The following is a 576,716-nucleotide window of genomic DNA, read 5'->3' on the forward strand; positions in this document are numbered from 1 at the left end:
TTAGTTGCTGTTTTCCGTGACACGGTTGAGGCCCAAGAAAACAGTTCTTGTAAAGCGAGGATTATAAATCTCTCTTCGATTACAGCTGGCTGACAAATGTTGTTATAGAATGTTGTGCAGAAATTATCTTTTAGGGTCGTGAGAAAAATTTCTACATTGGCTCTCAGATAGATGGCAGTATTTGGAAAGGCGGAAATCGTAGAAATAATCCCATATATTGCAAGAATCTTGAAGATTTTAAAGAATTATCATTTCAGCAAAAGTAAATGGTATTAAATGGTGCCTGTTTGCAGTGAACATAAAGCTACAAGTAGCAATGTATGCAAAATGGGAAATGTGAAAATTGCCCATCAATGCTTAAAAACTTTCTTAGGTCGTGGGATTACGTGTCTGTGTTGAATAAACTGACCTGCAGGGACTTTAAGTTGGTCCATGTAGAACATTCGAGGCAAAAGATGGTTGGAGCTGTGAATTACTTGTCATTACTTATTTGAATAAATCCATCTAGTGGACGACAGTTTTGGCAACTGAGGCTGTTAGAGATGTCTCTAAATGTGCACCATAGATATCTTTACTGTGGTTTAGAACCAAATGAGTGCCAAACTGTGAAATGAAAAAAATGGTGCGATTACATGCGAGATGCTGTGAAGTTTTTCGCAGTCCCAACAATATAGAAAACTTTGAGTTCACTTGTAAAGTGTGCAACGCCATACCTCCTTCTGAGTGAAAAGTGTGTTTCTGCATCTGCCTACAATAGTTGTTATACGGCTACTGGCGCGAACCACTACTTACCAAAAAGGGTAACGCACTGAGCTGCACGCCACTTGGGTGACGTGGAAACTGCAACAATTCTGTTACTGTTACTACGCTCAGAACTACAATTTCCAACAGAGTAGTTGCATTATAAGTCCGGCCAGCCACAGATATCTTCCTACTATCTGTGCAATTAAGTTATCAGATGAAATCTAATAAAGTATCGAGTAGAGGGGTTAATTATGTTGGAAAGATTTTGAATACTGCCGTTGCTTACGTTTTGGGTTCTCATAACAAATTTAGCATACTGAGTCTAGTCGACATCTAAGCACCTTATTAATTGAGTTGTGACCAGTAGCGGATTTAGGTCCGTTTGGGTCATGGAACAGCAAATACACTCCTGGAAATGGAAAAAAGAGCACATTGACACCGGTGTGTCAGACCCACCATACTTGCTCCGGACACTGCGAGAGGGCTGTACAAGCAATGATCACACGCACGGCACAGCGGACACACCAGGAACCGCGGTGTTGGCCGTCGAATGGCGCTAGCTGCGCAGCATTTGTGCACCGCCGCCTTCAGTGTCAGCCAGTTTGCCGTGGCATACGGAGCTCCATCGCAGTCTTTAACACTGGTAGCATGCTGCGACAGCGTGGACATGAACCGTATATGCAGTTGACGGACTTTGAGCGAGGGCGTATAGTGGGCATGCGGGAGGCCGGGTGGACGTACTGCCGAATTTCTCAACACGTGGGGCGTGAGATCTCCACAGTACATCGATGTTGTCGCCAGTGGTCGGCGGAAGGTGCACGTGCCCATCGACCTGGGACCGGACCGCAGCGACGCACGGATGCACGCCAAGACCGTAGGATCCTACGCAGTGCCGTAGGGGACCGCACCGCCACTTCCCAGCAAATTAGGGACACTGTTGCTCCTGGGGTAAAGGCGAGGACCATTCGCAACCGTCTCCATGAAGCTGGGCTACGGTCCCGCACACCGTTAGGCCGTCTTCTGCTTACGCCCCAACATCGTGCAGCCCGCCTCCAGTGGTGTCGCGACAGGCGTGAATGTAGGGACGAATGGAGACGTGTCGTCTTCAGCGATGAGAGTCGCTTCTGCCTTGGTGCCAATGATGGTCGTATGCGTGTTTGGCGCCGTGCAGGTGAGCGCCACAATCAGGACTGCATACGACCGAGGCACACAGGGCCAACACCCGGCATCATGGTGTGGGGAGCGATCTCCTACACTGGCCGTACACCACTGGTGATCGTCGAGGGGACACTGAATAGTGCACGGTACATCCAAACCGTCATCGAACCCATCGTTCTACCATTCCTAGGCCGGCAAGGGAACTTGCTGTTCCAACAGGACAATGCACGTCCGCATGTATCCCGTGCCACCCAACGTGCTCTAGAAGGTGTAAGTCAACTACCCTGGCCAGCAAGATCTCCGGATCTGTCCCCCATTGAGCATGTTTGGGACTGGATGAAGCGTCGTCTCACGCGGTCTGCACGTCCAGCACGAACGCTGGTCCAACTGAGGCGCCAGGTGGAAATGGCATGGCAAGCCGTTCCACAGGACTACATCCAGCATCTCTACGATCGTCTCCATGGGAGAATAGCAGCCTGCATTGCTGCGAAAGGTGGGTATACACTGTACTAGTGCCGACATTGTGCATGCTCTGTTGCCTGTGTCTATGTGCCTGTGGTTCTGTCAGTGTGATCATGTGATGTATCTGACCCCAGGAATGTGTCAATAAAGTTTCCCCTTCCTGGGACAATGAATTCACAGTGTTCTTATTTCAATTTCCAGGAGTGTATTTTGTGTCACACCAATCCACCCTCTCCCCACAAAAATCGTAACGATACAGCTAAATAAATTAAAAATATTATGTAGTATTAATGTTTTACCTCCATTAAAATTTGAATTTCATATAACTATAATCTCTTCCTGTTTCAGTATTTGTCCCACTTTAGAGCACGATACACCCATTTGCATATATTCCACTCAATAGCGTCTTAAGAAATAAGTGAAAGAAAATACTAATCGCACAAAAGTGAGCAGCAAGAATAATATGTGGCGTTTAGCCACAGACGTCATGTAGGTACCTCTTCAAGGAACTGTGCATTTTAACTGCGTCATCACAATACATACAGTATATTTTCAAATGAATTTCGTCAGAAAGAAACCGTCCCAATTTAAGAGGAGTAGCGAGGTCTGTACCTGCAGCTCTAAAGGGAAAAATGAACTTCGTTACCCATTATTAAATCTGTCAGTGGCCCAGAAAGGAGTTCAATATGCAGTAACAAATCTTTGGTCATTTACTTAATAACATAAAATGTCTACCAGGCAAATTTTTAATCTAACCTAAAATCGTTTCTCCCACACGACTCCTTCTATTTCATGGGGCGAATTTCCATTTAAAAACTGGGATCGAAAAAAAACATTTTGATAAAGTCCCATGTCATCCTTAAATAAATATAGCACAATATCTGGTGAAGTTCCCAACACACTACATTTTTTAAAATATTGTTTCCAAAACCCGACTTGCCCACTTTCTCACTATCCCGACTTGTGAGGCCAATTGCAGTACCTACATGTGGATGCCTGAATTGGTGAAGACAGTTAGCCTCTCACGAGATGTGAAAGCTGTTGCAGCATTCTACAGCATCGTCCTCCATCGTTTGGCGCCAGGTGGAAAGTTTAATTGGCTTGTAGATCTGTTCCAATTGTCTTCCAAACTCTGTCTTTGTACTCGATATTCCTGCAGTTTTCACTTCCCTGATCGTAAAGAACAGGAAACTTACGAACTTCTTCTATTAGTCGTTCCACATCCAAGTTTTGTACACAGAACAGTCTTGCGCAGTTGCACAGCTCACAAGACAATTCTACCGTCAGGCCGCGTCCTTCACGTGAAAAATTAAACACGGCGAATCCCGCCCGGCCCGGCCCCAGCCCGTTGACGTTCCCCGTGCACGGCCCGGTCAAGTGGGGCCGGCTACATTTGTTTTAAGGTCGGGACACACATGTCAGGACCGTGTCCGTGCCGAGACACGTCCGAGTATCGGCCGTCACCCGGACTACGAAATACAACATTAAAACAAATGCAGCGGGCCCCACTTGACCGGGCCGTGCACGGGGAACGTCAACGGGCCGGGGCCGGGCGGGGCGGGATTCGCCGTGTTTAAATTTTCACGTGACGGACACGGCCTGACGGTGGGGTTGTCTTGTGAGCTGTGCAACTGCGCAAAACTGTTCTGTGTACAAAACATGGATGTGGAACGACTAATAGAGGAAGTTCGTAAGTTTCCTGTTCTTTACGATCAGGGAAGTGAAAACTACAGGAATATCGAGTACAAAGACAGAGTTTGGAAGACAATTGCAACAGATCTACAAGCCAAAGGTAAGATAAAAACTACATGCAGCATCTGTTGATCTCCCACGAATTCGAGGTAGGTTTCGAAGATTTGATGAACTTCCGGATCCCTCAGCAGTTTCCGTTTGATCCATCCTCTGTTCGGGCACCCTATAACCTTCCATTTTTCGAATAAAGTTGTACAGTACACACGCAGCCGTCACAATCATTGTAAGGTTATTAGGATCTCCCTGAAGGATTCTTCTAAATATTCGAAATTTCTGTTGCAATATACCGAATGCATTTTTGGATATTCTTCTTGCCCGACTCAAACGATAATTAAATATAGCCTTGTCATTTGTTAAGTTCCTGCCAGGATATGGTCGCATCAAGTATGTTTTGAGAGGGAAAGCTTCATCGCCTACAATTACCATTGGAAGTTCAACATCAGTTCCGGGTAAAGTTTTACTCTTTGGGACGCTAAGCGTATTGTTTTCCAATGACTTTCCAAGATTTGAATTTACAAGAATGCCCCCATCAGAGTTTTTTCCGTACGCTCCCACGTCTATTGCAATAAAATTATAACATGGGTCAACCAGAGCAAGAAGCACAATGGAATATGTTTTTTTGTAATTCCAATAGAGACTTCCTGAGTTGTTTGGAGCCTGTATTGTTACGTGCTTTTTATCTAAAGATCCAATGCAGTTTGGAAACTGCCGTTTTGTCCAAAACTCCTCAGCTATAGCATTCCATTTTTCCTCATTCGGTACAGGCATCACCTCTTCTAACAATAAATCGATAACTGCTCTAGAGGTGTCATGGACGATAGCTCCAACTGTGGATTTTCCCAACCTGTAGCTGAAGGAAATAGTTTTAAAGGAATCTCCTGTAGCAAGGAACCTGAAAAAAAATTGAACTGTATAAGATGAGAAATACTGTATAATCTATAAAATATTAGCAGCATTTTAATCCTTGTAATATAAATACGCGATTTAAAATATTTTTGCTACATGGGGAATAGAAGAATGCAAAAAAAAAGTGCATCTGTTCGTGACCAACTAGGGAAGACGCTGCAGAAAAGGAAAACTGATTCAGGACAAGCTGCTGTTCATCAACATAAATATAAGTATGAAGATCTCTTTAAAGTTCCTGCTACCTTACATGGTAGAATGAGAAACAGTTTCCAATGTTCCTTACATGCAAGGCAATAATGAGTGTAAACAAGAATCAAATACAGATTCCCAAGAGGAGCAGTCTATTGTTGAAAACGAAAAAAGGTCTACACAAGAAGACATTGCAGATGAAGAATGGATCATTAAACCCCAGGGTAGTGAAACAGAGAATTTGACAGAGCACACTCTGCATTCCCAGAAGTCCTCAGCTCATTCGTCTGTCACTTCAAATAAGAACACGTTTATGAAACCACCACTGAAACGAAAATTTCAGCTTGAGGTTAAACCACAAGAATCTGCATCAAGCCAGCTCATGGCTTACATTTTGGCAGAAAAAAAAGCTGAAAAACAGAGAGATATACAAAACCCAGTTGATGCTTTTTTGGCTGGTATAGCACCAGCCCTAAAATCATTGCATCCACTACTGTTTCATCAAGCTAAAAGTAGGATTTTTTCAATTGTACAAGACTTTGAACTGAAGCAACTCATGAATGACGTATCAGTCCATCAATTCACTCCATCATCCTCCAATTCCTCAGCAAAATCTGTTTCAACACCATATCCTTCACCTGTGGGAAACGAGTCAACAGAACCTACACAGCAGCTTTTGGACCTGCAAAGGGATTCGCACAATTCGTATATAAATAACCAAAGCCATCATCCTCCAAGTTCCCCTGCATCCTCATTAGCTTCAGAAACTAATTCACTGAATAGTCCTCATTTGTTTTTCTTAGGGTAGTAGAAATTTAACTGTATTATTTACTAACTTATGTATTTATCTTTCAATTACTAAAGTAATAAAATAAAAATGCTGTCCTTAAAACTTCTTATTTATTTGTGTTCTGTGTACTTTTCTTTAACCTACCGTAAAAAGCAGCCAGTCGTTCTTTGGATGAAACTGATACTCTCCAGAACGTGTCATTTTTTCGCAGCCTTGGTTCTAGTTTCTTTAAAAGTTCACAGAAGGTGTACTGCGTCATCCTAAAATATTCATAAAACTTAGTCTCATCATCTACGAGGTGAGAAAATAGTGTTCGAAACTCTCCCTGTACTGGTCTTGTTTTCCAGGCACTGTGGATCCATAATTTTCTTCTTCTTGTTTGCCTTCGTTCGTTTTCCTCTTCGTCTACAGCAAGTGCTATAAGTCCCAATTCACTATTACGAAAATTAGTGAACATGTTTTACAGCTTTCACAAACAGACACACAGCTCACCGCGTCCGAGTCACTACGAGGAACAACAGAGACACGGACGTGCCCCGGTCATGTGTGGCCCCGGCAGGAACGGACCGGAGTACGGTCATCACTCGTCCGACTCTCGGCCCTGACATGGCCCGGACGTGTGTGTCCCGACCTTTAATGATGTATTTCGCTGTCCGGTCGGACGTGTCTCAGCACGGACACGTCCGGGCCGTGTCAGGACCGAGCGTCGGACGAGTGACGGCCGTGCTCCGGTCCGTTCCTGCAGGGGCCACACATGATGGGCACGTCCGTGTCTATGTTTTTCCTTGTAGTGACTCGGACGCGGTGATCTGTGTTTCTGTTTGTGAAAGCTGTAAAACATGTTCACTAATTTTCGTAATAGTGAGTTAGGACTTATAGCACTTGCTTTAGACGAAGAGGAAAACGAACGAAGGCAAACAAGAAGAAGAAAATTATGGATCCACAGTGCCTGGGAAACAAGACCAGTACAGGGAGAGTTTCGAACATTATTTTCTCATCTCATAGATGATGAACTAAGTTTTATGAATATTTTAGAATGATGCAGTACACCTTCTGTGAACTTTTAAAGAAACTAGAAGAAAGACTGAGAAAAAACGACACTTTCTGGAGAGTATCAGTTTCACCCAAAGAACGACTGGCTGTTTTTTTAAGGTAGGTTTAAGAGTAGTACACAGAATACTAATAAATAAGAAGTTTTAAGGACAGCAATTTTATTACTGTAGTAATTGAAAGATAAATACATAAGTTAGTAAATAATACAGTCAAATTTCTACTAACCCAAGAGAGACAAATGAGGACTATTCAGTGAATTAGTTTCTGAAGCTGATGAGGGTGCAGGGGAACTTGGAGGATGATGGCTTTGGTTATTTATATACGAATTGTGGGAATCCCTTTGCAGATTCAAAAGCTGCTGTGTAGGTTCTGTTGACTCGTTTTCCAAAGGTGAAGGATATGGTGTTGAAACAGATTTTGCTGAGGAATTAGAGGATGATGGAGTGAATTGATGGACTGATACGTCATTCATGAGTTTCTTCAGTTCAAAGTCTTGTACAATTGAAAAAAACCTACTTTTAGCTTGATGAAAAAGTAGTGGATGCAACCATTTCAGGGCTGGTGCTAAACCAGCCAAAGAAGCATTAACTAGGTTTTGTATTTCTCTCTGTTTTTCAGCTTTTTTTCTGCCACAATGTAAACCATGAGCTGGCTTGATGCAGATTCTTGTGGTTTAACCTCAAGCTGAAATTTTCGTTTCAGTGGTGGTTTCATAAACGTGTTCTTATTTGAAGTGACAGACGAATGAGCTGAGGACTTCTGGGAATGCAGATGTGCTCTGTCAAATTCTCTGTTTCACTACCCTGGGTTTTAATGATCCATTCTTCATCTGCAATGTCTTCTTGTGTAGACCTTTTTTCGTTTTCAACAATAGACTGCTCCTCTTGGGAATCTGTATTTGATTCTTGTTTACACTCATTATTGCCTTGCATGTAAGGAACATTGGAAACTGTTTCTCATTCTACCATGTAAGGTAGCAGGAACTTTAAAGAGATCTTCATACTTATATTTATGTTGATGAACAGCAGCTTGTCCTGAATCAGTTTTCCTTTTCTGCAGCGTCTTCCCTAGTTGGTCACGAACAGATGCACTTTTTTTTTGCACTCTTCTATTCCCCATGTAGCAAAAATATTTTAAATCGCGTATTTATATTACAAGGATTAAAATGCTGCTAATATTTTATAGATTATACAGTATTTCTCATCTTATACAGTTCAATTTTTTTTCAGGTTCCTTGCTACAGGAGATTCCTTTAAAACTATTTCCTTCAGCTACAGGTTGGGAAAATCCACAGTTGGAGCTATCGTCCATGACACCTCTAGAGCAGTTATCGATTTATTGTTAGAAGAGGTGATGCCTGTACCGAATGAGGAAAAATGGAATGCTATAGCTGAGGAGTTTTGGACAAAACGGCAGTTTCCAAACTGCATTGGATCTTTAGATAAAAAGCACGTAACAATACAGGCTCCAAACAACTCAGGAAGTCTCTATTGGAATTACAAAAAAACATATTCCATTGTGTTTCTTGCTCTGGTTGACCCTTGTTATAATTTTATTGCAATGGATGTGGGAGCGTACGGAAAAAACTCTGATGGAGGCATTCTAGTAAATTCAAACCTTGGAAAGTCATTGGAAAACAATACGCTTAGCATCCCAAAGAGTAAAACTTAACCCGGAACTGATGTTGAACTTCCAATGGTAATTGTAGGCGATGAAGCTTTTCCTCTCAAAACATAGTTGATGCGACCATATCCTAACAACAACGCTATATTTAATTATCGTTTGAGTCAGGCAAGAAGAATATCCGAAAATGCATTCGGTATATTGCAATAGAAATTTCGAATATTTAGAAGAATCCTTCAGGGAGAACCTAATAACCTAACAGTGATTGTGACGGCTGCATGTGTACTGTACAACTTTATTCGAAAAATGGAAGGTTATAGGGTGCCCAAACAGAGGATGGATTAAAAGGAAACTGCTGAGGGACCCGGAAGATCATCAAATCTTCGAAACCTATCTCCAATTCGTGGGAGATCAATAGATGCTGCATTTGCTGTACGAGAACAACTCAAAAAATTCCTGAATTCTCCACAAGGGACTGTGGAATGACAAGAACATGTCACCTTGGCGTTATAACGATGACATAAATCAAACATCTGTTTGCAAAATAAAAAGTAAATAAATATCTTTCGGGTATTAAAACTTGTATAGTTTTTATCTAACCTTTAATTTGTAGATCTGTTGCAATTGTCATCCAAACTCTGTCTTTGTACTCGATATTCCTGTAGTTTTCACTTCCCTGATCGTAAAGAACAGGAAACTACGAACTTCTTCTATTAGTCGTTCCAAATCCATGTTTTGTACACAGAACAGTTTTGCACAGCTGCACAGCTAACAAGACAATTCTACCGTCAGGCCATGTGTGTCATGTGAAATATTAAACACGGCGAATCCCGCCCGGCCCGGCTTCGGACTGTTGATGTTTTGATGTTACCCGGTCAAGTGGGGCCCACTACATTTCTTTTAATGATGTATTTCATTGTCCGGGTGACGGCTGATACTCGGACGTGTCTTGGCATGGACACGGTCCGGACATGAGTGTCCCGACCTTAAACCAGAAGCTCGGACGATGTGACGATATTGATTGCTGAGTTATCTGTCACTGCAGTAACAGGCAGACGTACATTACATGCAGAAAGCAGCTAGTTATTACTGACAAATGGTATCTGAAGAAAAATTCTCGGCGCCTATTAATAGAAAACTTTGCTCAGATATCAGTAGAGAGGTCAAACCTGATGGTCATTTTTTAAGGGTTGCAAAAAGTGTAGGTGATTATGCCACAGCACTTTAGATGTAAATTATTTCATAGTTGAAGATGTTATTGAACTTTCTTTAATGATCTTTATATGCAGTGGGCAACATATTATAATCACTGGTGTACACAGACCTCTATGTTCCAGCATAGACATTTTTCTAGCTAATCTCTATACTCAGTGTCTCAGTGGGAGTATCTCGGTAACAGCACTAAGGAAACAGCATTAATGGAAATGTGCCTTGGAACTGATATTTCAAATTAAAGATAACTTTCTAGAACTCCTGGGACTAACAATACAGGATACAGTTAAGTGGAATATGCATGCTCACTCTTTGGTAAGCACACAGGGTAAAAATATACTTGTAATACATACACTTAGCAAATACCGCAACAATACTCATGTACTGCTAACCATTTATCATACATTTGTCTCGTCCAATACATGCAACAGAAATATGGGGAGCCAGAACACAAGCAAACCATTGCAAGGTTTTACTGTTGCAGAAAAATGTTAATGCAATAATTTGTGGTGCAAAACCACGAGAGTCATATGATTTTTTTAGTTAAAGCTGGGATCCTAACAGTCTCACAGAGATGATATAGGATTGGGGCTGGACATCATTAAAAGAAAGGCGTTTTTCGTTGCGACTGAATCTTCTCGCGAAATTCCAAATGACCAACTTTCTCCTCCGAATGCGAAAATATTTTGTTGACACCGACCTACACAACGAGGAACGATCACCATGATAAAATAAGGGAAATCAGAGCTCATACGGGAAGATATAGGTGTTCATTCTTTCCGCGCACTATACGAGATTGGAATAATAGAGAATTGTGAAAGTGGTTCGATGAACCTTCTGCCAGGCACTTAAATGTGATTCGCAGAGTATCCATGTAGATGTAGATATATCTGTAAATTGATCATGGGGGCGCAAAACTTACAGTTTTAAATGTGACCTGCCCGAATGACACAAGAAACAAAGGCGAGTTTCATCTCATAAGTCATAGAACTGTACTATATAAAAATAGGCAGATGTATGCAAGTCAGGAGGTAACATTACACTCAATCACATCCCTCCCCACTGGAAAATTTCAAGCCAGCTATAAAGAATATTGACTGCCAGTCGAGAATAAAATTTTATATAGGCTACATTTTCCATAAACATTTGGACTTGAGAAAGCTATCCGCAAGATGGGTTCTGCGATTGCTCACACTTGACCAAAAACGGAATCATGTGAAGTGTTGCAAGGATGGTTGCAGCTGTACAGGAAGAATCTGCAGGACTTTAAGCGTCGTTTCGTCACTGTGGATGAAACGTGGATACATTACTATATTCCTGAGAACAAACAACAATCTAAACAATGGGTTACCAAGGGAGAATCTGCACCAAAAAAGGCGAAGACCATTCCTTCGCCCAGAAAGGTTATGGCGACTGTCTTTTGGGATTAGCAAGGAATAATCCTCATCTCTATGTGGAAAAGGGTAAAACTCTTCCAGGTGCATATTATTCATCGTTATTGGACCGTTTGAAAACCGAGCTGCAAGAAAAACGCCGGCGATTGGACCGCAAAAAAGTCCTTTTCCATCACGACAATGCACCAGCACACACCTCAGCAGTTGTGGTAGCAAAATGATTGGAAATAGATTTCGAACTCGTTTCACATCCCCCCTATTCTCCAGACTTGTCTCCCGCAGATTACTATTTGTTCCCCAATTTGAAGAAATGGCTGGTAGGACAAAGATTTTATTCAAATGAAGGGATGATTGAAGCAACTAATAGCTATTTTTCATGACTTTTACAGTTCCTATTATTCGGAAGGGATCAACAAATTAGAACAGCGTTGGACGAAGTGTATAAGTCTAAAAGGAGACTATGTCGAAAAATAAAAAAGGTTTACCCCAAACAAAAAGTAGTTTTTATTTTTGCACGGACTTCTCAAACACTCCTCGTATAGTTTCACACACTTCCCATGTTTTCGTTTGCTGGCAAACACATTACCATGTGCGACACAGGGACAAGACGAGGGTGAAGAAAGTAATATGGCTCTGAGCACTATGGGACTTAACTTCTGAGGTCATCAGTCCCCTAGAACTGAGAACTACGTAAACCTAACTAACCTAAGGACATCACACACATCCATGCCCTAGGCAGGATTCGAACCTGCGACCGTAGCGGTCACGCGGTTCCAGCTGTAGCGCCTAGAACCGCACGGCCACCCCGGCCGGCGAGGAAAGTAATAGATCTTCGCTTCCACACAACTCGATTCGACCGCGAAATTCGATAGCAGTCGACAAATATGCTGAGCGTTTCTAGCTGACTCGTATCTGTCATTTTGACGTCACTTCCGAGTGATTCCGGATCACAATGACGTGCTCGTAACGCTTCCCTTGTAGGGTATGAAACGCATATGAGGGAGATCCAGAGATGAGGAGCATGTTTCATCGCGGATTGCCTCCGCAGCAAACATGGTGGCAGGTGGTTAAAACCCTGGATTTGGGGTTGTAGTTGCCCCATACCAAGTGACTCCAGCACATGCAGCACGTGGATCCTAAATGGTCTTGTTGCTCGTGGACAGTTGGAGTGAAGGCATTCCAGAGGTGGATGAACAACAGTATGGTCTGTAGGTGAAGTCAGACCTGCGAGGAACTTTAAATGCCTGGCTCATCAAGAGGAGCTGCCATCGGATGGGGAGTCATGATTCTCCAGCATCAGCACACAAAATGGATACAGGGCTGGCCTGTAAGCACCTGTGGCCAACTTTATCCCCTCAAGGTGAACAGCGTCAATTTGGGTAAGAAGGACTCGCTGACACATACACTGTGCTTCCATAATCTGGCTATGAACGCACGAATGCCCTATAAAACTGGAGCAGACGCACCCTGTCGGCTCCCCAAGACCTGTAGGTAAGGCACTTTGTGATATTCAGTGTTTTCTGGGTTCTGGCTTTCAGGTCCCTCAGGTGTGGTAACCACGACAGTCTAGCGTCAAAAATGAGGCCCAGAAACCTCACAAAGTCTCTAAAATGTAGGGTGGTGTCCCTCATATGCAAGTCAGGTAAATTAAAAATACGACGAGAATGATTAAAATGAATACACACACAATTATATGCAACTGAAAACCTATCTTTGAAATTCACTCTTCTAATCTCTTCACTGTGAGTTGCAACTGACAGGTCACTGTTAAACACTAGAGGAGGAACAGAAAATAGCAAAATCGTCCACAAACAAGGAGCATTGTACAGGACTCCTTACCGTTTATGGCTATGGCGAAGAGGTAACACTTAAACTACTGCCCTGAGCGACTCCATTCTCCTGCTCAAAACGATCTGACAAGGAGTCACCAACTCGAGTCCTGAAAAGCAACAGGAGAGACTATGAAAAAGGGGAGGTGGCCACGAAAGCCACATTGATGCAGTGGCGCTAGAATATTGTGTCTCCAACTAGTGTCATACACCTTACTGATATCTATGAACACGCTAAGTGAATAGTGGCAGGGGCGACTAAAATGTGATATATATTGGAAATCCTAATAAAAATTTGCTGCTTAAACAATTAAAAAGGAAAATTTTGAAAGAATAATTGAAAAATTGAGAAGTACTCATATTCTGGGTGAACATTAACTGGTACTAATATAAACAGACCTTCAATATTTAATACATATATTGAGTATTTAACATTCGTAAATTTACATACATCCTTTCTTTCTTGTTACCGCTATTGTACATGGAGATTGATATGAGAATACTGGTTCCAGAATGCCCCTCCTCCGCTCACGTGAATTCTTCTTGTTAGCTTCGATCCTCTTGATGCAGGATTCTCGGCGCGTTGCTGTATAGTGAACAAAAAATGACTGTGCGAATAAACTTTGCTATCTTGATAACAATTTTCAATGCACAATTGGAATATACATTTTTAAACAGTATAAAATCGGCGGAACTCGTAATACGGCCGCCCACTATTTGGTATAGAGACGAAGATCTAAAGGAATTAAAATACTGAAGAGCATCCATCTCCTTGTTTTGTTTGTGACCCTACAAAGTATCGCTGGTACAAAATAACTTAGAAAAGAACAAGAGGAAGAAAAGAGAAATAATAATAATAATAATATGTTACATTGTAATTAACCCCCACTGTGCACTGACTCAGACGAAGGTGCACAGTGTCTGAGTTATTTCTCTTTTTGTGGGTTGATAACCCTGGCCGGTATGAGCATAGTCTTTATTTCTCGGTCATCAGAGTTATCCTCAATGATTAACAATTTATATAGCCATGTCAGCTCCCTTAACATGTACGTACAAAAATTCTGCTTCATAATGAAATGCTTGCTGTAAGCGCACAGTCCCATTATTGTCAGTCAGTTATCTGCCCAGTGCTTAGCTTCCGAAGCACGCGCGCGCAGCTCGACGTCCATTTCACGTGTTTAACACGAAGTCAGAGTGCCCGTGTCATGCGTTCATATAGTCTTCACTGCACAAACTCGTGAAGCTCGTTTTCAGCGGCGCGATCCTTTGTGAAATCTTCGATGCGGTGACAACTGGTTTCCGTACCAGCGGTCCGAGGAAAGTATTTCACCTCGTGGCTCGCACTTGTTCAGTAGGGACACCAGCCGTAAATCCGACATCCGGTGACAAGGTAAGTTTCTTGCCGCTTCTAAGACGTTGCCGAGCACAGAAAATTCATGTTTTTACGACGCCGTCGAGCACAGAAAATTCATGTTTTTACGACGTTGTAGAGCACAGAGAATTCATGTTACACGAAGTATTGCCTTTTTTTAGTTCATCTTGTGCACACCCACATGTCTCACATGCACACTTAACACTTTTCAGGCAGGTTTCGTATGTTTTTGGGCTTTGTTTTTGAGCGTCTTTCATACTTTTGCATTACACAAAATTTCTGTAGTGTCCTCTTCACATACTATACACATGACAAAAAAAAAATACAACCACAAGAATAAACTTATCTTATTCATTTGCTTACATATATTATAGTCTGATTGTAATTTTGTTTAGTACATTTTGTTAAATTATAATTTTGTTACTTTGTTAAATTCCAATTATATGAGTACACTTTTACTCTCGTTTGGTTTTACATTCTTGACATAACATTCATACAATAATAGATTCGTTTTTCCCTTATGGCATAAATTGGCGTACGTTTCTTTCCAATCCACAGTGATTTCTTGTCGGAGCATATTTATCAATTTCAAAGAATTAAAGAGGTAAACAATAGTCGCTACAATAGAGACTACGTGCTGCTTAAATAACTACGCGTGGCCTCGCCTCCCTAGCATTCACCAGGAAAGATCTAAACACTACACAGTTGAGGAAATTTCACGAAAGGCATTTATGTGCTCAGTTACGTCTCTTTACTAGACTTAATTATGATCTCAAGAACAAAATAGTTTGTTGTTTACAAACACAACGCAAACCTGACGATACCAATCGTACCGAATATTTATTCAGTGTTTAAAGTGCACCTCAATATTTACTGAATATTTTCATCGCATAAAGGATAACCATTTCATATGCTGAGGCATACAGAGATGTATCATCAATACTATATGTCATGTACAATGGGCGTAAAATAGTGTTTGTATAAGTAGCAAACATGAATAAAATTTCCAATGTAAATCAGGTGTTTGACGCGTTCATGAGTAGTCGACGCTCACAGTAGTTAGGTTTCGAATCCTTGGTTATTTGATAGTGCTCCACCTTAGGTCAGCATCGTGATATGCTACGTACTGTAGTTGTATTCTTCTACACATATTTTCACACTATCACATTCATACATATCACAAACCTACAGCCATATTTACTTGAGGTGCAGTCCTTGCTTATGTCAATATGGTAACTCAAACTCGACAAGCATTTATCTTTCTTCACTTTAGGACTTGTCAATGCATCGTTCCCTGGAAGAAAAAACTTAATACTAACTTAAAACTAAACCTTCATAGATAAGTGTCACTAATACCTCTTTCATATATACAACCATGTATTCATGTACTTCATTGTGCAGTCGTGCCATCACAAACTCATTTAATGTCATGTGTGCGTCTCTACTTAACTTATAAATCTGATAGATAACGTGTACTATAGGCATGAAGCGAACTCCTATACATTTTGCCACTCGTATTGTACTCGCTTGTTTACCTGCAGCCAAGAGTTTTCTGGTCCTCAATTATATAATTAGTGCGTGTACTTTCAATACTTAAATTTGTAAATATGTAGATATAATGTACAAGGTAGCATAACATAAGTAAATATCTCGTAGTTTAGGATTTCCTTTCCGTTTATATAATCCCTTAGCTTATCTTTGTTTGTGTGTATTGTGCAGATAGTCGTAGTTGTAGTACAGACTCTTCCTTAATTTTCTAGGTCTCATTCTATGCAATAGGCTTTAAAACTACTAGTGCAGGAAGTAGCTCACTGGGTTTGTTTCTTTTGGGTGCTCCAACACTTTCAGCTGTGTCTGGCGCACACGCGCTTGCAGTTTGTTGACCAACTTTTCTCCCAATGCGCATGCATTACCACTAAAGTCGCGGCGAGTTGTGTTTTGCACTGCGCGCTACCGAGTGTTTCACAAGTTCGTTTATTCATTTACAACTGGGCTACGCGCAACATAAGTTTAATATTACTATACATGTATACAACTCAAGAGGGTATACAGCCCTTCTTCAGTATATAAACGTTCTCAAGTCTTTGTGTGGGCAAAGGCCCTTGTCCTTACCCATGTTCGCGTGTGCCAATCTGAATGCTCCCGGGTAGGGAATTTTGGTAATTATGTATGGTCCGGTGTATAGTAATTTCCACCTAAGGTTCACTTTTCCAATTTTTGTGGATTTGGGATGTGTTCTAAGTAACATCTTTTGTCCTATGTAAAACTGTGTTGTGCGTTTCAGCTTTCTGTCGTAAATCCCTTTCCTATATTTAGCCCAGGTTTCAAGGTTGATTACTGCTTGTCGTATTTTATCATCTGTGGTAATTCCGATATCGGTATCTTGGGTAAAGGTTTTTCCCATTTGTCTATCTGTTTGTAATTGAACAATAGCTCATTTGGTGCAAATGCATTTGATGTATGGGGAAGTTTGTAAACTTATAAGAATGGAGTGACATATTCAATCCACTTGGCGTGTTTACGAGGTATGTAGGTCCTCACAAACCTGTTGAATTCCATAAACGCCCTTTATATTGGGAACGCTTTGGGATGAAATTTGGATACTAAAATGTGTTTGATTCGGTTGGAGTCTACGAAGTCTTTCCACTTAGATCCCACAAAATACGAGGGGGGCCCGAAAGTAACCGGAATCGTAATGCTGCACATCGTGTAGTTATAGTAGCAGTTTGCGTCGCCAGAGGGCTGTAGTAGGAGCTCTGCTGAGTCATTCTGCCACGCAGCGTCACCCAACAGTGAGAAGTGTGGTTTCTTTGGCAGTTCTTTGAGTGTGCCTACAGTGCAGACGTGACACGAGGAAATGGCTAGTTCTTACGAACAACGTGCGGCAGTGAAGTTTTGTTTCTTGCTCGGCAAGAACGCAGCAGAAACTGTTGCGATGATTCAGACAGCCTACAAAGACCATCCTCTTAGTAAAACGCAAGTGTGCGAATGGTTTTCTCGGTTTAAAAAGGGAGAAATGGTGGTTGAAGATCAGCCCCGTTCCAGTCGACCCTCAACTGCTTGAAGCGAAGACGACATCGACAAAATCCGTGATCTCATCAGTGAAGATCGATGCAGGACAATCGACTAACTCGAGAACTTGTCCGGGTTGTCCTGGAGCTCAGTTCAGCGCATCTTGACCATCGATTTGGGGATGTGAAGAGTGGTAGCAAAATTCATGCTGAAGCTTCTTACCGGAGATCAAAGGGATCGTTGTGATCAAGCCTGTCTCAAAATGAAGAACGCGTTCAAAGATGATCCACATTTTTTTCAACAAAATCATTACAGGTGATGAGTCATGGTGCTATGGGTACGATCCAGAAAGTAAACAACAGTCATCACAATGGAAGTCACCTGTCTCACCTCTACCAAAAAAAGCTCGACAAGTGAAATCGAATGTGAAAACGATGTTGTAGTGACTAAAAGGTCGTCCACATATACTGTTACCTTACTCTTGTCCGGGCCCCAGCACTCTGTCAAGTGCAGAGATAAATACACCTGCACTTATGTTCAATCCAAACGGTTATACTTGAAATTCGAAGCTCCTGCCTCCACATACAAAGGCGGTATACTTTCGACTTTCTTCGGGTAGTTTTATTTGTCAGTATGAAGACCAGAGGTCGATTACAGTAAGAAATTTAGCATTGTGGAATTTCATAAGCCGGAAGTGTTCGGACTGATACAGTAATCTTATTAATGTTACGTGCGTCGAGGGACAAGCGCACCTTGCCATCTGGCTTAATCAGAGCCAAGATAGGACTACAATAAGGGGAAGATGAAGGCTGTACTATGTTCCATTCAAGCATCGTGTTAATCTCTTTTCTTATTGCTTCCGTCTTTGTCCATGGTTCAGCGTATGAGAGGGAACAAAAAGTTTCGTGAGGATACACTTCAATTTTGCATACGAAATCCTTAATAATACCTGTTCTTTTTTCAAATACATGTACATAAGCAAGTATCAGTTCCTTAAGTTCCGCATGCTGTTCTTTAGACAAGCACTTTGATTCACTTACCTTTGTGCTTATTGTGTCGACGTTCATTTCTTCTGCTGACGACGGTTCATTATTGTATGTATTAAACTATGGGATTTATCAACTGAACTTCAAAGTCGTGAATAACTTAAGTTTTACATCTATTTGTACTTCCCCTGATCAGGTCTATTACGAATAATTGGTTACTTATAGTGAAATGACATTGGCCTTTTCCTATATCAATTTGTACTTGGTATGTCCTAAATGTGTCCATACCGATTAATCAATCAACTATTAATTTCTCTACTGTCAAAAAATTGCTTCATACAGAAAACTGTCCTAACTGTACGAGAATTAAGGTTTGTATCTTGATTCATTTCGATTTATGACCAGTGGCAGTTTGCACCTTGCAGTTTTCTACTGGCATTGTGGGCATACGTCCACCTTTCTTCAATTCTTGAAAGAATCCCTGTGACATCAAATTAGTCGTAGCACCTGTGTCAAGTACAATGGGTGCATCAAGGTCAAATATTTTGGATTTAATAGTAGCTTGTACCTTGTTCTCTGTCAAGTTTTTCTGCTTACCCTCACTACCATGATACAGATCATCTCTCACATCATTGCCATGATCGTATCTGATAAAGAAAGTCTCGTTCAAGCTCGTGCCCACACTCCCCTCCAAGGCCACAGAACGGGGTCCTACCGTGACCGGTTCAAGTTTTCTGACGTCGCGGTGGCATCGACCTCTAGGTTAGGCATAACTTCCGCTACGTTGACCCTTGGTGTTTGTTTACGACAATTATTGTCCTGAGAGGCTCTCGACTGAGATTCTCTTTGCCTCTGAGGTAGCACCTGAAGAAGAGAGCGAGGCACGCTGTTGAAATATCGTGCGAGAACGACGCGAACATCCGGCTGGATTCCCGAATATCCAAGATGTCAACAGATCGCCGGGAAAGCATGAAGAATTATATATGTGTGTTACTTTGCTGGCCGAATTCCGCTGTCTGTGGGGTATTCGGCTGGCCGAATTCCGCTGTCTGTGGGTTATTCGGTTGTCTGTCGTTGTTTTACGTTTGCCAAGCGATCGGCTGACTATTGCCGGTAGCTTATGTCTGTACATATTGTACAGGCTGGCCATACGCTAATCCCCCAGAGTAGCTGTTTTTTGCGAAATTTATGCCCTTTTCTATTATATCAACGTTTGTATTTATGGCTTTCTCCATTGCCGCTGTGATTGCCGTTACCATTACCATAGGTCTCTGTGGGGTAAGGTTGCCATCCGTGCTGTAATAGGAATCCGTTATTTACTTGCTGGTCCGTAAATCTCTGTGTTGCTATCGGCGTATTAATAGGCTTCGGCTGTACTGGTCTCTCTTCATATATTGAATCTATTGAGTCCAGTACAGATAGAAAGAATTCAGTTTCCTGTTCCGGGATGATAATGAGTTTTTCTCTAATGTTGGCAGGTAGATGGCACTTTAAATTTTCAGTAAGTCTACTTGTGACAACGGGTTCGTCCAGTATTTGGTTTTATGCAAATATTTTTCAAAATAGCCCCTTGAGCTTCCGTACTTGCTATTATTGAACGGAGCTGGGTTGAGTACTTCATGTTGGAGCCTCTCTTGTACGGCCACAGACCAATACTTATCCAGAAATGCCTTCTCAAACTGTTCATGATAGTGGTAACGTTCCGCCATGTCCGTAGCCCATAGTAGAACGTCACCCTGTGTGAATCCAACAACAAATCTAATTTTCTGGTTTTCGGTCCAGGTACGAGGTAAAACATTTCGAAACGCTCTGATGAAGACTACAGGGTGCATCCTTTTCCCTTCAGAAGTAAATATCGGAAACTGTTGATGCCTAGTAACCCTTCATCTGCAAGTATTGTTGGCAAGCACGCCGCGCTGTCAGTGACTGCTGAACAGCAACCTCTAGCTGGGTCTGGTTGTTGACAGTGGACCGAAATGTTCGGAAACTACACTGAAGTGGATAAGGAATTGCCTGGTCTCTAACAGCTTGACCAGATGACGGTTAACCATTCGCTCCACGGTCTTTCCTACACGGCTCGTTATGGCGATACTCCGGTAACTAGTAGGACATGTGCCTCCTTTTATGGTCTGAGGAGAGGTATCAAATTTGCCTCTCTCCATGAGTTTGGAAAGTGAACTGTGTGCCGTATCAAATAAAAACGTTCGACGAGGATTTCCTTTGACACTGCTCGCAAATGTCAAAGCATGCAATACCAGATTTGGTCGTGACTGGATGCAGTAACGTGAGTCTCAGCGCCGATTACAGCTCCCATACAGTGAAAGGGCAGTAGTAAGACTCAGAAATGTTGCATCTGAATTCAAACTTGCCACTCTCTACCGTCGCATGGTAGCGACGAAACGCTGAATCCTGGCTTGTATTATCAGTAGTTTTTGCAAAATGCTCTGCCAGCGCCTGAGCGATGTCTCCAGGCGTCGTTTGGAGACACCCCTGTTTCAGCACTGCTGGTAAACGACTAGATTTACCGGAAATCCTTCCGATGGCTTCCCATACTTTTGTAGAACAAGTGGAATGGTTGATGGAGACCAGGAACGCTTGCCATGATCTTTTCTCACTCTCGTTAATTACTCATCGAACCAAGGGCGTACCCAGTATCTGAACTGGGGGGGGGGGGGGGGGCAGGTCATACTAGTCTCAGGAAACAAGGGCTCGAGACAACATACAGCACTTCGTATTAAATAAAATAGTAAACCAGTGAAAAAATGCTTTTAATAAACATTTTAAATACAAGAATACTCTTGTACAATCCGAGAAAACATGCAGCATTTCTTATTAAATAAAACAGTAAACTAGTGAAAAACTGCGAATATCTTCTAGGGGGGGGGGGGGGGGGGGGGACAGCTGCCGCCCCCCCTGCCCCTCGCTGGGTACGCCCATGCATCGAACTTTAGCTCTCGCGACTCGTAAGGCTGTGAGTTTGTCCACTGTTGGGCGGCATTTAAACCGTCGAAGAGCCACACGACTGTCCCAGATCGCTAAACAGCACTCATCAGTCCACCAAGGTACAAGTTGCCTCTTAAGATGACCTGAAGACTTCGGAATGGATACGTCAGCGGCATAATCGATCACTCATGTGGTGTGGTCCACTCATTCCCGCATGTTGTTGCGGTGTTCAAACACAGTCGGCTGCCAGCTGGCTGAACACCGTCCAGTCTGCCCTGCTGATCATCCATTTTGGGGGCTTCTATTCAGTGGGTGAATGCGTAGTTGGAAATGGTCACTGAAATGCATGCTGTGAACAACTTCCCACCGAACAGAGTCAAAGTGGTCTGGAGAGCAGAAAGAGAGGTCGATGGCTGAGCTTAACCCAATAGCAGCACAGAAATGAATTGCTGTGCCTGTGTTGAGGATGCACAGCTCGTGAGATGTCATGAGGCTCTCCAAAACCCGACATCGGTTGCGAGCAGAGGTCGAACCCCAGAAGGCAGAATGGGCATTGAGGTCTCGCACTAGGTGAAATTGCTGGGTGAAATGTTCTGTAAGTTCTATGACAGTCTTAGAGTCTATTGCATCTTGCAGAGGGAAATACAGTGAGCAAACAGCAATCCCCTGATACACATGAATTTCATCTGCAATTGCTTGCAGGTTGGTAGCCAGGGGGAGAGCAGAGGAGTGGTATGCGATATTGACAAACACAGCGACTCCTCCCTTGGTTCTTTCCCCAGTCAGGACATCCTTGCGGTGTAGCATATAGCCCTACAGCACAGGGGCGACAGTATCTTCAAAATATGTTTCTTGTAAACACAAGCACAAGGGGCATGCCTGCACTTTGAGTTCCAGTTTCTCCAACCATTCATGTTCCACTGTAGTATGGGAACAACTTCATCAGTTTGGTTTTAATTTACCCCTATCATTGCAATGGGGAGGTGAAGCACTTGTAGAGAGAGAGGGAATGGAGGGGCCGCCTAGCTCCAAGGCATCTAACTCCATGATGTCCTCCTCAACAGTCAGACGCGCCAGAATAGCGACTGACGGCATCTGGGACAGCTTTTGACCTGGATGTTGTGAATCTTTCCCTGCAGTCTGTTCCTTCAAGGATGATAGGGAAAGGGGGCATAGAGAGGCGTGTTTTCTTGATGCTCACTGTGGAACTGTTGTTGGCCTTTCCTGTTGCATCTGCTTTGATTGCTGTGCCTTACTCAGTTTGCCTTCACATGAGTAGTAGGGCAAAGTTTGTGTCACCCCAAGTACCATTATCCATGGCGGCGATGTCATCCAAGATGGTGGCCATGTCATCAGCTGATGAGGCAAATACCATTATCCAAGAAGGTGGCTTTTGGCAGGAAGTTTTACTTTTGGGAGAACGATAGTTCAAATGGGCTACCTCCACTAACATAGCCCCCATCCCCCCCCCCCCCACCCAGAAAATGGCAGGAAGTTCAAATTCCATCAGGACAATACAACACACCACAGCTACCTCCACTAACCTAAGTAAATGATGGGAAAAAAGGGCACTTAGGCTACCTCCACTAACTTAAGTCACCATACCACCACTTCCGCCTAGGAACTGGCAGGAAAGGGACTCGGCCTGTGCTGGACATGTCTTTATTTTCAGTCTTTATTTAAACAATTGTAGACAGTACCAACATCAAGAGTGTTCTCTGTGGGGTTTGCAGCCCAACTGACCTGGTACACAGTACTGCCACCAGAGGGTGCTGTCATCCCTTGTGTGAGTCATCCAAGAAAGTGGTCTGGAGGGGGGAAAATGACGCGAAAATGACTCAAACTGTGATGGGCAAATGGAGAGAGGAAGTAGTATATTTTATTTATTTTTGGAACAATTTATTTAGGGACGGATTTCACGTTGTGCATTTATTACGCTGATACAAAACACATGGTCTGATGTGCTCAGGGTCACAGTTTATAGCCTCCAGACCTGCAAACTACTCTAAGCTACCGAAATAACGCATGTTAAACGCTCTACAGACACATTCACTAATTCTAAACTGTCCAAATAATGCACTACACCGCACAGAGACATGCAAACTACTTGTAAAGTATCAAAATAATGCAGTACACTGATGTACAGACACGAAATCAACTCGAAAATTACCGAAATAATGCATATATAACGTTCTGCCAACATGCGCACAATGCTTAAACAGCCAAAACTAATGCACTGCACAAACACTCAGTGCAGGTAAAAAACGCTTTCGAACTACAGTCAATCATGACATATCAGAGGTCCCAATGTGCATGCACGTCGACGCTGCCACAAGCCACCACCGCTGCCAAGCCACGCACAGGAGTCCGTTTTGGTTCTGCAAGCATGAGGTGGCGGCATCCCTTTCATACTTGATGTGTGAGCAATTCCTGTCGAAAAAACGTGTTCACCTAGGCACCGTTGCTGATGCAATGACACATAGCTGCGGTGTGGGTCCAGTGCTGAGAGAGATGTGTGCATAGCATCTAAAAGGTTCGCAACATTATACTGACATCACAGGTCACACAATAGAAATATATTTCACTGTGATCCTAACTGGACAGCCTGTTCGTCACTGAATTTACCCATCAAACTGCTGCCGGTGTGGGGGCACAGTCCACCATTGTTTTTTGCAGACGAGACTTTCATCGGCAAAAAACTATTTTTCTTTTTTACAGATAGTCATATTGCACTGACAGTTAAACCCTGCAAAAGAGCGCTACATGTCGTCAAATATGGAAATACTCTTACTCAATTACACTCACTGAGAATGGGAGCGAAGACTGGACGGGAGGGAAGACCTATTTGCAGAGTGACTCACCCTTGCAGACGCTGCAGAAATCCGTTCCATTGCTTCCCCGAATAGCACAGGCTCCTTTCTCTTCCTCGTGATCCTAATGGGACATTCGAGCTACGCCTGGCGGGTCTGGGGATTAGAATAGGCTCAAGGTATTCTTGCCTGTCGAACGAGGCATCTAAAAGGAGTCTCACACATTTCGGCCTTTATGTGATGGTCCCCTATAGGGTTTGACCTCCATTTTTCAAAATATTCCCGAATAGCGAGCCAATTGGGGAAGGGCGTCTTACATGGTGCATCATGTCCATCATGCCTTGAGATCTTTAGCCCACTTTCTCGTCGTTGCACAGCAGTCCAACTCATTCTCCATTTCTCGGGTGAGGACGACTTCCTGGGTGCGTTCTCCACCATGCAATATGCAGTGTCGCTTTTTGCGCTATCGATGACCATGGACTTCTTTGCACCTCATATCCAGCACAGTAGCCAGTTTGTTGTGGTGGGGCCGCCATGTACCCTGTTGGTTGTAGCCCTCGACAACACAGGAATCGCTGTGCTTATGCCTGCACCATTAACTCCCCACATATGCCAAGGAGTAGATGCCCATCGCCCTCAGGCATCGACACTGCCAGCAATGCCCATCCTGCCAGGTGGCCTTTGCTGTGGCCCCTGGTTGGAGTGGGTGACATCAGGGCAGATGACGTGCGATGAAGTGTACCATGTCATCACTTGCTGGTGATCAAACACCAGCAGTCTCTAAGCGTTCCAAGTCTCAGTATAATTCAAGGAAGTACGACCCTAAATCATTCCCCTCCCTGGCCACACCATGGGAGGAACGGCAGACTAAGGATAGCAGTAAACCTTATTCACCCCGGTACCTCATATGTACGAGAACTGATGGGGACTCCTTTGTTTCAATGAAGCCACAGGTTTTTGTAGAGCATTTAGAGGACGAGTTTGGGCAGGTGGAGGGCTTGTCCAAAATGTGATCTTGGTCAGTCTTGATAACATCAGCATCCCCTGCACAGTCACGGACTTTACCCACTTATAACAGGTTGGGAGAGGTCACTGTTACCATTACAATGCATAAGAGCTTCAATATGGTCCAGGGTATTATATTCTCAGGGACCTTCTTTTGCAGTCTGACGACGAGCTGCGCGCCAATTTATAACGGCAAGGTATTCATTTCATGCGGTGCATACATTGGGGTCAAAGGGGTTATCAGGTTGCCAATGGTGCCTTCATCTTGGCCTTCAAGAGTGACACCTTACCTGAGAAGGTCAAAGTGATGGTCTATCGCTGTGATGTCAAGACATAGATCCCTCCCCCAATGTGGTGCTTTAAGTGCTGGAAGTTTGGCATATGTCTCCCTACTGTACTTCCACCATTACATGTCGAGATTGTGAACATCCATCACATCCCAATAATCCATGTGCCCCGCCTCCCATCTGTGTCAACTGCAGAGAGCATCATTCACCTTGCTCGCCAGACTGCAGGATTTTGCAGAAAGAGAGGAGAATCATGGAGTACAAGACCCTGGACTGACTGACCTACACTGAGGCTCAGAGAAAATATGAGTGCCTACATTCTGTGGCTATGACCTCCTCATAGGCCACCACTACGAGAATAGTTGTAGCCCCATCAGCTCCGCATTTTCCAGTTGGCTCTCAGAGCCAGAAGGCTATACCTGCCCAAACCCAAGGAGCATCGAGAAAAGACCAAAAAGAAGACCTCAAAGACCAAGGAAATTGTGGTGGCACCAACACCACTGCTACCTACAAGCTCTGCGTCTGGGGATAAGGTGGAGATTCTGGCTTATACTGAGCACGTGGACCTCACCAGGCAGTCAGACACAATGGATATAGACTGCTCAGGGAATAAGTCGGTGGCAGCAGGTGACCCTGAGGCGTCAACTACCTCATTGAATGTTCTATGCCTTCCCAGTCTCACGATGACGTCATCCTCCAGTGGAATTTCGGTGGTTTTTTCCACGACCTAGCTGAGCTATGGCAACTGTTTACGTTTACACCTGCTATCTGCATTGCCCTCCAGGAAACCTGGTTCCCGGCAATGCGGACCCTGCCCTCCATGGCTATAAGGGATTTACAGGAACTGCAGCGACTATAATCGAGTGTGAGGTGGAGTTTGCGTCTATGTCCTAAACTCAGTATGTAGTGAAACTGTGCACCTTCAAACCCTTCTTGAAGCTGGGCTGTCAGAATCAGGACGACACAGGAAATAACTGTCTCCAATTTATGTCTTCCTCCAGATGGTGTAGTACCCATGAATGTATTAGCTGCACTGATTGATCAACTCCCTAAATCTTTCCTACTTTTGGGAGATATTAACGCCGATAACCCCTTGTGGCACTGTGCTTACTGGCTGAGGCAGAGATGTCGAAACTTTACTGTCACAGTTTGACCTCTGCCTCTTAAATACTGGGTCTGCCACACATTTCAGTCTGGCTCGTTGTAGTTACTCGGCCATTGATTCATCAATTTGCAGCTCAGGACTTCTCCTATCTATCCACTGGAGAGCACATGGCAACCTGTGTGGTAGTGACCACTTCCACATCTTCCTGTCACTGGCCTGGCGACAGGCCCACGGACGCCTGTCCGGATGGGCTTTAAACAAGGCAGACTGTGAAACTTTAACCTCTGTGGTCACTGTTGACTCTCCCCCAAAGAGTAACATCGATGTGATAGTTGAGCAGGTGACTTACAACACTCGTCACTGCGGTGGAAAACGCGATCCCTCGCTCTTTAGGGTGCGCCCGGCGAAAGGCAGTCCCCAGGCCCTTGGTGGTCGCCGGACGTCGCTGAGGCAATTAAGGTGCGTTGGGCGAGCTCTACAGCGGCATAAGCGCACCCTTCCCTGGAGCACCTCATAGCCTTTAAGTGGCTCCGTGTCCACGTTCGACAGCTTATCAAAAGACAGAAGCAGGAGTATTGGGGGAGATACGTCTCAACCATTGGGTGCCATATGTCACCTTCCCAAGTGTGGACGAAGATCAGACGTCTTTTTGGATACCAGACCCCAACAGGTGTCCCTGGCATTAATATCAATGGCATGTTATCTACCGACACAAACGCGATTGCTGAGCACTTCGCTCAGCACTAAGCTCGAGCCTCTGCATCGGAAAACTACCTGCCAGCCTTTCGCACCCTCAAAGAGCGGATGGAAAGCCAAGTCCTGTTGTGCACTACACGCCACAGTGAACCCTATAACGCCCCATTTACAGAGTGGGAGCTCCTCAGTGCCCTTGCAAATTGCCCTGACACAGCTCCTGGGACAGATCGTATCCACTGTCAGATGATTAAACATCTCTCACTTGACTACAAGCGATATCTCCTGATCATCTTCAACCAGATCTGGTACAATGGCATCTTCCCTTGCAGTGGTGGGAGAGCACCATCTTTCAGGTGCTTAAACCCTGTAAAAACCCACTTGATGTAGATAGTTATCGGCCCATCAGCCTCACCAAAGTTCTTTGTAAGCTGCTGGAATGTATGGTGTGTCGGCAGTTGGGTTGGGTTCTGGAGTCATGTGGCCTGGCTGCATCTCAGGGTGGCTTCCGTCAGGGTCTCTCCACCGCTGATAATCTTGTGTCCCTCGAGTCTGCACTCCGAACAGCCTTTTCCTGACGCCAACACCTTGTTGCCGTCTTTTTTTATTTACGAAAAGCGTATGACACCACCTGGCGACATCATATCCTTGCCACATTATACGAATGGGGTCTCTGAGGCCCACTCCCGATCTTTATCCACAGTTTCCTGTCGCTTTGTGCTTTCCGTGTCCAAGTTGGTGCCTACCATAGTTCTCCCCATATCCAGGAGAATGGGGTCCCGCAGGGTTCTGTATTGAGTGTATCTCTATTTTTAGTGGTCATTGATGGTGTAGTAGCAGCTGTAGGGCCGTCCGTCTCATCTTCTCTGTATGCAGACGATTTCTGTATTTCGTACTGCTCTACCAGTGCTAATGTTGCTGAGTGGTGCCTACAGCGAGCCCAAGGTTTCCAGTTTTCAGCCGCAAAGTCATGTGTTATACACTTCTGTCAGCATCGCACCGTTCATTCGGATTCCAGAGCTTTACCTTAATGACGATCCACTCACTGTAATGGAGACATATCGATTCTTAGGGCTGGTTTTCGACGCCCGATTGACTTGGCTCCTCACCTCTGTCAGCTTAAGCGGAAGTGTTGTCAGCACCTCAAGGCCCTCCGCTGCCTGAGCAACACCAAGTGGGGTGCAGATCGCTCTATGCTGCTGGAGCTCTACAGAGCCCTTGCTCAATACCACCATGACTATAGGAAATAGCTTATGGTTCGGCAGCACCCTCAGTGTTGCGTATACTCCACCCAGTGCACCACTGTGGCGTTTGCCTAGTGACAGGAGTTTATAGGACGAATCCAGTGACCAACGTCCTGGTGGAGGCCACAATCCCTCCATTGAAGGTTAGGCATGCACAGTTGCGCTCCAGTTACGTTGCACTCATTTGTAGTTCTCCTGTACATCCAAATTACTGTCTCCTTTTCCTGCCCACAGTGTTTCATCTCCATCATCGGCGTCCCAGTTCAGTGCTTACAATTGCAGTTCATGTGTGATCCCTTCTCTCCAAACTGGAATCCTTGCCTTTACACCTATACTTGAGGTTCGCAAACAGCTCCATGGCAGCCGTGGCTTTGCCTGGACCTTTCACATGGCCCTAAGGACTCAATTAATCCTGCGACTCTGCGCTGTCACTTCCTCTCGATTCTCGCCATGTACTGGGGCCATGAAGTGATTTACACCGATGGCTGGATGGCTGATGGTCATGTTGGCTTTGCCTATGTTCATGGAGAACATACAGAACAGCACTTCCAGCCAGATGGCTGTAGTGTTTTCACTGCAGAGCTGGCGGCCATATCTCTTGCTCTTGAGCACATCCACTCATGCCCACGCGAGTCATTTCTCCTGTGTACTCACTCCTTGAGCAGCCTACAAGCTATCGACCAGTGCTACCCTCGTCATCCTTTGGTAGCGACCACCCAGGAGTGCATCTATGCCCTGGCATGGTCCAGTCATTCAGTGGTGTTTGTCTGGACCCCAGGTAACGTCTGAATCCCAGGCAACGAACTTGCCGACAGGCTGACGAAACAGGCTACACGGAAACTGCTTATGGAGATTGACTTCTCTGAAACTGACCTGTGTTTAGTTTTACACCGCAAGGTTTTGTGGCTTTGGGAGATGGAATGGCATAACCTCAGTATGCACAAAAGCTGCCATTAAGGAAACTACGAATGTGTGGAAAACCTCCACGTGTGGCTCTCACAGGGACTCTGTGGTTCTCTGTTGGCTCTGCATTGCCCATGCATGGCTGACACGTGGTTACCTCCTCCGTCACGAGGACCCACCTCGGTGTCACTGTGGCTCACGAATAACTGTCGTACATCTCTTGCTGGACTGCCCACTTTTAGCCGCTCTGCTATGGACTTTTAACTTTCACAGCACCCTACCTTCGGTGTTGGGCGACAATGCCTCAACAGCAGCTTTAGTTTTACGTTTAATTCGTGAGGGTGAGTTTTATCATTTGCTCTAAGTTTTAGCACATTTCGTTTGTCCCTGTGTGTCCTCCATCCTAGTGCTTTCAAGGCGGGGGTTATAATGTGTTATAGAGTAGCTGGCTTTTCCTTTTTATCCACATTGTCAGGCAGCCACGGTAACCCACTTTCTTTTTTTAAACTCTTCTACCTGTCTCTTGCGTCTTTGTGGCTTTCTTGTCCCCTTTTGTCTATTTAAGCATTTGTTGCCCTTCAGTCGTTGTTATGGTTTTTCCTTTTATTCTGTTTTGTGTTGTAAGTCTCATATTCTTATTCTCAACCTTGTGGCATTGTTTCTTTCACAACAAGGGACCGATGACCTCATAGTTTGGTGTCTTCCCCCCTCTTTTAAACCAACCAACAATCGAGCTGCGACTAGCCATACACACGTGCTTATCTGCTCAGCGTGGCTGACGCATCACTGTGAAATGCGCGCGCATAGCTACAAGCGATCACAAGCACATCTAAAAAACTTTCTGAATGTTAAACTGGTGTCACATGGCTATCTAAAATATAAACCAAGTCATTCTCTCTGAAATTTTATAGTGTCGCAGAAATAGTTAATGCTCGCTTTTGTAGGAGCTTTCATGATGTCTCAGCTTGTATGCATGGAAATTCTTGCCCTAACAGTACCCGTTTCCGAAAATAGCGCAGAATAACGTCGAATGCATTCTTCCTCGCGGTCCTAATGTGGCACACTGTCCGTCACATGTTATCCTACCTGCTTTCAAAAAACACAAATGTTGTCACCGCTATGTAGACTCCTATATCCCAGCACAAAGGATGTCTTGTGAATCAATGGGGCTTTATGATTGGCTCTTATCGAATTCACCCACCAAGTTACTGATGCCGCCAGTGTGGAAGCACTGTCTGCCTTTTTTTTTTTCTTTCTGCAGACGAGACTTTCAGTGGCAAAAAACTATTTTACACAGATCACCATATTGCATCAACAATTTAACCTTGCAAAGTGCCCTACATATTGTCAAATACGGAAAGACTGTTACTCAATTACACTGCTCTCCCACTGAGGACAGGAGCTTGAATATTAGAGCATGAAACCGATCTGCAACCCAACAATATATCACCGTGTACTGTGACGATGTAGTAAACATACAATTCGTATCCTGTGCCATACAATATCACCCCTTCTACATCATTTGTATGTATACCGCAAAGACAGACAACATACGCACATGCACTGTAGGTATACTCGCGGCACTAGATATTTCCCGCAAGGTCGGGTGGTCATCCACTCCCAACGTGTGACCAGAGTGCCCTCTGTGGATCGAAGTCACTTTCAGAACTGTTGTGCAAAGACGGGCTTCTTTCCCCCTCAGCACAAATGCATTACTGTTTCTGGTCTGGTCCTCCTTGCTTGCTTGCTTGCTTTCCTACACGCATCTCCAGACTCTGGGATTACAAGAAAATATATAATTCGCATTATTTGCTAGAATATCATACAATTTTCGTAGTACTTCTCGATATCAAGCACATAGCAATATCCCTTGCATAGCAGTATGACTTGTGCAACATAATTCCGAAAATGTAGACTCAGGGTGTATACGACCTGGGACAACTGGGAGATCCAGGAAAAACCTGGGACCTTTTTCATCTGTGAGAAAACCGGGAAAATCCCGAGAATTTTTTAGAATTCCGGGAATTTTTTGTTTTAGTTTTCAGTTAAATTGTTGTAATTTTGACTGGTAAGAAACAATACTCTAACAAAGGATATTACTGTAGCCCCTACTGCAGAGTAATATTGAAGCAATAAATAAAACTGAAGTTGCAAAGCAAATGCGCCATATACAACAATAAACACAGTGCTCATACTAGTGTCTGCCAACAGCAAAATGTGTGAAAGGCTTTAGGAAGACTGTGCAATGCTTCATAATAACAAATTGCCTCCGATGAGCGTGATGTCACAACTGTTTACCTTTGATTCATTTGAGGAGTTGCGAGCGGGCTCATGCATGTGTAGTACCTTCTCCCGCTTCTGGCTACAGAAGTGTGGCTGTTAACTGTACAAGCAGTAGCAGTAAGCAGCAAGATGCTGCCCAGAAAAATTTTACTGGCACATTCAAGGTGCCAGATTCACTGGGGGCAAACCGGGGTATCTGCCCCGGGTGGAAATTACATGGGCTCGTGGGGAGGGGGGCGGGAGAGGGTGCCAAATCATATTCTTGAGAAAAAAAAACCTTGTTTCACAAAGTGCCTACTATCCAGTACTAGTTGGTCTTTCGATTATTCATGTGATTTTGAAATGCATCCCTGTTGGTTTTTGAACAAATTCTGAGTTTATTCCTGAATGAATCATAAGTTGATTTTTGAATGCATGCATAGTGTACATCATGTCTCTGCCAGGGGAATCCCCCTCGCATCAAGAAATAAACTTTCCTGCAGACAGAAGGGGACGGGGCTACACTAGTTGAGCGGAATAAAGCCGAACGGGTGAATGCCAATCATTGCTTGTTTATGTGGTTGACTGGGTTTGCCGATGATCAGCGTTGTTATAATTACCAGCTAATTCCATAGATTCAGATTACCAGAGTGGAAATAAACGACTAACAGGAATAACATGTAAAAAAGTTTATGTATTATCTTCTCGGTATAGCCAAGAAAATGAAATTTTGATGGAAACTTTTTGGTCAGACCGATACACTAGTAACGGCCAGCTGTATAGATCCCAGTAGCAGCCGCATAAGGTGTATTCTGGGAGTAGCGCGGAAAACGCGTTGTACAAAGACGTAATAACGCCTAACCGGAGAATAAACGCGGGATAACTAAGCCGTTGATTGTGGCAGGGTTAATGAAGTTAACTGGGGAATACGTGTTGACACTGGCAGGAATAATTACAAATTTGGTGATGACGATTGTTTGTTAGAACGAGGAAGAAGAGATGGGGATATCACACAAATTATGGAAAATTATGACGATTCCAAATTTATATAAACATTTCTATCTACTACTTTTCGATCTCGTCCTTGAGAAGCCGGAGCGTATGAATGAAATGTGGAACTATTTCCGAACATAAAACTTTTTGCTTGTAATAAGTCTAATAGGCATTTGATACTGGTGCTTTGTGAATTATATTGTGTTAAAAAAAAGTGACCGTTTGTGCCAAAACAATCTCATTTATTCGGTGTGTGTAACAATTGCTGCAATATTAGACAGGCCTATTTCGTTTTATCTAGCAGACAGTGACAAAATACACGTAATCAGATCGAGAAACCACACCAGTCTTGGGTACAGTTTGTATTAACTGCTTTTTCAGTATTGGACAACTACATTTCGTTTTTTCATGTAGCAAAACGTTTGATGAAGTTTGATGAGGTAATAGATTCTTTCGCAGAAACGAAAGCACCCCATATAAAGCTATAGCAAAGTTAGAGAGAAAAGAATGCTAGGACTTAAGGATTGAAGAAATGTATACTCTCTTGCTTGTCACTTGTCTTTATTGGTTTCAAGTATCCTCTATTTAATTTTATTTCACACAAACATGAAGTTATTAGCTAATAGGCAATAAAGAGTGCAAATTTTCTGAAGAGTTCTTGTTCTCCAATTTATATATAATTTAATTCAAATGCTCGACGGCGGAAGGGGGGTGGGGGCGGGGGGTGGCACCACTATCTAGTGTTGCTGCGGTTTGGAAATATCGTTGATCCTGATGCACAGAGCAGTCTGAGTTGTTGTGGGGAGATGGGTAGTCTCAACGTGACCCGTGTTTACGTTTAGTGAGTTTGCTGTTTTCTCTTCATTTATTGCTCTCACGTCAAATGAAAACAAAACAGATTTCTGTGGCCGGGAGCTAGCAAGTGAATTAAAATACATCCACATAATTATGGAAGGCTAAAAATGTTATTAGTTTCAGAATTTATTTTGTTTCCACCTTTCTGACAGTCAAGCATTAATCGGCTTGCACAACAATGAAGTTATTTTTGTCGGTTTGCTAAAGAAATTTGGCTTTTATTAATCTTTTACACTGAAGCAGTCAATTTATTTGAAACGAAGTGTTTAATTCCACACTACTGGCTAGTTTTAACTGCTCACTGCATTTCAAAATTGCATCTTTTCATCTTCCAGCGTGTATGGCATTATGCCATAATAAAGAAGCAAACATGAGGTAATACAGTACTGGTCTTTCTTTCTTTCTTTCTTTATCGTCGCCTTGTCCCACGTCACGTAGGGTCGGTGTTGCTCTTCTGGATCCTTCTCCTCCGTAGTACTCTATCCATTGCCTCTTCCTTCTTCCATCCTTTCTCCCTTAGTCCCCGGATATCTTATCCTTCCACCTCTTCTTCAGTCTTCCTCTCCTTCTCGCTCCTTCAATCTTTATATCTTCAACTCTGTTTCCGACATACTCAAAAATGGTTCAATTGGCTCTGAGCGCTAAGGGACTTAACATCTGAGGTCATCAATCCCATTGAACTTAGAACTACTTAAACCTAACTAACCTAAGGACATCATAAACATCCATGCCCGAGGCAGGATTCGAACCTGCGACTGTGGCTGTCACGTGGTTCCAGACTGTAGTGCCTAGAACCACTCGGCAACTCTGGCCAGCCTCCGATATACTCTTCCCCTTTTCTCTGTAAGTGTCCATACCACCTTAGTCCGCTCTCTTGTATCTTTTTTCCCGTGGGTCCCACTTTCACAGCTTATAAAATAAATAAAATAAAATAAAATAAAATATTAATTATTTTATCTGTATGATTGTCTCTCCTATGAGTCGTCAGGTTTTAATTATTCGGTATCAGACGCTTGACAATGGCTTTTTCGTAAAGGCAATGTTACTCGTAGTTGACCGTGAAATAAAACTGAAATAATCGGACTTCGTAATTAAATCGTTTCCAAAGACTGCTGCGGTAGGTGCGGACTCATAATCTAAATCTCAATATTACAATAATTTGCCAGCCATGCCAAAACGTCGTACAGAGGTGATTGTCTACTAAACAAAAAAATTACACAGTTAGTTAAATCAGATATATTCAATGAATAAGCCTACAGTTCATAATCCTACTTACTTTTATAAATATAAATTCTTTACAGAACGAGTGCCTAGTGTGGTTGCAACTCGCAGTAATTTTCTATAACATGAAATATGGCGGTGTGCCAGACAATAAACTAAAATACGTGCTTCTCGCACCACTTCAACCAGAGCTCTCTTTTCTTAATCAAACATACGAGTAACGTAATTGTGCTTTTGTTTTATCAGCGACACAGCGCTGCAGTTGTGTGCCATAGGCTTTATTTATTTGTCACTGATTATTTATTTAATTAATATCTCGCGCGAGGGAACTCACGCTCGGCATGCAAATGTGCCTTTATATTGCCCCCTGAATTGCGAGGCGAAAGGACACACCTGCAGGCGAGCAATTCACCTAAAGGCACAAGAAAATCTAAGTTATCTACAACTATTTACATGACCTACATTATACACATTATATACAAACTTTGAATGACGCGGGTGCGCCGTAAAAGTTCTTATGTTGGCAGATAGAGTGCGCGCATGCGCAGAAGCGTCTGTGTGACTGCCGTTATGTCGTACAGTTAGATCACGCGGCACAGTATTGCAGTTCATATTGTTCGTGTGCGCGCGTTTCTCAGTCGTTGCACAAAGAAAATATTCAACCAAGATTACATATGAAGACTACATTCTATGACAGGTAACTTAGTTTTAAATTTACAATATTCGTTATAACACAATACAACTTAGATTGTTGAATGTTCTTAGTTACATAGTATTGTTTTGAAATACTTCAAAGAAAAATGTCCGTATGTTTCAGGTGCGTTGACCTATACACATCGTGTCGTTATCACAGTTCATATTCATCTGCTGCACAATAATTTTTTACAGGTTAGTATCGTCGTGGTAAAGTTTTTTTTTTGATCAGAGTAACATCGTTGTATAACAACGTGATTAATACATAAGCGTGTCCATTTCCTATTTCCATTATAGTCGTTGTGATGCAGTTCGATGTGAGTAAAAGCATTGCTTATTACAGATCAGACGTGACCCGTCGAGTAATTGGTCCACGTGCAGTTCGTTTTTTACATTCCGTGGAAGCTTGGTTGCAGAACCTCGGATGGCACATAGCTGACGTCGATCCTTGGACAGTCCAGGTAAGAGTGTCCGTCACATTTCGAGAACATTTCATTCCCTGAAGTTCCAACCAAAATTCTTCCACCCGTCGTGTTGTTTTCTGGACAGGCACTTTGTGTCCATTTAATCCAGTTAACATCTTGAAGTTGGGTACTGTAGTAATGTCACTAGACGATGCACGAATTATTCACTTCACATTTTCAGTTTTTTGCTGAATATAGCTCACCTAAATGTTCGTAGTTATTAATCAAGGAAATCGTTCATCGCGTTTACATAGGTACGATGCATAATGAATGGCATTAACCGTTTCCTTCACATAGGTTTCTGCATAGTTGCAGAGTTAGTAATGTTCGTTAATGTCCGTGAACAGAGGTTCACTATGCAATGTCTTTTTGGCACTCGTTTTGTTCAAATTTTTACATGATACATCAGTTAAAAAAATAAGTAATTATACATACACACGTCACATATTTTCTTAGTATAAACATAATACAGTTGCACATAAACACGTTTACATCATCATTACATAGCTGTAGGTTATTACATTGTGTCACATTTGATTACATGAATTGCAGATATTTACATCCTCTTTAGCGGTTTTGCTGGGATATTATCGATGTTTTTTGTGATGTCATCTGAAATTAAGATAGGTTAGACACAACATTCATTACATCAGTAGGCAAGACCAGGCGTTTTCGCTACTCAATAAATATTCAAAATAGTAAGAGAGAGAAAATGTTCGATTCCTCGCGTTTTTTGCGTGTGTGTAGAGTGTCTGTGTGGCCTTGACTACTGATAGATGCTTTTCGTGTTGAGAGATGTGCGTCTAATCTATTTCTCAAAGTAAAAGATCGCTTCACAGATGACGTCTGTCAGTTCGTCAGGTGTCATACTAAGTCAGTGGTACTTACAATAACAAATGTTCCGTGAAAAATTAATATGTCATTCACTGCTACGTAATCATAAATTTTACTTTAATATTCAGTCTTCTCGGTGGAGCCGCGGCGTTGAAAGAAAAGTTCTTCTGTCTTCAACTGCGACTCTGGAACGCTGAAATGAAAATTTCTATACTACTTATCATCTGTGCTGTAGCAACAGGGTTTTTTTTTGAGTTGCTTAGTAATGTTTGGATGGGTATGACTTTGACATTATTCAGCATGAAATGCTCTAAGATCTCGGTGTGCGTATAGCCCAATAATTTTGTTAGTTCTACGATGTTGTAACAGATACGCACCAGGGTGCGGTATGTTAACAATTATATAAGGTCCTTCATATAGCAGACGCCACTTAGCGTTGCGTCGTTTGAGTGCAACAGATTTATGATGAGTACGAAGTAGTACAAGCATTCCTACCTCGAATTTTTGTTTTCTTTTTATTATGTTTCTGTGATGTTTGTTTCGTATTTGTGCGTGATGTGTCAATGTGGTCAATACTTCTTTTATTTTCTGTTCAGGTGTGATTTCCTTGTCTGACAACTTAGGTAATGGTTCTATCCACTGATCGTTCTGTTTGCAATTGAACATGATCTCGTTAGGTGTGTAATTTGTATCGTAAATATTTAAGTTATTGTGTACGTCTTCGAAAAGACTTAGGTAGGACACCCAATTAGTATGTTTTGATGAAATATAGGTCCTCATGAAACGATTTAATTCTCGGAAAAGTCTCTCAGTCGCGTTACATTGTGGACTAAACCTCGAAATAAATATACTTTTAATGTTATTGTCCTTCAAGAAATTTCTCCATTTGTACCCAGAGTAGTATGCTGCATTATCTGATAGAATTGCTTTAGGTTTTCCCACGTGCGTCAGGTAATCACTTGAGAATCTTCGTATTATAGCACTTGCAGTGGCGGATTTTAAAGCATAAAGTTTAACATTTTTAGAAAATATATCGTAAAAAGCTAAGATATATTTGACGCCTCCAGAGCTTGCTGGATGCGGTCCACTGATGTCAGTACACAGAATTTCCAGGGGTTTACTAGGTAAAATAGAATGTAAATCTGTTTTTGTGGATAAATTCTGAGGTTTTGATTTTTGACATATGACACATGTTTTCAGTTCCCTGTAAATTTTTCTTCTCATATTGCTAAAATAACAGTATGTGCTGAGCTTCGCTAAACACTTTTTTGTCCCATAATGTCCCCAAACTAAGTGTGTGTGCCAAATTAAATTACGTTCAGACTCTTTGGGAATGCATACACACCAGTTAGTAGCATTTGGATGTCGGCGGTATAATAGCACATCATTGTGTAACTTGTAATACTTAGTCAAAGGATGATTGTGTTTTTCTACCAGTAATGTTATTATTTTATACCAGTGAGGATCAGATTTTTGTAATTCAGCCATGTTTCTGCACATATCAATATAACATTGGTGATACTGCTTGTCTTGCATTAAGAGAATCCTGTAGTCATTTATATTTTCTAAGTCACTGTTGGTATCATTCATACCTTGTGGAAGTCTAGACAAAGTGTCTGCAATGATGTTGTCCTTACCTCTTATGTACTTAATTTCAAAAGAGTAGTTCTGAAGTGTAACTGCCCATCGTGATAGTCTAGGATGTACAAGTTTACAAGTTAACAAAAATGTCAGGGCCTGGTGATCGGTGTAAATCACCGTATGTTTTCCAAATAAATAATAATTGAATTTCTTGAATGCCCATACTATGGAAAGTGTTTCTAACTCAGTAGTGGAGTATGTACGCTCACATTCAGTTAGAGTGCGACTCGCAAACCCAATAATTCTTATCTGTTCCTCCTCTTTATTCTTTACAACTTGAAATAAGCAACAGCCCAAGCCAGTACGTGAAGCGTCACAAGTCATACAAAAATCTAAATTGAAATCTGGATGGCTCAATATGTTAGCATTCACTAAAGCATGTTTAATTGTATTAAAGTCATTCTGGCACTGTTCCGACCAGATCCAAACTTGATTCTTTCTGAGTAGATTTAGCAGATGTTTACTGTTCAAAAGTGGTTGTGGCAAAAAACGTCTGAAAAATGAACATAGCCCAAGGAATGATTTTAACTGCTTTTTAGTTCGAGGGCTAGGAAAGTTTCTGATAGCATCTAATTTACTGGGATCCGGACGTATGCCCTGTGAATTAATGATATGTCCTAAATACTTTATCTCACTGCAACCAAACTTTGATTTTCTAAGATTGACTGTGACTCCAGCTTGTGCAAATTTTTCTAAAATTCTTTGAAGTGTGTCAACGTGTTCATTCCAGGATTGTGTAGCTATCAGTATATCATCTACATAGTGTGTGACTGTCTCAACTAAATCGTCGCCAAGCACGGTATCCAGGGCTGTAATGAATACCCCAGAGCTGACATTCAGTCCGAAGGGTAGAACACAAAACTGATAGGTTCGCCCCCCGAACATAAATGCAGTATATTTCCGAGAATCAGGAGTGATACCCACCTGCCAAAACGAATTAGCGAGATCTATTGTGGAAAAATATTTTGCATCTAGAAATTTCTGTAATTGCTCTTCTAAATTTTCAGGTTTTGTGTGAACCGGTAAAATTATTTCATTAATAGCTCGTGCGTCTAACACTAACCTAATGCTTCCATTTGATTTTTTGACAACAAGTAGAGGACTACAGTAAGGTGAGGTGGATGGTTCAATGACCTTCCAGTCTAACATTTGTTTTAATTCTTGCCACACAGCAGGTCGTTGAGATAACGGTACGTTATATGTCTTATGGTAGAAGATCTTGTGAGGCTTAACTTCAATCTTGTACACATACGTGTTGATAACACCTAATCGTTTGGTAAAAACTTGTAAATATTTGGATAACACTTCCTGTAGTTTTATACGTTCATGTACACTGAGAGCTGTAGCTTCACTTATCTTATGATCAAGCAATGTTTTCAAGTCCATTAGCTCTGCGTCAGATGAGTGTGTTTGCATGTCTTGAATGTCTTTGTCAAGTACTAACTGAACCTTGTACCCTGTACAGTGTTTGTCATGCTTTAGAGTTCTCCTGTCCAAATCAATAATAATTACCCTGCTTTTATCATTTAAAATACATTTACCTTTGGAGAAGTCTATAATGCAGTCCTTCTCGCTCATAATATCTATTCCTAATATGCAATTTGTCACAAGGTTTTGTACAACCAGGAATGGCCATTGTACAGTTCCATTACCTATTTTAACGTTTACAAAAACTTGCTTCGTAATCCTACATGACTTATTACCTAGTGCAGTAGTTATTTTACAGTTTTGGGCAGGAAACTCAGGCACAGGTTCCAATTCACACATCTTTTTATAAAAATTAAAAGATAAAACGCTCACAGCTGCACCTGTATCTAGGATAATAGTAGTTGGAATCCCACCTACTACACCAGTAGTGGATGCTAAAACAATTTCATTTGTGTTTAAACGACATTGTGTACTGTCTTGTAAAAGTTCATCTGATATATTGTTATTGTGGTTGTATCTTATAAATAAAACAGGTAGTTTTTGTTTAGAATTACTCGGCATATCATTATTCTGTTGTTCAAGTGTGGTGTCAAATAACCGATTAACATTGAAGCCGCCCCCCAAGGATTCTTCAGCCACGACCTGGGGCAAAGTAGTGACTGTTTCTAGTTTGTTGGATTAGCATTTGTACTAGGTACTGACACAGATTGAGGTTGTACATCAGGTGTCATTTCTATTATATTCACATTCGGATATTGCCTATTATGATCTCCAAACTTTTGCGGTTGTTGTTGCTGTTGCGCATTATAACTTACCTGTCGGTCGTAAGGTATGCTCCAATTTTGTCCTGGTGGCTGCTGTGGTAAAGCAGAGTTTGAATGAAAGTACTGATCGTTACGAGTCCAACCTGGATGCTGTCTTGGCTCGTAGTTATTATTATTTCTATTTCTGTTTGTGTTTTTGTTATTACCTTTGTATCCGTTGTTACCGTTGTAGTTATTACCGCGGTGCCTTTTGTATGGATTGCCGCATGAAATGTTATTACTGTTGTAACTATTGTTTGTATTGGAATACGCGTGTTGATTTTGATTTCCGTACTGAGACGGCATGTGAGTTTGCTGTTTTTGTTGTACCGCGTATCCTACTGTGGGCGCGCCAGAATTGTGTTGGCAAGCCTGCATGTTTTGCATACCACTAGTGTAAACATTGTGGCTGCTGTTTTGCCGCGCGAAGCGCTGATCTTCAAGTAACATGTCAACCGAATCTAAAGCTGTTAAAAAATAATCTGAATCGTCATCCGGGATATGTAGGAGTTTTTCTTTAATGTTGAAAGGCAATTTGGCCTTCAACGCACGGAGTATATCTCGCGTTGCGACTGGTTCGTCTAAAAAGTGTCCCATGTTCAAGTATTTTTCAAAATATCTGCGTAAGTTACCATTTTTACTGTTAAAAGTTTCAGGTTCTAAAATTTGTCTTCTGAGTCGCTCCTGGACGGATTGCGACCAGAATTTGTTCAGAAAAGCACGCTCAAACTCACTGTACGTGGTACATACGTCAGCTTGACTGTATGCCCAGACAGCTGCATCGCCTTGGATGTAACCGACAATATATGAAATCTTTTTCCGGTCACTCCAAGTGCGTGGAAATGCGTTACTAAAAGATTTGAGAAAAATCACCGGATGAATGGTTCGTTTTTCTGGGATAAAAATCTGAAATTGCCTGTGTTTCATTAAGCTTTCGTCTTCCTTTGCATTATGATATGGATTTGTCCCACTGTAATTACTGCTATGTCCAGCTGGCGAGTAATTACGATAATGTTGCTGTGGTTTACCATGATAATAGCTTGTGTTTGTGTTTGCACATCGTGGTATGTGTTGTAGTCGTGGTGTGTTTTGTTCTTGTGTGTTTGTCGTGTGCGGTATGTGTGTGTCATACTCGAATGTATATTGGTTCCTGAACTGTGCATTTTGACTGATATTTTCGTTACATTCAGACTGTGGTCGATCGGTGAATCGTCTCATGGGTGCAGTGACGGATTGTACTGCGTCACTGATCAGCTGTTTGTTATTAGTAATGTATTGCGCTACGGAGTCGTGCACAATTGTTGGTAAATTTTCACGTAAGCATCTATCAAAATGTTTGTCTTTGTTCTCAACCCAATCATGAAATTCTTTATTAATATTTTGAAAATGAGCTGTGGCATCAGATTGTAAGATGTCAGTCAGGTGTTGTTCAACATTGTCAAATTTATTCTGTACGTCAGTAATTCGTTTTTCAAGGTTGTCATGTACTGAAGGATATGTTTGAATTTGTTCAGTAAGAACTTCACACGTGACATTAAGGTTTTTTACTTGTGTCTGTAAAAGTGCTACGTCAGTTGTAGTCTTTTCTTGTCTCGTATTAAGCTGGGAAAATTTAGTACTGAGTTCAGTCATCTGTTTGGTCAGTGTGGCGTCTATAAGTTCCACACGCTTACATAAAGTGTCATTAGCTGTCTTGAGTGCTATGAGATCAGATTTGATTCCGTCATTTTGTGTCTTTAACTGTTCATTTTGTGTCTTTAAGGTTGCCATGTTTTCGGCGTTTTGTTTCATTAGCATTTGTAACATGTCGGCAATGTTTACCGTTTGCAAGGTCTCTGCCCCCGCCGCGTCATTAGACGTGACGTCATGCATTAACATGGGCTCTGATTGAGACTTTGAAATTTTTGTGGTGGAAGGCCTATTGTCAAAATTTTCGTCAACACTTGCGTCAATGTTTGATGAATCGTCACTACCGGTTGCTGTCGTAAAGTCATTTTCTAACATTTGTCTCTCGTCCGAGTCGGATTGCGTCTGAATAGTACGTCTTTGCTGTTCCATTTTTGCGTATTGTTTTCTAGTTATTACCATGCCACACGTGATATATGTTTCAAGAAAATATTTGACACTGATTTTAAAATAAAATGCAGTTGAGCATAAATCGGTCGTAGCAACAATGGCTGTCTGTTAATTTAAAAATATAAACTGAATTTGAGATTATTGGTAATGGCTGCTGGCCATGTTACATGATATCGTACAGAAGTCGGCCATATTGTACACTCGTGTATTGGTATTGTTGCATACGTTATTGTTTAGGGAAAAGTACTGAGAATGAAATTTATCACTGAAACTGTTATGCGGAAAAGAAACACTACAGAATTTTACTGAAAAGCTAATACACTGAATTATACGTCTGGTCAAGCCTGCTAATGCAAAGATGCTGCGTCTTACCTTATTTTGCTGGAAGCTTCTTTGCGTCTTCCCGCAAAATTTTATAATTGGCAAATATCTTCTGATTTTTGTTATTTCTCATATAGTCAAGTCCAGGTCCAGAAAGTTGATTTTTCACATGAAACAAAGAGAACAATGTAACAAATGACAAAATAACAAGTCCTGTCACGGTCGCCAATATAAAATTAATAAAATAAAATAAAATATTAATTATTTTATCTGTATGATTGTCTCTCCTATGAGTCGTCAGGTTTTAATTATTCGGTATCAGACGCTTGACAATGGCTTTTTCGTAAAGGCAATGTTACTCGTAGTTGACCGTGAAATAAAACTGAAATAATCGGACTTCGTAATTAAATCGTTTCCAAAGACTGCTGCGGTAGGTGCGGACTCATAATCTAAATCTCAATATTACAATAATTTGCCAGCCATGCCAAAACGTCGTACAGAGGTGATTGTCTACTAAACAAAAAAATTACACAGTTAGTTAAATCAAATATATTCAATGAATAAGCCTACAGTTCATAATCCTACTTACTTTTATAAATATAAATTCTTTACAGAATCGAGTGCCTAGTGTGGTTGCAACTCGCAGTAATTTTCTATAACATGAAATATGGCGGTGTGCCAGACAATAAACTAAAATACGTGCTTCTCGCACCACTTCAACCAGAGCTCTCTTTTCTTAATCAAACATACGAGTAACGTAATTGTGCTTTTGTTTTATCAGCGACACAGCGCTGCAGTTGTGTGCCATAGGCTTTATTTATTTGTCACTGATTATTTATTTAATTAATATCTCGCGTTTCCGAGGGAACTCACGCTCGGCATGCAAATGTGCCTTTATAAGCTCCTCTAACAAATTCATTTCTGACTCTGTCCTTCCTTGTTACCCCACACATCCACCTCAGCATCCTCATTTCCGCCACTTCCATCTTCCTTTCCTGGGCTACTGTGATTGCCCATGTCTCTGCCCCATACATCATAGCAGGCCTTACCACCTACTTGCACACTTTCCCTTTCAACCCAGTGCTGACCTTCTTGTCACACAACAAATGGTTCAAATGGCTCTGAGCACTGTGGGACTTAACATCCGAGGTCATCAGTCCCCTAGAACTTAGAACTACTTAAACCTAATTAACCTAAGGACATCACACACATCCATGCCTGAGGCAGGATTCGAACCTGCTAGCGTAGCGGTGGCGCAGTTCCGGACTGTAGCGCCTAGAACCGCTCAGCCACCCCGGCTGGCGTCATACAACACTCCACTCATTTTGCTCCAGTTGTTCCAACCGCAATTTATTCGGTGTTGTCTCTCGCTTTCCAGTCCTCCGTCCCACTGTATGTATGACCCCAGGTATTTAAATTTGCAGACCGATTTCAGCTCATCATCCTGGAACATGCAAGACCTCATCTGCACATCTTTCAGTGCTAAATATTCTGACTTTGTCCTGTTAATTTTCATCCCTCTTTCTTTTAGTGCCTTCCTCCAATCCTCCAGCTTTTCCTCAAGTCTGTCAATACTCTGCTCACAAAGAACCACATCATCTGCAAACATCATATTCCACAGCGATTCCTTCTTCACATCTTTCACCAGCACATCCATAATCAGGTCAAAGAGGTGGGGACTAAGTGCAGACCCTTGATGTAACCCTACTTTTACTGGGAACTCCTTTCTAATGCCCACACTACTTCTCACCTGTCATTGCTCCTCTGTACATTTCCTTCACTACCCTCACATACTTCTCTGGCACGCACTGCTCTCTCATGCTTCTCCATATTTAGTCTCTTGGGACTCTGTCATATGCTTTCTCCAAATCAATGAAAGCCATATGTAAATCGGCTTGCAGCTCCCCAAGTCTCTCCACTATCCGCCTTAAAGCATGTATTGCATCAGTTGTTCCTCTTCCAGGCATGAACCCAAACTTCTTCACACGCCACAGTCTCCTTGCGTAATCTTGCTTCTATAACTCTTCCCCAAATTTTCATTCAGTGTGCCATCAGTTTAATACCTCTATAGTTACTGCAGTCCTGCACATCACCTTATCCCTTAAATATTGGGATCAGTACACTAGTTCTCCACTCATCTGGCATCTCCTCCTGTCGCCAAATCTTCTTCATTAAATCCCAAAGGAGCTCAATTCCCTTTTTACCGAGACACTTCCATACCTCAACGGGGATCTGGCCAGGGCCAACTGCCTTCCCATTTTTCATCTTTTCAACTGTCTGTTCGACTTCATCTCTACTTATATCCATCGTTAATCCTTTGTTTGCCCCTCCTCCCTCAGTTTTCACTCTTACATTTTCTTCATTCAGCAATTTCTCAAAATGTTTCAACCACCTTTGGATTATTTTTCCATGGTCATGCAGAATTATTCCTGTTTCATCTTTCATTTGTTTTATTGCTGTTAGGTCCTTAGAAGCTTTATCTCTTGATTTGCCTATCCATATCAGTTGTCTCATATCCTGATTTTTCTATAGTTGTTCGTATGCCTCCCTTACTGATTCACCTTTAGCTTTAGCCACGGCTCGTTTGGCCTCCTTCTTTGCACTTTTGTATGCTTCCGATCCTCAGCACTTTCGGACATATCCCACTTCCTCTTAGCGTCTTTTTTTCCCTTTACAACCTTCTGCGCCTCTTCATTTCACCACCATGCTTCCTTCTCTTTTGGCACCCCTCTTCCAGATGTTAACCCAAACACTTCCTCCCTGGTCTTTCTTATAACAGCACTATTTATGTTCCAACACTCCTGCACACTCTCTGCCAATTTTACCTTTTCCAGTACTTTTTCACTAAACTCCTCTCTCAAATTTTTATACTTTAATCTCCACCACTTAATTTTCCTTTCACATTGATTTATGTGCCTCTGTCTTTTACACACTTTCATCTCACAATCCGCTACAATCTAGTTATGTTGTGTTGCTATTCCTTCACCGTATATGACCTTAGTATTTCGCACCTCCCCACCATTTTTCCTTCTACATAATATGTAATCAATTTGGCTTTTATTTTCGTCACTCCTGTATGTTATTAGTTTTTCTCTTTTTCTTTGGAAGTAGGCATTGGTAATCACTAGATCAAAAGCCATTGCAAACTCCATTATCTTTTTTCCTTTCTCATTTCTATCGCCATACCCCCATCCTCCATGCCACCTCTCTTCCCCACCTTTCCTTCCGCCAACATGACCATTTAGATCCCCTCCAACTATCTGTCTTTCATTCTCTGGTATTCCGACCATTACTCCATCCAAATCTCTCCAAAATTTTTCCTTCTCGTCCTCCAAACATCCCGCTTGGGGTGCATAGGCTGTCAGCACTGTTACCATTTCTCCGCCAAACATCATCTTAACATACATGATCCTATAATTTACTCTGCTGCCTTCACATACCTCTTCTTGAAGCTCTCTGTGCAAAATAACTCCAACTCCATTTCTTACTTCCGGGCTCGCACTACTATAAAGTAGCTTATAGCCTTCAGCTAAGATCTTTGCCTTATTGCCCTTCTACCTTGTTTCTTGCACACACAAAGCCTTTATCTTCCTCCTCTGCATCATGTCTACTATCTCTCTTCCCTTTCCCGTCATCGTTCCCACGGTTAGAGTTCCCACTCTGATCTTGAATACCTTTGGATGCTTTGCAAAACGCCTCCCCCAGAGATCCGAATGGGAGGCTATTAGCCCGGAACATTTATCTAGAAGCATCCATTTGGCAATGTTTTTACAGCCGGATGCCCTTCCTGCCGCCAACCGCCTTTCCTTGTTAGAGGGGCGGAGGCTTGCCAGTTTTGGTCCACCCTGGGTACTTTATTTCCCCAGTACCCACCGTATCTGGTGAGCGTTCCCATATCCATCACCCGGGGAGGCGCCAGATGGGTGACTAGCAACTGCAGACGGAGTAATACGGTACCGGTACCCCAAGAAAATTTACGTCTGAATCTGGACATACGAATGTGCACTTTAAGCCGAATTGTGCATTTTAGTATGGTTCACGAAATTCCGATACTCTTGGAGTATCCTCTAATGTCTTGTTTCTTTTATGACATAATGTAAGATCTTTTAATGTTTTACACGTGGCCGGCCGAAGTGGCCGAGGGGTTCCAGGCGCTGCAGTCTGGAACCGCGCGACCGCTATGCTCGCAGGTTCGAATTCTGCCTCGGGCATGGATGTGTGTGATGTCCTTAGGTTAGTTAGGTTTAAGTAGTTCTAAGTTCTAGGGGACTGATGACCACAGAAGTTGAGTCCCGTAGTGTTCAGCGGGAACATACGGGCCTCCTGCGTCATCGCAGCTGCGTAGGCGCGGTGACTGGCAACTGCTGAAACGAACCAATTTCTAACACGTCGCGGGAAGATATTGCGAATGGTTGTTTGAAAAGCGTTATTTTCAAAGTAAATTTACGCAATGCAAACTATGTACGAGAATGTACGATGAATTTCTTAAATCACAGAGCGTTTGACTCTCATTTAAAAATCAACACTTTGAGGACGACGATGTAGAAGAATTCCGAGCCCAGAAGATCTGACATTTATGTCGTTGTTAAAAATTTTACTGGCACATTTGTGTGAAGTATCTTAAAGTGTAAGACGTGAAAAAAAGATCAACATTATATGTTAAAGTTTACCTTCTCTTGCAGCTTTGAGACTAATATTATCTGTGAAGCTCTTCTTCTCTTGTAGAAACACTATGCATATTAATTTAAACCATTAACATTTCCTATTTGAGAGTTCGCACTACTTAACAGTGATGTTGCTATTGCCTGACTACATCACATGTCCAATGCTCGGAATATCTGCTGTCATCAGTTGGGGAGATCACGTGACGTGAGCTATGACTGACTTACAAAAAGCGCATCGCAGTCTCGATTTCAATGCTTTGGAAAGTAACATACGGTGTTCGGTGGAATTCAAATTTATACTTTCGTAATACGAAAATATGCAGCATACATGTTGCTGCACACCAAATATCTTTCCAACAGTTTGTTTTTAATTTTTTAATACTGAGTGTGGTTTTCTAAAGGGCCGGGAAATACTCACTCGTGTATAAAACCTTCACCATTCAGATGATTCTTAAGTTTTACTGTTCTGAGGAAAATATACTGTCACTTAACACGGAAAAAGTGTGTTTTCACCCAGGAGAAAATGTATTTTTAACGGGGAATCCGGGAAAAATCCGGGAACTTTCTTTTTGTTGTCCGCATATACACCCTGAGACTGGAAATTATTTCTCTAGAAACCCTGAACTGTAGCTAGGTGTAGCGTGCTGTAAACCATAAAGTAACTAGAAACTTATTCTGTCTGCAAAGACCTTTACGTGAAAACTCGAAAAAAGAAAAGACAGCAATCTGATACTTCCACTCGCAAATATCAATGTTGAAGACATAACAGATTCCGAATCATCCCTATTAATTTACAAAGTCAAATAAGGTGTTTCTCGTATCTAGAGAATCGGCACACGTGTCTTCCACCTGCTAGATCCACACACCACACTCGATCTTCTCTCAACTAAATAAAGAAGTCAAATGCGAAAAAACAGTCAACAGAACAATTTACATGGGAGGGAATAATGGCCCAGCACAAACAAACATCCATAATGAATCTTATCAAATTTCCACTTGATCACATAAGCTGTCCAACACATACTAAGTATTAGTTCGCTATTTGGCCATCTAGAGGACTACACGTTTAAGTCAACTACATTCCTGCATTGCAACAGCCCTCTCCATTTGGACGACCCTGCTGTTAGCGGGAAATGTGAATCATTCCCACCACAGGCCATGCATAGACAGAATCATCCTACGAAATCGGTCACATATATATTTGATCACTATACTTACAATTAAGTGTTAGGATCGCGGTTTCAGTTGAATGACATTCGACGATGAGCGAAGTATCAGAAATACACCCTGTTGACGGCTATGGCTCTGGAAATAGAAATATCTGTACCATTATTATGACTTGACATACACCTCCCCTCGCCATCATAGTAATCCACCTCAAATCCATACCTTCCTTACGACTGGACATAGTCATTTCCTTTCCACAGGAGGCTACCTGCAGCCCTGCGAAGTGATGTGGCCGTCAGCTGTCAAATCATGCACAGATGCCCACATGCATGAGGCAGCGACACCCCTTTCATACCTGATACCTGAGAAATTCCTTTCAAAATACATGTTCACCTAGGCATGGTTGCTGACGCGACTGAGTGGGAGTGCAGACACTTGAGGGACATGCGCGCCATCACAGCCATGAGCAACCGCTGGACACAGGTGAAAGTTGCCTCTATTTTCAAGTATACAGTCAGTGTTACACTGACATCACAGAACTCCAAGTCATGCTCACGCAGCTCCCAAATGCGAGACACCTCCGGGCACCAAGTGTTTTTACCGTTGATGACAGAGTAGCACAGGGCACATTGTTCCAAGCGTGACATGACAGACGCATCTAACCGTGCTTAACTGTAAATAGCGCAGAATAACATCAAATGCACTCTTCCCAGCGGTCCTAATGTGATACCCCAGTCCATCAGGTGTTACTCTTCCTGCTTTCGCCGGCCACTGTGGCCATGCGGTTCTAGGCACTTCAGTCTGGAACCACACGACCACTATGTCCGCAGGTTCGAATCCTGCCTTGGGCATGGCTGTGTGTGATGTCCTTAGGTTAGTTAGGTTTAGGTAGTTCTAAGTTCTAGGGGACTGATGACCTCATATGTTAAGTCCCATAGTGCCCAGAGCCATTTGAACCATTTGAACCTTCCTGTTTTCAACACACACAAACGTTCCCATCGCTATGTAGAGGCTCCTATATCCCAGCACAAAGGATGTGAATGAATCGAGCATTATGATTGGCTCTTATCGAATTTACCTGCCGAATTACTGATGCTGTCGGTATCGAAGCGCCATCCACCTTTTCTTTCTTTCTGTAGACGGGACTTTCAGTGGTAAAATTATTTTGCACAGATCGCTAAATTGCGTTGACAGTTAAACCTGCAAAGTTGTCCACAGATCATCAACTACATACGAGACTCACAAGAATATGGGAAACCAGGAACATATTTACCACTGTAACCACAATTAAATATTACGATTGCTGCTACAGTCTGACACCGATCAATGTACAGGTAATGTCTCCTCTTGACGGCTGTGCTTCTAGATCGGATCTCAGTATCTATAGCGCACATAAATTTCCATGTAAAAAATCTGTCTCATACGCTCACAGTTATCGATGTGCTGAATCTATACGTCCCTCATGATAGGATACACAGTCATCCTCTCCAGTCACGCCACAACATAAGCCACAGTAACTTTACAATGCAATGTACAGGGTGTTACAAAAAGGTACGGCCAAACTTTCAGGAAACATTCCTCACACACAAATAAAGAAAAGATGTTATGTGGACATGTGTCGGGAAACGCTTAATTTCCATGTTAGAGATCATTTTAGTTTAGTCAGTATGTACGCTCAATGGAGCACGTTATCATGATTTCATACGGGATACTCTACCTGTGCTGCTGGAACATGTGCCTTTACAAGTACGACACAACATGTGGTTCATGCACGATGGAGCTCCTGCACATTTCAGTCGAAGTGGTCGTACGCTTCTCAACAACAGATTCGGTGACCGATGGATTGGTAGAGATGGACCAATTCCGTGGCCTCCATGCTCTCCTGACCTCAACCCTCTTGACTTTCATTTATGGGGGCATTTGAAAGCTCTTGTGTACGCAACCCTGGTACCAATTGTAGAGACTCTTCATGCTCGTATTGTGGGCGGCTGTGATACAATACGCCATTCTCCAGGGCTGCATCAGCGCATCAGGGATTCCATGCGACGGAGGGTGGATGCATGTATCCTCGCTAACGGAGGACATTTTGAACATTTCCTGTAACAAAGTGTTTGAAGTCACGCTGGTACGTTCTGTTGCTGTGTGTTTCCATTCCATGATTAATGTGATTTGAAGAGAAGTAATAAAATGAGCTCTAACATGGAAAGTAAGCGTTTCCGGACACATGTCCACATAACATATTCTCTTTCTTTGTGTGTGAGGGATGTTTCCTGAAAGTTTAGCCATACCTTTTTGTAACACCCTGTATACACATTTTACACGATTAATGCAGTTTTCTTTTATATCTGTACAGCACCCAAAAAAATTATGGGATGCCTACACTCACACCAGCTATATGTCACGATGCTCCTCAGTCCTAGGGAAGCACCATCCGCCTTTTATTTTTTTCTACAGACGTGACATTCAGACGTGTTGTGTATGCGATTTAAAGCACTGCCTACTTGCGATCGTTAACGGTAAACCTGTAGGTCATCAGAGGACTTCCATCTCATGTGTAATGAAACGTGAGACATTCCTCTAAATGAACTATGATTTATGCCATGTACTCCATCACCCTGTCGCATCTTGGGTGTAAAATCAAGACTTCAGTTTCATAACTAAGTTAGCAATAGCTGTTTGTGGGGCACTGCACTCCCCATGTATACATTTATCTGACTGATGTGCTGTTTACAGAGTTAGTGGGGGAATGACTTGTAATTTTCACATGTCGAACACTGCTGCTATGCGTTTATCTGTTTCCTTGTAAGAGGTATTCCCCGTTACTAATGATCATTTTATATAGGGCCCATGCAGGCATAGTATAATTTCTTAACTGTGATCGGATGTGAACAGTGGTCGCTATACATCTCTGGAAAGCCTTCCAGCCAATGTTTTAAGGAAGTAGTTTTTTCGTTTTATGGTTCGATACTGTAGTATCGGTAGCTGGACCGACACTGTGAAGTGGATTGCTGCAAAAGAAAGCTTGACTAACGCGGTAGCCGATAGTGCACGCATTAAGCATACGGGCGTGAAGTCTGGAACATGAGAACTTATTAATGAATAAGAAGAAAAGTATGTAGATGCTTTTTACTTATCTTTTCTTTTATTGCTTGGAATACATCTCTCTGGAATACTGGTAAGCTATAGGCACTGATACAAATGGCTCCTTGCTAGTTCGTTGCCATTAACTTAGCTGATGGCTATTCTGTCTCTCGGCTAATGAGAGAGAAAGGCTTCGTACCACTGGGCGATAGCTAGGTTCGCGTACAACTGGTCGGTAGCTAGGCTCTCGTACAACTGGGGGCGAGTCCACTCTCGTATCACGAGACCTGCCTAGGTGGTAGCGCTAGGTCTGCGATCACAGTGGCGACACGCGGGTCCGTCATGTACTACATGGACCGCGGCCGATTTAAGTTACCACCTAGCAAGTGTGGTGTCTGGCGGTGACACCACATTCCTCCCCCGCAAATCGGCGAACGGTCGTGAGATAAGGCTTCCGCCCGCCGTGGGGAGGACCACATGTTGACGTATGCGATGAGGTGGGGAGCCTAACAACAGGCGAGGCTGTGCCACCCGCACCCGGCCATCCGGTCCGAGGGGAGCTAGGAAACGCCTGCAAAACTAGTCCAGGGTGCACGTCAACATGCGGTGTATGCGCCCGTAAAGAAACATGAGGGGCCGAATTGTCGACCTCCATTGCGTCGGGGTAGCCGACGCGCGATGACGTCATGTGGTCCGGAGCGGTCGGGAGTTCCATGGCGGCGGACAGCTGGTCACGGGAAGCGATCGGCGGCGCGTGACCCTGGGAGGCGCTTGGCGGCTGCAGCGAAGCGTCGAACGCGGGCGCCGGCGGCGGGAGAACAAGCAGCGGCGGCGGCGGCGGCGGCTGCTGCTGCGGCGGCGGCGGCGGCGCGTCGCCATCGGGCAAAATGGAAGGCATCGTCGGTAACACCTGGGGATGAGGCGAGCCAGTAGATGGGTCCCCAGGGCGCTGACCGGACGGCACCGTCGCTGAAAGCAGACGGGGAGCGGCAGAACCCGAGCGACGACAGAGGCGCAGCTGATTGAGATGCCGACGCACCTCACCAGAGGCCCCCAAAACCAAATACATCGCGCGGCCGAGGCAGCGAAGAATGCGCCCTGCGAGCCAACGCCGTGAACCGCGATAGTTGCGATAAAATACAACGTCGCCTGGAGCAAAAGCAGGAGTCTGCCGCTGCAAAGGAACCTGATGCGGCGGATGCAGCAAAGACATCAAGGTGCGATGAGGACGACCGTGGAGCAACTCAGCCGGCGAGCGCCCATCTCGGGGCTGAGAGCGATACGAAGACAAAAAGAGCAACAATGCGTCCTCCCGAGAATGCGACTCTTTCAATTTCAACATCTGCGACTTGAAAGTCCGGACCAATCGTTCAGCGGCACCGTTTGACTGAGGCGAAAACGGCGCGGATGTCAGATGTTGAATACCATTGGCCTGGCAGAATGACTGAAATTCTGCGGACATGAATTGTGGGCCATTGTCGGAAACAATAGTCTGCGGAAGACCTTCAATGCAAAAGATAGCAGACAACGCTTGGATGGTGGCGGAGGACGTCGTGGAAGACATCCGGACAACAAAAGGAAAATTACTGAAGGCGTCGACCAGAACCAACCATCGAGCATTCCAGAATGGACCAGCAAAATCAATGTGCAAGCGTTGCCAAGGGGAAGTGGCTTTTGGCCACGCAAAGACTTTCCGCGGCGGTGCGGACTGGTGTTCGGCACACGCCGGGCACGAAGAACACATATTCGTAATCGCAGCATCGATTCCGAACCAAGTACAGTGCTGACGAGCAAGTTGTTTCGTTCGCACTATACCCCAATGTCCTTGGTGAAGAAGCCGTAAAACAGAGGACTGCAACGAACGTGGGACCACGACCCTGGACTGATCATTATCAGAACGCAACAACAAAACACCACGTCGAACAAAAAGTCTCTCTTTGTGAGCAAAAAATCGGCGAACCAACGGATCCTCGATCCGAGACGTTGACAAAGGCCATTGCGTAGCAACAAAACGTAAAACAGTAGCAAGGACAGGGTCAGCAGCTGTGGCTGTAGCGACACGACGAAAATCAATCGGAAACGATTCGACCACTTCATCGGTTTCCGAATCAATGAACATGCAAGCAAGTTCGGAAGAATCGAATGCTTTATCCTCAGCAACAGGCAAACGGGACAACGCATCGGCGTTTCCGTGCTTAGCAGTGGACCGATACAAGATATCGTAGCGGTACTGCGAGAGGAAAATAGACCAGCGAATGAATTTCTGCGCTGTACGTGGAGGTACAGGCTTGGTCGGATGAAAAAGCGATGTCAAAGGTTTGTGGTCTGTGATGATGGTAAAGTGACGACCATACAAGAAATCATGGAACTTAGTAACGCCAAACACGAGAGCCAAAGCTTCTTTCTCTATCTGTGAATAATTTCTTTGCGCAGACGAGAGCAATTTGGACGCAAAGGCAATAGGGCGATCATGTGAGCCAACTTTGTGCGCAAGCACAGCACCGATCCCGAAATCCGATGCATCTACCCTCAACAAAAGGGGTTTCTGAGGATCGAATGGCGTAAGGCAAGTATTAGAAAGCAACGCCGATTTCAACTGGCGAACGGCGCGTTCACATTCCGTCGTCCAGACGAACGGAACACCTTTACGGCGTAAGCGATGAAGCGGAGCTGAAATGAAAGAGGCAGTGCGCACATTCACTCACACCTTGTGATTCTACAGTGTTCAATGTTCTTGCGACCTCCTGACGCAATGCGTGGGGAACATTGCGCGCTCTGAAAAATTTCGGTTGCGCGTTGACCTTCAGTTCTAAATGTGCTTCATAGTTTTTAGCGCAACCTAAGCCCGGTGCAAAAACGTCTGCAAAGTCGTCACACAGCCGAGAAACACTGTCTGTAGGCACAGTCTGATTCACTGATAGGACCTGAGTTACAATAGACATGTTAAACAACTTAAATAAATCTAGACCAAACAAGTTCACTGCAGAAGAAGAACGAAGAACGTAAAATGACACAAGTTTTGTTTGTCCCTTGTATGTTGCAAGAAGGCTGCACTGTCCTAACACAGGAATTTTCTGTCCGGAATATGTAGTTAGCTTAACATTTGCGGAACGCAACGGAGGTGCGCCCAGTTGTTTGTATGTGTCGTGATTGAGCAATGAAACTGCAGCTCCGGTATCGAGCTGGAATGGTATCACTTTGCCTTCAAAGTCTAAGTCCACAAAAAGTTTATTGTCCTGCTGACGACAAGAGCGACTGTTTTGTGCAATTGGAACAGACACTGGTACAGAATCACTTGCTAATTGACGTGATTTCCGGCGACGTCGACGCACAGTTTTTGTGGGACGATCACAGTCACTGTTAGAGAAAGTGTCACTGGACGAAGCGGAATTAACGACATGAATGTCCATAGGCGAAGGTCCACGAGCCTGAGTGTCCTTGGTTCGATTCCGGCGCGAAGCAAAGGGCCTGGAACGATTGTGATTGTCTGATCTGAGCTTTTTCTGGCAAACACTTTGAACATGTCCTTTCTTATTGCAGAAAAAGCAAATAGCGTGGCGTGACGGGCAATGGTCACGCGAATGTCTATTAGCACACCGCGGGCATGATTTCACTGCATTTGCGGGCTGGCGTGGCACACCTGGCTTAGCACGCGGCGGTCGCTGTGTGTCCGTGCGCGAGGCCCGGTTACCGGGCCGCGCGGCGCGTCCAGCGGGCCGGTTAATGTTACACACGGCTGGCGAAGTTTCAAAAGATTCCTGAGCACAGTCCAGTGTGTCCTGTCTATCCAATATGTCTATCACTTGTTGAAGGGAGGGATTAACTAGTTTCAAAATTTGCTCCCGTATGCGAACATCAGAAACGTTCTGTGCAATGGCATCACGCACCATTGTATCTGAATAAGAAAGACCACAGTCACATTCAAAGGCACAGTCCCTAGTAAGTCCTTGCAATGTTGCTACCCACTCCCTATTAGTTTGACCGGCCGTACGTTTTGTACGAAAAAACGTATACCGTTTGGCAACCACATTAACTGTTTCTTTGAAATAGGCATCTAATGCAGACAAAATTTCCTCGTATGACAAAGTTGCTACGTCGCGGCGGGGAAACAATTTCACTATCACACGGTATGTGGACACACCGACACAAGAAAGCAAAAACGGCTGCCGCTCATTACCTTGAATCCTGTATGCAGCCAGGTGAAATGCAAACTGACGAGACCACTCTTGCCAGGTCTCGTCGGCTGCCACGTATGGTCGAAAGGGAGGTGCAACAGCGTTCAGTGGCAGCGGTAGCGAAGAAGCGGCGGCGGCCGCATCGGTTTGAATGGTACGTTGACCCTGGACGAGCTGTCCAAGGGCATCCAGTAACGCCTGCGTCTGCTGAGTCTGCAAGCGATAAAATTCGGACAGTACATCTGGAGAATGTGGCGAAGCCATGACACAATTAAATAGAAACAATCAGAACACGTGAAACGTCATCAATGGTACAAACAAAGTAATACAAACTCTTTAGCTCGTCGCCATATGTAGTATCGGTAGCTGGACCGACACTGTGAAGTGGATTGCTGCAAAAGAAAGCTTGACTAACGCGGTAGCCGATAGTGCACGCATTAAGCATACGGGCGTGAAGTCTGGAACATGAGAACTTATTAATGAATAAGAAGAAAAGTATGTAGATGCTTTTTACTTATCTTTTCTTTTATTGCTTGGAATACATCTCTCTGGAATACTGGTAAGCTATAGGCACTGATACAAATGGCTCCTTGCTAGTTCGTTGCCATTAACTTAGCTGATGGCTATTCTGTCTCTCGGCTAATGAGAGAGAAAGGCTTCGTACCACTGGGCGATAGCTAGGTTCGCGTACAACTGGTCGGTAGCTAGGCTCTCGTACAACTGGGGGCGAGTCCACTCTCGTATCACGAGACCTGCCTAGGTGGTAGCGCTAGGTCTGCGATCACAGTGGCGACACGCGGGTCCGTCATGTACTACATGGACCGCGGCCGATTTAAGTTACCACCTAGCAAGTGTGGTGTCTGGCGGTGACACCACAGATACCATAGTTTATCGTAGAGAAACCGGGAAGTAGGATGTATGTCAAGCACTTGAAATGTATTTCTTACATTGGAATATTAACAGTGTTACCTTCCATAAGACTGATAGGTTGGAAACACAAGCGATCTATCATTATAGTAAATTTCTGCGCGGGTTGCAGTAGGTGGTAGATATATTTTCCTCCGACTCCTGCCCAGTTCCGACTTAAATTGGAACGATCACATGCGTAAAGCTGGAGAAATGGCAGCAGTTGCAAGATGCATGGGGGCTACCTAAAACGAGGTTGGAATTTTACTGTAGCAGATAGGTTCGAGAAAGGTGACTCGTTTCGAGATATGAGAGTGCCAGAAATATGGTTCACTAGTGGCTGTAATCAATAAAGGACTTCTCCATAGGATCCAAGCAGGTATGTGCTTGACGGGAGGACTTAATTCCAAATACCAGACAGCGTTTCTAGCGTATAGCGTAGCACTAGAGATGTGAAAAGCTAGTGTACATTTCTTACGACCTCAATCAGCACACCAGCCAATGTTTGTGATCCTCCTCAATCAAGCATCGCCTATAGCCCAGTCGATGTATCACCAAACCTCTGACATGGCATCGAGATAGAATGCGTTACAAATACTATATATATATATATAGCGGCAGTGGCGTGAGGGAGTTGTAGATACCGGTTTCATACCACATACCTTAGCTGAATTACTTTCTAAATTGGGTAATTTTATTACGAGGTTGCACCATTGGTGACGTGTAAGTGCACTGTTGGTCTGATACTATATACTCCAGCGATCACCATCGGTATTCGGTGTTACAGTATTTGTCTGGACAAAAAGCCACTTCATTCAGAGGTAATGTCGTACATCGCTTTGTAAAGTGGGTAGAGCTTTTAACATGGATACTTGTATGCACCTCTAGAACCAAGACCGCTATGTCATTCAACTGAAACCTCGATCCTAACACTTCATTGTAAGTATAGCGATCAGATATACAGGGTGTTACAAAAAGGTACGGCCAAACTTTCAGGAAACATCCCTCACACGCAAAGAAAGAAAATATGTTATGTGGACATGTGTCCGGAAACGCTTACTTTCCATGTTAGAGCTCATTTTATTACTTCTCTTCAAACCACATTAACATGGAATGGAAACACACAGCAACAGAACATACCAGCGTGACTTCAAACACTTTGTTAAAAGAAATGTTCAAAATGTCCTCTGTTAGCGAGGATACATGCATCCACCCTCCGTCGCATGGAATCCCTGATGCGCTGATGCAGCCCTGGAGAATGGCGTATTGTATCACAGCCGTCCACAATACGAGCACGAAGAGTTTCTACATTTGGTACTGGGGTTGCGTAGACAAGAGCTTTCAAATGCCCCCATAAATGAAAGTCAAGAGGGTTGAGGTCAGGAGAGCATGGAGGCCACGGAATTGGTCCATCTCTACCAATCCATCGGTCACCGAATCTGTTGTTGAGAAGCGTACAACCACTTCGACTGAAATGTGCAGGAGCTCCATCGTGCATGAGCCACATGTTGTGTCGTACTTGTAAAGGCACATGTTCTAGCAGCACAGGTAGAGTATCCCGTATGAAATCATGATAACGTGCTCCATTGAGCGTATTTGGAAGACCATGGGGCCCAATGAAGACATCACCAACAATGCCTGCCCAAACGTTCACAGAAAATCTGTGTTGATGACGTGATTGCACAATTGCGTGCTGATTCTCGTCAGCCCACACATGTTGACTGTGAAAATTTACAATTTGATCACGTTGGAGTACATACTGACGAAACTAAAATGAGGTCTAACATGGAAATTAAGCGTTTCCGGACACATGTCCACATAACATCTTTTCTTTATTTGTGTGTGAGGAATGTTTCCTGAAAGTTTGGCCGTACCTTTTTGTAACACCCTGCATATGTGACCGATTTTGTAGGATGATTCTGTCTATGCATGGCCTGTGGTGGGAATGATTCACATTTCCCACTAGCAGCAGGGACTGTCCAAATGGAGAGGGCTGTTGCAATGCAGGAATGTAGTTGACTTAACTGTGTAGCCCTCTAGACGGACGAATAGTGAACTAATACTTAGTATATGCTGGACAGCTTTCGTGATCAAGTGGACAAGATTCAATATGTATGTATGTTTGTGCCGGTACATTATTCCCTCCTATGTTTTTTTCCAGTCTTTGATCACAATATCAATTATTTTGACGATTCCCTCCCATGTAAATTGTTCCGTTGACTCCTTCTTCACATTTGAGTTCTTTATTTAGTTGAGAGAAGATTGATTGTGGTGTGTGCATCTAGCAGGTGGAAGACACGTCTGCTGGTTCTCTAGATACGAGAAACACCTTATTTGACATTGTAAATTATAGGGATAATTCGGAATCTGTTACATCTCCAACATTGGTATTCACGAGTGGAAATATCAGATTACCCTATATTCCTTTTTCGAATTTTCACGTAAAGGTTTTTGCAGACAGGATAAGTTTCTATTTACTCTATGGTTTACAGCATACTCCACATAGCTAAAGTTCAGTGTTTCTAGAGAAATAGTTTCCAGTCTATATCTTCGGAATTATTGTCGCACAAGCGATACTGCTATGCAAGGGATGTTGCTATGTGCTTGATATCAAGAAGTACCGCGAAAATGGTACGATATTCTGGCAAACCATGCGAAATTACACGTGTTCTTGAAATCTCAGAGTCTGGAGATGTTTGTAGAAAAGCAAGCAAGCAAGGAGGTCCAGATCAGAAACAGCCACGTGTTTGTGCTGAGGGGAAATGAGCCTGTCTTTGCATAACAGTTCTGAGAGTGACTTCGATCCACTGAGGGCACTCTGGTCACGCATTGGGAGTGGATCACGACCCGAACTCGCGGGAAATATCTAGTGCCGCGAGTATACCTACAGTGCATGTGTGTATGTTGTCTGTCTTCACGGTATACATATGAATGATGTAAAAGGGATGACTTTGTATGGCACAGGATGCGAATTGTATGTTTACTTCATTGACATGGTACACGGTGATATATTGCTGGGTTTGAGATCGGTTTCATGCTCTAATATTCAAGCTCCTGCCCTCAGTGGGACAGCAGTGTAATTGAGTAAGAGTCTTTCCATATTTGACTATATGTAGGGCACTTTGCATGGTTTAATTGTTGGTGTGATATGGCGATCTGTGCAAAATAGTGTTTTGCTGCTGAAAGTCTCGACTGCAGAAAGAAAAAAAAAAGGTGGATGGTGCTTCCACTCTGGCAGCATCAGTAATTTGGTGGGTAAATTCGATAAGAGCCAGTCATAAAGCCCCATTCATTCACAAGACATCCTTTGCACTGGGATATAGGAGTCTCTACATAGCGGTGACAACTTTTGCATATGTTGAAAGTAGGAAGGATAACAAATGACAGAGTAGGATGCCATGTTAGGACTGAGAGGAAGAACGCATTCAATGTTATTCTGTGCTGTTTTGGTAAACAGATTCTGTTAGGGCAAACTGAGACATCAAGAAAGCTCCTATAAAAGCGTTAACTATATCTGGGACACTATACAATTTCCAAGAGGTCGACTTGGTTCTTATTTTACATAGCCATGTGACATCAGAATAACATTGAGAACCTTTTTAGCTGTGCTTGCGATGGAGTCTAGCAACGTGTGCGCATTTCGCGGGATGCGTCAGCTGCACTGGGAAGATAAGCATGTGTGCATGGCTAGACGCAGCTGAAATGTCCCGTTAGGTTCGCAAGGAAGAGAAAGCAGCCTGTGCTACTCTGGGAAGCAATGGAACGGATTTCTGTAGCGTCTGCGAGTATGAGTCGCTCTGCAAATAGGTTTTCACTCCCGTCCAGTCTTCACTCCTGTCCTCAGTGGCAGAGCAGTGTAATTGAGTAAGAGTCTTTCTGTATTTGACGATATGTACCGCTCTTTTGCAGGGTTAACTGTCAGTGCAATATGGCGATCTGTAAAAAAGGAAAAATAGACTTTTGCCAATGAAAGTCTCATCTGTAGGAAACAATGGTGGATGGTGCTCCTACACTGGCTGTCAGGTAACGATCGCAGTCAAACATATTTCTATAGCGCCACCTGTGAAGCCAGCATAACATTGCGAACCTTTTAGCTGCTATGCACACATCTCTCTTGGCACTGGACCTGCAGCTATGCATCATCGTGTCAGCAACAATGCCTGGTTGAACACGTATTTTCGACAGGTATTTCTGATGTGTCAAGTATGAAATGCATGCCGCCGCCTCGTGTTTACAGACCCCGAACGGACACCTGTGCATGGCTCAGCAATGGTGGCGGCTCACGGCAGCGTCAATGTGTGCACATGTTGGAGCCTCTGATACGTTGCGTTTGACTATAGTTCAAAAGAGTACTTATGTGCACTGAGTGTTCGTGCAGTACATTATTTTCGGCTATTTAAGCTTTGTGAACGTGTTGGCAGAGCGTTATATATGCATTATTACGGTAATTTACAAGTTGATTTCGTGTCTGTACCTCAGTGTACGGCATTATTTTGATAATTTACGAGTAGTTTGCATGTCTGTGTGCTGTGAAATGTATTATTTGCACAGTTTAAAATTAGTGAGTGTGTCTGCAGAGCGTTTAACATGCATTATTTCGGTAATTTACGAGTAGTTTGCGGGTCTATAGGCTGTGAATTGCGACCCCAAGCACCTCAGAGTGTATGTTTTGTATCAGTATAATAAATAAACTACGTGAAATCCGTCCCTAAATAAATTGTTCCAAAAATAAATAAAGTACACTCCTTCCTCTCTCTAGCAGCCCATCACGTGTTGAAGCATTTTCGCGCCATTTTTCCCCTCCAGACCGCCATCTTGGATTATGTTACGGAAGGGATGACAGCACCCTCTGATGGCGGTACTGTGTACTAGGTCAGTTGGACTCTGGACCCCATGGCGAACACACTTGACAGTGGTACTGCCTCTAATTGTTTTAATAAAGACTGAAATAAAGAAATGCCCAGCACAGGCCAAGTACCTTTCATGCCATTTCCTAGGAAGAGGTGTCGGTCAGATGACTTAGGTTAGTAGAGTTAGCCTAAGTGCCCTTTTTGCCGCCATTTTCTTAGGTTAGTGGAGGTATCCATAGTGTTTTGCATTGTCCTGATGGAGTTTGAACTTCCTGCCATTTTCTGGGGGAGGCGAGGGAGGTTAGGTTAGTGTAGATAGTCCAATTGACCTATCTTCCCGCCAAAATTCAAACTTCCCGCAAAAAACCCCCATCTTGGATAATGGTTCTTCTGTCACCACTGATGTCACGGTCACCATCTTGGATGATGTCACCGCCGCCGTCTTGGATAACGGTACTTGGGATGACACTAAATTTGCCCTACTACTGGCATGTACATAAGCAAGTACATGTGCTTGTGGTGGATAGTGGTACACTGAGCGTTGTATGCATCGAAGCATTCATATTGGGAAAAGATTTCTGCACCATGGAAGCATATGATGTAGCAAGAACATGGATTTTCGTCACCTTTTTTTGGCTTCAGCGTAGGAGATCCGCTCAGTCACTTGTATTTCCAGTATTTTACATTCCTCAGCAAAAACAGGCCAATCTCAGCTCCAGATTGCATGGCTCCCAGAGCAGTTGGTGCAGATCGCTGGAGATGGGCAATCAGTCCCAGCGTCATGGGCTGCCTTTCCACACTTGTGTCAGGTTGCTTCACCTCTGCAACTCATATCGTAAATGAATTTGCAATTGCAAATAAAGACAACCATCAGCTGTAGAATGGAATGACGACAATGAAAATTTGTGCCATATCAGGACTTGAGCCTGGATTTCCTGCTTATCGCGAGCAGTCGCCTTACCACTATCGCATAATTTTTTTGAATGAACTAAATTGAATACTGCTTCATACAATGATAACTGTGCCGTTATTCCTATTGTATGAAGTGGTTTTGAAAGTACTCTTTTGTGTTTGTTAAAAGCCACATATTACGCGATAATCCATTCAACCAATGCCAACAATGAGTAATTATTTCTTCTGTGAGGCTGGATGCTCCAGGATAGCTGCCTATGTGCAGTGGCAGCGTAGGCATTTATAGCTGTTACCATTAATAAATAACTGTACCTTTGCCCTAATATGAATTGAAAAATATTACAAGACGCAGTTTTCAATTTATTGAGAGTATTCTTTTTAATACGTTTAGAATTAAATGACTGTTAAAACAAATTTTATAATTTTTGTCACCAATGGGGTCGCTACAATAATGAGCCAACACAAAATGACCAAGGCAACATTTAATTATTATGTATTGAAACATATGCAGGATAGGTACTCACTACTGACAAAAACACATATTACAATTATTAATTTTATATATATTCAACAAAATTGTATTACTACTACATATAATTGTATCCGTTACAGACCGTCAATTAGCATCCGTCAGCTAGCACATCAGAATCGATAAGATAATGAAACAAAAAAATACGCTCATTCTCCTTGTACAAAGGGACAAAGACAATAATAATTGCGATTCTAAGAGCGCAGATAGCGCTTCTCCATTGTTGAGTATCGACAACTGATTTATATTCTTTTTTGTCAGAGGCTATGCTATACCATTTGGCTATCTGAACATGACTTACGGCCAGACCCAAACTTCCATACGTCGTCAACCATGCATCAAATACCTGTCCTCGTACATCCATTATGTGTATTCGGCCTGCCGCTGGTGGCCGAGCGGTTCTAAGCGCTTCAGTCTGGAACCACGCAACCGCTATGGTCGCAGGTTCGAATCCTGCCTTGGGCATGGATTTGTGCCATGTCCTTAGGTTAGTTAGGTTTAAGTTGTTCTAAGTTCTAGGGGACTGATGACCTGAGATGTTAAGTCCCATAGTGCTCAGAGCCATTTGAACCATTTATGTATATTTCTGTAGAGGTCAGATGTTGTACTTGAAAGTCGATTCCCAGTACCTACATCTACATCTACATATATACTCCGCTAACCACCAAGCGGTGTGTGGCGGAGGGCACAATTCGCGCCAAAGTCATATTTCACCCCCTCTGATCCACTCGCGGATCGCGCGAGGGAAAAACGACTGACTGAACGCCTCAGTACAAGCTCTTATTTCTCTTATTATTGAATGGTGATCATTGCGCGATTTGAAAGTTGGTGGTAATAATATATGCTCTACATCCTCGGTGAAGATCGGATTTCGGAATTTAGTGAGCAGCCCCTTCCGTTTAGCGCGCCGTCTATCTGCAAGTGTGTCTCACTTCAAACTTTCTATGAGATTTGTAACCCTCTCGCGATGGCTAAATGTACCAGTCACGAATCTTGCCGCTCTTCTTTGGACCTTCTCAATCTCTTGAATCAGACCCAACTGGTAAGGGTCCTATAAAGACGAACAATATTCCAAGACTGGACGTACTAACGTATTGAAAGCTATTTACTTTGTTGAAGGACTGCATCAATTCAGGATTCTACCAATAAACGCAATCTAGAGTTTGCCTTAGTCGTTACTTGTGTAATCTGATCATTCCATTTGAGATCGAACAGTCTCACCCACATACTTGACGGACGTTACCGCCTCCAAAGACTGGGCATTTATTTTGTACTCGTACATTCATGGGGATTTTTGCCTTGTTATACGCAGTAGGTTACACTTACTAATATTGAGAGATAACTGCCAGTCATTACACTACACATTTATTTTCTGCAAATCCTTATTGATTTGTTCACTACTTTCGTGTGATACTACTTTCCTGTAGACTACAGCATCATTGGCAAACAGTCTAAGGCCGCTGTCAATACCATCAACCAGATCGTTCATATAAATTGTACAAAGCAGAGGACATATTACGCTGCCCTGGGGCAGTCACCCAGTTCAGGACGACATACTGCTCCCTGTCTGTTAGAAAACTTTCTATCCAACCGTATATGTCATCGGATAGACCGTAAGCGCACACTTTTTGTCGCAAGCGACAGTGCGGAACTGAGTCGAACGCCTTTCGAAAGTCGAGGAATATGGCATCAACCTGGGAGCCAGTATCTAGTGCCTGTTGTATATCATGCACAAAGAGGGCCAGCTGTGTCTCGCATGACTGCTGTTTCCTAAAACCGTGCTGGTTTCTGCAGATGAGGTTCTCAGAGTCTAGAGAGGTCATTATGTCTGAACACAAAATATGTTCCATGATTCTACAACAAATCGATGTCAGTGAAATTGGCATGTAATTATGTGCATCCGATTTTATACCCTTTTATAGATTGCTATGACCTGGGCCTTCTTCCAGTCCTGTGGAACTTTCCGCCATTCCAATGATCTCTGATAGATGACGGATAAGAAGGGGTGAACATAAAATCTTACGAGGATACCGTCTGGGCCAGATGCCTTCCTGGCATCTAAGGATCTGAACTGTTTTACAATCCCAGATACACTAAACACTATGTCAGCCATCCTTGCGTTTGTTCGATAATTGAAAGAGATTATGGTGCTGCAGTCCTCTATCGTAAACGAGTTTCTGAAAGCTAGGTTTAGAATTTCGGCCTTCTGTTTATCATCATCAGTTACATTACCCATACTGTCAGCAAGAGAAGGTATTGAATTATTTGTAGCGTTCATAGTTTTTACGTATGACCAAAATTTTTGGGGTTATTTTTAGAATCTGCAGATAAAATATTGCTTTCAAATTCGTTAAAAAAATCTCTCATTATCCTCTTGACAGCTGCTTTCATTTCGCATAATTTCAGTTTGTCAGCGGGGCAGTGACTACGTTTAAAACGACTGTGCAAAATTCTCTGCTTTCTCAGTAACTTCCTAATATGTTTGTTGTACCAAGGTGAATCCTTTGCCTCCCATATACCTTTGCTGGGCACATACTTCTCTAGCACATGGTGGACAATACCTTTAAATTCCGACCAAAGATGCTCAATATCTTTCTGTCCCACGGTGAATGTTTGGAGCTGTTTTATTTGCTTTCTCAAACAAGAAAAATGTATGCTGTTTTTTTTCTTTCTTTTTTTTTTTTGTTGCAACTTCCGCTGACATAGAAGCCACAACAACATTATGGTCGCTAATACCTTCTTCTAGATTAGCTTCCTCAAAAATATCAGGTCTGTTTGTCGCCAAGATATCTAATATGTTCCCATCTCGAGATGGTTTTCTAACCAATTGCTCAAGGTTGTATGTTGAGAGCGCTCCTAGAATAACTTCACACGAATCTTTGCTCCTGCCCTGGCAGATAAATACGATATTGCAGTGCTTGTATTATTCTGATTAAGATGCAAAGTTTCTTTTGACATGCATGTGTGTATGCGCCTGCATGCATGGGGCTTTAGTCGCCACAGTACCTTTGCTTTATAATCAGAACAACACAGACACTGCAATACCATATCCACAACTCATGGTTGTATGACCAAAACGCTGGCATTTGTAACACAGCATAGGGTTCGGTATGTAAGGCCTAACCGTAAGTCAAAGTAAACCTGCTGTAATATGTTCAGGAAGAGTTGGAGGATTGAACGTGACAATGACAGTGGCAGTCTTTTCAGTTTACCCATTACGTCTTCGCATTCATTTCTCCATATCCACTATCCCCTGTGATGCGCATTCTTGCTTAAGCTTTGCTATATCCAAGCCTGTGCTATCACGGCATGTGACCAAACCCTTGCTTTACTTGAGAAAGGTATGCATCTAAAAATATCATATTCATACAGTTTGTTTGATTTCTTAGGAAGTTCAACCTGTCTTGTCCGGTTAGTTTCGATCAGCAAGGAGCTACTATGTAAGCGTTTAATAGACTTTAAGTTGCCAGCAAGTCCTTTCAAGCCTTTGTAGATATAGAAGGGGGACACTTTTTCATACGACCCCTCCTCCCTCTTCTTAACCACCAGAACACATTTTGATCTACGACTCCTTGAGCACTGTTACTAAAGTCCAACTGATTGTGATTATCAGAGTGCCTAGCATCCCTCGTTTGTTTGAATGGGTGGGTATGTGTACCCCCACGTGGTACGAAGACTAAGAAGATTTCGAGGGTTCCAGCTCGCTCCAATGAGGAATTAGGGAAATAAGGGTCCATTCAGACAGAGCCACACGTGCCCAAGTAAACCTTATGCAACTGAGATGAGGCAGGTTCCCCAGAGGTTGCCCATCAACAAACATGCATCTCATCGGCGTGTAACACACCTTGAGTCTGAGGGGTCTTCCATAGGGATTTTTCCACCCTTCCTATCCATGCAGTCAATCCAAGATCCCCGGTCCCTATGACACACAATGTTCCACCACCATACTGCACAGTGGTCGCTAAAGCATGCCCAGAGCTTATGGCGAAAGACGCCATGCATTCCAGTCCCCAGCTCAGAAACCTTGGTGGCGCTAAGCTCGTACCCAGCAAACGAATGCTGAGCTCCTGGGAACGGGGGAGGGGGGGGGGGGGTGATATTCTTTAAACTTCGCTTACTATTAATTTTTTACTTACGTGAAAGTGCCATTTCCTAACTAAAATCTTTCTTTTTTTGTCATTACGTCTGTGTGCTTTACTTCCACGGCACCACAGAAAGAGAGTATCACTTGGACATGAGATCTGTGTGCAAAATACGAGGTGCATTCAAGTTCTAAGACCTCCGATTTTTTTTCTAATTAACTACTCACGCGAAATCGATGAAACTGGTGTTACTTCTCGACGTAATCGCCCTGCAGACGTACACATTTTTCACAACGCTGACGCCATGATTCCATGGCAGCGGCGAAGGCTTCTTTAGGAGTCTTTTTTGACCACTGGAAAATCGCTGAGGCAATAGCAGCACAGCTGGTGAATGTGCGGGCACGGAGAGTGTCTTTCATTGTTGGAAAAAGCCAAATGTCACTAGGAGCCAGGTCAGGTGAGTAGGGAGCATGAGGAATCACTTCAAAGTTGTTATCACGAAGAAACTGTTGCGTAACGTTAGCTCGATGTGCGGGTGCGTTGTCTTGGTGGAACAGCACACGCGCAGCCCTTCCCGGACGTTTTTCTGGCAGTGCAGGAAGGAGTTTGTTCTTCAAAACATTTTCGTAGGATGCACCTGTTACCATAGTGCTCTTTGGAACGCAATGGGTAAGGATTACGCTCTCGCTGTCCCAGAACATGGACACCATCATTTTTTCAGCACTGGCGGTTACCCGAAATGTTTTTGGTGGCGGTGAATCTGTGTGCTTCCATTGAGCTGACTGGCGCTTTGTTTGTGGATTGAAAAATGACATTCACGTCTCATCCATTGTCACAACCGACGAAAAGAAAGTCCCATTCATGCTGTCGTTGCATGTCAACATTGCTTGGCAACATGCCACATGGGCAGCCATGCGGTCGTCCGTCAGCATTTGTGGCACCCACCTGGATGTCACTTTTCGCATTTTCAGGTCGTCACGCAGGATTGTGCGCACAGAACCCACAGTAATGCCATCTCTGGAGGCGATCTGTTCAACAGTCATTCAGCGATCCCCCAAAACAATTCTCTCTACTTTCTCGATCATGTCGTCCGACCGGCTTGTGCGAGCCCGAGGTTGTTTCGGTTTGTTGTCACACGATGTTCTGCCTTCATTAAACTGTCGCACCCACGAACGCACTTTTGACACATCCATAACTCCATCACCACATGTCTCCTTCAACTGTCGATGAATTTCAATTGGTTTCACACCGCGGAAATTCAGAAAACGAATGATTGCACACTGATCAAGTAAGGAAAACGTCGCCATTTCAAGCATTTAAAACAGTTCTCATTCTTGCCGCTGGCGGTAAAATTCCATCTGCCGTATGGTACTGCCATCTTTGAGACGTATTGACAATGAATGCGGCCTGATTTTAAAACAATGCGCATGTTTCTATCTCTTTCCAGTACGGAGAAAAAAAATCGGAGGCCTTAGAACTTGAATGCACCTCGTATATCTTAACGACCTTATATTTATCAAACATGGCAATGACATCTTATGACTGTCTAAAATGTTTATTTATTGCAATTTAAGTTTTGAGCATTCATAATTTTCAAGAACATAAAACAAATGCAAATGATATATACTCAAAATTACAACTACGCATCAAATTACCTTTCTAAATTCTAGAAGAGATGCTAAAATCATAACCAAACAAACTTACGAAAATCTTCATAACATAGTCTCTAGGTTTTTTAAATTGAGATCGTATGCACTTTTCTATCGTTTTGACATCTTGAGTTTAACACAAGTTGTTCAGCATTCAATCAAAATGACGTTGTTTTCTATGGCATACATTTCACAGTTCGCACTGTGTTACGTAAGTGCAATTTTTATTCAACTCAGTGTTTATTGCCAAATTTAAATACTAAATATTGATTAATTAGTTCAGTTCAGGGTTGCTTTTCGTCTATTTCTAGTATTTACTTCGCACAGTAAAATAGATATCATTTACATAACGAACCTGTCCAGGCTAGTTTGTCACTCATAGGTGTATGTCGTATAACCTTCCATAGTAAAGAAAGTGTCAACATGGTCATAGCTTCGAGTTGACATAATTGTTCTAGCAGACTGCAGATAGCTGTCACCTGCGAAAATCGACATTCAGATCAAACACAGCTGTACATTCTGTGACTACTCACAGAATTAGGACACAGGAAAAAATGCATGTATACAAAATGCAAAATGTGTAGGTGGCCTCTATCCTCAAATTAGGACGCCACATATTAGTTGTCAGGAAATGTAGGTGCTAGACCCATCATCAATGCGTCTACCACCCCAGCACCAGATAATTACATAAAACACAAGTACTACACGTGCAGAGGCCGGCGACTCACTGTGGTGGCACTCTCCCACTGGTGTCCCCTTGTACAGACATAAGCAGTCCGTCAGCATTCCAGATAATGGCGACCTGTGCTCATGTATGCACGAGTCTGTTGTGTGCAAGCCTGGAGCTGTAATGACTGAGAATAATGACAGTCTTTCCTTCTCGAGGCTTGCTGCCATTGCACATGGGCAGCTGGAGGCAATGAAACACAAAAATAACTCTGCAGCGAGACTTAATTATTTGAAATGGATTTTAGGAATCAGTTTCAACAAGGGCCAGTCTGGCTGGTTCAAATGGCTCTGAGCACTATGCGACTCAACTTCTGAGGTCAGCAGTCACCTAGAACTTAGAACTAACTAAACCGAACTAACCTAAGGACATCACACACATCCATGCCCGAGGCAGGATTCGAACCTGCGACCGTAGCGGTCGCTCCGTTCCAGATTGCAGCGCCTAGAACCGCATGGCCACTCTGGCCGGCCAAGGGCCTTTCTCATGCTTTCTTAACGCTATGCCGTGTGATGAACATTTACGTGTACCAAGATGAGTGTAGCTTCCTTGTGTTAATGTAGTATTGTTTTATCGTGAGTGCTGAACATTTTATTCATTGTGACTGTATGTGTTTCGTGTTTACCAAAATCAGCTTTTATTTGTCAATAAATCACTTTTGTGGAAAATTTAAGAAACCTACGTCTTCTACCTTATGGACCTGTATCATACCTTCATTCAAATTTATATATCCTTCCCTGTGGTAGTCCACTGTCCAAAGTTAAAAATGTCGTTTGCACTATCAGCTGAATAAGAGAAATGTCCATTTAAATCGTCGCCTAATTTAAACGCTTAATATTGATTCATGAGTTCTGCTCATGGTATATTTCTCATTACTTTTATATTTATCGTCTTACAGTAAAATAAATGCCATGTTCAAATTTTTTGAGTGTACATGTTAGAGGCAGAAGGCTATCATCTCGTATTTTCTGCGCTATTCAGCTGCAGGTACCTCGTAATGGGACCATTAATCTGGCTTCGTCTTTTATTACTGAACTAAAGAAGAAATCTCCTCAGGATGCTACAAGTGGCATATTGCGACAGCGAATATTGATTGAATGATTGACCACCGAAGTTAGCAGGCGAGGACAGCAAACGCGTATTTACTGCCATATTTCGCTGCCTATATCCCCTAATTGGATCGTTACCTTGGTTTCATGTTTTGTTATTGAAATAAAGAAGGAGAGTTCTCTGGATGCTGGAAGTGGCATACTGCGACGGCCGATACTTATTTAGTTACTGACCTCCGAAATTAGCGACCGAACACGTCCATCACATATTTTCTGCGACATTCAGTAGCCGTTATCTCGTAATCGGACGTTAACCTGGAATCATAATTTGTTATTAAACTGAAGGAGTGTACTATGCGTTCTGCAAGTGGCATATTGCGACAGCTGATATTTATTTTGTTATTGGCCTCCGAAGTTATCAGCCAAAGGCGCCAAGTGCGTATTTTCTCTCATTTTCAGCTGCCCATATCTCCTAATCGAACCGTTAATCTGGCTTAAAAACTAAAGAAGAAGCGTACTATGCGTAGGTCCTACTGCACGTGGCGTATTGCGAAGGCCGATATTTATTTAGTTATTGACCTCCGAACTTATCTGCTGAAAGCGTCCATCATGTATTTTCTGCGATATTCAGTTGCAGTTACCTCGTAATCCGATCGTTAACGTGGTTTCACGTTTTATTATTAAACTAAAGTAGGAGTGTACTAAGCATAGTGCAAGAAGCGTATTGCGACGGTGGTTATTTATTTAGTTATATGCCTCTGAAGTTGGAGGTCGCGGTCGCGCAGCTCGCGACACTATTGAAAACAATTTGCGCGTAGCCTCTAATTCCGTACGTTGGCACTCCTGCCGCCAGACAGAGAAAGCAAATCTGAAAACAAAGCTGATTTTCAGCTGGGGTCTTTACAGTTAGAGCCTCTAACAAGTACTCTGACCACATCCAGTGCTTGTCGTTAACGATGGATGAGTTAACGGTTTGTTTAAAGACTGCATCAAATATGGCACCTGGAATAGGCACAGTTCACTATGCTATGTTTCACCAATTAGCGATTAAGACTGAAGAACTGGGTAGATATGTACATAGCAGACCAGTTCATGATAGAGTACATTCCCACAATATACAGTCTTTGTAAAGAAACTTAGTTTATCGTTTATTTTTTTTGTCTATACATCAAATTTCTCAATTATATTAGACATGTGTTGTTGAGCTTTATAAAGAAAAAGCGAATTGTTTCGAAATTTGCCACTGGTATATAATAACAGTTTTTTATACAATGTTAACAGATAGTAGTAATACACTGTGGTGTTATATGCTAATAGCCTGTAGTAACTGGATACCTAAGGAAAGTAAACAAAGTTGCATGTTTTTGCCATATTACTGAAAATACTAAAACACATTTATATAAACTGAAAACTAATTTTCTTAGATAATGTATATATATATCTATACTGCAGAAAATTTAGACATATATACACTGTGAAAACCCATTTAAATCATATTTGCACGAAATATGCTCAACTGACATGTTTTCTTCTGTGTTTTCAGCACTGCACTATATTTTTCTTTCCTTCTTTCAGTAATTTGTCTACACACGAAAAAGGAAATTTATATTTACACCTGTCCTATGGATTTGCCTGCAAAAACTGCTTCACCTTATACCAACATCCAGAGATTAGATATTCCTACACTTTTCTTTTTAAGCTGCTCAGTTCCTTTATCCTGTTTACACTATGTGGCAATCTGTTATAAAGTAAGCTCCCTGTATTTGTAGGGCCCCTGTCTATCATTTGAACCTTTTGCTGCAGATGTGGTAATTTTCTCTGGTTCTTGTATTTTGGTCACGAAAATCTCTGTTTAGAGCTGCTGTACAATTTATCATTGAAATAAGTATTGTCTAATATAGGACAAATTTGTTGCAGTTAATATTTTAAATTCTTTGAATTTGTTTTTGCAAGATTCCTGTGGTGTTATTTCTGCTATGCATCTGATTGCTTTGTTTTGAAGTTTTAAAAATCTTTGAATGTATACATCTCCCCATGCTGGTGCACAGTACAATACATGTAGGAAGATAAGTCCACAGTATATTTTAGCAAGGTTTCTGTATCCACTGTACAGTACATTATTTCATTAAGATATATTTCTCCTCTCAGAAATTTATCCACTTCTATTCCAGAAATCTGTTACTGTCGACTTTTTCGAAGTCTGCATCCCCAATTTTCAGAATAAAGTTCTCTGAATGGTTTGTTTTATTCGTTTCAAATTTTGTACACGTTGTTTTCTTCCTGTTGATCAACAGATTGCTTTCTCTAAAATAGGATACCGCCATTTGCCTGTACTCATCTGCTTTCTTTTCCAAATCGTTCACTGAGCAACTACATGCTAAAAACTGTCTCATCCACAAACAAAATCACCTCACCATTTACTTCAGTGGACATATCATTTATATATAAGATAAAGAGCAGAGGTCCTAGTACAGAACTATGGGCTACTCCATATTATACCCACAGAAAATCAGAGTATTCATTTTTCTCTGACTTTCTGTTGTCTGCATTCAACAAAAGTTTTTATAATATCCATAGCTTTTCCTGTTATGCCATAGCAGTCCTATTTTATGGAAGGATTTTATGACAGGCACAGTCAAAACCCTTTGGTGGTCTTGGTATACACTACATACTTTCCTTCGATGATCCAGAGCCTCATTGGTGTTAATTCTGAAGTTTTCCACTGCAGTCTTAGTGGATCTCGCCTTTCTAAACCCACATTATGCTTTTTTTAGGATTTTTGTTTCTCTATGAGTTTATAATTCTATCTTTTATCACTGCTTCTACTATTTCAGACAGAACAGTTGTGATTGTTGTGGGTCTATAGCTTCCTGGATCTCCTTCTTCACCTCCTTTAAATACTGGCACTACCTAGCTCCTTTTTAAGCATTTTTGGAACACTCCTTCCTTAATCATTAAATTTATCAGGAATGTCAGAGGCTTTACCAGGTAACTAGCACAGTGTTTTACCATTTTTGCTGATATGTCATTCAGAACCCCTGCATTTTTATTTTTTAGAGCTCCAATTAGTTTTGAAACTTCCCATTCGTCTGTAGGGAGTAGATACAAACACTCAGCCACCCTTTCCAGGCGTTGCATGTCCTTTGGTACTGTTATATTTTGTTTTAAAAGTTTGTCACTATAACTATACAGCGCTGATTGTAAATATTACCATCTTGTGGTGAATGTGTCATTTCTTTTCTTTCTCTTGTCAGTATTACATTGGTAGCCTTTAAGACACTGTGTTTTTTTCTGTTCTCATTTATATAGTTTCAAACTGTATTGAAGGTGTTACTAGTATCTTGTATCTCAAGTTTTTTGTGATTAGCCTTTGCTTCTCTTATCATCCGAATGTACACTTCTTGCACCTCATGACTGTCCTGTACCTTGTCTTGCTGGAAATTTTCATAAAGCTCAATAATTTCATTTCTTGCTTTTTTTAAATTTCTATGGTATACCATTTTTGTTTTATTTACCCCTAATAGTACTGCATATTTTGGAACAAGCTATGTCTATATGGTATCTTAATACAGCACAGGAATATTCCCAGATCTTTTCTTTGCCGTCCTTTACGTAAACATCATCCCACTCTTCAGATTTTAGCAAAATTTATAGCCTACTCAAATTTCCAAGTTTAGTTTGTCTATTTTCAGCCACTATATTGTCCTCACATTTTATATCATCTCACATTTCAATTGTTTGTCCAAAATGTTCAATAACAATATTCACAACCTGAACTTCTTGTCTGCCTCTGCATATACACTCCTGGAAATTGAAATAAGAACACCGTGAATTCATTGTCCCAGGAAGGGGAAACTTTATTTACACATTCCTGGGGTCAGATACATCACATGATCACACTGACAGAACCACAGGCACATAGACACAGGCAACAGAGCATGCACAATGTCGGCACTAGTACAGTGTATATCCACCTTTCGCACCAATGCAGGCTGCTATTCTCCCATGGAGACGATCGTAGAGATGCTGGATGTAGTCCTGTGGAACGGCTTGCCATGCCATTTCCACCTGGCGCCTCAGTTGAACCAGCGTTCGTGCTGGACGTGCAGACCGCGTGAGACGACGCTTCATCCAGTCCCAAACATGCTCAATGGGGGACAGATCCGGAGATCTTGCTGGCCAGGGTAGTTGACTTACACCTTCTAGAGCACGTTGGGTGGCACGGGATACATGCGGACGTGCATTGTCCTGTTGGAACAGCAAGTTCCCTTGCCGGTTTAGGAATGGTAGAACGATGGGTTCGATGACGGTATGGATGTACCGTGCACTATTCAGTGTCCCCTCGACGATCACCAGTGGTGTACGGCCAGTGTAGGAGATCGCTCCCCACACCATGATGCCGGGTGTTGGCCCTGTGTGCCTCGGTCGTATGCAGTCCTGATTGTGGCGCTCACCTGCACGGCGCCAAACACGCATACGACCATCATTGGCACCAAGGCAGAAGCGACTCTCATCGCTGAAGACGACACGTCTCCATTCGTCCCTCCACTCACGCCTGTCGCGACACCACTGGAGGCGGGCTGCACAATGTTGGGGCGTGAGCGGAAGACGGCCCAACGGTGTGCGGGACTGTAGCCCAGCTTCATGGAGACGGTTGCGAATGGTCCTCGCCGATACCCCAGGAGCAACAGTGTCCCTAATTTGCTGGGAAGTGGCGGTGCGGTCCCCTACGGCACTGCGTAGGATCCTACGGACTTGGCGTGCATCCGTGCGTCGCTGCAGTCCGGTCCCAGGTCGACGGGCACGTGCACCTTCCGCCGACCACTGGCGACAACATCGATGTACTGTGGAGACCTCACGCCCCACGTGTTGAGCAATTCGGCGGTACGTCCACCCGGCCTCCCGCATGCCCACTATACGCCCTCGCTCAAAGTCTGTCAACTGCACATACGGTTCACGTCCACGCTGTCGCGGCATGCTACCAGTGTTAAAGACTGCGATAGAGCTCCGTATGCCACGGCAAACTGGCTGACACTGTCGGCGGCGGTGCACAAATGCTGCACAGCTAGCGCCATTCAACGGCCAACACCGCGGTTCCTGGTGTGTCCGCTGTGCCGTGCGTGTGATCATTGCTTGTACAGCCCTCTCGCAGTGTCCGGAGCAAGTATGGTGGGTCTGACACACCGGTGTCAATGTGTTCTTTTTTCCATTTCCAGGAGTGTATTTGAGAGGACTTGGTCTGGTAATGTTCTTGATGTTTGGGTATATCTTGTTGGATTTTTTACATGAAATGGGGGACTGTATGTCCCCATAATTTCCAGAAAACTTCTTGTGTAGCAACTGTCTTTCATTATATCTATATTAAAGTTACTGGCTGTTATTACAAAATTGTATATCTCCATGGCTTTATGCAGTAGCACATCAACTTCCAATAAAAAAGGTTTCAGTGCTTGAGCTAGGTGATCAATACATTCCTATTAGAAGGCATTTTGTTCCTATGAACTTTATTTGTACAGCTGATGCTTCAAATAAAAAATTTGCGCAATCTGAGATCTTTTGTGGAGTACAGTTCCCTACTTTGCTGTCAGTTCAGCAATAATATGCTACATTTTTGTATCCCATTAGATTGAAATTCACTCTCCTTTAAATAATGCTCTGTCATTATGAAAATGTTGGGTACTTCAGCAATTAATAAGATTTCTAATTCTTCTGATTTGTTAGATGCATATTGGACACTTTGATGCAGTATTTTAAATGTTTTTAAATATGTTGGCTCTTTTTATTATGTTGCTTTTTTCCTCATTTTGGGAAACAAAAATTTTGGTCCTTTTGTGTGGGCTTCCTGTTCCTGGTGCTACTTCCCATGGTTTAGGTGCTGCTCAAGCAGCTTTGTGACTGATAGTTTTGTTTAAGTCATCTTATTCTGTGATAATTTTGCTTATCCTGTTACATAAAATTTGAAATTTAGGTGCATTCCATGTTTGGTATGTAAGAATTTGTCCAGTTTACCCACAGGGTGTTTCACAGCCCATGTTCCACCCTTCTGGAGGTTGCAGAGGGGACTCAGTAGAAAAAGTTTTACATAGGAACCCATGTCTAGAAACAGCTCCTTTCCATGTTACAAGGAAAACAAGAGCTGCTCAATCACGCACCAGATGTTTCTTACGCAGTTTGCTGTTTTGCTAGGCTACCATGTTCATGAATGGTACAATGATGTGATGTCATGTTACATCTGCCTTGTTTTTATGCTTCCTGGTGATGTATCAGTTGGCATTAAGGAGATTAGTACTGCAATAACAGGGTCCTTGCGTAAATGTTTGCAGAGTACACCAATATGCTGCTAATTTATGGTGAAGCTTGGTGTAATGGAAGAGAAGCTCAACCTCTGTACCACAAGTACTTTCCACATCCTGTGACGCCATCTCATTCCATGTTTGCCACAGTAGAGCAACAGCTGCAGAAAATTTGGAAATACACAAGCAATAGGGCAAACTGTGGTGCTCCAAGAAGGCGATGCATTGTCATATTGGAAGAGGAAGTGATTCATCAAGTTGAAGAGAATCCAATGACGTGTACTCGAGCCATTGCACGTGACTTACATGTGTCTCACTCGTCTGTCTGCCATGTACTACATAAACAGCAACTCCACCCATATCACTCTCAGAAAGTACATACCATGCTTCTGGCAGATTTTGTGCTACATGTCAATTTCTGTACATGGTTTTTACGCCATTGCGTTGATTGTCCTCAGTTTCCAAGGAAAATTTTGTTCACTGACATAGCGCATTTCAACACTGTGTTTGAATGCTCGAAATAGCCACATTTGGGATACAGGAAACCCCAAACACATGTGTACACGAAGAATTCAGCACACCTTTGCATCTGCGTCTACATCTACATGGTTTCGCTGCAATTCACACTTAAGTGCCTGGCAAAGGGTTCATCGAACCATTTTCATACTACTTCTCTACCATTCCACTCTCGAATTGTGCGTGGGAAAAAGGAACACCTAAATCTATCCATTTGAGCTCTGATTTCTCTTATTTTATTATGATGATCATTTCTCCCTACGTAGGCGGGTGTCATTAAAATATTAACGCATTCATAAGAGGAAGTTTGTGATTGAAATTTCGTAAATAGATCTCGCCGCAAAGAAAACCGCCTTTGTTTCAGTGACTGCCACCCCAACTAACGTATCATATCAGTGACACTCACCCCTATTGCGCGATAACACGAAACGAGCTGCCATTCTTTGCAGTTTTTCGATGTCCTCCGTCAATCCTACCTGTAAGGACCCCATACCGCGCAGCAGAGGACGGACAAGTGTAATGTAGGCTGTCTCTTTAGTGGGTTTGTCGCATCTTCTAAGTGTTCTGCCAACAAAGTGCAGTCTTTGTTTCTCCTTCCCCACAATATTATCTATGTGGTCTTTCCAATTTAAGTTACTCGTAATTGTAATTCCTAGGTATTTAGTCAAATTGCAGCCCTTAGATTTGTGCCATTTACCGTATACCCAAAATTTATCGGATTTCTTTTAGTACCCATATGGATAACCTCGCACTTTTCTTTGTTTAGTGCTAATTGCCACTTTTCACACCATACAGAAATTCTCTCTAGATCATTTTGTAATTGGAATTGATCGCCTGTTGTTTTTACTAGGTCATCTGCAAACAATCTAAGGGGGCTGCTCAGATTATCGCCTAGATCATTCATATAAATCAGGAACATCAGAGGGCCTATGGCAATACCTTGCGGAACGCCAGATATCACTTCTGTTCTACTCGATGATTTACCATCTATCACTATGAACTGTGACCTCTCTGAGAGGAAATCACGAATCCAGTCACACAACTGAGATGATACTCCATATGCACGCAATATGATTACTAGTCGCTTGTGAGGAACGGTATCAAAAGCCTTCTGGAAATTTAGGAATATGGAATCGATCTGAGATCCCTTGTTGACAGCACTCATTACTTCATGGGAATAAATAGCTAGCTGTGTTGCACAAGAACGATATTTTCTGAATCCGTGTTGGTTATGTATCAATAAGTCATTTTCTTCACGTTGATTCATAATGTTCGGTTATACAGTTTATGCTCCAAAATCCTACTGCAAATTGAGATCAGGGATATGGGTCTGTAATTCAGTGGGTTACTACTATTTCCCTTCTTGAACATTGGTGTGACCTGTGCTACTTTCCAGTCTTTAGGAACAGACCTTCCATCAAGTGAGCAGTTGTATGTGATTGCTAAGAAAGGCGCTATTGTGTCTGTATACTCAGAGAGGAACCTGACTGGTATACCATCTGGACTGGATGACTTGCCTTTCTTAAGTGATTTGAGTTGTTTTGCAACATCTAATATATCTACTTTTATGTCACTCATGCTATCAGCCGTTCTGGTTTCGAATTCTGGAATATTTACTTCGTCTTCTTTTGTGAAGGAATTACTGAAAACTGTATTTAGTAACTCCACTTCAATGGCACCATCATTGGTAACATTTCCATCGCTATCGCACAGTGACGGTATTGACTGTTTTTTTGCCACTGGTGAACTTTACATACGACCAGAATCTCTTTGGGTTTTCTACCATATTTTGAGACAATATTTCATTGTGGAAACTATTAAAAGCATCTCGAGATTCCGTAAAACGTGGCCAGTCTTGACGATTTTGCGTTCTTCTGAATTTGGCATACTTGTTTCGTTGCTTCTGCAACGGTGGTCTGACGTGTTTTGTGTACCATGGTGGATCAGTCCCGTCCCTTATTAACTTATACGGTATGAATCTATCTATTGCTGTCTATACTGTATCTTTGAACTTGAGCCATATCTGGTCTACACTTACGTAATTAGCTTGGAAGGAATGGAGAGTCTCTCTCTTAGGAAGGCATCAAGCGAATTTTTATATGCTGTTTGAAATAGATATATTTTCCGTTAATTTTTAGTGGTTTTGGTTGATATGGTTTTGAGCCTCGCTACAATGACCTTGTGTTCACTAATCCTTTTATCTGTCATGACGCTCTCTATTAGATCAGGATTATTTGTGGCTAAGAGGTCAAGTATGTTTTCGCATAATTGGCATCAGTGTCTGGGCAGGTGTTTACAATGGTCATGTGATTGGGCCATACATCCTTCTTCCCTACCTAATGGGTGCCAGGTACTTGATATTCCTGCAACAAGCGCTGGTGGAGTTTTTGAAAAATGTGCCACTGGACAGTCGCTACAAATAGTGGTTCTAGCATGTGGTGCAGCAGTACATTTTGCAGTTTGCTTCCAAAACTTACTGAACGTAGTCTATGGGAACAGGTGGACTGGTCGAGGTGGACCACTGTGTGGCAATCAAGATTTCCAGGCTTAACCACTTTGGACTTTTCTTGTGAGTCACGTGAAGGGTCCTGTGTATGAGACCACTGTCCAGGCGGAGGAAGATCAGGTTTCACAGATAATGGCTGCAGCAGAAGTCATTAACCATACACTGTGCAAGTTGCACAGAGTTTATGCAAACTTACTGCGCAGATGCAATGTGTGCACCGAATCTGGTGGTCGTCATATTGAAAAGCTGTTGTAATATTACAGTAATTAGAAGTGAAATCTGTACATCTTGTTTTCCTTGTAACATAGAAATGAACTTTTTCCAGACGTGGGTTCCTATGCTAAACTTAATCTTCTGAGTTCCCTCTACAACTTCTAGAAGTGTGTAACGTGAATTATGAAACACCCTGTATATCCACTATTCTACATTTTCCAAACGAAGCACACATTTGTTTCATTTTAATGTACGTTTATTGTATCTCCTGGTCCACATAAATTGTAAATTAAGTCACACCTATGAGGTAGCGTTGTAACTACTGTGTTTCGAGATTTATTTACTTCTATAAACTTTTTCAGATGTGCTAAGCAATTTTGTGCCTTATTTCTCGCAATATCGTTGGCACCAGCTGTGCACACGGCATATTGATTTTCGTCTTTCATTTTTCCCTGCAGATCGACATCGGTAAAATTTTTCATACAAGCACTTGGTTTTATTATTTCAAATGCTTGGAAGTCTTTGTTCTGTCTTGTGAGGTTCTCAGGAAGTTTCTGTCATGGCTGTCTATTATGAAAAGAACACTGAAGTTTTTACCTGACAGTTTTTGGTACACCTGTCAGTATCTCTCACTGTCGTTTCATTTCTTTCCCCACAATTTAATGTTCAACTTTCACTTGCTTCTGTATTAATTCCAGTCCATTTATTTGAGAGAGTCTGACTATCACCCAGAAATGTACCTTATTTTCCTAATGATAACAGGTCGCTCTTTCCAGATGTCGGTGTTTTCATATTCATAATTGCAAAAATTCTGTTATCGCACAAAACTGTACGCAATTCTTGTGACAGTTGACGCTTTCCATTTCACTCATTAGGAGATTTATGGTTTGTTGAAGATTACCTATACGATCAGTTAACTTTCTGGTTTCGTCACACACTGTTTTTACTGGTATAATTTTCGCTTGTTTCGCACAAACACAACGTGAGCCTATAGAAAGCGCCATCTTGTTCTAAAGAAACTGTTTTGAATCACATTCACACTTTTACTTATAAAATACTTTATTAAAATATACATATGTTCACTTTACAAAAGACACACAAAGACTATCTATTGCGCCTCATCACTCACGCATATATACACAAACATAGCTGTCACCACAATCGATACTTCTCGAACATACTCGATATAACTTATTCTAGAACGATGGTCTGGAACTTTCTCATATCCGATATAAATGTATTACATAATTCCAACACACCTCCTTACATTTATATCGCGATGTTTAACATATTCCTAATTTTAATGAATTTTTCTTTACATAACGACTTTGTGAATATATCTGCAACATTTTCATTTGAATATACTTTAACAATATCAATGAGTCCCTGTAAATAATACTCATTCACAAAATGGTAATGCACTTCTATGTATTTTGAATTCTTTGTAAAATTACCAAACTTTGCTATATTTAATGCTCCTGAATTATCTTCATATATGACAATAGGTTTTTCAAATTTAACATTAAAAATGTCTAAAATATCATGCACAAGTTTCTCCTCGCTTACAGCTTCAGACAATGCTACATATTCTGCGAAAGTTGAAGCCTTTGTAACACTCGCTTGTTTTCTTGACTTCCAAAATACAACATTACCAAATAATCTAATTACATAACCAGAAGTTGACTTTCTATCCACACTATCACCTGCCCAATCTGAATCCACAAAACAATCTAATATCTCAGCACTTTCATTCCTACAATAGTTTAATTTCAAATCTTTAGTTAAATATAAATATTTCAAAATTCTCAAAGCATATTTAAAATGAGTACTACTGTAACAACTTTGGAATCTGCTCAAGTAATTCACACTATAGCTAATATCTGGTCTAGTACCCAAACTTACATACAAGAGTGCACCTATCAAGTTTCTATATCTAACGTCATTACAATCTTCATACGCTGGTTCTAACTTTAAATTTACTTCCATTGGAGTTTTGTACAAGATCGAATCTTCAATTTTATATTTCGCAGCTAATGAATCAATATATTTTTCTTGACTCAAACTCATAACTCTTGTTTCACAATCATAATTAATATCGATGCCAAGATATCTTTTTACCTCACCTAAATCTTTCATATTAAATCGTTTTGACAAAAAGTTCTTAATCTTAACAATTTTTTCTTTTCTCACACAGCAAATGAGCAAATCGTCGACAAAAATAATCAAATAAATCAAGACATCTCCATCTCGCAATACATAAAGACAATAATCATATTTACTCCTTTTAAAACCTAAACTTCTTAAAAAATCGTCAAAACAATTGTACCAAGCTCGTGAGCTTTCTCGCAAACCATACAATGCTTTATACAATTTACAGATTCTATCCGTACCATCATCATATCCTCTTGGCTGCTTTACATAAACTTCAGATAAAACTTTACAATTTAGAAACGCAGTCTCCACGTCCATTTGTTCTATAACCAAACCTTCTTGACAACAGTATGACAACAAAATCTTTGATGTTTGCATATTGGTTACTGGAGAATAAATATCCTCAACGACTTCTTTTTGTTGAAAACCCCTGACAACTAATCTTGCTTTGTAAACACTTTCTGGTTTCTTTGTGAAAACCCACTTTACATCAATGGCTTCTTTATCAACTTGTTTATCTACTAATTCCCATGTTTTGTTTTTGTTCAAACAATCAATTTCCTTACTCATCGCTTTTTCCCAATAATTTGATTCGGCGCTGTTAATCGCCTCCTCAAAGCTTTCCGGACTATTTGCACTGCAAAAGTTTACATAAATAAAATTGCTGTAAACATAATCATTTAATATTTTTGGTTTTCTTTCTCTAGATGATCTCCTCAACTCAAGTACTTTCTCTGGTTCATGATTATGAGAAAGCTTTTCATTTTTCTCAATTTCCTTCTGTTTTTCTATTAGTTCAGTTTCATTTTCTATACTTTCGTGTTCAGAATCACTAGAATATTCACTTACTGAATCATAATCTTTAAATCCAATACATTGAACACCACTTTCAACAATGTCCACATGTCGAGCAACAACTATCTTATTATTTATTAGCACTCTGTAGCCTACTTCACAATAACCCATTAAAACCCCCAAATCGGCTTTCCTATCCCATTTCGACTTCCTCAGTTGCTCAGGTACTCTTACAAAAACTCTACTCCCATACAACTTCAAATGATTAACATTAGGTCTTTTCCCCAGTAATATCTCATAAGGAGTTTTCTTTTCAATGGTGTTAGCTAAAGTTCTGTTTTTGAGGTACGCTGCTGCACAAACCACTTCAGGCCAAAATCTTGTGTCTACTCGCGCTTCGGCTAGCAGACACCGAGACGTGTCCATGATGGAGCTGTTATACCTTTCAGCAGTACCATTAAGCTCATGCACATAAGGTGGACAAGCATTCAATACAATTCCTTTTTATCTCACAAATTCATAGACATTTTCATTTAAATATTCCTTCCCATTGTCACATCTTATCTTTTTAACAGTTTTCCCAGTGAGATTCTCAACTTCATTAATATACTCTACAAAACAATTGTATACTTGATCTTTAGATTTTATGGTGTAAACACGAGCTGCCTTACTGTAATCATCAATGAAAGAAAGAAAATATCTTTCCCCATGCATTCCAGTAGTTGAGTGAGGCCCATTTAGATCTGTGTGAACAATTTCTAAGATTTCTTTTGCTTTGGTTCTATTATTTTTAAAAGGAACATTATGCATTTTGTTTTCGATACAGATTTTACATTTCATAAATTCTGATTCTAGTTCTGAAGGAACCCCATCTAACAATTGATGTTTACATAAAGTATTTAGATAATTGAAATTAACATGTCCCAAAATGCGGTGCCATTTTTCCTTTGTTGTCATATTATTGTCTTTACTCATAACATTAACATTAACTTCTCCTTTATTAATAGTACTACTCATTTTATACAACCGACTCTCTTTCCATGCAATCGCAATCAATCCATTAGCTTTATCAAAAATTTTAGCATTATTCCCTACCGATACAATTTTGTGATTATCTGTAATTTTGGCATAACTGATCAAATTTTTGTCTATGTCTTTTACAAAGAAAACATCTCGCATATTAATTGGAACCATTTGATCATAGACAGGAAAATTACTAATTACATTACCAACTTTAGTAGCTTGCAAAATTTTTCCATCAGCAATTTTTACATTTATAGGTTGTTTTAAAGTTATACTCTTAGAAAAATATTCCTCATTATTAATAACATGATCAGTACAGCCACTGTCTAATAACCAATTGATTTGAATTTGATTGTTGTTACTTGACTCTACTGTTCTATTTTGATCTATCATAGAATTAACCTCTGTTATAAAACTACTCATACCATGATCACTCTGATGGTAACCTTGCCTGCTGTGATGCCGACCGCTGCTAAAACCATGCTGCTCTCCTCGACCATGTTGCCTGCTGCCATAACCTCCACGCTGTATGTTGCCGTAATTTGCACGCTGTACATTGCATATTTCCATTACCTCTGTCGCTACTTTGAAAATGTACTCCACGATGCCATGTGCCTCTGTTACTTGTTCTTCCCTGGTTACAATCACGTTTGAAGTGACCTGCTTTGCCGCATCGATAACATACTTGCTCCTGATTTCTTGAATTCAATTTTCTTTCTGTGTGAAATGCATTTGATTTTACCTCTTCATTTCCAGTTTTTGCACTCAATAATTGAATCTTACTTTTAACGTATTCAACTGTCTGGTCCTCTTCCTTCAAGACGTCCACTAAGACCCAATATAGCTCATTGACTCTGGTAACGTTCGCAGCACATAATTTAACTTCTCCTTTTCTGTTACTTTAGCGCCTGCAGATTTCAGCTCATTTACAGTTTTTTCAAATGCACTGAAAAATGTCCCCGTATCACTGTAATCACTTAACCTCAATTTGTCCAACTTGTTTCTGCATAATATTTGAAGGGCTGTAGACTCTTTCGAATATAATTCATCAAATTTCTTCATGATCTCGAAAGCACTTTCTCTGTCATTCACGAATTCTAGTTGCTTATTTGTGATTGCACCATAAATATAGTTGATAGCCTTCAAGTCCACTTCATCCCACGTTTCGTTGTCTGAGCTCACTTTTGCCCTCGTAGTCACTGTATGGCATTTCTTCATTTTTAGGTACATGATTATCCACTGCTTCCAGTTCCCATAGTCCTCGCCATCAAATAGTTATATCAGCCATGTCGAACTTTCTGAATAATACGCGATGGCCACAATATAATATTTAACTTCTACTTTTCTTTTCAAGAACCACGCTCTGCTACCATGTTTTGAATCACGTTCACACTTTTACTTATAAAATACTTTATTAAAATATACATATGTTCACTTTACAAACGCATATATACACAAACATAGCTGTCACCACAATCGATACTTCTCGAACATACTCGATATAACTTATTCTAGAACGATGTTCTGGAACTTTCTCATATCCGGTATAAATGGATTACATAATTCCAACAGAAACAATGACTGCTTGCGAAATAGCTGTAAAACAAAGCGTAGGACTATGGAGAGAGTGATGTTAAGTGCACTGGATTTGTCTTTCAGAAGGTCAATATATGGACCCTTCAACCACTACCATACTTGATGTTGTGGAAAGACATCCCACAAAACCCAAAGAAATTCTGGCCACATGTTTCGGCTGTCAGTGTACAAAAGTTAGTATCCAAAGACTCATTGGTGGCACAAGAGTAGATATTGATGGAAAACAAAGCCAAAGCAGAAACGATGAACTCTGTTTTCAAATGTTCCTTTACAAAGGGTAATTCATGAATGCTGCACCAGCTTGACTCTCACATCATTGCACATGTGATGTATTAGTGTTAGAGGTGTTAAGACTCAGCTGAAGTCACAAATCATTAAAACTGAGCATGGGTCCAATTTATTACACACATCAAAAAAAGTTTTGCATCACCCCAGTTCCCAGAAATCCTGAAGATAGACGTTGACTGTGGATACAGATACAGTCCCTCTGACTGTTCAGAGATACCACTAAACCTGCCCAAAGATGTAAACAACCATGCATGATCAGCACCTATTAGACGGAGGGGGCCCGACAGCTGATCAGTTCGAGTCATTCCACCAGGGAGGAGGTACACAGCTGTTGTTGTTTGTAGTTCAACCATGTCTAGATGGTCAATACATCCACATTGTCACTTTATGCCAGGAAGGGCTCTCAAGAAGGGAAGTGTCCAGGCGTCTGAGCGATGTTGTTCGGACATGGAGGAGATACAGAGAAACAAGAACTGTCGATGAAATGCCTCGCTCATGCCGCCCAAGGGCTACTACTGCAGTGGATGACCGAAACCTATGGATTATGTCTCGGAATGAATCTGACAGCAACGCCATCAGGATGTCATGTTACAACTAAAACTGTGTGCAATAGGCTGCATGATGCACAACTTCACTCCCGACGTCCATGGTGAGGCCCATCTTTGCAACCACGACACCATGCAGTGTGGTACAGATGGGCCCAACAACATACTGGATGGACCACTCAGGATTGGCATCACGTTCACTTCATTGATTAGTGTTGTATATGCCTTCAACCAGGCAGTTGTTGGAGACATGTTTGTAGGCAACCTGGTCAGTCTGAACACCTTAGACATACTGTCCAGCGAGTGCAGCAAGGTGGAGGTTCCCTGTTGTTTTAGGGTGGCATTATGTGGGGCCGACGTATGCCGCTGATGGTCATGGAAGGCGCCATAATGGCTGTATGATCCGTGAATGCCATCCTCCAACCGATAGTGCAACCATATCAGCAGCGTATTGGCGAGGGATTCGTCTTCATGGACGACAATTGGCGACCCCATCATGCACATCTTGTGAATGACTTCCCTCAGGATAACGACATTGCTTGAGTAGAGTGGCCAGCACGTTCTTCAGACATGAGCCCTATCAAACACGCCTGGGATAGACTGAAAAGGGCTATTTATGGATGACTTGCCCCACTAACCACTCTGAGGGATCTATGCCGAATCGCCATTGAGGAGTGGGACAATCTGGACCAACAGTGCCTTGACAAAGTTGTGGATAGTATGCTACGACGAATACGGGCATGCATCAATGCAGGAGGACATGCTACTGGGTATTAGATGTACCGGTGTGTACAGCAATCTGGACCATCACCTCTGAAGGCCTTGCTGTATGATGGTACAACATGCAATGTGTGGTTTTCATGAGCAAAAAAAAGGTCGGAAATGATGATTTTGTTGATCTCTATTCCAACTTTTTGTACAGGTTCTGGAACTCTCGTAACCAAAGTGATGCAAAACTATTTTTGATATGTGTGTTACATTATTATTACCCATTCTATTTCATTTGTCAATCATGCTCTCAGATTCTATACAGTACTGAGTCTGCATCTGAATTAGCCCCTGTTGTGAACATAATACACTGTAGATACCACAAACAAAAAAAATGTTCCCAGAGTTTGGAAGAAAACACAAGTCATACCTGTCTGCAAGAAATACAACAGAAGCGAGTAAAAAAATATTTTCCTATGCCATTGACAGATATATACTTAATCTTACCAATGCATTCTGTGCTCAAACATAAACAGCTACTACCATCTCGAACAGATTGCTGTCCTCCACGTCAATCAGCATGAATTCTCTTGAAGATAGAAGGTTCATTAACAAAGTTTCAAGAATCAACTTTAAATGATGACTCAAGGAATATACTACAACCCCATATACAGGGTGTTACAAAAAGGTATGGCCAACTTTCAGGAAACATTCCTCACACACAAATAAAGAAAAGATGGTATGTGTACATGTGTCCGGAAACACTTAATTTCCACGTTAAGCTCATTTTAGTTTCGTCAGTATGTACTGTACTTCCTCGATTCACCGCCAGTTGGCCCAATTGAAGGAAGGTAATATTGACTTCGGTGCTTGTGTTGACATGCAACTCATTGCCCTACAGTACTAACATCAAGCACATCAGTACGTAGCATCAACAGGTAAGTGTTCATCACGAACGTGGTTTTGCAGTCAGTGCAATGTTCACAAATGCGGAGTTGGCAGATGCCCATTTGATGTATGGATTAGCACGGGGCAATAGCTGTGGCGCGGTACGTTTGTATCGAGACAGATTTCCAGAACTAAGGTGTCCCGACAGGAAGACGTTCGAAGCAATTGATCGGCGTCTTAGGGAGCACGGAACATTCCAGCCTATGACTCGCGACTGGGGAAGACCTAGAACGACGAGGACACCTGCAATGGACGAGGCAATTCTTCGCGCAGTTGTCGATAACCCTAATGTCAGCGTCAGAGAAGTTGCTGCTGTACTAGGTAACGTTGACCACGTCACTGTATGGAGAGTGCTACGGGAAAACCAGTTGTTTGCGTACCATGTACTGCGTGTGCAGGCACTATCAGCAGCTGATTGGCCTCCACAGGTACACTTCTGCGAATGGTTCATCCAGCAATGTGTCAATACTCATTTCAGTGCAAATGTTCTCTTTACGGATGAGGCTTCATTCAAACGTGATCAAATTGTAAATTTTCACAATCAAAATGTGTGGGCTGACGAGAATCTGCAATTGTGCAATCACGTCATCAACACAGATTTCCTGTGAACGTTTGGGCAGGCATTGTTGGTGATGTCTTGATTGGGCCCCATGTTCTTCCACCTACGCTCAGTGGAGCACGTTATCATGATTTCATAAGGGATACTCTACCTGTGCTACTAGAACATGTGCCTTTACAAGTACGACACAACATGTGGTTCATGCACGATGGAGCTCCAGCACATTTCAGTCGAAGTGTTCGTACGCTTCGCAACAACAGATTCGGTGAGCGATGGATCGGTAGAGGCGGACCAATTCCCTGGCCTCCATGCTCTCCTGACCTCAACCCTCTTGACTTTCATTTATGCGAGCATTTGAAAGCTCTTGTCTACGCAACCCCGGTACCAAATGTAGAGACTCTTCGTGCTCGTATTGTGGACAGCTGTGATACAATACGCCATTCTCCAGGACTGCATCAGCGCATCAGGGATTCCATGCGACAGAGGGTGGATGCATGTATCCTAGCTAACTGAGGACATTTTGAACATTTCCTGTAACAAAGTGTTTGAAGTCACGCTGGTACGTTCTGTTGCTGTGTGTTTCTATTCCATGATTAATGTGATTTGAAGATAAGTAATAAAATGAGCTCTAACATGGAAAGTAAGCGTTTCCAGACACAAGTCCACATAACATATTTTCATTCTTTGTGTGTGAGGAATGTTTACTGAAAGTTTGGGTGTACCTTTTTGTAACACCCTGTGTATCGTTTACATAGGGATCGTGAGGACAAGATTAGAATAATTATAGCACACACTGAGGTATTCAAACAATCATTCTTCCCCTTTTCCACTAATGAATGAAATGAGAAGAAACCCTAATAACTGGTATAATGGGATGTACCCTCTGCCGTACACTTCACGGTGGTATGCAGAGTACAAATGTAGATGTAGATGTAGAATTCCAAAAAAATCAGTCATGTGAAACCAAACCTGCAGGCATTTCTGTCATGTGACATTCTGAAAATCATGGAACAAGGCATACAGGTGAATGCAGTTAATTTCCGATGTCCAACAGTATTTAACCCAGAACTGTACCCACGCATTTAAAGAAGATACCATTGTATGTAGTGTCAAACGGAATTTCTGATTAGAGTGATGCTTACAAAAAGGGAGGATACTCTGTGTTATCTCGGATCAAGAGTCATGACAGGCATAGCTGCCTGAACCATAACAGTGGTCAGCTTGCCCTACACCAATGAAACATTAATCTAGAACGATAGTATACAAGATAAGAGTACAGTCTCGTTTAAGCATTTATTTGTTACCTGATTATTTGTCCCTTAATAAACGACTGTGTTGATGCTTTGCATGTAATGACAAAGGACAGTAATTAACACTCTTGATACTGTAACAAATTTTTCCTGGCATAGTAAAACAGGAGTAAAGACTAGAGCTTACATTTGCTTAAAATATCAAGGATACTGTAGAGGTCTGACAGAATGAATAGTAGGATTTGAGCCATGTAGTATGGCATTGCTGTTGCTCCTACGTGAAATATGCATGTACGGGCTGGATTGAGGAAGGATTGCCATTTGTAAATATGCCCTTGTGCAGTTCAGAGCATCAAGCACTCGCCCTTGAGACATATTTAAAAAATAACAAGTATCCCATGGCAGTTGTTGCCATTCCGAGTTGAAATGAAGTGACAAAGTCCTGGATCATTGCACGATTGTACACTGGGTGCAGCAATTCAGGACAACTGCATCTTTTGCAAGCACTCTTCCATAGTCCTCACACTTCTGCTGTCAGACAAACCTTGGCGCAAACAATGGCAGATCATTCCTTGCAGCTCATCATCTGTGACAACCTGCACATCCACCAGTACTTAATGGAGGTCATACAGAAACTAAATGAAGAGAATAAAGTTGCGCTATGAACCTCTGCCTTACGCTTGCTGGTTTATTCTTAATTATACAGAAAGAATAAAGTGTACATCAAACATTCTCATACTGTGACTGAATTCAGGGTATGATTGCACAGCTGTGTAGGAGATGCTATTGAACATGCTGAATCAGTTGACAAAAGCTTTCATTCGCCACCTCGAGGAATGCACTGTAAGTGTTAGCGACCATTTGTATGGTGTTATATTCTAAACCAAGTAGAGGGTGTATATGATATACAGGATGAATCACCTAAATCTTGCACCACAAATAAAGCAGAAATGGATAGTGCTATTGGTGCATGGTTTTCACATAATGGATTGGTAGTTTACGATTTTTAAGTGGGACAATGCCTATTGACATTAAAAAACTAAAAGTAGGATAAATTAGAATGTCAGTGGTGTTTTGCCAGATTAAATTGTATTGTTTATGAGATACCATATTCTGAAAAGTTCCCACACCGATATGTGCTAAATACCAGTGACAGCATACACTAAAGCACAACACAAGCACATACACTAGTTATGTGAATTCTGACCAATAACGAGACAACTGACCAATATAGGTTGTGTTCAAAATGACCAATGGTAGTGCCAATACACACTTCCAGTCTCGTGTGGGATGACTGCTGCACATGTGCTAGCATTTCAGTGGAGATATCTGAGCATACTGCACTAATATGTCGTTGCACATCATTGGGTGTAATTGGTATGTCGTTGTAGCCAACTTCTTTCAGCTTTCCCCACAGAAAAAAGTCTGCAGGCAACAGATTCAAGGAACTGGCCAACCAAGGTATATGTCCTCTGCATCCAATCCAACGATTTGGAAACAAATCCTGAAGACCTGCTGTGTTGCTGTGGTACATCATGAATTTTAGGCTGGACAGCCGTCATATTGGTACAACAGCTCCCTTCTAGACTGCAGGGGTATGTCTTCTAGCATCCACAGGAGATAGTATGTTAGGAGGCTGCAATACTTATGTGCATTCAGTGTTCTGTTTATGAAAAATGGGCCTGTGAGTTGATGGTTCACTATCCCACACCACTATCTAGCAAAGCCAACAGGGATTATCAGCAGACCAATAGTGCATGTTTCATCAGATTACCCGGCCATGATTGGTAAATGTGACTTCATCACTAAACAAGATACGTGCTACATCTAATGCCCATGTGCAGAAGTTAACACGATTATCATAATCGTCTCCATGCAGACCTTGATGGAGAGGTATATGATAGGGATGGAACCTACATTAATGGAGAATGTGTAGGCCATTTTCGTGAGTAATGTTATTTCCTTATGCAATTGTACAGGAGCTAAAGTGCAGGCCAACTGCAACACCAACAAGAAAATTAATTTGCCCCTGTTTTGTCATAACTTGTTTCCTTATGTTAGGTTGTCTAGGTGCTACACTACCACTTTCATGTAACTAGTTGAAGAAGTTGATAAATAATTGCCGAGATGGTTGATGTCTATTGGGATATCTTGCCATATACGCCATACAAGAATGAACTGCATTCTTCCTGCACTTTGCACTCACCATACACCACCACTCCATCTACTTGGGGCTCCCGAAACCAGATTACATAAACCAATTTCCCAATACCGCTTCTAAGTGGTCATGTAAACAATTCAAAATCGATTCTGGAAATCTGCTTCTAGTTGCCAGTTTTCCAGTTCTGCAATCGATTTTCGCTCCCATGTAAGAGCAAGCGGTTTTGAAACTTGCTTGGGTTGTCAAGTTGCGTCTTGTTTTCAGAATATTTCGTTAATATGGACTAATTGTGCGGTGAAGGCGAAACAGGAATATTAGACAGAGCATGAAGCTGTCTATGAAGGACAATGGGCAGATTCCGTAATTTTAGATTTCTGGAAAGCATTTGACATGGTGCCCCACTGTAGGCTGTTAACGAAGATATGAGCATATGGAATAAGTTCACAGATACGTGAGTAGCTTGAAGACTTCTTAAATAATAGAACCTAGTATGTTGTCCTCAATGGCGAGTGTTCATCAGAGACAAAGATATTATCAGAAGTGCTCTAGAGAAGTGTGAAAGGACCACTGTTGTTCTCTATGTACATAAATGATTTGGTCGAAAGGGTGGGCAGAAATCTGTGCTTGTTTGCTGATGATGCTATAGTGTATGGTGAAGTGTCGAGTTTGAGTAACTGTATGAAGTGACAAGACAACTTAGACATAATTTCCAGTTTGTGTGATGATTGGCATTTAGCACTAAATGTAGAAAAATGTAATTTAATGCGGATGACTAGGATGATCAAACCTGTAATCTTTGGGTATGGTATTACTAGTGTCCTTCTTGACACAGCCATGTAGTTTAAATATCTGGGCATAATGTTGCAAAGCGATGTGAGGTGGAATGAGCATGTGAGAAATGTGTTGGGGAAGGCGAACGGTCGACTTCAGTTTATTGGGAGAAATTTAGGAAAGAGTAGTTCACCTGTGAAGAAGACCACATATAGGAGGCTGGTGCAAACTATTCTTGAGTACTGCTCAAGTGTTTGGGATTGAGTGAAGGTATCAAAGAAATTCAAAGGTGGGCTGCTAGACTTTTTACTGGTAGATTCGATTATCACATAAGTGTTACGGAGTTGCTTCGGTAACTCATATGGGAATCCCTGGAGGGAAGGCGACGTTCTTTTAGAGAAACACTATTGAGAAAATTTAGAGAACCGACACTTGAAGCTGATTGCCGAACAATTCTACAGCCGCCAACATACATAGCGCGTAAGAACCACGAAGATAAGATACGAGTAGTTAGGGCTCATACGGAGGAATTAGATAACCTTTTTCCTTTCGCTCTATTTGCGAGTGGAACAGGAAAGGAAATAAGTTGTGGTACAGGGTACCCTCCGCCACGCACCGTACGGTGGCTTGCGGAGTATCTATGTAGCTGTAGATGTAGATTTAGGCTACCTGTAATATTTAAGTGAAAAGAAGTAACGATTGTGTTGACTGAATCATAAACTGTATCAGCTGTTTTCCAGACGCCATATTTAACTTGGCTAGCAAATCCGCTTCAGACGTTGACATGTGAACACGACAGCGAAAAACGGTTTCCGAAATTTGTTTTTCGTCTGTCGGAAGATGTATCGCAAGTAAACGTAATGCATGAGCGTGTCGTAGACTTTTTCTGCACTGGCAAATCCTAACGTCCACTCGAGACCTACTGCGGAATACACAATCACACTATTGGCACGCATAACAACATTGTACCTGGCAACTACGCAGGTTGAATGGCGCGAACAAATGACGGTATGATTACGTATCAAAATACGTTACCTCGTAAACGACTCGCACCAGAAACATGCAACAAACACCATCGACATTCTAATTTACCCTACTTTTAGTCTGTTAATGTCAATAGTCACTGTTTCATTTAAAAAATGTGTTTGTGCGCAAAAAGTACCCTTCCTAAGTATTATTACAATCTGTTTATTGGATGACAATACTAGTCCCTGACTACCAATCCATTCTGTGGAAACCGCAAATCAACAACACTTTTCATTTTCGCAATATGTGAGCCATGTTTTAGGTGATTCAGCCTGTATAATAGAATGTCAGTTTTGTTTTCAACGCGTTTTTAACAAATTTGTTTCCAGGTTCTGTACCATTTTATCTATCCATTCTGGCGGGCCCGTGTATTAAAAAAGCAATTTTCACAACTCATTACTTTCTATGTGACAAGAATGACAGTAAGCCTTATGGTCTAAGAAAGTATTATAATTCAGTATAGTAGCACGTAATGAATAAATGTTAAATTACGTTATATGAACAGAGGAATCAATGGCCTCGTGGTTATTTTTTGCTTCATAATGCAGTTGTTGATTTCCGCTGCTAAGTAACGACCTCAATTTCTCTAGGGTATCGTGCTCAGAAAGCGTACATTTTTAAAAAGAAAGGAAATATTTTACTCCTTCGGTTTGTTTCAAACTTAAAGAAATGGTTAGAAGTAAGTACTAGTAACAATATTTAAAACTGTAGTAACTAGCAACAGAGTTGAGATAAATTAGTTCGTCATTCTACTAGTTTACAACACTGTGCCATGTTCCTCATTCACAAAAACAATGAAACGTATTGCCGTTTCTAAAAGTAACCTATAACTGTGAAAATTGAGATCTTATTGCCTATTCACGGACGGTTCTGCTCTCTATATACCAGTGCAAAATAGTTACGAAAACTGGGTTCAAAAATAAAACTCCAAAACGTCAGTGCCGATGTCTCCTGACGTGATGTCTTATAAGATGTAGTAATTAACAGAAGATCGTTGAGATTTACCTGGAAAATACGGGAAACACAACACCTAAAGAAAAAAATAATCCACACAAAATCCACCACTGACACCATTTTATTCATATTGCATGTAAATCGAGTCTTTGTCATTATATATTACAGGGACCTCTATGTAAGTTCTTATGTGACTGATTAATTTCACCTCTCGTTTTAAGTACGGCTGTCTTTCTGTTTAGTTCATTTCACAGTACAGTCAATAACGATTTTAAAACTGCTTTAACATTAGTACCGGTATTGCAGTTATTTGCTATCTTTGTTAAAATATAGGTTAAATGTTGATGCGTTTTAGAATTAGGTCACTAAAATGTAGAATTATACTAAAAAGCTGCCAAGCAATGCCACAAAATATCGTTGAACATCGTCGATCACAGTGCTATAATCTGCTTCATTAAATGTTTATTTTAGATTACCAGTGCTATTGCGCGCCTTTGGCAACGTAATAATGCAAAGAATGATTCAGTTGTAAAATTTCATTCATTCTCGGTCGTTATTATTATTTTTTATTCGTCCTTACATCATTCAGCGCAACTTTGGTGGGCGTGTCGTACAAATTACGGAAAGGAAGTTGACCGTTGGCTTATCGAGTGAAATATCCCATCATTCATCATAACAACAGTGGACACTCCGAATCTGGATGGGGGAACGAACCCAGATCCTCCCGAATGCGAGTCCAGTGCATTAACCTTGGCTTAGCCACCCCGCTCGGTACATGATTTTTAAGGAAACCACATGTAGATAGTCAACAAGCAGATTACAATATTCACAAGAAATAAAAATCAATGCTATAACTCAAACATAAAACGTAGACATACGTTAATACACACCTGAAAAATTTTAACACATGAACACATTACATTACACTGCTGAGAAGTATAATGCACAATCACTTGCCACAGTACAAGGCCATCCATGACAATCTTGCAACCAATCCCGTCTCTGAGATGTTTTGGACTGAACCTGAAACAGAGAAAGCAGAAAATCAACAGTAGGAGCATTCTTATGCAAAGACAAACAAAGCAGAAATGGCACCTCTGTTAACAGGTGAAGAAGTAATCTACAATTAAAATGAATACATAGTATTTGTGTAAGCTGACATATTCATTTACATAGTAGTATCCCTTCTCAATAAGAAATTATTTTAACCCTGCTCTAAAAGTCACTTCCTTTGCCAACCTCTTTATAAATGTTGGCAATACATTATACAGAATAACACCAAAGTGGATCGCATGTCTTTGAATATGAGTTGTTTTTTGCTTGCTTGACATGGGGGGACTTGTAGTTGTGAGTGTCATATCTAAGGTAATAACTATTACACTACTGCCCATTAAAATTGCTACACCACGAAGGTGACGTGCTACAGACGCGAAATTTAACCGACAGGAAGAAGATGCTGTGATATGCAAATGATTAGCTTGTCAGAGCATTCACACATGGTTGGCGCTGGTGGCGACACCTACAACGTGCTGACATGAGGAAAGTTTCCAACCGATTTCTCATACACAAACTGCAGTTGACCGGCCTTGCCTGGTGAAACATTTTTGGGGTGCCTCGTGTAAGGAGGAGAAATGAGTACCATCATGTTTCTGACTTTGATAAAGGTCGGATTGTAGCCTATCGTGATTGTGGTTTATCGTATCGCGACATTGCTGCTCGTGTTGGTCGGTGTCCAATGACTGTTAGCAGAATATGGAATCGGTGAGCTCAGGAGGGTAATGCGGAATGCCGTGCTGGGTCACAATGGCCTCGTATCACTAGCAGTTGAGATGACAGGCATCTTACCCGCATGGCTATAACAGACTGTGCAGCCACATCTCGATCCCTGAGTCAACAGATGGGGACGTTTGCAAGACAACAACCATCTTCACGAACAGTTTGACAACGTTTGCAGCAGCATGGACTATCAGCTCGAAGACCATGGCTGCGGTTACCCGTGACGCTGCATCACAGACAGGAGCGCCTGCGATGGTGTACTCAACGATGAACCTGGGTGCACGAATGGCAAAATGTCATCTTTTCAGATGAATCCAGGTTCTGTTTACAGCATCATGATGGTCGCATCCATGATTGGTGACATCGCGGTGAGCGCACATTGGAAGTGTGTATTTGTCATCGCCATACTGGCGTATTGCCCTGTGTGATGGTATGGGGTGCCATTGGTTACACATCTCGGTCACCTCTTGTTCGCATTGACGACACTTTGAACAGTGGACTTTACATTTCAAATATGTTACGACCTGTGGCTCTACCCTTCATTCGATCCCTGCGAAACCCTACATTTCAGGAGGATAATGCACAATCGCATGTTGTAGGTCCTGTACGGGCCTTTCTGGATACAGAAAATGTTCGACTGCTGCCCTGGCTAGCACATTCTCCAGATCTCTCACCAATTGAAAACGTCTGGTCAATGGCGGCCGAGCAACTGGCTCGTCACAATACGCCAGTCACTACTCTTGATGAACTGTGGTATCGTGTTGAAGCTGCATGGGCAGCTGTACCTGTACACGCCATCCAAGCTCTGTTTGACTCAATGCCCAGGCATATGAAGGCCGTTATTACGGCCAGAGGTGGTTGTTCTGGATACTGATTTCTCAAGATCTATGCACCCAAATTGCGTGAAAATGTAATCACATGTCAGTTCTAGTTAATATATTTGTCCAGTGAATACCTGTTTATCATCTGCATTTCTTCTTGGTGTAGCAATTTTAATGGCCAGTGGTGTAGTTTGCAGGATTGCAAGAATAGCTCTTGTCATCAGAACACATCTGCGTATGTACAAGAAGGGTACTGTAAGCATACACAAATACAGACTTGCAGTGAGGCATTGAAGAGCAGTGTGACAAGATTCAAACAGGCCTTTTCTCTAATGATGAGATTGAAGATATCTGTTTCAGCTGTGACCTTAATTTTATTATACACATGACCAGTTTCGGGAAAATTATATTCCCATCTGCAGGTGTACCAGTTTTCTGAAATAAGGGAGGAAATACAGTATAAGTCCTTGTAGTATACATGGTATTGTAAGATTTTCTAATTTTATTTAAATGACTATCAGTTTTACTCCAAAAATCTATTACATAATCTATGCTTTTCCACTTGCTGGCTGATTGGTCTGCAGCTGCAGAATTCATTTTCTTTTGGAAGAAACTCCACCAAGCAACTATGATTTTTATGGAATTTATTAGCAGACTGGTTTCAAAAATTTATGGTGGTATTTTTGTAAAAATAGCAGATGCTTGGTGGATTCCTTTCCTCCGGAAAATTTCATTCATATATTCACACATTATGAGTGCATAGTTACACGTAACAGCTGAATCAGCTCACTGCAGAAACCAGGAAATTGATTCATCAATAGAACCCACTGGTGCAGCATTAAGTGTGGTAACTTCATCATCAAACGCAAACATAGAAATTCAAGAGTTTAGAGTTCAGAAAAGCAGCTACAAATAACTCCAGTTAGAAAAGGAAAACAATGAGAAAGGAAACCAATGACGACTTCACCAAGAGTGGGATCAGTTTTCCACAGTGCTTACAAGGGAACCTCCCCATCACACCCCCCTCAGATTTAGTTATAAGTTGGCACAGTGGATAGGCCTTGAAAAACTGAACACAGATCAATTGAGAAAACAGGAAGAAGTTGTGTGGAACTGTGAAAAAAATAAGCAAAATATACAAACTGAGTAGTTCATGGCAAGATATGCAACATCAAGGACACTGGGAACACAGGAGCGCCATGGTCTCGTGGTAACGTGAGCAGCTGTGGAACGAAAGGTCCTTGGTTCAAATCTTCCGTCGAGTGAAAAAGTTTAACTTTTTATTTTCAGTTTATGTGACAAACTCTTATGTTTTCATCACTTTTTTGGGAGTGTTTATCACATCCACAAGAAAACCTAAATCGGGCAAGGTAGAAGAATCTTTTTACCCATTCGCCAAGTGTACAAGTTAGGTGGGTCGACAACATATTCCTTTCATGTGACGCACATGCTGTCACCAGTGTCGTATAGAATAAATCAGATGTGTTTTCCTGTGGAGGAATTGGTTGACCTATGACCTTGCGATCAAATGTTTTCGGTTCCCATTGGAGAGGCACGTCCTTTCGCCTACTAATCGCATGGTTTTGCGATGCGATCGCAAAACACAGACACTAAACTTATTACAGTGAACAGAGACGTCAATGAACGAACAGACAGATAATAACTATGCAAAAATAAAGAAAGTAAAATTTTCACTCGAGGGAAGACCTGACTGAACCAAGGACCTCTCATTCTGCAACTGCTCAGGCCACCACGGGACCACGGCGCTCCTGAGCTCACGTTCTCCATGATGTTGCCTATGTGGTCCATGGACTACTCAGTTTGTATATTTTGCTTATTTTTTCACAGTTCCACACAACTTCTTCCTGTTTTCTCAATTGATCTGTGTTCAGTTTATCAAGGCCTATCCACTGTGCCAACTTATAACCAAATCTGAGGTGGGTGCGATGGGGAGGTTCCCTTGTTAGTAATTTTTTTTATATCACAAGCAATGAAGAAGAGCAGATGAATTATAGCAAGGAAAACTTACGCACTGACAGTCACCACCTACAACAGTTTTCAAGACCTCAGCTGTCAACAAAGGGAAAATAGCTTTAAGTCTTGTACCAAAACAGTCAATACTTGGACCACAAAAACTTAGAAGTGAAGTGCTCCTGAGTGAAACACAACTAGATGTACTATGCGTTAGTGAGCATAAGCTAAATGAAGTAGAATTCTGCAATCTAGTAACAATTTTGATGCAGTTAATTATTTCTGTAGGTCAAAACATTAAGATGGATGTGTTGCTGGGTATGCATTAAAAGAAATCTGATGGTCTGCAAGGTACAGGGTATTGTAAATAGGCTATATTAACTTCCAGCATGCAACATAAGTGTTTTTTTCAAAAAATTGGACCTTGCTTTAGGCAAACTTAAGACAACTGGGAAAACAGTGGTACTATGTGGTGATTTTAATATTGACTTTCTGAGCCATAGCCCTCACAGGGAAACGTTTTTAAATATTATAAAAGCCTACAATCTTTGTCTTACTGTTAGCTCTCCAACACATGTAACTAAAACTAGTGTCACTCTCCTTGATCAGGTATGTGTAAACATTGACAAGTGTACATCAGAAAACTTTTATACCGGCTATAGTGACCACCTTTCACAATTACTGACCATACCTGTAAATCACACTTCGACCAGTATAGAAAATGTTATCCATAAAAGGATTTATAGTGGGAAAAATATTGAATGCTTCCAGTACCTACTCAGTGAACAATCTTGGAGAGAAGTATATGATACCTCTAATACTAACGAAAAGATGGAACATTTTTGAACATATTCAAGCATAACTTTGACATAGCTTTTCCACAAAGGAAAGTTATTTCCAAGAGCACAGATAGATTCAGAAACTGGATTACATCAGGCATCAGAGTATCTTGTAAAAGGAAGCGGGAACTTTTTCTGCAGTCAAAAATTAACAGCAGTCCAGAATTTATTAATTATTTCAAAAAATACAAGCTAGTTTTGAAACGCATCATAAAGGAGGCAAAAATTAAGGAAAATGACAAATATATTATGAAGTCATCCAATAAAACTAAGTCCATGTGGAAAGCTGTGCAGGATCTTACTGGGAAGAAGACAACTCACAAAAATATTGTGATATCACATGATGGCAAGAATGTCACTGACCCTAGGGAAGTTGCAAATAGTTTCAATTCTTACTATGCAACTGTTGCTGGGAAATTAGTGAAGGAAAAATTTGGAAATCCACCTAATACAGCATGGAAAGAACTTTCATCTATTGAAATAAATAATATATCCATGTTCCTCAGTCCAGTAAGCCCAACAGAGCTCCTAAATACCATTAATTCACTGAAGAGTAAGTACTCAACTGGTATTGATGATATTCCAGATTATATTATAAAAATAACAGCAAGACAAATACTTTCACCTTTATTGGACATATGCAATTCATCCTTATCATGTGGTGTCTTCCCTCAGCAACTGAAAATGGCAAAAGTAATACCCCTATATAAAAAAGGTGATCATCAATGTATGGGTAACTATAGGCCTGTGTCTCTATTGTCAGGGTTTTCGAAAATTATTGAAAAAGTGTTCCTTTCAAAACTAATTACATTCTTCGACAAGAATAATATTATATCTGGGTGTCAACATGGTTTCAGACCACAGAGATCAATTGAAACTGCCACTTTCAATCTGATAAACCATGTCGTAAATGCAGTGGACAACCACAGAAATATCTCAGGTTTATTCTTGGACCTAACAAAAGCTTTTGATGTGATTGATCATTCTATACTCCTGAGGAAGCTCGAATGGTATGGTGTAAGAGGTGTGCCAAATCAGTGGATCAAATCATATTTGGAATATCGTTCTCAGGTAACTGAAATTAAGTACACAGAAGGAAATGAACTCCAGGTACACATTTCAGAACCATGTGGACTAACTCATGGTGTTCCACAGGGCTCCATTTTAGGTCCCTTTCTTTTTTTGGTCTACATTAATGATTTCCCATCACACGTTAGGGATTCTGAACCAGTACTGTTTGCAAATGACACCAGTCTATTGATTGAAGGGAATAATGAAGAAAATCTTACTGCATCTGCAAAAGATATTACAAAAGGAGTGTCTGAATGGTTTACCAGAAACAGGCTAATAGTTAATCCCCAAAAAACTGTACTAATGACTTTCCACACTGATCAAAATAAAAATCCGGCACAACCTGTAATATGTATAGATAACCAAAACATTAGTTCTGTCAATGAAACTAAATTTCTTGGGATTCATATCCAGGAAAATCTTAAATGGAACACTCATATCACAGCCCTAAATTCAAAACTAGCAACAATGAGTTATGTGGTAAAAATTCTCTGCAACAGTACTAGTGCAGAAACAGTTAGGGCTGTATACTTTGCTCGTGTACATTCAATACTGAAGTACGGTATCATTTTCTGGGGAAATGTACATCAGGCCATAACAGTTTTCAGGAAACAAAAGGCAATTATAAGAATAATGAAACAAGTGAGCAGCAGAAAATCATGCAAAGCTTTCTTTAAAGATCTAAAGATCCTACCCCTTCCCTGCATTTATATACTGGAATAGTCACGCATGTCAAAAAAAGCATACTGAGAAAAGAAAACCTTTTTCCTCAAAACAAAAGTGTCCATGATTACAGTACCAGGTCAGACAGTGACATACACGTCAATCATTGTAACACCGCATTATGCCAAAAAGGTGTATATCATGCAGGAACAAAACTTTACAACAGATTACCAAGACTTATAAAATCTCTTACTGAACTACAAAGCTTTAGAAAGTCTGTGACATCCTACCTTCTGAAAAACTGCTACTATTGAGTCTCACAGTATCTTATGCAAGAAAAAATGTAATTTGTATCTTTAATTGTAGAAATAAATTATAAATATACAGTATTTCAAAAATTTGTAATTATTAACTGTATAGATCCAATTTGTCATAAAAATTTATAAAATTTATGTTTGATATTTGAAAATCCAATAGCCAAAAAATGTTTTCTGATGTTTTCTGTCCAATATCCTGTGTACAATATATGTACTTAAAAAGAGATTTATATGGACAAATAAATAAATAAATAAATAAATAAATAGATTATTTCTGAAATAATTGACAAAGAATTAAGGAATGTCTGCATTTGCAGATCTCCTAGAAACAGCATTGCAACATTGCTAGTAAAACTAACAAAACTGTTAGTGAAGTTTGAAATGAAAAATATTGTAATGTTTGGAGAACACAACACATATAAAGAATCAAAATCAAAACAAGAGTGTACAGAAGCATTACTACAGTGTAATTTGAAAATAATAATAAAAACACCTATGAGAGTGAGTAATCAGTGCTGTACAATTATTGAAACATTATCTCCAATACTGTTGATAGTGATTGTGTAGCAGAAGTCCTGCAAATAGCAATCTCTGATCATCCTAGATTACAGTGCTATAGCTACAAAAGTAAGAGCTTTAAGATGGAAACAAGGCAGGATAAGGGAGAAGTTAGCATTATTAGTCAACAAAATGTGAGCATCTTTAAAAATTACAAAGAGGAGAAAAAACTGGACTGAAACTATCTAGGGACAAGACACAAATTAGATGTATGAAGGATTTTGTAATACTCTGAAGAATAAGTTTCATGTAGCCTGACCCCTGTCAGAGGAAGTAGTCGACATAGGTAGTGGATTATCAGAGTAATGGAACTCCACACTACACTAAGGGATCTCAAACAAACAGGGAATTTTGATAGTCGTTAACATTATAAGAAGATGTACAGGGAATTAATGAGAGAAGCAGGAATGAACTCACCCATGTAATAAACACATTTCTCCCAATGAGAGACCAGTTTGTTGATACCATCACTGTATAATGTTGACTTTGTTGATGGAGCCACAGCCTCACCTCAGCTTGCAAGGCTTCATCACAAACAAAATGAAGTCCTTGATGACGTTATTTGAATTTTGATCAAACAATGGAAAATCCAATATGGAATGTAACAATATTATGAAAAGGATAGTTGTTACTCACCATATAGTGGAGATGCTGAGTCACAGATAGGCACAACAAAAAGACCATCACACAATAAGTTTTTGGCCAAGAAGGCCTTTGTCAAAAATAGACAAAACACACAAGCAAAGCCCACAAGCTGAAGTTGATTTACAGGTGTTACCATAAAAATCAACTCTGATGAAGTTGTCTGTAATGTTGTTGAAGTTGATTTTCAGTTGTTGCCATAAAATCAACTCTATGTGGCTCATCCTTCACATGGAATATGATGGTCTAAGGATGCAATTCCCCACTGCATTCATTGTAACAGTGGGATTGATCAATATGTCTCTTGACCTGCAGCTTTCATAATGAACCTCACCTAATCTTATGATTGATGGAGAGAAAATAGAATACTTGCATAGGTTAATATTCTCGGAATGAATCGTGAATGTGTTATGCTGTTTTTCCATTATCTTTGTATGCATGTCAGTAGATTGTACTAGGTCTATTGTTACACGTACACTGTGCCCAAGGAACAACTGTGCTGGTGATTATCTCATTCTAGTCTGCGGCATTTTTTCTGAATGGCTCAAGAAATTTATTTAAATTTACTTGTAATGTAAATAAAGGAACAAGCAGTGCACTTCATTTTAATGATTTGTACATGAGCTGCATGTAGATCATTCAGAATTGCTTTCTGGTGTGCAGTTATTGTGATGACAAAGCAGTCAGCTACTAATGTATACTTAGAATGTGCTGGATACAAGCCACCAGAAGCTAAGTGCTTTCTTGCCTCAAGCAGTTGTACAGTCCGAAAATCTGGTTGTTTCTGTGTCTTATGAAACACAAGACCTGCTTGTACTGGCACTTATCTGATACAGTACATATTGATCACATTCTCATCAGCAATTTGTGCTTCAGCTCTGCTTTTGTTGTTTTTGGTAGTGGCACATGGAAGCAAAGGTCTGCATTTGTGTCGTACTTCGTTGGTTTGAATTCGACATCAAAGTTGAAATTACAGTGATAATCAGAACAGTTCGCCATGAGATTAATGCCTAGTACAGGTAATTATTTCTACAGAAGCAAAATTTATGCAAGAGGCTTATGGTCAACTACCAATCTAAAATTATGTGCATATAAGTAATAGAAGGATTTTTATAGGCCCTACAGCAAATTGCTAATGCTTGTCGATCTAGGGTGTTGTTATTCAGTAACCTTTGATCTATGGCTGGCGAATACTATTGAGCATTCCTGGCCATTCATAAGTTCATATAACAAAACAGTGCCTAATCCTGCCTTAAGTACATTTGTTGCTAGTCCATGTAAAAGATTCTACAAGAAGTGCGTTTCTTAATGGGTGGCTTCTTGTAGCTAAGTTTGGAATGAAGTGTAATATCTAGCTTTGCCTCTGAATAGTTGTAATTCTTATTTTGTGGTGTATCATCAAATCCTGATTTGCTTCAGTTTAGTCATTTGATTGTTATATGCCACTGAAATCAATATATTTTGTGAATATTTGTTTAATATATTTTGTGGTTGAGCTGAAGACCATGTGATCACAGTATTTCTAATGTCTTATTAAGAATTAGCATTAGATTGTCAAATATCTTTGCATACAACTAAATTCCAGTGAAGACATTCCAATGCAATAGAAATACCGTGTGAAATGGTTTCCTCAAAATTCTTTGTTCAGATGTAGATGTGAGTAGCCATCTAATTAGATGGCAAAAAATGTTAGCTTTTCTATGTAGCTGAACAAATGTTCAGATTTTCGAGTAGAATGTTCATTAATGATGGGGGGATTTAAAGTCAGGTTGTAGTTACCAATACTACATAATTGTTTTGTTTTCTTGCCAACAATATGGTAGAAAAAGCCCATTCTTTGTATTCAATTTTTTCACTGAACCATGATGCTACTTTTGCTTCAATTTCCATTTGCTTATTTATTTTGAAGGGCTAAAGCTACTTCATGGGCAGATGAAAAGAGTGATGTAACTCCAGGTTAAATTCTGCTCTGTCAGGAGAACACACTAATTTGCCTGCTACATCTCTGAAAACATCTGTGTAAGAGGAAGTAAGTGTTCCAGGTTTCTGGATAAACAAGACTGTGCAGTGGTCAAAAATGAAATTTTGTTAGGAGCAGAAAATAAATTATTAAAAAAACATTGTCCATCACTGTTTCTGCTATCCATTTGTTTTTATCCTAGGAGTGTGTCAAAATGCACTTTCCTCACAGTTTAAGTTTGTGTATTGTCTCTCCAATTGTGGTGTGTACTGGAAGCAATTCAATGCATGGGATTGAGGACCAGGAAAAACCCAACAAATTTTTTGATGAGAGCTTGTAAGGAGGAAATAGGTTTGTTTGAACGTGTAATTTGTTTTTAATTTCTTCTGCTAAATGAAGTACATGTATCTCATTCAATTTACAAATTCCTTCCATCAGTCTTGATTTATTTAGTGTGTTTCATCAGTTTTGCAAAATTTTTATAAGGTGTGGATCTGTTCTGTAGATTGTACCAATACAGTAAGACCCATATGAACCTGAGCACAATTAGCACGCATTTCATTTGGAAATTTTCTTAGCCACAAGACCCATTTGAAGTATTCATATAACCCATGACTGTTGCGTAGTTTGGTGAGACATATTCTACCATACAGGCTTCATTTGTACAGTGGTGGACAGTGGTTATTTTTCAGCAAACATTGCAGCAACATTTTAGCAACTGACATTTGAAGTGCATTTTAGTATGTCCTTGAATGATAAATGCTGGAAAATCCAACTTTTGTAATTGCAACTTTGACAATGGCTGCAGGTACTAGTATTGTTGCATCTAAATTTGTGATTGTGTGGATCTATTCTACAATTTGTGACAATATGTCTGTATTCTCACTGAATTCATAAGAATAAGCCCAAGCCACTACTTGAAGTAATTAAAACTCACTAGAAAAAACTGTCTATGCAATGATCACAGAGTTAATGCTAACCATTGAGTTCATACATAACATATTTGAGCAAATAACATTGTACAATAGCTCATAGAGATGACTTAATTATATTTCTAAGTAAGAGAGTTTTCAGGTGTTCACTAACAAAGAAAAGAAAGAACATTTTAGTACTGGTACCAAGTAGGAAAATGGCAGCAAAGGATAAGAACGGTTATTTTGTGCACTCATTCACTATGCCTAGAAGTCTCATTTAACATGTTGAAGAGGCAGTTCCAACACCTATTGAAAGATCAGGATGCAACCAGCTGCATGTTGTGGGCATATTGGAACAAATGACACCTGTAGTACAGGTTCTGATGTCATACTTGATCTTTCCAGCAGTACAGAAAGGGACGAGAAGATCAGCCTAGCTCATAGTATTCCAACAAGGTACACAGTCTGCAGCATTGTTCCCATAACTAATTATGACCCTTGTTTTTGAGTTGAATGCTAGGCGTGTCTCGACAAGAATGAACTCCTTCTTGCTAGCTGTCATGTATTCCAAAGATATCGGTCTTGCAAAACCCAACTTTTGCTTTTCTCACTTGACGTCTGAAAGCAGTCATGTAGATGCAGTATATCATTTGACTCTGTGTAATTCGAACACTTATTAATGAAAATACATCTATACAGGCTATCGGACTAAACTTGTTATTGGGTGATGGATTTATTGGTTGGTAGAACACAGCATGTTATCCTTGACAGAAGTAGAAGCAACTTAAGGCATTCCTTAGGGAAGTGTTTTAAGACCCTTGCTGTATGTTATGTATAGTAATGATCTGGAAGACAATTTTCCTGCGAGCAGTGCTGCATGCAATGTGGTATAGCAATTAGCATTGCTGAGTCGTGCATCACTGACTGGTGTTCCGCAGGTCGCCAGTTCAAACTCAACGACTAGTAGTTATTTGTTATTTAATATTTATGATTACAGGAAGGTTCCCAGAATTTCTTATGTTCTTAATGTTTGATAATCTGGAATATTTAATGTTATACGTGAAATACAAAGTGATGACAATGTTTTGTTTGCAAAAATTCTGGAGGGCACAGTAAGATTTTAGATTTTGCTTGGAACACTTTTGTGATTAAGAATGGAAATAACATTTCATTAGCTAATAACTGGCAACTTATATACCAGTTTGAACTATTTATTTCCCATTTGAAAACAAAGCACTCCAGTGATTATTTCTGAAACTGTGAAATACTGCAGAGAGGTTCTTGGTTATTAAGTGAAGGTTAACTAACTTTCAAAGTGTCATTTGTATTTTATATCTTAAGAAAGTTATTTACACAACTTTAATCATGAGAGATTACATGTAGATTAACATACTTCAAACTCAACAAATTTGGGAATTTCATAGATGCCAAAATCCACTGGAATGGAAGTGGTGTTTTTCAGCTTGTATTTTTTGGCATCAGCAATGTCCTTTATTTCTACTTATAGTAGTTTGTTGAAGTGCTACACATGTCCCATCATTACTTTTCTTAAGGTGTCAAACTCCTTGGTTATTGTGCCATAAGTCGCCATAGCAGCTTTCATACACACTTTTCATAAATTTCTGGATTATTCATCTCTGTTATCTGATTTCCAATCTTCGGTATTGTACTCTGTACAGAAAGATGATTGAAGACCTTTTACCTAATACCTGATACTCAGGGCACTACATCTTAAATTTTTATTCAAATAATAGTTAGAAACTGCATTCCATATGGCTTTTCTTTGTCTGTAATCATTTATAAAATCAAGTGTGCTTCGTTTGCAGTCAACAGATATGATTGTAAATAATGGCTTCACCACATAACCTCAACAAACTACACAATGAAACACTCATGGACCCCAGCTGCCTGTTGCCCACCAAGAAGCGCAAAGATTCTCAATGAAGGTGGGAAGCATTGTGCTAAATGCATGGCTTCTATTTCCAGGAAATTCTGCATGCACAAATGCGCATGCATACCTGCACTGTTGGAAATTTATGTGCCTGCACAAAATTGAACAGAAAAAAGGTATTGTGTGGATGCACCTTTAAACTTGCTTCCAGTTCTGGGCGTGGGACATCTTTGGCAACCCTGCTTTTGGGCTTGGTCTCGATTATGGTTATGACATAACATTGTTTGGTGAGGAGGTAGGTTGCTTCAAAACATGGATGTCATTGTGGCTCGAATATGGCAACATAAAAGCCATTGCCTACACAGACAGGAACTGGAATATAAGCAGTATGTTGCTCCAACTAAAAACCATTGTGTTTCAAAACAGCATTAAGTCAGCTACAAGTCAGACATTCATCAGCTTTTTCAGAGACACTGGTCAGGACCAGACAAAATGGCTCAAAGGATTTGACTGAGTCTTTAAATACAACAGGTGGGCTGACACGGTGTGTGAGGCATATGTGTACTTTCACTTGGGTAGCGTCGCTCAGCTGTGGTTTGAGAACAGTGAAGAGAAACTTGTTAGCCGGGATGAATTCCACCCGAACTGAGGAAACCACTTGGTGTCAACTAGCAACAAATGCAGTTAGTGGAAAAACAATTGAAGAACAGGGCCCAGGGTCACATGTAAACAACACAGTCTTACATACAGAATGTTTTGGTCCTATGCCACATAGCGAATCCAAATGCTCTCCTAGTAAAGGCAGTCACAACAACTGAGGAGGTCATCAAATGGTGCCTGCACATCGAGGGATTGAACAGAAAAAGATTTGGACAAAAGAATGACTGATTCCTGAATGTAGTCGCTATGGCAGTTGTGGTAGATTAGATTAGATTAATACTAGTTCCATGGATCATGAATACGATATTTCGTAATGATGTGGAACGAGTCAAATTTTCCAATACATGACATAATTAAGTTAATTTAACAACATAATTAAGTTAATATAACAACTTTTTTATATTTTTGTTTTTTTATTTTTTTATATATTTTTTTCCTTTTTTTCGTAATTTATGTATATCTAGAAATTCCTCTATGGAGTAGAAGCAGTAATTCTTTTAATTTCTTCTTCAATACTTGTTGGTTATCTGTCAGACTTTTGATACTATTTGGTAAGTGACCAAAGACTTTAGTGGCAGTATAATTCACCCCTTTCTGTGCCAAAGTTAGATTTAATCTTGAATAGTGAAGATCATCCTTTCTCCTAGTATTGTAGTTATGCACACTGCTATTACTTTTGAATTGGGTTTGGTTGTTGATAACAAATTTCATAAGAGAGTATATATACTGAGAAGCTACTGTGAATATCCCTAGATCCTTAAATAAATGTATGCAGGATGATCTCGGGTGGACTCCAGCTATTATTCTGATTACAGGCTTTTGTGCAATAAATACTTTATTCCTCAGTGATGAATTACCCCAAAATATGATGCCATATGCAAGCAATGAGTGAAAATAGGTGTAGTAAGCTAATTTACTAAGATGTTTATCACCAAAATTTGCAATGACCCTTATTACATAAGTAGCTGAACTCAAAAGTTTCAGCAGATCATCAATGTGTGTGTTCCAATTTAATCTCTCATCAATGGAGACACCTAAAAATTTTGAATATTCTATCTTAGCTATATGCTTCTAATTAAGGTCTATATTTATTAATGGCGTCATACCATTTACTGTACGGAACTGTATGTACTGTGTCTTATCAAAATTCAGTGAGAGTCCGTTTACAAGGAACCACTTAGTAATTTTCTGAAAGACATTATTGACAATTTCATCAGTTAATTCTTGTTTGTCAGGTGTGATTACTATACTTGTATCATCAGCAAAGAGATCTAACTTTGCCTCTTCATGAATATAGAATGGTAAGTCATTAATATATATTAAGACCAACAAAGGGCCCAAGACCGACCCTTGTGGAACCCCATTCTTGATAGTTCCCCAGTTTGAGGAATGTGCTGATCTTTGCATATTATGAGAACTGCTTATTTCAACTTTCTGCGCTCTTCCAGTTAGATACGAATTAAACCATTTGTGCACTGTCCCACTCATGCCACAATACTTGAGCTTGTCTAGCAGAATTTCATGATTTACACAATCAAAAGCCTTTGAGAGATCACAAAAAATCCCAATGGGTGGTGTTCGCTTGTTCAGATCATTCAAAATTTGATTGGTGAAAGCATATATGGCATTTTCTGTTGAAAAACCTTTCTGGAAACCAAACTGACATTTTGTTAGTACTTCATTTTTACAGATATGTGAAGCTACTCTTGAATACATTACTTTCTCAAAAATTTTGGATAAAGCTGTTAGAAGGGAGATTGGACAGTAATTGTTGACATCAGATCTATCCCCTTTTTTATGCAAAAGTATAACAATAGCATATTTCAGTCTATCAGGGAAAATGCCCTGTTCCAGAGAGCTATTACACAGGTGGCTGAGAATCTTACTTATCTGTTGAGAACAAGCTTTTAGTATTTTGCTGGAAATGCCATCAATTCCACGTGAGTTTTTGCTTTTAAGCAAGTTTATTATTTTCCTAATTTCAGAGGGAGAAGTGGGTGAGATTTCAATTGTATCAAATTGCATAGGTATGGCCTCTTCCATTAACTGCCTAGCATCTTCTAATGAACTCCTGGATCCTATTATATCCACAACATTTAGAAAATGATTATTAAATATATTTTCAACTTCTAACATTTTGCTCGTAAAGTTTTCATTCAATTTGATGGTAATACTGTCTTCCTGTGCTCTTGGTTGACCTGTTTCTCTTTTAATAATATTCCAAATTGTTTTAATTTTATTATTCGAGTTGCTGATTTCAGACATGATACACATACTTCTGGATTTTTTAATAACTTTTCTTAATATCGCACAGTAGTTTTTATAATGTTTGATAGTTTCTGGGTCACTACTCTTTCTTGCTGTCAGATAGACGGTTACAAGATATTTTTATACCCTTAGTAAGCCATGGTTTGTTACATTGTTTCTTACGAGTATATTTAACTATTTTCTTGGGGAAGCAGTTTTCAAATGCATTTACGTAAGTGTCATGAAATAAATTATATTTTAAATTGGCATCAGGTTCACGGTACACCTCATCCCAGTCTAACTGCTGTAGGCTTTCCCTGAAATTTGCAATTGTTAAATCGTTGACTGAACGTACTACTTTGGAGGACTGTTTAGTACTGCTGAATGGAGCTATGTCATATATTGTAACTAGCTGCGCACCATGATCAGAAAGACTATTCTCAACAGGCTGAGCATTTATCTGGTTAAACTTATCTTGATCTATAAAGAAGTTATCTATCAGTGAGCTGCTATCCTTTTCCACCCGAGTAGGAAAATCAATAACGGGTGTCAAATTGAAAGAACTGAGTAATACTTCAAGGTCATTTTTACTATTACCCTCTTTCAGAGAATCTACATTGAAGTCCCCATAAATAACAATTTGCTTCCCCCTGTCTGACAGATAGCACAACAAGGAGTCCAAATTTTTCAGAAATAGATGAAAATTTCCCGATGGGGACCTATATACAGTTACAATTATAAATGTGCCTTTATTTAATTTAAGTTCACAGGCACATGCCTCTATGTTTCTCTACACAAAACTTTTTTGTTTCTATACTTTTTGCACAATGATAACTTTTGACATATATGGCAATTCCTCCTTTCTCCATATTTTCTCTAATTACATGTGCAGAGAGCTTATATCCACTTACATTTACCTTTTCCATATCAGTAACAATGTGATGCTCAGACAGGCATAGTATATCTATTTCATCCTCAGCTTCTAAATCTTCTAAACAAACCAGAAGCTCATCTATTTTATTCTTTAAACTCCTAATATTTTGATGAAATATATTTACATTATTTTTAATTATACTTTTATGAGAACCTTCCCTTATTCTAACATTTGCAGTACTCTCCTGTCTGAGTTTCTCATTGTGCTTAGGCCTAGTTCCTATACCAGTGGTCACATGGTGTTCAGAGAGGCAGATTATGTCAACTGGGTTGGGTGACTTTAATTCATCAATGCAATTACCTAGGACTGAGATACAACTTGGTGGAAATAAAATTTCTGGTGATTGGTGAAAATTTATAATTGACAGCTGTGATTGGTGATCCAATGTGCTAGAATTGTGCTGTTTAATTTCTTTCCTAAACTGAAGATTTGTTTCAATCCTGACCTCTCATAGAACTTGACATCTTTCTGCAAAGTTCTACGAGAGGTCAGGATTGAAACAAATCTTCAGTTTAGGAAAGAAAAACCATGACCTTGCCTCTCTCATATGCCAGATAATTAGACAATGTAGCACACCATACTGACTGCAGGCAGGTGCAGGATGTTGTCACTGTAATAATTCAACAAGGCCGATGCAAAGTTGCAAGGCAGGTTAGCTTGCTGAAGCAGGGGGGGGGGGGCAGTGTTACTGCACAGACACATGCAGTGAGGGGCAAAACAGATTTCCACACTGGTAGTGCATTGATGTTTTAAGATATGTGACTGGTAGTGGCGAACATGCACAACAAGCACTTCACTGTCAATTATAAGTACTGGATTTTTTGTAACGAAATTAATCTCAGTCTTGCAATTCTACCAGAATGAAGAGCTGTGCTCTGTGAGGTCACCACATGGAAATGCCAGTAGAGGTCAACAGTTCAAGGCCACAGCAGGGCAGCACCTCTACATACTAAGTTTCTCCCAAACTTAGTGCCACTCCACCACAGACCATCCCAGGTCTACTCAGCAGCATGTTTGACTGCTTCCCAGGGGGCAGAAGGTTGCTTCCTGTTAACATGAGCTATATTCTGCCATCACAGGTTGAGCACCTCATTGAGATTGCCTTCCTCCAGCATAATGCAGGCAAGTCACCGCCTGGGGCTGCAGAAAATATGGAATCATCAAGTGTACATGCCGCAGGGCCCACTGCCATCTTATCTAATGAGTCTGCCAGCACATGGTGGAGATTCCGTGTCATCAATGTGAGGCATTGAAGCAGATGCCCAGCAGAACTCGGAGCCAGCCAGCCACTCACTCAGTGTACTACAGAGTGCAGATGATTCAATAAAAATTTGTTAACTTAGCAGCTGCCTTTCTCTAGAGCCACTTGGAAGCTCCCCCCTTACCACCACTACTCACTCATACCACCCTGACTCTTAGGCTCCCCTCCCTGCACTGGTTGCACTATAGAAAAGGTAGTCCCTTTTATGGTTGCCAGAACTGTTGAACTCAGTAAGCAAGAGATAGCAGCTACGAATGTTGGCCTCAAGTCAGGAGGTAGTAGAGAATGTTGAAGAAGAGGTGTATTGACATTTGAAAAATCTCTGTTATTAGTTGAATGCCCCAGGAAGAACTTATTCGGCTAACCTCAGACTATGTTATGGCATACAGTCAGCCCTGGCTCGCCAGTTGAGAACAAAGGAGAAGAGAAGGCTGTGAGAAGAGGTCAGCCAATTGCATGCTGACCGACCTCCCTCCAGGATGACAATGCAACAGCACCGGCCCTTAGGTGAAGACGACATAAGCGCCACGCCCAACTGGTGGCAGCCCACTTTGATAGCAGCTTCAACATTAGCCACTTTGTTAGCCGACACATTGTAGCCTCTATCATTAGAAATCTCTACATAGCACAGGTAGAGATCAGCAGTCACTGTGTAATTGCACTTGTGGATGATTATGTGTAAAGGACTACAAGAATTCTCAGGTCAATGTTAAGTATTTGTACTTGTCTTGTTTTAATAAAACTCATTAATTTGAGTTGTTTGATTGTTTATGTAGCGAACCGAGTACGCATGATTCCTAGACACAGCAACATGGCAATGAGATGTACGAATAACATGGTGTCAACGATATAAGAGCAATAACATAGCGACAAACTGTTAACATTTCGAACCCAGAGCCACCAGCTGCTGCAGATGGGCTTTTATGTTTTGCTGGCACCATAATTCTAACTTGTCTTTCCTTTACAGAGATGTGTTTACATGTTTCAACAGAGTCTCTTATAGTGTTTTTTCTATTCATTGTTTTCAGGTGGGTGTTGCAGAAATTTTCTTTGCTTGTGTGCTTATTTCCCTTGCTTGCATTGTCTGTTTATTGCATTTGCCTATCCCAAAATGAGCAACCCACCTCTCCCACCCTCTGCTCAGGCACCGCAGCTGCAAGCACTAGATGCAATGCAGCTAAACAGATGCTTCAGTTACAGACACAGCAGATTGCAACCCTTCTAAACACGGTATAGCAGTTACTGGCCAACGAAGCAACAAACCCAGTGCAGCCACCTAACCATTATGCAAAAACTGTAGCTCCAAGTGCCGTACTGCCTTTGCCACTTTAAAGAAAAAGAAGAGGAACGGATCAAGTTGTTCAACAGCATGAAGCCCACATCGTTGCTCACAAAGTATCAGGTACTGTGAAACTACATTACTTTTGTCAACGGTAGGAAGTGCAGTCTTTCGACTCATTCAGAAATTGTTCCTTAATGCCACTTCAAGTGACCTTCCCTATGATCAGGTTGTAGGTTGTCTAACTAACTATTATGCCGTGTTGCTAGGGACTCACGTCGGGTAGACCGTTTGCCTGTTACAAGTCTTCCGAGTTGACGCCACTTTGATGACTTGCGTGTCAATGGGGATAAAATGATGATGATAAGGACAACACAACACCCAGTCCTTGAGTGGAGAAAATCTTCAATCCAGCCAGGAATTGAACCTGGGCCGTTAGGCATGACATTCCATCGCACTGACCAACAAGTGAAAGTGGTGGCAGGTTGGTACCAATTCTTTTCTTGCAAGAAAAGGTCAGAACAGACTTATTGCGAGTGGGTAACAGATTTGCAGGATATGACAAGGAAATGCAAATTCAAATGTTCTTGTGGTGCTTTATATTCAGATGTTATGTTGCGTGATGCAATTGTGTACAATGTAACTGATGTCAAACTTAGAGAATAGATTTTGAAACTGTCAGATCCATCATTTTGTCACATAGTACAAATTGTAGATCAGTATGATTCAGGTACTGTAGCGGCTGATAAATTTGAGCAGCCACCAATTTGTCTGGTTGAGTCTTCCCTTGCTCACAACCGTCCCAGTAGGCAGAAATAGCAAGTGTGCACCAAGCCACGCAATCAGTTCTCTAAACAGGCGGCTACATCAGCGAATAAAATTAAGTCATACCCTTGGTGCTATTCATGGCACAAATGCCAAGATTGCCTGTCGAGACAAGCACAGTGTTACACTTGTGGCAAGAAAGATCACATACAATCCATATGTATGCAGTGGAACACACATAAGAATTTTGCCCACTCACAACAATCTAGTCACAGGCCCCATGTAATCAGTGCAATGTATTCCAAGCCTGCTGCAGGGATTAGCAAAAATAGCAAGCAAACAGTTTCTTCAGTGCTATGCCAGTCCAACAAACTTTTTGTTTATTTGCATCTTAGTGGAAAACATGTAAAATCTCAGTTGGACATGGGTGCCTTTGTTACGTTGGTGAATCGTAACACGTGAACTGTTAGGCTCCCAATGCCTGTCTAAATTTAGCATGCATGTGACGGCTTATAACGGACGAGACATTCCTGTTCTCAAAAAATGTACCTTGTCTGCCATGTATCACTCGAATACACAAACTGTGACTTTCACTGTGCTGCAATCACGTGATCGTGAGAACATTTTTGCCCTCGATTCGTTTGGCTTTCAAATTCAGGACAATGTATTGTCAGTAACTGCATTCACTGAGAGTGTAGCTAGCTTGCTGAACGAATTCCTGAACTCTTTTCTGAAGGTTTAGGCAAGGCTAATAATTTTGTTGCACATATTACTATGAAAGACAATGCTCAGCTGAAATTTTGCCGGGCCAGAACCGATACCATTGCATTACAGGACAAAGTGACTTCTGAAATTCAAGAATTGCAAGATAGCGGAGGTATTGTGCCCATGCAAGCTAGTCAATGAGCAAGTCCATTGGTTTTGCTTCCCAAACCTTCAGGTTGCATTCACCTTTGTGTTGACTTTAAGCCTACAGTCAACCCACAAACTGTGATTGATACTTGTCCATTGCCACATCCAGAGGATCTCATGGACAGATTAGGCACTGCTCGCTACTTTTCAAAAATTGATTGGACACATTTCTTCAAATACCAGTAAAGGACTAAAGTGTAAACTGGACAAGTGTGATTTTTTAAAACCTGAGTTGTAGTATCTTGGTCATGTCATTCTGTACATGTGTACATCCTCTTCAGTCACATTTTTTAGCCATATGTGACCTGCCAGTTTCTCATAATGTCACAGAATTCAGTCAGTCTTAGGGAAAATGAACTATTATATTCGGTTCATACTGAATGCTGCACAAACCATAGCTCCATTGCATTGCTTGCACGTCGCAAGAATATCCCCTTTGTCTGGACGGATGAGTGCCAAGAAGCTTTTCAAAACCTTAAAGATGCATTGCTCAGTGATCAGTGCTTTGTTCACTTTGATCCTGACAAACCAGTTGTGTTGCAAGTTGACGCTTCCTCTTACAGAATTAGTGCAGTGCTTTTGCACAGATTTGGTGATAAAGACAGGCCTATTGCTTTCACATCAAAAGTGTTGTCCAAAGCTCAGTGTAATTATTCACAAATAGAGAAAGAGGCATTGGCTATTGTGTATGGTGTCACCAAATTCTACCACTATTTGTATGGCAGAAAACCTGACTTAGTAATGGATCACAAGCCACTGCATTCCTTGTTTCATCCAATGAAGGTGGTTCCTGTACAAACTGCCCAAAAATTGCAAAGATGGGCGTTGTTTTTGTCTCAATATCAGCATGAGATTGTGTATCATCCGACAGTTCAACATGGTAATGTGGACGCACTTTCACATCTTCTGATTGGTCCTGATACAGACCTTGACGCTTCTGCTGCATCTTGTTGTCACATCGATGCTCACGATTCTGCATTGTTTCAATCCTTTCCTCTGAACTATAGGAAAATTGCACAGGCCACAGAAGCTGATGCAGATTTGAACATTTCGCTAAAATACATTCGTACATCTTTGCCTTGCTCATAGCATGGCATAAAGAACTCTATAGTATGCCTATACTTAGCGTGTTGGCATAACATCGCTATGCAGCAAGGTGTGATTCTTGATCAAAATGACAGTGGACAGACACGTGTGCTGATTCCCAAAGCTTTGCAAAAAGAAGTGCTGCAGTTACTTCATCAAGAACACTGGAGGTTATTCGTATGAAACAGTGAGCGTATTGACACTGTACTTGGCAAGGTAAGGACACCCAAATAGAACAGATGATGTCACAGTGTCACTCACGTGTGGAAAATCAGTCTGTTCCACCACAAAAATTCTGTGCTTCGCCTAAGTCACAGTCAACATGGCAATATGTGCACATAGACTTTGCAGGTCCTTTTTGGAAAATTTTTTGGTTGGTTGTGGTAGACTCTTATAGCAAGTTTCCTTTTGCTGCGCCAATGAACTCCACAACGTCACATAGCATGGTGCAGGTCTTGTCCTCTATTTTTTCCTTGAAGGTTTGTCTGAAGTCATAGTGCTGGACAATGGCCCTCAGTTCACGTCAAATGAATCTCAAACATTCTGTGAATGCAATGGCGTACAGTATCTAACGAGTGCACCATTCCATCCACAGTCAAATGGTGAAGCAGAACGTTCTGTCAGAACCTTTAAGCAGCAGATGGCCAAACTTTGCACTGCACACACCAGGAATCAAGCATTGCAAGTGTTTCTCGCCTCCTATCGTTCGCATCCATGAGATGGACCATCGCTGGCGGAACTGCTTTGTGGCTGCTGCCATTCAGATACTGCTCCACGTGCTTCACCCTCCTCAGCATCCGGTGCCAAAGGAAGACCGTATATATTGCTTCGCGCCATACGATATTGTGTTTTTCAGATTTTTAGCTGCAGCAGACAGTGGGTACGTGGTGAGATCCTTTGTTGACTTGGCGCGTGCCTCTATTCAGGCCCGACATCACAATCAAATTCGCCACTGTCATGTGCATGCTGATCCGTCTGTATCTCTTCTCCAAGATTCATGGGTCCCAAGGACAGTGAAGCCACAGGAGACGTCAGGGAGTGTCATCACAACACTGCGGGATGACCCCTTGGAGATGGAGCCTTTGCCTCCTCCATCTCCTCTCATCCTACCAATGGAGCTGGACCCACCCACACTGCAGTGGCCGATGCCTTCTACATCTTGGTATGGGCCTCAAGAGGTGGACGTGTACCCTTCTGGGCATTTTCCGGGTGTGTTTCCCACAGAGCAAAGGCTGGATGGTGAAGTATGGTCGGAAGTCTGACATCCCCTGCAGCCGCAGCTGCCGGTCCATTGGAGTGTGCATGCTCCTGCCTTCCTCCCTCCCCCTCTCCCCCTCCATTGTCATGCTCCATATATGACAATGGTCTGTTGCTTTGGGTGAGAGGAATGTTACAGCATAAAGTCAGTGCCGGTATGCCAGTCGGGAACAACGGAGAAGAGAAGGCTGTGAGAAGAGGTCAGCCAATCACATGTTGACAAACATCCCTTCAGGATGACAGCATGACACCAGCAGCCCCTAGGTGAAGACAATATAATTGTCGCACTGGACTGGTGGCAGCCCACTTTAATAGCAGCTTCAACATTAGCCACTTCGTTAGCTGATGCATTGTAGCCTCTATTGTTAGCAATCTGTATGTAGCACAGTTAGAGATGAGCAGTCACTGTGTAATTGCACTTGTGAATGAGCATTTATAAAGGACTACAAGAATTCTCAGATCATAGTTAAGTATTTGCACTGGTCTTGTTTTAATAAAACTCATTAATACGAGTTGTTTGATTGTTTGTGTAGTGAACAGAGTATGCAGGGTTAATAGACACAACAATAACAACACAGCAAAAAAAAAAACAATATGCTCAAACAAACTTAATTTTCCATTAGAAGCCCATGTTAAAATATTTGATGGCTATTTGGGTTGTCAATCCAATGCATTGAATGGCTTCCAGTATACACCACAATTGGAAAGACAACACACAAACTTAAACTGTAAGGAAAGAGCACTTAGATACACTTGTAGGCCAAAAATGGATAGCAGAAATAGTGTTGGACAGTGATTCTTTCGTTGAATTATATTCTCCTCTTAACAAAATTTCATTTCTGACCACTGCACAGTGTTGTTTAGGAAAAGTCTGAATCACTTACTTCCTCATTACGCAGATGTTTTCAGTGATGTAGCAGGCAAATTAGTGTATTATCCTGACACAGTAGACTTTAACCTGGAACCACTCTTTTCGTCTGCTCATGAAGTAGTTTTGGCCCTTCAAAATAAATATGCAAAAGGAAACAGAAGCAAAAGTAGCATTGTGGTTCTATGAAAAAGGTGAATATGATGAACGGGCTGTTTCTATCATATTGATGGCAAGAAAACAGAAAATCACATATTATTGCTGATGGCCTTCAGCTTTACCACAAAATATATTGATTCCAGGCTGGCATATAACAATGAGACAATTATACTGAACCTAATCAGGATTTAATGATACAACCGCAAAATAAGAATCACAACTATTCTCAGGCAAAGCTACATATTAAAATTTGTTTATTCCAAACTTAGCAATGAGAAACCACCCATTAAGAAAGGCACTTTTTACAGATCTTTTTAGTTTTGATGTGTTATGACCCTGCACTCTCATTAGTGCTAGCAACAAATCCAATTAAGATAGGATGAGGCACTGTTTTGTCCTATGAACTTAAGAACAGGCAGGAATGCCCAATAGTCTTTGCCAGCCATACATGAAAGGTTGGCAGACCATTGCTTCCATGTGCCACTACCAAAAGCAACAAAAGCAGAGCTAAAGCAGAAATAGCTGATGAGAATTTGATCAATATGTATCGTGCCAGAAAATTTCCAGCACATGTGGAGCATGTGACTCATGAGACATGGAAAAACAAATATTTTGGAGGATTGTACAACTGGTGGAGCAAGAAAGAACTTAGCATGTGCTGGATACAGGCCACCAGAAGCTAAGTATACATTAGTAGCTGACTCCTTAGTGTTCAAGCATTGTTTCATCATAATAACTGCACAACAGGAAGCAATTCTGAATGATCTACATGCAGCTCATGTACAAATCATTAAAATGAACGGCATTGTTGGTTCCTTTATTTCCTGGCAAGTTATTGATACAGCTATTGAACAAGTCGCCAAATCTTACAGTAAGTGTGCAAGACATTCCCATTCATGTCCAAAACTTTGAGGCCATGATTGAGCATTATTTATTTAGCGTATGGCTAATACAGACATATCATGAAATTAAATTACCTATACATATGTACATATTGACACACAAGAAACTTAAGTTTGTCTTTACAACTGAATATCCAGTCCTTCAATCCAGCGCACTGCATCTGGAGTTGCTAGCAGGAAGTCCTCTTTGGCGCCATGATAGGCTCAAATCCTGCATTCACTGACAATGTGGTGAACAGTCTGGTATGGAGCCCCGCAGTCACAAGCTGGATCAGGTAGCTTCTTCCACTTACAGAGAGCATCCCTGCATGTTCCATGGCCAGTACGGATTCTGTTGAGAGTAGACCAGGTCTTGCGTGGTAAGTTGAATCCACTTGGAAGTTTAGCACCTGAGAAGATGTTATGCAGGTGCACATCTTTCACTGCTTCCCACCGACCTTTCCATTCTTCAAGAGGTGCTAATTGAGCATCAATGATTACAGGCAGCCAGACTATCCATAGGATCTCTTGGCAATGACATATCAACTAAATAGCAAAAACAGTTCTTTTCAGAGCTCATTAACATGATTGAGCAAATCCTAAAGGACAATGGGAGTAGATACACATAGATTACATAGGAGCAGTTGCAAGTTTGTAGATCACATGGCTGCTTTCACAGGTAGCTCTGCCTTTAGTGGGATAGGAGATATCTGTAACGTGACTGGGGTAGAAGATGATGATGAGAGTACATATGGGACAGGTTTTGCATCTGCATAGGTCTGTTGGAGTGTATGAGTTATGAGGCAACAGGCATAGAGCAGGGGTGGAGTGGGGATGAACAAAGATATTGTGTAGCTTTGGTGGGTGGCAGAATACCACAGTGAGATGGTGAAAAAGATAGTCTGTAGGATATTCCTCATTTTAGGTTTTGATGAGAGGTAGTCAAAACCATAACAGAAAATGTGGTTTAGTTGCTCCAGTCTTGGTTAGTACTGAGTCATGGGAGGAGTGCTCCTTCATGGCTGGGCTTTTATATGTGGGAGGTGGTCGGGGAGTGGAGAGGCAAGTTATGTGTGATCTTTTTCTGAACAAGGATGGGAGGGCAACTTTGGTCTGTGAAGGCATCAGTGAGACCCTTGGCATATATGGAGAAGGGACTGCTTGTCACTACAGATAAGACGACCAATGGTGGCTAGGCTGTATGGAAGGGACTTCTTGCTATGGAATGGGTAGCAGCTGTCAGAATGAAGATATTGTTGGTGGTTGGTAGGTTAGACATGGACAAAGGTACTGATGTAAGAGGGACATCAAGGAAGGTGGTTTGTTGGGTTGAGGAGGCCCAGGTGAAGTAAATGGGGAAGAAGGTATTGATATGCTGGAGGAATGCGGATACGGTGTTTCACCCACAGTCCAATTCGCTAAGATGTCATCAGTAGAGATGGGCAAACTGAAACACGTAACTGTTTAGAAACAAATGAAACAGTACAATGTAATGTTTCGATACGCTGTTTCGAAACAGTGAAACAGTTTGTGTTTTGTAATCTAATAAACCTAGACATTTTACCATCTTGAATGTCTACTGTATAGGTATGTCCATATAAACACAAATGAGGTGCGAGAGTGCTAATCATATCGCAGAAAGTATGAAACTATCACTTAGGTGTCTTGGCAGTTTCGTATTTCATGCAGCAAATGCGCTGCTTTCATGTCGTGTGACTCATACTTTTCAATTGGCTGAGGACAGCCATAGCTGAAGACAGAAGAACCACCACGAACGGAACTGGAGGTGGGAGCGAACTGCAGAAACAGCGGATGTGGTACTGGGATTCCCACATTCCGCTAGTATGGGAATAAACCCATCCTGCTAATTCCCATGCACACAAGGGGAATCATTGTGGATAATAGGCACAGTGACTCTAGACTCACAAATAATGCCAAATAATTCGAATAAATAACAAAATATAACAGAAAATTTTTTGTCTTTCAAGGTGTTTCGAACCGTAACTAAAAATTCACCATGCTTCCCAGCCCTTCCCGTTCACCATTACACTATCAGTGATATGTCAAACAGATTGCTTGCAATTATACCTACATTAAATTTATGTATATGTATAATAACTGTCGCTCTATGCCTTTTTTTAATTCAAAATGTTCTAGGCTTACTTGCATTTCTTAATATGATTACTGTACTTGAACAGAGAAATGTATGTTATAAAAAAAAGTGTAATTTAACTGAATGATTTTCACATATTTATTATTTGAATGTGAATAGTATGCGTTGTTTTATTGTTTGGTTAATGTTTATAAAGCAAATATTACGCCATTTCAGAATAGGACAGTCATCTAGAAACGAAGCTTTATTTTTGGATATCTTAAGCTTCATGTTATTGCTTGTCAAAACGATTTTGACACTCTTGAAAGTGTTTCACGAAGTGGTATGTTGTATTTCAGTACCTGTGCCGAGCCCGAGTCTCGTCCGACACAGAGCGGAATGAAACATCACTGTTTCGATACAATCAGTCCGTTCCAAGCACAGGTGGACTGAAACAGCTTTATTTTGAAACAACGATACAGTTTTTGTGTCTGTCTCGAGATCGAATCTGGTCTGGATATCCGAGACTGGGGCGGAATGAAACACCACTGTTTCGAAACAGTAAACCACAGCCATTCCGAAACACTGAAACAGTTCCACGTATCGATACACTGTATCGAAACATAGAAACAGTGGCCAAGTCTAGTCATCAGTAAATATGAACCAGGTGAGGGGTTTGGGCTTCTGATTGGTTGGGAAGGATGGCCCATGAATAGGCTGTTATAGGATGGTGCCATGTGGGTGCTCATTCCTTTACAATGAGTTTGTCTGTAGCTGATGCCATCTAAGGAGAAGTAATTGCTGGTGAGGATTTGTTGGTCATGGTGACCAGGAAGGAAGTTGTAGATATGGAGTCATTCTGACTTTGGGAATAGTAGTATTCAGTAATGGCAAGGCCATGGGCATTGGTGATGATAGCGTAGGGGGACGTGGCATCAACAATGATGAGGAGGGTGCCAGCTGGTAAAGGAGCAGCAACTGTAGAAGGTCGGTGGAGGAAATGGTTGGTGTTTTTTATATAGGAGGGAAGATTATGGGCCGTAGACTGAAGGTATTGGTCACTGAGAGCAGAGTTTCTTTCTGTGGGAGCACAGTATTTGGCCACAACGAGGTGCTTGGGTGATTGGATGTATGGAGTTTAGGAAGCGTGTAGAAGGTAGGAGTGTGAGGAGTGGTAGGGGTGAGGAAAGATTCAGGGATGTTTTGAGATGAACCTAAGGTTTTGAGGAATGACTGGAGATGCTGCTGGATTTTTGGAATCGGGCCACTGTTGCAGGGTTTTTAGGAGGATAAACCTGACAGCTGGTGGAGTCCCTCCGCCAGGCAGTCACTGCAGTTTGTAATCACAGTGTTGGAGCCTTTGTCGTTAGGTAGGATTAAGAGGTCAGAATAAGTTTGTAGATGGTGGAGTGCACTTCTTTCTGCAGATATAAGGGTGGTTTCCATGTTAAAGTACTTGAGGAATGATGATGAGATAATGTTAGAGATTAGGAAATTCTGGAAAGCTATTGGAAGGTGACTTGGGGGCAGTGAGGGGGGATTATGGTTGGATGGAGGAGTTAATGGAGTCAGGCAGGGTTCAATATTTGTTTTAGACGGGTTGGTGGTGCAAAGGTGTTTCCATTGTGAGGCCTCGGGGAAAGAGAGGTGGATTTAACAAATACAGCAAGATTGAATTTAGAAGTTGAGCGAAAGGTGAAGCCTTTGGAAAGGACTGATACTTATGTGGGACTGAGGCGTTTGGAGGACAAGTTCATGGCTGTGTTTCAGGTCTGTTTATGTTCTGGTTTCTGTATGGTGGTTTGAGGAAGCTCATGAGGGTGAAGTAAATGCAGTAGGTCCACAAGTCAGTGTCCGTCAGCTATGAGGTGATGTGGGGGAGGTTTGGAGGCTGTTGTGGAGGTGGTGGATAGTCGTAGTCCAAGGGGGTGTAGGAGGTGAATGAGTTGGGGAGTTTTTTGAGATGGTATTGTGCATGGTGCTGTAGTTCCAGAAGGGCAAGAGTTTCAATCTGGGAGATGGGACTGTGAAATTCAGGATTGCAGCTCAGGAGAATTTTGCAGATGGAGAGGATGTTTTGCGTGGAGTTTTGCACCTGATTTATTTTGCAGGACTAGTTGGTGAGGGCTATGGACTGAAGGAATTTGAACAGATGGAAGTATTTGTGGAAGGAGGATTTGCAGCAAGAGCTGGGTAATTTAATTGGAAGACCATTTGGTGAGGAGTGGGGGTGGGGAGGGGCAGGGGGGGGGGGGGGAAGTGAGGTGATTCCTTCAGCTAGGCAACAACACAGAAACTGTATGTGGCAAAGGGTTCTGGCTAAGTATAGGCGCAGATGGAAGTAGCAATGGTCCATAGTGGAGGGCAAAAAATGTGTAAAAATACATGGAAAAAAAAATTGCAAAGGCTGAAATGGATAAAGTATGGGGGAAATGTGTGTAGCCTGAGGGACTAGGGCCAATAGTGACAGACAAAAACTAACTGAAGTTAATGTGGAAACACAGTGAGATCAAAGAAACGAATAAATAACAGGACAGTATGGGACATGAGATGCCACAACAATCCACATGTTCATGTGGTCATGTTTTGTGCAATAAGACCAATGATACACCTTGATTCAGAAATCAGAGGGTGTGCAGTTTGTAAGGCAATAGTAAAACACAGGAAAAAATAGAAAGAAAGGGATGGGCATTGAATGAAAAGAATCAACACTGAGTAAAGTATGTGATAGAGAATAGTAACTATGGGAAGCAGCATTGGGTTGGGAGATGGAAGAAAAGCCGTTAGGCAAAATCAAACAATGGAAAGTCCAGGGTAGAATAACTAAAATATTATGACAAGGGTAGATTGCTGCTCATAACATAAAGGAGCCATTAAGTCACATACGGGCAAACTGGAAAATTTACTAAACAATTCAGGTTTTGGGCAAGAGGCCTTCTTCAGAAATTGAAAGCACACCCACATTCATACAAGCACAGTTCACACGTAAATGGCCACTATCTCCAGCTGGTTACTGTGCCCCTCATGGACCAACAGCTTCAGCCCATTACCCATAACCTACGCTCCTATATAAAAGACTCCAACCATTTCCTCCACCAAATCTTCCACAGGTCCTGTTCCTATATCACACAATGCCCTGCTCGTCGCTGTTGCTGCCATCTTCCTCTATACTGACATACCCAGTACCCATGGCCTTGCCACTATTGAACACTACTTCTTCTGATGCCTGACTGACACCGAATCTACAACCTTCTTGCTGGTCGCAATGACCAGCTACAGTCTTATTCACAATCACTTCTCCTTTGATGGCTTCATGTACAAACAAATCCATGGTAAAGCAATTGGCATGTGCAGGGCACCAGCTGTGGCAAACTATTCATGGGTCATCTAGAGCAATCCTTCCTAACCACTCAGAATACCAAACCCCTCACTTGCTTCAATTTCATTGATGACATCATCATGATATTGACTAAGGGTGTGAACACCCTATTCACAGTTCTCCAGAACCTCAACACCTGCTTCCTCATTTGCTTCACCTGATCCTCCTCAACTCAACAAGTCACATTCCTGGATGTTGACCTCCACCTCAAGGATGGCTGCATTAGTACTTCCATGCACATCAAACTTACCAACCACCAACAATATCACCGCTTCAACAGCTGCCACGTTCCATACCAAGAAGTCCCTTCCACACTGCCTAACCAACCATGATCATCATATCTGTAATGATGAGGAGTCCTCCAAATATGCGAAGAGTCTCACTGAGGCCTTCACAGAGCAAAGGTACCTTCCAACATTCTCCAGAAACGTCTTGCATGCCTTGCCTCTCCGGTCCTCTACCACCTCCCACATACCCACCACCCAGCCACAAAGCAGCACTCATCTTGCATCTCAGTACTGCCCATGGCTGGAGCAACTGAATCACATTCTCCATGAGAGTTTCAACTACCTCTCATCATGCTTTCAAATGTGGAATGTCCTGCTCACTGTTGTCTCCATCCCTCCCACAGTGGTACTCCGATGCCCACTGAACCTGAACCTATGTTGTGTCCTTGTCCATCCCTGCTCCATCCAGCTCCTAACCTTTGCCCCATGGCCCATTTCCCTGCAATAGACCTGGATGCAAGACCTGTCCCATACATGCTCCCACCACCACCTACTCCAGCCTGGTCACATGCATGCCCATCCCATTAAAGACATGGCTACCAGAGAAAACAACCATGTGATCTACAAACTAAGCTGCAGCTACTATGCTGCTTTCTATGTGGGCATGACAAGTAACAATCTGTCTGTCCACATAAATGACCACTGACATAACAGTGGCCAAGAGGCATCTGGACCACTCAGCTGCTGAATATGCTGCCCAGCACTCTGTGTTTCACTTAAATGACTGCTTCACAGACTGCGCCATCTGGATCCTTCCTACCAACACTAGCTTTTTTGAACTACACAAGTGGGAACTCCCTACAACATATTGTTCATTCCTGTATCCCACATCCCCAGCCCCTTCGTTAGCGCCAGTCCTCCATCTGCTTCCCTGTTCCCATTCCAGCACCCAACATGCCTTCTATTCTGCCAGCACAGGTCTTGTCCTTTTCTCTCCTTGTGACATCCCTCTTTTCTGCTCCCCATTCAACTCCTCTTCTCCCTCCTTCCTCCATCACTCCCCCCCCCCCCCCCCCCCCCCCTTCTTGTTCCCCATGCACAGCCTCATGGTTCTGTATCTAGCAGCCCTATCCTGCCTCCACTACACTCCTGCACACTCTTACAGACAGCACAATACCTTCCCCCACTCCTATACTGGTATCCCTCCCCCTCCCCTGGCCAACACCTCCTCCTTACCCTTATCACCCACCCAAGATTGCTGCTCACATCAGACACATCTGTAGTTCACAATGAGACCACAGAGGCCAGAGACAGTGGTTATGTGTGTGTAAATTGTGCTTGTGTGAATGTGACTGCTTTCTGCTTCCAAAAAAAGCATTTTGGTCAGAAGCTAAAATGTTAAGTAGCATTTTCATTCTGCCTGTCTGTGACTCAATGTGTCCTCTCTGTGGTGAGTGGTAATCTGTCCTTGTCATAATATTTCACTAATTGCATTATCCAAACATGTTTTATTTACAGAATTATGTAGCTGCTCACTGCATAGTGAATACCATCTAGTATTTTTAAGCAAAATGTGGGGTTCACTGGTGTAAGCTGTGGTTTAGACTCTCTGGTGAAATCTCTGGGTAAATAAACTCTTGTAGTGATTATTCTGGGTCTCAGGAACATTTTCACATGTAAGCTTGCATACATAATTGAGGATGACATCAGGCACAGCTCAAGGAATGTTCCCTCAGTAATATGAAGACTCATTTTTGTGCAAAAGACCAGCACTTCATGAAGAGTTCTGTCAAGAAAGTGTGAAGCAGAGCTACAGGAGTCATTCAGCAGTGTTGGGCGATAACACATGGATGCTGCACAACATATAATATGGTCAATATGTAGAGTTTCCAGTGAGTGGTTACTCACACAACTAATTTCCAGAACCGTTCAGTGCAACCAGTACATGTTTTTTTCCTATACCTATGATTTTCAATCTTTTCACTAGGCATCCACTTCCTTAACTGAGTGGTCATTGTATCTGACTGCCATACAGTTGGCCCTGATTCGATTCCCAGCTGGATTGGAGATTTTCTCCGCTCATGGACTGGGTGTTGTGTTGTCCTCATCATCATTTCAATGTCTTTGAGATGCAAGTCACCCAATGTAGCATCAATGGAAAGACTTGCCACTTTGTGGCTGAACTTCCCCAGGTGGTGACTCCCAGACATCAATGCCATTTGATCATTTCATTCCATTCTCACTAGGCCTCCTTTAGGGGAAATATTTTTGAACTAGGGAACTGCTGAGTAACTACAGACATAGCTGCAACAGTCAGTGGAGATATAGAAAACTGCAGTTTGGACCGCATGAAAGATAACAGTCATACCTAGAGGGATACATGTTATTATCAAATTACTGTGGGCATAGATTAAAGAACGGGGGAGTGGTTAGAAATATAAAAAATGGAATGAAGTCCCAGACCTTAGGCCTTAATGTGTCCTGCATTTAACAGCTCTTTGGGTGCTGTATTTTAGTAAAAGACTTGGAAAACATAAGACAGAGGTTTTGACAGTGTACAGGCCCCCAACACCCAGTATTTTATGCTTTAGTAAGCAATTAGAGAGAGTACTAAATAAGACTTAAACATTAGTTAACAAACAACTACTACTGTCTTCTAATTATGCCTTCTTTCAGTCACATCTTTAATGTGTAATAAAACTGTGGGGCAACTCTTGTGGTCCTCAAACAGTACTCATGTGGGAGTAGTATTTAAGACAAATTACAGGAACTACACGCCAAGAACCATCTCAGAAGCACTTTAAAGAACTAAATATCTTGACCGTATCTTCCCTTTATGTTAAAATATGTGTTCTTTACAAAAAGAAAAAGAAGAAGAAGAAGGTTACGTAGCAGAATAACTATCCATTCCCAAGTAACCAGAAATAGAAATAACGTAGACATAGAATTCACGATTCTGTGCAAGATTGTTTTCAGTCTTATGACTGGTTTGATGCTGCCTGACACAAATTCTTCTCCTGTGACATCTTTTCATCTCAGAGCAGGAATTGCAACTTATGTACTCAGTTATTTTGTGGATGTATTTAAATCTCTGTCTTCCTCTACAGTTTGTACGTAAGTTCCCCAATCATTCTATAATCATTGGTGGAGACTAAAGTCATCCAATGATTAATTGGGAAAATTACAGTGTTGTTAGTCGTGGGCTGATAAGACACCCTGTGAAACATTACTAAATGCCTTCTCTGAAACCTACCTAGAACAGATAGTTAGGAACACCACTCATGATTAAAATATATTGGATCTAATGGCAACAAATAGACCCGACTCCTTTGAGGATGTCCATATCGAAACTGGTATCAAAGGCCATGACACAGTTGTGGCAACAATGATTACCAAAGTACAGAGGACAACTAAAATAAGCAGAAAGATATATATATTCAGTAAACTAGATAAAAAATCAGTACTGTCATTTCTCGACAAGGAACTTGAAACTTTCAGCATAGTGCAGGAGCATGTAGAGGAACTATGGCTCATGTTTAAAAGAACAATTGACCATACACTGGATACATGCACTAGAACATTTCGTAATGAGAGGGACGTAAAGAAACTTCTAAACAAAAATTGATTACTGCATAATAGGTGTAAAACAAAGCATAGGGCTATAGATAGAGAGATGCTGAATGAAAAGCATTTGGTTGTCAAGAGAGCAATGCGTGATGCCTTCAATGACTACTATAAATACCGTGAAATGATCTTTCACAAAACCCAAAGAAATTCTGGTCATATGTAAAGGCTGTTAGTGGTACCAAAGGTTGTGTCCAGTCCCTAGCGCATGAGAGAGGGACTGATATTGAGGGCAGCAAAGCAAAAGCTGAAACACTTAACCCCATTCTCAGATGTTCCTCTACGAAGGAAAACACAGGAGAATTGCTCCCATTAAACCATTGTACCCCTGAGAAGATGAATCAAATAAGTATTGGTGTCAGTGGTGTTGAGAAACAGCTGAAACTGTCAAAACTGAACAAAGCTCCAGGGCCTTATCTGATTCTATACAGAATGTTTGGATGAGTTAGCCACTCTTCTAACTGTAATCTATCATAGGTCCCTTGAACAAACTATCATGCTCAGTTCTTGGAAAAAAGCACAGGTCACACCTGTGTACAAGACTCCTCCCGAACAGACCATGAAGGCCCAAAGGTACTGACTGGCCGCCTTCTCATCCTCAGCCCACAGACGTCACTGGAGTCGGATACGGATGGGCATGTGGTCAGCACACTGCTCTCCTGGCCGTATGTCAGTTTCTGATATCCAAGCCACTACTTCTCAGTCAAATAGCTCCTCAGTTTGCCTCACAAGGGCTGAGTGCACCCCACTTGCCAACAGCACTCGGCAGACCGGATGGTCACCCATCCAAGTGCTAGCCTAGCCCAACAGTGCTTAACTTCAGTGATCTGACGGGAACCTGTGTTATCACTGCGGCAAAGCCATTGGCTTCTGTTACAAGAAGGGTAGTAGAAATTATTCACAATATTTCTGTCCAACATCATTGACATCAATTTGTTCTAGAATCATAGAACATTTTCTGAGCTCAAACATAATGAGGTATCCTGATCAGAATGACCTCCTCCATGTCAGCCAACATGGAATCTTAAAACATCGATCATGTGAAACCCAACTAGCACTTTTCTCACATGATGTACTGAAAGCTTTGGATCAAGGCAGTTAGGTAGATGCAGTATTTCTTGATTTCCAAAAAGCATTTGATTCAATACTATATGTAAACTTATTGTCAAAAGCATAATCATATGTTGTATCAAGCGAAATTTGTGATTGGATTAAGGACTTTTTGGTAGGAATGATGCAGTGTGTTATCTTGGATGGAGTCATCTTCAGATGTAGAAGTAACTTCAGGTGTTCCCCAGGGAAGTGTGCGAAGTATCTGCAGTAGCAGAATAGCAATGCAGAAAACTCAAATCCGAAAACAATTTATTGGACTCACCAAAACAAAAATACAATCATGAATAGAACAACAGACTCAATCCCAATTGCAGATTGTCACAAATATAAAATAACAAATAATAATAGAAAAGACCTGACTCTTCATAGGGAGAGATCACAATAAAACAATTCTACAATGTCAAGATATTTGTCGGTTATACCAAGTCCACCTGCAAGAGAGTGGCCAACTAGAAGAGGCATCCTTCCATGGTTGCCAGGGTGGCAGCTCTGTACACTTCCAAGCGTGAGTCAAACTGCCCTTTGCCGGCATTGTGCCACCCTATAAAGTCAATTTGGCGGATGTACCTGCCGGAACTATTTGCAATCACATGCCTGGCATATCAAAGTAGTTCGTGGGCTAGCTTCAAACTCTGGTGAAGGTGTTCTGCAGGCTTTGCAAATGGGTAGTGGTCCCTGAATGCCGTTGTTTATGTTGTGGCCCTCGGTAAATATTTGTGTTGACAACACAGATGATGTAGGTTTTCTTGGTGAACATACGCCCTGTGATGCAGGCATCCTGTGTTGGTTGGACTTGAAGTGGGACGCCGATGCAGTATGCGCTACAATATATGAAGTGGGCGGCCACAGCAGACCTCCCCCCCCCCCCCCCCCCCCCACCTCTTCCAGGGGCGAGTGGAAGGCTCATCTCGATGTCGGACCCCGGGTCCACCTGCGACAGGAGACTGGAGGTAGTCGTAGGTGCAGGATCCACCTCCATGGGCATAGGGACCTCTGCTGGAGGGTCCACCTGGGATGTGAGCAGTAGTGGTGGTGAAGATGGCAGTCAGGCAGGGAGAGGAGCACCATCATCCCCGAGGGCCAACAGCCATGGAGACAACAGAGGAGCCGACTGCGGACCACATTGGGGCAAAGCTGGATGGCATGCTTCTGGCACACCGTGCTCTCGTCAAGGGTTACTGCTGCCATAGAATGGCCGATGAGCAAAAAGACCCTAGTGGGGACCCACCGAGGATGATTCCAGGTGAACACCATCACCCAGACCAGATCCTGCAGAGAAAAATGGCGCCCTGCCAAATGCAGAAGAGCTGGGTGGGGAGGAGATGAAAACGGAGAGACAAGGGGGACTGATCAGGGTGGCCTTGAAGTTTTTCAGCTGGAGAAGGCCCATCCTAAACAGTGGACATAGTAGTAAAGAAAGAGGGTAAGGGTGCCGCCATCCAGGGAATGTTGGGGACACAATTTCGACATCTGGATTTTGAATGTACGGACAAACTGTTTGGCTAATCCGTTAGATGCAGGATGAAAGGGAGCAGTATGAATTAACTGGATGCCCAGGGTGGTGCAGAAAGAGGTTAATTAAGCAGATGTAAATTGAGGGCTGTTGTTGATCACCAACTTCTCCAGAAGGCCCTCAGTGACAAAGATACAGGAAAGAGCTTGGGTGATACGGGCGGGCGTCGTGGAGGACATTTGGGAGACATAAGGAAATCCACTGCCATCGTCCACAAGGATAAGCCAGGAGGAGCTGAGGAATGGGCCAGGGACTTCCAAGAGCAAACTTCACGTGGACCAAGGAGAAGGAGCAGGAGGCCACCGGAACAGGCGTCGAGGGGGCACTGACTGGTGCCGTTGACAAGAGAGACATGAGACCACCATCTGGGTGATGGTGGCATCCATCCCCCTCCAGTAGACATGCTGGTGGGCAAGCTGTTTCGTCAGGACAATCCCCCAATGACAAATGTGAAGGAGCTCCAAGGCCCACTGGTGGAGGGAGGGCAGCAGCACAACCTACCAACGATCATTATCACCCAAGCTGAGGAGGACCCCATTTCTGACAGACAGGTCCTGGTGGCAGTCTCTGACAGACAGGTCCTGGCAGCAGTGCCATTAGTCCCAGACCTCTGACTGCGGCAGCTGACGACGGTCTGATGGCCACCCATGCTAAACGTGGTGCATCAGCACCTGGAGGGTCGGGTCATCAGCTATGCAACATGCGACTAGCTTGGCATCCAGCGGCAAATCAGCGACTGCCTCGGCAGTGGCGTCATCCAAGTGGAAACAGGCAGTTGGGTCAGCATTGAACCCAGGGTCAGCACCCACCAGGAGAGAGGAGAGAAGATCTACATTGCCATGGAGAGCTGTGGCCCAAAAATGGATGTCATAGGAATATTCCATGAGGAACAATGCCCAGCACTGGAGGCGGCGAGCAGTCCTCATGGGGATGGTGGACAAAGCGCTGAACAATGAGACCAGAGGCTTGTGATCAGTGTATAAGGCAAAGCGATGGCCATAGATGAAATCGTGGAATTTCTTAAACCCAAAGATGATGGCCAAGGCCTCCTTCTCAATTTGGCCGTAGTTACGCTGAGCTGGGGATAGCATTTAGGAGATGAAGGCCACTGGGTACTCGACTCCATCAATGATGTGAGACAAGATGGCCCCCTCACCGTAGTCTGATGCACCGGCAGCCAAGGTGAGAGGCTTGGTGGGATCATAAGGGACAAGGCAAACCGGCATCAGGAGAGGAGACTTCAGACAGTGGAATGCCCTGTCACAAGCCGACGACCAGTCCCAGGTAACATTTTTATGGAGGAGGCGGTGAAGGGGTTCTGCCAGAGCCACGGCGTGTGGAATAAAATGGCAGTGGTAATTGAGTTTACCGAGGACTGACTTGAGCTGGGAGAAGCCCTTCAGGTGTGGCAGCTGCTGAATAGCCTCAACATATTGGAGCATTGGTCGAATGCCGTTGGCGCTCAAAACACGGCCGAGGTAGGTAATCTGAGGAACAAAAAAAGACATTTTTCCTTGTTGCAAACATAAGCTGGCACCCTGAAGAACATGCAAGAGGTGCCGGAGGTTCTGGGCCAAGTCCGGGGCGACGAAGCTCCTGCCGTAGTTTGTCACAAAGGGCGAACGGTATCGAGTGAGCCTTGTGGAACTTCGGGACCACTGAGGGGAGGAGTTCGATATGGGCTGCAAACCTGGAGACCCCCAGAAGTGTGGCAGAAAACATGTCTGGGCAGTCATCCGGAAGCTGCTGCAAGTGATTGTCTGCCGACAATGACTGAACGGCCAGGTCCGAGACATGTATCTCCAGGCCCAGTAAGGGAAAATGATTCATTCCCAATGAGTTGGTGGCCTTGGGGGCAGTGAGGACCAAAACCCAGGCTATGACACCGTGAGTGAGATACTGGACCCAAGCCAAGAACCATCCCTCTAGGCAGATGATATCATTGCTGTAGCTCTTCAGGGAAGTATGGAACAGATGAAGCAGCGGTGAACCCAACTGACAGTGGGAATCCACATTGATGACAGTGGTGGAACACCCTGTATCCACTTGAAAAGGGAGAGAAGTGCCGTCCTACTGCACAGTCAGAGTGATCACAGCCATCTTGTGCGGAAAAACTGACCCCATGAAGGAAATTTGGGGGCAGCGGGTCTGTCTCATCCATGACAGCATCGGAGGTGTCCAAAGCAGTGCGATACATGGCCATTAACTATGACACCCGAAAGACCTCGGCTTTGTGAGCCTGCTTCCCGCAGGCTGAATAGGTCTCCCTCCGGAAGTGGCAATCTTGCCTCTGATGTGTGACAAAGCATTGGCGACAGGATGGCAACCGATGTCGCTGCTGCTGCTGCTCCGCCGTTGGCGCAAGTGGGGACTGGCACCCTGGTCCTGGAGGGCGGGTGCGGCCTCAAGAGGGGGACCCTGGCGCTGCTGCGGCGGCTCTGGTGATGTGAACCGGCATCACAGCGGCAGGTGGCAAAGACCTGAGCCAGGGACTGCAGCATGGAAACAGAATGAAAGAACTGCTCATGAGTGTGGATAATGGATAAACAGGTGCCTAAAGAGGGACCTTTCACCTTCAGAAGATCAGTCTGTAAGGAACATGGACAAGAATCATATCAAAAATGAGTGCCAAACCATAAGACTGCTTGCGGTGGGGGTTGCCACAGAAAAACCGACAGTCATGGGAGAGACTTTGCAGCATAGCAATGCATTCTCTGTATGACTGCTTGGGAAGCTTCTGACAACAAAAATACTTGTGACATGTCGCTGCCACGTGGTCCTGAGAGTCAAAATAATCCAAGAGACTAGAAGTCTATGCCTCATAGGAGAGAGCATGAGGTTCTGCTTCGGGATGCAACTGTTGCAGAAGGTGATAAACTTCTGGGCCCATATAGGCGTGAAAAAATGTACAACACTGAACGTCACTAGTGACATCATGAGCCATAAAGTGTTGCTTCAGACAACCCACATAGTTGCCCCAAGGCTCAACGGATTTGTCGAACTTGGGGAACGCAGGGGGCGTGGCGTGGAACCCCAGAAGCTGGGAAACTGGGTGGGACCCCTACATAGGCACCCCAAAGGGGGAGGGGGTGGATATCACCTGTAAATGCTGAATAGTGAGCTCGTTCGTTTGTTGCACACTTTTCAATAGCATTATGACTCACACTGAGGGTTCATCAATACCTGAAATAACATCTGCCATAGCAGACAACAACCGACCAAATGTGGGAAACTCTTAAACCACCTCATCACCGCTGAAGTATCTGCACTAGGAGAGTAGAAATGCAGAAAAGGCAATTCCGAAAACAATTTATTGAACTCACCAAAACGAAACAATAATACAATCACCAAAAGAACAACAGACTTGATCCCAACTGCGGACCATTACAAATATGGAATAATAACAATAGAAAAGAAGCAACTCTTCATGGGGAGAGATCACAATAAAACAATTCTACAATGTCAAGATGTTCGTCGACTATACCGAGTCCATCTGCAAGAGATCGGCCAGATAGAAGAGATGTCTGGCCATGGCTGCCGGGATGGCAGCTCTGTATACTTCCAAGCATTGCATCGAATTGCCCTTTTCTGGTAGTGTGCTGCCCTGTAAAGCACATTTGGTGGATGTCTCTGCTGGAACTATTTGCGATAACATGCCTGGCTTATCAAAGTAGTTCCTGGGATAGCTGCGACCTCTGGTGAAGCCGTTCTGCAGGCTCAGCGAATCGGTAATGTTCCCTGGCAGCCATTGGTGGAGACATGGTGTTGTGTTTATGTTGTGGCCGCCATTAAATATTTGTGTTGACTGCACAAACGATGTAGGTTTTCCTGGTGATTGTACACCCTGTGATGCAGGCATTCCGTGTTGGTTGGACGTGAAGTGGGATGCCAATGCAGTAGGCTCTACGATGTAGGAAGTGGGTGGCCAAAGCAGTGTGATGGGATCCTTGCTGTTCATTTTGTATATTAATGGCCTTGCAGGCAATATTAATAGAAATCTCAGACTGTTTTGCAGATGATGCAGTTATCTATGATGAAGTACTGACTGAAAGAAGCTGCATAAATATTCAGTCAGTTCTTGATAAGATTTCAAAGTGGTGCAAAGATTGGCAACTTGCTTTAAATGTTCATAAATGAAAAATTATTCACTTCACAGAACAAAAGAATATAGTATCCTATGACTATAATATCAATGAGTCAGTACTGGAATTGGACAACTCATACAAATACCTGGGTGTAACACTTTGAAGGGGTATGAAATGGAATGATCACATAGGCCCAGTCTTGGGTAAAGCAGGTGGTAGACCTTGGTTTATTGGTAGAATACTGGGGAAGTGCAATCAGTCTACAAATGAGATTGCTTACTGATCACCTGTGCGACCTGTTCTAGAATATTACTCAAATGTGTGGAACCCATTCCAAACAGAACGACAGCAGATATTGAATGTATACAGAGAAGGGCAGCATGAATAGTCATAGGTTTGTTTGATCCATGGGAGAGCGTCACAGAGATACTGAAGGAATTGAACTGGAAGACTCTTGAAGATAGACATAAACTATCCCAAGTAAATCTAGTAACTAAATTTCAAGAACCAGTTTTAAATGACTGCTCTAGGCATGTACTACAATCCTCTACATATTGCTCACACAGGGATCTTAAGGATAAGATCAGAATAATTACTGCATGCACATAGTTGTTCAAAAAGTCATTCTTCCTGTGTTCCATACGAGAATGTAAGAGGAAGAAAGCCTAATAACTCATACAGTGGGACGTACCCTCCACCATACATCTCACAGTGATTTTCACAGAGTGTACATGTAGACGTAGATGTAGTTTCTACCCTTTATAGCTCCCTCTGGTACCATAGAAGTTATTCCCTGATGTCTTAACAGATGTCCTGTAATCCTGTCCCTTCTTCTTGTCATTGTTTTCCGTATAGTCCTTCTTCACTGATTCTACGGAGAACCTCCTTGTTCCGTACCTTATCAGTCTACTTAATTTTCAACATTCTTTTGCAGCGTCACATCTCAAAAGCTTTGATCCTCTTGTGTATCAGTTTTTCCACAGTACATGCTTCACTACCATACAATGCTGTGCTCCAAACATACATTCTCTGAAATTTCTTCCTCAAATTAAGGCCTGTGTTTGATACTAGTTGACTTCTCTTGGCTGAAATGCCCTTTTTGCCAGTGCCAGTCTACTTTTTATGTCCTCCTTGCTCCATCCATCATGGGTTATTTTGTAGTCTAGCTAGCAGAATTCCTTAACTTCATCTACATTGTCATTCCCAATTCTGATGTTCAGTTTCTCTGTTCTCATTTCTGCTATGCTTCTTGACTTCCACCTTTTTTTGAACTACTCTCAGTCCATATTCTGTACTCATTGTACTGTTCATTCCATTCAACAGATCCTGTAATTTTTCCACATGTTCACTGAGGATAGCAATGTCATCAGTGGTGAATTTTAATCCCACTCCTTAACCTTTCTTTTATTTCTGTCATTGCTTCTTCAATATATAGATTGAATGGAAGGGGTGAAAGACTGTACCCCTGTCTCACACACTTGTTAATCTGAGCACTTTATTTTTGGTTTTCCACTCTTACTCTTCTCATTTGATTCTTGTGCATGTTGCATATTATCCATCTTTCCCTGTAGCTTACCTGTATTTTTCTCAGAATTTCAAACATTTGCGACATTTTACGTTGTTGAATACTTTTTCTGTTCGACAAATCCTATGAAGGTGTCTTGATTTTTCTTCAGTCTTGCTTCCATTGTTAGCCACAAGATCAGAACTGCCTCTCTGGTGTCTTTACCTTTCCTAGTGCCAAACTGCTTGTCATCTAACATATCCTCAGTTTTCTTTTCCATTCTTCTGCATATTATTCTTGGATGCAAGAGTTGTTGAGCTGATTGTGTGATAAGTTTCACAGTTATCAGATCTTGCTGTCTTTGAAGCTGTGTGGATAATGTTTTTCCGAAAGTCTATTGGTATTTCGTCAGTCTCATACACACTTTACACACAAACAGGGATAGTCTTTTGTTGCCACTTCCCCCCATGATTTTAGAAATTCTGATGGAATGTTATCTATCCCTTCTGCCTTATTTGATCTTAAGTCATCCAAAGATCTTTTAAATTCTGATTCTGATACTGGATCCCTTGTCTCTTCCCTATTGACTCCTGTTTCATCTTCTATCACGTTATCAGTCAATATACTCTTTCCCTTTATCTGCTCCCTCCTCTACATTTAACAGTGGAATTCCCAAAGCACTTTTAATTTTACTGTCTTTGCCATTAATTTCACAGAAGATTGTTTTGACTTTTCTGTACGCTGAATCAGATGATTTGACAACCATTTGTTTTTAGATTTCTTAACTTTTTTGTGTAATCATTTCGTCTTTGTTTCCCTGCACTTCCTATTTATTTTGTTCCTAAGTGACATATTTCTGAATTTCCCTGCATATTTTTGTACTTCCTTTTGTCATTGATCAACTGAAGTATTTCTTCTGTTATCCAAAGCTTCTTTGCAGTTATTACCTTCCTTGTATCTACATTTTTCTTCCCAGCTTCCATGATTTCTCTTTTTAGAGATGTCCAACCTCTTCAACTGAACTGCCTACTGAACTATTCATTATCCCAGTATCTACAGCCTCAGAGAACTTCAAGCATATCTCTTCATTCCTTTGTACTTTCGTATCTGAGTTCTTTGTGCATTGATTCTTCCTGACTAGTCTGTTAAACTTCAACCTACTCTTCATCATTACTAACTTTTGAGTAGAGTATACAAATGTTCCTTGGTATGCCTTACAATCCAATATCTGATTTTGGAATCTCTGCCTGACCATAATGTAATATAACTGGAATCTTCCCGTATCTCCCAGTCTTTCCAGGTATACCTCCTCCTCCTGTGATTCTTGGAAAGAGTATTCACTATTACTAACTGATATTTGTTGCAGAACTTAATTAGTTTTACTCTTCTCTCATTCCTACTACCAAGCCTGTATTCTCCTGTAACCCTTTCCTCTTCCGCTCCCTCCCCTACAACTGCATTCCAGTCCTCCACAACTATTAGATTTTCATCTCCCTTTACATACTGAATTACCCATTCAGCATCCTCATATACTTTCAGTATCTCTTCATCTTCTGCTTGCAACATTGGCATGTATAATGAACTACTGTCGTTGGTGTTGGTTTGCTGTTGATTCTGATGAGAACAACCCTGTCACTGAACCGTTCACAGTAACTCACTCTCTGCCTACCTTACTATTCATAACAAATCCTACTCCCATTATACCATTTTCTGCTGCTGTGGGTATTACTCTATACTTGTTTGACCAGAAGTCATTGTCTTCCTTCCATTTCACTTCTCTGATCCCCACTATGTCTAGATTGAGCCTCTGAATTTCCCTTTTCACATTTTCTAGCTTTCCTACCACATTCAAACTTCTGATATTCTATGCCCCAACTCATATAATATTACCCTTTCATTGGTTAGTCAGTTGATTTTTCTTGGGCACCTTCCCCTTGGCAGTCCCCTCCTGGAGATCCAAATGGGGGACTAATCTGGAATCTTTCGCCAGTGGCGAGATCATCTGACACTTTTTCTTTTGATTAGAGGCCACATGACCCATGGATACACAGTATGTGTCTTTAATTCAGTGGCTTCCATTGCCTCCTGCATTCTCGTGCCATTGATCATTGCTGATTCTTCCGCTTTTTAGGGGCAGTTTTCATCCCAAGGAAAAGAGAGTGCCATTAACCTCTGTTCATTCCTCCAACCTCTTTGACAAGGCCTGTGGCAGAATGATGGTGACATCTTATGTCTTCAGCCACCATTGCTGATGATTTTTATTCAAAATTAAAGCAGTGGGAAGGCTTGAACCCAGGACTAAGAACGTTTCCATTACCAGTCAGACACGCTACCCCTAGACCATGGGTATACCACATTTGACAGTTAAAAAACATATTTCTAGCAGTAAGATGGTAGAACTTGATATGCAAGATTGTCTGTTTCAGAATTTGTTGGTTAATGATAATAAATAAAAATAAATAAGTAACAGAAGGACATAGCTCAGCAGTAATTTATAATTCATTTCCAAACCCATTGTCTTTCATGAAACACAGGTTAGCCCTATATATAACCATGATGGTTAAATTGTGGCAACTGGGAATTCCCATCAATAAGATGAGAAAAGTGCAATTTCGCAGTATCATAGATGGTGATTCTGTCATATTTTTCAGAGAGAATTTATTGGATGCACAATGGGAAGAAATTTACCAAGGACATATAGTAGATGAGAAATTAAATTATTTCCATAAATATTCTTGCAACACTGTGAATAAACTCTTATTGGAAGTCAAAAATGAATATTTTTCAAAGAAACTAAAAACAAAATTAAAGATAGCATGAAACATACATCCGGCATGGGGATTAAGTAATATATGATGCACTCCAGCTAGCAAACTTCGTGAATGAATGTTCTTCAGCTACTGCAGAGAAATTTTGATTTAATTTGTCATGGTTTCCGTAAGTTACTTCATGTAAGTGCTGGGATGGTTCCTACAATAAGGCTGTAGCCAACTAACTGCCACATCCTTGCCAGACTCAGCCTGTATATAAATACCAATATATGAAATGTACAATGCCAAACAAAATAGTGAAGCACCCAGAAGGGGAAGGGAAAACTACATGGGTTGAGAGGGTGTACAATATTGTTTCAGTGATTACAAAATCGAGTCAAATTTACAAAGAATTTGGCAGCATGATGCCACTTATCAGTATGATGTTGCCCCCACCCCAACCCCTCTGGCTATGATGCATGCACTGATTTAATTGGGAAGTCTGCCATAAAGCTGTTGTGGCCTCACCTGAGACAAGCTGACGCATGTCTGTTGTAGCTGGTCCTTGATATCCTATATACTGGCAGGGCGACAAAGTTGACGTCTGGGCTGATCCTACACGCATTCTATTAGGGACAGATCTGGGGATTTTGCTAGCCGCAGGAGTAATCCAGCATCACACACGCTGTGTATGAACAAGCATTGTACTGTTGAAAAATGGCACCATGATACTGTTGCATGAGAGGTAAACACATGAGGACATAGGATGTCCATGACATACTGTTATGTTATCAGAGTTCCCTCAGTAACTACCAGCCATGTCCGAAATCATACCTGAAGGCTTCTCACACCATGACACCAGGAGTAACACCACTGTGTCTCTCCAAAACATTGGAAGGATGGGACCTGTCTCCACATATTCGTTGATGGTGGTCATCTGAGGAAGTGCAGTATCACGATTCGTTGTTGAACACTATGTGGTGCAAGTCGTCAGCAGTCGTGCGTCCTCAGCACAGCAGAATTCCAAACACATCCTCATTTGTTGAGATGTCAATGGATGAAATGGTAATTCCCTAGTCTGGCTGCTGCTAGTCTCTGACCAGTGGTGCACGATGACACAAAATGTTTCCAGGGACTTCATTACTTGTTCTTGGGTGGCAGGCGTGGATGTGAAGGGGTTACAGTGTGCTTGGTGCACAATGTGGTGATCTTCTCCTGTGGTGCTCAGATGTGTTCAAGCAGAATTTTGATGACAAGTATGTCTACCCCCACATTCCCACAACCCAAACAACATTAAAACACCGGAAGCTGTTCTGCCTGTCACATGGAATTGTAACTCTTATTATTTATGTATCTGCTAATGGTGTTTACATCTAAGAAGGTACATTGACATCTTATCATCTTCTGGGTGCTTAACTTTTCTTGTCAGGCAGTGAATGTTTTGTTTTTAAACTGTAATATTATGACATGTGCAATATCACTGTAAGAATTATCCACAAATTAATAAGACTACTACTACTACTACTACTACTACTGTCAACAACACCACTACTATATGTTATAAATTAATGATCTGGAAGATAATATTAATGCTAATCTCAGACTTTTTGCAGATGATGCAGTTATCTGTAATGAAATACTGTCTGAAGAAATCTGCACAAATATCCAGTGAAATCTGGTTAAAATTTTAAATTGGTGCAAAGATTGGGAATTGGCATTAAGTGATCAGAAATTTAAACTTGTACATCTTAAAAAATGCATCTTTCTTTGACTACAGTTTCAGAGAATGACAATTGGAATCAATCTAATCATACAAATACCAGGGTGAAACAGTATACAGGGATGTTGTTGTGGTCTTCAGTCCTGCTCTCCCTCTACAGTCCCCCCCCCCCCCCCTCCCCCCTAATCCCCTACCATCACAACCACAAACACACACACACACACACACACACACACACACACACACACACACACACCTCCCTCCAATACAAAGTTGACATTTCGTTAATATCTCAGATTGTGTCCTATCAAACAATCCCTTCTTTAAGTCAGTTTGTACCATAAATTTCTTTTCTCCACAAATATGTTCAGTACCTTCTCATTAGTTAAAACACTATCTTCCCAACTAATCTTCAGCATTCTTCAATAGCACCACAATTTGAAAGGTCCTATTCTTTTCTTATCTGAACTGGTTACCATACATGTTTCACATCAACACAAGTCTACACTCCAAACAAATATCTTCAAAAAGGCTTTGTGGCACTTAAGTTTATATTTGACATTAACGAATATTTCTTCTTCAGAAATGCTTTTCTTGTCATTGTCACTCTACATTTTATATCAGGCATGGTCCAACCTTTGGTAACTTGTGGGCCTGATTGACCTTTGGTGACTTGTGGGCCTGATTGACATAGTTAATTAAGCTTGCAGGGTGCTGATCATGTGACGCAGCAGCATTCCTAGCACCTAAAGTCAAAAGTATAGCATAATTGACATTAATGTTTACAGGGTAACATGCCAATGTCAATGGCACCACTAACTCGAAACACCATGCTAACATATTGTGCATCAAAGCTCACATTTTTTAGCATTTATTTATTTTATGTTAGCCTGAAATTCTTCTGCAGGCCACATTGAAATCAATCACAGGCTGGATGCAGCCCACCTGTGTTTTATATCGTCTCTACTGTGGCCAGTGTCAGTTACTTTACTGCCCAAATAGAAAAACTGATCTACTGCTTTTAAGGTCTCATGTCCTAATCTAATTCCTTCATCATCATGTGATTTAATTTTGCTTTTGTTGTTGTTTATCTTATATCCTCCTCTCAAGAAACAGTTAATTTTTCCTTTACTTGTTGCTTACTGTACAGATTGAATAACATAGCGATAGATTACAACCCTACCACATTCCCTTCTCAACGATAGCTTTCCTCTCATACCCTTATACTCTTACAACTGCTGTCTGATTTCCATACAAGGTGTAAATAACCTTTTGCTCTCAGTATTTTACCTCTGCTATCTTCAGAATTTCAAACATTGTTAATAGCATACTCTAACTTTACAAATGCTGAACATAAGTTTACCTTTATTCAACCTATCTTCTAAGCTAAATTTAGTGTCAGTACTGCCTCATGTGTTCCTAAATTTCTGCAGGCCCCAAATTGATCTTACACAAGGTCAGCTTCTACAGTGTTTCCAATCTTCTTTTATTAATTTGTGCCGGTGTTTTGTAGCCATGATCTTTTAAACTGATAACTTGGTAATATTTCCTTCTGTCAGCACATGGTTTCTTTGGAATTATAATTATTACATTCTTCTTGAAGTCTGAGGGTATTTTGCTTGTCTGGTGCATCTTGTACACCAGATGGAATAGTTCTATCACGGCTGGTTCTGCCAAGGATATCCGTTGCTCTGAGGGAATGACGTCTACTCCAGGGCCTTATTTTTTGGCTTAGGTCTTTCAATGTTCTGCCAAATTCTCCTCGCAGGTATCACGTCTCCCATCTCACCTTCATCTACTTCCTCTTTCAGTAATGTTGCATTCAAGCTCATTTTCCTTGTGCAGCCCTTCTTTTCATTCCTTCCATCTTCTATTTTTCAGCTTTCCCTTTTTTGCTTCGTACTGGTTTGCCACCTGAGCTCTTGATATTCATACAGCTGCTTCTCATTCCTCCAAAAGCTTCTTTCATTTGGTTGTAGGCAGTACCTATTCTTCCCCTTTTTGTATAAGCTTCTATAGCCTCACTTAGTCCTCTAGCCGTTTCTGCTTAACCTCGTTGCACTTGCTGTCAATATAATTTCTTAAACAATTGTATTCCCTTTTACCACCTTTGTTTGCTTCATTTTTGTATTTTTTTACCTTTCATCAATTAAATCGGAAATCTCCTGCGGTATCCAAGGATTTCTACTAGGCCTTTTCTTTTTACCTATTTGATCCTATGCTGCTGTTACTACTTCATCTCTCAGAGCTAACCATTTGTCTTCTACTTATTTCCCACAACACATAATAAATGATGTGTAATTATCCATTTAACCAAAGAGTAACACTTTATCCTTTATTCTCAGAAGGGTATGTTCTTGATACAATATTACCATTACTCTGAAAAAGAAAAATGATGTGTCAATTGCTTATTGCACTAACCTTAATCATTTTTTCCTGCTCAACCTGAAAAAAGCATCTCTGGATGCGAGAATGTAATGTTTTCCCACTCTTTTAGCATTTATTGTTGTACCTTGTATTGCTCCCAGTTCAGTCATACATGTTTGTGGGATCTTTCTATGTTTATTGTAATCAGCTTTCTAGCAAACAGTTCATTAAACTGTGAAGATGCTGGCAAAAGCTGTTGTTCCAGTGGAAGATGGTTGCAGTTTCATCAGAAATGCTGCGAAATACACCTTCCACAATTTCCAGAGCTGTAAGGAGGTACTGGAAAACTGGATGCTATGCAAGGAAACCAGGATTATGCCCAAGAAGAGCAACTTTGCCAGTTGCTGTGTTATAGTCTTTGCAAAATTCTACCAGGTGCTTTCCTCTTTCATTACTTTCCCCCACTCCATATTCTCCTACTGGTTTTCCTTCTCTTCCTTTCCCTACTATCAGATTCCAGTACCCCATCATAATTAAATTTTCCTCTCCCTTAACTACCTGAATAATTTCTTTTATCTCATCATACATTCTTTCAATCTCTACATAATCTGCAGAGATAGTTGCTACATAAACTTGTACTAATGTGGTGAATGTTGGCTTTGTGTCTGTCTTGGCTGTGGCTCCCATAACTACCTGAATAATTTCTTTTATCTCATCATACATTCTTTAAATCTCTATGTCACCTGCCGAGATAGTTGCCATATAAACTTGTACTACTGTGGAGAATATTGGCTTTGTGTCTGTCTTGGCTGTGGTAATGCATTCATGTGCTGTTTGTAGTAGCTTAACTCACATTACTATTTCCTTATTCATTATTAGACCTACTCCTGCGTTACCCACAATTGATTTTGTATTTGTAACCCTTTATGCACCTGATCAGTAGTTCTGTTCATCCTGCCACCAAGCTTCACTAGTTCTCACTATATCTGACTCCAGCCTATCCATCTCTCTTAAATTCTCTAGATTACCTAGCCAATTAAAGGGTTTAACATTCACCACTTTGACCTGTAGCATCCAGTTTTGTTCTTTCTGATTATGACATCCTTCTGAGGAGTCTCAGACCAGAGTTACCAATGGTGGACTATTTTACTTTCAGGATATTTATTGTCATTTAACTGGGCAATAATGCTGCATGCCCTCAGAAAAAAGGGCTGTAGTTTCCTTTTGCATACAGCCATTCACAGTACCAGCACAGTAAGGCTTCTGCTTCGCTTTGGGAACCACGTTTTCTGGCCTCCTCACAGGTACCTGTCCATTGTGGTTGCACATATGGTACAACCATCTTTATCATTTAGACTTGTGTAATGGAATTATCACATAAGCTCCATCATAAGCAATGTGAGAAGGGTCCAAAAGCAGGCACGTACCTCCCTGATTGCCCCTTTCCCTCCTCTGCCTTCCCACTTCCCCCCCACCAGCCTTGCTGTCAAGGATTCTGCAGTACACATAATATCACATATCCTCTCAACATGTGAAGTTTCATTGTGTTTCTTTCTCTCCTTTTGAGGCTTTCACTTTTTCTATCAGGCAGTGTATTTGTTTGGTTGGCAAATCATTCAGTGGAAATCTCACCATTTCCTTTATTGCAGTTGCATTTAAGTACTGACCTTTGCAGAAGAATGCTGTAAAAGAGACCCCAATCTTTCTTTTTCCCTTTTCCCATACCCACTGCTGTTGGGTACAGAGCTGATGCATGTAAACTACTCTGTTCACATGAAAGATCATTGGACTGACCCCTAAAGAATGCCATTAGGTTATACTGTACGATTCCTTGTTTCTGTCATAACAAGACCTTTTTGCAAAATTTTCAGTTGTCAGATAGGTAAGACTTGATGTCTGCAACATTAATGCAGATATTTTTACCTAGCCCATAACTGATAGCTTGTATGACATTACTGCTGTGGACGTCACTTATCATTGATTTCAGAAAGATAGAGAATTACAGCACAATTGGGTATGAGACTGTAAAAGAGCTGATCCTGTTAATGTGAATAATGAAGTATTTGTTCAAATCATTAGCTCCCCAAGGATTATGAATGAGACTTAAAAAATGAGCTTCTGGGGTTGCCTCTGAGAAGAAAATTAAATTGTTATGTTGTGCCATCACAAAAAATTCCACACTGGCATTGAGATACATTCAAGGTTGTCACAAGCACCAGCAAGAACAATGCACATGTGACTAACAGATATTCATTCCCTTCAGAAACATGTCTGTGTATTATCGGATTTGGAATAATTCACACATTAATTTGTTAAATAATTCTATTTTAAAATAGATTTATTTTATTGATAGGTAACATCATGAAGAGATTGCCAATGTGAAAAGAGAAGAGTACAAAAGTGAGTGCTGTCTAGTTTATAAAATTAAATTTTATCACTTGATAAGCACAGAGATAGTTCTTGAACTAGATATCGCTGCTAGCACAGAGATAGTTCTTGAACTATCTTGAGAAAACAGACAGATTATAAAACTGATATACAACTGATAAGGAAAGAAAACTACGCTTTAAAAAGAAGTAATGAGGTCCTGAAAGCCAAGTGTTTGAAATATGCTGTGGAAGTAAATAGATGTGATTCTTCTACAATAGAACAACAAATTAGAGATAAGGTAAATAGCTTTTAATCTCAGTGTTTCACATCAGGCCAGATTCAGTCTTTACTTAGTAATAGTAGGAGTGTGAAGTGTGGTCCAAAAGATATTGCTAATGTTCTCATCTTAAGAGCTTTCCCACCCAAAGGTTACACTTACTTGTGAAAAAAGAACTGCTATTTTCCTTGTGGTCAACACTTCAGAAATGGGCCAAACAATTCAAGTGCAGACCTGGAATTCTGAAAGAAGTTCTGGATGTTATGAAAGCTAAGACAGAAACATTAGAAACATTCAAACCACTAGAGAAAATAGGAGTCTTATGTTTTAATAAGATGAATATATATGGTCACTTGTGCTGTGATTCTTCAGATAATGTTATTTTAGGAACAAACCAAAATGTTATGGTGGTCATGGTTTGTGTTTTGTTGCCATCATGGAAACAGCCTGTATGTTTTGAATTTGATATTTCCATGGCAAGTGAGTTGCCACCAAACATTGTCAAGCAGTCAGAAGCAGCTGGAATCCAAATTGCAGCAGTAATTTGTGATATGGGATAGAAGAACTCAAAGGTCTGAAAGGAGTTTTCACAACTGAAACCTACTTTTCAGACCCTATGGGTTCAGCAAGAAGAGTGTGGATTTTCTGTGATGTCCTGAATTTGCTTAAATTGCTTGGAAACCACATTTTAGATTTATTTATTTAGCCATCCATGGACATTTTAAAATGTATGGATGTTGTCAGTTGCATACATTAATATATTTATCCAGTTTGTTGTTACATGCAGTTAAACATTGTGGCATATAAGTTATTAACAATCATTTTTGCTCCTTATCTAAATATTATGAAACAAAAGCTATTTACAATCATTTTGTACTAAGGAATTCACTTATAGTGTAAAAGCAGTGTTTCTGCAAAAACAATTTAAGATTTTTCCTAAAGCGGTACATGTTATCTGCTTCTTTTATTTTCTGCGGCAGTTTATTATAGTTTTACACCTTCATACAAGAAGCTATTTTGAGTCTTATATTTATTCTTCCTGTCTAGGTGAAGACAATGACTTGTTCTTGTACTATAGTTATGAAAACTGCTATTTGTGCTATAATTTTCTATATTTTTCTTGATGTACACTACGGTTTGGAATATAAATTCACAAGGAACAGTTAGAATTTCTAACATTTCGAAAAGTTCTCTGCAGTGGGCCCAATTACTGCTTTTTGTTATAATTCTTACTGCTCTCCTTTGCATTTTAAATACTGTTTGTAAATTCTGAGCACTGTTTCCCCAGAAAATAATACCATAACTGATTACTGAATTAACATAACTAAAGTATACAGTTCTCAAACATTCACTACTACATGCAGATACAAGGACTCTAAGTGCATAACATGTTGTGGATATCTTTTTCAAGAGTTTCATAGCATGTTCATTCCACTTCATTTGGCTGTCAATGTGCAACCCTAAGAATTTTGTTGTATGTACATCATCTATGGAGATGTTATCTAGTTTTAAATTTAAGGGACTCTGTTTTCTGTTCATTCTAAAGCATATTGTATTTGTTTTCTTTATGTTGAGTGTTACTTTGTTTTCCTGAGACCATTTGTGAACATCCCTCAGCACTTCAGTAGAATTTTCCAACATTTGTGCTGGTGTCATACTGGTGATTACTTTGTTGCTGTCATCTGCAAACAATATCTTCTCTCCATGGCTGATATGTTGCGGGAAATCATTTATATACACCAGAAATAATACAGGGCCTAGTACTCTTCCTTGAGGGACCCCAATATTGATATATTGTGGATCAGATATATGTTTCTCAAAGTACTTTGATCCACTGGAGACATGTGTGTTCTCTACTGACTGTACTCTGTTTTCTAGATATGAACTAAACCATTTGAGAACCACTCCCCTTACTCCTAGTGCCTTTAATTTATGCGACCGCTTCTGGTGTAATTCTGGAGTAATTCTGCCCAACATCACAGTCTTGAACAAGAAGCTTTTTGAAAATCTGTTAGCAATACAGAGCATGGATTTAAGCACCGCACATCACATTAGGGAGGTTCATGCAGAAGTAATATGATGAGCTTGGCAGCACAACTATTTCACATCATTATGCCCAAGCTGTTAAATGTGTGCTAAACAAAGAAAGAAAGGAAATTTAATTGAACTGACCAATGACAACTTTGTTGCTTTAAACTCAAGGATTCCTGAGGATGACTAGATGCCTCTTCAAAGTGGCTGAGGCCTTAATTTTCAAAGACAAGAGAACACACTAAAAAGGCTCCTCAAGATTTGTTCTAACATGCAGTGCCTGTTGTCATTCCAGAAGGGTTTCATAGTTTCAGCAAACTCTCTCTTTGGACTTTACAGTGATGTACAGAATATGGGAGTTCCATGTATCTTGACTTTCAGGCTAAAGCCAGATTGTTTGGAGAACTTTTTTTCTAAAATTTGTGGTCTAGGCACATTTTACAACAACCCAACACCTTTTGAAGCAGCTTCTAATACTGATGGGAAATACAGAAGACAACCCCTGTCTGTTATTGAGATTACTAGTCTGGTGCTGTCACGTTTCTCCAACTGAAGAATCAGAACAGGACTTCATAAAACTCATCACAACAGAATTGTGTATTAACATAACTGGAAATATGGCTGCTGATTTGGATTGTTGTAATTTCAGCTAACAAGAACTAGCAACCAGTGATGACTGTGAATCCCGAGCTGCATTTAAATATCTTGCAGGTTATGTAGCACTGAAATGCAAGCACACTGGCACACAGAAAAACTTCTTCTGGTTTCAAATTATATCACCAGTAATGATTGGATCTCTGCAATCTCCAGTAGTGGACTCACTTCTCCCTCAACTTACTGATTCAATAAAGTAAAGAAGTTCAGAGTGATATTTTGCATTTTTCGTGGGTGGCATTTGGCTAAGTGTGATGCACTGTTGCAAAAGGTAATTTCTACAGTAATGTTAAAGTTTCCAATAATGCATCTCAAAGTGGTGTCTCCCTACTTAAGAACAAGAACCTTCATTAGAATAAGGCATCCGAACACAAAAGCTAAAACAAAAAACATGAAAGGAGAGGACAGGGGAAGGGGAAAGACTGGCAGGTGCGTTGGCAGAGGACAGCACACAAAGAGGGTGGGACATGTTACATCTTTACGGTGAGTAGCAATCTATCTTTTCCTTATATTGTTAATATTCCAATTTGCAGTTTCCAAGTGTTTATTTCTTATAGTCTTTAATTTAATTAATGCTTAATGGTGTGCTTCAGCACTTAACAACATGTAATTCATGAAGCTGGTGTTAAACTCCTGTGGTAGAACACTATTCCAGGTGACATCACACGTGTTATCCAATAGCAGCGCAACCCCCTGACTGACATACCAAATTGTTTCTAGTTGCCTTGAGACTGACTCACAAAGGAATGAAACCTGTGCTTGTTTTACCCTTTCCCATTACTTCCTAAACAGAGGAGATGGCATTCTTAGCATAAGTTGAAACTTCTATAAATTGAACCTGCCTTTCTTACATCAACACTTTAAAAAAATATCCAATAAATGTGGGAGGTACAGGCTCCATGGAGCAGTCTGAGCCCTGGCCCTTCTCCCACCTCTCTCTATCACTGGTATTGTATACATATCCTCTAGAGATGGAGTTCAGTTTCCAAATGCACTGTGCTACTAGAAAAAATGTAACCCAGTGTGTGGTCATGTGAGAAAGTCACTTTCCATGTTAAAGATTACCATCATTAACCTTAAAATTAATATAATGGAAGGAAACATTCCACGTGGGAAAAATTATATATAAAAACAAAGATGAGGTGACTTACCGAACAAAAGCGCTGGCAGGTCGATAGACACACAAACAAACACAAACATACACACAAAATTCAAGCTTTCGCAACAAACTGTTGCCTCATCTTTCCTGATGAGGCAACAGTTTGTTGCGAAAGCTTGAATTTTGTGTGTATGTTTGTGTTTGTTTGTGTGTCTATCGACCTGCCAGCGCTTTTGTTCGGTAAGTCACCTCATCTTTGTTTTTATATATAACCTTAAAATTAGTTATACTTACAGATTTAATAAAAAAAATGTCTAGATAAAATAAGTTTCTGTTCTCCTGTATAATTTACTCCTTGAAGCATGACACTAATCCAAACAATTATCCAGAAAATTTCAATTTTAAAGTCCCTCATCCTCCTCCCTTACTTGGATAAATTTCTGTGGATGGCCGTAGTTGTAGGTAATGCACATGGCTGACATGTTTTGAGGGGTAGGATTCTGGGAAAATGTAAACAGCCTAAAAAAGAGACTGCTTGCAAAACTGTCATATTATCCATCCTAAAATATTACTTAATTGTGAGGAACCCACACCAATTGCGACTAACGGGAGACATTGAACATATACAAAAAATGGTGGTGCAGAGGGTGAGAAGTTTGTTTGAGATGACATATTTTTCATGTTTATTACTTTTTATTAAAAAAAAAACCACACACTTTCACACATTTTGACTTAAGACATCACCAGAATCTGTTAGATTACAAAGAAACTAATGAGAACTTGGCCATTTATGTGGGGGTGCTGGCAGCAGAAGAATTATCACAAGTGGGATAGCTTGGGGCTGGTATTGACTAATTCTCTGTCATTGCTAACATTGGTGGTTGCAGAACTACATAACATCATTCTCATGCATACAAAATCTTAATGATAATTACTTACACCATGTTGCATGGCTGTGTCTCTTCTTTGTATGTTGTGTGAAGTAAAAATTCTTAACAAAGGTATTATGTCTCAATTTGGAGATACCATAATGTGTCTGGAACTGAGTTTTGTTTTCAATTTCATAATTTATATGTAAATGTGAGAGTAAGTGCAAAAATGCACATTTATTGCTGGTTGTACAGAGAAAATTATTTTTTTGTCATAACAGAGTTAGAGCCTTCTGTGAATTGTTTGAAATAATCAGTAATAGAACAGCTTCATATTTCATTAGGTAGGAATGATTTGTATTGTTTGACACTTTCCTGATAATGAATACTGGTCATTGTGTCAGGCATTTCACTGATACTTCATAGTATTATAAAGCTCCATTTACTCATCATTTTTATGTTATGAGGCTTACAACACCTTATTACCTGAGTGCGTGTTTAAAAAATTAATATCAGATGTTTGAACCAAATAGAATTGAAATAGAATTGAAATGAGTTCCAATTATTTCTGAGTTTTATACTATATCTGAACTTATTGTAACTTTCCAAGCTATTCACTTCTGCCACTCAATGTTCTACAAAATTCTATTTCTGATGAAAGCTGAAGCTGAAATTGGCGTGAAGGATGCACTAAGTAGAGCAATGTCTTGCACTCTGAATCAATGTGTTTCTCTTCCTGGGGGGCTAGTTATTAGATACAGTTGAGCATATTGTTAGAACCAAGACCTTTTTCATGATTTCGGAAAGAAAATTATTCTTACATAACATGGTTTTTATTAAATTTCATTCTATGCTCATCTTATTTATACGAGATCTGTTCAGAAAATTTCAGAACATTCATAATTTTGCACCAGTGGTGTGTTGGAGAGAAATGTGGTTGGCATCCCTGCCACACACCCATGTTTAATGTGCAACTGCTGAAAGTTTCATTGTTATATGTCTGTTAGTTCTTGTTCAGTGCTGTATTGAGTAGAACATTATTTAGCACAGTTTGCAAATTTTGAGATGACAGAGTTAGAGGAGCAATGTGTCTGTATTAAGTTTTGCATGAAACTCAAGAAAACCATTCAGAGACGCATTAAATGATGCAGGAAGCCTACGGTGATGAGTATTTAAGCTGTACTGTATGTTACGAATGGTTCACATGCTTTAAAAATGGCCAGGTGGAAGTTAAAGATGACCCTCACTCAGGACACCCTTCAATGTCTACCAATGACGATCATGTCAGGAATGTCAAGGAAATTGTGCGTACCAATCGAAGACTGACTGTCTGATAGACTGCAGAAGAATTTAACATTTCAGTTGGACCATGTCATGAAACCCTGACACAGCATCTTGAAATGGGTTGGGAGAGTTCTTCCAAGACCAAAAAAAGCTTGTCAGGTCAGGTCAAATGTCAAACCCATGCTGATAATTTTCTTCGACTTTGAAGTATTAGTTCATCATGAATTCATGCCACAGGGGCAAACTGTTAATCGATGGTACTATCAGGACATGTTGCAATGCCTGTGAGAAAATGTGAGAAGGAAACAGTCTTAAATGTGGTGTGACAACTCATGGCTCTTGCATTACGTTAATGTACCTAAACATTCATCCCTCTTGATGCATGACTATTGCACAAAAAAGGAAATCACTGTGCTGCCTCATGCTCTGTACTCTCCAGACTTACTGCCTGTGGACTTTTTTTTTATTTCCTGAGTCGGAAACCCTGTTAAAAGGATGTAGATTTGCTACAATAGACAAGATAAAAGGAAATTCGCAGATGTTACTTCAAGCGATCTAGCAAGAGGCATACTAAGACTATTTCTGTTAGTGGAAAAGGCATTGGGAGTGGTGTATCAACTGTGGAGAAGAGTATTTTGAATGACACCATGAAAGTAAAAGGTAAGTGTAGAAAAATTTTGTGTATAAAGTCCTGGAATTTTTTGAACAGACCTTGTATATCAAGCTTGAGAGCCACTTGTGTAATTTATTTCATTTGCAAAAATTTCATCATCTGCTGTAGCATGTTTTATCATTTGGAATATAGTGAGCACATATGTGTAACTCATTATTTTTCAAAGATCTAACTCTTGTAGTCAATTAAAAATTTAATGAGAGAAGCATTTAATGTTTCTAGTAGTTAAAAGTAATGAATGTTTATAAGCAGTTACAGAAGAACTAATTCGCAAAAGATCAGAACACAATGAAGGGGAAATATCCACTTTAGAAGAGATAAGCCTACATCAAGAAGACATTGAGAAGATTGAACACATTCAGAATTGGTGCCGAAATCTTCAGATACTTCTTCTGCAGTCAAACTTAATTGCTCGAATTGGTATGTAGTATGTAAATATTTGTATACAACATTTTTTTATGCAAGAAGATATATGTTCCCCTCTCATTTTCAAAATATATCATTTATTGTGGATCTAGGAAGGTGTTAAGTAATGTTCAGTTTGCACATAAAGCTGTAATGGGTTTTAAATACCAGTCTGGTCAATAAGGTTTAAGTTCTAAATGTTTTATCCACATTGCTTAGGGAAATACTGGGACAGCTTGTTGGAATAGATTATCAACGATACCCACATTTACGTCTATGCTCCACATGCCCCTGTAGGTTGTGTAGCAGAGGGTATCTCATTTAACAGTCTTTTTTCCATTTTTCCTGTAAATATTTAGATTATTTGATGGGCTTTTTAACATAAAAACTAATTACTGCTAGTTAACACTAATGCATGGTAAGAATGACTGTTAGTAATCCTCCATAGGAGCTTGATTTCCTCTGATTTTATTGTCGTGGTCATTATATGAGTACATGTGGGAGGAAGTTAATACATTGCTTGACTGCCTTTGGAACACATACCATCAGGATATTAGCAGTAAACCTCTTCGTGATACACAATGTCTCTCTTGTAATATCTGTCATTGGAGTTTGATGAGTGTATCCATGATACTTACATTTAGTAAATGAACCAATGATAAAACCTGCTACTATACTTTGGATATTGTCTATCTTGTATACCAAACCTGCATGGTAGATCTACCAGACTGATGAAGAATACTCAGAAATCAGCAAAACAAAGGTTTTTCAAGCTGTCTCCTGTGTGGGTGTAGTACATTTCTGAGGATTCTTTCACTGACTCCCAGTCTGGCACCTGTTTTTTCTGCAACTACTTTAGTTTCATATGGTTATTTCACATTAAGTAACTTTTGATGCTTGCTGTTAGATATTAAGATGGTTCTGGGCGGCAAAATACTAAAAAAATGTCTTGATGTAGAACTAGTTTCTGTATAGAGTAATTATTCTCCTAAACTTTTGAAATGCTCTTCAGCCAGTTTATATAACAATGAACATTTATTACATGAACATGTACAGATATGATTTCAGTGCGGAGGTATGCTTCCGGTGTGGAGGTATCATTAATACTAAAATTCTCCATAAATTCAATGTTGATGGATGTTGTTCATTGATGAGTCTTAACATCGGCTACTGAGAGGCTCTTCTTAAGCAGTCCATGTGGTGTTTGAAATTCCGTGCTGCACTTGTTGTGACATAAAGTCCGATCATTGCCAGTATTACAAACAAATAATAATACAGCATAAAATAAATATGTGCACAATCACAAAGTATCATATGTATACAAATTTGTATCTGCAAATTATTTGAAAGACTTGACTTTTAATATAAGATTAAATGAGTAAGTGTGTTACTAACTCCTAAATAATCTAATTCAAACCTTAAGCATTTTTGTAAGAATCTTCTTTTACACTTGTGTGTGGCATACAGTAAATATATTTTATATTAGTATGTCTTTTTCTATAATTAATTATCCTTCTACTTAAAAAATTCACATCATTACATTTTGCTTCTTAAAAGCTACTAGTGGAAGTTACACATCAGTGAAGTATGTACGTTTTTGTGTTATTATTTATCATTATTCTCATTTTTATTTTTTTCAAGTCAAATAATCAATTGTTAATTAGTTGAATCACTTCTGTTAATGACACAATATCTCTTTATGTTAGTACCAACTTCCTTAATATTATATTTATTTAAATTATATATTCATTTATTATGATCCTAGCTTCGTCTCTGATGCTTAAAGAGTACCAAAGTAGCTGCATCTTATTTTGTGGCATTTGTCATGTCCAACCTGTCATGATCTTTTACTTATTATAACAACAGAGTCTACTAGCTTTTGACCTAGTATATGTCCATCTTATGTATATCATTCCAGTAATTATTCATTTAAAAAAAAATAAAAAATGTAGTTCCTTTTTTTTGTGACAAGACGTTAGAATATTTCGTATGGAAGCTACTCAGGCATTCCATTAGATATTTGGAATAATCAAAAAGAGGACTGATTAGTCAGTTACACGTCTAGTCTAATCTTGAATCCTTTAGATATGACAGGGTAAGACATGAGCTTGGATATACATACTAAGTTAAACTAACCTAACCTTTAAAAAGCGTATGTAAACCCAACCATAGCATTTAGTAAATTAAAAGCAGTACAAAATCCTTTTGTGCACACTTGTACAATTTATTATTATTATAACCTAGTAGGAAACTATATCAACTTTCACCAGATTTTGTTAGTTAATAACCTGATTCTTCAAAATGCACTGCAAAAAATAGCATTAGATTATATTCCAAAAAATCTTCATCCGTAACTTGCCATTGGATGGACACACATATGAATTTAGGATAATAATCTTAAACTAATACACATTAGTGCATTGAAATCATTAAATTATAGCATGTCTCTCACAGTGGAAAATTTTTAGATGATGATATGTTTCCGCCAGTGTTTCAGCTACTGTAATTAACATTTTTGGTGGACACCTAGTTCAGCAAATTTCATACATCACTCAACACTGGAATTGCTCTGTAACAGGAAAAATATTGCTTCACAGCATAAGTCATTGTAATTGCCGATAAACTGGTAATTTCTTAGTGCAAGGAAAGATGGGGTTCTTTCTTGCACAGAAGATAAAGGATAATAGGACCACAGTAAATATAAATAGATTCTCTCCAAGGCCAGTTCTTAGCCCAATATGTTGATTAGTGCTATAACTGTTCATGGGTCATTACATTTTTAAAACCTACTATAATACATATGTAAAAAAAAAGTTTTGCATTACCTCAGTTCCGAGAGTCCCGATAGGTGTACAGAAAACTGGAATTGAGATCAACATAAACACCATTTCTGCCCTTCTTATTGCTCATTAAAACCACACATTGCATGTTGTACCACCATACAGCGAGACCTTCAAAGGTTGTGGTGCAGATACCTGTACACACTGGTACCTCTAATACCCAGTAGCACGTCCTCTTGCATCGATGCATGCCTGTATTTGTTGTGGCATACTATCCACAAGTTTATCAAGGCACTGTTGGTCCAGATTGTCCCACTTCTCAACAGCGATCCGGCGTAGATCCCTCAGAGTGGTTGGTGGGTCACGTCATCCATAAACAGCCCATTTCAATCTATCCCAGGCATGTTCAATAGGGTTAATATCTGGAGAACATGCAGGCCACTCTAATTGAGCAATGTTGCTGTCCTGAAGAAAGTCATTCACAAGATGTGCATGATGAGGGCACAAATTTGTTGTCCATGAATAAGAATGCCTCACCAACAGCTGCCGATGTGAATGCACTATCGGTTGGAGGACGACATTCACGTATTGTACAGCTGTTTTGGTGCCTTTCATGACCACCAGCAATGTACGCTGGCCCCACATAATGCCACCCCAAATCAGCAGGGAACCTTCACCTTGCTGCATTCGCTGGACCGTGTGTCTAAGGCATTCAGCCCGACTGGGTTGCCTCCAAACACATATCCGATGATTATCTGGCTGAAGGCAAATGTGACACTCATTGATGAAGATAATGTGATGCCAATCCTGCATGGTCCATTCGGCATGTTGTTGGGCCCATCTGTACCAAATGCACGGTGTCATGGTTGCAGAGATGGGCCTCGTCATGGATGTCGGGAGTGAAGGTGCGCATCATGCAGCATATAAAGCACAGTTTGAGCCATAACATGATGTCCTGTGGCTGCATGAAAAGCCATAATCCATAGGTAGTGGTCATCCATGTCAGTAGTACCCCATGGGCATCCTGAGTGAGGCATGTCATCGACAGTTCCTGTCTCTCTGTATGTCCTCCATGTCCGAACAACATCGCTTTGGTTCACTCCGAGACACCTGGACACTTCCCTTGTGGAGAGCCTTTCCTGTCACAAAGTAACAATGCGGACATGATCAAACCACAGTATTGACTGTCTAGGCATGGTTGAACTACAGACAACACAAGCCATGTACCTCCTTCATGGCGGAGTGACTGGAACTTATCAGCTGTCGGACCCCCTCTGTCTAATATGCACTGCACATGCATGGCTGTTTATATCTTTGGGGAGGGGGGGGGGTTTAGTGACATCTCTGAACAGTCAAAGGGACTGTGTCTGTACTACAATATCTATCTTCAGGACTTCTGGGAACTGGGGTGATGCAAAACTTTTTTTGATGTGTTTACATCATAATAGATCCCATTCTCTAGAAAGGCACAAAAGGTCATCAAATCACTGAGCTCTTGGTCATTATGTTATGGCAAAGCATTTGGCTGTATTATTTTCAAAGTTTTTTTCACATTTGGACTTTACCAAGAGATTGAAATAAAGCCAAAATAATCATAATACAAAAAAAAGGTAGTGCTAAATATCTAAAGAACTGTTGCGCTGTCAGCCTTATGCTCCTACTGTACCAAGTTTTTACTAGAATTTTGCATATCAGGTTGAGCACTACATTTGACCTGGCTCAGCCCACTGTGAAACTGGGTTCAGCAAAGGATTTAATACAATGAACCATATTCTCTCTGTATGTGAAACAGTTAGTAGAACAGATGAATACCTTGCCTTTACAGATGTTGAAAGGGCATTTGATTCGACCAGTCACCCAGTTCTGTTTGTGGCTTAAACAATACAAAGAACAGAACATGGCTATATTAATGTACAAAACCTTCACTGCATTTGTGAGAGTTGGTGAAGAAGCCAATGAATTTCCTATTCAAGGAGGTGTAAAACGAGGCGACTCAATATCTCCAAAAGTATTTTCAGCAGTTCTAGAAAATCAGTGTCTGAATTGATATGGGAGACTCAGGTAATCCAAGCTCTGGGAAAGAAATTAATTATGATGTTGTTCTGTTTGCAAATAATATAGAAGAACTTTGGCTATTGGTTAGTGAACTTTTGTTAGTCTTCTCTGAAGTTGGTCTGCAAATGAATTACATTGTTATGAATGAATGGGCTCTAGAGGGACATATACGTTCTGAAAAAAGCATATTTGTGCTATCAGCTGAATAATTTTTTTTATGTTTATTCTCTACTGATTTCAATTATTACAATCATCTTCACACAAAACAACTGTAAGGTAAAAAAAGAGGAATACAGAATAGAACTTACTTTACAATGTTGATATGAGAAAATCATCTTACATGCTTGGCCATGCAATGTTAATAGAGCTTTTAGTAGGTGACTGTCTACAGCTTATTAGATAATTTGAAAAAAGGATATTTGTGCCATCAGCTTGTGGCAGCCATACTGCAGAAATGCATGAAAGAACGAGAGCCTCTTACGGCTGGCCCAAGATAGCTGCATCAGATATCTGTTGACGTGCATACCTGCCAATAGGCAAAATTCTGGAAGTTTTCGGTGCGCATGGGTGTGGGTCAGCGAAAAAAGCAATAGCAGTGCAAAATGAGCTGCTGTAAAGTACAGTACATAACTTCAATCCACAGACCACTTGGGTTGAGCTTAATGCGAGCTCCACACAGACAGGTACAGAAGTTTGTTTGGCACTCTCCATTCATTTCCATCCTCACTTCATCACATCCACGAAGTACACAGCATCCCATGATCTCAGGAAAAAGATTTGTTGTGTTCTGGGCACATGTCAGTGTTCTCCCGCTCTTGTGCAGTCGGGCAACATGCTCATCGCCAAGGAGAGTACACACTCCGGGATCGGTGTTCGAGTGGAACTGCTATGCAAACACAACTATTGCAATCCCCAGTTAATGGACATTGTGATCTGATTTCATTTTTGTCACTTGTTAATTTACTCATTTGCCAGTTATATATATTTTTGGCGAGTGTACTTGTCAATTCCATTTACCACCCTATCAACACAGCCTACATCCTGAACAAAGTGCATTGGTGCGACAGCTAAGTTGGTTCACTGAACGACTGCCATGTAAGCCGGGATACCCACATGTTCTTGCTTCAATGGTGACCTTGAAGTGATCACTAGGCTAAATATGTGGTGACGAACTTTCATTGATGTGAGTGACATGGAACCATGAGTGATTTAACACTTATGTCCTTGTGTTTGAAGAGTGAGGTTATGGACAAACCATCCTCAACTAGGCGCTGAAGCAAGATGATAAGACAATACACAGTAGAAAAAAGACAATAGATGAGCTGCAAGCATGCTACCAGAGACTGGAGACCAAGCAGCAGGCACTCTCTGCATGCATGGTCTCTGCCCATCTGGAACCAGTTGACAAAAACTTCCATGCACAAGGCACAGTCACCCTGACAGCTCCCAATGTTACATGGGCAATGGCAGGCACAGGACAGATGTTGGTTAGGCTGCCACTCTTTTGGCACTGTGACCCATTCATGTGTTCCAACCAAGTGAGTTGCAATATGACCTGCGACCTCACCAAATTTGGACGCATCATGAGCCAGCTAAATCAAGACTACAGGGACAAAGTGCAGGACATAATCACTGCCCTGTCAACATGGTCTTCATATAGGCGATTAAAAGAGGAATTAATCTGATGAATTTCACCATCACAGGAACAATGGGTGCATCAGTTGGTGTGCCAAGAGGAGTGTGGTGACTTGAGGCCATCTCAGTTCCTGCACCATCTGCGGAGCCTCGCACAACCTGACATGGTGCCAGACTCACTGTTGCATGCTATCTGGATGTGCAGCCTCCCAGCATAAGTGCAAGTGGTCATTGCACCTGGACACCACTGCAGATTTGGCTGATCAGGTGCATGAAGCACAGGCAGTGGCGCCCAATACCACTGCCATGGTAGCCTACAATGCTGTAACTATGCAAGCAAATTTGACTCTATGGAAACACATATCTCGCAGCCACCAGCACAGACACCGATCTGCGCCACCTAGTGTAGGACTTGGCTGCACAGGTGGCAGCAATCAGCAAGCAGATTGACTGGTTGGTGCATTCACAGACAGAGGGCAGCAGGTGCTGTAGTGACAGCAGATCCTGATACTGCCATTCTGACTTACGTAACTAGCAGTGCAGTACCATATGTTCTTGTGGTATGCTGACGACATTTAGAGCAGCAGTTGAGTGAGTTTTACCAGTATCATTCCCCTTTAGGTAATGAATCGACAAATCGTTAGCTTCCCTGCTTGCTGCAACCAGCCCTAGATGCACCCAGCTGCAGTGCAATATCCAAACGTCTCTTCATAAACGGATGGGCTGGCAGCTTGAAGTACTTTGTTAACACAGATTCCAATCTGCCTATTTTCCCCCAATCAACACTAAGAGACTGCTAGAAGGTCGAGGTGCTGTCTCTCATGGCGGCAAACAATTCAGCAATAAAAACATACAGTACTCATCACTGAAATTTGGACCTTGGACTGCGCCACGCATTCAGGTGGACATTTACTGTGACTGATGTCAACAAACCAATCCTGGGCACAGATTTCGTTGGCCACTACAACTCTTTAGCCAACATTATGAACACCCTGCTGATCGATTCAACAACAAATTTGGAAATAGCAGGACAGCATTAGCGGGCTGCCTTCTTCAGTGCTAAACCAGTGAATTTCCCAAGACTGTATACAGAAATACTGGGCAAGTTTCCAGAGCTCACTTGCCTACTTGATGCATTGAGGGATATCAAGCATTCGACAGTCCACCACATCGTGATTACATGTGGGTTATCCATTTCGTGCCTTCCACATTGACTTGTGTCCGAGTGACTCACTGTAGCAAAGGCTGACTTCGAGGCCATGTTGCAACAGGCCATTGTTTGACCATTATGGTTGTCTGCCCTGTTCTTAGTGCCAAAGAAAGATAATTTGTGGTGCCCATTTGGAGACTATCATGCCTGAAATGCACAAATGGTGCCGGACCGATATACTGTACCGCACCTGCAGGAATTTAGCCACATCTTGGTAGGCTCAGTTATAGTAAAATTGATTGCATGAATACATCTTATGAAACTTATCGTAGTGTTTCACATACCTTGATGACATCCTTGTCTATTTGAAATCGCCCAAACTCGACTGCTGCCACCTAACCAGTACTGCGTCATTGATGGCCAGCCACATTGCTCCAACCTGTGAAACTCACCGGACCTTGCCTCTAGTTAACAGTACAATACGCTCAGATTTGTGAATGCACCCCAATGAATCTTTCAACATAACCATATTTGGAGATTTTGAATACAAGTACCTATAAACAGAAACTAGTTCTGGTAGAACTGAACTATATTGCGGAGACCCAGTGTCCTCAAATTAAGTGGTTGTACATTTAGCCAACACAAATTCAAAGATGGCTCCTATCAGAATTCACAGAGCTTGCTCAAATGCATATGTGCCATTACCATTGGTACAAAGCTCTCACAAGAAACTTCACTCATTTATGAGTTTATGTTTAGCAAATACCACAACCCAGGAAATCTGTGATTGTAAGATACCATTAATGCTCTTTGCCGCACAGGACTTTCCACACCTCGCCGGGATAGTTAGGAAGGCTATAAACAACTATTTTACATTCCCCAAGTCAACACATGTCACAAATTGCAAGTTGTGACCAAAGTGTCATGGTCAACAACAAAACAACAACTTGAGTAGAGAACAGCTCACCAGTATACTGTGCTCACCTACCTTCACACACAGGAGTGCTGTGTTTCACATGTCTTAAGCTTAGTACATGAACTATTCATGTCTAAGCCTCAGCAGTTTGCACCAGCAGAAATATACTTCAAACACATTATTCACATTGACTGCATGTATGATTTTACATAGATGACATTACTAGCATAGTATGTGCTCAAACAAAGCATATTACGGCACTAAGACAGAGTTTCAGTTACCATGTGACTGTCCTATTCAACTACTGAGCTGCATCTCTTCCAACAATGGCGTCTCTCCCCTCTGCTCAGATAATTTGTGGCAGTGGTGTCAGACACCGTAGTTTGCATGCCAAATATTACCTCTTCCTGCAGTTACGTTCTTTTCTCTTATTTATGTACATGGAGTCAAACTCTAAACAATGTTTTTATAACTGTGGTGACTTCTGTCCCATCCACCACAATAAAATGTATGGTGGATTATTTTTCCTTCTGGCTGGGTCAGCTAATGGACTCTTCCACAAGGACCAGATTGAAGGGATATCTACGGTCACTTCTCTGTATCCATGCATCTGCTCTTACCTTTTCCAGGCCTTGCTGCCTGTGCTTGTCTTGATGACTAGTTATATTGGGGGCCACCAGCTGCATCTGCCTCTGATGCAACCATCTGACATATGCACACTCCAGCTACCTATGGCTGAATTTTGATTGGCTCTTTTATTTAAAACTTCAGTATCTCCACTCTACATATTCCAGTCATCATGCTGGTTTTACCATTCTTATTGTAATAAAATCCTGCGTCATTTCACAGGTTTTCCAACTGATTATATTTCCAAATTATTATTCTTAGTAATATAATCTGTTAATTATCAGCTTGGGCATGCACAGTGTTATGAAAGCACACTGCCATGTCTCACAGCAGTAATACTGGAATAGGCTTAGTGGCAACTGCAGTCAAACTAACTGAACTTTACTAACATTACTTAAAATATGATAAAAAATTTTAAAATTATTCTTTTTATAAAGTGAACAAATGAACAATCAAGAGCTAGTTAACATTACTTAATCTTCTTCTTTCTCTTGACCTTATCTTTTACCTTCAAAGGATTCACATGTTAATCTCAGTTTGGCAATATTTGTGGTAGAGGGTGGTCAGATCCCCTTTCTGCCACCAACACTTTTTATTAATCATATGACTGAGGTGAGACATGGGTGCCAGCCCAGTATCCACCCATTCAGATTTGGGAAACTGCTTAAACCTACATATGGGCTGCCCGGCACAGTGGCCCTCATTGTTAAATTGCCAGACGGGTTTCCCTGCATCCTGGAAGTGGTGTGCTAATGTGGATGACTGTCTGGGGGTGTACACTTTACTTAATAAAATAGTGCATAAAATATTAATAAATAGTGCTCAATCAAATAAAAAATGTCTTTTCTAATCACATCACTGGTTGCTTTGAAGAACATTACATATGAAATTTTTCTTGATGTCCTCCATATGAGGAATTACAGACTCTGCCCAGGTCCAGGCAATAGATACACCTTAAGCTTCTCCCTCATCATTTAATCAACAGTATTTACTACATCTATGTGATCTATGTAGTTCAGCAAATCTTGTACTTGACAAATTCTTGGCCTATTCCCTTTTCTCTCACTGAGAAACGCAACTGACATACACTTACATACAACATATTCATAGCTTAATGAATCATCCAGGTATTCTTTCAGATTCAAATATTTTTCAAAATAAGGTCCAAGACTATCATTCATTGTAGTATATTTATTAGAGTCAGAATTTCTAAACTTAATTTACTCTGAGCTCCTTCTGACCAGAATCGATTTTCAAAGGCTAATTGATGTTCATCTTGGGACATGATTCCCCATTGGGATATGAATCCTCACTAAGCAGCATCGCTTTTTGTATAACCGACAACTCCGATTTTCCTTTCTTCTGGCCATCATTTAGGGAATACACTCTGAAACGATTTTATAAATGTAACTAGATGTAAATCACAGACTGGATCATATGAGTAAAATTATGTAACTTTAATTCATCTCGTTCTGTCAAAACTTCTTTAACCACAGTAGTTCCATTCAACCCTTGATCTTTTACTTCATTTAATTGTGTAGTTGGTGTTTGGGTTGGGACATAACATTACCTAAAATAGCTATATTACTCTCCACAATGTTTATTCTTTCATTTAGTACAGATTTCATGTCTTTGATTGTACATAGATGATTCTCTAAACAGAATTTCTGTTTCTAACTCACAATTTTCCCACTGTTTCAACTTGTTCAGTCACCTGAGATTTTACTTGACTTAAATTATTAGATATGTTCTCAGGTATACTTTGATTTTTGGTTGTAGTCTCACAAGAGCCTTTTAGCTCATAAATTCTCCCCTAATTGAACAAATAGCTTAATCTTGTTACATTACTATTTCAGACACTAAGGTTTTAGGTTTAATGTGTAAACTATCCATTTTCTTATGTGCTACTGCTAAATTTGCAGCAACTTCACCCTAAAAAGTAATAAAGTTTTCATGTCATGAAGTTATTACTTCGTGGCTAGTTTTTTCAAGATTACTACAAAATTGATTAGTTTCAGACTTTAGCTCTATATGATTAAATCTTATTTCTCTACTTTTAGACTCAGATTGAGCAAATAATTTACCTCTAATTGATCCAGTATATTAGAGCTAGACCTCATCACACTGAACATTTTCTGGACTTAACTTGGAACTTTTTCATCTCCCAACTCCTACTAGAGTCATCCTTTTTATTTTCTGTTGATGTTTTGTCTTCTTCCAATTAATCACTGTCACTTTCATTCTGATAATACTGAATAATCAGACATCTTTACTTCTGACCCTTCTACTTTTTCTGTGTCACGTACTGGCTACTTTTAAATCACTGTATCAGAACTTATTAGGCTCTGATATGCCACTACAGTGCAGCCATAGCACTGTGATCAGGAGCATGAACACTACCACCAGAGACCCTCTAGATGCAGATCCTCAAACTATGTGCTGTAGTTGCAAAATTGCCAAGGCATCAGATAAGCTTGTGTGTGACTGAAAGCGTAGTCCACAGTCTGCTGTATCACTGTATGCAAGAAGTTGTCAGAGACTCGCCTTGATAAGTAGTAGAGGCAATATAGTGCTCCTTCCTGATCAGTAAAGGCCCACCAGATTGTGGCAAGTGTTTGTGTGTCATGAAAACTCTAGTGTTTCTGAGCCAGTGTGAATCAGCCAACTAGTTCGTAGCCAGCTTTGAACAAGTAAAGGTTGTACCACCAGTACCTTCCTCGAAGTACCTGGCAGATTCCATATTCCTAGATTTCCAAAAAGCATTTAACATGGTGCCACACTGCAGACTGCTAACAAAGGTATGAGCATACCAAAAAGCCTCCCACATAAATGAGTGGCTCAAACACTTCTTAAGTAACAAAGCCAGTACATTGTTCTCAATGGTGTGCCTTCATCAGAGACAAGAGTGTTGTCAGGAGTGCCCCAGAGAAGTGGAATAGGACTGCTGTTATTTTCTACACACAAAAATGATCTGGCAGACAGGGTGAACGGCAGTCCTTGGCTGTTTGCTGATGATGCAGTGGTGTACAGGAAAGTGTCATCACTGTGTGACTGTAGGAGGACACAAGATGACTTAGACAAAATTTTAGTTGTGATGAATGGCATGTAGCTCTAAATGTAGAAAAATGAAAGTTAATGCAGATGAGTAGGAAAAACAATCCCATGAAGCTTGAATACAGCTTTAGTAGTGTGGTGTTTGACAGAGGCACATTGATTAAATATCTAGGTGTAACGTTGCAAATTGATATGAACTGTAACAAGAATGTAATGATTGTAGGAGGGAAGGTGAATGGTCAGCTTCAATTTATTGAAAGAATTTTAGGAAAATGTAGTTCATCTGTAAAGAAGACCACATATAGGACACTAGTATGACCCATTCTTGAGTACTGCTTGAGCATTCAGGATCTGCACTAGGTCGGGTTTAAGGAACACACTGAAGCAATTCAGAGACTTGCTGCTAGATTTATTACAGTTAGGTTTGATCAACACATGAGTGTTATGGAGATGCAAATGCTTCGCAAACTCAAATGAGAATCACTGAAGGGAAGGCAATGTTCTTTATGGGAAACATGTGGAGGCATATAGACAGCCTTCTTTTCCTTCACCCTATTTGCAAGTGAAACAGGAAAGGAAATAACTAGTATGGTCCAGGGTACTTTCACCACACACCATGCAGTGGCTTGTGGAGTATGTATGTAGATGCAGATGTAGATTTGCAGTCAATCACCAGACCCCTGTTTGGGAAGGCAGCTTTGTTTTAGTTCACCAGAATCACCAAGTGGCACAGAGAGGCAGTGGGAAGTGAGCAGCAGTCCCACATCTCTGGTGCAGGTTGTATTCGGAGCACCATCTCGGAGCCCAGAAAGATGAGCTACAGTCCCACATCTGTGGTGCAGGTTGTATTCTGACCACCATCTCAAAATACAGAATCTTCTCCATCTAAAAATCACTCCTTCTAACTCAGAAAATTCCACTTTACTTCAGATTAGATCCTGGCCTAGTTGCCAGTGTGGTGGCTCTCTTTTCTAATAAATTGGAAAGATTCTAACCCAAGCTCTAAAGTTCAAGCTTCTATAGTTTGCCTTGGATACACCACCACTATAAGGGGTCCCTATGAATATTAATTTACCTGTATAAGAAACATAACTCGGATCCTAGAATATGTATTTTACATCTGTTAATAGTGTTTGCATCTCCTGGCTAAAGATAAAACACGGAATAAATAATTGTCTCATTTTCATGCAGCAATTAAATAGAAGAATGCACACTCTGCAAACAGATTGAAAATAAAATATAAAATATTCTTCCTTCCATCTTATTTTGTTGTGTAAAGGAAAGGAGAAACTGCTGAGAACAAATACAATGTGTTTTTGCAACAATATGACAGGTTTTGAATCTCATAGAATTAAACCTATTGTCTTTTAAAATATGAATTTTAACTGCTTAGCTGAATACAGTCATAAACCTGTCAGTCCAAAATGGATACAGCCCTATTACATACTTCAATTAGTCTTCTTTATCTGACGACAGTGCCAGGTTGTGATGCTGTGCATTTTAGATGACTGCTCCACAACTCCACGTCACGCACATGTGTTCTCTGGGGAATGTATTCCCCAGAACTCTAACACATTTTTCCACAATTCATTAACAAATTGGATTTTTTCTCCCCTTGTCGCCAGCCTCCCCTCACCCAGCAACAGTGTGAAATTAGTATTTCCTTAACTTATATTTGTAATTAATATTTTAGCAGGGAATTACTAATGAAAGAAAAAGAAAATTTTTCATGTTGATAACTTTATTTACAACTTTTTTTTTTTTACAAAAGATTACTTTGACATAGTTAGTAAGTGCAGTTTATTTGATCTTAAGTGTTGATTATCATGGATTATATGATAGATGCAATTGTTTACTCCCACAGAAATAAAGGTTATATTACTTCACAGCTACTAGATGATTGACATAAATTCTAATTACTTGTCAGATGGATTATATTCAAGTAATAGTTTTGTGTACACAGAAGTTACATAGAACAAATAATTGCACATACACACTGATACTTTTGTAAACTGTAACTTACATTTGGTGGATCGGTTTGTTGTGACATATATCCTTACTATAACATTGTTGTCTTATAGGAGCAGATACAGTAAAAGAGCTAAAACTATAAATGCACTAAAATTTAATTTCTATGACTGTGAAATCCTAAACAAAGAATTCCCTTAACTCAACAATTTCTATATTTTAAAAGGTCAGGAAAAGGACCCATGTCATTACTCCTGCTGTGCAAGAGGGACACAATTAATCTCATAAGCTTTTCAGAATGAGATTTTCACTCTGCAGTGGAGTGTGTGTCGATATGAAACTTCCTAGCAGATTAAAACTGTGTGCCGGACCAAGACTCGAGCTCAGGACCTTTGCCTTTCGCGGGAAAGTGCCCTACCATCTGAGCTACCCAAGCATGACTCACGCCCCATCCTCTCAGCTTTACTTCTGCCAGTATTTCGTCTCATACCTTCCAAACTTTACAGAAGCTCTCCTGCGAACATTGCAGAACTAGCATTCCTGAAAGAAAGGATATTGCGGAGACATGGCTTAGCCACAGTCTGGGGGATGTTTCCAGAATGAGATTTTCACTCTGCAGCTTTTCTTTTTCCTCAAGTCTAAACCTATGGTTCGAATAAACAAAGGCTATGGCAATGTCACAAAAATACCTATTTCATTCTTCCAGGACTGGATTTGAGAGATTATATACTGTTTTCTCTGTAGAAGATTCTCCACAGAAATGAAACTGGAAGACGTATACAAGTTCTGTTGACCATGAGAGAAGTACATCAGTATTCCTTTGGTTGTAGGCTACATTCTCTAACCAATTGTTTCTTTATCTACAAATTATGTTACAATGATATTATGCATGTCTGCATGATACAAGAATAAAATGTAATTCAATTATAGTTATGATTACTTACAGGTCTAACTAATTTCAAAGCTATTTTTCAGTACTTTTTGAGATCTCATAACGAGCCACTAAAGACATTACAATCTTTGCAGAAAGATTAGTTTGGATTAGATTTACTTTCATTCCAATTGATCTGTAGTGAGGAGGTCCTCCAGGATGTAGAACATGCCACAAAAACAATAATACATGACAAATATATACAACTCAAACAAATAAGCTAATGTACCATTCCTCAGGTCCTGAGTCGAATGATCGTCATTTTTTAATGAAAATAGTTTATTTATTTGTAAGGTAATAAACATGTAATAGAACTACCATAATACTTATTTGCAATAAACACATTACTGCACTGAAATGGTGCAGAAGTTATGTTGTACTTACACACACACACACACACACACACACACACACACACACACACACACAAATCATTTGGTTCTACTGAGAAATTCATCAGTGGAGCAGAAGGAGTTGGCCACCAATAAATCCTTTAGGCTTCTCTTAAACTGAATTTCATTGGTTGTTAAGCTTTTATGGCTGCTGGCAAGTTATTGAAAATGTGTGTTCCTGAATAATGCACACCTTTTTGTACAAGGGTAAGTGACTTTAAATCCTTGTGAAGATTATTCTTATTTCTAGTATTGATTCCATGAATTGAGCTGTTGGTTTGAAAAAGTGATATATTTTTAATGACAAATTTCATTAAGGAATAGCAGTAGTTAGTATCCCTAGTTCCCTAAACAGGCTTCTGCAGGATGTTCTTGAGTTCACACCACATATAACTCTTACTGCACGTTTTTGTGCCCGGAAATCTTTAGCTTGGCTTGATGAATTACCCCAAAAAGTAATCCCATATGACATTAAGGTTTGAAAGTAAGCATAGTGTGCCAGCTTTTTCATTTTTATATCCCCGATGTCTGACACAATTCGCATTGCAAAAAGAGATTTGTTAAGATGCTTCAGCAGTTCTGTGGTGTGCTCCTCCCAGCTGAATTTATTATCAAGCTGTAATCGCAAGAATTTAACACTGTCCACTTCTTCTATCTGCTTGTCATCATACCCCTTACAAGTTCTGAACTGCATGTAGTGTGTTTTTTCAAAGTTTAGTCATAAAGAATTGGCTGTGAACCACTGATTAATGTCCACAAATATTTTATTAGCTGACCTTTCTAAGACTACACTTGATTTGCTATTTATTGCAATGTTTGTATCATCGACAAACAGAACGACCTTGGCATCTGGTAATGTCACTGATGAAAGGTCATTGAAATACACAAGAAAAGGTAAGGGCCCCAAAATGGAACCTTGTGGGAGCCCACATGTAATTAGTTACCAGTTGGATGATGCCTGATACCTTAATAGATGTCTCTTTCCTGATAACACCCTTTGTTTCCTGCCAGAGATATAAGATTTGAACCATTTTGCAGCATTTCCTGTTAAACCATAATATTCTAATTTACTTAAAAGGATATTGTGATTCACACAGTCAAATGCCTTTGACGAATCACAAAACATACCAGTTGCCTGCAATTTTTTGTCTAACGAATTAGGCAGATTTTCACTGTAAGTGTAGATAGCCTTCTCAATATCAGAACCCTTTAGAAATCCTAACTGCGACTTTGACAGAATGTTATTGGAGATAAGATGGTTATAAAGCCGATTGTACATTACTTTTTCTAAAATTTTTGAGAATGCTGGCAAAAGTGAAACTGGGCAGAAATTTGATGCTATTTCTTTATCTCCTTTCTTAAACAGTGGCTTAACTTCAGCATATTTCAACCATTCAGGAAATGTTCCAATGATAAACGACTGGTTACACAGATAGCTTAATATGTTACTTAACTCAGAATCACATTTTTTAATTAACTTTGTTGATATTTCATCATCCCCACTAGATGTTTTTGATTTTAAAGATTTTATGATGGGCATGATTTCTGCTGGGGTAGTGAGGGTCAAATTCATATTATGGAAGTTACTTGAAATGTCTGGCCTGAGGTATTCCATAGCAGCATCTACAGAACCTGACAACCCCATCTTTTCAATAACAGTTATAAAATGTTTGTTAAAAAGTTCTGTAATACTATACACATCTGTCACCAATGTATCATTTACTCTTAATGCTATTTGTCCCTCTTCATGTCTGGTTCTACCGGTCTCCTCCTTCACTAAATCCCATATTGTCTTTATTTTGTTATCTGTTATGACTATCTTTTCCTTGTAATATATTTGCTTTGATGTCCATATTACAGTCTTTAATATTTTGCAGTATTTCTTGTAATGTGCTATAGCATCAACATGAGAACTGTTTCGGACTGACAGATACAGTTTTCTTTTTGTTTTACAAGATACCCCTATTCCTTGAGTAATCCATGGCTTCTTTGTAGACTTTGCTCTAACCTTGGTTAGGTTTGGGGGAAAACAGTGTTCAAATAAGGTAAGCACTTTATTAGCAAAAGTGTTATATTTTTCATTCATGCCATGAGCACTGTAAACATCAGTCCAGCGAATGTCTCTGAGGAGTGTCCTAAAATAATCAAATTTTGGCTTATTGATTACCCTCTTTAGCTCAGATTTAACAGATTTTATATCCTGTTCAGTATTAACATTTAACAGAAGGAACTGCATGTCATGGTCTGAGAGGCCATTGACTATTGGCTTTGTAATATAATTTTGTTCGTTGAACTTTTCTATAAAGATATTATTAATGGCTGTTTGTGAGCAATTGGCTACCCTAGTGGGGAACGTTACAGTTGGAATTAAGTTGAATGATAGTTTTACTAACTCCAATAAGTTCTTATTGGGAGAGTCTTTAAGGAAATCTACACTGAAATCTCTAGCAACCACTATTTCTTTGTTTTTTGTTGTTAAATGGGCCAGTACAGCTTCAAGGTGGTTTATGAACAGATTAAAGTTACCTGCAGGTGCTCGATATACACTTAACATTATGAAGGATTTTTTGTGAAATTCTACTTCTGTTGCACATGCTTCCGTATGCTGTTCTAGGCAAAATTTATGAATGTCTATTCTCTTAAATTTATGACAGTTCCTGATGAATGTGGCAACTCCTCCTTTCTCCATTTCTGCTCTGCAAGAGTGAGATGCTAACTTAAACCCTGTAACATTTAAAAAGTTCTGTGCCAGTGGTCACATGATGTTCAGAGAGGCAGATTATGTCAGCTGGGTTTGAAGACTCTAATTCATCTGTGCAGATAATTACTTCATTAATTTTATTTCTCTGACCTTGAATATTTTGATGCAATAAAGATAGCCGGCATTTCACATTGATTGATTTAAAACTGGGTAGAGTTGAAATATCTGCTGAATGTTGTAAATTCTTAACCAATAGCTGTTTATGTAGATGTAATAAGCTAGAATTATGTTTTTTGGTTTCTTTCTCAAACTGAAGGTTTGTCTCAGTCCTAACCTCTCTTAAAATTTGGTTTCTTTCTGTCCTCCCTACCTACACACATATCATTTTGGAAGAGATCAGGACAAAAAGTAAGAGCTGAATAGATGACTTACATTAGGGATAATGCTTCTGAATTAACTGAAAGAAGAATGAGCATAGAAATGGATGTACAGACTGATTGATAGCATAGTAGAACATATATGAAGTACTTTTGAAAGTATAAGTTCTGCAGTGTATTGACACTAAATAAAAAATAACAGGAACAGTTAGGTTTATAAGATTTACATTATCAGTTATTTTTTCAACTCTCTATGTAAGAAGGTGTGGTTTCAGAATGACCAGGACATGCCTCCATGTTCTGAAGGCTTTGCTTGAGTTCTCTCAGTTCACTACTCTCAGTTTTCTATCAGAATACCAATGACCTAGGAGTTCAGTTTTAGCAATAGAATCTCCAGCCATACTTCTCATAATACACTAGCTTGCTGAGGCCTGAACTGTATGGAAACACAGGAGCTGTGCTAAACCTTGGCAGAGCTTGCAGGCAGTAGTATAACGCCAGGTTTGAGTGTTTCAAAGTCTAAGATCCTGCAACCAACATGACCAGTTTGCATGATGATTACACGCAAGTAAAGCTGTCAAACTTCTTTCAGTATCATAAATTTGCAGTCTTAGTCATCTCCTGGCTTTAAAAGCATTCCAGACAGAAGAATTACAGACATTTACTCACCATCCTGACTTCAGTGTTCGTAAGCAGCACAGACCTATTTGTTCCCCGTAAAGCCATCTTTCAACATGACAGATTAACCTTGTTATATCCTTTAATCTTCATTAAGATATAATTAAGGGCTCTCCTTCAGTTCTCAGTAGAACCAAATTTGCATCTGAGAATCATCATGTGACCAATAATTTATTTTTTATGTATGGTGACAGTGGTTCAATGGCCTATTTTTTCACATTAACTACAGTTAATTGGTTTAGAAGGCTGCCAGGTTACATCATCTTCTCAAAGAACAAGTGCTCACTGTGTTGTTCAGCAAAGATGAATGGTGCTTCCCCTCAAAAATCATGGACTTTACCATTGGTGGGGAGGCTTGCGTGCCTCATTGATACAGATAGCCATACCGTAGGTGCAACCAAAACAGAGGGGTTTGTGTAGAAAGGCCAGACAAATATGTGGTTCCTGAAGAGCGGCAGCAGCCTTTTCAGTAATTGCAGGGGCAACAGTCTGGATGATTTACTGATGTGGTCTTGTAACATTAACTAAAATGGCTTTGCTGTGCTGGTACTGTGAACAGCAGAAAGCAAGGGAAAACTACAACTGTAATTCTTCCCAAGAGCATGCAGCTCTATTGCATAGTTAAATGATGATGGCATCCTGTTGAGTAAAATATTCTGGAGGTAAGATAGTCCCCCATTCAGATCTCTGGGCGGGGTCTACTCAGGAGGAAGTCACTATTAGGAGAAAGAAAACTGGCATTATACAGATCGGAGCGTGGAATGTCAGATCCCTTAATTGGGCAGGTGGGTTAGAAAATTTAAAAAGAGAAATGGATAGGTTAATGTTAGATATAGTGGGAATTAGTGAAGTTTGGTGGCAGGAGAAACAAGACTTCCAGTCAGGTGAATACAGGGTTATAAATACAAAATCAAATACGGGTAATGCAGGAGTAGGTTTTATAATGAATAAAAAAATAGAAATGGAGATAAACTACTATGAACGGCATAGTGACTGCATTATTGTAGCCAAGATAGACATGAAGCCCAGCCCACCACAGTAGTACAAGTTTATGTGTCAACTAACTCCACAAATGAAGAGGAGATTGAGGAAATGTAAGATGAAATAAAAGAAATTGAATAAATTATTTTATCTCATCAGTTATCTTAAATGAAGATGAAAATTTAATAGTCATGGGGTACTGGAATTTCATAATGGAAAAGTAGTAGGTGAATATGGACTGGGGGAAAGGAATGAAAGAGGAAGCTGTATAGTAGAATTTTGCACAGAGCATAGTTTAATGATAGCCAACTCTAAGTTTAAGAATCATAAAAGAAGGTTATCTATGTGGAGACCTGGAGACACCTGAAGGTTTCAGATTGATTCTATAATAGTAAGGCAGAGATTTCAGAACCAGGTTTTAAATTGTGAGACCTTTCCAGGGGCAGATGTGGACTCTGATCACAATTTATTGGTTATGAAGTGTAGATTAAAACTGAAGAAACTGCAAAAAGGCAGGAATTTGGGGAGATGGGACCTGAATAAACTAAAAGAACAAGAGGTTGTAGAGAGTTTCAGAGAGAGCATGTGGGAATGATTGACAAGAACAGAGGACAGGAATGCAGTAGAACAAGAATTGGTAGCATTGAGAGATGAAATAGGCAGGGAGGATCAGTTGGGTAAAAAGACAAGGGCTAGTAGAAATCGTTTGGTAACACAAGAGATATTCAATTTAATTGATGAAAGGGGAAAATATAAAAATGCAATTCCTGAAACAGACGAAAGGAATACAAACATTTATAAAATGAAATCAACAGAAGTGCAAAATGGCAAAGTGGGAATGGCTAGAGGACAAATGTAAGAATGCAGAAGATATATCACTAAGAGTAAGATAAATGCTGTCTGCAGGAAAATTGAAGAGACCTTTGGAGGAAAGAGAACCACCTGTATGAATATCACAAGCACAAATGGAAAACGAGTCCTAAACAAAGAGGGGAAAGCAGAAAGCTGGAAGTAGTCTATAAAGTGTCTATACAAGACAGATGTACTTTAGGGCAATATTATGGAAATGGAAAAGGATGTAGATGAAGATGAAAAGGGAAATGTGATACTGCGTGAAGAACTTGGCAAAGCACTGGAAGACTTAAGTCGAAACAAGGCCATGGGATTAGACAACATTCCTTTAGAGCTTGGGAGCCTTGGGAGAGCCAGGCACGGCAAAACTCTTCCATCTGGTGAGTGTGATATGAGACAGGCGAAATACCCTCAGACTTCAAGAAAAATATAATAATTCAATTTCCAAAGAAACTGGGAGCTAACCATTGTGAAAATTACCAAACTATTAGTTTAATAAGTCACAGTTGCAAAATACTAACATGATCCTTTACAGAAGAATGGAAAAACTGGTAGAAGCCAACCTTGGGGGAGATCAGTCTGGATTCCGGAGAAATGTAGGAACATTCAAGGCAGTACTGATTGTACAACATCTCAGAGAAGATAGGTTATGGAAAGGCAGACCTAGGTTTATAGCTTTTGTAGACTTAAGAGAAACCTTTTGTTAATGTTGGGTAGAATACTCACTTTCAAATTTTAAGGGTGGCAGGGATAAAATACAGGGAGAGAAAGGCTATTTAAAATTTGTGCAGGAACCAGATTGCAGTTACAAGAGTTGAGAGGCACAAAAGGAAAGCAGTGGTGGAGAAGGGAGTGAAACAGGGTTGTAGCCTATCCCCGATGTTATTAAATTGTAAACTGAGCAAGCAGTAAAGGAAAAAAAATGGAGTAGGGAGAAGAAATAAAAACTTTGAGGCTTGTCTATGACATTATAATTCTGTCAAAGACAGCAAAGGACTTGGAAGAGTAGTTGAATGGAATGGACAGTGTCTTGAAAGGAAGATAGAAGATGAACATCAACAAAAGCAAAATGATGATAATGGAATTTAGTCGAATTAAATCAAGTGATGTTGAGGGAATTAGATTAGGAAATGAGACACTTAAAGTACTAGATGAGTTTTGCGATTTGGGAAGAAAAATAACTGATGAGAGGATATAAAATGTAGACTGGCAATGGCAAGAAAAGTGTTTCTGCAGAAGAGAAATTTATTGACATTGTGTATAGATTTAAGGGTCAGGAAGTCCTTTCTGAAAGTATTTATGTGGAGTGTAGCTAAGTATGGAAGTGAAACGTGGTCAATAAACATTTTAGACAAGAAGAAAATAGAAGCTTTTGAAATGTAGTGCTATAGAAGAATGCTGAAGATTAGGTGGGTTGATCATGTAACTACTGAGGAGGTACTATATAGAAATGGGGAGAAGAGAAATTTGTGGTACAGCCTGTTTAGAAGAAGGGATTGGTTGGTAGGACACATTCTGAGACATCAAGGTATCACCAGTTTAGTACTGCATGGAAGTGTGCAAGGTAAAAATTATAGAGGGAGACCAAGAGATGAATACAGTAAACAGATTCAGAAGGATGTAGATTGCAATAATTGCTCGGAGGTGAAGAGGCTTGCAGAGGATAGAGTAGCTTGGAGAGCTGCATCAAACCAGTCTTAGAACTGAAGACCACAATAACAACAACAACAAAAACAAAAGATGATTCTTGTAACAAGTATGTTGATACTTCAAAAATGTTCCTTTTATTTGTTGAATTGTTTTCATTAGCCATATTATTTATTTAGTATTTCATAGAAATGCATCATACAGTCTCTTTCATGAAACATTAATGACCTCATTACATAGCAATAGGAATAAAACTGGCCTCTATTTAGTCAAATTATGCTTTTCAATAAAAAAGAAATAATCTCATCTCATTTCAGCAGTTAACACAGTTTACAGCTCAAGTGATGTCACAGTGTTTCAGTTATAAAGACAATTGTGCTGAAATAGTTGTTTTGAGGTGATTCACAGAACCATTAAAATGTGGATGCATATACAAATCAACATATTGGGATCAGTACTTTACTCACACAGACTCAGGCTTGTACACACTTACAAGCTCTGCTCCCCCCACCCCCCCCACCCCCCACCCCCCCTCCCTTCTCTCTCTCTCTCTCTCTCTCTCTCTCTCTCTCTCTCTCTGTCTCTCTCTCTCTCCCTCCCTCCCTCTCTCTCTCTCTCTCTCTCTCTCTCTCTCTCTCTCTCTCTCTCTCACACACACACACACACACACACACACACACACACACACACACACACACATTGCTGAATTGTAGTCAAATGACACAATGACACCCAGAATGAAATTTTTTGGGCGTCAAAATACATTGAATATCTTGTAGAAACACTTCATGTGTCTTTATCACATGATGTAAAATAATTACTACAAAGTTGTCATATTTACTTATTTATGTCAACATTTTCTCATTTTTGCACAGAAAATCTTTCAAAACTGAAAAAGCTTGAATACTTGAATTTGGCACTGAATAACATAGAGCTAATAGAAAATCTTGAGGCATGTGAATCATTGCAGAAACTGGATTTGACTTTAAATTTTATTGGACAGCTTCAAACAGTTGAGTCTCTGAAGAATAATATTCATTTACATACTCTGTAAGTAAAACATAGCATGTTAAGTAATTCTGATTTTTCTATTAGCATTTCAATATTGTTTGGATCATTACAGAAATATATGCTGCCTCCTACTCTGACACCTTTCCCTTCACCTTTATGTGCTCTCATCTTCACAACAAGTGGATCAATCTCAACCTGGGTTGTGAGTGACCTTCCCCTCCTTTCCAGCTTTCCCCAACAAATCCATTTCTCCTCCACGGTAAATGAACATAAAGGTTTCAAAAGCTTGGAAGCTTTGTTTCTAATTTCTAAGTGTTTGTCTTACATTACTTGAAATATTTGTTTTTGGAAGTAAGTATTGGCCAGCTCTTCTGTCTCCATGTCTCACTGTGTAACAGTTATTTCAAATATCTTCTGTATTTCATTCTAAAAATTTGGATTATGTCTAATAAATGCTTTTGTTGTCAGATTAGTGTCAGCACTTCTGGCAGACCACAGACAAGTTTATAGTTTGATGTAAATCCAACAGCTCATAATTCAACCTATAGTACATGATTTCATTGTCAGTTTGATGATAGCACTTTCAACAGAACTTCACCTTACTTTGTTGTTTGCTGTAAATCCAATAGATGGTGTAGCAATGTCCATACTGTGATTGCTGTTGATTCTGCACCTTCAGTAATTGTTGTGGGACTTAAGTATTTTTATATACTGCAATGAATAGTATAACTATTGTAAATAAATACTCCTAACCGTACAAGATCCAGCTGCTTGCTGACACCCTAGGACAAAAACGAAGTTGAGGAACTAAAAAGGCATTTGATACATTCAACAACCAATTCATGATGGGAGGCATGACAATGCAGTGCCTGACGTGCAACAATAAAGTCGTGCTTGTAGCAGTCTTACAGTTAAGAAGTAGCTGTTAACAAAGTTCTTTTACTGTTATTTTAAGAAGTAGTTGTTAACAAAGTTCTTTTATTCTTATTTTAGTGCCACAGACCACAAAGTACCATTGTATTCATTGACTTTTTAGAAAGTCATAATTAGGTGATCTGTTTGAAAAGAAAGAAGAAATGGAACAGAAAAATCTCAAAAATTAAATTACAATCTCAAACCAATTTATCTCTTCAGCTCCATGCACTGGAACATCTTACATAGTAACTCATTAAAAGGATGCATCCAGCACTTGGATATAAGTACAACTGAACAGGTTAGGAGAGGCACTCACAATATATAGTATTGTGTAGTACGGTACTTAATTGGTCCTCTTCTTCTTTTTATGTGCATAGGTACAACCAGCAGAAAAACTCTCCTACCCAAGCACTAAAAAGGCAACTACATTCCTGTTTGAAAGACTGACTGAAAAGTGGGGTACTAGCTGCCCCATTCTACCTTCCTTAGCACCTTTAAAAATGCACCCAAGAATTTTGGCATGCGAAACATTCATGCTCTTTTTAACCTGCATCTCACCCCTCACTCCCACAAAGTCCCCTAACTGTAACTTCCTCATACCCACTAGTCCATCACTGTAAGTCGCTCATACCCATCCACTCCCACTGTCCCATTCTCATTCCTTATTCATCCCAACACATTGTCATTATCTCGTTGTGTCTCTCCAACTGTCACTGTCCCCTGTCTCACAGCCACAGACTCCTTCACTGTGTCCTACTACTACTGTGTCCTCTCACTGTCACTGTCTTCTTCTTCCTCTCTCGCACTCCTTCTATCTCTTTCATTCCTTTCCATTGTTGCTGTCCCCTCTCACTGTCACTATCTCTCTCTCTCTTCCTCATTGTCATTGTCATAGTCTCTGTCTCTCATTATCACTGGTTCTCACCCACTTCCACTTCTTCCTTCTCTTTATTCCTGTCCTACTGGTGCTGTCTCCTTCACTCTTTTCCTAGGACTGTTCTGTCAGTGTCAACTATATTCCAGTGCAATTGTGTTCCTCTCTTCCTCTCACATTGCCATAGTCTTCTTTGCTCTTTTTTGTACAACTACTGTCTAATATTGTCTAGTACTTATTATTATTTTTGTCTCTTTCCCATTGTCACTCTTTACTTCTCTCTCAGTGTAAAAAGGTGTCAATATGTCCACATGCCAAAATTTTTGCAAACATTTTTGAAGGTGCTGAGGGAGGTAGAATGAGGCAGCTGGTAGTCCACTTTTCAGACACATTCTTTTAAACAGAAGTATATTCACCTTCTTTGTTCTTGGATAGGAACATTTTTCCACTGGATCCCTTCTTTTCCCTTCCGCAGCAGGGCATGTCACTCATATGAAAAGAAGTTTATGGATCAGTAAAATCTTGGTGTTTTACATATGTGAAATTGGCGTAATGTAAAACTAATTTTACTTCAGGCAGGATTTTAAGTGGACTTGATATTTTGCATGTGCGTCAGTATTACAACTATTACAACATGGGATTCCCAGGGCCCTTCTGATAATAATGGAGATACTTTACAGCAAATTCATTTGTGCTATATCACTTTATAAAGTATGTATTCTCCTCATGCCAGATTTTATGTGTTTATTTTATCTGTGTATCTTATGTGTACAAGTAGGGTAACTTTGAACATCTGTAACTTGGAGATGGTTAAAGATATTGAGAAAATTTTCAAGGTTGTTCAAGATTGGGATCTTAGGAATATATCATAAGAATTTCAGCCATTTGCTTTGAACATCTCTCTTGGAATCTGTGGCTCAGTTTTGGAATTAAAAAATAGTTAAAAAACTTTAGTTTTTGGAATTGTGTAAGGAATTGTGTAGGACTCAGTTTTTACAGTTTCTAATACACAATTCAACAAAACCTGACGTTTTAATCTCACAGAACAGGCATATGATTAGTGAAACTGAACAGTTCAAATTTCTAGGTGTTCAGATAGATAGTAAGATGTCGTGGAAAGCCCATGTTCAGGATCTTGTTCAAAGACTTAATACTGCCATTTTCACTATTCGAACGGTATCGAAAGTGAGTGATCGTTCCACACGTAAATTAGTCTACTTTGCTTATTTTCATTCACTTGTGTCGTATGGTATTATGTTTTGGCGTAACTCTTCCCATTCTAGAAGGATATTTTTGGCTCAGAAATGGGCAGTTCGGGCAATAAGTCTGTTCACGAGTCTAGGTATTTTGACATTGGCCTCTCAATATGTATATTCCTTATTGTCATTTCTTGTTACCAATATTAGTTTATTTCCAACAATAATCAGCTTTCACTCGGTTAATACTCGGCAGAAATCAAACCTCCATTTGGATAGGACTTCCTTAACTCTTGTGCAAAAAGGTGTGCAGTATACTGCTGCATCCATTTTCAATAAGCTGCCACTCGAATTCAAAAATCTTAGCAGTAATCCATGCACTTTCAAATCGAAACTGAAGAGTTTCCTCATGGGTCACTCCTTCTATTCTGTTGAGGAGTTCCTTGAAAAATTAAGCTGATTCTCATTGTATTGCTGATAGCGTTTGCTTAAACTTATGGACTGATTTTCTTTCAAGTTCATGAACATTTATTTTGATCTGTTATTACTTTTATGTTGTAATTTCATGTACTGACACGTTCCATGACCTTGGAGATTTGCTCCTCAATTTGGTCCTACAGAACTTGACGTGTAAATAAATAAATAAATAAAATCAGTCATGAACTAATGTTGTCCCCATAAGCCCCTTAAGGCTCAAAGTAGACCACATCAAATACAATAAGAACCAAACAGTTTGCTTCATTTGCCTAAGCAGGAGAAATTGTGTAATATTCACACTTTGATTCTGTACTGTAGGATAATAACACTAAGTTAATCCTCATGTTGCATATACAAATGGTCCCTAGCCCAAGAGCTGTCCAAAACACTTGACTATACCTTTCTATCACTGATAGGACCTGAGGAATGAGCCCTGGAATAATCTCGTTCTTATGCACGGCATTTTGGAACATATTACATAGCTCATGCTGCCACATGTGTACGAGGGACATATAGGACTAGATTAGATTAGATTAGATTTACTTTCATTCCAATTGATCCGTAGTGAGGAGGTCCTCCAGGATGTGGAACATGTCAGAAAAACAACAATACATGACAAATATTTACAACTAAAACAAATAAGCTAATGTACCATTCCACAGGTCCCAAGTGGAATGATCGTCATTTTTTAATGAACACTAAGAGTCATTTTACAAATACTATTGCACTGAATTTAAAATAAAAAAGTTTTTTATTTATTTATAAGGTAAGAAACATGTAATACAACTACTGTAATACTTATTTACAATGAACACATTACTGCACTGAAATGGTGCAGAAGTTAGATTATACTTACACACACACAAGCACACACAAGCACACACACACACACACACACACACACACACACACACACACACACACAAATTTTCAGTGAACACATTACTGCACTGAAATTGTGCAGAAGTTATGTTGTACTTATATACAAATCAGTTGGTTTTCCTAAGAAATTCATCAATGGAGTAGAAGGAGTTGGCCACCAATAAATCCTTTAGGCTTCTCTTAAACTGAATTTCATTGGTTGTTAAGCTTTTTATGGCTGCTGGCAAGTTATTGAAAATGTGTGTTCCTGAATAATGCACACCTTTTTGTACAAGACTAAGTGACTTTAAATCCTTGTGAAGATTATTCTTATTTCTAGTATTGATTCCATGAATTGAGCTGTTGGTTTGAAAAAGTGATATATTTTTAATGACAAATTTCATTAAGGAATAAATATATTGGGAAGCTGTAGTTAGTATCCCTAGTTCCCTAAACAGGCTTCTGCAGGATGTTCTTGAGTTCACACCACATATAATTCTTACTGCACGTTTTTGTGCCCGGAAAACTTTAGCTTGGCTTGATGAATTACCCCAGAAAATAATCCCATATGACATTATGGAATGAAAGTAAGCATAGTATGCCAGCTTTTTCATTTTTATATCCCCTATGTCTGACAAAATTCGCATTGCAAACAGAGATTTGTTAAGACGCTTCAGCAGTTCTGTGGTGTGCTCCTCCCAGTTGAATTTATTATCAAGCTGTAATCCCAAGAATTTAACACCGTCCACTTCTTCTATCTTCTTGTCATCATATGTTAGACATATACTCTTGGGACACCCCTTACAAGTTCTGAACTGCATGTAGTGTGTTTTTTCAAAGTTTAGTGACAAAGAATTGGCTAGGAACCAGTGATTAATGTCCACAAATATTTTATTGGCTGATCTTTCTAAGACTTCACTTGATTTGCTATTTATTGCAATGTTTGTATCATCAGCAAACAAAACAAACTTGGCATCTGGTAATGTTACTGATGAAAGGTCATTGATATACACAAGAAAAAGTAAGGGCCCCAAAATGGAACCTTGTGGGACCCCACATGTAATTAGTTCCCAGTTGGATGATGCCTGATAGCTTGATACATGTCTCTTTCCTAATAACACCCTTTGTTTCCTGCCAGAGATATAAGATTTGAACCATTTTGCAGCATTTCCTGTTACACTATAATATTCTAGTTTACTTAAAAGGATATTGTGATTTACACAGTCAAATGCCTTTGACAGATCACAAAATATACCAGTTGCCTGCAATTTTTTGTCTAATGAATTAAGTACATTTTCAAATCAAGTGATATGATAATATATGATAGGTGAAAATATTTTCACTCTGATTGGTGGAACTGAAGTCTGCAGTTAACTGCCTAACTTATAAGTCTTAAATACCATACATAACATTAAAGTAATCACAATGTAAAATTGGTTACAAGATAAAACCTTATCAAAATAAACACTGGCAGAAATCCTGTAATTACTGGTGTAGGTAATGTACACATTCACTAGAAGTGAGTAACTAAATAATCACTATGTTCCCTTAGGAAATATACATAGTCTATAAAAACAGCTCTTAGTTGGTTGCCTGTCCCATAGATTATAATTCTCATCACTCAGTGTGGTTTTGAATGTGTCATTTAATTTACAATCCTAATATGTTATAAACTTTGTTAGTGAAATGCAGGACAACATGCTGACCATCTGCATGATGATGATTTATGTTAATTTTTTGATAATAGCGATTTATATATAGTTATATAGATTGACATGTAGTGATTATACCATCTCCCCCCCTTTTTAATCTTGAAGTTGGTGGGGAGGCTTGCTTACCTCAGCGATACAGATAGCTGTACCATAGGTGCAACCACAATGGTGGGGTATCTGTTGAGAGACCAGACAAACATGTGGTTCCTGAAGAGGGGCAACAGCCTTTTCAGTAGTTGCAGGGGCATCAGTCTGGATGATTGACTGATCGGGCCTTGTAACATTAACCAAAACAGCCTTGCCGTGCTGGTACTGCGAACAGCTGAGAGCAAGAGGAAACTACAGCCGTAATTTTTCTTGAGGGCACTCAGCTTTACTGTATGGTTAAATGATGATAGCATCCTCTTGGGTAAAATATTCCAGAGGTAAAATAGTCCCCCATTTGGATCTCTGGGTAGGGACTACTCAGCAGGACGTCATTATTAGGAGAAGAAAACTGACATTCTACAGATCAGAGCGTGGAATGTCAGATCCCTTAATCGGGCAGGTAGGTTAGAAAATTTAAAAAGAGAAATGGATTGGTTAAAGTTATATATAGTGGGAATTAGTGAAGTTCGGTGGCAGGAGAAACAAGACTTCTGGTCAGGTGAATACAGGGTTATCAATACAAAATCGAATTGGGGTTACTCAGGAGTAGGTTTAATAATGAATAAAAAATAGGAGCATGAGTAAGCAACTACAAACAGCATAGTGAACGCATTATTGTAGCTGAGATAGATACGATGCTCACGCCTACCACAGTAGTACAAATTTATATGCTAACTAGCTCCGCAGATGATGAAGAGATTGAAGAAATCTATGATTTGATAAAAGAAATTATTCCGATAGTGATGGGAGATGAAAATTAAATACTCATGGGGGATTGGAATTTGATAGTAGGGAAAGGAAGAGAAGGAAAAGTAGTAGGTGAATATGGAATAGGGGTGAGGAATGAAAGAGGAAGCCACCTGGTAGAATTTTACACAGAGCATAACTTAATAATAGCTAACACTTGGTTTAAGAATCATGACAGAAGGTTGTATATGTGGAAGAGGCCTGGAGACACTGGAAGATTTGGGATAGATTATATAATGGTTAGACAGATATTTAGGAACCAGGTTTTAAATTGTAAGACATATCCAGGGGCCGATGTGGACTCTGACCACAATTTACTGGTTATGAACTGCAGATTAAAACTGAAGAAACTGCAAAAAGGTGGCATTTTAAGGTGATGGGACATGTATAAACTGAAGGACCCAGAGGTTGTAGAGAAGTTTAGAAAGAGTGTTAGGGAATGATTGACAATAACGGAGGAAAGAAATACAATAGAAGAAGAATGGTTAGCTTTGAGAGATGAAAAAGTGAAGGCAGCAAAGGATCAAGTAGGTAAAAAGACAAGGGCTAGTAGACATCCTTGGGTAACATAAGAGATACTGAAGTTAATTGATGAAAGGAAAAAACATAAAAATGCAGTACATGAAGCAGGCAGAAAGGAATACAAATGTCTCAAAAATGAGATTGACAGGAAGTGCAAAATGGCTAAGCAGGGATGACTAGGGGACAAATGTAAGGATGTAGAGACATATATCACTAGGGGTAAGATAGATACAGCCTGCAAGAAAATTAAAGAGACCTTTAGAGAAAAGGGAACTAACTGAATGAATATCAAGAGCTGAAATGGAGAATGAATCCTAGACAAAGAGGGGAAAGCAGGAAGATGGAAGGAGTATACAGAGGGCCTATACAAGAGTGATGTACTTGTGGGTAATATTATCAAAATGGAAGAGGACATAGATGAAGATGAAATGGGAGATATGATACTGCGTGAAGAATTTGACAGACCATTGAAAGATCTAAGTCAGAACAAGGCCCTGGGAGTAGACAACATTCCATTAGAACTACTGATAGCCTTGGGAGAACCAACCACGACAAGTCTCTACCAACTGGTGAGCAAGATGTATGAGACAGTCGAAATAACCTCTGACATTGTGAAGAATATATTAACTCTAACCCCAAAGAAAGCAGGTGTTAACAGATGTGAAAATTACCAAACTATCAGATTAATAAGTTATGGCTGCAAAATACTGACACAAATTCTGTACAGACGAATGAAAAAACTGGTAGAAGCTGACCTCGGGGAAGATCAGTTTGGATTCTGTAGAAATGTTGGAACATGCGAGGCAATACTGACCCTATGACTTATCTTAGAAGTTAGATTAAGGAAAGACAAACCTACTTTTCTAGAATTTGTAGACTTAGAGAAAGCTTTTGACAATGTTGACTGGAACACTCTGTTTCAAATTCTGAAGGTTGCAGACATCAAATACAGGGAGCAAAAGGCTATTTACAATTTGTACAGAAACCAGATGGCAGTTATAAGAGTCAGGAGGCATGAAAGGGAAACAATCGTTGGGAAAGGAGTGAGACAGGGTTGTAGCCTTTCCCCAATGTTATTCAGTCTGTATATTGAGCAAGCAGTGAAGGACACAAAAGAACAATTTGGAGTAGGAATTAAAAGCCATGGAGAAGAAATAAAAACTTTGAGGTTTGCCAATGACATTGTAATTCTGTCAGAGACAGGAAAGGACCTGGAAGAGCATTCGATCAGAATGGACAGTGTCTTGAAAGGAGGATATAAGATGAACATCAACAGAAACAAAGTGAGGATAATGGAATGTAGTCGCATTAAATCAGGTAGTGCTGAGGGAATTAGATTAGGAAATGAGACACTTAGAAAGTGTTTCTGAAAAAGAAATATTTGTTAACATCGAGTATAGATTTAAGTGTCAGGAAGTCCTTTCTGAAAGTATTTGTATGGAGTATAGCCATATATGGAAGTGAAACATTTACGACAAATGGTTTAGACAAGAAGAGAATAGAAGCTTTTGAAATGTGGTGCTACAGAAGAATGCTGAAGATTAGATGAGTATATCACATAACTAATGAGGAGGTACTGAACAGAACTGGGAAGAAGAGGAATTTGTGGCACAATTTGACTAGAAGAAGGGATTGGTTGGTAGGGCATGTTCTGAGGCATCAAGGGATCACCAATTTAGTATTGGAGGGAAGCACGGAGGGAGACCAAGGGATGAATACAGTAAGCAGATTCAGAAGGATGTATGTTGCAGTAGTTACTCCTCAGCGATGAAGAACTTTGCACAGGATAGGGTAGCAAGGAGAGCTGCATCAAACCAGTCTCTGCACTGAAGACCATAACAACAACAGTGATTTATACTTAACTCTATCAATCCTCATACACACACACACACACACACACACACACACACACACACACACACACCACACACACACACACACACACACACACACACACACACACACATTGTAGTATTACACATTAAGAAATTATTCAATGGAGATGAAAGAGTTCTGAGTTGTATCAAAGGAAATTTCAGTCAAGAAAACTCATAAATTATGAGACAGACTTGCCAGCCAGTACCTACCTTCAAGAGGCGAAATATGCACTACTGTCTATAGACAATAGAAAAGTAAAAATTCTGACAGTATTCTAGCTTTGGAAACTATAAGTTCATTCCTCAGGGAGGAAGGTTAAAAAGGAAGAACAGGTCATTCAGGCACAAGGATGAGAGGGTCCAAACTGTAGTGATGGTAACGGTAGACATACATGAAGAGGAAGGTATCATGGAGATTAGGTTAGAGATGATAAAAGAAAGGGAGATTAAATCAAGGAGACTCTCAGGATGCAAGGAGATGTTGGAGGGAAATCTACTATCTCTGCAGTTCAGAGAAATGAGTATCGGGTGGGAGAATCCAAATAGCCCATGTGATATACTGTATTTATGCAAATTTAATGTGCCATAGAATGTAAAGCATGCCCCAATTTTAGTTGTTAAATCACTGGTAGGCTAAATTTATTTTACACAACAATGGATATATACACCAACTATCAAAACAATAACAATTTTAAGTGACTTATTGTTAAGTGAGCCATTGTTAAGTGACACAGTGATTATAAAAAAGAACACGAAACATGATCTTTGTGACATGCTAACAAACATACCATAAATTACAGTTGTAACTCATCATTATTCAATCATATTATCATCACTGATATCTTCTGAAGAGTTTACATCAGAAACTGATTCATTCCTCTTTCCCCATCATCTTCGGTGTCATTCCAGAATATGTCACTTTCACTGCCATCCAGAGTATTTGAAATGCACCATGATCAATCATGCTACAGTGATTTTCCAGGCAGTCAAAACCCATTGTGCAATTATGTGGTCTGCTGGACACTTAATTTTTCCTGTTGGAAACAGTTCATGGTATTTTTGGTTCACAAAACCAGTTTTTGAACCGTTCCTTAATATAACCTATGATAAGTTTATTTATACTAATGTTCATAGGTTGTAATGCAGAAGTCATTCCTCCAGGAATAATAACAAGGTCACTGGCTAGGCTGTGGATCTTCTTTTTTATGTCATAAGGGAGATGCCTACAAAATGCATCAAGACAAAATGTTGATGGTAGTTTGGAAAGCCCACCAGGATGGAGTTTCCATACTTTTGGAGTTAGTCAAGCATTAAAAGTTTCAGTCATCCATCCCTTCTCTTGATTTTAAACAGCTTTCCAAAGTGTGATAACATACCATTGAACTCCTAGAAGTTTTTTCTCAAAATACTGTGGAAGCTTTTGGCATACTGTTGTATGGTGTCATGAGATAAGCTTGCCCATTTCATAAAGCAATCAATCCATCCACTGTTAGCCTTAAACTCTTGCCTTGGTGTATTAAGAACTGCAGCTATATCTTTTGCTTCGTTTTTTATGGTGTCTCTAGTCACACGTTGCCCATTCTTCTTCCTTTCATGGACAAATTCCAAAACTTTTTCTTCAGCATCAAGATGTCTTCCTCTGCAAGGGCCAATGAATTTCTTTCTGGTAGTGGTAGTTGCAAACAATGCCAGTTTCTGTTTCTTCCATAACCAAACATTACTCTCAGTTACACTGAACTCTCATTCCACCATTACCATATTTTTCAGCATAAAGAATTACTTTACACTTGAAAGTAGCACTATATGATGTTCTTCTCTGCTTGCCTTCCATTTCATGACTACTAATGCAAACACACTATGTGGTAATAAGCCAACAACAATGTAATGAAGTTTGTACTCAAATGTGATATAGAATCTTATACACATCCCAGTTTTGAATATTGCATATGGTGAAAAAAGTGTGCAATAGATTTGTGTAAATATGGTAGCAAGTACTCAGGTCCATTGAGTCCTGTCCCCTAACTCAAGGAACCTGAGTGCTTGCGATAATAACTAGACTATTTGCAACCATCCACCAGATACTAGTTTCCCTAAACTCTAGAGATTAGATTTATGTCCTAATTCTTAATCGCATTACTCGTCTCTCTTCCCTTAAATCTGCTTTACTCCTTACTCTGTCATAGCTAACACTTGGTTCAAGAATCATGAAAGAAGGTTGTATACATGGAAGAAGCCTGGAGATACTAGAATGTATCAGATAGATATATAATGGTAAGACAGAGCTTTAGCAACCAGGTTTTAAATTGTAAGACATTTCCAGGGGCAGATGTGGACTCTGACCACAATCTATTGGTTCTGAACTGTAGATTAAAACTGAATTTAAGGAGATGGGACCTGGATAAACTGACTAAACCGGAGGTTGTACAGAGTTTCAGGGAGAGAATAAGGGAACAATTGACAGGAATGGAGGAAAGAAATACAGTAGAAGAAGAATGGGTAGCTTTGAGGCATGACGTAGTGAAGGCAGCAGAGGATCAAGTAGGTAAAAAGACAAGGGCTAGTGGAAATCCTTGGGTAACAGAAGAAATATTAAATTTAATTGATGAAAGGAGAAAATATAAAAATGCAGTAAATGAAGTAGGCAAAAAGGAATACAAATGTCTCAAAAATGAGATCGACAGGAAGTGCAAAATGGCTAAGCAGGTATGGCTAGAGGATAAATGTAAGGATATAGAGGCTTATCTCACTAGGGGTAAGATAGATACTGCCTACAGGAAAATTAAAGAGACCTTTGGAGAAAAGAGAACCACTTTTATGAATATCAAGAGCTCAGACAGAAACCCAGTTCTAAGCAAAGAAGGGAAAGCAGAAAGGTGGAAGGAATGTATAGAGGGTCTATACAAGAGTGATGTACTTGAGGACAATGTTATGGAAATGGAAGAGGATGTAGATGAAGATGAAATGGGAGATATGATACTGCGTGAAGAGTTTGACAGAGCACTGAAAGACCTGAGTCAAAACAAGACCCTGGGAGTAGACAACATTCCATTAGAACTACTGACAGCCTTGAGAGAGCCAGCCCTCACCATCCGGTGAGCAAGATGTATGAGACAGGCGAACCACCTTCAGACATCAAGAAGAATATAATAATTCCAATCCCGAACAAAGCAGGTGTTGACAGACGTGAAAATTACCAAACTATGAGTTTAATAAGTCATGGCTGCAAAATATTAACATGAATTCTTTACAGGCGAATGGAAATACTGGTAGAAGTCGACCTTGGGAAAGATCTGTTTGGATTCTGTAGAAAATTTGGAACTCGTGAGGCAATACTGACCCTACGACTTATAAGAAGATAGATAAGGAAAGGCATGAAAGGGAAGCAGTGTTTGGAAAGGAAGTAAGACAGGGTTGTAGCTTACCCCCATGTTATTCAATCTGTATGTTGAGCAAGTAGTGAAGGAAACAAAAGAAAAATTCGGAGTAGGTGTTAAAACCCATCGAGAAGAAATAAAAACTTTGAGGTTCGCTGATGACATTGTAATTCTGTCAGAGACAGCAAAGGACTTTGAAGAGCAGTTGAACGGAATGGATAGTGTCTTGAAAGGAGGATATAAGATGAACATCATCAAAATGAGGATAATGGAATGTAGACGAATTAAATCGGGTGATGCTGAGGGTATTAGACTACGAAATGAGACACTTAAAGTAGTAAAGGAGTTTTGCTATTTGGGGAGCAAAATAACTGATGATGGGTGAAGTAGAGAGGATATACAATGTAGACTGGCAATTGCAAGGAAAGCATTTCTGAAGAAGAGAATTTTGTTAACATCAAGTATAGATTTAAGTGTCAGGAAGTCATTTCTGAAAGTATTTGTATGGAGTGTAGCCATGTATGGAAGTGAAACATGGACAATAAATAGTTTGGACAAGAAGAGAATAGAAGCTTTTGAAATGTGGTGCTGCAGAAGAATGCAGAAGATTAGATGGGTAGATCACATAACTAATGAGGAGGTATTGAATAGAATTTGGGAGAAGAGGAGTTTGTGGCACAACTTGACTAGGAGAAAGTGTCGGTTGGTAGGGCATGTTATGAGGCATCAAGGGATCACTAATTTAGTATTGGAGGGCAGCGTGGAGGGTAAAAATCGTGGAGGGAGACCAAGAGATGAATGCACTAAGCAGATTCAGAAGGATGTAGGTTGCAGTAGGTACTGGGAGATGAAGAAGCTTGCACAGGATAGAGTAGCCTGGAGAGCTGCATCAAAGCAGTCTCAGGACTGAAGACCACAACATCAACAACACTCATTAGATTCTTCTCATAACTGAGTAAGTGTGCAAAAATTTTTATGGGTGAATGCCTCACTGCTTTCTGTGCCAAATTAACTCATACATACCCAGAGCTTGGAGTTTTAAGCTTTTCACACAGGTCATTTATTAGTGACCACAGACAACAGCAGTAACAGTAATTTCTAGCTGTCAGTTCAGAAAGGAGAATTTATCAGTTGGTCAACAATGACCCCCATAACACATAAGATTGTGTGGCACTATATAAAACATATAATGAAAATAAAACATATTTTATACTAATCAGTGTTTATTATTAGGAATTTGATAATCAGTCTTTCTTATTACAAATTATGAACTATTAAGAAATCATGCTAGGTAGGTAAGGAACATAAAACATAACTCCCCAAAGTATTTGTGATACAAATTTATGTTATATTTCTGGCACAATTTAACAGTTTTATTTTACAAAAACCACATCTTCCTCTGACCTGACCAGTGAGAATCATGTGCTGAGCAAAATTTTTCCTTACCGAAACAGATTTAATCATTCTCATTTGGCATTGTGGCACAGCCTAAGTTTTAGGATTACCATATTTCTGGGGTAAAGACCTGCAATAGATTTGTGAAATTCCATTGTACCTCATGTTCATTGCTAGTGATCTGGCAAGCAATGAAGAATTGTTGACTGTGACATTAACAAGCCACATTATTATGGCAATTCAGTAAACTCCAGTTTTAGCATCCAGTCTATGTACTCCACTCATAAATTAGTTTTACTGATGTGCAATGTTTGACTGATCAGTATCAATTTTCTGTTCAGCAGTGACTGAATAACGATGCACTTTTTGAACGGGATGTACTCCAAATTCATTAGACAATGGTGAAACCAAACTGTTGTCATTACGTTGTACAAAGCATATATTATTGTTCGTGTCTGACCTGTAGTCATAAAATCCTCTGGGTTGCTTTTTGCAAGACTCGACCTCCATTAGCAGACATTTGCCTACTCTCTTTTGGTCAACAGTTCCAGTAATTTTCACATTGCTTCCTTGCAAAGTTGTTGGCAATCCTGGGGATAGGAAAAAATTTGTACAATACACAGAAAACTGTGGGTCTGGATATTAATTTTTTATTGTAATTGTCAGCTTGGTAAAAATATGTTCTCTGAGGCCTGTATCTCATGATTCAGGTCATCCCTCATACAAGTCAACTTGAAACAGTACCCTAAACAAGTTGCTATAATCTATACTTTGAATCCAAAACAACTTGGCTTTACAGCCATGATGTTCATAAGCAGGTACCTTTCATTAATCAGTACTAAAGTTTTTCTCATTGGGTGTGTACACAAGAAATTTTACTTTCATGATGTCAAACAGTGGCCAAATTTTAGCCATTTTGTCACATGTGCTTAACTTGTTGTTATCTGTGACATGAAAATGCCTAATTTTCTCTTCAAACTGATTACATTACATCAATTTGACCACTAAAACATTGTGCATATCTGTTTCGGCCTCTCAATACATGTGATGCCATGGTAAAAGTGTGTAACAACTGAGAATCAATATATTTAGAAAACAGTACATTTCATCCCCCAAAAAATAGAAACTAGCTTTATGTTTTTCAATCGTGTACAATACCGTGTGCCTTACAGTGTGTCTTATGACATCTCTCGATTGAAAAATATCTCTGAGAACTCTGTTGGTTCACTGCCTTTATTGAGGGTAAGCACTACACATGGAGCCAGCAGTGACAGTTCATCCTTTCAGGGAAGCAAACCTCTCTTTATCCATTTCTGTGGCATGATGCGCTGACTTCCTTGTCATAAAGAAGGACCACCAGAATGATTGTCAGCCCTGTCGCACTGCCCAGCCGAGGCAGACTATTCATTAGAGTGATGATGCAGCTGTGTGAACTGCATGAATTGGTCCCAGATGTCATTGGAATAGATTCAAAGACTGTATCATCATCATCATGTTTGTGTTGTAGTACCACTCTCTGGCTGAGGCGAGTAATTGATTTCAGTTCAACCTATTTATGCTGCCACAATCCATTTCTCTGAAGTTGCTGTCTGATGTCATACCACTACAAGGTGGACATCATCATCTTCTGAACCCTCGAAGAGCTCAGCTATTTCGTTAGTAGTAAGCTTCTGCTGGGGCCTCAAAAAGAAAATAATAAGAACTTTAAGCATAATTTATGCCCATGGGGCTGTTACTAACCCACAAAAATACTTCCAGCTAGAAAATAAGTTTTATAAGAATGATTGTGTGTATTGTCTAAGTCACATATGTAATTTACCATAACAAAAATTGTACTAAGAAATAAAACAAAACATTTAGTATACTTACATTTGTATGTGTCTAGTTGCAAACTTTTTCCAGAAATGACCTTGTACAAACTTGTACTAGTAATTATTTCTCAGAATTGTTCACATACCCAGTTGGTGCGACAATGTCTAGCTTGGGCCTATTTGCTTCATGCGCCTGGTATGGTAAATTAGCTGTAACCCCTGTGTTTATTTCCCTCTTCTGTTGCTATAGGCCCCTGCCGGATGCTCAGTGCTACCTGCCTGGTATATGTGTTGTATGGGTCAGCCTGCCGTCCAGGTGACTTTGTCAGGTTGCAGCAGGATCATTGTCTATGCTGTGGGCATAAATGGGTTAAGGATGATGTTGAATAATGTACATCATTCAACATCATCCTTAACCCATATATGCCCACAGCATAGACAATGACCCTGCTGTGACCTGGCAAGGTCACCTGGACAGCAGGATTCTTCTAGTATTATATTTATGAATGTTATTGTTGTTTTTGTTGATAGTTGCATGTGATAGACTTATCTTCAAACTTAATTTCTTGAGCCATACATCACAGAGCATGAATTACAGTAACTTTTTTTGGATACTATTTGTACTTATAAATTACAAGCAGCTGGAATTGCTGGCCAGTACTTAACTTCAAAGGCAAAATTTCATATACTGCCAATAGAAAGGTAGATAAAAGAAGCTACAGACTTTTGTATGGTTTATTTTTCCTCGTCAAGGAGGAAGGATAATTGGTTGGAGAAGATTGGAAAGGAGGAGCAGAGTGTCCAAACTCAAGCTTGAAAGGAAGCCACCTGATGTGAAGATCAGAGGAGACAAAAATGAAGGAGAAGGCCTATGGACTTTCCTCCCTGGCAGAGGAACATAAATTCTTAAAAGATTGGAAATATTGTTTTTCATTTATGAGTGTTCCTATCAGCAGTACTCACAATTTTCATGCCTGAAGATAAATAGTGACCACCCATTCTTTCTCCTTGTGATTTAATAGTGTCCTCAACTGAATTTTCATATGATACAAGTAATCATCTTTCTGGTATTCTTCTTATTGTTTTATTCATATATGTGTAGGGATGTGGTGCATAGGTGGGGGTGATGATGAATAATCACACAACACAGATACAATGTAAAACACTTTTATTAATGAAAGGAACATACACATCAGAAACATCTGAACTGCGCAAAGTCATGAGGCAGAATAACAGTCAGAGATTTCTGTGTGAGGTCCCTGTTGACCACCAGCGACGATGTTTGTCAACACAGTGTTCACACAGAGTGCTGCCCCCAAACAGTTGTATTTGTTTCACATTCACACTGGCATAATTATCACTGTTTAAAGAATCCTTTTCATTTCCAATCTACTATTAACATGTTTCTCCATGACAATCACTGATTCTCAAACAAAACACTGTATCCACCATAAATCTCATAAATAATCCCACATGCCTTTTCATGAGATAACTGAATTATTGAAATATGTTTCTTCTACAGATAGTCATAAGACTTTCACCTGTTAATTCCACTTTCCAACAAATACTTCCTACTACTTAACCTCAACATGGATGTGTATGACTGGTCTGTGCGGGAGCCCATCACCAACTCTCTTGCACATGCCAAGACTGCATGTGACCTCTAGAATTGGGGCATTTTTGTCATTACACTATAAGACAGTGCTCTCTCAGAGAAATGGCACACTCAGCTCTGAAAGTTCTAGAAGATAGTGATAAGTAAGGAGTACGATATTGATACATTGTGACATAAAAGATAGCAGTACTCCAATATTTTATTATCTGCCTCTACTATTGAATGATATTGTCATATATCTGCACTATTCTGCTACGTTGAGACAGTGTTGCTATATGTTTTCCACCATTGTCTGGTATGACAAAGTTATGTTAAAAGTTTATGGAATTTGATAACTTGCATTACAAAAGAGAAGAGCACAAGCCATTATCATGGAGAAGGCTGTTGTGTTGTTGTGAAGGAATCTGCAGAAATAAGATTCCACTCACCACCAAACTGAAGAACCTATTGTTCAGTTGCCTCTGAAGAACCACAACTCAGCACCACTCCACATGCACGGTCTCCAAGTAGACATTGGCAACACAACTCAGTGCCTTTTGCAGACTCTGTTTTTTCTTGGAACGTAATGAAGAAAGTTTGTCTCATACATAACCAATTCAGCTGGTCCCCAACTGATAGACGAATTAATAGAACCTTTGTACCATGGCATAAGAATCAGCTAGTTATATGCCATCCCATACTCTCTTCTGGTTTCAGTTGTATGTTCCTGTCAGAATTTCACTCCACAAACATACCGAGTAATGGACTTCTATTCAAGGCATTCAGTTGCTATACACTGGGACCTGAATTTTGGTTCTCTGCACACTTGAAAGTAAGTCTGACTGACACTATCAAACCATTCCTATAATTGTTTCTGGAATTTAAATTCTCTCTCAGTGCACGTGTTTCCTTGTCAATTCTTTCAAATACTAACAACACTGTATTGTTCAAGTTGTTGGCTTAATTGAAGGCACAGGAGGTGCAAAAAATCATTAGACCCAGGTGCTACCCATATTACAGCATTCAACCATATTTTGCTTAACGTAACTGTTGCCATAGTGACTTACATCCTGCTTGCTATTCTAACAATGAGTGTGACTATATACTGATGTTTCACATGCAAGTTATGTTGTAGAATACATACAGCCACTCTAGCTGACCACGTGCCTTGGCCAAGTTACAGTACAAAAGTTCATGACAACTTTTCTTTTTCTCCTGTCACAAACTATAATTTTGCTATCTCACTTAGGATTGTTTTCTTTAATTAAAGCTATTATTTTGAATTTGTCTTATGAATTGCTTACTTTTGTGACATTCATCCTAAAGTATTTTATTATTGTGCTTATTTGCTCATTTGATATTGTTTTATGGTCATGAGTTATTTTTACAAACTTCCTATTCAGATTAACTGCAAACTTAATTACCTTGCTTTAGTGATCACATAAATTTGGGTAAAATGAATCACCCTTGAGGCATGTGTTGTAAATGATGTATTATTTGTTTATAAGGCACATCAGTGCAGTGAAAGCATCATCTTTTGCATTGTCATTTTATACTTTTGTTAGTTAAATCTATTTAGTTTCGTATGTCATTATGGTTCCTGCTCAGAAAGACTTAATCAAGTAATTGACTTGGTGCCAATGCACATTAATATATTCTGTTTTGCAACTTTTCTTTGGTCAACTGAATAGTTAGAAAGTTATTTAGAGAATGTAATCGATGGTGCTAATGTACTTGACACAAATTTTACTTATAGCGATTCCATCCTCCCTGATTACAGATAAAATGAACTGTTGTACTTCAAAATTCTGTTCTGTCACTTCGACCTGCCTTATAGTCAGGTTTGCAACCAAATGGTGCCACCCTGCTGGTTACCTGGTCATCGTAAGGATGTTGTACACTGCATGCCCACATTGTTTTCTTTTTTTAAGAAAGAAAAGAAAAAGAAAGAACGAAAGAAACCGATTGTAGTCTGAGAAGGAGGCCTTTCAACATTACGTGGCTGCATTGTGGTTGATGCAGTGTTTTGCAGAACAGTATATGAAAAAACTTTAAACTGAGCTTGCTGCTTCTCTTTTAAGTTTTGGATCTGATATGCTACAAGTATTACCAGTAACCTTTTAGAACTGAAGTGATTAAAAGTCAAAATGAGATGTCTATTATGATAACAGAAAAACTTGGCATAAAATTTGCTGTTTCTTTGAAATGTGTTTGAAGTTATCGTCACTAACAAATTTGAGAATAGTATTAATTTGTGATAATTGCAGACAATATAAGCTCCTGTTAAAAGAGATAACTGATGTGACATGACCTATTAGTTAATTTACAGTAACAGTAAATCTTTAATACAACTGTTTATTATAGTGTGTGTGTTGGGGGGAGGGGGTGGGGGGGAGCAGGGGGGGTGGGGGAGAGTGCATGCACAAATGCTGTGTGGAGCACATGCATATGTGTCATGGGGAGGGGAGGGTTGTATGTGAGTGGACATTATTTTTACATTTTCTCTTATGGCAGGTATCTGACAGGGAATCCCTGTACTGACTACAAGGGCTATCGCCAGTTTGTTGTAGCATCTTTACCACAGCTCAGACAGCTTGATGGGACTGACATTGAAAGATCAGAAAGAATTTTAGCAGTCCAGGTTTACAAAAATGTGAAAAAATCTATAGAACTGGATCAAAAACTATACCAAGGTATGATGTCACACTCCAGTAATATGTAAACTGCAGAAAACATTATATTTTTAAAATTTGTTTATCCATTCATAGACAATATAAATTGTATGGATGTTCTTGACACACAAATGTATACAACACAGTCACAGAGCCATAAACAAATACAATTACAACATGTAAATAGATACATACATTATCACTACTCCACACAAATGTTCACTTTTTATTTTTTACAGAAACAAACCTAGCCATGCTTTAGAGATTTAGATGCACTGAATATGAATATCATGGTTAAAATTGTCTCCTACCTCAGGGTTATATTTAAATAAGATATTTATGTCTCACAGTCTTGTTTATGGAGCATTGTAAGAGTTGTTCCTCTGTCGTAAGTGAGTGAGGTGGATGCTTCCAGTACAATTTGGTGAAACTGCTTTACACCATGACCCATGTGCACACCATCCAGTCATGTGAACATTATCAACTATAGAAACCAGACTCAGTTTTAACTGTCATTTGTCATTGCAGCATGCTCTTGTGCTGTTTTAGTTCACTTGTTATTGGAATGAGTGCCATAGCAGCTGGCAATGAGTGTGTATGTGAGGTGAAGTGTTTAAACTGAAGAATTATGTTATTGTGCACATATCCACTTTCACAAAAATGCCCTTCACCTGTAGTAACAAGCCTAATAACTTTTGTTACAGTTGTAATTTGTGGTTCAAAAAAGCAACCATTGACTGATGCAGAGAAACAATCATATGCCTTTTATTGTGGGAGTCAAATTGGAGACCAAGAGAAATCATGGGCTCTTCGCTTGTTTGTCTACACTGAATGCATGGTAAAAACGTGTCCATGAAATTTTATGTGCCTGCTATTTGCCATCAACCTACAAATAATGTGTCAGATTTCTGTTTTTGTATGGTACCTTTCTTGGGGAAAGGAGTAAATACCAAGAGGAAGAGGAATATTCAATACCTTGACATCCTATGTGTCATTCACCCTATGGCTTATGGTGAAGGATTGCTGGTCATTAGCCTCCCACATATACTACCATCAAGCAGTGGTAGTGACGATGCTGAACCGACACATACACCCAAAAAAGTGCAATCATCCTCCAGTGAAACTGATCCTACATTTACACCAACATCATCATCTGGAGAGCCACAAAACATCACAGTGTGAACTCAGCAATCCTGAGGGATTTAGAACTTCCAAAGCATAAGGACCAAATCTTGGTTTCACAACTGCAGCAGTGAAATCTCCTCACTGACACAGTATGTGTGTCTGTATTTCGAGAGCACCAGAAAAAACTTGAGTCCCATTTCAGTTTTGAAGGCGACATTAAATTCTGCAGTGACGTAAATCGTTTATTGTAAGATCTGAAAATTACATACAATCCAGACAAGTGGAGACTCCATATAGATGGCCCAAAAACAAGCCAGAAGGCTATACCATTATGCAATAGTAATGAAACCATCCCTCCCAGATGCATATGCTGCGTTAATTAAAGAGAGCTATACCATGTTGAAATCCATTGAAAATGTGTTAATTAAAATATGCATGAATGGCTGGTGTGTGAGAATTTCAAAGTCACTGCAATTCTATTGGGTTTGAAAGGACGTTACACTAAGTATTGCTATTATCTGTGTGACTGGGACAGTCGTGCAAGACTTTGTGGACCAACCTATTCATGCTTATAATGTCATTGGGCTGCAACATAATCCTGAAGATGCATTTCCTTTGCTTCCACCTTGCTGTGTTCAGTTATGAGCAGTAATCTCCTCCTCCACCTCCATCTCCTCCTCTCTCTCTCTCTCTCTCTCTCTCTCTCTCTCTCTCTCTCTCTCTCTACCTCCCCTTCTGTCTGTTCATTTCCCCCTCCCCTCTCTTTGTGTATCTCTTCCTCTTCCTGTCTTTGTCCATCTCTTCATCGTTCTTTTCTCTGTCCATCTCCTCCTCTCTTTGCTCTCCATTATTTTTCCCTCCCCAATCCCAGTCCTGCTCCTCCTATTCACGCTATCTCCTTCTTCCCCCTTGCTATCTGTCCATCTCATCCTCCCCCTTCTCTCTCCATGTTATCATGCTCACCCCAATAGGAGGATGGTGGTTCTTACCCCTCCTGTATTTCTTTCCAGGTTGTAACTAATATCTGTACCAAATTTGATTGAAATCATTCATGGATTAAGGGTGAGCTTTTACCTGTGGCTTTGCATGCATATGCATGTAGGAAATATATTTCACTTATATTTAACATATTTTCACTTATTGGTACATATACACTCCTGGAAATTGAAATAAGAACACCGTGAATTCATTGTCCCAGGAAGGGGAAACTTTATTGACACATTCCTGGGGTCAGATACATCACATGATCACACTGACAGAACCACAGGCACATAGACACAGCCAACAGAGCATGCACAATGTCGGCACTAGTACAGTGTATATCCACCTTTCGCAGCAATGCAGGCTGCTATTCTCCCATGGAGACGATCGTAGAGATGCTGGATGTAGTCCTGTGGAACGGCTTGCCATGCCATTTCCACCTGGCGCCTCAGTTGGACCAGCGTTCGTGCTGGACGTGCAGACCGCGTGAGACGACGCTTCATCCAGTCCCAAACATGCTCAATGGGGGACAGATCCGGAGATCTTGCTGGCCAGGGTAGTTGACTTACACCTTCTAGAGCACGTTGGGTGGCACGGGATACATGCGGACGTGCATTGTCCTGTTGGAACAGCAAGTTCCCTTGCCGGTCTAGGAATGGTAGAACGATGGGTTCGATGATGGTTTGGATGTACCGTGCACTATTCAGTGTCCCCTTGACGATCACCAGTGGTGTATGGCCAGTGTAGGAGATCGCTCCCCACACCATGATGCCGGGTGTTGGCCCTGTGTGCCTCGGTCGTATGCGGTCCTGATTGTGGCGCTCACCTGCACGGCGCCAAACACGCATACGACCATCATTGGCACCAAGGCAGAAGCGACTCTCATCGCTGAAGACGACACGTCTCCATTCGTCCCTCCATTCACGCCTGTCGCGACACCACTGGAGGCGGGCTGCACGATGTTGGGGCGTGGGCGGAAGACGGCCTAACGGTGTGCGGGACCGTAGCCCAGCTTCATGGAGACGGTTGCGAATGGTCCTCGCCGATACCCCAGGAGCAACAGTGTCCCTAATTTGCTGGGAAGTGGCAGTGCGGTCCCCTACGGCACTGCGTAGGATCCTACGGTCTTGGCGTGCATCCGTGCGTCGCTGCGGTCCGGTCCCAGGTCGACGGACACGTGCACCTGCCGCCGACCACTGGCGACAACATCGATGTACTGTGGAGACCTCACGCCCCACGTGTTGAGCAATTCGGCGGTACGTCCACCCGGCCTCCCGCATGCCCACTATACGCCCTCGCTCAAAGTCCGTCAACTGCACATACGGCTCATGTCCACGCTGTCGCGGCATGCTACCAGTGTTAAAGACTGCGATGAAGCTCCGTATGCCACGGCAAACTGGCTGACACTGACGGCGGCGGTGCACAAATGCTGCGCAGCTAGCGCCATTCGACGGTCAACACCGCGGTTCCTGGTGTGTCCGCTGTGCCGTGCGTGTGATCATTGCTTGTACAGCCCTCTCGCAGTGTCCGGAGCAAGTATGGTGGGTCTGACACACCGGTGTCAATGTGTTCTTTTTTCCATTTCCAGGAGTGTATTTCACCTGTATGTCTACTGAATTTCACTCTGCAGTTTCATTTTGAGGCAGCTTAATCTTTATGACATCTTATATCTTGAACTATGTGTTGTACAATGACATAATTTTGCAGGAGCATACAGTTTATATGTGGCTACTGTCTTCAAAATGTGTTGTGAATAGTATTGGTAGTAAGCAAGTAATAAATTAAAATGTCATGCATGATGCAACAGTTTTTCATGCCTCTATGTATTTGTGATGTCATATATCCTGAACTAGGAGTTGTACAATGATACATTTTTGTAGGTACATTCAGCAAAATATGTGGGTACTCTCTGCAAAAATTGTTGTGAAAAGAGTCAGTAGTAACGAAGTAATAAATTTAAACAACTTGCATGATACACAAGCTATTCATGATTCTCTTTGTTTATGACGCTGTGTCTCTTGAACTAACTATCATACAATGATGTAATGGTGCATTCAGTGGTTTGTGTGAATATTGTTTGAAAAATGTGTTACAACTACAATTAGTAGTAAAGAAGTAATAAATTGAAATGTAGTGCTTCAGACAGCAGTTATACTGCATGAACTGTGAAAATGTAGTATGCAATAAGCGTTTTTCCTTTCATCAGTTTGTGGGAGGTGATCAGCAAGGGAAAGTTTGTCAAAGATTTGAAATCATGTGTTAAGTTTGCAGAAAGTCCATTAAGTGTTCCTGTTCTCAATACTAAATGACTAAAGTATGGGGTTTCACAGACCGTTGGCTACATTGCTTTTTCAACCCTGTCTCTCTTAGATGAGAGGTTCTTACCCCCACAGTGATTCTTTCCAGACAGTAAGTGACATGTAGACTGATTTTGGTTGAAACTGGTCCAGTGATTTACGAGGGGATGTGGAACGTATGTACTTACATACATAAGTACATTTATTTTTATGATTTATATGGATCCCTGTATATAGCACTCTATTTTGGGTTTTTGTTGTGTTTTTCTTACTGGGATGTAGGTGTTGGCTGGATTTGGTTCCATGTTCATGTTCATATAGAGATCTGTTTGTTGAGCACTGTTTGATGTTTTTCTTTATGTGGATCACTGTTTGCAAAAGTGTTCATACGAAACAGTCGATGATTCCTACAGGTTTTAACATCTCAGTGCAGTGTGTTCTCTTGCTGCTTTTTGTCATAATAAGTATAGTCTTTTTTTCTAGCTTAAAGATTATTTGTATATTCTGCTCAGTTATTCCCCAGCTTATTAATCCATAACTGATTACAGAAAGAGCATATGCAAAATATGTAGGGAAAATAGATTGCTACGTACTGTAAAGATAACATGCTAAGTTGCAGACCGGCACAATTAAAAGACACTTATACATAACTTTTGACCACAACCTTTGTCAGAAAAAGAGAAACACCCACCATTCATTCACACAAGCAAGCACACCTCACACACACATGACTGCCAAGCCTATGGTAAGTGTCTTTCAATTGTGCCTGTCTGCAACTTTTCATGTTGTCTTTACAGTAAGTAGAAATCTATTTTTTTCTTACGTTGTTTATATTCCTATCTGGAGTTTCCATTGTATCATATGCAAAATACACTCCTGGAAATGGAAAAAAGAACACATTGACACCGGTGTGTCAGACCCACCATACTTGCTCCGGACACTGCGAGAGGGCTGTACAAGCAATGATCACACGCACGGCACAGTGGACACACCAGGAACTGCGGTGTTGGCCGTCGAATGGCGCTAGCTGCGCAGCATTTGTGCACCGCCGCCGTCAGTGTCAGCCAGTTTGCCGTGGCATACGGAGCCCCATCGCAGTCTTTAACACTGGTAGCATGCCGCGACAGCGTGGACGTGAACCGTATGTGCAGTTGACAGACTTTGAGTGCGGGCGTATAGTGGGCATGCGGGAGGCCGGGTGGACGTACCGCCGAATTGCACAACACGTGGGGCGTGAGGTCTCCACAGTACATCGATGTTGTCGCCAGTGGTCGGCGGAAGGTAAACGTGCCCGTCGACCTGGGACCGGACCGCAGCGACGCACGGATGCACGCCAAGACCGTAGAATCCTACGCAGTGCCGTAGGGGACCGCACCGCCACTTCTCAGCAAATTAGGGACACTGTTGCTCCTGGGGTATCGGCGAGGACCATTCGCAACCGTCTCCATGAAGCTGGGCTACGGTCCCACACACCGTTAGGCCGTCTTCCGCTCACGCCCCAACATCGTGCAGCCCGCCTCCAGTGGTGTCGCGACAGGCGTGAATGGAGGGACGAATGGAGACGTGTCGTCTTCAGCGATGAGAGTCGCTTCTGCCTTGGTGCCAATGATGGTCGTATGCGTGTTTGGCGCCGTGCAGGTGAGCGCCACAATCAGGACAGCATACGACCCTGGCACACAGGGCCAACACCCGGCATCATGGTGTGGGGAGCGATCTCCTACACTGGCCGTACACCACTGGTGATCGTCGAGGGGACACTGAATAGTGCATGGTACATCCAAACCGTCATCGAACCCATCGTTCTACCATTCCTAGACCGGCAAGGGAACTTGCTGTTCCAACAGGACAATGCACGTCCGCATGTATCCCGCGCCACCCAACGTGCTCTAGAAGGTGTAAGTCAACTACCCTGGCCAGCAAGATCTCCGGATCTGTCCCCCATTGAGCATGTTTGGGACTGGATGAAGCGTCGTCTCACGCGGTCTGCACGTCCAGCACGAACGCTGGTCCAACTGAAGCGCCAGGTGGAAATGGCATGGCAAGCCGTTCCACAGGACTACATCCAGCATCTCTACGATCGTCTCCATGGGAGAATAGCAGCCTGCATTGCTGCGAAAGGTGGATATACACTGTACTAGTGCCGACATTGTGCATGCTCTGTTGGCTGTGTCTATGTGCCTGTGGTTCTGTCAGTGTGATCATGTGATGTATCTGACCCCAGGAATGTGTCAATAAAGTTTCCCCTTCCTGGGACAATGAATTCACGGTGTTCTTATTTCAATTTCCAGGAGTGTATGTTGTTCTGGCGCAAGAGTTTCTACACACTGAATTTATTACTCTAAGTGCAAAGCACACTTAAGCTATTCGCTTACTGAAGACAATAATATTCTCAGTCCACTTTAGCTGTGCATCAACATGCATCCATAGAAATTTTATTTTTGATACACATTCTATGAGCTCATCTTTCACTTTTAAAGAGTTATTTTCAGGTTTTCTTCTTACGCAGAAACAAATACTATTGGGGTTTTTGTATTTAAGGCTAATTTTTTTTTGTCTACCCACCTGCATGAGTATTTCTTCAGCTTTGTCATTTAGTACACTTGGTGATGTATCACTGATTAGTATGTTATTATCAGCAGACAGTACCGTTTCACCATGTTTGAGACTCTGGAGAAAGTCATTGATGTATATGAAGAAGAGTATTGGGCCTAGCACGTTGCTTGGGGGCTCCATTATTAATGTATTCAGGGTTGGAAACATGTTTTATGGCATGGCTGGAGTTTTTCAGATATGAATGAAACCTCTTATTTACTATCCCCCCTTATACCTAGAGTGTTCAGTTTATTTAACAGAATTGTCTGGCTCTACTGTATCAAAGGCTTTGCTAAAGTAAAGGAAGACACCTGTTATATGTTCTCCTTTGTCTAGTGCTTGAAGAACAATATTTGAAAATCAATTATGTGCTTTTTTTAGCCCTGCAACTAAACTGTTCTCTACATAGAAGATTGTACTTTGTTAGGTACCCCATGAGTCTAATTTTCATTATAGTGTATATTTATTTTGAATGTGATGTCAGTAAAGGGGTGGGCATATGATTTTTTGTTAGTTAGTTAATTAGTTACGTGTTCCATTGATCAATAGCATGGAAAACCATTATGATGTGGAACGTGTCAAATGCACAAGAAATGCACACAGGAAACAAGTTTTTTTTATTTTCTCTTTTTTTTACATTATAGTGTTATACCTAAATATTTCTATTATCTATCCCATTCCCTTAAATGGCACAAAATTCATATATTCTATCTCCAGATGGGTCATTCCATATCAGATCAATTAACAGTCTGAACCTTGATATCTCAGATTTGGATGAAATTTTTTCCAGGTAATGTACCCACTAACACTAGTTTAAATTTGAAATTTCAAATTTTTATGATCTTTGGTTTTTGAGTTTCAAGGGTTTAAAAAATTAAAAAAAAACTCTTTTTTTGATCAATCGATGATTATTTTAAAATGCTGTAGCTCAAAAACTATACAACCTAGAGAGCTCAAACTTGCACCATTGTTTTCCTCTAAAAATTCCCTTCAATTTGATATGTAACATGACTATGCTACCTAAATCTGAAAATTTTAAACTATTCGAAAAAAACATTTTTTGAAATTTCCATAATACGTACCCTTGGAATTTTTTATAAAAATCGTGGGGCCTCAATGGGTTCTTGTATAAAATAATATTTTACTACCGCAATACACACTAGTGAGGTGAAAACCAGACAATTTCCATGCTATGAATACTAAGGTAGGCCTATGTAATTCTAACAAACTTAAATTATTATGTTAGCCTTTCTATGCAACATTACCCTCTTATTATTTGTCAATTCATTAAATGATATTTTAATGTGAGAATAAAATATATAAAAAAATAATAATTTAAGAATCTTACGGTTTTATATGACATTTACTTTTTGTTATAAAAAAACATGAGATTTTCATATAGGGTCAAGGCTCTAGTTTTGGCCACTACCCCACTTATGGCCACCTTGATGTAACAGGTGCGATTTTAAGCTCCTTTGGAATACCAGCCAGCCCTACCATAGATTACAATAAGCAATATGACATGTGCTATTCAATTGTCTATAGAAACATTTCTTTGTTTGATCTTGTTTGAAGTCACCATTTAATGAAAAGATCTGTGTTGTAAAAGTTGTGTTATGTAGTGTTTTTCTTTAAGTAACACATAATCTGTTTTTTTGTACTCTATATGTTGTACAAAGCATCAGAAGAAACTTAATTTATTGAGAGGTAAGATTAAGTATTATATTTTCATTTCCTACAAGTTAAACATGGTAAAACCTTAAAACATGTCATTAATGTGGCAGGAAGTGGGGCCCGACCCTACATTAAAATGTGTATGAAATAATCATAGCAAAAAAATTAAGAGTGCTCTATATTGTACTGTGTTTTAGTGTTAAGTGATCTAGTATAGAGCAGTGTAGTCTTGGTGTATGCTGTGCCATATATGTGGTAATATATCAAACATCATAAAATACGATTATTTACTATATTTATTTTTTCTAGAATGTTCCAAATAATAGAAATGTAGTTATTTAAGTTGTATATATATATTTACTTTTTGATTGTAGAATTTGTTACCTTACAGAAATGGCATCTCAGAAGAATTGGGCGATTATTGCTGCTAAATGTTGTAACCCTTTTAAAGTAGAACAACATAAGAAAGTCCGTGTACAATTGCTAAGAAATGTAAGAGACTGGATGTGCTCTCTAGACTTAGGAATCATTAGTGGTATGAAAATATATGATGTATGTAGGAAAAAGGTTAGTGACAAACACAAAACGGAAGAAGAAGTTTTCCCTTGCTGTAGCGAAAATGTAAATGATTCTTTTATTGATCCTCAATCTTCCATAGACTATTTGAACAAGTCACTGGAACTCATTGGTGAGTCACCACTAAAGAAGAAAAAGTTTGCTGTGCCTACCTATACAAAGAAAAAATTTGATAAAATAAAATCTAGCTTAGAAAAGAACTTACTACCTGAATCGAGCCCTGAAGAAGTTATTACTGAACATTCCGAAGATGAATCGGAGATTATTCAACAGTTAAAAGAAAAGTTTGCTCAAACAACAAAAAGAAGTGAAAACATGATGATTTTGTCTATCTTACCTATGAGATGGAGCTGTCAGAAAATAGAAGAAGGATTTGGAGTGACAAACTACATGGCTTGTGCAGTGAAACTGTTAGTAAAAGAAAAAGGAATTTTGTCAAATCCTAATCCTAAATCTGGAAGAACTCTAAATGAGAATATTGTCGACTGTGTAAAAGACTTCTACAATTCTGACGACGTTAGTAGAATGATGCCGGGGAAAAAAGATTGTGTGACCATAAGAAATAGAGATGGAAAGATCCAGGTTCAAAAGAGGCTAGTGTTGGCAAATTTGCAAGAAGTATACCAATTATTTAAGGAAAATATCCCTGCAAACAAAATTGCGAATTAAGACCAAGGAACTGCATCCTGGCTGGAAGAAGTGGCACACATACTGTTTGTGTGTGTACCTTACACCAAAACATTAAGCTAATGATGAATGGTGCTAAGATGCAAAATTTTGTTTTGGATGGAGATAAAACTGCTTTGAAATCTTACCATTCCTGTCTAGTCAAGATGATGTGCAATCCACCATCGCAACAATGTTTTATGGATATTTGTAAAGAATGTCCTGGTGTCTCTAGACTCTATTGAATACAAAGTTCATTGACAATATGATTGAAGAAGTTACCTACAAAAAGTGGGTAACTGTAGATAGGTGTTTGATGGAAAATGTAGTAAAAAGTACTGATTAGATTAGATTAGATTAATTATTCATTCCATAGATGCTCAAATTCTTTTAAATTATGTTTAAATTGTGCCTTGTCTGAAACTAAACTCTTAATGGTTACTGGTAACTTATTGAAAATATGCATTGCTGAATACTGGAGTCCTTTTTGGGCAAGAGTAAGTGATTTTAAATCTTTATGTATATTGTTCTTATTCCTAGTATTGATGCTGTTTACTAAGCAGTTAGTTGGAAAAAGAGATGTGTTATTTACAACAAACTTCGCTAAGGAATAAATATACTGAGAAGCTGTGGTTAATATGCCCAATTCTTTGAATAGGTTTCGACATGATGTTCTTGGATTTAGACTACTCATTACTCTTATTATACGCTTCTGTACTCCAAAACTTTTTTCTCTGTTTGGGGAGTTACCCCAAAATATGATACCACATGATATAATGGAATAAAAATAAGCAAAATATGCCAGTTTTTTTATATTTATATATCCTATGTCTGGCTTCATTCGCATTGCAAACACAGACTTGTTTAGGCGCTTTAGCAGTTCATTAGTATGTTGCTCCCAACTGAATTTATTATCAAGTTGTAATCCCAAGAATTTTACACTCTCAACTTCTCCTATTTCCATGTCATCATATTTTATACACACACCAGAAGGAAATCTCTTGGAAGTTCTGAACTGCGTATAGTGGGTCTTTTCAAAGTTTAATGACAGTGAATTGGCTATGAACCACTTATTAATGTCAGTAAAAATTTGATTAGCTGCCCTTTCTAAATTTATATTTGATTTACTATTTATTGCAATGTTTGTATCATCTGCAAATAAGACAAACTTGGCCTCTGGTAATGTAACAGATGACATGTCATTAATATACACAAGAAACAGTAGTGGACCTAGTCTGGAACCTTGGGGAACACCACATGTAATTTTGCGTTTGTCTGCCTACTGCTGAAGTGTTACATAATGACACCCTTTGTTTTCTATTAGTAAGATATGATTGAAACCACTTTGCAGCACTACCAGTGATGCCATAATATTTTAATTTACTTAAAAGAATGCTGTGATTCACACAGTCAAACGCCTTTGACAGGTCACAGACTATGCCAGTTGCCTCTAATTTGTTGTCCAATGAATTAAGGACATTTTCACTGTTAAAGTGTAAATAGCTTTCTCAATATCAGAACCCTTAAGAAACTGAAACTGTGACTTTGACAGTATGTTATTTTCACTAAGGTGCTTAAGTGGACGCTGGAACATAACCTTTTCAAAGATTTTTGAAAAAGCTGGCAAAAGTGAGATCGGTCGGTAATTTGATGGCATTTCCTTGTCCCCTTTCTTGTGGAGAGGTATAACTTCAGCATATTTAAGCCAGTCTGGGAATGTTCCTGTGACAAGTGATTGGTTACACAAATAACTTAAGATATGTCTAAGCTCACATGAACACCCTTTTATTAACTTTGTTGATATGTTATCATAACCACTAGAATGCTTTGATTTCAAGGACTCTATGGTGGATCCTATTTCTTTGGGTGAAGTAAGTGTGAATTCCATTTTACTGAGATTGCTTGTGTGCACTGGTCTCAGATATTCCATTGCATTATTTACTGAACCTGACAACCCATCTATCAGTAACAGAGACAAAATACTTGTGTAAATGGTTTGCAACACTACATGCATTTGTTACCAGGGTTTCATTTATTTTTAGAGCTATTTGTTCCTCCTCATTTCTGATTCTACCTGCCTCTGACTTAACTATATCCCATATTGTTTTTATTTTATTGCTGGATATATTTATCTTCTTCTCATAATTCAGGTGTTTAGATTTCTGGATAACCTTCTTCAGTATTTTGCAGTAATTTTTGTAATGAGCTATAATGCTCATATCAAAGGTGTCCCTACGTATCAGATAGAGTTTCCTTTTTGTCTCACATGAGATCTTTATCTCTTGTGTGATCCATGGTTTCTTATTAGACTTCTGCTTAATTTGAGTTACCTTCAGGGGAAAACGATTTTCAAATAGGATGCTAACTTTATTAATGAATGTTTTGTATTTTCCATTTATGTCTTGGATGCTGTAAACATCCATCCAATTAAATTCTTTCAGCAATCACCAAAAATTTCTCAGTTTTTGACTGTTTTATTGGCCTTCTGTACTCAGTTCGGATAGATGTTTTACCCTGACAATTTTCAAACTTTAACATTAGGTGTTGCATGTCATGGTCAGATAACCCATTTACTACTGGTTTTGTAATGTGGCTTAGTTGCCTAGAATTGTCTATAAATATATTATCAATGGCAGTCTTAGAACATTTGTATACCCTAGTTGGGAAATTTATGGTAGAAATTAAATTGAATGACAGTGTAACTGATTTCAGTAACTGTTCACTGACAGTGTTTTTCAGGACATCTATATTAAAATCACCAGCAACCACTAGTTATTTGTTTTTTAATTTTAGATGAGATAATAGATCTTCAAGACCATTTATAAACAGATTGAAATTTCCTGAAGGTGCTCTGTATATGGCTGCTATTATAAAGGACCTATTATGAAATTCTGTTGCACATGCTCCTGAGTGCTGCTCTAAGCAAAATTTATTAATGTCAATATTCTTAAATTTAAAACTGTTTTTAACAAATGTGGCAACTCCTCCTTTCTCCATCTTTTGTCTACAGAAGTAGGAGGCTAACTTAAATTCTGGAAGGTTTAACATATCTATACCAGTGGTCACATGATGTTCAGAGAGGCAGATTATATCAGCTGGGTTCGATGACTCTAATTCATCAGTACACATAACTAGTTCATTAATTTTACTTCTAAGCCTTTGAATATTTTGATGCACTAAAAATAGTTGGCATTTCACATTTACCGAGATGAAATCAGGTGGAAATAAAATTTCTGCTGATTGCTGCAAATTTTTAATCAACAGCTGTGTTCGCTGATCCAATGTGCCAGGATTATGCTGTTTGATTTCTTTATCAAAATGAAGGTTTGTTTCAATCTTAATTCTCTCAGAACTTGACTACATTCTGTCTTACCTATCCTAAAAAAAGGTGCTGCTCCAACACCTATGGTCACTGGTATATTACCACTCATGGCAGTGCCTCCCCCCCCCCCCCCCCCCTTACATTTCCTGCTATTAGCCCAGCCAGTTTACCCTTCCATTTCCTGTTGAGGTGTAGGCCATGTCTAGTATAATCCCAATAAACCAAACCAATATGTGACCCTGCTCCTGACCCAAGCAGCCGTTCCAACTCCAAATTAACTCTCCCGACAGAAGAGTTTAAATGAGGTCAGTCATGGCATCTCAGAACAGACACAAACTTAACACTGGTATGTCTCGTTGCTGATGCAATCTTTGTCAGGTCACACTCTATATTGTACCCAGGATCTCTGTCAATACTATTGGCTGGCCCACCCAGAATAACCATGGTGTCTTCCTTGGTAGAATCTTTACAGAGTGAACCTAAATCCTCTGTCACCTGACCCAGACCAGCACTTGGTTTAAAAAAAATTGTGACCTGGTATTCTGATCCTAACTGGTCCTGCAAAAGTTGGCCTACACCTCTGGCATGTGAACTACCTAACCACAAAACTTTCTTTCTCTTTGCTGACTTTCCTACATTCTTATTCAATTTTCTACTGAAAGTTTGTTGTGCCCTCTCTACACCTACCTCTGTCTGAGGCTCATCAGCTTCCAACTGAAGCAATAAGTCAATGATATTTTCACAGTTCACTTTTTCATGTATATACATGATCTTTACATGTTTAAGAGTCTCTGGGAAGCAACCTATGGTGAATGATTCATTTATGATGTGCAATAAAGGGTCTTTGATATGTCTATGCAGTCCATCAACAAGCACACAGGCACTTCATTTATACATGTTGTGGTTTCTATATTTTAGGTTACAAACTACATTTCTTAGTTCTTTTGCAGGGGTGGGTCACAGCATCTGTGTGTCTGGTTCATAATTCAGCGTTTTTACAGGCTGCCTTTTGTCAAATTCATGTTATAGGTTGATAGCTATACTACTGAAGTATTGGTTTGAGAAGTTTTCTAGTTTTTTGGGATCATGTATTGTGGTACCATTGTGCTGTAATTGTATGCCAACCTATTTTGTCTTTGTAACAATATTATGAAAAGCAAAGTTGCTACTCACCACATTGTGAACATGCTGAGACACAGATAGGCACAACAGAAAGACTGTTCTAAATAAAGCTTTTGACCCGTAAGGCCTTCGTCAAAAATAGACGATGCACACACACTCACACAAATACAACTCACACACACATAACTGCAGTCTAAGGCAACTGTAGCCTCAACTGCATGTGCGTGAGTGTGTGTGTATGTATGTAAATATGTGTGTGTGTGTGTGTGCGTGTGTGTGTGTGTGTGTATGTAGTCTATTTTTGACAAAGGCCTTATGTGCCAAAAGCTTTATTTGGAACAGTCTTTTTGTGTGCCTATCTGTGACTCAGAATCTCTGCTATAAGGTGAGTAGCAACTTTCCTTTTCATAATATTGTTACATTCCATCCTGGATTTTCCATTGTTTTATTTTGTCTTTGTACCATTTGTTTCCTGTCTGCTGACATTTCAGGTTGCTTTTATTTTGTTTTGTACCTTCTCTATAAATTTATCATTTTGAGACTTTTTGTTGTTGATAGTGAAACTTTTCTATATGTTTTTTTGTATGTTTGATAGTATTTTTGAATTGCAATCATTTTGGTTGTCTTTTATGCTGCTGAGATGCTTAAGGATTATGGAGGACTTCCTTATCCCACTGGTCGCTCAGCCACATTTGTTTTCTGCTTTAATGACTGGGAACACTTCTTCAAATCAGAATTTAAATGTCAATAGAAACTTCAAAAACTTCCAATTCAAATTAGTTTCTGTCACTTCTTGCCGTGTTTCATTGTTTATCTGTGTGGGAAATTCAACTCTTTTGGACTTACAAGGGAAGGCTCTAACTCAAAGGCTGGACAAGATTTTGGCTTGTGATCCTTGGCTGGGCTTGAGTAACAAAGTGTTCAGCCTTGTTGCAAATTCTCCCACCACCATGCCACGCTGTCTGAGCATGAGGAAGGGGAAAGTGAAAACTGTGAATGCACTGTGTTTAAATGGCAATATAGTCACATTGCATACGACTTGGTTTTATACTTCACATTTCTCAACAACGTAGATCACAAATGAAACAAATTTTTCAGTATTATTTAATTAAAAGTATAATTTTTTTCTGGTGCAGACATTCAGTATACGGACAGATGCAGACAATTTCACACTTTTTTGCACTCAAGTTATGACATAATTGTGACTTGTTTAGTTTCATAATTGAAAAAAGGTCTTTCACACAAATATGTCAATCGAAATATGGTAGCATTTTTGCACACTCATTATGAAAATGCGGAAACTCTACCTGGGAAAAGCAATGTATGTGCCATAGACAATTTTAATGTAAAAAAGATTTGTCATTAAAACTGGTATTACCTTGCAGGTCAATTAAAATGTGAGGCCTGCACTACATTCCGGATGTTTTAATTTTCATTCTTGCACTCCGTTTTCTTCATAAATTCAGCAACAGTAAGTTTTAAATTGAAAAATGATTATGGGTATTTGCTTTGCTGTAATATAAAAAGTTCTGATACTCTTCAGTCAGTTTGATCAAAAACGTTTGCAAATGACAAAGAAATAATGCATTCAACTTCATAAATTTTATTATTCATGCTACCAATTTCTTCATGTGCTGTGTTCCTGAAAATTTAGAACTAAGTGATTCTTGATGTACTGAACAATGAATCCTGTCTATCAATCATCATAATTGTTTGCTCTTTCATTGTCAATTTCATCTTCAAATTTTTTTTCCATAGTACTGTAATGTCATTTCTCAGCGAATTCGCAGAACCCATCACTTATGCGACTGCATAATAGATACTGAGAATTCTCTTCCCTTTCTTCTGTCATTCTCATTCATTATCAAAGGCTTCTGATGACAGATCACTAGACTGCCTCCTTTTGTGCAAACATCCATTGAACCTGTGATCATCTGTCATACTATGAAGAAATAGCAAAATGTAAACAGTGCTGACTCCACAATTGTGCTGAACTGAAGACAGTCGCGCAGACCAAAAAATGCCATACTGTGACACTAAATAAAATGTTGCACTGTACCAAGTATATCCAGCAAGGAAAGAGCAAATGCTGGAGAGCAGCTGGCCGCTGTGGCTGAGCGGTTCTAGGCACTTCAGTCTGGAACCGCGCTGCTGCTATGGTCGCAGGTTCGAATCCTGCGTCGAGCAGGGATGTGTGTGTTGTCCTTAGGTTAGTTAGGTTTAAGTAGTTCTGAGTCCAAGGGACTGATGACCGCAGATGTTAAGTCTCATAGTGCTTAGAGCCATTTGATCCATTGTTGCTGGAGAGCCAAGCCATGACCTGCACACTCGATCTGCATGAAGTTTGGCACGCTGTGGCCAGCCCTAGTCTAACATGTGCATCACCAATTTTGATTAAGTTTTGCAAAGACATCTGTATTGAAAATAGAGATACCTGTGTTTCTGCTTTTTGCTAGACACATGCTAATTTTTGAAAAAATTGAGCTCAAACTTCATGACGGCCAATCATACTTTCAAAGCTATACGTCAAAACAATGTCTAAAAACAAACATTTTTATTAATATAATATGGCATCAAAGTTAATAATGTTCGAGTTATAAATATTTTTCTGTTTTCATGCAGTAACTTGACCATGGATCGTTCTACATGTCTAGTAGAGTGAAGATGGAAGCTAAGCTGTCAAGGCATTAAACTACCAAACTGCTAGCTCTTCCCCCATCCCCCACCGCCCACTCCCCACCCCCCACATGTAGTTCCCTAGGACCAAACTGAGGAACAAGTCTCCACAGTCATGGAACATGTCAGTACAAGAAATTATAACAAAAGAGAAATAATAGATAAAATAAAAGTTTATGAATCCTAAAGAGATGACAAACTATGAGTTTATATAAACACAGACAACAATGTAACACACGATGTAGCGATATTTTTCAGGGAACTCCCTGATAGAATAGGAGTGACGCATGAGGAAACTCTTCAGTTTAGACTTGAAAGCCCGTGGAGTACTGCTAAGATTTTTGAATTCTTGTGGTAGCTTATTGAAAATGGTAGCTTATTGAAAATGGATGCAGCAGATACTCCACATCTTTCTGCACAAGAGTCAAGTAGGTGCAATCAAAATGCAGACCGGATCTCTGCCTAGTATTAACTGAATGAAAGCTGCTAATTCTTGGGAGTACTCTGATATTGTTAACAAGAAATGACATTAAAGAATACAAGTATTGAGGGGCCAGTGTCAGAATACCCAGACCAGTGAACAGCAGTTGACAAGAGAACTGTCCTTTTCTGAGCCAAAAATTCCCTTTGAGAATGGAAAGAGTTGTTGTTGTTGTTATGGTCTTCAGTCCTGAGACTGGTTTGATGCAGCTCTCCATGCTACTCTATCCTGTGTAAGCTTCTTCATCTCCCAGTACCTACTGCAACCTACATCCTTCTGAATCTGCTTAGTGTATTCATCTCTTGGTCTCCCTCTATGATTTTTACCCTCCACGCTGCCTTTCAATACTAAATTGGCAATCGCTTGATGCCTCAGAACATGTCCTACCAACCGATCCCTTCTTCTAGTCAAGTTGTGCCACAAACTTCTATTCTCCCCAATCCTATTCAGTACCTCCTCATTAGTTATGTGATCTACCCATCAAACCTTCAGCATACTTCTGTAGCACCACATTTTGAAAGCTTCTATTCTCTTCTTGTCCAAACTATTTATTGTCCATGTTTCACTTCCGTACATGGCTACACTCCATACAAATACTTTCAGAAATGACTTCCTGACACTTAAATCTATACTTGATGTTAACAAATTTCTCTTCTTCAGAAACACTTTCCTGGCCATTGCCAGTCTACACTTTTTAACCTCTCTACTTCGACCATCATCAGTTATTTTGCTCCCCAAATAGCAAAGCTCATCTACTACTTTAAGTGTCTCGTTTCCTAATCTAATTCCCTCAGCATCACCTGACTTAATTGACTACATTCCATCATCCTCGTTTTGCATTTGTTGATGTTCATCTTGTCTCCTCCTTTCAAGACACTATCCATTCTGTTCAACTGCTCTTCCAAGTCCTTTGCTGTCTCTGACAGAATTACAATGTCATCGGCGAACCTCAAAGTTTTGATTTCTTCTCCATGGATTTTAATACCTACTCCGAATTTTTCTTTTGTTTCCTTCACTGCTTGCTCAATATAGAGATTGAATACCCTGTCTCACTCTCTTCCCAACTACTGCTTCCCTTTCATGTCCCTCGACTCTTATAACTGCCATCTGGTTTCTGTACAAATTGTAAATAGCCTTTTGCTCCCTGTATTTTACCAGTGCAACCTTCAGAATTTGAAAGTGAGTATTCCATTCAACATTGTCAAAAGCTTTCTCTAACTCTACAAATGCTAGAAACTTAGGTTTGCCTTTCCTTAATCTAGCTTCTAAGATAAGTTGTAGGGTCAGTATTGCCTCACGTGTTCCAACATTTCTACGGAATCCAAACTGATCTTCCCCGAGGTCAGCTTCTACTAGTTTTTCCATTTGTCTGTAAAGAATTTGCATTAGTATTTTGCAGCCGTGACTTATTAAACTCATAGTTCGGTAATTTTCACATCTGTCAACACCTGCTTTCTTTGGGATTGGAATTATTATAATCTTCTTGAAGTCTGAGGGTGGTTTGCCTGTCTCATACATCTTGTTCACCAGATGGTAGAGTTTTGTCAGGAGTGGCTCTCCCAAGGCTTTCAGTCGTTCTAAGGGAATGTTGTTTACTCCCGGGGCCTTGTTTCGACTCAGGTCTTTCAGTGCTCTGTCAAACTCTTCATGTAGTATCATATCTCCCATTTTATCTTCATCTACATTTTCTTCCATTTCCATAACATTGTCCTCAACAACATCACCCTTGTATACACCCACTATATATTCCTTCCACCTTTCTGCTTTCCCTTCTTTGCTTAGAACTGGGTTTCTATATGAGCTCTTGATATTCATACAAGTGGTTCTCTTTTCTCCAAAGGTCTCTTTAATTTTCCTGTAGGCAGTATCTATCTTACCCCTAGTGAGATAAGCCTCTACATCCTTACATTTGTCCTCTAGCCATCCCTGCTTAGCCATTTTGCACTTCCTGCCGATCTCGTTTTTGAGATGTTTGTATTCCTTCTTGCCGGCTTCATTTTCTGCATTTTTATATTTTCTGCTTTCATCAATTAAATTCAATATTTCTTCTGTTACCCAAGGATTTCTATTAGCCCTTGTCTTTTTACCTACTTGATCCTCTGCTGCCTTCACTACTTCATCCCTCAAAGCTACCCATTGTTCTTCTACTGTATTTCTTTCCCTCATTCCTGTCAATTGTTCCCTTATTCTCTCCTTGAAACTCTGTACAGCCTCTGTTTGAGTCAGTTTATCCAGGTCCCATCTCCTTAAATTCCCACCTTTTTGTAGTTTCTTCAGTTTTATTCTACAGTTCATAACCAATAGATTATGGTCAGAGTCTACATCTGCCCCTGGAAATATCTTACAATTTAAAACCTGGTTCCTAAATCTCTGTCTTACCATTGTATAATCTATCTGAAACCAGTCAGTATCTCCAGGATTCTTCCATGTATACAACCTTCTTTTATGATTCTTGAACCAAGTGTTAGCTATGGTTAAGTTGTGCTCTGTGCAAAATTCTACTGGGTGGATTCCTCTTTTATTTCTTACCCCCAATCCATATTCACCTACTATGTTTCCTACTCTCCCTTTTCCTACTACCAAATTCCAGTCACCCATGACTATTAAATTTTTGTCTCCCTTCACTATCTGAATAATTTCTTTTATTTCATCATACATTTCTTCAATTTCTTTGTCATCTGCAGAGCTAGTTGGCATATAAACCTGTACTACTGTAGTAGGCATGGGCTTCATGTCTATCTTGGCCACAATAGTGACCACTATTCTGTTTGTAGTAGCTGACCCACACTCCTATTTTTTTATTCGTTATTAAACCTACTCCTGCATTACCCCTATTTGATTTTGTATTTATAACCCTGTATTCGCCTGACCAAAAGTCTTGTTCCTCCTGCCACCGAACTTCACTAATTCCAACTATATCTAACTTCAACCTATCCATTTCCCTTTTTAAATTTTCTAACTTACCTGTCGAGGGGCATGAAAGGGAAGCAGTGGTTGGGAAGGGAGTGAGACAGGGTTGTAGCCTCTCCCCAATGTTATTCAATCTGTATATTGAGCAAGCAGTAAAGGAAATGAAAGAAAAATCCGGAGTAGGTATTAAAATCCATGGAGAAGAAATAAAAACTTTGAGGTTCGCCGATGGCATTGTAATTCTGTCAGAGACAGCAAAGGACTTGGAAGAGCAGTTGAACGGAATGGACAGTGTCTTGAAAGGAGGAGACAAGATGAATATCAACAAAAGCAAAGCGAGGATAATGGAATGTAGTCGAATTAAGTCAGGTGATGCTGAGGGAATTAGATTAGGAAATGAGACACTTAAAGTAGTAAAGGAGTTTTGCTATTTAGGGAGCAAGATAACGGATGATCGTCGAAGTAGAGAGGATAAAAATGTAGACTGGCAATGGCAAGGAAAGCGTTTCTGAAGAAGAGAACTTTGTTAACATTGAGTATAGATTTAAATGTCAGGAAGTCGTTTCTGAAAGTATTTGTATGGAGTGTAGCCATGTATGGAAGTGAAACATGGACAATAAATAGTTTGGACAGGAAGAGAATAGAAGCTTTCGAAAGGTGGTGCTACAGAAGAATGCCGAAGATTAGATGGGTAGATCACATAACTAATGAGGAGGTATTGAATAGAATTGTAGAATTGGGGAGAAGAGGAGTTTGTGGCACAACTTGACGAGAAGAAGGGGCCGGTTGGTAGGACATGTTCTGAGGCACCAAGGGATCACAAATTTAGCATTGGAGGGCAGCATGGAGGGTAAAAATTGTAGAGGGAGACTAAGAGATAAATACACTAAGCAGATTCAGTAGCATGTAGGTTGCAGTAGGTACTGGTAGATGAAGAAACTTGCACAGGATAGGGTAGCATGGAGAGCTGCATCAAACCAGTCTGAGGATTGAAGACCACAACAATAACAACTTACCTGCTCGATTAAGGGATCTGACATTCCACGCTCCGATCCGCAGAACGCCAGTTTTCTTTCTCCTGATAACGACGTCCTCTTGAGTAGTCCCCGCCTGGAGATCCGAATGGGGGACTATTTTACCTCCGTGGAGGGTTGGAGGGGGGGGGGGGGGGAACAGTATAGATCAGCCTCCTCTGGGTCCGCCTGCCTGCCAGTCTTTCTCTCATTTCATCTATATCGGATGCGCCCTCCCTATCTTTGCCCCCCAGTGGTATCAACGGATGCATCAAGTAGCTCATCAGTTGGCCTCACGAGGTTGAGTGCACCCCATATCAGTCCTCCCACCAAGGAAATGTCCCTGTCAGTACTGGAAATTGAACCTGGGTCCTCCGCATTTCAGTCGACTAAGCTTACCATTTGGCTATGGAGGCAGACTACATATTCTATGTATGTGTATTTGAGCTACTTATTTTGTTTGTAGTATGATGGCAAATTCTGTAGCATTGTGAGATGATCCCTGGATGAATGAATAAATAAATCAGTAAACACTTGCACACTTACATAGCTTTACACATTTGGTACACAATATGGTGAAAATCCTGACACATCCCTGAATGTGCTCTCTGGGATGTCTGTCTATGTGTCGTATGGTACAAACAGAATGAATAATGTGTGTACATCAGAAATATTTTTTCATTACAACGATTCATTGAAGTGAATCATGTGAAAGTGACATTGAAAGGGGCTCACAGTTCACACTCCATCAGGGAGATTTCATAGGATTTAGATGTGACCAAGTCCCCTATTAGCAATATTACTGTAAAATGGAAATCATTGAACATGTTCATCACTTTAGTAACCGCAAAAAATTAACCAATGGGTACTGCTGAACTCTAACATGTGCTGTCTGAACCACTTGTCGAACAGTCTTGCCAACTATTGCAAATGATTAAACTCACAGCTCAGGTACAGCAGATAGGCAGCAGCTCATGTACAAAGGAGAGTGAAAATTCTTTATTATCTCGGTTATGTTGTTCCTAAGTAGCATTAATTATGATAATAACACACAATGTTGCTTACAAATACACAAACAATGCTATATTGGTCTATAAGCAGTGGAGAAATGTTTTTATAAAGCAATAGATCATGGTACTTGATGATCACTCAATAGGTTGGTATGGACCTTCTGGATGCCTACTGGATGGTATTTATCTGAATTATTTGTCGTGACAGGGAAATTTCGTAGAGATAAAGGATCAGTTATGCACCATAAAATGGGTTTATGCTTCACTGAAACCTAAGAAAAGCAAAAGAAATAAAGTTTGTGAAACAAGGCTAAAAGCGGTGTTACCTTTAGTTAATAACATTCCAGGACTTATTTTTTTATCTGGACTCTGGTAATTAGATTTTAAATGCTAGCATGTTCCTCACATTGTTAATAAACTTGAAACTGGATCGGTTCTGTGTCAACTTCATAAATGCTCTTGTAGTCAATGATTTTACTGACACCATAATAGAATATTTCATTGAAAGGCTGAAATACAGAACTTCTGAAAATGTTTCCTTGTGGAAAACTGTATTGCAGTTCCTATTTTCAGATGTTACACTAATGCCAAAATGATAGCTACTGAGATAACTGATGACAGGAAGGTAAAGAAAAAAAAATCACTCAGTGGAGGGAAGACAGCTAGACATCATGGTATGCTTGCAAAATTATATGTAGATTTCCAGCAGCATTTCATCATAGATTTATGGCACAGTGAAGGGCTCGAAATGATTGGAAAAAGGCTCAGGACATACTTGTTTTCAGAAAGGTGCTTATATTTCTGATATCAATCTATTGTAGAATTGTGAAATTTGTTTTATGCTTTGCATGTTATGACTTTTACAAGGACTGGAAGTAGACTATCACCAGAAATAAATTGTGCACAAATAGGCAGTAAGACGATCTTTGTTCAGTTGCATGGCCAGTGAGCAATCACGAGAAACAGTAACCACTGTAAAATATGTAGGGCTATGCATCCAAAGCAACTTAAAGTGGAATAAGCACATAAAATTAGTTCTTGGAAAAACAATGCCAAACCAAGATTTGTGCTGAGAATTGTAAGAAAATGTTATTCATCCTTGGATGAAGTAGCTTATGAATCTTTTATTCAGCTAATTCTTGAGTATTTCTTGTCAATCCGGGACCCTCACCAGGCAGAATCAACAGGGGAGATAAAGTCCAAGAGTGAAATGTTTCGTTATGTTGTTTAGTAAGTTTGAGATTATCACACAGATGCTCATAAATCTTCAGTGGCAGACATTATAATAGAGATGTTGTGTATCATGGAGAGGTTTACTATTAAATTGAAGGGTGGCTGTTCCAAGAAGTGTCAGGCAACATATCATTACTTCCTGCCACATACAACTAACAACATGACAATAATGGGAAAAAAAATCAAAGACATTCAAGCTCCAACAGAGGCTTGCCAGCTGTGGTCTTTTGTAGTCAGGTTCAATGATCACCTGCAAAACGTGAGCAGAACAGCAAGTTACATATTTAGTATTTTCTGTGTTTTCTTAGTGGTGCTGGGATGGGCAGGATGTGTGCATGCTCCGCATGGGTGCGGGAGGAGCTGACCACAGTTTTCAAACAGCTGAAGGCAATTTAGCTATGGCCCTCAGGCTTCTGCTTTGGCATTTAGTGGTGGCAGAGCAAGTGGTGTTTTGCATGGGACACCTCAGGTGTGACTTGTTTCACCCACAGGCTCTGCAGCTGAGGCAGCTTCCAGTGGACAAGACACAGGGAATCTGCTATCGCTGCAGGGTAAGAGGCGGGTGGTAACACATTTGTGGTGCTCTAGGTGGAGGGCCAGTGTGGAGGCCACTCCTACTGCAGCATGCTAGGAGGCACACGGAGGAAGGATTTGCTATTTGCTTGGAGCTCCAATGTTAGGCATGTTATGGAGCATCTTAGCAAACTAGTTCAGGACTGGGAAGGAAGCCAGTGTGCACTTAGTATGTATTCCGAGAGGGGCCTCAGTCGAGATATGGAGGAGGTCTTGCCTGCGGCTATCGTCATGCAGGGTGCAATCATCTGCAAGTTGTGGCTCACATCAGCACCAATAACACCTGTCACTTGGGTTCTTAGGACATCCTCAATTCACACAGGTGGCTGGCAGAAGTTATGAAGGCTGCTAGCCTTGCAGACGGGGTGCAAGCAGAGCTCATAATTTGCAGCGTTGTTCTCAGTACTGATCAGGGTCTCAACCAAATGCTTTGTCCACTCTTTGATGGCTGTGGCTGCAGTTTTCTGGACCTGCGTTATCAGGTGGAGATTTGTAGAACTCCCCTAGACAGGTCAAGGGTGTACTACACAAAGGAAGCAGCTGCTCGGGTAGCAGAGTGCTTGTGGAGTGCACATGGAGTTTTTTTAGGTGAAGCATTGGTTTGAAGTAATCTGATGCACACTCACCAGTTGACATGCTGCTAGCGAAATTGGGCTGCATTCAGAGTAAAGACATTTCGACGACCCAAAATATTATCAGTAAATTGTCAAAATATTCATAAGAAAGTTCCTGGTTTTACTGCCCTCCAGGAAACTGGCCACACTCAAATTATTTCTAGGACCAAGAGCTGGCTGAAACCCAAAGTAGAAAGCTCTGAAATATTTAGTGAGTCATGAAATGTATATCAGGAAGACAGATTAGACACCATAGGAGGCAGAGTGTTCATTGCAGCTGACAAATGTATTGTCCCTAATGAGATCAATTTTGAGTGTGACTGTGAATGACATACCGTCATTTGACTGTCACGAACTTCCATGTGGAGGACGTAGTAATAGGAATCCCTGGTATCGAGAAGCAACTGAAAGAGTTGAAAACAAGTAAGTTTCCAGGTCTGTATAGAATACCAATTCAGTTTTACAAAGAGTAGTCTGTGGCATGTGCCACTTTCTTAGATTGCATTTATTGTGAATCTCTCAACTGGCACAAAGTCCCAGATGACTGGGAAAGAGTGCAGGTGACTCTTGTACATAAAAATGGTAAAATAACTGACAGTCAAAATTGCAGACCAGTATTCTTAACATCAGTTTGCTGCAAAATTCTTGAACATATTCTGATTTCAAATATAATAAATTTTGTAGTGATGAAAAAGATTATTCCCAAGAATCAGCACTGTTTTAGAAAGCACTGCTCATGTGAAACTCAGCTTGCCCTTTCATCGCATGATATTTTACAAGCCATGGTTGAAGGGGAACAGGCAGATTCCATATTCCTAGATTTCTGTAAAGAGTTTGATGTGGTGCCCCACTGTAACTGTTAATGAAGGTACGAGCATACAGAGTAGTTTTTCCAGATATGTGAGTAGCTCAAAGCTTATTAAGTAATAGGATGCAGTAGGTTGTCCTCAATGGTGAATGTTCATCAGAGACAAGGGTATCATCATGAATGCCCCAGGGAAGTGGGATAGGGTCATAAATGATCTATGGCTTATTCTTTGTAAACATACATACATTATCTGATGGACAGGGTGAAGAGCAATCTGCTGCTGTTTGCTGATGATGCTGTGGTGTACAGAAAGGTGTTGTCATTGAGTGACTGTAGGAAGAGACAAGATGACTTTGACAACAATTCTGGTTGCTGTGATAATGGCAGCTAACTCTAAATGTAGAAGAATTTATGTTAATTCAGATGTGTTACAATCACATAATGATTGAATACAGTGTTAATAGTATGCTCCTTGACATAACCAGATCAATTAAATATTTAGGTGTAAAATTGTAAAGCAATATGAAATGGAATGAGCCTGTAGAGACTGTAGTGAGAAGGGTGAATGGTCAACTTCAGTTTATTGGGAGAGTTTTAGGAAAGTGTGGTTCATTTGAAAAGGAGACCACATATAGAACACTAGTGCTACTCGTTCTTAGGTACTGCTCAAGTGTTTAGGACCTCCAGCAAGTCAAATTAAAGGAAGATATTGGAGCTGATAGATTTGTTAATGGTGGGTTTTGTCAACATGCAAATATTATGGAGATGTTCCAGGAGCTCAAATGGCACTCCCTGGAAGGGAGGAGGCATTCTTTTTGAGGAATGCTATTGAGAAAATTTAGAGAAATGGTATTTGAAGCCATGTCTCGCCCTGCTCTGCACCATAGCTAAGACTCATAGGAATCTGTGATTAACAGGTCTGAATGGTCCCCTTGTTATTGTCATCAGTGGAAAATCAGGCTTCACTACCACTAAAGACAACACAGGGAGGAGCTACTATTGAGCTGCCAATAGGATCTGGTCTGACAGAGAAATAATGTCAGCAAGTGATAGCCATTCTGTGCCAGTTTTTGGATACATTCAAATCAGGAGTGGAGTAAGGACAGACCAAGTGGCCTATGCTAAAACACCATATCAACACAGGGTCATTCACCAATTAGTCATCACTGATATATAGTGTCGCCAGCTGAACTATGGATAATCTGAGAGGAAGTAGAGAAGATGCTGAGAAGAAGTAGAGAAGATGCTGCAAAATGACATTATTGAATCTGCAGAGAGTCCTTGATCCTCTTCTGTGGTTCTTGTGAAGGAGAAGGATGGCACATGCCATTTCTGCATTGACTGCTGATGACTAGACAAAATCATGAAAAAAGATGTGTACCTGTCTCTGTCCAGTAATACCACATTAGACTACTTGGCAGGAACAAAGTATTTCTCGGGTACGGAAATGCAGGCAGACTGCTGTTGAATTGATGTTGATGAGGCTGACCAGTAAAAGACTGCCTTCATAATTCCTGATGGCCTGTAGGAGTTTGACGTTATGCTGTTTCGATTTTGTATCACTCCAGCCACCTCCAAACATATGACAGACACCCAGTTTGTCTCCTTAAATGGTTGCTGCATCTTTTGTATATGGATTACATTGCTGTTTCTCCAAAGATGTTTGAAGAACATCTAAGCCATTTGAAAATTGTGTTCAGACGGTAAATCTCTACCTGAATCCAAAATTGTGCCTCTTTGTCACCCAAGAAATAAAAATATAGGGGCACCTAGTGAATGGCGATGGAATCGGGCTCAATTCAGAGAAAGTAAGAGCAGTCACAGATTTTCTACCTCCTTGACATATTCATGATGTGACAAATTTTTTTCAGAATGTGCTCATTTTACCATTGATTCGTAAAGGACTTCTGCACCAAGGTACATCCATTGCAAGAACTACTCCAAGGAGAAGCCAAATTATCGTGGAATAAGGCATAAGAAAGATCTTTCCTGGTCCCAACCAAAGAATAATTCCATTTAATTAATGGAGCATTGTACAAGAGGAACCATGAGCCAATGGGATGGAAATGGTTGCTCATCATTCCAGCTCGTCTATGGCTAGCTATCCTGAAATATTTCCACAACACTCCAACATCTGGTTACCTGGGATTTGCAAAGACTCTAGGCAGGCTCAGACACAGGTATCACTGACCAGGTCTTTACTAATCCATTACATACTATGTTAGCCATTGTAAGGAATGCAAGGGATGGAAGCATGTGCCACAGTTACCTCCGGTGTATTTGGTAACAATCTTGCCTGCAGAGCACCGTTCCACCTAACTGGAATCAGTCTCTTAGGGAGGTTTTTCATGTTGACAAATGGGAATCAATGGATAATAGTCTGCACTGACCACTTCGCCCACTGTGCTGTCATTAAAGCTGTGCGAAATAATGAAGCTCTGGAGATGGCAAAGTCTCTTGCAGAAGACATCATTTTGAAGCATGGAGCACCTTGTGTGTCTCTGATCATGGGAAAGTTTTCCAAATGAGACAAGTATCAGAATTTATTTCACTTTGTGACATCACCAACACCAATCACAACCTGCCTGTCATCCACAGCCAAATGGCCTCACACAATGCTTTAATAAGACTGTTGTGGAAAGCTCTTGATGTACATTGATGTTGAACAGAGAGAGTGAGAAGCAATACTATCTCTTGTGACATTTGCATGCAACACAGCGAAATGATACACTACAGGCTTCCCATTATTCTTCCTGCTCCATGATGGCGATGCCAAAATGACAATGAATACACTGCCCCCATTTCAACTTTGCTGGGCTTTTTATGCCTGTTTGTAAAGTAGGACTATCAGAAAGGTTTCTAAAGCACTAGTTTGGGCCATATTGTATCCTTTGTTGCTCGTTGGACATCACATATGACCTCAAGTTGTTATGACCCTTCATTAAGAAGACAAAAGTGCAAAGATTGACGAGTGGACTGAAAACTGTGGGGATCAGATGCGGGGAAGCGAGGGACGTCGAGCATGTATCACGTGTCCCCCGATCAGTCCACTGCTGTGCCCACTCCAGGTACTGCCTGCACTGAGGTTGATTCCTCACCCATGGTTGATTGGGAGATCATTCCGAAGTCTGCTAGGCAGCGAAAAACTTTCCAAGGGACCGATTGTAGGCCTCCCCGGTTCATTTGACGAACAGGTTTCGGCTATTATCTGTGGCTGACAATGTCTCTGAGCTGGATGCAGTTGTCCACCCTGTTCCAGAGGAAGCTCCTCGACCCACAAGGTCTGGGCATTCACAGAGGGTGGGTTTGCTGGTAGTTGTGAGCTCCAATGTGAGGCGCATAATTGGGCCCCTTAGGAACATGGCTGCCAAGGAGGGGAAGGAAGCCAGTGTGCACTCTGAGTGCATACCAGGGGGAGTCATTACAGATGTGAAAGGATGCTTCTGGATGCCATGAAGAGTACAGGGTGCAGCCAACTGCAGGTATGTCACTTTGGATCAGAGGAGATTCTCTCTGGTTTCAGGCGGCTAGTGGAAATGATAAAGACAGCCAGTCTTGCTTGCAAGATTAAGGCGGAGCTCACCATCTGCAGCATTGTCGATAAAACCAACTGTAGTCCTTTGGTGTGGAGCCGAATGGAGGGTCTGAATCAGAGGCTCAGGTGGTTTTGTGACCATGTAGGCTGCAGATTCCTTGACTTGCACCATCGGGTGGTGGGTTTCCGGGGTCCGCTTAATAGGTCAGGAGTCCACTACACACAGGAAGCAGCTACATGGGTAGCGGGTGCTGTGTGGAAGGAACTCGGCGGTTTTTTAGGTTAGAGGGTCTCAGGGAACCACAGAAAGGGCATCTGTCTAAAAGGGGACAGGTAAAACACAGTAAGTTAGTTGCAGAAACGATCAGTATTGTAGTTGTAAATTGTCATAGCTGTGTTGGGAAAGAACCAGAGCTCCAAGCCATAATAGAAAGCACTGAAGCTCAAATAGTTATAGGTACAGGAAGCTGGCTAAAGCTGGAAATAAGTTCAGCTGACATTTTTTCACTAGAACTAACAGTGTTCAGAAAAGATAGATAAAATACAGTTGGTGGTGGAGTATTTATTGCTGTCAGAAGTAGTTTGCCTCATACCGAAATTGAAGTAGATAGCTCCTGTGAAATAGTATGGGTAGAGGCTATACTTGAAAATCGGACTAAACTATTAATTTTATCGACCCCCTGACTCAGAAGATTTAGTTGCTGAACAGTTCAAAGAAAACTTGAGTCTCATTTCAAATAGGTACCCCACTCATACAGTTATAGTCGGTGGTGACTTCAATCTACCCTTGATATGCTGGAAAAATTATATGTTTAAAGCTGGCGGCAGGCATAAAACATCATCCAAAATTGTGCTGAATGCTTTCTTAGAAAATTATTTTGAACAATTAGTTCATGAACCCACTCAAAGCATAAATGATTTTGAAAGCATACTTGACCTCTTAGCAACAAATAATCCTGGACAAATAGTGAGTATTGTGATGAATACAGGGATTAGTAACCACGAGGCAGTTGCTGCTAGGCTGAATGCTGTAATACCTACAATCAAAAAGAAACACAAAGTATATCTATTTAAAAAAGCTGACAAAAATGCTCTTAATGCCATTTTAAGAGACAGTCTTCACCCCTTCCAGTCTGGTCATGTAAGCATAGAAAAGTTGTGGAATTATTTCAAAGAAATAGTATTGACAGCAGTTGAGAGATATATACCACATAAATTAATAAGTGATGGTACTGATCCCCCATGGTACACAAAACGGGTCAGATCGCTGTTGCAGAAGCAGTGAAAAAAGGATGCCAAATTTAAAAGAATGCAAAATCCCCAAGACTGGCAAAATTTAACAGAAGTTTGAAATATAGTATGTACTTCAACATGAGATGCTTTTAATAATTTCCATAATGAAACTCTGTCTCAAAACCTGGCAGAAAACCCAAAGAGATTCTGGTCATACATAAAGCGCACCAGGGGCAAGGCGCAATCAATAGCACCAGTGTGCGATAACAAAAGTGAAGTCACTGATGACAGTGCCGCTGCAGCAGAGTTATTAAACATGGTTTCCCGAAACTCCTTCACCAAAGAAGACAAAGTAAATATTCCTGAATTCCAATCAAGAACAACTGCCAAAATGAGAAACACAGAAGTAGATATCATCAGTGTCGCAAAGCAACTTAAATCACTTAATAAATGCAAGGCTTCTGGTCCAGATTATATACCAGTCAGGTTCCTCTCAGAGTATGTTGATACAATAGCTACATGTTTGGCAATTATATACAACCACTCGCTCACAGGAAGATCCATATCTAAAGACTGGAAAATTGCTCAAGTCACACCAATACCCAAAAAGGGAAGTAGGAGTAAGCTGTTGAATTACAGGCTTATATCACTAACATTGATTTGCAGCAGGGTTTTGGAACATATACTATATTCAAACATTATGAAGTATATCAAAGAAAACGATTTATTGACACAGAGTCAGCACAGATTCAGAAAATATCATTCTTGCGAAACACAACTAGCTCTTTATACTCATGAAGTAATGAGTGCTATCAACAGGGGGTGTCAAATTGATTCCATATTTTTAGATTTCCAGAAGGATTTCGACACCGTTCCTCACAAGCATCTTCTAACCAAACCGTGCGCCTACGGACTATCGCCTCAGTTGTGTGACTGGATTTGTGATTTCCTGTCAGAAAGGTCACAGTTTGTAATAATAGATGGAAAGTCATTGAGTAAAGCAGAAGTAATATCCAGCATTCCCCAAGGAACTGCTATAGGCCCTATGTTATTTCTGACCTATATTAATGATATAGGAGACAATGTTAGTAGCCATCTTAGATTGTTTGCAGATGATGCTGTCATTTACCGTCTTGTAAAGTCATCGGATGTCCAAAACGAATTGCAAAATGATTTAAATGAGATATCTGTGTGGTGTGAGAAGTGGCAGTTGACCCTGAATAAAGAAAATGTGAAGTTATTCACATAAGTACTAAAAGAAATCCACCAAATTTCGATAACGCGATAAGTCACACAAGTGTGAAGGCTGTAAATTCAACGAAATACTTAGGGATTACAGTTACAAATAACCTAAATTGGAACAATCATATAGATAATTTTGTGGGTAGAGTAAACCAAAGAAGGCGATTCATTGGCAGAACACTTAGGTGCAACAGGTCTACTAGAGAGACTGCTTACACCACGCTTGTACACCCTATTCTGGAATATTGCTGTGCAGTGTGGGATCCACATCAGGTGGGACTGACAGATGACATTGAAAAAGTGCAAAGAAGGGCAGCGTGTTTTGTATTATCACAAAATAGGGGAGATAGTGCCACAGACATGATATGTGAATTGGAGTGGCAATCATTAAAACAAAGGTGTTTTTCGTGGTGACGGGATCTTCTCATGAAATTTCAATCACCAGTTTTCTCCTCTGATTGTGAAAACATTGTGTTGGCACCCACCTAAATAGGGAGAAATGATCATCATGATAAAATAAGAGAAATCAGGGCTCACACAGAAAAATGTAAGTGCTTGTTTTTGCTGCATGCCATTTGAGAGTGGAATGGTAGAGAGACAGCTTGAAGGTGGTTCATTGAACCCTCTGCCAAGCACTTTATTGTGAATAACAGAGTAATTATGTAATCATGTAGATGTAGATGAAATTCAAGAAAACTTAAGACTCACTTGGGCAGTCATGAAACTTTGATGGGAGGGGCTACCTTTGGTGGTCGTCAGAGTGCAGAGGATGTAACAACATGATCAGAATGCAAGGATCTGCCAGTGCCATTATACAGAGGGCCATTGACAAAATCGAGATCCAGGGTGCTCTAGCCGGCTGCAGTGAGAACTTCTGAAGCAGCGTCTACACAAGAGAGTAATGTCGTAAGCCGTGGTGCAAGTACAGTAACCACTATCTTTTTGTTAGTTTTATCTGTAAGTTGTCATAATTATGGTGTTTTTATCCCAGGGGCTGTTTGATCATTTTGCCAAGAGAGATTCTACGAAAAGGATTGGTAAATTAGATTTTTGAAATGTCTTCTAGGATGGGGTAGTTGCATTTTCAGTTCTGTTCCGTCCTGCAGTGAATTTTCAGTCTGTTGGAAAAATATTATTATTATTATTACTATTATTATTATTATTGTAAACTCTGTTGAAACCACCAATCATTAGCAGACAGAGGAGAAGCAAGGCTCATTCACTATTTTTCTGCCGGATCTTCCTTGTTGGTCATGACTGGAATGGCCTGACATTCTTTTTGTTTGTTATAGCCTTTTGTTCTGTCCATTTTATGCGGATTTTGCAGGTATATTTGCGCAGGTTTTGACCATAAAAATTGTTTATACCCTGTGTGCTGTTTGTGTACTCTTCTTATTTTTCAGGCCAAGGCACAGGGAGAGGTGAAAGCAAACTACACTGCATTCCAGAAATGCCATAGTGAGCATATCATAGTAAATAGAATAATCTTCATATTTCTTTTGTAGTGCAGCCGATTGTAGACTAGAACATGCATTTTGTGCCTTAGGCTAAAACCCAACAAAGGCTAAAACTAAACTGTCACACAAAGGATTGTGAAAATGATGAAGACTGTCATAAAGATGAATAAACATTAGAATAACATTTGGAGTTCACCCAGTAACACATTTCTAATCTGTTAAATGACTTTGGTTATTTGTGACTCCTTTTTATATAAAATGCATGTAGATGAGAAAGAAAATTTTTTATGCTTCCTCATTCCTCAGAACTGTAAAATAGATATGTTGAATTACAGAAAAAAGAGAGAAGCAGAAGCAAGATAACGAGCTGAAAGCAAAAGATCATCAGTGGTCTCAACCTGAATGTTATGAAGATCCAGAGAAGGTCAAACAGTAAGATATATTTGATCTGTAAATAAAATAATGGAACAATATTCTAATTCATTACTATTGCATTTATTTTTAAATGGTAATAATTTTCTTTAAATTCTATAAATTATTAATTCTATAAAACCACTTACACCAGTAAATATGACAAGTCTGTGAAAAATTCATTTCTTTACTTGGTGAGCTGTACAATATTCTGGTTTTCGGATTTGGATATTCATCTCTAGATGATCAAGAAATATATGTTTCTTGAAGATGAAGATGTCTTAAACTAGATGTAACTTAGGTGTAATACACTGTTTTTATGGTAGCCAGAGAAGCAAATAGAACAGATTTAGGCAGACATTTAGATTCAGAGGCCATGAAACTCTAATATAACTAGTGCACAAATGAGATGAGTTCTGTATCGTAAAAATGCAAGTACAAATGAAAGTATGTTCACTTAATGATTGTTTCATCTCAGTTACTGATACCATAAGAGTTTTCCTACTAACATTTTATAAACTAAACGAAACTCTGCCCGAACAGGCCTGAAGGCCCAACGGTACTGGCCGACCGCTGTGTCATCCTCAGCTCTCAGGCATCACTGGATGCGGATATGGAGGGGCATGTGGTCAGACACCACTCTCCTGCCATATGTCAGTTCATGAGACCAACTAACATTTTATGTTGTACACAATAAAAGGCCTTTTCTGGCCAGGAAAGATGCTAAATAGTCATTCGTAAGGTTTATCTTTATAAATGTTCATTTACCTTTAATCCTTCCATTATTTACAAATAACATTAACAAGGTGTGTGATTGAGATGAAATGTATTCCATTTATTTTACACTCATGCTCATAAATGAAGGATAATGCTGATACATGGTGAAACAAAGCTCTGGTGGGCAGTTTGCGGGTTTAAATCACCTCAGGGTATGACCATGCAGTGTATTTGACCTGCGGTCGTCGCACGGAGGTGCTGGCAGCAGTCCACATATGCAGAGGTGTGTTGGTGCACATCAGAGTATGGTGCAGCGAGTAAATGTGCAGAAGTTTTCAGACATGCTAATGATGACTGTGTGTTGAAAATGACTAAAAGAACACATATTGATGACGTTGTGAGGGGTAGAATACTAGGGTAACTGGAAGCTAGTCAAACACAGCAGGTCGTAGCACGAGCCCTCTGTATGCCACAAAGTGTGATCTCAAGATTATGGCTACGATCCCAGCAGACAGGAAATGTGTCCAGGTGCTACAGTACAGGACGTCCACAGTGTACAACACCACAAGAAAGCCGATATCTCACCATCAGTGCCCGCAGACAGCCACGGAGTACTGCAGGTAGCCTTGCTCAGGACCTTACCGCAGCCACTGGAACAGTTGTCTCCAGACACACAGTCTACAGATGACTTAACAGACATGGTTTTTTTCGCCTGGGGACCTGCAAGGTGCATTCCACTGACCCCTGGTCACAGGAGAGCCTGTAAAGCCTTGTGTCAGGAACACAGTACATGGTCATTGGAACAGCAGTCCCAGGTTATGTTCACAGACGAGTCCAGGTATAGTCTGAACAGTGATTCTCGCAGGGTTTTCACCTGGCGTAAACCAGGAACCAGATACCAACCCTTTAATGTCCTTGAATGGGACCTGTATGGAGGTCGTGGTTTGATGGTGTGGGGTGGGATTATGATTGGTCATGTACACCCCTGCATGTCTTTGACAGAGGAACTGTAACAGGTCAGGTGTATTGGGACGTCATTTTGCACCAGTATGTCTGCCTTTTCAGGGGTGCAGTGGGTCCCACCTTCCTCCTGATGGATGATAACATATGGCCCCACTGAGCTGCCATCATGGAGGAGTACCTTGAAACAGAAGATGTCAGGTGAATGGGGTGGCCTGCCTGTTCTCCAGAGCTAAACCCCATCGAGCACATCTGGGATGCTCTCAGTCGACATATCTCTGCACGTCTTCAAACTCCTAGGACGCTTCAGGAGCTCTGACAGGCACTGGTGCAAGAATGGGTGGCTATACCCCAGCAGTTGCTCGACCATCTGATCCAGTGTAAGCCAACTTGTTGTGCAGCCTGTGTACGTGTGCATGGTGATCATATCCCATATTGATGTCAGGGTACATGTGCAGGAAACGTGGCGTTTTGTAGCACATATATTTCGGGATGGTTTTCTCAACTTATCACCAATACCATGGACTAACAGATCTGTGTTGTGTGTATTTCTTTTGTGCCTATGCTATTAGCGCCAGTTTTGTGTAGTGCCACATTCTGCAATTATCCTTAATTTATGAGCATGAGTGTATTTACTTACTCTTTGCCTGTTAACACTAATTGACATTTACCAGGTGAAAATATGAGATACGTTTATTTATTTATTTATTTATTTTATGTCCACTGGTGTATGTACAATGCAGGGTACTGTATGATATTGCACATCTTAAAGCTAAGGCTACACTTCACATTCTCTTCCATGGGTTATGGTTAAATAAATTCATGCACAAATAATATAACTTCTAAGATTTTCGTATTTAATTTATAAAGTGCGGATTAAAAGATTTATTACTGTTACAAGTTCTCAAAACATTCTCTTGCCATATAGATGGAACGATGACCTTGATTTATATTAAACTTTTTAATATCGGTTTTTGATTTCATAGTACTTGGAAGCTTCTTGTACTGTTTTATCCCCATGTGATAGGCTTTTGGCCATTGTGCTGAGTCTGGCCTGTCTGGTTGGTTAGTCTGCCTGTTTAGATTAAAATCAACAACCAACAATTGCCATACGTTTCAAAGATCAAAAGCAACTTTATTCTCCCAGTCAACAAGCTGCTACAGTACACCATGAAAGTATGATGAACCAGAGAGAGAGAGAATAAGCTTAATGTGATTTTGTCAAAAACTAACATTTTGAGCACATGGCTGTGTTCAAAATACAGGTTGACCCTTACATACCTCATGATGAAACTTCTTAGTGTGTGAGTGGTGCTTTACATTATGTGTGTGTGTGTGTGTGTGTGTGTGTGTATATATATATATATATATATATATATATATATATATATATATATATATATATATATATATAAATACAAAGATGAGGTGACTTACCGAACAAAAACGCTGGCAGGTCGATAGACACACAAACAAACACAAACATACACACAAAATTCAAGCTTTCGCAACAAATTGTTGCCTCATCAGGAAAGAGGGAAGGAGAGGGGAAGACGAAAGGAAGTGGGTTTTAAAGGAGAGGGTAAGGAGTCATTCCAATCCCGGGAGCGGAAAGACTTACCTTAGGGGGATACCTGTCCTTTTTTCCCCCTAAGGTAAGTCTTTCCGCTCCCGGGATTGGAATGACTCCTTACCCTCTCCTTTAAAACCCACTTCCTTTCGTCTTCCCCTCTCCTTCCCTCTTTCCTGATGAGGCAACAATTTGTTGCGAAAGCTTGAATTTTGTGTGTATGTTTGTGTTTGTTTGTGTGTCTATCGACCTGCCAGCGTTTTTGTTCGGTAAGTCACCTCATCTTTGTATTTATATATAATTTTTCCCACGTGGAATGTTTCCTTCCATTATATATATATATATATATATATATATATATATATATATATATAATAGAGGGAAACATTCCACGTGGGAAAAATATATCTAAAAAGAAAGATGATGAAACTTACCAAACAAAAGCGCTGGCAGGTCGATAGACACACAAACAAACACAAACATACACACAAAATTCTAGCTTTCGCAACCAATGGTTGCCTCGTCAGGAAAGAGGGAAGGAGAAGGAAAAAATGGTAAGTTTCATCATCTTTCTTTATATATATATATATATATATATATATATATATATATATATATATATATATATATATATATATATATATATATATATATGTGTGGATGGATATGTGTGTGTGTGCGAGTGTATACCTGTCCTTTTTTCCCCCTAAGGTAAGTCTTTCCGCTCCCGGGATTGGAATGACTCCTTACCCTCTCCCTTAAAACCCATATCCTTTTGTCTTTCCTTCTCCTTCCCTCTTTCCTGACGAGGCAACCATTGGTTGCGAAAGCTAGAATTTTGTGTGTATGTTTGTGTTTGTGTGTCTATCGACCTGCCAGCGCTTTTGTTTGGTAAGTTTCATCATCTTTCTTTTTTTTTATATATATATATATATATATATATTTTTTGGTGACTTACCGAACAAAAGCGCTGGCAGGTCGATAGACACACAAACAAACACAAACACACACACAAAATTCAAGCTTTCGCAACAAACTGTTGCCTCATCAGGAAAGAGGTAAGGAGAGGGGAAGACGAAAGGAAGTGGGTTTTTTTCCCACGTGGAATTTTTCCCACGTGGAATGTTTCCTTCCATTATATATATATATATATATATATATATATATATATATATATATATATATATATACACACACACACACAAAAAGTGCATTATACAGTGTTTGCTGCTGCAAGATGATGAGCAAACTGCACTGGAATATAATGGTGCGGATTCTTCATCAGCACTATCACCCCAAGGAAGTTTCGTCACGTGGGAAAACAAAAAATGAAATCTAATTTAAAACATGAACTAGCCATCTCAAGATGAACCTTCAGTTTGAAACTGGTAATTGCGCTGTTTAAATAAATAAATAGTATTGTAAAAAGTGGCTGGTTGCTGTAATCTTCTGAGTAAGAGTCAGCCTATAGAATAAGCTTAACTGTTTGTCTGTAACTAACTAAGCTATGCAAAGAGAAAACCTAAATGACAGTTTTTTAACAATAGAGACACAAAGAGATAACATAACAAGTGTATTGCAAAACACAAAGAATAAACAAGTGTGGCACTGATGGGTCCTGGTGACCAGCGCAGGAACTGTATTGCCAGCACGAAATCAAACTCTTGTGGCACAACATGTGCATCAAACACTCATGCACTACACTACACAGAATTGCACTGGTTGTTGCAGGCTCCTTTTTGACTTCTGTTAACATTTGTATGCATAATGTGAGGATTCACTTTCTGTGTTGTGCAGTGATTGTGAATAACTAAAATTTTTACATGTTTTCCTTACTAATTTCATGTTCCTTGATGAACTTTAATGTTTACAAGTGCACATACAGTGCAATGATGTACATTTAATTCATTAGCAAAGGTCTGCATGCAAATTTAATGCTTTTTCCAGTCATGATTCTGATAGCTCTCTCTTGTATTCTGAAAGTATTCATTGCTGTAGGATAGTTACTCCAGAATATCGGACCAGATGTGAATGAAACTATGCATCACATTTACCAGCAGATTTTAATATAAACACTGCAAATGACAATAAAGAATCAACAACATTTATTGACTCAATTAAAAAGTCTGGTTTTAAACTAAATTTTTTGGAGTTCACCAGAGAAAATATTCACTCAGCAACATGCATCAACAACATTGTATCAAATTACTACTTTGATAATGTACATAAATTCTGTGTAGACTTAGGACTTTCTGATCACTCAGCCTTATTTGTCTCACTGCCAAAAACTGATAAACATAATATATGAAAAACATATATCAAAAGAAGTTTCAATAAAACAAATATTGAAATATTCTGTGAGAAACTAAGTAAAGTGGTGTTTTGGGGATGGTGACTCAATAAATGAAAACTTTAGTACATTCTTAAACAGTTTTCTTGAAGTATTTAATGAAACTTTCCCACAAAGATCATACTGTAACAAAACATCAAGCAGGATAAGATGGATCACACCAGGAATAAAAATATTGAGTGAGAGGAAAAGGAAGCTACACAATCAACTGAACTACAACAAAGATCCTGATTTTGTAAAACTTGTTAGAAATTATAAAACTATTTTTAAAAAAGTTGTGAAAGCTGCAAAACAAATGGCAAATAACAAAATCATTCTAGGGCAGAAAAATAAAACAAGAGCAGTGTGGCCTGTAGTTAAGTATGAATTAGGTGTCTGAAATCATAAACAAGACATTTCAGAAATCAAACTTAAGGAAAAATTGGTTGTAAATCCAGCTCAAATACCTGAGTGATTCAATGAGTACTTCATAAAAGTAGCAAAATCTAATTTAGACATAGCAAAGTATGAGCAGAAAGTAAATAGTTTTGGGTTAAAAGGCAATACCATTGAATGTCCCAACAAATTCAACACAGTCTCAGCAAAATTTGTTGAAAATGTCATACTCTCCTTAAAAGACAAACACTCTGCTAGCTGGGATGGGACACCCATCAAAATATTTAAAAAAGTTTACAACATAATAGCTCATCCTCTCTCTCTCATAATAAACAAATCCTTTGAAGAGGGTTATTTCCCTGATCTCATGAAATATGTGGAAGTAAAACTATTGTTTAAAAAAGGTTCAAAAGATGATATGGGAAATTATCACCCCATCTCTATACTCCCTGTTACATAAAAAAGATTTGAAAAAAATGCTGCTTTACAGAAACAAAGCTTCATCACACAGAAAGATATAATTTCACATAACCAATTTGGCTTCCAACAAGGCAACAACACAGTAGATGCGATAAATGAGTTTATCGAAAAAATTACTTGATCTCTAGATAGGAAAGCTGTCGCAGGAATATTCTGAGATCTTACAAAAGCATTCGACTCTGTAAACCATGCCCTAATCCTTTTCAAACTCAACAGGTATGGAATAAGGGATATTGCTTTGCAATGGTTTGAAACATAGCTCTTGGAGAGGAAACAAAGGGTAGTAATCACATCAAATGGAGCAGATCACTTCCCCGAGTGGAAAACTGTCACAAGGTGTTCCTCAAGACTCCATTCTTGGACCCATTTTATTCCTGTTCTATGTAAATGACTTGCCCATCAATATAAATACTCATTTAACTTTTTTGCAGATGATACTTCTGCCCTAAATGAAAATGAAAATTCTGTCAATATACCACAGAGTGTCATGAATACACTAAGTAACCTGGAAACATGGTTCAGTCAAAATGGCTTAAGGCTAAACATTTCAGAAACCCACATGATGAGTTTTAAAACCAAACATTCAAAAAATGAAGAAATCTGTGTCACTCACAACAATCAAAAAATGGAAGAGCTTGACTCAGTCAAGTTCCTGGGAATAAACTTAGACAGAGTTGGAATTCTCATATAGAATATCTAGCAAATAAATTAAACAGCCTTGCATTTGCAATGGAAATTTTAGCCTGTGCCACTGATATGGCCACCAGGAAAATAGCATATTATAGCTCCTTTGAATCGTTTATTTGATGTGGCATAATTTTCTGAGGAAACTCAGGAAATGTTACACGAATTTTAAAGTTGCAAAAAAGGATCATTTGCAACATGTGCTCTGCACAGCCGAGGGCATCATGTCGACCATTATTTAAAGATCTACAAATAGTAACTGCCCCTCTTTATACATCTTTGAGGTGGTTCTTTTCCTACACAGCAAAGCTGATCTATTAAAAAAATCATTTTGAACACTCATATGACACAAGATATAAAGAGAACTTTATGCTCACCTCTCATCACTTAAAACTGTGTGCTCAGATTCCTCCGTATATAGCCATGAAAATTCACAACACAATAAAAGGATGTGACACAATGAATATGAAGATAAATATTTTAAAAAGCAAGTTACATGGTTTTCTAATTGAACTATGCTACTACTCTGTGAAAGATTTCACGAAAGATGAAGTGGATCCCTAAAATGGAATAAAAATTTATGGTAATTGTAGTAGATGTAAATACTGTAAGTTTGACAAATTTCAAGTAAGTGAACTCTCCACAAAGTATTGTTGTAAGTGTGACAAAATTTTAAATAAGCAAATTGTAACCTTGGCATGTCTCGTGTACATCAGACATATGTTCTGAAATTGTGTACATTATGAGATGAATAAAACACATTTCACATTTCAACTTGTTGGTGCGGCTTTTCAGGTTCCTTGGGACCATAAGTATCTTTTCTTAGTTTTGAATTAGTGAGATCCACCTGCATGTTGCATGATCAGACAGGTTCACATCATATTATGTATGCTGCTATCACATTTATCATTTTAAAATGTATTAAGACATATGCAGAATCTCTTTCTAAAAAGGAAAGGGAGTTTACATTTTTGCTTACATGTGAATCTGGTGTCTTCACGTGCTGATTTTGCAAAAGTTTTCAGAAATCTGAAAGCAGTCTGTTCTCCTCTAATTAAAGATTATTTTGTTATGACGCCCCACTTTATCATTTGCTGTTTAGTATTTAATAATTCATTAGGGTTGACCTATTGCATAAATATCTGAAGGTTGATGTAACATCAGCAAATGTTTTTGTTACTTCATCAGACACATTTTTGCAATCTACTAATTTTTGGTCATCCAATGACAGTTGCAATCCCTCCCATTGTTATATCAATTGAATGTAATTTCCCTTTGGGAGCTTTCAGTATTCAAGTGGTTATTTATTTTTAGTCCTACACCTTGTGATACTTTTAGAAAAAAAAAATCATTGAGTTTAGTGGCTAATGATTTTAATCTATATTAAGGCTTTTTTTTTCTTCGCTCACCACGTTATTTGAATATATAAACAGTTATTCGTCAACTGAACAGACTTCGAGAAGTTCAAACCCACTTATTATATCCAGCTTGGTTAAATATGATTTTAATTGCAAACATCACAAATCATCTCTTTGCATATGTTTGCATGATCTGTTTTCCCATTGAGAAGATGTATGAGAATACATTGAATTATTCATAAAATAAAGATTGTGAAAAGAATTAATTTAGTAATTTTTTTTAGTACTTGTTGTCTCTATTTCAACGTATTTTGATGTCTTTGCTGGCTCAGCTAGAAGTATGATTTCTGCTTCCAGGAGGCTACTCAGGTCTTGATCTGTAGTGTGTACTTAGAATGAGTTTTTGTAGCCACATTATTTTTTTCACAAACACTTAATTCTCATTCTTTGACACACACAGAATACAGTTTTGATATTCAAAGAAGTCCTTCACAATACGACATGACACGCACAGTTCGGCAACCTCCCACTGACCTCATGCAAAAGCAACATCCAACTAACTCACCAAGAAGAACAAATATCATACCTATAAGAAAGAAATTCTGAAGTTCTTTTAAGAGCTGATAATTAACATTTCCAATCTCAATGGCTTCAAACATAATTACAATTTTTAAATGAATCAGATATATGAAAAATAATAATGTTTTTTGAAAAGTAATTAAATTAATATTATTTATAACAGTAATGGAAATTCCTAAGTGGAGCACTACCTAAAATACAGGGAAGCCAACCACTTACCCATAGAGGACCGATGCATGGAACACAGTAACACATAACAGAACACAGCATTCAAACAAGGTTTGAAGCACTAGCTCTTTTTGTAGCAATAGTAGGCACGTTCACACACACACAACCACACAGATATCCAAATGCACACTCCTGCTGTGGTCACAGCTATTTTCTTTAGTATTACTTGTTAATCCATCATGTGAATGTATATTTTATATTTGAAATAAACAAATTTGAAATAATAATTAAAATAATACTTCACTATGTTTTCTCAAAAACCAAAATTTTTGAGCTTTGAGAAGAATGTGTTTGTATTGAGGGAAATAGTTGCTTCTGTATATCGAGTACTACAATTATTTCTGTGTATCATGTGATCTGATTGTTCTGTGTATCAAGTAATCCAATTACTTGTATGTATTGTCAAGCCAAATACAGGGTGAAAATTAGCCATTGATCAGTTTCATCATGAGGTGTTCACTATGTAAACATATTTGCACTCTCAGCAGAGTGCAGATATGTTTACAATGTGAGTATCTTTCCAGTTCAGCTGATAAGTTACTGTGTAGTGCATTCAGATCATCTGACAAGAACTTGGTAATACACCAAAACTTGTACTTCTGTTGAAATTTCCTCCAGTCTGTCTCAGGGGGAAGTGGAGAAAGGAAAAGGAATTGAAAGTACTCTCTCAAGAGACCCACATATTCCACCAAGAGGTGTACCTGGATGACAGATGGGAGGTTACTCACAAGAGAAGGTAGTTGGAGGAAAATGAGATATGTCTCACAAATGAACGGTAAATAAGAATGGGGAGGCTAACCACTCTGCTGTGATGAAAACAGTTCATCTTGGAGAGCATAAAAATATATGAAAGTATGAGAATGAAATAAAACTTTGACCTTCTTGATTGGGATGAGTGTATAGTTTATTAGTCAGTAATTATAATAATGAAACAGAAGAAATTAAGAAACTACAAAGAAATCACAAATTGTACCATATCAAATGATGGGAAGTGTGGGAAAAAGGAGTATAATTTGAAACAGAAACATTCATAGACCAAGAAGAGGTACAGAATAATATTTATAACACAAAACTGTAATTTGAGATACTCTTTAAGTACTAGTTTTCATGTGAAGACCGTAGCTTCTAACACCTCAGAATTTTCAGTGATTAATCAAAGAAATCATTATTGATTGTAGATATGAAAAATTGTAGATGGGTGTTACTACAGGATATTTAAGTCTGTCAAGAATGTGATAACAAAGATAGCTCAAGAGGCAACCTTATCAAGTGAGTACAATATTTAACATTCTGATAGAACACCATAATAATTACAGAATTATCACGGTTTATTGTAACTGCCTTAAGTGTTGTATTTTTAAAATGAATGTCTGTTGGTGGTGTGTGCAATATCTGTACAAGTAAATCTATTGTATCTGTATTAGATTGTGTATTAGCAGGTGCAACACCGAAGAAGTAATCATTGAGTTTTGTAGCCAATGATTTGGGACTGTCAACGTTCCTGCCAGAGCTATTTTCTGGTAGTTCACAATTATTGTACATTCATTGCTTAATAATGTTCCAAATATTTTTGTCTTACTCTTTTAAGTCTACATCTACACCTACATCTACATACATACTCTGCAAACCACCATACGGTGTGTGGCAGAGGGTACCTCATACTACAACTAGCATCTTCTCTCCCTGTTCCACTACCAAACAGAACGAGTGAGAAATGACTGCCTGTACGAGCCCTAAACTCTCTTATCTTATCTTTGTGGTCTTTCCACGAAATGTAAGTTGGCGAGAGTAAAATTGTACTGCAGTCAGCCTCAAATGTTCGTTCTCTAATTTTCCTCAGTAGCGATTCATGAAAAGAATGCCTTCTTTCCTCTAGAGACTCCCACCCGAGTACCTGAAGCATTTCCGTAACACTCGCGTGATGATCAAACCTACCATAACAAATCTAGCAGCCCGCCTCTGTATTGCTTCTATGCCCTCCCTCAATCCGACCTGATAGGGATCCCAAACGCTCGAGCAGTACTCAAGAAGAGGTCGTATTAGTGTTTTATAAGTGGTCTCCTTTACAGGTGAACCATATCTTCCCAAAATTCTACCAATGAACCGAAGATGACTATCCACCTTCCCCACAACTGCCGTTACTTGCTTGTCCCACTTCATATTGCTCTACAATGTTACGCCCAAATATTTAATCGACGTGACTGTTTCAAGCGCTACACTACTAATGGAGTATTCAAGCATTACAGGATTCTTTTTCCTATTCATCTGCATTAATTTACATTTAACTATATTTAGAGTTAGCTGCCATTCTTTACACCAATCACAAATCCTGTCCAGGTCATCTTGTATCCTCCTACAGTCACTTAACGATGACACCTTTCCGTACACCACAGCATCATCAGCAAACAGCTACACATTGCTATCCACCCTATCCAAAAGATCATTTATGTAGATAGAAAACAACAGCGGACCTACCACACTTCCCTGGGGCACTCCAGATAATACCCTCACCTCCGATGAACACTCACCATCGAGGACAACGTACTGGGTTCTATTACTTAAGAAGTCTTCGAGCCACTCACATACTTGGGAACCAATCCCAGATGATCATACCTTAGTTAGGAGTCTGCAGTGGAGCACCGAGTCAAATGCTTTCCAGAAGTCAAGGAATATGGCATCCGTCTGATACCCTTCATCCAGGGTTCGCAAGATATCATGTGAAAAAAGGGCGAGTTGCATTTTGCAGGAGCAATGCTTTCTAAAGCTGTGCTGATGCATGGACAGCAACTTCTCTGTCTCAAAGAAATTCATTATATTCGAACTCAGAATATGTTCGAGAATCCTGCAACAAACTGATGTTAAGGATATTGGTCTGTAATTTTGAGGATCCGTCCTTCTACCCTTCTTATATACAGGTGTCACCTGCGCTTTTTTTTCCAATCCCTCGGGACTTTACGTTGGGCAAGAGATTCACGATAAATGGAAGCTAAGTAAGGAGCCAATGCAGTAGAGTACTCTCTGTAAAACCGAATTGGAATCCCATAAGGACCTGGCGATTTATTTATTTTCAACCCATTCAGCTGCTTCACAACCCCAGGGATGTCTATCACTATGTCCTCCATACGGGAATCTGTACAAGACTCAACCAGCGGTGTTTGTACGATCCTCCTGCATGATAGATTTCTCAAATGCTAAATTTAAAATTTCAGCTTTCGTTTTGCTGTCTTCCGTTGCCAGGCCAGACTGATCAGTGAATGACTGGATGGAAACCTTCGACCCGCTTACCAATGTTACATAAGACCAGAATTTCCTTGGGTTTTCAGTGGTTGTAATAGTTGAATGCTTTGCGCATTGCTCTTTTTGCAGCAGCACGAATCTCTACTAACTTTTGCCTGTCCTTATTCTCCCGATCTTTCTTGTACCGCGAGTGCAACTGCCTTTTCTTCCTGAGCATTCTCCGAACTGTGCTGTTAAACCATGGTGGGTCTTTTCCATCCGTAACCCACTTTTTTGGCACATACTTGTCCAATTCATGATTTACAATGTGTTTAAAATTTGCCCATAATTCTTCCATGTCCATCGTACCGGAAGTAAATGAAGTCGATTCATTTACTAAGTGGGATGCTAACAACTGCTTATCTGCTCTTTCTAGTAAGAATACTCTCCTGGTCTTCTTGACCAACTTTTTAACTTTTGTAACCATAGTCGCAGTGACAACATCATGATCACTAATCCCTGTCTCAACACTGACACCATCGATGAGGTCCGATCTGGCTACCAGATCTAAAATATTTCCATTACGTGTTGGCTGTTGATTTAGCTGCTCAAGACAGTTTTCGGATAATGTGTTCAAAAGTAATTCACACGATGGCTTGTCTGTACTACCTGTAATGAATCCATAGACATCCCAGTCTATACTAGGTAGGTTGAAGTCACCTCCGACTAATATAGCATGATCCAGGTACTTCTGCGATACAGAATGTAGACTCCCTTTGAATGATTCTAGAACTGTCGCGGTGGAACCTGGTGGCCGGTAATAACACCCAACAATTAACTTTATTTCCCCTAGCCCTGTTAAACGTGTCCAGATAACTTCACAATCACACTCTACTTCGACCTCAGTAGACACAATATTTTTGTCAACTGCAATGAAGACACCACCTCCTACGGAGTCTTATCTGTCTTTCTGATACACGTTCCAACCCTCACTAAATATTTCAGAACTTCCTATCTCAGGGTTCAGCCAGGTCTCAGTCCAGAGAATAATTTGCGCTCCACACGCTTCCTGGAGGGCAGTAAATTCAGGAACCTTATTCCGAACACACTGAAAATTTACTGCTAATATCTTGATAGCTGAAGTGTCTGTACACTGAGCGCATCCTGATTTCCCTGCCTGCACATTGACTGGTGAGTGTTCATCAGGATACCTCGCACTACTGCCTAGCCTACAAAAAATCCATGTGCACGCCACAAGTACTCTGCTACCCGAGTAGCCGCTTCCTTTGTGTAGTGCACCCCTGACCTATCTAGGAGCGTCCTACAATTCCCCACCCAATAGCACAAGTCTAGAAATCTGCAGCCAAGACCGTCACAGAGTCAACGAAGCCTCTACTTGACACCCTCCAGTCGGCTCCACACCAAAGGACCCCGATCCTCTGTGGGAACGATGCTGCAAATAGAGAGCTCTGCTTGCACCCCGTGTGCGAGGCCAGCGGTCTTCACCAAATTCTCCAGCCACCTGTACGAACTGAGGATCGCCTCAGAACCCAAGTGACAGGCATCATTGGTGCCGATGTGAGCAACTACTTGCAGACGACTGCACCCCATACGCTGATAGCCGCAGGCAAGACCGCCTCCACATCTTGGATGAGGCCCCACCGGCAGACAAACCGAGTGCACGTTGGAATTCTTTCCAGCCCTGTACGCTATTTCCCTAAGGGGCAAAGTCTTTCTGTGTATACTGAATGTGTACCTCAGTTTTAATAACAGACGGGAGTACTTTACAGTACTGCTTGTTCTCAGAATTAGGTAGCTCTCTCTCTTACTAACAGACTGTATTTTAATATCAGGAGTTATGCCTTATCCTTTCTTCTGTTTGATTTTACTCATGTTTGTTCTATTGAAAACAAGGCAAAGTGCTGTAGAAATATGTTTAAGAAAGAGATAAACTTTCCATCTACACTGTCTGATTTGTAAATTCATCCCCCAACCATCCCCTAATTTTCTTCCATGATCTATGTCTAAATGGGCAATAAGATTTAATATTTACATTTGACTACTGTGGTCAAATAAAACGTTGTCTTTGGTTTTACGTCTAAATCACTGCAGGTAGTTGGGCCTGAAAACAAGTTGCCAGTGCATGCAGCACTATATCCTTTATATCTCGTAGGGAATTTTAAGCTTCATAAGATAAGAGTATCAAACAGCTCATAAATCTTTAACATACCATCTATTTCTCACAGGCTGTAAAGTGTCAGTCCTTCAAGGTTATGTATGTTCTGATCTTCTGTGCCACAACATAATATTCATAAACTTGAAGTGCCTTGGACTTAACCCCATTTTTTGAATATATAACCATTCCTCTTTACTTCTTACTATTTCTACATTGGCATGGTTTTAGCTCGTATCCATCAAGAAGAATCTATTCAGTTTCACTGATTTCCATCAGACGTCCTGATACGTTCAACAAACCTGTTGACATTCCATATGTCCTTTCATATTCCTGTATGGATACAAGAAGTTCATAATTTTTGTAACTGTGTCTCTGATGTTTTTATGGAAAACACTATGTGCATTTTCTTTAATAACCATGGCTCTGTCCAGTGGCATTTTGCTTTGCTAGTTGCAGATTCAATTGTAACAATATTTATTCTGTAGCTCTGTGTTGCAGATGAATTTACACTTTAAAAGGCTAGGGACGACATCGAGAAACATTGGGATAGGATGTATACCGATTAGTCAGGCTAGATGCATCTGGCAATCAGTTATACAAGTAGCATTTTACCAGAAGCATTCCAATGCGATCTATGCCATGCATTATACAACTGAGTGAAGGATGATGCATGTCTCACTAGTAAGTCAGCATGCCTCTCCCTTCAGCCATTTTCACACTTCTGCCTTAACATATTCCACTAGATGCTGTATACAGCACTTATTATACAACTCAAAGAGTGATATGATCTTTACACTAGTGTGATGAGAATTCACAGCAGTGTGCCTCTTGTCATCTTCAGTTGTATAATTAAGGTTACAGTCTGTCTGTTGGCTGCAACACCTACTATTATTACATTATCTTCTCTGCAAAGCTTCTTCTGTAAAGAGTGTAAGTCATAGGTTATGTGATAATCACTTCCCAAAGAACTCTGTACCAGTTCTGACATTCCCCTCCTAAGACCTTCGGAGGCTTCTGAAATATCTTCTTCTTACATGTAGTTTGCACATTATGCTATGTACAGTCAGACTCTTCTGAATTTATTGGGATGTCTGAATGTTTTTGTTGCTGGTCTCCAAGGCATTGGAGCTGTTGGAGACAGCTAGAGCGTATTGATCTGTTTTGCAGTATTTCCTGGACCCTTTCACTGACTTAGATAAAATGTATATAAATTACGTTTTAAATTAACTGATGAGAGAAAATGAAAATTTTGCATGAAAGCTAAATTTATTTGCAAAAGAGAATTAAAGTTATTTATAGAAGATTAGACTGGCATGATTAGCAAGAGCAGTTTATGTGATCTTAAGTGTCATTAAGGGAAAATTACATTGTAAAAATGAAATAGTTTACTTCCACAGAAATGAAGATTAGGTTAGCTCACAGCCAGTATACTACTGACATAATTTGCAATAACTTTTCAGTTGGACTGTATTCAACTGTACTTGGCTATTAGTTTTATGAACAATGTAATTAATAACTGAACTAACAAACTGATATTTTTGTGAAACTATAACTTAGCATTGTCGGATGGAGTTGTTGTGACATACTGTCTCTTAGGTGTAGATTTGGTAATATTGCAATAGTTGTAAATGCACCAAAATTAAATAGCTGTAACTATGAACTTGTAAACACAGACTTTCCTTACCAGAAAAAGTCTCTGACCAAATGAATTGTTTATTCACTGTGTTAATGTCTTCATTGATTTATTCCTGCATTCATTCATTAATTGAGATTAATGTCATCCCAGGCACTAGATGTTTTTATTTTAAGCTGTGAAATAATTTTTCGGTCATCACAATCTGTAATGTTCTTTGGGAACTCAGTTGTGTTTATAGCCAGCACTGAATCACACATTTTTCCCATGTATGCCTTACTAATTTGTTCTGTCAAACCTGTACACTCTGTCTTTAGGTGACTCAACAATGATCGCCTTTCCCTTAGTACTATATTATTGCAGCCTGGACGCTGTCTCTCATCTCACATTTATTATTTATTATGCTCCAGGCTGTTGTACTGGCATTACTTGATTCAATTACCTGATCAATGGAATACTCTGCTTTTAGAATCTTTAGGGATTCTCTATAAGCTCTTCTGTAGGTTTTGTACATAATAATAATAATAATAAATGGTTTATTTGTCCATAATAACTTTTAAAGTCTTGGACACAGTCTGTTTATAAACATATGAACATTAATAAGCGTTTAGAAATAAATATAAATTATACACAACAACATTAAAAATCTTTGAGGGAATAAAAATATGTAGCAATTAACAGCTGCTTTGATTTTTTCCTTAAGTATGTTTCCATTTAACAGTTTTATTTATAAAATGTCTTTCAGCAGAAAATGACTATGATCTGTTGCTCTTTTATTACTAAATTTTATGGGGTAATCCTGTCTTTTTCTTCTTATTCTTCTTCTTCCATCATGCATTAGGCCTGCCCTTAGCCTGCTGCAACTACACCTGGTCCTTCCATCATTTTGCAAGTCTTCCAATGTATGTTTTACATTGGAGAGTATATCGCCAAAAATGGAGTGGTAATCTTAATTTATCCATTCATAACAGATGGGATATCCATTTTTGCCGGTATCCGTCAACCTTATTGTTTATATCGAAAATATTTAATTCTTTCCTGAAATCTGTATTTCTTTTGTAGTCTAGCTTGGTGTATCCTGCTATGTACCTGAGGAATTTCATTTCATTGGCTTGTAATCTTATTTTATCTTTCTTTTTCATTACTCAAGATTCACTTCCATATACTCATAGTAATGTTGGTTCTGACATAACTCTATAAAATTTTATATATGTTTCTGTTCTTACTTTATGTTGGAGGGCTCTTCTGATAGTGCCATTTAAATAGTTAAATTTCTCAATTTTGTCCTTTTGATCTAGGTCTCCCCAGAACAACAACATGGTTCCTAGAAATTTGAATCCATCTACTTGCTCTATAATTTTGTTGTCTTTAACATTTTTTGTTCTTACTGGATTTTTCCACAGAAAGCCATGGCTTTTGTTGTTTGTATTGATATTGACATATTATATATCTGGCATGTTTGGTACAGTTCGTAGGCAGCTCTCTGCAGTCCATCTTCATTATTCAAAATTAACACTTGGTCATCTGCGAATAGCAAAGTCATAATGTAATCTTTTTTGTTGAAGTTATATGTATAGTTTTTCAGTTTCATTCTCCATTGCCATATAATGTTGTCTATGTATATATTAACAAGCAGTGGAGAGAGGCTGCAACCTTGTCGAACTCCTAAATTACTAACTTTTGTTGTTTCTTCATTATCCCCAATTATTTGGATTCTTATATTAGCTTAGATCTTTTGAACTCTGTGTACAATGTGTATTGGTATACCTCTTCTTATTAAAATGTCCCACAATAGCTGTCTATTTACTTTATCAAAAACCTTTACATAATAGATGAAAAGGATGTGTGTTTCTTTATTGAATTCCTTATGTTTTTCTATAATTTGCTGTGGCAAATTCTTGTATTATAATTGTGGATTTCACTATTGATTATACTATGCTCCATATGTTTCATTACAAACAGTACAGTCCTGAGAACATACAATGAGTACACTGTTAGTATGTTGTATCTAATGAAGTATTCGCTACAGGACTGATGTTTACTAAGGTTAGATTAGATTAGATTTACTTTCATTCCAATTGATCCATAGTGAGGAGGTCCTCCAGGATGTAGAACATGTCAGAATATTACCTATTATCCTAATTGCTCTTTTCTGGGCTCCAAAAGCCCTAACCATGTATACCATTGGTGCCCCACCCCAAATCTTGATACCATATTGTAGGTGGCAGTGTATGATTCCAAAACAGCTTTGTCTTAAAAGTGGTGCTATTATGTTAGAAAGGTGTTTTACAAGGTAGGTGTTACAAGAGATTTTTTTATACATATAGGTGATGTGCTCCTTCCATGTAAGATGTTCATCTACTGTAATACACAGTAATTTGTATTTATCAATTATTTCAATTGACAACTGTGCCTCAGTATCCACTTGTCTTGATTTCTAATTTAGCAGAAACTCCATCAGAATTGTCTTGTCATTATTTAGTGCCAATTTATTTTTTGTGAGATATTCTGTGATGAGGCTAATGTTCTTTGTATTATTTTGCACAGCTAACTGTTTTGTAGAGCTCCAGCATAGGAAGGAGGTATTGTTGGTATAATTTAAATGTTTGAATTTTGTGGAATTATTATGTCACTGATGTATACAATAAACAAAAAAGGCCTGATAATGCTTCCCTGATGGACTCAACAGTCAAGAATTTTATACGATGACTTTACTGTTTGTGTATGTCCTCCACTTGTATGATACAGTTTTACACACTGTCTCCTGTCAGTGAAGCAAGATCTTAACAAATCTAATGTCACTCCTTTGACTTCATAAGTTCCTAATTTATATAGCAGAGTGGAATGATTTACAGTCAAAGACTTTGGATAGGTCTAAAAAGGTGCCAATAACTTTGTTTCCATCGGTAATTTTATCCAATAGCACATGAAAAATGTAGCTACAATTGTTATTGTAGACGTGGCCTTCCTGAAACCATGCTGAGAGCTTTTTAAATGATTGCACTTACAGAAAAATGATACAAGTTGATCAAAGAGTAGCCTTTGCAACAACTTACTACACATTTATGTCAATAAAATAGGCCTATAATTTTGTATATCAGTAGTTATTCTTTATATCTAAAAAGAAAGATGATGAAACTTACCAAACAAAAGCGCTGGCAGGTCGATAGACACACAAACAAACACAAACATACACACAAAATTCTAGCTTTCGCAACCAATGGTTGCCTCGTCAGGAAAGAGGGAAGGAGAAGGAAAGACAAAAGGATATGGGTTTTAAGGGAGAGGGTAAGGAGTCATTCCAATCCCGGGAGCGGAAAGACTTACCTTAGGGGGAAAAAAGGACAGGTATACACTCGCACACACACACATATCCATCCACACATACACAGACACAAGCAGACATTTGTAAAGGCAAAGAGTTTGGGCAGAGATGTCAGTCGGGGCGGATGTACAGAGGCAAAGATGAAGTTGAAAGACAGGTGAGGTATGAGCGGCGGCAAATTGAAATTAGAAATTAGCGGAGATTGAGGCCTGGCGGATAGCGAGAAGAAAGGATATGCTGAAGGGCAAGTTCCCATCTCCGGAGTTCTGACAGGTTGGTGTTAGTGGGAAGTATCCAGATAACCCGGACAGTGTAACACTGTGCCAAGATGTGCTGGCCGTGCACCAAGGCATGTTTAGCCACAGGGTGATCCTCATTACCAACAAACACTGTCTGCCTGTGTCCATTCATGCGAATGGACAGTTTGTTGCTGGTCATTCCCACATAGAACGCTTCACAGTGTAGGCAGGTCAGTTGGTAAATCACGTGGGTGCTTTCACACGTGGCTCTGCCTTTGATCGTGTACACCTTCCGGGTTACAGGACTGGAATAGGTGGTGGTGGGAGGGTGCATGGGACAGGTTTTACACCGGGGGCGGTTACAGGGGTAGGAGCCAGAGGGTAGGGAAGGTGGTTTGGGGATTTCATAGGGATGAACTAAGAGGTTGCGAAGGTTAGGTGGACGGCGGAAAGACACTCTTGGTGGAGTGGGGAGGATTTCATGAAGGATGGATCTCATTTCAGGGCAGGATTTGAGGAAGTCGTATCCCTGCTGGAGAGCCACATTCAGAATCTGATCCAGTCCCGGAAAGTATCCTGTCACAAGTGGGGCACTTTTGGGGTTCTTCTGTGGAAGGTTCCGGGTTTGAGGAGATGAGGATGTGGCTCTGGTTATTTGCTTCTGTACCAGGTCGGGAGGGTAGTTACGGGATGCAAAAGCTGTTTTCAGGTTGTTGGTGTAATGGTTCAAGGATTCCGGACTGGAGCAGATTCGTTTGCCACGAAGACCTAGGCTGTAGGGAAGGGACCGTTTGATGTGGAATGGGTGGCAGCTGTCATAATGGAGGTACTGTTGCTTGTTGGTGGGTTTAATGTGGACGGACGTGTGAAGCTGGCCATTGGACAGGTGGAGGTCAACGTCAAGGAAAGTGGCATGGGATTTGGAGTAGGACCAGGTGAATCTGATGGAACCAAAGGAGTTAAGGTTGGAGAGGAAATTCTGGAGTTCTTCTTCACTGTGAGTCCAGATCACGAAAATGTCATCAATAAATCTGTACCAAACTTCGGGTTGGCAGGCCTGGGTAACCAGGAAGGCTTCCTCTAAGCGACCCATGAATAGGTTGGCATACGAGGGGGCCATCCTGGTACCCATGGCTGTTCCCTTTAATTGTTGGTATGTCTGGCCTTCAAAAGTGAAGAAGTTGTGGGTCAGGATGAAGCTGGCTAAGGTAATGAGGAAAGAGGTTTTAGGTAGGGCGGCAGGTGATCGGCGTGAAAGGAAGTGCTCCATCGCAGCGAGGCCCTGGACATGCGGAATATTTGTGTATAAGGAAGTGGCATCAATGGTTACAAGGATGGTTTCCGCGGGTAACAGACTGGGTAGGGATTCCAGGCGTTTGAGAAAGTGGTTGGTGTCTTTGATGAAGGATGGGAGACTGCATGTAATGGGTTGAAGGTGTTGATCTACGTAGGCAGAGATGCGTTCGGTGGGGGCTTGGTAACCAGCTACAATGGGACGGCCGGGATGATTGGGTTTGTGAATTTTGGGAAGAAGGTAGAAGGTAGGGGTGCGGGGTGTTGGTGGGGTCAGGAGGTTGATGGAGTCGGGTGAAAGGTTTTGTAGGGGGCCTAAGGTTCTGAGGATTCCTTGAAGCTCCGCCTGGACATCAGGAATGGGATTGCCTTGGCAAACTTTGTAAGTAGTGTTGTCTGAAAGCTGACGCAGTCCCTCAGCCACATACTCCCGACGATCAAGTACCACAGTTGTGGAACCCTTGTCCGCCGGAAGAATGACGATGGATCGGTCAGCCTTCAGATCACGGATAGCCTGGGCTTCAGCAGTGGTGATGTTGGGAGTAGGATTAAGGTTTTTTAAGAAGGATTGAGAGGCAAGGCTGGAAGTCAGAAATTCCTGGAAGGTTAGGAGAGGGTGATTTTGAGGAAGAGGAGGTGGGTCCCGCTGTGACGGAGGATGGAACTGTTCCAGGCATGGTTCAATTTGGATAGTGTCTTGGGGAGTTGGATCATTAGGAGTAGGATTAGGATCATTTTTCTTCGTGGCAAAGTGATATTTCCAGCAGAGAGTACGGGTGTAGGACAGTAAATCTTTGACGAGGGCTGTTTGGTTAAATCTGGGAGTGGGGCTGAAGGTGAGGCCTTTGGATAGGACAGAGGTTTCGGATTGGGAGAGAGGTTTGGAGGAAAGGTTATTCTTTGTTATGCACCAGTCTTATTTCGGTGAGTTTTAACAAGTCAGGAAATGATCCCTGACTGAAAGAGCTGTTTATTAAATGTTGTTGTGGCTTTAGATAAGATAAGATACTTTATTGTCACATAACATGTTTTTATACAATCATTCGATTGAGAACATTTGTGACTCGTCAGTCTTTAACCTAAGGTTTTACAGTATTTTATATACTACAGGAAATACGTAATACATACATTGCTTATTATAATAAAAATACAACATTATATTTTAAATCTTTTCGTAATTCATCGAATCATTACCAAAGCCTTCACACACCTGTATGAAGTATGGATGTACTGAATGGGATACAAATCGCCATTCGAACCATAATTCTATATATAAACATGAATATACAGTGAATGCGTATACTTTGTATCTATATGGCTTTGAAAGTATACCATTTGTACTTGTATCTTTACTCGATATTCCTATTTATAAATTCTTCTAAACTATAACATTGCTTTTTATTCATTTAGAAATCCTTCTAGACTATAATAACATTTGCTTTTTAGGTATGTGTAAATGGTCTCCAATGTGGATTCCCCAAATATTGACATTATCTTATTTCTGATCTTCAGAGCCATGTAATATGGAGTATTTTCATACACTGTGAGTCAGTGACAAGGTAGCATGTATTTTAATTTATGTCTAGTTTCGTAGGCATGTGTGAATGTATTTCCTTCAGACAGATGCGAGTTTTTCTGTTCAAAGAGAAGTATTTCATATATGAAGATGGAAGGGATTGTCATGAAGTCCAGGCTTTCGAGTAGTGGTTTGCATGAATGTCTACTATTGGTTCCTGTCATTGGTCTGATTATTATTATTATTATTATTTTTAGTTTGATGATTCGAAGGAGGTTTGTCTTTTCAGCACCCCAAAATATTATTCCATATCTTATAAGTGTTATGAAATACGCATGGTATACAGTTTTCTTCAGCGTTAAATCCATTACTTTGTGTAGTACCCTCATTGCATAAACTAAACTATTTAATCTCTTCAGTAAACTGTCCACATGGTCAGTCCATTGCAAGTTTTTATTTAAAGTTATCCCAAGAAATTTTACAGAATCAACTGTGGTCAGTTCTTTACCTGAATATTCTATTTGTGATATACATTCAGTAGTTTGATTGGTACTGAAGTGTATGATTTGTGTTTTTTCAAGATTTAATTTCATAGCATTATCTTTTATCCATTGTTCAAGTTCTTGTAGAGTTTGTTCCGTGGTCCTTACTAATTCATCAGTGTTTTTGCAGCAGACTACAGCAGTTGAGTCATCTGCGTAAAGTATTGTATCTGTATTTACTTTGCTAAGCATGTCATTTATGTAATATAAGAACTGAAGTGGTCCTAATATCGAGCCCTGGGGCATGCCTGCTTGAATTTCTTTCCAGCTAGAGCAAGTTTTCTCTCCCTTTTGATGTATCACCACCCTTTGGTATCTGTTTTTGAGATAAGATGAAAACCCTCTTATAGATTTTCTATGGAAGCCATAGGTACACAATTTTTGGAACAGTAGCTTAGGGTTTACTGTGTCAAATGCCTTTGATAGGTCACAAAAAATACCAGATACACTTTGTTTGTTGTCAAGGCATTTACTTACTTTAGAGATTAGTTCATTTACAGCTTGTAAAGTGTCTCGTCCCTTCCTAAACCTGTATTGGTTATTGAGAATAATATTACCTTCCTTATTGTACTTTTCTAATTGATTACATACTATTCGTTAAACTATTTTAGAGAAAACTGGGAGTATAGACACTGGGTGGAAATTTACTAAATCATCTTGTTTTCCCTTTTTGTAGATTGGACAGACTTCAGCATATTTCAGTCTGTCTGGAAAGCAGCCCTCATCAAACGATTGGTTTATTATTTTACAGAGTTGAGGTGCAATGCTGTCACTTCCTGCCTTTATGATATTTGTTGGAATTTCATCCCAGCCCACAGATTTAAGAATTTTTAGGGATTGTGTGATGTTAGCTACTTCGTGACATGATACTGCAGTAAATTTAAACTCTCTTGATTCCTGCAGTACTGCATTAGGTCTTATTTGTGGAAGTAAGAAGTTATGATGTTTGTTTGTGGTTATGAAGTACTTATTAAATTCTTCACAGATGTGCCAAGTCTTAGTAACAGTATTCCCACCAATTTCTAGTTGGTAATTAAAATGTTTTGTTTCTTCAGTACCTGTTTCTTTCTTGACAACCTGCCATACTGCTTTTGATTTATTTGAGGCATTAGCTATATATTTACTGTTTGCCAATTGTTTTGCTTGTTTAACTACCCAATCAAATATTTTTTTGTATTTGATTTTGTACCTAATAAATTCAGCATCATGGTTGGTTTTCGCTTCCTTATGCATTTCCCTCTTTCTAATACTAGAGATCCTGATACTTTCCATAATCCATGTCTTACTTTTATTGTATTTATCACGTGTTGATACGAGGGGAAAGCATTCATTGAAAATGTTCTTGTATTCAGATATGAAAGTGTTGTAATTATTGTTTACTGAACACTGGTTGCTGAAGGTCCAGTGGGTTTCCTTTAATTTCAAGATAAATGTGTTTACATTTGTCTGGCTGAAATTTCTGACCAATTTCACTGTGGGCCTATATGTTTTGTCTATGTATGGCAATGACATAAAAAGTGCTGAGTGATCAGATATTCCTAAGTCTAATACATGTTTTTCTGTATTCCCATAATTTTTGCTGCTCACTATATTATCAATGCTTGTGGCAGAAGTGGCTGCCCCAGTGCACTCAGTAAAATTTAGTGTTAAGCCATTTGTAGCCAACAAATCCTTCAGGGTGGTAACAAATCTGTTTTCGTCTCTTATATCTATATTAAAATCAGAACAAATTACAATCTTTATATATGGTTTCCCTACCTGCAACCTACTTAGCAGAGTTTCAAATTTCTCTAGAAATGCCCTAGTAGCCCAATATTCCAGGATATGATATACGCTTATGATTAGTAAACCGTATTCAGACAGCTCAATGCAACAGCTGTCAAATACCTGTTCCTCATTTAAACAATCAAAAGTCTTTTTGGCTTCGAAGTTTTGTCTGTTCAACTAATATACATGACCCCCCATACCCCTTTTTTCTGCAAAAACTCGATGCTAACTTGTATCCTGAGAGTGAATTTAGTAGCTTGACATTGTTCCATTTAAGCCAATGTTTATTCAAACATATGACTTTTACAGAGTTAATTTGCCCTAAGAGTATTTCTAAGTCATATAGTTTGTTCATCATTTCTCCCGACACACCACCTAGGTTTAAGTGCATTATGAAGCTATTTTTACTGACTAAAGAATTTACAGTATCTATTAAACTGTTGGCAAAGTTTACACCTATGTGAGTTTTTACTGCAAATTTACGGTCCCTCACTTTGTTAGTTCTTTCGTACCTAATTCCATAGGAATTGGTCCACCTATTAGTTTCCCTGTGAAGGAGCTTCCATTGCAATAACAGGTCTGTATTCATTATCATGAGATATCTGTTCAAGTACATCATTAATACTCGCAGCTAATCTTTCCCTACCATGTTTGTTGTGATGCATTCCATGGTGTGTAAAACAGTTTCTTTCATAAGTATCAATATCTATTATTAATTCATTACTGCATTCACTCAGAAATTTAGCTGAGATGTCATCCCAGCCACTGGAGGTATTTGCTTTTAAGTTGGAAATGGTTTTCAGGATTTTCAGTTCTGTAACACACCTCAGGAAGAATGAATTACGGACATTACTGGGATTTAGCACCTGAGGTGGGTCAATCACATCCTCTCTGATCATCTTGCTAAATTGGTCTCTGAATCTCTCACATACTTCCTGGGGTCACTCATCAGTTTTTCATTGCCTCTTATTATTATGTTATTGCACACTACATTGTCCCTTCCCCTGCCTTCCTTGTTAACTGTTCTCCACTCTGTTTTTCTAACACTGCTGGATTGCTTCATCTGTTCATCATTTAACTTTTATTACTAACTTTTCAACTTTTTAAAAATATTTTCACATTGCCTGTTATCTCTCTGTTACCATACCACATTTTCAGTCTTTTCTACTGTCCATTTAGATTTTTAAGATTTTGCTTTTCTAGAACTAAGCAACAATATTCCCTTGATAAAAATCCCTTGAGCTTGACAAAACTATGAAAAGGATGGTTTACTACTCACCACAAGTGTGATCCACCCATCACTGCCCCCAAATCATCCGGGTGAGTAGCAATCTATCCTATTCATAATACTGTAATTATTTCAGCCTTGATTTTCCACTGTTTAATTTCTTGAGCCCGCCATGTTTCTCTGGTTTCACTGCTGCTCTCTAGTAGACATTATTAATAACTCCTCACCTGTACTGTTTCATCACATTGTTCAAAGAGAGTGACTTGATCACCTAATATAGCATCTTTCGACAATTTCTGCCCATGCAGTTATGTAAAAAAAGAAAGAGAGAGATTTTAAAATCTTGTAATATTTAAGAATATTCATTCATAACTCATACCCATCACATTGCAAAATACACTGGAGGAAACGCCAGGAAAGAAAACAATTACGTCCAGTTACATCAAGACAAAACATGCCCTGACAATCTGCTGACTTGAGCCCAACTCAGTGTGCGTGAGACAATTGAAACTTCCAGTGTGTTGTTGCAGGAGTTCTCATACACTACTTGCTTGAGCAGCAATATGTTGACCAGCTTGTGGACAGAATGCCAAGGATGACCCAAGCATGTTACAATGCATAGAGTGGTACAACACAGTATTGAATGTCATCCAACAGCAGAGTTTGATTTCACAGATTTGCAATGATGTGTACTTTCAACTGACTGTCATTATTTTGGTTGTTGTTTTGTTTTTATTGCACAGTAAAGTTTATTCCTTCATCCCATGGTCCACACAAATGAGTTGGTATGGATGTGGTTGAAAATGTTGTTGAGCAGTTTATTTTCATTTGTTAACAGTATGTCAGCCAAAAACCTTTGCTAGTAATGTATAAACATGGAAATTATTACACCTGTTACATAAGATCTTAATTTATCTCCTCACAATGTCCCACCATATGCTTTGATCTTGTATATCTTCTTCCTCTACACCAATTCTGCTCATTATTAATTGTACATTTTAGAGACAGGTGGTCATAGGGTGTCCTCTTCTCTTCTTTGCCTCTGGGTCTCATTCCCGCATCATTTTTGATATTCTGGCTTCCTTCGTTCTTCTTACATGCCCATAACATTGTAACTTCCTTCTATCCATCACGTCATGTATTCTATTTCTTACTTCCATTCTCTTTATTATTGCATCATTTCTTGTTTTCTCTTTTCTAGAAATTCTTGCTTATCTTCCCCAGAAGTTCATTTCTCCTGCTTGCAGTTTTTTTATGTGTTGGAGATTAGTAGTCCATATCTCATCTCCATACATAAATATGCTTTGTAGTATCTATCTATATATGATTCTTTTGGTTTGGTTTATTACATTTCTGCTCCCTAAGATTGAGTTGAACATCCCAATGACCTTCCTTTCACTACTAGTTCTTTTCTTAATTTCTACCTCTGATTTTCTCACCGCCTCTAAAATGGATCGTGAATAACATAAAGTATTGACGTTCTTAATTTCTTTCCCTCTATGTGTAAGTCATCTGGATCATTAGTGAGGCATTCTGTTTTCTGATAGTTAATATTCAATCCTCAGTTTCTGTATTCCATTGTTAGCTGATTATGTACATAATTTGCATCCTCCCCTCCTTGTGCTATAACTACTTGATCATCAGCAAATAGTAGGTGATACAAATAAACCCCATCTTTAATTTCTAGCCCCGTCCCATTGAATTTACAAGACCACATATTAAGACGACTGTCTATATAGATTTTAAATAATGTTGATGAGCTGGGTAAGCCTTCTAGCAGACCCTTGCTTGTTCTAAATTTCTGTGAAAGCATTTTCACTCAAAATATGTTACCTTTATATACTTCTTGTATTATTTTAATTAAAGGACTGACATATGTTATCTTTATATATTTCTTGTATTCTTTTAATTAAAGGACCCTTTATGTGCACTATATGTAATACTCTCCAAAGAAATTTCCTCGGGACAGTTCCTCAGTTTAAGGGAAGCCTAAAGGATTTATTGGTGGCCAACTCCTTCTACTCCATTGATGAATTTCTCAGTAAAACCAACTGTTTTGTATATAAGTACAATATAACTTCTGCACAATTTCAGTGCAGTAATGTGTTCATTGAAAATTTGTGTGTGTGTGTGTAAGTACAATCTAACTTCTGCATTTTAAATTCAGTGCATTAGTATTTGTAAAATGACTCTTTCATATAGTGTTCATTAAAAAATGACGATCATTCCACTTGGGACCTGTGGAATGGTACATTAGCTTATTTGTTTTAGTTGTAAATATTTGTCATGTATTGTTGTTCTTCTGACATGTTCCACATCCTGGAGGACCTCCTCACTACAGATCAATTGGAATGAAAGTAAATCTAATCTAATCTAAACAGTATCATATTCTTTTTCTAAATCTATGACAATTTATCCTATGTTTTGTGATTTCTCCCTATGTTCCCCTAAAATTTGTCGTAATGTGAAAATATGGTCTGTGCATGATCTAAGTAAACATACATTTACATATATTAATTAATGAATAATTGTTCTATATGATTAAAATTTTTCATATTTTCGAGCTTCAGCTTTTCTTTCCACTGATTCACTTAAGAGAATCTGGTGCAAACAGATGACTAAAATTTGGTTACAGATTTTGGTCAGAAACCTGTGATCACAGCCCTGAAACTAGAGTCCATTTGGCATTAGAAGCGAGAAAGAGCAACAACAACAAGGATTTGAGTAATAATGATTTTAAAAATGAGCCAGCATGTGTTAATCTCTTTGACAAAGAGGGGAAACCACGTAATGTGAATGAAGCCAAGGTTCCATTTACACTCAAAGAGGAAGATGGATGTTACATATTAGACATTACTGTCTTCAGGTAATGTAGCTCTGCAAATACTGAAATATAATTGTTATGAAATTTTAGCATGAGGAATGCAGTTTTAGAAGTAAATGTAGAACCATGGAGTACACTTTATATTCATCTATTTGAGGAAATTAATTCTGCTTTCATTGTGTTTTTTCTCTTAGTAGTAGAAAATCTGACTGAAACTATTGAAATAAAGGAAAAGCATGAAATTTCATAGTTTTATATACGGTATATGGATAGGCAGAAAGGGAGAGACAAAGAGGGAACTAATAATTGTGATAATTGTGACCACTGTTATGGGGGTGAAGAAAGAAGACAGAAACAACAAACTTTTACATTCTGAGAATCACACAGTCCCCTTTGAAATTTTGATAGCACTAGGTGCTGCCAACATTTAGGATTGCTCAGTCATTGTGAGATTAACTGCCAGTGACTATATTGATTTCAGTGCCTCTAATGTGGTAAGTTATTACCTAAAGAATGTAGAATGAGTAAGGAAGTGCTTACTAAAACATACTTTAGTGCATTACAAAATATCATAAGAAAGATTGCTGTTGTGTTATTCTGCCACTATTTTCAAATAATCTGTAGACGGATGCAAAAAATATATAGATTTTGTGCTACATCACTGGTCTGATGTTCCTGTGACAGGAACAGACTATAGAGCATATACATTTCTGTAGGAAACACTACAGACATGCTGAATAGGATTGAAAACAGGTGATATCAAGAACCATACAAATTCTCCACAAATCAATAGAACTTTCATGTTCAATGCAATGACTAAATGCACATGATCTGCCATTGTGTCCCTCGGTAACATGCGTACTTGTGATTTCTTGTGTCTCAGCAGCAAGAGTTTATTGAATTGCTTGATTTGATTTGATTTATTTCGTGTTCCATAGGTCCAACTGTATTGGATACACAAGGACATGGAACGAGTCAGTTTTTTACAAATACAATCTGATAATCTTATAGCATATACAGAAATTTGAGTAAATAATTATATAAAAATTTATACAGTAAATTCTTTGGGCAGCAATACAGAAAAAGAAAACACATATTTTCTTAGAGTCATTAAAACACTACAGAAAACAGATACGGAGCACACACAGATACAGAGCTCAGGCTAAATAAAATTCTTAGTGGCATTATGTCAACTTGTATTATATAATATTAAAATATTACAATTTATTTAGTTAAAAATTCATCTAGACTGTAAAAAGCTTTTTCTAGCAGAAATATTTTTGGTGCTTTCTTGAACTCACTCTTGTTATGAATCTTTGTCTTTATTTCGGGAGGAAGAGCGTTGAAGAGTTTTGCTCCAGTGTAGTGGACACCCTTTTGTGCCAAGCTCAAATTTCTGAGTTCACTGTGTATGTCATTCTTCCTCCGTGTGTTATGCTCATGATAATTACTGTTTGGTTGAAATATATCTATATTTTTACAAACAAAACACATGAGAGAAAAAATATATTGGCATGTAGTTGTGTATATTTTAAGATTACGAAAACTATTTCTACAAGAGTCTCTTGGGCGCAATCCACATATAATTCTTAAAGCTCGTTTCTGTGCAATGAACACTTTCCTTGCTAATGGCTGGTTGCCCCAAAAAATAATTCCAAACTCAATGAGACAATGAAAATAGCCATAATATGCCACTTTTGCAGTGTTAGATTCAACACATGTAGTGACAACCCGTAAAGCATAGGTAGCAGAGCTAAGCCTCTTACAGAGATCAATAATATGTGAAGACCAGTTCATTTTCTTGTCAATGTGCATTTCAAGAAATTTTGTTGTTTCCGTTCTAACTATTGGTTGATTACCACATGCCACACTTATCTCTCTCTCTTTTTCTGTTTTTGTACAGAATTGAATAAAGCAGGTCTTACTGGAATTTAATGAGAGACCATTCACCTTGAACCAATTAACCATATCTGAGAGTATGTGATTAATGGGTTCCTCAAGATTGTTGTCTGTTGTACTGCTCATAAAAATTGTGGTATCATCAGCAATTAATGTAAATTTATACGGCAGGCTTGTACATGATGGTAGATCATTTATAAAAATCAGGAATAATAGTGGCCCAAGAATTGAGCCCTGGGGCACTCCACATGTAATGGAACTCCATTCAGAATCTGAGGAAGTGTCATATACTCCACCCGAGCTATTCAACACAACTTTTTGTTTTCTGTCTTGGAGGTACAACTGTAGCCAATTTCCTGCAACACCACTTATTCCTGCTAATTTTGCTTTTTGCAAGAGAATCTGGTGATCAACACAGTCAAACGCTTTGGATAAATCACAGAAGACACCAAGTGCTAGCATTTTTTCATTAAGGGTTTCTAGGACTTCATTTGCAAGTGCGTAGACTGCGTCTTCTGTTGAACGGCCCTTTTGAAAGCCAAATTGGCTCTTGCTGAGAACTCCATTCTTAATGAGATGATCAGTAATTCTTACATGTATTAGCTTTTCTAGAATTTTGGAGAAAGCTGTCAGCAAAGAGATAGGTCGATAGTTAGTTAGTTCAGCTTTATCGCCCTTTTTGTACAGGGGCTTCACAATGGCATACTTAAGTCTACTGGGAACAACACCTTTCTGAAGGGAAGCATTGCAAATATGACAGAGAATGTTCCTTATCCACACACAAGAATATTTCAATAAATTACTAGATATATTATCAACCCCTGCAGAATTCGTACTTTTTAGAGACATGATGATTCTTTGAATTTCTTCTACAGTGACAGGATTAAGGTGCATTTCTGAAATTGCGTTTGAATATACGGCTTGACAAAGAGTTACAGCTTCATCAACATCGGGCTTGCAACCAATCTGTTGAGTTACTGATAGGAAGTGTCTATTAAAAATCTCAGCCACCGTTTTGGGGTTATCTACTAGGATACCTTCATATCTGTAAACAGGTAAATCCTCCAATAACATACATAACACACATTTAATTAATTTGACTTGTTTTCACACTCATTGTGACTAGCAGCACTACAATGACCAAATTCAGATTTCAATAAAATTTTATTCCCAGGCAGGCATTTTCAACACCCTATTAATCAGTATGGCAGTACCAGATACAATGAACTTTCACAATTGAGTTCTGACAGAACAATATCACATTAGTTTTAGGTTACACAGTCAGTTAACACACCAGATATCCTGATACATGACACTAATACACAGAAGTTCCTGATGGTGACAGAGAGATGGGACAGTGATGAATGTTATTCACTGATTCATTCAAAGAAGTTCATAAAAGATAATACAAGTTACTACATGAGTGACACAGAGATGTTGACCATACCCATGCTGGAGGCAGACTTTCATGGAGGTGTTACTCATAATTAGCTCACTTGGAACTGGTAATTTTCGATTGGAAGAGGTATTTATAAACTGGTATAATATTTTGTGATCATGAAAACTTTATTATAGTATGCAAAACTGTAGGTGGAAATTTGGTAATGTAGATAACATATTGCTTCCAGTAATGATCTGGTTTAACTAAAAGAGTATTAGTTGGAAATTATAAACATTCTTAGTTCTACACCATTCAAAAGAATTAGGGGAACACAAGAATCTACATTCGGTACATTAAATATATTTTGATACAGGCGGTATCGGTGATCTTATTGCTTGGCTTGAACTCTTTGCTTTCAGTGTATGTGACAATTAAAATCACTTTACATCTATGGACTGTGTTGTTGTGTAGAGATACCAATGTTGACAGCCATATGGATCTTGTCGTGGTCCATGGTCACCTTACCGCCACACAATAAACCGAGCAGATCCTGTTGGAGCATGTGGTGGATGCTGCATGTGGTTGTGGCCCTGCACACAGTTTTAATCTGCCAGGAAGTTTCATATCAGCACACACTCCACTGCAGAGTGAAAATTTCACTCTGGAAACATCCCCCAGGCTGTGGCTAAGGCAAGTCTCTGAAGTATCCTTTCGTCCAGGAGTGCTTGTCCTGCAAGGTTTGCAGGAGAGCCTCTGTGGAGTTTCAAAGGTAGGAGATGAGCTACTGGCAAAAATGAAGCTGTGAGGACAGGTTGTGAGTCTTGCTTCTGTAGCTCAGTTGGTAGCACTCTTTTGGTTATCCCATGCTCCCTGACTGCAAATTTGTATGTCAATCTGGTGGCTGACCTGTTGTGCTGCCATTCGTGTACAGCGTTCCAGTGGATGTATTCCAACATGATAATGCTGCCCACATACAACTGTTGTAAACCAACATGCTCTACAGAGTGTTAACACATTTCCTTGGCTTCCTCGATCACCAGATCTGTGTCTCCAAATTGAGCACATACGGGACATGATTGGACAACAACTCCAGCCTCATCCACAACTAGCATTAACCGTCCCTTTATTGACCAACCAAGCTCGACAGGCATGGAACTCCACCCCACAAACTAACATCTGGTACCTATACAACATAATGCATGCACATTTGCATGCTTGTTTTCAACATTCTGGTGGTTACACTGGTTATTAATGTACCAGCATTTCACATTTGCAGTGGCTTATCTCGTGCATATGTTAACGTGCGATCTTGCAATGTTAATCACTTTAAATATGTTACATTACTTTACATTAATCATTTTTTGGTGTTGTAATTTTTTTCCACCAGTGTATATATGAGTGGTCTTATGCCAGAGTGAACTAAGTGACATTTAAAAAAAATTAGTTCTTCACCATTTTAAAATGATATGGTTTCAGTTTGTCTTATGACAAAACAAGCTATCTGAGAACTCACCTCGTTTCATTGCTATAGCAAGGGATTTCTTTGGCAGAAGGTTGGTACTATTCATTCTCTTATTCCAAAGTGAACCATGCGGCATCACATGATGGCTACCACGGTATATAGCTCAGGCGCACGTTCCCGCGCAATGGCAGAAAACGATGATAATTGTGAAGACGAGTCATTTAGTTCTAGTTCTTCTGATGTATATGAACCTAGTGATGGTGCCTCTCAATCATCAAATGGTAAGTGGATTTTAATAACTAGTGATACTTTAGTTTATAGAATAAACTCGTTAATTGGAGGTTATGTTGTTTACCTCACATGCCAGAATGAACCATGACCACAAGTAGTAAATCTAAGATCACTGCACAATTGATAGTGAGTGTATGTCAATATTTCAGCCAGTGCTGCCATAAATAATGAGGGGAGAGGAAAATTGACCCTGTGGAAAGAGATACCTCTTTATATAGGGCGGGAAATGCGATTTAATATGGAGATGGTTCACTCTGGCAGAAGAGTTCCTGAAAGAATTGTATTTTGCATATTCGTCAGCTACCAAAATAATTAAATGGAATATCATAACTTGATCTCATGACTGGCATTCTTAATTAGTCAGTTTTCAAAACAAAATTGTAGATCTAAGTAATTTGTTTTTCAGATCAACATGAAATTTATGGCAGTAAAAGAAACAAAGAAAACAGGGAACAATGGAAGAAAACCCTAAGGAAGAAGAAGTGAAATAGTGGGGAAACTTACGCTAACAGTAAAGGGGAGACTGTCCCAGGAAAGACATTTGTTGATTTTAATTGTTCATGTAGACAAAAATGCTGCCAAAAATAAATTGTGAGGAGAAAAGAAAGTTTTTTGACACATTTTATGGAAGTGGCGTCTTGGGATGTGCAGACATCAATAATATATGGTTCAGTTAAAAATATTCCCATCAAAAGGAAGCGTTCTAAAACTGACAAGAAGAAGTTTTCTAGGAACTATTATACTCCTAGTGCGGATGGAAATGATATGAAGGTGTGCAAAAAAACTTATCTAAAGATACTACAGATTTCTGGCAGCACTATGCATCAAGCCGTAGCCAAAGCAAAGACAAGCTCTTTATGTGACCAGCGAAGAAAACACGTACCTCATAATAAAAGTGCTGACTCAGCTATTATTCACATCCTTAATCATATTAGTAGTTTTCCCAGTACATCGAGTCACTACTGCAGAAGAGATTCGTCAAAAAAGTACTTCGACAGTAGACTTGATCTTAGTTTGATGTACAGATTATTCATTGATAAGCTGAAAGAAGAAGATCCCAATGTTAAACCTCCCAGCCAATCACTGTACGAAAAAGTATTTAGACGAGACTTCAATCTCAGTTTCAAGCCTCCTCAAAAGGATACGTGTCAAACATGTGACAGGCTAAACAAGCTAATTACAGCGGAGGAGACACTTAGAGCTGGTGAGGCAGACACTGATAAGCTACGAAGATTAAGAAAGGAGCAGGAATTGCACCACAGGAAGGCTGAAGCTGCAAGAGATTGTCTGAAAAGTGATATGGAGAACTCCAAGACAGAGGATAATCTTACAGTTTTTTCATTTGATTTGCAGAAAGCATTATTGCTGCCAAAATTGATAACAGGTGTTGCATACTATAAACATCAACTCTCCTGCTTTAATCTTGGAATTCATGACTTTAAAAGTGGAAAGGCAGTAATGCATTGCTGGAATGAAAGTATTGCTTCAAGGGGAGCTGAAGAGGTAGGCTCTTGTGTATTGAAGTATGTCAAATCTCATGATATTGGTCCAAGGATGGTAGTATGGTCAGATTCGTGTGGGGGGCAAAACAGGAATTTTAAAATTATGACAATTTGGATGTATTTGGTTCAGAGTGACAAAACTAACACTGAGGAAATTACGCACAAATTTGCTGAACCTGGTCACTCGTATCTTCCAAATGACAGTGATTTTGGGGATATAGAGAGGAAACTATGGCATTATCCAGAAATATTTGCCCCAGAACAACTTTATTATATTATTGAGAATGCCAGAGTGAAGAAAGGTAAATTTGAAGTGATAAACACGCACGAAGGCGGTGTTAGTAGGTGGTACCAGGATCGTGGATGTTATCGTTGATCGACCTATAAGCGAATGCAAATATGAATTATTTAAAATTTTCATTTCGTATCTTCGCTTTGTATTGGTTTGGCTTCCTGTAGTGCATGTGTGATTTGTGAGTGTAATTTTTAACCTAGTCTGTTATGTAAAATATATTGCTATGCCTAAATGAAAGCGTACATTTTCTGATGTCCTTTCCTGCAAATCTCCAGCTTTCAAGAAAGGGATAAATGAATTTGAAGCAGAATGTAAAATATGTGGAGCTTGAATGTACATCTCAGTGTCCAATAAAGATAAGAAATAACTCGACAGATTAACTGTCATTGTTTTATTTCATTGTTTCATAATCATTCAATTTATTTGTATTAGGAAGGTTAAAGTGCAGTTTACATGTTGTCAGCTGCTGCTTGAATTGTAGATGTTGGTAGTGGTGCGTTGAATGAAGGGAGGTGAATGGTCTTACATTTTTCGCTTTGTAAACAATTCCGTGCTGTTGACATAACAAAACAATTAACACCACACTGTAACCACAATCAATGTTATTAATTTTTTTTTATATTGCTCAGTTAACCACCAACTGACCATCAGTAACAATTGACAACTAGTTTTAATTCCTGGCAGAAACACGCAGTCTTATAGGCTGCCTGAATGCTATAAAATGAAATGCATGTTGCTTTGTCACCGAAATGTTAAATTTCATGCACAGGTGGCCAAGATCTTGAAAATCACATTGCCAATCAGAAGCTTAAAAAAAACCTTCAGGCTTCCAGTTCAATGTCTAGGATAGAGAATTATTTCAGAAACAACAATCTACTTCTGCTATTATCCACAGAGTTCTTGCTGCAGAAGGAGCATTAGCAAATGGTTCAAATGGCTCTGAGCACTATGGGACGTAACTGCTGAGATCATCAGTCCCCTAGAACTTAGAACTACTTAAACCTAACTAACCTAAGGACATCACCCACATCCATGCCAGAGGCAGGATTCGAACTTGCGACCGCAGTGGTTGCGCGGTTCCAGACTGTAGCGCCTAGAACCGCTCGGCCACTTCGGCCAGCGAGCATTAGCATTCCATAACGTTAGGCATCATTTTGGCTACAGATCAATGGATTGTAGGCCAAAATTAAATGAAGCAATTTATTTTGACTGGGATGTTGCTAAAAAGATTTTCTCAGCCAGAACAAAAACTCAAAGTATTGTAAATAATGTGATTGCTCCGCATGCCTTGACTGTAGCAATGGAAGATATGAGTGGCATATCTTGTTTTGGTGTCTCTACTGATGGAAGTAACCATGGCAATATAAAAATGTTTCCGATTGTTATACAATATTTTGACTACAAACAGGGTGGTTTGAAAACAAAAGTAATTGAGCTAAAATCTACTCTAAATGAAACATCTGAGACAGTTGCAGAGAACATTACAGAAACTTTACAGCATTTGGGTATTGTTAATACGTGTTTGTCATTTACTGGTGATAATGCAAACACAAACTTTGGTGGTATTAACCACAAGGAAGGCAATAATATATACAGCAGATTAAAGATATCTCTGAAAAATGAGCATTTAATTGGAGTGGGATGTCCAGCTCACATTTTACACAATACAATTCAGCAGGGAGCTGATTGTCTTTCTATTGATTTAGAGTGTATTATTGTAAAAATACATAATTATTTTTCTATTCACACAGTTAGAACAGAACAGTTGCAATCTTTCTGTGAATTTGTTGAAGTTAATTACAAACAAGTCCTGTCTCATGTGAAGACTAGGTAGCTGTCTCTTTTTCCAGCCATTGAAAGGTTACTGGAAATGTATGGTGCTCTTAAAGCTTACTTTCTCTTTGAAAGCAAACCACCAAAGGTTTTGTTTCAATTTTTGAGAACAGGCTGAGTGAAGCTTACTTATGGTATTTGCATTCATTGATGTCTTTGTTCAGTACAAGTATTCTGGAATTAGAAAAGGTGGACAACTTTGGTTGATGTCATTGGAATTTTAGAGTCAATATGTAAGGTGCTTGAAGACCGATTAAGTGAAAAATTCATTTGCCTTAAAGTCAAGCAGATCCTGAAAATTGCAACAGAGGAACGCTTAGAGAAAGAAGTCAAACTTTTATTTTACTTTATCAATCATGCCATGAATATTTGAAATGGTGGCTCTGTATGTTTGAGGACTTCTCATGTTTTAGATGGATGTCATTTAACAATGATTTTTGCTACATTGATGTTGAGAAAAGCTTTGTGTATTTGCAGGAGAAATGTAAAACCTTTGAAATTGAAGATGCAAAATGTTTTGATCAGTTCTGCAATTTCAGGCAATTTCTAAAAAGGAATAATGATGATCCAGAATTTAGGACTTTATCTTGTAGTAAAAAATGGGCAAAGTTTTTTGTGACAGTAAGTCAGTTGATTGTCACTCAGAGTTGCTGAAACTTGCTGAATACTTTTTCAGTATTTCAGGGCATAATGCTAATGCTGAAAGAATATTCTCTCTCATTACCACACAATGGACTGATGAGAGGAATAGATTAAACCTTGAATCAGTGAAAGGTCTGTTGATGGTCCAATATAATTTAAAAGAATTTTCATGTGTGTCATTTTACAATTATCTCTTAAGTAAGCCTAAACTTCTGCAAAAAATTGTTTCCTCCAAGAAGTATCAATAATTGTTAAGGAATTTATGTATGTTATGTCTATAAATAATAGACCCATTTATTAAAATTGAATGTATGTTTGATGGAGAATACCGCAGATGAGGATACCACCGGTCAGCTTTGGACAAGTCACGTGTAAGTAGCCAATCAGGAGTGGCATTTAGGCAGCCGTCTTTGTTAAATCTTAAAACTACATGTAAATATAAAAAAAAATTGATGCCACACTGTCACCACAATCAATATTTTTAATTTAAAATTTAAAAAAAAAATATTGCTCTGGGAATCACCACCTGACCACCAGTAACAATTAACTACTAGTTTTACCAGTTATTCCTGGCAGTCATGTGACTTGTCCAAAGCTGACAGGTGGTATCCTCATCTGCAGTTGACCCATTTCATGTGTCCTCTTTTTTCTTCCTTTGTCCTCCTGGCAGTCATGTGACTTGTCCAAAGCTGACAGGTGGTATCCTCATCTGCAGTTGACCCATTTCATGTGTCCTCTTTTTTCTTCCTTTGTCCTCCTTTTTGAAGCTGTTTGTCCTCCTTTTTAAACAATTTCATCTGGTCACCCTAATCATACAGATGTTTTACTACAGCAAAATAATATTCTCTTGTATAAATCTATATTTTACCATTTACTTACCAGTGTCTGCTATACTCTCAAATTCTGTTCCTTTAAAAACTTGTTAACTAAGAAGTGCATTCGCAAAACAAACTACTACAAAGACATGGTCCATAATCATTTCTGATTAACATATCATTTTCTTATTTTCTTTTACTAACTTCATTATTTCATTACATTTTGTCACTTCACATACACTCCATAATATTCAGTTTCGCACATCACTACATATAACTCATTATATTTGTCGATTCATTATTCCATTAAGATTCATGGTTACCACTTGAAATGTTCCATGTTGTGTGCCAGTGGACAATTCAAAGAATTTTTTGGTTGCCTTTGTCTACTGATTTTTTTTATTTGCCTTTATATATGTTGCAATCAACTGGGCAGACTGACCATGAAGTTATTTCGTAGCTGTGGACTTCATCTTTTTCTGTGCTAGCTGAAATGTCGTTTTAGAAAAACCAACTTCTGCTAACTGACATCCCCTTCCTCTTCTTAAGAGATGTGTGTATTGTTTCTTAGTTACAATTTGTGGCACTTCAATTGCAGACAGTTTACAAACTTTTATATGGACAATACTTGTCTTTAGAAATCCATCAGTGCCCTCTTAGGTCTAGTTAATGAATGCTGACTTCCTGTATTGTGTCGTTATCACTATTGCCACATAGTTCTAGATTCCATGGCTCACAGTCCACTTCAGAGTCAGAACAGCAGTGGCTTGGAATAATTGCCCAACTAACAGGTGCGGAAACATGCAGAAATACTGCCCTTGTTGCCCCATCCAGCAGATATGCTGCGTCTGTTTGAATGCAGGCACATCCACAAAAGAGACAAAAATTTTGTGACAGTATGTGTGTCAAAAGAACTACTTAGCTAACAAGAAAACACTTGTCGAGGTCATGGCCATCATTCATCGATTAGAGAAAGACATGGGGCAACACTTCACTTTTCCCATAGTGATGTTACATCACATATGCTGTATACTAAAGAATTATGTTAGATTAGTATGAATGGTTGATGTATTTAAAGTGCAAGAATTTATATTGCATGTTAAGTCACAAACAGAGTGGGTAGTTTATTCGTAAAATGTGGTTTAAACGAGATATCATTTTTTCTGGTTTAAAGAAGTTAGTACAGCTTTGGCAACCACTCACAGAAGATAAATGTGGGAAATATGTAGTCAAACTTCTTTTACATGAATATAACAACAATCCCATATTTGAAGAAACAGTTACACAGCACTTTGTATTCACAGTTTAGTTAAAGCTGATTTTTACTATAAGCAACAAAAATCGTCAAGCAGTAAGTGTATTAGCATGTGAGTGTAAGAATTCCAAGATACCTAAAAAGGCTTCTGTAAGATGTATGGTTATCTACTTTACAGAGTATTCTTATTGCTAACTTCTCTGAACAAACACTTTATTTCCTTCAGATTCACTTCCACAGAAGATGAACTCCATAAGACAACATGGGCTGGAAATATGCAATATTACCCAACACTCTTGTCTTTAGATCAAAACAGGGTGAGACGTTTGTAGGGTTGTAACACAGAACTAAGCTTCTTGAGTAGTTTATCCTGGAAAAAAAAGTTAAAACCAAGTCATCCATTTTAACTTTTTATCCAGCTTATTCCAATAAATATTATAATGGTGGTTATAATTAAACATTTGCTACTTGAGAGGGACCCCATGAAAAATGAGTGATCATAGGACAATGAAAATTTGCGGAAACATTTGTAAGGACATGTGGAAGATAAATGATGAATTAACAACTAAAAGAAATATGTCTTAATTTCCACATGAGAGTGTAACATTTGTTAAGTATATGCCGTGTTTACGTTCCAGGTTACAAACATTGCTCAATGTGATGGCTGTCTGCATCCACAATAGAGATACCATGTTGCAATTGCTCAGCACACTTTTCAAATGGTGGACCATGGAATGTTCGGCTGTTGTGACACACCTTGTGCACTGCTTGAAGATCGCACACTGCATCCAGCATTCTCACCCATGGCAACAGTAACTTCTTCCACAACTTGTGACACAATGGACTGTTGGGCTCTCCCTGGAGCAATTCCCGAATTGCCAGTTAATTTGAACTGTATTCTGTTATTGTGTCAGTACTTGTAAAGAGCAGCAGCACTATTGCTGTTGTTTTGATAAAATGGCTGTGCAAGTAAATCTCTGCTCATCTTGTGCAGGCTCATGTTGATTGTCTGCAACTGTAATGCACTCTGATGCTTGTGTTTCAAACCTAATTTGCTGTGCCAGTACTGGCACCTAATGGGAAGTCATGATGTGTAACACTAATAACAATGCAAATCCTGCAGTGCACAGTGTGAACACTATTCCTTTAAAGTTTGGTACCCATCTTCTGGGACTTAACAATTGAACCCCTTTTTCACCTTCCTGATGGGGATGATAGGTCAGGAGTTGTCACCTATGCAGATGACCTATTACTTGTAGTCACTGCAAATAACTGAGTGCAGCTAGAAGAGAAAGCCAGTGGAATACTACAAGCAGTTACACCATGGTGTCACAACAACAAACTCAGGTTAACCAAAATCAAAACAACATACACATTACTGAAAGGACCATTCCATTACTGAAAGGACCATTCCAAAGGAATCTTTCAGTTAAAACAAGGGACACATACATCAAATGAGCACATATTACACACTGTCCTGGGGTACACATAGATTAGAAATTAAATTTGCATAAACACATAAGGTTAAGCACAGAACAAAGCAGAAAGAATACTACATAAACTGGTGAGACTAAATTCAAAACATTGCAGACTACCTCTACCAATCACACAGACATACCACTGTTAAAATCAGTACTCAGCTTTGCTACTAGCATGTAGACACACAGACTGAATCTGGTCACCAAAAAAGCATCAGTCAGACAAGGGCAGAAAAATGTCCTACTTACGCTATCTGGAGCCTTTGGCACCACCTCAGTGGATGCATTGTGTGTGTTTGGGATGTGCCCCATAGATATCACAGTTAAATATGGAGCTGCATGGTAGTGGTTAAAGGTGGGGAGACTAGGTAAGATACATACAATAACTGGTGTACCAATACTGATGACACTCCACCTTAAAAGTTGGCATATGGATACTTGGCAAGATGAGTTGGAGGTAAATAATAAAGGATGTAGACTGGAAAACTTCCTCCGCAGTTGAGAATGAAACATACCAATCACAACCATGCTATTGTACATTTCTTAACTGGACACCACCCTTATCTCACACACTTACACTGCGTGAGTCTGAGACAGATATCTACATGAAAGTGCAAGGAAGAATCTTCCCCAGAACACACAGTCTTCTTCTTTGGGCAGTATGTGAACATTAGACATACACTGCACTTAGACTACACTGAAGCAGACATACATATATACACAGCAACAAGAGACAAAGAACAGTGGCCACAGCATAATTCATTAACAAACAGTATTTGAAAAACAACACATGAAGAGTACCTGCAGACATGGCATAAGAGATATGCCTCTGTGCAACATAGCAGTAATCTCCACAGGGTAGACAGCGATACACACAGTGTCAGTGAAAACAGTGACACTGAAGGTGAACAGGAGGGGGAGGAAGACGAGATGTAGTAGTAAATGAGACACTTTATAAATAAGATATAATATGCTAAAATGCTCTGACAAATTGTACATATCAGTCAAATAATAGTTAAGGATAATAAATACTAAGCATAGTATAAGGTGCTGGTGATCTAGCCAAGACAGCACCCAATGTTGTACACAGATATGAGTACCTAATGTTAATGCTTAGGATTAGATTAGCAATACTATTTCTCCACTACTAACTAAATTGTTTTTGTCGTGACTGGTCGTCAACAGCTCAAAGAAACTATTCTGAGGTATTCACCACCAGTCACAGTCAGTGATGGCACTAACAAATCTCTCCTCTGTCCTATCATCTTGTTACATTCTTCTTGAAACAAAATTTTATTTATAGTTCAACCTGAAATTATCATTATGTTAAAAAAGTATTATTCTTTGTCAAATGTTGCAGACAAAAACAAAACAAAAATCTTCAAAAAAGATGACATATAAGACTTATCTTTAAACATCAGTTAACTGGTCCGTAAATCTGCAATAAATAAATAAATAAATAAATACCCGTATGGTAAATAGTTTCCATCTACACTGGCTCAAGTAGTGAAAGTTTAATTACAACTACCCTGTACATGGTGTTTCATTCAGTGTGTAGCCATTTATGTCTATTTCTGGTGCTAAACTATCTCTTTGTTAGTATTTGTTTCACATCTTATATGAGATTTTCCATTAATCATTTAAACTATCATTATTGCTTGTTTGAAACTGCATAATATGAATCTTTGTGAGATTAAGACTTAAATGGTTGACTGTGAATGACTTGTAGGTCTGTACAGCTATCATCTCAGCTGTGTCTACTAGGGTTTAGTCTGAACCCTTGATAAGTATGCTTGTACTATCAACAAACATTACAGTTTTTGAGCAGTTCTTTTTAACTGTGAAGTGCAGACTTGTACAGTGTGAGCCACAATTGTAATTTCTTTTGGATCACAACTCCATTGTCCAAACATTGGGAGGGTAGCAAGTTGCATATGTAAGTTTCTCTCTGTGCTTCTATAGTTTATTTCTTGAGTTAATCATACAAGGATGTGTGCATGCTATGTGCTGATGCAGCAGGAGTTGGCTGCAATTTGCAAACAGCTGAATGTGCTTTTCACTACATCAGTGTCTTCAGGCTGCTGCCTTGGGATGTTGGGGTAAGAGAGAATCCAGTGTGTCACATGGGACACTCCAAGGGGTTGCTTGTTTCGCTTGCATTGGCAGTAGTTCATGCAAAATGCTCAGCCAGCGTCTGAGATTGTCCACTCTCGGGCGGCATTTAAACCATTGAAGAGCCACACACCTCATAAATGCTGGTACTTTGACTGATTTCTGTGATGTTACTGGGTCATTCTCAGCCATTGACCTATCTCTCTGCTCTCCAGCCCTCGCTGACGCTGTTCACTGGGAGGTCATTGACGACCTTCATTCCAGTGACCACTTCCCGATCCGCCTTCAGCTACTCGATGGTGTGTTTCTGGAACAGAAGCCACCAACGTGGATGATTGGCAGGGCTAACTGGACGCTGTTCAGCCAGTTGGCTGTGTTTGAACAACATGACAGCATTCAGGAACGGCTAGATCACATCATGCATATGATCCATCACGCTGCTGATCTGTACATACCAACGTCTTTCGGCCCACTTCAGAGGTGACCTGTCCCTTGGTCGACATAAGAGTGCCATTTAGCCATCCATGGCAGGCATGCAGCTCTTCAACAGTTTAAATGCCACCCAAAAGCAGACAATCTCTCAACCTTTCGATTCGCGAGAGCCAAGGCTCGTTTTCATTAAAGAGAGCAAAAAGCAGTCATGGCTTGAGTTCCTGAACTCCGCCGATTGTTCCACTTGTTCCTCAAAAGTATGGGAAGCCATCCATAGGATTTCCAGTAAACACAGCCATTTACCAAAAGTTGCAGTTTTGAACCAGGGGTGCCTCCAAACAACACCTAGAGACATTGCTCAGAAGTTGGCCAAGAATTTTGCACAAACTACTGCCAATGCAAGCCAGGATCCAGCATTTCGTCACTACCGTGGGACTGTCAAGAGGGAAAAGTTGGACTTCAGGTCAAACAGTTCTGAGGCCTACAACTCCCCTTTCTCCATGTGGGAGCTCAAATTGGCACTGGCTCAAACTTCTGACACTGCACCTGGTCACGACCACATCCAGTTCTGCATGCTTCAACATGTGCCAGCGGCGTCAAAGGAAATCCTCCTTGAATGTTTTAATCTAATATGGCAGACAGGTGTCTTCCCCAACTCGTAGAGGGAGGCAATTCTAATCCCTCTCCGCAAACCAGGAAAAGACTGCACATGTCCCAGTAGTTATCGGAGTATTACCTTGATGAGCTGTGTCGGAAAGACTCTGGAATGGATGGTTAACAGTCATCTGGTCTGGCTTTCAGAGACCAGGCAACTCCTTAGCCGCTCTCAGTGTGGATTCCGAAAGTTTTGGTCCACGGTCGACAACCTGACTCTCCTAGAAGCGGCTATTCAGCAGCAGGCTTTCTTCGTCAGCATCACTGTATTGGCATATTCTTTGATATCAGTAAGGCGTACGATACTACTTGGAGACACAGTATTCTCACACAACTGCATCAATGGGACTTTCGTGGCCACCTCCTCATTTTCATTCAGTCTTTCCTGTCTCAGCGGTTTTTTCGGACCCGAGTTGGTCACACATGTCTGATCAATTTGAGCAGGAGAATGGTGTCCCCCAGGGCAGTTTTTTAAGTGTTAGTCATCAACAGTATAACATCTACATTAAGGAGTCCAGTACAGTGCTCCTTATTTGTGGACAACTTTGCTGTTTTCTGTTCCTTCTCCAGTGTTGCAACAGCAAGCCGTCAGTTGCAACTTAAAGTGCGGCAGTTAGAGGCAAAGGCCGAAACTCTTTGCCTTTACAATTGTCTGCTTGTGTCTGTGTATGTGCGGTTGGATATGGGTGTGTGTGTGCGAGTGTATACCTGTCCTTTTTTCCCCCTAAGGTAAGTCTTTCCGCTCCCAGGATTGGAATGACTCCTTACCCTCTCCCTTAAAACCCACATCCTTTCGTCTTTCCCTCTCCTTCCCTCTTTCCTGATGAAGCAACCGTTGGTTGCGAAAGCTTGAATTTTGTGTGTATGTTTGTTTGTGTTTGTTTGTGTGTCTATCGACCTGCCAGCGCTTTCGTTTGGTTAGTCACATCATCTTTGTTTTTATATATATATATATATATATATATATATATATATATATATATATATATATATATATATAAAAAATGAAAGTGCTGGCAGGTCGAAAGACACACAAACATACACACAAAATTCAAGCTTTCGCAACAAACTGTTGCCTCATCAGGAAAGAGGGAAGGAGAGGGAAAGACGAAAGGATGTGGGTTTTAAGGGAGAGGGTAAGGAGTCATTCCAATCCCGGGAGCGGAAAGTCACATGACTGTGACTTGGTCTTTAAATATGTCTGCTTGTGTCTGTATATGTGTGGATGGATATGTGTGTGTGTGCGAGTGTATACCCGTCCCTTTTCCCCCTAAGGTAAGTCTTTCCGCTCCCAGGAATGGAATGACTCCTTACCCTCTCCTTTAAAACCCACATCCTTTCGTCTTTCCCTCTCCTTCCCTCTTTCCTGATGAGGCAACAGTTTGTTGCGAAAGCTTGAATTTTGTGTGTATGTTTGTGTGTCTTTCGACCTGCCAGCGCTTTCATTTGGTAAGTCACATCATCTTTGTTTTTTGATAAATTTTTCCCACGTGGAATGTTTCCCTCTATTTTTTTTATATATATATATATATATATATATATATATATATATATATATATATATATATATATATATATATATATATATATATATATAAGGTAAAGGTGAATTAAAACTAATTGTTGGATGTTTTTACTGGCCACCTGATTCTGCCTTGCCAGTTTTGGAGTCATTCAAAGAAATTCTGTGCTCAATCATTCGGAAAGACCCAGGTCATGTGACTTTAGTTGGAGGAGACATTAACCTACCTTGCATAGACTTATATTTCTGTTGATTCACAGGAGTTATGACAGGCAGTTTTGTGAAGTGCTTGTGAACATATTTTCTGAAAACTGCCTTGAACAGATAGACAATCCACAAGCAATAGAATTATGTTAGACCATGTAACTACAAACAGGCATGACCTTATTGGCAGTGTCAGTATGGAGACAGGTCTTAGTAATCATCATGTCATCACAGCAGTGATGGTTACCAAAGTTAATAAATCATCAAGAAGGCTAAACGAGTATTTGTGCTAGAAAGGGCAGATAAGCAGCTATTATCAGTCAATTAGACAATGAATGGACATCATTTAGTTACAGTATGATGGAACTAGAGGAATGTTGGAGGAAGTTTAAATGGATTGTAAATTATTCTCTGGAGGAGTATGTGCCGAGGAAGTGGACTAAAGACAGGAAAAACCCACTGTGGTTTAATGACAAAATTCGGAAAATGCTGAGGAAGCAAAGACTTTTGCACCCTTAGTTCAAAAGAGAATGTGCAAATCATGATAGACAAAAGTTAGTAGAGATTAATGTGTCTGTGAAACGACTGATGAAGCATATAATAACTACCACCGTCATACTTAAGGAAAACATCTTGCTGAGAACCTGAGAAAATTTTGGTCCTATGTAAAATTGCTGAGTAGGTCAAAGGCCTCTGTCCAGTCACTCACTGACCAGTCTGGTGTGGTGATAGAACATAGCAAAAGGCCAGATGAAGTTTAACCATTGTTTGGATGACGTTGTAGTAGGCATCCATCGCATAGAGAAACAAATGAAAGAGTTGAAGACAAATAAGTTGCCAGTCCAGATGGAATTCCAATTCAGTTTTACAGAGTACTCTATGGCATTTTTGCCTTACTTGGCTTGCATTTATTGTGAAACTCTCACCTAGCACAGAGTCCCAAGAAACTCCTGTATATAAGAGGTGTAACAGAACGGACATGTAAAATTACAGACAAATATCCTTAACATCGGTTTGCTGCAGAATTCTTGAACATATTCCTGTTTCGAATATAATAAATTTTGTAGAGACCAAAAAGCTTATGTCCATGAATTAGCACAGTTTTAGAAAGTACAGCTCTTGAGAAAATCAGCTTGCCCTTTTGTCACATGATATCCTATCAACCATGGATGAAGGACAACAGGCAGATTCCATATTCTTGGATGTCTCTAAAGAGTTTGGCACAGTGCCCCATTGTGGACTGTTAGTGAAGATATGAGCATACAGAGTAGGTTTCCAGATATGCAAGTAGCTCAAAGATTTCTTAAATAATGAAACACAGTATATTGTCCTCTGTGATGAGTGTTCATCAGAGAGAAGATTATCATCAGGTATGCAGTGTGGAAATGTGATAGTACCACTATTACTCTCTCCAGACATAAATGATGTGTTGGATAGGGTGAGCAGCAATCTGCAGCTGTTTACTGATGATGCTGTGGTAAATGAGTAGATGTTGTCATTGAGTGAATGTAGAAGGGTACAGTATGACTTAAGATACTGCCATAAAATCCTCTAAACAAACATTTCTGTCCATATTATCCACCAGAAACAAGGGTCCACCAGGTAAAGGAAAACACCTGATTATCACACATTGTTGTTGTTGTGGTCTTCACTCCTGAGACTGGTTTGATGCAGCTCTCCATGCTACTCTATCCTGTGCAAGCTTCTTCATCTCCCAGTACTTACTGCAACCTACATCCTTCTGAATCTGCTTAGTGTATTCATCTCTTGGTCTCCTTCTACGATTTTTACTCTCCACGCTGCCTTCCACTTCTAAATTTGTGATCCCTTGATGCCTCAGAACATGTCCTACCAACCGGTCCCTTTTTTTTGTCAAGTTGTGCCACAAACTCCTCTTCTCCCCAATTCTATTCAATACCTCCTCATTAGTTATGTGATCTCCCCATCTAATCTTCGGCATTCTTCTGTAGCACCACATTTCGAAAGCTTCTATTCTCTTCTTGTCCAAACTAGTCATCGTCCATGTTTCACTTCCATACATGGCTACACTCCATACAAATACTTTCAGAAACGACTTCCTGATACTTAAATCCATACTTGATGTTAACAAATATCTCTTCTTCAGAAATGCTTTCCTTGCCATTGACAGTCTATATTTTATATCCTCTCTACTTCGACCATCATCAGTTATTTTGCTCCCCAAATAGCAAAACTCCTTTACTACTTTAAGTGCCTCATTTCCTAATCTAATTCCCTCAGCATCACCCGACTTAATTAGACTACATTCCATTATCCTTGTTTTGCTTTTGTTGACGTTCATCTTATATCCTCCTTTCAAGACACTGCCCATTCCGTTCAACTGCTCTTCCAAGTCCTTTGCTGTCTCTGACAGAATTACAATGTCATCGGCGAACCTCAAAGTTTTTATTTCTTCTCCATGTATTTTAATACCTACTCTGAATTTTTCATTTGTTCCTTTACTGCTTGCTCAATGTACAGATTGAATAAAATCGGGGATAGGCTACAATCCTGTCTCACTCCCTTCCCAACCACTGCTTCCCTTTCCTGCCCCTCGACTATTATACTGCCATCTGCTTTCTGTACAAATTGTAAATAGCCTTTCGCTCCCTGTATTTTACCCCTGCCACTTTTAGAAGTTGAAAGAGAAGTATTCCAGTCAACATTGTCAAAAGCTTTCTCTAAGTCTACAAATGCTAGAAACGTAGGTTTGCCTTTCCTTAATCTTTTTTCTAAGATAAGTCGCAAGGTCCGTATTGCCTCATGTGTTCCAAAATTTCTACGGAATCCAAACTGATCTTCCCCAAGGTCAGCTTCTACCAGTTTTTCCATTCATCTGTAAAGAATTCGCGTTAGTATTTTGCAGCTGTGACTTATTAAACAGATAATGCAGTAATTTTCACATCTGTCAATACCTACTTTCTTTGGGATTGGAATTATTATATTCTTCTTGAAGTCTGAGGGTATTTCTCCTGTCTCATACATCTTGCTCACCAGATGGTAGAGTTTTGTCAGGACTGGCTCTCCCAAAGCCTTCAGATGTTCTAATGGAATGTTGTCTACTTCTGGGTCCTTGTTTTGACTCTGGTCTCTGTCAAACTCTTCACGCAGTATCGTCTCTCCCATTTCATCTTCATCTACATCCTCTTCCATTTCCTTAATATTGTCCTCAAGCACATTACCCTTGTATAGACCCTCTATATACTCCTTCCACCTTTCTGCTTTCCCTTCTTTACTTAGAACTGGGTTTCCATCTGAGTTCTTGATATTCATACAAGTGGCTCTCTTTTCTCCAAAGGTTTCTTTAATTTTCATGTAGGCAGTATCTATCTTACCCCTAGTGAGATAAGCCTCTACATCCTTACATTTGTCCTCTAGCCATCCCTGCTTAGCCATTTTGCACTTCCTGTCTGTCTAATTTTTGAGACGGTTGTATTCCTTTTTGCCTGTTTCATTTACTGCATTTTTATATTTTCTCCTTTTATCACACATATTGGGAGCAAATCAGGTTCCATCAAAGCCTCTTTGTGGGCTTTCAAATCCAAGAAGAGCAAAGAGTATCATGAGGAGATGTTCGCTGATATGTTTAGAAGTGGTTTCAAGATGTTCTTCCATGGCTTCAGGAAAATGCAGTTCTTATTCTTGATAATGTGCCATACCATTCTCATTGAAAATAAAAAGTTCTGATGTGAATTCCAGTAAGCAAGATATATCAGAATGGCTCAAATCAACAAATATTGCTTTTGGAAACTATATGTTGCAGAAAGAACTACGAGAAATTGTTAAAAAAAAAAAAAAAAAAAAAAAAGAGTAGTACTCAATGACTCCACAGTAGATGAAATGGTTAAGAACATTGGGAAAACTTTTTCATATTCTTCTGTACAACTGCAAATTAAACACCACCAAGATAGTTGGGACCAGAATCTACATCTACATCTACATACATACTCCGCAATCCACCATACGGTGCATGGCGGAAGGTACCTCATACCACAACTAGCATCTTCTCTCCCTGTTCCACTCCCAAACAGAATGAGGGAAAAATGACTGCCTATATGCCTCTGTATGAGCCCTAGTCTCTCTTATCTTATCTTTGTGGTCTTTCCGCGAAATGTAAGTTGGCGGCAGTAAAATTGTACTGCAGTCAGCCTCAAATGCTGGTTCTCTAAATTTCCTCAGTAGCGATTCATGAAAAGAATGCTTCCTTTCCTTTAGAGACTCCCACCCGAGTACCTGAAGCATTTCCGTAACACTCGCGTGATGATCAAACCTACCATAACAAATCTAGCAGCCCGCCTCTGTATTGCTTCTATGTCCTCCCTCAATCTGACCTTATAGGGATCCCAAATGCTTGAGCAGTACTCAAGAATAGGTTGTATTAGTGTTTTATAAGCGGTCTCCTTTACAGATGAACCATATCTTCCCTGGATTCTACGACCTTCCCCACAATTGCATTACGTGCTTGTCCCATTTCATATCGCTCTGAAATGTTACGCCCAAATATTTAATCGATGTGACTGTGTCAAGTGCTACACTACTAATGGAGTATTCAAACATTACGGGATTCTTTTTCCTATTCATCTGCATTAATTTACATTTATCTATATTTAGAGTTAGCTGCCATTCTTTACACCAATCACAAATCCTGTCCAAGTCATCTTGTATCCTTCTCGTACACCACAGCATCATCAGCAAACAGCCACACATTGCTATCCACCCTATCCAAAAGATCATTTATGTAAATAGAAAACAGCAGCAGACCTACCACACTTCCCTGGGGCACTACAGATGATACCTTCACCTCTGATGAACACTCACCATCAAGGACAACGTACTGGGTTCTATTACTTAAGAAACCTTCGAGCCACTCACATATTTAGGAACCAATCCCATATGCTCGTACCTTAAAAAGGGCGAGTCGCGTTTTGCAGGAGCGATGCTTTCTAAAGCCGTGCTGATGCTTGGACAGCAATTTCTCTGTCTCAAGGAAATTCATTATATTTGAACTGAGAATATGTTCGAGAATCCTGCAACAAACCGATGTTAAGGATATTGGTCTGTAATTTTGAGGATCCGTCCTTCTACCCTTCTTATATACAGGCGTCACCTGTGCTTTTTTTCCAGTCGCTTAGGACTTAACACTGGGCAAGAGATTCGCGATAAATGCAAGCTAAGTAAGGAGCCAATGCAGTAGAGTACTCCTTGTAAAACCGAATTGGAATCCCATCAGGACCTGGCGATTTATTTATTTTCAACCCATTCAACTGCTTCACAACCCCAGGGATGTCTACCACTATGTCCTCCATACGGGAATCTGTACGAGACTCAAATGGCGGTATGCTTGTACGATCCACCTGCATGAAAGATTTCTCAAATGCTAAATTTAAAATTTCAGCTTTCATTTTGCTGTCTTCGATTGCCAGGCCAGACTGATCAGTGAGTGACTGGATGGAACCCTTTGACCCGCTTACCGATTTTACGTAAGACCAGAATTTCCTTGGGTTTTCAGCAAGATCTTTTGCTAAGGTATGACGGTGGTAGTGGTTGAATGCTTCGCGCATCACTCTTTTTACAGCAGCACGAATCCCTACTAACTTTTGCCTGTCCTCATTCTCCCGATCTTTCTTGTACCACGAGTGCAACTCTCTTTGCTTCCTGAGCATTCTCTGAATCACGCTGTTAAACCACGATGGGTCCTTTCCATCCGTAACCCACTTTTTCGGCACATACTTGTCCAGTGTGTTTAAAATTTGCCCATAATTCTTCCACGTCCATCATACCGGAAGTAAATGAAGTCGATTCATTTACTAAGTGGGATACTAACAACTGCTTATCTGCTCTTTCTAGTAATAATACTCTCCTAGCCTTCTTGACCACCTTATTAACTTTCGTAACCATAGTCGCAGTGACAACATCATGATCACTAATCCCTGTCTCAACACTAACATCGTCGATGAGGTCTGGTCTGTTTATGGCTACCAGATCTAAAATATTTCCATTACGCGTTGGCTGTCGATTTAGCTGCTCAAGACAGTTTTCGGATAATGTGTTGAAAAGTAATTTACACGACGGCTTGTCTGTACCACCTGTAATGAATCCATAGACATCCCATTATATACTACGTAGGTTGAAGTCGCCTCCGACAAATATAGCATGATCCGGGTACATCTGCAATACAGAATGTAGACTCTCTTTGAATGATTCTAGAACTGTCACGGTGGAACCTGGTGGCCGGTAATAACACCCCACAATTAACTTTATTTCCCCTAGCCCTGTTAAACGTTTCCAGATAACTTCAAAATCACACTCTACTTCGACCTCAGTAGACACAATATTTTTGTCAACTGCAATGAAGACACCACCTCCTAAGGTGTCTAATCTGTCTTTCCGATACACATTCCAACCCTCACTAAATATTTCAGAACTTCCTATCTCAGGGTTCAGCCAGGTCTCAGTCCCGAGAATAATTTGCGTGCCACACGCTTCCTGGAGGGCAGTAAATTCAGGAACTTTATTCCGAACACTCTGAAAATTTACTGCTAATATCTTGATTTACGCTGAGCGCATCATGATTTTGTTGCCTGCACGTCGACTGGTGAGTGTTCATCATGACATCTCGCACTACTGCCTAGCCTAAAAAAAATCCATGTGCACGCCACAAGTACTCTGCTACCCGAGTAGCCGCTTCCTTTGTGTAGTGCTCCCCTGACCTATCTAGGGGCGTCCTACAATTCCCCACCCAATATCGCAAGTCTAGAAATATGCAGCCAAGACTGACACAGAGTCGACGAAGCCTCTGGTTGAGACACTCTACTCGGCTCCAAACCAAAGGACCCCGATCCACTCTGGGAACGATGCTGCAAATAGAGAGCTCTGCTTGCACCCCGCGTGCGAGGCCAGCAGTCTTCACCAAATCTGCCAGCCACCTGTACGAACTGAGGATTGCCTCAGAACCCATACGACAGGCATCATTGGTGCCGACATGAGTAACTACTTGCAGACGACTGCACCCCGTACGCTTGATAGCTGCAGGCCAGGCCGCCTCCATATCTTGGATGAGGCTCCCTGGCAGACAAACTGAGTGCACGTTGGAATTCTTTCAAGCCCTGTACGCTATTTCCCTAAGGGGCTCCATCACCCACCTAACGTTGGAGCTCCCAATAACCAATAAGCCTTTGCCCCCGTGTGCCTGCTCGGGCTCTGCTGAAGGAGCGGCCACCTGCCCACTGACAGGACGAACGGGCGAGGCCAGCCGGACAGCCTCCACATTGACCCTCCGCCTCGAGCGACGCGAACGTGTTGCAGTCTGCCACTCACCCTGAGTGAGGGCGACCCCAATGCTCCGAGTACACTAGAAGGTGCCTCGGCGGCTGAATTAACGGACGCAGCAAGCAACACCTGGGGTGTCTCAAGTGACGCGCCAGACCCTCCGCCGTCGCTGCACCTTGAGGCAGCAGCCTGAAGGTGGCTGACCGTGGCCAACAGCACACTCAGCTGCTCGCGAACTGTGGCCAGTTCCTCCTGCGCCCGCACACAGCACTCACACACCCTATCCATCCTACTGCTAATATCTAACGACTCCACGAATTTATACTCTATGGCTATCAATAAGCAATATTACTCCTCTCAAATACGAGAATATGCAAGGGTTTTATGTAATTAAATATGCAAGTGCACAAACACTCGGAAAGAAATTAAGAATCAAACTACAAAACAAATATGGAAGCTAAATATGCGACTCGCTACTGCACTGCTGCTGCACTGATACTTCACCAGCGGCTGCTCAAGGCTCACTGCGCTGTCTCAAAAGTGCACTGGCTGTCCAAAACAAACAGCTGACTAATGACTCCGTGAATCTATACTCTACAGCTATCAATAAGCAATATTACTCCTCTCAAATACAAGAATAAGCAAGGATTTTATGTAATTAAATATGCAAGTGCCCAAACACTCGGAAATAAATTAAGAATCAAACTACAAAACAAATATGAAAGCTAAATATACGACTCGCTACTGCACTGCTGCTGCACTACTGCTGCACTGATACTTCACCAGCGGCTGCTCAAGACTCAATCAAAGGCCATGTTGCAGCAAAAGCAGAACATACAAAATTTCAGAAGTTAAACAGTTATTAGAACAAGTAGTAAGGATGGTGATTGCTGAGGAGTGGGACAAAGTTCATAACTCAGGTTTTCTCACAAGTGACACATGCTTCATTCTGACATCAGCCGTGCAGCTAATAGCACAGTGTGCACCAAGGATTTTCGACACCCCTGCTTTCACTGGAACACAGTGGTAGGTCATGGGTCATTCCATGTCAAGTGTCCTAGAATAAAAAATGATCCCCACTCGGCCATCTCAGATTTGGTTCAAAACATGTTTTTGTATACATACATATGTGTTACATCAATGTGCAAAATTTTGGCTCAATTGTTAAAGTGGTTCCAGAGCTAGGGCCACCTTTGTGGACCCATATGAAGTCACAAAGCGCACAGTGTGAAGAATTAGGTTAACTTTGTAATAACTTTGCGCATCTTGTATGATACCTATCACTCAGGATTTTTGTATCCCAGTACAACTTTTGTTGCTGAATGCAGCTAAAGCATTCAAATTCTTTAGAAATGACTACCCATTTTGCTACTTGGTCTGAAAATGCCTTGTAAAATTTATTGCGAAAGATTCAAGCCCTATTATAACCATCTTTTACTATAAGGGAAAGGCAGCTGGAACCTTGATTTTTGGGCTGCTAGCCAACAACCAGGTGTTCACCATACTACACCAGTATTAGCATTTATAAGGAAATAGTTCTGATTTTATTGACCCTTGTCTCAAGTTTTCTCTATATTTCTATCCCTAAGGTAAGTCTTTCCGCTCCCGGGATTGGAATGACTCCTTACCCTCTCCCTTAAAACCCACTTCCTTTCGTCTTCCCCCCTCCTTCCCTCTTTCCTGATGAGGCAACAGTTTGTTGCGAAAGCTTGAATTTTGTGTGTATGTTTGTGTTTGTTTGTGTGTCTATCGACCTGCCAGCGCTTTCGTTCGGTAAGTCACCTCATCTTTGTTTTTATATATAATTTTTCCCACGTGGAATGTTTCCTTCTATTATATTTCTATCAACTCTGATCTTCTTTTTATTGACACCACTGAAAAGAGCACATTTTTTGCTACAAGGGACTTGAAAAAGTAGAATGGTAATTTTCCATATAAGGCATTTAAAATTGATTAAAAGAAACCTAAGCTGTTATGCTTACCACATGTATTACCATGTTGGCAGCTGTTGTGCTGAAGAATGTCAAGGCACTTGTGATGTGATTTGTTAGTACAAATTATTTGCAGCATAATACTTTTGTTCCTTTAATGTGCAGGTACAACTGTTTCATATAGGGGTTCCAAAAACTTCTGGAAATTAGATATGCAGGTCTGACTGTTTTATAGCACAGGGCATGGGTTCCAGAAATTTCTGTAAATTGAGATGCAGATATTGCTGTTTTATAGCACAGGGTATGGATTCCAGAAACTTCTGGAAATTTGATATGCTGGTATGACAGTTTTATAACAGATTCCAGAAACTTCTGGAAATTTGATATGCAGGTATGACTATTTTATAACAGGGCATGGGTTCCTTAAATTTCTGGATATTTGATATGCAGGTATGACTGCTTTATAAAACAAGGCATGTATTCCAGAAACTTACATGCTGGTACAACAGTTTTATAACAAGGCACTAGAAACTTCCAGAATTTTCTGTAATGTTCTCCAGTATTCTCATTTTGTACATTCACACTATATAAGATATAATTTGATTTGGGTATCATTCATGTTTGTATACAAATTGTCACTCATTGTATCATTTGTGGTTATTTACCTTGCAGCTTGATTGATTCCTTCAATCCATTGTTGAATGTCCGCCTTGATAGCTGAGTGGTTATTGAAATGGAATGCCATGCTAAGCAGCCCGGATTCCATTCCTGGCGGGGTTGGAGATTTTCTCCACTCAGGGACTGGGTGTTCTGTTATCTTCATCATCATCTCATCTCCATCGACATGAAAGTGGCGTCAACTTGCACCAGGCGACAGGTCTACCTGACGGGAGCCCTAGCCACAAGACATGTCATTTCATTTCATTGTTGAATCATTGCTGGAGTTACAACTTGTTATGGATTCAAACAATGGAAATATGGACCTAGAGCAGTGCACCATTGAACAAATCAACCAGTCTATGTGTCATTAAACTAAGTTCGACAAGGACAAACACCTTCTGAAGTCAATTAATGACCTCTCTGCAGAGGATTAGAATTTGCTGATTCGACGAGTTGCATTTCAGTTTGATTGTGATGCCAAGATATGTTTACATCATGAAGCAGAACTGTTGACAATGTTTCAATATCTGCAGAAATCATGCTGCAGTTCATTTCAAAAGAAGAATCATGTGTTTAACAAAGGTGTGCATCCTGTCGATGTTGCAACAGCTGACTTTTTGAAACAACTTGATGTTAAGCCTGGACAGAAGCTTTGCCTTACTTGTAGAGTTGACATCAATGCAAAAAAGGCCAAGCTATTGCAATCATCAGTCTGATGAAGATGATGCTACAGTTGCTTCAGACAGCTTGAACTCCAGCTTGACAGCAATTGGTGTGTCACCACTAAAATTTCAGCATGTTTCAAACTGGGATTCTAGTGGATACGCAAAACAAAAGATAAAGCAAGTTCAAATGGTTGTGGAAACCAAAATTTCTGAAATTGGCAGGCTTAAAGCAGATGATGTCATAGAACCACAACCAGGTCAAAAATAACACAATTTCTCTTCGTACAAAGTGCTCATCAATGAATTGAAAGCTAAGCTGGAGGTGTCTTCAGCTTCTGAGAAAATTCAGATTTTAACTTTGGCCCCTAGCAGTTGGAGCAATAAAAAAAAACAATGGAAGTATTCAACATGTCTGAGTGAATGGTGAAAACAGCCAAAAAGCTGAAGGAAGAGAAAGGCATATCAGCAAAACCAGATCCAAAGTGAGGAAAGGCTTTGCAAGAAGATATTAAGGAAAGTGTAGCAAAATTCTGTGACAGTGATGAAGTCAGTCAAATCTGCCCTGAAAAAAAGAACTTTGTTGCCATAAGGACACCAAGTGACCCAAAAGTTCATATGCAGAAGCATCTGCTACTTTGTAACTTGAAAGAAGCCTATCAAGAATATTGCAGACAAAATGTACCAAAAGTTGGCTTTTCCAAATTTTGTGAGCTCCGGCCGAAGTGGTGCATCACAGTCGGTTCAGCAGGAACACACTCAGTTTGTGTTTGTACAGCTCATCAAAATGTCGCGTTTATGCTAGCAGTGACTCCAATTAAAGATGACTACAAGAGTTTGTTAGCCAAAATAGTTTGCAATATGAATTCAAAAGATTGCATGCTCCGATGATGTGACCAATGTCCTGGATTAGAAGTCTTGGAAAGATTTGTAGAAGCTCTATTTGAAGGGAACGACATTGATGAAGCAATTGAATACAAGGAATGGATACACACTGACCGAGATACCCTGGAGACAAAGCAGTCAATGATTGAAGAATTTGAGAATTTATCCAAAACATTGTGACTAAAATTGTGAATTTCTCGAATCTCTCACCTCATTTTTACATAGCAAAGCATCAAAGCAACTACCTAAAAGAAACCAAAGAAAATCTAGAAGGTGGAAAGTTGGTTGTTCTGATGGATTTTGCAGAAAATTATTCATTTATTGTGCAGGACGCTGTACAAGGCTTCCATTGGGAAAATAGTCAGGCCACATTACATACCTTTGTTATTTATTACAAGGCTTTGACGGGAAAGATTGCTGAGCTTCTGAATCATCAGTGATTGCTTGCGACATGATACAGTTGCAGTTCATGTTTTCTGCTCCAAGACGATTGATCACCTGCAAACCCACTTCGCAGTGCTGAAGCATATCAGCTATTTCAGTGATGGATCAGCTGCCCAATACAAAAATTTCAAGAACTTCATGAGTCTATGTCAGCACTACAATGACTGTAGTATCAGTGCAAAATGGAACTTCTTTGCCACAAGCCATGGAAAGTCTCCATGTGATGGTATTGGTGGCACAACAAAGTGATTAGCAGCAAGAGCAAGTCTCCAACAGTCAACTTCAGATCAAATTCTAACACCAAGTGATCTATTCAGATTTTGTGACAAACAATTTCACGGAATCAAATTCCTTTTTATCACAAATGAAGAAATTGATGCTGCAAGACCTCTGCAAGAAAGGAGATTTGAAAATGGTTGCAAGGTTGCAAGGACCAGAGAAAACCACTGTTTCAGACCAATCGATGAAAAATAGTTAGAAATTAGCAGACTTTCCAATGACACAGTGTCATTTACTGCAAGTGTTGATCAATCAACATACTTCTCGAGTGTTCCCATTGACAGCATCCAATCTAGGGCAATACATAGCCTGCATTTATGTCAACAAATGATGGATTGGAAACATCTGTGACGTATCATTGGAAGGAGATGCCTTCGTCAGTTTCATGCGTCCAAATGGTCCAACTAATTCATTCCACTGGCCCCCAAGGAAGGACACCTGCTGGATTCCAGAGCAGGAGATAATCGGCGTTCGGCGTTCCAATTCCATGGGTCGGAGATACACTTACCCATCAGAGGTGCTGAAGAGCATTGAAGAGAATTTTAGAGCCATGAAAATGGTTTCATGAACTCCAGCAACAAATTCATGTTGCTTGGTTCATTTTGTGAACTTATTGCTTTGTCATGTTCATAACAATGTTGTTTATTTGCTCATTTTTGTATGGCATTAATTAAAGCTATTCTGTCAAGCACGCGGTATGCGCAAAAGCTAAGGTATCTTTGAAGCTAGTTTAAAAACCTTATATGGAAAATTACCATTCTACTTTTTAATGTTCCTTGTAGCAAAAAATTAGCTCTTTCCAGTGGTATCAGTTAAAAGAAGATCAGAGATGGTAGCCATATTAAAAACTGGTCATGAAAAATTCTGTAAATTTTCAATTTGACACTTGAGACAAGGGTCAATAAAATCAGAATTATATACTCATAAATGCTAATACTTGGTGTAGTGTAGTGGGCACCTGGTTGTTGGCTAGCAGCTCAAAAATCAAGGTCATAGCTGCTTTTCCCTTATAGTAAAATATGCTTGAAGTATGACTTGAATCTTTTGCAATAAATTTTATGAGGCACTTTCAGACCAAGTAGCATAAGGGATAGTAATTTCTGAGCACTTTGAGTGCTATAGCTGCATTCAGCACTAAAAGTTGTACTAGTATAAAAAATTCAAGGTGATAGATGTCACAACAGACACACAAAGCTGTACCAAAGTTGGCCAAATTATTCACCCCATGCACTCTATGATTTGGTATGGGTCCACTAAGGTGGCCCAGCACTGGAACCACTGAAAGAATTGAGCCAAAATTATGCACTGTGACCTAACACACACGCATGTATACAAATATAAATTGTTAACAGAATCTGAGATGGTTGAGTGGGGACCCCTAGGACACTTGATGTGGAATGACCCTCAAGTGAAACTGCTTATATTTGTACCAGCTCTGGGTGAATAAACTATAGATGTGTTACTGATAGATTTGATCAACATGCAAGTATTGCGTAGATTCTTTGGCAACACAAACTGGCATCCCTGTAGGAAAGGAGATGTTCGTTTTGAGGGAAGCTACTGAGAATGATTCTACTGCTGCCAACATACATTTTATGTGACGACCACAAAGATGAGGTACAGGAAATTAAGGCTCGTACAGAGGAATATTGACAGTCATTTTCCCATGACTTTATTTGTGATTGGAACAGCAAAGGAAATGACTAGTAGTGCTACAAGGTACCATATGCCGTGTACCATACAGTGGCCGTTGAGCTCTCTCTTCAAAGCGCAAACTACTTTAATCCCAGCAGTTTCCCACCCAACTCCTTTCCTTAAATCAAAACAAAATTCTTCACAAAACAAAAGATTTGTTATGTTACATGCAGATAACTTTTTGGCTAAAAACTGTTTTCCCACTATTCAGACAACTTTCACCTGCCAACAAATTTATCATCTATAAAATTTCTAGACAGTACTTTCTCCTTACTCATAATTATTGGACTCAAAATGCATACAGCTCACTGTGTTGTTGTTAGAAAAGCTTCTTCTGTTTTCTTGGAAAGTCAATTGCTTCACATTTTTATCTATTCTGTTATTTGTTCTGCAAGTGTATTTCTGGTTCTTCTCACCATTATCTAAGGGTATATGCAACCACAGGCAAAGGAAATCAGCTGAGGCTATCCCCCACAAAAAACCTCAACTCAACTCCTTCCCAATCACAGGTGTAGCCAGAACTATTTGTCATGAAGTCATAAAACTACTTCTCCATTCGTGTCTAATCTTCTTGCAACTGAAAACTTTCTGGTGGCATTGAACATTCCCCTTTTCTCTAGTTTTCAGTCAATTTCAAAAACTTCTAAAACTATAAATATGGAAAGTATTCGCATGTAACTAGACATTACCAGCCAAACAGCATAATAATATATGCAAATCTCATAGAGCCCACACTTTCTCTGTTAAGTACTGGGTAGTTATAACTGAAGTGCAGCTACTTACAGAGGTCCAGTGTGGGCTGTTATTATCGTATGACAGTGAAACTTGGTAGATATTCTAACACGTTAACATGGAGCCAGTTTCCGCTAGGAAAAAATTAGTTCAAAAATGGTTCAAATGGCTCTGAGCACTATGGGACTTAACTTATGTGGTCATCAGTCCCCTAGAACTTAGAACTACTTAAACCTAACTAACCTAAGGACATCACACACATCCATGCCCAAGGCAGGATTCGAACCTGCGACCGTAGCAGTCCCGCGGTTCCGGACTGCGCGCCTAGAACCACTAGACCACCGTGGCCGGCCAAAAAAATTAGTTCCAGTTTTGCTGTAGTGCAAAGTAGACATACAGAAATGTTTCCATGTGTAATTATGACTGGGATGCAAAGGATTTAGAATGGGCTGTGGGCAGGAAAGATCAAACAAGATTTTGATTTTATTTACCACCACTTTTGCAATTTGTTCAATATGAGCACCAAAATGTCAATGAAATGCCGTAACAGTGCCATATTTGTACCTGCTGGCCAAAATTAGAACTAATTTTTCCAGTGTAAATTGGTTCAACATTAACACGTTAACATCTACCAAGTTTCACTGCCATACCATAATTACAGCCCACACTGGACCTCCATGAGTAGATACACTGTAATTATAACCACCCAGTACACTAGAGGTAATATATACCTATTATAAAGTTGTAGCATTGATATGTTTGATGATTAATAAATACAATTTGTCCTATACTGTTGTATGAAACTGTAGTTTGTTTTCTACACCCTCTCCACCTACCACAAAACTAATCTGAGAGCCATTCTCCACCTCCTCCCCCCTCCAACCAGATTGTGGGTAAGCTATTGCCATTAACACTGTGCTTTACTGCTTCTAATTTCCTGTGGAGTGAAACCACTAAATGTTTCTGTTTTTATGTTGTGATTTTTGCCGGATATAGTGTTGTTAGGGTTCTGAAAGCTAACAGACAACTAAATCTGGAACATGAGACAATGATGATGCTGGCATGATGATGCTGGCATGTTATAAATACACTGCCGTTGCATCATACTGTTGTATATGGGGCGTTCAAATGAAAAGGTATGAAATGTCATAACACCGAAACCAGTTGACTTTGTGTATGCCACTTTGGGCTAATGTAGTGAGTGAGACATCTAGTAAATGGAAGAATGCGTCATTACCTCCCCCTAAAAAATTCAACACTGTGCCCTCAGAAGGCAAGATGATGCTGACCATATTTTCCGTGTCGGAGGTCCAATAATCATCAAATTTCTTGAGCATGGAAAAACACGTGTATTGTGAGACACTCCATAACCTAAGCAAGAGCATCAAGAGGAAACGGCAAGGGCTGTTCACGGAGGGAGTGATTCTACTTCACGATAACAGGTGTCCACACGTCTCCACAGTCAACAAAGTGTAACAGCCATGTTCAAGTGGAAGATGCTTGAGCATCCACCCTGCAGCCCAGACATGTCACCCAGTGACTTCCATGTGTTTGGTCTGCTAATAAAACACCTCAAATGAAACGCTTCAACTCAGACAAACTAAAGAGCACAATGGAGGACTGGCTCCTGTCACAGCCACAGAAATTCTGGGAACAGAGAATCCTTCAGCTTGTGAAACACTGGGACACTTTTTCTCAGGCCTCTGGTGATTACTTTTGGATAAAGACTTCAGTTGTACCCACAGTGTTGATTCATACCTTTTCTTTTGAACCCCCCTCATAGAAAGAGAGTGGCTAGCAGTACTATTATGGCATCACAGAGAGTTTTCTCTGAAACCAGGTGTCAGTAAAGGTTTTTTATGTGCTGTTGAACTGGACTGAAAATGATAATGAACCTCTGTTATCTACTAAACTGTCTGATCAACTCATGTAAAAGCTGATTTGCAAATTGTACTAACCCTTGGTTAACTGACAGAGTTTCACTAAAACCTATAAAATTTGTGGATGATTAGAAACTTCCAGTTCCAGTCTCAATTATTCAAAAGACTGAATAATTTGCCCTTGAATAGCTGGGAATCTGCTATGCTTTTAAAATTAAAGACAAAAACGGTCTGTTTATTGCTTTTCTTAATTTATATTCACATCTAGTTAATGTTGCAGGGCACATGAATTCTCTCTCTAATTGCAGCAATTAAATTTAAAAATTACTGATGAAATTAGAAAGTAATGAGAAAACTTCCACTGCACATTCAGTATATTGGTACTAAGATCCCACTTAATCTTCCCTAACATGAATGGCTCATTACAACTACTATATTAATGTTTTCTTGTGACAACAATTACTGTTATTTACAGACATTATTAAGAAACAAATTTTGCTTTTATTTCAGATATTTGGACACAGCACTCATAGATGTTGATATTCAGCCACAGTACGTTACGGTGTTAATCAAAGGGAAAACATTGCAGCTAACGTTGCTTAATGAAGTAGAGATTAATAATTCAACAGCCAAGCGGTCACAAGCAACTGGTCATTTAATCATTACAATGCCTCAGGTATATTTAAATATTAGGCAATACACTTATGACCAGTAGCTACTAGTTTGCTACTTGCAGATTGCAGCAGTATATCATACAGGGTGATTCAGGAGGAATATCACATAATCTGTGAGGTGATTCTACATGTGAAAGTAAACCAAAAAAATCCTGTAAACAGGTGTCTGATTTTCGATAATACAGAACTGGAGAGGGTTGAAAACTACACACATCCATTAATGAATATGAAGATGAGTATGAATATTACTTACCAAAATGCTGTGTACGCACTGTGATGGATGGAATAATGGTGTGACAGATGATTGATCCATCCTACAAGAGATGCAGGGGTTCTCCAACAGATGGCAGCACCGTGATGTCACACTGAGGCAACAACTGCAAGTGTACCCAGTGGGTTGGAACAGTGAGCAGCTGTGAGGCTATGCACTAGAATGTTGCTTAATTGAGCAAGTTCATTGTGTCTGTGAATACCAACATGCCACATATGTTCACCCATGGAGAATATTCAGGCGTTTTGTTAGTGTACAGGTACTGTAATGGTAGTGCCCCTGCAGCTGTGACAGAATACCAGAAATGTATCCCTGATTGACGAACCCCTTGTGCCCGGGTATTTCCCATGGTTTTTCAAACATTATGTGAATCCAGAACACTAGCCAGTGTACATGTAACATCAGAATGTGAGGCTGTCCAGTCAGCTGAGGAAAAGGAAGACATTATTGCAATGGTACAATGGAGTTCCACCACTAGTTCATAGTACATTACCTGTCAGCTCGGTACTCCACAAATGTGAATGTGGCATACGTTACATTCCACTGGCATGTAGCCAATCCACATGCTACATCTGCATCCAAATGACTCAGTAAGCAGATAACAATTTTATGAATGGTTGACTGTACAAAGAGGTGTCATGCAATACACCATATTTACAGATGAGGCTACAAATACATGCAGCGGTATCATGAACTCCCGCAATTCTTATACATGGGCAATGAAGAACCCACATGGCACTAGGGAAACAACATTCCAAGCTAGGTCCTCAATGAATGTCTGGTGTGGTATGATCGATGACATGGTGATAGGGCCTTTGTGCCTGCCAAATCGCATGAAAGCCACATCATATGCACATATCCTGATAGAAGACCTACCTGCACTTTTGGAAGACATGACATGAGAGCAATGATGGTAACTGTATGTGCAAAATGATATATCATTGATTCACTGTACTTCACTGTACCAGACAAGTATTCCAGTATCTGAATAACATAATTCCTCAATAGTGAATTGGTCATGGCAGACCCATTCACTGACCTGCCAGATCACCTGACCTAACCCTATTAGACTTCTGTTTATTGGGCTGGTTAAAGGGAGATGTGTACACTACGAAGATGGATACACATGGAGAACTTATTGATCACATCACTGATGTGGTAGCCTGCATTGAAGGCCACCGTGATGGTATTCAATGTTCAACACAACACACTCTCCAACACATCAACAAGTGCATTGAGATTGGTTGGGGGCTTTTTGAGCACCTACACCTCTTGTTGAATGGATCAGTTATTTTGGTAAGTAATATTCAAATTTGTCTTCATAATCATTCATGGATGTGTGTAGGCTTCAAACCACTCCAGTTCCATAATGATAAAAAATCAGGCACATGTTCATAGGACTATGGTGGTTTATTTTGACATGTAGAATCACCTCACAAATTATGTGTCATTCCTCCTGAATCACACTTTATATACTGCTTCTAGTGTATGTGTAGCTTATTTACACTAATAGTTCAGTAATTTTCGCCAGTTTGCATTTTGAGAAGGCTTTCTTTCAAAATCAGTTTCATATTGTAAATATTTTAAAATAAATTTGTGATTTAAGAGTTACCAGATTCACACCATTACATTGTTAACTGCAGCCTTCAGTCCCAACTTCAGAGCATAGATATGTTTACAAAATGAGTGTGTCTCAGGTCTACATTTGGGAGGACAATCATTCAAATCCCTAAGCAGCCATTCAGATTTAAGTTTTCCGTGAATTTATGAAGGCAGATACCAGGATGGTTCCTCCAAATTGTTTATTATTACTTAATCTTTCAGAAAATTAACATTAAAATCTCTGCAGACTGTCATTTGCTTTCTCTTGTCTGCTGGTGGGATAATAATGACCGATAAATTTGTAAGAGTTTTGACAGTTTCTCAGTGGGAATCTAATTACTGTAACAATTATAAATAACTTTTCCAATAGCAGCAACTTACAAACACAGGCATCAAACTGTTGATCTGAGTAGAAACTACAAGATTAATAGATTTTTTGCATTCATAACAATGCAGGGGTAAAATACAGGGAGCGAAAGGCTATTTACAATTTGTACAGAAAGCAGATGCCAGTTATAAGAGCCGAGGGAAATGAAAGGGAAGCAGTGGTTGGGAAGGGTGTGAGACAGGGTGGTAACCTCTCCCTGATGCTATTTGATCTGTATATTGAGCAAGCAGTAAAGGAAACAAAAGAAAAGTTCAGAGTAGGTATTAAAATCCATGGAGAAGAAATAAAAACTATGAGGTTTGCCGATGACATTGTAATTCTGTCAGAGACAGCAAAGGACTTGGAAGAGCAGTTGAACGGAATGGACAATGTCTTGAAAGGTGGATATAAGATGAACATCAACAAAAGCAAAATGAGGATAATGGAATGTAGTCAAATTAAGTCGGGTGATGCTGAGGGAATTAGATTAGGAAATGAGACACTTAAAGTAGTAAAGGAGTTTTGCTATTTGGGGAGTAAAATAACTGATGATGATCGAAGTAGAGAGGATAAAAAATGTAGACTGGCAATGGCAAGGAAAGCGTTTTTGAAGAAGAGAAATTTGTTAACATCGAGTATAGATTTAAGTGTCAGGAAGTCCTTTCTGAAAGTATTTGTATGGAGTATAGCCATGTATGGAAGTGAAACATTTACGACAAATGGTTTAGAGAAGGAGAGAATAGAAGCTTTCGAAATGTGGTGCTACAGAAGAATGCTGAAGATTAGATGGGTAGATCAGATAACTAATGAGGAGGTATTGAACAGAATTGGGGAGAAGAGGAGTTTGTGGCACAACTTGACTAGAAGAAGGGATCGGTTGGTAGGACATGTTCTGAGGCATCAAGGGATCACCAATTTAGTACTGGAGGGCAGCGTGGAGGGTAAAAATCGTAGAGGGAGACCAAGAGATGAATACACTAAGTAGATTCAGAAGGATGTAGGCTGCAGTAGGAGATGAAGAAGCTTGCACAGGATAGAGTAGCATGGAGAGCTGCATCAAACCAGTCTCAGGACCGAAGACCACAACAACAGCAACAACAATATTTTCCCTACAGATGTGGGCTCTTAATTTATAGTCCTCTATGTTCAAGATGACACTCAGACATAATACATTAACTTCCTTTTTCATTTCAGATCATTTAGACAGACAAGAAGTTTGTTCTCTTTGTTTTTTAGTACTTTACATACTGATGCACAATGGTGCGGTTATTCAAAACAAGTTTCTTTTGTGTGTAACATTTTGTTCATCTGGACCTTTTAAAGCATACAGCTCAACAGTAAACATGTTGGGAAATCAAACCCTTAAGATATTATCTAGAAAAGCTACTGACCAATTGAATGTGCCCCCTATAGATAAGTTAAGACAAATTTATTTGCTTACAAATATGGCTGTTGTTAAGGTGGTGAACACAACATTTTTACACCACACTATTACACTATATCCATAGTACACAATAATTTACTATAAAACTATATTTTCCTTTTTTCTATTGTCCACAATCCAATAATTCATGTTGTTGTTGTTGTGGTCTTCAGTCCTGAGACTGGTTTGATGCAGCTCTCCATGCTACTCTATCCTGTGCAAGCTTTTTCATCTCCCAGTACCTACTGCAACCTACATCCTTCTGAATCTGCTTAGTGTATTCGTCTCTTGGTCTCCCTCTACGATTTTTACCCTCCACGCTGCCCTCCAATACTAAATTGGTGATCCCTTGATGCCTCAGAACATGTCCTACCAACCGATCCCTTCTTCTGGTCAGGTTGTGCCACAAACTTCTCTTCTCCCCAATCCTATTCAATACTTCCTCATTAGTTATGATGTTATGCATCCTCAATAATTCATATTGTCCATAATTTTGCCACCATTATATTAGGTATTTAAATTTATTAACTTTTTCTGGGAATAGACTGAGGATATCTACTGGAAAATTGTTTCACTCCTTTCTCTTCTACCAGCATATGAGTATTTATCTGCCTTATTGTTCCATGATATCACACTTATTTTGTACTGAGGGCCTTTCCTTCCCTTATGTACTCCACCAGTGTGTTCATGAAGTGTGCTCCCTTGTATGTATGAATGGTGTGTGTTTCTCTTTTGCGGATGAAGGCTATGGCCAAAAGCATTATGTAAGTGTCTTTTAATTGTTCCTGTCTGCAACTTAACTTGTCTTCTTTACAGTGAGTAGCTATCTATCTTTTCCTATACTGTTGATATTCCTATCAGTGACTAGTCTTTGCCCCATGTCTTGCATCCTCAATCACATGTTGTTGTTTTGTTCTTTAGTCCAAAGACCAGTTTGGTGTAGCTCTCCACATTACTCTATCATGTGTGAGCCTCTATTCTCCAAATAATTGCATCTTTTTGAACCTCCTTAATATATTCACATCTTGGTTTCCCTCTACAGTTTTTACCTCCCACACTTCCTTCCATTACCAAACTGGACATTGCTTGGCGTCTGAAGATGTGGCACATCAACAAGTTCCTTCCTTTAGTTAAGTTGCGCCATAAATTTCTTTTATCTACAATTTGATTCCATACCTCCTTAATTGTTATTCAATCTACCCATTCCAATATTACTATTATTTTCTATCATTTCCCATGCAATCAACTCAAAAATGAAATCCTATCTTTGGTACATGTGAATGGACCAATTAAATGGAGAGAAAAGCTACAAACATTCTATTAGCAATATTTATAAACAGTTCGGAAGAGAAGAGAAAATTAGAGCGCAGTTCTTCCTAGCGGATCTGCACCACACATTTCCATTAACAGTAGTAGCCAGGGATATTAAATGAGAAGTCAGTAATCGGTGCAATACTCACTTTGACATTGACAGCCATTATTTTACTTATATTAATCTCATTATACAAAATAATGGTGTCTCATGTGCTCATATCAACAGTTTACATTGTTTTGTGCTAAATGCTGAAGGACAAGTGAAAACTAATTTTCCTTTCTTTTTGAAGTTAAAGTTAACCAGTAAAATTACAGCAGGTTCAAATTAACTATGTTGCATCTCTACCATTGTACACCTACACTACTAGACCAGACACACTATTTATCCTCTTTCATAAAACAATATACTGAAACAATATTTATATTGAGTCACTCAACCACATCATCTTAAGTATTCTTCTATAGGGCCACATTTCAGAAGCTTCCATTCTCTTCTTGTTTGAACTGCTTATTCATCCACATTTCATTTACATACAAGGCCACACTCGTGACAAATATTTTCAGAAAAGACTTCTGTAAATTTAAACTCATATCGAATGTTAACAAATTTCTTTTTTTCTCAGAAATATTTTTTTCTGTTGACAGTCTGCATTTTGTAACTGCTACTATCAGTTATCTTGCTGCAAAAATAGCAAAACTCATCTACTAACTTTTATCGTCTCATTTCTTAACTTCATACCTTCAGCATCACCTGATTTAATTGAAATACATTTCATTAACCTTGTCTTACTTTTGTTGACACTCAACTTATGATCTCCTTTCAAGACACTATCCATTTTGGCAAGTTCTTTGCCATCTCTGACAGAATTACAATGTCATTGGCAAACTACCAAGTTATTTCTTCTCCCTGAAATTTAATTCCCTTTCTAAATTACCTATTTCTCTGTCCCCCCTCCCACTTCTTCCTCAGTGTACGGGTTGAATAATATTGGGGATAGGCTACAACCCTGCCTCACTCTGTCCTCAACTATGGTTTCTGTTTCACGTCCTAACTCTCATAACTGCAGTGCGGGTTCTGTACAGGTTGTAAATAACCTTTTGTTCTCTGTATTTTAACCCTTCTACCCTCAAAATTTCAAAGACTGTAGTCCATTAAACATTGTCAAAAGCTTCGTCTAAATTTATATATGCTATAGATGTAGGTTTGCCTTTCTTCAGCCTACATTGTAGGGTCAGTATTGCCTCACGTTTTCTTACAATTCTCTGAAAACCAAACTGATTTTCCCAAATGACAGCTTCTACCAGTTTCCCATTCTTCTGTAATTAATTTGTGTCAATATTTCATGACCATGATGTATTAAACTGATGGCTCAGTAGTATTTACACCTGTTTGCACCTGCCTCCTTTGGAATTGGAATTATTACATTTTCCTGAAGTCAGAGTATTTCGTATACTTCATATATCCTCCACACTAAGTGGAATAAATATGTCATAACTGGCTATCCCAAGGATCTCAATAATTTTGAGGTAATGTCGTCTACTTCAGGGACCTTGTTTCCACATAGGTATTTCAGTGCTCTGTCAAATTCTTGCAGTATCCTATCTCCCAATTCATCTGCACTTACTTCATCTTCTCTTTCCATAGTTTGACCTCAAGTTTGTTTCCTTTGCACCGACCCTCAGTATATTTCTAACATGTTTCCCTTCTTTGCTTAGTACTGGCTTGACGTCTGAGCTCTTGATATTCATACAACTGCTTGCCTTTTCTCCAAAGGTCTCTAATATTCCTAGAGGCAGTATCTATCTTTCCCCTAGCTATAAATGATTCTACAGCCATTCCTGCTTCATAATTTTGCACTTTCTGTCAGTCTCATTTCTTAGGTGTCTATATTCCTGTTTCTTTGCTTCATTTTTATATCTTTTCCTTTCGTTGATTAAATGAAATATCTCCTATATTATCCATGGATTTCTACTAAGCCCTGGCATTTTTACCTTTGTGGACCTCCTGCTGCCTTCATTGTTTCACCTCCAAAGCTACCTATTTGTCTTCTGTTGTATTCCTTTCCTGTTTCAGTCCAATATTGCCTATTGCTCCCTCGAAACTCAACTGTCTCTGGTTCCTTTAGTTTATCTGGGTTCCATCTCCCTAATTTTTTTCTGTTTCTTCAGTTTTAATCTGCACTTTCTAGCCAATAAATTAAGGTCTGAAATAACATCTGTTCCTGGAAATGTCTTACACTTTAAAATCTGGTTTCAAAATGTCTGTCTTAGCATTATGTAAGCTATTTGAAACCTTCTGGTGCCTCCAGTCTCTTCCACATATACAACCTTCTTTCATGAATCTCAAACCAACTGTTAGCAATAATAAAATAATGCTCTGTGTAAACTTCTGCCATGCAAGTACCGGACTGCTTTCATTTCTTTCCCACGTATCATGCCCTCCTACTATTTTCCCTTCTCTTCCTTTTCCTACTACCACATTCCAGTCAAAGCCATTGCAATTACATTTTCATCTCCTTTAATTGTGTGAATAATTTAGTTATTCTCATCATATACTCTTTCAATCTCTTCACACATGAATTTGTACTACTGTGGTGGGTTTTGGCTTTATCTCCTTGTAAGCTATGATAATGCCTTCTCTGTACTGTTCATAATATATTGCTTGCATTCCTATTTTCTTGTTCATTTTAGACTTGCTCCTGCATTACATATAGAGACGTTGAGTCGCAGACAGGCACAATGAAATGACTGTTACACATTTAGGCCTCACATGACTACTGTTTCAGCTGCTGGAGAAGAAAACTGGCATGTTGGGGGTAATGAGCAGGCTGGGGAAGGGAGGGGGAGGGTAGCAGGGTAGGGTTTGGGCAAGTTGTAGTGCTGCTTGTAAGAGCATGTAGGAGGGATGTGGAGAGGAACAGGGTAGTTTTGCTAGGTGCAGTCAGGAGGTTTCGGGGAATGGAGGGGGTGGAACAGAAGTAGAGAGAGAGGAAAAGAAAGACCAGTGGTTGCATTGATGGAACAGGAGGCTATGTAGTGCTGGAGAGGGAGCAGGCAAGGGAATAGGTAGGTGACAGACCGGTACTAGCAAAGGTTGAGGCCAAAGGCATTATGGGAACATAGGATATATTGCAGGGGGAGTTCACACCTGTACAACTCAGGAAAATCTGGTGTTGGTAGGAAGGATCCAGATGGCACCTGATGTGAAGTAGTCATTGAAGTGAAGCACATTGATTTGGGTAGAATGTTCAGCAGCTAGGTGGTCTATCTGTCTCTCGGTCACAATTTGTCGGTGACCACTCATGTGGACAGGAAGCTTGTTAGTCGTCATGCCCATGTAGAAAGTAGCACAGCGATTTCAGTTTTAGTTTGTAGATCACATTACTGCTTTTACAAGTAGCCCTGCCTCTGAAGAGATGGGTGATATTTGTGACTGGATTGAAGTAGGTGGTGATGGTTTGAGGATGTACGGGACAGGTACTGCATTGAGGTCTATTTCAGGGATATTAGCCATGAGGCAAGGTGTTGTGAGCACAGTAGAGTAGGGATGGACAAGGATACTGCTTAGGTATGGCATGTGGTGGAATACCACTGTGGGAGGGATTGGGAGAATACTGAGTAGGATGTTCCACATTTCAGGACATGATGAGAAGCAGCTGAAATCCTGACAGAGAATGGGAATAAGTTGCTCCAATCCTGGTGGTGCTGAGTCATGAGAGGAGTGCTCATTCATGGACAGCTTGTGGATATGTGGAAGGAGGTAGGTGACTGGAAAGACAAGGCTCAGGACATCTGTTTCTGTATAAGGTTGGGAGGGTGCTTTTGATCTGTGCAAGTCTCAATGCAGTTCTTGGAAAACTTGGAGAGGAACTCCTTGTCACTACTGATGCAATGACCACAGGTGGCTAGACTGTATAGTAGGAACTTCTTGGTACAGATCATTTGGCAGCTGTCAAAGTGAGGTATTGTTGCTGGTTTGTAGGTTTGATATGGTCAGAGGTACCAATATAGCCATCCTGAGGTGGATGTCAGCATTGAGGAAGGTGGCTTGTTGGGTTGAGGAGGACCTGCTGAAGCGAATAGGGGAGAAGGTGTTGAGGTTCTGGAGGAATGTGGGTAGGGTGTTCTCATCCTCGGTCCAGATCAGAAAGATGCCAATGAATCTGAATCAAGTCCTTCCTAAGCACCCAGTATCTCTAACCCCTCACCTGATTGACATTCATTGATGACATCTTTGTGATCTGGACTGAAATGACACTCTGTCCACATTCCTCCAGAACCTCAACACCTTCTCCCCCATTCACTTCAGCTGATCCTCCACAAACCAACAAGCCAACTTCCTCAATGCTGACTTCCATCTCAAGAATGGCTTCATCAGTACCTCCAATATCCTTATCCATCTCTTCTCCACCACTGCTCTTAACCCCTTGCCTCATGGCTTATATACCCACAATAGACTGAGATTCAAGACCTGCCTTATACATCCTGCTACCATCACCACACCCACCACCATCACTACCACCACTGCCACCACCTACTCCAGTATGGTTAAAGGCATCTCCTATCCCATCAGAGGCAGGGCTACCTGTGTAAGCAGTAATGTGATCTACAAACTAAGGTGCAACCATTGTGCTGCATTCTGCATGGGCATGACAAGTAACAAGCTGTTGTTCACATGAGTGACCACTAGGAAACTGTGTCAACAAACACAGACTGGCCACAATCTACGCTACTTACCTGTCTTTCTTCCCTGCTCCTATTCCAGTAGTACACAGCCTTCATTCCACCAATGCACCCAGTAGTTTTTTCCCCCTTTGGCTTCATCTTAATGCTGCCGTTAGGCTTAGGGCTAGAGAAGGCACTGATGATGGAGGGCATGGCTTACATTGCAGTGGTGCCAGGAAGATCAGGTTTCACTAGACATGGCCTGCACCTCAATGGGTACTTGAAGGAGAGGTTGGCAAAGCTTATTGGTGACAATGTAGTGAGATCACTCATGGGAAAATTCCTGTAGCAGATGGTGTTAGAATTGCACCTTTATTTAGATTGAAGTCAGCTGGTAGGTATACCTGCTTAGAGGAATTCTCTCTAACAAACGAACCACAGTCACAGAAGGTTAGGTATCCAAGTAATGAGGAAATTAGCATGTTTCATCAAAATGCAAGAGGTATTATAGACAAAGTTATCGAGCTAGTTGTAGAAGTTCAATCTGACATTATTGGTATATCTGAGCACCACTTAAATAATGTGACAATTCAGAGGCTTCCTTCACGAGGAAACAGATTAGCTGGCTATTTTTCAATGAGTTCTTTGCAAAGTGGGGATGTGGTCATGTACACAAAAAAACAGTATTCCTTTTGAGTCCGTAGATGTATCAAAGCACTGCACTGAACAGGTATTTGAATGTTGTGCAGGAGTAGATGAATTTAGTGAAACTTAACTTCTAATTGTTGTTATTTGTAGGTCCCCTAAGTCTGACTTCGGAGCATTTCTGCTCAAGCTAGAGAGGGTTCATGGTTCACTTTGTAGGAATTACCAAAAATTACTTGTATGTGTTGACTTCAATATTAATTTCATATGTGATTGTGCAAGAAAAAGGATGTTGGAAGAACTCTTAAATTCATATGATCTGATCCAGACTATTTTTTCCAAGCAGGGTGCAGGGGAATAGAAGCACAACCATAGACAATATTTTTATTCATTCTTCATTACTGGATGGGCATTCTAATAGTAAAAGGAGGAATGTCCTTTCAGACCATGATGCATAAATTTTAACACCAAAAGGTGTTTGTACTCAAACAAATATATATAATTACAAACTATGCAGAAAAGCTAATTGAACGGCAATACAGAGTGTTTTAAACCCTGTCAAGGAACAAGAGTGGCAGGATGTTTATAGTGCTGATAACATAGATGACAAATATAATGCTTTCCTTGACACATTTCTCATGCTCTTTGAAAGTTGCTTTCCATTAGAACACTCAAAACAGGGTACTAGCAGTAAACGGCTGCCTGGGTGGTTGACTATTGTTATAAGGATATCATGTAGAACAAAGTGGGAATTATATCAAAATCTTAGAAGTAGTCACAATCAAGCTACAGTAGCCCATTACAAACAGTATTGTAAGGTGCTTAAAAATATTAGGAAGTCCAAGGGTATGTGGCATGCAAATAGAATAGCTAATTCACACGATAAAATTAAAACCATATGGTCAGTTGTGGAGGAAGTGTCTGGTCGGCAGCACAATACCGAGGACATAAAGTCAGTATGAAGTAAAAAATGTTTCTGTTACTGCCAAGACAGATATATGTACAGTATTAACAATCACTTTCTGAACATAGCTGGTGAATTAAATAAAAACTTATTTTCTACAGGGATTCACACAAGTTCTTGAAAAATGCCTTTCCAAGACTGATATCTGAAATACTCCTCTGTGTTACTGACAAGGGGGAGACTGAGTCATAATTAAATCACTGAAGACTAAGACTCTCCTGGCTGTGATGAGTGTCTAGGGGAATAATGAAGAACTGCATTAAACAAGTCAGCCCTGTACTTAGCCATATTTGTAATTTTTCCTTTAGGAATGGTCAGTTTCCTGAACAATTGAAGTACTCAGTAGTAAAGCCACTTTATAAAAAGGGAGAAAGGGATAATGTAGACAATTTAAATCTATTTCTGTGCCATCAGTGTTTGCTAAACTTACTGAAAAGGTTGGTTGGTTGGTTGTGGGGGGTTAAAGCAACCAGACTGCTATGGTCATCTGTCCCTTTATTGAAAACGCTGTGTATGTAGGGATAATTGATCATTTCACATAATTTGCTGTTAAATGTACAGTTTGGTTGTAGAAATGGTTTAACAACTGAATATGCTATATTCTCTTTTCTCTGTGAGGTACTGAATGGATTAAACAAAATGTTTCAAACACTAGGCATTTTTTTTATTTAACTAAACCATGATTGTGTTGATCACAAAAATGTTGTTCCAGAAGTTGGACCATTATTGAATATGGGGAGTAGCTCAAATTGGTTCATCTCTCTCCACAGTACTGAGAATGGCTATGACATGCGACACAGTTAAATGGGGGGTGCGCCAGGGATCAGTGCTGGACTCACTCCTCTTCCTTATTTATATAAATTATATGTCTTCTAGTATTACAGGTGATAAAATATTTCTGTTTGCTGATGACACTAGATTGGTAGTAAAGGATGCCATGTGCAATGTTGGCACTGTTTCAAAGAGTGCAGTTCAAGACATAAGTTCATGGCTTGTAGAAAATAAACTAATGCTCAATCACAGTAAGACTCAGTTTTTACAGTTTCTAACACACACTTCAACAAAACTTTATGTTCTAATTACACAGAATGGGCATATGATTAGTGAGACTGAACAGTGCAAATTTCGATGTGTTCAGATAGATAGTAAACTATCGTGGAAAGCCGATTTTCAGGACCTTGTTCAAAGACTTAATGCTGCCATTTTTACTATAAGAACAGTATCTGAAATAAGTAATAGTTAGACACTAAAAGTAGTCTACTTTGATTATTTTCATTCACTTATGACAGATGGTATTATATTTTGGGGTAACTTTGCCCATTCTCAGTGGGTATTTCTGGCTCAGAAATGGGAGGTTCAGACAATAATAAGTAGTGTAAGTTCGCAAACATCTTGTCAACCTCTCCGAGGGAACTAGGTGTGACAGCTGTGGATTGTCTCCCCGGCCGCTGCAAATTGTGGAGCTCCATTGAACCCTTCTGATGACTTCACCCTCTGTGTCCAGCGACTAACTGTACTTCTGTCAACAGTAGATGCTCCATAGATTTTGCACAAGTATTTGTGAATATTCCCCACAGTTTCTTTCTGTGCAGTGAGAAATTCAATGATGGCACATTGCTTGCAACGTACATTACCTACAGACACCATTCTGAAACTGTCCTGCAGTTACGCTATCTGTCGGAAGTGACAGAAACGTGGTGTGCTCACTCAGGAGACTTCAAACAATACATAAGTAACATTTCGCTTTCGTAGCATTGGTTTCGGTTGAGAAAAAAAAAAAAGTGATGCATTACTTTCTGGGTAACCCTCGTATATAGTGAGAATTAGTGAAGTGAAGTGCACTGGCAGGAAGAACTGGTTTTCTGGTCAGATGAGTACAATGTTATAAACACTAAATCAAATAAGGAAAGTCCGGGATAGAGTAACAACTATATTATGAAAAGGATATATTGTTAGTCACCATACAGAGGAGACACTGAGTCGCGACAGGCACAACAAAAAGACTGCTATAATATTAAGCTTCCAGTCTTCTGAGTTATAAAACTTTGTGACACTGGCACCCGCCAGGCCTCAACCTCCGCTAATTTCAAGTTGCTGCCGCTCATACCTCACCTGTCATTCAACAACATCTTTGCCTATGTACTTCCGCCTCGACTGACATCTCTGCCCAAACTCTTTGCCTTTACAAATGTCTGCTTGTGTCTGTGTATGTGCGGATGGATATGTGTGTGTATGCGAGTGTATACCTGTCCTTTTTTCCCCCTAAGGTAAGTCTTTCCGCTCCCGGGATTGGAATGACTCCTTACCCTCTCCCTTAAAACTCACATCCTTTCGTCTTTCCCTCTCCTTCCCTCTTTCCTGATGAAGCAACCGTTTGTTGTGAAAACCCACATCCCCCCCCCCGACGACACATACTTATATATATATATATTTTCAATCTGTATATTGAGCAAGCAGTAAAGGAAACAAAAGAAAAATTCGGAGTAGGTATTAAAATTCATGGAGAAGAAATAAAAACTTTGAGGTTTGCCGATGACATTGTAATTCTGTCAGAGACAGCAAAGGACTTGGAAGAGCAGTTGAATGGAATGGACAGTGTCTTGAAAGGAGGATATAAGATGAACATCAACAAAAGCAAAACAAGGATAATGGAATGTAGTCTAATTAAGTCGGGTGATGCTGAGGGAATTAGATTAGGAAATGAGGCACTTAAAGTAGTAAAGGAGTTTTGCTATTTGGGGAGCAAAATAACTGATGATGGTCGAAGTAGAGAGGATATAAAATGTAGGCTGGCAATGGCAAGGAAAGTGTTTCTGAAGAAGAGAAATTTGTTAACATCCAGTATTGATTTAAGTGTCAGGAAGTCATTTCTGAAAGTATTCGTATGGAGTGTAGCCATGTATGGAAGTGAAACATGGACGATAAATAGTTTGGACAAGAAGAGAATAGAAGCTTTCGAAATGTGGTGCTACAGAAGAATGCTGAAGATTAGATGGGTAGATCACATAACTAATGAGGAAGTATTGAATAGGATTGGGGAGAAGAGAAGTTTGTGGCACAACTTGACCAGAAGAAGGGATCGGTTGGTAGGACATGTTCTGAGGCATCAAGGACACACCAATTTAGTATTGGAGGGCAGCGTGGAGGGTAAAAATCGTAGAGGGAGACCAAGAGATGAATACACTAAGCAGATTCAGAAGGATGTAGGTTGCAGTAGGTACTGGGAGATGAAAAAGCTTGCACAGGATAGAGTAGCATGGAGAGCTGCATCAAACCAGTCTCAGGACTGAAGACCACAACAACAAAACAAAGATGTAGTGACTTACCAAATGAAAGTGCTGGCAGGTCGACAGACACACAACCAAACACAAACATACACACAAAATTCAAGCTTTCGCAACAGACTGTTGCCTCAAAAATCCACATCCTTTCGTCTTTCCCTCTCCTTCCCTCTTTCCTGATGAGGCAACAGTCTGTTGCAAAAGCTTGAATTTTGTGTGTATGTTTGTGTTTGTTTGTGTGTCTAAAGATGATGTGACTCACCAAACGAAAGCGCTGGCAGGCCGATAGACACACAAACAAACACAAACACACACACAAAACTCAAGCCTTCGCAACAAACCGCCGCCCCACCAGGAAAGAGGCAAGGAGAGGGAAAGACGAAAGAATGCGAGTCCCAAGGGAGAGGGCAAGGAGTCACTCCAATCCCGGGAGCGGAAAGACCCACCCTAGGGGGAAAAAAGGACGGGTACACACTCGCACACACACACATATCCATCCACACATATACAGACACAAGCAGACATATTTAAAGACAAAGAGTTTGGGCAGAGATGTCAGTCGAGGCGGAAGTGCAGAGGCAAAGATATTGTTGAATGACAGGTGAGGTATGAGTGGCGGCAACTTAAAATTAGCGGAGATTGAGGCCTGGTGGGTAACGGGAAGAGAGGATATATTGAAGAGCAAGTTCCCATCTCCGGAGTTCGGATAGGTTGATGTTGGTGGGAAGTATCCAGATAACCCGGACGGTGTAACACTGTGCCAAGATGTGCTGGCCGTGCGCCAAGGCATGTTTAGCCACAGGGTGATCCTCATTACCAACAAACACTGTCTGCCTGTGTCCATTCATGCGAATGGACAGTTTGTTGCTGGTCATTCTCACATAGAATGCATCACAGTGTACGCAGGTCAGTTGGTAAATCACATGGGTGCTTTCACACGTGGCTCTGCCTTTGATCGTGTACACCTTCCGGGTTACAGGACTGAAGTAGGTGGTGGTGGGAGGGTGCATGGGACAGGTTTTACACCGGGGGCAGTTACCAGGATAGGAGCCAGAGGGTAGGGAAGGTGGTTTGGGGATTTCATAGGGATGAACTAACAGGTTATGAACATTAGGTGGACAGCGGAAAGACACTCTTGGTGGAGTGGGGAGGATTTCATGAAGGATGGATCTCATTTCAGGGCAGGATTTGAGGAAGTCATATCCCTGCTGGAGAGCCACATTCAGTGTCTGGTCCAGTCCCGGAAAGTATCCTGTCACAAGTGGGGCACGTTTGTGGTTCTTCTGTGGGAGGTTCTGGGTTTGAGGGGATGAGGAAGTGGCTCTGGATATTTGCTTCCGTACCAGATCGGGAGGGTAGTTACAGGATGCGAAAGCTGTTGTCAGGTTGTTGGTGTAATGGTTCAGGGATTCCGGACTGGAGCAGATTCGTTTGCCATGAAGACCTAGGCTGTAGGGAAGGGACCGTTTGATGTGGAATGGGTGGCAGCTGTCATAATGTAGGTACTGTTGCTTGTTGGTGGGTTTGATGTGGACAGACGTGTGAAGCTGGCCATTGGACAGAGGGAGGTCAACGTCGAGGAAAGTGGCGTGGGATTTGGAGTAGGACCAGGTGAATCTGATGGAACCAAAGGAGTTGAGATTGGAGAGGAAATTCTGGAGTTCTTCTTCACTGTGAGTCCATATCATGAAAATGTCATCAATAAATCTGTACCAAACTTTGGGTTGGCAGGCCTGGGTAACCAAGAAGGCTTCCTCTAGGCGACCCATGAATAGGTTGGCGTATGAGGCGGCCATCCTGGCACCCATGGCTGTTCGGGCTTTCGCGGCGGACTGTTGCCTCGTCGGGGGGGAGGGGGGGGGGGGTTTGGGGGAGGGGTGTCGTTCCTGTCCCGGGAGCGGGGGGACTTGCCTTGGGGGGAGGAAGGGACGGGTGTGCGCTCGCGCGCACGCACATGTCCATCCACACATATCTGTATATGTGTGGGTGGATATGTGTGTGTGTGCGAGTGTCTACCCGTCCTTTTTTCCCCGTAAGGTAAGTCTTTCCGCTCCCAGGATTGGAATGACTCCTTACCCTCTCCCTTAAAACCCACATCCTTTTGTCTTTCCCTCTCCTTCCCTCTTTCCTGATGAGGCAACAGTTTGTTGCGAAAGCTTGAATTTTGTGTGTATGTTTGTATTTGTTTGCGTGTCTATCGACCTGCCAGCGCTTTCGTTTGGTAAGTCACATCATTTTTGTTTTTAGATATATGTTACAAAAAGGTATGGCCAAACTTTCAGGAAACATTCCTCACACACAAATAAAGAAAAGATGTTATGTGGACTTGTGTCCGGAAACGCTTAATTTCCATGTTAGAGCTCATTTTAGTTTCGTCAGTATGTACTGTACTTCCTCGATTCACCGCCAGTTGGCCCAGTTGAAGGAAGGTAATGTTGACTTCGGTGCTTGTGTTGACATGCGACTCATTGCTCTACAGTACTAGCATCAAGCACATCAGTACGTAGCATCAACAGGTTAGTGTTCATTACGAACATGGTTTTGGAGTCAGTGCAATGTTTACAAATGCGGAGTTGGCAGATGCCCATTTGATGTATGAATTAGCATGGGGCAATAGCCGTGGCGCGGTACGTTTGTATCGAGGCAGATTTCCAGAACGAAGGTGTCCTGACAGGAAGACGTTCGAAGCAACTGATAGGTGTCTTAGGGAACACGGAACATTCCAGCCTATGACTCGCGACTGGGGAAGACCTAGAACGACGAAGACACCTGCAATGGACGAGGCAGTTCTTCGTGCAGTTGACGATAACCCTAATGTCAGCTTTAGAGAAGCTGCTGTACAAGGTAACGTTGACCACGTCACTGTATGGAGAGTGCTACGGGAGAAACAGTTGTTTCCGTACCATGTACAGCGTGTGCAGGCACTATCAGCAGCTGAGGGTGGATGCATGTATCCTCGCTAACGGAGGACATTTTGAACATTTCCTGTAACAAAGCGTTTGAAGTCACGCTGGTACGTTCTGTTGCTGTGTGTTTCCATTCCATGATTAATGTGATTTGAAGAGAAGTAATAAAATGAGCTCTAACATGGAAAGTAAGCGTTTCCGGACACATGTCCGCTTAACATATTTTCTTTCTTTGTGTGTGAGGAATGTTCCCTGAAAGTTTTGCTGTACCTTTTTGTAACACTACATTATTCTCAAGAACTAGCAGCTTTTACTCAGTTAATACTATGTAGAAATTCAATCTGCATTTGGATTGCACCTACTTGACTCTTGTGCAGAATGGCATGCAGTATTCCACTACATCCATTTTCAGTAAGCTACCATTAGTTTTCAAATCCAAACTGAAGAGTTTCCTCACACCTCACTCTTTCTATTCCATTGATTCCTGTGTTATACTGCTGATTGTGTTTACATAAACTTATATGTTGACATCTTTTAAGGATTCATTAAAATTTTATTTTATCTGTTGTAAGTTAATGTACTGACACGTTCCATGACCATGGAGATTTGGTCCTGAATTTGGTTCTACGGAAAAATGTAAATACTTCACACCTTTACTGCCCCTCCCCCCCCCCCCCCCCCAAAAAAAAAAAAAAGAAAAGAAAAGATGATGATCTACTAGACTGCACCTACCAACCCTACCCTGTCCTCAACCAGGGCTTTGCATGCTCCCACAAGCAGCACTACACCTTCCCTCACCCCTCCCTCTCCATCTTCTCCTTATCCCCACCACACCAGATTGATTCTCCCATTAGGCACATGACCAGAAAACCTGTTCTTCCTGCCAGTGCACTTCACTTCACTTCACTAATTCTCACTATATACGAGGGTTACCCAGAAAGTAATGCATCACTTTTTTTTTTCTCAACCGAAACCAATGCTACGAATGTCAAATGTTACGAATGTATTGTTTGAAGTCTCCTGAGCGAGCACACCAAGTTTCTGTCAACTTCCGACAGATAGCGTAACTGCAGGACAGTTTCAGAATGGTGTCTGTAGATAATGTACTTTGCAAGCAATGTGCCATCATTGAATTTCTCACTGCACAGGTAGAAACTGTGGGGAATATTTACAAACACTTGTGCAAAATCTATGGAGCATCTACTGTTGACAGAAGTACAGTTAGTCACTGGACACAGAGGGTGAAGTCATCAGAAGACGGTACAGTGGAGCTCCACAATTTGCAGTGGCCGGGGAGACAATCCACAGCTGTCACACCTAGTTCCCTCGGACTTCCACTTGTTTGGGCCATTAAAGGATACCATTCGTGGAAGACATTTTGAGGACAAGGAAGAGGTGATTCACACAGTGAAGCACCAGGACAAGGATTGGTACTGACATAGCATACACACCATTGTTACGCGCTAGAGGAAGGCCATAGAACAGGTTGGAGATCATGTGGAAAAATATGGTGTGTACATAAAACATCGTTCTTTCGTGTGTGTAATTCTCATTATGTTCAATAAAGAATTTTTGAAGAAAAAAATGTGGTGCCTTACCTTCTGGGCAACCCTCGTATAACTTCAAGCTATCAATTTCTCTTTTCTAAATTGTCTATCCTACCTTCCCAATTACAAGAGCTAACATTTGAGACTCCAACCTGTAAATTGTCACGTGTTTTTTGTGATAACACTATCCTTCCCTGCAGTCCCAGCCCAGAGCTTCAGATGGGGGACTATTTTACATCCCGAATATTTTACCCAAGAAGATGCCTTCATGATTTACGATATACAGTAGAGCTGCATGCCCTTGGGGGAAAAATTACCGCTGTAGTTTCTCCTTGCTTTCAGTCTTTCACAGTACCAGCACAGCAAGGTCGTGTCGGCTAATGTTGCAAGCCCACATCAGTCAGTCCTTCAGACTGATGGCCCTGAAACTACCAAAAAGGCTGCTGCCACTCTTTAGGAACCATGGGTTAGTCTGGCCTCTCCACAGATACCCCTCCACTGTGGATGCATCTATGGTGTGACCATCTGTATTGTTGAAGCATGCACGCCACCTCTGGACTCTGGAAGGTCCGTGGTTATAGTTCATGGGGGGGGGGTTTGCTCACCAACAAACTGTAAGAGCTGCCCAAGAGAATTTACTTCACCCACATATGCTTGGTAAATTTCCCCACGTCTGGCTCTCGGCCTCCTTTGTGCGAGGCTTACCCACTTCAATTTCTTAATCATGTCTGTGACACTACTTGTCTACCTGTAGTCTCCCATTATACAGCTGACTTGCATTGTTCTCTACCTTGACAGATATCTTTGCTGGAGTCCCATATCCCTGCAGGAATGACTCTGAGTGTTGTCTTACAAGGGACACCCTTCCTTGCGACCTTTCGACCATCAATAAAATGTGCAGTCCCCAGTGTCACTTCCTCATATCAGCATTGTTATCCTGCTGTGATGTCAGGTCCTAACTTGTACTCATATCTTATAGCACTCCTGCCATTTGAGAAGGTGACTAGTTGACATTCCTTTTGTATTTGCGAACATCCAATTTCTCTGGATCCAGTTTCAGACAGACACCGTCTCTCCTTGTAAATTACGTCACCGGCCAATAGACTTAATTCTGATTTTACTCAGTCCATAATATCAGTGATAGAAAACAGTAACAGCAGTGGCCCTAATTTGTGTTGCAGTAAACCAGTTTCTAGCATCACTATCTTTGATGTGAAGTCTCCCACCTTCATTCACCAGCTGTTTCCTATGTTTTAGATATTTTGTCACCCAACATATCATTCTTTCATCAAGTCCAACCCTTCCAGTTTTGTTAACAGTACCATGTGATTCACATTATACACTATGCGATCGAAAGTATCCGGGAACTCCCAAAAACATACATTTTTCATATTAGGTACATTGTCCTGTCACCTACTGCCACGTGCTCTACATCAGCGACCTCAGTAGCCATTAGACATAATGAGAGCAGAATGGGGCGCTCCGCGGAACTCGCGAACTTGGGAGGTGATTGCGTGTCACTTGCATCATACGTCTGTACACGAGATTTCCACACTCCTAAACATCCCTAGGTCCACTGTTTATGATATGATAGTGCAATGGAAACATGAAAGGATGCGTACAGCACAAAAGCGTACAGGCCGACTTCGTCTGTTGACTGACGGAGATCGCCGACAGTTGAAGAGCGTCGTAGTGTGTAAAGGGCAGACATCCATCCAGACCATCACACAGGAAATCAAAACTGCACCAGGATCCACTGCAAGTACTATGACAGTTACATGGGAGGTGAGAAAACTTGGATTACATGGTTGAGCGGCTGCTCATAAGCCACACGTCGTGCCGGTATGTGCCAAATGACACCTCGCTTGTGTAAGGAACGTAAACATTGGACTATTGAACAGGGGAAAAACTTTGTATGGAGTGACAAATCACGGTACACAGTGTGGTGATCCGATGGCAGGGTGTGGGTATAGCAAATGTCCAGTGAATGTCATCTGCCAGCATGCATAGTGCCAACAGTAAAATTCGGAGGTGGTTGTGTTATGGTGTGGTTGTGTTTTTCATGGAGGGGGCTACATTGATGTTTTCAGCACCTTCTTGCTTACCACTGTTTAAGAGCAATTTGGGGATGGCAATTGCATCTTTCAACATGATCGAGCACCTGTTCATAATGCACCACCTGTGGCAGTGTGGTTACATGACAATAACATCCCTGTAATGAACTGGCCTGCACAGAGTCCTGACCTGAATCCTATAGAACACCTTTGAGATGTTTTGGAATGCCGATTTCATGCCAGGCCTCACCGACTACGTTGATACCTCTCCTCAGTGCACCACTATGTGAAGAATGGGCTGCCATTCCCCAAGAAACCTTCCAGCATCTGACTGAATGTGCGCCTGTGAGAATGGAAGCTGTCATCAAGGCTAAGGGTGGGCCAACACCATATTGAATTCCAGCATTACCGATGGAGGGCGCCATGAACTTGTAAGTCATTCAGCCAGGTGTCTGGATACTTTTTATCACATAGTGTAGAAAGTTTTGTAGATATCAATGGCTATGCAGTCAAGTTGCATTCTCTGTTAGTCACTACTGATACACCGTGTATTTGTGGACAAGGAACAAAAATTCCTGAATTTGCTGGCTAAAAATACACATTTTTCTGGGTAAATATACACATTTTCCCAGATGAAGATACACGTTCTCCATGTTCCTTTCCCTCAGAATTGTAAAACTTATCAATCCTTTGAATGGCAAAGATTTTATACACAGGTGTACAACTTCCCAGTGCTTTAGGAAAATAAGCCCAGCAAAAAAAAAAAGAAAAAAAAAAAATCATTTTGGAGACATCTCTGATGCACTGCAACATGCACACTGCATATTTTCATATTAGGAAAGTATAAATGCCAATTCCACCAAACACAGCACACATCACTTGACCATGCTAGCCAATGACAGCACTACAAGAAAAGATATGCTTTCACATATAATATTCGTCTTTTTTTGCGCATGTTTCCCTTTAAGATATATCAAAAACAAACGTGCCAGTAAAATTTTAAAATAATAAATAAATGTCTGGTCTTCTGGGCTCAAAATTTTTGTAAGCGACTGGTCTTCAAAGCTTTAAGTTTTGAATGAGTGAATCACTCTGTGATTTAAGAAATTCATCGCACATTCTTACATGTTGCATAGTTCATCTTGTGTAAAAGGAAACCTACTCGTAAAGTAATGCTTCTCAAACCACCATTCGGAGCATTTTCCTGCAACCTGTTAGAAACACGTTCCTTTGAGCAGCTGCTAGAAAGTGCCAGAAAACAGGTGTTACTGCACATGCACAGCTACAATGACATACAAAGCCCCATTTCAAAACTAGACTCTACAGCTCAAAGTAACCTAATGTTTTTTTTTTCTATATGGTGATTTTTTATTTACTTGTACTCTACAGTACTCTTATGTAGCCATTTCCAATCAAGTTTACATCCACACAGCACTACAAAAAGCTACTAAGGAGGATTACAAATTTATTTAAAAAAGGGGAGGAGAGAAAAAGTTGTTTGTGTACACCAGAACTAAGAACAATAAACTTTTCATGACTTTTTCAAACTGTATAAATAATTAACAAAGTTATTTGGGAGGCCAAGAAAATGTATAATTGGCAATTTATATTCTATTCCAGGTGTAAATACAAAGCCTTGTGGGCAATTACAACAATAAAACATGGTATGGTGCCATGAACCATGGACCTTGCCGTTGGTGGGGAGGCTTGCTTGCCTCAGCGATACAGATAGCCGTACCGTAGGTGCAACCACAACGGAGGGGTATCTGTTGAGAGGCCAGACAAACGTGTGGTTCCTGAAGAGGGGCAGCAGCCTTTTCAGTAGTTGCAAGGGCAACAGTCTGGATGATAGACTGATCTGGCCTTGTAAAAATAACCAAAACGGCCTTGCCGTGCCGGTACTGCGAACGGCTGAAAGCAAGGGGAAACTACAGCCGTAATTTTTCCCGAGGGCATGCAGCTTTACTGTATGATTACGTGATGATGGCGTCCTCTTGGGTAAAATATTCCGGAGGTAAAATAGTCCCCCATTCGGATCTCCGGGCGGGGACTACTCAAGAGGATGTCGTTATCAGGAGAAAGAAAACTGGCGTTCTACGGATCGGAGCGTGGAATGTCAGATCCCTTAATCGGGCAGGTAGGTTAGAAAATTTAAAAAGGGAAATGGATAGGTTGAAGTTAGATATAGTGGGAATTAGTGAAGTTCGGTGGCAGGAGGAACAAGACTTCTGGTCAGGTGACTACAGGGTTATAAACACAAAATCAAATAGGGGTAATGCAGGAGTAGGTTTAATAATGAATAGGAAAATAGGAATGCGGGTAAGCTACTACAAACAGCATAGTGAACGCATTATTGTGGCCAAGATAGATACGAAGCCCACACCTACTACAGTAGTACAAGTTTATATGCCAACTAGCTCTGCAGATGACGAAGAAATTGAAGAAATGTATGATGAAATAAAAGAAATTATTCAGATTGTGAAGGGAGACGAAAATTTAATAGTCATGGGTGACTGGAATTCGAGTGTAGGAAAAGGGAGAGAAGGAAACATAGTAGGTGAATATGGATTGGGGGACAGAAATGAAAGAGGAAGCCGCCTAGTAGAATTTTGCACAGAGCACAACATAATCATAACTAACACTTGGTTTAAGAATCATGAAAGAAGGTTGTATACCTGGAAGAACCCTGGAGATACTAAAAGGTATCAGATAGATTATATAATGGTAAGACAGAGATTTAGGAACCAGGTTTTAAATTGTAAGACATTTCCAGGGGCAGATGTGGACTCTGACCACAATCTATTGGTTATGACCTGTAGATTAAAACTGAAGAAACTGCAAAAAGGCGGGAATTTAAGGAGATGGGACCTGGATAAACTAAAAGAACCAGAGGTTGTACAGAGATTCAGGGAGAGCATAAGGGAGCAATTGACAGGAATGGGGGAAATAAATACAGTAGAAGAAGAATGGGTAGCTTTGAGGGATGAAGTAGTGAAGGCAGCAGAGGATCAAGTAGGTAAAAAGACGAGGGCTAGTAGCAATTCTTGGGTAACAGAAGAAATATTGAATTTAATTGATGAAAGGAGAAAATATAAAAATGCAGTAAGTGAAACAGGCAAAAAGGAATACAAACGTCTCAAAAATGATATCGACAGGAAGTGCAAAATGGCTAAGCAGGGATGGCTAGAGGACAAATGTAAGGATGTAGAGGCCTATCTCACTAGGGGTAAGATAGATACCACCTACAGGAAAATTAAAGAGACCTTTGGAGATAAGAGAACGACTTGTATGAATATCAAGAGCTCAGCTGGAAACCCAGTTCTAAGCAAAGAAGGGAAAGCAGAAAGGTGGAAGGAGTATATAGAGGGTCTATACAAGGGCGATGTACTTGAGAACAATATTATGGAAATGGAAGAGGATGTAGATGAAGATGAAATGGGAGATATGATACTGCGTGAAGAGTTTGACAGAGCACTGAAAGACCTGAGTCGAAACAAAGCCCCCGGAGTAGACAATATTCCATTGGAACTACTGACGGCCGTGGGAGAGCCAGTCCTGACAAAACTCTACCATCTGGTGAGCAAGATGTATGAGACAGGCGAAATACCCTCAGACTTCAAGAAGAATATAATAATTCCAATCCCAAAGAAAGCAGGTGTTGACAGATGTGAAAATTACCGAACTATCAGCTTAATAAGTCACAGCTGCAAAATACTAACACGAATTCTTTACAGACGAATGGAAAAACTAGTAGAAGCCAACCTCAGAGAAGATCAGTTTGGATTCCGTAGAAACACTGGAACACGTGAGGCAATACTGACCTTACGACTTATCTTAGAAGAAAGATTAAGGAAAGGCAAACCTATGTTTCTAGCATTTGTAGACTTAGAGAAAGCTTTTGACAATGTTGACTGGAATACTCTCTTTCAAATTCTAAAGGTGGCAGGGGTAAAATACAGGGAGCGAAAGGCTATTTACAATTTGTACAGAAACCAGATGGCAGTTATAAGAGTCGAGGGACATGAAAGGGAAGCAGTGGTTGGGAAGGGAGTAAGACAGGGTTGTAGGCTCTCCTCGATGTTGTTCAATCTGAATATTGAGCAAGCAGTAAAGGAAACAAAAGAAAAATTCGGAGTAGGTATTAAAATTCATGAAGAAGAAATAAAAACTTTGAGGTTCGCCAATGACATCGTAATTCTGTCAGAGACAGCAAAGGACTTGGAAGAGCAGTTGAATGGAATGGATAGTGTCTTGAAAGGAGGATATAAGATGAACATCAACAAAAGCAAAACAAGGATAATGGAATGTAGTCTAATTAAGTCGGGTGATGCTGAGGGAATTAGATTAGGAAATGAGGCACTTATAGTAGTAAAGGAGTTTTGCTATTTGAGGAGCAAAATAACTGATGATGGTCGAAGTAGAGAGGATATAAAATGTAGGCTGGCAATGGCAAGGAAAGCGTTTCTGAAGAAGAGAAATTTGTTAACATCCAGTATTGATTTAAGTGTCAGGAAGTCATTTCTGAAAGTATTCGTATGGAGTGTAGCCATGTATGGAAGTGAAACATGGACGATAAATAGTTTGGACAAGAAGAGAATAGAAGCTTTCGAAATGTGGTGCTACAGAAGAATGCTGAAGATTAGATGGGTAGATCACATAACTAATGAGGAAGTATTGAATAGGATTGGGGAGAAGAGAAGTTTGTGGCACAACTTGACCAGAAGAAGGGATCGGTTGGTAGGACATGTTCTGAGGCATCAAGGGATCACCAATTTAGTATTGGAGGGCAGCGTGGAGGGTAAAAATCGTAGAGGGAGACCAAGAGATGAATACACTAAGCAGATTCAGAAGGATGTAGGTTGCAGTAGGTACTGGGAGATGAAAAAGCTTGCACAGGATAGAGTAGCATGGAGAGCTGCATCAAACCAGTCTCAGGACTGAAGACCACAACAACAACAACAACAACATGGTGCCAGTATATAACTTTCTGAAGATTGGATGTAAGCAACATAAATTAAGAAACAGTGTCGAGCCTAGAGGAGTACAGGACAAGTTTGAAATAAGTCTTGCGACTGAAAAACATTGTGTTTCACAGATGGCAGATATGTAAAATTCTGCTAAAGCTTTTCATTGTGGTTTTCGGGAAGCCAATTTTCTTTTAGTACCAGCAGAGCATTACCTAATGATTGATCTTTATTATGGCACAATGCCATAGGCACCAGAAGATGAAAACGTGCAATTCAATTTCAACGAACAGTTGAAACTAGCCAATAGCATGGAATGAAACACTTCCTTTCAAATAAATTGGCTGCCTCTGAGGAAAAGATTAAAAATAGCCAAATTTCTTCCACAAACCAACAAAAATAACTTCATTGTTCTTGCAAGGCAGTTAATGCTTGAGTACCAATAATAAAAAATCAGGAAACTGAAACTAAAACATTTTATTCTTCTGTAATTATATCAGTGTATTCATCTGAAAGCTCCCAACCACAGAAATCCATTTTATTTTCATTTGACATGAGAAGTGTAAATGAAGACAGCAGCAAAACCACAAAACATAGACATGGGTCACATGAAGACTGCTTCCCACTGCAACTGACTGCTCTGTGCATTCGCAAATATGGCAGCTTGGTTGCACCAGAAAAATTTTCGTGAGAAACATCCAGCTGCTTGCAGCTACTGCTTATACAGCTACAGCCACACTTCACAGTGAGAAGCGGGATGCTCATATGCATGAGCCCACTGACAACTGCTCAAACGAATCTAACTTAAAGAGCTCATTGAAAGCAGATTGTTGTTTAAAGTACTGCATAGTCTTCATCCTAAAGCTTTTGACACATTTTGCTGTTAGCAGATGCTTGTGTGCACACTACATTTTGTTGTTGTAAATGGCGCATTCTCTTTGGAACTACAGTTTTATTTTGGTGTTATTCTCTCATTTATGTTTTATTGCTGCAGTATTTTTCTGTAGTAGTGGGCTAAAGTAAAATTCTTTGTTAGAGAATCAGCTCTTACCAGTCAAAATTACAAAAATTTAACTGGAAACTAAAATAATGAAAATATCTCAGAATTCTAAAAAATTCCTGGGTGTTTCCCAGATGAGCACTTTCCCCATTGTCCCAGGACGTATACACCCTGCAAGATAGCTTGCTGAAAATCGGTAGGTGTGACACTTGAAAATAGCTCTGAATTCATGCGGGCTCCTATACCATGAACTGTTTTCTGGCAAACTTTGGATCACTTCAGATATTTTAAGTAAAAATACAGGTAATACTATTTTGTCTGGGATTGTACCTTGCTCCTTTTCTATTATACTGTATACTCATATTACTACTTTTCTTTCCATTCATCTGGGGGCTCAATACTATTTATACAGATGTCGTATGGAAATCCTAGGTTAGGTAGAATCCTTCAACCCTTGATTTTTTTGTATTTATCCACTTATTCTGTCTAATCCTTCATCCTCCCTTTCACTTACTGCATTTATCGCTATATCTGTTTCCCTGTTATTAATGCCAACCCTTGACAATACCCCTATCTTGTCTTTTTATTTCTTCCCACAGCCCTTCCCCAGCTGTACCCACAATCTATTGTTTTCTCATTTAAATTACTATACATTTTCTCTATTGTTTGAATGATTCAAATTGCCCTTTTCATGCGCGTCTCGTTTCTTATATAATCAAACTTGCACCAGTACCTCTGTTGGTAAATCTTCCCCCCTATCAGCTGATTGGTCAGCCTTCTTTTTTAACTTTATTTAACTCATCCTTTAGCACTTCCAGGCAAACCTTGCTATCCATTCCTTTCCTTTCCTGATCTTATTCCTCTGCATTATCACCTTCCTTTTAATTCTCATTTTTATCATATAATAAACTGCATCTAATAATGGGGGGAGGTGGGGGGGGGGGGGGGGTGGATGTGAGAGAAAGTGCTAGAATGTCTATAGCTCTATTCTGGAAAGAGTAGACTAGAACATGTTCTGACTCTTCCTGTATCTTTGGTGCATTTACAAAATTTCTTTAACATTATTTCATTCTTAATAACAGGTAAATGGTATGATTATGTCAAAGAAGAAGCAACTGAATAAAAAGAACAGCACTGAAACTACTCCGTCACTTACTCAAAACAGGTACCAAACCATTATCTTTTTTAAAAAATCTTAGAAGCATGTTTAAATTATACATTAGAAAAGTTCTCTCTCTCTCATTTAATGTGAGATACCAAAAAATATTAGTACTTCTTAGTCATTTTTCTTCTCTTCAGCAAAAGAGAACTCCTTGAAATTGGACCTCCTCCACCACTGGATTTTGCCAATATTGTAAATATCAAAGAAATAAAAACGTCACTGTTGGATACTACATGTTATTCTTCAAGATTCACGCTGCAAGAAAAAAAACCACAAGAAGATTACATTGAAGATCCTGATGTACCGCCTCTAGAATAAAAAATCTTGGCTACTGCTGTTATGTAGAAGAAAAAAAAATTATGTACATGTTTAAGTATTGTTTCCATACATGTTCAGAGAGAAATGTATAGCTATTTCAGCAGACAAATATTTTGGAAATTTATATATGCACAATTTCTCTCAACTTTCATATGTTGTATTTCTTGTTATAATATATGGAATCTGTTCATTTCTTCACACAGTAGAACCTAAATTAACTGTCACTTTTGGGACCAGGAGGTGGTCGAAACACTAACAAGGTCATATAATCATGAGAATGAAAGAAGCTGTTTACAGAGCTTAAAACTATGTAATAAAAGAGAATTAAGGGAGGGAAAAAATCACATTTCTAATTAAGAGAAATTAAAACAAAATTTTATACACTGAAAATTATTTAAAAAACTAATTTTTCCCCCAGTTTCTTAAACCTTGATTTAGTGGCAGCATCACACTACTTCATTGCCCACAATATGTGCACAGTTGTAGTGGTTGGCAGTTATTCCAAATATCTGAAGCAGTCTCTAACTTGCCATTTGCTACAGAGTGGCTGATATTTTCCATTTACTTCCTTTTCATCATCATCTGACACCTTTCCCTCAACACTATACCGTTGCAAAACAAGATTCGATGACCTGATACTCCAAGTTATTCATCAATATTAGCAGCAGCATCACCTTCTGCTAGTCATTCTTCTACCTCAGCAGGCTGGATATTCTGAAGAATTCATAAATCAGTGACTAAATTTGTAGTGTGTGAGACTTATTACTTTCTGAAAGTTCCTACTCTTGGTTTAGGCTACGACAAATCACCTTCCAAGATTTTTGTAGAGTGGTTTTCATAAGTGGTTCTCAAGCTTAAACTACTGTGTAATTGTATCTCATATGTTGGGTCTTTCATTGCTTCAAAAAGATCACAACCCTTTTGTTTTCCCTCACAAAGCACTGACATATTTCCTCCTGCAAACAGCGACTTGACCATTCAATAACACATTTATCCAGTGGATGAATTACATAAGTCACAGGGGGGGGGGGGGGGGGGGGGGGGAGGCTTTGTTGAAGGTCAGACTCATGTAGAGGGGTGGCTTGGGACATTATGTAACAATACAACTGCGGGGTGGTAGGATTTTCAAATTCAAGTATTTAACAGCCAGAACAAATGCATCAGATCCATTCTTTAAACAAACTACCATTCATCCAAATCCTTTTTTCAGCTTTGTAATGACCAGAAAGCACTAACATTTGATTATGTTTTTGATGGCTTTTGGTTTCTTAGAGTTGCTGACCACAAGCAACAGTAATTTGTGGCCACCACTTGCATTGCAGCATGCTGTAATGGTAAGACAATCTTTGCTGATTTTATGCAGTGTCTGTTTCATTCTTTGAGGCAAGGGTTTTTTTCAGGTAGCATTTTATAGTTTAGCTCCAACTCATCAATAATTGATCAGCTACCTGTTCATTTTTTTTATACTGTTTTTGCAATTTTTTCAACAAACTTCCTATGTGCATCATCAGCAGAATAAAGTTTTTAACCTCAAATGACGACTTTCCTAAAGCTGTGTAGATTTTTCCCCATAGCTGAAGACTATCTGATGTTTCTTGAAATTAGTAGTCTTCACCCCTGTAGTTTTTCGTGCAACTGAATAGTTCTTTTACAAGAGGGCCTGAAGTTGGGTCCCTTTACATCTTTCCTGATAAAACCAAACCAACACAATAGCTTAAGTTTTTCAATGTATTTCTAACTTTTAAAGCCTTTTCACCATCCATAGTTAATGAAAAAGCTTCAAGATTTCTTCCTTTCTTTTTCAATTCTTTAATGGTTGTCACTACAACAACCATTTCAGAGGCTAATTTAGCAACTGACCCACCTCTGTGAAGTCTTTGCAGAATACTTAGTTTCTGTTTGATTGTGCTCATATTTCTTTCCCTGACTTGTAGCTAATTTTAGTTTTCAGCATCCCTTACACTTCTTAATCACAAACTGTATAAAACTACACAGCAAATTTTAAAGAAATGCCATAATGAAAATCACATAGATAAAACAGCTGATTAAAAGAGTCCAGTACAGCGAACAGTCCAGTAAAACAGTAATCTGTCAACTGACATCTGTTGTGACACGAGTTAAACCTGTCAACAATTCTGGCATGCTGTTTGGTGAACAGCTCAGAGATAAGGTTGAATGCATGGTTAGATAATCTGAACAGTCAGTTAATTGAAGATCAGACAATCTAAGTTCAACTCTATGCTATATCAGTTTTCAGGTGTATCAGGATGGAGAGATTAAAAGAACGTTTGTGTCAGGACTCTATAAAAAAAAAAAAAAAAAAACACCTTCTGGAGATATGAGGACAAACAGGGCTCCATGTTGTCTCTTGCCACATAATCAGGACTCATTACTACTACATTAGTCATGGTTACATCAACAAGAACATGCAAATCCCATAGTCGTCTCATATTTCTCCTTTGAATCTTAGAAAACTACATAAAATGTCAATCGGAATGATCCAACGGAGGGAAAAAAATTACATACTCCTGAAGCACTGGCTTCACCAGGTGTGGTTTAATTTTCTGTTTCCATAATGGGATACAATGAACAACCTGTTGGTTTGGCAAGATAAAATATGGGGGTCTTTGAATATAGGTAAGTATAATTTGTGACGAAAAAGTGTTAAAAAGTGCCTGTTATGATAATGGTGTTTGGATACGTTCTGTTACCATATTTACTCGAATCTAAGCCACACCTGAAAAATGAGACTCTACATCAAGGGAAAAAAAATTTCCCGAATCTAAGCCGCACCTGAAATTTGAGACTCTAAATTCAAGGGGAGAGAAAAGTTTTAGGCTGCATCTCCAAATCTAAACAAAGTTGGTCCATTGTAATATGACACACAATTTAGGTCGAATGAATGACGATACAGCTACAGTAGTTTGGTTCGAGTCGTAAGCTTAGCAGTTAAGCTTTACCAGGTAGCCATTGCTACGCGTCAGGTGCTTCGTCCGTATTTATATGGGTACCCTTCCTTTTTCACATGCTTTGTCTGGTTTGAATTGATTGCTTATTTTTCTTTGATCTGATAAGTGCCGTTTTCTTTGTTATAGGTGTTTACGTCACTCTAAGCTGAAAATGCATTACTGTACTGTGTCGTGCATTGTTTGTCGCATTCTGATAGTGCGTGTTTACAGCCTGTCGCCGCTTGCGGCATGGCTTGCTTTTGTGCGCGCTACCCGCCACTTACAATTAAATAAAAAGAAGAGGAATCGTCTCATTAGCGAAACAATGGCAAGAGACTGCTATTTGTTGTTACTTACACTGCTGCTTTCTTTGATAATGATCAACAAGAACCAAATAATACACTGTGTATCATAGAAGATGTTCTGAATGAGAGTTTAGCGAAAATTTTTCTCCGTTTGAAAATCTTTAGTACGTTACATTCTGCACATAAATTAGAGTCAGCTTAGATTTGTCATTTGCTGTGCTTCATTTCTGACTGTATCACTATTAGGCATAAGAATAATACGAATATAAACATGACATGATATGTATATTCTTCCGCGTTTGCTGTTGGCTCACTCTAGTTTCGTAGTTTATTAGGCAGACAGGATTTAAATGAAATAGCAGCAAACATGAAACAATACCTGGCAAAATGTTTATGTTCATATTATTCTTACGGTGAAGAGAATACTGCATGTGATTCACAATTCATAAAAGTTCCTATTAGCAACCATCTCTTCTCACAGGTAGGAAAAATTCAGAATGTAGAGTTGGCCATAGTGACAAACATCCCAAACAGTCTTGCTAGTCAGATTTTCGTAGTACATTGAAATGCTGCTACATTCGAAGATGAACAATACGGAATTTGTATTTACTTCGTTGGATAATGTATGAAAATGCAGTGGTTGAAACTCGGGGCAGAGAAAAAAGCTCGTCTTTTACATTTTTTTTTAATTTATTTACTGACGCAGAGGTTTTGGTGCCAGTATTTATCTTTGTGCCTACAAAGCATGCCTGTGTAGTGCTACATACATATGACAGCAGAAGTTAGTTGTGGCGGCACCCACCAACATTTTTCAGAACTTCCGCTTGCTTTGCACTCGATTCTAAGCCACAGGCAGTTTTTTGGATTACAAAAACCGGAAAAAAGTGCGGCTTAGATTTGAGTAAATACGGTAATTTTGTTCAAGAGTTCACATTTGCTTTTCTATCACCACCTCTCAGGGCTTGAAGCTTTTTTTTTTTTATCTGTTCTCTTACATTACTATTTCTTGATCTACACAATTTAGCATAATGATTCCACAAGGCTGCCAGATGTCACAGCAGAGACTTGCTTCTGACATTGTATGCACACCGTCTGTCACAGCAGAGCCTCACACCTGACGTCAGGGCTTGGCCTGGCGATGAAACAGCCATCACTATGCATTTGGTAGTCAATTTGTTACTAACCACGATTAAATATCTGTCTCCACAACATTTCAGAAAAAAAAGTATGGTTTGTTGACTTATTAATACAGCAACTGCAACTCACAAGTGCTGACTTAACACTTATTATGCAAGTAAAATTTACAGAACTTGGTACGAGGCAATTTTACAATAGCCTTGTTGTTTGGGGAGGAGGGAAGGGTAATGAGGAGAAAGAGAGTATGCACACCACAGACCGAATATATAAGTGTGTGTGTGTGTGTGTGTGTGTGTGTCACATATGTAAATGTAAACTATACTTTGCCTCGAATAATTCAGACTATGTGAAATTTTACAATTTGGTTTGCTCAGTATCCCACATACGACATGTACAGGTATGGGACAAACCTGGACTTGTGGTTGTGTGCTTGCCAGACTACAGCAACAAAGATCTAGGACACGATTTCTTGGTGGTGTCTTGACTTACCAACTGACCTCGTTGAGGAAGCAATTAATTATGATCAAAGTGACTACATAAACTTGTCAGTGTAAATAATACATGCAAATATAACTGGTTGTGGACATTTTAGTGCTTTAAATGAATGAGACAAAGGAAAGTTTTCAAAATCTGCCAATCATCCCTATATTCTTGTGACTGGAATGTGTCATACATCACGGCACATGTGTTTGCATGACATGTTGCATATAAGGAACAGTTATCTTGTATTTTGTCATAGAAATAAAAATTTCATCAAACAACTTTTGTGACCAGTCCATAAAGATAAAACCAGTGATGAGTAAAAGTAAATAATTTACATAATCTGAAGTAAAGGTTTTAATAATGTAAAGAATGTTTATTTACAAAATATTGTAATAAATTTGTTGCTTTCTCTTAAACTTATACACCTTCTTTCTCTGAGCCATGTAACTCAACTCCATTGAAGGAAACATAGCAAAATATTACTTCTTGTATGTGTCTCAGTAACATTACTTATTTTGTAGTGATCAAAACTATGAAGCCCACAGAACAATTAACAAAAATTCAATGGCTCAGTTTGCAGTAACTGCTGGTCTTACATTCCCACTTTCCTTATTCCAATTTAATATTACATAATATGCATCTGGAACTTTAGCTGTTGACCACTGACTGAACATAAGAATATTCTACACTGGCTTATTAAGTAATGAAATAGTAATTCATCTAGTACGGCTGGAACATGAACATTTCAGACAATAACATACACTCTTCCAGTGTTCTCACTTCCATAAAAGCCTTTCTATTACTGCAATCACATCAGGCCTTTCATACACAGCTGAAACTTTTTTCTACCTTAGGGTTGCATTGAAAAGAGGCTGGCTATGGCTGAAGGCATATTTTGATATTCAGTGCTATTGCTGGTGACACTTGTTTTACTGGGTTGATTACAAATTTGATAGTTTGTGTTATTATTTTTAACAATCAATTCAGATTTTCTGTACTGCGGGAAGAGCACATTCAAAGTTCATATGAAAAATTTAATTTAATTTACAAGTTTCAGTAATAAGGCTTCCACTTTCTTTCTTCCCTGCAACATGTCTTACAGTTATCTCACTATATTCATAAAATTTTTCATGAAAATTCACAGTATACACTTAATTTCTGTTCTACCCAGTATCTGCATCAGTTAACGTCAGTTATCTATAATTACTTATCTCCCAATTTTCTATTGACACGAAGCAAAGTTACATGCGCACACATTTTATTTTTTGTAGATAGGAATTTCACGAAATCTCGTCTGTCACTGTCTTCATTCTCCATTTACATTTTTAACCTTCGCTGCTCCTCTCCTCTTAAAAAACCTCTCTGTGATCACAAACCTGCAATTTATTTTCTGTCTTTACAAGTTGTTTCTGACAATGTTCTACTTTAAAAAGTTTTTTCCATATGAAGAGCATAGATCTGCTTTGGAAACAAAAGCAGCAACATTCTCTCAAGAATGCAAGTAATATTCCAAATACCTTGCCTATTCCAACTGACAGTTTTTTTAAAGAAAGTAATCCTTGTCAATTCATGCCAAAAATGATACCCAACACAGACAGCAATTACAAATCACAACTTTTTAATCTTAAAAATAAAACAAGAATTTACAATATGCTAATTATGTAGATGAAAATTTTGATAATTTGTTGTTGCTTTATAATGAATCTAACCACTATATCAGACATATAATGATTACACATTTATAGGAACCAGCTGGTTACTTTCTGTTTACTAGTAACCCAAGAGTATATAATATGCAAAATTGGTACCATGTAAAACCTTTGAAAATAATTTTTTTTGTTATCTGGGTAATCTTGTAACACAGACTGGTACTGTCTTATTCACAGTGAAACATCATGTAAAACCAGCAGTACCCTTGTCAGTCAATCATGCATACGCTGCAAATAGTTTTCTAGTGAATAATTTCAAAACATCAAACATTTACTAGCATACGCTTTAAGCTTACAGTAATGTACTCATGTGGCTTCAAAAAGTGAATATGATTTTTTTTTTTCTCATTTTGAGATGTGCAAATCAAAGTATGCCATGAAATTGCTCTCACAAGCCGTAGTACTGGAAATGCTCACAGTGCTGCTGACAATTTTTCCATGTATGAATTACTTCTTCACCATGTGTTTTAAAACTATTATACCATATTCCTGTATCTGTCAACTCGAGAAATAACTCAAAACCAAATTAACTTATTGATTCTGAATATAATGCAAACAAATCACTTACAGAATAAGTAAACAGTAAGAGATCACAATCAAAATGCCAGCAGATCAACATAACCATAAAATTTTATGAACACACTATCAGTGACCAACGATTTGGTGGTTCATGAACTGCCAGTTGCACTGTTAACTATCAGATTTGTATTTATCTAATGTGCTAATGGCAATCTTCAGTTTCCAAGTGAATTTCTGAATAAGCAGGCATGAAAATACCATTTTATATAAAAGATTATTAACTCTGATGATCACACAACGATAAATGGTATCAGCACACACAAAAAATATGTTCACATAAAGGAGCATATACTTTGTCCATAAAACCATACTCCTAGTGTCACTTCACTTTCTATAGTACACTTCACTTACACCCCACAAGTCAGTCGTTCAAGGGATTTATGAGAAACTTATTTTCTAGCACCATGGTGTTTCGGTTCCTTTTCTTGGTTCTTTATAAAATCTAAACAGAGACTGTGTTGTTCATGAGAATTATGCAACAAGTTCAACTGGACTCTACAAAATGCCAGGAACTTGTAGCAATCAAACTCTTAATGACAAGTTTGATTTACTGTATTACAGCAGAATCTCACAAGAGGCTACAACAAATCACAGAGAACTTCAAACTTTATATGAAATGTCTTATAAAACTAGAAAAGCTTGCCATACATCAAATAAAAAAAATAAATAAGTCTGAAAAAGAGAAGAGCACTCTAGAAAATAGGTAAAAAATACATTCACTACAAATTGTTCAGGTTTTATTTTTATTACATTACTTATAAATGAAGTTACACACCACTCAAACCACACAGTGTCTGTGTGTTATTGAAAATGTGTTTACAGAGATGCACTGAAGAGTAATTAAAAAACACACACACACACACACACACACACACACACACACACACACACCCCAAGTAATTAGTAACCAACGTTTGCGACATCTGAACACTTCAACATACTCCCGCACAGCTCCATGCTTCACATTTATCAGTTTCATTCCCCCACTTACATTTCAAAATCGCTCCCACAAGTGAAAGGTAGGTTTATTTTGAATTGTAAAAAGAGTTTTAAATCCCATTTTTATTCTTTGGCAATACATCACAGCTTGTAATACAGCAAATCAAACTGCTCTGCATCCCTGGTAGCATAAGAGTTTTTGTTTTTATTTTTATTTTGTTTTTAAGCTACACCTAGCAGCACCTGTTGGAGCCTCTTTCTCCCCGTCTGTCTGGAACTATCACTCTGTCCGATGACTCCGCTGGATCTCTACCAGCAGTTTTATCAAGAATGGCCTCTGCTAATTCATTAAATGCCCGTTCTATATTTATGTTTGCTTTTGCTGATGTTTCCATGAACCTGATTCCATGCTCTCGTGCAATCTGCAAAAGAAAATAATTAGTTGTTACAAGAACACACAAAAGGTGTAATGAGGCAAATAATTTTTCAAATGAAGTGTTATTTTTTCCATTAACTAAAAATTTTGTGCAACTGAGAGAATGTACAAAAACGATTCAGAAAGTGGCACCTTGTACATCAATGCAGTGCCAGAAGTGACTAACAATCAGTAATGAAACTCCAGGTTGGAATGGTGACAACATTAGGAAAAGGACAGACTGCTACTTACCATAAAGATGACCAATTTAGTTGCAGACAGGCACACATTATAGCTTTCAGCCAAAGCCTTCTTCAGCAAGTCCCTGGACTCACACACTACTTAAGCTAACTGATGCTAAGAAAACACACACACACACACACACACACACACACACACACACACACGCACACACGGACCTCCGGCGGGAAGGGCTGTGCAATCCGTGATTTGATGCCTCAAACCACGCGGCCACTCCGCATTGTATTTTTAATGATTAAGGTACTATGTTGAGCTTTACAAAATTATTTCTAACACCAAAATTACAGAGTTTCCAGAGCCAGGTTTGTGTAACACATTTTCTTCTTTCATGAGGATAATCCCAAAAGTAAGGTCTCCTAATTTTTTTTTTTTTTAAGTACAGAACTCTGTTTTTGTGGCAGTTGGTCAAACTCTTATCAAGAGTGCTTCACGCACTGTATGTAAACATGCGCATGCCACACTGAGGCACTCAGTCTTGGCTTGGCAGCCGTTGAGAATGGAGCTCCCATTGGATGTTACCACCATGTGCGGATTGCGCACAGTCATTTAGTTTTTTAATGCAAAGGGCACTGCCGCTGATTGAAATTAATAGCCAATTGATGGAAGTGTACGGCAAGTTGTGCATGGATGTCAAAAATGTTCATAAGTGGCATAGAGAGTTTGCAGCTGGTTGGACCGAAATTGGACAAAGGAGCAGGAGACCGTCAATTTCTGAGGAGACAGTGTTGCAGGTTGAGCAAAGTATGCGTGACGATTGGGGGATCAGCCTGGATGATCTCTGCACGTTGGTTCCTCAGGTTTCCCGAAGCACCACTCACAGAATTTTAAGGGAAACATTGAACTACCGGAAGGTGTGCGCAAGATTGGTGCCACGCATGCTGACTGAGGACCACATGCTGCAAATAGTTGATGCTTCCCGCACATTACTTCACCACCTTGCAGGCGAACAGGACAACTTTCTAGACTCAATTGTCATGGGTGATGAAACCTGGACATACCACTTTACACCTGAGACCAAGCAACAATCACACCAGTGGCAGCATCCTTCTTCGCCAAAGTCGCGGAAATTCAAACAAACACAGTCTGCCGGTAAAGTCATGAGAACCGTTTTTTGGGATCGGAAAGAGGTATTGTTGGTCGACTTAATGCTCACTGGGACCACAAATAACACTGACAGGTACTGTGAGACACTGAAGAAACTCAAATGGGCAATTCCGAACCGGAGAAGAGGAATGTTACGCAAGGGCGTGCACATTCTCCATGACAATGCTCGCCCACACATCGCTCGGCAAACCGTTGCTCTCCTGCAACAGTTTCAGTGGAACATAATCACCCACCCACCCTACAGTCCTAACTTGGCGCCCAGTGACTATCACATGTTCCCTAGGTTAAAAGAACATTTGACTGGAAAGCGATTCAGCTCCGACGACGAGGTGAAAGAAGAGGTTCATAACTTCCTGAACAGCATGGTGGTGATCTGGTATTACATGAGCATACAAAAACTGCAATAGTGTCACAGGGTGTATACGTGGACAAGGAAAAAAAATTCCCAGATTTTTCCCGGATCTCCCAGTTGAAGATACACTTTCTCCGGGTGAAAATACACTTTTTCCGTGTTAAGTGACAGTATACTTTCCCTCAGAACTGTAAAACGTATGAATCATTTGAATGGTTATAGTTCTATACAGCGGCTTAGGATTTCCCAGCACTTTAGAAAACAAAACTCACAGGAAAAAAAAAAAAAAAAAAAAAAAACACGTTTTGGAAAGTTCTTTGACGTGCAGCAACATGTACTCTGCAAATTTTCATGTTACGAAAGTATAAATTCGCATTCCACCAAACACTGCTTGTTGCTCTCCGATGCATTGAAATCGAGATTGCGATGTGCTTTTGTAAGCCAGTCATAGCTCGTGTCACGTGATCTCGCCAGCCGATGACAGCGGATATTCAGAGCATAGGACACGCGATGTAGTCAGCCAATAGCAACATCATTGTTAAGTAGCGCGAACACACAAATAGGTAAAGTTAATGTAAATAGTGCTGCTGCAAGAAAAAAGCTTTCAGATATGGATTGGTCTCTACGATTTGTAAGCCGCAAGAGAAGCTAAGCTTCCACATATAATGTTGATCTTTTTTGGACGTTTTACACTTTAAGATACATCACACAAATGTGCCAGTAAAATGTTTAATGCCGTCATTTATCTCTGATCTTCAGGGCTGGAAATTTTCCCAAATGGATTGTCATTAAAGAGTTGACTTTTAAACGAGTGTCAAACGCTCTGCGATTTAAGAAATTCATCGTACATTCTCGCACAGTTCATCTCACGTAAAAGGAAATTTATTTTGAAAATAACGCTTTTCAAACCACAATTTGCAATATTTTCCTGCGATCTGTTAGAAATAGATTTGTTCCAGCAGATAAGAGGAGTCACTGCGCTTGCGCAGCTGCGATGACGTAGGAAGCCCGTATGTGTGAAACATTAAAAGATCTTACATTATGTCATAAAAGAAACAAGACATCAGAGGATACTCCAAGAGCGTTGGAATTTCGTGAACCATACTGCAACGAATAATTCGCCTTGCAGTGTACATTCGTATGTCCAGATTGCCAACGAAGTAGGCCTCGACCTGATATTAAGCTCTTCAGTGTGGCGTTCGTGATGTCAGTTTTCTTGGAGTACGAGTACTGTATTATCTCCATGTTGAGTTCTTTATTATGGCACAATGCTATACGTACTAGAAGATGAAAACGTGCATTTGAAATGCAGCGAGCAGTTTAAACTAGTCAATAGTGTGGTAAACACTTCATTTCAAATAAATTGGCTGTCTCAGTGGAAAAATAGATCAAAAGCCGGATTTCTGCAGCAAAGTGACAAAAGTAACTTCATTATTCTGCAAGGTGATTAATACTTGACTGCCAGAAAGGTGGAAATAAAATCTGAAACTAATAACACGTTTTAGCCTTCCGTAATTACGTGAATGTATTTTAATTCACTTGATAGCTCCCAGCCACAGAAATCACTGTTTTCATTTGATGTGAGAGCAGTAAACAAATAGCAAACAGCAAAATAACTAAATGTAAACAAGGATCACGTGGAGACTAGCCTCCCGCACTACAACTTATGACACTCAGACTCCTCTGCATATCAGCCCCTGATCTACGATATTTCAAACCGAGGCAATAGTAGACCCGTTTAGTTATCCAGCGATTATTCTCTGGTTAGACATTCGTACAACACGTTTTCCACACTACTCCCACAATATAACCTCGCAGCTGCTAGTCGGGGACTATACAACTCGCCCTTTCTAGGTTAACGATCTGACCAAAATTTTCTTTCAAAATTTCATTTTCTTGGATACACCGAGAAGATAATACGTAATCTTTCTTATCAGTTATTCCTGTTCGTCACTTATTTCCACTCTCATAGTCTGAATCTATGGACTTCGCTAGTAATTTAAACAACACCGGTCATTCGCATACCCAATCAATCACATAAACAAACAGCAGTTGGCATTCACCCGTTTGGCTTTATTCCACTGAACTCTTATAGCCCCGCCCCTTTTGTCTGCGGGAAAGTTTATTTCTAGATGCGACGAGGATTCCCCTGGCAGAGACATCACATACACTATGCATGCATTCAAAAATCAACTTATGACTCATTCAGAAATCAACTTAGAATGTGTTCAAAAATTTTCAAAAACCAACAGGGATGTGCTTCAAAATCATTTGAACAATCGATAGACCAACATGCGCTAGATGCTAGGTGCTTTGTGACAAGGTCTTCTTCCTTAAGAATATGAGTTTGCCCCTGCCCCCCACGAAATTTCTGCCCGGTTCATATACCATGGTTTGCTGCTTACAGCCAGCAGCAACATTTCTGTAGACAGAAGCAGTAGAAGGTACGACTAATACGCGACTCAACTGCGCATGCACAAGAGCCCACCTGTAACTGCTTAAATGGATCTAATGTAAACAGTTGTGACGTCACGAACATCGGAGGTAATTTTGTGTTACAATGCATTACAAAGTCTTTCACACATTTTTCTGTTGGCAGACACTTGTATGAGCTCTGCGTTTTTTTTTTTTTTTTTTTTATATGGTGCATTTCCTTTGCAATTTTATTCTCTCGTTCATGTAATGTTGTTGCAGTATTATTCTGCAGTGGCAGGATACAGTTACATCCTTTGTTAGAGTATCGGTTCTTACCAGTCAAAATGACAAAAAATTAACTGAAAACTAAAGCAATGAAAAATTCAGGGAATTCTAAAAAATTCCCGGGTTTTTTCCCGGTTTTCTCCCGGATGAAAAAATTCCCGGGTCTTTCCCGGATCTCCCAGATCGTATACACCCTGTGTCAACAAAAATGCATCAACAGAAAAGGTGATCATGCCGAAAAACAGCTAAATGTTCAAGCTGTAATCCGATGTAAACCATTGTAGAAATAAACAGGTCTATGTACTTATAAAAAAATGGGAGACCTTACTTTTGGGGTTACCCTCGTGTGTGAAAAATTCATCCTGGAATTTTGGCCACATTGTATATACAAACAGAAAGACGAGAGTAAATTGAATGATAATGTATTAAGTACACATACTGCTTCGCCACGCTCTCTGCTTACTACTCGTTTGTCCTCCATATCACTCTTATTACCCAGAATCATTTTCTCCACGTCTTCATTCGCATGCTGAAATAGCAAGGAAAAAATTAATCAGATATCAATAGGTACAAGAGTATTTCCTTCTCTCACAAATTTTATAATGTATAATTAGCCAAAGAGTACTGTGTGTATGAATTTAAGAGTGAATGTGTAAAATTTGCACCAACCTAAAAGTAATTTAATGGTAATGAGAGAAAAAATTACAGTTATTACACTGCTTTTAAAATGCAATTGCCAAAATCTGTTTAGAAAAGATCTATGACAGAAAGAAAACAATTGTGTCTCAGGTAACATACAATTAACTCTCATTTTTACATAAGTAACCACTAAATAGTTAAAAGAATAAATTCAAAGCACAAGGAAACATGGAATTTTTAGTAATGTCAAACCACTCATTATATCAGCTGTATTGTCATTAATACTATCAAATGAATTCATGTTGGTGGAAGTCAAATTTCTCTAATTGTTGCACAATTAAAGCCTATATAGATTTATCCATAATGAATAATTCTGTCACAGTCACTCACTTCATCAATATTTCGAAGCCACTTCACTATATTCTCAAAACTCTTCTCATTTGTTATATCATAAACTAGCATTATTCCCATTGCACCTCGATAATATGATGTCGTTATGGTGTGGAATCTCTCCTGCCCTGCTGTGTCCCTAAAAAGGGGGGGAAAAAAATCAAAAGTAAATAAATAATGACTACAAAAAACTGCAGGTATTTACTAAGTTCTGTCACTTACCATATCTGCAATTTGATCTTTTTTCCTCTCAGCTCAACAGTCTTAATTTTGAAGTCAATACCTAGAATAAAAACAATTGAAAATTGTTCATAAGTAGAATAAACAGCGTAGTTGTGACATCCCGCAAACCCTGCACCACTTCCCAAATTCATTTACATTAATTTAAATCTGGCTTGCTCAGGAGGTTCTAGGTGAGCACGAGGACTTGCTGGTCACCTGGGAAGTGCTCATGGTAAAACAGGATTTTTTTTAGACCTACAATGTAAGTGGGAGATGCATGATAAGTAAAAAAAAAAAAAAAAAAAAGAGGGGGAGGGGTTCTTGTAGGCTTGCATAAAAATTTTCCTCCAGATAAATTTTCACTATTCTACACATTTTCAGCTACACTTATGACAGTGTTTGGACCGACATACTTGTGCGAATGAGGAGTATGAAATCTACTCACAGAGTTCAAAATACAAGCTTATCTCTGAATTAATAGTACTCAGAAAGACACTGATGTTTTAGTGAAATGCAAAATAAGTAGCATTTATTGACGTCCATTTAAGATGTGAATTAAATAGTCACAAAATACAAACTGATGTCAATTTAAACTTCAACCACAACTTTCATCATAAGACTGCACCAGTCATAAGAAGTATCATTTAAAAGAGATTCAAGTTTCATTTCATTGTCATTCCTCATCAATGCAACACACTCAGAAAATAGAAGTGCTGCAAAAGACATTAATTAGCCACCAGACCCTGATCCAGTTCCGCAGAACTAATCTTAGCGGCCACAGAACGGACATACTGGCACCAATTTCTAGTGGGGAGCTACTTCTTTCTGATACCTCCCTCCATTCCCCTCCCATTCTCATTCTCACCATTGTAAGTTGCTGTGAGCCGGTTGGTTACGCACTGTTGTGGCGCGAGCTCGAGCCAGCTCACACAGGCAGATCAATGAACAGGCCTGCTTTAATTTGCAACTAAAGAAAGGAGTTTTTCCAACTGTAAAAATTCTTAAGGCATCTAACTGCTTAAAAGTTAGTTTTATGTACTGTTACGCCCTTCTGCAGCCATATGTAAAGTATTTTTCCAAACATATACTGCCTTCTTTCAAAGGCCATAAGCTCAAGTCACAAAATGTTGCTGTGAAATGGTACTTTGCTTCAAACTAGATGATTTTATTTGGCTGGTTATTTAAAACGAGGTAGTCATTGGCTAGTTACATGTTTTCCAGAGTGCTGTGATATTTTTCAACAACTGAACTACTGTAAATGGCTTCTTTGCAGCTCTAGAATATTAATTTAGGAGTAAATCCTGTCTATTTAGTTTGCTTCTTCAATTTTTGGGTGATTTCTTTAGTAAGAACAAGAAAAGGAAAGGGGAACCACACCTAAAAAGAAAGTGAATGGAACGAACAAAAAATGGGGAAAACATACACCACAAGGACAAGTAGAAGAAGGTATTAAAACCATAGAGCAGATGGTCTGGGCTGGCTGATCACAATAATAAAAGAGGATGAGCCGGCCACTCTGCAACACATTAAAATGTCCACCTCAAAAAAGACAAGGGGAGATGAACAATAGTAGGGAAAAAGATGACCACCATAGCACACAAATGCAAAGAAAGTGCGACAGAGATAAAAATGGAGGGAATGTAGCATCCTCTGAGAGAATGCTAAATGCCCACCCTTAGATGGTACAATAAACACCTCCCCCCCTCCTCCTCCCACAAATAAAATGTGAAACTATATCTGCTGCTGAGGCACTGTTGCCCAACACTGAAGGTAGGGTGCTGGAAAGGTTAAAAGTCCGCCGCAGAGCGGCGGAAAGTAGGCAGTCCAGCAAGATGTGGACAACAGTCATATGAGAGCCACAGTGACTCCGAGGTGGGTCTTTGCGACAGAGGAAGTAGCTATGTGTTAGCCACATATGGCCAATGCGAAGCCGGCAGAGAAGCACACAGTCCCCACATGGAGGTTTTTCACACATTCACAGACTCCTTAATGGTATGCAGTTCGTTGTGCATAAATGCCATTCCAATCTCCCAAAGCTGAAAAACCTTGTGGCGTAATAATGATCACAGGTCAGTTACAGGGATGCCCATCTCCAGATGCGGTATCCGTGTAGCCTGTTTGGCCAGCCTGTCGGTAAATTCATTTCCTGGGATTCCGGCATGGTCTGGGATCCACACAAACACCATGGAATGACTTGACCATTCCAGGGCATAGATGGACTCCTGGATGGTCGCTACCAAAGGATGGTGGGGATAGCACTAGTTGATAGCTTGTAGGCTGCTCAAAGAGTCAGTACAGAGAAGAAACAACCCGCCAGCGCATGAACGGATGCGCTGAAGATCATGAGAAATGGCCGCCAGCTCTGCAGTGAAAACGCTGCAGCCATCTGGCAAGGAGTGCTGTTCAATATGTCTTCCATGAACATACGTGAAGCCAACGTGACCATCAGTGTAAAACACTGTCATACTAGTACATGTCAAGAACCGAGAGGAAGTGACAGCGGCGAGCCTCAGGGTTAACAGAGTCCTTAGGACTACGTGAAAGATCCAGGTGAAGCTTCCGCCTAGGTGTGTACCATGGAGGTGTACCTGAATGGACCTGAACTATAGGTGGCAAAGGCAAGGACTCACTTCAGACAGGAGACATCCTATGTGAATTGCAATCATAAGCCCTGACCTGCACCTCCAATGTGGGAGATGAAGCGCTGTGGATGGGAAAAGGAGACGGTAATTTGGATGTGCAGGAGAACTACGAATGTGTGGATTTCTCTTGCTGCTTCTTGGGTTTTCCTGGCTGGGAGGACTTCACTGATTCAGTCTCTAGGACTGAGGATGATCGTGAAGCCCAACGACCAGCTGCTTTTGGGTTCTTCAGCCACTGGTAGGTGTTATTTTTCCCACTAGCAGAAACCTGGGAAGGGAGCGATCCAAGGAACCCCCTCCAAGTGAGAGGAGCCGAAGAAGAATTGTGCTTCTCTGGCTCAGAGGTGGATACTGATATCTCCAATGGCTGGGGTGGGGGATTGCTCCCGAAGTAGGTGGTGTGGGAGCAACAGGGTTCAAGTGCCCCCGCCCCCAACCCCCACCATCAAGGGGGCAGATGTCTTCTGATTCTGAGAGGGAACAGGAATGCGAGGAACTGATGGGACGACAACTGTTCTCGTAGCGGCGGCATAAGAGGAGGTCATTGCCACAGGATGTAGGTGCTCAAATTTCCTCTTAGCCTCAGTGTAGGTCAGTTGGTCCAGCGTCGTGTATTCCTTGATTTTCCTCCCTTTCTGTAAACTCCAGCAGTCTGGCGAGCAAGGTGAATGATGCTCTCTGCAGTTGACACAGATGGGAGACAGGGCATATGGAGTACTGGGATGTGATGGACACCCACAATCTCGACATGTGGTGCTGGAAGTACAGCGGGAAGACACAGGGTCGAACTTCCACACTTAAAGCACCACATCAAGGGAGGGATATATGGCTTGACATCACAGCGGTGTACCATCATCTTGACCTTCGCGGGCAATGTGTCACCCTTGATGATGGTGTGTGACGAGGGCCTCCTGTCAGGTAGACTGCTCGCCTGGTGCAAGTCTTTCAAGTTGATGCCACTTTGGCGACATACGCGTCGATGAGGATGAAATGATGATTAGGACAACACAACAACCAGTCCCTGAGCGGAGAAAATCTCCGACCCAGCCGAGAATCGAACCCGGGCCCTTAGGATTGACAGTCCGTCACGCTGACCACTCACTTAAAGGCCAAGATGAAGGCACTGGTGGCAACCTGATTATCCCTTGGACCCTGATGGACACACTGACGAAATGAACACCTCGCCACTCTTAAACTGGTGCGCAGCTCGTCGTCAGACTGCAAAAGTAGGTCCTGTGGAATGTAATACTCTGGACCATATTTAAGCTCTTCTGGGGCGTGATGGTAACAGAAACTGGTCACAAGCAAGTAATGCTCGTGACTGGGCAGAGGATTCTGTTTTTATCAAGACTGACCCAGAGCGCATTTTGGACAAGCCCTCCACCTCCCCATACTTGCCCTCCAAATGCTCTTCAAAAAATGGAGGCTACATGGACATGAAATATTCCCCCATCAATTCTTGTCTATACGAGGTACTGGAGCGAATAAGCTTCGCTGCCATCCTTAGCCTGGTGTTCCTCCCAATGTGTGGCCAGGGAGGGGATTGATTTGGGGTCATATTTCTTAGCACTGAAGTTAGCTTTTGCCTGCTAAGAGACTGCTGGCGGCGGACCACCAGCAAGAGATGATGTACTACGCTTCATGGTGTTGTCATCCGCCCTGATGCCACCCACTCCAACCAGGGGCCCTTCCCACAGGCGCCACACAGTCTCAGCAAGGGCCATCTGGCAGGATGACCACTGCCCGGAGTCCCGATGCCCCAGGGAGATGGGGATCTACTCCATGGCATAAGTGGGGAGTTAACGATGCAGGCATCGGCAGAGTGATCCCTATGCTGTCAGGGTGCTACAACCAACAGGGTACATGGTGGCCCTATCACAATGGACTGGCTACTGTGCTGGATATGAGGTGCAAAGAATTCCATGGTCCTCGTCAGCACAGAAAACGACACTGCATAGTGGGTGGATGAAAATGCACCCAGGAAGGTTCCCTCACCCAAGAGATGGAGGACGAGCAGGATTACAATGCCAAGGCGAGAAAGTGGGCTAAAGATCTCTATGCAGGATGGACAAGATGCACCATGTAAGGTGCCCTTTCCCCCTTGGCTCACTCTTCACGATAATTTTGAAAAATGGAGGTTAAACTGTACAGGAGTCCATCACATAAATGCCGAAAGGTGCGGGACTCCTTTTAGTCGCCTCTTACAACAGGCAGGAATACCTCCGGCCTATTCTAACCCCCGGGCCTGCAGGGGGGGCACGCTTTTAGAGCGAGAAGTACTTGTTCAGTAGAAGAGAAGTGTTCTGCAGCAGTAGCAAAGATGAATAGGTGCTCACAGCTCTTAAGGTATGCACTTTCGAGCCCATGTTTACTACACTTTTTTGTGCCTCCAGGCTTTAGTTTGTCAAAGGCTCCTCCCCCTCCTTATCTTCCAAATCCCACAGAAGCTCTCCAACAGTGCTACAAGACTAGCAATTTTGTCAGAAAAAATATAGGAGGGTTTTCCTTATATCCACTTTGAAGGAAAGGATTGGAGCTTTGAGTCATATTTACAATGAGTGTTTATTATTTCCATGTTGCACAGACATCACTGGATGTGAATTTGGAGGGGCATTAGGTCAGACATCACCCTCCCAGTCGTCGTCAGTTTTCATGACCTGAGCCACTGCTACTCGATCAAGTAACTCCCCAACTGGCCCCAGAAGGGCTGAGTGCATCCCAATTGCCAAATGCGCTTGGTAGACCCAGAATGTCAGCGACCCAAGTGCTAGCCGAACCCAGCAGTGCTTAACATCAGTGATCTGATGGGAACTGGTGTGACAAGACTATTGGCTCCAAAATGGAGTAAGAGTTCACAATTCCTCCCCCTACCCCCATGAACTGTGGACCTTGCCAAGATAGAGTGGGCTTTGTGGCTCTACTATAAGGATAGCTGTACTGCAGGTCCAACCACATTGGGGAAATATGTGTGGCCAGGCCAGACAAACATATAGTATCTGAGGGGAAAAAAGGTAGTAGCCTTTTCCATTGTTGCAAGGAAAACGATCTAGAAGATTGAACTTGCATTGTATCTGTTGTATCCTAGCCAGTAATGCCACCCGAGCCCGCTGCCAAAAGGTTGGCAGCATCAAAGTCCGGACGCCGTCCGCATAAGCAGCGCCAGCGATACAGGAAATCGCCGCAAGTCTGCGCGCGCCACCGCTGGCTTCTGGCTTCTTAAGCGCTGGAGTCGCGAGCGCTAGGACAGTTCTGTATTCGCCGCTCAGTTGTATACTCGCCACCGATTTGTGTACTTGCTAGTCAGTTGTGTGTTCATCGCAGCAGAGTTGTTGTTTGTCGTCCGCCGACGCTGACCTAGCCGCTCCGACTCGAACTAGACAGATTTCTGTAGACACAGAGTTCACTATTGTGTTGCTGTATCTTCGTCAATAAAGATAAGTACAGACTTTTATTTAATCAGAGTGTTTGGGTTTTCATCCTTCTGTTCACTGTTCCAGCGGACCAGTCGGCCCGCTATTAAAAGTGTGGCGGTGACTTCGAAAGCCGTTCTACAGCGAATTGCTTGTCGCTACGAACACCGCCACAAAACTGGCGACGAGGACTTCCGAACTCGTGTGCAGGGCTGGTTCAACTTGTTTCTGGTTATACTAATTATAGCGATAAAATTTTGGGGGCTGGTTTAATTTGTGTTCACTATGTCTGCCGAATTACAACAGTTGATCTTATTACAGAGTCAGCAAATACAAAGTCTGGTGGAAGCAATCGCCAAACAAGCGGCTAATCCTCCACCACAAAAGGAACAGGCACAGGCAGCACCACCTTTCCGTGCTTTTGATGCATCAAGAGAAGAATGGCGAGAATATTTCGCGCAGTTGCAGGCGCACATGACAGTCTACAAAATCACGGGTACTGAGCGGCAGCTTTATTTAATTTCCACTGCAGGCGTGGAAGTCTATCGACTACTTTGTAAGTTGTTCCCGGAATCCAAGCCAGAAGCTTTAGACTATGACGTTGTTGTTAACAAGCTTGCTGAGTATTTCGAGTCGCGAGTTCATACGGCAGCAGCCAGATTCAAGTTCTTCAGATTAAAGAAACTGCCACATCAATCTAATAAACAGTGGTTAACAGATTTACGGAGTCTCACCCGTCAGTGCCGATTTAATTCTGTGTGTGGAGCTTCCTACAGTGATGTCATGTTACGAGACGCTATTACTCAAAACATTGCAGATTCTCGTATTCGTGCTGCTATCTTAAAGTTGCCTGACCCGTCATTAGAGACTGTGATGAACATCATTGAAGCCCAAGATACTTTTGACTATGCTGAGTGTGAGTTAGATCAGCCATGTATTTCTCAAATTGCCTGTGCTAAGCAAGTTATGTCACGCCCGCGGCCCCACCGGCAGAGTCGGACTGTAAACACTAGCCGGCCGCATCATGTTAAACACATTCGTCAGCCGCGTGCGCAAAGTCTTGCTCATCCTCGTGAACGTTGCCCGTTAAGAAACGCGGTTTGTCACTTTTGTCAAAGGAAAGGACACATCCAGACTGTTTGTTTGCGTAAACGCAAGAACAATTCTAGTGCTGCCCAGCCCATGGATATTCATGTTCTTCAAAGCCAGCCCGCCCAGAAGGTCCCGTTTAAAGACTCTTCCACAGTTCGTGTGGGTAATAAACTTGTTCGCAATAAGCCACCCACCCAGCCCTCTGCTATGCGACCCAAGCGTAATTCAAACGCTGTAAAAAGTAATGTGCAGACTGCAAGTGAAGCGGGAGTTGTTGTTCCACCCGCCCAACCCACGAATTGTCGTAAGCAGCGAACACGCGCTAAACGCGCTGATTTTGTGTCTTCCGCCTCCACTGCACCGATCCAGAGACAGTGTAATAAACTATTTGTGAAGCTACGCATCCAGGATAAGACCTTCAATTTTCAATTAGACACTGGTGCGTCTGTGACTCTCATAAATAGTGCTACGTATGCGTCTATCGGCCGCCCTAAACTTTCAGCGGCAAAACATTCTTTGGCTACTTATAGTGGAGAACAAATTCCTGTGTTAGGTGTATGTAGCGTGCCAGCCACATTCCGTGGCAATACAAAAACAGTTTCATTCACAGTGCTCCGCGCTACAGACAGTGTAAACATTTTCGGATTAGACTGTTTTGACTTGTTTGGCCTGTCTATCCAAGACAATGTGTTGCAAATTAATTCTGTTGTTGTTCCTCAAGACAGCATAACCGATTTGTGTAAACGATACAGTGACATATTTAAAGACGAACTAGGTTGTGCTGCGAACTTTGCCGCTCATATTACATTAAAAGATAATGCTCGGCCTCGATTTTGTCGTGCTCGTCCAGTGCCTCACGCCCTCCGGGCACCTGTAGAAGATGAACTTCGTCGTTGGCAAAACGACGGTGTTATTCAACCCGTTTCAGCGAGCCAGTGGGCTTCTCCCTCAGTTATTATAAAGAAACCGTCTGGCAAGTTACGATTGTGTGCTGATTTTAAGTCGACAGTTAATCCTCAGACTGTCATTGATTCTTTTCCTTTGCCTAGACCGGACGAGCTGATGGATAAGTTAGGGGAAGCTGGTTTCTTTTCCAAAATTGATCTCCGTGAAGCATATTTGCAATTGCCCCTCGACGAGCAATCACAACAGTATTTTGTCATAAACACGTCGTTGGGGTTGTTCCGTTTTCTGCGTTTGCCTTTTGGTTGTGCGTCAGCTCCAGCTGTTTTTCAGCGTTTTTTTGTCACAACTTCTGGCTAATGTGCCATCGTGTTGCAACTATTTAGACGATATTGTTGTGTCCGGTCGGACGCCTGCTGAACATTTCCGTAACTTGGAGTGTTTGTTTAAAGTGTTGTCTCAGGCAGGCCTACGTTGCAACATCGATAAATGTTCATTTTTCCTTACAGAGATGGAGTATCTGGGACATGTTATTAATGCTCAAGGCATTCATCCCTCCCAGTCACATTTAGCAGCTATTCGTGATTTGCCCGCCCCTCGCAATCTGCACGAATTGCAAGCAGTTCTTGGCAAATTGACGTATTATATTAGGTTTATACCTAATGCATCACAGATTGCTGCACCGTTGCATCGTCTCCGCCGTAAGAATGTTCCGTTTGTGTGGTCAGCTGATTGCCAATCAGCCTTTCAGCAGCTTAAAGAGGCTTTATTGAATGATCGTTGTCTGGTCCATTACAACCCTAACAAGCCTATGGTGTTAGCTTGTGACGCCTCTTCTTTCGGCCTCGGTGCTGTGTTGTCTCACCGAGTCGGTAACACCGAACGTCCTATTGCGTTCGCATCTAAATTGCTAAACAAAGCTCAGTGTAATTATAGCCAATTTGACAAGGAAGCGTTGGCTATTGTGTTCGGTGTCACAAAATTCCATCACTACCTCTATGGTAGACCATTCTATTTAGTAACAGATCACAAGCCCCTGACGTCACTGTTTCATCCGTCTAAACCAGTTCCTCAGCGGACAGCTCAGAGACTACAACGTTGGGCTCTTTTGTTATCACAATACCAGTATGAGATACTGTATCGCCCTACAGCTCAGCATGCAAACGCTGACGCGCTTTCTAGATTGCCGATTGCTGCGGATGATGTCTTCGATTCCTCTGACGACTCTTGCCATAAGATTGACGCCGATGAGCATCAATCCCTCCGGGATTTTCCGATTGATTATCGTCAGGTGGCACGTGAGACAGCTACGGATCCTCATCTGAGTTTACTATTACGTTTTGTTCAACGTGGTTGGCCATCCAAGGCAAAGGACATATCGGATCCTGTGGTTCGTCGCTATTATCCGCAACGTCATCTGTTGTCTGTTTCGCACGGAGTTTTGCTGTTACGCACCGAGAATGTATTGAGGGTCTTCCAGAAGTTTTAGTGTCTGACAATGGTCCACAATTTACCTCTGCTGAATTTGAAAGTTTTTGTTCTGCCAATGGCATTCGCCATGTTCTTACTCCGCCGTTCCACCCTCAATCGAATGGTGCAGCGGAACGTTTTGTACGCACATTCAAGGATCATATGGACCGCCTTCGTGCTACGCACTCTTGTCAGCAGGCCCTCATCACGTTCCTGTCGTCGTACCGGACCACGCCAAGCGACGGCCCTTCACCTGCGGAGCTTCTCCACGGCCGTCGTCATCGCACCCTACTACGGTTGTTGCACCCCCCGGATCGACCCGCCGCTTCTGAGCACCGCACGCATTTTCAGCGCAACGACGCCGTTTTTTTTCAGAGTTTATCACGGTCGCCGTCGTTGGGAACGTGGTACCGTGATAAGTGTCCAGGATCGCGGTCTTTATACTGTTCAAGGTGCTACTGGGGTGCACAGGAGGCATCAGAACCAGTTGTGCCGCGCTGGCCGCCCGGATTCTGCCGCTCGTTCTTTGCCCACAGATTTGGTCCGCGGCGGGTTCCAGCCGCGCCTTCCGACTTCGCTGCCGCCCCCAGGGCAGCAGCAGCAGCCGTCGCCGCTACCACACCGACAGCTCGTCCCGTTGATGCCTCCCGCGCAGCTTCATTCGGGAGCGCCCCAGGTGGTCGCTCCGGCGCCTGCGGTCCCGCTTCAGTCGCCACCGCCTTCGGAGCTGATGGACGTCGACCCCTCAGCCTGTCCTGCAGCCGCTTTCCTTGGGCACCCCCAAGGAGTCTGACACCGCAGTGCCTTGTCCGGCGCCCACTCAGCAGCCGTCGACGCAGCGTCAGGAGACGCTGCCTCTCTTCGTGGGTCCCGACGCACCGTCGCGTCCAGTACCAGAAGCTGCGCCCGTGGTCACAGGCGTGCACCCTGACCTCGGTTTTCAGTCGGTGTTTCCCGAGGCCCCGCGCAGCCAATGCTGGGGTGCGGACCGGGGACTGCCACCGACAACAGTCTCCGCCCCGGTCTCTTCTGCTACGCCTGTGGCCAGACCCCTCCCCCGCCGTCGACGCTCGCCACGTCATTATTCAACGACGGTGCGGCGATTTGGGGGGGAGGAGTGTTGTATCCTAGCCAGTAATGCCACCCGAGCCCGCTGCCAAAAGGTTGGCAGCATCAAAGTCCGGACGCCGTCCGCATAAGCAGCGCCAGCGATACAGGAAATCGCCGCAAGTCTGCGCGCGCCACCGCTGGCTTCTGGCTTCTTAAGCGCTGGAGTCGCGAGTGCTAGGACAGTTCTGTATTCGCCGCTCAGTTGTATACTCGCCACCGATTTGTGTACTTGCTAGTCAGTTGTGTGTTCATCGCAGCAGAGTTGTTGTTTGTCGTCCGCCGACGCTGACCTAGCCGCTCCGACTCAAGCTAGACAGATTTCTGTAGACACGGAGTTCACTATTGTGTTGCTGTATCTTCGTCAATAAAGATAAGTACCGACTTTTATTTAATCAGAGTGTTTGGGTTTTCATCTTTCTGTTCACTGTTCCAGCGGACCGGTCGGCCCGCTATCAAAAGTTTGGCGGTGACTTCGTAAGCCGTTCTACAGCGAATTGCTTGTCGCTACGAACACCGCCACAAAAGTATCATCAACCAATATGGACTTATGGACTTGCTCTTTTGGAATAGTGTGAGTGGTTGCCAGAATGGGGAAATCACAACTGTTATAGTTCCCAAAGACATGCAGATCTACTGTACGAAACAGCATGGAGAGCTGTATTACAATGGTCGAAGGACTTCAGATCACAACAAAAACAGAATTTTTCCAACAGAAGAAAATTATATGACGTACTGAGAGAGGGAATACCAATTTTTCACTGAGAAAGGTGCCAAGTTGGTTGAAATACTGGACTTAATAGGAGTCAATTTTTGGACCATTTGGTTTAACTGAATTTAGGTTTATCATGATGCAACAAAACTGCTTAACTTAGATGCTACTGGTGATTTCTAGAATAGTGCTACGAGCGATTTTAATTCCGTCTCCACTAAGTTTCTAAGTAATCTTGCACTTGAGCTTGACATCAATGGCTTTTCATCAACCTATTCATCATGTTACATAGATCCCACCATGTTAAGATAACCACCTGGGTTATGAAAATAAGTCAAGGAAAAAAATTAGTAACAGAAATCAAATTACAGAAACTTACCTGTGTAGTGTAATAACAATAAAATATCACTACACTGTTTAATGCCATTCATGCTTGCATCAGCTAATTTTAATCAAGTAAATTGGAAAAGGAGATGCTAATTTGTAAAAAGCTGCTTCCTCCACTGTTTTACTAAACAGCTACTGTTTCTCTCCAACTTTTAACTTACTATTAAATCTATTGTACTGGAATTTCCAAAGGAAAATCGTTGGTTGGTTAGCATCACATTCTTTGGATCATTTGACATGATAAATCAAGATTATGTGGAACTAGCTATTTTACTTGAAAATTAATTTGTAAACATGGCTAGACAGTGAAAATTGATAAGGATTTTTAATAAACACACATGGATGTAATTCCAACCAACCACTTTTTACACATTACACTAATAGAAATTCTTCTACACAATACAAGGAGTTCTCGCTTTCAGTTTGTTTTCAAATTTTACTTTGCAGTATGTCACAAATTTTATAACCCTGGGTAAGTCACGAAAATTTTGAAACTTCCTGGCAGATTAAAACTGTGTGCCCGACCGAGACTCGAACTCGGGACCTTTGCCTTTCGCGGGCAAGTGCTCTACCAACTGAGCTACCGAAGCACGACTCACGCCCGGTACTCACAGCTTTACTTCTGCCAGTACCTCGTCTCCTACCTTCCAAACTTTACAGAAGCTCTTCTGCGAACCTTGCAGGAAGTTTCATATCAGCGCACACTCCGCTGCAGAGTGAAAATCTCATTCACGAAAATTTTAATTGCAGCATTAAGCACCCCATTTTGAGTTAAAGACAGCCTGTAGAGTAATGACCAATTTTCCCTTCTGGAATTGTATTATGTACATTACCATTTCTTTTGTTGAACTGCAGTAGATTATCCGCGAGGGAATAAATATACTGTGAAGCAGTAGTCAGAATGCCCAACTCCTTAAACAAATGTCTACAACATGAGCCTGGGTGAGCACCTAATTATAGTAGTCTTATAGCACATTTTTGAGTAACAAAGACTTTCTTTTGAAAAGATGAGTTACCCCAGAACATTATTTCGTATTATAACACTGAACAAAAATACAGAAAATATGTCAACTTACTAATTTGTGTCACCATACATCCATAAAAATGTAAGTCCCGTTGAAAGTACATCAGCACTTCTTGTGCAGCTTTGCGATGAACTTGGCTACTAAGTGACTAAAATAACTTTTCAATCCTTGAATCTAATTATTCAGAAAATTTACTGAAAGAGTAGTTAATAAAGTACCTTTTTTAACTATTATTTTTGAATACCTTTTTTAACAATTTTTTTATTTTTGAACTGTTTGGGATTCCCACTTTATTACCTTGGGCAGCATCTTGTTTAATAGCTTTGCACCAGAGTAAATTACTCCACCTGGTATTAGAGGAGGTGAAGTCTCAAAGAAAATTATTATTGTGCCTTGTGTTGTAATTGCTTACTTTTACAGTACAGGTGGAACAGATTTTTCTTGTCAGCAACAGAAACTACTGGGCAGCAAGAGCAAGAATTCCAAGATACTTGAAAAACTTTATTCAAAGTGTGCATTTTCTAAAGTAAGATAACATTTACTGCTAGCTTTTCCCAAACAAACAATATTCTTTAGGCTTACTGCCCCAGAAGATAATTATATAAGACAACAGGGAGTAAAAGAAATATGCAAAATAAAGTGAAACTCTTTGTCTTCGACCAACACAATGAAAGAGGCTTTTAAGTGCATAACACATTCAACTGAGCTTCTTGGTTAGGTTATCAATATCTTGACTCCTTTATAACATTTATCCAGCTTGGCCCCTAAGCAAGTTTACAAAGTCAGTTTGATTTGGAATATGACCATTAACGTCTACGAGGCGCTATCCAAAATTTTCAGGAATGGTGCTGCCATCTGCTGAAAACCTTATCTTTGGACTAATTGTCACCATCACCCTCGAAATAGTTCCCATCCACATGTACACACCGGTCCCAGCACTTCCGCCACTGGTCAAACTTTTCTGGAAGTCCTGTTTTTTGGAGGGTGTTTATCACCGCCAGCGGTGCTTCTTGAATCCTCTCTAGAGTATTTAACTGACGGCCTTTAAACTCGAGTTTCAGTTCTGGGAAAAGAGCGAAGTCGCAAGGTGTCAAATCTGGCGAGTACGGTGGGTTGGGTACAACCGACATGTTTTTTGCCAAAAAGGTCCTGGTGAGCAAGGATGTGTGACAGGGCACATTTTCGTGATGCAGCAGCCAGTTCCCTCGTTGCCAAAGTTCGGGCAGTCATTGCCACACATTTTCATGGAGCCGTCGCAAAATGTCACAATAGTACGCGGAATTCACTGTTAGATTGGGTGGGATGAATTCTTTGTGCATAATTCCCTTGGTATCAAGGAAGATGACAATCATGCTCTTCATCTGTCTTGCTTTTTTGGGTCGATTGTTGCTTTGTCTCTGGGTCATAATCATAAATCCAGCTCTCGTCGCCGGTGATAACCTATGACAAGAAGGTTGGATCATCAGATGCGGTCTGACGAAGGTCCATGCACCCTTCGACATGCTGTGCCTTCTGATTGGCAGTCACAATCCTTGGCATAAATTTTGGGGTAACACGATGCATGCCGAATTCATCAGTCAACATTTGTTGACATGTCCCATAACCAATACCCACTTCATCCGCAAGGTCTTGAATGGTTCAATGTCAATCTACACGAACCAATTGTTGAAGTTTGGCAACAACGTCTGGCATTGTGCGGCTAACAGGCCTACCAGTGTGAGCATCATCTTCGACATCTGTACGGCTGGCCCTGAACCGAGCATCCACTCAAACATATGCATATGGCTCATGCTCTGTCCCCCAAACACTTGTTGAATCATTGCAAGGGTCTCCGTAGGACTTTTCCCCGAGATTCGCACAGAATTTGATACACACGCGCTGTTGTGTTCGTGGATCCATCATAAAATCGCCACACACCAAACACAGAGTATTACGGAAATCATTGTGGACACACAACATAGCCTTTCAGCTGAATGCCACACCACACACTGACTCATCAGATATGCAGCTCTCACCACCTAGCGGTGCAAAGATCTATTACTCCTACTTTCCAGAGGGCAGCACCAATCCTGAAAATTTTTTATTCCACCTCGCATGACATGTTGTTAGTACTGCTGGTTCGAAATTGTGTAATATGAGTCTTTGTGAGATTAGGACTTGAAAATGTTAGCTGTGGACTGTATGTAGGCTTGTTTATCATGTGAGCTGTATCTGCTAAGGTTGAGTTTGGACCTTTGATCAGCCTGTGAGTCATCAGCGAATCTTACATTCTTGAAATATCATTAAAAAACTTACGTAGATCATTCCTGTATGTTATGCACAAGAATTAGGCAACTATGGTATTACTTTCATGCTATATCAATGGGATCTCCAGCTTTCTACTGTGAAGTCTCCATCCATGTAACAGTGATGCCATTCCAGTTTGCTACTGAATTTTTTAATATACAACAAAAGCCTTTGATAGGGTTACCAAGAAGAATTTTTCTTATTTAGCTGTGCCATCATTTCCATCTGTTAGGTTTTTATTGCTTTCTCTGTGGAGAACCTTTTAAGAAAACCATAGGCAGTTTACAGTTTCTGGTCCGTTTAAGAAGTCAGCTGCTTTCTAAAACATTTTTGAAAAGACTACTTTTGAAATGACCAAGTAGTGAAATAAGTTTGTAATTGGAGGTGGCTTATTTATCTCCATTTTTATGTAAGATGATTTGCTAAATTGCTGGAAATGATCCCCTGTTCGATAAAGGGGAAGGGAGGTCATATGGAATATGGCCAGAAATATGTTCCACAGGGAGAACAATCACTTCCACAGGAGGAACAATCACTTAAAAGTGGAGCTAAAAAAATCTCTGACAGTAAACCCAGTATCAGCACCAGGCAGGTGACCTGCCAGTATGGTGTAAGCCAGAAGATCATTTCAAACATCCTCCACAAGAACTGCTGCCATCGGTATCATTACCTACGGACTAGTCTCCCCGATAACGGTTTCGTTACACGTTTGTTACACAGGCCACCACAGTGCTGGGATTTCTGTAAACCACCCTACACTGGGGAGGCTACCTTTATGAGTGGCAGCATTGTCAACCTTCTCAACTCCCACTTGTGAGCTATACAGAATTCCCAACGTATGGTGAAGTCAACGATCAGCACAGATTCAGCCAGTGTAAGGGATGGGGTTATTTATGACCACCTAGTGTAAGGGGTCATTGTTCCACAACACCTCACAGGCGAGGTGTATCTACAATCCCTGAAGGTGACTGCCTTCCCTTCTGTAAGACATGCCTTTGGTGTTACAAAAGATAATGTGACTACTACATGATGCTTCAGCTCACTGCCATATTGTGTGGAGCTGAAACACTATTACAGGCAGAACATCTCCATCTGCCTGGTGTGTTCTCATGTGTGCTTTCAATAACTAAAACCCACATTGTCAAATTTCTCTTATTTCCACCCTCAAGTGAAGTACTTCGTTTGGAATGCATGTCAGGCCATTTTGCTACTTATCCTCTTGGAGATCATCTCCTGCAGTTTGTCTCCATTCAGCAATATCACCCTGTAGACATATCTACAGCACATTTAAGTCTTTAAGGAAACAGCATTATCACTTGTTTATAAAAATACTAAGAGCATGATTCTGTCAAGCCAGCACAAAATTCCCATAGTCAGAAATACCATCATAGCCAAAATTACTTTTTATTCGCTGATGAATTGATCTGATTAGGAGTTGTATTTTTAAAATTAATGATTATTTATAGTAGGTGTAGTCGTAAACTAATGTATCTGTATTTGGTGGCCAATGACTCTTGTTAGAAGTAGAATGTTGTTATTATTTTAGGTGGGTTCTTTTGGTTTACATTAATTTCTGTTCTCTGATGCTGTTTGTTTTTACTTAGTCTCTGTGTGTGTCACTATCATCTGCCATTGAGTTGTAATATTTAAATAAAGTCTGTACAAATAGATTATTACAAGCTTCTGTTACAGCCCCTGATTACGTTACAGGCCACAAGCATATGTCGTTTTCAGGTACATAGTTTTCAGTGGTAACGCAAATAACAGCAAATTTGATGCAACTGGCCTGGTGTTGGGGTGACCACAACAGAACAGTTCTTGAAGTTGTCGGGAGGGGAGAATTGGAGGGGGAGGGAGAGGGAGTGGTGGAAATTTCAGATGGAAGCAATATTCAGAAGAAAAAGATTTTCCGATATTGTCAAAGTCATAGAGATTAAAGACTATGAAGGAGAAGGAAGCTGAGGAAGAAATATGGCTGGAGAAGGGTGCACAAGCACAGGAACGTACTGCGACACAGGTAGTGGCACTCACTCGCTTACTTTTGTGTACACCTTTAGTTTGTATGTGGGCTAAACTAAAGACTGTATGTAAGGAAGAGCTCATGGTGAAATTCACCACCACCACCACCACCACCACCACCACCACCACCACCACCACCACCACATTGTTGTCCTCCTGGCTCTACAGCCTTTGGTGAGCTTTGGCCTGCTCTAGGGCATCATTCCATTCACCCTATCCAGCGTCTTGCTTCTCCATCCTCTGACAACAACAATTTTTTTAATCTTTCTGTACGCCATCCAAGGATCGAGGTCTTAATTCTTCCTCTGCTTCTTCCCACTGGGTTTTATAGAACATAGCCCAACAGAACCCGAAGAAAAATAGCACTTCCACAAAATACGTTGCCTATGTTCCCAGATAGACAAATTCAGTAACAAATTCCATTTGCGACTGGTAAATTTCTAAAATTGTATTTAGTTTTGGTCGTGTTATTCACATGTTTTTGGTTTTATTGATTTTCATTTCCACTTCCACTCCCGCTGCTGCTGTCGCTGCCACCAGTGCCCTGTGTGTCTTTTTAGCAGCCAGTTCTGTTCTTGCAAAAGTTCTGTTCTTGCAATAATATCCACATCATCTGCACAGGCCAGAACCTACACCATTCTATTTTATATCGTGCCTATAATGTTGACTTGAGCAGTCCTTATTACATTCTTTACTGCATATATGAAAGTGAAACCGCTTGCCTCAGTTCACTGTTAGCTTCAAAACTTTGTGTTAAATTTCCTCATGTGGTGTCTTCTGTCATCGTCCAGCACCGTGACATGCGCAGGTGTTTGCAAGTACAGTGCCGTGAAACTTTCCTGCTGAACGCCAGAGACGCAATACACAAGCGAAATTTGTTCCTCGATTTACTCTTTGATTGTCGATTGCTGTTCCACGTCCTACTCCTTGAAAAAAAAAAAAAAACGTGAATCCAAGTGTTAGATACAGAATAATTTACTATACTGAACTTTTCTCACACTTTCGCATGAGTTACTGATTGCAGTGTATTATTGTCTGTTCTGCCCGCAGGGCTTTGTTAATAAATTGTTACATCAAGCTGAGCCAAACCTACTTTCCTTATTTAGCCTACAAGCACACGCAGATCCGTCGATCGCAGTCATTCAAACTGGTACCGACAAGGTGGTGACCCCGACGTGATCTCCTGCATGCACACTGAATTTACGAGAAGTCCTTGCAAGAAATTGAGATGGCGAATCCACCAGAGCCAACAAATACTTCTGTGGCGCGTCTAGCGGTGTGGCTACCACTCTTCCAGCCACAAAATCCATCCTTGTGGTTTGCGCAAGTTGAAGCAAATTTTTTCTACGCAGGTATCACAGTCAACGCCACAAAATTCTTGCTAGTGGTCAGCCAACTAGATCATCAGTACGCCGCTGAGGTTCAAGGCATCATAATTAGCCCGCTGGGAACGAACAGCTACGACCTACTGAAAGCAGAACTAATTCGGCGCGTGTCCACTTTTCAAGAAGAATGAATCCAGCAGGTGCTTACCAAAGAGGACATAGGCGACAAAAAACAGTCACAGTACCTACGTCACCTGCGGAGTAAAGTAGACGCAGGTACAGCCCCGGACAGCTTACTGCACATGATCTGGAGCAGCCGGTTACCACCTCCAGTGAAAACAATCGTGGTGTCGCAGACTGATGCGTCTTTAGATGCAGTGACTGAATTAGCTAATATGATCCAAGAAGCAATGATGCCATCAATACTTAGCTCCGCCACCACAGCGTGCGTCTGTGCGGTGACAACTGTTTCACGTGCATATTATGATGTTCTCGTCAACAAAGTGGACTTGTTATCACAGAAAATCAGCGAGCTGTTACATTGTCGTGACACAAGCAACAGGAGCTGTCATCGATTCTGTCGTCGCTCACACAGCCGATCGACAGCCTTGTCTACGATAGGGACAGAACAAACAGTCTGTTGGTACCATTGCAGGTTGGGCGAGCAAGCACGTAAGTGTACGACACCCTGCGCCTATCCAAACGGCAGTGGCGATCAGAAGTGAGCGCCTCCTCCGTTTGCTGTCCGACAGCCAGGCGCCTGTTTGCGAGTGACCGACGTTCCACCTGGAAGTACTTAGTAGGCACAGGTTCCAATTTGGCAATATTTCCTCAAACTGTGCTGTATCAGGAGTAACCGTCTTCGCCCATTTCCCTCACAGCTGCTAATAACTCCCGGATTATAGCGTATGGCACTATGCGCTTGGAACTCGACCTCAGGTTGCGGTGCACTTTTGCGTGCGACTTGTAGTCACAGATGTTGCCGAACCAATCATCGAAGCTGACTTACTCGCCCACTACAACCTGCTGCCTGGCATGAGGAACTCTCGCCTGGTCGACAACACCACTGGCTTAACAACTTCCAGATTCTATTGAGACGCGGTAATTGATAGCGAGTACGTGGAGCTGCTGCGAGGATTTCCAGCCATGACACAACCATCCGGGGCACTTAAGGAGGTCCCTACCTCTTGTAGGCAGCGACGTTTAGCCCTAGATCGCCTCAAAATAGCGAAGGCAGAATTTGACTGCATGTTGCGCGATGGTGTAATCCGGCCTTCCAACAGCCCTTGGTCCTCACCATTACAGCCGGTGCCAAGGAAGGAAGGTGCACGGAGACCGTGCGGCGATTATAGAGCCCTGAACGTCTGGACAATACGCAATCATTATCCCGTAGCCTTGTTGCACGATTCCAATTATGCATTGAGTGGTTCAGTAGTGTTCACTGTATTTGACTATGCAAAGGCCTACACACAGATACCTGTAGCCGAACGTGACATTCCAAAGACAGCCATCATCACTCCTTTTGGTTTATTTGAGAGCATGTTCATGACTTTTGGACTGAGGAATACCGCACAGACATGACAGTGCTTCACAGATTCCATGCTACAGGGTTTACTTTTTGCGTTTGCATACCTGGACGACATTTTGGTTTTTTCGTTGTCGCCTGTGGTACATCGCCAGTGATTGGAACACGAGGGAATCATGCTCAATACCTCAAAATGTGTCTTTGGCCAGCCTGAAGTACACTTTCTTGGACATAGAATATCTGCAGCCGGATCACTACCACTACCTGAGAAGGTGGAAGCCACTTCAAGCATTCCGAGGCCCACCTGATTTATAAATCTTTCTCCCGGCATAATTTCTCTCTGAACACTGATTGAAACATTGTTTATGATTCTGTGGTACTTTTCTTTACAATCTGTACCTAAATGGTCAGTATAATATAACTTTTGACCATCATGATGAAATAAACTGCTAAATATTGATTATACAGTTACAACATTGGAGGCTGTAGAGTCTAAAAACAAACTGTCAACAGCTATGTCCTTCAACTCTTACACAAGGAATTACCATGGAAAATAATACAAAGTTAGTCCTCAACAACTCTAGGCCCCCCTCCACCAGTACTATTTGACAGAAAATCAACGTTAAAGTTTTCACGAACAATAAGTCTCCAGTTAATTACACATAATCTTTTTGAAACTTTATATGCTTGATGAAATTTCGGATACTTTTTCCTGATGGCCTATAAACTGTCACTACTACAAGATTATGGGTTTAGTGATCCAGTATTGCAGCAAAATTAAAATTACTGTTGAACATAATATTCACGAACCTGAAGTGCCTGGCATTCTACTCCTCCTCTTTACTGCTTCTAAAGTACAATGATATTAGCTATATCCATCAGGAGCAATACAGCCAATTTTGGTGATTTCCAAGCAATGTCTGATATGCGCACCAGAATCTTGAAATTCAATCTACCCTTTCATTTTTCTGATGGACATGAAATGTTCATTAGTTTATTACTGAGCCTTTTGATATTTTTATGGAATACTCTGTGGGCATTTCCTTTAACATCCATTGTCACACTACATCTGATTACCTCTTAACCGAATAAGAACCTACACTGTAGCACATGCAGTCTTTCTGTAAAAGTGGAATAAAACTTCTCAAAGGTGCAACTTCGGCACACAAAAGCAGACTGTTCCCTGTGTAATTCAATGATGTACTCCAAGAGCTTTCCCAGGCAATACAACAGAGTTCCTTGCAGTGATGGGTGTATCAACAGATTACGTTCACAGCCTGGATACTAATTTGTAATTTGAGACAACTGTAAATATTTTGTGATTTTCATAGGCTACAGAAATAAGGAAAACATGAAGCATTCACATTCAAGCTATGCAGTGCATTATGCAGCTGAGTGAAGGGCACTAATGTGTGAACATTTCCCTGCTTTTGATGATTTTTCAGTTTAACATTAACACGTGCCACTAAACACTTTATGTAGCACTTATACCACTCACAGACTGAAATGATCTTCACATTAGTATGAGAAGCACTCTCAGCAAAATGGTTGATGTCCTCAGTTATAAAGTCCAAACTGTTGGCTGCAAAACCTATTATCATCACATGAGCTTTTCCAAGACCTCCTTCCAAAAGAGCCCAAAACACAGGTGATATTGCTGGGCTCTGCACTTGTCTTAAAAATATTAGTTACTTGCTAATCATTTCCCAAAGAGTGGTGTACCCGTTTTACATTCTCCTCATGACTACAATCTGACAATAAGAACTTCTTGGTCATCCTAAACTTTTTTCCAAAACAATGCCTCCACCTTATGCCGTGTATCATTTCCTGAACTCCTTGAGTAATGTAAATGCTTTAGTCAAGTCTCAAAAGCATTGAAACTATTGGGGACAGCTAAATGAATCTCCTGGATCTTTTTAACTGATTTAGAAGGCTTGACTGTAATTCAGTCTTCTGATCTAACTAACATTATAAACGTAAATTGCAGTTTGCAAAACTGCTAATTTTTCTTAGGCTACCGCTGCATCAGCACAAAGTTTCAAGATAAAATGCTCTCTTTCCAGTATTATATAGCAATAGTGACAATTACTGTATCTCCAGAAATGACCAGTTCAATTCCCCACCCGAGTTTTATTACGATACATCACACAGAAATAACGCTGACATTACTCATAGTGACTGCCATAGCTGATGATTCAGTGGCAATTTCCACACTTGTCCACTTCATTAGCAGAGTTTTACTTAAGAGGCGCAGTTTACAAACTTTGTTCAATGAAAGATCATGCACATGTAGATGGGACAATGGTAATGTTTGCAGATGACACCTCACTCATAGCAAAAAGTGACTGTTTAATTCGAATCCAGAACCTCTGTAAATCTAAGGAAGGCTAATAAATATTTCAGTGAAACAACATTTTAAATGCAAATGACAATGTAAATACAAATGTAAGTGCATGGAAAAAATTAATTCTATATTTAAATAGTTAATTCAGTTCCGAACGAAGCTGGGAAGCACACATTCTTGTTACAGTTGATAAACACTTGACATTGAAGGGCCATATTAGCAAAGTACGGTCAATATATTTTTAACAATTAAATACTTACGACAGTAAATACTGACACTGTTTATGTACAATAGTCTAGTCTACCCATACTAACAATGCATCAATATTGGAAAATGTGGCCTACTTGCCCTCACTATATGTATTTTCAAAAGTTACACACTAAAAAACAAATTAGATACACTCATTATTACAACGGACGAAATACAGACGATTGTCCCCTATGTGTGAAGCAGCTTTAATTTACTTAAAAAAAGTACACAGTGCATGTAATTTTTCTTTTATTGGCTGGTTCATCTCCTACTGTTGCTGTTCCAGGTAAATTGGACACACAGTGTTCCAGAAGGGAAACTGCTAAAGAGTATCATTGTGAAGTGAGTGAATTGGTGTAGGCATTCACATGTGATTTAATCATTACCTCGCTTAAAGGATATGTCCAAGATATCTTGCAATATTATGAGATGGAAAGTTGCTACTCTCCTTACAGCAGAGATGCTTAAGTTTTCGCCCAATGGTCTTTGTCAACAATAGACACACACACACACACTTGCAAACACAACTCACACACACAACTGCAGTCTCAGACAACTGAAACCACACTACCCGAGTGTGTGTGTGTGTGTGTGTGTGTTTAACTGGCGCAGATATATATATATTCTTTGGCAGTGTGACAATGACACAGAAAATCAATGGAAAGTAATATAAATAGGATTTTGTATAAAGCCATTTACTACTTGAGTGGTACTAACATCTAAAAGATGAGCACAACTATGATCAAAAACTACAGACTTAATGGCAGCAAAGCAAAACTAGTTATAGATTACTAGTCTACAATTTGAAGTTTGTGTTACCAAAACAACCAGGTGTTTTTAATACCATTACAGACACTGGTTTATTCTGAATAAGAAACATTAAGAAACCGTCACAGGGCAACAGGAATACTCCATAACTAAGAAACAAAGTTTACTGCTAACACAGATACTTAAATTAGGAAGGGAATAACACCATTTATTGCAAATAATTCACTGCACTGAAGATATATCATTAAATAACACAGATAATGAAGGACTCAGCAAGTCATATACAGTAAAATCTACTTCAATTTTTAATTATGTTAGATACTGCATATGCCAACAACATAATACAATGATGAATACAAAAAGGAAACAGGCATTCTTTTTGCACTGACGATGGTGTTGGTGGAGGGGAAGGGTAGGGGGGGGGGGGGGGAGGGGGAGAGACAGAGATAAAATATATTTTTTCTCTCTCTGTCAGTTATTGGACCACTACTACACAACTATTCATTAAAAAAGAATGCAGAATGTAATTTACTTCTGAATGTTAAAATGAAAAAAATGGAAACTATCAGTAAACAAAACTTCCCTCTTCAACTAATGCAAAATATCAGAGATCGAGAAGCATCTCCACGGTATTTTTGCCGTGCTATCACCCTTACATATTAGCCGACAAAGTTTAATTTTTGTTGGGTTAAAAAGAAATGGTCGTTACTAGTGGACGTTCACTACAAAACTCCGCGCAGCAAAGTCACATGAAGAGAAAACTGTATTTATAATCTTAGTTTTACATCCAATTCAACAGGTTTCGTTGGAAAATAGGCTCATTTTAAGAACTCGTCTAATTCACATAATTCGAATATTACATAAACGCGTTAAATACAGTTATTAACGCCGAAGATATTCCACATTCCATTCGACCCCACCCCACAAAAAACACAGTATTCCATGGTACTACCAAAAATAACATGGCACTTGCTTCTTTTTCCAGTCACCCAATCACTATGCAACATCAATATTATGAAAATTGCGGAATTCAGACACCAAGGGCTTAGAACCTACGAGTTTCCTTCAAGTTTTGAAATTAAACATATAAAACAACTAATTACTCTACACATACAACTAATATTTGCAGCTGACATTTACCTATAGTGGATATGAATGTTGTTGTGAAGGCATCGTCCGAAAACCTAAATAGGATGCACGTTTTCCCAACACCTGAGTCACCTATCAACAATAACTTAAATAACAGATCATAAGTTTTCTTCGCCATTTTACGTAGTTCTCTAAGGCCCACAGACGTCACTTCAAGATTTTCTTTCCTTTAAAGAGGAAGTGGTACAGCCTCCGATGTACGGTACTGCCAACGTGGCAAATTTATGTTATCAACAATTAGCATAAAGCGCCTTCATTGATTTTATTATAATTTACAAGCAGAAAATGCATGCAAGCCCAGTTTGATGCTGTTTTGAGAGCCATATTACCAAACCGACTAAAATGTTCTTTTTGGTAACTATCAATTTCTTAGTTGTTGGCCATTCTGATTACATATCTTTAACGTTGTTGTTACGGCTTTCGTGATATAGTTGTCTCAATAAAATTTCGGGAGAAATGTGTGACTGAGCTTCTGTATCGATTGTGATAGGGGTCTGAGGGCAGTTTTCTCAGCATTCAGCAAGGTACATTCATCTGTTCGTGACAGAGTGTAGCTGAACGACAGAATCAGCTGTATCTTTCTAGAAGGAAAACATTGCACAACTATCGATTTACACAGGTAATCACTGTCGTGTGACTCGAGGCTGACGTTTCTAAGCCTTTTGGTGTTGCGTTGCGTCGCGTAGTTGATACTACCCAGCTAATTGAGGAAAGGTATAAATGAGTTAAATGAAAATTCTCTCTTCTATAGCAGATGCATAAAAAGAATCAACTGATGTTTATATGAGTGAGAGCTCTTGCTATTCGTTCAAGAAACTGTCAAATTAAATTCTGAAGTATTGCAGTTGCCTCATTTCTCTCATTATTGGTGTTCGCAGCTTTACCGCAGGATGACAACTTGGCAGCAAAATCCACCAACAGGCTACTATCCTGGACAACAAGGTTCATTTTATATTCTAAATTAATTTGTGTTTTATGAGCAAAAATAAAAGAATGCTATGAAACATCATTGCTCTAAGTGGCTAAGTGTAGCTCTACCTTAAACTTTGTGCTGTATTTGGTATACAGTATGTCACATAATATGGTGATAAGTCAGGGTTAATTATATTTTGCAAATAGGCACTATTGAAGATGATTCATAGTGCTGCTGGTTAAAATCTATTCTAATCCAGATAAATGTCATTAATTATGTTACATTGTCACATAGGTTAGAGAATAGGAGGGTGAGGGGAATTTAAATTTAGTTATTTATAACTTTCAAGTAACCACTGCCCTCATTTCATATTTCTGGCAACAGGTTAATGACTATTTCACTTGTTGACTATCGTGGAGTGCACGAGCAGACAAATGCACTTGACATTGTAGAAATGTTGGCTACCATTTAAGGTATTAAGAGTTTATCTAGCTTTTGTTTATGTTGTTGCAGTTTAAGTTCAGGGAGAGTATCCCATGACATCTGTCGTAATTGTGGTACCATTAGCAGATATGTTCAAATCTTTTGACATGCTTGCACATTTAAGTTTACAAACACTTGCAACATTTTACTTGGGCAAACCTCCCTTTCCTTTGCTGATGAATCATTCAGGCAAATAACATTATGTTCCTCAGCAGTAAAAAATTTTATCATGTTGTCATTTGCAGAAAACAGGATAGGAATGACTGAATTTTGTTCTAGAATCAGATATTTTAGTTCAGTGGTATAAAATAATATAAAAGTAAAATTTTGTAACAGTGTAAATGTACTTTTTGTGCAACTTGTACTTTGTTAAGTGGACTTCTTGAGAAATGGTACACACATTTAGAAACACTCAAAAATCTATATATGTACATATTTTGCAAATCCCTGTACAATGTTTGATGGAGGGAACTTTGTACATCTTGTGTATGAACACTAATCTCCCTTGTCCTTACAGCTCTTGTGTGAAGCAACAAATTCTGTTTGTGATGGATTTGTTCAAACACTGATTCGGTTATTCTGTTTTGTTCTGTTGCAAGGAAACAGGTATATTACTTGTCATGAGTTAACTGTTGCAGAAGCAGAGCATATTTTCAATTGCAGATTTTGAATAAGCTAAGAAATTTGTTTGTAAAATTATTTTTTTTGTATTAAGATAATTTGCACTTCGTTTCGAAGAGAATGTTTTCTTGCCACTGAAATGTGCAGAGGTTTTACAGCTTTTTAAGTAGTTTGCCTTCTCCATTGTATTGAATTCGTTTAAAGTTTGGAGAGGTTTCTGCTTGTGCAACATATGAATTCACCAGAGATTTTGTTGTGGCAATATTTGTGGGTCAATCAGGAGATTACAATCATTTGGTAGAGTCAGCATGAAAAAGATTATGGTATAAAATAGGAGTGTATGATCAGTAAGTAATGCTGTATATGAAAGGAGTCTTATTTGCATTCCACCTGAGAATTGCTCCAAAAGCTGAAACAAAAGGCTTTTCCACTTAACAATAACTTCACAGCCAAAAAGGCGGCAAATGAAGAGATTGAATACTAGCTTTGAAACTGGTGTTAATCTGTACTCAAATTATAAACAGGATAACATTAAAAGGCCCAAGATTGAAGTGGTAGGAATTCCTGCTGCTATAATAAAAAAATTTTGTCAAAAGTGAGGTAAATAAGAAATTTAACCTCATGAATTTCTATCAACCCATATGAGGGATGTATAATAACAGAAATGAGAAGAATTGTAGATGAAATTCCCAACTTGTGAATGGATTTTTCAATTGCCATGATATTTTGAAGTCGCCATAACAAGCTAAATTTTAAGATTGTGCATCTAAAAATGTACTAATGGTCAGAGACTGTATTGAAAAATATGGTTTATGAAGTAATTAAGAAAGTTGTATCCTTTTGTAAATACAGATTTCTTGAAACAAGCATTGAACAGTACCAGTGTTTATGCAGTAAACTTTGAAGTTATTTTGAATACCTCCTGTTTAATCATGCACTGTTTGGTTTGCAGAAGAGTGACTCCATGAGAATAGCAGTATTGGTTCTCCTATGGACTCAAAAAAGGTGTTTAATTTAATCCTATGGAAGTCTCTGCTTACAAGGGAACCACCCCATTGCACCCCCCTCAGATTTAGTTACAAGTTGGCACAGTGGATAGGCCTTGAAAAACTAAACACAGATCAATTGAGAAAACAGGAAGAAGTTGTGTGAAACTATGAAAAAATAAGCAAAATAAACAAACTGAGTAGTCCATGTGCAAGATAGGCAACATCAAGGATAGTGTGAGCTCAGGAGTGCGGATAAACAAAAGAAAATACAAAATTACAAGCAGGAAGATTACGAAATATGTAAGCGAGAACTACACGAATAAACTGGAAGAACTCTAAAAGTGTTCAAAGACGTTTGTTACAGAAACTAATGTCAGATTCCAACAGTATGACGACGCATATATTACCAACACAGATCAGTTCGGTTTTAACTATGAAATGAAATCAACCCGCACGTTATCGTTAGTTGGAGAAGGCGACACGGAATGTACTGTAGACCAGCTGCATGCCACTTCACATAGTTATACCATACAATATGCTCTGAACAAAGCAGGATTTCTTTTACCTACATTTTATTTATGTTTGCAGGGGAAAAAAATGGTGTATTTGGACCACAAGTTCAGCGACGGGTGAATAGGGCACTTGCGCAAACGCCGAATGTCATTGTGAATTGCAGTGCGTCAGGAAAAATGGAGAAGAGACTAGTGAAAGACTGTAATGAATGTGTGATTGCTCCTTTTGCGGACAAAGATTTTGCCTTATTCCTTGACAGCTATACAGGACAGAAGGATCAGGCATTGTACAATTTTAGTGTGGGAGTAGACATGATTACCATTCCTCCAGCTTGTACACCTCTTGTGCAACGGTTAGATGTGTTTGGTTTTCGGCAAGTGAAATACTTTGTGAAAAGATTCTATGATTTTGCGAAGCTGCACAGGTACACAGAGCAGTATTGTTTACGTGATCGTGTGTCAATTATCAAAGCTCAGGCACTCACACATAATCAACTTCGCTCTCCAAAATTCCAGGACATGTTCAGATTTGCTTGGACATATGCAGGATTTGACGGTCTACACACAGAAAAATTTGAAAACATTAAAAACATATGTTTTGACAGAGCACAGGGAAAATTGTGTGACTGTGAAACTGTTGCATTCATTTGTTGCAGTTTATGTGACAAACTCTTATGTTTTCATCACTTTCTTGGGAGTGATTATCACATCCACAAGAAAACCTAAATTGGGCAAGGTAGAAGAATCTTTTTACCCATTCGCCAAGTGTAAAAGTTAGGTGGGTCGACAATATATTCCTGTCATGTGACGCACATGCCGTCACCAGTGTCATATAGAATATATCAGACGTGTTTTCCTGAGGAGGAATCGGTTGACCTATGACCTTGTGATCAAATGTTTTCGGTTCCCATTGGAGAGGCACGTCCTTTCGTCTACGAATCACACGGTTTTGCGGTGCAGTCGCAAAACACAAATACTAAACTTATTACAGTGAACAGAGACGTCATTGAACGGACAGATCATAACTTTGCGAAAATAAAGTAAGTAAACTTTTCACTCGAGGGAAGACTTTAACCAAGGACCTCTCGTTCCGCAGCTGCTCACACTAACTACAGGACCACAGGGCTCCTGAGATCACACTATCTTTGATGATGCCTATCTTGCGCATGGACCACTCAGTTTGTATATTTTGCTTTTTTTTCCATAGTTCCACACAACTTCTTCCTGTTTTCTCAATTTATCTGTGTTCCACTGTGCCAACTTATCTTATAACTAAATCTGGAGGGGGGGGGGGGGGGAGGTTCACTTGTTACCCTTGTCAGTAACTGAAAATCCTATGGTATTGAGGTGGTGTTATATGGCAGCCCTTGGATCTTAGCTAGCTAACAAACATTAGGTTGAACTGGTGAAAGCAGCAGCCTCATGGAAAGAGAAACTGATATGTGGTTTGCCACAAAAATCATCCTAAGGAGGCTGTTATTTCTGATTTTTCTTAATGACATGAGTTCGACTGGGCCAACTCTCATTTGTAGGTGATGAGATTTTGTTCTGAAGTGAAAAAAATGCCTATGAGGCAGTGCATGTTCTTTTTGAGGCCTAGGAATGATTTATTGCTTACAAAGTGAGAACAGTGGTGCATTGGAGGTCATTGAAGCTGATAAATTAAGAATTTGTGTTTGGTTTTTACTAAACAATGGAAACTCCAGTTTGGAATATAAAAAATATTGTGAAAATTCCTGATGCATTACCACTCACAATCAAGATAGAAAACATACACACATGTGTGCGCAATTCGTACACATGACTGGTCTCACTTTCAGTTCCGACTGGAATGCGACGCATTCTAGTCGTCTGCTGGTGGTAGCTGGTAGCAGTCATGTGTGCATGAGGTGTGCTGACTTATATGAATGTGTGTGTATTATTTTTCTGTGCTGAAGAGGGGTTGGGCCAAAAGCAGTAATATATGGAAGTCTTTTTGTTGTGCCTGTCCGTAACACAGTGGGTCATCTTTACGGTGAGTGACAATCTGTCCTTTTTCTAATATTGTTAAGTTTGTGTTTAGTAAACACACATAACAGCCACATTCATGCAAAGCCGTACCATGACACTGCAATGCTGGTCATCAGTTAAAATATACTATTGATGGACTGTTACATATCTTTATCTCCCTCAGTTGTTGCAGCACAAAATATTGGCATTTCTATAATACTTCCGCAAATATTTTGGCTCCACATACTACTTTCAACTTATTAGGGCTTCCCTTGTTAACGATTCTCATCTTGTTACGGAACGTCAGAAATTAGGATGACTGTTTCACGTAGATTGTTAAAGTGTTGCTTTTGTGGTTGGTTTAAAGCAGGATAAAACCATTCATAATTATGTCATCAGTTTGATGTTTATAACAACATATTGGCTGTCTTGTGTAACAGATTTTTATTGATTTGCAGTTATTACCAGTGATTTCAGTGTTCCATGTTGGTTCACTTCACCTATTTACAGTATTTTCCAGTATTCTCAACATGTTATTCATGGCCCAGAAATGATGCATAGGAGTTTTATGAGATGCATAGGGTTTGGTAGATGGTAATATATACTTACCCGTTAGATTTGGAAAGTTATAATGTTTGTGAACAAAAGTTAGACATTACCATGAATGCAGGGTAGCAAGCAAGTTAGAACAGTGACATACTATAAGTTTATGGTGATAGTTACAATAGGTATAATATAATTGAGTTTAGAATTTTAATTCAAATAAGACAGGCATTTGAATGGAACTCTACAGTAAACTTTGCAAAAGATCTGTGGCAGCTGGCAGTGCTCAGCTTGCAGCTGTGTAGTGAAAATGGCTGCAGGGTGATAACAAATGTATGTAGGTACTGTCATAGACATATATAAGTTCGAATTATGTGGTTGATTGAGGTAAACATGTGAAGGAGGTTCGCAAAGCTTAAAACTACTCTTGGGGATATTTGTTCACCAACTATGTTATGGTAAATAATTCTAACAGGTGTCAAAAGTTTGCCAAGAATGTGCATAGTAGAATGTTTAGTAAGCAATGGTTTTTTTTAGTTAATGTTATTTTATGAGAGACATAGAAATACCAAGCTTATTGACACATTGTAATCACTAGTGTGAAAGTCTTTCAGTATGTTCTCTATATCGTATTGAAATGTTTTCATTCCATTCTTTGTTGCACCATGCACACACTTGCTGGTGCCACCTTCACCACCAAATTACTACTGGGATTTAAATTAATAAACAGATGCTGTCTAAGCCAAGAGAGTGTATTTCAAATTGATGGTTGGCAAATTCCTGTATTGTTTCTAGCAACAAATCAGTGCAAAAGTTAATGGTTTGATGTAGGCAACAAATGAGCCAAATTGAAGGCATATCATTGTCATCTTCTTATAGGACCTCTACAAACTGTACCAAAAACAAGTGTGAACATGTACAACTCTTTAAACTATCATCAGGTTGCCCTCCATGGGCAATTATTCTAATTTTGTCAACGGCTTTTTATAGAAAAGTAATTGCTGTTAGCAGCAACATTCCATAGGTTAACTGCAATGTTTCATACCTAGCACCAATCATGTTTGGAGCAGCTGCCATGATTACATTATTGGCATGTTTACTGTGCTCATATATTAGGTGTGTGCTGCATGTTGGAGACCCTTTCATGGTGTTGGGAGGGACTGAGGCGGAGCTAATAGGAAGCTGAAGCATGGTGCTGGCCTTTGAAGCATAAACATAACTCTGCTTTCAAATGGTAGAAAACCAGTTAATTCCAGTGTGCCACCAAGTTTCAGCTGGTAACAAATAATGAGGATAGCAGTTTTACAAAGCACCGGCTATAGCTGGTCGGTATTTAACTGCATAGATGTACAAAATTTAGCTTGTGGAGCCACCACAGAGATTGAATTATGATGTTTCCTAGATCACAGATAGTTATATAAAATTGCTTGTGTGTCTGTCTCCCATTTGTTTTCTGAAAGAATATTGCTGTCCGTTACAATAATAAACATTTGAAGTGTTGTTTCTATGTACAAACTAAACTGTCTGAACAGGCCTTGTAGGCCCAACGTTACCAACCAAATGCTGTGTCATCCTCAGCCCATATGTCACTGGATGGCGATATGGAGGGGCAAATAATCAGGACATAGCTCTCCTGATAGTAATCAGTTTTCATGATAGTTCATATTTGCTCCACTGCATTGTACGGTATGCTCTAAATGTTTAATGGCTGTAAAAGTTCATGAACTAGTTATATATGTTTGAAAAGAGAACAGTTGTTCTCGACAATCTCATTGCAATGCTGCTTGTTACAGAACTTTAAGGGTTGTTGGATATTTCTGCATAAATTACATTTTGTGTTTAGGCCTGTAATGGATGTGTAACTAGATATGCAGTATTAATTGATAAAATACAATTAAAAGAAGTGGCATGGCAGCACATGAATAGCCATTAGGAGCTTTATACATCAGAAGATGTGTTAAGAAAATATAAAGACAGATTCTTTTTTATAGAGGCTATGACTGGATGGTGTTCCTGTTCCTGCTCCTCCTGGAAAGAATCCGCCATCCTCTGTCCCTTCTGAATTGGTCATATCAGATTAACCCTTAGCCACTCTTGTGTTGTGGAGCTGTACAGATAAGAGATCACACCCTCGTGGAATGCTGCGTCCTCCCGGCTCTCCATGCTAAGCATGGTCCTCCTGGTCATTTGCTTCTAATACTGACACACATTGTATGGACAATTGAATGGTGTCTTAATTTTCTCTGATAACATGGCTTTTCTTCTTAGGTATAACTTTTTAAACTTCTTTTGGGGGAGGGGGAGGTGATTGAGGTTTCCTGCCCCATGCCAGGGTCTGGAGGCCCCTCGACCCTATTTCCTCTGCCAGCTACCTTTGTCGTCCCTCGTTTACTCTGTTTTATTTGGTTTTAAATACAGTTAGCACCTCTTCATGCCACACCCTATTTTACATTTTAGGAGTAGTATTCAGATTGATGCAAGACCTAAGGATTCCTTATCCTTTATAGTAGCTGATGACGAAAGAACAGTTGAACAGATTTATAGTTCCTCTAAGTTACTGTGTGCTGTTTCTACCTTTAATATCTTGATTATAATAGATTGGCATGGAATGGCTGTGGGAGGGATGACTTTCATTACGTGCTAAGTCTGGGTGACGCTGACCAGATTATTTCTCTTACTTTATTTTACAATTGTTGGTCCAACTGATGTTGATTTAATTTTTAGCCTTCTCAGTTTTACTATTACAGGTCTTTCCAACTTTTACTAGCTATCTGAGCCCTTAATTGGGTTGGTGGGAGTTAGATGAGGTTAGGGTTTGTCATACTGTACCAGTTGCCTGAGACTTTGTCCAAACAACTTTTCTTTCTGACAGTGGAAGTACAGTACCATGTATGTTTGATGGATGCAAGTAGAGCTCTCAATGCACTGAAACCAAATGATGGATGTGACAGAAACTGGAACCTTTACAGCATATGAGCTTTTCTTTGGCGAAAAATAGAGAATAACTAGGAACAAAAATAATTTGTTTCTTTGTGGTCTGCTTTCACTATAAGTGATATTTTTCAGTATGAAAATAGGCATTAACAAAAATTCATTGAGGATATTTGTGAAAGATACTTGAAAAACTGGAGCTGCACACTCTATTTTTTGATGGCCACAGAATTGTATTTATGACTAAAAGTGTTACTGAGTGCTCACACAATAACAGGATAAACTGACCATGTTGGTACAGTGGCTAATACACCAGACTCACATTTGCTAGGAAAGTGGTTCAAATCCGTCCCCAGCACCCAGAGTTAGATTTTAATTTTCTCTGAATCTTTAAGGCAGATGCTGGGATAGTGTCTTCAAAAAGAACGTAGTTGATATCCTACCTCAATCTGACTTGTACTCCTTGCAGCGGGGCAGGGACGGTCGGTCAGTCTCTCTCTCATCTCCTTACTCTCTGTCATTTTCATTGAACAGTTCACCTACCTCTATATTTCTTCCTTCCGACGTCCCTTCACTCTGCAGTAGTAGATACACGCTAGGCAGTGTAAAGCAGCATTGATGAAACCACTACCTAATACCTAAACACATTTGCCACGTAACTCAAGTTGCAAATCAGTTCCTGTAAGTTCATTTTCAAAAATTTCAGGCGGTAGGAGAATGCAGTTTAATTGCAGTAAGCATTTGAAAATTCTGTTAATGTCTTTTTTATTCATATGTAATCACATGAAGTGGCTATAAAGTCCATGTTTAATGATGCAAATGCTTTATCATTCCAAGTTCATTGTTTATCCAACATATTTCACATGTGAAAGCAGCCAGAATTCCTGCAATTCCGACCTGATTAATTTTGCGATCTAACGGTCACTGACCCACCACTATTAGCGAGTTGGACATTCAGTTGTTTCAATGGTCTTCTGTTAGAAGTGCTCACCAAAGTATTCCCTCAATAACACGGAATGTGCCATGCGGAATTATCTCTACGATCAAAAGATTACACGCTTCTAAAATTTCAACTAATTAGTTCTGAAACCTCACGCTTTTCTCAAAATGTTCGCAACTTGAACCGCTTTAGTCACTACACATTCTATCTGGAATGATCTCCCTAGTTCTTCATTTTACATACTATTTTCGCGGACACATCAAGCAAGGTGTTCCTCGGAAACAGGTTAGCGGGTGACTCTCTCAATGCTCCTCTCCTCTTTGCCCATCTGACTATCTGCACACAGGAACTGCTTAATTCTGATTGGCTATTGATCTGAATGACCAATCAGAATGATCCTTCCAAATCATTCTTGCAGCCAAACTTGCCTTAGCCAACCACTAATCAGATAGTCATTTATGTCATTACAATTTCAGTTTCTAATATATTGTTTAATAAAATAGAATGAAATGCAAAATATCCTTTAAATTAATATAGAAACTTTTCCGCTTCAGACTTTCATTCTGGCTGCTCTCTTACAAAAGCAAGCACACATTGACGTTGCACCACAATTTTCCCACGGTTCAATTTTATAAGGTTTTACATAAAATGATATTAATTTTTAACGTATGTCCCACATACACTCTTTCATTCCCATGTATTCACACACAAACTAGTAAGCAAATAATAATTTTGAATGATTTTTATTGTACATGATGTAGAGTAATTAAAGTTTTGAAAAGAAAATTCCAGTTAAGTGATTTTATGTACTGTGAGCTTTGTTAAGACTTCAGATGATAATAAGACACTTGGTTATTGCTCCGTAACTATAATAGATGAAAATCTGAAATTTGGACAGGATCCCTTCCATAATAACAAAAGATTGCATACCAAGTTTGAACAAAATTGGATGATAATTACTATGGTTTATTTAGATTAGTAGGGGGTATGAATTTGTGTACTGACTAAATGTTACTTTACTGTTCTCATGGCTGGTAATGTCAGCTGCGTTGCGAGTCAGAGTGAAGAAAAACATAGCCAACCTGCAGCCACTGAGCTGCACAGCTGCGTGCCTTACTGCATCAAATGTTATTTCCTAATAACTTGCTACATTATATCCTCGCCACTGATCTTGTTGTTGGTGGGATGTTAAACCTCAGTTTTCCATCCTTCAACAGGATAAATAATTTTAATCATTATGATGCTAAAACTTCATACATCTTAAGTTGTCAGTTGTGAGTTACATGTTTCTACACATCAAGAAATGCCCTGTGGAAGATGGAAAAACCCTGTATATCAATACAAACAGGCTTATCCTTCTGTAGCAAAGGATTAAAACCTTGTATCTTGTAACATTCAAATCCTAAGGTGTGAAACCTTGCATGTTAGAAGGATGTCTCTGCTTAGAAAATTTCTGTTATTACTTCATTGTTGAGCCAATGGAAAAAGGTTGTATGATATTATTGGCCAGGTCTGGTGTTGTTCAGCCACGTGGTGCAGGTCTTCTATTTGACACCACTTCGGTGACTTACGCATTGTGTTGTGCCAATGTAACAATTATTTAGAGTCCGTTGGCAATATTTGTAACATTATTTGTGTAAGTTAACAATGTTATAGTGTAGTGATTAATGTACAATAAGCTGTTTATTGTTAAAGTGATTAGTTAATATGTGCAGAAGATGAAACAGATTATCCAAAAATGGTAAGGGCGCAAATGATGTACACTTCTTTAAGTAAAAAAAACTATAAAGTGTAATTCTATTAGTGAAAAAGAATCACGAATACAAAAGTTAGCTTAGATTTGCCTTGAGAGTTTCTTTCTACTCCTTATATATTTATCTATGGTGGATGCTTCACTGTGATGTACGTAGTAACATTACGCTGTAAGAGTATAGTAATTACGCAGATTGGCCCATAAGTAGGTAGTATATAAATTTTACAGCCAGTCAGCAAATTTTCTGGAGAGAGTTCTTGAAATTGCAGGAAACCTAAAAGCAAGCAAATAACTGTGAATATTGAAGATGACTAAATAGTTAAGACTTTTCTTGCTCAGAAGGTCCACGTGTACTACCAGCATCATTTTCACTACCAAATGAAAACATACAATAAGTTATGAGTTGCTGCATTTAAACAGTTGCAAAACCTCCTGTCTTATTAAATGATGTTATAAGTACCACAAAATTGCTGACTAGTTTCCTGTAAAATATGTATTTTTGAGGTATGAGGTTTTCCTTCTCTTAGTGACTTTTGTATAGTTAGTGTGTGAAATTGTTGTGAACCAATTGTTTGCAACACCAGAGTGTACCTGAATATTTTCATGTCCACAGACTACACAAGTGTTGTGATTATTATTAAGCACTTAAAATTTTATTATTTTCCATGTATCTGTGATTATTATTAAGCGCTTAAAATTTTATTTTTTTCCATGTATCTGTTGTGACATCAGTTCAACCCTAATCTTTTTTCATATTGATATGAAAATAGAATTTGTGACGTAAATAAGAAATAAAACTAGAAAGGCAGGTCACACTAGACTCTCTCTCAACTGTTCCACTGTCAGATAGCAGGTAGGAAAAATGAACACTTAAATATTTCTAGACAAGCTCTTATTTCTCGTATTTCATTGGAGTTGCTATTTCTGCCTTTGTAAGTGGGATTAAAAAGATTCCATGTTTTTTTTTTTTGGGGGGGGGGGGGGGGGGGAGGGAAAGTTGATGACTGAAATCTCATAAAAAGATTTCGCCACAGCAAGAAACATCTTTGTTTTAATGATTGCCACCGTAATTTACATGTCATATCCATGGCACTCTTGTCGATTTTTTTGTGATAATATAAAATGAACTGCCCTTCTGTGAACTTCTTCTGTCAGTCCTGTCTGGCCAGAATCCCATACTGCGTAGCAGTACTCCAGAAGAGGATGAGCAAGCACAATGTAAGAATATCTTTATAGATTTGATGCATTGTCTAAGTGTTCCACCAGTAAAACAGTCTTTAGTTTGCCATTTTGTGTGTGATTGTTCCAATTTTAAGTTGTTCATGATTGTAATCCCTAGATATTTAGTTGAATAGACTGCCTTTAAATTTGTGTGCTTTATTGAGCAACTGAAATTTAACGGATTCCTTTTAGTAACTCATGTGGATTCCATCACTTTTTTTTATTGTTTAGAGTGTCAGTTGCCACTATTTGTAACAAACAAATACCTTGTTGTAATCATTTTAAAATTGGTTTTGATCTTCCAGTAAATTGCAGCATCTTCAAACAATGTAAGATGGATGCTCAGATTGTTTCATATATTTTTTATATAGATTTGGAGCAGCAGCAGAAGGCAGATGTCACTTCCTTGGGAGTATCTCTTTATGTTGGAGCATAGTTACCAATCTTATGAGCAAAGTTAAAAATGCTGAAAATTCGATGGATTTTCACTTTAGAACGAAGTTGTGGGCATTTGTTGTCATGTTATATATTGGTTTTTGTCTTGGGCTCTCTGACTGACATTTAACAATTTTTCTGATGTTTCCCCAGTGCAAGTGGCTGGCATTGCCAAAAGTTCATCCTCCATCACTCTGCCACCAGCAGTGGAGAGAAAAGCAAACGGGCAAAAAGTTGTAGAGCTTTAATTTCTTCAACACTTATATTTCTTTATTGTTCTGTTTTCAGTGACAGTGTAATTGCTTGTACACTATTGACTCACATACATATTTTACTGCTGGAATATGTAATGACTGAAAACTGTTGTTTCTAGTAATTTATTAAATATCAGTGTATGAAGCTCTTGCGACCTTAGCATTGTTTAAATGGTTTTGTGTGTTGTGTTGTGTGTGTGTGTGTGTGTGTGTGTGTGTGTGTGTGTGTGTGTGTGTGTGACGCATCTGAAACATGTATACTCTTAAATAATTAAATGTTTTTCTTGGAGCTTGATTTCCTGTGTATAGAGTGAAATTGCTTTTGCCTGAATGTGGGAAGATCTCCCTTTACTTATGCAGGGATTCTGTGAAACTTATCATAATTATGTTGTACATTTTTATATTAATGTGCGACAAGAAAAACAGTGCTGTTCCAAATTTTGTTGAGTGACACTTTGAAATGTTACTGATGGGCGGATTTTGTAGGTCCTCCATTTGGGCAACCAGGCTATCCACCACAACCGGGCTATCCGCAGCAGCAGGGTTATCCTGCACCTCCTCCATACACAGCTGGTGGTTTCGTACCTCCACCTGGAGCCCCTCCATACGGTAACGTGCCACCTCCAGCTCCAGGCTTTGCAGCACCAGCTCCACAACCAACTATGTACGGGTCTTACGGAGATGAACCTCTCACTTCGGACAGTGTAGACAATTTTGGATTCAGTGAAAAAACAATACGACATGGTTTCATCAGGTATGGTTTTTGAAATGCATGGTATCTTTGCAGTGGCATTAAAGTTACTGTAATTTCAGCCATTAAGAATTATTTTGTTATTGATTTAAAATACTGGCATCCACATTAAACACAACCAAATAATATTGTGTAATTATTTTTTGCATGTATAAAAGACAATATGCACTAAAAAAGTTTTTATGTAACTTCCAACTGAAGTTGTCACCTTATGTTGCATTTATTTTTAAGCTGACAGTTAAGACTTTAACACAAGAAACCATGTAAATAGTTTGTATTTATAAAAAGTTTTGAAGCTGACATCAGTAGTATGACAGTATTATGGTTGTTTTGTAAAATTATATGCTGTACCTTTATGAAATTCACAGCAGTTTTAAGAAACGCCTAGGACTTCTGAGACGCACTCTTGCCAAGGAGTGCTGGCTGAGGAATGCCAATATCTGTGGTACATGTTGTGGATCAGGACTTAATCCCAGTTGAGTCTGTTAAGAAACTTCATTTTAGTCTGACTCTTCAAATTGATAGTCATTCTGGAAACCTGTCTTCAATTCTCATCAGAATGTTCTCATTAAACTTGTTCATCTGCATTTAGTGAGGGTTTCATGATACACCTTCTTATGAAGTTTACAAAAATATTCCATAGCACATGTGCTGTCAGCATCTCAAAATGATGTACATATGTGCTTGCTCTCTTCTTAAAGGAAAAAAAGAACTGTAACCCAAATGAAATCTGGTCTGTAAAGGACAAATGAATGTCTACTTTAGATTCTTTGCCCGGAAAAAAAAAAAACCTTTTGTCTTGTCATGTGAATAGGTGCATTTAACAGCTGAAGATCATGCACAAACCCACCTGCAACACATCTCCAGGATTCCTTTGAAAAAATGAGGAAGGCATACTTCAGCATACCTGTTGCCATTGCAAAGAAGAGAGACTAAATTGTTTTCGTGACACTCAAGGCTCTTGTTAGAGCAGTAGTAACAGTGTTACTAAAAAATTGTCATTATGTCTTTGAATCAAATTGGAACAGCCATACTTTGTCACTGCTTAGAACTCTGAATATTTATTGTAACCTATTAGAATTAAACATAACAAACATGCCTTGACTCAACTTCAACACTGAGTTCTCTGTTCATGAACTAGATGGTGTGGTCTTCAGACTACATACTTTACTACATACTTTGACACTTCTGTCCCTTGTGAAATGTTGATACAGTATTGGGAAACCCTAGATATGATAAAAACAAGAGATAAGAAAAGGTGACTGCACATCATGTATTGGGCACAGTAAGCTTGGGATTGGTTCATAAATGACAAACTGAGCATAATAAGTCAGACTATAAACTTGACAACGTCGTGTATGTATGAGCTGCAGGTGAGTCTGCGGATTGTAGTATATTTTCATCTTAAAAAGAATTTATTGCGAGAGAATTCATTAAATCAGAAAATGCAATCATAAGCATCACAAAATGCAGTCACTCAAGACACTGACTAATTTACTGTCAGATATACTGCTCTTTTGCGTTGCATAAGATGGGTGGTGGTAAGATAGTAATTTCACTGTCAGGAAGGTGGCAGTTCAAATCCATGTACTAGCATCTGGGTTTTCCATTTTTTTTTTTTTTTTTTCTTTCTTTCTTTAAATTGCATAAGGAAAATGCTAAGGTGCTTCCCTAAGTCAAACTCGTGTTCCATCTCTGTAGACCTTGTTTTTGATGAAATGTAAACCTTAATCCCCAAGGTATAATGCTACTTGCATCTGTGGCATTTTTTATACAACCACACCAATCACCTGGGTCATTCTAAATCGTGAGTACTTCAGCGAGTTCAGCCTTCATTTGGTAGGTACAGGCTTGGCGAACCTAGGTTTCCTGAGCTTGGATACCTGTAACCATCACCAGTCCTCTGTAACTGTGAGCTCTGTGCATGCTTCAGCGATCACTGTGTAGCATGCCAGTGGAGTGTTATACTTCACATGAATCAGAGATATTGGCTTCGTCACCTGGATTTTAAGAGGGTATAAACCTCTGTTTAAAAAAATGTGCTATCCCTAGGTTTGCTCCGTGCCAAAGAGATGCAAGTCTGTTGACGCGAAACACTCATTACCAGGGAACCTGTGGGGCACCTGCTGGATCTCATTTGTATAATGCTTACCCAAGCAAGCAGGGCACTGTCTGGTCACATATCACAGTGGAATGGGTGTACCACTTTAGGGTAATAACACCCAACCTGACAAGAAGCCTCGTGTTGTCATTCCTCTTGATGAAGAGATTATTCCAAATACTTTAATTTATAGAAGTGGAACACACACTACTAGACAGAATGTTTTTAATAGTGAAAAGGAAAAGAGGTCACTTTTAGAGTGTTTAAAGTTCCTTTATTCAGAATGGTTTAGAGGGCATTGCTGGCACCGTAAAATCTATAAAGTGATTGAGAAATGCAACATTGTTGGTTGAAATGTGCAGTTTCCAACAAGCAACAAACCTGGATGCTATGTGCCTCAGTGAATATGGCATTGAAATATCCTATACAAAGACTTGAACTAAAGCAAAGGTGTGTTATGCAGGGATGTTCCATAATAAGAACTGAAAGACGAGTGGGCTCAAGAAGGTGGATCAGTATAAAATATGAAGAAAAGGGTAGATGGTGAACTGGTGAAATCGGATTCCTTTATGCTTACATTCAGAGTGCAACACTTCCACAGCATACTAAGGTAGTTTTGATTTGCTTAAACAGGATGCACTATATACCCAACCATTGTGTTGTTTTAAATGCCAGCACTTTAAGGGAGATGCTGTTTGAAGCAGGGTTGCTGACAGAGGAATCATTTGTTCTACATCTACATCCATACTCTGCAAGCCACCTGACGGTGTGTGGCGGAGGGTACCCTGAGTACCTCTATCGGTTCTCCCTTCTATTCCAGTCTCGTATTGTTCGTGGAAAGGAGGATTGTCGGTATGCTTCTGTGTGGGCTCTAATCTCTCTGATTTTATCCTCATGGTCTCTTCGCGAGATATACGTAGGAGGGAGCAATATACTGCTTGACTCTTTGGTGAAGGTATGTTCTCGAAACTTTAACAAAAGCCTGTACCGAGCTACTGAGTGTCTCTCCTGCAGAGTCTTCCACTGGAGTTTATCTATCATCTCTGTAACACTTTCGCGATTACTAAATGATCCTGTAACGAAGCGCGCTGCTCTCCGTTGCATATTCTCTCTCTCTTCTATCAACCCTATCTGGTATGGATCCCACACTGCTGAGCAGTATTCAAGCAGTGGGCTAACAAGTGTGCTGTAACCTACTTCCTTTGTTTTTGGATTGCATTTCCTTAGGATTCTTCGAATTAATCTGTCTGGCATCTGCTTTACCGACGATCAACTTTATATGATCATTCCATTTTAAATCACTCCTAATGCGTACTCCCAGATAATTTATGGAATTAACTGCTTCCAGTTGCTGACCTGCTAAATTGTAGCTAAATGATAAGGGATCTATCTTTCTATGTATTCGCAGCACATTACACTTGTCTACATTGAGATTCAATTACCATTCCTATTGAGATTCAATTGCCATTCCCTGCACCATGCGTCAATTTGCTGCAGATCCTCCTGCATTTCAGTACAATTTTCCATTGTTACAACCTCTTGATACACCACAGCATCATCTGCAAGATGCCTCCAAAATGTATTAATTGCCTGGGGGGTTCACTCTGTCTCAGCAATGTCTACTTTGAAGAGAGGAAGGTACGGGAGCTAAAAACAACAAAGGGTGTTCTGTATGGTGAGGCAAAAGAAGTTATAAAGCATTGCAACCTTCCACTTTCACTACTTAGTTTGCTTCAGCCCTCAAAAAAGTGTATAGTTAACCTCAGAATACCAGAAAAGGCCACAATTGCCAAAATTGTAGAGCTTCCAGTACCTGAACAACCAGACTTGGGTAAACAAGCCAGCATTGCCACTGGCACTGCCACAAACGTTCCTATGAAATCTCCTCTGACAAACAGACCTAAAGGAAAACATGAACATCAAAAGAAGACAGGTCAAAAACAGTCACACCACATAAATCTCATTCTATCTGATGGTCCTAATGGTTCTACTTCAGACACAATAGTATACAGTCCGTATGACTCAACCATCTAGCTCCTTGATTAAGCCTCCAACTGTCACTGGATCATCACCCCAGTGGGGAGACAGGGTGAAAGAAAAACCTCCCCATACTACAGCAGAACATCAATGGATTTAGGATGCATGTAGAGGAATTGAAACACTTAGCTTGGAACATCACCTACACTTTTGTTCACAAGAAACACTCATTTTAACCTTATTGATGCCCCTGTTGTAAGAGTCTATACCCTCCACTGTGAAGGTGACCTGATTGAGGAAAGGGCCAATGGAAGGGTTGCTGTATTTATGAATAACGCACATTGCACCTCCACTCTGTCTCTGGTTACTGACTTGTAACCTGCAGTTGAAATTCATATGAGTCAAAGGTTCACCATGTGCTGCCTGTACTTAGCACCCCGAGATGCAATAGATTCTGGGGCTCTCACAGATATTATAGGAAAGCTCCCCCCATACATTAGCACCCCAAGATGCAATAGATTGTGGCTGTTACAGATATTATAGAACACCTCCCCCAAACATTTGTCACTGAGACTTCAGTGCTCATAACATACAGTGGGTCTCAAACTCTGCTTGCACCAGGGGTCTAGTTTTAGGGACCCTCATGATGTGTCAGGGGCATTGTAGATTCTGTTCAGTGGGAAGTTAATGTTGACATTCATTCCAGTGCCCACTTCTCACTACCAGATGGACCAATCCTTGAAAGCAAGCTGCCAAGATGGATGGTAACAGAGCAAACTGGATGCCTCTCAGCCAGCTGGTTGTGTTTTAAAACTGAGACAACATTCAGGAATGAGTGGATCACATCTCCTATGTCACCTATCGAGCTACTGACTTATCTGCCCTAAAGTAGTCAGGTCTGCATAGAAGGCACCTTGTATCTTGGTGGACCAAGGAGTGCGGCTCAGCAATCTTTGTCAGGTGTACAGCTCTGCATCGATTTCAGTTCTGCCCAATAGCAGAAAACCTCACAGCTTTTAGAGTAGTGAGAACCAAGAGCTCAACACGTAATCAATGAGAGCAAGAGAAGGTTCTGGCAAGTGTTCCTGGACTCTGTCAACTGCTCCTTTTGTTCTACGAAAGTATGGGAAACCATCGGAGGAGTTCTGGTAAATGCAGTCAATTACTTATAGCAGCATTACTGAAGCAGGGGTGTCTCCAAACAGTGCCCAGATACATTGCCCGAACAGTGGGTACTGCCACTACCAGCCAAGATAGAGTTCTGCTGCTGCTGCCAACCATGGAGGGGGCAAGGTGGACTTCAAATAGAACAAAACTGAGTCAAACAACTGCCCTTTCCCCATGCAGGAGCTCTATTTGGCACTGCCAGAGGCTGGTGATACTTTGCCTGGTCATAACCAAATCCATTTCAGTATGCTGTGTACCTTGCAAACAGCCCCAAAGAAAATTTTCCTAGAATGTTTTAATTCAATATGCAGGTTGTAAAATTTCCCTACTGGTGGAGACAGACAACTTTGAGACCACTCCTCAAACCAGAAAAGGACTAAAAGGTTTGTCACAGCATCAGTATCTTAAAGAACTGTGTAGAGAAGACCTTGGAAAGAATGTCAACTGTTGTTTGGTCTGAACATTAGAGACCTAGCCATTATGTGGGGATTCAGGACATATCGGTCCACTTCAGCAACCTGACCCTGATAGAGGTGGCTATCCAGCTGCCTTTCATTCATAGCATTGTATGGGAATATTTTTGGTGTCAATAAAGCATATGATACCACTTGGGGGCACAGTATTCTAGGACAGTTCCACCAATGGGGCTTTTGTGCCCACCTAACTGTGTTCATTCAGCACTTGTGACCAAAACCCATTTTTAGGTACAAAGTTGATGACGTACTGTCAGCCCATGCAATGTTCCTTAATTATGGAAGTTTTTGCAATTTTTTGTTCTCCTTCCACACTGCTACAGCAATTCTGCAAATTAAGGAGATTGGTGGAGTGGGCTGTGAAGACAGGTTTTTAAATTTTCTGCAGATAGTGTGTGTGTGTGTGTGTGTGTGTGTGTGTGTGTGTGTGTGTGTGTGTGTGTGTGTGTCTGTTAAATTGTACTTGCCATATTTTAAATTTGCTTGACTTGCATAAGAGGGGACACTGTTACACATTTTTTGGGCCTCATTTTGTATTCAAAACTGTTATCACACCTAAGTGACCCAGAACTCAGAAAGCACTAATTGTCTTAAAGTGCCTTAGCCACAGGTCTTGGCAGAGAACAGGGTGTGTCTGCTGAAGTTTCATATGACTCATTTTTATGAGATCATGGGTGCTCAGTATAAAATTCAGCAATAGCTTCTTACCTGAAGGACATAGTAGCTATCCACCATGAGGGGATCCAGCTGGCCACTGCTGCCTACAGGACCAGCACCATACCCAGTCTGTGTACCGAGACTAGAGAAGCGCCACTCATTACCTGGTGGCAACGTAGGGTGCATCATGTACATGATTTCCTTGCTGCCCCCAACCCACCGCCATATTGTACTGTTGAACATCTATCAATACAATACCTTTTCAGAACACCTTTTCTCAAATTGTACATGAGCAACAAGGCCTTTTGGAATCCATGTGAAGCACATGGTGAAGTAACTTGCTGTGGGAAAAGTACAAACCCCAATGCAGCATTAAAATCAAATCCCTCCCTGGTTACTGCAGAGACCCAGTTTAGGGGAAGTCCTGCACATAGTTTTAGTACAATGTTTTAGGACATTTTGAATGATCACAACTACTATCCAACTGCATTGGTTGAGTTGTAATTGATAGTGTAAATACAGTCATATGTTCTAAAACTGTGGAATGTTATGAGGAATTTTAAATGTGTGGGTGAGATGGGGAGAAAGTGAGCTTAACTTTTCCAAATTTACAATATTTTAGATATTTGTTTCTACTGATTTTTGTAAGGACTCTGATAACCTTGCTGTTGAGTGCCCATTACACGCATGCAGAGAGAGAGAGAGAGAGAGAGAGAGAGAGAGAGAGAGAGAGAGAGACTCTTTTCTGTTTGCTCCATTGTTGGAATTAGCTAGGCACATGGCAGCACTTAATATGAAGATCTGACAACTCAAAGCGTGTTGCAGTCACACATTTCTAGTACGCTAATTGCTGGCAGAAAACACATTGGCGAGGATGATATTTCCAGGTGGCTTCTCAAAGACATTGAGAATGGAGGAGACTTCAGTGATGAAAGTGATTAAGAAGAAACTTCCCTTGTTTTCACTGATAAAAGTTCTAGTGAATCAGAATCTAATGATGGAGTGGAATAGACACACACAACTTGTAGCGAATATGTGGAAAGTTTATCTTGATGGCGACAGTGATCCCTTGAAGTTTCCTTTTTCTGTCACGCAACAAAGTTTCGCCATTCCTCATGGTGTTTGACTCCACTTACAAAACTCAATGTGCACTCATGTAGGGATGGTTCATTACAAGAATTTAAAGTTTTTCTTGGTGTAATATTGAGCATCACGTTGAATTTGATGGCAGAATTATTTTACTATTTTACAGAAGTCTGGCTAGAACGATGTTCATTTTTCAAGGAAGTCTTTTTCTCATCTCTAGTGTTTATTTTTTCCAAATATTTTGGATGCCACATTTAGTTCCACATGCCATAGCTCAGTAGTGTCAACATAAGAATGAGTAAGGTGAAGAACGTTATTGAGTATATTGATAGTAGATGCAAGTAACCTTCTGTACCAAAAATAAATGTGGCTATAGATGATAACACAGTAGAATTCAAAGAAAAAATTCAATTAAAGTGCTACAATCCAAAGAAGCCAACAAAGTGGGGTTTAAGAATTTTCTGTCTGAGCGAGTCAGAAAATGGTTATGTTTTTTCTCACGTTCCATGTTACGGAAAGAAAACTACAGAAAGTCTCATTGATCCTGATTTACCATTTGCAACCTGAATAGTGGTTCATTTGGCACAGCAGTTACTAGCTTCTGCAGGTGGTTCAGGCTATCACATCTTTACTGGCAGGTTGTACACAAGCCCTTAACTTTCTCAGGAATTGTACAAAATGAAATTTCATCTAAAATGTACAGTTTTGCCTTCTAAGGAGGATTTTCCATGCGATTCAGAGAACAAGAGTTATGTGCCTATCAAAGTGAGATGAAAATTACTTGTCTTTCATTCTGTGATAAGAGGTTAGTGATTATGTTGAGTACATTCATTGGTCATCAAACCTAATTGGTTACTGGTTATCAGAGGAAAGAGCCTGTGTGGTTCCTGAAACCCATTGTTATTTTGGAATACACAAAGTTTATGGGAGGAGCAGACAAGGCTGATCAGTACTTAAATTGCTATGGTTTTACAAGATCATACAAGTAGTGGAAAAAATTGTTTTTCTGGTTGATTGAAGTTGCTGTATTGAACATCTATATTCTTTATCCAATGGACAAAAAGGAATGCGGAGAAAAACTGACACACCTTTGTTATAGAAGAAATATAATTGAATAGTAGTTGCTCAGGTGGGCAATACGAATTCAAAGAAATATAAAGACCATCATCTGACACATACAGAACAGAAAGAAAATCAACAAAGGATTGCACGATTTGCAGCAAACCCAGGAGGAACAAGATAAACACCATATTTACTCGAATCTAAGCCGCACTTTTTTTCTGGTTTTTGTGATCCAAAAAACCGCCTGCGGCTTAGAATCGAGTGCGAAGCAAGCGGAAGTTCTGAAAAATGTTGGTAGGTGCCGCCATAACTAACTTCTGCCATCGAATATATGTAGCGCTACACAGGCATCCTTTGTAGGCACAAAGATAAATACTGGCGCCAAAACCTCTGCGTCAGTAAATAAAATTAAAAAAAAAATTGGAAGACGAGCTTTTTTTCTCCGCCCAAGTTTCGACCACTGCATTTTCATACATTATCCAACGAAGTAAATACAAATTCCGTATTGTTCATCTTCGAATGTAGCAGAATTTCAGTGTACTACGAGAATCCGACTGGCAAGACTGGGATTTTTGTCAATATGGCCAACTCTACGTTCTGAACTTTTTCCTACCTGTGAGAAGAGATGGTTGCTAATAGGAACCTGATGAAATGTGAATCACATGCAGTATTCTCTTCACCATAAGAATAATACGAATATAAACATTTTGCCATGTATTCTTTCGTGTTTGCTTCTATCTCATTTAAATCCTATCTGCCTAATAAACTACGAAACTAGAGTGAGACAACAGCAAACGCAGAAGAATATAAGTACTGTGTCATGTTTATATTCGTATTACTCTTATGCCTGATAGTGATACAGTCAGAAATGAAGCACAGCAACTGACTAGATTTTTAAATCTAAGATGACTAATTTCTGTGCAGAATTTGATGTACTAAAGAAGCGGCCGCAAAGATTTTCAAACGGAGAAAAATTTTCGCCAAACTCTCGTTCACAACATCTCCTTAAATTCCCACCTTTTTGCAGTTTCTTCAGTTTTAATCTACAGGTCATAACCAATAGATTGTGGTCAGAGTCCACATCTGCCCCTGGAAATGTCTTACAATTTAAAACCTGGTTCCTAAATCTCTGTCTTACCATTATATAATCTATCTGATACCTTTTAGTATCTCCAGGGTTCTTCCATGTATACAACCTTCTTTCATGATTCTTAAACCAAGTGTTAGCTATGATTAAGTTGTGCTCTGTGCAAAACTCTACCAGGCGGCTTCCTCTTTCATTTTTTAGCCCCAATCCATATTCATCTACTACGTTTCCTTCTCTCCCTTTTCCTACACTCGAATTCCAGTCACCCATGACTATTAAATTTTCGTCTCCCTTCACAATCTGAATAATTTCTTTTATTTCATCATACATTTCTTCAATTTCTTCGTCATCTGCAGAGCTAGTTGGCATATAAACTTGTACTACTGTAGTAGGTGTGGGCTTCGTATCTATCTTGGCCACAATAATGCGTTCACTATGCTGTTTGTAGTAGCTTACCCGCATTCCTATTTTCCTATTCATTATTAAACCTACTCCTGCATTACCCCTATTTGATTTTGTGTTTATAACCCTGTAGTCACCTGACCAGAAGTCTTGTTCCTCCTGCCACCGAACTTCACTAATTCCCACTATATCTAACTTTAACCTATCCATTTCCCTTTTTAAATTTTCTAACCTACCTGCCTGTTTAAGGGATCTGACATTCCACGCTCCGATCCGTAGAATGCCAGTTTTCTTTCTCCTGATAACGACATCCTCTTGAGTAGTCCCCGCCCGGAGATCCGAATGGGGGACTATTTTACCTCCGGAATATTTTACCCAAGAGGACACCATCATCATTTAATCATACAGTCAAGCAGCATGCCCTCGGGAAAAATTACGGCCGTAGTTTCCCGTTGCTTTCAGCCGTTCGCAGTACCAGCACAGCAAGGCCGTTTTGGTTATTGTTACAAGGCCAAATCAGTCAACCATCCAGACTGTTGCCCTTGCAACTACTGAAAAGGCTGCTGCCCCTAATTGTTTTTCTGGTTGATTGAAGTTGCTGTAGTGAACATCTATATTCTTTATCCAATGGACAAAAATGAATGCGGAGAAAAACTGACACACCTTTGTTATAGAAGAAATATAATTGAATAGTAGTTGGCCAGGTGGGGAATACGAATTCAAAGGAATATAAAGGCCATCATCTGACAAATACAGAACGGAAAGGAAATCAACAAAGGATTGCACGATTTGCAGCAAACCCAGGAGGAAGAAGAGAAACAATTTTCTACTGCGAAAACGTGCAAGAGGGAGCCTGGACTTTATGTAGGTGAATGTTTTAAGAAGTACTATACAAAACAAATTATAAACATCTATTAACAAACACCAGTGTAATTTCAGAAAAAGTGCAAAAGAAAATAGTTGTCAAGTGGTGATGTATTGCATTTTATTCTTCTGAAACAGTAGCGTAATAATTCTTAATCTCTTACCTCCTTACCTGCATAAAATAACATTCAGGAAACCACTATGAGTAGAAAAATTGGATTCTTTTTCCTAACCATCTAGTTTGGTGTTAAAAGTTACAAAGCCTTACTGTGCAGCAAAGGGCACATTTTGGTCTGTGACTGCTTCGCAGAGCACACTAACTAAAGATGCTCCACTGCTTGAAAGGGTTGCTAGTTGGTCTCTCTCTCTCTCTCTCTCTCTCTCTCTCTCTCTCTCGACAGGCCACCTAAGCCTGCTGCCCTAACTTCCCTCCTTCAGCATTTCCTCCCTCCCTCCCTCCCTCCTCCTCCTCCTTGGTATTTTAATGCCCATGACTCCTTGTGCAGTGGCACTTGTTCGCCTTGTTGGGGTCTCCTTGTAGACTAGTTTCTTGCAGACCATGAACTGCTCTTTCTTAATGATGGTTCCTGTACCGATTTTAGTGTCGCTTATGGCACTTTGTCTGCCATTGAATTTTTGCTCATTTCCCCTCATCTTTTCTCTTCATTTCACTCATCACCATGTGATGACCTCTGCAGTAGTGACCAGTTTCCGTTGTTTCTCTGTGCCACCATCTGGTCAGTTTTCTTCGATCTTCATAAGACCTACGATACAGCTTGGTGCCATCACATCTTTTTCAACTCCATGAGTGGGGGTCTTCAGGGTGCCCTCCTGATTTTTGTTCGCCACTTTCTGTCTAACTAGTCATTCAGAGTTTGGGTTGGCACTGTTCTTGTCACTCTGTGGACCCAGAAGAATGGCATTCCACTTGATTGCATATGCACATTAATTCTTTTCCCCATTACTTATAATGGACTCGTGGCCTTCGTTGGTCACCCCTATTCTGTATGTGACGATTTCTGTATCTAGGATAGTTCCCACTCAGCAGCCTCTGTGGAGCGACAGCTCCCAGGTGCCATACACACACTTCCATGTGGACCCTCTCATGTGGTTGTGGTTAAATTGGGGGTAGTGCATTTCTACCACCGTACTAAGGTCCATCCCAATCAGGAGCTCTATTTCAATTTCCAACACCTGACCGTGGTCACCCAGCTCCATTTTTTTTTTTTTTTTTTTTTTTTTTTTTTTTTTTTTTTTTTTTTTTTTTTTTTTTTTTGGATCCTCCTTTTGACAACATTCTTACTTGGTTGCACCATATCAGCCTTCTGATGTTGATGTTTTTGTAAACTCAGTGTTCATTTCCTTACCTGTACCTGTTGGTGTGCAAGCTTTTCTCTGCTATTATGGGGCCTTAGTTCTGTCCTGTGTGGACTATGGTTGTCAAGTTTATGGCTCAGCTGCCCCTTCCACTCTGCCTACCACCATCGTGGTACCAGTGCCTTCCGCACTAACTCTGTTGACAGTCTTCCAGTTAACAGTGGATCTCCAACCCCCCGGCCCCCCTCTTTCGGTTCGGCAGGCCCAGGTTCTTGTTTCCTACACAGTTGCTGTCCGCTCATTCCCTGCTCACCCCTCTCTCACTCTGTTCTTTAAAGGGTTTCAGGATGTCACCTGCTCGCTGCCTGCCCATGGGTGGGTTTACTGATCGGGCTCTGCCTCACTTCTCTCTGTAGCAATTTCATCGCCCCTCTTTGTCCTGTTACCCATGCACTTTCCCGAACATCACCCCATATTTTTTTGACCCTGGATTCAGATGGATCCCTTCCAAAGTCTAAAAGCCTCTGTGGCTCCAATAGCATTATGTTTGTTCTGCTCACTCTTAACAAGAGTTTCAGGATGCTGTTGTTTTTTCCAGTGGTGTAAAACAACAATCACAAGGGCTACACCTTCAGTTCTTTGGTTGCACAGAACCCATCTCTTGCCTGCCAAGTGTAGTGTGATTACTGCAGAACTGATAGCCATTATCTGGGCCCTCTGCTTTATCAAACAGTCATTTCTCACCAGAGTTTTATTATATATGGACTCAACATGTGGCCTTCAGGGTATTGCCTGGCATTTTTCCCACCACTCCTCGATCTCTGCCATCCACAACCTCCGTGCTGCTTGTGCAGTTGATTTTCTTTGCACTGACTTTTAGGGGCTGTCCCCGTCTAGTAAACATCGTGAAATTTAGGGGAATCCCATCATGAAGCATTCTTCCCTCCACCTCCGCCTCTTTGCAGTTGCTGGGCCCCTCACAGTGACCCATATTTTGCTGGCCTGCCCCTTCTTTTGGCCATTTACACTAAATACGCTCTTCCACTCTCCTTCGATGTGAGCAGAGGACCCTTGCATGAATGTGTCTGTCCTTTTTTTTTTCGTGAAAGTGTTTTGTCCTCCCAGAATTAAGTACCTGAATTTCCTTCTGGAATTGGAGTCCTTCTGTTATCATTGGTGATTGTTTGGGAGGCCTTGGGACTTGCCTCCACAATGGCCAGTTTCTGCTCTACTTTTCCCCATGTTTTGTGTGGTTTATTGTGGCATTTTGTTTCCCCTTTCCACGTGTCATCTTCATCTGGTTGTCATGATTGTGGTATTGTGTGAGTATTGGGATGGGTCGGCGGTGGTGCCAGCACCCTGAAATGCATAGAACCTCTGTGGCACTCCCTGATAATGCGCTATTCTTCTGTTCTTTACTCTTCCTACTGCCATGGTGTTCCTTCTGCCGCTTTGTTTGCCCATTTTTCTTTCCCATGGACTGGACTGGACTGGACTGCTGCTGCTGCTGATCCTCCCATAGTTTCTGCCCCGTAGGTTGTGGGACTGATGACCTGGTTATTTGGTACCCTTCCTCCCCCCCCCCCCCCCTTTCACAAATCAACCAACCAACTGACCAGTTATATTATATTGAATTTTAAATTCCCCAGATGTGAGAAATTTATCAGTTGGAGGTTTCTCTTAATGTGTAAAGAGCAACTTGGTGACATTATTGGTGGTAAAGGGCACAGTGATGCATATTTTTAAATGAATTAGCTGTATGATATGAAATATCACCTAGAAATGAGATTCTTATTGGTTTTACTTGTATAAAGTTTTTGTACAAGTATGTCTTGATATTCATTTCTGACTACTATATACTTTAACTTACTATGTTTAGTAGCAATAGAGTGGATGCTGCTACTGAATTTTTCTTCTTTCAGGAAAGTCTATGGTATCTTGATGTGCCAGCTGGCTGTGACAACTGCCTTCATTGCACTTTTCCTTTATCATCTTCCAACCAAGAGATATGTGCAGACACATCAAGGTATTTTCTGGGCAGCCTTTATTGTGGTGATTGTTACACTCATAGCCATGTCCTGCTGCACAAATGTAAGGAGAAAGGCTCCAACGAATTTCATCTTCTTGTTCATTTTCACAATTGCTGAGAGTGTACTGCTTGGTGTGGCTGCTTCGACTTATGATGCTGAAGCAGTAAGTACTGTTGTTGAGTTTTTTAAGTATTTGTATTACATTAATTTTTGTATATGTGTAGTTAACTGTGTGTGTGGGTGTGTGTAAATAATAGAGATGGGGCCCCTCCACGCCCGCACCAACGTGGTGACCAAACCAAAAGTTCTACGGTCACCTCCGTAAACATGTTAGTTATCTAGTAAGTGGATCACAGGATGCTGGGCTGTGATGTTGTCCGTGCGTCTGGGTAAGACTACGCATTAACACGGTCCATCAGGTGATAGATAGTGGACGAAACGCGAGTGAGGGTAGCAATTTGAAGAGCAGAGGGGAAAAAAGTGCCATGGCTCGTGCCGTGGGAAAAAAACCTCTGCGACAGTGGGATGGGTAGTAAGAGCAGTAGTGGCTTACTAGCTGCAATAGTTCATGCAAGGTTGGATTTGTTAGTATAGGTATCATGCATCATTACCATGACAAGCGATGGCGATGTGTCCCAGTTGCTGCAGCTGCTACATTCCTGGAACAATAAAGATCGTTATACAGTAGTGGGAGATCGGCCATAGATCATCTCACTGTGTGGGTGATGTGTGGAGCTTGTCTGCATGTAGTGTGCGGTACGGCTTCCCTGTGTGGTGCCAGTTATTCAGCAGTGTATTTCAGCTGGATATCCAGTAATGGCATCTGATTAACAGGGGCTCGCCTGTACCGTTATGTTTGTGTATGCTTGGCCATAGATGTTATGTCCTTACAAGTATGTCTTTTGGTCTTTTATGTTTCCATCTATGGTTGTGGTCATAGTTCCCCAGATTCAGAATAAACGGGTTCTGTGAATGTCTGGAGTTTCTGTATAGTCTTGTGGTGGGTGAGTTTGTGGATTACCTCCGTGAGAGTCTCAAGTTGGTATTCCCGGTGAAGGTCTGCGATGCGTGTGTATCGTGGAGCATTGCTTATGATTTTGAGTACTTTGTTTTGTATGAGCTGCAGGCATGTAGGCGAAGCGTATCCCCAGACAGGAGCTGCGTACGTCATCAGGGGTCGGATAAGTGTCATGTACATGGACCTTGACACCCTTCTGTTCAGTATGCTACGCCTGTTGAGCATAGGATAGAGCTGTTTGAGCCTCGCACTAGCTCGGTTGGTCATGTGTTGTATGTGCTCCCCCCAGAGTAATTTCCGGTCCAGCCAGACACCGAGATATTTGACTTTCTCGCGGAAACGTGTTGGGCATGCATGTAGAGGTATTGATCTGCAGTAGCGGTGTTTGCGCAGTTGCTTCGGTCTTCTAGTGAACAGAACGGCTTCGCACTTGTCGACATTTACTCTAACACGCCATTTCCCCAACGAAGGCTCAGCCACTTTGAGTGCAGTCTGTAGGCGTGACGTAATGTTTGATGGTTTCCAATCTTGCGCAAGGATGGCTGTGTCATCCGTGTAGATTGCCATTGTTGTGTTGTGTGGGGTTGGGAGGTCTTTTATGTAGAGGTTAAACAGTAGGGGCCCTAGGATGCTTCCCTGGGGTACTCCCGCGTGTATACTGTGTCGTGTTGATTGTTTTCCCTGCATGTCAGTGTTGAAACTCCTGTCTGTGAGGTATGAGTGTATTAGACGCAGGAGCCCGTCGGGGAATCCCGCGTCGCTGAGTTTGCGGATGAGGCCGTTGTGCCATAGACGGTCGAAAGCCTTTTCGATGTCCAGGAACACCGCCCCTGTAGCTTTGTTTATGTTGAAACCATATGTTACATGTTCAACGACCTGTAGGAGTTGTGTTGTGGAGTGGTGATTCCTGAAGCCGAATTGCTCCGGCTCAGGATGTCATTTGTTATGCAGTGCCTAGTGATGCGTTCGAGAATCACCTTCTCAACAATCTTACTGAGCGAGCTCAGAAGGCTGATGGGTCAGTAATTTTGTGGGAGGCTGTGGTCTTTTCCTGGCTTCCTGAACATTGGGACCTTGGCCGTCTTCCAAAAGGCGGGGAAGTATTGTTGTTTTAGTATGGCATTCGTTATGTGTGTTAGGTACTCAGTTGCTTTATCCGTGAACTCCTGGAGGACACGGTTTTGAATGCCATCATGACCAGGGGCTTTCTTAGCAGCGGAATGCATTATAGCCCAGGAGACTTCGGCTGTGCTAGCATGTCAAATGTCGTCGCGCAATGGTTGGGCTAGAATGCGTGTAACCTCTTGGTCAGTAGCAAGTGTGAACACTGGATCTGATGGTACCAGGTTCAGTGTGAATGATGCTGCAAGTGTTTGGACCATTAGTTCTGCTTTCTCTTCTGCTGAATATGCAGGTCCGTCAGGCCCTTGAAGCGTTGGGGTGTATATTTTCTCCCTGTTGAAGTGTCGGGCTAGTTGCCACACGCCAGGTCGTGCGGTGTCCAGCCCTTCAAGTGTTTGGTTCCACTGTTGTGTTCTATATGTTTGTATTTTATCGTGTATGATGCCCTGTAGCCTGTTAATGTGCCGTTTGAAGTACGGACGCCTGGTGCACTGCCATTGTCACCTGAGGCGATTCCTCATTGAGATTAGGCCCAGGATTTCCTGGGGCAGGGCTGCGCTGCGTTGTTGTGAGGTGCAATCAGGTATGGTGCCTGCCATTGCATCCTGGACGGCATTAGTGAGGGTTTCTACTGCCTCGTCAATTTGTGCTGTTTCATTAATTTCGTGTATAGGTGGGATGTGGCTATCGAGCGTTTGCTTGAACAATGTCCAATTCTCACACCCGTAGTCCAACATCTTGCGTTGTTCCATGTGCTGCAATGTTTCCTCAATGTATAGTATTACAGGTTGGTGGTTTGAGTGCAGATCGTTTTCAACGCCAACGTTGAGTGTCGATGTAATGCCCTTTGCGTTCAGATCTCCAGCGACTATTACTCACGTTGAAATGTTGAGTAATGTGCTGATATCGCGTGTTGAAATGCCTACAGGGCTGTTGTATACTGATATCAGTGTGGTGTAGGCTCCGTTGAACTTGACTCTGACGGCCGTAGCCTTGATTTTTTCCAGTTCAGGGAGCTCTGTGTTTGTGTGCTCAATGTCTTTGTGTATGACGATTGCAGTTCCACCTGCCTCGGCATCGCCCGGTTGGGCGGTACGATAGGCACAGTAGCCAGGAAGGTTTAATTGTTTGTGCGGTTTAAGCTTAGTCTTGCTCAGTAGCGCGACAAGGATTCCCTTGCGCTCCATGAACACAGCAAATTCTGACCTTTTGTTGTGGATCGAGTCTGCATTCCAGAACAGTATCTGTGATAGTGTGTGTGTGTGTGTGTTTGCGTTATGGGCCGGGTGTGGTATATTATTCATGTAAGAGTGTGAAAGAGTGTTGTGATGGCAGTGTGTATGACAGCCCAGTATTGCCCGGGTTCGGCGCTCATGAGCTGGGTGATGAGTGTAGTGACGGCCGTCAGTACCTTGGTAAGGATTTGAATGGTCGTGTGTCAAGGGAATAGTGTTTCCAGTATTCCACCAGGTGATGTGTTGGTGTTGGGTGTGGCAGCCTGAGGTGCTGTTGTGGAGTTAGCGGCTGCTTGTGCGGGTATTGGTGTGTTGTTAGGAGTGGCATTTGTGTTTTTGTTTTGTGACAGAGGTTGTGGCACCTGTGTTACTTCTGTGGTGAGGGGGGTGCTAGTGTGAGTTACAATCTTGGTGTCTTGTTGACTGTTTTCCTGTGTGTTGCTGATCTGTTGTTGCTGCGTGGCCTGTTGTGGTGATTTCGTGTTCCCCGCCCTGTGTTTATGTGTACGTCTATTCCTCCTCTGGGCTTGGGGTTCGGAGGGGGGGGGGAGGGGGGGTCCTGTGTGGATGTGTTTTCCTGTATATGGTGCGTTTCTTCGCAGCACGTGATTTCCGGGAGTGGGGTCGTGTTGTTTGGGGGCATAGGTGTTGGTACCGATGCTTGTTGGGTTTCAGGTGTTGTCTGTGGCTGTTGTGTAGCTGTTGCAGCAGTTGTTTCGCGTGTGTGTGAAGGGCGCTGAGGTTCCGCGGCCTGTGCCGTTCCACCAGGGCGTGCAACCGTGGCAAACGTTAAGCCGTTCCTTACTGGGTTTGGCGCTGGCTTTGGGCATGTATGTCGTACTGTACCCTGCTCTTGTCTTGTTTACGCTTCAGCGCCTGTTTGTATGCACTGCACTGTCTGACGTTTGCTGCGTGGGGCCCACTGCAGTTGGCACAGCGTCGCTGGTTTGGCTGTGTTTGTGTGCAAGTGTTGGATCTGTGATTGCCAGCGCATCTGCGGCAACGAGTTGCCAGGCCACAGCGGAGGGCCGAGTGGCCGAACCGCTGGCAGTTGTTACATTGTTGAAGGACGTTGAGTGGTTCGTAAAGTTCTACACGTACGTCCATCTGCAGAAAGCTCTTTATCTGCAGGATGGCGCAGGAATCAGCCGTGTCGGCTAACTCAACCACGTAATGTGGTAACGGTGCATGTGTACGGAACCCTGTCATCCGGGAGGCACTTTTACAGTCGAATCCCAGGTAACAAAGCGCCGCCTGTACTGTCTCGTTGGGGGTACTGGGATCCACTCCCTTAATCACGTACTGCTGGGTTCTCTCGTCCAGCGTTATGTACGTGTAATGTTCGATCTTCCGATCTTTGAGGAAGGTCAGAAGATCTTTATATTCGTTGTCTGTGGCAATGTACAGTGAGGCCCTATCCCCCGAGTACTTTGCATGTAATGTACTGTTTATGTGCCTTTCCGCGAATGCAGTGTTAAGGGCACTAAGGTTACCATAGTTCTGTATAATGACTGGGGGGGGAACCAGTCTTGTGTTGTGTGGGCACTGCTGTGGCTTTGTGTGCTTTGTTGTTCGCCACAGCTGTGTTTGCATTTTGTTTTGTGTTAATGTTGCTAGCCTGAGATGAGCTAGTAGGTGTAGGCAACAGCACCTTTCGGTTACCTAGCGAGTTTGGTTGCTCGCTTGTTTGTGTTGGTGTTTTTCTGGGTCTGCATTTTGGGCCCTCCACCGGCCAGGGCTCTGTGTAGTGGTTTTCAGTGTCCACATCTGCCGTCGCTGCCTCGATCTCTTGGGGCTGCGGCGTCGGTGGGACAATGGTACATGACTTTCCAGTGACAGGTGAGTGTAAGGTTATGTTAAGTGTAGTTGTTTTGGTGGGTGAGACGTCCGCCCCGAAAAGTTCGGTGATTAGCCGGCGCAACTCGAGCTGCTTTTGCGGTTTCGCGCCAAGCTGTCGAGCATCACCAGCTGCTCCCGTACCTTCGGTAACGGGCGGAGCGCGAGTTTCGGCGGGTGCAGTCGATCCTCGCGCCTCGCGTGTTGGAGTCTAAAATAATGACAGAAAGCAGTGATCCAGCATTTAGTTTTCTTCACAATTTCTTTCTTTTCTTGGTTCATGTGGACAAGCTAATATTTGGTCTTGCCTCTAGAATTTTCTACCTTTATATTCATGCAAGATTTACATCATTACTCAGAAAGTCATATGACTGTGATGTATAGACATACAAAGTTGGATGTTGGTACACAGGTCGAGTTTCCAACTTGAGCTCCCAATTTGATTGCAAATTGATTGAGGTTTGGGGGATGAGGGGTTAAACTACTGTAGATGATGATGATGATGATGATGATGATGATGATGAAATTTGTGCTTGGGATTCCTATTCTACTGACAATGATGGAAGTCTGCGTTGTTGGGCTACCAGTATACTGCATGGTTATGCTATTTACACTTCATTACACCATGAAAGATGCGGGCATTGCATTTTTAATCTCACTTGCTTAAAATCTGCACGTGAATTAGTGATAGCTCTCCTAAACAAGTTGCTGCTGCTGCTGCTGCTGCTGCTATCTCCTTGTCTGAACCTTTTCTCATCCAATCTCACTTCTGTATAAGGCTACACCCCTAATACTTTCAGATAAGGCTTCATATCACTTAAATTTATACTCAGTGTTAGCAAATTTCTCTTTATCAGAAATTTTTTCTTTCTTTTGCCAGTATGCCTTTTCTACCATCGTCCTTGGCCATTTTCAGTTATTTTCTGACCAAAGAGTAAAATGTGGTAACTGCTTTTAGTGTCATATTTTCTAATTGGATTCTATCAACATCGCATGATTTAAGTTAGTTACAGTTATGTACCTTTATTTTACTTTTATTGCTGTTCATCTCACATCACATTTTTGAGATGATATCTGATCCACTCTACTGACCTTCCACATCTTTCACCACCTGGTAAACCTTAGTGTTTTTATGTTTTCTTGCTCCAAAATTCTCCATGCTTTCCTTCACTGCCTGCTGTATGTACAAATTGAATAACATGGGGTATAGGTTGCAGTCTTGTGTTATCCGTTTCCTCAATCGGTGCCTATCTTTTGAACTCTTTTAACAATGGTCTGATTTCTGTACATGTTGTAAAGACTTTTGTTTCCCAGTTAACATCAGAATTTCAAAAAAATTTTGATGAATGTTCAGAATACCTAAAAAGTTCGCAGGGATGCTATTCCACGTCATTATGTTTTCATTCATTTCACCATCATCAATCTATTCATTTCTTTGGAAAGGATTTTATATGTATTGAATAGTATGTTCCAGTTCATGTTGTTAAATAGTCTCTAAATATACAAATGCTATAAATATGGACCTGCCTGTTCTCAGTCTATCTTCTAAGGTAAGTCATAGTGTCAGTACAATCTCACATACTCCTAAATTTCCCTTAAACCAAAATCACTTGTCCATCAGGTTGAATTCTGCCAGTAATTCCATTCTTTTGTAGATAATTAATGTTGACATGTTGCAACCATGATATATTAAACTGATGATTAGGTAACACTCATATGTCACCATCTGCCTTATCTGTTGTTGGGATCATTACATTGAGGATATTTCATGTGTCTCGTATATCTTACAGACCAGTTGGGATAGTCATAGTATGAATGATTCTACCAAAGAGCTTAAAAATTTATGAAGACATGGCATCTATTCAAGATGCCAGTCTTATGTTAAATTTTTCTGCAGTATTGCATTCGCAATTTCTTGTTTCCAGAATTTTTTTTCTGTAGCCACACTTTTACACAGTCACATTTCTCACCTAGCCGTTTTTGCTTTGCCATTTTGCACCTTCTGTGAATTTAATTTTTTAGGTTTCTTGTAACTTTGCCTATTGACCCATTCACCAATTGAATTTAACTTGGATCTCAGGCTACGCTTCAGATCAGTCAGTCACAACAACCAAGATTTCATGGGGGGGAAGGGGAGGGGGGCCTGGGCTGGGCTATGTCACACACTAGATAGTTTAAATACTGTGTCTCCTTTCTGTTTCAATTGCTAAACAACACCAAAAGCTAACTACAGGACAAGATCTATAGGCAGGATATTTATCCACTGATGTGTTTCCTGACATTTTATCACAGCCAGTTGTACTAAAAGATGCATTTTGGAGACATATTTAATGCAGTGTTTAACTACACTGCATACTTAATGTTTTCCATTCTGAACTTAAGGTTTATAAGGTTTTGTATGTGTCCAGTACACTGTGAGTTCATGAGATAAAACATCATTGTTTTCTTGACATCATGGAGTTAACATAACATATTTGGTGGTTTCATATTTAGACGTGTGTATTTTGAAAATATGTAGTTCAAATGATGCACGCCATTAAAGATCTCGCCAAGATGTGTCATTTTTAGTGTGGGTGGTTGTGCTAAGTTCCAGAAAATTAAAAATCGATGGAAAAACATGTCAGCCATGTTTAAGCGCTTTATTTAGTTACAATTAAGAGCTTGTGTCTAATCATCTATTAATGCAACTGTCGTGTACCTGACTTTGTTTGTGAATGAAATCAGCCAGTCTCCCCTTCTGCACTGCAAAATGGTCTATGACCATTTCAGTGAAATTTGGATGATTCAGTAGGTCTTCAGGAGAACATGTCTCAAGTGCAATAAGTCTGTCCTCATTCATAGTATTTTGCACGATTGTTTTTGCCTATTTCTGTTTGTTATAGGGAACGCCGCTATTATCTGCAGTAGTTTAACATTTTAGAGAAAGCTTTTGCCAAGTTGTTTCCATAAAAAAAATGTTCAATAAGGTCTGAACACTGATGGTTTCATTAAATCCTTTTGGCCATACAATGCAACACTATCCAAACATCAATTAATGATGTATAATGGAAATATACAGATATAGGGATTTGAAGTGAAATTTCAGCCACTTAGATTTAAGCACCAAAACATGAAAATCTTGTGGAGGTTGTTAAGACACCCTTTGACTGAACACAGAGCCTTTGGGAGGCCCATAAGAGTTGCACTCCATAGAAGGCATCCCCCCACCAAACGCCTCATATATAGAACTAAGAGGCATATCAATGTGCTGCCTTAAGAGTAGCTCCTACCTGTACTAAAAAACATGACTTGGGGATGAACCATTCCAATACCATTGACTGCCATTATTTAAATCCGCGTGGGAATGGTTAGAAGTGCATCTGTAAAAACACATTAATGAGAAATATATTTTGAGTTATATTTTGGGCTGGACTACCTCAGAGCATTTAACTAAAAGCCATACCTGCTTGCATGGAAGTTTGTCCAGTACCCATGTGAGGTGCAGTTAAGTACTAGTAAGGAACACTGGGAACTTCTCTGTAAATATTGATACATTCAAAAGTTAACCACAGCTGTCTTATGGGAAGAGTAATGTGCTTCCCATTTTTACATATCATTGTTGTATCCTGACAAACATTAGAAAATTAACCTCAGCTCTGTTAAAGTTGAAGTAATGTGCATACACATTTGTACATAGCATTTCATTATCATCACCAATATTTGAACGTTGCTGGCATTTACTGAGTAGTCGGAGTAATGTGTCTGTACCTTTGCACTTAACATGGCTTTATCATTAAGGCATAATGAAAACCGTACTATGTGGATAGTAATTTGCTTTCATGCTAAAGTTAAGAATGAGTCTTCACACATGAGGTCTCTCATAAGCAAAACCTTATTTGAAATTAATTATAAAATAGTCTATATTGCAAGGCACATCTATTAAAAAGTGACCAGTTTTGATCATCACATGATCATCTTCAGACGTTATACCATATGGATGGACAGTGGCTGTGAATGAAGCAGGAAGCGCTGAATGTTGTAGCATTTGACTATTGTCATTCAGCAGTTCATGCTCCGTGTATAGTCATTGTCCATCAGTATGGTTTACAGTCTGCAGATGATCATGTGATGATCAAAACCAGTCCCCTTTTAATAGATGCGCCTTGTGATCACTGACTTTTTTCCAGCAGTTTATGAAATATAATTAAAGTAATAGATTTCCACTACCATTTCATTTCATAATTGTTTTGTTTTTGTCTGAACATTAATCTCAGTGAAATTACAGTCTGAGTACTTAGAACTCTTAAACTTTCATATAGCTTTTATACTTTAATTCCTTCCTCTTTTTGACCTCCATTATTTCTACCACACAAGTCCACACACATTTTTTCCTACTTTATAGTCCTCAACCTTCTAAAACTCAGGATAGATTGTTCTTATTCTGCACAACATTGAAGTAAATATATATATAAAAAAATATTCATTGTTAATAAAATCACATTATAATTATTCTCTGTGTTTGTGTGTGTGTGTGTGTGTGTGTGTGTGTGTGTGTGTGTGTGTGTGTTTGCGCATGCGCAATGACTCATTGGTTCGGCTATTGAGTGAATGGTACCTTTACTCCTAACATATTTACATAAGTAATATTTTAGTAGGAATGTGAACATGATGTAATGTTATTTTAATGTGCATGTCACCATGCCATAACTTAGGTCTATGGTGAAATATCTTGCCTGTTCTTCCCTTCATTAAGATGATGTTGCTAACTGGGAAAAAATATTCTGGTGCCACTAACTGTAATATATTTTTGGTGAGAAGGAAACACAATTAAGAAGTGCATAGGGCTGGATTTGTGAGAGGTACTTCTTATGATGTTGTTGTTGTGGTCTTCAGTCCTGGGACTGGTTTGATGCAGCTCTCCTTGCTACTCTATCCTGTGCAAGCTTCTTCATCTCCCAGTACCTACTGCAACCTACATCCTTCTGAATCTGCTTAGTGTATTCATCTCTTGGTCTCCCTCTACGATTTTTACCCTCCAAGGTGCCCTCCAATGCTAAATTTGTGATCCCTTGATGCCTCAAAACATATCCTACCAACCGATCCCTTCTTCTAGTCAAGTTGTGCCACAAACTTCTCTTCTCCCCAATCCTATTCAATACCTCCTCATTAGTTATGTGATCTACCCACCTTATCTTCAGCATTCTTCTGTAGCACCACATTTCGAAAGCTTCTATTCTCCTCTTGTCCAAACTGGTTATCGTCCATGTTTCACTTCCATACATGGCTACACTCCATACAAATAGTTTCAGAAACGACTTCCTGACACTTAAATCTATACTCGATGTTAACAAATTTCTCTTCTTCTTCTTATGGTGACTGCATAATATTATCATTTGAGTAGATGTAAATTTTTCTCTCTCGCCCCTCTCTCGCCCCTCTCTCGCCCCTCTCTCGCCCCTCTCTCGCCCCTCTCTCGCCCCTCTCTCGCCCCTCTCTCGCCCCTCTCTCGCCCCTCTCTCGCCCCTCTCTCGCCCCTCTCTCGCCCCTCTCTCGCCCCTCTCTCGCCCCTCTCTCGCCCCTCTCTCGCCCCTCTCTCGCCCCTCTCTCGCCCCTCTCTCGCCCCTCTCTCGCCCCTCTCTCGCCCCTCTCTCGCCCCTCTCTCGCCCCTCTCTCGCCCCTCTCTCGCCCCTCTCTCGCCCCTCTCTCGCCCCTCTCTCGCCCCTCTCTCGCCCCTCTCTCGCCCCTCTCTCGCCCCTCTCTCGCCCCTCTCTCGCCCCTCTCTCGCCCCTCTCTCGCCCCTCTCTCGCCCCTCTCTCGCCCCTCTCTCGCCCCTCTCTCGCCCCTCTCTCGCCCCTCTCTCGCCCCTCTCTCGCCCCTCTCTCGCCCCTCTCTCGCCCCTCTCTCGCCCCTCTCTCGCCCCTCTCTCGCCCCTCTCTCGCCCCTCTCTCGCCCCTCTCTCGCCCCTCTCTCGCCCCTCTCTCGCCCCTCTCTCGCCCCTCTCTCGCCCCTCTCTCGCCCCTCTCTCGCCCCTCTCTCGCCCCTCTCTCGCCCCTCTCTCGCCCCTCTCTCGCCCCTCTCTCGCCCCTCTCTCGCCCCTCTCTCGCCCCTCTCTCGCCCCTCTCTCGCCCCTCTCTCGCCCCTCTCTCGCCCCTCTCTCGCCCCTCTCTCGCCCCTCTCTCGCCCCTCTCTCGCCCCTCTCTCGCCCCTCTCTCGCCCCTCTCTCGCCCCTCTCTCGCCCCTCTCTCGCCCCTCTCTCGCCCCTCTCTCGCCCCTCTCTCGCCCCTCTCTCGCCCCTCTCTCGCCCCTCTCTCGCCCCTCTCTCGCCCCTCTCTCGCCCCTCTCTCGCCCCTCTCTCGCCCCTCTCTCGCCCCTCTCTCGCCCCTCTCTCGCCCCTCTCTCGCCCCTCTCTCGCCCCTCTCTCGCCCCTCTCTCGCCCCTCTCTCGCCCCTCTCTCGCCCCTCTCTCGCCCCTCTCTCGCCCCTCTCTCGCCCCTCTCTCGCCCCTCTCTCGCCCCTCTCTCGCCCCTCTCTCGCCCCTCTCTCGCCCCTCTCTCGCCCCTCTCTCGCCCCTCTCTCGCCCCTCTCTCGCCCCTCTCTCGCCCCTCTCTCGCCCCTCTCTCGCCCCTCTCTCGCCCCTCTCTCGCCCCTCTCTCGCCCCTCTCTCGCCCCTCTCTCGCCCCTCTCTCGCCCCTCTCTCGCCCCTCTCTCGCCCCTCTCTCGCCCCTCTCTCGCCCCTCTCTCGCCCCTCTCTCGCCCCTCTCTCGCCCCTCTCTCGCCCCTCTCTCGCCCCTCTCTCGCCCCTCTCTCGCCCCTCTCTCGCCCCTCTCTCGCCCCTCTATTATCTTTCTCATCCTTAAATTGTGCAGAGCAGTGTACAACACAGTAATACAGCAGTCAACAATGACTACCTGGCACAATGCTGTCAGCGAAGTAATATTTTTGCTGCAGTTAAAAGCAAATGACTAAGCTGAAGCCTTGCAGCCCCTAGTGACTTCTACAAATTTGGGAGTAGGAAGCCGATCAACCAATTTAAAGTTAACACACTGTACACGGTCTTCTCACATATATATATCATCAAACTAATTTCAACAAGACCTTCCATAAATGTTAAAGTTAAAACACAGAACAAGTCTTAAAGAATACTTCATTTGTTTTTCACAGCTTAGTCTCCATTATTTCATGTCCTAGGAATTCTCTGCATCTTCAAAGCAGGTCATTATTTCCTGGAACATCCATTTTCAGGTCTGAACAAGTTTGTACCCTTACAAAGTTGCTGCAATTGCCATCCCATGTTGAAGACTTGTGTCGTCTCTTGACATAACTCACCATGTTCAAATAAGATACAGTATCTGTGTTTTTACCTATGACATATTGTTTTACAATTTTCAGCTGTATCATTTGGCAGTAAGAAGATATAGCAATACACTTTAATCCTTTGGAGTAGTCTGTTCTGTGGGCAGCAGACTGGGCTGACCCATGTAGTTCCCACTCATGTGCAATTATTTCTCATCTCTGGTAGCAGTATTGCTTTCAGTGCCTCATTTTTCCCACTTCCACATAGAACAATTTGACCAGATTTCTGGCTGATGTCACTAATGCAATTTGCTTACCCTGTGACTGGGGGACTGACCACCCCACTGTTTAGTACCTTAACATCCAACTGACCAATCCCCTTAGCAGAAAAACTTGAAGCCATTAAATGTTGTATATTTACTTTATTTCTTAGTGTCCTTCGTTCCTGGCATACAACCAGGTGGTGCAGACTAGTAATTCATGCTATGCACACTGATCAAAGTGAAAATCAATAGTCTGCAGGTGGAAAACTGTTGGCTGACATTTAGTAGAAGACTGACATAATTGCAGATTGAGGTGGTGGGAGTAGAGATGCATGACCCTTAGCCACCTAACTTCACAATATATATCATAATAAAGGTGCTGTTGACAGCCCTAAAAAGAAATTCTCATAGCGACAGTGGTGTGTTGACCTCCATTCATCTTATCGTGGCAAGTTGAAGCTGCATTCCACGCGGAGAATGAGGGTATTTTGTAAAGAATACCTTCCCTTAAATACCTTCCCTTAAATACCTTCCCTTAAATACCTTCCCTTAAATACCTTCCCTTAAATACCTTCCCTTAAATACCTTCCCTTAAATACCTTCCCTTAAATACCTTCCCTTAAATACCTTCCCTTAAATACCTTCCCTTAAATACCTTCACAGTGTAGATTTTTTCTTATGTGACAGTGTACTCATGTTTATTTTCCTAATGTGATGTAGTGTATCAGTGTTTCATGACGATATTTTCACAAAACTAAAGGAAATATATTACAAAAGTGATTTTTAAAAAACTAGTTTAAATCTATTATGTGGTGAATCTAGCATAACACTGTAACATCAACTAGTAATTTTATACAAATAATGGTAATTGAAGAGTGTAAAAGAATTTCTGGTAGGTCTCTCGTAACATGTTTAGTTATACTCATCATAATCTAGCTCTCATGCACTTAGCTCTGATTTATTTATTCTGAACATATTTTTATGAGAGCGTAATTTAATTACATCCTTGTTTAATTGGAGCTGTTTGGGTGTTCTAAAATCATGGAGCAACTGTAAGTTCCTCAATTATATTTTCATTCCATCAATACTGCTTTGTACTAAGCTGTGCTACAGGCATTCCTTTGTAATATTGTTTAATTTGGGGTTCTGTTGCTATATTGATGTGCTGCTTAAATTTCGTCATATCAGATACATGTTCCAGTGGAACATTTTAAAAACTGCAGAAAAGTTCCACTTAATAGTAACTGGTTGTGTCAAATGACTTTATAATGCTGAATTAGCCATTGTGGTTCTTGATAACATTCACGCACTGTATTGGAATTTTAATGCTTGCTGATTAGTGATAATATTTCAGTTATTACTCAAATGCACACAAAAAAATCTTCCCCAAACTCAGAGATTCAGTAACTAGAGAAACTGATACACATAATCAACATAATTGTATGTGATGTAAAAATAATTTTAATAATAAAATACACAGAATTGTTGATGTGACAAGTGAAGAGTAGTGAGAGGGGGCAATCAATAAATTAGCTGTGGATAAATATTATATGAATATGTGACCGGTAGGAATAAGTTAAGGATTACTTAAAAGTGCGCTGTATGGGCTAAGGGAAGGTCCACATGAGTATGTAATTTGCAGGCATGTCAATTACTAAAAATTACAGCATCTGTCTTGCTATTGATGTCAGAATAATTTCTTTAATTGCAGGTCATTATGGCAGCTGGTATAAGTGCAGCAGTGTGTTTGGGCCTCTCAATATTTGCATTCCAAACAAAGTGGGACTTCACTGTAATGGGAGGTGTCCTTTTTGTTGCTGTCATCATACTAATGATTTTTGGTATAGTAGCAATATTTATTCCAGGCAAGGTTATTATTTTAATTTATGCCTCATTGGGTGCCCTCATTTTCTCTGTTTATTTGGTTTATGATACACAGTTGATGATTGGTGGCAAGCATAAGTATTCTATTTCTCCAGAGGAATATATATTTGCAGCTTTGAATTTGTACCTGGATATAATTAACATTTTCCTTTATATATTAACCATTATTGGTGTGACAAGAGACTGAAATTTGTAATTGTACATTGTCTTATTTTTTTTCAGTTAAAATTATCAAAGTAGGTGTGCAAAAAAAAATGCTGTTTGTTATTATAGTGTTACCATACTGTGTGACTGTAGAGTTAGGTCTATTCCTGATCTCGAGTGTATATCTTGTATGTATTAAATTCGTTGTTAATGGTTTAAAGTTGAATGTGTGCAAAAACAGTTGTGCAGTATTGTATACTTTTAATAAATTGTAACAAGCTGTTTCACTTTATTGTATGGATATACAAATATGGATGTTTCACTCAGGTGTTGAAAAAAAAATAGTCATAAGTTCTGCAGTACTGGAACATTAAAGTTTCATCACATTGAAAACATATAACATAGTGGTAGAAATATTTTGTCCTCCTGTCTGATAGATTATTACACACGTGCAATTAGTATTCTGCCTGAAGTTGTATATCAGCAGTTGGGGTGTGTATTGTGGAATGATACTCAAATGGCTGGGAATTTGTCAAATGCTGAAAGTTCACCTCCTCTGTATTTTCAGTGTCTTGAGCTTTTTTAAACAAAATTTCAATACTTTAAAACACATACTTGCACTCTGTGTCAAATAATACATATAATAATTGTGGTATTATTGTGGCAACAAAATTTAGCCTTATGAAAGATAATAAAAGAATAATACACTGTGGATCTGTGCAAATGTCTTGTATGTGAACTTGTCCAGCATTCACCTTAATTAATAGGAAACCAGTTAAAATAGACGGTCATTCGTATGTGATACCAATTTGTGGATAGCAGCTGTATTTCATATGGTTGTTAAGTACTGATGAGGTTTGCTGTTAGAGAAGAAAATATTCAGTAAAAATTACTGAAGAAAAGAGAACCTAACAATATTGGTTCTCATTTTTAATATGGCAAAGTACATTAATGAGATGATTATGTTGCACAGTATTAAGATTTCCTAATGATCTAAAGCTACAGTCACTTAATCTCATACCAAACTTTTGTGTAGTGCATAGTAACATATTGTTGAAATAAATTTAGAACTGCATAGAATCACTAGCAGCTGCATCAATGAAAATAAACTCATGTTTCACACAATGGATACAAAAATGCTTGTAATCTATATGTCCATGTATGGAGATTCACATTTTAAGACTGACTGGATTTCTAAGAGCCATTTTCTTTAACAGATTGGAAGGGAAATGGTATCACATTCCTTGATATATGTTTGTGCTGTAAAATAGCTATGGGGCTATTATTGTATAAGCAATAATGATGCCTCAAGTAAATCAAAACAGATTGTCACAGGGCAGTGTATATTTATTGTATATTTATACTCCTGGTATTTGTAAATATTTAATTGTATTGATACAGATTTAATGTACTGATAGAGGGTATGTAATTGAAATACTACTCCTGTATTGATATACTGAATATCACTTTCCCTCCACTTTGATCTGATTTTAAATATTGCCATCTTATGTATATATGCAGTTAGGCTGCAAGCAGTGTTTGTTGTTGTCATTGTCACTGCTGCTGCTGTTACTGCATGTGCTACCTGCCACAAATGTAATTGAATAACAACTGCTTTGATTGTAAATAATGGTGATAATAAACGTAAATTTTATTGAACTTAATAATTTACTTATAATAATTCCATTTGTGCACAAGAAGTTCGATAAATGGCATGTAATGCCATGATTACCTAAGGATTTTTTGTAGTGGAATTGAATATGGTTATTAGTATATTATTTACATTTGTTAATAGCCCTATGGAATACTGAATATCAGGATGGGCATAGAGGAGGCATTAGATTTGATTACTTTACCATAACTGGAGCTATGATGTTGAAATGTTATGATTGTTATTTAAGTTATTTTGATCTCTGTGTATCAAAGATTCACTAACCCAACATTTCTGATATTAGGTAAGATGAAAGAAATACAAAATTATTCAGTGAAAAGGCGATAGAAACAAAGGTGAAGGAAAATATAAAAGTAAATGTAATTCACAGGAAAAAGGTAAGTGTTGACAATTTTTGGAAAATAAGAGGCTCTACTTGAAGCTACTAGAGAAAACATCAGTAATACAAAACAAACTGGGTAACATCTTTGTGATGGACAAAAGAAAGATATATTAATTAACAAAGAAAATTATAAAGTAGTAGATCAACAGATTAGACTGAAGATAATTCAGGCTAAGAAAAATTATGTGAAAACAAAAGAGTTCTATAAAGGATACTTTTGGAGTCCACACACAGGAATGGCAAGGAGGAAAATCCAGTTTAACTTTTTCACTGTGGCTGATGCTAATAAGCACAAAAACAAGCCACAAGCCAGTCCGGCTGGTGTTTATAAGAGTCTGCACTCACTGTCTGATTACTCAGTCTAGTTGCAGCATTTAAGCTAGCATCAAAGCGTGTAAACTTTTGTTTTGTGTGGTCAGTTATTGAACATATATTGTTCGTAATGGCGGCTAGTGAACCAACACCTGGACTTCCCAATGTGAAAAGGAGCTGGAAGTGTTAAATTGACAGAGGAACAGTTACTTAATGTACTAGACGACAGTGATTTTTCTGTGTGGTGAGGACGAGGCATACCACGGAGATTGTCATTTACAGGCTGCAGAAGAACTGCAGAGTGATGATAGCGTGGAAGCACAGCTTTTGAATCTGTTTCATGACAGTTCCGAATCTGACAATACGGATCACGACGATTGTGTGGAAATAGATGACAAAAAAGAGCCCGACCTGTCGCACGGAGATAATTCAGGTGAGTCCTGGCGTAAAGAACTACATTATATGCAGTATCACCCATTTACGAAGGAAGAAGTTTTGCAAATTCATCCTGCTGGCAATTCTATGGATTTCTTCAGATTATTGGTAACAGACGAATTGTTGTAACTTGTAGTTGACGAAACGAACAATAACACAGTCAACATATTGCTGAGTGAAAGTACAAAAGAGGGATCTTGGGCCTGTAAATGGAAACCTCTAAGTATAGGCGAATTACTAGTTTTCCTGGGTGTTTCGTTACATATGGGTAACGTTAAATATCTGTGATTACAAGTCTACTGGAAGAAAGAACCACTGTTTGAGATTAGAGGAATAGCAATGCGTATAAGCAGAGACTGCTATTTGATCATATTATGCTCTCTGCATTTTGCAAAAAATCCACTTGCAGGAAACCCGAAACGAGACAATAGTTTATATAAGATACGACCTATATTGGATTATTTTAACATGAGATTGTCTCAAGTGTATTACCTGGGAAGAGATTTATCAATAGATGAATCAATGATTCTTTGGAGGGGAAGACTGTCATTTATACAATACATAAAAAGCAAACATAATAAATATGGCATTAAAATGTACATGCTCAACAATCCAGATGGTTTCATAAATATGTGCGTTGTGTGCATGGGAAGCAGTGGAGATATGGGGGGAAAAGGTCACACTGAAAAGGTCATTTCGCATTTGATGGCAGAAAAGCTGCATGTTGGTCATCACATTTTAGCTACAACTCTGTTGAACCAAAAAACACTTTCCACAGGTACTCTGAAGTTAAATAGGAAATATACCCCCGAAGACGTATCGGCAAAACTTGGGAGAGGAGAGAGAATTGCGCGGTATTCTAATGGAGTTATGATTGGAAACTGGAAGGATCGATTAGAGGTTTCCTACATTTCCACAGAACATCTAAATGTTATGGAGCAAGTGGCGAATGCGCGCCAGCAAATAGTCGTGAAACCTTTGCCTATTATTAGGTACATTGCGTGTATGTCTGGGACTGATAAACAAGACCAGATGTTATCGTATTATTTATGGGAACGGAAGACTATCTGCTGGCCAAAAAATCTATTCTTTCATGTTACTGACATGCTAGTTTTCAATTATCTATATCTGTACAACAAATACTCAGGAAATAAAATGACGTACGATTACAGAATGAACGTTATAAAGGGCTTCCTTCCATGAAATGTGAGCAAGGAACATCACTAACACACACGTTGTGCAAAAGCAGGAAGCTACTGCAGGGAAGAAGTAAGTTACGAGGAAGCGGTGTGAGAAGTGCGCGGAACAAGGCAAGCGCTTTGATACACCATACGAGTGTACAACCTGCCCAGACAAACCAGGATACTGCTTGAACTGCTGTATAATTTCCCATAAGTAGCAAAAACGTGATAATACCGGGGAAATTCCGATTATCAAAGACAGCTTCTTTTATTTCTTTTGATACTGCATGTTTCTTTTTATGACATGAAAGGTTAGAACTTTTTTTTCACGAGCACTCGAAAAATGAGGTTTTCTTTTGTGTCAAGTTGACTTATTTCTTATTGCGTTGTAAAGTGTTCACTTCAGTTTTTTGTGAGAGAATTTGTTGTGCTAAATTTGTTTTACTAGCACTGCAACTGAAGTGATGGGGGAAGCCTCCACATAGGGTGTGTTTTGCTTACTAATTTGTACACATCTGGGTGTCTATGATAAATGTAGACGGCTAATTCTCTCATACCAGGAGCAAACATGCTACTAAATTGGTGACCTCTATCAGAGTCAATCTTAAAATTGCGCATTTGAAGTAAATATAATTTCAAATGAATCCAGTTTCCTTTCGCCTTCTTAAGAATTTGCGTTTTGGAATCCAAATTTTCCCTGAATGCAGTGGATTTGTTGCTTGTTTGAATAGTATTTTTTATTACAGTATCAACAAATCACGAACATTTGAATGACCAGACAGCAAACTTTAAAACATGACCACAATACAGTCGCAGCTTATTTGAAGTAATGCATCTAAGGTGTCGTCATTAAATCAGTATATAACATGATCCCACAGATCTTACCAGGTCTTGACTTCAGTCTTTAGCTCAGGTGTGCTTAGGAGTGGCGACTCCGAGCAGTACCTGCCGTTTCAGAGTGTTACCGGCCCACTCTCACACATTGCCGGGCCGCACTGGAGAGTTGCGCGCCTGCACCGATGCTACAGCAAAAGTGTTAAACAAAGATAAACAAGGAAACCTAATCCTTGTTATGTCCCAGAAACTTACATAGGCAAAATATTTAAAAGAACATTTTGCGAAGACTGCAGCCAAGCTGAAAGAGGTCCACCCATTTGTAACATTATTGCTGGCAATGTAAGTGTAATTATTTAAAACTGCTAAATACTAATTCTCACTTTGGGATCTCATTGAGTAATGTCACCAAAAATGAATAATAAAAGATTCCTCCACCAGTACAGAACATGACATGCTTGTACTGAAAATTTAGACTTAAACTAATAAGAATGAAAATGTCAGTTCTGTGTGATGTAAACTTGGGGGTAGAATTTAATATTTGACTTAGATCTTCATATATGATGTCCTGTTTTTTGTAATATGTTGCTATAAGAAATTGTAGCAATTTTGCTACATTTTGGAAATTGTCAGTGAAAGTTCAGGGGTTGCAATGAATTCTTTTATTACTGCACAGGTGGTGTGCAGTAGTGAACAATTGGCATTACAAACTGACTGCATCTTGACATGCAGAAAACTGGCTACAATCTGTGTTGTTACAAGACCATTGCAAATCAATTCATACTTTTAGTAACAATCAGTAGTATTTTTTAAGATGCAAATTTGCAAAATTACAGTAGAAAATAAATACACAGAGATAAACTGTGGACAGAATAATTTATGTACATTATTTCCTGTTAAGCATGTATAGGTAGTTTGTGAAATAAAGAATTTAGAAATGTGAAACAAGGTAATATTCAGAAATTAACAATGAAATTACATTTGATTAATTTATTAGCAAAATATAAGTTGTGGTGTTGTCCTAAGAAACTGAAGTTGCAAATTAAATATGCTTTCATGTATTAGTAGGCACACACTTCAAAATGGTTGCTTGGGCAGAAAACCAGTATATGTTTACATTTGCAATAAAGGACTGCATAATTTCTCTCTAATTACAGTGTTGCGAGTATTTTACATTGCTGACCTATTAAACTGCAAACAATGATGGAAATAATGCATACAATGCAAACAGAATATGAGGCAAATTGAATTCTAGTGAACATTGGTAGTCGTTAAAGAATTTAGCTATTTAGTGGCTTCAGTGTTAACAAAAAAATATTTGTACCAATTACAGAGTCTGGATATTAAATATACTTGAATCTGATAGTCATGAGCTTTCTATTTGGTTTTTAACCAGAAGTTTGCTTTTAACTGCTGTGTAATTCACATAGTAATTAGTATCAAATTGCAATATTTGAATGTTTGACAATAGTTTATATGCATATCTGAGGCTGAAATGGTTTTTCAGAAGGTGTTCTGTATCACATTACAGGAAGTGAAGTGGAATATACACTAAAATGTGAAAAAATGAGCAAATTATCTTAACCAGATGAAATGCCACTGGAACTCCCAAAGCTGACAGAAAATGACCAACTGCAGGTACTAATTGATTTATATAACACTGTACACAAAACAGGGTGCATTACAACAGATTGGCTAAAATCTACTTTTGTAGAAATACCAAGAAAGATTAACACAAAGAATGTTTTGAAGACAGAATGGTAAGCTTGATTTTACATACTTATTTTCCTCAACATCATTCACAGTCAAATATACCAACAAATATACAAGTTAAGTGAAAATAAGCTTGAATACTATAATGGCATGGCCTTATTTGCAGTGAAAATTTTGATCCAAAAAGGCCTAGATATGAATCAAGATGCAGTGCTGGGAGTCACTGATTATGAAATAGCTTTTCACAAAGTGAGACATGATAAACTGGTGAGACTATTGGAAAAAAGTGAAATAAACCATTAGGATATTTGAATAATTAGTAATTCGTGTTGACAAAAGACTGCTATTATCAGCTGTGACAGAGGAACGTAAGATATTAAGATAATGTGAGGAGTAATAAAAGCCTGTGGTCTATTCCGATTCCTAATGAACTATCATTTGGAGGCAATCTCCCGGCAAGTATGTCAAACATAGAAACAGGTGTAACAGTAAATGCAAATTGATTAATAATGTACACTATGCCGATGACTCTAGTACTGGCGAAAATGGAACAGCTGTAGACCCTGAAGAAATAGTCGGAACAATTTTGGCCTCAAAATGAATTTTAGTTTAATCAAATGCATGATTATTAGCAAAACTGCAAAGAGCATATCAGGTATTACTATTGACACTATACCCATTAAAAGATATCTAAATATAAATATCTGTTCTTGGATAATGATAAAATTCAGTCAGACCCAGGAAATCAAAAGCAGAATTGAACAGGAGATGAGATCTATTTTTACCAACCATAACTTAAACTTGCTACTGGGACACTGAATGATTACATGTTATGTAATCCTAGTATTTTTGTATAGAATGGAGAGACAAACAGTTGATAAGGCAGTAATGAAGAAGATTGAGGCATTGAAAATGTGTATAGAGTGTTAAAAACCCTGGACACAAAGAATTACCGATTAAGAAGTTCTAATACGTATCAATAAGAATAAGGAATTGAAGAACGCAGTCAAAATCAGAACACTAAAATATTTCAGCCATATCATTAGAGGAAAAAGTTACAGTATTCTAAGACTCGCAACAGTTGGAGAATTTGTAGGGAAAAGATCAATAAGAAGAAGGTGAACATTGTGGCTACCAAATCTGAGTGTTTTGGGTGCACTTGTCTAAAACCATTTAGATTCCCAAAATCAAAAACTAGATTGTTCGTAATGACAGCTAACCTGTGAAGAGAGGCAGCTCATTAAGAAGGATCTTCTCAGAACTCACAAAATGTGAATGGACATTATTTTACGAAATGTTAGATTGATAAGAAAGGTCAGACTGGACTAGCTAGTCCACTTTTACAGAAAGGCCAAGGTACAGTTGAACTTAAAACATGATCATTGGTAGCTACACATTAAATACAAGGGAAATCATTACTGTGTTAGGAAAAAAGCACATTATGGGCTTTGAGGGCTTAAAAGTACAGGGATATATGTAATTGACATTTTTCCCAAGACTACAGACACCAGCTTCATTCTTCAAACAGGGCTGCAACCATTTCCTGTCCATTCATATCAATCTAAGCTAATCCCAAAGACTGTGGATGAAATACAAAAAAAGATGATGATGTTGCTCAACATGTAATATGTTTATCAATATCCAAATCTGCACTTAATTCAAGCCATATTTGTCTGCACATATTTTGTATGGAAGAGAATTATGACTTGGAGGAATGCTTGTGTGTCAAAAATATGTTACTTGTGTAAACAGACAAATTTTCAAGATTTGTATTTATGGTTATGTGCTCTTAGAAATAAAGTGTGCAATTTATTTTAAAATGTTTTTGGATACACAGCTGATGGCTATATCTGAGGTTCAGTCATTTGCACATCCAGTCAACAATTTCCAATTGCATGCCAATACTTTTATCCCAAAGCCAGGCAATTATTGCTTTGTGCTGTAATATTACACATGATCACATTGACATCCAGGTATAGCTTTAATAAAAGAAGTACCCATTTCCTGCAAAACAATATTATATTTTCTGTTAATTGTATCACTTGATAAAAAATATTGCAGGCAGTGTGACAACTGTCCAAGTGTACTCTTTCTTATCCCATATAACATACAGGGCAGCCAGAAACAGTGTGAAGAGCTTGGAAGAGTGTTGCAGGGCTGGTTATGCTGAGAAATAATTGTTAGAAAAAAACTGATATGTCGCAATATATCTGAATTAATTATCTTTGAAGTTAGCTAACCAGGCTGTTGCATGCCCAAATTCAAGCAGCTCGCCAGAGACAGTGTTGCCAAATGTGTTCTTCTTTTGGTTTCCAAAAACCAAACAAAAGAGCAATACAAAATTAGCCATGGGCCAGTAGTAAGAATAGAATAAAAGGCAAAGTCTGAGCACTCTTGTGCATTGTCGTCTACACTATGGGAACAACAGACCCTAATTGTATCTGCCAGGCAGCATGAATTTGTGGGCAACAGCACTATTAGCTAACTTCACTGTTAATTAACTTGGAAAAGGCACAACATATCAAATTTTTTTGTTAGTAATTTCTCAGCACAATAATTACTGTAAAATACCCTTTCAAGATTTTCAGACTGTTTCTGATTACCCTGTAGACATATTAAACATTAGTTTCTGCCCCCCACTCCCTTTATCACCTTCTCCGTGTAAATTGAGACACAATAATGCTTTAAACAAGGCTGGTTGACTTAAATTAAGGATAAACAAAATGTAGTTAGCAAGCAAGTTGTCATGACCACAGTAATACTGCACAAGCCTACCCTACCGAGCGAGGTGGTGCAGTGGTTAGCACACTGGACTCGCATTCGGGAGGACGACGGTTCAATCCCGTCTCCGGCCATCCTGATTTAGGTTTTCCGTGATTTCCCTAAATCGCTTCAGGCAAATGCCGGGATGGTTCCTTTGAAAGGGCACGGCCGATTTCCTTCCACATCCTTCCCTCACCCGAGCTTGCGCTCCATCTCTAATGACCTCGTTGTCGACGGGACGTTAAACACTAATCTCCCCCCTCCCCACAAGCCTACCCGAGGCACTGCAGTCATCTGTATGTACCATATAGTTATGCTTGAGTAGTAGCAGCAAGCAGTGAGATGTTACCTGGAAAAAATTTTCTGGTATGCCCAAGCTGCCAGATTCGTGCATGTGCAAAGCAGTCTGAATTTTAAGTAAAGGAGGGGGGTGGTAACGGACTCCACGTGACCCATACCTGTGTTAATGGTCTGTGATTTATCCATTGTCTCTTCATTTATGGCTGTCACATCAAATGAAAACAAACAGATTTCTGTAGCTGGGAGTTACCTAGTGAATTAAAATATAATCACAGAAGACTAAAATATATTATTAGTTTCAGTTTTCTGATTTTGTTTCCATACTGTTAGCAATAAAGCATTATTTCTCTTGCAGAATATTGAAGTTTTTTTTGTTAGTCTGCTGAAGAAATTTGGCTTTTATTAGTTTTTTCTGCAGAGGCAGTCCATTTATTTGAAATGAAGTGTTTCATTCCACATTATTGTCTAGTCTCAACTGTTCACTCATTTTCAAGTGCACATTTCCATTTTCTGTAAGTATGGCATCGTGCCATAATAAAGAACCAAACATGAGATAATATGGTACTGGTACTCTAACAAAATTGACATCTCAAAAACCAAACTGATAAGTTGTATACTGAAGTAGGCATTTTAGTATGGTTTGCAAAATTCTTATGGTCTTTGAGTATTCTCTGATGTCTTGTTTCTTTTATGACATAATGTAAGGTCTTTTAATGCTATATACACACAAATATATATAAATTAATAGGGAAACATTCCACGTGGGAAAAATATATCTAAAAACAAAGATGATGTGACTTACCAAACGAAAACGCTGGCACGTCGATAGACACACAAACATACACACAAAATTCAAGCTTTCGCAACAAACTGTTGCCTCATCAGGAAAGAGGGAAGGAGAGGGAAAGACGAAAGGATGTGGGTTTTAAGGGAGACGGTAAGGAGTCATTCCAATCCCGGGAGCGGAAAGACTTACCTTAGGGGGAAAAAAGGACAGGTATACACTTGCGCACACACACACATATCCATCCACACATATACAGACACAGTCTTTTGATGGAAAAACACTGTTTTTCATGGAAGGAAGATTTGTAAAATTCTGCTAAAGCTGTCAATATATTTGAAACAAAATATTTTATTCAATACTGCTGACAAAATTTGCCTACTTAGTCTTCTTCAAGTGAAAATTTATATATATTTGTATATCTAAAAACAAAGATGATGTGACTTACCAAACGAAAGCGCTGGCACGTCGATAGACACACAAACAAACACAAACACACACACAAAATTCAAGCTTTCGCAACAAACTGTTGCCTCATCAGGAAAGAGGGAAAGACGAAAGGATGTGGGTTTTAAGGGAGAGGGTAAGGAGTCATTCCAATCCCGGGAGCGGAAAGACTTACCTTAGGGGGAAAAAAGGACGGGTATACACTTGCAGGAAAGAGGGAAAGACGAAAGGATGTGGGTTTTAAGGGAGAGGGTAAGGAGTCATTCCAATCCCGGGAGCGGAAAGACTTACCTTAGGGGGAAAAAAGGACGGGTATACACTCGCACACACACACATATCCATCCACACATATACAGACACAAGCAGACTGTGTCTGTATATGTGTGGATGGATATGTGTGTGTGTGCGAGTGTATACCCGTCCTTTTTTCCCCCTAAGGTAAGTCTTTCCGCTCCCGGGATTGGAATGACTCCTTACCCTCTCCCTTAAAACCCACATCCTTTCGTCTTTCCCTGTTTCCTGATGAGGCAACAGTTTGTTGCGAAAGCTTGAATTTTGTGTGTGTGTTTGTGTTTGTTTGTGTGTCTATCGACGTGCCAGCGCTTTTGTTTGGTAAGTCACATCATCTTTGTTTTTAGATATACAAATATATATAAATTTTCACTTGAAGAAGACTAAGCAGGCAAATTTTGTCAGCAGTATTGAATAAAATATTTTGTTTCAAATATATTGGCAGCTTTAGCAGAATTTTACAAATCTTCCTTCCATGAAAAACAGTGTTTTTCCATCAAAAGACATTTCAACAATTGTCTGGTACATCCTCCAGTAATTAAATAACTTATTCTCCTCAGTTCTAGTGCATACAAGCAACTGTCTTTTATTTTTGCAACTGTATTTTTGTAACTGTCTTTTATTTTTGCAAGAAATTTGTATTCCTTCTTACTAGCTTTTTGCAATGCTGTGTGGATGATAACTTGATTGGAAATGCTACATAACAGTATTGCAGAGTTCAAAAAAGAAAAAAAATAGATATCTATGTTAAAGTGACCACATAGCAAAACATAAGGGTACTTTGAACTGCAGTGTCTAGTTTTGAGATGAATATTATACCAAGAACTGCTTTCTTCTTTTGCCTCCCTTATCTGGCTAGGGTATCATAAAAATGCCAGCCGAAAGTACAATAACTCAATGAGCCCCTGTGAACGACATGGTCAAATGATATCCCAGTACGCACGAAATTCCAAATAGAAATGCGACAAAAAGCCTATGAGCAGAACAAACATTGAGTACAGCTTCCTACGTCGTTACAGCTGTGCAGTAGTGCTTGGTTTCTGGCTCTCTTTGACAACTACTCAAATGAACCTTTGGAGGCATGTCCAAATTTCAGCAAACTAGTAAGTGCCCAAATGTTTTAAGTTTTCATGCTTTTCAAAAGTTAGGTCAGTAATTTCTAACAATATGATTAGAACCCAAAACTTTTAATTAGAGACCAAGTGGACTCCAGTGACAGACATTTGCAGTTATCTACTAGAATAGATAGACTGCAATGTCAAGTATGGTCTGATCTATATGACCAGCGACATGAGAACCAGTCTGGAGCCTTTGCTACGAGCACACAGATGTACGCACAGTATGGAGGCAAGTTCAAATCATAACAGTCCAGCTTTGTAGCATTTGTTATGACAACATAATACTGAATTTTTGCCTTCAGATCACACTGTGTTTATTTAGGATGGTATACTTTTAATTTCACTCGGGTGTCAGTATATTTCCATTTTGTACTGCCAATGGAGATGACTCACTGATGCGCATCCATAATATGATTTCATCCTACATGACCACAAAACTTACATAAAGGCCTTGTTGACAAGAATTAGTAGTAAATAAATGGAGGGGTCTGCAGAAGAAAGTGTCAACCCTGAATTTAGTTAGTGAGGGTCATTCAATAACTAAAGAGACAAATTGGTCTGGGGAAAAAACTGTTAGTAGGGCAAGTTTGGTACTTTTATGGGTTTAAGTTGGCATCACTGGGATAAGCCCTGATAAGCTGATGTATCAACATTGTTTTGTTTATAACCTCAAAAATACATTTCAAGATGGTGAGTCCGCTTCAAACATCCACGTTAGTTTAACTATGTTCTGTTATTCATTTTTTACTTGCTAAAGGCGAGAAACAAATAATTATATATACTGTAGAATGTCTAAAGTTTATGGTGAAGGTGGTATGAATCTTGCAAATTTTTACGAGTGGGTAGAGCAGTTCAAAAATTGTGCGACTCAGTGACTGACGAATATCGTTCTGGCTGACCAGTTGCAGCTTGAACTCCCTCACTTGGAAGTTGAATTGATGAAACTATTGATGCTGACTGCCATGTGACTGTGGAAATGATAAGAATAAGAATCTTTATTAGCCGTTCAGTATTTTCTTATAGAATGGGCTTCGTCAATAAGTTCAATTACAGTATAAAGATGGTTATATTCTCATAACAATGTATACATAAATCATATGAATGTTAGTGTAGTACAACAGCACACATTTGTAATTTTATATATTGTTAATTTTACAATAAAAAAGAAAACATTAGACAAATTTATATTAAGCGGGGAGTATTCATGTTGATGACATTATGTCATTATCATATACATGTTGATAACAATATGTCATTATCCTAAGATATTGATACAAATATAGAGCACTCGACATAGGACTATTATGCCTATATGTCAGACATTGTTTTTCCAAATTTAGGTCCTTCTACAGGCAGAGGTACCTTTCTCTATGTTAATACAGCAAATCTGCCATATTACAATCTTTATATTCATCAACTGAGTATAATGCTTTACCTTTGAGCCATTGACCCAATGTTGTCTTAAATTTATTTTTAGATACTGTTTGTACAATTTTAGGGAGCATATTAAACAGTTCGACGCCTACATATTTATAACTATTATGTATCTTGGACAATCTAGAGTATGGTAGATCAATTGTGTGCTTTCATCTTGTATTATGGGTGTGGACAGATTACCTAAGGGGTTATTGAGGTATGTTTTTTTTTTTTTTTTTTTTACGTGTAATAAGCAATAATAGATGTACAAACAAGGAACTGTCATGATGTTGAGCTTTTTGAAATGTTCACTGCATGTATCCCCAGGAGATAAACTCACTATACATCGAAGAGCTTTTTTTTGCCATTTGAAAAGTTAATAAGGTTCAAGTTAATACTGGTACAGTTAATAACATTATCTGCAACAAGCTGAAGTACCGCAAAACGTGCAAGATGGGTCCCAAAGGAGTTACACAAGGAAACAAGGTTGAGTGTGTGTACAGAGCTAAAGAAAAGTTATGAAAGAGAAAGTGAGCACTTCCTCAACAAAATTTTAACTTGTGATAAAACTTGGGGTCACTATTATAAGCCAGAATCAAAAAGACGAAGTGTGGAGTGGAAGCACACCAACTTAACTGTCAATAAAACATTCAAAACCCAAGCATCAGCAGGAAAAGTCGTGTTGACAGTGTTTTGGGATGCTGAAGGTCCACTTTTTGTAATTATCTCAAAGAGCAGTGTACAATGAACAGCCAATACTACTGGAATTTGCTTTTAAACAAGGTGAAGCCACCCATGAGAGAGAGAGACGTCATGGATCTCAGAGGAGAGGTGTGATTCTCCAGCAAGACAATACACGTTCTCATATTGCTCAATTAACCCATGAAACCATTGACAAAATGGGCTGGAAAGTACTGTCTCAGCCCTCTTACAGTCCTGATTTAGTGCCTGGTGATTTCCATTTGTTTGTTTGGTGCACTGAAAGAGGCATTACATGGGAAGAGGTTCCAGGACAACAAAGATGTGAAAAAGTTTGTGGGAAATAAAAAAGCTTGTAGCCCATTGGAACAAGTGCATAAATGTTCAAGAAGATTATGTTTAAAAGTAAAAAAATATCGTTTTGCAAAAATAAATGCTTTTTTTCTCCAGACCAATTTGTCTCCTTAATTATTGAATGATCCTTGTAGTTCATTATTACCAATGTTTAAAAACTGCTCAAAATGCCTCCCCCTCTCCACCCTCTCATCATTAATTTCTCAGGAGCTGCTTCTGTCAACATCCTCCTCCCCATACCTTGAATTCTCAAGATTTTTTTTTTTTTTTTTTTTAGTAGCAGCACTACGTTGCTCCTAACAAATTTCCTCTGCAGACTCTTACCATACTCTGAGTAGCTTTATAAGGCATGTGACATTCGCTTTTCACATGAAGCTCATAGACAGTGTTGGCAACAGCCCTTGTTACTTTGCTGCTGCAGCTTTACTGTTCTTCAGTATAACCACCACCCTCTTCACCAACTTTGCAGGTACCACTCAAAACTTCCACTGCCACTATACTTTATGCTGTGTGTAAACTTTTTCTTTAACACCAAAATAAAAAGCTGCAGAAGGAGCAAGCGTCACACAATGGGATCCAGATCTACCTTCTTCGTGCAGTGCAGATGTTAGACTTCTCTGTTGTGATTTTACCAGGTAGGCTTATGCACAAACTTAGAAGTGTTACGAAGGAAATAATTCCTTAAAATGTTTCATGTAATAGTAGTAGAAGATGCTTTGTTGACATGTTAAGTACTGGTATTTACTACTAAAAATTGCAACGCCAATCAGAAAGTATTTACCTCTCTTTTTTCGTTAAATTATGGGTGTACATGCAACATCAACATATCCATTTCCAGCTGTGGACCTTTCTTGGGCTGGTCCAGCCTTAACTGCCAGTAGCTCCATGGCACAGCACTGCTGATAACTGCTGAAGATGGCACTTGTGCTTCACATGTTCACAGCATACAAGCAAAAAAGTGTGATTCAAGTCCTATTGAGCAAGGGACAAACACCCGAGACCCACAAGGAAATGCAGCCCACATGTGGGTAAAAGTGTCTCATTTAGGAAAGTGTGAGGGGGTGGTGATGTGAGTTTGCAATAGGCCCTGAAGACTTACATGACAATGTGCATTTGGGATGGCCTGGTTCATCACTGACTGATGACAACATTTGCTGTGTGGATGTAATAGTGAACGTAGATTAGTGTTGGCACCTCAAGAACATTTCCTGTGAGCTTGGAATTTTGTACAAGAGTGTTTACAACATCATTCATGTGTCATTAGCATAGTGGAAGGTTTCGTGTCGGTGGGTGCCTAAGCAGTTGTATGACATGATCAAAGGCAAAAGAATGATTGCTTCATTGAATCATCTACAGTAGCATGCGAAGTAAGATGACAGTTCCTGAACCACACTGTTAACTGCAGTGAAGTATGGATACTGCATTTCATACCAGAATCTAAGAAGCACAGCATGTTGTTGAAGCATCCGGTTACATCTGTGACTAAAAAACTATGCTCAGTTTGATTTGTTGGGAAAGTGATGTTCATGGTCTTCTGGGATCACTGTGCACCACTCCTGCTGGATTTCATGCTACCAGATGCATCTACCAATGCCAACAGTTATTGTGCCACACTCTCAAGTCTGTGGGCTGTCAGCAGGAAGGAGCACTGAGGGGTTCTCAGTGTGGACAACATTGTTATCCTCCATGACAATGCAAGGCCACATGTGGCAAGAAGAGCCACTGACAAGCTCCAATTACTTCACTAGGAGAGTTTTGGCCACTCATTGTACAGTCCAGACCTTGCCCATTGTGATTTCCATGTTTTATGTCTGCTGAAGAAGTTCCTGTCAGGACAGCAATTCATGTGCAACAATGAAGCCAAGACTGCAGTCCAACGCTGGTTCCACAGTCAGCCGGACAAACTCTACCACAGAGGCATCTGAAATTTAGTGCTGTGATGAGACATATGTCTGAACCAGTGTGGTAACTATGCGGAAAAATAGTATGAGGTATATAGAATAGGACATATATTTGTAATTATTATCTTGACCCAAAAATAAGCCACACTTTCTGTTCAGATTTCACCCTCAAAAAGTTGTGGTGCAGCTTATATCTGCTATGTTGTGTTTTTACAATCAATTTCTGTATTTATTTATTTATTTTTTCTATCCATCTGTAGACAATATAGATTGTATGGATGTTATCAACAAATGCATATATATGATACAGACACAAGGGATATAAAAGTACAATTGCATTTCCTAAATATATACTACAATTATTTGTCTTACTGTGTTTCGTGATTATACATGATGTACCACTCGGTTATTGAACATACCAAAGAAAGCCCCTAGTTAGAGTACTTAATCATCAGTCATATTGTCAACATGTCAACAACACATTGTCAACAAATACATTTATATGGTACAGACACAAGGGTATATAAAAGTACAATTGCATTTCCTAAATATAAACTACAATTATTTGTCTTACTGTGTTTCATGATTATACATGATTTACCACTCTTTTATTGAACATACCAAAGAAAGCCCATTGTTACAGTACTTAATCAGTCACATTGTCAATGAAATTTTACCTACTTTACAGGTAATCTTTGACATAATAAAAACATTTTTCTAACAAATAACTTTTTAGGCTATGTCTGAAGGCATGTATTTTGCTTCTATCTTTTATATTCTGTGGAAGTTTGTTGAACAGTTTAAGTTCATTGTATAGTACACTATTCTGTGTGTGTGTGTGTGTGTGTGTGTGTGGTTTTTTTTTTTTTTTTTTGCTCAGATGTAAGTGGTGACTTGATCAGGTTTCATGTTTGTGTAGGGAACTGTTCGTTGGGTACTGATTGATGTTTTTCTTTATGTGAATCACTGTTTGAAAAATGTATTCACAGGGAACAGTCAATATTCCCATAGATTTAAACAACTCGGTGCTGTGCATTCTCTTGTTACTGTTTGTCATCATTTTTGTAGTTTGAAGATTGTTTGCATATTCTGAGTATTTGTTCCCCAAAAGAATACTCCATAACAAATGATTGAGTGTGCATATGCAAAGTAAGTTGCTCTGGTGGATGAGTTACTTCACACCGATTTTATTGTTCTAAGGGCATAGCATGCTGATGCTATTCTCTTTCCAAGGGCATATATAGTGTTGCCAATGGATTTTTTATAGGTGTGGAAGCTAATACTATTGGTTTTGTTTACACTTAAAGTAAGTTTGTTGTTATCTATCCAGTTGCATACTTACTTAAGTGTTTCTTCAGCTTTATTGTTTAATATGATTTGTGATGCATCAGTGAGTATGATGTTATAGTCATCAGCAAAAGTACCATTTCACCCAGTTTAATACTCTTCGGAAAATTGTTGATAGGTATCAGAAAGAGTATCGGACCAAGCATACTTCCTTGGGGGACTCCAATGTTAATATACAGGGTGATTCAAAATGAATACCACAACTTTAGGAATTTAAAACTCTGCAACGCAAAAGGCAGAGCTAAGCACTATCTGTCGGCGAATTAAGGGAGCTATAAAGTTTCATTTAGTTGTACATTTGTTCGCTTGAGGCGGTGTTGACTAGGCGTCAGCGTCAGTTGATGCTAAGATGGCGACCGCTCAACAGAAAGCTTTTTGTGTTATTGAGTACGGCAGACGTGAATCGACGACAGTTGTTCAGTGTGCATTTCGAACGAAGTATGGTGTTAAACCTCCTGATAGGTGGTGTATTAAACGTTGGTATAAACAGTTTACAGAGAATGGGTGTTTGTGCAAAGGGAAAAGTTCTGGACGGCCGAGAACGAGTGATGAAAATGTAGCACGCATCCAGCAAGCATTTGTTCGCAGCCCAGGAAAATCGACTCACAGAGCTAGCAGAGAGCTGCAAATTCCACAATCAACTGTATGGAGAGTCCTACGAAAAAGGTTAGTTATGAAACCTTATCCCGAGGCGATGGATCGGCTGCCAGGCAGCCCGTGACAGAGCACTTCATCACTGGCCTCCAAGAAGCCCTGATCTTACCCCCTGCGATTTTTTCTTATGGGGGTATGTTAAGGATATGGTGTTTCGGCCATCTCTCCCAGCCACCATTGATGATTTGAAACGAGAAATAACAGCAGCTATCCAAACTGTTACGCCTGATATGCTACAGAGAGTGTGGAACGAGTTTGAGTATCGGGTTGATATTGCTCAAGTGTCTGGAGGGGGCCATATTGAACATCTCTGAACTTGTTTTTGAGTGAAAAAAAAACTTTTTAAATACTCTTTGTAATGATGTATAACAGAAGGTTATATTATGTTTCTTTCATTAAATACACATTTTTAAAGTTGTGGTATTCTTTTTGAATCACCCTGTACTCTGGATTGGAGAGGTATTTTATAGTGTGATTGTTGTTAGTGTGAGAGATTTCTACCCGTTGCACCCTGTTTTTCAGGTATGAGTGGAACCATCTGTTTGCTACTCCTCTTATGCCAAGTGCATCCAGTTTGTTTAGCAGGAGTGTATGGTCGACTGTATCAAAAGCTTTGGTGAAGTCTAAGAAGATGCCTGTTACCTGGTTTCCTTTGTCTAGTTCTTCAAGAACAATGTTTGTAAATTGAGCTACGGCTGTCTGTGTACTTTTGTTAGGCCTGAAACCAAACTGCTCTTTCCACAGATGATTGTACTTCGTTAGATATCCCATTAGTCTATTTTTCATTATGGTTTCTATTACTTTTGAAAAGGATGAGAGTAAAGATATGGGTCTCTAGTTTTCTGTATTTTCTGGGTCACCTTTCTTAAGTATGGGCAAAACCTTTGCATATTTAGTGCCTCTGGGAAGTTACCTGTGTTGAATGATTCATTTATGATGTGTGCTAAAGGCTCTTTGATACTTTCTATACTGTCCTTAAGCAGGCACGTAGGCACTTCATCTATACCTGTTGCAGTTTTATTTTTTAGGTTCCAAACAATGCTGGTTATTTCATCTGTGGCGATGGGTTGCAGCATCATTGTGTTTGGAACATAACTTTGATTGTACATGCTGTTTTCTGTCAAATTTTTGTTATAGTTTGGTGGCTATATTGCTGAGATATTGATTACCAAAGTTTGCTACTTTTTTAGGCTCTTGTATTATAGTAGCATTGTGATGTAAAAGGACGTTTTCCTGTTTAGCTTCTTCTCTATCTGTCTCCTGTTTAGTGACATTCCAGACTGATTTTATCTTGTTTTCTGCCTTATCTATAATTTTATCATTATGAGACTTCTTTGCTGCTAGTAGCACTTTTCTATATATTCTTTTGTAGGTGTGGTAGTATTCTTGAGATGTATGATCATTTGGGTTTTTTATGTTACTAAGGTGCTTGAGGGTAAGGGAGGATTTCCTTATCCCACTGGTCACCCAGCTGGTTCTATTTAGAGTTTTGATGACTCTAAATACTTTTAGGAACATTTCGACAAATCTAAATTTAAATGTTGATAGAAACTTTACAAATTTTTTTCCGTACCAGCCTCCGTGTAGACTTCAGCCCAGGTTTCTTTGTTACTCTGCATGGCAAATTCTGATCTTTTTGATTTAGAAAAAAAATCTTCTATATGTATTTTAGTTCTGTTTTCTGCTGGGATGTGTAATTTAAAGATCTGACAGAGATGGTCTGAAAGTCCAAGGTTATCTACAACATTGTCACAGTTTCTTTTCTCCAGGTCAGGACATCATCAATGATTGAAGCTGAATGCTTTGTACCTGTACCAAGATGGCCGCAAGTGTAGAAGTGTGTGATTCAAACTTGAGAAATAGTTATAGTTATGCTGTTAAAAAGGGAGTTTGTAAGAATTGTAACACTGAAATAACAATGCTTAAAGAAGAATTGCTAGCTTAGAATTCATAGTTCCTTAAGAAGCAATATTGACTTACTCAAGAAAGAAAATCGGGATCTACGATCGAAGCCAACACTAAGTGAAGTGATGCGAGACAAAAGTAATATATCGTCCAAGTGGGTAAAAGTGTTGTACAAAAATGGTGTTCCAACTACAAAAAGAACAACAAAGTCTGCAAAAACTGTCACATTTTCAGAAAAAAAAGAAATATCATGTTTTGCAAACAAGTGACTGTGATAACGACTTGTGGTGGTCATCGACCACCAGAATAGAGGAGAGTGGTATCTCTGCGCACTGACACGCTCTTAGGACGGGGATCTTGGTGCGCGCCTTTGTGCAGTGTGTGTTTACGTTTCGACCGGTGACGCTCGCGAGACTTGTTTATGTGTGTATATGTGTAATTGTGCAGTTAGAATAAATATGAGTTTCATACAAGTGGTGTTCAGGTTATTACGGCAGCTAAGCGACCTGATTCCCATAGTGGTGACCCCGGACTTTTTCGATATGACCACAGTATGCGCGTTTCTCATCTTTCCTCCTGCCACCGTTACACACCGATAAACCTCCACGTGGTTTGTGACCCAGAGGTCACCATGGGTTTGCCTACAATTTCATTCATGGACGAATTGCCAGTAATTCAGCCATCGACGGCTCCGACTACAGTGTTAAACCCGTGTGCACAACATAACCCCACTAGTACGGTCCATGCACCGTGGCCCACACATGTTGCAGTGCATCCAAATGCATGGCAGTTTCCGGACTTCATACCACAGGTGAAACAAGAACTTCCCTCACCACAGCGCTCAGCAACATCCCGTATGAATATGTTACATACCAGCCCGACACACGACCAGATACTTTCGCCCGAAACGCATACCGCTACGTTCCCGACATACCAACACCATGCGACCACGTTTGCAGCTGCCGCGATGCCCGCGCCTACCGCTTTTGCTCCTGCGCCATGTGTGTTGTGTGGTCAGAGGCCTAATTGCGCTACAGTACAGACACTCTACCCTATACCAGTTTCCGGGCCTCCGCTGCCTCCCCATCACCATCTTCCCACAACGCCACAGCAGCCACCTGTAGGGCAGTTTCCGAAGCTGCCACAACTACAGAAGGATAACGCTATATCATGGTTTGTGTTAGTGGACAATATTCTGGACATTCACGGAGTGTGGGGAGATAACACACATTTCATTTGTTTAATTACCCACCTCCACGACAAACCAGACCTGGTCAGTGACCTATTGCTCTTGCCACCAAGCCAGCACAAACATGCCATCGCAAGAGCTCGCATCATCGAGCACTTATCGCGCCCTCCAGCAGAAGCCATCCACTACATAATTCACGACGTGCCAATAGGGGACCGTATGCCTTCACAACTTTGGCGCCATTTAAGGGCCCAGGTGGGCAAGGAGCAACTCCCCAACTTCGCACTCTGGGTATTGTGGCTTGTGAAATTACCGCCAGACCTCCAACTACACCTGTTGGCTTACCAAAAGGCCGCTCTGGAGGAAAAACTATGACTGGCGGACCAGGCATATTCCATCATCAAACATCGCAAGGTCGCATCCTCCTGTTTTTCCGACACTCCGAATGTTGGCGACACTGCCGTCACGTCTACTACGTTTCACCAGCCGGCCGGCTGGCTGGGACTTCGATGACCTAGCTGCCCAGCAACAAGCAGATGACAACATACAACAGTTACTGAATAGCGAGTCCACCTCACTCTCAATTGAGCCCCGCCGAATTCCAGGTTCGGCCTTACCAGTCCTCTGTGACATCTCCACAGGTACTGCCCGCCCCCTAGTACCGGCCGCCTTGGGCCGTAAGTTATTTGCCGCTATCCATGACCTAGCACATCCCAGTATTCAGGCTACTACACACCTCATAACAGAGTGATTTGTATGGACTGGGGTTAGAGCAGACTGCAAAAACTGGACATAGCAGTGACTAGTGTAGTGAAACCAAGAGCGGGATGTAAAAATGTTGTAGACATTAACTCTCAGACGAAATTAATGCAAGAAAATGACTTTATCATCTGTATAATGGGTTCAAATGATGTGACAAAAAATGAAGCAGAGGTTTGCGAGAAAACGCTGCAGAACTTTTTTACAAGCTAACAAATGCAGAAACACAGTAGTTGCCACACTTCCTCATAGGCATGATCTGATTTATAGTTCGTGTGTAAACAAAGAAATTCAGAAAACAAACATTAAAATAAGGAAACTGTGTTCTCAATACACTAAGTGTGATGTACTGGATATAAGCAAGCTGCATCGAAATCTGCACACAAAGCATGGAATGCATTTGAACTATGAAGGGAAAAGGTTTGTTTGTGATTGTGTTAGTGAAATAATTCAAGAAAAACTTGTAAGGGATAGAACAATCTATCAGCTTCCTAATAATCCTTCCAACAACAGCGAGGAAAACAAAATAAACAAGAAAGAAGAATGAAAATACAACACTGCTCACGTTCCTAATTTAAACTAGAGGTATGTGATGCTGTAGATATGATTCCCAATTACCAAATCGTGAATACGCCCGAACTAAAAATTTATCACCATAATGTGCAATCCCTGCGTAATAAGACCGATGAAATTAACGTACTGTTAACACATGAACTTAATGATATCTCAGTGTTATGCATTTCTGAGCACTGGCTTAACCAAGAATTAATCCAGAATACGAAAATAAACAAATTTGTTTTGGCTGCTTACTACTACAGGAAAAACAGCAAGCAGGGTGGGGTAGCAATTTACACAAAGGATAATGTAGATTTTATTACACTACCTGACTTAACTAGGACAAATGTCGAAAAGGATTATGAAACTGCAGCTATAAAAATTACTCAGTTCAACCTGGTTATTGCTACAGTTTACCAATCACCACCTGGGAATTTTGTACTTTTCTTAAACAAAATGGAGTCATTGCTAAATAAAGTAAATAAAATTGATTGTGAACTGATAATCTGTGGTGACTTCAATATTGATTTCTTCACGAATAGTGGAAATAGGGAGACCATTTTAAACCTTGCAACGTCCTACAATTTAAAGGCTGAAGTAAAAGCAGCTACCCGAGTAACAGGAACTTGCCAAACAGCTCTTGATCAGTTTCTAGTCAAGAAGAGTTTACACAACACCTCACTAAAAGTTTTCAATGCAGGTTTTAGTGACTATCTTGCTCAAATATTAAGCATAAAAGTACAAGGCAGTATTATTAACAACATGTCTTTCAGAACAGCATATCGAAGTTATAATCCACATAATGTAAACTACTTCAACAACTTATTACAGAAAGAAAAATGGTCAGGAGTGTACAAAATGAATGATATAAATGAAAAATTCAACACTTTCATTGATACATTAACCCATTTCTTTGAACTCGCATTCCCACTGAAAACATTAACCATACAGGGGAACTCTAGAACAAACAGCTGGATCGCAAAGGTAATAAGGGTTTCATGCCAGAAGAAAGGACTACTTCATGAAATTTGTAACTCAAAAAATGCCTCACCTCAAATATGTGCATACTATAAAAAAAAAATACTCCAAAATATTAAGAAAAGTAATAAAAGCAGCAAAAATAATGAATAATGATGAAATCATTTATAATTCAGCTAATAAATCAAAGGCTATGTGGAGTGTTATAAAAAAAGAATGTGGAGAATACAGACAATCTTGCAAAAATTTAACACTATCACATAAAAATAAAAAAGTAACAAACCCCTTAGAGGTAGCCAACACATTTAACAACTTTTTCACAGGTGTTGCTGATAATATGTTACAATCAAACTTTAAGAACACCCAGGCAAATGAATATAAAATAAGTGCATGTAGAGGATCAATGTACATCAGTTCTGTTTCACAAGATGAAGTAGCTAAAGCAATAAAAGGACTAAAAAATTCCAAATCGACAAGTATTGATGGTGTACCTGCAACAATGTTAAAAAAAGCGCATCAAACCTAATTGAAGTACTCACACACTTATGTGACTGCTCACTTCAGGCAGGCACTTTCCCCAATGTGTTGACAACATCAAAAGTTATTCCTGTATATAAAAAAGGGGATAAAGACAATGGAAACAACTACAGACCCATCACAATATCCTCGTGCATCTCTAAAGTACTGGAAAAAATTATGTATGAAAAACTTATGAAATTTATAAATAAAAACAACATCCTATGTAATGAACAACATGGATTCAGAAATAAGAGGTCAATGTCAACTGCTGTCTATGAGCGCATCAGTTCCATCCTAAACCTGATGGACAAAAAACAGGAAACAATAGTAGTATTTACTGACTTGTCAAAAGCTTTTGACATGGTGGACCATAAAATTCTGCTATCAAAGCTTGAAAGATATGGTATTCGAGGTCTGTCCAACAAGTGGATCAGTTCCTTCCTGATTAATCGTAAGCAGGCAGTGTGCATCAAGCACACAAATATTGAACTAAAAACTGTATCTAGTCACGTATCTGACTATAAACAAATTAAATGTGGTGTACCCCAAGGATCAGTAATGCGAAACCTTCTGTTTCTTCTGTACATAAATGATCTAAGCTTAAATGTTGATGCACACAAAACAATCATATTTGCAGATGACACCATGATTCTACTAAAAGGAGACGATGATGAACAGTTACAGCAGACAGTAAACGCAGTCACGAAACAACTTAGCAGCTGGGCACAGAGTAATCAGCTTGTAATAAACAGTAAGAGAACCATTGCTCTAAAATTCCACAATGTTCCTAACAAGGACATGTTTATCCCATCAGTCTCTATCAATGACGAAACAACTTAGCAGCTGGGCACAGAGTAATCAGCTTGTAATAAACAGTAAGAAAACCATTGCTCTAAAATTCCACAATGTTCCTAACAAGGACGTGTTTATCCCATCAGTCTCTATCAACGATGAACCAGTTGGTAACAATAGTGAAACCAAATTCTTAGGACTATGGCTGCAGAGTAACATCAGATGGAATAAGCATATTGAATATCTCAATGCAGAACTGAGCAAAACATGTTACCTTCTTTCTTCATTAAAATCATGCTGTAGTGAGAAAACAGTATTGAATGCATATCATGCTTACTTTCATTCTCGTCTTAGATATGGGGTCACCTTCTGGGGACACTCTAAAGCAGCTAATAGCACTTTTAAACTACAAAAAAGGGCCATTAGAATCTTGTTTGGGTGCAAGCCTAGAGACTCTTATAAACCACTGTTTAAGAAATCTGGTATTCCTCCATTGCCATATGCATACATTATGGAAACCCTTTTGTTCTTTAAATTAAATGTAATAGGTAAGGACTGGAGACTGCAAAAAAACTGTGATATACATGATCACTTTACCAGACAAAACAGAAGCTTACATATGACTCAAATCAGCACAGCACTGTGCCAAAAAGGTACTTTACACATGGGAGTTAAGCTTTATAACAAACTTCCTGAAAATATAAAAGCTATCACAGAGGTCAATACATTTGAAAAATCTCTAAAGTCATATTTACAGCATCACTGCTTTTACTCCATTTTTGAAGGATATTTAAATTTATGAAATGTGTTATATAAATAATTACGTGTAAAGTGTATTATTGTAACCTTAAATATGTATGCCTTGAAATGACTTTCAGCCTGTATATTTATAACTTGACTTGTCCAATGTCTTATGCATAAGCTGCTATGTAGACAACAGGACCAATAAAAAATACAAATACAAATACCCTTGTGGCAGTGTTAACCAGTGGCAATGTTTTATAGCTGTACATGATATTCAAGAATGTATTGCAGTAGCCATCTGAATGCGATGTGTTGTATAAAAGTAAAGCTCAGTTCCAACAATACAACTAGCTTCTGTAGCCAAAACTGGTGACAAGGCATCTTATAACAAAACAATGCAAACTTTTCCTGGTGTTTTTTGGTGTTAACATTGTGCAGGTCTACCAGTATTGTTTCATTAACTTATAATTCAGTTCGACATGGGTACTGGTAAGAAAGCCTGATTTATTATGATATAAATGACCATTTAGAAGGAAAAGCATCATCAAGCCAAGGAATTTGGCATAATAAAGATGCAAGCTTCAAACTTACAGTTGTGCATTATGCCAGAGCCCCATAACAGAGGGGCAGCAAGAAAGTATGGACAGAACTAGTCAAATGGGCAATGTTGGGTTACTTCAGAAGAAAAATGGAAAAAAAGCAGTTTCAAAAAGAAAATTGTTCAGGGGCTGAAACATGGCAGGTATCCAGAACTTGAAGATAAGATTCTTACCTATGTGCAAGATAAGAGAAAAGATGGGATTCCTATCTCATGAGAAATTATTCAACTGAAGGCCTTGGAAATGGCAAAGTCTTAAATGTGCCATAATGTGCAATATTGGTTGGTGTCATCTGTTTATGCAAAGAAATGGTCTTGCTCTGTGACAAAGCACTACACTAGCATAGAGAATGCCATCAAATTTCGAGGCGAAGCTGGTCAACTTACAGCATTACATCATCCAGTGGTTGGTGTCATCTGTTTATGCAAAGAAATGGTCTTGCTCTGTGACAAAGCACTACACTAGCATAGAGAATGCCATCAAATTTCGAGGCGAAGCTGGTCAACTTACAGCATTACATCATCCAGTTGCAAAAGTGTCACTCCTACCCTTTTCATCAGATTGGCCATGTTGACAAAATGTCAGTATTTTTTGACAAGCTGAGCAATGCAGCGGTAGACATGAAAGGGGGTAAGTGTATCTCATTAAGGGGAACCAGGAATGAAAAAAAAAAAAATAGAATAACTGTGATGTTAGCTGTTAAAACCATGGAGATAGGTTATCGCCTCATGTCATTCTGAAGAGAAAAAACATGCCCAAAGAAAAAATTCAAATGAGCCTAGTGATTCACTGCCAAGAGAAGGGCTGGATGACAAGGCAACTGATGGTTGACTGATTGTCTACTCTTTGGAATCGCAGACCTGGGACACTGCTTGCTAAGTGAGCCATGCTAGTTTTTGATGCTCTTAAGGGACATCTGACATAAAAGATAAACTTGCTGAGGGGGGGTGGGGGTGGGGGGGTGGGTGGAACAAACCACGTCATAATATCTGGAGGAATGGCTTGAAAACCAAGGTGGCCATTAACAAACTATTCAAGGACAACCTTCAAAAAATGTAATCAAATTGGCTCCTGGAAGGAGACATTTCCTTATACCATCTGGTAAGACTAATAAACCACCAGTCACCGTTTTGTGCGAGTGGATTCTTGCTTCCTGGTCCTCAGTATCATCAGAGTCCATCATCAAGGGGTTCAAGAAATGCTGTATATAGAATGTACTGAAGGGCAATGAGGATGATGTACTGCGGAAAGAGGTTGAAGAAAATTATAGGACTAAGAGTGATGAAGTGAATACCAATACTGATAGTGATGAGAGTAAATAAGACAAAATATGTTGCCAGTGTGTTTTATCAGATGTTTACAGTACATACATATGTCTTACATGTAAGTACAAATGTTTTTGGTGATTTTTTTCCTCTCAATTAATGTGCAGCTTATTTTTGTTAACAATATTTTTTACTTATTTTTCCCTTGAAATTTAGGAGTGCCACTTCTATGTGGTGGGCAGCTTATTTTTGGGCCAATACAATAACTATAAGTGGTTAGCACACTGGACTTGCATTCGGGAGGACGACGGTTCAATCCCATCTCCGGCCGTCCTGATTTAGGTTTTCCGTGATTTCCCTAAATCGTTTCAGGCAAATTCCAGGATGGTTCCTTTGAAAGGGCACGGCCAATTTCCTTCCAAATCCTTCCCCAACCCGAGCTTGCGCTCCGTCTCTAATGACCTCTTTGTCGACAGGACGTTAAACACTAACCACCACCACCAATACCTATAAGTGCCTTATTTTGGCTAGTAAAATATAGGTACAAAGACTTTCCAATTTGCCCTTGTAGGTACCAGTCCTCAAAATCAATATTAAATTGAAAATCATTACAGTGTTACTGCAAACAGTTTTGTTTTGTATTGGTAAGAGTGGCTGTTGTCAAAATCCAAACAGCAGTCCAAAGTTGTCACCATGTTACATAAAGGGATAGTCTTCTAGCTGTTCTTCACTTGTGATAAAGATGTCACAGTAATTGCTGTTACCAAGATGGTCAGTCCAACACACCTATGAAAAGCATTAACTAATTTGTCGATTCAGTTGCAGAGAGATAAAAAACTTATGACCTTTGATCTTATTGAAGGTACCAAGCCACAACATCCCATGAAGTTTTGTTTGAAATATATATTTCTTCTACCTTAGTATTCGAGATAATCTCTCCAAACAGTGACTCTATAGCATTGCCGTTAGCTGTTCGCTACAGGATTTTTCAAATAACACCTTGTTGTAGCTACACCATTTTATTGATACAGCTCCACAACTGAAAAAAATTATTCATAAAAATAATTATCTATAGCTTGCTGCATGATGGTAACTGCAGTATCTCATTGGAAGTCAGGTGAATGGGAATGACTTGCTAACCCTGAACGTTAACTACAGAACTTTATCATTACAAGCGAAAAGTCCAGGAAGAAGAAGAAGCTGATGAGCAGGAGACCAACTATTATTTTTTTAAAACTGCTTCAGTGCTTTCTTCTTAATGCGATGGGATACACATTACAGCATGCAACCATTTTTGCTTTGTAGCATCATATTGTTCATGGGTAGACTCCAAAGAACTTGGACATTCTTAGTTCAGAAGACTTGAAGAAGTACCTCACCCTCTCAACAAAATGATTGATGGTTGTAGTTCTGGTGATGTTCTGGCACCAAAATTTGAAAAGCCCTCAGGCCTCTTGCAGTTGCTGTCAACTATAAATGTGATAGTAGTGAATTTACCTCTGAGATTTGATCTGGCGGACTGGTCTTGTGTAAATAGTGAAATTCGACAAACAAATCATAAATTGCAACATTTCTGCTCCAAGTTTAAAAATGTAAGATTTATTGACGTCAACAGCTACGAAAACACTAGTTTCACAACGCATGGTCAACATTTAAATCTATCTGGTAAAAAGAGACTTGCTTCAGACATAAACAAAGCTGTTGACGTAATAATTCGTGTAAACATATGTGAAAACAGATGGGCTATTGTCCTAAATCCCAACACTCAGGGAAACTAGTGGGAAGGGCCAACTCCAACCGGATGTGGCCCAATATAAACAATCCAGAACAGCAGGAAATTCAAAGTGACAAACTAAAAGTTCCATTAAGGCTGATTCACTTAAATATACCATATCTTAGAAATAAGCTCAATGTTTTGCAGACTTTTGTAAATGATCATTCACCTCATGTAATTGTGTTAACTGAGCATGGACTGAAATCTGAGGAAACTATTTACTTTAAACTAGATGGCTATTTCCTAGGAAATAGCTACTGTAGAAAGCATCTTATGGTGGAGGTGTAGCAGTATTTGTTAGAGAGCAGAGCAAAGTAAATAAATTAAACTATCTGGATGTGTATAATAATGAAGTCTTGACTGAAGTGACAGGCATTGAACTCCATATCAAAGGTTGCGGTTTCGATGAATAGAAAATTATTGGGATTTATCGTCCACCTAAATCAGAGGTAGGGCGTTTCATAGATATTTTTAGTAGAATAGTGGGACACTGTGACCCAAATGAGGTAACAATACTTGGCGACTTGAATATAGAGGCAACATCCTGCAATAACCATAACAGCAGGCTAATAGATACCCTTAACCCATATAATCTTACGAATGCAGTAAATTCAGATACAAGAGTAACTCAGTCTACTTCTAGTAGAATAGTATTAGATGCTGGAATGTAGACTTCCACTACTCAGGCCACAAATGTCAATTTGTAGACTATGAACACAAAAGCATCCAAGAAATGACTCAGGTCATAGAATATAAAAGAGTGCTTGAAGAGAAAAACATTAATGCTTCTAAAAGTAAACTATAATCTGAGGAATGGCAACTAGTTCTTCAGCAAAAAGGGTCCAAATGCAAATGGGCCAAATTTTATGATATTATTTTACAATATCTTAATTTTTGCTGCCCAGTGAAAGGAATGAAGAAAGTAGTAACTCACAATCTAAATGTAAAAAACACCAGACTGACTCTTCCAGCTGACTTGATTAAGCTCAGGCAAAATATCGAGGATCTAAGCTCTCAAATTTAAGAAAACAGATCCTAGATAAGGAAACTGCTCAGTCACCAAATATAGGGAAGACTTCATGGAATATAATAAATAGATATTGCAAAGCCACCCCTAAGTTAGATGCTCAGATTGACAGAATCCAACATGAAGGAAACCATATTAATGATCCAGATAAAATCTGCAATATACCGGGTGATCAAAAAGTCAGTATAAATTTGAAAACTTAATAAACCATGGAATAATGTAGATAGAGAGGTAAAAATTGACACACATGCTGGGAATGACATGGGGTTTTATTAGAACCAAAGAAAAAAAAAGTATTGCTAGGCGCGTGGAAGATCTCTTGCGCAAGTCGTTTGGTGAGGGTCGTGTGCTCAGTCGCCACTTTCGTCATGCTTGGCCTCCCAGGTCCTCAGACCTCAGTCTGTGCGATTATTGGCTTTGGGTTACCTGAAGTTGCAAGTGTATCATGATCGACCAACATCTCTAGGGATGCTGAAAGACAATGTCCGACGCCAATGCCTCACCATAACTCCGGACATGCTTTACAGTGCTGTTCACAACATCATTCCTTGACTACAGCTGTTGTTCAGGAATGATGGTGGACGTATTGAGCATTTCCTGTAAAGAACATCATCTTTGCTTTTTTCTTACTTTGTTACGCTAATTATTGCTATTCTGATCAGATGAAGTGCCATCTGTCGGACATTTTTTGAACATTTGTATTTTTTTGGTTCTAATAAAACTCCATGTCATTTCAAGCATGTTAGTCAATTTGTACCTCTCTGTCTACATTATTCCATGATTTATTGAGTTTTCAAATTTATACTGACTTTTTGATCACCCGGTATTTAATGAATATTTTGTATCTTCAGCTGTGAATCCAGTTTACAACACAGGTCAGACTCGGATGGTAAAGCCTTACCCTAGGCTGTAAACTGCTTTTGAATTTAAGGAAGCGAATGTGAAGGAAAAGGAAAAATAATAAATAACTTAAAGAATAAAACCTCATCTGGCTGGGATGGACTGAGAATATTATAATTAAAAAATGCAATAAGGAATTAGTTGGAATAATTACCCATATGATCAACAGTAGTATCGGGGAGCACACATTTCCAAATATACTGAAGAAAAGTACAGTTAAACCTGTGCATAAAAAAGGATCGAAAGAAGAGCTATCAAACTTCAGGCTCATATCACTAATACCAATTTTCAGTAAAATATTTGAAATTGTTTTGTTGACACAACTTATTGATTATTTCACAAAGAATAATTTACTAGCAGAAACACAGCATCGCTTCAGAAAGCATCACAATACCATTACGACAATTACCAAGTTTCTCCACAAGGTGTATGATGCCCTGGATGAGGGAATGCAAACAGCAGGGATATTCTTAGACCTTACTAAAGCATTTGACTTAGTGAACCATGAGCTACTACTAAGCAAACTGGAACCTTACAATATAAACGCCACATCCATACAACTACTGATCACTTATCTAACCAGTCATAAGCAGTGTACAAAGCTGAGTTATGAAATTGATGGTCAGATCAACATTTCCAATCCAGCTATGAAACAGTAAAACAAGGTGTACCTCAGGGCTCCGTATTGGGCCCTTTCCTTTTTGTGGTCTACATTAATGATTTAGAGGCACCTCTGTACTCCCAACTAGTACATTATGCACATGATACTTCACTTTTGTTCTTTTGCAAACAAACTAATGACTTGACATTGGCTGCAACTGATGGCTTAAGTCAAATAACTACTTACTTCCATGATCAAGGTCTAAAAGTCAATAGTAGCAAATCCCAGCTATTACCATTTAATCTTGGTAATTCATACCTAACCTTTATTGATAATACAAGTGGCATCAAAAAAGTAGACACTGACAAATGTAAAGTTTTGGTGATATACCTAGACGAGCGTAGGAAGAGGGAGAGAAGGAAACATAGTAGGTGAATATGGATTGGGGGACAGAAATGAAAGAGGAAGCCGCCTGGTCGAATTTTGCACAGAGCACAACATAATCATAACTAACACTTGGTTTAAGAATCATGAAAGAAGGTTGTATACATGGAAGAACCCTGGAGATACTAAAAGGTATCAGATAGATTGTATAATGGTAAGACAGAGATTTAGGAACCAGGTTATAAATTGTAAGACATTTCCAGGGGCAGATGTGGACTCTGACCACAATCTATTGGTTATGACCTGTAGATTAAAACTGAAGAAACTGCAAAAAGGTGGGAATTTAAGGAGATGGGACCTGGATAAACTAAAAGAACCAGAGGTTGTACAGAGATTCAGGGAGAGCATAAGGGAGCAATTGACAGGAATGGGGGAAATAAATACAGTAGAAGAAGAATGGGTAGCTTTGAGGGATGAAGTAGTGAAGGCAGCAGAGGATCAAGTAGGTAAAAAGACGAGGGCTAGTAGAAATCCTTGGGTAACAGAAGAAATATTGAATTTAATTGATGAAAGGAGAAAATATAAAAATGCAGTAAGTGAAACAGGCAAAAAGGAATACAAACGTCTCAAAAATGAGATCGACAGGAAGTGCAAAATGGCTAAGCAGGGATGGCTAGAGGACAAATGTAAGGATGTAGAGGCCTATCTCACTAGGGGTAAGATAGATACCGCCTACAGGAAAATTAAAGAGACCTTTGGAGATAAGAGAACGACTTGTATGAATATCAAGAGCTCAGATGGAAACCCAGTTCTAAGCAAAGAAGGGAAAGCAGAAAGGTGGAAGGAGTATATAGAGGGTCTATACAAGGGCGATGTACTTGAGGACAATATTATGGAAATGGAAGAGGATGTAGATGAAGATGAAATGGGAGATATGATACTGCGTGAAGAGTTTGACAGAGCACTGAAAGACCTAAGTCGAAACAAGGCCCACGGAGTAGACAATATTCCATTGGAACTACTGACGGCCTTGGGAGAGCCAGTCCTGACAAAACTCTACCATCTGCTGAGCAAGATGTATGAAACAGGCGAAATACCCTCAGACTTCAAGAAGAATATAATAATTCCAATCCCAAAGAAAGCAGGTGTTGACAGATGCGAAAATTACCGAACTATCAGCTTAATAAGTCACAGCTGCAAAATACTAACACGAATTCTTTACAGACGAATGGAAAAACTAGTAGAAGCCAACCTCGGGGAAGATCAGTTTGGATTCCGTAGAAACACTGGAACACGTGAGGCAATACTCACCTTACGACTTATCTTAGAAGAAAGATTAAGGAAAGGCAAACCTACGTTTCTAGCATTTGTAGACTTAGAGAAAGCTTTTGACAATGTCGACTGGAATACTCTCTTTCAAATTCTAAAGGTGGCAGGGGTAAAATACAGGGAGCGAAAGGCTATTTACAATTTGTACAGAAACCAGATGGCAGTTATAAGAGTCGAGGGACATGAAAGGGAAGCAGTGGTTGGGAAGGGAGTAAGACAGGGTTGTAGCCTCTCCCCGATGTTGTTCAATCTGTATATCAAGCAAGCAGTAAAGGAAACAAAAGAAAAATTCGGAGTAGGTATTAAAATTCATGGAGAAGAAGTAAAAACTTTGAGGTTCGCCGATGACATTGTAATTCTGTCAGAGACAGCAAAGGACTTGGAAGAGCAGTTGAATGGAATGGACAGTGTCTTGAAAGGAGGATATAAGATGAACATCAACAAAAGCAAAACAATGATAATGGAATGTAGTCTAATTAAGTCGGGTGATGCTGAGGGAATTAGATTAGGAAATGAGGCACTTAAAGTAGTAAAGGAGTTTTGCTATTTGGGGAGCAAAATAACTGATGATGGTCGAAGTAGAGAGGATATAAAATGTAGGCTGGCAATGGCAAGGAAAGCGTTTCTGAAGAAGAGAAATTTGTTAACATCCAGTATTGATTTAAGTGTCAGGAAGTCATTTCTGAAAGTATTCGTATGGAGTGTAGCCATGTATGGAAGTGAAACATGGACGATAAATAGTTTGGACAAGAAGAGAATAGAAGCTTTCGAAATGTGGTGCTACAGAAGAATGCTGAAGATTAGATGGGTAGATCACATAACTAATGAGGAAGTATTGAATAGGATTGGGGAGAAGAGAAGTTTGTGGCACAACTTGACCAGAAGAAGGGATCGGTTGGTAGGACATGTTCTGAGGCATCAAGGGATCACCAATTTAGTATTGGAGGGCAGCGTGGAGGGTAAAAATCGTAGAGGGAGACCAAGAGATGAATACACTAAGCAGATTCAGAAGGATGTAGGTTGCAGTAGGTACTGGGAGATGAAGATGCTTGCACAGGATAGAGTAGCATGGAGAGCTGCATCAAACCAGTCTCAGGACTGAAGACCACAACAACAACAACAACAACCTAGACGAAAATCTTAGATGGGTAGAACATATCAATGTTGTATGCAATAAAATCAGCAGTTCACTGCACTTAATTAGCAAACTATCAAAATTAGTCTCTGAACAAACTTTAAAAACTGCTTATTATGGGACAATATATATTAATTATGAAATAGAGGTATGAGGATGTGCTTCTGAAAGACACATGAACAGAATCCTAACACTGCAGAAAAGAGCAATCAGGACCATGCATTAACTAGGATACAGAGATTCATGTAGGGAAACCTTTGTACAACATAAATATCTAACAGTATACTCCTTGGTACACTACTTTTCATTCAAGCCTCGTACATACATATTTTTTAATATTTGTTGATACCATTTCGATGATGAGTTCTGTGACAGCAAAGGGCTTTTGTGTGCCAAATGGTTGAATCAGCTGCACCCAGTCATAGGGATGTTCAACAGAACCCATGAAATGCTTTTTCATCCAGACTGTATGATGTGTTACACTCCATGGGTGTGCGTGTGTCGATAGTAGAAAGTTGTCATCAGTAACTGCCACTAGTTAGAAGACAGAAAGGCCAACCACGTGCATTATGGCAACAAGCTTTTTTTTCCACAAAATATTTTTATTTTTAATAAATATGAGTCACATATATCAATCTTCAGTCATTTCTACTCAATACAAAATTTCACATGAACTACTGAAATACATTTTATTTCTCATTCTGATCTGTTCTGTTTCAAATAATTCTTAACAAACCAGTAACATAATCTACTCTTCTAACACATTTCATTCAAGATTTTCTATCTATATTTATTTCTGCATTCAGGCAGGTACGCTATTCCTAGTTGACAAAACTGTCCCCTTCCTTATTTTATACTGTCAACAGATCTTACTCTCATGCCTAATTTATCTGTTCCCTCTTTCAATTGGGTTTGGATAGAAATATTTTAATAAATCAAATGCAGAAATAATCCTTAGAATGTAATCTTTAATTACCAATATTCACTTTTCCACATAATCACTAGCCAATTGGATACATTTCTGCCAACGATGAACAAGTTTCCTGAAGCCATCATGGAAGAAGTCGACACTCTGTTTCTGCAACCACAGTCTCACAGTTTTCTCAACGTCTTCATCAGAAGCATAATGATGTCCCCACATATCGTCTTTCAGTATCAGAAACAGATGGAAGTCAGACGGTGCTAAATCTGGACAGTATGGAGGGTGCCATACAGTGGTGAGATTCAGTCTCTGAAGTTCTTCTGTGGTGGCACGTAAAGTATGTGGTTTGGCACATTGTCATTTCCCTTTTCCTTTCCGACCCTTGTTAGCCGTCATTTCAGTGTTTGTAGCATTGTGATGTAACACTGTGAATTTATTGTTGTTCTACAATCAAGGAAATCAACATTGATAACACCATCTGCATCCCAGAACACTGTGGCCATGATTTTTCCAGTTTAGGGCTGCGTCTTGAATTTCTGGGGTGAGTCTTTGTGTTGATATTCCATAGACTGACATTTCGTCTCTGGGTCATAATGGTGTACCAATGTTTTGTCTCCTGTCACAAACAAATGGAAAAAGGCGTCACCTTCATTCTCATAATATGAGAGGAGTTCCTGGCAAATTTCAAGTCTGTGCACTTTCACTTCAGGCGTCAGCATCCTGGGTACCCATCATGCACAGATCTTCTGATAGCCAAGCAAAGCAATAATGTAATCCGAATGTTCTTGTGAAATGCTGATTGTGCTTGCAATTTCTCTCTGAGTGATACGACAATCGTCCTGAATCAATCTGTCAACATTTTGCTTGTGAAACTTGGTGTTTGCTGTCTCAGGATGTCCAATTCTTTGTTTGTCATGCAGGTCAGATGTTCCTGCCTCAGCATCTTCAAACTTGTTTGCCCAATGACTCACAGTACTCACATCAACACAATCATCATAAACTGCTTTCATTCTCTGATGAATCTCCTTTGAGGTGACGCCTTCTACAGTCAAGAATTCAATGATTGCACATTGCTTAAATCGCGTTGATCTACTGTCTGCACAGGGTTCCATACTTTACACTGTAACAACACAATTGTTCAATGCTAAGGCTTCCCGCCAACTGGAATTGTAGAGAAGAGGCTACGGAACAAGCCAGTAGCTGCCACATACCAATGCTGCCAACTGTTGAAGAGTTATGAAGGTGGAGACATTACTTTTCAGTCAACCCTCATAGTAATAATATTTCAGTTCACAGTCTGAACTTGGTATTTCAACTTTGATCAGTAGTAATCAGCAGTAATAGAAAGTTGCTGACAATTGACTGTAGTAGGCTCTCTTTCACACACATATAGAAGAGAGCATAGGCTTAAATAACATTGGCTGTATAGGTATAGCAATGTGAAATAAAGATTTCTGAGAAGTCTGTACCTTAATATGTAATTGTTTATCCTCAGAAAAAACTACATTACCCACAACACCACATAGTACATATGCACATTTTAAACTGTTACTATGTACTGCTGAAAATGTGATTTATGCAGAATAATTATTAGAGGAATTGCAGTTGTGTCCTAACTCTGAGAAAGCTCCCACCCACAGAAGAAGACAGAGCTGACCTGCATAGTTTTATCTTAAAAAGATGAAAAGCATAATTGTATTCAACAATGTGATTCTGAGTCTTTAGCAGCTACTGCGACTACAGAGATTAGTGAATCCTATCAAATGTATACTACCACTAAAAATAAGTTTAAAATGTAGCACTGTCCTAGATTTATAAATATGTAACTGTAGTGTACATATTGTATTGAAACATAAGTAATCTTTTAAAAATTATTTCTCTGAGACTTATCCATCAAAGAATGTTCAAATATGAGTTTCTCACAGTTCTGACACAATATCGCCCAACCCTGTAGAATAATAGTGAAGCAAATGTATGGCTTATGTTGTGTTTATCTGGATCATTAAATAAACACTTAGTCACATAACTCACACACAAAACAGTAATAAAGTTTGCCCATGACAATAAGCTTTAGATTTTACAATCAACATAAACCAATGTGGCAAGTGTGTGATTTTGTAGTGTACTTACTTAGATTGTCACACCCAAGAATAAAATATTAATACTCATATACACAGTGTTCAGAAATTCCCATTATAAACTTCTAAAACTGGGGAGGGGCAGATAATATTTTGAACTGGAACTCATGTCTGAAAACCTACCATTTCCATACTACAAACATTTGAAAACTTATTGGTAACGCAACCACTTTCACGAGTAATTGGTTAGGTGTGACCCAGTACATTACTTGTTTTAGAATTCAACTCATTAATAACCAAATAAATTGCTCACATACTCATTGATGGGTTCTTTTCAGTGTGTTGCAGTATGATCTCTTCCAATTCAAGTGTGCGGTATCTTCTTGGAGCATCACAGTCATGCCTGCTTATGGTGAAGGTACCCTTTCTTGAAGCCATTGCATAACTGTGGCAGAAGTGTATGCAATGAAGCCAGACATTGTGGAGATTGTTCTTGATCAAGGTGACTATCAACACTTCCATGACCATGAACTTTGCTGTTCAGACGGATCATGTCAGTATTCTGCAGTCATGTACTCAGCCGTGTTGCTCTAACAGTCACAGATAAGTGAATGACACTCAAACCAGGTCAGAGAGATAGAATAGACGTCAAATGACACCAGCCAATCTGACGTAACCACCCCCAACATCAATATCCTATTGCATACCTACTGAGCAAACATGTTTCCAAGCAGCTGTAGCATGGAAACAGTACATTTCCGCACATGGGTTCCTATTCAAAATATTATGTACTCATTCCTCTCTGCAAGTCCAGAAGTTATTAATGGGAAATTCCGAACAAAGTATATATCTAACTTATAAAATAGCATATGGATGTGCATCTGCCATAGCATGAGAACTGCTTGGTAAAAACTAAAAATAATGTACTGCACATCATTCAGTTGTGTATGTAAATTTGTTTACTATATTATTAGCCTGGGCAGCTAGGAAAATACAATTTCTATTTCTCGGCTGCCTCAGATTGGATGCCTTGATGATTGCTGGGTTGGCGAATTTCTTGCAATCACCCTAGTTCCATAGAAAACTAATGCAACTATGGAAAGAACAACCCAATCCATCTCAAGATAGATACATAAATACTTTATTTAATATTGAGCTGGAAAACATATACCAAACATGTGGTACGTGAAATTCATCAGTCAGCTACGTGCTTGTGATCAAGTATAGCCCTATTTTAATGATATTAAGGCAGCATTGCAATCATACAACAAATTAAATCATACCAAAAGGCACTAGACAATATTCTTCCTGTAATAAAATTCTTCATTAGCTATATAAAAGAAATTATTTACAGAGGCATGCAAAATTAATCTAGGCAACATATTTGAGATTACTCACATTGCTTGCTTACCGGGTGCAATGTATTTGCTGTCAAGTATGTCTGGGTTGTATCTGTTGCTTATAGCATTTTAGAATGTATTCTATTTATATATTATTGTACTGAGGGCATTTAATCATTCCTGTCTTTGTGACAGTGTAACAGCATCTGTGGCTGAATAATAAGTAATGGCACGCGTTTGTCAAAGGTCCATAATGGTGAGTATGCTTCTTGATTGCTTTGATGGCATGGCACTGCTATCTCATTGCTAAAAGATGGCGGCAGCTACTTCACTTGCAGTCCTCCTGCCAATGTACATGGAGTACATGTTGCGTGTCTATCGGTGTTCATGTACGAACAACTGTTTTGTATTGTGCAGCCATAAGTTGAAGAGTAGGGTTGGCAGTGTTCAGCTTTGATGATAACTGATCGGGGAAACAAGTTGTCTGTAGCTGTAACTTGAGTGTCCAAAGAGTAAGGCAGGCTATGTTCAGCTCCGATGATACTACGGGAAATGAGTCTTGTACAGATGGTGTATTAAAAATGTTCATACTGTCACTTCACATACTGTTCATTCATTGTTGGTTTGCTACTTAAGTTAAACAAACAGGTTGTTGGGGGGGGGGGAAAGTAAGCAGCCTGCCTGTGGTAGTGTCACCAAACATGTTCTTTGTCTGGTTTCCTCAACCACAAATGCAGCTTTTGCTCACATAGCTTAAATTTATCACTTCCAAAATAGGCTACTTTTAACTGGTAATGAACATTTCAACAAGTGATGACTTGTGGACCCACAGATGTCTGTGCATTATACATTTTAACATATGCAAGTACTTGAATTTGAGACGCTGTTATATCCTAGCCAGTAATGCCACCCGAGCCCACTGCCAAAAGGTTGGCAGCATCAAGTCCGGACGCCGTCCGCATAAGCAGCGCCAGCGAGACAGGAAATCGCCGCAAGTCTGCGCGTGCCACCGTTGGCTTCTGGTTTCTTAAGCACTGGAGTCGCAAGCGCTAGGACAGTTCTGTATTCGCCGCTCAGTTGTATACTCGCCACCGAATTGTGTACTTGCTAGTCAGTTGTGTGTTCATCGCAGCAGAGTTGTTGTTTGTCGTCAGCCGACGCTGACCTAGCCGCTCCGACTCGAGCTAGACAGATTTCTGTAGACACAGAGTTCACTATTGTGTTGCTGTATCTTCGTCAATAAAGATAAGTACCGACTTTTATTTAATCAGAGTGTTTGGGTTTTCATCTTTCTGTTCACTGTTCCAGCGGACCGGTCGGCCCGCTATTAAAAGTGTGGCGGTGACTTCGTAAGCCGTTTCTGCAGCGAATTGTTTGTCGCTACGAACGCCGCCACAAAACTGGCGACGACGGCTTCCGAACTCGTGTGCAGGGCTGGTTCAACTTGTTTCTGGTTATACTAATTATAGCGATAAAATTTTGGGGGCTGGTTTAATTTGTGTTCACTATGTCTGCCGAATTACAACAGTTGATCTTGTTACAGAGTCAGCAAATACAAAGTCTGGTGGAAGCAATCGCCAAACAAGCGGCTAATCCTCCAACACAAAAGGAACAAGCACAGGCAGCACCACCTTTCCGTGCTTTTGATGCATCAAGAGAAGAATGGCGAGAATATTTCGCGCAGTTGCAGGCGCACATGACAGTCTACAAAATCACGGGTACTGAGCGGCAGCTTTATTTAATTTCCACTGCAGGCGTGGAAGTCTATCGACTACTTTGTAAGTTGTTCCCGGAATCCAAGCCAGAAGCTTTAGACTATGACGTTGTTGTTAACAAGCTTGCTGAGTATTTCGAGTAGCGAGTTCATGTGGCAGCAGCCAGATTCAAGTTCTTCAGATTAAAGAAACTGCCACATCAATCTAATAAACAGTGGTTAACAGATTTACGGGGCCTCACCCGTCAGTGCCGATTTAATTGTGTGTGTGGAGCTTCCTACAGTGATGTCATGTTACGAGACGCTATTACTCAAAACATTGCAGATTCTCGTATTCGTGCTGCTATCTTAAAGTTGCCTGACCCGTCATTAGAGACTGTGATGAACATCATTGAAGCCCAAGATACTTTTGACTATGCTGAGTGTGAGTTAGATCAGCCATGTATTTCTCAAATTGCCTGTGCTAAGCAAGTTATGTCACGCCCGCGGCCCCACCGGCAGAGTCAGACTGTAAACACTAGCCGGCCGCGTCATGTTAAATACATTCGTCAGCCGCGTGTGCAAGATGATAGAGTTAAGTCTTGCCCTAAGTGTGTTCTTGCTCATCCTCGTGAACGTTGCCCGTTAAGAAACACGGTTTGTCACTTTTGTCAAAGGAAAGGACACATCCAGACTGTTTGTTTGCGTAAACGCAAGAACAATTCTAGTGCTGCCCAGCCCATGGATATTCATGTTCTTCAAAGCCAGCCCGCCCAGAAGGTCGTGTTTAAAGACTCTTCCACAGTTCGTGTGGGTAATAAACTTGTTCGCAATAAGCCACCCACCCAGCCCTCTGCTATGCGACCCAAGCGTAATTCAAACGCTGTAAAAAGTAATGTGCAGACTGCAAGTGAAGCGGGAGTTGTTGTTCCACCCGCCCAACCCACGAGTTGTCGTAAGCAGCGAACACGCGCTAAACGCGCTGATTTTGTGTCTTCCGCCTCCACTGCACCGATCCAGAGACAGTGTAATAAACTATTTGTGAAGCTACGCATCCAGGATAAGACCTTCAATTTTCAATTAGACACTGGTGCGTCTGTGACTCTCATAAATAGTGCTACGTATGCGGCTATCGGCCGCCCTAAACTTTCAGCGGCAAAACATTCTTTGGCTACTTATAGTGGAGAACAAATTCCTGTGTTAGGTGTATGTAGCGTGCCAGCCACATTCCGTGGCAATACAAAAACAGTTTCATTCACAGTGCTCCGCGCTACAGACAGTGTAAACATTTTCGGATTAGACTGTTTTGACTTGTTTGGCCTGTCTATCCAAGACAATGTGTTGCAAATTAATTCTGTTGTTGTTCCTCAAGACAGCATAACCGATTTGTGTAAACAATACAGTGACATATTTAAAGACGAACTAGGTTGTGCTGCGAACTTTGCCGCTCATATTACGTTAAAAGATAATGCTCAGCCTCGATTTTTTCGTGCTCGTCCAGTGCCTCACGCCCTCCGGGCACCTGTAGCAGATGAACTTCGTCGTTGGCAAAACAACGGTGTTATTCAACCCGTTTCAGCAAGCCAGTGGGCTTCTCCCTTAGTTATTATAAAGAAACCGTCTGGCAAGTTACGTTTGTGTGCTGATTTTAAGTCGACAGTTAATCCTCAGACTGTCATTGATTCTTTTCCTTTGCCTAGACCGGACGAGCTGATGGATAAGTTAGGGGAAGCTGGTTTCTTTTCCAAAATTGATCTCCGTGAAGCATATTTGCAATTGCCCCTCGACGAGCAATCACAACAGTATTTTGTCATAAACACGTCGTTGGGGTTGTTCCGTTTTCTGCGTTTGCCTTTTGGTTGTGCGTCAGCTCCAGCTGTTTTTCAGCGTTTTTTGTCACAACTTGTGGCTAATGTGCTATCGTGTTGCAACTATTTAGACGATATTGTTGTGTCCGGTCAGATGCCTGCTGAACATTTCCGTAATTTGGGGTGTTTGTTTACAGTGTTGTCTCAGGCAGGCCTACGTTGCAACATCGTTAAATGTTCATTTTTCCTTACGGAGATGGAGTATCTGGGACATGTTATTAATGCTCAAGGCATTCATCCCTCCCAGTCACATTTAGTAGCTATTCGTGATTTGCCCGCCCCTCGCAATCTGCATGAATTGCAAGCAGTTCTTGGCAAATTGACATATTATATTAGGTTTATACCTAATGCATCACAGATTGCTGCACCGTTGCATCGTCTCCGCCGTAAGAATGTTCCGTTTGTGTGGTCAGCTGATTGCCAATCAGCCTTTCAGCAGCTTAAAGAGGCTTTATTGAATGATCGTTGTCTGGTCCATTACGACCCTAACAAGCCTCTGGTGTTAGCTTGTGATGCCACTTCTTTCGGCCTCGGTGCTGTGTTGTCTCTCCGAGTCAGTAACACCGAACATCCTATTGCGTTCGCATCTAAATTGCTAAACAAAGCTCAGCGTAATTATAGCCAATTGGACAAGGAAGCGTTGGCTATTGTGTTCGGTGTCACAAAATTCCATCACTACCTCTATGGTAGACCATTCTATTTAGTAACAGATCACAAGCCCCTGACGTCACTGTTTCATCCGTCTAAACCAGTTCCTCAGCGGACAGCTCAGAGACTACAACGTTGGGCTCTTTTGTTATCACAATACCAGTATGAGATACTGTATCGCCCTACAGCTCAGCATGCAAACGCTGACGCGCTTTCTAGATTGCCGATTGCTGCGGATGATGTCTTCGATTCCTCTGACGACTCTTGCCATCAGATTGACGCCGATGAGCATCAATCCCTCCGGGATTTTTCGATTGATTATCGTCAGGTGGCACGTGAGACAGCTACGGATCCTCATCTGAGTTTACTATTACGTTTTGTTCAACGTGGTTGGCCGTCCAAGGCAAAGGACATATCGGATCCTGTGGTTCGTCGCTATTATCCGCAACGTCATCTGTTGTCTGTTTCGCACGGAGTTTTGCTGTTACGCACCGAGAATGACCAGCTTCATGTAGTGGTTCCCCAAGTGCTCCAATCCAAGGTCCTCGCCTTGTTGCATCAAGGTCATTGGGGAGTGGTCCGCACCAAGCAGCTTGCCCGCCGTCATTGTACATGGATCGGCATTGATAAGCAGATTACGCAGATGTCTACAGATTGTTCGACATGTGCCGAACACCAAGCTGCTCCGCCTCAATGCTATTTTGAGTGGGCACGCCCTGCCGGTCCCTGGCAGCGAGTACATATTGATTTCGCTGGTCCATATTGGCATTCTCGTTGGCTCATCGTGATAGATGCATTTAGTAATTTTCCGTTTGTTGTGCCCATGCAGTCTACAACGTCTGCACAAACTATACAGGCGTTGACTTCAATTTTTTGTATCGAGGGTCTTCAAGAAGTTTTAGTGTCTGACAATGGTCCACAATTTACCTCTGCTGAATTTGAAAGTTTTTGTTCTGCCAATGGCATTCGCCATGTTCTTACTCCGCCGTTCCACCCTCAATCGAATGGTGCAGTGGAACGTTTTGTACGCACATTCAAGGATCATATGGACCGCCTTCGTGCTACGCACTCTCGTCAGCAGGCCCTCATCACGTTCCTGTCGTCGTACCAGACCACGCCACGCGACGGCCCTTCGCCTGCAGAGCTTCTCCACGGCCGTCGTCATCGCACCCTACTACGGTTGTTGCACCCCCCGGATCGACCTGCCGCTTCTGAGCATTGCACGCGTTTTCAGCGCAACGACGCCGTTTTTTTTCAGAGTTTATCACGGTCGCCGTCGTTGGGAACGTGGTACCGTGATGAGTGTCCAGGGGCGCGGTTTTTATACTGTTCAAGGTGCTACTGGGGTGCACAGGAGGCATCAGAACTAGTTGCGCCGCGCTGGCCGCCCGGATTCTGCCGCTCGTTCTTTGCCCACAGATTTGGTCCACGGCGGGTTCCAGCCGCGCCTTCCGACTTCGCTGCCGCCCCCAGGGCAGCAGCAGCAGCCGTCGCCGCTACCACGCCGACAGCCCGTCCCCTTGATGCCTCCCGCGCAGCTTCATCCGGGAGCGCCCCAGGTGGTCGCTCCGGTGCCTGCGGTCCCTCTTCAGTCGCCACCGCCTTCGGAGCTGATGGACGTCGACCCCTCAGCCGGGCCGCCTTCCCAAGCGGTGGCTGTGCAGCCTGTCCTGCAGCCGCTTTCCTTGGGCACCCCAAAGGAGTCTGACACCGCTGCGCCTTGTCCGGTGCCCACTCAGCAGCCGTCGACGCAGCGTCAGGAGATGCTGCCTCTCTTCGTGGGTCCCGACGCCCCGTCGCGTCCAGTACCAGAAGCTGCGCCCGTGGTCACAGGCGTGCACCCTGACCTCGGTTTTCAGTCGGTGTTTTCCGAGGCCCCGCGCAGCCAATGCTGGGGTGCAGACCGGGGACTGCCACCGACAACAGTCTCCACCCCGGTCTCTTCTGCTACGCCTGCGGCCAGACCCCTCCCCCGCCGTCAACGCTCGCCACGTCATTATTCAACGACGGTGCGGCGATTTGGGGGGGAGGAGTGTTATATCCTAGCCAGTAATGCCACCCGAGCCCGCTGCCAAGAGGTTGGCAGCTTCAAAGTCCGGACGCCGTCCGCATAAGCAGCACCAGCGAGACAGGAAATCGCCGCAAGTTTGCACGCGCCACCGCTGGCTTCTGGTTTCTTAAGCACTGGAGTCGCGAGTGCTAGGACAGTTCTGTATTCGCCGCTCAGTTGTATACTCGCCACCGAATTGTGTACTTGCTAGTCAGTTGTGTGTTCATCGCAGCAGAGTTGTTGTTTGTCGTCAGCCGACGCTGACCTAGCCGCTCCGACTCGAACTAGACAGATTTCTGTAGACACGGAGTTCACTACTGTGTTTCTGTATCTTCGTTAATAAAGATAAGTACCGACTTTTATTTAATCAGAGTGTTTGGGTTTTCATCTTTCTGTTCACTGTTCCAGCGGACCGGTCGGCCCGCTATTAAAAGTGTGGCAGTGACTTCGTAAGCCGTTTCTACAGCGAATTGTTTGTCGCTACGAACGCCGCCACAAAAGACGCAATGACCAGGTTGGGTAACTTTAATGCTTCCATGCTAAATAACTCAGAAAAGGCAAAAATTATTGAATTTTTTTGTGGACAATTATTTCCCAATGCAACCTCCTCTGCAACACCCTTACTAGCTTTTCAGACAGTTTTATGACTACCCTGTATATATAGTTTGTGCCCATCTAGTTGTCTGAGTTATAACACAAATGCAACCTGCTGAAGAAACAACACATAGAATTCTGCACAGAGCTAAAGCAATTGACAGAGCAGTACCACAAGCACTACCACACTAAGGAGTAGGGACAATCCAATGTGTGTGTGTGTGTGTGTGTGTGTGTGTGTGTGTGTGTGTGTGTGTGTGTGTGTGTGTCTGTGTCTGTGTGTGTGTGTAATGTACATACAAAAGATTCATTATAATTAATATATACACTGCTGCATGCAAATACAACTAATACTCACACCTCAGTGGTAGAATCTTTTCAAGTATTAGTAGGCATACAGCCCCTTCACCCTACCGCATTCAGAACAGAACAGTGGATAGATCCCCGAGTTAGAAAATCTGGCAACAGTACATGGCCCAGAATACAATAACTGCCAATTATTGTTCCTTTTAGTTAGCAAAGAGGACTTGGGATGACACATTATAAGCTGAGAGAGAGTCATCGGTCCTATCTTACTGCCAAAATTGCTTTGGTAGCCTGGCTTTTTCGGTCAGCGCAATGAGAGTTTGTCATACCTTTCCAACCCACGTGGCTGTGTCATGTGGATGCTTGGGAATTGGTGAGTTCTATTTATTCTTCTGTGACTGATTTAGCATTAGCTTTCTTGAAGTACAGTTTGGTGATGAGTGAGGTAGGTTCTACGTCTGCATGTATAATCTGCAAAGCACCATGAGGCGTATGGCAGAGGGTATGTCCCATTGTACCATTTATTAAGGTTTCTTCCTGTTCCATTCTTGTATGGAGTATGGGAAGAATGATTATTTCACTGCCCCTGTGCGTGCAGTAATTATTCTAATCATATTCTCCTATGTGAGTGATACGTAAGGGGTTGTAGCATATCCCTAGAGGAACCATTTAAAGCCGATTCTTGAAACTTTGTTAATAGACTTTCTCAGGACAGTTCAGTTCCTTCAGTATCTCTGTGACACTCTCCCACAGATTAACCAAACCTGTGACCATTCATGCTACCATCCTCTGTATATGTTCAATATCCGTTGTTAGTCTTGTGTGGTACTGGTCTCGCACACTTTAGCAATATTCTAGGACCAGTCGCATGAGTGACTTGTAAGCAATTTCTTTTGTAGACTGATTGCGCTTTCCCAGTATTCAACAAATAAACCGAAGTCTACCACCTGCTTTACTCACGACTGAACGTATGTGATCATGCCATTTCATATCCCTACAAAGTGTTACACCCAGGTATTTGTATGAGTTGGCTGATCCATCACTGACTCATTGATATTATAGTCATAGGATATTACATATTTTTATTCTGTGATGTGCACAATTGTACGTTTCTGAACATTTAGAGGAAGTTGCCAATCTCTGCTCCATGTTGAAATCTTATCAAGGTCTGCCAATATTTGTCCAGTTTCTTTCAGACAGTACTTCATTATAGGTAACTGTATCATCTGCAGAAAGCCTGATTTTACTATTAATACTGTCTGCAAAGTAATTAATATGCAACATTAACAGCAAGGGTCCCAACATACTTCCTTGGGGCACACACAAAGTTACTTCTACATCTGAAAACTACTCCTGCACACTTATAGAAGACGTCATACACTCCAAATAGAAATCAGACTGTGGTTCGATTCCTGGGCAGTGGACCACAGATGTGGAGGGCAACTACCTATAAACGTCTTGTAGGTTTAAGTTGGTGAAGTAGCAGTACTCACTAATTTTTGTAGCACACTTGATCACATCAGAGTGTTCCCATGAGCAGTGAGTACACCAGAAGAGTATCTTCTGCATCAGTTGGCATACACAACAGGTATCAGATTGTGCATTTTGCCAGTAAAGAAACACACCATTGTGTATCTTGTAGTGTGCCTGAGCTTTGCAGGAGGATTATCTTGCAAAAGTTGCTTGGTCGGTAACCTATTTGGTCCTGTATCCTGCCTCTTTGCCATGTCCATGCACATCATTAGGAAACACCCTCAATCAATTCATCTTTCATCAGACACATGTTAATATCACAATCATAATCATTACCTATTTGTACCTTGTCTAAAACTGACGGTAGCCTAGATAGAACATCAGCTACACTGGTATCTTGGTCTCTGACATGAATAATACTAAATCTGTACTAATGATAGGCTAATGACCATCTCACCAGTCTTGCATGCAAGAATTAATAGGTCATTAAAAAGCTAAGAGCTCTGAGGTCACAGTATATGTTTGTGAGATAGCCTTATAAGTAATAGTGAAATCTCTTCACTGCCCATACAACAGCTAAGGTTTCTTGGTCTATACCGGAGTAGGATCTTTCACAGCAGATGAGAATCCAACTTGCCAGCAATGGTACGTATGTGAAACAGACACATACCAAGAAAAGAGTTCGAGGCATGTCACCAAGCAGAAATCTTGGTTCATGTCAGGATGGAATAGTGTTTTGGACATGCAAAGTGCTTGCTTAATTTTCTTGAAGTCTCATTTACAGTCATTGGACCAGCACCACTGTGCATGCTACTTAAGCAACAGAACAAGTGTCTCACTATTCGGTAGACATTTCAGCACAAACTGTTGGTAGAATGAGACAAGGACAAGAAAATACTTCAGTTATTTCTTAGACCTGGGGACAGGAAAATTCCTGATCACACTTAACTTGGTCACCTCAGCTTTCATTCCTTGTTGGGTGATTATACGTATATAACCAGAAAAGTTATGATATTGTGTCCAAATTTCAACTTGTGGAGGTGTTTTGTTACTCCTGTCTTCTCCAGCTTCCACAGAACTTGTCTTGGCTATTAACAGATCATCTACAAAAAGTGTGACTTTGTCTAGCCATTCAGCGCCTAATACACTCCTGGAAACTGAAATAAGAACACCGTGAATTCATTGTCCCAGGAAGGGGAAACTTTATTGACACATTCCTGGGGTCAGATACATCACATGATCACACTGACAGAACCACAGGCACATAGTCACAGGCAACAGAGCATGCACTATGTTGGCACTAGTACAGTGTATATCCACCTTTCGCAGCAATGCAGGCTGCTGTTCTCCCATGGAGACGATCGTAGAGATGCTGGATGTAGTCCTGTGGAACGGCTTGCCATGCCATTTCCACCTGACGCCTCAGTTGGACCAGCGTTCGTGCTGGACGTGCAGACCGCGTGAGACGACGCTTCATCCAGTCCCAAACATGCTCAATGGGGGACAGATCCGGAGATCTTGCTGGCCAGGGTAGTTGACTTACACCTTCTAGAGCACGTTGGGTGGCACGGGATACATGCGGACGTGCATTGTCCTGTTGGAACAGCAAGTTCCCTTGCCCGTCTAGGAATGGTAGAACGATGGGTTCGATGACGGTTTGGATGTACCGTGCACTATTCAGTGTCCCCTCGACGATCACCAGTGGTGTACGGCCAGTGTAGGAGATCGCTCCCCACACCATGATGCTGGGTGTTGGCCCCGTGCGCCTCGGTCGTATGCAGTCCTGATTGTGGCGCTCACCTGCACGGTGCCAAACATGCATACGACCATCATTGGCACCAAGGCAGAAGCGACTCTCATCGCTGAAGACGACACGTCTCCATTCGTCCCTCCATTCACGCCTGTCGCGACACCACTGGAGGCGGGCTGCACGATGTTGGGGCGTGAGCGGAAGACGGCCTAACGGTGTGCGGGACCGTAGCCCAGCTTCATGGAGACGGTTGCGAATGGTCCTCGCCGATACCCCAGGAGCAACAGTGTCCCTAATTTGCTGGGAAGTGGTGGTGCGGTCCCCTACGGCACTGCGTAGGATCCTACGGTCTTGGCATGCATCTGTGCGTCGCTGCGGTCCGGTCCCAGGTCGACGGGCACGTGCACCTTCCGCCGACCACTGGCGACAACATCGATGTACTGTGGAGACCTCACGCCCCATGTGTTGAGCAATTTGGCGGTACGTCCACCCGGCCTCCCGCATGCCCACTATACGCCCTCGCTCAAAGTCCGTCAACTGCACATACGGTTCACGTCCACGCTGTCGCGGCATGCTACCAGTGTTAAAGACTGCGATGGAGCTCCGTATGCCACGGCAAACTAGCTGACACTGACGGCGGCGGTGCACAAATGCTGCACTGCTAGCGCCATTCGACGGCCAACACCGCGGTTCCTGGTGTGTCCGCTGTGCCGTGCGTGTGATCATTGCTTGTACAGCCCTCTCGCAGTGTCCGGAGCAAGTATGGTGGGTCTGACACACCGGTGTCAATGTGTTCTTTTTTCCATTTCCAGGAGTGTAATATGTCAAGGGCAGTGAGGAATATTCCAGATTTCACATTCAAATGAAAGGGTATTACCTTAAACTGGTAATTATGGCCAGCAAGAATAAATGCCAAATACTCTCCAAGAGACAAACAAAAAAGAAGACACACCATGAAATGAAGGTATTATCCAAATGGGACGGAAGTCAGTAGATGTGATGTACATTTTGTCATCATGATCGACATGAAGATGTGGGTCAGCATGACATCTGCACCAGCCCAGAACTTGCAGATTATTCTAGCTTGTCGGGATGATGTCCCAGTGCAGAAAACAAGAATAATTGCCCCCTCAGCAATCAAGCTGTGAGAACTGATCCGAAAGTCTGTGATAATGCATCACTGAACCCCACTCCCCCATTTGCGCTAGCACAGCATCAAGCACCAATCAGGTAAAATGTTATTTACTTCTGTCCAATGGATGAAACTGCAGTGTTAAATAATTTTCCACCACAGAATATATCAAGTAGAGGGCAGTCAGGGCACACTACTCTCTCAAAGTCTGTTGTGGGAATTCCCATGTGACATCAAGAGGTGATAGACGAATCAGAATGTTGTTTATACAACTCATAATTTCCAACATGACAAGCAAACACAATGGAACTCCACTAGGTTCCATTCCCACAGCAGCAAGCCTGGCCTCTTCAAGAATAGTGAGTTCTTCCTAGTGTTATCAGGCGGTGGGCCAGCCCTTAAGATTCAAACCTGCTAGCCAGGCACTGGACAGTGCCATACACCACAACACGGAAAATTTGGCCCCCCTTTGAGTGATATGAGAGTGCTGTGACCTTTACTCAAGTAGCTCTACCGCCATTGTATTCCAGGAACTTAATCCCCTGAGTGACAAGTGAAATGCCCTGTAACTCTCAGTGTTGTGTGCATTGGCCATTGCCCAACTGCTGGGGAAACGAACTGCAAGGTTCCTAACACTTCCCTTTGCTAAAGCAACATCAGTTCAGACAGACAAACCCTGCACTTGTATCAAATACAAAATTCAGAATCAAGTACCGCAATCAGAGTTACAGAAGACGATAAAAATTATGTACCCCACATATCTCCAGCAGATAGTGTTGGCTTATTAATGGAAGGGGGCAAGCCAGACAGCTTGTAACCTTTCACTAAGGCCAGATTTCAACCATGTCTGAGGTAAGCAGCAATCTCAAGTAGGTAGTGGGGGTAAGGAAGAGGCATGGGGTTGGGAGGGAGGGCAATGGTAGTGGTGGGACAGTTACTGCTGCCTGTGGGAGCATGCAGGGCCATGGTGAGGACAGGATAGGGCTACTAAGAGCATCATCGGGATGCTGCGCTGTAGTGGTGGAGGGGGAGGAGGAGACAGGAGAGATGGAGAGAAGGGGAAAGGACGACATGAGTGTGCTGGCAGGATAGAAGGCATGTATAGTACTGGAGTGGGAGTAGGTGAGGTATAGCCATGTAAACGACGGCTGATGGAAAAGTTATCAGGATCTGTAGGTGTCTCGGTTTGCGAGGATGGATGAAATAATAACATAGAAATTCTGTGGTAAAACTGGTCAGTAACAGCTTTATTTCGTAATATTTAGGGGATACATCAGTACATAGGGAGGCCACTGAAAGGCTGTGTCAACATGACATCTAAGAGGACAGTAAGGGAATATTTATTCAGGCTGAGAGCTGGCCGATGACAGTAGAACTCTAGGCTCCACCACGCTTGTCCGTTTGCAACCAGCCCTCATGTGACCATTTACGTCCCCTTGATTGGTGGGCTGTCTCTACCAATACTTGTTCTGGAAGCATTACCTAGTCAGCAGCACTCAGGTAAAGCGTCACTCCCTCAGCATTGCTGAGAGGAGTTTGCACAGACACTTTGTTTGAAATAAATCTATCTTCCATACAGTCTTCAGGCTCACCTGTACAACCCCTCTCCCTTCTGTATGAGCAGGGAATTTGGTCCCTTGGACAGGCAACACTTATCTCTATACAGTAAGGGAGGGTATGTGAGATTTAAGTTCCTGTGGCAAATCAATGTGGGTCTGTTATAAAGTAAATACATATGGTAATTTCAGTAATATTAGCAATAATTCAGCTGTTGAATGTGGCTCCAGCTTGATAATGAGCTTTACAAAGATAGCCATGAAGTCAGTGAGGCATGGTGATATTGCATTAGTGTAGTGGCATGATGACATCGAGTGCAATGATGGAATACTGGTACCAATAATGACAGTGTGGATGCTGCCGAGGAGGGATAGTCGATGTGGTGGTCAGGCCCTGCATATTACCAGAGGCAAGGCTGTAACACTCCATCAAAGGGGCATCAGTTGGGGTTCAAAAACTAGATTTCAAAGGGGAGGGGGAGAGAGGGCTGACCCGTGTGACACTAGCTCTAGTGGTCACTCGACCCATTAGTTACTAGTTTTACTTTACATCTAGTAACTGAAATTAACAATTTTTACAACACAGAGGTTGATGGTGCGACAAATATTTAGTTGGTTATCAACCTAAGTAGTCTAATAACACAATAATTCCATGCATAGTCAACACAACTCTCTAGTTACCGACCTATTGCCATAATTAATCCCAACATCGAATCTCATCCCAATTATACAATACAGAATCAGTTGACAGTATGAAATATCATCACTGAACCATTCTTTGGCCATTAGTTTATACTTAAGAAAGAAAGAAATATTACTCAAGATTACAATACCCAGACACATAAAGGAACAATATTAACATATTAGTACCATAGTCCTAAGACTTAAAATTAATGGAGTGCCATGTTTTATCAGTTGTACATTATTCTTGTTAGTGTTACACCGTTTAAGTGTGGTAGTCACCCAATGGTTGTTGTTCTGGGAAAAGAGGCTTTGGCAGTCTCAGCTGCTTGCAATATCCTCTGTTATACATGATCCATATAGATAGTCCTAGGGCAGTTAGAGTGAGAGGAAAAGATAAAATACTTGGTATAATAACATCATTTTCATATTTGTTCATGTGTCATTGAGGAATGTGGGCATAGTTGCTAGGGAACTGCCCCTGTTCATGGGCTATACGTTTATGGGTCGACTGAAGTCTACATCTACATCTACATCTACATTTATACTCCGCAAGCCACCTAACAGTGTGTGGCGGAGGGCACTTTATGTGCCACTGTCATTAACTTCCTTTTCTGTTCCAGTCGCGTATGGTTTGCGGGAAGAACGACTGTCTGAAAGCCTCCGTGCACGCTCGAATCTCTCTAATTTTATTTGTGATCTCCTCAGGAGGTATAAGTAGGGGGAAGCAATATACTCGATACCTCATCCAGAAATGCACCCTCTCGAAACCTAGTGAGTAAGCTACACCGCGATGCAGAGTGCCTCTCTTGCAGAGTCTGCCACTTGAGTTTGCTAAACATCTCCGTAACGCTATCATGGTTACCAAATAACCCTGTGACGAAACGCGCTGCTCTTCTTTGGATCTTCTCTATCTCCTCCGTCAACCCGATCTGGTACGGATCCCACACTGATGAGCAATACTCAAGTATTGGTCGAACGAGTGTTTTGTAAGCCAACTCCTTTGTTGATGGGCTACATTTTCTAAAGACTCTCCCAATGAGTCTCAACCTGGTACCCGCCTTACCAACAATTAATTTTATGTGATCATTCCACTTCAAATCGTTCCGCACGCATACTCCCAGATATTTTACAGAAGTAACTGCTACCAGTGTTTGTTCCGCTATCATATAATCATACAATAAAGGATCCTTCTTTCTATGTATTCGCAATACATTACATTTACCTATGTTAAGGGTCAGTTGCCACTCCCTGCACCAAGTGCCTGTCCGCTGCAGATCTTCCTGCATTTCGCTACAATTTTCTAATGCTGCAACTTCTCTGTAAACTACAGCATCATCTGCGAAAAGCCGCATGGAACTTCTGACACTATCTACTAGGTCATTTATATATATTGTGAAAAGCAATGGTCCCATAACACTCCCCTGTGGCATGCCAGAGGTTACTTTAACGTCTGTAGACGTCTCTCCATTGAGAACAACATGCTGTGTTCTGTTTGCTAAAAACTCTTCAATCCAGCTACACAGCTGGTCTGATATTCCGTAAGCTCTTACTTTGTTTATCAGGCGACAGTGCGGAACTGCATCGAACGCCTTCCGGAAGTCAAGGAAAATAGCATCTACCTGGGAGCCTGTATCTAATATTTTCTGGGTCTCATGAACAAATAAAGCGAGTTGGGTCTCACACAATCGCTGTTTCCGAAATCCATGTTGATTCCTACAGAGTAGATTCTGGGTTTCCAAAAACGACATGATACGCGAGCAAAAAACATGTTCTAAAATTCTACAACAGATCGACGTCTGAGATATAGGTCGATAGTTTTGCGCATCTGCTCGACGACCCTTCTTGAAGACTGGGACTACCTGTGCTCTTTTCCAATCATTTGGAACCTTCCGTTCCTCTAGAGACTTGCGGTGCACGGCTGTTAGAAGGGGGACAAGTTCTTTCGCGTACTCTGTGTAGAATCAAATTGGTATCCCGTCAGGTCCAGTGGACTTTCATCTGTTGAGTGATTCCAGTTGCTTTTCTATTTCTTGGACACTTATTTCGATGTCAGCCATTTTTTCGTTTCTGCGAGGATTTAGAGAGGAGTAGATGGTCATTTGAATGATTGGGTACCTTAAGCCAGCTGTCAGGCTGTGGTAGTACGTGGGTAACTCAGGTATATACAAAAGATTCTACAATTGCATTTTGTACATATGTTAAATGAGCAGATAACCTAACAGATGATGCAGTCAAATCACAGTTGGAATGTTAAATAAAAGTCCACTACCAGTTAAAGTGACCTGGTGACTTTCAGACGTAAAAGCATGGTCATAAAATCTTTGTCATAAGAAAGGAGTGCCACCACAGTGGGCTGTAGTACAGTGTACAACAAGCTATTACCAACAGGTGTGAATAGCAGACCAAGCAAGGTTACTACCATATGAGAGTTGGTAACATTTGAACTCATGACTAGCCAAAGCAACTGATTAAAGATCTGGGCATTTAAAGTGCCTAAACATTAAGACAAATGTACCTTAGAGGTAGTGTAATAGTATTGTAGAATTGCTTCCCTGATGAGATAAATCATTTCCAGGGGAGACAACAAGTGAAATGCAATATTTGTTAAGACTTGTAAGAAAGACTCAGTGATAGTAAATTAGGACTAAGTTTTTGTTGTAGTCCTGATTGAATGATGGAGTACAGAGTGCTGATGTGTATCTGTGTTAGATGGGTGTTATACAACAGAACTTTCACGTTTTTGTCAACTCTAAAATAGATGTTAAGATGGAAAGCTCCTCGTGGATGGTCACTATGTCATACTGGATCCAATTTGTAGCCTCTTTATACAGCTGAACTAACTTAGTGGCTGCACTTTAGCTCTGCCTCCCTACTCTGAAACCTACCCAGTTCTATGGTGATGTAAAGAAATGATGGGTATCGTCAAAAATTGGCAAGTACACAAAAGTTCCAAGACATGGATTAAGCCCGCCTGGGTTTTACCACGATTTCTGATGGCACCATGATGACACCAGAGGAACCAACACCTCACACTCCTCCCCTGCTGTCTCCTATTGGTAGTGCACCTTCCCAAGTCCATGGCCTGGGACCAACTGTGTCACCTACTGCAGTTAAGTGTCCATCACACCCAACCATCTGAACACAAGCTGACTGCGAGGTCAAGTTCAAATTCCCATTTATCCCCAATGCTCCAGATTTGAGGGGGGTAACAGTGTGGGAGTGGCATAATCGACTACTCGACATGCAATGCAACAAGTGCAGTGTTTCTTTAACTTCTCATGCTCTTAGAGCTTCCTGTTCTGTTTAGCTTGCTGTTTTTGCATGGTTATTTGTAGGTGTGTACAATAAAGTGAAAATTATGATGCTGGTAGTTCATGTATGTGTTTCACATGTAGTCGGTAGTGTTCCTACAGATGTAATAGCAATGTGCTAATCTCACTCGCTACCTACTTGCATTGATTGTGAAATAATTACTGCAAGCATCAGAGACAAATATCAACATGACTTCATACGTTATCGTGAGTGCAGGTACGACACTTCACCATTTATCAGACAAACAAAAAAAAAGCTTGAATGGAACAGAATATTGAAATAAATGGATGTAGCTCCTTCATGAGTTGCACTTACAAGTATCTTTTTTTTATTTCTTGGTGGTGACTAGTTTCGGACACCTGTGTCCATTTTCAAACCATCCTACAAAGAATATTACATTTGACATGACAATTTTATACAAAAGAGCCACATATTTGCAATACAATTATAGGACACTATTATTCATATAAGGTACACAGATTTATCATGGTTCAGTTTTGCAAGTTGCCTCACTAGCTACATACGATACTGTAGCTGTGACAAATACAGGCAATAGCCCATGCACAAAAACTGTCCCTACAGTGATCAAAGCAGTACTATGGACGACTCATCAACAGTAAAATATACCACATAGCTTAGACCATAGAGAACTGGTACACAGAGACACTAGTGGTTACCAGGTAAAACTCCATGGGCTGCTGACAGCATCACGCATCGAAGATAAAATGTTTACTGGCTAAACAATATATTCTTTTCCTTTTCATTAACTTAATACAGATTTAAAAATCCTGCTATGCCAAAAAATTCTTTTGCTAAGACCACTCATTGGTCTTCAGTGGGTCACATTACACCAAACTGCTATACATTACGTCATGATGTGACATCACCTGCAGAAGGCTTGCAGTTGCATGAGCTACACTCAGTAGTTACACTGTTATGCATTACACAGAATTGGTGTACAGTCCCTTATAAGTTACATGTCTGTACGACAACTCGAGACCAAAAAGTGTGCCAGCCCCTGCTCCAAAAATAAATTAACCTGTCTATTTACAAGTAGACTGCCCTCTTATGCAGATCATCTCCACAGTAATTCATTAGTTTATATTCAGACCTCTAATGGAGAGAAGTGTCATATTTTCATATAAAAAAAGTTAAACTGCTTTTACATACAATGATCACAAATTACATTTGTTTATAATAACCCAAAGTCACAATGTACAGCATTACACTCAAACATAAAGAAGTTGATGCAAATGTCCAGCATACAGCAAATCGCCCTTAGACCAGCCATTTACAACTGCTTTACATAGTTTTACATATTATGCTCTAATTGGCAAATATTACACTTCTTTTTGTTACATATTAAATCCATTGTGCTAATAGTGCAACAACACATCTAGTACTGAAACGATAAGTTTTTGTTTTGTTTTTTCCTTTATTGTAATTTTAATCACCTATACAGGCGGGCTGGCAGCAGCACAGTACGCTGCTCTTCAGCCTTAAGTGGAACAACAACAAGACATAGAGGTGTTACACACACACACACACACACACACACACACACACACACACACACACACACACACACACACACACAAAAAAAAAAAAAAAAAAAAAAAAAAAAAAAAAAAAAAAAAAAAACGGCGGGCAAAAAATGGAGATACAAAAAAACAATAAACATGAAGCCGTTCACGTTGGACGATAAAAGTACTAACACTTGTGGACACGGCGCACAAAACACGGAGAACGGCGAAACGGCGATGGCACACGTGAACAGTGGAGTCGTAACTGCACAAAACACAAAACGAAGCACACACACGAGATACTGATGTCGACGATCTCCGGCGCGTGAATGTTCACTATGCGTGTGCGAGTCCGGGGACCTGCCAAGAGAGGAGGAGGAGGAAGGGGAGTGGGAGAGCGAGAGGGGAGAGCAGAGATGCCACGGGCAGGGGAGAAAGGGGGGAGGGAGGAAGGGGGAGGGGAAGCCCGGGGGAAGAGGGGTGGAGGTAGGGGACGTGGGAAAAGGAGAGAGAAGGGAAGGGAAGAAAAGGGAGGGAGGGTGCCTAAAGGAAAGGACACCGGAAGTGGGGGGTGGGGCAGGGTCAAAGTTGATAGGAGGGGTAGATGGAGGGGAGGAGGACATCATCAGGGAGGGGGAGCTGGCGGAAGCCACCTTGGGAGAGGGTAAGGAGGGTGGAGAGATGGAGACCGGGTGGGACGTGCGAATACAGGCGCGGCAGCGGGCGGGGGTGGGAGAGGATCGGGGAGACGAGCGGGTGAGGAGGATCGAGTTTGCGGGAGGTGTACAGGATCCATATCCTTTCAAGGAAAAGGAGGAGGTGGGAGAAGGGGATGAGATTGTACAGAATCCGCGTGGGGGAGGGGAGACGGATGCGATAGGCGAGGCGGAGAGCATGACGTTCAAGGATTTGGAGGGATTTATAAAAGGTAGGGGGGGGGGCGGAGATCCAAGCCGGATGGGCATAACAAAGGATAGGACGGATGAGGGACTTATAGGTGTGGAGGATGGTGGAGGGGTCCAGACCCCACGTACGGCCAGAGAGGAGCTTGAGGAGACTGAGTCGGGAGCGTGCCTTGGCTTGGATTGTCCGGAGGTGGGGAGTCCAGGAGAGGCGACGGTCGAGGGTGACGCCAAGGTACTTAAGGGTGGGAGTGACGGTGATAGGACGGCCAGAGATGGTGAGATAGAAATCAAGGAGGTGGAAGGAAGGGGTGGTTTTGCCTACAATGATCGCCTGGGTTTTGGAGGGATTGACCATGAGCAACCACTGGTTGCACCAAGCGGTGAACCGATCAAGATGGGATTGGAGAAGGTGTTGGGAGCGCTGTAGGGTGGGGGCAAGGGCAAGGAAGGCGGTGTCATCGGCAAACTGGAGAAGGTGGACAGGGGCTGACGGCGGCGGCATGTCCGACGTGTACAAAAGATACAGAAGGGGGGAGAGGACGGAGCCTTGGGGCACACCGGCAGAGAGGAAAAAGGTGTAGGAATCTGTGTTATGGATGGTGACATAGGAAGGACGGCGGGAGAGAAAGGAGACGATCAGACGGACTTAGTTAATGGGAAGGGCGAAGGTTTGGAGCTTGAAGAGGAGACCGGAATGCCATACGCGGTCATATGCACGTTCGAGGTCCAGGGAGAGGAAGATTGCGGAGCGACGGGAATTAAGCTGTTCGGAAAGGAGATGAGTGAGGTGAAGGAGAAGGTCGTCGGAAGAGAAGGACGGCCGAAAGCCACACTGGGTAACGGGAAGGAGGCGGTGCTGGCGGAGATGCTGGTGGATGCGTCGGGTGAGGATAGATTCCAGGACCTTGCTGAAGACTGAAACGATAAGTCATTTACAACACATTTACATAGTTTTACATGCTTTGCCCTAATAAGCAAAAAATACATTCCTTTCTTATAAATGAATACCTTGGCGCAACTAGTGCAACATCACATACAATATCGAAATGTAAAGCACTGCCCGTTGGCGACAAACAGATGGAAATGAACAAAATGCATTTGTTAAAAGTTTTTATACGGTACGTAATAAAATTAATAAATCCTTTATGATAAAACTGCCGAATGGCAAAAACAAGATAAATGAGCAAAAACTACATTACTTAACAATATTTAAAATATATCAAAGAAATAACGGATCCTTTCTTTTGACTGATTGAACTTCTTATTATGTGCTGGATCTCCACCACAGAAGTGCCGCTTTACCAAGCAGTAGTTGTATTGTAGCGTTTGCATACAGTTAAGATACTTGTAGGCCAACCCAAACTGCTGTCTACATTGGAAAAATGGTGGCACTTATTCACTCTACGACACCAAGACAATGACGGCACCACTGGAGTGCAAATGCGGCCTCCCACTCTTTTCTCCACCATCATTAATCTCGAGCTGTGATGTCACCTGGCAGCTACTGCAGTTTGTTTACAATGGTTGCGCTCAGTGTTTCTATCGAAGGAGTGCATGTGAGTTCGTGTTACATGTTAGTTTGTGTGTATTATTTCTTGTCCTGCCGAGTGATCAGTTGGAAAGGAATTTGTTCTGTGAGTCTTGTAGCTTCGTTTTTGGAATTATGTCTACAAATACGTCGTATTGTGCAGTTCCTGAATGTAGTAATAGCGGACGTAAGACTGAAGGCGTAATTTATCATCGTTTTCCAAAAAAATGTTGAACTACCGCGTAAATGGATTGTTCGTTGTAAACGAGAGGACAAAATTAATGTTAATAATCCAAGAGTTTGTTCTGAACATTTTTGTGAAAGCGATTACAACGAGACTTGCAGAATGAATTGTTAGGTCTACCTACACGGAAACTGCTAGAGGATAATGCAGTTCCGTCTCTAAAAATACCAAACTGGCACAAAATATATTCGAAGTTCCTGGTTCCAGCACCGCGAATGTTACCGGTAGCGTTCTAACAGAGAGAGAGAACCTCAACGTTGAAAACTTTATCTCCGAAGAAAAGTAAGCTGGACAAATCCAGCAACACAGACGTTCTTACTGATCCGCTAATTTCACTTAAAGACCAGGAAATTCAAGAACAGGAGATAGAACTGGTTAGTTTGAAGATTAAAAATGTTCGACTGAAACAAAGAATTAAGTCCATGAAAGAAATTATAAAACAAGCTACATCTATAAAACGTAAAGTGTCTGACACTAAGAAGCACAAATGTGTATGCTCGGATGTGAGAAGTACACTTTCTCAGTGTTTCACACCAGGACAAATTCGTTGTCTGTTAAAGAAGAGGAACCAAGTAAAGTGGTGCTCTGAGGACATTGCAAATGCTCTGACATTGAGAGCTTTGTCTCCTAAAGCATATGCGTCTCGGAGGAGGAAAAATTATCCTTTTCCCTGCTGGTCAACACTCCAGACATGGACGAAACAGTTCAAGTGCCGACCAGGTATTTTGAAACCAATTTTGGAGTTAATTAAAGGTAGGTCATAAATGTTCACATTATTAGAGGCGATTAGTGTCCTAAGCTTCGACGAGATGAGCATCGACGGTCATGTGACTTACGATTCATCCGACGACGTAGTACTCGGACCACACAACAATGTCCAAGTCGTCATGGTTCGCAGCTTGTTTTCAAAGTGGAAGCAGCCAGTGTATTATGACTTTGATGTCGCAATGTCAAATGATTTGTTGCAGAATGTCATAAAAGAAGTTGAAACAGCAGGAATCCATATCGCAGCTGTTACGTGTGACATGGGACCAAAAAATATGAATATATGGAAGCAACTTGGTGCTTCTACATCCAAGACATTTTTTTCAAACCCTGTTGATCATAGCAGAAAAATCTGGGTTATTTTTGATGTTCCACATTTGCTTAAATTATTAAGAAATAATTTTCTTGATGACGGAATCACTTTGCCTGATGGTACTGTGATTACTAAAATGGTTATAGAAGATCTTATTCGACATCAGAAAGGCGATCTTTCGATCAATCACCACATATCGGAGGTTTATCTTAACGTTAGTGGACGTGATCGTCAGAATGTCTGAAGGGCTGCACAGCTATTTTCACGTCACCCTGCCCAAGCTGTGAGATATGTTAGGCATAAAGATCGCGAAGGAAGTTTCATTGATTTGGTGAACGATGTTTTCGATGCGCTGAATTCGAGATACCCTCAAGATGAGAAAGGTCCCCTTAGAACTGGTTATGGATTTAATATCAGAAATCAGGAAAACTCTCTAAAAAGATTTCTTGAAATGTGTTCTAATATGCGAGTAGGAAAAAGAAACAATCTTCTCCCATTTCAGAAGGGATTCATTATATCAATAAATTCACTTTTTGGACTTTACAAAGATATGAAAAATTCCGGAGCTACTTACATATTGACAGTTAGACTTAATCAAGATTGTCTGGAAAATTTCTTTTTCAGAATCCGTGGCCTTGGTGCCTTCTACAACAATCCCACACCTTTCGAGGTGAACAACAGAATTCGTTTATTGATACTGACTGGAAGTGCAAGTGAAATACCTTTGTCTTCTGGTGCTTCTGCTTCAGAAGACAGAAATGAGAATTCTGCTTCTGAAAACTTCCCGACACCTGCTGATGAAACTGAGGAAGATTTTGCACGTTTTCTCTCGAGTGATTTATGTATCAGAGTAACTGATAAATCATTTGACGTCACTACAGATGACGAAAACTGGCTCTTAGATTTCGAGCTCAGTGATTCAGTGTGTACCAGTTATGACGTGAATGATGATGCTTTAAAATATCTAGCAGGATACTTAGCATTCAAGTGCAAAACGTTGACAGTTCTTTGGGAAATACAGCAGGGCAGTGTGTTGTTGATATAGAATTAAGTCTGAAGCAAGACTGGATTACTATTATTTCAAAAGGGGGCCTCATTTCTCCCTCTACTGACTGGTTTGCTAAAATACGTGAGTTAGAAATTATATTTGCTGCTTTTCATGGATCACATATTTCTCATTGTAGTAGAGTGATGGCAACCTTAGCAGATCATATACGTGTGAAATTTCCCGAACTTAATAGGAAAATAGTTCAATTACATGTCAAAACAAAAACTTTTATACGGATTAGGCATTTAAACAAAATCGCCAAAATTGATGCAATGAAACGGAATTCGGCAAGGAAGAATCAGCTTTGGTCAGCGTCGCCTTCAGCATTTTCGACATAGCTTCTGCATCAGCTTTGTAAGGTAAGTTTGGAGATTACTATATTTTTATTTACAAAAACCTGTGTAAAATAGGTAGTACCCAATTGTAAAAAAATTTACCGTAGTCAGATGCCTAAAACACGAGCATGAATGCGGATGCGAACAGCGGCCACTAGTTTTGCATGGCGATATATCATCATTGCTACTAATATTTAATGCATTTCTTTCGGAAACCTTGTATATAATGTTAACATGAAACGTGTTCAACCCTGTGAGCGTGAATCTTTAAATTATATGAGAAGAGAAGAGACGTGGAAACAATTATTTTGCAATCTCCCGTACTCTACAAACGGAGACTTCTGCCCTCTGGCTGCCGAGTGACGTAAGAAGTGCTGAACAATGAGAGCACACTAAGCCATCTGGCATATTTTTTTTATTCTATGTTCCTTGGGGGATACAATCTGTCGGCTTTGTTCCAATGACGTCATCCATTACTCATAGATAATAATGTCTTCACTTTCAGCCATAGATAATAAAACAATTCTGTGTTCCGGATAAGTGCTATCATTGTACATTAAAATAATTGAATGTGATTTTAAAAGAGATCGCTACATATTGCTCAAAATATTCGTAGTGTGCATTTATTCAAATAATTGGTTCTTTCCAATTCATTCAGTATTTAATTTCATTCCTACTGATATTGAGGTAATTTGGACTATTAGTTTCTTATTTTAGGAAAATTTTTAGTATTTCATTTTCGTTTGTAGGTATGGATTAATCTGTTCCGATGAACCTGGATTATTTGAGAGAGGCTGTGGGCATAGACATGTTGGCCACGATTTGTTTTTTCCAATGAGTGGTCTAGTTGCCGAGTATGTTCAATGTCATGAGTGCAGTTAACATATGCACCTCACAAGTGTATCTCATCGCCGTACTCACGACTTATTCGTATGGCGCTGCAGCAAAGATCGGTCGTGGCGGTCCATTAGACGAGGGATGTGGTTCGAAAAATCTAAGCTCACCTTGAGAGACATTATGAAAATCACGTACTGTTTCTGTTTGAGATATCCTGTGTGTCCATGAATGTCATGTGAGTAAGTGTACAGTTGTGGATTGGTCTCTTTTTGTAGGAGAGATTGTGGGGAATACACGAAACATAGGTAGCCGCTGGGGAGGGGGGGGGGGGGGGGGGACGTTATGGTCGGGACTGGCGATTCGCATTCTGGCAAAAGGAAGTACAACAGGAGGGAACCTCCAGTGGGATTATGGGTTTGGGGGGCTGTAGTTTCAGGTCAAGAGTGTGACGATGTAGTGTTTAAATTAGTACCCAATCGAAGAAAGGAAGTTTTGGTTAGCTTGATTAAAGATCACGCTGCAGAGGGGTTATCAGCATCTCGTAGTTATCACAATATTGAGTTCAGATCATTATCCACAGGGGCTTGCACAAATAGCATAGAGGGTTATTGGTCAGCTGTGAAAACTCTCTTAGGGCAGGGGAAACGCCGGATTTCCACACTTCAAAGTCACTTAGACGAATATTCATGGAGACGTAGGAATCCTCTTAACATATTGCCTGTTTAAATGTTTTGTCAAACGTGTTGGGCAAATGTACGGTCCGAAATATGTTAGCTTATTTCACATTAGGATGGTGTGTGTGTGTGTGTTTGTGTGTGTGTTTCTGTAATGTTTTGTTTGTTGTGTATGTGGGTATGTGATTTTTGTTGATGCCTTTCTAGACGAGCTTCGGTTCTTTTAAGAAGTTCCCATGTGGTAAGTTCAGTTTTCCATTTGTTTCTTTTACTGCATTTGACTATTTTGACGTATTTCATTGTTGTATTACACCATTACGTATGTTTTCGTATACTCCACTACGTAATAGGAATTTCGCAGTTGTCGTTCTCCTTTCGTTTCCCAGCACTAGTATCAGTACGATTGTTTCGAATCTGTACTAGCAATATTAAAGGCGAAACGCCCGACACAACTAAAATTTGTATCTCGTCCTTCACTTGACCTTTACACTGACACTACCTATTCGAAAAGAAGGACATATATAACACTGATGAGATTTACCTATATATGTCAACTGTAGAGCAGGATACAAATATTCTGTATCACTACATTGCTCAACTAAAGAATGGGATACTATAGTCACTGCTGTGATCAAAACTATAACATTCAGTCGATACTATTAGCATCGAAGGGGAAAAAAAAAGAACCATACCCCATAGTGAAGTACGGGATACAAATTGTATATACTGTATTGGTGATGTATGGCTATTGTGATCAAAATGCCCAATGGGCGTGTGCTATGTATGCTGCTCGGTATCCTGGATGACATCTTCCAACTGTCTGGACCGTTCGCCGGATTGTTACGTTATTTAAGGAAACAGGAAGTGTTCAGCCAGATGTGAAATGTCAACCATGACCTGCAACAAATGATGATGCCCAAGTAGGTGTTTTGGCTGCTGTCGCAGCTAATCCGCACATCAGTAGCAGACAAATTGCACGAGAATCGGGAATCTCAAAAACGTCGGTGTTGAGAATGCTACATCAACATCGATTGCACCCGTAGCATATTCCTATGCACCAGGAATTGCATGGCGATGACTTTGAACGTCGTTTACAGTTCTGCCACTGGGCACAAGAGAAATTACGGGATGATGACAGATTTTTTGCATGCATACTATTTAGCGACGAAGCGTCATTCACCAACAGCGGTAATGTAAACCGGCATAATATGCACTATTTGGCAATGGAAAATCCACGATGGCTGCGACAAGTCGAACATCAGCGACATTGTCAGGTTAATATATGGTGCGGCATTATGGGAGGAAGGATAATTGTCCCCCATTTTATCGATGGCAATCTAAATGGTGCAATGTATGCTGAATTCCTACGTAATGTTCTACCGATGTTACTAGAAGATGTTGCACTGCATGACAGAACGGCGATGTACTTCCAACATGATGGATATCCGGCACATAGCTCGTGTGCGGTTGTAGCAGAATTGAATAGAATATTTCATGACAGGTCGATTGGTCGTCGAAGCACCATACCATGGCCCGCATGTTCACCAGATCTGACGTCTCCGGATTTCTTTCTGTGGGGAAAGATGAAGGATATTTGCTATCGTGTTCCACCGACAAGGCCTGACAACATGCGTCAGCGCATTGTCAATGCATGTGTGAACATTACGGAAGGCGAACTACTCGCTGTTGAGAGGAATGTCATTACACGTCTTGCCAAATGCATTGAGGTTGATGGAGATCATTTTGAGCATTTATTGCATTAATGCGGTATTTACAGGTAATCATGCTGTAACAGCATGCGTTCTCAGAAATGATAAGTTCACAAAGGTACAAGTATCACATTGGAACAACTGAAATAAAATGTTCAAATGTACCTACGTTGTGTATTTTAATTTTAAAAACCTACCTGTTACCAACTGTTCGACTAAAATTGTGAGCCATATGTTTGTGACTATTACAGTGCCATCTATCACAAAGCGAAAAATGTGGCCCAACTAAAACATTCATATTTCCAGAATGAGATTTTCACTCTGCAGCGGTGTGTGCTATTATGAAACTTCCTGGCAGATTAAAACTGTGTGTCTGACCGAGACTCGAACTCAGGACCTTTGCCTTTCGCGGGCAAGTGCTCTACCATCTGAGCTACCGAAGCACGACTCACGTCCGGTACTCACAGCTTTACTTCTGCCAGTACCTCATCTCCCACCTTCCAAACTTTACAGAAGCTCTCCTGCGAACCTTATTGGTGTTAAGGAAACAGCGTCATCACCACTAAAACAGCATCTTATCGGTGTTCTCGATTGTAATGCACGCAATGTTATATGCAATTTCAGTTCTGGCGACAGTGCTTCCTGCGTTACGTATCTTTATTCTTTATCGCATAATTAACTCTTTTTAGAAGAAACGTGAACAGCTGTGGTGACATTCTAAGATAATTAAAAGAACTTCTTGGGTCTTTCATTATAAATTATATCAGCAAAGATGCTGAACAACCAAGCTGACGTCTTTTCTTCATCCAGTCACAAATCGAAGCAAGTGTTTTTTTTTTCCTTGTGCAACGATTCCATGCAACAAGCTTTAACTCCATCACAACTGGTGCGACGTACAGCTACCAAAACTTTCATTTCAGAAACGACTCAGGAACCCACAAAACGACGAAACTGAAGTGTATACTGCTTTCGTCGTGTCTACAGCCAAATTTAAAACCATTTGCGTGCAACTCATTCCACGCAACGAGAGGCGCAACCCAATGTCGTCGTGTAACTAGGCTTTATATTTATATAGGTGTTCTATAATTGTATTACAAACATGTGCCTCGCTTGCAAAAATTGTCATGCCAACTGTAATTTTTTTTGTAGAGTCAAGGACGTAGTCGAGTCCTGAACTCCTCCCTCTTTACAACCCCAATGAAATTGCACACAGTCTATCTGCCATGTAGTGAAATTGAAATATATTTTGATTTTCAATCATACGACGAAAACGTGATACGCACTATCGATAGTCAACAGCCCATCGATTAGTCCATTCTTACCAGCCATTGTATTTCATGTAAGATGTCCTGGACTTTATTGTTTTTGTGCTTTGTTCTGTTGTGATAGTTTCTAATTATCGATAAGTTTATAACAAGAAAGAAGAAGAAAACTGATTTTGATTCGTCCACCAGCGTGCACTACTCTAATAGCTAAATTAATTTTTTATAGCAGCTCATTGTTATTTGGAGACTAGTAGTACTTCGGGGGTGTGCAATATTTCAGTATTTCACAAGGAACTGGCGCAGTGAACATCATTATAAATAACATTAAATTGAAATGAGTGAGTCAAAATAGACCTGGGTTCACATATGTCGTGTCAATCAACAAAATTATAGCAGAAACGGCGACGGTTGGTTTTCTTAAAAATATTTGCTCAAAATTCTATCATTAGTAGCGCAAATATGATAATATAGTGTAATGTAGTAACCTTGGTGAGAGTTATGAAAACCAGTTACAATTGAAGAAAGGGTTTGTGGACAGAGAAAGGAGTATGCGATGACTTTCAGTGCACTGCTTGAATGCGTTTGAGAAGATTGGGCCCTGTATACTCGTGATCCACTTGCGTTCAAAATCTAATTATGCACTTGTAATGCTATAAGAACTAGGTGTTGAATTCCATGCACATATAATCTTAAAATATGCATTCAATCATGTACAACCAAATTACAAAATATACACTTAAAGGAGAAAACATGGACTATCAGATATACATGTTTTGAAGTGATGCATTTTATTTTATTTCAGAACAGTGGACAACAACCAGTTTTACCAAATTCCCCACCAACTTGGAGTAGATCTGCGTGTTCTGCCACTGAGTTGAGGCGAATCCGTGGGTTTGAGAGGCGAGGTGGTTGGAATTCATCCGCTGACATTCTTGACAATGGTTTCTTGTGGTCTCTGTCCCGCTTTCAATCTAGACAAATGCTTTCTATGGGTCGCAGCCCATTAGCCTTGAATTCCTTTTTTCCCAGACAGAATAAGTTCTCTTAACTTATTCAGCTTCTCTGTTTAAATGGAAAAAGCTGTTCCAAAGCCAGGCATAATACCTCTTTGGAGACTCCCTACCCTAAAAGCCATGCAATAAATTCTTCGTATTTAGGCTGATGTGTTTATCTGCTGGGACATTGTGTAATGCGGAAAACGATCTTTCTACGTTGCAAGAAACGACACATGCTTACTTAAATGAGGAAATTTGGGAAAATAGAAGAATGAATCATTCCAGATTCTTTGCATTTTCACCACCAGAAATTGTACTTACTTCTCTATCGGCCAGAACAGAATCAGATCTGTTTATTCCAACAGCCCTGTCTGTAATGCTGATGGTGTCCCAATCAATTCGCACCCATTCATTCCTCATCACCTCCTCGCTCGAAATCAGACTGAAATAAGAAGAATGTACAATGGCCTTGGAGGGTGAAGAGAGTCTGGAGCATGAGTGCTTCACAGTGGATTGCCAGAATACAACAGTTTTAAGTAATGAATTATATCTCTGCTCGCTGAAAACCCTGAGATCATTGTCGAATAAAATGGTTTAACTTTCTTTATGGAAATTCCGTATTTTATGCATCAAAACCCAGAAAATGCACTATTATGTACAATAGAGTAATATTTTGCACTATAGGCAGAAAAAAGTGGTTAATATGAAGGATTAAAGTGTAAAACATGTCACATAAAGTACAAACAAATCAAAATATACAAATGTGCACAGAAAAACTACCGTTATATTGTATTATGAGGCCATGAAATGAATAATACCAGAGTCTGAGAAGTGTTATCAACACATACGAAAACATCAATTTGCATGTTATCCTGGCTTTAGTAATAACTATAACCAAAGTGAGTTTGGCTGCAGATTACACTGTTAATATGTTAATTTTTCAGATTTGTTTGCAATCGTGTATCATTCATGAATTTTAAGTACTATCTCTGCAACTCAAATAAGCAAACGAGAAAATCTATAGTTTGTTCGATAACGAAGAATACAGGAGGGAAATTGATTTAATGAAATTTATGAAAAGTCATCAGCCTTCAGAATTGTTCGAATCGGTTATGGAAGTACCAAATCAGGTAAAGAAACTAACTGAAAGAGATAACCATCCACACGACCTCTCCTGAAATGTCTTGTAGGAGAGCAGTACTTTTGCCAGTAGCTGATGGACTCATTTAAAATCTGGAGAAGAATTTTTATCGAATTAAGGATGTCTTTTCTTCAACCAAAATAATGATACCCATTAACTGCCATCAGGAGAATTTCAATAAGCTATCTGTACTGAAAGCTTTTATTGAGAATAGGGTATCACAAACATAACTTGAAGCAGAGAACACATTATGGTGTGAGAAATTGTGTTATCAAGAAAAGTCTCTCATCCCTACTAAACTTATGTTGGTTTTTTAAGCTTGTGACAAGAACGTCTGTCCAAATATAGGATATCTTTTGCACATACTTGCGACCGTGTCAGTTTCAATAGGTGAAGCTGTGGGATAATTTTCCAAAATGAAGCGAGTGACGACTTACTTGCAGAACACGATGGGCAATGAAAAGTTGACCGGACTAACATTAATCTCAGTACACTATCCTCTTCCTTTTACAGTAGACGATGTCTTAAACGTCATGGCAAGAGAAGGGGCACTAAGACTTTAGTATAGTTATGAAAAAAAGTTCTTTGGTATTTATCAGTGCATAAAAACAAACTTGATGTTTTTTAAGAAAAGCGGTGACAAATTGCACCTACAGCAAAAATTTAACTTTCCATGAAGTCCACTTTCACGTAAAACAAATAGTTGTTTAGTTGCTAGACGTATCTAACCTTAGAATGAATACTCTGGTTTTAAATAACGTATATTGTACAAGGAAATAATATTTTCATTTCGTTATACAACATTAAAATATTCTCTAAGACAAAAGAAACGACGCACCAGGAGGAATAACTTGAATGGGGCGGAAATCTATAGATGTGATGTACATACACAGACAATCAAATGATTAAATTTCAAAAAATTAGAAGATTTATTAAAGAAAAACAGCTTCACACATTGAGCAAGTCAATAACGCATTGGACCATCTATGGCCGTTAAACAAGCAATTATTTGGCTTACTACAGGTTGATAGAATTGTGAGGTTTCCTCCGGAGGGATATCGTGCCAAATTCTGTCTATATAGCGCATTAGATCGTCAAATCGCAAGCTGGTTGGAGGGCCCTACCCGCAATAATCCGATGGTTCTCAATTGGGCAGAGAACTTGCTGGCCAAGGTAGGATTTGGCAAGCACAAAGACAAGAAGCAGAAACTCTCTCCATGAGTGGTCAGGCATTATCTTGCTGAAATTTAAGTCCAGGCTGAATTGTCACGAAGGACCACAAAACAGGACGTAGAATGTGGTCTATGCACCACTGTGGTGCAGCAGATGACAAGTATGAAAAGAAATGGCACCCCATACCATCACTTCTGGATGTAGGACCATATGGAGTCAGGTTGGTATCACACTGTTGTCCGAGGTGTCTCCAGACACGTCTTTGGCTTGGAATCTCATTGACTGGTGTAGAACTGTCTCCAATGATGAGTCCCACTTCGAATTCAGCCCATATGACCACCAAAGATGTGTTGGGAAACTCCAGACAGATATATACCTACGTAAATAAATTTATTTCCAGAATAAATTAAAAAGATGAGCCTTTTTAAGGTCCTCTTTAATAAATCGGACCCCTCCCTTTGACAAAATCTTGGCTAAATCGTTGGTAGGGCGGTTTGAAAATGGACATAGACGTCCGAAACTTGTCACCTCGCAGGGTAACTTATGATAGAGCTACAACCAGTTATTTCAATAGTAAGACAATACACAGTTGCAGTCTTATATATTGTTTAGTAACCACTTGCATTGTATGTAAAACAATTACTGCAAGGATCATGGGTCAATGTTTTTGTGGTTTCACTACTTATTCCCGGATCGGTTACTTGAACAATTAATAACCAAATACAATATATATATATATATATATATATATATATATATATATATATATATATATATATATATAAAACATGTAAACCTTGAAGGTAAAGATATTGATGAAGATATGACTATCACATAAAACCTACCTTAAACAAACCAGTTTATCTCGGTGTGTGATGGTAGCTTGTATAATTATGTCTATTTTAGATATTTAGGGCCTCATTTGACGTACAATAAAAAAAGTTGTTCTCCGGCATTCTGAAATGTTTACATAATGCCGATTCCTCTTAGAGTTCCTTGTAGGGTGTGTGAAATTCCCCATATGAACCACTTAATGACGTAATTGTAGTAGGTCGCGCTCTTCTTAGATAGTTACATGTTCCATGAATCTTTATGGACGATAAATCGTAATGATGTGGAACGAGTCATTTTACATTAACATTGCAAATTAATTTGTACATATGGTTACAGTCTGAACATTTCTAATTTTTTTAAAAGAAAAAAAATGTGAGTTAGTAAGCGTTACATACCACCTTTTACACATGACAGTAATGGAAATTCTTCTGCAGAATAAGAGGAGTTGTCAAGGAGAAACTTTCTCAATTTGATGCTTATTCATTTCTTCCTCCTCTAACACAAAAGCTATCGCTGCAATCTGTAAACCATTGAGCCCGATAAATACCATTTTCGCACCAATATGGACTCTAGCACTCACGGAACACCGTCGACCGCGTTCGTACTTCCCGCGTGAAAAAAAGTTCAGAAGCATATTACGAAGTGTGCAGTTCCCGCGAAAAAACAGTTGAGTGTCGCAATACGAGATGAGTTGACGTGACTGAAACGACGTGACATTCATTGCGAAAACTTTGACGCGACGTCACGTTCCGTTGAAGTCTAATGTGAGTCGACCTTTACACAAAATGTGGGTTCTTCCTGTCTTTTAGATATTTAGCTTCTTTTGTGAAAGAACATTCTATGGAAAAATATATAAGTCGCCATGAAACATCTATGGTGTCCACGAGAACAAAGTTAAATAATGAAATAAAGATGAAGTATCAAATAGTCTACTGTTCACATGATGTTAGCGAGCGATAACATCGTCCCCGTCTACTAACTTCAGAACTTTCTTCCCTACAAACTTTGATTTTTGCGTTCTCTCCCGTTCTGATCCATCAAATGTGAATCAACGATGGTGAATAAACCTAAATATGGCAGTTTCAGATGCATTATTAACTTTGACAGTGTTGCGATTTAATTGTCTGTGAGATTTTTAGAGATACTGCTGAACTGCTCTGAACGCTGTAGTAAACAGTGTCAGTGTGTGTATTTACACGATGTCGGGTATGGGGGGTAGTAAATCAACTGATCCGGACAGTACGTATGATGTATTTATGCTCAGTTGTGTTGTTTAAATTACGTTGCTTGATGTTTGATGAAAGAAATAATAGTACATTTACGTTACTCCTGAATATTTTCCGAGCTGATATCCTACGAACACGCATGAGGATAGTAGGAAATGTAGTTACATTATGGGAAATACGCTGTGCAATTTGGAATAGATTTTTTAACCCAGGAAGAAAGTTTTCGTTTGTGTAAGATTCTCACGTTGTCAACTTAAAGATGTTACTACAGCTCTCTTGTCACTTTACTTCCTGTTTCCTTTTTCCTTGTTTCACGTGTTGTGATTACGGCATATTGTTAGCTTCTTTGTCACAGCCGCGAGTCGTTATAATGTTTAGAAGAGTTGCCAGGAAATATCTTGCACAGTTAAAACAGTTACAAAATGATGTAGATGTTAGTGCCAGTGCCGTTGAGAAGGAAATCTCAGAAAAATAAAAAAAAAACTATCGGGAAAAATTGAAACCAAATGTGCAAATTTTGGAATGTAACAGATCTTGTCTTCCTCACATTTTTGCTGAAAAGTAATTGGAGATTTACTCAAAGAACGTGGAACGAATTTATTAATTTTGGTACATTATATTTTGATACAAAATGTATTGCTCTACTATATCATTGTTTTCAGGAAATTATTTAGACATGTCCAAACAATTTCAAATAGTATTTGGAAACACTGTTTACACTCTAGAGACAAAATAATCAGACAGTTTCAGGAACTTTTTTACTGGTGTACATCTAATGAATTAAATAGGAATATTTAATTAAACAAAAATTATTGTACAGCGATATTAACTGTAACAGATAATATTCCAGTAAAAGATCACAGCTGTCAAGAATTCTGGTACAGACATTACACTTGATTTTTCTCTGATTTTTCTCTCGTGAAACAGAATTCCAAGGTATATGTGTGATTGGCACATTCCAGAAACGTGGAAATTTAGAGTGTATATGAAGTAGCCCTACACCAATTACCACCTTGCTCAGATGTACTCATTCATTTTCTTAATAAAAAATAAGCAAAGTTCCTTCCATGAAGTAATAACAGGTGAAAATTTAGCACTGATGTTCGCACTTCACTATTGCTTGCCATGATGGGATGCAGGATGTGCACTAGAGTAATTAATAAATCACTATTAACACTGCAGTGGCTTATGCAGCCAACTTTCATATTTTGTTATATGTGATGTGCAATACAATCAGCTAGATGGCCATGCCTTTAATCAGAAAATATTTGAGAGCCAAAATAAAAAAAAATCATAATGGTAAAACGATGGGAATTTAAATTTAAGTTTATTTAGATTTTTTTCTTCTTCTTCTTCTTCTTCTTCTTCTTCTTCTTCTTTTTTTTTTTTTGCATGGAGTCATAAATATGCTGGCGTTTACAAATGTCAAGTAGTTACAAACGTAAAATACATTTAGATCTTAGTCTTACAAGTAGTAATTAAACAGTAAATTGATGTTTGTCAAAATCCATTACATCTTACACATATTAATGCAGCTAATTATTTTTTATACATTATTTTACAGCTCTCAAAGTTATTCTTTTAGTTTGGATTTGAATTGCTTTTTACTAGCTACTGTTTTTCATGGACTCTGGCAGTTTATTATACCATATCAGTCCATTAGTATATGGGCTCTGGTCCGTCATTTTTAATCTTGTTCTTTGTCAGTAGTAATTCTCTTTGGCCCTGGTGTTGTGGTCATGTATATCACAACATTTAGTTTCTGTGCTTTTCTGCGAGACAAAAAAGTAATTAATGTATAAAGATACAGAGTATATGGTAAAGTACTTGAGTTGACTGAAAACATCACGGCAAGAGTCTTTATAGCCTAGTCCATGTATAATCCTTAACTCTATTTTTTGTAGCAATAGTGCTCTGTTTAGGTGATTGTCTGCAGCACAACCCCATGTTTCTATACAGTAGCTAAGATGGGGATAGATTGTCCCATATTACACAGTTTTAAGTGTGTGGGTGGACACCATTCCAGACAGTTGGCTAAGAAGATGCAGCCCATTGCTGACTTTTTTACACACAGCATTAATGTGGGTAACCCACGTAGGTTTGAGTCCAGATGGACCACTAGAAATTTACACTCATTTGCTTACTCTGCCACTATGCCGCATACCTCATTTACGCTTGAGTGGTGTGAGCTGCCAGTTGTAAATATTAGCATCTGGGATTTATTTACATAGGCCTTTAATCGTTGTGCATGAAAATATGAACTTAATTCTAGTATTCCATTACTTGCTGAAAATTTCAGTTCCTCACATTCTATATTGCTATATACTTCATGAAAGAAACTGGTAACAGCAGTGGCCATACTTAGGTCTTTCCCAAACCCGTGCTGCGGTTGGGTAAGCATTTTGTCTCTTGAGAAAAATGTTGATAGTTGTGATAGGATCACTGTTTCAAATATTTTACTGAAGGTAGGGATTAGTGATATTGGTCTATAATTTGAAACTACTTCTTTACTTCCCTTCTTTTGGATTGGCTGAATTACTCTTATTTTTAAGGCATTTGGGTAAATGTTTTCATTAATACTACAGTTGATAAGATAGGTAGGCTAAAGGGGTTTAGTTATTTCATTGGCACATTTCTTTAACACCACACTTGAGATACCATCCCATCCAGATGAATGCTTGTTCTTACGCTTTTGTATTGTGTTAAATATTTCCTGTTAACTCGCCTCCATAAATTCTAGCTCTATTCTGTGCTGGGATTAGTCAACATTTCAAGCAGCAGTGCACTTTAACTGGTACAACTTACAAAAAGAAGATTGCAGTCTTTTGTTAAATTAACATGTCTTTTGTACACCCTCTGGAAAAGGAGCTATTGATGTTTTTGGAGGACTGCTGAAACAACATGTGTGGCCATGTATGAAAGCTTGACAGAATTATCATATTTTGTACAAATAGATAATTGGTCAAGTTAATGTAATAGCAGTTACGACATAGGAGGTAAAAAAAGCCATGCTGTGAAGTTACAACAATATTGGAGTGATATCAGATATTTTATTTAGTTTTCTTTGCATGGAGTCACCAGTGTGATGGCTTTCGTAAATGTCAACTACATGTGTGTGTACTCTTGCTAGAAAAAGAACTAGTGCCGGAAAGCTGGTGTGAATCCTATTCCCTGTTACTTGTTTTTGTGCTCCAAGCACTGATACTCTATAGCATTATTTTATTTTTATTTATTCTTTACCCATGGACTCTGTATGATAATTTTCAGTTTAAAGTGTAGGGTGTTTCATATGCTTTTGCATGTTTAGGAAATGTACAATAAAAAAAAGGAATAAATTTTACAGGTGTGTAAGCGTTTATTACATATTTTCTGTTACAGCTTAATAACTGATATTTAATACTCATTCACCCATATATACATTTTCCTAAAATACATTTTCAAATGATATGTAATTAATGTAATTCCGTTACTTCCTCAATTGATTTTTCTGGCTTATTAAAAACCTTTGTGCCTGTTTCATTGGTAGCACTCATTGTCAGTTTGAGATTGTGCTGTTTTGTGTAATAATTATCCCTTCCTATTGTTGCATGGGCATGTATGTCTTTATTTAGGATGTGTTATCACTGATATAATATTGTGACACACACACACACACACACACACACACACACACACACACACACACACACGTTCATTGACACAAGCAAGCACACCTCACACACAACAGCCATCTATGGCAGGTTATTATACCGTATCAGCCCATTGATGTATGGGTTCCAGTGTGTCATTTTTGATGTAGTTCCTTGCCTGAAGCAGCTATCTTTGGACCTGTTGTCGTGCTCTACTTGTGAGAGTACCTCTGTCAATTGCAGATGGATAGCGAGCAGCTCACGACCGTTTAAATCAGGGATCCCCTTTTCCAAAATGAACTGTTACCTCAGACCCCCATGGCCATATTACCTACTTTTAAGATCAACACCCTTATTCATAATGGTCTGCTAACTTAAAACAGCTGCTACAGTGTTATTTTTCATTCTGACTTAAGTCAATAGAAGAAGACAGAGTGAGAATTAGCAATGCTTTAAGTTTTAAATAAGAACTTTTGTTAATTTAATAGGGGTCGATTTTTAGACCTCGTCGACCCCCAAAATCAGTTTTCGTTTATGTCGACCCCTAGGAAACCGATATCGACCCCAAGGGGTCGATATAGACCACTTTGGGAATCCCTGGTTTAAATGGTATTGGTATCTGCACACTCTCAGCCACCACCATCCTGCAGAAAAACGTGGCATTCTGAATACCATCGTCCATCATGCTAAAGTCATCTCAGATGCAGAAAGTCTGCCACTAGAACTGAGCCACCTCCGAAAAGTCTTCCGGGGAAACGGGTACAGCCACGGACAGGGGTCACAGGCTATATCTGGTGTAACATGCAAGAAACACACCAATAGAGAAGAGAACACCACTGAAGAAGAAAGCAAGGAACATGTGTTTTTGGCTTTCTGTGGTACAGTGTCGGGAAAGATTAGCCAACTCCTGATAACATTTCATCGGTGTTCAGGCCCCCAGCTAAAATTCGTCAGCTCATGAGGCTTGTGAAGGACGATCTAGGACTTAGAATGCCTGGAGTGTACAAGATACCATGTCAGTGTGGCTGTTACTACGTCGGCCAAACAGTACGCACGGTGGAGCAACGCTGGACAGAACGCTATCCAGAAAAATCAGCCGTGGCAGAACACGCCTTAGAAAATGGGACACCGAATTCTATTCGATGAAACATCTGTCATTATGAAGATGAAGGGATTTTGGAGTAGTGTCATAAGAGAAGCTATTGAAATAAAAACCTCTGAAAACACCATCAACAAGGACGGAGGTTTGCAGCTCAGCACAGCCCGGGACCCGGCTATCGCGATGTAAAAATGGGCGCGACGGACGCAGAATGAAAACATTACTATTTATGGCGAGGAAGAGAGCACCAGTGACGTCACAGCCAGCAGTGCGGCTATATAACAATGCGGCCACAGTGACACAGCAGTCAGTCCTACCACTTGACAATGACCGGGGAGAGCTCGGTCAAAAGCTCGTGGGATTTTAACCACCCGACGCGGCTGGAAGCCCGAGAAAATTTTATTGATGGTATGAGAATATTTCACTCCAGCACTAAAAGGAAACCAACTGTACAACCGCAAAAAGTAGGAGTTGGAGATGGGAAAAAATGGAATATAAGACAGTACAAAAAACAGCACCATCCTAAAATAAATGTTATCGACAAAACATTTTCAGCTTATGACGTATTTCATTTCACTTGGCCTGTGTAGCTGAATGAAGCCATCGATACCAAAAAAATGAAAACACACAACTCCAAAATGCAGTATCGCAAATTTCACTTGACCTGTTTAGATCAAACAAAGCCATTAGAGCCCAAGCATGCCAAAAATTCCGGTACCACATATTTCATATACCTTACATAGATGAAAGCCAACAATTCCCAAATCCCATATACAAGTTGATAACTGAAAACCCACAGATTCCCTTGATCAGTTAAAATACAAACAAAACACCAAGATGAACAAACCAAAAATAATGCACTAATGACTAAATAAATCAAAAAAATACTTACCAACAAATTGAATTAGGCTGGCAGCCACTGCCACTGGCACCACCACCACCACCACCACCACCACCACCACCACCAAAAACGAAACAAAGTCCTTCAAAAAGCCAAACCTCCCATTGACCATCCCCCAGCCCAATCAGTACCACCTCCAAACAAAACATCCACAAGAAATAGAACCAAGAAAAATTAGGAACATTCATATGTAAGAACCAGCCCTCAGAAAACAAAACAACTCCTTAAATGCAACCCCCTCCAAATAAGCTACCCCATTATCCCAGAGACTGCACCAACCCCCCCCCCCCCCCCCCCCAAACCCAATCCACTCAGCTTACAACCCTTGGCCAGTTGTGTATACATTCTCCTCACTGCCCTAAAAAATAAATAAATTTCTCTGGGACACTCTTCTGCCAGCAGTACTCATCTAACTGAGACTGCAGATTTGAAGTGCACTTCTTCCCCCTGTATTGTATTTGTACGCACCCTAGTGTCATAATTCTTAAACACAATGCTATGATTCACTACCAAATGATTGAAACTGCTTTTCGGCAGTGAAAGATGAAAAAAAAGCATCGGGCGTTAGAGTACTCCCCTCTATATATTCATCAACCCAACAAGTACCCTCTTAGTTTGATTCTGCAACACCTGAAAAACACAATCTGAATATCCCTGAAATAATACCCTCCCCCACATCCATAAACCAACATGAGAACCACCCCTCCCATGCTTCCATCCTACAGATTGCGACTCGTCGATCTGTACTACCACTCCAGCATCCCCCACCCCAATTTGCCGTATACTTTACTTATTCAGTACACACTTCCCTACAAAAAGAAAATGCTTCCAACACACTTTTCTCACTCACTTCTGTCTCATGCGCACAAAAATGTGAAGATGAATGGTAACAAAAATAATATGTAAGAGAACAATCTCCCTGGTGGTCAGCCTTGATCTCCCTAATGCGTTACCTTGTCAGATAGATCGTCAAATGTTGTCATGAGATTTCCACATGTACAGGTCTTTGACGTGAGAAGCTGGGACTTCAGCCAACTTCATATTGTCATTTCACACGTGATGCGGTAATAAACGTATGTAAGCAGAGCAGACAGATGAGGGATCACCCTAGCGAGCTGCAAATGGGGAAATCCATTGAGATAAGCAACTTTGACGAAGGGCAGATTATCGTTATGCAGAGCCTGTGAACGAGTATCTGGAAATGGTGAAACTGGTCGAATGTTCATCTGCTACTGTTGTGGCATCTACGGAAAGAAGTAGGAGGACAGTGAAACTACCACTAGGTGCTAAATGGTTGGACGTCCACGACTCTTCACAGAATATGGGGTTTGGAGGCATGTTTGCTCTGTAAAGTAGGATAGATGGTGATCTGTGGTACCTCTGCCAAAAGAGCACAATGCTGGTGCTCACTCAAGTGTTTCAGAGCACACTGTTCGTTGCACATTGTTGAACATGGAGCTCCGCACCAGACCGCCAATGTGTGTTCATGTGTTGACACAATGACATTGACAATTATGATTGCAATGGGCGTAGGACCATCAGGATTTGGCCATCGATCAATGGAAACGTGTTGGCTCTTCGGACGAATCACATTTTTGCTACACTAGGTCAGCGGTTGTCTCCATAAATGCTGTCATTGAGGTGAATGGTGGCTCGAAATGTGCAGCAGACCACAAACACAAGCTAGTAGGAGCAGTGTTATTCGGTGGGAGACATTGTCGTGCACACGCGTGGGATCTGTGGTAATAATCGAAGAGTCTGACAGCTGCAAGCCACCTGCATCCATTAGTGCTTGATGTCTTTCCCAATGGTGATGCCATCTTTTAGCAGTATAATTGTTTATGTCTCGAAGTCAGAACCATTCTACAGTGGTTTGAGGAGCATTATAGTGAACTCACTTTGATATCTCGTTGACTAAATCCGCCTGATGTAAATGCTAGGGTCCCATCTGGGTTGCTATCGTACACCATCACTGCATACTCAAATCAGCGGCCCAGTCTTTACATTAATTACATGACCTGTGTGTAGAGATCTTGTGCCACATATGTTCGCAACAAACTGTTGGAGACCTGATACACAGAATCAGTGATATAGTTTGTTCCAAAGACAGACAAACAAGCTATTAAGCAGGTGGTCATAATGTTTTGGCTCATCGGTGTGTACTTCATGGAAGAAACTTATAACAGTAGTATTATACTGAGGCCGTTTCCTAAAGCTGTGTTGTTCTTTGTTAAGAATTTTGTGTCTTGGGAAGAAGGCTGCAAGTTAAGATAGGGTAACTGTTTCAAATATTTTACTACACATGGTGGTTATTGGCATTGGTCTATAATCTGAAACTACTTCCTTACTTTTGTCATGGACTGGTGGACTTGCACTTGAATATATATTTTCTCTAATAGTGCAATTAATAAGATAGATAAGGGGTTTAGTGATTGTATTGGCTCATTTACGAGGTCTGTTCACAAAATTCTGAAACATTTGTAAATTTAACCCCAATGGTGTGTTGGAGCAAAATTCGGTTGGAATCCCTGCATATGCCTGTGTTTAATGTGTAAATGTTGGGGGCTTCATTGTAGTTTTTCTGTTAGTTGTTGCTCAGTGCTGTATTGAGTAGAACATACTGTGGCACAGTTTGTGAATTTTGAGATGGCAGAGTTAGAGGAGCAATGCGTCAACATTAAATTTTGTGCGAAACTTGAGAAAACCTTTACAGAGACATACCAAATGATGCATTAAGCCTACGGTGATGAGTGCTTAAGCTGCACTCGGTGTTAGGAATAGTTCACTAGATTTCAAAATGGCCAGACAGAAGTTAAAGATGACCCTCGTTCAGGATGCCTTTTGATGTCTACCAGTGACTCTTTTCAGGAATGTCAATGATATTGTGGATGCCAATCAAAGACTGACTGACTGAGAGATTCCAGAAGAATGTAACATTTCAGTTGGATCAAGTCATGGAATGCTGACACAGCATATTGGAATGCATTGTGTTGCTACCTAGTTCATCCCACACCTTATGAATCGAGACCAGAAAGATCTTTGCCTCACAACCTCTGCAGAGCTTTTGGATTCTGCAAATGAGAATGAGATGTTGCTTAAGAGAGTCATAACTGGTGATGAGATGTGGGTCTACGGTTGTGATGTTGAGATCAAGGTTCAATCTTCACAGTGGGTCAGGAAGGTTCTCTAAGACAAAAAAAAAAATAGTCAGGTCAAATGTCAAAGGCATACTGATAGTTTTCTTTGACTTTGAAGTATTAGTTCATCATGAAATTATGCCACAGGGACAAACAGTTGATCAGTGATACTGTCGGGATGTGTTACGACACCTGTGAGAAAATGTGAGAAGAAAATGGCCTGACATGTGGTGAGACGATTCATGGCTCTTGCAACACGATAACGCATATTCATATTCTCCAGCCCGGCCCCTTCGGACTCTCTTTTATTTCCAAAGTTTGAAAACTACATTGAAAGGATGATGATTTGCAATGATAGATGAGATAAAAGAAAATTCCCTGATGGCACTTCGTGCGATCCAGCAAGAGGTGCGCCAAGACTGCTTCTGGAAGTGAAAATGGCATTGGGAGCGGTGTATAAATTGTGGATGAGAGTAGTTTGAAAAAGCCCCCCAGGGGGTCCACAACTCTTTGTGGATACGTGCGTGGCGAGCACGGGGCCCCGAGCCATTGCAGCCTTCTTTCTCTCCCGGGCTGCATTTCCTTTCCCTTCCCCTCCTTTCCCCTCCATACCCCTTTCCCCTCGCCCCCTCCTCTCCCTCTATTGGTGTCCTTGCTTATGTTGGCCCCCGCTATCCTCCTGGTTCTGTTGGTTTTACACTCCGGCTTTGTTGCGTAATCATCTCCTCCTTTTGGCATTCCTTGGTCCCCTCTGGGGTTTGACCTCCATTCCAAAATTTCTCTTCCGTAGTGTGAGCCATTTGGGGAAGAGCACCTTACCTAGTGTCTCCGACGTGTGCCCTCCTAGTACATTCCACCTTTTCTTTTACGTCGTTGTCTGATGCTAGGGTGCATAGCCAGCACGGTAGCCAGCCCGTGTGGTGGGGTCGCTATGTACCCTTTTGGTTGAGCCCCCTGAACACACAGGGATCACACTTCTGATACCTGAGCTGTGACCTCCTCATGCATGCCTTGGAGTGATTGCTCGTCATCCTGGAGCATCGGAACTCCCGGCAATGGCCGCCGTGCCAGACGGCCCTTGCTGTGGCTGGGTGGCGCCCGTGAGGAGAGCCCCTGATCGGAGTGGGTGGTATCAGGGCGGACGCTATGCAGATGAAACGCATACGGGTCCAAAACTCTGGCCGCTCTTCTGCGGCCGTCTCTCTGCGTGGTACTGATTCCTCAAGTGCTGCTTCTCTTGCCCCTTCGGCCTTCCCTTCCGTGGCTACCCCCTGGGAGGAGGGTCAGGCCCGTCGTCTAGGGGCAAAACCTTTCCCCCGTTATCTAGTTTGCACCAGGACTGATGGAGATACTTTCACCAGTGTCAAACCTTTATTCTTTGTGGAACACATTGAAGACAAGTTCGGCGAAGTGGACTCCCTGAGCAAGATGCGGTCAGGTTCGTTGCTGATAAAAACTGCTTCGGCTGCCCAATCTGCGGCCCTTCGTGCCTGTACCCATCTTGGCACAATACCCGTGTCCATTACCCCTCACCAGTCTCTAAATATGGTACAAGGTGTGATTTTTCACAGAGACCTCATCCTTCAAACTGATGAGGAACTTCGGGACAATCTCGGACGGCGGGGTGTTCACTTTGTTCGGCGTGTTCAGAAGGGTCCTAAAGATAATCGTATTGATACTGGTGCCTTTATCCTGGCCTTTGAAGGGGATACCCTTCCTGAGAAAGTTAAGATTATGGTCTATCGCTGTGATGTGAAGCCGTACATCCCACCTCCTATGCGGTGTTTTAAGTGCTTGCGTTTTGGCCACATGTCTTCTCGCTGTTCCCAGGACCCTCTCTGTGGTGACTGTGGACGTCCACTCCATGAGGGGAGTCCCTGTGTTCCCCCTCCTGTATGTGTAAATTGTCATGGTAGTCATTCTCCACGTTCAGCAGATTGCCCAGTCTATAAGAAAGAAAAAAAGATACAGGAGTATAAGTCCCTTGATCGTTTAAGCTACACAGAGGCCCGTAAGAAATATGCACGATTGCACCCTGTGTCCATGACATCTAGTTACGCCTTGGTTACATCTTCATCCCTTCCTCCCCCTTCCTTACCCCCATCCCGGACCCCTCTCCTTCCCCCCTCCCCTGCGGCTCCCACACCTTCTCCTCTGGGCGCTGCTCCCCCTCCCCAGCCGGAGAAGTGTCCCACTCCTTCGGCGTCTGCCGGTCAAGGGCGCCTCTCCCGGGATGCCCCTTCCCGGCATCTTCCAGGTCAAAGGTCTGCTGCAGCGCGGCGACCGCGAGAGCCGCGGTCTATCGGCCCCCAGGTCGCCCGGTCTCTTTCTGTTCCTGATCTTGCTGCAGCTGGCTCCATTATGCCACACAGCCCTCCTCGATCTCAGCCTGAAAAGAAGAAGAAACATAAGTCCCGGGACAAAGAGCCTCTGGTGTCACCGGAGGTCCCTTCCCCGACTTCACAACCGGATTCTGACCTGTCGTTTATGGATGTCGCCCCCTCCTTGTCGGTTACGGGTGGGGACCCGGCGGTATGACTGGATTTAGCGTGTTCAGCCCTCATTTAAACCATCGTTCTGTGGTTCTCCAATGGAATTGTAATGGCTACTATCGTCACCTTCCGGAATTGAAATCCCTTCTTTCGTCCTACTCAGCAGCTTGTGTGGTTCTCCAGGAATCTCATTTTACTGATGCTCACTCACCGACCCTCCGTGGGTTCCGTGTTTTCTGTCGAAATCGGGTCGGGCTTTTGCGGGCTTCTGGTGGCGTTTGTACGTTGGTCCGTACAGACATTGCTAGCACGTGGATTCCTCTCCAAACTACATTGGAAGCGGTTGCTGTTAGGGTCCACTTAGACTCTGCAGTCACAGTATGCAATCTTTATCTCCCTCCTGACAGGACTCTTACACCTGCTGCCTTAACCACCCTTCTTCAGCAACTTCCTCCTCCCTTCCTCCTCCTTGGGGATTTTAATGCTCATCATCCTTTGTGGGGCAGTGCCTTTCCATCTAGACGAGGTCTTCTTATAGACCAATTTATTGCAGACCACGACCTGTGCCTTCTTAATGATGGCTCCCCTACTCATTTCAGTGCTGGTCATGGTACCTTTTCTGCCATTGATCTTTCTCTTTCTTCTCCCTCTCTCCTCCCTTCATTACACTGGTCGCCACATGACGACCTTTGTGATAGTGACCATTTCCCGTTGATTATCACGCTCCCTTCCCGCTCCCCGATGGAGAGGTTACCTCGTTGGTCTTTCCACCGCGCCGATTGGCCTCTATATACTGCACAGGTCGAGTTTTCTCCCTCTTTGTCGGGTTGTATTGATGACATCCTACGTGACGTGTCTGACGCGATTGTTCGCGCTGCTAACCTTGCTGTCCCGCGCTCATCTGGACAATTTCGTCGTCGGCAAGTCCCGTGGTGGAGTACGGCCATTGCCATTGCCATCTGTGATCGCCGTCGAGCTTTGCAACACTTTAAGAGGCACCCATCTGTAGCCAGCCTTTCTACCTTTAAGCGCCTTCGCGCTAAAGCCCGTTATTTAATCAAACAGAGCAAGCGGATATGTTGGGAACGATTCGTTTCTTCCCTTGGTTCCACTGTCCCTCTGTCACGGGTATGGGCTACACTTCGCTCTCTCCAAGGTTGCCATCGGCAGTCCACCCTCCCAGGCCTTCACCTCCCAGATGGCATTTGTACGGACCCATTAGTTCTCGCAGAACATCTTGCGACCCATTTTGCAGTGGCATCAGCGTCGGCCTCCTATCCAGCTGCTTTCCTTCATCAAAAACAGCAGGCTGAAGCTGTCACCTTATGTTTCACCACTTGTGAGTCAGAATCTTACAACGAACCTTTCACTGAATGGGAATTTCTTTCTGCTCTATCTTCTTCTCACGATACGGCCCCTGGCCCAGATTCCATTCATAACCAGCTGCTTCAACATCTCAGTGCTCCACAACGGCACCATCTTCTTCGGGTGTTTAACCGTATCTGGCTCCAGGGTGACTTCCCTTCTCAGTGGAGGGATAGCATTGTGGTTCCTGTCCTTAAGCCTGGTCAGAACCCCCTATCTGTTGACAGCTATCGGCCAATTAGTTTGACCAATGTTGGTTGTAAGTTACTTGAACGGCTGGTAGCCCGTCGGCTCACTTGGGTCCTCGAATCTCGGGATCTATTGTCCCCTTACCAGTGTGGCTTTCGAGAGGGACGATCTCCAATCGATCATTTACTTCGCTTGGAATCCGCAGTTCGGCAGGCTTTTTCCCAGCGCCGCCATTTGGTTGCAGTGTTTTTTGACCTTCGCAAGGCCTATGACACGGCCTGGCGCCATCACATCTTACTAACCCTTCATCAGTGGGGTCTTCGGGGCCCACTCCCGATTTTTATCCGCCAGTTCCTGATCCATCGGTCATTCAGAGTTCGAGTTGGTACTGCTTTTAGTTCTCCTCGGACCCAGGAGACGGGCATCCCACAGGGTTCTGTCTTGAGTGTCCTTCTTTTCCTCATTGCTATCGATGGACTTGTGGCCTCTGTCGGTCCCTTGGTCGCCCCTGCCCTGTATGTGGATGATTTCTGCATTTGGGTTAGTTCCTCCTCGATGCCATCTGCAGAACGGCAGCTCCAGGTGGCTATACGGCGTGCCTCTGCATGGACCCTCTCACACGGGTTTCAATTCTCTCCTTTAAAATCGCGGGTGGTCCACTTCTGTCGCCGTACTACGGTCCACCCTGATCCAGAGCTCTATCTCGCTGCACAAAGATTGCCTGTGGTTCCACAGTTTCGTTTCCTAGGTCTTCTTTTCGACAACAAGCTCACTTGGCTGCCCCATATCAGACTCCTGAAGGTAGGATGTTTCCGTAAACTCAATGTCCTTCGCTTCCTTGCCCACTCCTCTTGGGGTGCGGACCGTTCCCTCCTCCTCCGTCTTTATCGTGCTCTAGTTCTGTCACGTTTGGACTATGGTTGTCAAGTTTATGGTTCAGCTGCTCCTTCCACGCTGCACGTGCTGGATCCGGTCCACCATCGTGGTATCCGTTTGGCCACCGGTGCCTTCCCTACTAGCCCTGTTGATAGTCTCCTGGTTGAAGCTGGGATCCCCCCCCTTTCTGTTCGGCGGTCCCAGCTTCTGGTGTCTTATGCCCTTACTATCCGTTCTTCTCCCGCTCATCCTTCCTATTCTATCCTATTCCCAGACCATGGACGTCGCCCGCCTGACTCCCGCCCTCGGGCGGGTTTACCGGTTGGACTGCGCCTTGCGTCTCTTAACCGTGATTTTCGGCTTCCTTCTTTGTCCTGTCTTCCTCGCTCCCTCCCCTCCACCCCTCCTTGGTTAGTTCCTCGGCCTCGAATTCGGATGGATCTCCGCCGCGGTCCGAAAGATTCCATCCCCCCGGTGGTGTTCCGTTCCTTTTTCCGCCAAATTTTATGGGAGTTTCGGGATGCTGTTGTTTTTTACACTGATGGTTCTAAATCTGCTGATCATGTTGGGTATGCCTTCACGTCCTTTGTTGGAACAGAAAATCATCTACTGCCACCCTCATGTGGGGTGTTTACTGCGGAATTGATGGCAATTTCCCGGGCCCTTACCTTTATTAAACAATCCCAACAAAACCGCGTTTTGTTATGTACGGACTCGATGAGTGGCCTTCTTGCTATTGACCGGTGTTTTTCGCGCCATCCCTTGGTCTCTGCCATCCATGACCATCTCGCTGATCTTCACCGTGCTGCTTGTTCCATTGACTTCCTATGGGTCCCGGGCCATGTGGGTATCCCGGGTAATGAGCTCGCTGATCGTTTGGCTGGGGGAGCAGTTACTTACCCCCCGTTTTCTGTAACCCCTCCTGCAGCGGATTTACGGCTTCACATCAAATCCCACTTTGCACAGTCATGGGCCAATTCTTGGGAGGCTACTCCACTGTCTAATAAACTTCGTGCCATTAAGGTGAATCCAGGCCCATGGCGTTCTTCCTTTCGCCTCTCCCGCAAGGACTCGACCACACTGTGTCGTCTCCGCATTGGCCATACCAGGCTGACCCATGGTTTCCTTTTGCGTGATGAGCCACCCCCGCTATGTGGTTGTGGAGCCTTCCAGTCAGTGGCCCACATTTTGGTTGAATGCCCCCTTCTTTTGGCTCTGCGTGCTAAGTACAGACTCCCCCACACTTTACCTTTGATGTTGGCTGACGATTCCCGGATGGTCTCTCTGGTTCTAGGTTTCCTCCGGGAGAGTGGTTTTTATTCTCAGTTTTAAAGTTTTTAATCTCCCTCTGGTGTTGGGGCAGGGCGGTGAGTGTTTGGGTGTCTCCCACTGTAGGCAGTGTTCAGAGATTCCCGATTCACCTCCCTGACCGGAATCCTCTTTTCTTTCCCTTTTACTCTGTTTTTACCTCTTCTTTTTAAGGCTTGGTTAGTTTTTCTATTCCCATACGTACTTTCTGCATTATAGCAGTTGTACCTTTTAAGTCACAGGTGGTCTTGCCTCTGCTGCTTCAGCATAGTGTTGGGTTCGTTCTCTTGCCAACTTCCCTCATTTGTTTTTACTATTGACAACGTGACTGCCCTTTTACGTTTCCCCTTTTTCCGTTTTATTGTTCTGACTTTTCTGAGATGTCCGTTAGCAGAATGGAGTCTATTTGAAACAAGGGACTGATGACCTTGCTGTTTGGTCCCTTTAACCTCAAACAACCAACCAACCAACCAACCAAGTTTGAAAAAGACCATGCACAGTAAGTAAAAGGTAAGTGTAGAAAAATTTTGTGGACGAAGTCTCGGAATGTTTTGAACAGGCCTTTGAACATCCCATCTAAATCAGAGATATTTCATGTTGACTCACCTCCACAAATTTGAGCCCTACAGTATGTGTGATATTATTTGGTGTCTCATCCTGTAGTGTTATAATGGGGGCTGATTGGTCAAAAGAAGAGATAAGATTGCTAACTGAAAACATTAAATTTTGTGTTTGGATCTTTCACTAAGTGGCCTTCATGTCTAATGCTGTCTGGTACACTTTGTATCTGGTTTGTGGTTACAGGATATTTATTGATTAATCTCCAGGATGCCTTACCTGTGGTGGCTGAATGCTCTATTGCATCATTGTTTATCTGTTTCCTCAGGTATAAAAATTCTTCTGTAAAGGTCTTTTAGGTGTGATTTCCTTAAACATACATAGTTTTGTTGCTTTATTTAAATGGTCATCATATATATTCTGCCTTAATTACACTAGGTGGAAGTTTTAGTGTAGCATTACTTCCAGTATGACAGTTTGTTAGTAACCTTGTTATTTCTTTGAAAGGGCTGCAGTAGTCAAATGTTTCGTCATGGTTCTATAAAATTCCTCCCAGTTTGCCTTCTGATCCTTTAGCTAGGTAAATGGTGTAAAACCACCCCGTTCCTAGCTTAGTTTTGAAGATGCTTATATTAACGCTACTCAGAATCCGCTTCTCCTCAATTATTTTAGTTGCTTCTGGTACAACAGCTTTAAGAACTGACAGTAGTCGTCCGAGTAATGCAAAATCAACACTTAAACAGTTAACATTATCTTTTACATCTCTGTTGGCTAGTGCATAATCTGTTTTATTGGAGCTTAATTCTATTGCCGTAGTGCCAGAGCTTACTCTATTTGTGAGATGAAGTTAACTGTGTTACTGAAAAATAGGGCAGAGTGTGTCATAGACATGGTACAGGATTTGGGGTGGACATCATTAAAACAAAAGTGTTTCTCATTGAGGCAGGATCTTCTCACGAAGTTTGTCACCAATTTTCTCCTCCGAATGTAAGAATATTTTGTTGACATCGACTTACATAGAAATAATATAAGGGACATCAGAGCTCACACAGAAAGATGTAGGTGTTTGTTTTTTCTGTGCACTCTTAGAGAGTGAAATACTAGAGAAATATTATGAAGGTGGTTCGAAGAATTCTGTCAGGCACGTACGTGTGATCTGCAGAGTAGTGATGTAGATGTATATGTCAGTTTCATGTTAGTTGTACTACAGGGGCTTGCATCAATATTTAAGTCTCCACCCATACTATTTTCGGTGGGGCCTGTTTGCTAAATTGACGTGTTGAGTTTATCAAGATTGTATAACGCTTCAGTATTTGGTGAATGGTACATTCCAATAACTTTAAGTTCAGTTTATCCATCAATAAGAGTGTTTATGTGGATCACAACACCAGCCATTTCAATTGTTCCTTGTTTTAGAATATTGTTAGAGAAATGAGATTCTTTTGTTGTAATAGGTACATTAACAGATGTTGCCACACAACCCACTTTGTGCTGTTGCCTGCTGTAACTATCTGCTATTGTATAACCATATAATCTGTGATAGTCAATTTCATTAACTTTCAACCCATATTCTGCTTTTACTAATACATGTGGTTAATGCTCATCCACAAATACTTGGCAGCAAATTGAGATTATTTGTAAGATACTGCCCATTTAAGTGCAATATCCTAAGAGGTAGCCTACTGATCTTTCATCTTTGCCTTTGTCTGTATCTACATGTATACTCTGCAAGCTACCGTACAGTGCATGGTGGAGGGTACCGTGTACCTCTACTAGTCTTTTCCTTTCCTGTTCCACTCGCAAATAGGGTGGGGGTGGGGGCTGATTGTCTAAATGCCGCTGTATGAGCCCTAATTTCTCATATCTGATCTTTGTGCACCTTGCGCAAAATATATGGTAGTGAGTCTTCCTGCATTTGGCTTCAAATGCTGGGTCTCTAAATTTCTGCAATAGTGCCTCATGAAAAGAGCATCATCTTCCCTCCATGGATTCCCATTTGCATTCACAAAGCATCCCCATAATATCTATGTGCTGATTGAACCTACTGATAACAAATCTAGCAGCTCACCACTGAGCTTTCTGTTTGCCATCTCCTTTATAGATGAGCTACAGTTTCCCAAAATTCTCCCAATAAAATGAAGTTCAGCATTTGCCTTCCCTACTACCAACCTGACGTACTAATGCCATTTCATATTGCTTTGCAGTGTTATGTCTATATATTTAATCAGTATGACTTTGTCAATCAGCAGCTTACTGATGCTGTATTTCAACGTTACTGGATTGTTTTTCGTACTCATGTGCATTAACTTGTGTTTCTCTACATTTCTACATTCTATACAAATCATAAGACTTCAGAACAAGGGATTCTGAATCAGTGGAATTATACAGACTTTTATTACCGCAAGAATTGTAAAGACAAGGCTTGGTAATTTTAAATTTTTCATCATCTTTGGTGCCGTTGGTAGGTGTTTTGCTGTCTTGTGTGCACACAAGTGCTTGCAGACATTCATCATATCCACAGTGTGCACACCATTTGGAAATATGAAGTTAAAGTAGGTTTGTTGTATGAGAAATAAGTCTCTCTCTTCCATTTCAATTCCTCTGTAGACCAATGTGTTCAAGGAGCAACTCTCAAAGTCTTTCATAATCACTTGCAATGGCGAGAGCCTATCACAGGTCCTTGCTAAAATCCAGTCGAAACTTTTAAATAAATTTCGTCCTTGTTATCGCAATGTTTTCATTTTTTCGTGAGTGTCTCACTACACAATGATTTTAATGTTGTTAGGTATAAATTTTCAGTCCTTCACTATAGGTCAAATGTATGTATCATGTCTGTAAAATTAAGGAGGTACATCCTTGACATTTGTCTTATTTTATATTAGTTATGGTAAACTTATTTAATGTTGGAAATACTTTCGTAAATGCTGACCCTTGTGCTTCAAAAAAATAACACAAGTTTCCTTTTGTACTGAAGAATCTCAAAGAGACTAAAATAATTTCAAATGTATGTGCATTATCTTTGTTTTTCTGAGTTAGGTCTGTAATACTACATTTTTATCTTTTCGTGTCAAATGAACCCGGCATGCTTCATCAAACCATGGCTATATGCTGTTCATATTAAGGCTTGACAATAAAAAAGTTGTAACTTTGTGGTTTTATTTTGTCATTAATACTTCACTTTCAATTGTACAAACATTATACCCGTAGCAATGGAATTGCCTACTAGAAAAAATGATACAACAAACTATCATCCAGTATGATTGATATTCGTTTGTTGTAGAATCTAAGCACATATTCTAAGCTCATACATAATAAGATATCGAAAACAGAATGATCTCACTGACACCAGCAAGAATGCATTCAGTAAACATTGGTATTACGAAAACCTACTCACACTTTTGTCCTGAAACCCATGGATCAAGAGAATCGGGTACATGCATTATTTCCTGGCTTCCGAAAAGCATTTGACTCAGTGCTACAAAGTAACTTCAGGTGTGCCTCAGATAAATATGTTGAGACCCTTGCTGTTCATGTTGGGTAGATGTATGTGTATTTGGGTGTTGAAGAAGTGGCAAACTCTTTGTCGAGCATGGTATTATTAATTATTAAGTACTGTCTGAAAAAAGCTGCTGAAATATCCAGTCAGATATTTATAAGATTTCAAAGTCATGGCAAAGATTGGCAGCTTGATTTCATTGTTCAGAAATGTAAACTTGTTCATTTCTCAAATCACAATTTAGTATCGTAAAGTATAATATCAGCAGCAATAGAAATTGGTCAGCTCATACAAATACGTGGGTATTATTTGCAGGGATCTGAAATCGAATGTTCACATGGGCCCAGTCATTGGTAAAATAGTTGGCAGACTTCGGTTCATTGGTAGGACAATGCTTACAAAACACTCTTGTGACCCATCCTGAAGTATCCCTATAATTAGTTATTTGCTGTACTATTTTACTTCTTTCCCTTCCATTGTTTTTCCATAGGTGTGTGTGTGTGTGTGTGTGTGTGTGTGTGTGTGTGTGTGTGTGTCAGAGAGGCAATCTCATCACGAGGAACATGTGCACATGTCGTAGGATGTTTTTTTTTTTTAATTTTTATTTTATTTGTAGTTAAAGTTTTACTTTTCTGAAGATCTAGCTGTCATGGGTGCACACCAAATATATCATTGTCCTCATATCATCATCATCAAATATTGCTTAAGTATGTGGAACCGATATCAGATAGGGATAATTCGGGTAGTTGAATATAAACAAAGAATAGCAGTACAAATAGTTACAGATTTGTTTGATCCACAGCAGAGCATCACAGAAATGCTGAAAACCCTGAACTGGAATGGGAATAAATCCTAGTGTGTGTGTGTGTGTGTGTGTGTGTGTGTGTGTGCGTGTGTGTGTGTGTAGTGGAAGTATGCTGTGCCATACACTTCAGAATGGTTTGCAGAATGTGGATGTAGATGTAGAAATTGTTAACAACTTTTTTTTTAAAAATGGAGCCAATTTTTTTCAATATGCATTTTTCACATTATTGTAAGCAGTGTCACTTTCAGATATACTGCAAATTGTGTTGTGCCCTTGAAGCAGATCCTTTCTTTGTGTAACTGTTCAGGGGTGCAGTGACTGGTGTGGAGAGGTGGAAGAGCTAAAGAGCTATTTGTCTAGTGGTCAAGTCGGCGTTGGCATTGTGTGTTCCATGGGTTTGGCAAGTGCTACCAGAGTCTGCCATAGGTAATGGTGACTGCAACAAGACAGGCGGCATGCATATGAACTCTTTATTGCTCCAGTAACTTACAGCAGGTGGAGGTGTCTGCCTTCTTATTGTGGTGCGGCCCGGTTTCAGCCCATGGCATCCAAGTTCCATGCGCTTCATGAGGCATTGATCTCATGGCCCACAGTGACAGAAAATAGTGGCATGAGAGTGGTGGTAGCTGCTGCCCTAGTAGTAAAAGTTTTGACATGTCTCTGATGGGTTTGTTACTACGCTGACATCCAATGACTGGTTCACATTCAGAGTTGCTGAGCACTTCTGACTGCTGTATTTTGATGTTACTGCTTCTTCATGGTCAACACAATACTCCTAGCCTCTTTTTACACTGATGAGTCCACCTCTCCTGATGTCTAGTGGGCAGTTCCACATTGCATAGGGCAGTCCAGACACTTTTGATCATTTATTGTACATTCATTCATTACAACTAAATTGTGGTGTCAATCATATTTTGCTGCTTCCTCCCATATTACTGAAAACTGAATTGTTACTATCTTTGTTTTCCAGTCTAAAATTGTGACTTCTCCCAATTTAGACTTTTGTATATGTGAAGGTAGAAACTTTCAGAATTAGTGGCACACCTTGAATGACATGTGATGTCCCCAGATTTGTAACTCACAGAAAATATCTAGACATATATGGAATAAGAGTCATTAGTGGGGTCCATCTAGAACCAAATGCAGAATTTTTATCAAGAACCTTGAAATTATTGCATCCACTGCACAATATATATTATCTGTTGTGTGTTTCACAGCTGAAAAAGGGCCCTAGGGCTCTTTTTTAAATCTACTTGTGTGTATCATAATCATAATACTAGAAGAGTAGATGAACTCCACTATGAGCATACAAGCCTGAATATGTTACAGGAGGGGAACCATTTCAGTGGCAATAAGATTTTTAATGCCTTTTCATCCCAAATTAAGTGTTTAGTTGATGATGAGCTCTTGTTTAAAAAAATACTTAAGGTAAGGCAGTTGATATTACAAAAGAACTTTTGCTCCATAGAAAAGTTCCTGAATCCTCCCCCTGTGGTGTCTGGGACTAAAATAGACCTACGGCCACTCCTTGTGTGTTGTTAGAGGCAACTAGTAGAAGTCTTTTTGTTTGGTCACATTTTTACCTTGGTCTTTTGACCATTCTTTGGACTTCCGAAGGTTTTCACCCTTTTTGTTTTCTTTTTAGCACTTGTTCCCTCATTTTTTTTTTTTTGGCTTCCTAAATTCTGGCCCCCATTTTGGGTTTGGCCTCCACTTTCCAAATTTTACAGAAGTGTGAGCCTTTTGGGGAAGGACACCTTCCTGTGATGCATTAACTCTCCACTGTGCACTGTTATCTTTAGCATCGACCAGCCAAGTGGATTTATCTTTGCACCCGAAATCCAGCGCAGTAGCCAGTCAATCAAGGTGGGACTGTCATGCACCCCCTCCACTGTGCACTGTTATCTTTAGCATCGACCAGCCAAGTGGATCTATCTTTGCACCCGAAATCCAGCGCAGTAGCCAATCAATCAAGGTGGGACTGTCATGTACCCTCTCAGTGGTAGACCCCCGACAACACAGGGATCACACTGCTGATGCCTGAGCTGTAATCTCCCCATGTCAGCCAAAGATTAGGTACCTATCCACTTCAGGGTATCAGTACTCTGAGCAACGGTTATTGTACCAGGTGACCATTGCCTTGGCAGGGTGGCATCCATGGTGAGAGCCTCTGATTGGAGTGAGTGGGAGTGGGGCAGAAGATCTGCAATGAAGCGGATCAAACTTAATGGTGGCCATGCCAACACGGCTGTCTCACCAGTCAGGAACAGTGGTTTTAATGCAGAGGTTACAATCCTATGGCATTTAAGTCTTAGACCATGCCTCAAGACAAATGCCAAATAGTGAGAAATGGAAGTGGACAGTTTGCCTAGTTCTTGGTTTGTTCGCAAACTGATGGCAGATCTTTCACTACAATGAAGCCTCTGTTTTTCATTGAAAATATTGAAGATCAGCTTGGGGAGGTTGCTGCAAGAGAGAAGTTGTGAAATGGATCTTTTTTGATCAAAACATGTTTCAGACCTATGTCAACATAGGAGATATGCCAGTCACTGTTTATCCTCAAAACAAGCTCGATATAATTCAAGTTGTTATCTTCCATCCGGACCTAACACTACAAACTGATGAAGAGCTGGGTTCTAATATGGTGCAGCGTGGAGTCCCATTTTGTTCGCTGCATCCAGAAGGGACTCAAAGATAATAGAGTGGACACTGGAGCTTTTGTTGTAACCTGAGAAGGTTAGGGTCATAGTTTATAGGTGTAATGTCAGACTGCCACCTATGATGAGATGTTTTAAGTTTCAAAGATTGTGTCACATGTCCTCCTGCTGTTGTAATGACATTTATTTGTAGGGCATGTAGACGGGCTTCTCATGAGGCAGCCCTTGTGACTGACCCCCTCAATGAGTCACTTGTCCAGATCCACACCCAGTTCATTCACCTCAGTGCTTAGTTTTCAAGAGGGAGAAGAAAATTCAAGAGTGTAAAATGTTTGACCGCCTGTCTACTATAGCCATCTGACTGAACTCAGTCATTTAATGGCAACTTACTACATCATTTAATAGCTACTTACTACGTAGTTGGCATAGCACTTCTCTGCTCTGAAAAACTACAAAACCTACTGCATCAATAGTGTTAATGATGAGAGAGCGTACGGTGGGGTGTACCCTCGTATGCTCTTATACTTGCAGTGAGCAGGTGTCCCTTACTGCTGCACTAGAGGCTGTGGCTTTTAGTGTCTACCTGTTAGTTCAGATGACAATATGTAATGTGTATCTTCCCCCGGGCGGACCTTTCCAATATCATGAGCTGCTAGTGGAACAGCTCTCCCCACATTAGAATTGGACGTCTGCATACTCAACAATGGAGCTGCAATACATTTCATTATGGCCCACAGAACATACTCGGCTCTTGATCTCACAGTTTGCTGCCCAGGTATCTTACCCCTGATTCAGTGGCATGTCTGTGGCATTTCTTTGTGGCAGCGATCAGTTTCCAATTATTCACTCCCTCTCCACTCACAGACATCTGGAACGTGGTTGCTTTGGAAAGCTGGCTGGCAGCTTTTCTCCTCTACAGCTACTTTTGCTGCCAGTAATGCGATGGATATCTACAAAGTAGTATAGGATATTACTAATACTATTATTCTTGCTGCAGCAGCAAAAATACCATACTACTTCTGCTCATCCTGATGACTTCTGGTGCCATGAGGTCTGAAGATATAGCCACAGCTATTTGGGAATGCCGCAGGGTGCGTCAACAGTGAAGTTGCCATCCCTGTATGGATAATTTAATAGCATTCAAGACTTCGGGTGAAAGCGCGGTTTGTAGTAAAGAAAAGGAAGCAGGAGAGTTGAGAGCAATATGTATGATCTATGTGATTCCACACCCCATCCTCCCAAGTATGGACTAAACTTTGCTGGATTTGTGGCCATCTCCTACACACAGTGGCTCTTGGCATCCTTGCGTTGTCAGTGGTAAAATCGGCACTGATCCTGTGGTACTTGCTGAATGTTTTGTGGCATTGTATGTGAATGATCTTTGCGTGTAGTATGACTCTGCTTCACTGCACACCACTGAGCCCTAGTTTCAGGGGGCTTTCAGTAGAGTACATAATGGGCCCTGAATCATGGCTTTCAGTTTTCTCCTACAAAATAATGAGTTGTGCATTTTTGCCAGACTGAGCACCTCCACCCAGAGATTTATCTTACTGTTTTGGAGGGGATGGGAGGGGAGGGGGGGGGGGGAGCCTCTGCCTGCAGTAGGTACCCCCATGCGAGCGCAGGTTACTTTCTTTGCTGCTCACTTGTGCCTTTAGACCCTCTTGTACAAGATGGTGTCTGGATTAACTCTGTTTCTTTTACCTATTGTACAACTACTACTGTCGTGCTCTTTTTCAAACTCTTTGACTTTCTTATATAGTTGGAGCAGCCATGTTCCAACCTTTTTCACTTTTTACTCTTTTGTGTGTTTCTCTCATGAAATGGAGCGACTGATAACCTGATAGTTTAATCCCTTTAAACACACAATCACCATAATCATCAGTTCCTGAACCCCAGTGTACAGTATCCAACACTGCTAGCTTTTGGAAAAACCCTTTCATTGTTTTTACTGTGCCTGTAGACAACCAGCACTTCTACTATTCAGTGAGATTATTCACAGAAGCACCAAAGAAATTCAAATACAGAGATATGTAAATAGGCAGAATACGCTGCTGCAGCCGGGAACACCTATATAATACACCAAGTGTTTGGTGCAGTTGTTAGATCAGTTAATGCTGTTACAATGGCAGGTTATTAAGATTTAAGTGAATTTGAACGTGGTACTATAGTCGCCGGATGAGTGATGGCTCACAGCATCTCTAAGGTAGCGATGACGTGGGGATTTTCCCATATGATCATTTCAAGAGTGTACTGTGAATATCAGCAATCCAGTAAAACGTCAAATCTCCAACATCACAGCACCTGGGAAAAGATCCTAAAAGAATGGGACCAACGACAACTGAAGAGAATTGTTCAACATGACATAAGTGCAACCCTTCCACAAATTGCTGCAGACTTCAGTGCTGGACCATCAACAAGTGTCAGTGTATGATCCATTCAATGAAACATCATCAGTATGGGCTTTTGGAGCCGAAGACCCACTCGTGCACCCTTGATGACTGCATGACACAAAGCTTTACACCTCGCCTGGGCCCATCAACACAGAAATTGGACCATTGATGACTGGGAAACATGTTGCCTGGTTGGACGTGTCTCATCTCAAGTTGTATCAAGCAGATGGGTATGTATGGGTATGGAGACAACCTTATGAATTCATGGACCCTGCATGTCAGCAGGGGACTGTTCAAGCTGGTGGAGACACTGTAATCAGTGTGAGACGTGTGCTGTTGGAGTGATATGGGACCCCTGATATGTCTTGATATCACTCTGACAAGTGACATGTATGTAAGCATCCTGTGTGATCACCTGCATCCAATCATGTCCATTGTGCATTCCGATAGACTTGGGCAATTCCAGCAGGACAGTGTGACACCCCACACATCCAGAATTGCTACAGTGTGCCTCCAAGAACATTCCTCCGAGTTTAAATACTTCTGCCAGCCACCAAACTCCCCAGACAAGAAATTTATTGACCACATCTGGGGTGCCTTGCAACGTGCTGATCAGAAGAGATCTCCATCCCCTCATGCTCTTACGGATTTGTGAACAGCTCTGTAGGATTCATGGTGTCAGTTCCCTCCACCGCTACTTCAGACATTAGTAGAGTCCGTACCACATCGTGTTGCGGCACTTCTGCATGCTTGTGGGGGTCCTACGCAATATGAGGCAGTGTGTAATAGTAAAGCAGAGACTTTGAAACCAGATTTTAATCTGCAAAACATTTCATGAGACGTTTCTGCCTCTTAGACATAATTTATTGGTTCAGAATTGCAGAATAAAAGGAAGAAATTGCACAAAGGTAGGAAATTACAGAAATATGGCCTGGATGAGTTAAAAGGATCAAATGTTGTTGAGAGTAATGTGGAGTTTGCTAGGCAACAATTGACTGTAACAAGGGAAAGGAATACCGTATAAGAAAAATGTCTAGCTTTGAGAGATGAAACACTAAAGGCAGCAGAGGACAGACAAAAATGTAAGACCCTTTAGAAAACTGTTTATAACAAAAAAAGTGAAATTTAATGGGTAGAAGGAGACAATGTAAAAAAATTCAGAGAATGAATTTGGCAAAAGGAAATAGTGCTGTCTAAAAATGAGACTGATGAAAACTGCAAAATAAAATGCAGGAGTGGCTAGAGGAGAAATGTAAAGCTGTAAAAATATGCATGACTGTAGAAAACATATTTTCTACCTACCAGAAAACAAAAGAAAAAAAAAGATGTATCCTTTAAGGAAAGAGAAGTACCTGTATTAATAAGTGCATAGATTGCAGTTCAATATGAAGCAAAGAAAGGAAGGCCATGACATGGAATGAATATTTAGAGGGCTATACTAAGGAAACAATCTTGAAGAAAATGTTACAGAAAGGGAAGATAATTTAAATGAAGATGAGACAGGAAATATGATAATGCATGAAGAATTTGATAGAACACGGAAAGACATAAGTTGCAGTAAGTTACGTGGAGTAGGCAATGTTACCTCAGATTGCTGAGATCCTTGGGAGAGCTAGCCATGACAAAACAGTTCTCCTGGAATGGAAGATATGTGTGACAGGTTACACACCCTCAAGAAAAATGTAGTAATTCCAGTTACAAAGAAGTCAGATTCTGATGGGTGTGGAAATTAGAAAATCATCCACTTAAAAAGTCATGAATGCAGAATATTAATGTGAATGGGAAAACTGTTGTAAACCAACCTCGGGGAAGATCAGTTTTGATTCTGAAGAGGTGTAGGAATACGCGAGGCAGTACTGACACTAGGATTTTTCTTGTCGTTAGAAGGAATGCAAACCTATGTTTACAGCATTTCTGGAAGATGAAACTTTTTGACAATGTACATCCCATAAAATTCTGGAGGCAGCAGGGATAAAATACAGGGTACAAAATGTTATTTATTACGTGTGCAGAAACTGCACTGCTGTTACGAGAGTCAAGAAGCTTTCGAAAGGGAAGCAGGATTTGAGAAGGGAGTGAGAAAGATTGTAACTTATCCCATATGTTATTCAAACTTTGCACTGAGCTAACAGTAGAGGAAGAAAAGGAGAAATTTGGAAAGGGAATTAAAGCTCAGACCAAAGCAATAAAAACTTTGAGGTTTCCCTGTAGCATTGTAATTCTGTCAGAGAAACCAAAGAATTAGGAAGAGCATTTGAATGGAATGCATAGTGCATTGAAAAGAGGATTTGAGCTGACTATTACCAAAACTAAAATAAGTGTGATGGTTTGTAATGGAGTCAAATGAGAAGATGCTGAGGGAAATAAACTGGGAAATGAGATACTAAAAGTAGTAGAGTTTTCCTATTTGGGCAGCAAAGTAACTGACAGAGGCCAAAGTGGAGAGTATATACAATGCAGACTAGCAACAGCAAGCAAAACTTTTCTGAAAAAGATCAATTTAATGTCAAATATCAATTTAAGTGGTAAGAAGTCTCCTGAAGCGAAATGTAGACAAACAGTGCAGAAAGGAGGAAATAGAAGTTCTTGAAATGTGGTGCTACAGAAGAATGCTGACGATTAGATGTGTTGCTCAGATAATAAAGAGGAGAAAGAAATGTGTGGCACATCTTGTCTAAAAGAAGGGGTTGGTTGGTTCTGAGGCATCAAGGAACTGTTATTGTTGTAAGGGATGGAAGTGTAGGGAGTATAAAGCAATAGGCTGAGACGAAGGCTTGGTTACATTAAGCAGGTTGTTATTCAGAGATGAAGCATCTTGCAGAGGATGGACTAGCAGGGAGAGCTGTATCAAACCAGTCTTTGAACTGAAAGCCACAACAGTAACAACAACCACTACCTGAAACTGCTGTTAGGACTGGTGAGAATAATTTTAGTGATACAGAAACTCCTACCGTAACTCTTCTCTCAATTTCGAAATTTGCCCTGTCCAGATGATGTCAAGTTGAATCAATGCCATATTTCTGAACAGTGGTGATTATATCTATTTTCCTTGAAAGAAATGGTTTCCTGCAATGGCTCCATTTATTTCCATTTTATTTGTATTCTGTGCATTAAGACATTTTGGCTGTGTACCATTTTCAAGCAACTACATAATCTCATAAAAACACTATTAGAATACAAAATACAAAGCAACCATTGATTACAGTTAACAAATAAAATCAGAATAAGAACAGAAGAAGAAGAGCACTTATTGTGTTTAAATGATTAACTGCAGTCCACAAACCTGGTAATGTGGTAAACCATTTTATTATAACATTTTAAATTATTGCCTGCTAATTATTTGTACCTGTACATTTACAGTGTTTAATTTTTAGTTTACTTTATGTCAACCGTGGACTGACCATGAAACTATATGACTGGCACCCAAAACATATGTAGTTAATGAGCTAAACATTATTAGCTCTCTTTTTATTTTGGTGGCAGGTAGCTTTGTACTTTTGTATTCTAATTAAGTTTCCACGATATGTATATAGTTGCCTGAAAATGGTCACACAGCCAAAACATCATAGTACACAAAATAAAAACAAAATGAAAATAAATAACAGCCAATGTAGGAAACTTATTTCTTCTTTCAAGAACTTCATCACTTATGTAAACCCAGTTGTTACTATATTATTCAAAATACAGATTTTGTTGAAACTGAGCTACGAGCTTCCTCAAAGAATCAAAGATGACGTGGGCATTCGTACTAGTTGTTTTTTTTTTTTCTCATTATTTCCTTCGCAATTTGCAAATAGTCCATTGTGGTATATCCATTTTTAAAGTGAGTGAGTGTGTGTGTGTGTGTGTGTGTGAGGGGGGGGGGAGAGGGGGTGCATTTTTTCCTTTTTACTCGATGATACTCTCGGTGAATACCTGGTACATTAGAGAAAGGAGGCAGATTTATACATTTTTTGGTCTATCCCCTTTGTTATAAATAATTATAGCGTTATTGCAGATTGAGGAATCATCTTTAGAAAACCATCTGTAAATAATTTTCTAAGTTCCTTTTGTAGAACTTTTCCTCCAGATTTACACATTTCTGGTGAAATGCTGTCACCACCTAGCCAGTATTTGAAGAAATCTTGGAATGCTCTTACAATTTTCTCTCTGTTGGCTAATGTGAAATCTGTCGTCTTAGCTGATGAAATGTGGTATTTACTCAATGTATGTTTGTTTTTTCTTCATATGTTTATTATTTTAGTTGCGTCTCGTACAAATTTTTTGTTGTTTTTTCTTCTCACAGCCTCTTGGAGGCATTTATGAACATTTTTCTATAATTTACCGTGTTCCGTCATGTTCCTATAATTATTTTCTCAAAACTGTCACCTTTTCTTTATAAATTGCCTTATTCCAATTATGACAGTCTTCCTTTTGCTTTCTTTGTGAATTTTGCTGTTCGCATAAGTACCTTTGTTAAATAATTGCCCATGTCATCCATTTTCTAAGCTGATGAACTTGTTATGTTATTTAATCTTGTGTTTCACCACCTTATTCTTCAGTAAATTCTTACACACCCCGATTCTACACTACTGACCATTAAAATAGCTACACCACGAAGATGACGTGCTACAGACATGAAATTTAACCGACAGGAAGAAGATGCTGTGATATGCAAATGATTAGCTTTTCAGAGCATTCACACAATATTGTCACCAGTGGCGACACCTACAGTGTGCTGACATGAGGAAAGTTTCCAACTGATTTCTCATACACAAACAGTAGTTGACTGGCATTGCCTGGTGAAACGTTGTTGTGATGCCTCTTGTAAGGAGGAGAAATGCGTACCATCACGTTTCCGACTTTGATAAAGGTTGGATTGTAGCCTATCGCAATTGCGGTGTATTGTATCATGACATTGCTGCTCACGTCGTTCGAGATCCAATGACTGTTAGCAGAATATGGAATCGGTGGGTTCAGGAGGGTAATACGGAATGCCGTACTGGATACCAACAGCCTCGTATCACTAGCAGTCGAGATGACAGGCATCTTATCCGCATGGCTGTAATGGATCGTGCAGCCACGTCTCGATCCATGATTCAACAGATGAGGACGTTTGCAAGACAACAACCATCTGCACGAATAGTTCGATGACGTTTGCAGCAGCGTGGACTATCAGCTCGGAGACCATGGCTGCGGTTACCCTTGATGCTGCATCACAGACAGGAGCGCCTGCGATGGTGTACTCAACAACGAACCTGGGTGCACGAATGGAAAAACGTAATTGTTTCGGATGAATCCAGGTTCTGTTTACAGCATCATGATGGTCGTATGAAAGGTAACTACGTTGTGATCTCTTAGACTGGTTGGGGTCCTGATAGTGAGTACACATGGCAACAAAACTTGCGACACCTGAAGATGATGACTGGGTCAGTCATCAAAATATTATGAATAAAATGGGATCAATCCCTCAAGGGGCTCACGACACTTCTGAGAGTATGCGTGTGGTATACATAGGGCCCTAAGCTATTGCAGCACGTACTTATTTTCTTGTGCTGCAATATTCCATCTCAGATTATCCTTACTTCTCTTATCCTTTGTACCATAATAGAATCTTTGATGTCGACCCGACAATTTCTCTAGGTTTTACTTTCTTCCAGATACATGTTTATCCATATCCGTAGCATCATTTTTGAGCTGAATTAATGTTTGGTCCACTTTTGGGTTGCAGGTGGACACCTTAAATAGCAAAGACTTAAAGATTGTCAGCACACAATAACTATCCACACTCCAATATTTGCTTAAACGAACATGGTAGCCAATCTGACATGTTGGGATCATTAATGTACCCTCTCAGCTGAGCCTTCTGACACCACAGGGATCACGGTTGTGATTCCTCAGCTGCTAACTCCCCACCCACGTCAAGAACTAGTTGCCCATCTTCGTGTGGTGCCAGGATTCCTAGAAACAGCCATCATACCAGATGACCTTTGCTGGAAATGAGTTGTCCTTTGGGAAAAACTCTTGGTGGCATCAAGGTGGACTTCCGCTTGTAATACGTCATCATCATCATCATTTAAGACTGATTATGCCTTTCAGCATTCAGTCTGAAGCATAGCCCCCTTATAAAATTCCTCCACGATCCCCTATTCAGTGCTAACATTGGTGCCTCTTCTGATGTTAAACCTATTACTTCAAAATCATTCTTAACCGAATCCAGGTACATTCTACTTGGTCTGCCCCGACTCCTCCTACCCTCTACTGCTGAACCCATGAGTCTCTTGGGTAACCTTGCTTCTCCCATGCGTGTAACATGACCCCACCATCTAAGCCTGTTCGCCCTGACTGCTACATCTATAGAGTTCATTCCCAGTTTTTCTTTGATTTCCTCATTGTGGACACCCTCCTGCCATTGTTCCCATCTACTAGTACCTGCAATCACCCTAGCTACTTTCATATCCGTGACATCAAGCTTGTTGATAAGGTAACCTGAATCCACCCAGCTTTCGCTCCCATACAGCAAAGTTGGTCGAAAGATTGAACGTTGCAAAGATAACTTAGTCTTGGTACTGACTTCCTTCTTGCAGAAGAGATTAGATCGTAGCTGAGCTTTGCTACACCTCGCTTCCAGTTCTTTCACTATGTTGCCATCCTGTGAGAATATGCATCCTAAGTACTTGAAACTGTCCACCTGTTCTAACTTTGTTCCTCCTATTTGGCACTCAATCCGTTTATATTTCTTTCCCACTGACATTACTTTCGTTTTGGAGATGCTAATCTTCATACCATATTCCTTACATTTCTGATCTAGCTCTGAAATATTACTTTGCAAACTTTCAATCGAATCTGCCGTCACAACTAACAAGGAAACCTCCCCATCACACCCCCCTCAGATTTAGTTATATTGGCACAGTGGATAGGCCTTAAAAAACTGAACACAGATCAATCGAGAAAACAGGAAGAAATTGTGTGGAACTATGAAAAAAATAAGCAAAATATACAAACTGAGTAGTCCATGCGCAACATAGGCAACATGAAGGATAAACTGAGTGTAAGAGCATCGTGGTCCCGTGGTTAGCGCGAGCAGCTGCGGAGCGAGAGGTTCTTGGTTCAAATCATCCCTCGAGTGAAAATTTTAATTTTTAGACAATTATTTTGCGAAGCTGCACAGGTACACAGAGCAGTATTGTTTACGTGATCGTGTGTCAATTATCAAAGTTCAGGCACTCACATATAATCAACTTCGCTCTCCTAAATTCCAGGACACGTGGACATATGCGGGATTTGACGGTCTACAAATGGAAAAAATTGAAAATGTTAAGAACATATGTTTTGACAGAGCACAGGGAAAACTGTGCGACTGTGAAACTGTTGCATTCATTTGTTGCAGTTTATGTGACAGACCCTTATGTTTTCATCTCTTTTTCGGAAGTGATTATCACATCCACAAGAAAACCTAAATCAGGCAAGGTAGAAGAATCTTTTTACCCATTCGCCAAGTGTACAAGTTAGGTGGGTCGACAACATATTCCTGTCATGTGACACACATGCCGTTACCAGTATCGTATAGAATACATCAGACGTGTTTTCCTGTGGGGGAATCGGTTGACCTATGACCTTGCGCTAACCACGGGACCACGGCACTCCTCAGCTTGCACTATCCTCGATGTTGCCTATCTTGTGCATGGACTACTCAGTTCGTGTATTTTGCTTATTTTTTTCATAGTTCCACACAACTTCTTCTTGTTTTCTTGATTGATCTGTGTTCAGTTTTTCAAGGCCTATCCACTGTGCCAACTTATAATTAAATCTGAGGGGGGTGTGATGGGGAGGTTCCCTTGTAAGTAATCCGCATATGCAAGACTGCTTATTTTGTGTTCACATATCTTAATCTCACCCAGCCAGTCTATTGTTTTCAACATATGATCCATAAATAATATGAACAACAGTGGAGACAGGTTGCAGCCTTGTCTTACCCCTGAAACTACTCTGAACCATGAACACAATTTACCGTCAACTCTAACTGCTGCCTGACTATCCATGTAAAGACCTTTAATTGCTTGCAAAAGTTTGCCTCCTATTCCATAATCTCGTAGAACAGACAATAACTTCCTCCTAGGAACCCGGTCATATGCCTTTTCTAGATCTATAAAGCATAGATACAATTCCTGTTCCACTCATAACACTTCTCCATTATTTGCCGTAAGCTAAAGATCTGGTCCTGACAACCTCTAAGAGGCCTAAACCCACACTGATTTTCATCCAATTGGTCCTCAACTAATACTCGCAGTTTCCTTTCAATGATACCTGTGAAGATTTTACCCACAACCCTGATTAAAGAGATACCTCTGTAGTTGTTACAATCTTTTCTGTTTCCATGTTTAAAGATTGGTGTGAGTACTGCTTTTGTCCAGTCTGATGGAACCTGTCCCGACTCCCAGGCCATTTCAATTATCTTGTGTAGACATTTAAGACCCGACATTCCACTGTATTTGATGAGTTCTGACTTAATTTCATCCACCCCAACTGCTTTATTGCACTGCAATCTATTGACCATTTTCTCCACTTCCTCAAATGTGATCCTATTTCCATTATCATTCCTATCCCATTCTACCTTGAAATCTGAAACATTACCGATCGTATTTTCACCTACATTGAGCAACTCTTCAAAATATTCCCTCCATCTGCCCAAGGCATCCACAGGATTCACCAGCAGTTTTCCTGACCTGTCCAAAATACTTGTCATTTCCTTCTTACCTCCCTTTCTAAGACTGCCAATTACACTCCAGAATAGTTTTCCAGCAGCTTGACCCATAGTCTCCAACCTGTTTCCAAAGTCTTCCCAAGATTTCTTCTTGGATGCTGCAATTATCTGTTTGGCTTTGTTTCTTTCTTCAACATAACTTTCTCTGTCTACCTGAGTTCTACTATGTAGCCATTTTTGATACACCTTCATTTTCCTTTTACAGGCTGCCTTGACTGTGTCATTCCACCAAGCTGTTTGCTTCATCCTACTTTTACACACTACTGTTCCAAGACATTCTTTAGCCACTTCTAGTACTGTGTCCCTGTACCATGTCCATTCCTTTTCCAATGACTGTAATTGACTACATTCAACTAACTGGTACCTTTCTGAGTTCGCTGTTATGTACTTGTGCCTGATTTCCTTATCCTGAAGTTTCTCCACTCTTATCCTCCTACATATGGACCTGACCTCTTGCACTTTCGGCCTCACAATCCCAATTTCACTGCAGATTAAATAATGATCAGTGTCATCAAAGAATCCCCTGAGTACACGTGTGTCCCTCACAGCCTTCCTGAATTCCTGATCTGTTATTATATGGTCAATGACAGATCTGGTTCCCCTGCCTTCCCAAGTATACCGGTGAATGTTCTTATGTTTAAAAAAGGAGTTTGTGATTACTAAGCCCATACTGGCACAGAAATCCAAGAGTTGTTTCCCGTTCCTGTTGGCCTCCATATCCTCTCCAAATTTACCCATAACCTTTTCATACCCTTCTGTTCGATTTCCAATCCTGGCATTAAAATCACCCATGAGCAGAACACTGTCCTTGTCCTTTACTCTAACAACTACATCACTGAGTGCCTCATAAAAACTATCCATCTTATCTTGATCTGTCCCTTCACAATGCGAATATACTGACACAATCCTAATTTTCTTGCTAGACACTGTCAAGTCTATCCATATCAGTTGTTCATTTACATACCTTATTGCAACTACGCTGGGTTCCGTTTCTTTCCTGATGTAAAGCCCTACACCCCATTGTGCTATTCCTGCTTTGACTCCTGACAGGTAGACCTTGTATTCTCCCACTTCCTCTTCTTTCTCACCCCTTACCCAAATGTCACTAACAGCTAAAACGTCCAGCCCCATCTTACTTGCAGCCTCTGCCAGCTCTACCTTGTTCCCAGAGTAGCCCCCATTGATATTAATAGCTCCCCATCTCATTACCATTTGTTTGCCAAGTCGTATCTTAGGAGTCCCTGGTTTGTCAGTTAGAGGTGGGACTCCGTCACCTCCAAAGGTCCGAGGCATTTTGCTCTGATTGTTGCCAGCATCATATTTAAAGTACCAGGGAAGCAGGTTGCTAGCCTTACTTGTTCCGAGTCCCATTGGGTATTACCCCTAACGGTTGAGAGACTAACCGGTGGATTTGGTAGTCTTTGCTGTATGAGCACAAAGGTGACCACGACTCAGAATATGTCCGAGATGCCCTGCCTTGCTCCAAAGTAACTGGTATCCCGACTGTCGGGACCACTTACTTGGCCACTCATACGTTGCCCGTGGTTCATGAACTAGGACATGGCTACAGGAACCCACACCATGAACCACGCTTGTAATACGTATTCATTAAATCAGCACAGTGACCGTTCTGATCCAGCTGTCTCAACAGATAGGCCTAAATATTTCCATGCAGCAGCTACAGTCGTACTGCTTTCCTTACCTTGGCTGTTCTGTGGGAAGAGAGATAACCAGATGACTGGGAGAGAGATAATTTATTTAAACCTGTTATGTACTAGAACACATAGGGATACATTTACATGAAGCCATCATTTTTTGTGGAACAAATAAAAGATAAGCCTTCTCTCCTGCAAAGTCTCCATCTTTTCAGACATATAAATGAGTGGATGTCATACCAGTTACCATTGCTCCAGTTACAAGGGTGGTTTTGACAGTTTGCTAAAAAAGCAACAATTTTTTTAAACAATTAAGCTTACTTTTTGACATAGTCACCTTTAAGAGATATAAGCTTGGTCAAACAATCCTCGAGCTTTTTCACCCCATTAGAAAAATAGAGTATCAAATTCTGCAAAATACTCATTGACTGCAACTATCATTTGCTCATTTGATGAAAATTTCTTCCCAGCTAGCCAAAGTCGTAAGTTAGGGAACAGAAAGAAGTCACTTGGGGCTAAGTCTGGTGAATAGGGTGGATGAGGAAAAAATTCAAAGTCCGATTCACGCACTTTTGACATTGTTATTGCTGAAGTGTGGGATTATACATGATCCTGGTGAAAAAGCACTTTTTTTTGCTTGAAACCTTGGTCTTTTTTCAGCCAGTGCAAGTTTCAAACTATCCAGCAGTGAAGCATAATATGGTCCAGTTACAGTTCTCACTTTTACCAAGTAATCTATGAGGACTGAGAATCCCAAAAAAACTGTGACCATCACCTTACCAGCTGACAAAATGATCTTTGCCTTTGGTGCACTTTCACCAACCTTTGGCTATTGTTGTGAACGCGGTTTTGACTCCAGTGTGCAAAGATGGATCCAGGTTTCATCAGCAGTCATAAATCGGCGCAAAATGTTTTGCAGATTGTGATTAAACGTCGCCAGGCACTGTGCTGAAATGTTGTGTTGGATGTACTTTTGGTCGACTGTGAGCAATCGTGACACCTGACTTACACTCGGCTTCCTCACAGCCAATTCTCCATGTGCGGGATATTACGCATTTGCTCAGTTGAGATGCCTACAGTCTCAGCAATCTCTCAAATTTTTATTTTGTTGTCTTGCTTTACGGTGTAATGGATTTTGTCAACAGTTTCCTTTGTTGAATAGATCAGCTGGATGGCTAGGGTGCACTATGCTTGTCTGACTTCATCTAAATTCAGTAATCCAAAAGTGAATGGTCTTCAGTGATGAGGTAGTGCCTGCATGAACATAATCCAATTCTGTTTTGATTAGTGTGCCAGACCGTTCCTTCAAATGAAAATATTTTGTAACATCAGTTTTGTCCATTTTCAATCGCAGTCGACACTTTGACCAATTCAGATAGGTGTCAAAAATGAACTGTACATTGTACAATGTTAAAATTCTTTATACGATCCTTGGAATAATCAAGCGTTCCAACTGTGAAGGCGCAACAGAAATGTTCCCTTATTCCATGGAAATTTGCCAGACTTATCAAACCACCCTTGTAAAACAGTGAATATGATACAAGGAGTTATCTTTCACAGAAAGCTGACACTCCATAGAGACAAGACGCTATGAGCTAATCTTGAATGGTGAGGCATACATCTTGTCTGCCACGTACAGTGAGCTCCCAGGGGTAACAAAATAGATGCAAGAGCTTTCTCTTAGCTTTTGAAGGAAATGTCCTCCCAGAAAAATTACAGTTATGGTATACAGGTGTGACATTACATATTCATCATATATGAACACTAGGCCTATAGTGGGCTCTAGGAAAAGGGGAAAGAGAATATAGGGGTGTCAAATTTGTAAGTACATTCTTTGTGGCCACTTCCGTGTCTGCACAGGTGTGAAAATTTGTGGCACCTCGCGACTTTGGAAATTTCACCAGCAGATGATGGCTCAATAGTAACCAGGGAACAGAACACCTTGAGAGGGAAACAAACTCACGATGCGATTCAATCTACAGAAAGCAGAGTGTCCGAGCTCACATAGAGACGAGCACGAGAACAGTTCAGTCTGGCTGGTGTGGATAGCTAATAGCTTATTTATTTATCATATGACAATACATATATAAATATTACAAGACTACTACAAGTCAACATTTAAGCACAGCTATCTACCATAAAATAACACAAATGTCAATAGCTATATATGGATTTCAAGGTCTTGTTTGTATTTTATCACATCGCTCAGAACTGTCAGGAAATCCTCAAAAGAACCCTTGTAGGCTTGTGTTGATATAACATGAGCAACTGTCTGTCATCCCACACCACAGTCACAAGATGGTGATGAAGATTTGCCCCACATTATAGCTAAAAGCTAAGCACTCGGCACAACATTCTGTGCCGTGCCAGGTGGGGTCTACAGTGGTCGAACTCAGAGTAAGCACTACCTGCAAGGCCTCCTCCCATCCGGAGGTGAAAAGCTCCACCAGCAGGGCCTACCAATACCACGGGTCACTTGCACCCTTCATGGCAGGTTTCCACTATTCCACTGTGCAGCCCATGCCAGCTTGTCTGCCTCCATCATGATGTCCACTGGTGGCGATGGTGAAACATCCATACCTACAACACTAGAGGAAAAAGTTATCTTTACTCTCATTATTAAAGCTGCCAGTGGCTCAGAAAGGAGTTCAATTGTTGGCAAAAAAACCTCATTTACTCAACAGCATAAAAATATCGGACAGGTAAATTAAATTTAAACATGTAACTAAATGCGCCCCACTGCCCACGATATCTTTCCGATCCTTACCCTTTGATCAAATGTCATCCCACTGCATGCAGACCCAAAATGCAGAAACTTCAGACAATCACTTCAAGCAGGTCATCCTTGCGAACAACCACCTTTCTGCGTCAATTGTACGGGAAACCATCCTCCATTACAATCAGTTTGCCTAGTATTTTAAAAAATTTATAAGAATATAAATGCTTGTGCATCCTGTTGACATAAAGACAAATTAGATATACTACTGGCCTATCCTCTCACAATTCCTGTGGCACCATCTTCGGGAATCACTTCTTGCACCCAGCTGGAGAGAAGAAACTTCCTCCTCCTGCATCTACCAGTGACAGGGCTCAGGTCTCCCCTCCAGGGCTCCTCACCCCAGAAACCCACAGATCAGAGACCTGGCACCAGTCAGTCACTGAAGGAGCTGCAGCTTGTTGTTACCAGGACTACCTGCTCTTCATCTGTCCCCACACCCATAGTGGATAAGCCCTTGCCAGATTTCTAGAGAGCCAAAAGTTGTGAAAGAGAAGAAGGAGGAGGAAGCTACAACCCCGGAGGTGCAAGGCCCCCCCCCCCCCCCTGCCCTGACTTCACCCCCCCCCCCCCCACTCCCACACGCCCTCATATTCTGAATTAATGCTCATTGATGTTTCTCTACCTTCACTAGTGATAGACAGTGATCCTGGGCTATGACATGTCTGCCATGCCCTTTCACACCCTACCAGGACACCCACAATGTAGTGATCAAATGGAGTTGTAATAAATATTGCTGTCACCTGCCAGAGCTACAACTGATTTTTCTCTTATTGTGCAACCTGTGTCACCCTCCAAAAACACTTGTCACTGACGGCCATTGCCCAATGCTTCATGCATTCTCCTATAGGGCATCTGGGGGGTCAGTATATTGGTTTACACAGATTTTGTCTATGAGTGAGTTCCCCTCTGTATCACATTGGAAGTAGTAGCTGTATGGGTGCAAATGACCTCATTGATCATCATTTGTAATACTTATGTACCTCCAGACAGAATATCTCTGTTGTCAACTTTTTCCAAAGCTGTTTCACAGAGGAAGACCGCACTGCAGTTCCTTCTCTAAATCCTCGCACAAACGAAAAAATGGCTGACATCGAAATAAGTGTCCAAGGAATAGAAAAGCAACTGGAATCACTCAATAGAGGAAAGTCCACTGGACCTGACGGGATACCAATTCGATTCTACACAGAGTACGCGAAAGAGCTTGCCCCCCTTCTAACAGCCGTGTACCGCAAGTCTCTAGAGGAACGGAGGGTTCCAAATGATTGGAAAAGAGCACAGATAGTCCCAGTCTTCAAGAAGGGTCGTCGAGCAGATGCGCAAAACTATAGACCTATATCTCTTACGTCGATCTGTTGTAGAATTTTAGAACATGTTTTTTGCTCGCGTATCATGTCATTTCTGGAAACCCAGAATCTACTATGTAGGAATCAACATGGATTCCGGAAACAGCGATCGTGTGAGACCCAACTCGCCTTATTTGTTCATGAGACCCAGAAAATATTAGATACAGGCTCCCAGGTAGATGCTATTTTTCTTGACTTCCGGAAGGCGTTCGATACAGTTCCGCACTGTCGCCTGATAAACAAAGTAAGAGCCTACGGAATATCAGACCAGCTATGTGGCTGGATTGAAGAGTTTTTAGCAAACAGAACACAGCATGTTGTTATCAATGGAGAGACGTCTACAGACGTTAAAGTAACCTCTGGCGTGCCACAGGGGAGTGTTATGGGACCATTGCTTTTCACAATATATATAAATGACTTAGTAGATAGTGTCGGAAGTTCCATGCGGCTTTTCGCGGATGATGCTGTAGTATACAGAGAAGTTGCTGCATTAGAAAATTGTAGCGAAATACAGGAAGATCTGCAGCGGATAGGCACTTGGTGCAGGGAGTGGCAACTGACCCTTAACATAGACAAATGTAATGTATTGCGAATACATAGAAAGAATGATCCTTTATTGTATAATTATATGATAGCGGAACAAACACTGGTAGCAGTTACTTCTGTAAAATATCTGGGAGTATGCATACGGAACGATTTGAAGTGGAATGATCATATAAAACTAATTGTTGGTAAGGCGGGTACCAGGTTGAGATTCATTGGGAGAATGCTTAGAAAATGTAGTCCATCAACAAAGGAGGTGGCTTACAAAACACTCGTTCGACCTATACTTGAGTATTGCTCATCAGTGTGGGATCCGTACCAGGTCGGGTTGACGGAGGAGATAGAGAAGATCCAAAGAAGAGCGGCGCGTTTCGTCACTGGGTTATTTGGTAACCGTGATAGCGTTACGGAGATGTTTAATAAACTCAAGTGGCAGACTCTGCAAGAGAGGCGCTCTGCATCGCGGTGTAGCTTGCTCGCCAGGTTTCGAGAGGGTGCGTTTCTGGATGAGGTATCGAATATATTGCTTCCCCCTACTTATACTTCCCGAGGAGATCACGAATGTAAAATTAGAGAGATTAGAGCGCGCACGGAGGCTTTCAGACAGTCGTTCTTCCCGCGAACCATACGCGACTGGAACAGGAAAGGGAGGTAATGACAGTGGCACGTAAAGTGCCCTCCGCCACACACCGTTGGGTGGCTTGCGGAGTATCAATGTAGATGTAGATGTAGATGTACCACCTCTCTGTTAGATGGCATCAACGAGGTTGTAGATGTCCCAGAGTGATCGATGCACTCACTCACTCACTCACACCAGTGCAACTGCTATTACGTTGGAACCTATATTCAGGATTGTAAAAGGGCTTGCTACATCTCTAGCGACATTCTTCACAAACCATCCGTCACACTTTTCAGTGACTCCACATCAAGGCTGGCTACATTGTTAAACACAGTGAGAAGGAATGCTGGGAGCACTATGTTTTCTCCTTGGGAACATATGCATATTCAACTCAAAATGTGGGTTAAGCTCCACGATCTTCCGGACTGTTAGAGTGTAACAACTGTTCCTGACCTCACATCATTCAGGATGGTATTCATACTGGTGCATTGACTGACTTTGCAACAGCATCAGTGTCTTATTCATACCCAGCTATCGCTTGACAGCATGAATCCCACGTGGAAGACATCTCCCTATGTGTCATCCCCTCAACAAGCCTAATTATGAAATGAACTTTTCATAAACTGGGAACTGCTTGAGGCTCTTAACTTTACTTCATGCTCTGTTTTGATTCATTAGCAGATAGTTCAATATCTTAATGTTACTCAGACTCCATATGCTCAGGGTCTTTAACCCTGTTTGGCTAGAATGGGTCTTCCCTTGACAATGGTGAGCTAGTGTCGTAGCCCGAAACCTTAAGCCTGGCGAAAACCCAATGTTCATTGGCACCTGGTGAGCTATTAGCCTCACCAATATACTCTGCAAACAACTTGAAGGGATGGTAGCCCACCTCCTGTGCTGGGTTTTTGAATCGAGGGGCCTTTTCTTCCCCTGTCAGTGTGGTTTCTGGGAGGGACGATGTGTAAAGTTTTGGTACATCATTCAGTGCCCCATTTCAAGAGAACGATGTCCTATAGGGCTTCATGTTGTGTGTCACACTGTTCCTCACCACCATCAGTTGGGTAGTGACCTCCGTCGGGCGACTCATCACCCCTGCTCAATGTCAATGACTTTTGCACTGGTATGGTTTCCAATCTGTAGGTGTGACTGAACATCAGCTCTAATGTGCCATCCGAAGCTTTTCCCACGATTTACAATTCTCTCTGCTGTCCCAGAACTCTACTTGGGTACAAAGGACATAGACAGATGTTGTTGCACAGTCCCACTTTTTGAGACTTATCTTTGATAAAAAATAAAGCTGGATTGGCAGACCCATAATCATTAACTGAAGACTGTATGTGGTAGCTTAACCCTCTAATTTCCGTGAACACACCTCTTGGGGTGCGAATTGCATTACTCTGTGTTTACTGTGCCCTGGTCTTGTCCTGATTAGACTGGTAGCCACGTTTATGGCTCGGCGGTACCTTAAGCTCTGAAATTGTTAGACCCAGTTCATCATGGACTAAGACTGGCCACTGGTTCATCCTGTACTGCCCCCCAGGGGGCTCATGGTCCTTTTGTGAGTATATGCATGGTGAGCACAGGGCCCCAAGCTTTCCTTCTTTCCCATGCTGCATTTCCTTTCCTTTCCCATTCTTTCCTGTCCTTGCTCCTTCCCCTCCGCCCTCTCCTCTCCCTCTCTTGGTGTCCTTGTTTATGTTGGCCCTGCTATCCTCCTGGTTATGTTGGCTTTGTGATTTGGTTTTGTTGAGTAATTACCTCATCCTTTTGGCATTCTCTGGTCGTCCTCTTGGGTTTGACCTCCATTACTAAATTTCTGTTCCGTAGTGTGAGCCATTTGGGGAAGAGCACCTTACCTAGTGTCTCCGGTGTGTGCACTCCTAGTTCCTTTCATCTTTTCCTTCACGTCGTCGTGTGATGCTCAGGTACATAGCCAGCATGGTAGCCAGCCCCTGTGGTAGGGTTGCTATGTACCCTTTTGGTTGAGCCCCCTGAAAACACAGGGATCACACTTCTGATACCTGAGCTGTGACCACCTCATGTAAGCCTAGGAGTGGTTGCTTGTCATCCTGAAGCATCGGACTCCCGGCAGTGGCTGACGTACCAGACGACCCTTGCTGTGGCTGGGTGGCGCCCGTGGGGAGAGCCCCTGATCGGAGTGGGTGGTATCAGGGCCGAAGCTATGCAAATGAAATGCATATGGATCCAGAACTCTGGCCATTCTTCTACGGCCATCTCTTTGAATGGAAATGATTCTTTTTAGTGCTGCTTCTTCTGCCCCTTCGGCTTTCCCTTCCATGGCTACCCCTGGGAGGAGGGTCAGGCTCGTCAGCTAGGGGCAAAACCTTTCCTCCGCTATCTGGTTTGCACCAGGACTGATGGGGATACATTGACCAGTACCAAACCTTTATTTTTTGTGGAACACATTGAAGACAAGTTTGGCGAAGTGGACTTTCTGAGCAAGATGTGGTCAGGTTCGTTACTGATCAAAACTGCTTAAGCTGCCCAGACCGCAGCCCTTCGTGCCTGTGACTAACTTGGCGCATTTCCCGTGTCCATTACCACGCCCCCCCCCCCCTCCGCCCACCACCACCACCACCACCACCACCACCACCACCAGTCTGTGAATATGGTTCATGGTGTAATTTTCCACAGGGACCTCATCCTTCAAACTGATAAGGAACTTAGGGACAATCTGGGACGGTGGGGTGCTCACTTTGTTCAGTGTGTTCAGAAGGGCCTGAAGGACGATCACATTGATACTGGTGCCTTTATATTGGCCTTTGAAGGGGATACCCACCCTGAGAAGGTCAAGATTATGATTTATCGATGTGACGTGAAGCCGTACATCCTACCACCTATGACATTTTTTAAGTGCTTGCGTTTTGGACACGTCATCCCACTGTTCGCAGACCCCTCTCTGTGGTGACTGTGGACGTCCACTCCATGAGGGGAGTTCCTGTGTTCCCCCTCCTGTGTGTGTTAATTGTCATGGCAATCATTCTCCACGTTCACCAGATTGCCCGGCTTATAAGAAGGAAAAGAAGATATAGGACTATAAGTCCCTTGATCGTCTAACCTTTACTGAGGCTCGTAAGAAGTATGCACGTCTTCATCCTGTTTCAATGACGTCTAGCTATGCTTTAGTTACATCTTCACCCCTTCCTTACCCCAGTCCCGAACATCTCTCCTCCCCCCCTCCCCTACAGTTCCCACACCCTCCCCTCCGGGCACCACTCCTCTTCCCGAGTCAGAGAAGTGTTCCAATTCCTCAGCATCTGCCGGTCAAGGGCACCCTTCCCGGGACCCTCCTTCCCAGCGCCTTCCAGGCCAAAGGTCTACTGCCACACAACGACTACGAGAACTACGGTCTGTGGGCGCACAGGTTGCCCGCTCTCTTTCTGTTCCAGATCTTGCTGCAGCTGACTGCATTTTGCAGCACAGCCCACCTCAAAATCTCAAACAGAAAAGAAGAAGAAACATAAGTCCCGGGACAAGGAGCGTCTGGTGTTGCCAGAGGTCCCGTCCCCACCTTCACAACCTGACTCTGACCTGCTGTTCATGATGTCGCCCCCTCCTTGTCGGTGACGGACGGTGACCCAGCGGCATGGCTGGCTTTAGCCTGTTCACCCCTCATTTGAATCATCGTTCTGTGGTTATCCAATAGGATTGTAATGGATATTACTGTCACCTTCGAGAGTTGAAATCCTTTATTCCGTTTTACTCTGCAGCTTGTGTGGTTCTACCAGAATCTCATTTTACTGATGATCACTCATCGACCCTCCGTGGGTTTCATGCTTTCTGTCAAAATCAGGTCGGGCCTTTGGTGCTGTTTGTACGTTGGTCTGTACGGACATTGCTAGCACGTGGATTCCTCTTCAATCTACATTGGAAGCGGTTGCTGTGAGGATGCACGTGGATTGTGAGGTCACAGTTTGCAATCCTTATCTCCCTCCTGAGAGGACTCTTACACCTGCTGCCTAACTGCCCTTCTTCACCAACTTCCTCCTCCCTTCCTCCTTCTCGGGGATTTTAATGCTCGTCATCCCTTGTGGGGCAGTGCATTTCCATCTAGTTGGGGTCTTCTCATAGACCAGTTTCTTGCAGACCACGACTTGTGCCTTCTTAATGATGGCTCCCCTACCCATTTCAGTGCCGGTCATGGTACCTTTTCTGCCACTGATCTTTCTTTTTCTCTTCCCTCCCTCTTCCCTTCACTGCACTGGTTGCCACACGACGACCTTTGTGATAGTGACCACTTCTTGTTGATTCTCTCACTCCCTCCCTGCTCCCCGATGGACTGGTTACCTCGTTGGTCTTTCCAATGCACCGATTGGCCTCTATATACTGCACAGGTCGTTTTTTTTTCCCTCTTTGTCGGGTTGTATTGATGACCTCCTACATGACGGTCTGACGCGATTGTTCGCACTGCTAGTCTTGCTATCCCATGCTCATCTGGGCCATTTCAGTGCCGGCAAGTCCTGTGGTGGAGTACGGCCGTTGCCATTGCAATCCGTGATCGCCGTCGAGCTTTGCAACACCTGAAGAGGCACCCATGTGCTGCCACTCCTATTACTTTTAAACGCCTTCATGCCCAAGCCCGTTACTTAGTCAAATGGAGCAAATGGGTGTGTTGGGATCTCTCTGTTTCTTCACTTGGTTCTATGTCCCTATGTCATGGGTATGGTCTACACTTTGCTCTCTCCAAGGTTGCCATCGGCAGTTTACCCTCCCGGGCCTTACAGTCCCAGATGGCCTTTGCATGGACCCGTTGATTCTCACAGAACATCTTGCAACCCATTTTGCAACAGAATCAGCATCAACCTCCTATCCGGCTGCTTTCCTTTACCAGAAACAGCGGGCCGAAGCTTCAGCCTTATGTTTTACCCCTTGTCAGTCAGAATCTTACAACGAACCCTTCACTGAATGGAAACTTCTTTCTGCACTTTCTTCTTCTCATGATAGGGCCCTTGGCCTAGACTCCATTCATAACCAATTGCTTCTACATCTCAGTGCCCCACAACTACATCATCTTCTCCAGGTGCTTAACCGTATGTGGCTCCAGGGTGACTTCCCTTCTCAATGGAGCGATAGCATCATGGTTCCCGTCCTTAAGCTTGGTAAGAATCCCCTGTTTGTCGAAAGCTTTTGGCCGATTAGTCTGACAAATGTTGTTTGCAAGTTAGTTGAACAGATGATAGCCCGTCGGCTCAATTGGGTCCTCGAATCTCGGGCTCTATTGTCCCGTTATCAGTGCGGCTTCCAAGAGGAACGGTTTCTGATCGATCATTTACTTCGCTTGGAATCCGCAGTTCGGCAGGCTTTTTCCCAGTGCCACCATTTGGTGGCATACGACCTTCACAAGCCCTATGACACGGCTTGATGCCATCATATCTTTCTTACACATCATGAGTGTAATTTGTCCGCCAGTTCCTGTTCCATCGGTCGTTCAGGGTTCGGGTTGGTACTGTTTTTAGTTCTCCACGGACCCTGGAGGATGGCATCCAACAGGGTTCCACATTGAGTGTACTTCTTTTCCTCATTGCTATGAATGGACTTGTGGCCTCCATTCGTCCTCTCGTCACCCCCCTGCTCTGTATGTGGATGATTTCTGCATTTGGGTTAATTCCTCTTCGATGGCCTCTGCAGAGCAGCAGCTCCAGGGTGCTATACGGTGTGCCTCTGCATGGACCCTCTCACACAGGTTTCAATTCCCTCCTTTAAAATTGCAGGTGGTCCATTTCTGTCGCCGGTCCACCCCGATCTGGAGCTCTACCTTGATGCACAACGATTACCTTTTGTCCCATAGTTTAATTTCCTGGGTCTTCTTTTCGACTCATATCAGACTTCTGAAGATAGGATGTTTCTATAAGCTTAATGTCCTTCGCTTCCTTGCCCACAACTCTTGGTGTGCAGATCGTTCCACTCTTCTCCGCCTTTATTGGGCTTTAGTGCTGTCTCGCTTGGACTATTGTTGTCAATTTTATGGTTCAGCTGCTACTTCCACACTGAACCTCCTGGATCCGGTTCACCATCGTGGTATTTGTGTGGCCACTGGTGCCTGACCTACTAGCCCTTTGATAGTCTCCTGGTTGAAGCTGGGATCGCTCCCCTTTCTGTTCGGCAGTCCCAGCTTCTGGTTTCTTATGCAATCGCTGTCCATTCCTTTCCCACTCATCCTTCCTATTCTATCCTGTTCCCAGACCAAGGACGTCACCCACCTGATTCTCACCCTTGGGTGGGTTTGCCGGTTGGGCTCCGCCTTGCGTCTCTTTGCCGTGATTTTCAGCTTCCTTCTTTGTCCTGTCTCCCACGTTCCCTCCCCAACACTCCCCCCCCCCCCCCCCCCTCCCCCAACCCTCTTGGTTAGTTTCTCAGCCCTGGATTCGGATGGATCTCCGCCAAGGCCCGAAAGATTTCATTCCCCTGATGGTGTTCTGTTATTTTTTTCCGCCATATTTTATGGGAATTTCGGGATGCTGTTGTTTTTTACACCGATGGCTCTAAATCTGCTGATCGTGTGGGATATGCCTTCACGTCCTCTGTTGGCATGGAAAATCATCTCCTGCCAACTGCATGTGGGGTGTTTACTGTGGAATTGATGGCACTTTCCCAGGCCCTTACCTTTATTAAATAGTCCCAACTCAACCGCGTTTTGTTATGTATGGACTCAATGAGTGGCCTTCAGGCTATTGACTGGTATTTTTCCCACCATCATTTGGTCTCAGCCATCCATGACCTTCTCGGTGAACTTGACAATGCTGTTTGTTCTGTTGACATCCTTTGGGTCCCTGGCCATGTAGATATCCCAGGTAATGAGCTTGCTGATCGTTTGGCTGGGGGAGCAGTCACTTACCCCCCGCCCCCTTCCCTGTACCCCTCCTGTGGCAGACTTACAACTTCATATCAAATCCCACTTCGCACAATCATGGGCCAACTCTTGGGGGGGGGGGGGGGGGCTACCTTTCTGTCTTAATAAACTTCGTGCAATTAAGGTGACACCTGTCCCATGGCATTCTTCCTTCCACCTCTCCCGAAAGGACTCCCAACACTTTACCTTTAATATTGGCAGACGATTCCTGGATGGTTGAACTGGTTCTCAGTTTCCTCTGTGAAAGTGGTTTCTATTTTCAGTGCTAAGGTTTTTAATCTCCCTCTGCAGTAGGGGCAGGGTGGTGAGGGTTGGGGTGTCTCCCATTGTAAGCTGTGTTTGGAGATTCTTTACTTCCCTCCCTGGCCAAGATCCTCTTTTTCTCTCCCTTTGACTCTGTTTTTATCGCTTTTTAGATTTGGTTAGTCTCCTTGTACAATACGCACTTTTACAGTCTAGCGGTAGAACACTTTTGAGTTGCAGGTGATCTTGCCCATACTGCATCAGAGGTGGGATATTTTCTGCCTCTAGCGTAGCCTTGGGGTTGCCCACTTGCTGACTTCCCTCCTTTTGTTTTCACCATTGACAACGCGACTGCACTTTTATGTTTTTTTAGCCTTTTACCTTTTATTGTTGTGACTCTTCTGAGATGTAAATCTGTCCCAATGGACCACCTTTGAAACAAGGGACTGATGATGACCTTGCTGTTGGGGGAGCAGTCAACCAACCAACTGGCCATCCTGTACTGTCCTGGAGATTGTTTCCTTGCTGAAGTGGGGTCTTCCTTCTTCAGTCCGGAAAGTACCAACTCTTGCTCACTTATGAAATCACCACCTATGAATTTCCTAATGATCCAACTAGTCATATTCTTTTTGCGTATGAGGGACATTGAACCCTTGAGGTGGGATTATCAGTTTCTGTTTGTTGAAGTTTGACAAAAACAAGTGTGCTATAACTGATCAATGGATGTTTAGAACCAAGTACGGTAAAAAGCCACCAACAAGGAAGGCCATTTACCACTGGTACAACAAATTCATTACAACAGGTTGCTTGTGCCCAGCAAAGTGATGTGGGCGTCCCAGCCATGCTGGGATGGGTATGACAAGAATTCGATTACCATGTTGATGTCTGCCGGGTCACTCATGGTTCGCATATCAAATGTTAGCAAAAACAAAAAACAAACAAAAAAAAGACCTTGCAGAGTTTCTCTTCAAAATGCAATATGTATGACATCTGTACAATGTTTAGTTCTTGTGCAATAAATAATTGAAAGTGTTCCCAGACTTTATGTACACCCTGTATATTTGTGACACCTGGAGGAACCTTGACCTTTTCTCAGAAATACGATGTTATTCACAAAATGGAATGTCTATGAAATCTGGTATTATGACACGAGGAAAAACTGGATGAATTCCAAAGTAAAGACTCATTCCTTTCGTCTTATTACTAGAAAAAGTAATTTTTAATCACAAAATAATTTGCTAACATATACAAATATGTAAACCAGTAGATATATAAATTTTATTTTATTTTATTTTTTTAAGTAATGTGTAGCAGTAAGTTCCTGAGTTAAGTGCACTGCCGACCACTGACTGTATATTGAACTTCTTTCTAACCTGATGATAGAAATTCCAGATGTAAAATACTTGTGGAGTTGAAAGGGGAAGTAATGTTGTTTCCAAAGTATTATTAAATATGTTAAATCTTTTGCTGATGGTTGTAAAAGTTGTAAGTATGATGAGTTGAAGTAGTGCGGGTTTGCAGTATGTGGCAATTGCTGTTACAGCATTTCTTGTCATTACAGATTTCCAGCTTGCCAATTGCTCTTCACAGTTCATCTCAGCTGAGCAAGCTTCAAATGTTACATCTAAACCATGCCCTCCATATTCAGCATCTGTTCCCGTAGCTGGATCAGGTGTTTGTTTCATGCCTGCAGCAAAACCATATGATCATCAGAATGAAAGTCCATCAACTTTTATTCATTCAGATGAACAACCTATTGTTCAAGAAACTTCAAGTTATGAAGGAACAGAAAATTTTGTTTTTTCAGATAAAACAGTACGTCATGGATTCGTCAGGTATGTTACACAGTGCTTCAGTAAGTGGCTTCATCTCTTTATGAAACAGTATGATTATGACATAATCCGAAGTTACGTAGGTCCTGTTATTGGAAGGGTGTACGATTTTTTAAATTTTGTTACTGCATTGTGTATTCAATTTTTGTTGTGATAAATACTAGCTTTTTTTTATTGTGTTGTGCTCTGATTAATTAAATGCAATTATATAATAGTGAGAGATGTCTTGGAGATTGTTTACTTGTCGCTCCTGATGTTAGCTACTGTTTGACAGTATGTTTTGTGTTTGACTTTGGTTTCGTATTTCAGGAAGGTGTATTCCATACTAATGTGCCAGCTTGTGGTCACAGCTAGTTTTATTGCTACATTTGTGTATGTGGAAGAAATCAAGGGATTTGTCCAACAAAATCCTGTATTTTTCCCGGTGACATTCATCATAATGTTTGTAATGCTGATACTTATGAGCTGCTGTACTGAACTAAGGCGTAGAACACCAGTGAACTACATTTTATTGGCTCTATTCACTGTAGCAGAGAGCTTACTGTTGGGATGTGTAGCAATGAAATATGACCCTGTTGCAGTAAGTATTAATGAAACAGTTTAATGTAAATTGTTGTCATGTTAATGTAAAAAAAAGTCTTTATTCTCAATTAATAATAAATTAAATAAATAATTAAAAATTAAACAATAAATTTAATTAATGCTAAATAATAAAATAAAAATAATAAAATAAATAATAATAAAATAAATTATAAAAATTAAATAATAAATAAATTAAAATAAATGTCATACTGATTATCCATGAGGACTTCTTGCAGTCCTTTGTCTGGAAATATTTTCTATTATGACAGAAAGTGTACATTTTCTTGTTATTACAGTTTACACTTCATTTACAGTTTTGTGTTCAGGCTGCAGTAATTGCGATTTAGAAACTTTTCAAAAGGCTAGAAATGACGAGGAAAAATATGGTTCTTTGTAGCATTTGGTCATAAATTGATAGAAAAATATTCATCTTGATTTCTCTTCCTTCATTATATTCACTAGCTGAAGTTGAAGAGTTTCACATGTCATATTAAGTCCCAAACAGGACAGATGAGGTCTCATGTTTTCATGTTTTAATCACCTGTGAAGTGTAATGTTTTAATAATAACTGCAATATATGGACAACTGTCAGCTGTCTCAGTTGCAACTGTTAATTGTAAAATTGTTTATATAATGTAGTCTGCATGTCTGGGACCTTGAGGATTTTTCAAAACTGGACAAAGCATTTCTCAAGAAATTCTGAAGATGATAAACACATTTCTTATGTTGTGGTAGAGTTGTATTCTGGGAACAACAGTGAACTTTTATGTCTCGTGCAGTACAGCCAGAGGTCCAGTTAAAAACGTAGGTGTCGCCTTCTATTTACAGTGCATAGCATATGGACAAGTTGTTAGGTTAGGTCTGCAACACCATACAGTGCTGTAGGAAGAAACGGTGTTTTTGTTTGAGTCTTATCATTTGGATGATGTCAGTAGGAAATCGGCAAGAAATTATATCTACATCAGTACTCCACAAGCTATCTGGGGGTATGTGGCATAGGGCACTTGTGGTACCACTAATTGATCCCCCCCGATCATGTTCCACTCATGAATGGTGTGCGGGACGAACGAATGTCGGTAAGCATCTGTATCAGCTCTAATGTCTCAAATTTTATAATTGTGGTCATTTTGTAAGATGTATGTGAGAGGAAGTAATATGTTGACAGACTCTTCCTGAAAAGTACTCCCTCAGAAGTTCAGTAGCAAACCTCTCTGTGATGTACAATTCCTCTCTTGTAGCATCTGCTGCTGGTGTTTGTTGAGCATGTTTTTAATGTTCCCATGCTGACGAAATGATCTGATCACAAAACATGTCACTCTTTGTTGGATCTTCTCTGTGTAGAAGTCCTACCTTGGTACTATGATTAATTGCTGATGTGAAAAATCAAGGTCTGATTCCTGATGACTGTCTTAAATTTTCTGCCATGGAATTGTCTGGAATAGATGGAACTCAGTTTTGTGAGACCAGTTGAGAAGCACTTGTCGGAAATAAGCGAGGACTTTAACAAACACATTGCCCAAGAAATGTCAAGGGGAGGCACCACTTTTTCATTTGATACATGAATTTTTTTGTGCAAATATGTGGCTACCAAGAGGAAATTGTGGGCCTATGAGTATGTACTAGTACATTACATTTGTTCCTGAAGATTTCACAATGGTTCTGTAAGGTTGTTCTCTCTCTCTCTCTCTCTCTCTCTCTCTCTCTCTCTCTCTCTCTGCAGTGATGTAGCAAACTAAGATGTTTTCTTCAGCTGTAGGTAAATTTCTAGTACCAATATAAACATATTGTTTTCATTAAGAGAGGTATTAGTAGCATTAAATGAGTTATTCCCTAAGTTGTTATAAATTATAAAAGGTTTATAGTTAATGGAAGATAAAACGTAGGATAAGTTAAGGGAAGTGCAATGCAAAACTTTGTTCAATAACAGTACATTACATTTGTTCCTGAAGATCTCACAATGGTTCTGTAAGGTTGTTCTCTCTCTCTCTCTCTCTCTCTCTCTCTCTCTCTCGCTCTCAAAGAAAGAAAGAGAGAAAGAGAGAGAGAGAGAGAGATTATATTAACGTGAATAGGCAAAGCAGATGTATTACAGTAGATAAATTAAAAATGCAGTCATTCCAAGCGATTCACCTGCCATGCTCAATTGACAGCATTTCTGACCTCAAATGCTCAAGTGTGTGCAGAAGTACTTTGAGGTTTTGAGAACTTGCCGACATCTTGCAGACTCTTGAAGGAGAGAAACTGAAATGACTCCAGTAGTCTCAGGAGTACATAGTATCAGAAAGTATTATCATATTTTGCAGTATTTTATTTGACAGTAATGAAAGAGGAACCTTTTTTGATTCTTTGGAGAAAAGAACTTTTGTGCATGCATTGCCAAGTTAAAAAGTAATGAAGTGCATAATACGAGGGGGCACCCAAAAGAAACCCAATTGTTGTCATAAAAAATTTATTGATGAACCTTTTTACAAAATTACTTCAGTCACCTTCAAAATACTCTCCATTACATGCGATGCACTTGTCAAGTCTCTTTTTCCCACTTTGGAAGCATGTTTAGAACTCTTCAAGTTTGATATTATCCAGTGCCCTTTGCGAAGCTGTTTCTACCGCCTCCACATCTTCATAACGCTCCCCTTTTAGCGTTTTTTTCTTTCGTGGAAATAGGAAAAATTCGCACGGGGCTAGGTCCGGCGAATACGAAGCGTAGGGAATGACAGACCACCTCTGAGATGCCATATAGTGGGTCACTCGTAAGGCCGTGTGTGCTGGAGCGTTGTCGTGATGCAGAAACCAGTCACCTGATCGCCAAAGTTCCGAGGTTTCCTCCTCACATCCTCTCGCAGACGCCTTTAAACATCCAAGTAAAAGTGCTGGTTAACAGTCTGGCCAGGGGGTACAAATTCCCAATGCACAATTTCACGAACATGAAAAAAGACAATGATCATCGTCTTCACATTTGACCTTACTTGCCTTGCTTTTTTTGGTCTGGGAGAGTTGGGAGTCCTCCAATGGCTTGACGCTCGCTTGGTTTCTGGGTCATACCCGTAAGACCAACTCTCATCCCCTGTGATGACTTTGTTCAGGAAGTTTGGATCACGTGCAATCTCTATCTTCAAGTCCTGACACACATTCATGCGGATGGTTTTTTGCTCATGTGTGAGAAGGTGCGGGACAAATGTAGCAGCAACACGTCTCATGTGCAAATCCTCACTCAACATCCGCTGGCATGAGCTCCAGTTGATTCCTGTCTCTGTTGAAATTTGGTCGATCATTTGGTGACGATCCTCGTTGATCTTTTGGCAGACCTTTTCAATGTTCTCCTCATTTCGCGATGTTGAAGGGCGTCCAGAACGAGCTTGGTCCTCAACACACATCTCACCACGTTTAAAGTGCCCAAACCACTCGAAAACCTGTGTGCGGCTCATAGTGTCCTCCTGGAAAGCTTCCTGAAGCATTTGGTGTGTCTCCGTTGCAGTTTTTTTAAGCAGGAAACAAAATTTCACACACACTCTTTGTTCTCTTAAAGTTGCCATAACGACTTCGCAGAGGTAGCCCGCCAACAGTCAGAGAAACACAATACCACACTTGCACATTCAGCTCTACACTGATGCCATCTGCACAGCTGTTTCATGAAGTTCTCTACTAACACCATCTAGCGTGAGAACCCTGCACTACGTCTACGAGTGGCAGCGCCCTTGGAGTCTGGTTTCTTTTGGGTCCCCCCTCGTACCTGAAACTAAATTAAGTTATTAAAAGTGCAGGTAGGATTTTGATTACTGCATAATGGCAAGGAGAGAGTTTCTGAAGGAGAGAAATTTGTTAACATCAAGTATAGATTTAAGTGTCAGGATGTATTTTCTGAAAGTATTTGTGTGGAGTGTAGCCCTGTATGGAAGTGAAACATGAACGATAAATAGTTTAGGCAGGAAGAGAATAGAAGCTTTTGAAATGTGGTGCTACAGAAGAATGCTGAAGATTAGATGGGTGGATCACGTAACTAATGAGATGATACTGAATAGAATTGGGGAGAAGAGGACGTTGTGGCACAACCGGACTAATAGAAGGGATTGGTTCGTAGGACACGTTCTGAGGCATCAAGGGATCTCCAATTTAGCATTGAAGGGAAGCGTGGAGGGTAAAAATCCTAAAGGGAGACCAAGAGATGAATACAGTAAGCAGATTCCGAAGGATGTAGGTTGCAGTAGTTACTCGGAGAGGAAGAGGCTTTGCAGGATAGGGTAGCATGGAGAGCTTGCATCAAACCAATCTCTGGACTGAAGATAACAACAACAACAACATTATCTCCAAATAGTTTTTTGATATAGTACTGAAAATCACTAGCAACAGAGTTATCAAATGGATGTAAAGGACTGTATGAAACAAGAAAAGTGGTAGATAAGGACAGTTCAGTTATGGCCATTGATTTCAGTGGATCAAAAGGAAGTGATGTGGCTGTTGGTAGGTTTGTCCCAGGTGGAAAGAGAGAATATGGCGAAGTCATAGATATGCAGCACTGAATATGGTAGTGAATAATCAAACTAATGGTGTTTCACCATGTGTAACTGTTTTGAGGTTAAAGGAGGAATTGTGCCTTTTGCATCACATCCGTGAATGCATGCGTGCGCACACGCACACACGCACGCACACACGCGCACACGCACACACACAGCGAGAGTAAGGGAGGGGTGGGGAGAGAAAGAGAAAAAAGGGGGGATAAGACAATATATGGACATAAAATAAAAAAGTGAATTGAAGGCACAGTTGTTAATCGAGGAACACTTGAACTACAGGGAACTGTAGAAGCATCCCTTTGGGAGGTTGCAGTTTATAAGAATGCTACTTATACTATGTGTCAGTCTGTCTGAAACTGTGGGTCTCCGTATAACTGGACTGGTAAGTCAGTTCAAAGGCTGCAGTATACCACCTCCAATAAGACCTTGCCTCTGCAGTGCTCAAACCAATCTTCAATTGATGACTGCTTTACAACCAAGGAGACTAGAATGCAGCATCTTAAATGAATAATAAACAAGCAAACAGAATTAGTGGAAACTAACGTTCATAATATGATTTTTAGATTTCCTATTACACTGCAGCTGAATATGAACAAATCTTTAACCTCTTGTAATAATTCACATGACCATTCATTGAAGCTTCTTTCTGAAGTTTGTTCTCATATATGCATTTCTCATGATTTTCTCTTCTTGTTATGCTCATTTCTAAAGTATTCACTTTTCTTCTTCATGGTGTTCACGCCTTATGCCCATTTCTACAATACCTACTTTTCTTCTGATTCCAATTGTTTTTCTATGCATCTACTCAGTGTTAAACAGAGCACTTTTATTCCTAGCACTACTTGCACACATGTGCTTTTTTTATTATGTTAAATACTGATTTAATGCTAATATCTATTACACTTTCACTGTAGGATACTTAATTCCAGAGTCTGGACAATCTTACTGAAAAATAGATGGCAATGCATGTCAAGTAAGGCACATAGGGGCCTGGAAACAGCGGAATTAACATCATATGCTGTTGAACTACATAACGTTAGCTGTTAATCTTACTTAGGGGAGTCCTAAATATAGTGCTGTGGCAAGATAATAGATAGTTGTTGCGTAAATTATTTTCTTGTTGTTTGACTGCTGTGTTGGTTGTGTATTGGCAAACTGATGACACAAAAATCAGGTAGTCAATTTTTTTTTCTTTTTCATGTCCTACCACTTAACAGAAGCCATGCACATTGAATGTTTGCATGGATGAAGAATGCAATTAGTTTTAATTCTATGCCATTACTTTAGTGTCCCTAAAACTATGTAAGTAAGTTATAAAAGGACAACATGTAGGAGATATATGAACAATTTACAGTGTGTCCCAAAAGGTACTTTACAACTTGAGCATAATATATCTCTGTTTGTAATTGACTTGGGGGGAAAAAGTAAAGTTTGTTTGATACACCAACTAAAGTTTTTTTATGTAAGGTGATGAACAAATGTATTGTCTTCCAGGTGATAAGAACAGCACAACTGAAAAAGTGGTTTTCTTTGTTGGTGCAGGGTGGTAGGACTATCATAAATAAATTGAATAATGGTGTCTGCACTGAAAAAGGCACAGTGAGTGGCTTGTATAATTGAAACAAAGTCAGAAACCCAAGTTCAGAGAAATTGCAGAATGTGATGCAGGAAACTATCACCCTCTCAGCCATCGATAAGAAAATGGCACAGGAACTGCATGCAAACAGGGAGTGTGGATTTGAAGCCCAATGTAGGCTGACCAAAGAGAAGTGACCAAAGATTTGCAGAGAATTAGACGTTTTCCAGCATTCACTACTGAAGTCTTTCCGTAAGGCATCTTACAACTACGAAACCCACATAAGACACTGCACCAGTTACTATGAAAGCATTTGTATCGACTCAATACTCTACATGCCACAACAGTAGCACATGTGGAACTTGATTAAAGGAGCAAGGGGAAAAGAAAAAAAAAAACTTTTTGAGTTGGTGCATTAGATAGGGTGTATATGCCCAGTGACAACTGGGAATTCTTTCGTCTGGGAGTAATTTGAGAAGAATCCGGGAATTTTTTAGACTTCCAGGAATTTTCCATTATTTTAGTTTAGTGTCTGCCAACAACAAAATGTGTCAAAGACCATACATTATTTTGCAACATAAAACTGCTTCCAATGCATCTTTCTCATGGCCCTTGTTTTGACGAGTGTGACATCACAACTGTTTACATTTGTGACATGTCACCAGAAAATATTGTGAATAATGCTTTGAGAACTGTTACTTTTAAAGTAAATTTCCTTTTACACAAGATGAATTAGGTTATGTGTGAGAATATGTAGTGAATTTCTTAAATTGTAGAGCATTTAACTTTCATTCAAAACTTCACACTGAGTACCAGCCACTTGGAAAAATTTTAGGCCCAGATGATCAGCCATTTACATCGTTATTTACTGGCACATTTGTGTTTGGTATGTCTTAAAGGGTAACACACACTAAAAAAGACCAAGTTTCAAGGTAAGTTTTTCATATTTATTTTATTTCTTTCATACATTACAAATTAGAGAATAATGATGGCAAAAAATATAATTATCCTTAAAAAGAAGAAGAACTGCAAAAGTTCTTGAGCAATTGAATACGTATCTGGCTTTTCTGTGGAAAAGTCAAAGTGCTTGACAGAACATGTATTCAGCCAGGTAACCCATGAAATGTTCGGTGCATAGCAGTGAAATTTATAATCTGCTTGTCGGAAATATTCAGTTTCTGCAGTTTAAGCTGTGTTCTTATGACCCTGCATAATCACACCCTCAGAAAGAAAAAAAAAGAAAAAAAATTTCTGACCAATATTATATGTGAAAGCTTAGCTTTTCTTGTAGCTGTGCTGTATGTGTATTAATTACAGCTTTGAACTTTTCCTATATGTTTAGTTCATGCTGCTTGACAATGATGTTGCTATTGGCCGATTGCATTATGTTTCCTATGCTCTGAATATATGCTGCTTTGGCTGGTGAGATCATGAGACATGACCTATGATTGGCAGACAAAAGTACATTGCTATCTCGATTTCTGTGCTTTGGAAGCTACCATGCTGTTTTTGGTGGAATTCCTGTTGCTGTATTTGGAAGAATATCTTTTTTATACTTTCATAATATGAAAGTATGCAGTGTAAATGTTGCTGCGCATGAAGATCTTTTCACTATGCACTGCTTTTTGCTGGCTTTTATTTCCTAAAGTGCTGGGAAATTCTATACTGCTGCACAAAACCTTCACCATTCAGATGATTAGTAAGTGTTACAGCTCCGAGGAAAAGTATATTGTTGCTTAACATGGAAAATATATGCTTTCACCAGGGGTATAACATATTATCATCACAGAAAATGTGTGTTTTTTAACTGGGATATCTGAGAAAAATCTGGAGTTTTTTTTTTTTAATCTTGTCCCAGATCAGACAAACGTTACTTTTTCTTTAAGTTAATTACAACTTGAGTTATATGAACACTGAAGACATGAAGTACCTTTTGGGACATCTTCTATTTCGTATGTTTATTTGTGTGTGGTGAAGTGCAATAGAGCTCTATGACAGTGGTTTGTTTACTCTGTGGTGTCACCTGAACATCATACTGTTATGAGCTATTCTGTGCAATTATGAATGTAAAAATGCAGCTCCCATTTTCAGTGAATGTGCTGTGTGTTCTCTTTGCAACTCCATTGTGGGATGGACTGTACCTAATGGTGGTTTAGTATCTTATATCCATCAAATGTTTTCCCAATTTTTAATTGTTATACTTGGTACCATTGTCAGATCTGACAGTTTTAATTTTTTTCCATTTCTCTTTCTATTGTCTTGCAAAAGTACTAAAACACATGTGGTTGCAAGTAGAGTATTGATCATCTGAAAGTTGCCTTTAATTTAGTCTATGGTCACAATCTTTTTTGTTTAACAGATTACCGGTTTTGGTCTTTAATGACCATCATCAGATCTGCAGCAAAAATGGGAAAAATATAAATACACTCACAAACTGTATACAGCTTAAGAACAATACATAGAGCATATTGAAAAGTAATACTGACAAAATTTACATTTGTGTGCTTTAAATATGAAGAGGCATACCTGTTTCATAAAAACAAAGTCCTAATGTGCTGCAGCCATAGTGGAATCGTCAAATGCTAAATTGCGGAATCAGCACCAGCATCGTCACATACATATAAATCACATCACATGCACGAGTCATGTTGTCAGTAAAACTGCTGTTTAAAACAAGCTGCCATACAGTAGCCACAAGATGTTTGTGTTGTAAGTTGACCAGATGTCGCTAATGTCAGCATACACTAGTTTTCAATAATTAATTGAAACAGTGAAAATAAAAGGGGGGATACAATAGTTAGTCTGTAATAAGCTTATAAAATATAAGAGGTGTTACAGTAATAAAAAGCAATAAAAAGAAGAAAACGACAAAAGTAATATTATTAAGAAGACGAAGAGTTAAAAAACAGCGGTTGACATATATGCTCTAGTGCCAATATTCTAAACAATGACATAAATATTAAACACCGTTGATATTGCACCAGGTAATATTAAACAACATAAAACAAATTGCTAAAGGAGCCACAAATGAAAGAAAATATAGTTCTGCACATAATCAGCTCCCTCTGTTAGCGCTAATGCCAGAATTCCGCACAGACGGGAAGTAGTTGGAGGAACGTGACTGGCAGAGGGCCCCTCGTACCCTGCGGTACTTGGTTGCAAGAAAAGAATGATAAAATTCCATGACAGAGGATGATCTACATTATCTGATTAATGCAGTCTATGAAATGAATAAAGAAGGAACAGGAACTTACTAGAGTCATGCGTAAAACGTATGAAAACGAAGTAAATATGTGATGCACTCAGTACTAGGTGAATATTGCGAACACACTATATGTAACAAAGGCGTGCAGTGATTAGGGTAAAACATTGTCAAATAAAGCAAAGTAGGCATTGGGCACAAAATCATTATGCCAGTTGAGCAGTTTATTTGGCTCTCTATTTTTTGCTTTATAGATTTGAAGCTCCTCTAACAAATTAAGAGCACGGCCCTTTTTCACCCTGTGAAGAATATGCATACAATTCTCAATGCTCCCTATGGAATGACCAGTACCAGACAAATGCTGTCCTAAAGCCGTTTTGTTTCGTGGCTGTGAGTGTTCTTTGAACCTTAATGTAAAAGAACGGCCTGTTTGACCTATATAACATTTGTCACAGTTACTGCAGTCAATCCTGTATACTCCAGAGCCATCAAATTTATCATACTTCCCTTTAAATTTATGTTTATATTTGTAGTTTTACAGTGTTATTGACCTGAAAGCCACATCTGACATCAGACTTTTTAAAACATTTTTCTATTTGCAGGGACATTTTGCCGTTAAATTTCATAGGAATAGTTTTTATTCTATTTTTGCCAGTTATCTTGTGTGTGTGTGTGTGTGTGTGTGTGTGTGTGTGTGTGTGTGTGTGTGTGTGTGTGTGTCTCTTGTATGTCTGCTGTTGGAGTTGTTTGATCATCTCTATGATGCTTTCGTGCTTTCTAAATGAACATTTAATGAAACATGCTGCTCTCCTTTGCATCTTCTGTATTTCCTGCATCGGTCCTGTTGTAACATTACGAGTCAAGACAGCTGTAAAGGAACTTGAATAGCGTAAAGTTATCGTTAAAAACCCACGCTGCGTGATTTGTTAAGATTTGGTCGGTCATAATAGTAGTAACATGCTTTTGAATACAATTAAAATATAACGGCGATACCTGTTTAGCGTTATTGGAAATAATATGTAATAAATTAATGAGTAAGGTAGCCGATCCTATAAGAAGAGGTAAAATTGGGCATATTAAGGTGTTTTGCTTTATATCGACTAAGCCGATGATACGGCGTCTTTTTTTTCCGTTTACTCTTAGAAGAAAAAAGAAAACAAGTAACGAAGTGCTAATTGTGCGTTGTGAAAAATATAGGGACGAATTTTAAATAGCTACAGTGTATAATCAGACTAACAAATGGACATTCAGTTACGCGAAATAGCGGACAGTGAAGTGTGGTCATTAAATTGAGTACACCTACAGGGCGGTCAATTCCGGGATAAGTCTATTCGCATCTCACGAGGGACGCGGTATTGAGACCGGTTTTTTTTTTTTATTATATCACGGAGAGCGGGCTTCAATTTATAAAAAGGAGAAAAGCTGTATCATTATCATTGACTGTTGGTGTTAAGCAACCAAAACTGTTCATCAAAGGGTTTCGGTGAATGAGTGGTGAATGCGAAATGAATCTGTGAACGAAGTCATGTTAAATAAAGCAGAAGAGACAAGACAGTTTGGTCGTATCTCTTATTATTCCATAAACCGTAACATTTATTCTCGTTGTACGAAGCCTTTATAGACGATCGTTATGACAATTTGCTTTGAAGGAATCTCGTTACGAGTTAAGTTTTGGGGACCTGGTCAACAGGGGATAGTTCGTAGATCTTAACTACTGCAGCTATTCTGGAATCAGATGCTACCGTGACCGTTGTGTGTTGTCAATGGCTTAAGGTCATCATATCTCATGCTCTAAGATTGACGCACCTTTCCTCTTGGTATAACGGTGTCTCACGGTAACCACGACAACGCCGACGGCGAAGGAAGACACGGTAGACTGTCTGGTATGGATCCTATACTGGTGAGCAGTATTCAGATATTGCTCCGAGGGTTTCGTAAGCTACTTCCTTTGTTAAAGGAGTATATGCTGATGATTCTTCCAATAAAACTGTCTGTCATCTGGTTTTCCTGTCATTAGTTGTATGTGGTTGTTCCACTTTAAATTGTTCTGTGCACATACTGCTAGGTATTATATGGAAGTAACTGCTTCCTGTGATTGTTCTGGAGTCATGAAGTCATACATTAATCGAGGACTGGAAAATGTTGCGTGGATTTTTATCAAAATTAATGTCTGTTTTTGAAAAAAAATCTGTTTTTTTATTTGTAAATAATTAGATGCACACGTTTAAAATATTCAGACACAGCCTCAGTGCTTTGAAACTATTTTTTTAAAAAATGTTCATTCGAGAACTTTTTTACCAGAATGTTTGCTTTTGCTGTATTTAAGCTTTCAACACATAGTTGGTCTATTGACAAGCAGCACCTGCTGGTGAACTGAATGTTTCTTTTACTTAATCAAGCAATGAAAAATCCAGGATGGAATGTAACAATATTATGAAAGGAAATTGGCTACTCACCATACAGTGTAGATGCTGCGTCGCAGATAGGCACAAGAAAAAGACTGTCACAGTACATTTATTTTCCCATTCAGTTAAGTGATTTCAAAATCTACAGAATTTCAGTGTCGAACTGTCATGGGCATTCATTACTGCGCGACCCATACATAACAGTGCTAGTGAAAAGACACTTTGTGTAGAAATAGACCAAAAATAACTGTGTTCAAAAGTTAGAGGAAGAATTTCAGCACAGTTGAAATACACGACAGGTTTTGTTTTCCAGGTGCTGTAGGGCAGAGTGTGGATGCTGTATATTGACAGATGGCCAAGAGTGTAAACACATGATAATTTTTACTGCTAGAGATGAGATTTATTATTAGGGATGGCTTTTCCTGAAACAAGAATAACCAATTGCTGCAATTGGAAAGTGGTCATGTGACATCCCTCCATTTGACTAAAATCGGCAGTTGGGCATGTGAGACCCTTCACTCACTGCATGGTGCGATCTTTGTCTTGATTGCCAAAATTATGGAAGCATTGTTAAGGATTTGATTGCAACTAAATTTTTGTCACAAGCAAGACTGTAAATATGACCGCTGCTTTTTTCATTCACAGCATTTTAAGCTGTGCTCTTAGTTTCCTAGCTAACCGCACATTTGAAAATTGACACATTCTGAATAACCAGAAAAGTGTTAATGACTGGCAAGATTATAAATATGGTTGCTGCTTGTTTCATTCACAGTAATTTAAGCTGTGTTCTCGGGCTCCTGCCTATCCACACTGTCAGAAATCATGACATGTTTGGGGGAGGAGGGATGTAAACAGTTAAATATTTGTGACGAAAAGAAATATAAATGTCACTGGTGCTTGTTTCACTCACAGCAATTTCGTCTTTAATTTTTATTAGACTCAAGTCAGAAATGTAAGAAACACAGAGAGAGCACGTTCTTATTTATAAATAGTATTGATTGTAGCACAACATACTCCAGTTACATGAATAAGAAAGTCCCAGAATGTGGTACAAAGAAGGAGATAAATAGAGATATTTGCACGCTCCAGGATGCAAACCTTGCTACCTCTATACAACAACTGCATGTCTCTGAATACTGGACCACAGAGACCGCTGACAATTTTTGGCTTTATCACTTGTCATGTTAAAATCTCCGTAGGACTTTTACGGACAAAGTAACATTAACTGACATTTAATTATAACAAATCATATCTAGAGTGATGAATTTACATTGTGCCGCTGTCTTGAAATGGCGTGCAAGTTATACCCAAATACAATGAACCCAGTTTGGCATCTCTTAAGTAGCGAGCAAGGGACATCACATGACCCAAATGCCAGACGCATTTGTGAAACATTCCTGTTGGCTCTACTTATCCTGAAATGCTATTGGTTATTCTTGTTTTGGGCTGAGCCATCCCTAATAAATGAGGGAAGGGAAGCAGTGCGGGAAAACAAGCCACACCTCCCTCTCGCAGGGCAGCAGCCTACACCCCATGTTCTGCGAAAGCAGAAGTGACACATTGTCACAGTGATCTGGTGTGGTCATAATCAAAATCCTTGATGGACCAGGAGTTGAGTCACTTCACTCATTTCAAGATGAAAAACGAGCAGTGAAAAACATGAAGCATTAGGGAACGGCTATAATTGCTTGTTGGAATTATTGTTAATGAGGTACTTCAGGCACAACCTCTAGCGGTATTCGACGCAACCACAGTGAAATACACTTGCCATCTAAAACTGCCATGTTAGAAGTTTCCACATTATACCAATGTTTGAACTTTAGCTAACAAACAAACATAAACATCTCTATATTCTAAGGTGCTAGGTCCCACGGCTGAGTTCTGTGTTGCCTTACACGGCTTGTAGCTTATACAGACCATTCGACCCCCCAAAGTTGGTATTGCATCAGAGCATCGACCACACTGAAACGTCATTGTATATGTACACTTTTTATTTTGCTGTCATAGTTTTATGCATATTGTCTTTCTAAATATGGCTTTGCTAGATATTGTGCAGTACTAGTAATTGGCTACATTTTCGATAGTTATGTGTAGTAAATGAAGCTGTTTCAACCTATCGCTTATAAAATAGTTCATCTGATACAATTCACTATGAAATAGTGTATATTAGGTAATTTAGATTTTTCACATTTTGAGGCAGAATTTGCACCCATATTCAATTTTTTATGCTGCTAGGCCAATACATTACACTTGTTTGTGTTGAGGGTCAATTGCCACTCGCTGCACCAAAGTGTTGATCCACTGCAGGTCTCCCTGCATTTCACTACAATTTTATAGCTTCAAGACTTTCTGTATGCATCATCATCTGTGAAAAGCCTCATGGAATTTCTGATGTCGTCTACTGCAGCACCTATATTATTAAGTGACTATTCCAAAATCTGGTATGAGTAGCAGGTTGCCTCTCTAGTAGCTTCTGGGGGCAACAAAATTTGATTTTCGATACTTCCATAGTCATAGACAGATTTAAAAATTTAAAGTGCTGTCATAATATCATTAAGAAGTATAATCTGATATCAAAAGTGTAACACGAGAAGACAAGTATTGCAGTTAGAAACTGTGTGTTTGTCTTGAGGCGGTGTAACTGAGGGCACGAAAATACTTTTTTCATCCAGTTTTTGTGAGTGAGAGAACCTTCCAACAAACTGTACACACAATTTCAAACCTTCACAAAACTCTCTCCTCTCCCTCCCACCACCACCACCACCACCACCACCACCACCACCACCACAAAATTATGAAAGAAAAAAGTTCATCCCTTATTATATTTTCACTGTTCATGCAGTGAAACTTTGGCTTCATACAAGGTGTTTTAATTTTTTAGAAGGTGTTTTAATTTTTTAGAAGGTGTTTTAATTTTTTACAAGGTGTTTTAATTTTTTACTGCTGTACTACCGAGTCTATTGACGGTATCCACATGTAGCACTGAATGTACCTGCAAACTTACACCATTGTACAACACAGAGTTCAGGAGGTATGGCATCATAGCCATTTAAATGTGTGAAAAATTGGTGTCTGTCTGTAATGGTGTGAAGTAAATCTTCATCATTAAATTGTTACTTCTGTACTAACTAACTCTGAAACAAACTTCGCTGACAGTGTGACGAAGCAGGCTGGGATCATTTTAATCCCCCTCTTGTTTTGCCATCTCCCTCCTTAAAATTCATTTTTTTATTTGTGAGGCTAATTACCATTAACATATGTGAATAGAATCTGCATTTTCATAAAAGAGAAAGGTTGGCCCTCAGTTTTAAAGAATATAACACCAGATCTAAATTTGTGCTAAGTTTTATGTGCGTAATTGATTTTGTAATTTATTTTGACTGTGCGTAGTTAGTATTGTTTGTTACAGGGCAAAATCAGTAATTGTTTCGTAACTTAAATTCTATTGTTGATGTATAAACAAATATAAATTCTATACTAATTATAAACATTTGGAAGACGAAGTACTAGTAATCTTAAAGTATCTATTTGGCTATATTCGAAAACATATTATCAAAGTTAGCCCTTAATTAAGTCCGAAGTAATTAACAGTTTTAACAAAAGTGTTGTTTATGTAACTATATTTGTTAATTTCATGATTTAAACAAATAATTCAGCTTAACCCTTATAGTAGAAGAAACTGTTAAAAAGGAACGAATTTTTTGATATATTCAGTTTATTTAATGAGTTAAGTTTTAATTGTAATTTCTGTAAATTTAACTTTGAATAATGTGTAGTTTCAGTTCCTATTATTGTGATGGGAATATAAGGGCCCAATTTTTGGTCACAAGACAATCAGTCCACAGCCGAGTTTCAGACGAGGAACCTGTGTTTGTTAGAACGACAACAATATTTCAAATTAACTGTGGAATAAGTGTTAAACAATTAGGCCGTGTGTTAAAACACTGGCAGTGTCTGCTCCATAAGTACATGACTATTCTTCAAGAACTGTGAACTTTGTGGTCAGGTTTTTACTGCTCGTAGATGTTGAACAGTAAACTATTGTAGCAGTATGTGGAGGTTCGCCTGCTAACTATTAACGAGGCTTATCGAAAGTTATAACAGTAGTGCACTGGCCATATAACTGTGTATTATTAGGGGTTGTGAAAACTAAAGTTAAAGTATTGTGAAACGCAGCTGTGCATATGTCGGCTACATTATTTACCGTAGTAATTGTCCAGATTACAAACCCCAATTTTCAGCCAGTGTAGCAATGCAGTACGTCAACACTGAGGACAACAAATGAAGAAATAAAAAGCAGGTGAAACCGCTACAACAGTACCTACATACATCATTGAATGTGTGTGCAAAGTTATATCATTGCACAACTCACAGTACGAGAAATGTGACATTACAAACATTGAGATGTGTGACAACTTGCTTTTGCTTAAAATGGAGCATAAATTACCCAGGCGATATACATCCAATGTCTCATAATGTGGACACTTAATGACTTCCAACAAACTTTAAGCATAATTTCAAAACTTTTCTGAACTTTTTCTCACTTACATGTTTATCTTCAAATATTTAATACATTAATTTATCCATAAAGTAATCGGATGTTTGAAGCTGTTGTATACATTGGAATGTAACAGGTGAGTGGGGTTTTAGTATGATGTGTTCCAGTTTATGCACAGTACGTTACCTGGTAAATGTGTGTGTCATGTTTTACCTTACAGATATCTTGTGGTGCCACTAGATGCAGATGTGACATGTCTTCAAGCCACTTTTGTGGTAACTCTTCTGTATTATAAGTGGAATGTTTCCACTGTACACCTTTATTTACAATTGAGGGTGAAACAGATCTATTGTGATTGGCAGCTCAACATGGATCGCAACACGTATTCATGTACTTATTTGACTTTACAGAATGACAATTTCATATACAATCTTCAGCAGTCCTGGCATTGACATTATTGCCCACGTCCCTTGCTCTGTGGCTTCCAAGGCACTGCCAAGCCACGATGCCAAAATATAAGCAGGCCTCCACAGCAAATGGAGAAGCACACTTACCATTGTGCCATGTCAATATTCTGAGCTGACATCATTCATGCCAGATCTGCCCACAAGGCAGAAGTGTAACATATTATTCCATAGAATTAATATGTTACACCACAATGTGGGGGTTCTTTAAAGAATCGGTTTATATATATTGTGAAAAGTTATGGACATTAAACACTTTATTAGGGTATGCCAAAAATTACTTGTGTGTCTGAGGACTTCTCTCCATTGAAAATGACATGCTGTGTTCTGCTTCAGTACAGTTAACTCAGTTTGTCTGATATTCTGTATGCTTGTATTTTGTTTGTAAGGTAGCAGTGCAGAAGTACACCAAAAGCCTTACGGATGTCAGGGAACATGGCACTTACCTGTGCACTAGTATCTTCCGCCCTCTAGATCTCGTGGCTGAACAAAGCGAGCTAGGTTTCACATGATCAGTGTTCTTGGAATCCATGTTGATTCCTACAGAGGAGATGTTCGGTCTCCATAAATGTCATAATTGGCAAGAATAAAACATGTACCAAACTTCAACTAAATGGTAGAATGATTCCTTTAAAAAGGTCACAGCAAACTGCCTGTCCTCTCCATAATAAACACTTATGTTTATATTTATGTGTCTGTATGTGTGGGTTATGTTTTTCCCCCACGTTGATTTGACAAATGCTTTGTATAATAGTCCTTGGACTACACTATACAGAATTACAAAATCAAGTGGTGAAACTGCAGGTAGCAATATCAACAGTGTAGGGAAAGACAGATTGCTACTTACTGTAAAGGAGGCATGTTAAGTTGCAGACAGGCACAATTAAAAGACACTTACATAAAGCTTTCAGCCACAGCCTTCATCAGCAAAAGAGAAGCACATAATTGTTCATAAAAGCAGGCAAGCATACCTCATGCACGCATGACTCTCCAGCATCTCAGCCCGGAATGCAACTATCACATGTGTGTGAGGTTAGCTTGCTTGTCTTTATGAATGGTGTGTGCTTCTCTTTTGCTGACAACGACTGCGGCTGAAAGCTTTATGTGAGTGTCTTTTAATTGTGCCTGTTTAGCAAGAGTAATAGAAGGCAGATTTCAGACTACCTAACAGATCAAAATGAAAATTTCTGTTCCGACACTGCCAATGTTGAGTGTTTATGGAAAAAGTTCAAGGCAATCGTAAAATGCGTTCTAGACAGGTACGTGCCGAGTAAAACTGTGAGGGACGGGAAAAACCCACCGTGGTACAACAACAAAGTTAGGAAACTACTGTGAAAGCAAAGAGAGCTCCACTCCAAGTTTAAATGCAGCCAAAACCTCTCAGACAAACAGAAGCTACACGATGTCAAAGTTAGCGTAAGGAGGGCTATGCGTGAAGCGTTCATTGAATTTGAAAGTAAAATTCTATGTACCGACTTGACAGAAAATCCTAGGAAGTTCTGGTCTTACGTTAAATCAGTAAGTGGCTCGAAACAGCATATCCAGACAGGATGATGATGGCATTGAAACAGAGGATGACACGCGTAAAGCTGAAATACTAAACACCTTTTTCCAAAGCTGTTTCACAGAGGAAGACCGCACTGCAGTTCCTTCTCTAAATCCTCGCACAAACGAAAAAATGGCTGACATCGAAATAAGTGTCCAAGGAATAGAAAAGCAACTGGAATCACTCAACAGAGGAAAGTCCACTGGACCTGATGGGATACCAATTCGATTCTACACAGAGTACGCGAAAGAACTTGCCCCCCTTCTAACAGCCACTTACCGCAAGTCTCTAGAGGAACGGAGGGTTCCAAATGATTGGAAAAGAGCACAGGTAGTCCCAGTCTTCAAGAAGGGTCGTCGAGCAGATGCGCAAAACTATAGACCTATATCTCTGACGTCGATCTGTTGTAGAATTTTAGAACATGTTTTTTGCTCGCGTATCATGTCATTTCTGGAAACCCAGAATCTACTATGTAGGAATCAACATGGATTCCGGAAACAGCGATCGTGTGAGACCCAACTCGCTTTATTTGTTCATGAGACCCAGAAAATATTAGATACAGGCTCCCAGGTAGATGCTATTTTTCTTGACTTCCGGAAGGCGTTCGATACAGTTCCGCACTGTCGCCTGATAAACAAAGTAAGAGCCTACGGAATATCAGACCAGCTGTGTGGCTGGATTGAAGAGTTTTTAGCAAACAGAACACAGCATGTTGTTATCAATGGAGAGACGTCTACAGACGTTAAAGTAACCTCTGGCGTGCCACAGGGGAGTGTTATGGGACCATTGCTTTTCACAATATATATAAATGACCTAGTAGATAGTGTCGGAAGTTCCATGCGGCTTTTCGCGGATGATGCTGTAATATACAGAGAAGTTGCAGCATTAGAAAATTGTAGCGAAATGCAGGAAGATCTGTAGTGGATAGGCACTTGGTGCAGGGAGTGGCAACTGACCCTTAACATAGACAAATGTAATGTATTGCGAATACATAGAAAGAAGGATCCTTTATTGTATGATTATATGATAGCGGAACAAACACTGGTAGCAGTTACTTCTGTAAAATATCTGGGAGTATGCGTGCGGAACGATTTCAAGTGGAATGATCATATAAAATTAATTGTTGGTAAGGCGGGTACCAGGTTGAGATTCATTGGGAGAGTGCTTAGAAAATGTAGTCCATCAACAAAGGAGGTGGCTTACAAAACACTCGTTCGACCTATACTTGAGTATTGCTCATCAGTGAGGGATCCGTACCAGATCGGTCTGACGGAGGAGATAGAGAAGATCCAAAGAAGAGCGGCGCGTTTCGTCACAGGGTTATTTGGTAACCGTGATAGCGTTACCGAGATGTTTAATAAATTCAAGTGGCAGACTCTGCAAGAGAGGCGCTCTGCATCGCGGTGTAGCTTGCTCGCCAGGTTTCGAGAGGGTGCGTTTCCGGATGAGGTATCGAATATATTGCTTCCCCCTACTTATACCTCCCGAGGAGATCACAAATGTAAAATTAGAGAGATTAGAGCGCGCACGGAGGCTTTCAGACAGTCGTTCTTCCCGCGAACCATACGCGACTGGAACAGGAAAGGGAGGTAATGACAGTGGCACGTAAAGTGCCGTCCGCCACACACCGTTGGGTGGCTTGCGGAGTATCAATGTAGATGTAGATGTAGATGCAGAACATGTCTTCTGTACGGTAAGTAGCAATCTGTCTTTTTTTCTACATTATTGATATGTCTGTACAGAATTTGAATAGGTTCTCCTGCATACCTAGGACAGAAATATATGGCGATAAATGGCTTATTTGCCGTCTGAGCCCTCGACTTGCACCATATTGTGGTTGGGTTTTGGGTTCTGCTGACTAGGTCAGATGTCCACTATGTGCAGGAGGCAGCTACACAGATAGCAGGGGCTGTGTGGCGTGGACTGGGTGGTTTGTTAGGTTAGAGGATCTCAGGAAAACACCAAAAGGGCTTCAGTCTCAAAGGGTACAGACCAAACAAAGGAAGAACGTAGTTACAGGAACCGTCGGTATAACAGTTATAAATTGTTATAGCTGCGTTGAAAAAGTATCAGAGCTCAGGCATTAATAGAACGCATTGATGCTAAAATCTTTATAGGCACTGAAAGCTGGCGAAAGCCAAAGATAGTTCAGCCAAGTTTTTTGCGAAGAACCTAACAGTGTTCCGAAAGGATTGGCTAAACACAGTTGGCGGTGGCATGTTTGTTGCTGTTTGTAGTGGTTTATCTTGTCGCAAATTGAGCTAGTTTGGATAGAGGCCACGCTTAGCAACCTGAATAAAATAATAATTGGATCCTTTTACTGACCTCCCAACTCAGGTGATACAATTGCTGAAAGGTTCAAAGAAAACTTGAGTTTAATTTCAAACAAGGACACTCAAGGCCAGAAACAAACTGCGCATTGATGCGTTTGAACATTGATGCGTTTGAGCTTTGGCGCTGGCATAGGACACTATGCTTAAAATGGACCGAAAGAACAAGAAGTGTTGTGTCCATTATTGAACAACTCGATATCTCCTGATGCCTTTCTTTTCGAGTCACCGAAAAAATTCTCCAGTTCTTTGGCCATGTTGTGAGAAGAGATGGAGAAAATCTAGAGAAAATAATCTTGCAAGGAAAGATTGAGGGCATGAGACCAAGAAGAAGAGCAGCGTGCAGAGGGATAGATCAAATAAAGATCATCTCCGGTCTACCTCTTCAGCAGGCGCTAAGAAAAGCTGGCAACAGTCTGGGATGCAGACGCTTGGTTCATGGGCTCACAAGGCTCACAAGCAATGAGCACGAAGACTTATGATGATGATGATGATGATGATGATGATGATGATGATGAGCATCATCATCTGACCCATACAATTATAGTTCATGATGATTTTAATGTACTCTCGGTATGCTGGTGAAAATACATGTTGAAATCTGGGGATAGGCATAAAAGTCATCCAAAATTGTGCTAAACACATTCTTGAAAATTATTTCGAGCAGTTAGTTCATGAGCTCACAGGAATAGAAAACAGATGTGAAAACACACCTGGCCTCTTAGCAGCAAATAATCCTGAGCTGATAACGAGCATCAAGATGGATACAGGGATTAGTGAACTCAGGGTTGTTGTAGCGAGATTGAATATTATAACCCCCAAATCCTCCAAAAATAAATGAAAAATATATCTATACAAAAAGCAGATAAAAATTCACTTGACATCTTCCTGAGAGACAATCTCCACTACTTCCAAATTAACAATGTAAGTGTAGACCGGATGTGGCTTGAATTCAGAAAATAGTATCGGCAGAAATTGAGAGATTTATACCAAATAAATTTACAAACAATGGAGCTGATCCTCCTTGGTACACAGATGAGTCAGAATAGTGTTGCAGAAACAATGAAAAAAACATGCCAAATAATTGGACACACAATCTCCAATAGTGGCAATCTTTTACAGAAGCTCAAAATTTGGCATGTACTTCAATGTGAGATGCTTATCATAGTTTCCACAGTGAATCATTGATCTTGAAACCTGGCAGAAAATCCAAAGAGATTCTAGTCGTATGTGAAATATGCTAGTAGCAAAACACAATCAATGCCTTCTCTATGTGATATCAATGGAAATGCTATTGACAACAGTGCTGCCGAAGCAGAGTTACTACACACAGCCTTCCAGAATTCCTTTACCAAAGAAGATGACATAAATATTTCAAAATTCGAATCAAGAATAGCTACCAACATGAGTAACATAGAAGTAGATATCCTCGGAGTAGTGAAGCAACTTAAATCACTTAACAGAAGCAAGTTTTCCGGGCCAGGCTGTATACCAGTTAGGTTCCTTTCAGAGTATGCTCCATACTTAACAATCATATACAACCGTTCAGTCAACAAAAGATCCACGCCCAAAGACTGGAAAGTTACACAGGTCACACCAATATTCAAGAAAGATAGTAGGAGTAATCCCCTTAATTACAGGCCTTTATCATTAACGTTGATATGCAGCAGAATTTGGGAACATATATTGTGTTTGAACATTATGAATTAACTTGAAGAGAACAGTCTGTTGACACAGAGTCAGCAAGGATTTAGAAAACATCGTTCTCGTGGAACACAACTAGCTCTTTACTCACATGAAGTGTTGACTGCTATTGACAAAGGATTTCAAATTGATTCCGTATTTCTAGATTTCCAGAAGGCTTTAGACACTGTAACACACAAGAGGCTAGTTGTGATATTTCATTCTTATGGAATATTGTCTCAGTTATGTGACTGGATTCATGATTTCCTGTCGAGAGGTCACAATTCGTAGTAATTGATGGAAAGTCGCTGAGTGAAACAGAAGTGATTTCTGGCATTCCCCAAGGTGCAGTTATAGCACCTTTGCTGTTCCTTATCTATATACACGATTCAGGAGAGCAGCTGTTTTAAGTTGTTTTCGGATGATGCTGTCACTAGTAAATTAAACAGAAGTTCAAAAAAAGTTGCAGAATGATTTTGAAAAGATATCTCTATGATGCAAAAAATGGACAATTGACCCTAAATAACGAAAAGTATGAGGTAATCCACATGAGCCCTAAAAGGAATCCGTTAAACTTCGGTTACATGATAAATCAGTCAAATCCAAAGACCATAAATTCAACTAATTACCTAGGAATTATAATTACGAACAACTTAAATTTGAAGGAACACACAGAAAATGTTGCAGGGAAGGCTAACCAAACACTGCATTTTATTGACAGGACACTTAGAAAGTGTAACAGATCAACAAAAGTGACTGCCTACACTATGCTTGTCCGTCCTCTTTTAGAATACTGCTGCACAGTGTGGGATCCTTACCAGACAATTGATTGATGGAGTACATCGAGAAAGTTCAAAGAAGGGCAGTATGTTTTGTATTATTGCAATTTTGGGGAGAGAGTGTCACTGAAATGATACAGGGTTTGGGGTGGACAATTAAAATTAAGGTGTTTTTCGTTGCAGTTGGATCTTCTCATGAAATTTCAATCATCAAATTCCTCCCCCGAATGCAAAAATATTTTCTTGATGGCGACTTACTACCGATCATCATAATAAATTAAAGGAAATCAGAGCTTGCATGGAAAGTTATAGGTGTTTGCTTCTTTTGCGCGCTGTATGAGATTGGAATAATGAGAATTATTGTGAAGGTGGTTCAATGAACCCTCTGCCAGGCCCTTAAACATGATTTGCAGAGTATCCATCTAGATGTAGTTGAGTCGTGTTTTGTTCATGAAAAGCTGAGATGAGATGTAATGCTCTTTTAACTTCCTTGAGTTCTTCATGAGGTTATGAACAACATACCTCTGGTCTGTGATTCTTCAGTCTAACAAATGTCAGGCTCCATCGGCAGCTGCATTTCATCCTTATCACTTGTGACAGTTGTTGGTCAGTTACTTCAAGTGAAATGTCAATTCTCTAAGGTTTGTACAGTTACTGTGTCACATCTGAGAATTTATTAACCCTTAACCAGAATGTATATTTTTACGAACATAACTGGAATTGTTCCAGCCTGGAAAGCTTTAAACATCATATAACTGGAATTGCGGGTCCAAATGGACCCTTGAATAAAAATTCAACAAAATCCCCATAAAAGTTATAATTCGTGTGTAACTGCGTAATGATTAAATTAAAATAAGTTTTATTTCAAATATAAATCAACTTTTATTGAGCAAAAATTTTACATTGTGTTATTTTTTTAACTTTAAGTCCTGTGTCTCATATTTTACAAGAATTTTTAGTACCATACTTTAGAATGCTAAATGATTCCAAAAAAAGGCTTAGATTAAAAAACCTAGATATACGATGGAGTTTCTCATAACTTCCCTGTAACATAAACAGGGACTCTTTATGCCATCAATCAGAAACAAAAATGATGAAAATGAAACATGGAAGTGTTCAAATGTTATGTATATCAGTACCTGAACTAAGAATGGTCGTTGGTACACAACACTTTTTTTCTGCATGTCATTTACAGATGAATTTAAAACTTCTGTCAAATTTTTGTGATTGTTTGCTGTCAGTTTTAGGACCACATAAATAACACCTTCCTCTTTTTTCATGAGCCACTTTGATTACAAGTTGAATTTTCTAGTTGTAGGTCATTTTGTGGTTCATTACCTGCCCGTAGAAAATTATCTATCCTACTCTTCAAATCTGCTGAAAATGAATACTCCATCTTTCTTTCTGTGATAAATGGCCTTATCAAATTTAGTCCAATTTCTTTTATGTAATGATTACGTTTCATATGTTGTCCACCAGTTGATGGCTTCCATATTATGAATCCATTTGCACTCGCAACATTCAATATTGCTGAAAAAATTACACATGGCCATTGTTGAGTTCTTCTAGAGACTGAATAAGTGGTGCATTTCTGATCTAATGTATCATTACCACCTTTTGTTCTGTTGCAAAATTCAGTTATCTCAGGTTTTCCACTGTTTTTATTGACTGAATTTTCATGGTGCATTGATTAGATCACCACTAGGCTTCAATTCTTTTTTTTGGACATAAGATGCCAATGTTTTATCTTTCATGAAACCAAATCATATAGATCCTACTACCCGTTGTTTATTGGCTAAAAATTCTGGTGGTATTTCCCTTTGTTTTTCACATCGTTCCAATGTAAGTCAAACCATTTTCAATCAGTCTGTCAACAAGCTCCACAGAAGAGAACCTGTTATCAGCAGTTATATTTCTATTTGTTCCAAATAAAGGTTCTGGAAGCTGCACATTCTGTGTTAGAACTGAAAGTTGGCTTGTTTTATTAGTGATTGCTTTGCCCATCTAGATAAAAGCATTGTATAAATAGTGTGTTTTAGCATCACAAAGGCACATAAGCTTGATGCCATATTTAGCAGGTTTCAATTTCATATAAACCTTAAGAAATATTTCCCTCTAAAAGGGCAAAGCATTTCATCAACTGTCAAATATTCTGAAATTTGTTTTTACAGTTCTCAATGAAATGTCAAAATATTTCTGAGACGAGAGCAGCACAATCATTAGTTCTTTTTTCTTCTTTAGAATTCACATCATCAAATCTCAAAGCAGATAACAGGAACATAAATCACTTTACTGACATTGTTATTCTGAGTATATCTCAGCCTGTCCCATCAGTTGCCCATAAACTTTCTGTATTGTCATGGCCAGATTTGAATACACCTGATAATAGTAACAACCCAAAGAATGCTTTCATTTCCACAATACTCACATGGTTAGTGCAAGTAGCAATAGTTTTATACTTTTCTGAATATTCTGTTATTTTCTGGTTAGCGTGAGTGCAAATATGTGCGATCATTTCATCTGATATCAGAAACTGCCATGATTCAATTGGTGATACGTTCTGTGTTTCACGAGCTGCACTGATGAGACCAGGGAGGTGAGTGGTGATGATGTGGCTTCTGACTCTGGACCTAGTTGGTGAATGAGTAGACTACTTGAATCGATTTTTACCTTGAAAATATGCACTACTTGACAGATGGCTATCTCTCTCTACTGAATCATCAGACGATGACTTGCTTGAATCAGAAGAAATTTCTTGTTGTGTATTTTCATTGTCACTTATGTCATCGTCATTTATTTTCTCTTCCTCACAAGGTTGAAAATCACTTAAAGATTCTGTATCTGAATAATTTTCAGCTAATAATAGGTCACAGATTTCTTCTTCAGTGAGACCCTGCTGCATTGTGACAATAAAGTGCCTGAAACACCACAAAGGAACTCAATATATACTGACTAAAAAAAATCCTTTATCTGGAATAGCGGGTCAAATTGGTCTCAGGGATGGCACTTACTTCCACTTCCAGTAAATTTCAAGCAGTGAGCTCCCAGTCCCTGGTGCACATCACAATGTACTGAGATTACACTGGCGTGCGAAACTGAAACTCCATGTATTTCCATTGTTAGATGGTTTTATTGTTGTCAGCAGGTCCAGAATGACCCACAATTTTGGTTAAGGGTTAAGGTTATTTGCAGCCTCTGCTGCTTGCACATAACCAAATTTGTACTACAAAATCGACACTAAATGTAAATGACTATTGTTGATGTTTATTTGCTCACATGGTGTGTTGTTATGATATTTCTTAATGTGACATTTCACATCGAAAGGTGTAGCACACACATTATTAGTGTTTGTTAGGTCCAGTTACTTGGTTGGCTAAGAGCACATACATCAAAAAAGGCTTATGAAACTCACCCATGTATTTGGATTTTACTTGTATCAGCCATTTCCAATGCCTTCTGTCTTTGGAACTCTAAATTTCATCAGAAATATGTGTGCGTTATTCTTAACTGTGAAAATTCCAACCACAATTCAAATTTCCAAAGTTGTAGAATATGTCCTTTCTTTCTTTCTTTCTTTTTTTAAACCCTAGATTCTCTCTGAATTGAAGAAGTAGTGTGTGTGTGTGTGTGTGTGTGTGTGTGTGTGTGTGTGTGTGTGTGTAATTACTTAACCTATGTAGTGTATTAGAGTGTAAAGAACTTTGTGGTAGATCATTAATTTGCAACTTTGTGGTAGATCATTAATTCGCACATATTGTTGATTAGCTGTGGACTTCATTAAATAATAGTTTTTGTTGCAGGTTTTAATGGCAGCCGGTGTCTGTGCTGCTGTTTGTCTTGGACTTACAATGTTTGCTATGCAGACAAAATGGGACTTCACAGTACTGGGGGGGTCACTTTTTGCTGTACTGTTAGTTCTCATAGTGTTTGGTATCATTGCAATAATTTTTCCATCAAGAGTAATGTTACTGTTATATTCAGCATTTGGTGCAATACTTTTTTCTGTGTATCTTATATATGACACACAACTTATGCTAGGTGGGAAGCACAAGTATAGTATTTCACCTGAGGAATATATTTTTGCAGCACTTAACTTGTATGTTGATGTAATAAACATCTTTCTTTATGTTCTTGCAATAATAGGTCTTGGCAGAAAATAATAAATCTAAAGTCTCAGAATTATTTGTGCAAATAATGCCCAGTTATTGGTGCTGTAGGTTCTGTTTCAATCAGCCGATAACTGTGTGCGCTGGCTTATAGTTTTATTAATGCCTGTGCTGACATTAGAGTTGCAGACCTCACAAGGAAGCATGAATGACCTTATATTTTAAAGAGAAAAAGCACACTTGCAAGATATCAGCCCATCAATCGATCACACATGATAATTTGGACCGTAATTCTGATATGACCTTCTGAAAATACAGCTTTTAAACTTTCACGTGCACCAGTTGTCCATCACTTCCTCCGCCCCACTGCAGCTGCACTGCCCACTGCCATGACCAAGTGTGAAGTACTGTACATTGGAATGACAACCAGAGCCCTCTTTCAGGTCATAGGTGAGTGCTGTCAGAATTATTTAATGTGGAATCGATTTCTGGGGCTGATATCTTGCAAATGCACTGTTTTCTCCTTAAAATGTGAAGTCAACTTCGTGCTGTTTCCTTGTCAGAGATAATATGTATGTGGTTTTGTGTGTGGAAAAGAAATTTTTGTATGAAGTGATAAATGTAGCTGCCAACAGGCGAGTTAACTGCAACAACCTTTATAAGTAACTTGTATCTTGCAAAAAAGCATTCAGAAATATGAAGAGGCAGTTAAAAGGAGACAGCAGAGAATAAATGATGTGAAACAATTTTTTGTTTATGTGTTGCATATTTTTTCATTTAGTATTGTTCATCTGGTGGGAATTTGATTTTTAGCATGTATTCTTGACATTATTAGTCAAGCAACTCTTCACTAGATCCTGTTAAAAGAATTTATTTTCCTAACTGGGGAATGTGGGATAAACTGTAATGTTGCTGTTTCTAAAAAATCATAACATTGAGTGGAATCTGCTAAATGCAAAATGAGCAGTGTAGATCTGTATATGTTCTCACTGTGTCTGTGTTTGATGGCAACAGTGGTTAGGGTAGTGGTGGGGAGAGTGATGGCAGTGATGACATATTTCTGAATGCTGTTACTTTGAGAGAAAAGTGTCGACATATATTGATATATGAAAATTTTTGATGTAGAGGGTAATTAGAACAACACTGTTCACTTAACCTCATACATGAATCATTTGTGTAATTTTATTAATTATTGACTAGAATATTGAAATTAATGATCAGAAGAGGCAAAGGAAATAGCTTCTCGACATAGAACATGAATACTGTTTCTGCATTGGATTGAAAGACGAAGTGGGAGAAGTAAATCACTGCAGTTTCTCTTTTCATAGTCTCCTCCAGTAGCTCTCTGAATCTCATTTTTGCACCACAACAATAGTCATTGCATTTTGTATGATCTAAGGAAGATTTTTTTTTTAATTATTAAAAGCTCAGCTCTATCTCTTTGTTTGGTGGTTGTGTTTCAAGTAAACGTTAGCCCTTTCTTTAAAAGTATTGTTGATTATGGAAGTATAACGTAAAAGCACTTTTTGCTCATTGAACCATGAGTAACTCTTCTTCACAATGGATTGATCTCAGAAGGTATTAAATGTTTTTGATTGTACATTAGAGAATTATTACATTTAACTTCAAATGCTATTGAAACCTTGTAACTTTATGTGATTCAATGCTAATAGTTATTTAATTTGGTTTCACTGTGAATTTTGTGATCAGGACGTACAATAGTTTAATTTATTGATTTGATAAAGGACATTTAAGATATTTAGGGAAATTTTGACTGAAGATTCATTTCTTGCCATAAACTGTTATTACAGTGGTGAGTTAGGTTCCCAAAGCATCACAGCAATTTGTTTTATCTGTTATCTTAAATGAGAGCTGCCTTGATACCTACTGAAAGTTGGTAGATTGTGCTAGATTTGTTTTTGTTATAGGACTGAAGATAGTTATTTTTAGATACTTTTAATAATGCAGTTGTGTGATTTATTAGAAGGCTGGAGAAAAATGATACTACAGAGTGCCTTATAATCCAAGTGGTAATCATTGTTGCAAAATACAGCATTACTCTGATGTTTTTATTTATATTCTCTCTATTTCTGAGTGTTTTTATTTGAAATTGCGATCATTTCTTAGTTGTTACTGTAATTTCTTTATTGTTTTATTATTTTGTATCAGTTTACAACTGTAATGTGACTTTTACTTCGTCATGTGATAACTTTGTTAATACACCGAACATAGAAGTGTCATAACTGTGTTGTGATATGTCTCTTTCATTCCACAACAATAAAAAAAATATTGTATTTGTATCATAAAGGATAATATGAATGGCTTATAGAGAAGACTTTATATTTTTATTTACAGTCTTCTTTCTTCATTCCCTCAACTCCCTCTCCCTCTCTCCCTCCCTGTGCGCGCACTACCTCCCTCAACCATAAATTGTGTTGTGTATCTCTAAGGGGAAGGATATTACAATTATGCACTTTTGTTGAAACCATGTTACTATGGAACCTCGAACCCAGTGGTTCAAGTTGATGCATAAGCACCTGTGGTGCTGCTGCCGACCCCTCCCCCTTTCCCACCCTTCAGGGCTCATCAGTCTTTGGTGAATTTGAGAGTTTGTGCTTGGCCATTACAGGTTCCCAGCCTTTGCATCACCTCTTTCCTCTGTGCTGCATGTCTCTGTGCTGCATGTCGCTTTCCCCTCGCTTGGGGGACACGTCATGGGTATTTTTGGGAATGCATTCTGTTGTTCTGGAAGCCCAGCATCAGAATAGTCCTTCGTCTTCCTCTTCCTTCTTATTCCATCTCCTCTCCTTCCTCCACTTTGGCATTTGAGGTCTCTGTCTTTTTCCTCCCTGTGCACTCCTAAAGACCAGTCCTTGCGTTTGACACGTAACAGGTGAATTGGTAATGGTTAATTCCCAGCGCCGGCTCGACAGGTAGGGTTTGCACATACTCCTATGTACAGGCGAGGCCCAGAGAGGGGTGATTGCCTGAGCTGTCACCTTTCCAATTGCTAATTGGTCCCTCTGTCTGTTTTGACAGTACACATGAGTGTGGTTATAACGCTGACACTGGTAGCAATGCATCAATCAAATGTGAGAAAGAGACTGCATGTAGGCACTGAGTTTGCATCAACCTTTTTCATGCTACCAGTGTCAATGTTACAACCACACTAACGTGTCCCTTCAAAACACATCCAAATGTGTTACTTGTGATAGTGATCCGCATGAGGGTGATTGCCCAACTCCTTCTCCCCACTGTGTCAATTGTAATGACAACCATACAATTTCATCCCCTGTCCCTTGAACAGGCTGTCCAGGAGATCCAAGTGAAGGAACAGTACCCTACCCTGTCCCTTTCAAGTCGTTGGCTAGTCAAAAGCCCTGAATTTGACCATCTGGCACTTATAGTACCATTTGTTTTACACCTCACCCCACATAGGCTATGGTCCCGCAGACTTGCAACTTCCAGTTCAGTACTGCAGTTCTGATATTATCCAGTATCACAACAGTATCCCCATCTCCTCCTCCTACAGCTGCGCAACAAGCCAACAAATCTTCACCCTCGGCAACAAAATCGCCTGCTACACAACCAGCAGGCCAGAAAGGACAAAAGGAACACTCCCGCAAAGACTTTTTACATCCCTCTAGTCAACAAACATCTGAGTCTTTGTCTGCCAGTCATAAAAGCTCTAAGAAATTGAACAAAGGCAGACGGTCTTCTCTTTCCCCCAACATGGAGATCGTGTTGAACAGTGTCATCGTGTGAGAGACTCACCTGGCCAACCTCCATTTCGCCGATGCCCAATATGTACCACTTGTCTGTCCTGGAGTCCGCTGGCTGACCCAGGGAGAATGCCAACACTTCAGTAGATTTCATGGAACAGGATTCTCCAGCCTCTGCACTCTGTAGCAGTGAGCCTTCAAAGTCTGGCCCTTAGCAGCCTCCACAGTAACAGCCCTTCGTATGTTCCCTCCTCCCCACTCCTGGTTAAGAGTCTTCTCCAATGGAATGTTTGTAGCATTAGATCCAACAAGGAGGAATTATGGCTGCTCTTGGAACCTCAATGTCCAGTTGTTTTCTGCCTTCAGGAAATGAAATTGTGACTGCTTTGACCTCTAGCATTTCCTTCCAGTCCACTTTGACCTTTTCACCAAAGCATGGCATTCCATCTCTTGAGGGAGTCATGGTGCTTATTTGGGATGATGTCCGTAGTGAAACCATCTCATTGAGCACCCGGCTGCAAGGTGTTGCAGTCCCCACTTTCTTTCTCTCATTTCACATTTTCTCTTTGCAATGTCTACATCCCTGCATCATTCACTGTCACCAGGGCTGACTTACTCCAGCTCAGTGGTCAACTCCCTCACTCTTTTTTGCTGTTTGATCACTTTAACGCCCACTATCCCTTTTGGGGCTCTTCGAGAACCTGTCTGAGAGGTTCCCTTTTAGCTGATCGCAATCAACTCGACCTCATCTGTCTTAACACTAGAGCACCCACATCATTCAGACTCTAACCACACCTATTTGCTTTTGATACGCAGTCGAGCGACCATTTCCCGAGCACTATCTGTATGCTGACTCGTACCCCACCTGCATGCAAACCCAATTGGCCAGATATTTAATATCTCGCACTTCTTCCTTACCATGTCGTGTCCCAGCCGCCTGGTGGACTGAGGCATGCTGTGACGTGATTTGTGTGAAGATGTGCTCTCTGAGTATTTAACTGTCATCCTATGATGGCGAGCTGTATTCTTTATAAATAGTGGCATGTGCAGTGTCGTCGCATTCTTCAGGATAGCAAAAAAAGTTAGCTGGATTTCCCATACTAGTTCTTTTAACAGTTTCACTTCCTCTTCTGTTATATGGGGAACCTTGTTGGCTCTCTGGGACCAAGGCTCGTTCCCCTATGTCCAGTCTTGACCATAGCAGATGATGATGTTGTGGGCCCTGTTGCTATCTCAAACACCTTAGGCCACTATTTTTGCAAAGATTTTGAACTCAGCCCACTATCACCCCACATTCATCCCTTGGTAATGAGTGGAGGGGGCTCAAGTGTGACGTCCTTCTCCTCTCAGCATCGTAAATGTTACATTGCTACCTTTGTGGTGAGGGACCTTGACTGTGCTCTCACCTCATGCCGACCTTCCACCCTAGGGCCAGATGGTGTTTTCTCATTCAGATGTTTCAGCATCTTTCTCATGTGGACAAGAACGTTCTCCTTTGTATGTACAGTTGCATTTGGAAAGATGGCACATTTCCCAGATGCTGGCATTAAGCCAGTCATACCCATGCCTACCCTTCCTTCTAGCTGCCACCCCATTTTTCTCATTAGTTGCTTTTGCAAGGTGATGTAACGTATGACTCATGGCTGGCTGTTATGGTGGCTTGAGTCTTGCAATCTACTAACCATTGCAGAATGTCGATTTCGTGCACACCGTTTCGCAGTTGACCATGTCATGAACAGCTTTCTGTGGAAATCTGAGACTGTGTCTGTGCTTTTTGATTTGGAGGAAGCATGTGACACATGCTGGAGGACTAGTATCCTCTGTACTCATATACACATGAGGCTTCTGAAGCCACCTGCCATGTTTGCTTCAGGAAGTTTTAAAAGACTGAGTTTTCAAGGTACATGTGGGTTTATCTTCGTCAGACACCTTTATCCAGAAGAACAGGATACCTCAAGGCTCTTCCTTCAGCAATGCACTATTTGCTACAGTCCTTCATCCTATTAAGGGCTGTCTCCCACTTGGAATCTCCGGATCCCTTTCCGTCGATGACATTGCAGTTCTGCACAGACTTGTCTCCTTGAGCGATTAACTTTTCCAGTCACAAAATCGTTTGTAAGAGTTTTTGGCAGCACAATGGGTTTCTTCCACCGTATTTACGCATTGGGCCTGCTGCTCTTCCATTCACCGAAACTGTTAAATTACAGTGACTTATGCTGGATAGGAAACTTTCTTGGTCCTCCCATGTCTCTTACCTGGCTGCACGCTGTTCCTGGTCTCTCAGTGTCCGACGTATCCTAAGTGGTACTTTCTGGGGAATGGATCAGACCACCCTCCTTGGTTTGTACTGATCCCTTGTCCGTTTGAAGCTAGACTATTGGTGTTTTGGTTATTCATCTGCATGTTTATCCATATTACACCATCTTAACACAGTCCACTATTGTGGAGTACATTTGGCCACTGGAATCTTTTACAGTAGCCGGGTTAAGAGTCTCTGGCGAGATATCCTCCTCAGCAGATAGCTTGTCACTTGGCCCCCATGCCCAGCCACCCATTGTATGCCCCGTTTTTGATTATTCCCTCGACTGCCAGTGTAGGGTGCACCTTTCTTCTTTATTACCTCTTGGAGTTTGCTTTCAGATATTGCTCCTGTAGCTTAACTTCTTGCTACCTGTCATGTTCCTGATGCGTGTGAAGCCTTCACTGCCTCAGCTTCGTGTGGTGGCCATGTTCATGTTGGACTTTGTTCTCTTCCCAGGGACACTATTCCAGATTCGATCTATCGCTGTAAGTTTCTCGACCTCAGCGCGCAACTTAGCGATAGCACCTTTGTGTACACTGATGGCTGTAAGACCAACTGTGGTGTCGGGTGTGCCTTCATCATTCGCAACAACCCTTTTCGGTATCGGTTTCCAGAACACTGCAGAGTTTTTACAGCAGACCTTTCTGCCTTCTATCAGGCCGCCAAGTACATCGGTGACACAGGCTTTTTAATTGTTATATGCACCAATTCTCTGTGCTCTTCAGAGCCTCTGTGTGCTTACATAGTTCATACCTTACTGCAACGGATCCAGGGAAGCTTTCTCTTGCTCGTTATTAAGGAAGCCACTGTTATGTTCATGTGGGTTACTTGTCATGTTGGTCTGATGGGAAATGAGACTGCAGTCCTCCTACCTCGGCTTGCCAGCTCTTCCGTTCCTTCAGATGATCTCTGCATTGCTGTCTCGGCAGATAGTGTCTCTTTGACATCACCAGTGGCGTTTTCTTCACGAGAACGAGCTCCGGGGAATTAAGCCTCTCGCAACAGCTTGGCTGACCACCTCTTGGAACTGTCATTTTAGCCACTGTCATTTGTTATGTGGAGACTACCCATCACTTTGTGCTCTTTGTCATCAACATTTGATGTTTGCCATTTCTTGACCCAACGCCCATTTTTTAAGTGCTAACATCCCAGTGTATGTTTGCCATCTATCAGCCATTTTAATGAGTGGTACGCAGCCTGTTCTACTTTTTATGCATTGCCGTAATATGGCGAAGGACATTTCAAATTTCTTTGGTGACCTCCGCTGCCTCTACTGCATATTTTGTAGATCTTTCTCCAAGGGAAGGTCTTGTTTTTAGCTCTCTTTCTTTCCATTGATTGGGCTTAGCGTATAGCCATTTTTAACATCTTTCATTTCTTGGTGTTCTAAAGTTATGACATTTTTCAGTTGTTTTTGTGCCCTAAAACAAAATTAAAATAAAAAAGCATCTGTGATGCCAATCTATTAGACTTGTGAAATACTGTAACTAAGTAAACGTAAAAAATCCGACAGATATTGGAAACTGTGACTCCTGGACCTTAATATACCTTTATTTTTCTGTAGTGTGTGGGGAAGGAAAGTTAAATCACAGTGCAGCTTTGTACTTAACATAGCAACACTTCAAGCAGTCTGGTAATTGTCGTTTACTATGATGCCCCTTTTGTGCTTTTGCAGCAAGAAATTTGTGTTTATAGTTGATGTGGACATTGCATAAAAACATTTACCATTTAGCAAGCAGTGTATACTCAAGTACAAGAAAGGTGACCTGAAACAATTGTAAAAAGTTCACTTAGCTTTTTAAGATAGCATTAGTGTTCAGAGGCATTGAAATGTTGTGTAGTACCGTATGTAGGTTCAGGTGTTAAATGACATGGCATAGAGTTAAGTTATTGTGTTGGAAAACATTGTTTGTTTATCATTCCATATAAAAGTTCACGCACAGTTTCACATTTTCGCATGAAAATCTCAACACGAAAACATAGACAGGGTTGCCATATGTTTCCCCAAGTGAAATTCCCATTTCCCTGTTATCCAGCCAAGATTTAGCATTTTTCTCTGAAAAATTTTGAGATATCAAGGGTAAGTTAAAACATAAGTTGACAATCTGTCGTTGCAGCTATGGTACAAGAAACAGTAGTGCAAATGAGAAAACATCTAAAAAAAACACCTTGCAAGCAGATGTCATTTCCTGTGCACACTCCGCTACAGAGTGAAAATCTCATTCTGGAAATATCCCCCAGGCTGTGGCTAAGCCATGTCTCTGCAATATCCTTTCTTTCAAGAGGGCTAGTTCTGCAAGTTTCGCAGGAGAGCTTCAGTAAAGTTGGAAGGTAGGAGACGAGGTACTGGTAGAAATAAAGCTGTGAGGAAGAGGTGTGAGTCGTGCTTGGGTAGCTCAGTTGGTAGAGCACTTGCCCGCGAAAGGCAAAGGTCTCGAGTTCGAGTCTCGTTCTGGCACACGTTTTAATCTGCCAGAAAGTTTCATATCAGCGCACACTCCGCTACAGAGTGAAAATCTCATTCTAAAAACCATATTGCTGCAAAATTTACACTTGAGAGTTAGAAATGTATGTAAATATCGGCAGTAATGGATTATGTACTTTACAATGTCTGTTCAAAAAATTCTGGGACATTTGTAATTTCACGCTAATTGTGTGTTGGAGCGAAATGTGGCTGCATGCACTTTGGTTTAATGTGTAACAGCCAGAAGTTTCATTCTTGTATATCTATTAGTTATTGTCTAGTGCTGTATTGAATAGAACATTGTGTCGCACAGTTGCAAATTTCGAGATGGTAGAGTTAGAGGAGCAACGCGTCTGCATCAAGTTTTACAAGAAACTCAAAAAAACCCTTACAGAGAGGCACCACTTGATGCAGGAAGCCTACGGTGATGATGAGTGCTCAAGCCGTACTCGTTACGAATGGTTCACGTGGTTCAAAAATGACCAAATGGAACTAAAAGATGACTCTGTCCAGGAAGCCCTTTGACGTCTACTGACAATGCTCATGTCAGGAACATCAATGAATTTGTGCTTGCCAATCAAAGACTGACTGACTGAGAGATTGCAGAAGAATGTAACATTTCAGTTGGATCATGTCATGGAATCCTGACACGTCATTTTGGAATGCATTGTGTTGCTGCCAAGTTCGTCCCACCTCAAGACCAGAAAGACATTTGCCTCGCAATCTGTGAAAAGCTTTTGGATCATGCAAATGAGAACCAGATGTTCCTTAGGAGAATCATAACTGGTGATGAGATGTGGGTCTACGGTAATGATGATGAGACCAATTTCAACTGTAACAGTGGGTTGGCAAAGGTTCTCCAAGACAAAAAAAAAAATCACGTCAGTAAAATATTGGGAATTCTGAAGGAGAATATTTCGAAGGAGACCATGCACAGTAAGTAAAAGGTAAGCATGGAAATATTTTGTGGACAAAGTTCTGGAAATTTTTGCAGAAACCTCGTATAAACAAAAACGAGGCCAAAACTGGTCAGAGTTAAGGTGATGTTGCATACTTCAGTAGTTAGGAAAAAGACTCAGTCACACCCTGTTTTATTACACTGCTCACAATGTTGATTATAGATTAAGGGTATCATGCTCAAATAACATTGGATGTCGGAATACATCATCATAACCCACCCTAATTCATGTCCTTCCCCCACTCCTTCCTCATACGCAGTGAAGATACCGCAAATATGGTTACTTCACCAGATAATTTAGGAATGTCATCACTGTTATTTAGGTTCAGTGACCGAATGAGGTGGTGTAGTGGTTTCATTTGGGAGGGTAATTGTTTAAATCAAACGCCAGCCATCCAGATTTAGGTATCCTGTGATTTCCCTAAATCTCTCCATGAAATGCTGGTTGGTCTCAGCCAATTTTCTACCCCATCCTTGATATGCTCCGAGCTTGTGCTGTGTCTCTAATGACTTCAATGTTGGTGGGCTGTTAAACCCTAATCGTCCTTGTAGGTTCAGTGAGTTTCATTAAAGTGGAAGTTTCTCAAATACATTGGCACAAAGTCATTGGATTGGAAAAAGCAGTAATATTCGCGAATAGCAGTTGTGAAGGAAATTTTTCTGTCACAGTAGACCAGTTACAATCCAATAGTGTTACTGTTATGACAGGTAATGTCAGTTAGCTGCAGCACTTGTTAGAGATAAAGATATTGTTACGTTAAATAGGAAATCATATTATTTATCAGGCAGCATTTGTCCTGTGGTTGGGTTTGTATAAATTTGTTCAGAAACCTGAAGGAATTTCTTTTTAATTGTGTTCATTTCTAGGACATTTTTCTGGTGAAACTAGAAATTCATGAAGTTAAAATTTTTAATATGCAATAACCTATAAGTTATTGTCACGTAGCTGTGCAGTCTGAGGCACCTTGTCACGGTCCGCGCAGCTCACCCCCGTCGGAGGTTCGAGTTCTCCCTCGGGGATGAATGTGTGTTGTAATTAGCGTAAGTTAGCTTAAATTAGATTAAGTAATGCATAAGCTTAGGGATCGATGACCTCAGCAGTTTGGTCCCATAAGACCTTACCACAAATTTCCAAAATTATTGTCATGTAATTTTAATTATGTGAGGGAACTGTAATGCATGGTTTGGGTGTGGCTGTACAAAAACAGACAAAAAAAGAAAACAAATAATTCAAGCCTGCAGAGCCGATATTCGTATCTTTCATGCATTGGTCTTATGGTTGGTGGGTTGGTTGATCTGGGGGAGGGGAACCAAACAGTGAGGTCATTGGTCTGACTGGTTTAGGGAAGGTTGGAGAAGGAAGTCAGCCATGCCCTTCCAAAGGAACCATTCTGGCATTTGCCTGAAGCAATGTAGGGAAATCATAGAAAACCTAAATTAGTATGGCTGAACATGGGTTTGAACTGTAATCATGTGATCCAGTGTGCTAACCACTGCTCCTCCTCGCTCAGTGGTCTTATGGAAATTAGGTTGTATTGTAATGCATGTTTTTGTGCGTAACGTTTTGTATCCTCCTCTGGGAGACATTCTCGGAGACTTAAAAAGACATAGTTAATTCTCAAATGTTAACTTGTTCACCTACTCAAAATTGCCAAATTGTTTACTGGTAACAGCACAACACTAGAGTTGTGACATCATCCAAGCACTGCTGCAGTACATAGGATCATGCCAGTATGTGTTATGGAGCGTGTACAACAGAGGAGTTGTTGCCATTTGCGTTTGGTGGCTTATAGTTCTGTAACCTTTAGGCCACTGTCCTTCAAAATTGTACTGAAGTCTAGTGCAAGTCTTAGAGTGTGGATGACCCTAATGCAGTGAAGCTTTACGAATGCCTTAACTATTAGTCATTAACATGACTATTATATGAAACTTGAACTTCTCTTGTCACATTGAATCTTCAAATAACTTTGAGGAATTCAGTTGGTGTTCATTATCTTTGGGTGTATGGTGGCACTATTGGTTTATGGTGTGTTGCCTTACTGCATATGCCACCTTTTATTTCCTTGTTGTAGCTGTTCCCACCAATGATCTAAGTTCCCATGTACAGTGATCTCTTGTTTCATTTGTGGCTTGAAAATAGTGTGTTGCATTCACCTATTGAAATATGGTAGAATTCGAGGACTTTACCATTCTGCATTCTCATAAGCTATTTGAACAACATGATAAAAGTAAAATATATTGTGGTAGACACAAGTTCATGTGGAGATGTGCAAGCAAGAATGCAAATTAGTTTCATATTCCATGGATCATTTGTACATTGAAGCAGAATGATGTGGAGCAAGTCATTTTATAGTCACATTACACTTTCATTTGTAAATGCCACTACATGTTGGTCATTTACATGTGTTATATATTAGCTGCAGCATTCTACACCCATTTTTGTGCTGAAGGATATCTTAAATGTGGAGTAATAACTGTCTTCTTTTTTCTTCAGGTATTGTAATCATGTATGTCATTGTTCTTTTTGAAATGCAGTGAATTATTTACATCAAACTTCAGGAGGACACAAATATAATGTGGGACAGCAGTCAATATGTTGTTCTTAGACAAACATCTACAGGATGATCATGGTTGGGCACCATGTGTTGTTCAGACAGCACATTTTTCAACAATGAAGACTTTTTTCCTTTAAGATGAGTTACCCCAAAACATTATTCAGTTTGACATTACTCAGCGAAAATATGCAAAATATATCAAATTACTGACTTCTCTCACCCCAAGAGTTACATTGATCCAAAGTGCAAATGTGACTGAACTATGTAGCGGAGATGCTGAGTCAAAGATAGACACAACAAAAGTACTGTCACACCATAAACTTTCAGCCAACAAGGCCTTTGTCAAACACACACACACACACACAGTTTCTGGCAGCTGAAGCCAGACTATGAACTGCAGTGCATGATGGGTGAGGCAACTGCTTGGGGGTGAGGAAGAGACTGGAGCGAGGCCAGGAGGAATGTGGAAACATAGGATATATAGCAGGGACCGTCCCCCACCTTTCCTCTGCCATCCTTTCCATTCCCCATTTCAGCCTCTTCCTCACCCCCACCTGGCTGTCTCTTCCATCATGCACTGCAGTTAATAAACTGGCTTCAGCTGGCAGAGACTTTGGTCATGTTTGTGTATGTTGCATTCATGCACACGTGTGTGTGTGTGTGTGTGTGTGTGTGTGTGTGTGTGTGAGATTTTTTGACAAAGGCATTGTTGGCCGAAAGCTTATTGTTGTGCCTATCTGCGACTCAGTACCTCCACTGTGTGGTGAGTAGCAACTAAGTTGTTTTAGGAGTTGCAAAATGTGTTTTTCAACACGTTATTAGGTCACTTTCTTGTCTGTCAATCTGTTAGGTACAAATTTTGCAGTTTATTTAAACTTGTTCCCAATAAGCTAGAGACTCAAAATTTTGAACGTAACTCAGAACTGAATGACAGTGAAATATTAACCCACTTTCTATTAGATCTGTTTGGTAGGGGAAGGGATGAGAAAGGTTGGTAATGTGTGATATCTAGGCTGCACTGCATGACTGGTGTGTTGTGTGGGTACACATTGATATATTATTAGTAGGTAGGTAGAACATTCTTCTATTTTAGATATGATCACATGAAAAGACTCTGAAATTTAACATACCTCTCATCTCATCAAAATGGTTAGAAGCGATAGCTAAACATCTCACACACAAGACTAAAAACCAGAAAATATTCATTCAAACAAAATTAAATTTTTAATATAATATGTTTTTAATCCAGACTAAAAACTATAATATAATTTTTTGTAGCTGCCTTAAAGACAGTTCTGAAAATTTGTGACTGTGAATTTTTAATAGCTGTGAAACTACTTGTAAGACTTAAAATGAAAAATGTTGGTCACATGTGATAGTTGATGCGCGAATTGTCCACCTCCGAACTATTACGTGTTGCATGCACCCCATATTTTTCACTACAAATATGAAAAGTATTTTCATAACTATTAAAAATTCAATCACAAATTCTGATAACTAGCTTTGTAGGGTTGGGCTTCTGTAAATGGCTAGGAGAAATTATTTTATACTTTTTAGTCTGATTTAAAAAATATTACATTAAAAATTCATTTTAATTGATATAACTATTGCAGCTTAAATTCTCATCAATATGGACACCTAGAAATTTTGAAGTTTGCACCCTACTTATTATTTCTTTGAGGGGCACTACACAAACCATTGGCATAATACATCTAGGTGCATAGAACTGAATATGTTGTGTGTTTTTGAAATTGAGGGTAAGACCATTCACAGAAAACCACAAAATAGCACTTTTAAAAATATTAGTTAGCATTTCAAACAATGGAAAATCAAGGATGGAATGTAACAACATTATTGTAACAATATTATGAGAAGGAAGGTTACTACTCACCATATAGCGGAGATGCTGAGTTGGAGATTGACACAACAAAAGATTTTCATACTTAAAGCTTTCGGCCAATGGCCTTCGTCAACAAAAGACACACATGGGGAGTGGTTTCAGTTGCCTGAGACTGCAGTTATGTGTGTGTGTTACGATTTGTGTGTGTGTGTGTGTGTGTGTGTGTGTGTGTGTGTGTGTGTGTGTGTGTGTGTGTGTCTATTGTTGATGAAGGCCATTGGCTGAAAGCTTTAAGTGTGAAAGCCTTTTCGTTGTGCCTATCTGCGACTCAACATCTCCACTATATGGTGAGTAGCAACTTTCAGCATTTCTTCTCTTGCTCAATGTATGCTTGGATTCATTACAAAACTAGTGTCGTGTGATATTCCTGGCTGTGGCCGCCAGTATTTTATTTTGCTAGAAGCTCACCTTGATGCAGCTTGATACATGTGAAGTAGCATGTGGTACAAAAGTGGAGTGAGGTACAAGCAATAAATGATAAGGTATGTACCAGTCCTGTGGGAGAGTCTGCCAACTGTCAATTGTACTGAACTTGCTTATGATTGGTCGATACGTTCAGGTGCTAGCCACCAAAATCCCTAACTTGTCTTATTAATTATTTATATACTTTTCACTGTATTTAACCCAGGTTTTAGTATGACAATCTCTCATCATTATCGTACAAGACTATCATTTTTTTCATTAAATTTCATTAGTTTTGAGAAACATCAGAGTAACGATATTGCAACTGAAGTGCTTCAGTCATCTTCGAGCTGCTTTGACGCGCTTGGGAGATGAAGTACTTTGGCTGCACTAGTCACTCTGTTTTGGACGTTCTGGAGGGCCAGGCACATATCTCTGTTTTGGGTGTCCAGGAGGGTCGGACATGTATCTCAGTATCGTGCATGTATCTCAGTATCGTGCATGTATCTCAGTATCTTGCATGTATCTCAGTATCGTGCATGTATCTCAGTATCGTGCATGTATCTCAGTATCGTGCATGTATCTCAGTATCATGAATATGTAATACTCACTCTGTCTGGTGCGTATCGGAGAGCTGGACATGTGTATCATATTTCGGAAGTTGGATGGAAAAGTTACCATACAATTAAGAAAGAAATGTTGAGTGTTGTAAAAGAAAGTGTAAATGTGTGAATATTTGAATAACGACCAAACAGGATACATTAATGAGAAGTGTCGCCCACCATCATTGTCAGTACTACAGATCTTGCCCTCAATAGATACTGAGACTATCCTGGGCAAGTGGCACCCCACAAAAAGCACAATCACAGGTTTGAATTGACAGGGTAGCAGCCTCCGCCGAAGAAGATTCCATGACTGACAAGCTGTCTTCTGCACTGGGAACGCAACTTTAGAAGATGACAGCTTGGTGGAAAGCACAGTCAGAGACTCTTATTGAATTTCTCCAGATCTCTCCAGCTTCCAGATCTGACTTCCAAAGGGACACATAATTTATAGTCATCCACAAAAGGAACTAATTCTCCCTATTGTATGTTAGACGGAAGGTCATTTACATGTAAGAGAAACTATAGTGAACTGAAGATGGAATGTTGTCAAACCCCAGTACAAGATTTCTCCCCAGTCAGAAAAATCTCCCTGCTTACATTGGTTGAATCACTAAATGTATAACTTTCAACATCATAGGAAAAGACAAGAGTGCTGCTTACCGTAAGGAAGAAACATTAAGTTGCAGACAGGCACAGCTAAAAGACATTGGAAGATTGTGTGCAACTTGTTATGTCTTCCTTACGGTAAGCAGCAATCTGTCTTTTCGTACATTGTTGATATTCCTACCGGGAGTTTCCATTGTTTAATAAGTATAACTTTATGCATTCTTTTGGGAGATATAACATTATCCACTGGTTTGCTATGCCACCAGTTCCATAAAATCTTATTTCATCTAAGGGCATATTGTGACTGTCACAGACAGATGCATTAAACAGGTCACAAAAAATACAAAACAGCTCTGCTTTGTTATTTAATGCTTGTAAAATTTGGTGAGTAAACGTGTAAATGGCATTCTCAGTTAAGCATCCCTTCTGAAATCCAAACGGTGGTTTATTGGGGACCTTGCCATTGGTGGGGAGGCTTGCATGCCTGAGCGATACAGATAGCAACCACAACGGAGGGGCATCTGTTGAGAGGCCAGACAAACATGTGGTTCCTGAAGAGGGGCAGCAGCCTTTTCAGTAGTTGCAGGGGCAACAGTCTGGATGATTGACTGATCTGGCCTTGTAACATTAACCAAAACGGCCTTGCTGTGCTGGTACTGCGAACGGCTGAAAGCAAGGGGAAACGACAGCCGTAATTTTTCCCGAGGGCATGCAGCTTTACTGTATGGTTAAATGATGGTGGCGTCCTCGTGGGTAAAATATTCCGGAGGTAAAATAGTCCCCCATTCGGATCTCCGGGCGGGAACTGCTCAGGAGGACGTCGTTATCAGGAGAAAGAAAACTGACGTTCTACGGATCAGAGCGTGGAATGTCAGATCCCTTAATCAAGTAGGTAGGTTAGAAAACTTAAAAAGGGAAATGGATAGGTTAAAGATAGATATCGTGGTAATTAGTGAAGTTTGGTGGCAGAAGGAACAAGACTTTTGGTTAGGCGAATACAGGATTATAAATACAAAATCAAATAGGGGTAATGCAGGAGTAGGTTTAATAATGAATAAAAAAATAGGAGTGCGCGTAAGTTACTACAAACAGCATAGTGAATGCATTATTGTGGCCATGATAGACACGAAGCCCACGCCTACTACAGTAGTACAAGTTTATATGCAAACTAGCTCTGCAGATGACGAAGAAATTAAAGAAATGTTTGATGAAATAAAAAAAATTATTCAGATAGTGAAAGGAGACGAAAATTTAATAGTCATGGGTGACTGGAATTCGAGAGTAGGAAAAGGGAGAGAAAGAAACATAGTAGGTAAATATGGATTGGGGCTAAGAAATGAAAGAGGAAGCCGCCTGTAGAATTTTGCACAGAGCTCAACTTAATTATAGCTAACACTTGGTTCAAGAATCATAAAAGAAGGTTGTACACATGGAAGAATCCTGGAGATACTAGAAGGTATCACATAGATTATATAATGGTAAGACAGAGATTTAGGAACCAGGTTTTAAATTGTAAGACATTTCCAGGGGCAGATGTGGACTCTGACCACAATCTATTGGTTATGAACTGTAGATTAAAACTGGAGAAACTGCAAAAAGGTGGGAATTTAAGGAGATGGGACCTGGATAAACTGACTAAACCAGAGGTTGTACAGAGTTTCAGGGAGAGCATAAGGGAACAATTGACAGGAATGGGGGAAAGAAATACAGTAGAAGAAGAATGGGTAGCTCTGAGAGATGAAGTAGCGAAGGCAGCAGAGGATCAAGTAGGTAAAAAGACGAGGGCTAGTAGAAATCTTTGGGTAACAGAAGAAATATTGAATTTAATTGATGAAAGGAGAAACTATAAATTGCAGTCTATGAAGCAGGCAAAAAGGAATACAAACGTCTCAAAAATGAGATCGACAGGAAGTGCAAAATGGCTAAGCAGGGATGGCTAGAGGACAAATGTATGGATGTAGAGGCTTATCTCATGAGGGGTAAGATAGATACTGCCTACAGGAAAATTAAAGAGACCTTTGGAGAAAAGAGAACCACTTGCATGAATATCAAGAGCTCAGATGGAAACCCAGTTCTAAGCAAAGAAGGGAAAGCAGAAAGGTGGAAGGAGTATGTAGAGGGTCTATACAAGGGCGATGTACTTGAGGACAATATTATGGAAATGGAAGATGATGTAGAAGAAGATAAATGGGAGACATGATACTGCGTGAAGAGTTTGACAGAGCACTGAAAGACCTGAGTTGAAACAAGGTCCCGGGAGTAGACAACATTCCATTAGAACTACTGATGGCCTTGGGAGAGCCAGTTCTGACAAAACTCTACCATCTGGTGAGCAAGATTTATGAGGCAGGCCAAATACCCTCAGTCTTCAAGAAGAGTATAATAATTCCAATCCTAAAGAAAGCAGGTGCTGGCAGATGTGAAAATTATCGAACTATCAGTTTAATAAGTCACAGCTGCAAAATACTAACGCGAATTCTTTACAGATGAATGAAAAAACTGGTAGAAGCCGACCTCGGGGAAGATCCGTTTCGATTCCGTAGAAATGTTGGAACACATGAGGCAATACTTATCCTACGACGTATCTTAGAAGCTTGATTAAGGAAAGGCAAATCTATGTTTCTAGCGTTTGTAGACTTAGAGAAAACTTTTGACAATGTTGACTGGAATACTCTCTTTCAAATTCTGAAGGTGGCAGGGGTAAAATACAGGGAGCGAAAGGCTATTTACAATTTCCAGAATGAGATTTTCATTCTGCAGCAGAGTGTGCGCTTTTATGAAACTTCCTGGCAGATTAAAACTGTGTGCCGGACCGAGACTCGAACTCGGGACCTTTGCCTGTCGCTTACAAGTGCTCTACCGACTGAGCTACCCAAGCACGACTCTCGCCCTATCCTCACAGCTTTACTTCTGCCAATACCTCGTCTCCTACCTTCCAAACTTTACAGAAGCTCTCCTGCGAAGCTTGCAGAACTAGCACTCCTTAAAGAAAGGATATGCGGAGACATGTCTTAGCCACAGCCTGGAGGATGTTTCCAGAATGAGATTTTCATTCTCCAGCGGATTGTGCGCTGATATGAAACTTCCTGGCAGATTAAAACTGTGTGCCGGACTGAGACTCGAACTCGGGACCTTTGCCTTTCGCGGGCGAGCGCTCTACTGACTGAGCTACCCAAGCGCAACCCACGCCCCGTCCTCACAGCTTTACTTCTGCCAGTACCTCGTCTCCTCCCTTCCAAACTTTAAAGAAGCTCTCCTGCAAACCTTGCAGAGCTAGCACTCCTGAAAGAAAGGCACACAGTTTTAATCTGCCAGGAAGTTTCATATCAGCGCACACTCCGCTGCAGAGTGAAAATCTCGTTCTGGAAACATCCCTCAGGCTGTGGCTAAGCCATGTCTCTGCATATCCTTTCTTTCAGGAGTGATAGTTCTGCAAGGTTCGCAGGAGAGCTTCTGTAAAGTTTGGATGGTAGGAGACGAGGTACTGGCAGGAGGAAAGCTGTGAGGACGGGGCGTGAGTCGTGCTTGGGTAGCTCAGTCGGTAGAGCGCTTGCCCGCGAAAGGCAAAGGTCTCGAGTTCGAGTCTCGGTCCGGCACGCAGTTTTAATCTGCCAGGAAGTTTCATATTTACAATTTGTACAGAAACCAGATGGCAGTTACAAGAGTTGAGAGACATGAAAGGAAAGCAGTGGATAGGAAGGGAGTGAGACAGGGTTGTAGCCTCTCCCCGATGTCATTCAATCTGTATATTGAGCAAGCAGTGAAGGAAAAAAAAAGAAAAGTTCGGAGTAGGTATTAAAATCCAAGGAGAAGAAATAAAAACTTTGAGTTTCACCGATGACATTGTAATTCTGTCAGAGACAGCAAAGGAGTTAGAAGAGAAGTTGGACGGAATGGATAGTGTCTTGAAAGGAGAATATAAGATGAACATCAACAAAAGCAAAATGAGGATAATGGAATGTAGTCAAATTAAGTTGGGTGATGCTGAGGGTATTAGACTAGGAAATGAGACGCCTAAAGTAGTAAAGGAGTTTTGCTATTTGGGGAGCAAAATAACTGATTATGGTTGAAGTATAGAGGATATAAAATGTAGACTGGCAATGGCAAGGAAAGCGTTTCTGAAGAAGAGAAATTTGTTAACATCGAGTATAGATTTAAGTGTCAGGACGTCGCTTCTGAAAGTATTTGTATGGAGCATAGCCATGTATGGAAGTGAAACATGGACGA

The 576,716-nt window shown here is 40.4% G+C and overlaps 7 protein-coding genes, 1 non-coding gene and 1 pseudogene across 11 annotated transcripts; 4 read left to right on the top strand and 5 right to left on the bottom strand.

Moving 5' to 3' along the window:
• Positions 1 to 45,157: 45,157 nt before the first annotated feature.
• On the bottom strand, positions 45,158 to 45,577 carry LOC124788759. Its single transcript, XM_047256042.1, has one exon. The coding sequence runs from the start codon at positions 45,575 to 45,577 to the stop codon at positions 45,158 to 45,160; it is 420 nt and encodes a 139-aa protein (XP_047111998.1).
• Positions 45,578 to 46,020: 443 nt separating this feature from the next.
• On the bottom strand, positions 46,021 to 46,470 carry LOC124788760 (craniofacial development protein 2-like). The gene has a single exon (XM_047256043.1). The coding sequence runs from the start codon at positions 46,468 to 46,470 to the stop codon at positions 46,021 to 46,023; it is 450 nt and encodes a 149-aa protein (XP_047111999.1).
• A 35,469-nt stretch (positions 46,471 to 81,939) lies between these two features.
• LOC124790091 lies at positions 81,940 to 83,722 on the bottom strand. Its single transcript, XM_047257658.1, has 2 exons — positions 83,040 to 83,722; positions 81,940 to 82,042 (listed from the first exon to the last, which is right to left on the bottom strand). The coding sequence occupies exons 1-2, from the start codon at positions 83,497 to 83,499 to the stop codon at positions 81,963 to 81,965; spliced, it is 540 nt and encodes a 179-aa protein (XP_047113614.1). The 5' UTR covers positions 83,500 to 83,722; the 3' UTR covers positions 81,940 to 81,962.
• An 11,058-nt stretch (positions 83,723 to 94,780) lies between these two features.
• LOC124789345 (dynein axonemal assembly factor 11) lies at positions 94,781 to 325,052 on the top strand. Its single transcript, XM_047256670.1, has 9 exons — positions 94,781 to 94,882; positions 154,773 to 154,940; positions 178,545 to 178,719; positions 198,697 to 198,875; positions 232,330 to 232,426; positions 261,277 to 261,507; positions 296,208 to 296,373; positions 324,457 to 324,539; positions 324,674 to 325,052. Exons 1-9 carry the CDS (start codon positions 94,873 to 94,875, stop codon positions 324,852 to 324,854), a joined length of 1,290 nt encoding a protein of 429 aa, XP_047112626.1. The 5' UTR covers positions 94,781 to 94,872; the 3' UTR covers positions 324,855 to 325,052.
• On the bottom strand, positions 130,962 to 131,079 carry LOC124790678 (annotated as a pseudogene).
• Positions 325,053 to 330,066: 5,014 nt separating the features above from the next.
• Positions 330,067 to 363,638, bottom strand: LOC124788195 (ras-related protein Rab-10-like). The gene is made up of 5 exons (XM_047255367.1): positions 363,442 to 363,638; positions 339,038 to 339,098; positions 338,816 to 338,954; positions 338,226 to 338,315; positions 330,067 to 333,376 (listed from the first exon to the last, which is right to left on the bottom strand). Exons 1-5 carry the CDS (start codon positions 363,566 to 363,568, stop codon positions 333,188 to 333,190), a joined length of 606 nt encoding a protein of 201 aa, XP_047111323.1. The 5' UTR covers positions 363,569 to 363,638; the 3' UTR covers positions 330,067 to 333,187.
• Positions 363,639 to 363,831: 193 nt separating this feature from the next.
• LOC124788194 (protein lifeguard 1-like) lies at positions 363,832 to 408,440 on the top strand. Of its 4 annotated transcripts, none has more exons than XM_047255363.1 (5): positions 363,832 to 364,069; positions 364,202 to 364,392; positions 377,521 to 377,788; positions 391,901 to 392,171; positions 406,465 to 408,440. In XM_047255363.1, the coding sequence occupies exons 2-5, from the start codon at positions 364,341 to 364,343 to the stop codon at positions 406,822 to 406,824; spliced, it is 951 nt and encodes a 316-aa protein (XP_047111319.1). In that variant the 5' UTR covers positions 363,832 to 364,069; positions 364,202 to 364,340; the 3' UTR covers positions 406,825 to 408,440. The 4 variants fall into 4 exon arrangements, with proteins under 4 accessions (XP_047111319.1, XP_047111321.1, XP_047111320.1 ...); XM_047255365.1 differs by having other exon boundaries at positions 364,205 to 364,392; XM_047255364.1 differs by having other exon boundaries at positions 364,329 to 364,392.
• A 7,652-nt stretch (positions 408,441 to 416,092) lies between these two features.
• Positions 416,093 to 416,165, top strand: Trnaa-cgc. The gene has a single exon. It is a non-coding gene; the product is annotated as a tRNA-Ala (tRNA).
• Positions 416,166 to 479,597: 63,432 nt separating this feature from the next.
• Positions 479,598 to 559,215, top strand: LOC124788790 (protein lifeguard 1-like). The gene is made up of 4 exons (XM_047256073.1): positions 479,598 to 479,773; positions 529,023 to 529,296; positions 529,603 to 529,873; positions 556,670 to 559,215. The coding sequence occupies exons 1-4, from the start codon at positions 479,734 to 479,736 to the stop codon at positions 557,027 to 557,029; spliced, it is 945 nt and encodes a 314-aa protein (XP_047112029.1). The 5' UTR covers positions 479,598 to 479,733; the 3' UTR covers positions 557,030 to 559,215.
• Positions 559,216 to 576,716: the final 17,501 nt, after the last annotated feature.

The sequence above is a fragment of the Schistocerca piceifrons genome, chromosome 3 (genome assembly GCF_021461385.2).
Source record: "Schistocerca piceifrons isolate TAMUIC-IGC-003096 chromosome 3, iqSchPice1.1, whole genome shotgun sequence".
In the NCBI taxonomy this organism is placed as follows: Eukaryota; Metazoa; Arthropoda; class Insecta; order Orthoptera; family Acrididae; genus Schistocerca; species Schistocerca piceifrons.

What these genes read in the sequence shown, in the direction of transcription:
- LOC124788759 (XM_047256042.1), bottom strand. Translation starts at nt 45,577, where the DNA reads ATGAGACAACTGATATGGATAGGCAAATCAAGAGATAAAGCTTCTAAG.
- LOC124788760 (XM_047256043.1), bottom strand. Translation starts at nt 46,470, where the DNA reads ATGTATGTTAAGATGATGTTTGGCGGAGAAATGGTAACAGTGCTGACA.
- LOC124790091 (XM_047257658.1), bottom strand. Translation starts at nt 83,499, where the DNA reads ATGGGTTATTGTGAAGTAGGCTACAGAGTGCTAATAAATAATAAGATA. An exon ending in ATTAGTAGATAAACAAGTTG is followed by an intron (nt 82,043 to 83,039) that starts ATAAAGAAGCCA and finishes TTATGTAATTAG; the next exon opens with ATTATTTGGTAATGTTGTAT.
- LOC124789345 (XM_047256670.1), top strand. An exon ending in TTAGACATTACTGTCTTCAG is followed by an intron (nt 261,508 to 296,207) that starts GTAATGTAGCTC and finishes CTTTTATTTCAG; the next exon opens with ATATTTGGACACAGCACTCA. An exon ending in CCGTCACTTACTCAAAACAG is followed by an intron (nt 324,540 to 324,673) that starts GTACCAAACCAT and finishes TCTTCTCTTCAG; the next exon opens with CAAAAGAGAACTCCTTGAAA.
- LOC124788195 (XM_047255367.1), bottom strand. Translation starts at nt 363,568, where the DNA reads ATGGCGAAGAAAACTTATGATCTGTTATTTAAGTTATTGTTGATAGGT. An exon ending in AAGATCAAATTGCAGATATG is followed by an intron (nt 338,955 to 339,037) that starts GTAAGTGACAGA and finishes CCCCCTTTTTAG; the next exon opens with GGACACAGCAGGGCAGGAGA. An exon ending in GCAGAGAGCGTGGCGAAGCA is followed by an intron (nt 333,377 to 338,225) that starts GTATGTGTACTT and finishes TTTCTTTTGCAG; the next exon opens with ATTGCACGAGAGCATGGAAT.
- LOC124788194 (XM_047255363.1), top strand. Translation starts at nt 364,341, where the DNA reads ATGACAACTTGGCAGCAAAATCCACCAACAGGCTACTATCCTGGACAA. An exon ending in ATACGACATGGTTTCATCAG is followed by an intron (nt 377,789 to 391,900) that starts GTATGGTTTTTG and finishes TTCTTCTTTCAG; the next exon opens with GAAAGTCTATGGTATCTTGA. An exon ending in CGACTTATGATGCTGAAGCA is followed by an intron (nt 392,172 to 406,464) that starts GTAAGTACTGTT and finishes CTTTAATTGCAG; the next exon opens with GTCATTATGGCAGCTGGTAT.
- LOC124788790 (XM_047256073.1), top strand. Translation starts at nt 479,734, where the DNA reads ATGTCGGGTATGGGGGGTAGTAAATCAACTGATCCGGACA. An exon ending in TAAATCAACTGATCCGGACA is followed by an intron (nt 479,774 to 529,022) that starts GTACGTATGATG and finishes TTGTCATTACAG; the next exon opens with ATTTCCAGCTTGCCAATTGC. An exon ending in GTACGTCATGGATTCGTCAG is followed by an intron (nt 529,297 to 529,602) that starts GTATGTTACACA and finishes TTCGTATTTCAG; the next exon opens with GAAGGTGTATTCCATACTAA.